This window comes from Macaca fascicularis, chromosome 6, assembly GCF_037993035.2.
Source record: "Macaca fascicularis isolate 582-1 chromosome 6, T2T-MFA8v1.1".
Classification (NCBI taxonomy): Eukaryota; Metazoa; Chordata; class Mammalia; order Primates; family Cercopithecidae; genus Macaca; species Macaca fascicularis.
Genome location: NC_088380.1, coordinates 178,509,096 through 178,999,205, shown reverse-complemented (window position 1 = coordinate 178,999,205; position 490,110 = coordinate 178,509,096). Strand labels below are relative to the sequence as shown.

At 45.1% G+C, this 490,110-nt stretch overlaps 4 protein-coding genes, 1 long non-coding RNA gene and 1 pseudogene across 22 annotated transcripts; 3 read left to right on the top strand and 3 right to left on the bottom strand.

The window, feature by feature from the left end:
* The first annotated feature begins 13,306 nt into the window (after nt 1-13,306).
* Nucleotides 13,307-164,165, top strand: STK10 (serine/threonine kinase 10). Of its 4 annotated transcripts, none has more exons than XM_045395048.2 (19): nt 13,307-13,781; nt 44,769-44,933; nt 78,481-78,529; nt 88,442-88,591; nt 100,805-100,877; nt 101,864-102,058; nt 102,940-103,021; nt 112,273-112,407; nt 114,878-115,426; nt 118,414-118,544; nt 125,349-125,472; nt 125,928-126,107; nt 141,184-141,276; nt 144,867-144,996; nt 149,343-149,467; nt 151,206-151,394; nt 152,554-152,679; nt 154,188-154,301; nt 162,778-164,165. In XM_045395048.2, the coding sequence occupies exons 1-19, from the start codon at nt 13,626-13,628 to the stop codon at nt 162,916-162,918; spliced, it is 2,907 nt and encodes a 968-aa protein (XP_045250983.2). In that variant the 5' UTR covers nt 13,307-13,625; the 3' UTR covers nt 162,919-164,165. The 4 variants fall into 4 exon arrangements, with proteins under 4 accessions (XP_045250983.2, XP_073850821.1, XP_073850820.1 ...); XM_073994720.1 differs by having other exon boundaries at nt 101,604-102,058; XM_073994719.1 differs by lacking the exon at nt 78,481-78,529.
* On the bottom strand, nt 113,088-206,106 carry LOC123574171 (uncharacterized). Of its 2 annotated transcripts, none has more exons than XR_012414338.1 (3): nt 205,942-206,106; nt 200,600-200,672; nt 113,088-113,216 (listed from the first exon to the last, which is right to left on the bottom strand). It is a non-coding gene; the product is annotated as an uncharacterized lncRNA (long non-coding RNA). The 2 variants fall into 2 exon arrangements; XR_012414337.1 differs by lacking the exon at nt 113,088-113,216 and adding an exon at nt 162,372-165,517.
* On the top strand, nt 187,710-187,982 carry LOC135971073 (large ribosomal subunit protein P1 pseudogene; annotated as a pseudogene).
* A 311-nt stretch (nt 206,107-206,417) lies between the features above and the next one.
* On the top strand, nt 206,418-346,465 carry FBXW11 (F-box and WD repeat domain containing 11). 14 transcript variants are annotated; one of them, XM_045395049.2, is made up of 15 exons: nt 206,418-206,598; nt 216,306-216,467; nt 255,168-255,269; nt 295,757-295,819; nt 299,320-299,545; nt 310,207-310,393; nt 311,233-311,323; nt 318,714-318,851; nt 330,294-330,412; nt 331,970-332,219; nt 334,669-334,787; nt 336,780-336,890; nt 337,881-337,959; nt 339,208-339,394; nt 343,914-346,465. In XM_045395049.2, the coding sequence occupies exons 3-14, from the start codon at nt 255,219-255,221 to the stop codon at nt 339,367-339,369; spliced, it is 1,596 nt and encodes a 531-aa protein (XP_045250984.1). In that variant the 5' UTR covers nt 206,418-206,598; nt 216,306-216,467; nt 255,168-255,218; the 3' UTR covers nt 339,370-339,394; nt 343,914-346,465. The 14 variants fall into 14 exon arrangements, with proteins under 14 accessions (XP_045250984.1, XP_005558576.1, XP_045250986.1 ...); XM_005558519.4 differs by lacking the exon at nt 216,306-216,467; XM_045395051.2 differs by lacking the exon at nt 255,168-255,269.
* Nucleotides 346,466-415,096: 68,631 nt separating this feature from the next.
* SMIM23 (small integral membrane protein 23) lies at nt 415,097-420,405 on the bottom strand. Its single transcript, XM_005558518.4, has 4 exons — nt 420,237-420,405; nt 415,943-415,994; nt 415,675-415,742; nt 415,097-415,444 (listed from the first exon to the last, which is right to left on the bottom strand). Exons 1-4 carry the CDS (start codon nt 420,339-420,341, stop codon nt 415,232-415,234), a joined length of 438 nt encoding a protein of 145 aa, XP_005558575.1. The 5' UTR covers nt 420,342-420,405; the 3' UTR covers nt 415,097-415,231.
* Nucleotides 420,406-432,287: 11,882 nt separating this feature from the next.
* Nucleotides 432,288-433,376, bottom strand: LOC102142893 (uncharacterized). Its single transcript, XM_005558517.2, has 2 exons — nt 433,071-433,376; nt 432,288-432,689 (listed from the first exon to the last, which is right to left on the bottom strand). The coding sequence occupies exons 1-2, from the start codon at nt 433,261-433,263 to the stop codon at nt 432,382-432,384; spliced, it is 501 nt and encodes a 166-aa protein (XP_005558574.2). The 5' UTR covers nt 433,264-433,376; the 3' UTR covers nt 432,288-432,381.
* Nucleotides 433,377-490,110: the final 56,734 nt, after the last annotated feature.

Here is a 490,110-nt window from a genome sequence, read left to right as displayed (position 1 = left end):
TCCCAGATAATTGGGAGGCTGAGGCAGGAGAATGGCATGAATCCGGGAGGCAGAGCTTGCAGTGAGCTGAGATCAAGCCACTGCACTCCAGCCTGGGCGACAGAGCAAGAGTGCGTCTCAAAAAAAAAAATGAAAATTTAAAAATAGGCTGGGCGCAGTGGCTCACACCTGTAATCCCAGCACTTTGGGAGGCCAAACGGGTGGCTCACCTGAGGTCAGGAGTTTGAGACCACCCTGGCCAACATGGTAAAATCCCGACTCTACTAAAATACAAAAATTAGCCGAGCATGGTGGTATGCGCCTATAGTGCCAGCTAGTTGGGAGGCTGAGGCAGGAGAATTGCTTGAGCCCGAGAGGCGGAGGTTGCAGTGAGCCGAGATCATACCACTGCACTCCAGCCTGAGTGACAGGGCGAGACTCCATCTCCACAAAATAAATAAATATATAAATAAATATTAAGTAAATTAAATTAAAAAGCTAAAGGCTAGGCACAGTGGCTCATGCCTGTAATCCCAGTACTATGGGAGGCCGAGGCCAGAGGATCACCTGAGGTCAGGAGTTCAAGACCAGCTTGGCCAACATGATGAAACCCCATCTCTACTAAAAATACAAAAATTAGGCTGGGCACGGTGGCTCACACCTGTAATCCCAGCACTTTGGGAGGCTGAGGTGGGCAGATAATGAGGTCAAGAGATCGAGACTATCCTGGCCAACATGGCGTAACCCCGTCTCTACTAAAAATACAAAAATTAGCTGGGCATGGTGGCAGGTGCCTGTAGTCCCAGCTACTCAGGAGGCCGAGGCAGGAGAATCACTTGAACCCTGGAGGCGGGGGTTGCAGTGAGCTGAGATCATGCCATTGCACTCCAGCCTGGGTGATAAGAGGGAAACTCCATCTCAAAAAAAAAAAAAAAAAAAAAAAACACCTAAAGAGCTTGCACTTCTACTCAGGATATAGAAAGTTAGAATGTTACACCCATCTTAGTGAGAAAAAAGTTAGACGATCAACAAAATTGTAACTTTTCTTAAGTATATCATAATACTGAGGTCACAAGGCAATGAATTAACCCAAACTCTAAAAAGGAACAAATTTCTGCAAGGGGAAACAGGGCAGATCCACTGTTTCATTTTTGGCAGAAGGTGGCTGACACTGGTGGTCACCATACAAGCAGATAAGAAGAAAGCAAGTAAAGTTTTAGCAAATTGTTAATGGCAAAACTTGGGATAATGTGTCAGTGTGGAATATCTGGGGATCCCAACTACAAGGGCTCATCACTCCCACTTGTAAGCTCTTTCCCACAGCTCTCCAGTGGATGCTTGTGCGAAAAACTGGGAGCAGGGGAGGACATTGGAGATTACCACTCCTTACTGGAGCACGGGTGAAGGTGACTGGCTTCCACGAAATGAATACAAAGCCTCTTCTTCAGATGGCTTCTCTCCTTTACAACAACAGCCTTAGGTTGCTGGCAGAGGGGAACAAAACTCCTCACTCCCAGGGTCCAGGTAAAGATACATGGTTCTTGGGCCGGGCGCAGTGACTCATGCCTGTAATCCCAGCACTTTGGGAGGCTGACGCATGTAGATCACGAGGTCAGGAGTTCAAGACCAGCCTGGCCAGCATGGTGAACTCCCATCTCTACTAAAAATACAAAAATTAGCTGGACATGGTGGTGTGCACCTATAGTCCCAGCTACTCGGAAGGCTGAGGCAGGAGAATCACTTGAATCCAGGAGGTGGAGGTTGCAGTGAGCCGAGATCATGCCACTACACTGCAGCCTGAGTGACAGTGAGACTCCCTCTCAAAAAAAAAATAATAATAATAAAAAAAATACACGATTCTCCCAGGACACAGGGAAGAGATGCATTGCTACTAAGGGGGTGGGGAGAAGGGTGTTACATTTACCGAATTTCTCCAGTATAGTAGTTAGGGTGGGTACTTGTTCTGTGAAAGCGCTGCCTATGCAAAGTGACCCCTAAACACAGAAGCTGAGAAACCAAAGAACAAGGCAAATCCCGTTTGGCAGTAGGAGGTGATTTACTGGGGATGGCCGCAGACAAACAGAACTCCACCCCACTACCACGCAGACCCGGGGCTCACATGCTATGGGGAAAGGAGGTGTGTGCTCTAGAGACAATGAAAGGCAACCCCTCAGAAAAGGCAAGAAAACTATGTGCATCACGGCCTGTAATTTTTATGATAATATCAAGGTTGCTTTGGTCTAAAGTCAGGATTCATAGTGAGTACATGTTCTTTCACTAAGGACAGTAAATAAAGTAGGAATCAGGCGGGCGCAGTGGCTCACGCCTGTAATCCCAGTACATTGGGAGGCCAAGGCAGGTGGATCACCTGAGATCAGGAGTTCAAGACCAGCCTGACCAACAAGGCAAAACCTCGTCTCTACTAAAAATACAAAAGTTAGCTGGGTGTGGTGGCAGGTGCCTGTAATCCCAGCTACTCGGGAGGCTAAGGCAGGAGAATTGCTTGAATCTGAGAGGCGGAGGTTGCAGTGAGCCACAATCGTGCCACTGCACTCCAGCCCGGGTGACAGTGCAAGACTCCGTCTCAAAAAACAAAAAGAAAGAAACTCATAAAGGTCGCAGCCCCTAACACCCTAGCATGCAACTCTCTCGAGACACCTGCACTCTCCTTTCTTGAGTGTGTACTTTTTGCTTTGCAATAAGTCTCCATACTCTCACTACTTTCTTTCATTGATTTATTTTTATATTTTGAGATGAAGTTTTGCTCTTGTTGCCCAGGCTGGAGTGCAATGGTGCAATCTTGGCTCACTGCCACCTCTGCCTCCCAGGTTCAAGCGATTCTCCTACCTCAGCCTCCAGAGTAGCTGGGATTACAGGTGCCCGCCACCACACCGGGCTACTTTTTTGTATTTTTAGTAAAGATGGGGTTTCACCATGTTGGTTAGGCTGGTCTTGAACTCCTGACCTCAGGTGATCCACTTGCCTCGGCCTCCCAAAGTGCTGGGATTACAGGCGTGAGCCACCGTGCCCGGCCAAACTCAGTGATTTTTACACGCATTTCCCAAATGACTAGTAATGCTGAGCATTGCTACATGTGCACATTTGCCATCTATGTACATTGTCTATTCTCTTTCAAGACAGAGGTACGGGGAGTAATGTGAGGACAGGACAGACATTTCCTATCTCAGACCCACAGCACACTTCTCCAAGGAACCATGGTATCATTTAGTAAAAAATTGTATTTGGAGGTAACAATCTGAGCTCTGCTTGACTTTTTAGCCTGTGAGCCTATTGGCTCTGTTTGATTTCTTGGCCTCTTTTTCTAAGTTCTCATGGATAAAGTAGGCTCCCTAAATAACTTAAGACCTGGCAAAACCCTAGAATAAGAAACCACCACTGTGACATTGCGATTTATTATAAGAAACATATATTTGGTCGGCCAGGCGCGTTGGCTCGCGCCTGTAATCCCAGCACTTTGGGAGTCCGAGGCGGGCAGATCACGAGGTCAAGAGATCCAGATCATTCTGGCCATGATGGTGAAACCCCATCTCTACTAAAAATACAATAATTAGCTGGGTGTGGTGGCGCACGCCTGTTGTCCCAGCTACCTGGGAGGCTGAGGCGGGAGAATCACTTGAACCTGGGAGGCGGAGGTTGCAGTGAGCCGAGATGGTGCCACAGTAGTCCAGCCTGGTGACAGAGTGAGACTGTCTCAAAAAAAAAAAAGGAAATATATATTTGGTCTTCTCTCCTGGTTCCTGGCACCCAGCTCCGAAACCCTATAATTTCCTAAGTGATAAGAGCTAGAAAGGTGAAAGAAGCCCATTTTGTTTTCATTCATAAAAAGCCCCCCACTTCTTTTTTTGAGATGGAGTTTCCCTCTTGTTGCCCAGGCTGGAGTGCAATGGCTCAATCTTGTCTCACTGCAACCTCTGCCTCCCGGGTTCAAGCAATTCTCCTGCGTCAGCCTCCTAAGTAGCTGGGATTACAGGTGCCCACCACTACGCCCAGCTAATTTTTTGTATTTTTAGTAGGGATGGGGTTTCACCGTGTTGGCCAGGCTGGTCTCGAACTCCTGACCTCAGGTGATCCACCCGTCTCGGCCTCTCAAAGTGCTGGGATTACAGGTGTGAGCCACTGTGCCCAGCAAAAGCCCCTTTTAGGCCGGGCGCGGTGGCTCAAGCCTGTAATCCCAGCACGTTGGGAGGCCAAGATGGGCGGATCACGAGGTCAGAAGATTGAGACCATCCTGGCTAACACGGTGAAACCCCGTTTCTACTAAAAAATACAAAAAATTAGCCGGGTGAGGTGGCGGGCGCCTGTAGTCCCAGCCACTAGGGAGGCTGAGACAGGAGAATGGTGTGAACCCGGGAGGCGGAGCTTGCAGTGAACTGAGATCCGGCCACTGCATTCCAGCCTGGGCCACAGAGCGAGACTCCGCTTCAAAAGAAAAAAAAAAAAAAGTCCCTTTTAACCACACCTGAATTTATGTTCATATGGTGATTTTTGGAAATCATCAAACGGGGAGGCCGGCTGCCAGGGGAATCAGCCGCGTGATTGAAAGGCTGTCACTTACAGCCTCCCACCCAATGGACCTCCAGGGAGTGGGGAAAGGCTGGAGATTGACTCAATTAGTAATGGCCAATGAGTTAATCAATCATGACTATGGCATGAGCCCTCTGTAAAAAGCAAAAAGGATGGGGTTCAAAGAGATTCTGGGTTGGTGAATCCAGAGCAGGTGAACAGATGGAGTTGCTAGGAGAGTGGTGTGCTTAGAAAGGGCAAAGAAGCTTCAGGCTGGCAAGGTGGCTCACCCCTGTCATCCCAGAAATTTGGGAGGCCAAGGCAGGAGGATCACTTGAGGCCAGGTGTTTGAGACCAGCTTAGGCAACATGGTGAGACTCCATCTCTACAAAATAAAAAGTTAGTCAGGCCTGTAGTCCTAGCTACTTGGGAGGCTGAGGCAGGAGGATTGCTTGAGTCCAGGAGTTTGAGACTGCACTGAGCTATGGTTGAGCTACTACACTCCAGCCTGGGTGACAGAGCAAGAGCCCATCTCAACAACAACAACAACAACAACAAAAAACATTGCCAGGTGTGGCAGTTCACGCCTGTAGTCCCAGCACTTCCGGAGGTTGAGGTGGGCAGATCACGAGGTCAGGAGTTGAAGACCAACCTGGCTAATATGGTGAAACCCTGTCTCTACTAAAAATACAAAAATTAGCCGGGCGTGATGGCACACTCCTGTAGTCCCAGCTACTTGGGAGGCTGAGGCAGAAGAATCTCTTGAACTTGGGAGGCAGAGGTTGCAATGAGCCAAGATCACGCCACTGCACTCCAGCCTGGGCAACAGAGTGAGACTCCATCTCAAAAAAAAAAAAAAAAAGAAAAGAAAAGGAAACAAACAAACAAACAAACAAACTCCATACCCCTTCTCACAAGCCTTGCCCTATGCATCTCTTCCACCTGGCTGTTACTGACTTGCATCCTTTTATAGTAAACCAGTAATCCAGTAAGTAAACTTTTCCTAAGTTCTGTGAGCTCTTCTAGCAAATTTCCGAAACTGAGGAGGAGGAGGGGATCATGAGAATCTCTGACTTATGGGCAACCGGTCAGAAACCCAGGTAACAGTTTGGGTTGGATTTGCACCTGGCATCTGACAGACGGTAGTCTTATGGGACTGAGTCCTTGACCTGTGGGGTCTGTGCTAACTGCATGTAGTGTCAGTTGAATTGAATTACAGCACATCTTGGTGTCTGCAGAGAATACGAGAATTGCTTGGTGTGGGAGAAACCCCTATACATTTGGTGGCCAGAACTGAAATACTGAGTGTTTTGAGTTAGAGTGTAGAGAGAAAACAAGAATTTTTGCTGATAATTACAGTCACTAAAATGGCTAAAACTAAAACGACTAGGCTGGGCATGGTGGCTCATGCCTGTAATCCCAGCACTTTGGGAGGCCGCGGCAGGTGGATCACTTGAGGTCAGGAGTTCAAGACCAGCCTGGCCAACATGGTGAAACACTGACTCAACCAAAAGTATAAAAAATTAGCGCCGGGCGCGGTGGCTCACGCCTGTAATCCCAGCACTTTGGGAGGCCGAGGCGGGCGGATCACAAGGTCAGGAGATCGAGACCACGGTGAAACCCCGTCTCTACTAAAAATATAAAAAACTAGCCGGGCGCGGTGGCGGGTGCCTGTAGTCCCAGCTACTCAGGAGGCTGAGGCAGGAGAATGGCGGGAACCCGGGAGGCGGAGCTTGCAGTGAGCCGAGATCACACCACTGCACTCCAGCCTGGGCGACAGAGCGAGACTCCGTCTCAAAAAAAAAAAAAAAAAAAATTAGCCAGGCATGGTGACGTGCACCTGTAATCCCAGCTACTTGGGAGGCTGAGGCAGAAGAATCGCTTGAACCCGGGAGGTGGAGGTTGCAATGAGCCGAGATCATGCCACTGCACCCCCAGCCTGGGCGATAGGGTGAGACTTTGTCTCAAAAAAAAAAATAAATAAATAATTAAATAAAAAGGACTGATGATATCAGTATGTGATTGAAGCAACTGGAACTCTCTGACATCACTGTGAGAACATAAAATAATATAACCATGCTGGGTGTGGTGGCTCACGCCTGTAATCCCAGCACTTTGGGAGGCTGAAGCGGGTGGATCACGAGGTCAGGAGTTTGAGACCAGCTTGGCCAAGATGGTGAAATGCCGTCCCTACTAAAAACATAAAAATTAGCTGGGCATGATGGTATGCTCCTGTAGTCCCAGCTACTCGGGAGGCTGATGTAGAAGAATCTCTTGAACCCAGGAGGTGGAGGTTGCAGTGAGCCGAGATCGTGCCACTGCACTCCAGCCTGGGTGACAGAGCGAGATTCTGTCTCAAATAATAATAATAATAATAATAAAAAATATATGTATATAACCACTTTATAAAGTAGTAGCACAGTTTCTTTTTTTTTTTTTTTTTTTTGAGACGGAGTCTCGCTCTGTCACCCAGGCTGGAGTGCGGTGGCCGGATCTCAGCTCACTGCAAGCTCCGCCTCCCGGGTTCACGCCATTCTCCTGCCTCAGCCTCCCGAGTAGCTGGGACTATAGGCGCCCGCCACCTCGCCTGGCTCGTTTTTTGTATTTTTTAGTAGAGACGGGGTTTCACCGTGTTAGCCAGGATGGTCTCGATCTCCTGACCTCGTGATCCGCCCGTCTCGGCCTCCCAAAGTGCTGGGATTACAGGCGTGAGCCACCGCGCCCGGCCGTAGCACAGTTTCTTATGAAGTTATCATGCCACTGTACTCCAGCATGGGCGAAGAGTGAGACTGTGTCTCAAAAAAAAGAAGAAAAAAAAAACCAAAAAATAAAATTCATGTTGAAAATCCCTAAAACAACACTATTAACAGGTATGGCCTTTGGGAGGTGAATGGGATTAATACTCTTATAAAAGGTACTCAAGTTTGAAGGAAGTACCCTCTTGTTCTTCTGTCCCTTTCTGTCACGTGAGGACATGGTACCAAGGCATCCTATTAGATGCAGAGAGCAGCCTTTACCAGACACCAATCCTGCTGCCACCTTGATCTTGGACTTCCCGTTCTCTAGACCCATGAGAAATAAATTTATTTATCCTTCACTCCCTCCCTAAACTAAGAAATGTAAGGATTGTTGTAACAGAAGCTGAATGTGGACTTACAGGTGTTTTCTTGGCCTTTAAGCAGGGCAGGCTGAAGTCCTGAGGAGTTAGTGCCCTAGGGAGCAACCCTTGGCCAAGGACAGATGGGACTGAGAGGGAAACTTCCTATTTCCTTGCCTCTCAGGTGGGCTGACTCTGCCACGTGTTTACATACTGACCTCGAGAGTTTCCTAGTGTGACTGAGCCTACCGTGACTCTTGGCCACAGCAGTAATCTGCTCCCAACTGCATCCTTTACTGACTTTACTGATGAAGTCAGTAAAGGTTGCAGAGTCACTGCAACCTCTGTCTCCTGGGTTCAAGGGGTTCTCGTGCCTGAGTCTCATGAGTAGCTGGGACCACAGGCACACACCACCATACCGAGCTAATTTTTGTATTTTTAGTAGAGACGGGGTTTCACCATGTTGCCCAGGCTGGTCTCTAACTCTTCTTTTTAAAAAATTAATTTGTTTTTATTTTATTAATAATTATTATTAATTAACTTATTTATTTTTTATTGAGACAGAGTCTCACTCTGCCACCCAGACTGGAGTGCAGTGGCGTGATCTTGGCTCACTGCAACCTCCACCTCCGAGATTCAAGTGATTCTCCTGCCTCAGCCTCCCAAGTAGCTGGGATTATGGGCAAGCGCTATGACACCTGGCTAATTCTTGTATATTTAGTAGAGATGACGTTTTGCCATGTTGGCTGGGCTGGTCTCAAACTCCCGACCTCAAATGATCCACCTGCCTTGGCCTCCCAAAGTACTAGGATTACAGGCATGAGCCACTGCCCCGGCCATTCTTTTTTTTTTTTTTTTTTTTTTTTTTTGAGACAAGAGTATCACTCTGTCACCCAGGCTGGAGTACAGTGGCAAGATCTTGGCCCACTGCAAACTCCACCTCCTGGTTTCAAGCAATTCTCCTGCATCAGCCTCCTGAGTAGCTGGGATTACAGGTGCCTGCCATCATGCCCGGCTAATTTTTGTATTTATTTATTTATTTATTTTGAGATGGAGTCTTGCTCTGTCGCCCAGGCTGTAGTTTAGTAGTGCGATCTCAGCTCACTGTAACCTCTGCTGTCTGGGTTCAAGCAATTCTCCTGCGTCAGCCTCCCAAGTAGCTGGGATTACAGGCGTCTGCCACCGCGCCCTGCTAAGTTTTGTATTTTTACTAGATACAGGGTTTCACCATCTTGGCCAGGCTGGTCTTGAACTCCTGACCTCGTGATCCACCCACCTTGGCCTCCCAAAGTGCTGGGATTACAGGCATGAGCCCCTGCACCCATTCCAATTTTTGTAGTTTTTTTTTTTTTTTTTTTGAGATGGAGCCTCACACTGTGACCCAGGGTGGAGCGCAGTGGCACGATCTTGGCTCACTGCAACCTCCGCCTCACGAGTTCAAGTGATTCTCCTGCCTCAGCCTCCCGAGTAGCTGGGATTACAGGCACCCACCACCATGCCCGGGTAAATTTTTTTTGTATTTTTAGTAGAGACGGGGTTTCACCATGTTGGCCAGGCTGGTCTTGAACTCCTGACCTCGTGATTCACCCGCCTCGGCCTCCCCAAGTGCTGAGATTACAGGCGTGAGCCACTGTGCCCAGCCCAGTTTTTGTATTTTTAGTAGAGACGAGGTTTAACCATGTTGGCCAGGCTGGTCTTGAATGCCTGCCTTCAAGTGAACTGCCCACCTTGGCCTCACAAAGTGCTGGGATTACAGGGGTGAGCCACTGTGCCTGGCCATGATTATTCTTATTCTTATTATTTTGAGACAGGGTCTCACTCTGTCTCCCAGGCTGGAGTGCAGTGGTGTGGTCATACCTCACTGCAGCCTTGAATCCCAGGCTCAAGCCATCCTCCACCCTCTACCTCCTGATAGCTGGGATTATGCCCATGTGCCACCACGCCCCTGGCTAACTTTGGTATTTTTTGGAGAGATAGAGGATCTTGCTACATTGCCAAGGCTGGTCTTGAACTCCTGGCCTCAAGCTATCCTCCCACCACAGCCTCCCAAAGTGTTGGGGATTACAGGTGTGAGCCATGGTGCCCAGCCCCTCCTCTGTCTTAATTTTCCACTCCCTACTCATTCCCAAATAAACCACTTACACTCAAATCCTTGCTTCAGGGTCAGTCTCTAAAGGAGTCCAACCTAAGAATACTATCGAATGCTTTTTCTGTGACTATTAAGACTGATTTTTCTCCTTTACTCTGCCAGTGCAGTTCTATTGTAGTAGATTTTCTGATGTAGAACCATTCTCTTATTTCTGGATTAACCTTTCATGGTTGTGATATTTTTATTCACCTCTCGTTTGATCTTGCTAGTATTGATATTTTCCCTGTCTTTCTAAGAACTGAAATTAGGCTGGGCGTGGTGGATCATGCCTGTAATCCCAGCACTTTGGGAGGCTGAGGCGGGTAGATCACGAGGTCAAGAGATTGAGACCATCCTGGCCAACACGATGAAATCTCATCTCTACTAAAAATACAAAAATTAGCTGGGCATGGTGGCGCGTGCCTGTAGTCCCAGCTACTGGAGAGGCTGAAGCAGGAGAATTGCTTGAATCTGGGAGAGAGGGTTGCAGTGAGGTGAGATCACGCCACTGCACTCCAGCCTGGCGACACAGCGAGACTCTCTTTAAAAAAAAAAAAAAAAAAGAAAAGAAATGAAATTAATCTACAATTTTCTTTTTCTCTTTCCTCCCCTTCCTTTTTAAGACAGGGTCTCACTGGAGAGCAGGCTGGAGTGCAGTGGTAAAATCACTGTTCACTGCAGCCTCAGCCTCCTGGGCTCAAGGAATCCTCCTGCCTCAACCTCCCCCGAGTAGCTGGTACCACCGTTTGTGCACCACCACGCCTGGCTAATTTTTTGACTTTTTGTAGAAACAGGGTCTCACTCTGTAGCCCAGGCTGGTCTCAAACTCCTGGGCTCAAGTGATCCTCCCACCTCAGCCTCCCAAAGTGCTGGAATTACAGTGCAGTGGTATGATCTTGGCTCACTGCAACCTCCGTCTCCTGGGTTCAAGGGATTCTCGTGCCTGAGTCTCATGAGTAGCTGGGACCACAGGCACGCACCACCACACCCGGCTAATTTTTGTATTTTTAGTAGAGACAGGGTTTTACCATGTTGCCCAGGCTGGTCTCAAACTCCTGACCTCACGTGATCCACCAACCTCAGCCTCCCAAAGTGCTTGGATTACAGGCATGAGCTACTGTGCCTGGCCTAATTCTTGATTTGATTTCTTTACTGGTTACTAGTTTATTTAGGTTTTTATTTCTTACTGAAATTATTTATCTTTTACCTATCATTTATATTTTCTTCTCAATAATTACCCATTTTATGTAAATTAAAACATTTATTCACATAAATTTGTCTAAAATATCACTTTATGATTATCAAAATATCTACAGTATCTAATATTATGTTCCCTTTTCATTTTTATTTCTTCCAGCGAATATTTCTTTCACCAATTTTTTTTCTTTTTCTTTTCTTTTCTTTTTTTTTTTTTTGAGATGGAGTCTTGCTCTATTGCTTAGACTGGAGTGCAATGGTGTGATCTCGGCTCACTGCAACCTCCATCTTCTGGGTTCAAGTGATTCTTCTGCCTCAGCCTCCCAAGTAGCTTGGATTACAGGCGTGCACCACCCTGCCCAGCTAAGTTTTGTATTTTTCGTAGAGCTGGGGTTTTGCCACGTTGGCCAGGCTGGTCTTGAACTCCGAACCTTAGGTGATCCACCCAGCTTGGCCTCCCAAAGTGCTGGAATTACAGGTGTGAGCCACCGTGGCCAACCTTTTTTTTCTTTTTCTTTGACTAGTCTTGTCTATTAGTTATTTCAAAGAAGTAGCTTTGATTCTATTGAACCTCAATGTATTTTACAATGCTATTGAGGTATAATATACACAAAAATTCATTTATTTACAAAAATGAAAGTTTGAAATTCAGTTATTTTTGGCAAATTTACTAAGTTATGAAATTGTCCCCATTGTGCAGTTTTAGAACATTTTCATCACTCCCAATTAGACTGTTTATTGTTCATGTACAGTGAATTCCCATTTCATACCCTGTTCCAGGCAACCATTAATCTACTTTCTGTCTGTATGGATTTGCCTTTTCTAGACATTTCATATAAATGGAAATTTATAGAACACAGGATTTTGTGTCTGGCTTCTTTCACTTAATGATATTGAATGAATGAATCTCTCTCTCTCTCTCTCTCTCTCTCTCTCTCTCTCTCTCTCTCTCTCTCTCTCTCTCTCTCTCTCTCCCTCTCTCCCCTCAAGCTCTTAGAGCTGGTCAGAGACCTCTGACCTTCACAGCCCTCCAGGCCTACAGCTTTCGGGAAGTCAAAGCCTTCATCTCCTAGTACGGAACAACCTCCTTGGTCTCCCCACCCCTTTGGTATGGCTTTCAGCATGTTCTAGGAGGTTCAGACAGCGCCTGACTCAATGAGAACGGTCAGCGATGAGCAGCATTTCCTTCTTTTAAAGACCGTCTACAATTCCAGGCACTCCTGCAGCTGTGGAAACATTCTGAACGGCTTAGCAACCTTTACTCAGGACACTCTCTGTGCCGACCACTACCAGCATCGCAGGCTTCTTTAGCTGGCTTTCCCAGTGGAAAACCATGCTTGGTGTTTGAACACTGCTCAAGAGATATTTTCCAACAAAGCACCGAAGAAGGGGCGAAAACACCTCAACCCAGCCGTTCTCTGGGGTTGGAGCTACTGAAGTGTGACATTCGCGAAGACTCAACTTGTTTATGACACAGGGTCCAAATAATAAGCCTTGCAGACTGCCCGCCCCCAGCACTCTCCTTAGATTCAGCTAAAAGCATGTTATAACCGTTTATAGGACAAACAGGCAACAGTAGCAGTGAAGTGACTCAGGTGGCCATGATCGAGAAAGGTGCTCAAAGAAGACTTCCGTTTGATCTGTATGTAGTGCACTCATCTTTTTTGAAACCAACACATTAAAAATTAGAATAAAGTTTTTAATATGCAAATACATCTGCAAACCCATCATGAAGCATAAGATAAATCACTGCCAAAGGAGCTTTTTCTTCCAGCTCTTTAATCATGGCAGGTTTGTGGATCGCGGACGGGGAGGCCCTGGAAAGCAGGACCGCGCCAGGAAGCCGGGGCCTTCAGGGACTGGCCGCGGCTCCACAGGCGCTGCCCGTCGCACACTAGGAGGCAGCACCGCGCCGAGGAACCCGCAGCAGACGAGCAGCCAGCGTGTGTGCCCGGGGCGAGTGCCCTCGCCTGAGGGCGTCCCCATAGTAAAAGTGGGGGCGAGGGCAGCCTCGCGGGATAGCTGCGGGAGGATTAAATGAACAAGTGCAGGTTCACCTTCTGGGCGCTGACAACGATCCGTGGGCTCTCGCGAAATGCCAAGTCGCCGTCCCCTTCGCTCCCACAAAAGTTCTGGGAGCCACGAGGCGCGGCGGGCTGGCTCCTGAGTCCATGAGCGGTCCCACCCAGCGGTCCCCGAAGCTTCTCCAAAGCCCAGCCCGCGGCTCGCGGCGCGTGGTGTGCGGGGACTACAGTTTCCAGAGTGCCCTGCGGCGACGGGCGGAGCCGGGGAGCGCCCGCAGCCAATTAGGGGGTCTCGGGGCTCTGCCGGGGAGCGGCAGGTGGAGCCCGGCCGCTGGGCGGGCGCGGGGACGGTCCCCCGGAACGGGTCCGAGGCTCTCGCAAGCAGGGCTGCGCCGGGCTGGGGCTGCGGGGCCGGCACAAGGGAGGCGGCCCCGGGGACCTGACAGGGCGGGGGCGGGGACGCCGCCGCCTGCGCGGTTCCGGGTGCTCCCGGCGCGGCGCTGCCCAGGGCACACTTGACCGGGGTCGGGCTGCAGGGAAGGGCGGGTCTGGGGAGAACCCCGAGAGCCGCGGCGTCCTCCAACTCCTCCTCCTCCTTCTCCTCGCGGCCGCCGAAGCCACAGCCCGAGCCCGAGCCCGAGCCCGAGCCCAAGCCGGCGCCACCGCGCCCCCGGCCATGGCTTTTGCCAATTTCCGCCGCATCCTGCGCCTGTCTACCTTCGAGAAGAGAAAGTCCCGCGAATATGAGCACGTCCGGCGCGACCTGGACCCCAACGAGGTGTGGGAGATCGTGGGCGAGCTGGGCGACGGCGCCTTCGGCAAGGTTTACAAGGTGAGGGCGCTGAGGTGGGTGGCCGGACGCGCGTCGAGGGGCTCCGGAAGGAAGGGATGCCCGCCCGGGACCCGGCCAGCCTGGCTCCGGCTCCGAGGGCTGCCTGGCTCTGAGCTCGAGGTCCCTGGCCCTCATGCTGGTGACTCTTGTTTTTTGGGGGGAACGTCACTCGGCCCGGCCGAGTCCCTGCGCTCTGGGCGCCCCCTCCGGGCACGGCTGCCGCCCCCACCTTAGCCCTGTTTCGGAGCACTTCCTGTGTGTCCTGCACTGCGCTCGGCGCCGCACGGGGAGACAAAGGGGCGCTGACAGGACCTCAGCATCCGAGAGGGCCACTCGAGGAACCTTCCAGGGACCTTCCGTAAAACGGCGATAGGGGCACACACTTTTTTTTTTTTAAGAGAGACTATACAGATGCTGTGGGAATATCGAGGCGATGTGGACCGAGAAACTCGGCTGCGCTTGGAAGGGTTGGGAGCTGGGGACACATCTGAAGATGAGCCAGAGACAGGGAAGTGGGGTGGACGAGGGATGGCCCCTGGAGTGAGAGGTGGGGCTTGGAAAGGTGGGTTGGGGCCAGGCAGAGGGGGAGGTCAGGATCTGGTGAATGCTGAGCCTCGGGGAACAGATTTGATTCCGTCGGTCTGAGTCACAGCTGGGGAGTCTCCCAGCCTGCAGTCACCTCTCCCCTAGAGGAAGACTCGGCAGAGAGCTTTTGTGGAGTGGGTGGGGCAGAGCTGATTTTGTCTAGAGAAGTGTGGCAGCAAGACCTTAGTTTCTGCTCCTGAGAGCTAATTTTGAGGTGCTGAGTTGTTTTAGGGAGCGAACACGTACAGCTTGACTCCCCCCTTTCCCCTAAGAAAATTTTTACTGGAGACTCCCTCTTGTTAAATTAGCGTATACCTCCAGGAGACCACCTCTCTCCTAAGCCACTATCCTCCTCCTTGGGGCTCCTGTAGCTTGTAGGCCACTCTGACCCTAGGATTGCCCTTCTATAAGGCTGGACCACAGAGAAGCCTTCTCCAGCCTTCTCCTCTGACTTGAAAGTAGTCTATCACCTAGTTACCAGGGTAGTTCCTAGATGACCAGTGTTACAGTAGCATCATTTGGGAGCTTGTTAGAAGTGAACAATCTCAGGCCCAACCCAGACCTGCTGAATTAGAGTCTGCATTTTAATAAGATCCCAGGTGATCCCTAAGCAAATAGGTTTGAGAAGTACTGCCCTAGAGGCTTGGAGTGGTGGCAGTTTTTTCTTTTTCTTCTTTTTTTTGAGAGAGGGTTTCCCTCTGTTGCCCAGTCTGGAGTGCAGTGGCACGATCTCGGTTCACTGCAACGTCTGCCTCCTGGTCTCAAGAGATTCTCCTGCCTCAGCCTCCCGAGTAGCTAGATCTACAGGTACACACCACAACCCAGCTAATTTTTCTATCTTTTGTAGAGCTGGGTTTTTGCCACGTTGCCCAGGCTTGTCCTGAACTCCTGAGCTCATGAAGTCAGCTCGTTTCAGCCTCCCAAAGTGTTGGGATTACAGGCGTGAGTCACCCTGCCTGACCTGGAGCAGTGGCAATTTTGAGACCAACTAGGCCCACCTGTTGCCTCTTTTTTTTTTTTTTTTTTTTCCTTTGCGACGGTGTCTGTGTTTCCCAAGCTGGAGTGCAGTGGTTCGATCTTGGCCCTCACTGCAACCTTCACTTCCCGGGTTCAAGTGATTCTCCTACCTCAGCCTCCCGAATAGCTGGGATTACAGGCACATGCCACCACGCCTGGCTAATTTTTGTATTTTTAGTAGAGATGGGGTTTCACCATGTTGTCTAAGCTGGTCTTGAACTGACCTCAAGTGATCCACCCGTGTTGACCTCCCAAAGTGCTGGGATTACAGGCGTGAGCCACTAGCCTGGCCTGGTGCCTCTTTTGTTACCTTACCACCTCTTCTCTGAGCCCACGCTTCCTGTTCGGGGTGGGGAGAGGTCTTGTGCTCCGAGAGGCAGTGCTTTTGGACTGCCCGATTTGCTGACCTCCTTTGCCTGAGGGCCTTGCCCATATTTGAGGGTAGCTAGCTCACCCTCTCCTCAGCACACCTTTTCTTTATTCTCCTCAGAGCTGCATCTTCCTCCTAGTGGCACCCGAGAATGGTCCTCAGCCTTGCAGCTCTCCCTGGACACTGCCAGTGTCCTTGACTGTCTTAGAGCCTGCTCCTGCAGCTGTGTTCTGACTACCGTGAGGGCAGCTGGACCCTTGGTCAGCTCGCCACGGGACCCACTTTCTCCAGAAGGCTCAGTTGGTGTTTTTAGTGTATGCTTTTGAACATGGGTTTTTTGGGCCGGGTACGGTGGCTCACCCCTGTAATCCTAGCACGTTGGGAGGCCGAGGCGGGCGGATCACGAGTCAGGAGATTGAGACCATCCTGGCCAACATGATGAAACTCCGTCTCTACTAAAAATACAAAAATTATCTGGGAATGGTGATGCGTACCTGTAATTCCAGCTACTTAGGAGGCTGAGGCAAGAGCATTGCTTGAACCCGGGAGGCGGAGATTGCAGTGAGCCGAGATGCCACCACTGCACTCCAGCCTGGCCACAGAGTGAGACTCCATCTCAAAAACAAAACAACACAAAACAAACGTATGGGTTTTTTTTTTTTTTCTCCGTTAGGGGCTTTCAATTGCATTCTTGTCCTGTTCCCTGAAATATATCCTGGCTTCACAGGGTTCATCTTCCTTTAAACTTAAATGCAGAACTTTGCTTTTGTGCTGGTAAGATTTTCTCTTGTCATTTTCAGTTGTGTTTCCTCCTGCTTTAGTTCCTTATAACTCCCCTGCTACTCTGAAAGTTTCATACAAAGGAGCTCATCCGATTCACAATCTGTACTGTGTCCTCTTGGTTCTCCAAAGCATGTGGAAAGTCAGTTTTTAAAAAAGTGACTCCAGGGCCAGACGCTGTGGCTCACGCCTGTAATCCTAGCACTTCAGGAGGCCGAGGTGGGTGGATCACTTGAGGTTAGGAGTTTGAGACCAGCTGGGGCAACATGGCGAAACCCCATCTCTATTAAAAATGCAAAAATAAAAAATTAACCGGGTGTGGTGGCGCATGCCTATAATCCCAGCTACTCGGGAGGCTGAGGCAGGAGAATTGCTTGAACCCGTGAGGCAGCGGTTGCAGTGAGCTGAGATCGTGCTACTACACTCAAACCTGGGGGCAGAGGGAGACTCCGTCTCAAAAACGACAACAAAAAGTGACTTTAGTTCTCTAAGTTGTGAGCTGGCTCCACCACAGCCCTCTCCTTCTACCTCTGAATCCACGATTTTCTCTTAATTAAGGGAGAGCCAGACCAAGAGAGTGGTGTGATGGCTGATAGACCTAACAGTCTATTCTGTTACTTTCTTGGCCTTAGCATGCTCTGACCTAAGCCAACCCTGTATGCCCTGGTGCCCAGAGAAGAGAAGGGACTAGAACCCAGGACTCTGGGCTTCAGTTGAACGCTCTTTCCTTAGTCACCAGCTAAGGAAGACCCATCCTGGATCAGAGATCCCTGTCACCCAGGCTGCCTACTCAAGAGGTGCTGTTTACTCACCCCTCCTGCTTGAAGTCGAAGCAGGTATTGCTTTTACTAAAGACCCTTGTAGTCAAGGACCACGACTCCTGCCTACTTGGTTATTCCCTGGCCTGGTCACTGAAGTAACCCAAACCAAAAATTCCATCTTGGTTCTATGGCTGGAACCAGAGATTCCATTTTGACACGGCACCTGAGAAAGCAATTGGCAGGGCGCTGAGGAGGGACTGCCAGCAGCACTGTTGTTCTTCTGACAGCCTAAGTGCTGAAGGCTTCCTGAGGTCTTTCTGGGCCTTGGAAGTCTGAATTTGTCAACGGTGTCAGGAGAGGACTCTCTGATTCCAGATTTCCTGATGAGTCTTCAAGTTAGAGGTCTCAGAGATATCAAACCTCTCTTTCCTCCTCTCCCTGATAAGCCTTAATCTGTCTGCCTCAGGAGAAAAAGAGGAGGATAGGATTGATTTTGTGCAAAGTCAAGCTCATTCTCACCCAATGCCTATGTGAATGCAAATTGGTTTCAAAAGAAAACCATTCCTAGTTAATTACTAGAATACAAAGCAGGCTGTAATCCCAGCACTTCTGGGAGGCCGAGGCTGGTGGATCACTTGACGTCAGGAGTTCAAGACCATCCTGGCCAACATGGTAAAACCCCATCTCTACTAAAAATACAAAAAATTAGCTGGGCGTGGTGGCACACGCCTGTAAGCCTGTAATCCCAGCTACTCGGGAGGCTGAGGCAGGAGAATTGCTTGAATCTGGGAGGCAGAGGTGGCAGAGAGCAGAGATTGTGCCACTGGCACTCCAGCCTGGACAACAGAGTGAGACTCTGTCTCAAAGAACAAAACAAAACAAAACAAAACAAAACAAAAAAATGAAGTAAAGTTAACAAGCTATATGGTTTCAAAATTCTTATCATTGCAAATCTTCATTTTGAAGAGGAGGTGGAAAGGGTAAAAGATGATAGGTTGAGTGGGAAAAGCTGACTTTAGCAGAGTGTGCTTGCTGTCATAGCAGCAGCAACACAGGTACTCATGCACCCACTGTGGACAGGGAACATGGAGAAATGAAAAGAGTTGGGTTAGCAGGCTGAGATGATTTTTCTGCTTCTTTTTGTTTCTTTTTAGAGATAGTGTCTTAGTCTGTTGCAAGGATTGGAGTGCGGTGGGACCATCATTGCTCACTTCCGCCTCGAACTCCTGGGCTGAAGGGATCCTCCTGTCTTAGCCGCTAGAGTAGTTCGGACTACAGGCACATGCCACCACATCTGGCTAATTTTTAAATTTTTTGTAGAGATGGGGTCTCGCTCTCTTGTCCAGGTTGGTCTTGAACTCCTAGGCTCAAGTGATCCTCCTGCCTCAGCCATCCAAAGTGCTGGGATTATAGGCGTGAGCCATGGAGCCTGGTATCCTTCTTAAAAATTGCTTCGTTGGCCGGGCGTGGTGGCTCATGCCTATAATCCCAGCACTTTGGGAGGCTGAGGTGGGTGGATCACAAGGTCAGCAGATGGAGACCATCCTGGCTAACACCGTGAAACCCCGTCTCTACTAAAATAGAAAAAATTAGCCAGGCGTGGTGGCGGGCGCCTGTAGTCCTAGCTACTCAGGAGGCTGAGGCAGGAGAATGGCATGAACCCAGGAGGCGGAGCTTGCAGTGAGCCAAGATTGTGCCACTGCACTCCAGCCTGGGCAATAGAGCAAGACTCCATCTCAGAAAAAAAAAAAAAAAAAAAAAATACTGCTTTCCAGCCTGAGGAACATGATGAAACCCCATCTCCATGAAAAATACAAAAAATTGGCCGGGCACGGTGGCTCACACCTGTAATCTCAGCACTTTGGGAGGCCGAGGCAGGCAGATCAGGTGAGGTCAGGAGTTCAAGACCAGCCTGGACAACATGGTGAAACCCCATCTCTACTGAAAATACAAAAATTAGCCAGGCGTGGTGGCAGGCGCCTGTGATCCCAGCTACTCCGGAGGCTGAGGCAAGAGAATCGCTTGAAATTGGAAGGTGGAGGTTGCAGTGAGCTGAGATCGTGCCACTGCAAACCAGCCTGGGTGAAAGAGTGAAACTCCATCTCAAAAAAAATTAGCTGGGTGTGGTGGCAGGCGCCTGTGGTCCCAGCTACGCAGGAGGCTGAGGTGGGAGGATTACGTGAGCCTGGGAGGCAGAAGTTGCAGTGAGCCGCTGCACTCACGCCTGTGCACTCCAGCATGGGCAACAGAGTGAGACCCTGAGACCCTGTCTCAAAACAAAACAAAACAAAATTAGAAAATTGCTCTGGTTTTGATTTTTTGTTGTTTTTAAGCTTTTTTTTTTTTTTTTTTTTTGAGACAGAGTGTTGCTCTGTCACCCAGGCTGGAGTACAGTGGCGCGATCTCAGCTCCCTGCAACCTCTGCCTCCCGGGTTCAAGCAGTTCTCCTGCCTCAGCCTCCCAAGTAGCTGGGATTACAGGTGTGCACTACCACACCCGGCTAATTTTTGTATTTTTAGTAGAGATGGGATTTTACCATGCTGGCCAGACTGGTGTTGAACTCCTGACCTTGTGATCCGCCCGCCTCAGCCTCCCAAAGTGCTGGGATTGCAGGCGTGAGCCACCGAGCCGACCTTTTTAAACTCTTAAAAGATGTATTATTTTGCAAAATTGGGAGTTTACCAAACAAATAGCAACAGTTAAACAGAAAAAAATTACCCTGGGTTCCATCAATGTCTGTTGACATTTTGATGTATTTCCTTCTAGACTTTTGATGTTGTGATGAATTTTTTTTCCCGCCTGATTCTAATCATATGTATCTGTAGTGTTTTATTTCTTTTTTTTCTTTTAGACAGAGCCTTGCTCTGTCACCCAGGCTGGAGTGCAATGGCGCGATCTTGGCTTACTGCAACCTCCACCTCCTGAGGCGGGAGGATCACCTGAGGTCAGGAGTTTGAGACCAGCCTGGCCAACATGGCGAAACCCGCTCTCTACTAAAAATACAAAAATTAGCCTGGCATGGTGGTGGGTGCCTGTAATCTCAGCTACTCAGGGAGGGTGAGGCAGGAGAATCTCTTGTACCTGGGAGGTGGAGGTTGCAGTGAGCCAAGATTGTGTCACTGTTCTCCAGCCTGAGTGACAGAGCGAGACTCTGTCTCAAAAAAAAAAAAAAAAAATTTAAAATAGATTAAATAATCGTATGCCAGGCACTGTGCTAGATGCTTTACTTAGTATATAATAGAAGACAATTATGTCTTTGTAAAAATCACAGAGCTATATAAAATCATGCAGTGAAAACTAGAGGCCTTATGGGAAAAATGGGATTGAGGGCACAGCACTCAAAAACTTCATCAGTGGCATCTTTTAAAGAAAGTTCAGAATCTCAAAACCAATAGTGCAGTTTTACGCAAGTTACACGGAGAAGAAATACACACATGCTGCAGTACGCAGGCATCTTACCTGAAAAAAGATGCACCACGTGGGTGGACGTGGGTGCTGGGAAGGCAGCAGCGTGGGGCGCTGTGGAAGGAGGTGTGCGTGCAATCAGATGGCAGATGCACATGGGTGTGGCTTAGAGGTGGTTGATGGATGTCAGAGGTGTGCGCCTGTGTGTTTTGTGCATTCCTTCAGCACCCGAGTCAGCTCAGTGCAGTTTTCTGCATTCATCTATGGCGTTCACTTGCTGTTTCTATATGTAACCAAACATGACCTTAATATTATAGCAGAATCACTCCCTGGTATGTCGATGGTGTTGGAGCAAAGTTGGCAGGTTCAAAATAAGGGTTCTCACAGAGCTGACTGTATCTTGATGAACAGTTTTGTAGAGTTCTTGCTGTATTTTATTTTAGACAGAGTCTCACTCTGTCGCCCAGGCTGAGTGCAGTGGTGCAATCTCAGCTCACTGAAACCTCTGCTTCCTGGGTTCAAGTGATTCTCCTGCCTCAGCCTCCCGAGTAGCTGGGATTACAGGTGTGTGCCACCACGCCCGGCTAATGTTTTTTTTTGTATTTTTAGTAGAGACGGGGTTTCACCATATCGGCCAGCCTGGTCTTGAACTCCTGACCTCAAGCGATCCGCTTGCCTCGGCCTCCCAAGGTGCTGGGATTACAGGCGTGAGCCACTGCACCCGGCTGTTGCTGTATTTTAATTTACTTTTTAGGCTAGACTTTCTTGTATTTTTTTTTTTTTTGAGACGAAGTCTTGCTCTGTCGCCCAGGCTGGAGTGCAGTGGCACGATCTTGGCTCACTGCAACCTCCACTTCCCAGGTTCAAGCAGTTCTCCTGCGCTGGCCTCCCAAGTAGCTGGGATTATAGGCGCCTGCCACCATGCCCGGCTAATTTTTGTATTTTTTAGTAGAGATGGGATTTTGCCGTGTTGTCCAGGCTGGTCTTGAACTCCTGACTTCTGGTGATCTGCCCGCCTCGGCCTCCCAAAGTGTTGGGATTACAGGCATGAGCCACCACGCCCGGCCTAGGCTGGACTTTCAAAGGGAATTACTAGATCAAAGCATATGCCTATTTGAGGGTGATTTTAAAAATAAAATGAGATAAATTAATACAGGTCCCTTTTGTCTCTTGCTATTGCTGAGGGCCAATCCCCAAGTCCTCTTAACACCTCAAGTGCACAGGGGGCCTTGGCAGCTGCTGCTCAGAGCTTGGGTGCCTCTGCCGTGTGCTGGCTTTAGGAATGATGTGACATTCTGCCCTCCCTGCCTGGTTGAGAGGAAGCCCAGGTTAAGTGAGGTAGGAGCCCTCCCAGGCCTTCTTGCCCATCCCTGAGCCACAGCCTTCTCCTTTCACCTCCTCTCCTGCCTACTAGATTGAAAGCCTGGGTTTCCACTTCCTCTGGGGATGGGGAAGGTCTCAGTGCTCCCCTCCTCCTCCGGAAAGAGATCTGGCCCCAGGCAGTAACCTTGTTTCCGCTCAGCCAAGTATTTTTAAACCCAAGTCCATGCTATTGTGAGTGGGTTTCTGACTCGTGACTCAGCCCCCAATCCAAGGGGGTCTGAACTTCCTGTGGATGACGCCCTTCACGGGGGCCCGGATTCTGCGTGGGGCCGTGCCTGCAGCCCTGTGGGTCTGATTTCACACTGGCCGTTCTGGGAATTTTTTTTGGCTGATGCGAAAGCGAGCCGTGGGGGAAGGGATGGAAACAAACAGACGGACCCGCCCTCCATCCAGGACTCTCCCATGGCCTGGCCTCCCAAAGTTACCTAGACTAGGGGATTTCTCCAGAGGCTGTCACCCCATAGCCCCCAGAACAGCCCTGGGTGGTCACTCCTAGGCCCCCTGCTGCTGAGGGTAGTGGAACAGGGTAGTGGTGAAGGGAAGAGATTTGGGGTTCAGTAGGATGTTGGTCCTAGTCCTGGTCCTGTTTGAACCCCAAATAGGCGACCACCTCCTCATCTGAACTTGAGTCTTGTGTCTGCAAAATGGAGTTGGCCACAGGGCTGAGGGGAGTTGAGGTGATATGTTTAGCGTCTGATTCTCACCCAGGAAGGGCTCAGGAAATGACGATGAGGTGTTATGATTGATGCTCTTGGTGTCAGATGGAGAAGCTCCTGACCCGCCACTACAACTTTAGGGACAAGGCAGGGATACTTCAGTGTTGATAGCATAGCCCTCATACCAGCGCTTCCTCACCTGGCACTACTGGCATTTTGGGTGGGGTCGTTCTTTGTTATGGAGCTGTCCTGTGCATTCTAGGGTGTTCACAGGATCCCTGGCTTCAACCCACTGGGTGCCAGAACGCCTCCTTGCAGTGTGACAACCAGAAGTGTGCCCAGATGTTGCCACGTGCTCCGTGGGGGAGGGAGGCATAATGGCTCCAGCTGAGAACCACTGCCTTGTGCAGATGAGCGTCCCTTTATTCAGCCCGGCAGACAGTATTTGTTGACCTCCTCTGTCAGGTCTCTGGGTGTGCAATGAAAGAGTTGGGCCTTGCAGTCAGAGAAGCCAGGGTTTGCATCCTGGCTGTGCCATTTAGCCACTGCGTCCTTTCAGGCAAGTGGCTTGTCTCAGCCTCCCTCAGCTTCCCCATGAGTACAGTGGGGCTGAGTCCACCCGCGGGAGCTGTTGTGAGACCTGCCTGAGTAACTCACACAGCGGGTATCCCGTTGGCCACAGTAGGTGCTCAGGATAAGAAGGCGGCCTCCCCTGCTGCTTCCCTTGTGTTGTGGGGGAGGAGACAGGAACGTGCTGCCTGCGATGAGAGTTGTACAGGGCAAATAGGCAGCCAGCCGAGAGCGGGGAAGGTTCCACCTGGTACAGCAGGCGGGATGGTGATAAGGTGGAGAGAAGGAAGTCCAGGCCAGGAGAGAGGCTGGCTCATGAGGCCCGAGGTTGCTGACTGCTGGCCGTTGGGCCTGATGTGGGGGCCTGATGTGGCCTGAGGATGGGGCCACACGGTGTGGCCACCACGGAGGTTGAACCAAATTTGACTTGATTGCCAGTATTTTTAAATGAAGAGATTTCACAGAAAATCCCAGATTTCTGTCTTCTCTGTGAGTATCAGATAATTTGATCCTGGGCTGGGCTCACACCTGTAATCCCAGCACTTTGGGAGGCCGAGGCAGGTGGATCACCTGAGGTCAGGAGTTCGAGACCAGCCCAGCCAACATAGTGAAACCTCGTCTCTACTAAAATTATAAAAAATTAGCCGGGTGTGGTGGCTCATGCCTGTAGTCCCAGCTACTTGGGAGGCTGAGGCACGAGAATCACCTGAATCCTGGGAGGCAGAGGTTGCAGTGAGCTGAGAAAGCGCCATTGCACTCCAGCCTGGGCAACAGAGAAAGACTCTGTCTCAACAAAACAAAACAAAACAAAACAAAAACAGATAAGTTGGTCCCTTCTGTGCCTGGGCCAATGATGCTGTCCAAGGGAGCGTTATGCAGGCTATACAGGCAATGGCAGGTTTCCTAGTCACCTCATTCAAACCAGAGGAAAAATAGGGAAATGAATTTTAATGGTATATTTATCACTTCAGCATGTAGTAAAGCGGAATTAAAGCAATGTGTTATATTCTCTTTCATGCAGTCTTTGAAATCGGTGGGTGTTGCGCTTATGGCACATCTCCATCTGCACCGGCCACATACCAGGTGCTCGGTAGTGACACGTGACTAGTGACTACTGTGTTGGGCATGACAGATCTGACCTCTACTGTTGCCTCCTCAATCCCAGCGGTCATTGGATTTGGGAAGTGGGCATGGGCCAGGGCTGGGCCAGGTCCGCAATAGCATTTGGGGCGTGGCTCATTCGGGCTGCCGCAACAAAGTACCATAGGCTGAGTGGCTTGCAAACGATAAACATTCTATTTCTCATAGTTTGGAGGCTGGGAAGTCCAAGATCAAGGCTCCCACAGAGTTGGTGTCTAATGAGGGCCTGCTCTGCTTCCCAGATGGTGCCTTCTCGCTGTGACCTCACGTAGTAGGAGGGACAGCAGGAGAGCTAGCCTTCTAGGGTCTTTCTTTCTTTCTTTTTTTTTTTTTTTTGAGACAGAGTCTCACTCCTTCATCCAGGCTGGAGTGCAACCTCACTGCAACCTCCACCTCCTTGGTTCAAGTGATTCTTGTGCCTCAGCCTCCAGAGTAGCTGGGATCACAGGCATGCACCACCACATCTGGCTCATTTTTGTGTTTTTAGTAGAGATGGCGTTTTACCATGTTGGCCAGGCTGGTTTCAAGCTCCTGGCTTCAAGATATCCACCCACCTCGGCCTCCCAACGTGCTGGGATCACAGGCGTGAGCCACCGCGCCGGCCTCTGCGGTCTTTTTTTCTTTTTTTTTACAAGAACACTAATCTCATTAAGACCTAGTCATTTCCCAAAAGGCCCCTCCTTCTAATGCTATCACCTTAGAGGTTGGGATTTCAACATAAGAATTTTGCAGGGACACAGAAACTCGGACCATAGCAGGGACCAAGTCAAGAGGGCTTTGAAGGCCAAGCCGATGAATTTAGACTTTGGCAGTTTTGACCTCAAAAAATGTCCTGCCTGCCTTAAGTCCCCCAGAGCCTGACCAGGTCAGCCCATGTAACATTAGAGAGGGACTCTCTTTTGATGGGGGAGGAGGCCTTGACCAAAGAGGTGACACAATTGCAGGGTGCCAGAGGCAGGATCCCTGGCTGCTCAAGACTAAGGAGGTCCATGCTGAATGGAGGCTGAGCCAGAGTGGCCAACCCTGGTGACTGAACCAGGCAGGTGTGGGAGGGAAGGCCAGAGCTATAGTTGGAACCCAAATCGGAGCCGAGGGAGTGTAGGTGACCAGCCCGAGAACGGGATGTTTGTGAGACGGGAGGCATGGAAGAGTCTAGGGCATCCTTAATCAGGAGGTGGAAAGAGAGCCGAGAGGATGAGACAGGAAGGCAAGCTCGTGTCTGCTGGGGATCAGAGGTGATCCGGGAACCTGGAGGAGTTCCTGCAGTTCAAGCCTGGCTCTACCTCTTGCAGGTTGTGTGATGCTGAGGAATTTACTTATCTCTGCCTCAGTTTCTTAAGCTGTGAAATGGTGATGGTAATGGTACAATCGCATAGGGCTGTTGGAAGATGAAATGAGATAATCCTTGGAAACCACTTAGTCTAGGACACTGGAAGAAGTCACGTAAGTGTTAGCTTTAGATTGTCTATTGAGCACCTACTTGTGCAAGGCCCTGTGGGTTCCAAAGTGAAAAAGATAGATGAGTAGGGAGTTGACTTTTGCTCAGTTGCTACCTGTCCATCATTTATTCTTTTCTTATCCCCATGAAAGGCAGGGGAATATCCTCACTCTACACCTGATGAAGCAGAGGCCCAGAGAGGTACAGTGACTTACTCAGGGTCACACAGCTTTTTTATGGCAGGACTGGGACTCGCACCCAGATCTTTCTGGCCAGGAGTCTGTCTCTTTTCTCTTGCGGCACAGAGAGAAAGACAAACAGGTTTGTTGGGCAGTCCATGGTCGCTTCAATGCGGTGTCTGCTCTTGGCCTTGTGGTTTCTGTGCCCAGGAACATAACCCTTCTTTGCAAGCCTGCCTCAGCTGGATGGCGATGGATGGTGGCCTCTCATGCAGAGGAAGTGGTGAGGGGTGCAGGCAGGACTAGCACAGGAAGTGGCAGGGGAAAGGGGCGGGTGTCAAGGCGGGGAAGCCAAGCGCTCCTGGGGCCCCTCCTGGTGCCCTGGTGGGTGGGGCTGCTGGGACCGCAGCAGGCTGCAGTGCAGGGTGTCTCTGGGGCCTGTCAGCAGAGCAGGGAGGGCGGGGCTGAAACGCTTCCTTCTCCCTTCTCCCTCTCTCCCCCACACTCACCTTCCACTTCACTCTTTCTCTTCCCCTTTCTCTCTGCTTCCCCCGTGATGCATTTTTTCCCTTCTTCCCACATAGCTTACCGATTTTTTCATACTAACAGACTACACCAGGGCTGGCACAGTGGGTCACGTCTGTAATCCTAACACTTTGGGTGGCTAGGAGTTCACGACCAGCCTGGGAAACGTAGGAAGACTCCATCTCTTCCAAAAAAATTTTAAAAATTAGCCAGGTGTGGTGGCACCAACTGCGGTCTGGAGGCTGCTACTCTGGAGGCTGAGGCGGGAGGATCACTTGAGGCCAGGAGTTCAAGACTGCAGCAAGCTATGATCACACCACTGCACTCCAGTCTGGGTGACAGAGCAAGACCTGACTGGAAAACTGCTTGTCTGAAAGCATCAATAAGAAGAAAAAACAGGCTATACCAGAGCCAGAATTAGACACCTAAGACTTGGGGAGAAGGATGGGGAAGAGGAGGGACTTGACTGGTGCACGGGTAACTGAAGAGTTAACTCCAGCCAGCCTGGGTCAGGTGGTGGAGGGTGGTGGAGGCCGGTGGTGCCTCTGGGAGGAGCTGAGGGAAGCTCCGTGCCTTTCTGCTTCCGGACCATTGCACTGGCGGTTCCCCTGCCTGCCACTCTACCTGTGACTGCACAGCTGCTCCTCCTCATTCTCTCAGCTCAGATTCCTTCCTCACAAAGGCCTGTCCCGACCACCCCTCCCTGACCATGGTGGCAGCTGCCTGTAGATTTCCTTCAGGGCTGTTGTAACAAACTGGGATTCTCTTGTGTGTCTCCTTGTTTATTTTCTGTCCCCTCCAACAGATGCGAAGTCCCTGAGGGTAAGGAATGATCTTTGTGTCCCCAGCATTTGGAACAGGGCCTGCGGAGGGTAGATGTTCAGTTCATACCTGCTGAGCCGCAGGCATGCGGTGGCTGACGCCTGTAATCCCAGCACTTGGGGAGGCCGAGGCAGGTGGGTCACCTGAGGTCAGGAGTTCGAGACCAGCCTGGCCAACATGGGGAAACCTCATCTCTACTAAAAATACAAAAATTAGCTGGGCATGGTGGTGGGTGCCTGTAATCCCAGCTACTCAGGAGGCTGAGGCAGGAGGATCGCTTGAACCCGAAAGACGGAAGTTGCAGTGAGCTGAGATTGTGCCATTGCACTCCAGCCTGGTCAACAAGAGCGAAACTCCGTCTCAAAAAAAAATTAAATAACAATAACAAAAAATACCTGCTGAGCAAATGAAAGGATAAGTGAGTGAATGCCGGGCCCCGCTTAGTCCCCCTCCCTGGGCAGACCCCTCTTAGTCACTCTCCCTGGACAGGCCCAGTGTTGTGGTTACAATGTGGCTACACTCGGGAGGCCGCACTGTGGTTATGATGTGGCGCTAGAATCAATTCTGAGCTTCCTCCTAGCTTCCCTGCCTGTTTGCTGTGTGACTTTGGGCAAGTCACCTTGCCTCTCTGATCCTCAGCATCTTCAGCTGTGACGTTTAAATCAAAACAGCACTTTGCCCGATTTTGTGAAGATTGATGCTTGTGGCCAGCCCTTACTGTCCTGCCTCACGCAGAAGATGTAAATGTGGCTGTTGTTACTGTGATTGTTACCATTTCTCTGGGGTGACTTAAGCTGATCGTCCCCTTCCTGGGGCTTGACAGAGGCAGATTCCCTTGAGGCCCTGAACCCCTCCCTTGCCTGTTACACTGGAGGGTGCTTCTGGGTGGGGGCGTGTGAAGAGTTCTGGGATCAGCCTGAAGTTTGTTGCTCTCTCTCTGTTAAGGAGATAAAAGAAGCCTGCATCCCAGCCTGGAGGCAGCACAGGGGTCTGGAGACGGCACAGGGGCCTGGAGACGGCACAGGGGCCTGGGCATGAGCCACTGTGCCCGGCCGCCTCAGAGGCTTTTGACCTGGGGATGCCGTTCATCTTGCAAGTCACAGCTCAGTTGTTGGCCTTGCTGTGTAACCCTGGGCAAGTGATGTCACCCCTCGGAACCTTGGTTTTCTTTTCTGCAAAATAGGGACAATAGTGCCTCTCCCAGTGGGACATAGGCATCTTTACACCTGCACCATCATGAGCCCAGTGCCAAGGACACAGAGCCAGATGTGGCAGAACCGACCCAAGCCCAGCATCACATCTGAATTCAATCTAGTGTTGGTGGAACACAGGGGTATAGCTTGGTCCTGCCATTTGGAGAGCATTTGACAACATGTAAATCAAGACCGAGTCTTTTGGAGGTGGCACCACGTGACCAGTGTGGCATGGCTCCATGATAGGGAGCTGCTCAAATAGAGGAGGGTCCCGTCACTCAGTGGAACATTCTGCCACCCTTGGAGATGACGTTGGGGAACAGTGTTTTGTGCTCTGAAGGGCTGTTCATGCCATACTGTTTGCTTTTTTTTTGAGATGGAGTTTTGCTCTTGTTGCCTGGGCTGGAGTGCAGTGGTGCCATCTCAGCTCACTGCAACCTCCACTGCCCAGGTTGAAGCGATTCTCTTGCCTCAGCCTCCCGAGTAGCTGGGACTATAGGTGCATGCCACCACGCTTGGCTAATTTTGTATTTTTAGTAGAGACGGGGTTTCACAATGTTGGTCAGCCTGTCTCAAATTCCTAACCTCAGGTGATCCACCTGCCTCGGCCTCCCAAAGTGCTGGGATTACAGGGGGATTACAGGTGTGAGCCACTGTGCCTAGCCATGCCATACTGTTAAGTGAAAGTAAGAATGACCAGTGTATACAGTTTAATCCCTATTTTGTAAAGTATGGAAGAATATGTGTGTGGCCAGAGCGATTATAATGAGTGAATATTTATAGACTTTCACTCTGGACCCAGTCTATTCTGTTCTATTCTATTCTATTCATTTTATTTTAAGACAAGAGTCTCACTCTGTCACTCAGGTTGGAGTGCAGTGATGTGGTCTTGGTTTAATGTAACCTCTGCCTCACAGGTCCAAGTGATTCTTCTGCCTCTGCCTCCTCAAGTAGCTGGGACTATAGGCGTGTGCCACCATGCCTGGCTAATTTTTGTATTTTTAGTAGCGACAGAGTTTCACTCTGTTGGCCAGACTGGTTTTGAATTTCTGACCTCAGGTGATCCACCTGCCTCAGCCTCCCAAAGTGCTGGGATTACACGTTTGAGCCACAACGCCCAGCCAAGGACCCAGCCTCTTCTAAGCATCTTTCACATATGAACTCATTAAATGCTCACAACAGCCTCTGGAGGAGGAGTGGTTACATCGTCATTATATAAAGGTATAAAAGGCTGGGAAGTGAGGGCAAGGAAGTCCCCTCAGGGGCACACAGCTGGGAAGTGTTAGAGCTGGGATTGGGAAACAGTTCCAAGAATGTCACACCACAGATTACCAAAGGCGAGTTTCTTTTGGATTATGAAAGGTTTTGATTTTCTTCTTTGTACCATTATATTTCTAAGATTGTTTTTAATGCACAGATGTTTCTTTAGCACCACAAGGACTGTTGATGGAATAAACAGGCCGACCTTAACCTCTCTGAGGATTGATATTGTCTCTAAAACAGAGTTCATGAAAGGACACGACCCCCAAGGTTGTGGTGAGGATTAAATGAGTGTCTTAAACACTGGCAGGCAGGGGCCATAGGTGGCCCTCCATAAAGTGCTTCCTTCCTCACTTCCTCCTCTTTTCTGTGGACCCCGGAGTACTCTCCCCTCTGCAACTCCGCATTGAGTCTCGCTGTCCTCTGGGTAGGGAGGAGCCTGGGAAAGGTGGGAGTGGTCTCCTGCAAGGAGGTAGAGCCCATGGGCACCTTTCACGCCTCCCCTATCAGTGATATGTGGGTTGGATTCCCCATTGTTTTTGGAGAGCTGAGATCTGAGGGCTCCCATATCTCCAGCCAAGTTGGACAGGTTGCTCCAGTTTTCAGCCAAGGCCAAGACTTGGTTTCTTTGGACCAATCCTGTTTGGGTTTCCGTTTTTTTATTTGCTGGTTCACAACAACTTTTGTGGCTCAACATTTCCCTGAGCTGTGCCAGGGTGGCTGGCCAGGCTCCTCCTCCCTGAGGGAGACGGTGTTCAAGGCGCGTCTCTGGAAGCCGTGTCCCTCTGCTTTTGGGCTTCCTAATCTTTGCCATCCTTAAGTGTCATTTGTTCTGAAACTTGGCCGTCTCATTTGTCGTTGAGCTGAAACTTGGCATGGTGATGATTGATTGGGACGTGGTTTCTCTCTGCTTGGCAGAACTCAGCTGAGTACATCCTGGCCCAGTTGAAGGCTTTGGCTCCGGCAAGGTAAAGAGGTGCCATCTTTCAAAACTGGAGAACAGCCAGAGGTTCAGAAATAGAAATATGTTATGGAGAAAGTCGACTTCTTATCACTTTCCTTTCATCTCTTATGTGGAGGACCTCATTTCTCTCTGTTTGCAGGGAAGCACAAACACCGATTCTATTCATTCATTCATTAGTCATTTAAGAATACGCAGAGTGTCTGCCATGACCAGACAGAGTAATAGATACATTGATGAACAAAGTAAACATGTGTTTAGGCTTTCAAAAACAAAAAATACACAGTTTCAAGAGAGAACAGTAACAGCCAATAGTCAACTGGCTAACCCATAGTGGTTTATAAATTTTCCCATGCGTCACTGAAATTGTCTACGTTTTCATCAGGATATGAAGGCCTGGTGTCCTGGCTTCCGCAAGCACACGTAGCTAGTAAGTAGTAGAGTTGGGACTTGAGCCTAGGTACTGTGCTGTTTCCACAAATTGCTCGATAGAAATTTGCTCATTTCTAAGTTTGCCAAGATGGGGACATCGGATGGCGTGGGGTCGGTTCCTGTAACAATAACTTTATTGGCTACAGGATTGAAGGAAGGAGAGAGACTGATGTTCATAGAACCCAGCAGGGGTGGGCTCAAGTGTCTTTTGGAAAGAAGGGAAGATGATAATTGTCTACTCCCTGGACATACATGTCATTCCTTTATCCCTCTCACACCCACCTAGTCTCATGCACCCATTCATGCCCCTGCCAACTCATTCTCCCATCCGTCTGTCCATCCTTCCATTCATCTGCCCATCCACCCACCCTCCCATTCTTCTGCCCACCCATCCATTCACCCAACCTCTCATCCATTCGCCATCCCACTTAACTCATTTTCCCATCCATTCATTCCTCCAGCCCCTACCTCCCATCCATCCACTCCTCCACCCTCCCATTCTTCTGCCCACCCATCCATTCACCCAACCTCTCATCCATTCGCCATCCCACTTAACTCATTTTCCCATCCATTCATTCCTCCAGCCCCTACCTCCCATCCATCCACTCCTCCATCTGCTTGTCTGCCCACCCATCTTCCCATTCACTCATGCTCCCACTGTTCCATCTACCCACTTGCTCTTCTGTGCCAGGCTCTGAAGACTGGGGTAGACTGAGAGGAGTCAGGTGGGCTGAGCCTTTCAGAGACCACAGCCAGGTCAGAGAATCTGTGATGCAGATGCCCAGGGGACAGGGCAGTCTGCGATGAAAGCCTTAATAAGGTGCAAAGAAATTCTAGTGGGAGAGGTGGACTGGGGTTCTGGGGACGATGTCATGGGCTAGGCTGGGGTTGAGTTAGATTTTGCTGGCTGATTAAACGCAGGTAGGGAGGAGGCGTTCTCTGTGGAGGAGGGAGGAGGCGTTCTCTGTGGAGGAGGGAGCATGAAGAGGGCTGGGAGGTAGGGAGCAGGCATAGGGCTGAGTGAGAGGGAGTGGCGGGACCCTGGGGAAGTGGGCAGGGGCAGGTCATGAGGGCTGTGAGTGCTGAGCCAGGGAGCTCGGGCATTAGCTTGTCAGCAGCAAGGAGCCCTTGAGGGTTCACTGTGGGTGTTTCTGGTTGAAGGCCACGGAGGGAAAGATGGGAAGGAGGGCGGTCACACTGAGCAGCTGGGCGGGAGACCCCTGGCATGACAACTCTGGAGGACTGCTGAGGGCAGAGAGCACTGGGCAGAGAGCCAGAGCTGAGCTCCAGGCCTGCCACTGCCTCCTAGCTGTGTGACCTGGGACAAGTCAGTTTCTCTGCCCGGGCCTCCGTTTTCTCTTCAATAAAAGGAGATGGTGGTACCTCTGTGTACTTCGTGTGCCTGTACTGGAGAAAGGCGGACTGCTCATTGCCCTGCAGCAAGAGACCATAAGAGGCTTTGGCAGGACTTTTTCATCCTGAGCCTGCAAGGACCTGGGCTTCCCAAGGCCCAGGCCCATGGTGCATAAGGCTTCCATCCTCTGCTCACTGATGCCTGCCAGCCAGGGGCCTTACTGGGCTCTAAACTCAAGCCCATGTCAGCTGGCCACCCCGGCCCATGTCAGCTGGCCACCCCGGCTCTGTGTCTGCTGTCCTCAGATCACCCCCTTTGGCTTTATGTTGGGCCCTTTTCCTGTACATAGTCAGTTCTACTGTGACCCTGGTTTTCTCTGGGGCCAGATTTTCTCTCTCCTAAATAGAGTCACAGCCCTTCCTGCGATTGACAGCATTCATCACCATGCAGAGATTAACTATGTTCAGACAGGGACAGAACAGCTGTACATTGTGTGACACCCAGACCAAGCCCTGCTTTGGTTCCAGTGGCCTGAACCATATTTGATACATGCCTGGCACGGCCGTCCAGAATAAAGTCCGGGAAATAGGAACCCTGAGCCCTGACTGCCCCGTTCTTTGGCTCTGACCCACACCCAGGCTTTTCATCTGACAGGTCAGCTGGGAGCCTTCGCTCACGCCTGCCACCCAGCCAGGTTGCTAGGAGACTTCCCTAGCAAATGATCGTTGGGTGTGGTTCCTCTGCTGATTCCTTGCACATGTCCCCTTTTGCTTCCTAGAAAAAGAAACCCATGTTTCCGAGGCTGGGTCTGGGACAGTGGAGTGAGTTGTAGATACCCCCTTACCTCTGAAGAGGCGTTGTCAGAGGGCTGGGGCTGAACTTTCTACAGTGATGGAAGTGTTTGTATGTACCTGCTCTGTTCAATATGGTAGCCACAGTGTGGGAGTGCGTGCAATGTGGCTAATGCAACTGAGGAACTACATTTTTGTTTCATATCTATTAATTTAAATAGCCAAGTGCGGCTAGTCGCTGCTGTGTCAGACAGTGCAGCTCATGTGAGTTCCGGAAGAACGAGGGTGTCTGTCTCTGGAACGTTTAAGGCAAGGTCGGATGAAGTGTCTCTTTCTCTGTGGGAGGCTTCTTTGCACCTGCCCCAGTCTGCCCTCACTGGGACCCCTGTGGATAATTGCCAGATGTCACTGGGTAAAAATTCTCTTTATAAACTGCTTGACTCCATTATGCTGTGTTTTAGCTCGTCCCTGTCCATAGGCACATGCAGCTTTCCCAAAGGAAAATTGTAGCCTCGTTACAATTTCATTATCCTGTTTTGCTATTTACCATTATGGCTTAAGGATTTTTTCTCATTACTGTATTATCTTCTTGTTTATCATTTAAGGGTTACTTAATATCCCATTAAGTTAATTGAAGCATTGTGTTTAGGTGATTTCACCTTTTTTCCATTATTATGGACTAATATAAACTGAACATGATCCTAGTACATTTCTTTTGTCTTTTTTTTTTTTTTTTTGAGACACAGTCTTGCTCTGTGCCCAGGCTGGAGTGCAGTGGCACGATCTCAGCTCACTACAACCTCTGCTTCCCAGGTTCAAGCGATTCTCCTGCCCCAGCCTCCCGAGTAGCTGGCACTACAGGTGCGTGCCATCATGCTCGGCTAATTTTTGTATTTTTAATATAGACGGGATTTCACTAGGTTGGTCAGGTTGGCCTCGAACTTCTGACCTTGTGATCTGCCCGCCTCGGCCTCCCAAAGTGCTGGGATTACAGGCATGAGCCACCATGCCCAGCTGATTGTCTTTTTAAAAGTATTTCCTGGCCTTAAATTCTCAGGAATGAGGGACTATAGGCTGAAAAAGTATTTTCATGACTTTTAAAACCTATTGCCAAGTGTTGTCTTTGAAAGATTGAAGCAGTTTCTATTCTTGTCAGTAATGAGTTCACCCATTTTACTACGTTGTCTCCAGCGCGGGGGCGGCGGGGGGTTGTCACAACTGCATGCTTTTGCTAATTTATTAAGTATAAAATGATCCTTTCCACTTTTTTGGAGGAAGATTCTTTTGGCAGAAGAATTCCATAGTTTCTGTTGGCCTGTGTCCTACACGTTTTCCATGTAGGTCTCCAAATCCTAAATTATCAGTCAGCTCTTTGGTGAGGTCTCAGTGAATGTCATCTTATAGATTATGGTGGGCTTGGGAATGAAGGTGGCCCTTGATACACGTGTGTTGTGTGGGGAGGCACTCCTCTGGATATCTGTTCCTTGCTGGAACACCCCCAGAGAGAGGGAACTCATCTCCTTCTTGGTGGCAAATGGCAGGAATCCAAAAGGGAGTTTATTGGCTCATGCAACTGAGAAGTCTATGGTAGAGTCTGCCTTCAGGTACGGCTGTCTCCAGGTGTTCCTTAGAGCCAGTAGCACTCCATTTGTGAGCCCTGCTTCTGCCATCTTAGCCTTACCCTCCGGCAGCCACTCTGAAGGAGTGAAAAGATAGGCTGCAAGACCCTCCAGCCTTACATTCTACCGATTTAGCAGCGCCAGAGAAAGAAAAAGCTGCTTTCCTGATAACTTCAGCAAAAATGCAAACAACTGACTGGGTGCCATGGCTCATGCCTGTAATCCTAGCGCTTTGGGAGGCCGAGGCGGGTGGATCACCTGAGGTCGGAAGTTCGAGACCAGCCTGACCAACAGGGAGAAGCCCTGTCACCACTAAAAATACAAAAATAGCCTGGCGTGGTGGTGCCTGCCTTTAATCCCAGCTACTGGGGAGGCTGAGGCAGTAGAATCACTTGAATCCGGGAGGCGAAGGTTGTGGTGAGCCGAGATCATGCCATTGCACTCCAGCCTGGGCAACAAAGAGCGAAACTCCAGCTCAGGAAAGAGAAAAAAGCAAACAACCAAAAACAAATTTAAAGAGCTGCCCAGGCACGACCCTGTTGGCCTGCCTTGGGACCATGCCCAGGCATCTCTGAACCAATGACTGTGGCAAGTTTCATTTTCAGGCACCCTTGGTTCAGTCCTCTGATTGGCTGGGCCTGGGGTATGCCCCTGGCCCAGGGAGAGGTCAGCCCGCTATGAATCCCTTGCACTCAGAGCGAGGGAGAGGCAGTGTCTAAAGGCAACTAGAGTTTTTTTTTTTTTTTTTTTTGAGACGGAGTTTCGCTCTTGTTGCCCAGGCTGGAGTGCAATGGTGCAATTTCGGCTCACTGCAACCTGCGCCTCCCAGGTTCAAGCAATTCTCCTGCCTCAGCCTCCCGAGTAGCTGGGATTACAGGCATGCACCACCACACCTGGCTAATTTTGTATTTTTTTTTTTAGTAGAGACGGGGTTTCTCCATGTTGAGGCTGGTCTTGAACTCCTGACCTCAGATGATCTGCCCACCGTGGCCTCCCAAAGTGCTGAGATTATAGGCGTGAGCCACCATGCCCGACCGGCAACTAGAGTTTTGAATCCACAAGGGGGAATGGATGCTGGCCAAGTCCCCTACTGTTCCCCAGCCCCAGGGTCAATTTCCCAGCAGCTCCAGCGGCTCCCAGGCCTGAGGTTGGGGTGCCCCCAGGAACAGGCCCCTCTAGGCTCTTTGCTCTTGTGTTCTCATTTACTCTTCTTGAGACATACCTGTGTCACAGATGAGACAAGTGTCACAGATTGGACCCTGGTCTCCGCATTCGCCTTGGTGGACTTAGTTTCCTCATCTGCAGAGTAGGGCTGGGGAGCTGGGTTAAGGAGGAGTGGCTGAAGTTTTCTCATTTTCCTGAGGTCTGTGATATCCGTTATTTCCCGGGAGGAGGCGGGAGCAACACACCGATCCGTGGGCAGTCAGGAGGGAAGGGGATGGCCTGGGAGTGGGTCCCCTGCTGGCCTCTGTGTGGCTGACTCTCAGGAAGCCCCCAGCCCCTGACTGGGCTGACTGGGCCCCTTGGGTGAAGCAGTGCCCCCGGCTGGGAGGGTTGTTCCCACCTCCTCCGGGCTGGGCCCCTTGCGGGCACAAGAGGGAGGATTGTTCCCACAGAGGTGCTTGGGCCAGAAAACACAAGTAGCCACTGTGTATCTGCTCACAAGGGTGTGGGCTGAGGCGTTAGTCACTGCCGGCCAGCAGAGGAAGGCTGGGCCGAGGCTCCCCTCATCGTGCGCTGGAACCCGGCCTTGCCTCAGCCGGTGGGAGAGACGGACGTCAGAGGTCATAGACAGCCACTTGTTCTTTATGCTGTTCCTTGCCTGCCAACTCCCACGTGGGCCTCATCTACTTGGACCACCCTTAGCTTTCCAAGACTCACCCACTCCCTAAGACGGCCCTCATCAGAGCGTGAAGAGAGCTGGACATCATTTCACCATCCATCCTCCCCCATATAGGGGGAGACTGGGGCCCAGACGGGACTTTTGCAGAATATGCAGGCATCTCTGGCAAAACTGTCAGATACATGGAATTTGAACCCACATTGGCCGGAATTCAATTCCTAATCCTTTGAACCTGCTATGTGACCTTGGGCAGGCAACTTCATCTCTCTAAGCATCGGTTTTCTTATATATAAAATCAAGCCCTTAATAGACAGTTGTAAAAGTTAATTGAAGGGATCAAACTATCTTCTCATGTCCTCTCTCAGCTTTAGCGCCTCAGACCTAGTTTGATTTTCAGGCCTCCTTAGGGGCAGGATGGCTTTAGGCTGGAGGCTAGAAGTCAAGGAGGGCTTGTAGCAATGTCGGCTGTCTCAGCAATTGTTCTGAGAATGCATTTCATTGGCTGACTTGATCACGTGCCAATTTTTTTTTTTGTTTGTTTGTTTTGTTTTTTAAGACAGAGTTTTGCTCTTGTTGCCCAGGCTAGAGTGCAATGGCGTGATCTTGGCTTACTGTAACCTCTGCTTCCTGGGTTCAAGTGATTCTCCTGCCTCAGCCTCCTGAGTAGCTAGGGTTACAGGTATGCGCCATCACGCCCAGCTAATTTTTGTATTTTTAGTAGAGATGAGGTTTCACCATGTTGGCCAGGCTGGTCTCAAACTCCTGACCTCAGGTGATCCACCTGCCTCAGCTTCCCAAAGTTCTGGGATCACAGGTGTGAGCCACCGCACCTGGCCATGTGCCTATTCTTGAGCCAAACACTGTGACCAGAGGGAGTGCAGTATTCTGATTGGCCAAGATGAGTCCCTACCCACTTCTAGATATTGTTGTTTAGGGACTGGAAATGAGGGCAGGTTGGCCTCTGCTGAAGAAAAATCAGGGAAGGGTGAATTATGATATGGGAGGGCAGTGATTCCCTCATGCGAATTTTCCTCGGCAGAAACTGCTTGTCTTGTTCACTAGAATTTAGCCAAATAAATAATGGTTGAATGAATGAATAGGGAATAAGCTGCTTCCCGGCAGCGTGGTGTAGTAAACACTAGGCCGGGAGTCAGGAGGCCACTGGGACAGCTCACAGTCCTGCTGGATTCCCAGGCCTCAGTCTGCTCGCTTGGGAAATGGGCAGCAAGGCTAACGCTGGCCTTCAAGGTGTGTTGGCGGATGACATTCTGGCTGGCTGAGCACTCCTGAGCTGCAGGCACTCCCTTGCTGTGAGTGGTTGCTATTGGCTGTGATTGTCATTCATCTTTAACAAAGGGAGAAAGAACGGGGAGTACTGGATAGTCATCAGGAAAGGTCTTTGGGGGAAATGTTTTAGAGCTAAAGAAGGCTTGAATTTGGATCCAGCCTTCACCCTCCACTCCTACTCGCTGTGTGACCTGAGGCACATCACCCCACCTCTCTGAATCTTTTTCCTCATCTGTAAACTGGCAATCATATTTGTCTTTAAGGGCTAGATGGAGGATGAAGTGAGAAATTCTGTTTCAGTCCCGTCCTGGAACACAGAGAGCACTCAGTGTCAGCTGTTTTTATCATCAGCAGTATTACATCCCCTGTGGCCTCAAGGTGATGGATTGCTGCCTCAACGAGGCTTTGAAAGAATTTAATTTTGGCCAAGTCACTTTTTGGTCCACGGTTCCTACTAACCTCTGTCTGGCAGGTTCTGTTCTCCGTGGAATCTGAGTGAGGTGCTGGGTAGCGGGTGTGCCTTGTGTTGACACTGGCACTGGCTGGGGCCTGGCTGTCTGGTCAATGCTGCCTTTCAGGATGGTGGGCAAGGCAAGGTTTGTGCACTCCTGGAAAATGGTCCCCCCTGGGCCTTCTCCACCCTCAGGAGAAAACATCCCTTTTCAGGAAACCCAGGTCAAGGTGGCATGTGGCCTTGTTTCCAGCTCTCAGGACTGAAAGATGAATGATTGAAGGGGGGCCGTTGGCCAGCTCAGCATGGTCAAGGTAGTTGCCTTGGTCACTGGCCCTGGCTCTAGCCACTCCACTAAGCCCTCAACCTTCCTCTCAGGAAAGGAGCAGAGCTGGCCTAACCTCTCTTCTGGGTTTGGAGAGGAGGGAGAGGAGGAGTAGGAAGAGAAAGAGGAACGTGTGCAGAAGGAAAGGATTCTTTGCCAGACCTCTGGTCGGGATGTACAAAAATCAGCTTTACAAGGAATGAAAAGGCAGGGACACAATCAGTTAAGACTGTGTGTGTGTGTGTGAGAGAGAGAGAGAGAGCGAGAGAGCGAGAGAGCGAGTGAGTGCACTGAATAACTTAATTGACGGGTTGCTAAAGCATTCTAAACAAGCTTTTTTTTTTTTTCTTGAGACAGAGTCTTGCTCTGTTGTCCAGGCTGGAGTGCAGTGGCGCAATCAGCTCACTGCACCTCCACCTTCCGGATTCAAGCAATTCTCCTGCCCCAGCCTCCCCAGTAGCTGGGATTACAGGCACCCACCACCCTGCCTAGCTAGTTTTTGTATTTTTAGTAGAGATGGGGTTTTACCGTGTGGGTCAGGCGGGCTCCCAACTCCTGACTTCAGGTGATCCCCCCTCCCCGACCTCCCAAAGTGCTGGGATTACAATCGTGAGCCACCGTACCTGGCCTAAACAAACTGTCAAAATTGAGTTTAGGGGAGAAGACCCCACAGAGTTAGAGCCACGTGAGCTGGTAAATCCTAGGACAAGGACTGGCTCTGGAAAATGGCCCATCATGAAATTTCCTTCCCTGAACTGGGCTCCTGGGCCCGATACCGGAGGCATCCCAGACTCTGGCATGCAAGGAACATGGATGGAGGAAGAATGTGGCCACCAAGAGTGTGCACACCTGGGCATGGGACTGCCTTAGTTCCAAGCCCACTCTGCCGCCTCATTCCTCGGGTACTCTGCCTCGGGTGGGTCTCCTCATCTGTCTGTGAGATACTGATAGCACCATATTGTAGGGTGGTCCAGGAGATAAATGCACTAACACATATAAGCAGCACAGACTAGTACTGCATAACAAATGACATATTATTATCACTACATGGGATCCTGGGGACTTTGCAGCTCAGTTGATGAAAGAAATACTGATCTAAACTGAGAATGAGTGTACAGAAAGCAAATGTGCAGAGAATTTGCCTGCTTGCTCCACTCCTCAGTATTTTTTTTATTATTTTTTTGAGACGGAGTCTCACTGTGTCACCCAGGCTGGAGTGCAGTGGCGTGATCTCGGCTCACTCTAGTCTCCGCCTCCTGGTTTCAAGTGATTCTCCTGCCTCAGCCTCCCGAGTAGTTAGGACTACAGGCGTGCACCACCACGCCTGGCTAATTTTTTGTATTTTTAGTAGAGACGAAGTTTCACCATGTTGGCCAGGCTGGTCTCAAACTCCTGACCTCAAGCAGTCCACCCACCTCGGCCTCCCAAAGTGCTGGGATAGCAGGCGTGAGCCACCATGCCTGTTGCTTCCTTCCAGAAGGCTCCTTGGTGGGGTTAGGTGCCCTCTCCCTCACCCCATCATAAGCATGCTGTCTCGTCACTCTCAGTAGAGGGCTGTGAGAGGGTCGCTCTGTGTCTGTATTGTGGGCGCCCTGTGCAGGGCTGGCCCAGTAGTGCTCTGTTAAGTGTCTGTTGGCATCTGGTCTTAGAGGCTTCTAAGTGGTGGAGATTATAGGGAGACCTTGTATGGTGGCTCAAAGTTTGGAGAATTTTGACATTAGAGGATCCAGATGCAAATTCCGGTGCCACTCCCGTAGTTCCAATCACATTTCCCCTCTAAACCTGGACATGCACGTCCATCTGTGGAATGGGGGAAACCTCAAGCCTCAGGTCCCTGTGATGACAGGAATGAATGCACATTGTCGTCCATGGGCGCTAGATGGGCAGGAATAACTTGGCCAGCCGGAATTCTGGGTGTAGTCAGGTTCCAGAGTTGTTATGGAAGGCAAGGGTGGAGCATGATCAGTATTATCCTTAGGAAGGCGCCGTGGTGGAGACTAAGCTCTATGTGTTCATTCAGTCCAGAGGAGCTCGTTTTCCCTGTGCTTTGCAATAGATTGCTGGTTAAGGTCTCCAGATGAGCAGCGGGCTTTTAGGGGCCTTTTTTTTTTTTTTTTTTTTTTTGAGATGGCGTCTCACTCTGTCACCCAGGCTGGAGTGCAGTGCTGCGATCTCAGCTCACTGCAGCCTCCACCTCCCAGGTTCAAGCAGTTCTCCTGCCTCAGCCTCCTGAGTAGCTGAGATTACAGGCATGTGCCACCATGCTTGGCTAATTTTTGTACTTTTTAGTAAAGACGGGGTTTCGTCTTGTTGGCCAGGCTGGTCTCGAATTCCTGACCTCAGCTGATCCACCTACCTTGGCCTCCCAAAGTGCTGGGATTACAGGCATGAGCCACCGCACCTGGCTAGGGGCCATTTTGTAGGGAAATGTGTTTGTGTGTGTGTGTGATTTCTTTCTTTCTTATTTATTTATTTATTTATTTTTGAGACAGAGTTTTGCTTCGTTGTCCAGTCTGGGGTTCAGTGGTGCCATCTTGGCTCACTGCAACCTCTGCTTCCCGGGTTCAAGCAATTCTTGTGCCTCAGCCTCCTGAGTAGCTGGGATTATAGGCGCCTGCTACCACGCCCAGCTGATTTTTTGTATTTTAGTAGAAACGAGGTTTCACCATCTTGCCTAGGCTGGTCTCAAACTCCTGAGCTCAGGCAATCTGCCTGTCTCGGCCTCCCAAAGTGCTAGGATTACAGGCATGAGCCACTGTGCCTGGCTGTTTTTTTTTTTTTTTTTTTCTGTCACCCAGGCTGGAGTGCAGTGGCAAGATCTCAGCTCACTGCAGCCTCCGTCTCCTGGGCTCAAGCGATTCTCCCACCTCAGCCTCTCAAGCAGCTGGGACTACAGGTTCATGCCATCACGCCCGGCTAGTTTTTGCATTTTTTTTTTTGTAGAGGCGGGATTTCGCTCTGTTGCCTGGGCTATTTTTTTTTTTTTTTTTTTTTTTTGAGACGGAGTCTCGCTCTGTCGCCCAGGCTGGAGTGCAGTGGCGCGATCTCGGCTCACTGCAAGCTCCGCCTCCCGGGTTCACGCCATTCTCCTGCCTCAGCCTCCCGAGTAGCTGGGACTACAGGCGCCCACAACCGCGCCTGGCTAATTTTTTGTATTTTTAGTAGAGACGGGGTTTCACCGTGGTCTCGATCTCCTGACCTTGTGATCCGCCCGCCTCGGCCTCCCAAAGTGCTGAGATTACAGGCGTGAGCCACCGCGCCCGGCCAACCTGGGCTATTCTTAAACTCACGGACTCAAGCAAGCCACCCGCCTCGGCTTCCCAAATGCTGGGATTATAGGCCTGAGCCACTGCGCCCAGCCGTGTGTACTTGTTCAACACCAGAACCCCACGCAGCACAGTGGGTGTGGTGCCTGCTGCAGCATTCCCCACTGACGCCGTCGCACAACCCGTGGGGAGCTGTGGGTCCTCACCTCCCATTTCCCAGACGCCAGCTCCTGTGTGCAATGGGGTGGGATTGCCTGCTCCATTTATGTGGTTATTTCTCTCTCTTTTGAATTGTGGTAAAATATACAGAACATCGTATTTACCATTTTGGCCAATTGTAAGTGTAAATTTAATGGCATTAAATCATTCACAAGTGTGTAGCCATCACCACTGTCTACACCTCAAAGTTTTTATCCTCTACAAAAACTCTGTACCCACTAAACAATAACTCCCCGTTTCCCCTTTCTAACCCCTGGAAACCTCTATTCTACTTTGCACTTCTATGATTTCAGCTACTCTGGCTACTTCAGGTGAGTGGAATTATACAATATGTATTATTTTGTGTCTGGCTTATTTTACTTTACATAATGTTTTCAGGATTCATCCGTGTAGCTTGTGTCAGAATTGCCTTCCTTTTGATTCCTTTTTCTGGTGGAATATTTTAGTGTGTGGATATACCACATTTTGTTTATGCATTCATCTCTTTTTTTTTTTTTTTTTTTTTTTTGAGGTGGAGTCTCACTCTGTTATCCAGGCTGGAGTGCAGTGGTGTGATACCAGCTTACTACATCCCCTGCCTCCTGGGTTCAAGTGATTCTACTGCCTCAGCCTCCTGAGTAGCTGGCATTACAGGTGCACACCACCAAACCCGGCTAATTTTTGTGTTTTTAGTGAGATGAGGTTTCACCATGTTGGCCAGGCTGGTCTTGAACTCCTGACTGACCTCAAGTGATCTGCCTGCCTCGGCCTCCCAAATATTCTTTCATCTATTGATGAACACTTGAGTTGTTTCCACACTTTGGCTACTGCGAGTATATAAATATCTCCCTGAGTCCCTGCTTTGAGCTTTTTTGGGGTGTATACCTATGAGCAGAATTGCTAGGTCCTAGGGTATGTCTATGTTTAACCTTTTGAGAAACTGGCAAACTGTTTTCCACGCTGGCTGCACCATTTTACATTCCCACTAACAATGCACAAGGCTTCTAACTTCTCCAGTCCTCACCAGCACTTGTTATTTTCCATGTTTTAAAATTATAGCCATCTTAGTGTGTGTGGAGTTTTCTTACCCTCTTATTCCTCATATAAGGGAGACTTGTTTTGTCTAGGTGACGTGCATCTACGAAACAGTTCCACTGTAATGGTGGGCACTTCCTCAGACTGACTTTTCATTCTACTGTTAATACATATGAAATGTTGCAAATAAACACATCAAACATTCCTGTTAAAAATTTGAACAAATTTTAGGCCAGGCACAGTGGCGTACACCTGTAATCCCAGCACTTTGGGAGGCAGAGATGGGCAGATCACTTGAGGCCAGGAGTTCTAGAGCAGCCCAGCCAATATACTAAAACCCTGTCTCTACTAAAAACACAAAATTTAGCCAGGTGTGGTGGTACACACCTGTAGTTCCAGTTCTCAGGAGGCTGAGGCAGGAGAATTAGCTTGAACCTGGAAGGTGGAGGCTGCAGTAAACAGTGATTGTGCCACTGCACTTCAGCCTGGGCGATAGAGTGAGACTCTATCTCAAAAAACAACAAAAAACGTATTTTAAAACAGATTAAATTTTTTTTTTCTTTCGGGATGGAGTCTCACTGTGTCATCCAGGCTGGAGTGCAATGGCGTGGTCTCTGCTCACTGCAACCTCCGCCTCCCAGGTTCAAGCGATTCTCCTGCCTCAGCGTCCCCAGTAGCTGGGACTACAGGCGCACGCCACCACACCCAGCTAATTTTTGCATTTTTGGTAGAGATGGGGTTTCACTGTGTTGGCCAGGCTGGTCTCGAACTCTTGACCTTGTGATCTCCCTGCCTTAGCCTCCCAAAGTGCTGGGATTACAGGTGTGAGCCACGGTGCCTGGCCTAGATTTTAAATTTTAAACAGAGTGAAAGTACCCTTTGAATGCCTCCCTGTTTCTGGCCCCTCCCCAGCCTGCTGTCAGGCAGTATCTCTCTTGAGTTTTCCATGCGTTCACAGACGCTTGTGAACATGTATGAAGGCGTAGTTTTCCATTTTTTTATGCAAAAGTATTGTGCCATTTTTATTGTTCAATGACTTGGGGTTTTTTTTGTTGTTGTTTTTTACTGACCAAATCAACAGTCTTTCCATGTTGGTATTTGTAGAACTGTCTCATTCTTGTATTTTTGTTTATTCCATAGTGTTGTGGGGTGTATTGTACTTACTATTAAGTACAGAAATGATGTGTGGCACTGGCTATTGTTAAGAACAATGTACGTCCCGATTCAGCATCTGGACATCCGGCCTCTGTTTTCACACTCGTGCAGAGCTCTGGGCTCACGTCCAGAGGTCAGTTTCCTGCTGAGCATGCCTTGTTGACCTCCTGTATTGCCTCTTTGCAGGCCAAGAATAAGGAGACGGGTACTTTGGCTGCAGCCAAAGTCATTGAAACCAAGAGTGAAGAGGAGCTGGAGGACTACATCGTGGAGATTGAGATCCTGGCCACCTGTGACCACCCCTACATCGTGAAGCTCCTGGGAGCCTACTATCACGACGGGAAGCTGTGGGTGAGGCTGCCGCCCCACCTGCCCCGGCTTAGCCCCCATGGCCTGGTGCTCTGGAGCTAGCCTGGTCCTGAACTCTTCAGCTCTTTCTCAGCATCTGCTTTGAGGGCGAGGGCTAGGGCAAGGAGATGGTGAAGTAGGGAGCTCCTGGCCACCTGCTCTCCTCTTCCTGTGGTGCCTCCCCCTTGGGAGTAGCACCAGTGATTTGGAGCAGAAAGCTCTACTGCCTGGCCTCGAATCCCAGCCCTGCTGTTTACGAGCTCAATAATCCTAACCAAGTTCCTAACCTCTCCATACCTTAGTTTCTCCACCTGTAAGGTGGGGCTAATAATAGTACCTAGCTCATAGAGTGATTACTGCAATGAAGTGAGTTAATTTATGATACGTGCTTAGAAGAGTGCTGGGCACATGTAAGAGCCCAGGAAGTGTTGGCTGTTTTATTATTTGTCACAGTAGCACTACTTCTGCTACTGCTACAGCTGCTACATGGAGATCCTTCTCGATGGCTGTACTAAAGAAGGGGACTCGACCAGCCTGGGCAACATGGTGAAACCGCATCTCTACTAAAAATACAAAAATTAGCTGGGCATGGTGGCACGTGTCTGTAGTCCCAGCTATTTGGGAAGCTGAGGCAGGAGGATCGCTTGAACCCCAGAGGCGGAGGTTGCAGTGAGCTGAGATAGCACCACTGCACTCCAGCCTGGGCGACAGAGCGAGAGTCTGTTTCAAAAAAAAAAAAAGAAAAAAAAAAGGCGGGGGCTCTTTACCAGTCCCCTATTCTCCATCAGCATCCTCACCCTTTGATGAGCAGTGTGGATGCAGCTTCAAGCCCTGTCTTCCAAACTCAGCAACACCCGTCAACTTCTTCTTTTTTTTTTTTGAGACGGAGTCTCGCTCTGTTGCCCAGGCTGGAATGCAGTGGTGTGATCTTGGCTCACTGCAAGCTCTGCCTCCTGGGTTCAAGTGATTCTCCTGCCTCAGCTTCCTGAGTAGCTGGGATTATAGGCATGCGCCACCACGCCCAGCTAATTTTTGTATTTTTAGTAGAGATGGGGTTTTGCCATGTTGGCCAGGCTGGTCTCAAACTCCTGACCTCAGGTGATCTGCCAGCCTCACTCAGCCTCCCAAAGTGCTGGGATTGCAGGTGTGAGCCACCATGCCCAGCCCTCTTCATTTTTTTGAATTCTTCCAAAGAACTCTATCTTCTGACTGCCCTTCTCTATTGTTGGGCATTTAGGCTGTTTCCTTTTCTTTCTTTCTTTTTTTTTTTTTTGCTGTTATATACAACTCTGTGATGGACACCTTTGGATTTGTTTTGTGTTCTTGTTTGAGAGTTTTCTTATGAGTTTTTTTTTTTTTTTTTTTTTGAGATGGAGTCTCACTCTGTTGCCCAGGCTGGAGTGCAGTGGCGTGATCTCAGCTGACTGCAACCTCCACCTCTCAGGTTCAAGCAATTCTCCTGCCTCAGCCTCCTGAGCAGCTGGGACTACAGGTACCCACCCCGATGCCCGGCTGATTTTTATATTTTTAGTAGAGACGGGGTTTCACCATCTTGGTCAGGCTCTTCTCAAACTCCTGACCTCAGGAGATTCACCCGCCTCAGCTGTCCAAAGTGCTGGGATTACAGGCATGAGGCACTGTGCCTGGTGAGAATTTTTAAGATTCTTAAGTGTCTATTGACAAACTGGCCTCACAGAGCCACTTTTGATATTAACCAAAGGAGATCTCCCATTGACCCACCCACCCACCTAGCCACCCACTTTCCTGTCCATTCATCTTCCTCTGTGTGCATACAGCATTTGTTGGACTGCTGACTCTGTACCCATTAAGAAAAATGTCTATTATGTTTCTATTCCTGTTATTGATTGTGGCTGGATACCAGGTTCATAACTTTCCCAGGTCCAAAGATACTACTCATAATAGCTAGCATTTATTGAGAGTTTACTGTGTGCTGGGCCTTTTGCTGTGAGTTTCACTTGCATTATGTGGTTTAATCTTCATTCTGTGAGGTTGTTGCTTTTTATCCCATCTTACAAGAGAAAATGAGAAACAAAAAAGCTATGTGAGCTGCTCCCCAGGCCACGCAGCTAGCAAGTGGCAGAGCTGGAAAACCAGATAGAGCCAAACACAGTTTGTAAGTAGATTGTGACTGTCATGCTGTTATTTAAATAAATACATTAGACTTTTCTGTCCCGAAGTTGGCACTTTAGGCTGGTGCTTTCTCCTCCAGGCCCACTGCTGTGGCCAAGACCATTTCTTACCCTCCTCTTTTGTAGCTGCCCTGACAGCCTGCATTTGTTACTTTGTAGAAGGCACTACCTCCTCCAATTTGCGTTTAGACACTGAGATCAAAGAGGGTGGCCCTGGAGCTGGGTAGATAAAGAGGGGGAAGGGATGGGCAGTGGTGTGGGGGCACGACAGGTTCAGCACGTTTGGGAGATGGCTAGTCTAGGGCCAGGGCAGCAGGTGGTGAAAGATAAGGGTGGTAAAGTAATTGGGGGCCATGCTGTAGAAGGCCCCCATGCCAAAGTGAAGACTTTGCCCTCAATCTTTTGCTGCAGTGGTTCTCAAAGTACAACCCTTGGATCAGCACATCAGCCTCAGCTGGAGCTTTGTTAGACATGCAGGTTATCAGACCCCTCCTGAGGCCCATTGAGTCAGTAACTTTGAGGTGAGGCCCAGCAACTGGCGTTTTAAGGTAGGGCCCAGCAATTGAAGTGACTCTGATGCGCGTTTAAGCTTGAGAATTACTGTTTTCAGTAATGGAGACCTAGTGGTACTTTTCTGCAGGGGAGAGGCATATTCTGTGTTATAGAAAGAAGTCCGGTTTGAGAGGACAAGAGAAAAACTTGAGGCAGTTTGAGAAGTGGTAAGAATAGACTAGGCCAGGAGCCCAAGGATGTGATGTGGAACATCATCTGGTCAAGGGAGGCTTCAGAGGAAGGGACATTTGAATGGGGTCTTGCAGGATGCATAGGAGTCCTCTGGGGAGATAAGAGAAGGAAGAACAGTCAAAGTAGAGGGACCAGCAAATGGGCAGAAGCGTAGAAGGGAGAAGTCCAGAAATACAGGTTGAAGGATGCGCCAACCCTTTGATATTTCCTTCTGTGTGATGGTTCTCAGGCCCATCTTGTGACCAGGCCTGGGCTTCTGTGTGGCTCTAGGAGCCAACTTTTCCATGTTGATATCTTTGACAAAATCAGTTCTGGACCTGGGGTCTGCTCTCAGGGACTTTGGGATGAGAAACTGGCTGTTCCCCAAGTGTCTTGAGTGCCTTCTGTAGCCATGGCTGGCAGGGACAGACTTTCCCCCGAGTGGGGTGGAGGTCATTCACCACCCCACCCCATGTGCAATTTGACAAGATTAGCTCATTTTTTTTTTTTTTTTTGAGACGGAGTCTCGCTGTGTCTCCCAGGCTGGAGTGCAGTGGCGTGATCTCGGCTCACTGCAAGCTCTGCCTCCCGGGTTCACGCCATTCTCCCGCCTCAGCCTCCCAAGTAGCTGAGACTACAGGCGCCCGCCACCACGCCTGGCTAGTTTTTTGTATTTTTAGTAGAGACGGGGTTTCACCATGTTAGCCAGGATAGTCTCGATCTCCTGACCTCGTGATCCACCTGCCTCGGCCTCCCAAAGTGCTGGGATTACAGGCTTGAGCCACCGCGCCCGGCCAAGATTAGCTCATTTTTGTTCAGAATTTGTAATCATGGCAAAATCCGTCTGTACTTCCTTATCACTACTTCCACTTTTGAATATCAAGTGGTGCAAGTTGGAGAAAAACAAGCGAAAATGCTCTAGACCAGTAGAACTATAATGTGAGCCACATGCATCATTTTACATTTCTTTTCTTTTCTTTTCTTTTTTTTTTTTGTGATGGAGTTTTGCTCCTGTTGCAATGGAGTGCAATGGCGCAATCTCGGCTCACCACAACCTCCACCTCCTGTGTTCAAGCAATTCTTCTGTCTCAGCCTCCCAAGTAGCTGGGATTACAGGCATGTGCCACCACGCCTGGCTAATTTTGTATTTTTAGTAGAGACAGGGTTTCTCCATGTTGGTCAGGCTGGTCTTGAACTCCCAATCTCAGTTGGTCTGCCTGCCTTGGCTTCCCAAAGTGCTGGGATTCAGGTATGAGTCACTGCGCCCAGCCTACATGTATCATTTTATATTTCTAACAGCCACATCCAAAAGAGCAAAAAGAAACAGATGAAATTAGTTTCAATAATATAATTTATTTAACCCAGTATATAAAAATATGATCATTTTGACGTGTGATCCATATAAACAGTTATTGAGCTATTTTACTTTTTTCATTCTAAGTCTTCAAATCTAGTGTGTATTTTACACTTTTAGCACATCTCAATTCAGGAGTTAATTTTCATCAGAAATCCTTGATCTGTGTTTAGATGTCTTATAGTCGAGAAAGGTAGATTCACACACCCAAATTGTTCCAATATTCTTTTTTTTTTTAAGACGGAGTCTCGCTCTGTCGCCCGGGCTGGAGTGCAGTGGCCGGATCTCAGCTCACTGCAAGCTCCGCCTCCCAGGTTCACGCCATTCTCCTGCCTCAGCCTCCCGAGTGGCTGGGACTACAGGTGCCTGCCGCCTCGCCCGGCTAGTTTTTTGTATTTTTAGTAGAGACGGGGTTTCACCGTGTTAGCCAGGATGGTCTCGATCTCCTGACCTCGTGATCCACCCGTCTCGGCCTCCCAAAGTGCTGGGATTACAGGCTTGAGCCACCGCACCCGGCCTCCAATATTCTTAAACGTTTCCCAGTAACTGAACCAAGTCTCAGTTTTCAAATTTAAATGAATTAGAAGAGAATGGAATAATACATTTAGGTCTCTACCCTTGCCACATTTTGAACACTCAGTAGCACGTGTGTTAGTGCCTCCTGTATTGGACGGCATAGACAGTGAAACTCTAGATGACAGCCAGGGCCCAAAATGAGTGACTGCAAGAAGGCCTGGGCTGATCTGGTGAATGTCCTCTGCTCATAACTACCCCCATCCTCCACCCCCAGCCTGAGCCAGATTTTGGCCTCTGGGCAAATCTTTCAAGGGCGAGGTGGGGAGCGGTGGTCTCTTTTCCACCGTGTATTACAGGAGCGAGAGTGAGTTCTTCGGGAAGAAAAGCTCTGGGTCTGGCATTTGGCCCATTTCTGAACGTACATATCTCCACTATGGTCAGTTTCAAGCTGCCAACTCGATGTCGCTAACAGAGTTGGGAAGGCCCCTGGCCTCACGGAGCTCAAAGTCTAGTGGCAGAAACAGATGGTGTGAAAGCCAGTGAAGAAGTAGATGAGAGGACTTGGGCAACTGACAAGTGAGGGGAAGAAAACTTAGTGGGGAGATGCAGTAGGCATTCCTGGGTGGGGTCAGGAGCAGGTGCTGTAAACACGATGGACAGAGAAAGCCTCTCTCATGAGGTGACATTTTAGCTGAGAGCCAAAAGACCAAGTGGAGGCAGACCTCCAAATGTGTGGGGGCAGAAATTGCCAGGTAGAGGGAATCGGAAGTGCACAGGCCCTGAGGCAGGAGCCTGCAGAGGACCCCACAGAAGGTGTTGCGGCTGGCGCGTGGTGGAGGGAGAGCGGCAGAGTAGCGTGAACGGAGGCTAGACTGTCCTCGGCACATGCTGCTGAGAAGCTGCTAAGTGGAAAGCCCCGTTGTAGGGCTGGGGATTCATCAGTGAGCAAGGGGAGACGCTCCTCATCCTCATGGAGCCCCCAGTCTACATGCAGGAGACAGCTAACAGCTCATGAACACAGAACTCCAGCAGTGATCAGGATGGATATAAAATCGGGAAGTAGGCTGGGCATGGTGACTCATGCCTGTAATCCTAGCACTTTGGGAGGCCAAGGCGGGTGGATCACCTGAGGTCAGGAATTCAAGACCAGCCTGGCCAACATGGTGAAACCCCGTCTCTACTAACTATACAAAAATTAGCCAGGCGTGGTGGCGGGTGCCTGTAGTCCCAGCTACTTGGGAGGCTGAGGCAGGAGAATTGCTGGAACCCAGGAGGCGGAGGTTACAGTAAGCTGAGATCTCACCACTACACACCAGCCTGGGTAACAGAGTGAGACTCTGTCTCAAAAAAACAAAAAGCAAAAAAACCAAAAACAAAATTGGGAGGTGTGGTCCAGGGACAGGACAAGCCACTTCGGTTGTGGGCCAGGGGACGGCCCTCTGAGGAGGTGGTATTTGAGAGGGAGTGGTTGAGGGAAGATCAGGAAAACTACGAGCGTGAAGGCCCAGAGGCCAGAGCATGCCTACTGCCTTCAGAGACATTGAGGGAGCCAGGGTGGGGCGGTAGGAGCCGGGGTCAGGGGTGGAGTTGTGACCTCACTGTAGGTGTTGGGAAACCGCCGGGGTTGTTGAGCCGGGTACCCTGCCCTCCCCGCAGCTATTAATGGGATCAGTCTCTGACTCTGTTCTCCTCTTCCCGGCCACGTGGTGGAGGAACTGGGTCCAGTCCTGGTTCTTGGCACTAACTGGGATTTTAGCTCATCTCTGAGTGTCTGTTTCTTTATGTCTGAAACGGGGACCATGATGATAAAACCCTGCCTGTAGCACTGAAGGATTAAGGGGGAAGTGCAGGTTGGATGCGGGCAGCAGTGTCTGGTGCAGAGTGGGTGCGTGGGAAATGCCACTGTCCTTGTCTCCCCTCTCCCCCAGCTCTGTCTTCTCATTCTCACTACCCCCTCTGAGTCCTCCGTTTCCTGCAGCCCCTTCTCTTCTGGCTTCTCCGCCTTTGACCTGGTGAGCTTTTCTGAGGCTTTGCTGTCATCATGTCACCCCCAAATGATAAGAAAGGTGATGTCAGGGTGAGGGTGGGTGAGGACATCAGCTGAGAGTGAGGAAGGCACCCCCACCCGCCCTGGAGACCCAGCACAGGTCAAGTTCAAAAGTCCCTCTATCCCAGGCTTCCCCTGGTCAGACGCTTTTTTCAGCAGATTTATCTGCCCAGGCATCTGTCTCACTGCTGACTACGGAGGCAATTAGTCTTTTGCTTGGCATTGAAGGCCCTGGAGCCTTGGAGTCTTCCTGGGTGTTTCCAGTGAATGGAAACTTGCTGTTCTCGCCGCTGAATATCAGCAATAACAGTGTGCTCTATGAGACCCTCTTGGGGCTGGGCATAATGGCATGGGCCTGTAATCTCAACATTTTGGGAGACTGAGGCAGGAGGATCATTTGAGCCCAGGAGTTTGAGACCAGCCTGGGCAGCACAGGGATACCCCCTCTCTACAAAAAATGAAAAATTAGCTGGACGTGGTGGTGTGCACCTGTGGTCCCAGCTGCTCGAGAGGCTGAGCCTAGGAGGTGGAGGCTGCAGTGAGCCATGATCACACCACTGCACTCAGCCTGGGCAATAGAGCGAGATCCTGTTTAGAAAAAAAACAGGCTGGGCGCGGTGGCTCACGCCTGTAATCCCAGCACTTTGGGAGGCCGAGGCGGGCGGATCATGAGGTCAGGAGATCGAGACTATCCTGGCTAACATGGTGAAACCCCGTCTCTACTAAAAATACAAAAAAATTAGCTGGGTGTGGTGACAGGCACCTGTAGTCCCAGCTACTCAGGAGGCTGAGGCAGGAGGATGCTGTGAACTCGGGAGGCGGAGCTTGCAGTGCGCTGAGATTGCACCACTGCACTCCAGGCTTGGTGACAGAGTGAGACTCTGTCTCAGAAAAAAAAAAAAAGATAAAGAAAAAGAAAAGAAAAGAAAAAAACACAGGGCTTCATAGGGCTGTGTCTTTCAGACTCATTCATTCTCTCTACCTCCTGAATAGTTTATATATATATTAAGGTGACTCACTTTTCAGAAACTGAATATATTTATTCAAAAAGAAACCTTCGTCTTCCTCCCTAAATGGAAAACTAGGACCCACTTGCCATAAACAGAAATAAAAGAAAATGAACGGATTCCGTTGAGTAATAGCCTGATCCTTTTGCCTGCCAAAGCCTTCAGCCTGGGCACAGCCCTCCCGGGAGAGTGTCAGGATGGGGCTGTGTAGTGTGTCAGTGCCAGCTAGATGTGGAAGGGTGAGAGGAAACTGAGGAGGACTACTTTTGGCCTTGGTCCTGTGTGGAGCCCCCAAATTCACCTCCTGATCTTAGGGCCTCTACTGGGGGACATGCCCCAAGACGGGGCCATTTGGGCCAGGCCCCACGAGGTCATGCTTGCTTGGGGAAGGTCTTCTTGGGGATGAGGTGATGAGGGTCAGGGTGACTTATCCAGGATCAGCCGGCGGGGGACAGAGTCTGGTCTCGGACCCACCCCTCCTGATCCCGAGGCCAGTGGTCTTGCCCCCACTGGCTTAGTTCTCGACTTTCACTGTCTACACCTGGGCCACAGTGTTTTCAGCTGCAGAATCCTCTTCTGTTGAAATAAATGTAGAAGTCCACAGAGAAAACAGCACAGAGATGCTGCCTCAGTTGGGGTACCAGGCCTCCTCCCAGCCCCCGCTCCTGCAGTGGCCCCCAGAGCAGCTCCTGACATTTTGGGCTCTGGTCTATCCCGGGATTCCTCAGCCTTGGCACTGTGGACATTCTGGGTGGGAAGATTCTTAGTGGTGGGGCTGTCTTGTGCTTTGCCAGTTGTGTAGCATCCCTGGCCTCCACCTACTAGGTGCCAGTACCATCTTCCACCGTAGTTGGTACAATCAAAAGTCTCTCCAGATGTTGCCGAATGTTCCCTGGGGGATAAGGTCACCCTGGTTGAGAAGCACTGCTCCCTACCACTCACAGCCTCTTGCTGTTGGGTGTGGCAACGTGTCTACCACGCCAGACAGGCTATGAGCCATGGCCCCCGACCTATGTGTATGAACCCTTAGAGCAAGGTCATCAACTGGGCCAGATCAGGGCTGCAGGCACTATTTTGTTTCATGTGCATGATGTTTTTAGAAATTTGTTGCTAACATTTTGTCAGATTCCACGTAAAATCCTGGCCTCTGACTTTCCTTGAACGATCTGGAGATGTTTCTGCATGGTAGCAGCTGCCTGGGGCTGAACAGCCACTGCCCATCAGGCAGATGTGCCCTCCAGTTAGCCTCAGACCTCACCACCGCCTAACGTGCCCCAATACTGAGGCTGAGGGCTGTTTGTCATTGGTGTGTGCCATGCACTATTTTTCTTGTTGTAAAATTAAAAGGAAATGAAATGTTTCTCACCCCATGTCTCCATCAAAACTGAGGAAAGTAGGTAATGAAGAGTTCCGGAAAAGTGTGTTAGAAGACATTTTTTTTCCTATAGGCAGCCTGTAGTACACTTATAAGTTAGCTACCCTGGAGGGCATTTAACTAGGACTCCTGGCCTGGGGAGTCCAAAAATAGGCTAACGAGGGGCCTGTGAACTTCTGAACATGTACGTCAAGACGTGTATGTGTGTGTTCGGGAGGTGATGGTTGCGGAGGTGAGAGGCAGGGGCCCAGAAATGGTGCCAGATCTTCGCTTTGAAAAATGCAAAGGTAGGCCGGGTGCAGTGGCTCACACCTGTAATCCCAGCACTTTGGGAGGCCGAGGCGGGTGGATCACGAGATCAGGTGTTCGAGACCAGCCTGGCCAATATGATGAAACCCCGTCTCTACTAAAAATACAAAAATTAGCCGGGTGTGGTGGCAGCCGCCTATAATCCCAACTACTTGGGAGGCTGAGGCAGAATTGCTTGAACCCGGGAGGCGGAGGTTGCAGTGAGCCAAAGATCGTGCCATTGCACTCCAGCCTGGGTGACAGAGTGAGACTGACTCAATTAAAAAAAAAAGAAAAGAAAAACGCAAAGGTCAGCCTCTGGAGCCTGTAGGTTTGCAATCCCTCTCCTGCCTGCCACTTACCATGAGACCAGAGCCAGTTCCTTCTGTCCTTGTGCCTCAGTTTTCTCAACTGTAAAATGGGGATCTTCACAGTAGTGCCTGCAGGAATAATTGAGCTAATAGTTGTTTACAAATAGAAAAGGTCTACAACAGGGCTGGGCACACAGAAAGGCTTCGGTAAGTATCAGCTGTCACCTTCATCGTGCCTCTCCTTCGCTTTCTGTTCTCTTTGGTCCCTGGCACGGGGCCTGGCATGAAATCTGTCCATGGTAGATGTGCATTGGTGAGACGAAAGGAGACAGGACGTGCCTGCCGTTGGTGGGGCAGGGGTCTGTTGAGAGCAGCCAAAGTCCCTTTAGGGTGACCCAGCCCAAGAACGCTCCCTAAGACTTCCTGTTGAGGAAGTTGGCTGGCACCGTGGTTACCCTCCCTGAAGGAGTGACTGTGGGCCTTTCTCAGTGTGACTTCTTGCCTCAAACTGAGCATTCTGCAAAGAGGAAGTACTGGTCCCACGATCAAGAACAGGGCATGGACGGGATGGGCCTGCTGTCCACATGTGTCCCCACATGACCACACATTGCTGGCCAGGGTTTCTGTGGCTTGTCGTCCTGGGCTCAGAGGCCAACCCTTGGTCACCAACAGAGATTGCATATCTGACCTCAAAACAGCCAAAACTGTAAAGAGAATGTGACACCCAGAAGTAGCTAACAGTGCTGTGTATTTTAGAAAGTTGCTCAGCATGGCAGAAGGGATTCAGGGCTGGAGTCAGGAGACGTGAGTTCTTATTTCTTTCTTCCTTTCTTTCTTTTTTGAGATGTTGTTTTGCTCTTGTCGCCTGGCTGGAGTACAGTGGCGCGATCTTGGCTCACTGCAACCTCTGCCTCCCGGGTTCAAGCGATTCTCCTGTCTCAGCCTCCTGAGTAGCTGGCATTACAGGCCTGTACCACCACACCCGGCTAATTTTTGCATTTTTAGCATAGATGGGGTTTCGCCATATTGGCCAGGCTGTTCTTGAACTCCTGACCTCAGGTGATCCACCCTCCTCAGCCTCCCAAAGTGCTGGGATTACAGGCATGAGCCACCGCACCCAGCCCAGGAGACCTGGGTTCTGCCTGGTCCTGGGACCAACTAGCTGTGTGACCCGAGACAAGCACTGTCCCTTTCCTCGGCCCTGTTTCCTAATTCATAGCTCTAGGGGCGTGGAAGGGGGGATCCCAAGGAGGTCTTTCAACAGAGTCTGCCCATTTTATCCCATCCCTTATACCCCTGCAGTTCTGAAGTCTGGATCTGTGGTTACCTGGCCCGGGGCAGCCCTTTTTGGCAGTTTTGGGTGCCAGGACCCTTTCCATGGGCTGTGGGGACCTGGTCCTCCTGGGGCTCCCTGGCACTCACCAACCCCTGCCCTCTGCTTGTATTGGGCCTTTGGGGCACCCGGTTGTTGGGACGCGCACACACACACACACGCACACACACGCACACACACAGGAGTACTTTGTAAAGCACTTTAAAGTCTGCACAGGCTCTGCAGCCCTGGAGCTGGGTGTATTATTACTGTATCGACATGCCCATTTTACAGAGGGGATACCCTAAGGCTCAGGGAGGAAAGTGGGGGAGGAGGCTGGCAGCTCCTTGGCCCAGAGGGTGAATCAGGAGGCAGGGGGTGGTGACAAAAGGAAGGAGGCAGCAACATGATGACATGGATAGTTGGCCTCGTCAGGAATGTTTTCTGTGCTAGGCCTGTGCCGGGTGGGCTCTTTCTTGACTATCTCACCAAATCCTCACAGTTCTGTGGGACTGAGTTTTGTTTGTTTGCTTCTCTCTTGCTCTGTCACCCAGGCTGGAGTGGAGTGGCATGATCTCAGCTCACTGCAACCTCTGCCTCCCAGGCTCAAGCAGTCCTCCCTCCTTAGCCTCCCAAGTAGCTGGGATTACAAGCATGTGCCACCACGCCCAGCCAATTTTTGTATTTTTTGTGTAGACACGGCTGGTCTCCAACTCCTGGACTCAAGTGATTTGCCTGCCTCAGCCTCCCAAAGTGCTGGGATTATAGGCGTGAGCCACCATACTTGGCCCGAGATTGAGGTGTTGTCACCCCCATTTTACAGATGTGAAGACCAAGGGTTAGAAAGGTAGAGTGAAGTGGCTCATCCCATGTGTCATAGCCAGGCTCCAGCCCAGGTCTGCCTAGCTCCCAAGCCTTCTCTCCTGCCCCCTGCAGTGCCCCTCTCTGGGCATCACTGGGAACAGTTCAAAGGACACAGTCTGTGACCCCCACCCTTCCACTTGAGGAGCCATTGTCTGGCAGAATGTTTTTGGCAGGGGTGTGGTGGTGAGGAGGCCTGTGCCAGGGGACCTGTCCAGCTGCTTCCTTGGGCAGTGACCCTGTGGGTGCGGCTGGTGGCCCAGAGCAGATGGAGTTGTGAAGCAGCAGGTGGCTAACTGAGGGCTTTGCTGGGATCCTGCTGTTGGAACAGCCAGCCTAGGCTATCGGTGTCATATACACAGGAGCAAGGGTGATTGTCATTCCGGGATTTGCCCACCATGTCACCAAGCATCTCCATGTGGCCCTTCCTGTCAGGTCAGTGCACCATCTGACTGTGTCCTTCCCCTGCGGCAGTACTCTCCGGGCACCTCCCAGCCCTGCTTCCCTCCGCCCCTGACCCTGTCACTCACACCCTCATTCCTTCAGTTGATCATGCACAGAGTGGGATTGGAATCTGGCTGCACCCCGTCCTGCTGTGTGGCCCCGGACACGCCTCTTCGTGCCTCTGAGCTCCAGGCTCCTCAGCTGGACATCGGGGATGATGGTGCTGGCCACCACAGTGTGTCCCGGGTTGGAAACCCAGCTGGCAGACAGTAGCAGTGTAGGAGGGTCCCAAACCTGCTTGTGGCTTTCACGATGTGACTCCAAGCCAGGCATCTTAACTAGCAGGACAGGCGTGTCGCTCGTAGTCCATATCAGCCAACAGATGTGTGAACCACGCCCACAGGCTACGCAGACTGCAGGTACGAAACGATCGCATGTATATTGGTTTTCATCCACAGTTCCCGGCTCATAACTCCCATAGCCCTTGTTACAATGTTTTGTTATCATGGTGGGTGAGTTAGGCCTTAGGAGCAGGCCTCAGGAAACAGTCTCTCTCTCTCTCTGACCTTCTCCTGTCACCTGTCACCTGCCTAAGGCAGGACTCTAATCCGATTGTGGGTCAAGTGACTGATTCCAGAGGGGTCTTAGAGGAAGGAATGCCACACAGAGAGGCCAAGAAAAGTCCGAGGCTGGATGCGGTGGCTCACGCCTGTAATCCCAACACTTTGGGAGGCTGAGGCGGGTGGATCATGAGGTCAGAAGTTCGAGACCACCCTGGCCAATATGGTGAAACACCATCTCTACTAAAAATACAAAAAAATTAGCCAGGCATGGTGGCATGTGCCTGTAGTCCCAGCTACTTGGGAGGCTGAGGTAGGAGAATGGCTTGAACCCAGAAAGTGGAGGTTGCAGTGAGCCGAGATGGCACCACTGCCCTCCAGCCTGGACAACAGAGCAAGACTCTGTCTCAAAAAAAAAAGTCTGAGCAACAGGGCTTGTTGGGTTTAGACTGTGTGCTTTTTTCCAATCACATCTCTATATACGGTTGTCAGTCATGCCTGTGTAATGAAAGCTCCATAAAATCCCAAGAGGATAGGGTTCAGGGAGCCTCTGGACAGCTGACCAAGTGGAGCTTCCTGGAGGGTGGTGTACCCGGGGAGGGCGTGGAAACCCTGTGCCCCTTCCCCCAGCCTCACCATCCACATCCCTTTATCTGTATCCTTTGTAATATCTTCTATAATGAATCAGTAAACATAAGTAAATGTTTCCGTGAGTTCTGTGAGCTGGTTCCAGCAAGTTAACCAAACTCAAAGCAGGGGTCTTGGGAACCCCAACTGGAAGCCAGTATCTCAGAAGGTCCAGAGGCCTGGACTTACAACTGGTATGTGGGGTGGAGGGGCGCAGTCTTGAGGCCTGAGCCCTCGGCCTGTGAGATCTGATGCCGTCTCCCAGCAGATAGTGTCGGAATTGAATCGGAGAACACACAGCTGGTGTCCACTGCATGTGTAGGGGGAAAACCCCCACATTTGGTCACGGACGTCTTCTGTGTTGATGACTGTGCTGTGAGAACAGAGGAAAAACAAGGTTTGAAAGTTATTCTTCAACAGCAAGCTTTTTGTACTATATACATTGGTGTGGCCCTTTATACATCCACACCTTTCATGTAAGAATCTAGACGTCGGCCGGGCGCGGTGGCTCACGCCTGTAATCCCAGCACTTTGGGAGGCCGAGGCGGGCGGATCACAAGGTCAGGAGATCGAGACCACGGTGAAACCCTGTCTCTACTAAAAATACAAAAAAAAAAAAAAAATTAGCCGGGCGCGGTTGTGGGCGCCTGTAGTCCCAGCTACTCGGGAGGCTGAGGCAGGAGAATGGCGTGAACCCGGGAGGCGGAGCTTGCAGTGAGCCGAGATCGCGCCACTGCACTCCAGCCTGGGCGACAGAGCGAGACTCCGTCTCAAAAAAAAAAAAAAAAAAGAATCTAGACGTCTGACTTGGCCTGAAGGATCAGCGGCTCTGGCCCCACGGGCCCTATTCCCTCACAGGCTCTGTGCGCCAGGCTGGGTGTGGTTGCCCCTCTACATCGGCACACGCTCCCTGGTTTGCCCTGCCCCAGCCAGGTGACCACTCTGGATGCATGTTCCTTCCTGGTACGAGATAGGAGCAGATGGTTCCAGTGCTACGGGAAGGCGTGTGGAGACAAGGGAGGTACGGGGGGCTGTGGGGCTGTGTTCCGTTTTCCTTGTGTTTCTTGAGCTGCTTCTTTCTTCCTGGACTTGGGGTTGGGTTGTCTCTGGTGGAATCTTTAGCACTTGCAGCTGTCGTGGCCTCTGTCCCCGTCATGATAACACCTACCCGTGTCTGGCATTCCACATGCATGATCTCATGTGATTGGCCTCCCACCTCCCTCGGGTAGACAGGATAGCAGTGATTCACTCAGTCATTCATTCATTCACCAACACACGTTTCCCCAGGGAGCACCGACTGTGTGCCAGGCAGTTTAGGTGCTGGGGCACAGACACAAAGGCCTGCCCTCTGGAAATTGGAAATTTACATTCTACAGGGGGCGGGGAGGAGAGGGAGGCAGACAACAGACAATAAAAGTAAGGTGTATAGTATGTCAGTTGGTGACGTGTGCTGTGGACAACAGTTGGATGCCACGCGGTGTGTGTGTACGCGCAGTGTTTTATTGTCCTGTGGGAGGTGTGAGCTTGCCCAGGACACCTGTTGTTTCTCCAGCCTTGCATGGGGCAGGCGCTGGTGCAGGGCTGTCTCTAAGCGTGGTGATTTGGGTTTCCAGCATGGACACAGCATGGACATGCTACTGTCCAGTACTCACTGGACGCTGGGTTCTGAGCTACAGGCTTTCCCTGTGTGATCCCATGTGATCACAACCAGGGAGGCAGCCTCTGCCATCACCCCCACTTTATAGATGAGCAAACTGAAGCTTGGATCTCCGAAGTTACTTGTCCCAAGGTCATTCTGTTAGCGTCTGGCCAGAACTGGGATCCAGGTGTGTCTGGCCCCGGAGTGGAAACCCAGTGCTCACCTTGGTTCACGCGGGTACTTTGGTTCTTTGGAGACATATGTCCCTTGAGTAATGAATCTGGGAAGGCTGGGGGTTGCCCTTAGGGAAGTAGTTCTTCCCTGGCTTCCTGAGCGGGCTCTGAGCGGGCCAGCGCATGCTCTGCCTGCAGTGGCCACCATCCCGCACTGCCACCCCCTCTCTTGGTTTGAGTCCTACCTGTCCCTCAAGGATCAACTCAAAGGTTACAAAACCTTTAGCAATTTGAGTTGAATGTGCCACCTTCTAGCAGCTTGTGTGCTTTTCCCTGTCCCTTCTTATATTTGTCCTGGGTTTTGTGAGTCCATCTCCTGACCTCCTCCCTGGGGGTCACTTCCCTCAGGGCAGGGGCATGGGCCTGGCTCCTTCCCCTTTGTGTCCAGCACTGTTCTTAGCGGAGCTGGCTTTAGAGAACAGTGGCCAGAGAGACAGATGGTCAAATGGATGAAAAAATGTCCCTGCAGACACACAACTGCCTTTGCCTCTTTGCTAGGGCTGAAGTCCGTTTAGCGTCTGCACAGAGTCTGATCTTAGCCCTGATCTTGGCATTTCTGGAAGATGGGATGGACTCAAGCTCAGGGGACTTTGACCCCAGAGCCAGTGCTTGCGACCTGTGGGCCAGATAGTACCCAAGGGAGTTAGGCCACCTGAAATGGAATCGCCTTGGTTCCATCCTGAGGTGCCTTGGGACTTGGGCACGCATGGTTAGGTGTGGAACCACCTGAGTCTCTGCATCTGTAAAAGGGGTGGGGTGTATCTAAGTCATCCCTGAGATGATCCCTCCCCTTTGCCTTGGCAGGACTCCCTCCACCGCGCCCCATGGCACATACACACTTAGGAACCTGAAGGTCACTCCCTCTGTTCCAGATGCCCTTGCCCATGGGTGAACTCAGTTCACCCTGCTCAAGGGCAGCCCTAATTCCTTCCCCAGGCTTCCTTCGAATGTTGTGGGTGAGGCCGGGGGTGGAGGAACACGGCCGGCCCAGCATTCCTGGGAGGCCTGGGGGTGTAGGCTGCCTCGTCAATGGCAGCATTGTTTGTCCTGGAGCTCAGAGATGGGGAGATTCTGGGACTCCACCCACAGCAGCTGGCTCCTGATATGCTGAGGACATTTCTGTGTTGACTGTTGTGTTTTTTGGTGTCTGCCTCCAGGGACTTGCTTCGCAGGCGGAGGCCTTGGTTGGATAACTTTTGTCTTCTGGGCTGTATCGGGGAGGCTAAGGAAGTTCCCAGCACCGCCCCACTGACAGCATCTCTCAGTTCAGGGAGGCCTGGGGGGCTGATGGCCATGCCTACCTCTGCCTCCGCAGGAAGAAACAAGCCCAGAGACGGAAAGCGGCTTGCCCATGGCTACACAGTTAGGCTGTCTGTGTGTCTTGGAGTAGGACTAGCCTTGGTCTGTACCCTGGTTCTGTCACTTATGAGCTGAGTGGCTTTGGGGAAGCCCCTTCCCCACAAAACCTCAGTTTCCCCATCTGTCAAACAGGAATATGTGTAGTTGCTCATGAGATTAAGTGAAGGCATGCTTAACAAACACTTAGCGCCGTGCCAGGTATGCACTAGCGGCTCAGTAATGGCAGCCATCATCTCCTCTCTCTTCGTTGGCAGTAGAGGGAGGCACTCACTTGCCTTTGTCCTGCTTCGTTTGCACAATCTGGCTGTCATCTCTGTTAGCCATCTTTTGGCTGTTCTGCCCTGATTTCTGGGTATCTTAAGGCTACTGAAATTTTTCATTCACGTTTATTCATTCATTTATTCAGCAAACACTTACGATGATATACTAGGTCCTGGGCTTTCATAATGGGTCATATGAAGGGAGTTTTTCAGACTTAAACTGCTTCTTCAAGGATCAAGTGACTTCTGTCACTTTGAACCTACACAGTCCATGTTGCAAATGACCTTATCGTTGTTGAGAGCTTCATTTTCCAGATGGGAAGAGAGCAGAGGCTCAGAGCAGGAAAGAGGTCAGGACAGCCCCACAGAAGGACGGTGGCAGACCCAGGACCGTGTCCACATCTCCTGGCTGTGGCTTATTTAATTTGAGTTCTAGGAGTTTTGCTAACATTTATTTATTGAGCACCTTTGTGTACCCAGAACATGCTCTTGGCCTCAGGAAAGCCCGGGGAGGTGAGGGGACCCAGGCTCAGAGCACAGTGTGGCCACTGGGTATTGATGCCTCACCTCTGGAGTGATTGTGCCTTAATTTTCTTGCTTTCTTTTTTCTTTTTCTTTCTTTCTTTTTTTTTTTTTTTGAGACAGTGTCTTGCTGTGTTGCTCAGCCTGGAGTGCAGTGGCACGATCTCGCCTCACCGCAGCCTCTGCCTCCCAGTTCAAGCGATTCTCCTGCCTCAGCCTCCCGAGTAGCTGGGGTTATAGACATGTGCCACCACACCTGGCTGACTTTTGTATTTTTGGTAGAGACAGGGTTTGGCCTTGTTGCCCAGGCTGGTCTCGAACTCCTGAGCTCATGAGCCACTGCACCTAGCACTCGGTTTTCTCTTGAGGACAGCTGGGGCTGGGACAGTGCTAACCCAATTCCTGCTGGCCCTACTGCCTATGGGCTGTGAAAGTTAATGTCTAAACCCTGTGGATGGTTCAGGCTCAGCCTTATCTGGGCTGGGACATCCTGGCTTCCTTATCTCTGGTGAGCAAGCTCACTGGTATGTGTGTGCTGACCAGCAGGGCCCAGAGAGGGCTGCAGCGAAGAGACAGAATGGCCTTTTCCCCACCCGCCCGAGGGCTGGGACCCAGCCTGTTTGTGGCTTCCTCCTTGAGGCATGAGGAGGGATGGGGTGCTTAATAGATCTCTGCCCCTTATCTGTGACCTTAATCTTCCTGAGCCTTAGTTTCCCCGTACGTAAAATGGGAATAAAATAATACCTAGTGCTGGTAATACTTGATAACATTTACCAGGCATTGACTGACTGTGTACCAGGCAATATCTTTTGTTCTGACATACATTATCCTACCTAATCCTCACAATAAATCTTATGAGGTCCAGGCGTTTTTAGGATACCTACCTCAAATAGTGAGCATGAGATAATCCGTGGAAAGCACTTAGCCTACGGCCTGGCACAGAGTAAGCTCTCAAATTGCATTAGGTGTCGTGAATGGGGATACCGAGGCTGTCCCAGGTTAACGTGCTAACTGCCTGCCTTGTGGGGATTTTGAGGACATGATGTAAAACCGTAGAACGCCTGCACACATTGTATTTTCTTTGTGCGCATTACTTAGAAGGGCAGAAATCAGCTTGGCACAGCGCTTTGGTGTCAATATTTATTCCCAGAGGATTGGTCTGGTGGAGAAGAGAGATTGTAAAATCCTGGCTCTGTCAGTCCTGAGCAGTGTTCAGCTGATTCCTCATTTGCTCAAAAGATGTTTGTGTGGTAGTCAGCCCCACGGCAGCTCTAAGTGGACACTGTGCCGAGAAGGCGAATAATTACTTAAATTGAGGCGTGCAGGTCTAATGCTGGGCGCATGACGTGTGCTGTCTCATTTATCCCCGCCTGGCAGTAGAGATAACCACCCAGACCCAGAGATTGGCCTTAATGGGAACTCCCAGGAGACAGAAGCTGTTTCTTCACTGCTGCATTCCCAGCAGATAAAACAATGCCTGGTACAGGGCAGGTGCCTGATACATTTATGAATGGATGAACGAGTTACCTTAGAGGTGATGCGGCCTGCCAGGATCACGTAGCAAGGCCTCAACCCTTACACGGCACCACGACAGCTGCTCAGTCTAAACTGAAGGGGGTCATGGAACACAGGTGTCCAGTTTCCTTTGGCCTTCAGCCAGAGAAGAAAGCCGGCGATTACAGGCTGCTGTGACATCCCCCATCAGACACCCTCTGAGAGTGCCTGTGGGCTGAGGTCGTCAGGGAAACAAGGAGCTCCTGGGTGCAGAGACCACACGTCTGACGAGAGGGCCCAGATAGAGCAGGCACCTCCCTTACCAGAATGTGTTACCTGTATCCCAGCCCTTGCAGGACCACCTTCTTTTTCTCTCTTTTAAATTGTTTTTTGAGACAGGGTCTGGCTCTGTCACCTAGGCTGGAATGTATGTAGTGGCACAGTTGGCTCACTGCAACCTCTGATTCCTGGGCGCAAACCATCCTCCCACCTCAGCCCCCTGAGTAGCTAGGACCACAGGCATGCACCACCATGCCTGGCTAGTTTTTTTTTTTTGTATTTTTTGTAGAGACGGGAGTCTCACTTTGTTGCCCAGGCTGGTCTCGAACTCCTGAGCTCAAGCAGTCTTCCCACCTCGGCCTCCCAGAGTGCTGGGATTACAGGCATGAGCCACCGCGCCTCGCCCTAAATTGTATTTTATTGTGATAAGAACACTTAATGTGAGACTACCCTTTAAACACATTTTAACGTGTACAGCACATTGTTACAGACATAGGTATAGTGTTGTCCAGCAGATCTCCCTCCGGAGCTTATTCATCTGGCTTAACTGAAACTTGGTGCCCAGTAATGAGTAACTCCCCATTTCCCCCACATCAGCCCCTGGCAACCGCCATTCCACTCTTGATTCTAGGAGTTTGACTGTTTTACCAGATTCCTCATTTAAGTGGAATCTGCAGTACTTGTCTTTCCGTGACTGGCTTATTTCATGTAGCATAATGTCCTCAGGGTTCATTCATATTGTCTCACTTTGCAGAATTTCCTTCTTAAGGCAGAACAGGGATCCATTATGTGTACATACCACATTTTCTTTATCCATTCATCTGTCGGTGGCCATTTAGGTTGTTTCTACATCTTGGCTTTTATGAATAGAGCTGCGATAAACATGGGGGTGCAGGTATCTCTTCAGGATCCTGCTTTTAATGCTTTTGGATAAATACCCAGGTGTGGCATTACTGGATCATGTAGTAGTTCTATTTTTATTATTTATTATTTATTTATTTATTTTTGAGACAGAATCTTGCTCAATTGCCCAGGCTAGAGTGTAGTGGCATGATCTTGGCTCACTGCAACCTCTGCCTCCCGGGTTCAAGCAATTCTCCTTCCTCAGCCTCCTGAGTAGCTGGGATTACAGGCATGCGCCACCACTCCAGGCTAATTTTTGTATTTTTAGTAGAGACGAGGTTTTGCCATGTTGGCCAGGCTGGTCTCGAACTCCTGACCCCAGGTGATCCACCCGCCTTGGCCTCCCAAAGTGCCAGGATTACAGGCATGCACCACCACACCTGGCCAAGTAGTTCTGTTTTTAATTTTTGAGGAACTTCCATACTGTTTTCTATAGCAGCTGGACCGTTTTGTATACCCACCAACAGTGTGCAAGTGCTCCCTTTTCTCCACATTCTCATCAACACGTGTCATCTTTGGTCTTCTTGATGATAGCCATTTTTACAGGTGTAAGATGATCGCTCACTGTGGTTTTGATTTGCCTTTCCATGATGATTAGTGATGTTGAGCATCTTTTTATTTACCTGTTGGACATTTGTATGTCGTCTTTGAAGAGGTGTCCATTCAAGTCCTTCATTCATTTTTTAATTGGGATATTAGGGTTTTTTTGCAGTTGAGTTGTAGGAGCTCCTTATGTATTTTGGAGATTAACCCCATGTTAAATATATGGTTTGCAAATATTTCTCCCCATTTTGTAGGCTGCCTTTTCATTCTACTGATTGTTTCCTTTGCTGTGCGGAACTTTTTAGTTTAATGTGTCCCACTTGTTTATTTTTGGGTTTTTGTTGTTGTTGTTGTTGTTGTTTTTGCCTGTGCTTTTGGTGTAATATCCATGAAATCATTGCCAAGATCGATGTTATGAAGCTTTTCCCCTATGATTTCTTCCAGGAGTTTTATGACACATTTATATGTGTCATCTTTAATTTCTTAAGTTTAACACTTAACTTTTTAATTCATTTTGAGTTGATTTTTGTGTATGGGGTAAGGTAGGGCTCCAGCTTTTCTCTCTTTAATGTATATCCAGTTTTCCCAGCTCCATTTATCAAAAATACTGTTCCTTCCTTATTGATTGGTCTTGTTGGCATCCTTGCCAAAACCCATTTGACTATGTATGTGAAGGTTTATTTCTGAACTCCCTTTCTCTCTCTCTCTCTCTCTCTCTTTTTTTTTTTAGAGATGGGGTCTCACTATATTGCCCAGGCTGGTCTTGAATTCCTGGGCTCAAGCAATCCTCTCACCTTGGCCTCCCAAGGTGCTGAGATTACAAGTATGAGCCACTATGCCCAGCCTTATTTCTGGACTCTCTATTCTGTTCTCTTGATCGATATGTCTGTCTTTATGCCAATACCAACTGTATTGATTACTGTAGCATTGTAGTACATTTTGAAATCTGGAAGTGTGCGACCTCCACCTTTGTTTTTCTTTTTCAAAATTGTTTTGGCTATTTAGGATCCCTTGAGATTCCATAAATATTTTAGGATAGATTTTTCTGTTTCTGTAAAAGCTGCCATCAGGATTTGACAGGGATTACACTCCATCTGTAGATCATGTTGAGTTGTATTGACATCTTAACAATATTAAGTCTCCAATCCATAAACCTGGGATGTCTTTCATTTATATGTGTCATAATTTTTTTTTTTTTTTTTTTTTTTTGAGATGGAGTCTTGCTCTGTCGCCTAGGCTGGTGTGCAGTGGCATGATCTCGGCTCACTGCAAGCTCCGCCTCCCAGGTTCACACCATTCTCCTGCCTCAGCCTCCCGAGTAGCTGGGACTGCAGGCACCCGCCACCATGTCTGGCTGATTTTTTGTATTTTTTTAGTAGAGACGGGGTTTTACTGTATTAGCCAGAATGGTCTCGATCTCCTGAACTCCTGATCCATCCGCCTTGGCCTCCAAAGTGCTGGGATTACAGGTGTGAGCCACCGCGCCCGGCCAATCTTTAATTTTTTTTTGCAACAATTTATAGTTTTCAGTGCATAGGACTTTTGCCTCCTTTTTAAAGTTTATTTCTTCTTAAGTTTTTAGGAATACTATATACATATTCCTAACTATATTCATTTTTTTGATGCTGTTGTAAATTGAATTTTTTGTTTATTCATTGTTAGTATGTAGAAACACAATTGATTTTTGTATGCTTATCTCATAACCTGCAACTAAATGTGTTTATTAATTCTAACTTTTTTGCATAATCTTTAGCGTTTTCAACATATGAGATTATGTTGTATACCAACAGAAGTAATTTTATTGGCTGGGCGCAGTGGCTCACGCCTGTAATCCCAGCACTTTGGGAGGCCAAGGCGGGTGGATCACAAGGTCAGGAGTTCGAGACCAGCCTGGCCAATATGGTGAAACCCCCTCTCTACTAAAAATACAAAAAAATTAGCCAGGCATTGTGACGCATGTCTGTAATTCCAGCTCCTCGGGAGGCTGAAGCAGAACTGCTTGAACCCGGGAGGCCGAAGTTGCAGTGAGCCAAGATTGTACCACCGCCCTCAGGCCTGGGTGACAGAGTGAGATTCCATCTCAATTTAAAATAATAATAATAATTTTATTTCTCCTTTCCAATTTAGATGTCTTTTATTTCATTTTGTTGCCTAAGTGCACTGGCTAGGACTCCCAGTGCTATGTTGTATAGGAGTGGTGAGCGTGGGCATTTTTGCCTTGTTGCTGATCTTGTAGGAAAAGCTTTCAGTCATTCACCATTAAGTGCAATGTTAACTGTGCATTTTTAATATATGGCCTTTAATATATGGCCTTTTTTTTTTTTTTTTTTTTGAGACAGAGTCTCACTCTGTTGCCCAGGCTGGAGTGCAGTGGTGCGATCTTAGCTCACTGCACGCTCTGCCTCCTGGATTCACATCATTCTCCTGCCTCAGCCCGAGTAGCTGGGACTACAGGCGCCTGCCACCATGCCTGGCTAAATTTTCTTTTTCTTTTTTTATTTTTAGTAGAGATGGGGTTTCACCGTGTTAGCCAGGATGGTCTCAATCTCCTGACCTTGTGATACGCCTGCCTCGGCCTCCCAAAGTGCTGAGATTACAGGTGTGAGCCACTGCGCCCGGCCCAGTATACAACCTTTTAATATAAGACCTTTGTATACGTTGAGGTTGTTTTCTTCAATTTTGTTTGTTGAGTATTTCTCATAAAGTGGTGTTTAACTTGGCCAAATGCTTTTTCTGCTTTAATTGAGATGATCATGTGGTTTTTTAAAATCTCCTTTCATTGTGTTAATGTGGTATATTACGTTGATAGGTTTTTGTGTGTTGAACCATCCTTACATTCCAGGAGTAAATCCCACTTGGTCATGGTGTAATCTCTCTTTTAATATTTGAATATGATTTGCAAGTGTTTTGTTGAGTATCTTTGCATCAGTATGTCAGAGGCATTCAAACCAGAGTGACTTCATCTTGAATAGGGGCTGAGTAAAATGAGGCTGAGGCCTGCTGGATCACATTCTCAGGAGGTTAGGTATTCTTAGCCATAAGATGTTTATGGTTAAAGGAACAGAAACAGACCCAGGATGTAACAGACCCAGGAAGTGTCCTGATGTCCTGATATCTTAAGAACAAAAACATTCCTAGTTTTAAAATAAGTCTCACTTTAAAGATAATAATATATGAACAGTGAGAACACATGGACACTGGGAGGGGAACATCACACACCGGGGCCTGTTGGGGGGTTGGGGGGCTAGGGGAGGGATAGCATTAGGAGAAATATCTAATGTAGATGATGGGTTGATGGGTGCAGCAAACCACCATGGCATGTATACCTACGTAACAAACCTACGTGTTCTGCATGTGTATCCCATAACTTAAAGTATAATTTTAAAAAAATAAAGATAATAATAAAGGCTCTTGTGAAGGACAGTAGTTACACAAAGATTAGCAATCCTTTATCACAAACCCTTGTAGTAGAGCACATCTCCTCCATGATTTTTATTACCTTTTATATAAGTAAGCATTGTACCTAGGTGGGCACGTTCCTCCTCTTATTTTTTGGAATGCCATGCTCTGCCTATGGAATAGCTATTCTTTCACTTCTTTACTTTATTTATTTATTTATTGCTCTGTCGCCCAGGCTGGAGTACAGTGGGGCGATCTTGGTTCTCTGCAAGCTCCACCTCCTGAGTTCACGCCATTCTCCTGCCTCAGCCTCCCGAGTAGCTGGGACTGCAGGTGCCCACCACTACGCCCGGCTAAGTTTTTGTATTTTTAATAGAGATGGGGTTTCACCATGTTGGCCAGGCTGGTCTCGAACTCCTGACCTCACGTGATCCACCCGCCTTGGCTTCCCAAAGTGCTGGGATGACAGGCATGAGCCACCGCGCCCAGCCTGTTTGGAGGTTTTAAATTACTGTTCAGTCTCCTTAGAAGTTACATCTGTTCAGATCTTCTGTTTCTTCATGATTCAGGCTTGCCAGGTTGTGTTTCTAGGAATTTTTCTATGTCATCTAGTTTATCCAATTTGTTGTCATACAGTTGTTCATAGTACTCTCTGATAGTCCTTTCTGTCAAATCAGTAGTAATATGTCCCCTGTTTCATTTCTGATTGTAGTAATTTGAGGGTTTTTTCTTTTTCTTTTTCTTTCTTTTGTTTGTTTATTTATTTATTTTTTGAGACAGAGTCTCACTCTGTTGCCTAGGCTGGAGTGCAGTGATGTGAGCACGGCTCACTGTCTCCTGGGTTCAAGCGATTCTTCTGCCTCAGCCACCCAAGTAGCTGGGATTACAGGCGTGTGCCACCAAGCCTGGCTAGTTTTTGTATTTTTAGTAGAGACAGGGTTTCTCTATGTTGGCCAGGCTGGTCTCAAATGCCTGATCTTAGGTGATCCACCTGCCTTGGCCTCCCAAAGTGCTGGGATTACAGGCGTGAGCCAGCGTGCCTGGCCATAATTTGAGTTTTTATCTTAGTCTGTTCAGCTAATGAACATATTTTAAAAATTCTTTTGAGTCTATATCTAGGAGGGAATTGCCATTTGGATCAGTGGTAATGCTACGTTTAACATATTGAGGAATTGCTGGACTCTTTCCCAAAGTGCCTGGACTGCACATTTTACATTACCACCATCAGCGTATGAAGGTTCCAATTTCTCCATATTCCTGCCAACACTTACTGTTGTTTATCTTTTGTTTTTTGAGATGGCGTCTCGCTCTGTCTCCCAAGCTGGAGTTCAGTGATGTGATCTTGGCTCACTGCAACCTCTGCCTCCTGGGTTCAAATGATTCTTTTGTCTCAGCCTCCCAAGTAACTGGGACTACAGGCGTGTGCCACCACACCTAATTTTTGTATTTTTATTAGAGACTCCTGACCTCAGGTGATCCGCCCATCTCAGCCTCCCAAAGTGCTGGGATTACAGACATGAGCCACCTTGCCTGGCCTTGTTGTTCATGTTTTTAATTCTAAGCATTCTAGCATGTGTGAAGTGGTATCTCATTTTGGTTTTGATTAGTGTTTCCCTAATGACTAGTAATGTTAAGCGTCTTTTCATATGCTTATTGGCCATTTGTACATCTTTGGAAAAACATCTATTCAAATCTTTTGCCTATTTTAAGATTGGGTTATTTGCTCTTTTATTGTTGAGTGCTATGAGTTCTTTATGTATTCTGGATACTGGTCCTTTATCAGATATATGATTTGCAAATATTTTCCATTTATGGCTTTCTTTTTCTTTCTTTTTTTTTTTTTTTTGAGACAGAGTCTTGTTCGTTCTCCCAGACTGGAGTGCAGTGGCACAGTCATTGCACACTGCATTCTCGACCTCCTAAGCTTAAACAATCCTTCCACCTCAGCCCCCCAAGTATCTGGGACCACAGGTGTGTGCCACTATGCCCAGCTAATTAAAATTTTTTTCCTTTTTTTTTTTTTTTTTTTTTTTGGTAAAGATGAGGTCTCCCTATGTTGCCCAGGCTGGTCTCAAACTCCTGGGCTCAAGTGATCCTCCCACCTCAGCCTCCCAGAATGCTGAGATTACAGGCGTGAGCCATTGCACCCAGCCTTTGTTTTCTTGATATTGTCCTTTGATGCACAATATGCTTAATGTTGATGAAGTCCAGTGTATCTGTTTTTTCTTTGGTTGCTTGTGCTTTTGGTGTCATTTTTATCCATCTGGTCTTTTACTAACCCCCATATACCCTTTGACACATATTTAGAGGTCCTCAAAGTTTTTATTTAAAGATGGGAGGGTATGGAAATAATTTTTAAAAACACACTCATTGGAACAGACTGCAGTACTGTCTTTAATAATGAAGATTCCCAAAGCTTCTATGTGAATACTCAGGGCTTCTCAAACCATCTCTTGGTAAAGACTGATGAGGATGATCATGCATCCTACTGAAGCCTCTTGCTCTGTGGTTTGAGGCAAGAGAAAAAGGAACACTGATGATGAAATTTAGGATAACAAGGAGCATAAAAGAGACAGTACTTCTGCCAGTTTGCCCCCAAGTTTCTCTACCGTCTTACAGTGTATTTTGTTAAGGGGAGGAGAGATGTGGTCCCAGGGTCCAGGCCTCTTGCTCATATAAATTCCCATTAAGCAGTAGTTCTCAAAATGTGACCAGGGGTCCAGCAACAGCAGCAGCATCTGAGCACTTGTTAGAAACCAGATTCTTGGACCTTACTTCAGACCCACTGAATCAGAAGCTGTAGGGTAGGACCCAGTGATCTGTTTTAACAAGCAGTCTGCTGAACGTTCAAGTTCGAGAGCCACTGGTGTCGCATTTTCAGCTGGTACAACCTGGAGTCTGCCTCCTGGAGAATGTGATTACTCATCATCTCCTGCCAAGTGTGGGATCAGGTACTTCTGGTAACAAGTGACAGCAAACCTTAAACTAACCTACTAAACAGCTGCAGAAATTAATTCGTTTGCATATTCTGCCTAAAAAGTCAGTAGGGAGCAGGCTTGTTCTCCATTTTCCTGCGATTCTCTGTCTTCCTCTGTGTATTAGCTTTGTCTTCACACCCACTTCTCTTGTGGTTGCAGCGTGGCTTCCTGCAACCATCAGAGCAGTGTGCTTCCTGATTAGCTCCAGAGTGAGATGACATGGCATTCTACACCAGCAAGCACAATTCAGCAGCTTAGCTCTGATGACACCAGCCCTGAATCAGGGCAAGAGGCAGAACATTTTTCTGACTGGCTTAGTACCCTGCTTCTACCCCTCCCTTGCAGGGGATGGGTAAGTCCTACCCAGTTCTCATGGCTGTTTCACAAAGGGGAAGGAAGAAATGCTGTATGTGGAGGGGGAGGTAGCCATGGTGCCCAGAACACCAGGACTCATGAAATGGCCTCTTTGCTGTTTGTCCCAAACCCACTGTTTTTTCCTTCTTTAATAATGCATCCAGGGGGATCTTTCTGAAGCAAAAGCCTGTCTACAACACCCCTTGCTTAAACCCTTTGGTGTATCTCCTCAGACACACACACACACACACACAGCTCTCCAGATTAGGTTCATACTTTGAGATGTTCAAGTTCTAGTTCTAGTTGACCTCCAGCCTGCTGGATTCCCATCCTTTGGAACCCCGTGGAATGCTCCATCATTACCCCCTTCCACGCTTTTCCGTGCTGTCCCACCTCTGCTTCTGTCTTCTGCCAGGAATGCCTTTACCCTTCCCCGTGTGGTAAATTCACCCTTCAAAAGTCAGCCTGGATATCTGCTTCCTCTGGGATAGCTCTAAGGCAGGTTAATGACTGTGTCCACAGGCTGCTGGGTTACACAGTCACCATGTGCCTGCACCACTCATCCTACATCTCTCTCAGCGGGTGATCTTGGAGCAGGGACCTGTTTGATTCTCCTGGGTCCTCAGTCCCCAGGCTTGCCATGCACTAGGAGCTCAGATAGTGCTGGTTGATCACATACTACTTTTGTGGTCCCTGCTGTTGCCTAGCAAAGTAGAGCCCCTGGTAGACACTCAGTTGATACTTATCAGTGCACTAAACTGACCACAAACCTCAGTTCTTCAGGTCCTGGGAAAACCCTGAGCCACCTGCAAATATAGGCTGCTTATGCCCTTGACAGGTTCAAGGAATCAGTCCTTGGCACTGGAGCGGGCTTCATTCACTTTGGACTTGGTGAGGGCTTAGAGGCCTTTAGCTTTGAATCCTGAGGAGCCTCCCTTTATCCAGGAAGCAGGGGGCTGGACCACTGGGACCTTCATCAGAAGAATAGATATATCTGTAGAAGTAGGTTATTCTAGGCCAGTTCTTTCCATTAAAAACAAAAAACAAAAAACAAAAAACAAAAAACAAAAAAACAACTAAGCCAGGTGCGGTGGCTCACACCTGTAATCCCAGCACTTTGGTAGGCTGAGGTGGGCGGATCAAGAGATCGAGACCATCCTGGCTGACATGGTGAAACCCCGTCTCTACTAAAAATACAAAAAAAATTAGCTGGGCCTGGTGGCCGGCGCCTGTAGTCCCAGCTACTCGGGAGGCTGAGGCAGGAGAATGGTGTGAACTCGGGAAGTGGAGCTTGCAGTGAGCCGAGATCGTGCCATTGCACTCCAGCCTGTCGCCCCTCTGCACCCACTCTGTCGCCCAGGCTGGAGTGCTGTGGTGCCGATCTCGGCTCACTGCAGGCTCTGCCTCCCGGGTGCACGCCAGTCTCCTGCCTCAGCCTCCCAAGTAGCTGGGACTACAGGTGCCTGCCACCATGCCAGGCTAATTTTTTGTATTTTTAGTAGAGATGGGGTTTCACCGTGTTAGCCAGGGTGGTCTCAATCTCCTGACCTTGTGATTCACCCGCCTCGACCTCCCAAAGTGCTGGGATTACAGGCGTGAGCCACAGCGCCCGGCCGCCTCTAACCCTTTTATAATCAGCACTAATTCATTCATGAGGGTGGAGCCCTCATGATCTAAACACCTCCCATTACTGTTGGCCCCACCTCCCAACACTGGGGATTCAGTTTCCAACATGTGCCTTCTGGGAGACACATTCAACTATTATTTTATCGGTTACTATTGAGACTATTGTTTTATTAATTAAATCCCATGTATTTCTGCAAAAAACCCGGACAAGTTTATAATACCAGTCCCCTGTAGTCCTCCAGCCACTGATAAGCTGAAGGTAAAAATGTTAAGACGCAGATACTAAAAAAAGCAAGTAAGACCTGGGAGTCAAACCAAAGCTGAGGAACTTCACCCAGAGCTTCCCAGCAGCCAAGGCAAAAAAATAAATAAATAAATAAAAGGGAAACTCAGGGGGTTGTGGAGCTCTTGAACTGCAGAAGAGGAAGCAAGCCAGGTTGTCAGAATGCATGAGCTTTCCTAATGCTGACGTCTGGAGAGGGCATAGGGACCTTGTGTAAGAGTGTTGTGTAAGGGACAGTTTCACCAAAAGATGCAGGAACTGCCTAGGTTTCGTCACTTCTCATACTGACTCTTTAAAAACAGCTGATGGCGGCTGGGCGTGTGGCTCACGCCTGGAATCCCAGCACTTTGGGAGGCCGAGGTGGGCGGATCGCGAGGTCAGGAGATCGAGACCATCCTGGCTAAAACGGTGAAACCCCATCTCTACTAAAAATACAAAAAATTAGCCGGGCGTGGTGGCGGATGCCTGTGGTCCCAGCTACTCGGGAGACTGAGGCAGGAGAATGGCATGAACCTGGGAGGCGGAGCTTGCAGTGAGCCGAGATAGCGCCACTGCACTCCAGACTGGGAGACAGAGCAAGACTCCGTCTCAAAAAAAAAAAAAAAAAAAAAAAGAACAGCTGATGGCATGTCCATAAATTTTAGTTCTCAAAAATAAATACATAAATAAATTGTAGTTCTGGGAAAGCATTTCTTTGTTTTATTTTGTTTTCCCTGGGAATCAGACTGAGAAGAAGGCATATTTTTGTAGGAAGCCTAAGTAACATGCTCTAAGCATGAAACTTTCTGGTGATTTCATTTGTTAGAGATTTAACAAACACATATTAACTGTCTGGCTTTCATGCTGTTCTCTCATGTAAGGAATCTCATTTTAACTTTCTCAATGAAGTTGGAGGCAAGAGATTATTAGGCCATTTTACAGATGGGGCAGGGAGATTGACTTATCCAGGGTCACGTAGTCAATTAAGTGGCACACCAGGACTCGACCCCAAGTTTACAACATTTTCCTTTGTGTTGGCACCTTGTTGGAGAAGGGGGAAGTGTCTGACCTGGTTACATATCCACGGTGTATTAGGACTGGGTCTTTTTTTTTGAGACAGAGTCGCACTCTGTCACCCAGACTGGAATGCAGTGGTGTGATCTTGGCTCACTGCAACCTCCACCCTCCGCCTCCTGGGTTCAAATGATTTTCCTGCCTCAGCCTCCTGAGTAGCTGGGATTACAGGCACCCGCCACCACGCCTGGCTACTTTTTGTATTTTTAGTAGAGACGGGGTTTCACCATGTTGGCCAGGCTGATCTCGAACTCCCGACCTCAGGTGTTCTGCCTGCCTCGGCTTCCCAATGTGCTGGGATTACAGGAGTGAGCCACCGCCCCCAGCCTAGGACTGGGTCTTTATAAGTACCACCTCATCTGTTCCTTACGGTAAATCTGAGAGCCACGTAATATTAGTCCATTTTACAGAGAGGATTGGAAGTTGTCCAAGGCCATACAGGTGGTAGGTGTTAGGGAAGCTAAGCAGGGGTTCCCAACCAGGGCTTGGTGATGGAACTTCAGGATATGCAAGGATTCAATAGAATGGCACGGGAACGTTTCTGGGTGAGAGGGGAGAGGATGGCTTTCATGGCGCCTCAAAACCAAACAAAAATAAATGAGAAAAACAGACCCATGAACTCAAGGAAAGAATCATAGTGACAGCTCACATAACTGAGTCCCAACCTGGAACCAGGCACCTGGCAAGGCCTGGATGAGCTTATCATTCCCATGAGGGTTAGGGTGTATCATCCCCATCTCACAGGCCGCCCAGCTAGTAGGTGGCCTTGCATGGTGACTAAGTTTTGCCTCTTCTCCATCATCACCTGTTGTGACTTGGTTTTTTTCTAGCAGTTAGTAGAATTTTTCTTCCTCTTTTGTGGAGCTGAGAATTACTACAAGGCAGAATGATATGCTGTGCTTCAGAAGGTCATTGCCTTCCTGTTTCCAAGTCACCTCTGTCTGTTCCCTTGCCTCTGGGAACAAGCTGGTTGGATGGTGGTTGGGTAAGAGTGAACAAATGAATGGATGAATGAATGAGTGAACAAGCGGATGGAGGAAGTACCACTTCCTTGGCGTTCAGGATCAGCATGCATGGATCCGTTTCTGATGACTTTATTCAAGGCTGACAGGTCACTGTAGTGTTAGAGAGAAGTCTTGGGGAAGCTGAGTTCAGGCCCGTTCATGACCAGGCAGGACCAGAGTGACCCAGAAAGCCTCCGTCCTCCTCAGCAGGCAGTGGCGTGGAAGTGGGCCGTGCCGCCTTCCACAGCTCTCTGCCATGGCATGCAGCCCTCCACAGCATGTGGCTAGCCTGGCAGGGCCTGGAATGGTTGCTACCCCTGGAACCTAGTATCTCTAGTATCCTTGGCCCATGTTGAAGTCCCCTGTTTCATCTACTGTGGTTTCTTGCATCCCAGCCCGGCTTATACCCCTAGTGTAGCCCGGTGGTGGGGTCCCAGTTCAGAGCAGCGGCATCAGCAGCCCCATTTTCCAGCTGAGGACACAGTCTCAGAGGATTGAAGTGACCTGTCCACGGCCACACTAGTGAGTGGTGGACCTGGGCCATGGGCCCAGCTGTGGCTGGCTCAAAAGCCACACATCACCACATCCTCATAGGACCCACATGACCTCAGGGTCATATTTACGTTGCCAGGAGGCCCCTGGAAGGTAAGCCACAAACTGGAGGCCTCATCAGATTCCTGAGTCTGCTCCACCCTCCTCTGGCTGGAGAGCGGTCTCTGGTCCAGCTGGACCGTGGCTGAGGGTTTCTTTCCTGTTTAGAGAGAGCATGGGTCTTCTGGACTGCCCCACTCTCCGGGGCCTCTGCTGAGCTGGGTTGAAGGAACTTCACAACAAGCAGGGGCCAGGAGCTGGAAGCTCAGAGGTGATTCTGCCTGTCCTGAAGTTTGTGATGCCATCCCCCTTCCTCAACCATCTGTAGCCCTACTTTAAGAAAAAAGAGGTCAGGCAGGGTGGCTCACACTTGTAATCCCAGCACTTTGGGAGGCCAGGGTGGGCGGATCACCTGAGGTCAGATGTTCGAGACCAGCCTGGCCAACATGGTGAAACCTCATCTCAACTAAAAATACAAATATTAGCCAGGTGTGGTGGCAGATGCCTTTAATCCCAGCTACTCAGGAGGCTGAGGCAGGAGAATCACTGGAACCTAAGAGGCAGAGCCAAGGTTGCGCCATTGCATGCTAGCCTGGGCGACAAGAGCGAGACTCTGTCTAAAAAAAAAAAAAAAAAAAAGAGAGAAAGAAAGCGAAAAGAAAAAGCAAAAGCATCTATGCAAAGAGCCCAGAGTGGGCCAGAAAGAGTAAGAATGGGAGTGAACCAGGGCTGGAAGAGCCTTTCTACTGTAATCGTCCTTTCTGTCCCTCCACTAAGCTGGGAGCCCCTTGAGGGCCTGGACCTGGCTGTTCTCCCAGGGCCTGCAGCCTGTCAGTGTATGATGTATGAATGAATGACCTGAGGGTTTGGAGCTCTGCTTCCAGTCCAGGAACAATCTCTATGGCCTTGGTCAGTTACATCCCCTTTCTTGGCCTCAGTTTCTCCATCTGAGCTGATCTTCGAGGCCCTGGTGTTCTGAGCCAGCAAGGTCCAGGGCTCTGGAAGATGGAGGGAGCCTGAGACAGGTGCTGGGATTCTGAGAGGACGTGGCCAGCTTGGCCGGGGGGAAGGCGTCCTGAGGTTCTTGGCTGTGGAGCACAGGAAACAGGGCAGCTGGCAGGTGGGCACCAGGCACACAGGTGGGAGCGAGGAGGGAGGGTGTGGGCTTGGCTGAAGAGGCCGTTTGCTGAAGCTTCGGGTCTTCATAGCAACTTAGTTTTCCTTCTTCAGAAAATGAAGCACTCAAGCAACTCCTCTGGGTGTCAGAGCCTCCTGTGAGGGTTGAGGCCCACTGGGGCAGGGGGACGGGTTCCCAAGGCAGGAGCAGGAGGGGCTGAGGAGCAGGGGCACCCAGGCATTGGGCATATTGGACCCTGCCTGGCTGTGCCCTGTGGGGTTTCATCTTGATGGCTAGGCAGCCCCACTCATTGTCACTTTGCCCTGTGTTTTCTGCAGATCATGATTGAGTTCTGCCCAGGGGGAGCCGTGGACGCCATCATGCTGGGTGAGTCTTACTTGATTCATTGCATTGCCGGGACCAGACCACATGTTTGGAGTCCTGAGCCTGGCTGCTGGACGGCTCTGTCTAGGGAACTGGGACCTCCATTCTCCCACTCCATCAGTTCCCATGGCCTCTTTGAGCACCTCTCTGCTTTGTCTGCTTTTAGGAGCAGGGTTTGGGTTCTTTTTTTTCTTTCTTTTTTTGAGACAGAGTCTTGCTCTGCTGCCCAAGCTGGAGTGCAGTGGTGCGATCTCAGCTCACTCACTGCAACCCCTGCCTCCTGGGTTCAAATGACTCTCCTGCCTCAGCCTCCCAAGTAGCCTGGGATTACAGGTGTGTGCCACCACACACGGCTTGTTTTTGTATTTTTAGTAGAGACGGGGGTTTGGGTTCTTGAAGAGAATGCAGGACATTCGCTGGAAGACCGTCACTCCCTATTCCAGAAGCCGTGTGTCCTTGAACTGGCCACTCTCCCTCTTGAGGCCTCTTGACCTAAGATGGGTGTGATGCCTTCTTTGCTGGACCCCACAGCACTCTCAAGAGGTGAAACCGAGATACCCATGGAAGGTTGTTGAAAAGTGGGGATACCCACACATTCAGTAAATGCTCTGTGGGGACAGTGTCAGGTCTCAATGTCCTGGGCAAGCTTGAGCAATAACAATGACGATGACCACAGTGAAATGTTAGTAGTGGCCATTCCTTTGTGAATAGTCACTATATGCCAGAGAGTGTGGTAGCCACGTTCCCATATGTGGTCCTCCTCTAATCCTCAGGTATAAAATCAGGAAGAGTATTTTATTTATTTATTTATTTATTTTGAGATGGAGTCTCGTTCTCTTGCCCAGGCTGGAGTGCGGTGGCGCAATCTCAGCTCACTATAATCTCCACCTCCCAGGTTCAGGTGATTCTCCTGCCCCAGCCTCTCAAGTAGCTGTGACTATAAGTGGCTACCACCACGCCCAGCTAATTTTTGTATGTTAGTAGTGATGGGGTTTCACCATGTTGGCCAGACTGGTCTCGAACTCCTGACCTCGGGTGATCCACCCACCTCGGCCTCCCAAAGTGCTGGAATGACAGGTAAGTATCACATTTATTTTTGATTGGGCTGACACTTGAAAGGTTAAGGAACTCACCCAGATCACACAGCAGAGCTGTGAACCCAGGTCTGGCTGACCCACTCCTAACCATGGCCCGTCCCACAGCATCCCCGGCTCATGCCACCCTGCATGGAGTGCAGAGAGGCTGAGGAGAGGCCTGGAAGGTTGAGTGACATGTCAAGGATTCTGGGATGGCCCAGAAGAGGAGAGGTGCTCAGTGTAATGTCATACCATTCAAGGTATTTTCCCGGAGTTTACCTCAGGAGGGAGCCAATCGTAATCCTGACACAGTCTTCAGTGCCATAAACCTGAATGTTGAAATCCCAAAAGAGCAAAATGCCCAAAGTCTCAAATCCTGTCAAGTACAATCCTGAAAGATCAAAATCCCAAAAATATAATTCTAAAAAACTTTTTAAAAAATTCTTGGTATTTATTTATATTTTAAAGGGGAATTTGAGAAACATAAAAACATGAAGGTGCTTCACAGGCCACTTTACACTGTCAAATAGTCAGTAATAACGTACATATTTTGCATGCGTAAACAGCTATACCGAGGATGGTTGCACAGGTGTAACAATTATGAACAGACTGGCCGGGCGCGGTGGCTCACGCCTGTGGTCCCAGCACTTTGGGAGGCCGAGGTGGGCAGATCACCTGAGGCCACGAGTTTGAGACCAGCCTGGCCAACGTGGCAAAACCCCATCTCTACTAAATATATGAAAATTAGATGGGCGTGGTGGCAGGCACCTGTAATCTCAGCTACTTGGGAGGCTGAGGCAAGAGAATCACTTGAACCCAGGAGGTAAAGGTTGCAGTGAGCCGAGATGATGCCACAGCACTCTAGCCTGGGTGACAGAGTGAGACTCCATCTCAAAAAAAAGAAAAAAATGATTAGCAGATGACCCACACCCATAAAGAAATAGGTCAAAAAGGGAAATGTATAAATGCATATCACCAGGATTGGTGATTGTGGACATACAGCTTTATAGCTGTTGTCTGAAATACTGTAATGAACAACCGAAGCCTGTTGGTGAGATCGACCAAAACCCTCAGCGGCTCACTAGGGCATATGCAGATGCCGAAAGAGCCGGAATCTGGAGAAAGTTTATCTTTCACAAATGCAGATGTACCAAAAGGACATCCCTATATTCACTGAGGAACTTTCAACATTTTTACATACATGCACAATGCTTACACACCGGCAATGCCGAGATAATACACTTTCAGAGAGTCAAATTTGCAACAAACGCATAAAAGGAATTAGAACTCTCTCCAAGTCTCTACACCATTTATACCTGCAGCATCGAAAATGATGTGAAGATGAAATACATAGCATAGTGAATTGTAAAAAGTAATGCTGACTATTTAAAACAGTGGGGAAATATAGACGTATATTTATTTATATATGCTAAAGACCATTTAGTTTTTTCAAATTTAACATAGGACCAAGTGTATTGCAGGGAGAGATTATGGGCAGTTGCACGGAGACCGTTCGTAAGAGTTGGCCTAACAGGATACAACTATCTTGTGATTGAGATTTTTAGGATTTTAGACTTTAGGGATTTTGATCTTTGGGGATTTCAGCATTTGGGATTATGGTATTTGAGATTATGTCTTTTAGGATTATGATCCAAACCCATGTCAGGAATGTGTGAAATTTACAGTAGTCCATCCCCATCCCGGGCTGTAGAAATGTTGGACCCACAGGGGCTCGCGCGGTGCCTCACGCCTGTAATCCCAGCACTTTGGAAGGCCGAGGTGGGCGGATCACGAGGTCAGGAGATCAAGACCATCCTGGCTAACACAGTGAAACCCCATCTCTACTAAAAATACAAAAAAAAATAGCTGGGAGTGGTGGTGGGCACCTGTAGTCCCAGCTACTCGGGAGGCTGAAGCAGGAGAATGGCGTGAACCTGGGAGGCGGTGCTTGCAGTGAGCAGAGATTGCGCCACTGCACTCCAGCCTGGGTGACAGAGCAAGACTCCGTCTCAAAAAAAAAGGAAATATAGGACCCACAAGCCTTCGTTACAGAGCCACTTACTGCCCCATCGAGTTCCCAGGTAGACGACAGTATGGGGGAGGATACATGGCACATGTTATATGGCTCTTGGGTGTGCCTTCTCTCAGCAGGCAGGCACTGCCTTTGAAGATGATCATTTGGGAGATAGAATCTAACAGTATAAAAGTGATAATCTGGTATGAATTCAGACTTTAGGTTATAAGGAGCCAAAATACTCAAACTTTTTTAGGTGGGGGAAAGGTGGGGGATGTGGGAGGTGGAATTTATTTGCACAAATAACTGAAGACTTCAAGGATGGCTAGCTTCAGGCACAGCTTGTTCCAGGAGTTTTAAAGAGTTATGATAAGGGGTGGAGTGTGGTGGCTCACACCTGTAATCCTAGCACTTTGGCAGGCCGAGGCAGGTGGATCACTTTGAGCTCAGGAGTTTGAGACCAGCCTGGGCAACAGGGCAAAACCCCGTCTCTACAAAAAAGACAAAAATGATCTGGGCATTAGTGGTTTGCGCCTGTAAGCCCAGCTACTTGGGAGGCTGAGGCTGGAGGATTGCTTGAGCCCAGGAAGCAGAGGTTGCAGTGAACTAAGATCATGCCAGTGCACTCCAGCCCAGGTGACAGAGTGAGACCCTGCCTCAAAAAAAAAAAAAAATAATAAAAATAAATAGTTATGATATGGACTTGATTTCTTTATCCAACTCTTGGCCCCCTATCCTCTGTGTTAGCCCCATTCTCATGCTGGTTTTCTGCCCTTGATGACAAGATGGCGTGGGAGCTCCAGCCATCACATCTGAATTCCAAGCAGCAGGATGGAAGACAAGAGGGTAGAATAACCACCTATCCCTACCCCACACTGAAGACTCTTTTAAAGAGACTTCAGAAAAGCTCCATGTGACACCTTGATTTATGTCTCATTGGCTGTGGCATATCACACACAGCTGGAATGGAGGCTGGGGAATGTGGTTTTTTAAGCTGGGTACCTATATGTTCTGATACCAAAAAAAGAAGGGGGAAATGGAAGCCAGCTAGCACCCTCTGTGTCCCCTGGTATGCAGCTTAACTGAATGAGCTTAGCTGGAGGGGAGTATCAGAGATGGAAAAGGCATTGAAGTGTACTGTGTCCTCGACCTCATTCACAGCTGGGGCGTGACCGTAGACTACAGCTCAGCCAGCAGATAAACCCTGCTCTGGCTCCCATTCCAGTTCTCCTCGTGGCCCTGACTGCTCCAGCCCTAGGCAGCTTTCCCCCTGTTGGTGGCAGCAGTTAAAGGAACATTTTGGAAATCGTGATGTATGAAGAGAAGCTGAAATGAGAACAGCCGACAGGTTCAGAGCCAGGTCCTCGTTGCAGCTGTGTGTTTAGGGTTGACTTTCCTGCAGATGCCTGCCCTGCTTAGAGGGGCTTTCTGCTCCTCCATCCATCTCCCCTTTGCCCTGCATGGCGGGGAAGCATTACTGGCCTGAGCTTGGGGCCCAGGGGTCCATTCCCTGATGTCCATTCCAGGTTCCTCTTTTTGGAGGCTTTGGGGCACAGGACTGGCCCTTTTGTGAGATGGAGAGAATGCCCACGTGGTATGTCACCGTGGGGCCATTCTGTGTAACACCCAGGGCCTGTTCTGATTGGAATGGATATGGCTGGCCATGCCTTGCTGGCTACTAAACATCTTGGGTCTCCACCTGCTTATCATGGAAAGGAGGAGAGGCTAGGATTAGATGTGGTGTCAAAGGGGACTTTGCAGTGTTGTAGTTTCTGTAATAAGGAGAAGGTATTCATGCATTGCTGAGTAATTAAAAACTGTTTCTAAAAATGTATTGGGGCCGGGCGCAGTGGCTCAAGCCTGTAATCCCAGCACTTTGGGAGGCCGAGACGGGCAGATCACGAGGTCAGGAGATCAAGACCATCCTGGCTAACACGGTGAAACCCCGTCTCTACTAAAAAAATACAAAAAACTAGCCGGTCGAGGTGGCGGGCGCCTGTAGTCCCAGCTACTTGGGAGGCTGAGGCAGGAGAATGGCGGGAACCCGGGAGGCAGAGCTTGCAGTGAGCCGAGATCCGGCCACTGCACTCCAGCCTTGGCGACAGAGCGAGACTCCGTCTCAAAAAAAAAAAAAAAAAAAAAAAAAATGTATTGGACTCAAAAGGCTGCATATTGTATGATTCCAATTATATGACGCTTTAGAAAAAGTCAAGGCCATAGGCATAGAAAACAAATTAGTGATTACATAGGGACTGGAAACGGGAAGAGTTTACTACAAAGGTTACAGGGGAAACTTGGAGGATGATGGATGGATTTTGTATCTAAATTGTGATGGGGGTTCCATGACTGAATATGTTTGTCAAAATTTATAAAACTGTATACCTTTAAAAAAGTGATTTTTTTTCCATATGTAAATTATACCTCAATAATTCTGACTTTAAAAAGTGTATCAGGCCGGGTGTGGTGGGTCATGCCTGTAATGCCAGCACTTTGGGAGGCTGCGACGGGTGGATCATGAGGTCAGGAGTTCAAGACCAGCCTGGCCAAGACAGTGAAAGCCCATCTGTACTAAAAATACAAAAATTAGCTGGGTACGGCGGCAGGTCCCTGTAATCCCAGCTACTCGGGAGACTGAGGCAGGAGAATCATTTGAACCCAGGTGGCAGAGGTTGCAGTGAGCCAAGATCATGCCACTGAATTCCAGCCTGGGTGACAGAGACTCTGTCTCAAAAAAAAAAAAAAAAAGCATCTGCTAGGCATAGTGGCACATGCCTGTAATCCCAACGCTTTGGGAAACCAAGGTAGGAGATTGCTTGTGGCTAGAAGTCCAAGACTACCAGCTTGGACAACGTAGTGAGACTCTGTCTCCACAAAACAAAAAATTATTTATTTATTTATTTTGAGACAGAGTTTTGCTCTTGTTGCCCAGGCAACAATTGTGCAATGGCGCAATCTCGGCTCACTGCAACCTCCGCCTCCTGGGTTCAATCGATTCTTCTGCCTCAGCCTCCCAAGTGGCTGGGATTATAGGCATGCGCCACCACGCCCGGCTAATTTTGTATTTTTAGTGGAGACGGGGTTTCTCCATGTTGGTCAGGCTGGTCTTGAACTTCCAACCTCAGGTGATCCGCCCACCTCGGCCTCCCAAAGTACTGGGATTACAGGCGTGAACCACCACGCCCAGCCAAAAAAATTTTTTTATAAACTAGCTGAGTGTGGTGGCACACACCTGTGGTTCCAGCTACTCAGGAGGCCGAGGTCAGAAGATTGCTTGAGCCTGGGAGGTCGAGGCTGTGGTGGGCCATGATCCACTGCACTCCAGCCTGGGCAACAGAGTGGGACCCCGTCTCAAACAAACAAAACAAAATTAGGCTGGGCACAGTGGCTCACGCCTGTAATCCCAGCACTTTGGGAGGCCAAGGTGGGTGGATCACCTGAGGTCAGGAGTTCAAAATCAGCCTGGCCAACATGGTGAAACCCCGTCTCTACCAATAATACAAAAAAATTAGCCTGGCATAGTGGCACATGCCTGTCATCCCAGCTACTAGGGAGGCTGAGGCAGGAGAATCGCTTGAACCCAGGAGGTGGAGGTTGTAGTGAGCCAAGGTCATGCTACTGCACTCCAGCCTAGGCAACACAGCAAGACTTGAGAGAGAAAGAAAGAAAGAGAGAGAGAGAGAGAGAGAAAGACAGAAAGAGAGAGGGAGAGAGGGAGGGAAGGAGGGAGGGAGAAAGAGAGAGAAAGAGAGAAGGGAGGGAGGGAGGGAGGAAGGAAGGGAAGGAAGGAGGGAAGGAAGGAGGGAAGGAAGGAGGGAGGGAAGGAGGGAAGGAAGGAGGGAGGGAAGGAGGAAGGGAGGAAGGGAGGAAGGAAGGAAACCCAACAACAACCAAACTGAATTAAAGAGTGTATCGTACCCACCTCACTGGGTTACTATGAGGATTAAATGACAATATGCACCGTGTCCTTATCCTCATGCCTGGCACATTATAAGGGCTCAAAAAATGATGGTGATTAGATCATAATTATCTTCATCATCACCATCAGTATTTTTATCATTCCTATTTCATTTATATCAGTAAATTAGACATAAGCAAGACACATTTTTGCCATTAAAAAAATTGCGGCAGATATTCCAGTCCTGGACTCATCTTAGAACCAACATAGCAATAATCCCCTTTTATTACCTATTTTCCACACTGAGAACTGGACATGGCTGATGGCTGGAGCCCTGCCCATGTCGATTAGAATCATCCCATTTCACAGACCAGGAAGTGAAGGGCCAGAGAGCTTGGGTGACTTGCCAGTAACCACACAGCTAGTGAGAGGCATCACCTGGGTACAGCCTCAGTCTGTGTGGTCCTGAAGCCCATGCAGGCTCTGATCCTGGCCCCTGGCTGGAGACACAGAGGTTCAGGATGAGGCCACAGGGACAGGGGGCAGGCAGCTTGCAGACTCCAGAGAGAAGGGTCCCTGATCCAGGAGCCCTGGCCTGGGACCTGGCTTCCCAGAGCAGGGCAGTTGGTACTTGCATTCCTGGCTGGCATGTCTATTATACCACTCCTGAGGGCCTGGCTGGGAGAGCTGAGCCTTGTGGATTCCTGGCCAGGCACCACTGGGCAAGCCGGACACAGCAGTGCTGTTGTAGGCAGAGGGAGGACTCAGAGCAGTGCCCTTGGGTGACCAGGCTTAGAAGCCGACCGCCTGGGAACCTGGCAGGCCAAGGGAGGTGGCTCCCCTGCTCACAGCGGTCTTGGGTAGTAACAGTGACTCAATCAGGACAGTCCCGTGGGATGCGGAGCACAAGGCTGTCACCCTGGAATCTTCTCACTCCACCTCCGCAATCATCCATTGAGCAACTGTCTTTTTCTCTGCCTTGGCTGCTATCTGGACCTCTGTGATGACCTCCAGCTGAGCCCCTGCCCCTGCTGCCCAGCAAGCTCTTTGCTGTGCTAGAGGGAATTATTCGTTTATTTATTTTATTTATAACATAATAAATGTTACAAGCATAGCTGGATCTCGCTATGTTGCCCAGGCTGGCCTTGAACTCCTGGCCTCAAGTGATTCTCCCACCTTTGCCTCCTAAGTAGCTGGCCCTACAGCATTGAGTCCCTGCTTTCAGCCATGGGAATTTTTTTAAATGCAAAGACCAGACTGTGTCTGTCCCACTCAGAACCTCTCATGAACTGCCCACTGCATTTCAAATAAAATGCACCCTCCACAGCGTGGCCCAGAGGTCCTGCAGAGTCAAGGTCTGCTGACCTCTGACCTCGAGTCACTTTCCCTTCATCTGCCCCCTCCCACCACACAAGTCTGTTCCCCTTTCCAGGAATATTCTTCCTGCTTCCCACCTTCCTGCTCCCTGCCTGCTCAGACCTACTCAAGCTACGAACCTCAGGGAAGAAGGACCGTGGCATTGAGCTGTCTGCCGCGTGTGCATGTGTACACTCGTGTCTCCCTGCTGATTAGCACATAAGAGACTCTTGGCTACCAGCCCTCTGGCCTCTCTGGCCCTTCCCTTTCCGCATCCCCTGGTGCCACCACCAACAGCCAGTGGAAAGTTTAATAGGCAAAAAAGAGACTGAGTCTCGCTCTGTCACCCAGGCTGGAGTGCAGTGGTGTGATCGTGGCTCACTGCAACCTCCACCTCCTGGGTTCAAGCGATTCATCTGCCTCAACCTCCTGAGTAACTGGGATTACAGGCACCCACCACCTCGCCCAGCTAATTTTTGTATTTTTAGTAGAGACAGGGTTTCATCATGTTGGCCAGAATGGTCTTGAACTCCTGACCTCATGATCTACCCGCCTCTGCCTCCCAAAGTGCTGGGATTACAGGCATGAGCCACTGTGCCCGGCCCCAGTGGACATTTTGTAAACACCAGCTCATGTCAGCCGTTGCCTCTGCGGGCTCCTTGACCTAGAGTGCCCTCGCCCCACCTATTCTGTTCCTTTAAGACACAACCCAAATGTCATTTCTCCTGGGCAGCCTCCCAGTTCCCTCAGCTATAAGGGGTTCCTGCGCATTCTGACCTCCCACATGCCTGCACCTCACTCTGTTCCAAGTGTCGCTCACCGTTTCCATGTCCCCTCTGCCTTCCCGCTCCAAGCACAGAGCCAGACACATAGTAAGTGCCCTCCCAGTGTCTGCAGACACAGCAGATCTCTGTGTCTCAGCTGGGCTTATGTTTACAAACCTGAACTCTAAAGCCAGACCCTGGTTTGAATCTCAGATCTGTGACTTCCCACTTGCATGACCTTGAGCAAGGGGCTTAACCTTTCTAAGCCTCAATTTCTTCTTCTGTAAAACGGGGACAATAATTGTGCCTGCTTCGTAGGACTGTTATGAAGACAAAATGGGTCAGTGCGCATGACCTGCTTAGAAATGAATCCAGTACACGGTGAGCACTCCTTAATATTGGTGGCTTTTTTTTTTTTTTTTTTTTTTGAGATGGAGTCTCACTGTGTCTCACAGGCTGGAGTGCAGTGGTGCGATCTCAGCTCACTGCAACCTCTGCTGCCCAGGTTTAAGCAATTTTCCTGCCTCAGCCTCGTGAGTAGCTGGGATTACAGGCGCCTGCCACCACACCTGGCTAATTTTTGTATTTTTAGTAGAGACAGGATTTCAACATCTTGGCCAGGCTGGCCTTGAACTCCTGACCTCGTAATCCACCTGCCTTGGCCTCCCAAAGTGCTGGGATTACAGGTGTGAGCCACCGCGCCTGGCCTAATAGTAGTGGCTTTTATATTTCTCCCTGGCGTGGGCCTGACATTTCAGCTGCCTGTGGCAAGTGCTTCCTGAATTGACAGCTGTTCTCCTCCATTTCCAGAGCTGGACAGAGGCCTCACAGAGCCCCAGATACAGGTTGTTTGCCGCCAGATGCTAGAAGCCCTCAACTTCCTGCACAGCAAGAGGATCATCCACCGAGATCTGAAAGCTGGCAACGTGCTAATGACCCTTGAGGGAGACATCAGGCTGGGTAAGGGACTCAGGGTGGGAAAGGTGGAGCCACAGGGTGCCTGCTGGGGGTGTCGGCCTGGCCTCTGCAGGCCAGTGGGAGTGTGGACCTGGTGGGGGTGTGAGGTCCTCACGCCTACGCCCTCTTGGCATGTCAGCAGTTCTCCCCTTCCTACTCTTCATTCTTTTTTAAAAATTGTTTTATTTTATTTTTTTTTTGAGACAGTCTTTTTTTTTTTTTTTTGAGACGGAGTCTCGCTCTGTCGCCCAGCCCAGGCTGGAGTGCAGTGGTGCGATCTCGGCTCACTGCAAGCTCCGCCTCCCGGGTTCACGCCATTCTCCTGCCTCAGCCTCCCGAGTAGCTGGGACTACAGGCGCCCACAACCGCGCCCGGCTAATTTTTTGTATTTTTAGTAGAGACGGGGTTTCACCGTGGTCTCGATCTCCTGACCTTGTGATCCGCCCGCCTCGGCCTCCCAAAGTGCTGGGATTACAGGCGTGAGCCACCGCGCCCGGCCGAGACAGTCTTGCTCTGTCACCCAGGCTGGAGTGCAGTGGTGCGTTCTTGGCTCACCACAACCTCCACCTCCCAGGCTCAAGTAATTCTTGTGTTTCAGCCTCCCAAGTAGCTGGGATCACAGGCGCCTGCCGCCATGCCTGGCTACTTTTTATACTTTTAGTTGAGATGAGTTTTCACCATGATGGCCAAGCTGGTCTCGAGCTCCTGACCACAAGTGAACCACCCGCCTCGGCCTCCCGAGGTGCTGGGGTTACAGGTGTGAACCACCACTCCCGGCTCAAAACCTTCTTCTTTAAATGTCTCTTTGTATTTTTAATGTTTTTATTTTTTTAACCAAAGTGACACATAGTGTGTCATCTCCTCATGTGTCTCCTTTTGCCATCCACCTGCAGAGACAAGCGCTTTGAGCTCTTCTCCTGTGTACTTCTGCATCACCAAATTATATGGCTGCAATGCGTTTTTGAAAGTAATGATTTTTGGCTGGGTGCAATCACTCACACCTGTAATCCCAGCACTTTGGGAGGCCAAGGTGGGTGGATCGCCTGAGGTCAGGAGTTTGAGACCAGCCTAGCCAACGTCTCGAAACCCCAATCTCTACTAAAAATACAAAAATTAGCTGGGCGTGGTGGCACACGCCTGTAGTCCCAGCTACTCGGGAGGCTGAGGCAGGAGAATTGCTTGAACCCAGGAGGCAGAAGTTGCAGTGAGCTGAGATTGCGCCACTGCACTCCAGTCTGGGCAACAGAGTAAGACTCTGTTTCATGAGAAAAAAAGAAACAAACACACAGTTGGTACTCAATAAACACTCACTTCCAGCATTACCATCACTTTAGCCTATGGTTAGTTACTTCAGCATCCCCAACTCCCAATGCCCCCCCGCCCTGCCCAATGTGCCAAAGACCCTGGCAGGTGGACCAGTCAGGAAGCCAAATGCCCATCTGTCACTCCTGCCTTCACCCAGCCTAGCATTGCTATTTCCTGCTGCCATCGGGCTGGGGGCCTGGTTCTTTCACTAGAGCTACCATGCACTGAGCCAGCATCTGGTACGTGTTAACTCATTCCATTCTCAAAGGCCACTGATAACATCTTGCAGGACGGATTTGGGACCTAGTAAGACTGACTTATCCAGGGTCACTCTGCTGATAAGAGGAACAACTGGGGTTCAAACCAAGGCAGCTGGCTCCAGAGCCTGTGTGCTTAACCACTAGCCTCTTGTCGCCTCTCTTAGTGGCAAATGATAAAAACCCACTTCCTAAGAGTTAAGGCAGACAGGAAAATGTGTACATCATGGAGCCAAATTGGAGAAGAAATACAGCTGGGTGGGCTTTAAAGTTAGTTGGAACCTGGAACATAAACGCTGCCAGGACTGTCTCCCTGGCCCTTGGCTTTCTGTGCATGTAGGTTAGGTTCCCAGACCAACCCTCTCCACCAAGCTCAGGATACCATCTAGTTTCACCTTTCCCAGCATCACCACCTGCTGCATGAGCCTGAACTCACCATTGGAGGCTTTGGCATCAATAATCCCAGGGGAGGGCTCTGATTGGCCCCCCCTTGGCCCAGATAGTAATCCTTGGACCAAGCAGTGAGGCCCACGAAGGAGGGTGTCTCCCATAGTCCCGGCTTGTCTTCAGTCTCTGGCATGGAGGGTGGGGTCACGTGACAACACGGAAGTAGCCCTTGCCCCCACAGTGAGGCAGTGTGGTGGGTGGGGAGATGGTTTTTCAGAGGAAGGGGGGTTTGGACTGGCCAGAAAAACAAATTGCTGTCCACCTACTCTGCCCAGCCTATGACAATCACACAGGCCCAGCAGAGGGAAAGTAAGTGAGGCAGAAGCTGGAGGGATGGGAAGCAAGAACAAAGGGCTGTGTTGGTGATGAGTGTGGGGAGAGTGTCAGGAGGACAGTGCAGTGTGATGCGGGGAGGAGAGTCAGTGAAGGCCGAAGGTGGGGGCTCAGATTGGAAGACGAAGCCCTCATCAAATGGGCATGTGTCTCTAGGTTCCTAAAAAAACAAAAGAAAATAAAAATAACCTTACTGTAACCACGCCGTGGGTTCACCTTGCTCACTGCCTTAACAGAGCTGATTTATCAAGACAGGGGAATTGCAATGGAGAAAGAATAATGTATGCAGAGCCGCTGTGCAGGAGACTGGAGTTTTATTATTACTCAAATCAGCCTCCCCAAGCATTCTGGGATCAGAGTTTTTAAAGATAATCTGGTGGGTAGGGGCTTGGGAAGTGGGGGGTGCTGATTGGTCAGGTTGGAGATGGAATCGTAGGGGGTCAATGTGAGTTTTTCTGGCTGTTTTCTATTCCTGGGTGTGACGGAAGAACTGGTGGAGCTGGGTTACCGCCTGGGTGGTGTCAACTGATCCATCGAATGTAGGGTCTACAAAATAACTCAAGGCTGATCTGAGGTTTGACAATAGTGATGTTATCCCCAGGAGCAATTTGGGGAGTTCAGACTCTTGAAGCCAGAGGCTGCGTGACCCCTGCACTGTAATTTCTAATCTTGTAGCTAATTTGCTAGTCCTGCAAAGGCAGACTGGTCCTCTTCTTCAAGAAGAGGGTCTTTTCGGGAAAGGGCTATTATCACTTTTGTTTCAGAGTCAAACCGTGAACTGATTTTTTTCCCACAGTTAGTTTGGCCCACGCCCAGGAATGAACACGGACAGCTTCAAGGTTAGAAGCAAGATGGAGTCGGTTAGGTCTGATTTCTTTCACTGGCATCATTTCCTCAGTTATAATTTTGCAAAGACAGTTTCATTACCATGGTAGAGCAGTTCTTCCCGTCTCACATTTGGCTAAATAATATGATCCCTATTTAATAGGTGAAGAAACTGATGCTCAGAGGCATTTAGCAATTTATCTACAATCAAGCTAGAATCTTCTCACTTCCCTGTCCACACTGTTTCCCTGACACTTCTGGGAGGGCAGGTCATCCCTCTCATTAGAAGAAGCCACTTTCTTAATGAGCTCAGGTGTGCACTGGCTGCTGCGAGCTGGAGATCCCAGGGCTGAGGGTAGAAGCATTTGCTCTCTTCTGTCCCCATCTCAGTTTCAGCAGGGGTCCCAGCACCTCTCTGCCCTTTGCTTTCCTGCTTGTACCATGGGGGAACCTGGCTAGTGTTTGTCCACAGGAGCACTTTTGGGATTTTGGACTGGATGGTTTTCACTGTTTTCTGAATGACAAGGTTCCTCCTACCTTGGATTCTTTTGGTCACCTACAATCAAGGGGACAGACAGATGAGAGACTCCCTTGTAAGTGTGCATACATGCTAAGTTCACTGTTTTTGTGCATGTTATAATGTATTTTACACTGTTTATATAATTTTTTCATTATAAAGGTAATTGTGGTATTGATACCTGTATAGAAAGACATATACAAAGATAGACATTGCAACAGTATTTTTTTTTTTTTTTTTTTTTTTTGAGACGGAGTCTTGCTCTGTCGCCCAGGCTGGAGTGCAGTGGCTGGATCTCGGCTCACTGCAAGCTCCGCCTCCCGGGTTCATGCCATTCTCCTGCCTCAGCCTCCCAAGTAGCAAGGACTACAGGCACCCGCCACCACGCCCGGCTAGTTTTTTGTATTTTTTAGTAGAGACGGGGTTTCACCGTGTTAGCCAGGATGGTCTCGATCTCCTGACCTCGGGATCCACCCGTCTTGGCCTCCCAAAGTGCTGGGATTACATGCTTGAGCCACCGCGCCCGGCCTGCAACAGTATTTGTAAGAGCAAGAAATCAGAAGTGATCCAAGTGTATGTACTTCAGTAGAGGATTAAATAGGTTATGGTGCTATCAAACAGTGGAATCTTTTTCACCTATTGAAATTAAGTTGCAGAAAATGTGTAATCTCTTATAAAGATGTATAATACATACTTTGAAGGGGAAAAGTGACTGCAAAATAGCATGTTTAATCTGATTACATATTTTAAAGTAGCAAATACATAAAAATTAAGTATATGTAATTTTTGTCTGTTTCTACTTATATATAATTTTTAGGTAGGGCATGTTGGTTCACACCTGTAACCCCAGCACTTTGGGAGGCGAAGGTGATGGGATTGCTTGACCAGGCATTCGAGACCAGCCTGGGCAACATCGTGAGACCCTGTCACTATAAAAAAATTGTTTTAATTAAAAAAAAATATATATAATTGTAATATAAATAAATCTGGAGCTATACACAGCAAACCCCTAAATGTTTAGCTGTCAGTATTATAGTTTTTTTTTTTTTGAGACGGGGTCTTGCTTTGTCGCCCAGGCTGGAGTGCAGTGGCGCGATCTCGGCTCACTGCAACCTCCACCTCCCGAGTTCACGCCATTCTCCTGCCTCAGCCCCTGAGTAGCTGGGACTACAGGTGCCCGCCAGCACGCCCGGCTAATTTTTTGTATTTTTAGTAGAGACGGGGTTTCACTGTGTTAGTCAGGACGCTCTAGATCTCCTGACCTCGTGATCCGTCCCCCTTGGCCTCCCAAAGTGCTGGGATTACAGGCGTGAGCCACCGCGCCCGGCCAGTATTATAGTTTTTAATGTGAAAAATAATGAGTTTCTAATAAGCAACATAACTTTGGTAATCAGAAAACACACACACACGCACACACACACGAGAGTAGCTAGAGTCCTGTACACAATTTGGAATAAGACCCACAAAAAGGAGAATTAAAGTCCCTCCTAATCCTGCCAGGATAAACCACCACTCGCCGTGGGCTTCCCTCCAAGTCCTTTTTTTGTCTGCAGAAAAGTCGGATCAGATAGTGGGAAAGAGCACAGCTGGGTGACCTTCTGCACGTTACTTAGTCTCTCTTAACTTAAGCTTCCTTATCTGTAAAATGGGAGTCATAATTTTCCCTGCCTTAAGGGCATAGATATAAATGATGTGTAGGAATAGATACGCACATGATATGCATAAGTTTCTTTGCACAGTGCTATGCATGTGGTAAGTTCTCAGTAAATATTAGTTTTTCTTTTCTTTTTTTGAGATGGAATTTCGCTCTTGTTGCCCAGGCTGGAGTGCAGTGGCACAATCTCGGCTCACCGCAACCTCCGCCTCCCGGGTTCAAGCAATTCTCCTGCATCAGCCTCCTGAGCAGCTGGGATCACAGGCGTGCGCCACCACGCCCGGCTAGTTTTGTATTTTTAGTAGAGAGGGGGTTTTTCCATGTTGGTTTTTATCTCGAACTCCTGACCTCAGGTGATCTGCCCACCTCAGCCTCCCAAAGTGCTGGGATTACAGGCGTGAGCCACCGTGTCTGGTGACAATATTAGTTTTTATAAGATAAACTAGGTTCATTATATATATACAGTTTCCTAGTCTGGTTTTTAACATTGAGTATCAGCGTATTCCTCCATATCCTTAAAGAGTCCTCAGAGGCCGGGCGCGGTGGCTCAAGCCTGTAATCCCAGCACTTTGGGAGGCCGAGACGGGTGGATCACGAGGTCAGGAGATCGAGACCATCCTGGCGAACACCGTGAAACCCCGTCTCTACTAAAAAATACAAAAAACTAGCCGGGCGAGGTGGCGGGCGCCTGTAGTCCCAGCTACTCGGGAGGCTGAGGCAGGAGAATGGAGGGAACCCGGGAGGCGGAGCTTGCAGTGAGCTGAGATCCGGCCACTGCACTCCAGCCCGGGCTACAGAGCGAGACTCTGTCTCAAAAAAAAAAAAAAAAGAGTCCTCAGAAACATGATTATTTTCGTGTTTTTCTTGTACCCATCACAGGTACAAAATGTAATTTACCTATCAGAGCCCTGAGGAAAGCCCTGAATTGGATACTTAGGTTTCTCATGAGGTTTATCATCTTCTTTACTAAATCATGCAGTGATGATTGTGCTTGTTCATGGATCTTTGAGTCTCTTTCTGTAACATACCTTGAAGAGGGATTCTCAGAAGCAGAGTGCTGGGTGTGTGCTGTGAGTCGGGGTTTTGTTCATCCTGTAGCCGGCGTGCTCTCCGTGCCGGTCGCACCAGTTGACACACCCCCAGTGGAGTGTGCAGTTCTCTTTTCACCACATCCTGGCCCCTACTGGGTTTTACTTAATAGAGAAAAAACAAAAAACCCACAAAACCAAAAAACTCTGCTACATATGCATTTCAGTTTTTTTAAACCATAGAAACAATACACTCTATCAAAAACATTTTAAAGAATAAAAGTGGGCCGGGCGCGGTGACTCACGCCTGTAATCCCAGCACTTTGGGAGGCCCAGGCAGGTAGATCACCTGAGGTCGGGAGTTTGAGACCAGCCTGACCAACATAATGAAACCCCGTCTCTACTAAAAATACAAAATTTGCCGGGCGTGGTGGTGCATGCCTGTAATCCCAGATGCTTGGGAGGCTGAGGCAGGAGAGTTGCTTGAACCCGGGAGGCGGAGGTTGCAGTGAGCCAAGATCATGCCATTGCACTCCAGCCTGGGCAAGAAGAACGAAACTCCACCTCAAAAAAAAAGAATAAAAGTGTGTAAAGTGGCCGGGTGCGGTGGCTCACGCCTGTAATCCCAGCACTTTGGGAGGCCGAGGCGGGCGGATCACGAGGTCAGGAGATCGAGATCACAGTGAAACCCCGTCTCTACTAAAAATACAAAAAATTAGCCGGGCGTGGTGGTGGGCGCCTGTAGTCCCAGCTACTCAGGAGGCTGAGGCAGGAGAATGGCGTGAACCCGGGAGGTGGAGCTTGCAGTGAGCCGAGATCGCGCCACTGCACTCCAGCCTGGGCCACAGAACTAGACTCCGTCTCATAAAAAAACAAAAAAAACAAAAAAAACAAAAAAAAGTGTGTAAAGTGAAAAATGGAAGGTCCCTTCTGTGCACTGCCTCCACCAAAATCCCACTTCCAGGGAGATGAACATTAAGTTTGATGTGCAAACTTCCAGACCGGTGTGTGTGTGTGTGTGTGTGTGTGTGTGTGTGTGTGTGCGTGTGTGCACATGCATGCAGACATGTACACACAATGTGCATATGTCATTCTTTTAAAGATAATCTTCTACTGGAGTACCTTCACTTGGATCATTTCTGGAATCATGTTACACATTTTATAAGACTCATCGGTCAATCAGCAACATCTTTGGGACATGTATTAGGGATAAACTTCCAAGTTAGTCCATACAAATACAGCCTCATTCTTTTTAAGAGCTGCATGTTATTTCATAGCTGGGGTGAACCACAATTTATCTAACCATTCAGCAACGAAGCTCCAGCAACACTTTGGATGATTTCCAGTTTTTCATTCTTTTTGGCTGTTGCTTTTATAAGCATCCATATATATTATAGATCTGGTTTTGGAGATGGATTTCTACAAATAGAATTGCTGGCAAACAAGTTTTTAAAACCCAGTTTTATTTTTTACATATATGAGTAAAGGCACTTTAGCAAATTCTGTCTGTTTATTCATGAGCATGCTCATTCCATAAACCTGTTGAGTGCTTCCTGCTCCAGATACTGTGCCAGGGATGCAACTGTGGACACAGCAGAAATGATCTCTTTCTTTATGGAAATTATAGCCGAGAAAGGGAGATTTCCCATATCTCCGCTGCCCTTGTCTCTAACACATTTTAAAATGGGAGGAGAAGCGGGAGTGTTTTCATCAGAAGAGACTGCATGGTGAAAATCCCTGTTGAATTGCTCCAAGGGCAGCCATCAGCTATCAAGGGACACCCCCCCATAAACTCTGTGCAGGGAGCAAACAGGCTCAGTTCTCTGGGCTGCAAGGTGGGGCTGCCCCGCTCTCCCAACTGGGCCCCATCATGTGGGCAGAAGGGGAAGTAGCAGCTGCCCGAAGAGCTGGCCGGTGTGTGCCTGAGGGAGGGCCCTGGGGACCTGCGGTGTGTCATTGCACGTTGATGGTTTCTCTTTTTCCTCTCTCTTCTCAGGAAGGTGTCAGCAGGGCCTATGGTGGGGGAGTGGCCACCTTCTGGGATCCTCACCCTGGGCCTGAGAGGCAAGCACTGTTCCCAAAAGGTTTCTTGGGATGGGATGATGTGCTGGCCCTTGGTGGTGTTTGCGGGGGAGCCAGGGCCCCGAAGGTGGGGCCAGCTTCCCGTTCTTACCCTGGAGGCCCAGGGGAGCCTCCCGCCAGGTCATTAGCAGAGCCAGGCTCTACCTGGGTTTCCTGCTTTTCCGCCCCACTTGCAGTACCTGTTGGTCCTACCTCAGGAGGCTGAGGGCTCCCTGTCCCCTCTTGCTGGCCAGACTGTCCCCCGATATAGCAACTGCTGTCCAGTTAGCACTAACTGGGGCTCAGACGCCAGCTTTCCGTACCACTCCCAGGAGGTGGTGGGGGATCGTAGTCCAGCCTCAGCCTTGCACCGGCCTGAAAAAGGCTGGACTGGCTCATGGGCCGGTGAAATAATCACCATCATCTCACTTTTGCCACGAGTGGGCCCTGCAGCACAGTGCTTTGCATTTGTCATTTAATCCTCAGGAAAACCCATGCAGTGGTTCTGTGGTATCACCCCCATGTCACAGATGGGGAAACTGAGGGTGAGGGTCACCGGCTTTGTAACTGCCCTGCCCCCTGCCTGTCTCCTGCCTTATCTGCTTCCACCCCCAGCCCCCTCCTTCCGGCCAGGCTGTGTCCTGTCCCCGCTGGTCCCTCCAGCCTGCTGTTTCCTGCCTCCCAGTCTGTTTGCAGTTTTCTCTGCCTGGAAATACCTCCCCCAGATCCTGAGTTTGTGTCTGAAGTAGCTCCCCACCCCACACCCCGGCACTGTGCTCCTTCGCCCTGCCTTCTCAGCCCTGGCCCTTCTCGCTGCCAGGCATTCGGGGGGTTTGCAGGTGCCTGTCTCCACCATGGGGATAGCATGGGGCATGTCGGGCAGGACTTGGTCACTTTCATCTCTGTGCCTAGAACAGTGTCTGGCACATAATAGATGTCCAGTTAGTGCATGCTGAATAAAACTGTCCTTCTTCCCAGGCCCCCAGTCCTCCCTCCATGACTGTTCACTCGAGGTTGCACCCCATACTGCGCGCTCTCGGATCGCCCCACGCTCCTGTCTTCCCAACACTTTCCAATGTTAGGAGTAGATGTTTGTTTATTTGCTTACTCTCTGCTTCCCCAACTAAACTGTGGATTCCCCAAGGGTCCTCATTGTATTCTCTGATCCCAGCTGGTGTCTCGCTCCTGATGGAGCTTAGTGAGCACGTGAATGAATGGGTGAGTGCACAGTGAAGCAGAAGAGCAGAGGCTGGAGCCAAGTTCTCCCATATTCAGGCCCAGGCTCTTGGCATTGTGCCGCCTCCTCGTTTCAAATTGCGAGTCTGAAAGGAGCTCCTGGATACAGCTCAAGACCAGGCAAAGGTGCCCAGGGTGGTCAGAGGTTGTCACAGTGCTGCAGCTTCTTGGGATGAATTGTCCAGAGGCAGCCATCAGCTCGCAGGGGACACCCCTCATCAATTCCATTCCGGGAGTTTCAAATGGAGCATCCCGGGTTCTCTCCAAGTTTGTTTCATTCTGAATCTAGTTTTCAGTCAAGATGAAACTTCGCCCCAGAAGGCAGGAGCCCTGGAGAAAATTTCTCTTGGTATCCCTGAATTCTTCTCTTGCGGTGGGTGTGTGACGAAAGACTGATAGTGTCGGAGGGCATGTAAAGATGCATCTTATTGGCTGGGCCTGGTGCCTCACGCCTGTAATCCTAGCATTTTGGGAGGCCAAGGCAGAAGGGTTGCTTGAACCCAGGGTTTGAGACCAGCCTGGGCAACATAGAGACTCCATCTCTACAAAAAAATACAAAAATGAGCTGGGTGTGGTGGCATGCAGCTGTAGTCCCAGCTACTTAGGATGCTGAGGTGGGAGGATTGCTTGAGCCTGGGAGGTTGAGGCTGCAGTGAGCCATGACTGCACCACTACACTCCAGCTTGGGTGACAGGGTGAGACCCTGTCATGAAAAAAAAAAAAAAAAGTATTCATTTATTTTTGCTAGTCCTGCAAATAATACACGTTTATCATAGCAAAGTTGTGGAAGTCTCACCGCCCACAGACAGCCATTTAAGTAGTGTGGTATTTCCTCCAAGTCAGTTCAGTGTGTATTTTTGCCCTTTTTGGGGTGAGAGGGGCATAATTCTGACCAGACAATATAGTCAACTGTATATCACCCTTCTCCCCACTTAACCTTATACAGTAATATAAATAGTAATCAATAAAGTCAGGTGCAGTGGCTCACGCCTATAATCCCAGCCCTTTGGAAGGCCAAGGCGGGTGGATCTCCTGAGGTTAGGAGTTCGAGACCAGCCTGGGCAACATGGTGAAACCCCATCTCTACTAAAAATACAAAGATTTGCCAGGCATGGTGGCGCATGCCTATAATCCCAGCTACTCGGGGAGCTGAGGCATGAGAATCGCTTGAACCCGGGAGACAGAGGTTGCAGTCAGCCAAGATTGCGCCATTGCACTCTAGCCTGGGTGACAGAGCAAGACTCCATCTCAAAAATAAATAAATAAATAAAAACAAATAGTAATCAATAAATACCGCCCAGGTTGGAGCACAGTGGCACAGTCCTGGCTCACTGCAGCCTCTGCCTCCTGGGTTCAAGCGATTCTCTCACCTCAGCCTCCCAAGTAATTTGGACTATAGGCACATGCCACCACACCTGGCTAATTTTTTTTTTTTGAGACAGTCTCGCTCTATTGCCTGGGCTAGAGTGCAGTGGTGCGATCGCGGCTCACTGCAGCCTCCACCTCCTAGGTACAAGCGATTCTTGTGCCTCACCCTCCCAAGTATCTGGGATTACAGGTGCACACCACCACACCTGGCTAATTTTTGTATTTTTACTAGAGACTGGGTTTTGCCATGTTGCACAGGCTGATCTCAAACTCCTGGCCTCAAGTGATCTGCCTGTTTCGGCCTCCCAAAGTGTTGGGATTACAGGTGTGAGCCACGCTGCCTGGGTGCAGCAGGACGTGGCGGGGAGCCTGGCCTCCATTTTTCTCAATCTATATAAAAAGTTTTAAAATCACTTCCTGATAACCAAGCAATTACGGTTGTTTTTAGTATGTCACTATTATAATTTTATAATGGCACTGTTATTATAATGGGATTTTGATTAACATCATTATGCATTTTTTTTTTTAAATTTAAGACTGTTTCATTAGGGCAGAGTCTTAGATTTGGAATTATTGGATTAAAATGGTATGGATATTTTAAAGGTTCTTGCTGTTTATTGCCAGGTTGCTTTCCTGAAGGCTCTTGGCAGTGCAGGCTCTCGTTAGTAGAAAGTGTTCATCTCAGTACTTCCTCACAGCAGCAGATATTCATATAAATACATATATTATTATTATTATTTTTGAGACGGAGTCTCGCTTTGTTGCCCAGGCTGGAGTTCAGTGGCTGGATCTCAGCTCACTGCAAGCTCTGCCTCCTGGGTTTACGCCATTCTCCTGCTTCAGCCTCCCGAGTAGCTGGGACTACAGGCGCCCGCCACCTCGCCCGGCTAGTTTTTTGTATTTTTTAGTAGAGACGGGGTTTCACCGTGTTAGCCAGGATGGTCTCGATCTCCTGACCTTGTGATCCGCCCGTCTCGGCCTCCCAAAGTGCTGGGATTACAGGCTTGAGCCACCGTGCCCGGCCTATTCTCATATTTTTAATGCTCTCTAATTTGCTAGATAGAAAATGGCATCTGTTAGTCGACTTGGAATGTGTATCCCTGAGTCCACCTCCCCGGCTTTTACCCCAGGGCTGTGGGTAGAGGAATGTCCGTGTAAAACGCTATCTGAGATTTTGTCTTGCAGCTGACTTCGGTGTGTCTGCCAAGAATCTGAAGACTCTACAGAAACGAGATTCCTTCATCGGCACTCCTTACTGGTGAGTCGTGTAGCTTCTAGAAATGGAATGAACTGGACGTTAAAACTCTCCAAGGTGACCACTAGGCGCTGTAGACAGAGAGGGGCCGGGAGACAAGAGCTGCCAGGTCAGCCTGTGGGCGCAGGCCCAGCCCCATGGCTTACTAGCCATGTGACCTTGGACGAGCTGCTTAGTTTTCCCGTGCCTCAGTTTCTTCATCCATAAAATTAGGGATATAATAGCCCCTACTTAATAAGGCTACTGTGAGAATGAAATGAAATGGTGCACATAGAAGGCACTCCATTGATAACTGAACTAGAATCTCTGAAACAGGATTCAGTTCGTAATTTATTCACCACGTGTGTATTGAGGGCCGGGGATGCGGGCCGTGAAGGTGAACAGTACAAGTTCGGTTCCTACCCTCATGTGAAGTCTTCCTGGACTTCTCTAGTCTGTCGTGTTTCCTTCTTTTCCAGAACTATTACTTTAAAAACAAAACACTGTCACTCAATTTCACGCCTGACTACTCTCTGTTTGCCTTGTTTTCAGTTTTTTCATGTGCATTACTTGCCATTGTGGAGTTTGGGCTCCTTTCTTGCTTGCTTGTTACTCACCCTTGCTCTCTCTCTCCCCCCTTTTATACCTGTTTCTCCTTCTCTCTGTGCTGTTGTCTTCTCGCCCACCCACCTCCACGCCCTGGTTTTTTGCTCCGCACCTTCCCTCCACCCCCACCCGACCCCTCCCCAGGACTCTGTGTTCCGGGTTGCTGCTGCCATCTCGTGGTAGGCATCGGAACTGCAGCAGGACGTGGCGGGGAGCCGCGTGGAGGCGTTTTTCTGTGGAAGAGCGTCCTAAGGAAGACAGTGGGATGCAAAGTCATGCAGATCATGATTCGGGAGTGCTGCCAATCCCCGACAGTGGCTCGTGGTGGCCCTTGACCCTGAATGTCCAAGAAGCACCTGTGGAGGCCAGATTCTTAGCCCTATGTTGTCCCTTGGTTGGTTCAGGATGGCCCCCGAGGTGGTCATGTGTGAGACCATGAAGGACACACCGTACGACTACAAAGCCGACATCTGGTCCCTGGGCATCACGCTGATTGAGATGGCCCAGATCGAGCCGCCACACCACGAGCTCAACCCCATGCGGGTCCTGCTAAAGATCGCCAAGTCGGACCCTCCCACGCTGCTCACGCCCTCTAAGTGGTGAGGAGCAGGGGCAGGGCCACCTGCCGGGGTGCCTGCGCCGGTTAGGGCTGGGATATGTGGTGGGCGGGGCTGGGGAGGTGCAGCGGTAGGGTTCTCCTGGTGCTGCTAGCCGCAAGAGGAGACTGGGGCCTGGGGGTCTTCCGGCCTTTCTGAGTCCCCCTGGGCCCTTCGTGCCTCTTTTTCCCTTTGTGTTCCTTTTTTTTTTTTTTTTTGAGATAGGGCCTCACTCTTTTGCTCAGACTGGAGTACAGTGGTGCAGTCATAGCTCACTGCAACCTCGACCTCCTAGGCTCCAGAGATCCTCGCATCTCAGCCTCCCTTGTAGCTGGGACTACAGGCACCCACCACTATGCCTGGCTAATTTTCTGTAGAGACAAGGTCTCCTATGTTGCCCAGGCTGGTCTTGAATTCCTGGCCTTAAAGGGATCCGTCTGCCTTGGCCTCCCAAAGTGCTGGGATTACAGGCGTGAGCTACCGAGCCCCCTCTGTGCTCTTGACATGAGATCTTCACCAGCACAAACCAAGTCACCCAAATAAGCCAGCTCCCACTGGGAGAATAGGAGCCCCAGCTGAGGCGTAGGAGCCACATGGCACAACCCTGGGCGGGACATCGGGGGCCTGGGTTCAAATCCTGGACCTGCTGAGTCTCCTCACTGCGCGGCCTGGGCAAGTCCCTGCTCCCCTCTGATTTCTGGGTCCCCATCTGGACAGGGATGTCCATGATGAAAAGGGCGTCGTGTAGGCCCTTTTGCTGTTCTAGCTTGTGAAAGTTCCCTCTGTCGTTTGAGGGGGTGATTGGGACAGTGGAGTCTGTGACGTGGGGGACTTCTCTCTGCCCTGGCCTCCTCCGTGCTTATCTCTGATGCTTGTCCTCCCAGGTCTGTAGAGTTCCGTGACTTCCTGAAGATAGCGCTGGATAAGAACCCAGAAACGCGGCCCAGCGCGGCGCAGCTGCTGGAGGTGAGTGGATGCCCCTCCCACTCCGCTCTCTGAAGGGCGGAGCCCAATGAACTCACCAGTGACCTGGATGCTGGGCGTGTTCTCACCCCGCCCAGGGGACAGCATGGACAGCTGTGCGTCCCTCAGCCGGTATTCCCCAGGCACCTCCTGAATGCCAGCTCTGTGTTGGGAGTGCCTTGGGGAACGAAGCCACCCAGAACCTGTCCTCATGGAGCGTGTGCTCCAGTGGGGAGACAGGCGGCAAATAAGCAAGTATGTGCGCATGGCAGAGGGTGGTCAGTGCCACGGAAGGAGGTCCACAGTGCGGGGTGGGGCGCCTGGGAACGGCTGTTGTCTTGTAAGAGAGGATAAGGAAGGGCTCTCCGGGTGAGCAGATGCCCACAGGAAGGGAAGGAGTGAGGCCAGTGGCCCAGAGAGAGAGGAGGCAAAGGCCTGGGACTGCAGCATGTTCCACACATGCTGGGAAGAGCCAGGGGGTGGGGGGGGGAGGTGGGGGAGCAGGAGCACAGGGGCCAGGGGAGGGGAGGGGAGAGAAGGGGAGATGAGAGCGGAGAGGCCCTGGGGCGTCCGCCCCAAGGCTCAGTGGTTCCCTAGGAGAACACCTGGCCTCAGCATATTCTCTCCCTCCGGAGACTTAGGACAGCAAAAGCACAGCGAGAACTCAGCCCAAGGAGGAGGCGCGTGTGAAAAGGTCTCGGGAGCCAGGTGCAAGCTTCCAGGGCCCTCTCCCAGTACAGTCACCAGAACAGCTTAATTCTCTGTGCTGTCCACCAGGGAAGCCCCTTAGGACTTTTACTGGGTAGTGGTCACATAGGCACGCCCTGCCTGGCACAGACCAAAGTTCCAGACTCTAGAAGGAAAACAGGTATTCAACCTAAGCCATATTGTTTGCAGAACAGTTTAGGCAGAGCGGGCCACTCTTACCAGTTAATGGTGGGAGCCCTCGCCTAGTCTGCAGAGACCAGCTGAGGATTCAACCTTGTTAGCGGCCCTTTCTGAAGCTCGCGGTGCTATTTTCTACACACAGGGTCCTGCAGGGCCTTGCAAGCCAGAGCCAGGTCTTGGGCTTTATCTCTGCATTCGGGGAGACACAGTATCCAACCTCCATTTACAAGGGTCCTTCTGCCTTCTGGCTGCTGTGTGCAGGATCAGGAGACTCTGAGCATCTCATTAGCTGGCAGTATTAGAGTGGGCAGGTGGATGATGGTTCCCTGGAAGCTTTTTGAACTGTTGGAGGGAGCTGTGAGCCACCCTTTGCCTGGGCCCGTGCCTCGTGTTAGGGTGTCATGGCTGGCAGCTGGGTGAGGTCGGTGTGTTCACAGCAGTGTTCTGAAGGCTGCGCACAGCACTTGCCCAGCCGTCTGCAAATCTGCCGACCACTATCCACATGTCACTGCCACTGATGGAAGAGGGAGGAATGGGTCTGGGTGATGCAACAGGTCTGCCCTTTCACTGCTCTGTCTGCTCCGGCTCTACCCCCAGCATGACAGTCTTAGAGGTGAGGTGGCAGGAAGGGGAGGAAGGGGCCACACCAGGCACTTGAGTCTTTATATTCACCCAGCTTTTCCTAGCTTCCTCCTGTGTGCCGTGCACGGGGCCTGTGGTCGGCATTCTGAGCCACTATGTGTCCTTCTGGGGTAGCAGCTTAGTTACTATGAGTGTGAGCTGCGGCAGGAAAGTCCAGGGTTCGAATCCCAGCTCTGCCACTTACTGGCTGTGAGCCCCTGGGCGAACGGCTGAACCTCTCTGTGACTCGCTTGTCAGTCTGAAATGGGAGTGAAGGGCAGCAGTGCCCTTACTGGGTGGTTGTGAGGATTAAATGAAGAGGTGCTATGAAGCGCTTAGCCTAACTCTCAAGCACAGTGCTCAAGGAACGCTTGATGCATAGGACCGATGTATTTATTTTTTAAAAAATGAAAGGAACCAGAATGCAAAATGGGGTCTGTCTACTGCCGGGGGTGGGGGGTCACAGCTGTTCCTTTTACATTTCTATAATGTGTTTGAAAGCAAATTTCTGGAGTGCCCAAAGGCCTCATTTTCTGGGTATTGTGGGGAGTGGGCTGGGGCCCCCTGAAGTGGGTGGGGTTGAGTGGGGCTGTTGTCACTGTCCACGCTGCTTGGGGCCAATTGTTTCCTGTAAGAGGCACCTCCTGCCCTGATGCATCCGGCTTCCAGGACATTCCACGGAGAGACCAGCTGTCCCCCATCCCCGCATGGCAGCTCCGGAGCTGCAGCCTCAGCCAGGAATTTCCGCTCCGTACTTGGAAAAATGTCCTGCCAGGGGATTCTTGCCGTCCAACAGAAAGGGTTGCGGAACACAGGGACGATCTCTGGAGATGAATAAAGCGCGTTTCATGCCTGCTGCGCTGCTGCTGCTTCACCCACGCGCCTTTTCCTCTCCAGTGAGAGAGGGTGGGCATGGTGTTACCCCCTCAGGGGAGGGCACCAGGATCAGAGCAGGGAGGTGACCGGCCCAAGGCCGCTTGGCTTTGAGTGACAGAGGTGGGCCCGGCTCTTGGCTTCCCAGGCCCCTACTCCAGTGCTGTCAGCCTTCAGGGTGCCTGCCTGCTCCAAGAAGCGCCAGGCCCTCGCGTCTCCCTGTGTCCGCCCTGGGCGGGGTGATTCACGCCCCCACTGGTTTGTGATTCATTCATTGACTCCTGCAGACATTCTGTGGGCCCGGACCCAGTTGTGGGTAGTAACCAGGCTCTGAAATCAGACACACCACCCCCCTCCCCGCCCCAGCATCTGCATGGTTCTCACTCTGTGCCTCAGTTTCCTCATCTGTAAGATGTAGAGAGTGCTGGCTGCACAGAATTGGGTGAGTGAATGAGATTTTGTATGGAACATTGTTAACAACACAGCTGTCACATACGAGATGCTGAGTAGATACTGGCTGAATTTGCTCTTAAACCCGTCCACTCTGTCACAGCTGCTCTTGTCAAGGTCATCAGAGATTTCTGTGCCATGGGTCAGCCTCGGTGTTTGTCTCACTGGACCCATCAACGGCACCAGCCCAGTCGATCTCCTCCTCCTCCTGTCGGCACTCGACCTCCAGACCTCCACACACCCTTGGTCATCAGCCTCTCCTTCTCCGTTGCCTTTGCTCGCCCCACTTTGGCCCATCTTGTTAGCATGAGAGTGCACAGGGCCCTCCCTCCATCTCCACGTGCCCAGCGTGCAGCACTCCCAGCCTTGGCCCGCGTCCAGCTGTTTACTCCCCAGATGTCCAGCGGGCATCTCACACGAACTCTGAGCACTTGGATCTTTTTCTTTTTTTTTTTTTTTTTTGAGACGGAGTCTCGCTCTGTCGCCCAGGCTGGAGTGCAGTGGCCGGATCTCAGCTCACTGCAAGCTCCGCCTCCCGGGTTCACGCCATTCTCCTGCCTCAGCCTCCCGAGTAGCTGGGACTACAGGCGCCCACAACCGCGCCCGGCTAATTTTTTGTATTTTTAGTAGAGACGGGGTTTCACCGTGGTCTCGATCTCCTGACCTTGTGATCCGCCCGCCTCGGCCTCCCAAAGCGCTGGGATTACAGGCGTGAGCCACCGCGCCCGGCGCACTTGGATCTTTTTGCCGACGTGCTCCACCACTGGCTTTCCCATCTTAGCCGATGGCAGCTCCACCCTTCCAGTGGCTCAGGCCCCAAACCATGCAGGCACCCTTGCTTCTCTTTCCTCCACACTCCTAGCCCACCTATCAGGAAATCCCGTTGTCCCTGCCCTCAGCACATGTCTAGACTTCAACCATTTCCCGCCCTTCCACTGCAGCCACTACCTGGGCTGCCACCACCTCTCACTCGAGCTGCTGCCTCCACGCTGGTCCCCTGCCCTCTCCGTTGGGTCTGGGCTGAGCACAGCAGCCAGAGGGAACCTTCTCAACAGAGGCCAGCTCATGTCCTGCCCTGGCCGAAGCTCCCCAGTGGCTGCCATTTCACTCTAGGGAAAACCCAGAGTCTCAGGGCCGTTAGAGTGCTGTGTGATCCGCCCGCCCACCCTTCTGACCCCCTCGCCTCTCTAGCTCCCACACTCCAGCCTCACTCTGCTCCAGCCTGCCCAGCCCCCTTGCTGTGCTCCAAACACAGCAGGCATGTTCCTGCCTCAGGGCCTTGGCACTGGCTGTCCGTGCTGCCCGGAATGGCCTTCCTCCGGATCCCTCTGTGACTCACTCTCCTCTTCAAGTCATTGCTCTAATGTCAGCCTTGTGCTGAGGCCTCCCCCAACCACCCACATGAAATTGTGAACCCACTACACTCCCCACATTCCCGGTCTTCTTTCCCTGCCCTACTTCTTCCTTCTTCCATGGCCCATGGCACTCAGGATGTTACTCGCTTATTAGGTTTGTTGTCAAACTCCTTGCTTAGCATGTCAGCGCTCCGAGGTCAGCATCTTTGTTTCGTTCACCGATAGGTCCCAGGAACGGTGCCTGGTATGTAGAGAGCCCTCAGCAAATATTTGCTAAATAAATTGACTTTTTTTTTTTTTTTTTGGAGACGGAGTCTCACTGTGTCTCCAGGCTGAAGTTCAGTGGAGGTATCTCAGCTCACTGCAACCTCCACCCCCTGGGTTCAAGTGATTCTCCTGTCTCAGCCTCCCAAGTAGTTGGGATTGCAGGCATGCGCCACCACGCCTGGGTAATTTTTGTGTTTTTAGTAGAGATGGGGCTTCGCCATGTTGGCCAGGCTGGTCTCAAACTCCTGACCTGAGGAGATCTGCCTGCCTCGGCCTCCCAAAGTGTTGGGATTACACGTGTGAGCCACCACGCCTGGCCAAAATTGACTTATTTTTACCTAACAAATGGTTACATAACCCTTTCTCCAGAGATGGTGATAGTGATGGGGACGATGGTGGTGATGACAGTGATGGTGATGATGGTGGTGATGGTAGTGGTGATGGTGGTGAAGGTGATGATGGTGGTAGTACCTCCATGCCAGGTACTACTCTAAGTACTTAGCAAATGTCACCTAATTTAATCCTCATACCAACGCTCTGAAGTAGGTGCTGTTCAGTTCTCCATTGAGCCGATGGTAAAACTGAGGCACACAGCGGTGAAGTAGCCTACACAAGGTCACATAGCCTGTAAGCCACAGAGCTGGGTTCTGAACCTGGTCCTCGGGTTCAAGAGTCTGTGCTCTTGACCTCTCTGGCAAGCTGCCTCTCCGAGTGAATGAAAGAGCGAGAGGGAGAGAGGGAGACCAGAAGAGAGGGAGAGAGGATTCAAAGAGATGCCAGTGCCTGGAAACTGTGAGCATTATTAGGTGTTTTTATTTTTTTAATTTTTTTTAAATGGAGTCTCGCTGTTTTGCCAGACTGGAGTGCAGTGGCCTGATCTCGGTTCACTGCAATCTCCGCCTCTTGGGTTCAAGCGATTCTCCTGCTTCAGCCTCCCGAGTAGCTGGGATTACAGGCGCCCGCCACCACACCCGGCTAATTTTTGTATTTTTAGTAGAGATGGGGTTTCGCCATGTTGGCCAGGGTGGTCTCGAACTCCTGACCTCAAGTGATCCGCCCACCTTGGCCCCCGAAAGTGCTGGTGTGAGCCACCATGCCCGGCCTATTGAGCGTTTTTTAAAGCCCATCTTGGAGTATAGGACCCCTCTGGCTGACGGTTTCTAAGCACATAGAGGAAAAGTAGGCTCCAGTTCTTGGAAAGAATGTCTGTTTAGATGGCAGGGGAGGCCCTGGCTAGAGGGCAGGTGCTGGTTGGTGAGCTGTGTGACGCCACCTGTTTTGGCCTTTTTCAGCAAAGATGGCACTGAACAGCCAGCCAGTGCCTCTTACTGGAGGACTGGGCGGTCAAATTCCTCTGTCATCTAGCCTTCCACTGGGGACACGTGTGCCCAGACCAGCCTACCTGGTGCAGGCTAGCATTCTCCCTTGCAGCCTAGCCAGGGCGTTCTCTCTTTAATGGGCCTTTAAACACATCTCTGGAGGCGGAGCTGATGGAGTGTCGGAGGTGGTCTGTGTTTTGTGTCCCAGAGCAGTCTGTAAAACAGTGTTTGGACCTAATTAGCCACAGGACTGGTGGCCCTGTGTGCCAGCCTTGCTTGCTCTGGTGCCTGCAGAGCTGCCCTGCTCACCTGCCTATCACAGGCTTTCTTCCCCATGCCCCCCTTCCTCCTAAGGACGCTGGGGTGGTCGGGGAAGGCAGTGGAGCAGATGGTTCTGCCTCAAGAAAGCGGAGTTCCTGGCCGTGCTGAAAAGCCACTGATTTGATCAATACCTGGGGTGCCCCGATGAAAAGCTGGTGTTTCCAGAAGCCCGTGAATGTATTTGTTTATTTCTGCCGCATCTGTTTCAGCCACTGCGGTGAAGTGTCCCGTGGCATTTCGCTCAAGTTCACTTGTATTAGATTGTGCAATGTGGAGCTTAGGAACCTTTGAGATCTTGGTTCTCACCTTTGGTTCCAAAGAGCTGTACTCTGGGGGCATTTGGGAGGGAATAGGAGTGACTAGGAATGCAAACCAGGCTTTTCTTTTTTTGTTGTTTTTGAGACAGTCTCCCTCTGTCACCCGGGCTGAAGTGCAGTGGCATGATCTTGGTTCACTGTAACCTCTGCCTCCTGGGTTCAAACAATTCTTCTGCCTCAGCCTCCTAAGTAGCTGGTTTTATAGGCATGTGCCGCCACGCCCGGCTAATTTTTGTTATTTTTCGTAGAGACTGGGTTTCACCATGTTGACCAGGCTGATCTTGAACTCCTGACCTCAGGTGATCCACCGCCTTGGCCTCCCGAAGTGCTGGGATTACAGGTGTGAGCCACCGCACCCAGCCATAACAGGCTTTTCTGATTGTGCTGGTGCTCCTGCTGCTGATGGGGGTGATGGTGGTGATGGTAATGGTCATGGTGATGGTGATGATAGTGGTGATGGGGGTGATGGTGATGGTGATGGGGATGATGGTGGTGATGATGGTAGTGATGGTAGTGGTGATGGTGGTGAAGGAAGATGATGGTGATGATGATGGCTGCCATATCTGAGCATTTACCATAATGCTTATAACAGCTGCTCCTAGTATATAGTTGAGCAAACTGAGACTCAAGGTTAAGTGACTTGCCCCAGTTGGTGGAGGCTGGATTTTACCAGGTGCCTTGGTTCTAGCGTCTATAGCCAGCACTCTTAACTTCTATGCTACTCTGCCTCCCATGATTAGTAAACCCTTAATGCCCCACTCAAGAACTCTTAAAAGTACAGAGCAGCCAGAATGACATCTTTAAAGGGTGGTAGTATCACTGCTGCACTGCAGCCTGCTGGTGGCTTGTGAGGACAGTCTCTGTGGTTCACCTGTATACACGCCCCATCATTCCTCTGCGTCCTGTGTCCCACCATCCCGCCTGTCTTGTGGCTCCTGCCGCCAAGCTCAGTCCAGTCTCTGGGCCTTCTTTGTACCAGCTGCTCCCTCTGCCTGGAATTCTCTGTGCCCAGATCTTTCCCTGGGGAACCCCTTCATGTCCCTTGAATTCGACTTTGAATGAGGCCCCTCTGCCTGCAGACTTTGGTCTCCACCAGCCTCAGCTATACAAGATCTGGAAGTCTCTGGTTTATCATTTGAGTCCCCGCGCCCGGCCAATTGAACTGTTTTAAATGAACAAACAGATAAGAATGATTTGTGATGAACATATCTTTCTGAATGTGCTTTCCAGGTGCTAGAAATTTGTTTTTTAGTCATTTAAATACTTCCCCAGCAATCTTGTTGACACTTCCTCCCCGGATAAATTTTCTGAGAGTAAAAACAGTGAATTTCTTGAGAGCCTTCCTGTAAATTGTAAATGAGCAAATTCTAGCTTCATCATGCCCCCCACCCCACCCCATCACTCCTTTCCCAGTGGCCCTGGGTGAGCATGGTGGGCTGAGGAATCCCACATCCCTGGCTACACCCGGGTGCCTTCACCCACGATACCTCACACTGACTTAATATCGCTAAGACCTTTTGCTTTGGCGTTTTGCAAGGTCCGTAAAAGAACATTCACTTTTAAAGACTCTGACATTTCTCTAAAAACCTAGAATAGAACATACACCACTCTGCCTCAAGATCTTGTATTTCCTTTCTTAAAACCAAACACATATGTCCACCCAAAGACATATACGAGAATGTCTCTAGCAGCTTTATTCATAGTTGCCAAAAATGGGAAACAGCCCAGATGTCCGGCAGCAGTAGGATGAATAAACAAACTGCCATATTCGTACAGTGAGACCCTGCACAGAAATAAAACAGGAACAGTTTACCGAAATAGATGACAATGTAGGTGAATCTCACAGTCATGACGCCGAGTAAAGGAAGCCAACGCGAAAGACTGCACACACGATGCTCTGATTCTAGGAAGCTGAGGAGCAGGCTCCCGAGGCTGGCGGCGTGGGAGTGGGGTTGCCTGCCAAGGGAGACGGGAGCCTTCCCCAGTGATGGAAATGTTCTGTATCTTGAGCTGGGTGGCAGTTACGCTGGGTGCATATATATGTAAAAAGTCATTGAGGCTGGGCATGGTGGCTCACGCCTGTAATCCCAGCACTTTGGGAGGCTGAGGTGGGTGGATCACTTAAGGTCAGGAGTTTGAGACCAGCCTGGCCAACATGGTGAAACCCCGCCTCTACTGAATATACAAAAAATTGGCCTGGCATGGTGGTGCATGCCTGTAATCCCAGCTACTTGGGAGGCTGAGGCAGGAGAATCCCTTGAACCTGGTCGATGGAGTTTGCAGTGAGCCGAGATTGCACCACTGCACTCCAGCCTGGGCAACAAGAGTGAAACTCTGTCTCAAAAAAAAAAAAAGTCATTGAGGTTTACAACCTGTGAACTTTGCTGTAGGAATGTTATTCCTCAACAAAATGTATGTAGCATATTTTGTAAAACTATATATTAAAACCATTTAAAAAGGAAAATAGACACCCTCCCTGCAAACACGGCTTGAGCTCCTACTTTGGGCTAAGCATTTTCAAGTGCATGATCTCATTTAATCCGCATGACCTCCCTGTGGGTTCCTTGTTATCGTGTCCACTTGAGAGATGAGGAGCCTGTGGCTCAGAGAGGTTAAGTGACATGCTCAAGGTCACATAGCCACTGAGAAACAGAGCTGGGATCTGCCCTTTTTCCGACACACTTGGGACTTTCCAGGCTGTCTCTGGGTCTCCAAGTTCATGTGTACATTTTGCTCAGGAATGAGGCTGGCCTTTTCTGCCCTGGGGGGTAAGCTCCCCCAGCCTCTTCCACCCCACCCTGACCCCAGAGTGGTTCTAATCTAGGTACATTTTGTCCCCTCAGCATCCCTTTGTCAGCAGCATCACCAGTAACAAGGCTCTGCGGGAGCTGGTGGCCGAGGCCAAGGCCGAGGTGATGGAAGAGATTGAAGACGGCCGGGATGAGGGGGAAGAGGAGGACCCCGTGGATGCCACCTCCGTAAGGCTGGGGAGAGTGGGGCTTAGCGGGGGCTGGGAGGATGGGATCTCAGCTGGCCCTGCTGGTGTGGGAGGGGCAGGGAAAGCCGGGACTCTGGCTCAGGCAATTTCTTCCCAGCTCAGAGGTTGCAGACGCCCATGCTGCAGGTAACGTAAGTTGGCCTGTGGGCCGGGGGCGGGGGGTTGGCGGCAGAGGGTGTTGGCTGGATCCTGATCCTGTGAGTTTTCAGGAGATACCAGGGATCTAGATTTTCACATGAAATCTTCCAATTTTTAAGAGTTGGTAACTGATTCATGGCTTCCCATCCTTTGTTCCCGTCACGGCTCACATCCCAAATGAGACTGTTTTTAGCTCACTTTGGGATGAATACGTGAGGCTGCATATGGCCACAGGCAGCACCCTGGCCCCCCTCTAGCTGTGCTCGGTGCCAAGGGAACCCATGTCTGGGCACATTTGGAACACTTTTGCAGCTTCAGTGCTTGCTGGATTTAGATTGAAATTAAAGCTGATTTAAATTTCTAAAAACCCTCTGAGCCAAGGAAAACATGTCTGTGGGCTGGATTCTGGCCCGAGCTGTTGCTCTGTAGTCCCTGGTCTTGCTGCTGGGGGAGGCCTCTTCCCAGGGATAGGGTGGCCGTCCCGATGGCTCCCTGTACCTAGAGAAGCAAGGGCTGGACTTACCCATCACGGGATGGAGCTGGCCCACATCTTTGTGCTGTGGATGGCACTCCGGCTCTCTCAGATTTAATTCAGTCCTGGGTGAAGCCTGAGGCTGGCGCAGACCCTCACCAGGGTGAAGAAGGAAAGGCCTGAGGGGCGGGGCAAGCAGAATCATCACAACCACCCCAGCCATGCATGGAGCCCCTGGTGGCTGCCGGGCACTCTACAGCTCTGATACAGGGTAACCAAGCTCCGTTTTACAGACAGGAAAACTGAGATCGATGCAGTGAAGTGGCTGGCTGAGCCGATAGATGACAGGGCCAGGGGTGTATGTGGAGTAGGAGAACCTCAGTGGGGCCTGGCTCCAGGAGGAGGCAGGAAGCGCTCTCGCCCAGCCCCATTGTCTACCGGCAGGAGGCTGATCTTTGTCCTGAGGGTAGTGGGAGCCCTGAAGGCTTTCAGGCAGGGACTGGGTACTCTGGAGGTGACAGAATCAGATCTGAGTTTTTGAGCCATCACTGTGGGTGCTGACCAGAAGGTAGATTGGAGTTGCTTCCACCAGCTGCCATAGCTGAGGTTAAAAACCAGTGGCTGGCAAGACCCAAAGGAATGCTTATAGTATAAATCCATTCATACCACGTTTAGAAGCAGGCACAGCTCACCCGTAGCACTTAGAGACCACAGAAGAGTGACTACGTCAAGAGGTGGGAGAGCATTGCCACTGAGAAGGACGGGGCGGCAGGGGATGGCCCTCTGGGGCAAAGCAGTGGTCCCCTCCTGACCTGGAAAGTGGCTACATGGATACTCACTCTGTTCACCAAGTTGGACGTTTATGTTTTATACACAGGAAGGATGTTCTGTTTCACCATAGCATAGCAACATTTCTAGTACTTTCCACCCAACAAAGACTCTAAAACACAAAAATGAAGCTGAAAACTTAGTGGCCACAAGGGCTGAATCCAGTCCCCAGACAGGCTTGGCTTGGCCTTTATGTGACTTTTTAAAAAATATGAGTTAGTTGCCACCTAAAAGTTAAGAGATGTCCATTAAAAACCTAGATTTCAAACTTGTCTTTAAAAATCGGAAGGTTTTGCTGGGTGCGGTGGCTCACACCTGTAATCCCAGCACTTTGGGAGACCGAGGCAGGCAGATCACTTGAGTCCAGGAGTTTGAGACCAGCCTGGGTGACATATCGAAACCCTGTCTCTACTAAAAAATGCAAATATTGGCTGGGTGTGGTGGCATGCACCTGTAGTCCCAGCTACTCAGGAGGCTCCTCAGGAGGCTGAGGTGGGAGGACCACTCCCAGGTGGGAGCCTGGGAGGCAGAGGTTGCATTGAGCCAAAATGGCTCCACTACACTCCAGCCTGGGTGACAGAGCAAGACCCTGTCTCAAAAAAATAGATAAATAAAATTAAAACATTAAGATTTAAAAACTGGGAAGGTTTGGGCACAGGGGAGCCGTTTTCCCACATTATCACAATTGGCTGGAATGGAGTGGCCACTGACCCCTCCCTTTGGGCCATGAGCTGGCCAGCTGGCCACAGCTGCCTCCTAGGAGGAATAACAGCTATTACATTCGGCTAAGATTAGAGATAGCGAGGAGATTGCTATGCCTCAAAATAAATAGTAATTTTTTATGGTTAGGCAGTAGGGAGAGATGAAGACCGTGGCTCGGGAGATGTCTGCTCTCCTTTCTTGGCCCTGGCCCACTTCATCTTGAGGGTGTCTGACTCTCTCCATTGCATCTCTGACTCTTGCCTTGAACATACAGCAGCATGGCCTTGACTATCTTTTTTTTTTTCCCTAGACTCTGGAGAACCATACTCAGAACTCCTCTGAGGTGAGTCCGCCAAGCCTCAATGCTGACAAGCCTCTCACGGAGCCATCTTCCACCCCGCTGGCACCCAGCCAGTCTCAGGACAGTGTGAATGAGCCCTGCAGCCAGCCCGCTGGGGACGAATCCCCCCAAACCACCAGCACCCCAGTCGTGGCCCCTGGAAATGAGAACGGCCTAGCAGTGCCTGTGCCCCTGCGGAAGTCCCGACCTGTGTCAATGGATGCCAGAATTCAGGTAGCCCAGGAGAAGCAGGTTGCTGAGCAGGGTGGGGACCTCAGCCCAGCAGCCAACAGATCTCAAAAGACCAGCCAGAGCCGGCCCAACAGCAGCGCCCTGGAGACCTTGGGTGGGGAGAAGCTGGCCAATGGCAGCCTGGAGCCCCCTGCCCAGGCAGCTCCAGGCCCTTCCAAGAGGGACTCGGACTGCAGCAGCCTCTGCACCTCTGAGAGCATGGACTACGGCACCAATCTCTCCGCCGACCTGTCGGTGAACAAAGAGATGGGCTCTCTGTCCATCAAGGTAACGCCGCCTCTCCCACCACGGGCTTGCAGCGAGCCCATTGCGGGATGTTCTGCAGCTCCATTTTGCTTTCAAAAGCGTTTAGGGGCTTCCTTGCATTTTAAGCGGTTCATTAGGGAGTTTTGGTTTGACTCATAGTTTAATCTCCAGAATATCTGGGTTCAGTGTGGGATTTAGGAACGTCAAGCAGTTGGTTTGGGTTTAAATTTCAAAGCTTGGTAAAATGCCCTGGTGAAATTTGGGAGCGAGAACTCAGGCCTTAGCTACAAATGAATTTCTGTCATCGGGAGGTCAACCACGAGACCCAGCTGGTAACTGGTAAATCCAACTAAAGAAACAGCTCAAAGCTGTCTTCCCTGCCTCCGGGGCCTTTCTGGAGGTGGGCAGTGTTGTGAATGACAATAGCCACCGCACTAGAGGCCTGGGCGGGAGGCGAACCCTGTACAAGTGCTTTAGAAAGAACAGACAGCCTCCTTCATCCTCTCACATTACAGATAAGCCGATGGAGGCTCAGGGAGGTGAGGAGCCAGCCCAGGGCCAGGTAGGAGTGGGAAGGTGGTCAGACCCTAGGCTCCGAACTCGAAACTCTCCCAGTGGGAGCCATGGCCTCCTTCTTCTTGGGCAGCTGGAAGGGGCTGACTCCTTTCCTGGCCTCCCCAATAAATCCCAGGGTGTTATTAAACTCACGATGGGTCACCTGACCCTCTACCCAAGGCTCATTTTAGAGGAAATACTGTATGGTTTTGTTTTTCCTTCCCAAATTTACTTGGTGAAAAACGCAGTAGAGACTCGAACGTATTTGCTAAGCAAAGGGGAGTGACAGGAGCCGCAACGGCCAGTCAGCTTTAGGCAGGGAAGGGAAGCACATTTCCAACAGGCCACGTGACAAGCATGCACAGCAGCTGTTATCTGTGAGCAGCGTCTTCCTTCGGACAGGCATCCTGCCACTTTTCCTAAAGACACTAGGTGAACAAAAGGGTTTTTTGTTTGGCTTTTTAATGAGACAGACCCACCGAGAGCAGGGGCTCCCCTGCTCTTCTCAAGGCTGTGGAGAATGTTCCTGGTTGACTGCAGTGTGTCAGGGTCCTCAGGCTGTTCTAGTGAGAGTCCCCCGCTGCGCCAGCACCCCTGGGCGTGACTAGGAGCCTGTTCCTTCAGCGATGGAGGCCCCCTGGCCAGGAGCAGTTCTCAGCAGAGGGCTGTGGCTGTGGCTGCCCCTTCTTCCCCTCCGCTCTCGCTCCTGCCAGCCTCCACTTCTCACGGCTGGTCTGACCCATCCTGCCTGGGTCCTGGCACATGTGAGCTGGCCACCATAGAGAGATGAGAGGCGGGCATGCTGGGTCTATGCTGATGCTGTCCAGCTCCCCTGGGCGAGGTGCCATGAGCAGGAGACAGGGGCCCAGACTTCAGGGAGCAAGAACAGTCTGCCGCTCTCGACTCAGCAGGAGTGGGGCTCAGCATCCTGCCACGCTGGTTCCTCAGTCTTCTTTCAGAGGCTGGGAGGCCCTTCGTTAGGAGGGCAGGGCTGTGCTACACCAAAAAGAGTCTTCGGGCCGGGTGCTATGGCTCTCGCCTGTAATCCCAGGACTTTGGGAGCCGAGGCGGGTGGATCACGAGGTCAGGAGTTCGAGACCAGCCTTACCAACATGGTGAAACACTGTCTCTACTAAAAATAAAAATAAAAAAATTAGCCCGGCATGGCCGGGCGCAGTGGCTCACGCCTGTAATCCCAGCACTTTGGGAGGCCAAGGTGGGCGGATCACGAGGTAAAGAGATCGAGACCATCCTGGCTGACATGGTGAAACCCTGTCTCTACTAAAAATACAAAAGTTAGCCGGGCGTGGTGGCAGGCACCTGTAGTCCCAGCTACTCAGGAGGCTGAGGCAGGAGAATTGCTTGAATCTGGGAGGCGGAGGTTACAGTGAGCCAAGGTCGCGCCACTGCAGTCCAGCCTGTCAGTAGAGTAAGACTCTGTCCCTGCCCCCCCAAAAAAAATTAGCCAGGCGTGGTGGCGCTTGCCAGTAGCGCCAGGAGGCTAAGGCAGGAGAATCGCTTGAACCCGGGAGGTGGAGGTTGCAGTGAGCTGAGACTGCGCCACTGCATTCCAGCCTGGGCAACAGAGCGAGACTCCATTTAAAAAAAGGAGCTTTTGAAACCAGCCAAGAGGCCAGAGGCAGTGGGCAGAACGGGAGGGTTATGGGGACACCTTCAGAATCAGAGCTGAGAACTTCCAGAGGGAACCACGTATTATGACACACTGACACCTCCAGGATTCCGGGTGGCACCTGCACAACCACTTGTGGCATGTGCGATTCCTCACAGTAAAAGATCACAACGATGCATAATCTCACGGTGGCTCCCAGCAGGTGGGGAGTTCAGGCCAGGTCAGCTTTGGCTACCAAACCAGTTATGAAAACAGCCTTTAATTTTTGAGCTCCTTTGGATTTTGGCACCATGCGCGAGGGTTGTGTATGGTCTGCAGTGATAACCGTTAGAAAGAAATGCCAAGCATGGAACAGGCATCGGGAGTGGGCACTGCTCTGTGGATCCACCATGTGTTCTCTCGTTGGATCTTCACAACCTCCCTAGGAGGCAAGTAGTGTGATTATCCTCCCTGAACAGGTGAGGAAGCTGAGGCTCAGACAGGACAAGAAGCTGGCCCGGAGACACAGAGCCAGTAAGTGGTGGAGTGAGGGTTAGAACGCAGCTCTTTCTGACACCATGTCCTGGATGCATGAGAGGTGCTGGCAGCAAGGTGGGGGAGGCCTCAGCACAGTGTCCAAAGACTGAGACCTGGGAAAGGCAAGGGAATAAGCTCAGACCCTCCGGCTCCTAGGTTAAGTTGAGGCAAGAGAGAAGATGGATGGCTACATTTCTCTGGGGGTGGTGCTGAAGCTGTGGGCCCAGCAGAGCTGTGACCTCACCTGCCGTGGCAGGTGGTCCTTAGCTGCAATTCTGAGACTTGTCTAATGGTTTTCCCTGGCCAGGACCCGAAGCTGCACAAAAAAACCCTCAAGCGGACACGCAAATTTGTGGTAGATGGTGTGGAGGTGAGCATCACCACCTCCAAGATCATCAGCGAAGATGAGAAGAAGGATGAGGAGATGAGATTTCTCAGGCAAGCCTGGGAAGGGCCACCAATGGTGGTAAGAGGGTGGGGCTATGGTAAGAGGAGTGGGCATTGGCCCTTTTGGTGAGAGGGCTGTCTGTCTACAGCATGAAGTGGGGGAATCAAGGAGACAAAAGGAAACTCATTTTGCCTTAGATCCTGCACTCCCCCATCTATCCAACCATTCATCTATCTATCCACCCATCCCTTCATTTATTCACCCATCTATCTACCTGTTCACCTATCTATCTATTCATCTATCCACCCATCTGTCTACCCACTCTTCCACCCACTCACCCTTCCACCCACCCACCCACCTATCTACCCACTCTGCTTTCCATCCATCCATCCAACTGTACAACCATTCATCTACCCATCTACTTAATCCATCCTTCCATTCATTTATCCACCCATCTATCCACCTACTCAGCTATCTGCCTGTCCATCTATCCACCCAGTTGTTCACCCATCCATTCATCCATTCATCCATCCACCCATCCATCCATCCATTCATCCATCCATCCAGTCATCCACTCATTCATCTACCCACTCACTCACCTTCCATTTATCCATCTAACCATCCACCTATCCATCTACTCACTCACCATTCCATCCTTCCCTCCATCTGCCCAAGTATCCGTCTGTTTATCTATCCATCCACCCAATCAGCCATCCATCCATTTATTCTTCCATCCATTTATCTATCCATCCATCTATTTACCTACTCCCTATCTACCTTTCCATCTGTCCACCCAGTCACCCATCCATCCACCCACCCACCCATCTACCCATTCAGCCCTCCACCTATCTACCTAACCATTCATCCATCTATCCATCCATGTATCCACCAACCCACCAGGTTGGAGACAAGGTGGTGACCCAAATAGATAAGGCCATTGCCCTTGTAGAACTTAACACCTAATGGGCCAACATACAGTACACAAGATAATCCCTGATTGCCCTACGTGCCATGAAGGAAGTAACAGGTGACATGATGGTGAGTGCTTGGAGTGGGGAAGGCTGCTGCAAGGGAAGCCCCTGAGCCAGGCCTAAAGGATAAGGGGAGGAGAGCTCAGGGAGCCCAAGGGAAACTGCAGTTGCTGAGACCCTGAGTAATAACTACTCAGCTTCTTGAAGGGGGACTGGTGGAGGGAGACAGGGAGATCTTGACTCTCTGGGCAGGCTCTGGGCTCAGGCTGGGGCAGTGGCCGGGAAGAGGGAAAAACATGGTCAGATTTGACCTACATTTTGGAGGCAAAACCAGTGAGCTGGTGAAGGATTGGAACAGGGAGGAAGGTGTGAGGCGAAGCTGTTTGCTGGGATCCGTCTTTATACTTTTCAGTTCTTCATCCCCCACTTGCAGCCCTCCTTCGGGAGACCCTATTTCCACATTTTGTGAACAAAGGAGGAAACACTGTTTCTGGGCAAGTAAGTCACTTGCCCCGGGTCTTCCAGCTGGGCAGGGGTAAAGCTGGGATTCTAACTGGGTCTGTCTGTGTGAGAATTCCTTCAGGTTTCACTGGACCGTGTAGCTGGCAGGCGTTGGGGGAGCTTAACACTTAGGGACGCCGTGGAGCCACGGAGTTCCCTGGGGGCCAGGCCTTTGCAGGGTAAATTCATAATTAGTGTAGAGAACATTTCTGGAACATTAATCACATGTTTTTATACATGTGAATTAAAATTTTTAAAATTTTATTTATTTATTTTTATTTTTTGAGACAGAGTCTTGCTGTGTCGCTCAGGCTGGAGTGCAGTGGCGCGATCTCAGCTCAGTGCAACCTCTGCCTCCCGGGTTCAAGCGATTCTCCTGCCTCAGCCTCCTGAGTAGCTGGGACTACAGGTGCCCACCACCACGCCCCACTAATTTTTGTATTTTTAGTAGGGACGGGGTTTCACCATATTGGCCAGGCTGGTCTCGAACTCTTGACCTTGTGATTCGCCCGCCTCGGCCTCCCAAAGTGCTGGAATTACAGGTGTGAGCCACCATGCTCGGCCTAATATTCATATTCTTTTAAAAGCATAAGCATGCAGCCGGGCACAGCAGCACACACCTATAATTTCAGCACTTTGGGAGGCTGAAGTGAGAGGATTACTTGAGCCCAGGAATCCGAGACCATCCTGGGCAACATAGTGTCTCTACAAAAAATTTTAAAATTAGCTGAGCGCATACCTATAGTCCCAGATACTCGGGAGGTTGAAGTGGGAGGATCACTTGAGCCTAGGAGGTCAAGGCTGCAGTGAGCTGCGATCATGCCACCACACTCCAGCCTGGGCAACAGAGCAAGACCCTGTCTCTCAAAAATAAATTTTAAAACTAAATTGTAAAAAATAAAAGCATAAGCCAGGCGCATTGGCTCACACCTTTAATCCTAGCACTTTGGGAGACCTAGGCGAATGGATCACCTGAGGTCAGGAGTTCAAGACAAGCCTGGCCAACATGGCAAAACCTGGTCAATACTAAAAATTCAAAAATTAGCCAGGTGTGGTGACGGGCATCTGTAATCCCAGCTACTCGGGAGGCTGAGACAGGAGAATCACTTGAATCCAGGAGGCGGAGGTTACAGTGAGCCGAGATTATGCCACTGCACTCCATCCTGGGCGACAGAGTGAGATTCTGTCTCAGAATAAAAATAAAAATAAATAAATAGATAAATAAGCCAAAACCAAATAAAAGTAGTTTTAGATGTTCTGGATCACTTCTCCCTCTGGGAACAGGGGGAGGAAAGACAGATTTTTCACTAGTTAGTGTGGTATCTGCATACACCACACACACACACACACACACACACACACACACACACACGTGTCATCTGTGTGGATTGGGAGGCTAGGGCACAGGTTGTTTTGGCAGATGACCCCACCTTCTGTTGTCATGGTCACCTGAGAGGCACTCTGGACTCTGAGCTTCAGCCTCAAGAGGTGGGTTTTCATCACCTCCCCTCTGGGCAATTGAAGTTCCCAGGGATAGAATTCTAGATTGGCCACACCCCATGAAGAAGCAGTGCTCTCTGGCCCTGGCTGTGGGTCCCCACCCACCTCCTAAGCAGAGCAGCTGTGTGCTACTCAGGGTCAAAAGGTGAGACTTGAGGAGGTGAAGAGGTGCTCGTCAGGAACCGGGGTTTTCTCGTTTGCCTGCCATGGTCTGGAGGTCTGAGCAGCTGTAAACCAGGCCAGGCTGCCAGACGCCAGGGGTGTGGCTGGCCCTGATCATTCCCTGCTGGCCCAGGCCCCTGGCCATACCTGAGCCCTGGCATTTTTGGAGAACTGGGTCACACCTCGGCTTTTGAACTATGTGGTTGAGCATTTATCACATTCCCAGACTGACGAGGCTTCCGGGCAGAGCTCCTCCTGTCCCTCCCTAAAACCGCTTCTGCCGTTCCCTTGCCCTTGAGTCCCAGTCTTCTCCTTGCCTGCCTTTTCTTCTGAGAGCACAGGTGGGCCAGGGAGTGCTAGAGTCTGGCTGCCTGCCTTCTTTCTGTACTCCTTTTTATGCTTTTTGTCAATTCTCTAAACCTTAGTTTCTCTTGAGTCAGGATTTCCGTTTCCTCATTAACACTCTCAAAAACTGCCTCTTCTCTTCTCGCTTTCCAGAGAAGCGGAGGCTTAGTCTTCCCTCTGCGGCTGTAGAAAGCACCTCTGGCTGTTCCCAGAGGCAGGGCAGCCATTGCCTCTTCTTCCTTGGTAGAATTCGAGCAGTTGCCACTTACAGAGTGCTGGTCATGTGCCACGTGGGCACCTGACCTGTGTCATCTCATTTATCCCTCAAAGGACCCAAGAGGTGAAGATCGTTAGCCTCATTTTGCAGAGGAGGGAATGAGTGCCACGAGGATGAGTGACTCTCCAAGAGGTCACCCAGCTGGAAAGCTGACTGAGCCTAGATTCAGATGGGTGCTGTGACCCCAGAGAATGTGCTTGGCCTCACTGCACTGCCCAACCCCTCCTTGTGCTGCTCTTGGGGGGCAGTTCTGTAAGCAGTTATGGTCCCTCTGAGCCATGAGGAAGGCCGCTGGGGTCAGCGTGGCCTCATGGGAATCAGCATGGCGCTGCACTGGACTAGGACACAGGCCTCATGGACCCCGACCCCGAGAGGCCTCCAGGAGCCCCCAGCTCAGTCAGGATGCCCAGGTTCTTTCTGTAGTAGTTTGATTTTTTTTCTTTTTTTCTGATTATATAAATGACATGTGGCAGTTTTTTCTTTTTCCTTTTTTTTTTTTTTTTTGAAGCAGAGTCTGACAGAGTGCAGTGGCACAATCTCGGCTCACTGCAACCTCTGCCTCCCAGATTCACACCGTTCTCCTGCCTCAGCCTCCGAGCAGCTGGGATTACAGGTGTGCAGCACCACACCTGGCTAATTTTTGTATTTCTAGTAGATGGGGTTTCACCATGTTGGCCAGGCTGGTTTTGAACTCCTGACCTCAAATGATCCGCCAACCTCGGCCTCCCAAAGTGCTGGGATTACAGGTGTGAGCCACCGCACCCGGCCTACATAGCAATTTTTAATGGATTTGCTCATTAAGAAACATGGTTAACACTTGGGGCTTATCCCTCCAATATTTTTTCTGTGAGTACACACATATACATACTGGCAATATAGATACAAAATTAGGGCATGTGGCTTAGGTCAATTTTTTTTCTTTTTTTAACACAGGATCTTGCTCTGTTGCCCAGGCTGGAGTGCAAGTGGCATAGTCATGGCTCACTGCAGCCTGGACCTCCTGGGCTCAAGTAATCTTCCAGCCTCAGCCTTTTAAGTAGCTGGGACCACACAGATGCACCCCCACGCCCAGCTAATTTTTGTCTTTTGCGCAGAGATGAGGTCTCACTGTGTTGCCCAGGCTGCTCTCGAACTCCTGAGCTCAAGTGATCCTCCCAACTCAGCCTCCCAAAGTGCTGGGATTATAGGCATGGGCCACCAAGCATGGCCTATGTAAAATTTTTATTATATATTTTTTAGCAGGTAATAAAGGTTGAACATCCCAAATCAAAAAATCCAAAATCCAAAATGCTCCAAAATCTGCAACTTTTTGAGCACTGACATCAGATTCTCACTGGAACATTTCAGACTTCAGATTTTCTGATTAGGGTTGCTCATTCAGTAAGTATAATATTCTAAAATCTAACAAAATCTGAAACCCAAAACACTTTTGGTCCCAAGGCTTTTCAGTAAAGGATACTCGACCTGTATAAGATCATGGTTCAAATTTTTTTTTAAAAAAGAAAGAAGATAAACAGTGAAAAATTTTCCTCCCTCATTTTCCTACCAGAAATCCAGTTCTCTTTCCTGTGTTAATGTTTTATGGTTTAATCCTTCCAGAGATACTAGAAAAGTAAACAATACATATATGTGTGTACAGACACATACTGTTGTCCTTTTTTCTCCCAGATAAGATGGCATAAGAGGCCTATTCTTTAATGTCTTGCTTTTTTTTTAACCTAGAGATTATTCCATATCTGTTCATAAATATTATTATTATTATTATTTGAGACAGAGTTTTGCTCTTGTTACCCAGGCTGGAGTGCAATGGCACAATCTCAGCTCACTACAGACTCCGCCTCCCGGGTTTAGGTGATTCTCCTGCCTCAGCCTCCCGAGTAGCCGCGATTACAGGCACGCACCCCCACGCCTGGCTAATTTTGTATTTTTAGTAGAGACGGGGTTCTCCACGTTGGTCAGGTTGGTCTTGAACTCCCGACCTCAGGTGATCCGCCCTCCTTGGCCTCCCAAAGTGCTGGAATTACAGGTGTGAGCCACCGTGCCTGACTGAATCATTTTTATTTTTAATAGATGTTTCCTTATGTAATTAAACATTTTCTAAAACTTGAATTTTTTAAAGTTGTATGGAATTCCATCATACCAATGTACTTTATTTACATAGACCTATATTGATGGACATTTGCTTCCAATTTTTTACTAAATAACATTGATTTTAAATAATTGCATATTCTTTTTTTTTTTTTTTTTTTTTTTTTTTTTTTTGTGGTGGTGTTGTTGAGATGGAGTTTCGCTCTTGTAGCCCAGGCTGGAGTGCAGTGGCATGATCTCGGCTCACTACAACCTCTACCTCCCAGGTTCAAGTGATTCTCCTGCCTCAGCCTCCTGAGTAGCTGGGAGTACAGGCGCATGCCACTATGTCCAGCTAATGTTTGTATTTTTAGTAGAAGTGGGGTTTCGCTGTGTTGGCCAGGCTGGTCTCAAACTCCAGACCTCAGGTGATTCTTCTGCTTTGGCCTCCCAAAGTGCTGGGATTACAGGTGTGAGCCACCATGCCTGGCTGACTATTGTTATTCAGTGGTCTTGTGCATCGATAAATATTTCTTTAAAATCAGTATCCAGAAGTGAAACTACTGTGTCAAAAGACATAAACTTATGACCAAATTGTCCTCCAGAAATGTACCAGTTTCTACCGTCAAATTTTCTACATCATGAAAATGTAGTTTCTACACAAATTTTCTGCATCATGTTTTCTACATCATGACATTGTGGTTTCTTTTTCATTTGTCTTTTATATCTATATAGGTGATTCTAAAATTTCTTTTTATCTTTTGCTTCATGTCTGTTCATGTTCTCTGCCACTTTTTTTGGTTAGGATAGTGTTCCTTTTTATTGATTTGTAGGTACTCTTTATTTATTAAGATTATTAAGGTTTTGTCTGTCAATAAATATCAAATGAAGCCTGAGTTCTAGTCATGCCTATGACAAAGACTTGTGTGATTTTGCTCCATGATCCAACCCTCAGTGTTCCAAGCTGCAAATATTGTGATCCCTGAGGCCAGTTTCTTACTGTGACATATCTGTATCCTTTAACGTTTCAGGCGCCAGGAACTCCGAGAGCTTCGGCTGCTCCAGAAGGAAGAGCATCGGAACCAGACCCAGCTGAGTAACAAGCACGAGCTGCAGCTGGAGCAAATGCACAAACGTTTTGAACAGGAAATCAACGTGAGTGCGAGAAAAGATGGGACCCTGGAGGGCTTCTTGCCTCTGTGTGTTCTCTCAGAGGAAGCTACATAGTGGGAATGATTGGGTAGTGAAGAGTAATTCACAACAATTGCCCAATTCCTGGAGGCTTCCTGATCTTGTTAGGCGGTGACTTGTTAACACAGAACCCCGTGAAGGTCACAGTGATCCCGAGTCCCACGGGAGGATCTCCAGAGGGCAAATAACCTTTACTGAGCACCGTGCAACAACACATGGTCTGGTCTCCCGTTTGCAGATGAGGAAATGGAGACTCAGGCCAAGCAACTTGCCCCGGGTCACACAGCAAGCGGGTGGTGGAGCTGGGATTCAAGCCTAGGTCTGATCACAGGCTCCGAGTTCTCCCCATCCCAATCCCCATGTCCCTTCTAGGTACAAAGTGACTTTGCTGAATTTCTCGGAATTTCTGCTCCTTTCAGGCCAAGAAGAAGTTCTTTGACGTGGAATTAGAGAACCTGGAGCGTCAGCAGAAGCAGCAAGTGGAGAAGATGGAGCAAGACCATGCCGTACGCCGCCGGGAAGAGGCCAAGCGGATCCGCCTGGAGCAGGATCGGGACTACGCCAGGTTCCAAGAGCAGCTCAAACTGATGAAGAAAGAGGTGAGTATGTGCTGGGTGGGGGCAGGGGCAGCTCGGAGTATTAGGGCCTTCTTGGTTGCAAGTGATCATGGCCCCAGCTCAACCTCACCTTGGCAACAAAGGGGTGTGGCTAAAGAGCTCGGGAGCAGGTGAGGCTGGATCTGTGTGCCCGAGCTGTGCCATGAGGAGCCACTTCTCCATCCTGTGAACTCTGCTTTCCTCTGTGTTGCTGTGGCTTAGGGCAGGCCCTCACTGTGTGGCCTCAGGCAGCTTCCTTTACATCCTCCCAGCTTAGCAACCCCTGCCGAGAAAGAGCAGGGAATAAGGAAGGGCTGGTGGCCCAGGGGAATTTGAGATGCTGTTCCCAGAAGGGCCGGTGGGTGCTGGGTGGGTGGGCACATACAGCATGCCCTCTACGCTCCACCCTCTCTACCTCCTCCTTCTCCCCGAGTTGGAAGGGGAAGGGGAGGGTGGAAGGAGGAGTCTGGTCCTGAGGCACATCTCATGGGCTGCTCTGCGAGAGGCATCTGGGCATCAAAGAACAGCCCATGCCTCCCTTTGTGGAGGACGGAGACAAGCAGGAACACCAGGGCAGGCTGTCCCCAGTCTCCCAGCTGGGAGCAGTGGATGAGCAGCCTCTGAGGGTGGTCCTCAGGACCTCAGAGCCCAGATTCCAGGCTTTACCATGGTGGGCATGACATTTGGGGCGTCCCAGAGGCCGTGGGCAGCTGCCTCTGGGAGCCAGGGCTCCTGGCCAGCTGAGCAGCTGAGGCAGTCACCTTAAGCACAGATGTACCTCGGAGATACCGCGGGTTTGGTTCCATACCCCTGCAATAAAGTGGGTAAAAAATAAAGCCAGTCAGTATTCAGTAAACCATGCTGTGCGCAGATGTGCTGTCACCTGGGCTTTGTGGCTCCATTTTTAGAGCACAGGCAGAGTAGATTTAGCCTGATTTTTTTTTTTTTTTTTTTTTGGAGATGGAGTCTTGCTCTGTCACCCAGGCTGGAGTGCAGTGGTGCAGTCTCGGCTCACTGCAACCTCTGCCTCCTGGGTTCAAGCAGTCGTTCTGCCTCAGCCTCCCAAGGAGCTGGGACTGCAGACGTGCACCACCACACTTGGCTAATTTTTGTATTTTTAGTAGAGATGGGGTTTCACCATATTGGCTAGGCTGGTCTCAAACTTCTGACCTCATGATCTGCCCACCTCGGCCTCTCAAAGTGGTGGGATTACAGGCGTGAGCCACCGCGCCCAACTTAGCATGATTCTTAAGGGCCCCTAGGATTTTCAAAATGGTAAATGAGCATTGGCTTCAACTTCAAGTCATCATCAGCATTAACCCCTAACAAGAGAATCAGCCTGTCCTTTGAAGCTTTGAAGCCAGGCATTGACTTCTCCTCTGTAGCTTTGAGAGTCCTAGATGGCATCTTCTACCCAGAGAAAGCTGTTTCATCTACACTGAAAATCTGTTGTTTAGTGCAGCCACTTTCATCAATGATCTTAGCTAAGTCTTCAGGATAACTCACTGCAGCTTCTGCGTCAGCACTTGCTCTGTACCTTGCACTTCCATGTTACGGAGCTGGCATCTTTTCTTGAACATCATGAACCAGCCTCTGCTAGCTTCCAGCCTTTCTTCTTCAGCTTCCTCACCTCTCTCAGCCTTCACAGAATTGAAGAGTTAGGGCCTTGCCCTGGATTGGGCTTTGGCATAAGGGAGTGTTGTAGCTGGTTTATCTTCTACCCAGATCACTCAAACTTTATCTCAGCATAGGCCGTTTTGCTTTCTCATCATTCATGTTCATTGGAGTAGCACCTTTATCTTTCGAGAACTTTTCCTTTGTATTCACAACTTGGCTGACCGTCTGGTGTAGGAGGCCTAGCTTTTGACCCAGTAAGTTTTCTCCATGCCTTTCTCACTAAGCTTCATCATTTCTAGCTTTTGATTTAAAGTGAGAGACGTGGCAACTCCTGCTTTCACGTGAACACTTGGAGGCCATTGTAGGGATATTCATTGGCCTCATTTCAATATCGTTGTGTCTCAGAGAATAGGGAGGCCTGAGGAGAGGGGAAGAGACGGGGGAAAGGCCAGTCTGTGGAGCAGTCAGGTCACATTCAACATCTATTGATTACGTTTGCTGTCTTATATGGGCTCGTGGCACCCTATAACAATTACAGTAGTGACGTCAGAGGTCACTCATCACAGGTCGTCATGATAGAGATAATAATAATGAAAAAATGTGAAATATTGCGAGAATTACCAAAACGTGGACGGGAAGTGAGAACATGCTTTTGGAAAAATGACGCTGATAGACTTGCTCGACACAGAGTTGCCACAAACCTTCAATTTGTAAAAATCACAGTGTCTGCAAAGTGTAATAAAGTGAAGCATGAAAAAATGAGGTATACCTGCACAACATTTCAGAGGACCCAAGAACTCAGTCATCAAGATAAAAAAAATGTTAATGCAGCCGGGCGCTGTGGCTCACACTTGTAATCCCAGCACTTTGGGAGGCCCAGCCGGGCGGATCACTTGAGGTCAGGAGTTCAAAACCAGTCTGGCCAACATGGTGAAACCGCATCTTTACTAAAAATACAAAAAAATTAGTTGGGCGTGATGGCAGGTGCCTTAATCCCAGCTACTCGGGAGGCTGAGCAGGAGAATTGCTCGAACCCAGGAGGCAGAGGTTACAGTGAGCCGAGATCACACCATTGCAATCCAGCCTGCTCAACAAGAGCAAAACTCCGTCTCAAATATATATATATTCTGTTCATTCCTGGATTTGTTAATTTCCAGAGAAGCCAGACAAACAAACAAAAAGTCCAACATTGAATAAATAAAACAGCTACCAACATGCTAGGGAAGCATATAGACTGGCTGACTAGAGATCCAGAGAGATCTGCTTTAGACGGGTCTGGGAAAGCCTCTCAGTGTTTGACGTGTAAACTGAGTACAGAAGGATGCTGGCAGGCCTAAGAACCTTCTAGGAGGGTGGGACAGCACCTGCAAAGGCCCTGAGGTAGGGGAAAGAGCTTGGAGTGTTCAAAGAGCTGGAAAACCATCCATGTAGCAGGCGCTTAGGAAGCAAAGGGGAGATTGGCACAAGGTGGAATCAGACAGGTAGGGCAGAGACCAGCTCACGCAGGGCAGAGGGCCACAGGCAGGAGTGTGCTATTTTAATAATCCTGTTAACGTCCAGTCCTTACATAGATGTTGTAGCATTAAATGAGAAGTACATTCAGGGTTAGACCCAGTATCTGCTCGGAATAAGAGCTGGGTAGATGCCCATTCCCTCCTTGGCTCTGTGCCGTGTCACATGTGCACACCTCGTGTGTGTATGTGTATGTGTATGTGTATAAGGACTTGTAAGAGTGGAAGAGAGAGGAGGCGACTGAGGAAGTTGCCTAGTTTAGGAGGGGGTGGGGGAAGCCACAGATCTCCTCACCCTTTCCCAGAACGTGCCCTTAACAAAGTTGGACTTCCTCACCAGCAGGGTTCCAGGAAGGCTCTCAAGCCTGCCGCTGAACGCTGAGGCAGAGTGTGGGATCTGGCACCTGGGGTTCTAATCACATTCAGTTTTTTAAAATATCTTTTTCTATGGGTGTTTTTCTTCAAGAAGTTTTCATGGAAAGAAAAAGCTTAACTTCTTTGCTCTTTTGGCTTTTTTTTTTTTTTAAATGATAAGACTGGAGTGCAGTGGTGCAATCACAGGTCACTGCAGCCTTGAACTCCTGGGCTCAAGTGATCCTCCTGCCTAGGCCTCCTGGGTATTTGGGACCCTGCTAATGTTTTAAAAAAAATTTTTTGTAGGAATAGGGGTCTCACTTATTTGCCCAGGCTGGTCTTGAATTCCTGGCCTCAAGTGATCCTCCTGCCTCGGCCTCCCAAAGGGTTGGGATTACAGGTGTGAGCCATTGCACCCAGACTCTTTTGGCTTTTTGAGGAGGACAGGGCTCACACCATTTAGTAAGATGGTGTCCCAGGTACTGGTCTTTTGTGTAGACAAACTTGCTTGCTTTGATTCTGCTGCTTACTTGTGTAACAGATAGCGATGGCAGGAGGCCAGCGAGAGGCTTTGCCCCATGGCAACCCCAGATATCCCAGATGGCACTGTCTTGCCATTGCCTACTCCACGCTCCTAAGAACTCCTTCTCTATTCCAAAGGTCACCTCTGTGAGGGCTGCAAGGTGCTGGGTGAGGAAGTAGGAATTCCAAGTAGGAATGGGAGGTCTGGCTCATTGCCCTTGACATAGTGGTCAGGATGCAGCAGCAGGGGTGAAGGACAAAATTAGAAGGGATGAGGCCCTCCCAGGTGAGCAGCCTCTGAACTTCCTACAGATGCATCAGCGATTCCAGTGCCGCAACAGAGTAATTCACACATGGATGCTGGAGAGGGAGACCATACACAGATGCAACAGGCACTTTCCTTTAACCAGCCCGGAGCAAGGAAGAGTGTACCTGTCCATTTCCCTGCGATCCATTCAGTGTGAGAGAGCATGTCATAATTTAAATTCAGGCATGGAAAACACACACCAAAAAAATAAAATAAAATAAAATGTGAGAAGCCTCCTGGGACTCTCTTCAGAATTACAGCAATTGGTGTGGAATATTTATCATGCTAATCACTTTTCAATAAGGAGATATGGATATAGGAAAAATAATTATTAGCAAGGTAGTTGAGCAGGGACCTATTTATTCTTCATGTCAATTTCTTTTTTTTTTTTTTTTTGAGACGGAGGCTTGCTCTGTCACCCAGGCTGGAGTGCAGTGGCGCTGTCTCGGCTCACTGCAAGCTCTGCCTCCTGGGTTCACGCCATTCTCCTGCCCCAGCCTCCCGAGTAGCTGGAACTACAGGCACCCGCCACCATGCCTGGCTAATTTTTTATATTTTTAGTAGAGACGGGGTTTCACTGTGTTAACCAGGATGGTCTCAATCTCCTGACCTCGTGATCCGCCCACCTTGGCCTCCCAAAGTGCTGGGAGCCACAGGCGTGAGCCACCGCACCCGGCCATTCATGTCAATTTCAAGTAATTTACTACATCTTCCTGTATATATGCATATATGCATATACAATTAATGTGGATACATTCTCACACTCTGTAAGAAGGGACTTGATGGTCTGCTACTCAGTTCCTATAAACCCAGTAATCTTTAGCATCCATGAGAAACTGGCTTGACAGTTGTAACTCCTTAGATCACTGAAATCGGAAAACAAACCTAACCAGTCTTGAAGGAAATCTTTCCAGAACTCTGTTTCCCTGCCTTCCCAGGCAAAGCTCATTAAACAGAATGTAGCTATTAAATAGTTTGGATCTCCATAACACCACAGAATTGTAACCCTCAAAGGATCCCTAAAGAAATTTTAGTCGAAAGCCAGATTGTTTTTCCTGATGAGAAAATAAGGAACTCTAACGAGTTCAATAACTTTTCTGAAGACACGTAGCTGGACTAGAATGCAGGTTTTCCGACATCCAGCAGAATGCAGTTCCCCTGCCCCTGCCTCTCAGTAGATCTCAGCGGGAGAGCAGTGCTGGTATGTGAATGTCTTCGGGGGATACCGATGGATGGAAGTCCTGTGCCCCTTTGTCAAGTGGCCCCATGTGACTCTACTTTTACTGTTCTTTTGCCTTCGCCCTCCGTGGTCAATGGTGTGACGTTTCTTAGTGTTTTCGGTGCCTTTGGCAGAAATCCTTTACTAAACTGCTGCTTCTAATCTTCTGTCCTGGAAAATCAAGAAATCATGCTTGAAACAGCACAGTTTTAAGCTCATGAGGCCTTTAAATTGTATGATGCCTGAGATGGTGCTGTCGAAAGGCATTTTGGCAGACACCACAGCCAGATGCTGAACTAGGGTTATATAGCATCTCCAAGGCGACCCTTTGATGTGGAAGCAGAAGTGGCACAAATAAGATTTTAGATATTTTACTAGGACTTCTAAGACAATGATCCTCAACCAGGGACTGCTTTGTTCCATAGGGGCGGCCAATTGGCAATATCTAGAAACATTTTGGTTGTCAGCACTGGGGAAACAAGGGAGAGGTGCTACTGGCATTGAGCAGGTAGAAGCCAGGGATGCTGCTAACTTCCTAAAATGCACAGGACAACCCCCACAACGAATGCACAGGGCAGCCCCCACAATAAAGAATTCTCCACCCACAAGGTCAGTAGTGCTGAAGTTGCAAAACCCTGATCTACGACCATTAAGGCCAAAGAACCTAGGAGAAGGATTCAGATTACAAATCTAAGACCATGAAAAAAAAAAATCCAAGAATTGAAAGAAGAGACAATGAAGAACAGCTGCTGGGATTTTGGGGTCAGATGCTAAGTGCATGTTTGACTTTATGAGAGACTGCCAGACTGTTCCAAAAAGGGCTGGATCATTTTACGTCACAACAAGGTGCAAGAGTTCCAGTTGCTCCATGTTCTCATCAGCACTTGCAACTGTCAGGTTTTTTAGCCATTCTGATGGGTGTGAAGTGGTGTTTCACTGTGGTTTTTAATTCACATTTCACTAACAACTAATGATTTGAGTATCTTTTTGTGTGCTCACTTGCTACCCGTAAGTATTTATTTTATTTTATTTTATTTTATTTTATTTATTTATTTTGAGATACAGTTTTGCTCTTGTTGCCCAGACTGGAGTGCACTGGCGCAATCTCGGCTCACTGCAAGCAAGCTCCGCCTCCCAGATTCATGCCATTCTCCTGCCTCAGCCTCCCTAGTAGCTGGGACAACAGGCGCCTGCCACCACGCCCAGCTGATTTTTTGTATTTTCAGTAGAGACAGGGTTTCACCGTGTTAGCCAGGATGGTCTCGATCTCCTGACCTCAAGTGATCCACCTGCCTCGGCCTCCCAAAGTGCTGGGATTACAGGCATGAGCCTCCGCACCCGGTGCTTTTTATTTTTTTATTGCTTTATTGTGCTAGCCAGGACCTCCAGCAGGATGTTGAATAGGAATAGTAGAGAGGACTTCTTTGCCTTGTTCCCCATTTTAAGGGGAAGGCATTCAATATTTCATCAGTAAGTATGATGTTAGCAATAGCGCTTTTTATTGCTGCCCTCATCGGATTAAGAAAGTCTCTTTCTACAGACGCAGAAGCTGAGGTTAAAAAGAAAGAAAAGAGGCCGGGCGCGGTGGCTCACGCCTGTAATCCCAGCACTTTGGGAGGCCGAGGTAGGTGGATCACAGGGTCAGGAGATCGAGACCATCCTGGCTAACACGGTGAAACCCCGTCTCTACTAAAAATACAAAAAATTAGCTGGGTGTGGCAGCGGGCGCCTGTAGTCCCAGCTACTCGGGAGGCTGAAGCAGGAGAATGACGTGAACCTGGGAGGCGGAGCTTGCAGTGAGCTGAGATTACGCCACTGCACTCCAGCCTGGGCGACAGAGCGAGACTCCGTATCAGAAAAGAAAGAAAAGAAAAACATTTTTTTAAAGTCTCCTATTCCTAGTATGCTAATCGATTTTATTATGAATAGGTGTTGAATTTTATCAAATGAGCTTCATGCATCAATTGATATAATCATATGGTTTTTCTTCTGTTAGTCTGTTGATATAAATTATATTGCTTGATTTTAAAATATTGCATCAGCTTTGCCTTTTTGGGGTAAGAACCACTTGGTTATTGTATATTTTCCTTTTTCTATATTACTGGACTCAATTTGCTGACATTTTGGTGAGGATTTTGGGGTCTGTGGTCATAAGGGATGTTGATCTGGTTTCGTTGACAGCTGTTGTGATACCTCGATTCTTGTCTTCTTGGCTTTAAGGAATTTAAACATGAGACACACAGCAAAGGAGCTGCAGCATAGAGTCGTTTATTGCAAAAGAAAACTAGTATTTTGAAAGTTAGGTATGGAATAGACAGTACACCCTGAGAGAGAGAGAATTCAGAGTGGGCTGCTTGTAAGGATGAGACAGCAAAGACTGGTACTAGGGAGACTCTTTTAATGGGAGTCTTACATGATGACTCATAAGTAGGTGGGAAGAGGTGCTGCCAGGAAGCATGTTCTGTGTGGTCCTCTGGGTGCGCATGTGCAGTAGCTGTACCTGCTTGTTCGTATGTCACTGTCTCATTAGCATCTTAAATCTCTACCCGGGGTGTGTTTTTTACTATTAATAATGAACAAAGAGTCAGTCTGAGGACAGGTAAAATCAAAATGTGCATGCTCTCTACAGGGAAAATTCCCTACTGAAGATAGCTGTGCTTGAATGAGCTCAATTACAATGAGAATGCTGAGGCTTATGGTGTTGACTGTATGGTCCCCATAGTTGCTGTGTCCAGAGAACCTGGTCATTTTTTTTGACTACCTATCCTGCCTCAGTTTTAGTTACCTATTTCTTCTTTTTAATTTTTTTTTATTTTTTAACTTTTCCTTGTTACATGTATGGCCTTCCAATACCTATTTCTTTTTTCTTTTATTTTTTTGAGAGAGTCTCACTCTGTCGCCCAGGCTGGAGTGCAGTGGTAAAATCTCAGCTCACTACAACCTCTGCCTCCCAGGTTCAAGCGATTCTCCTGCCTCAGCCTCCTGAGTAGCTGGGATTACAGGTGCGTGCCACCACGCCCGGCTAATTTTTTTGTATTTTTAGTAGACACGGGCTCTCACCATGTTAGCCAGGATGGTCTTAAACTCCTGACCTCAGGCGATCCACCCGCCTCAGCTTCCCAAAGTGCTGGGATACGGGCATGAGCCACCGCGCCTGGCCTGTTTCTTCTTAAGTAAGCTTTAGTAGCTTCTGTCTTTCAAGGAATTTGTAGATTTCATTTTAATGCTCAAATTTATTGGCATTAAATATTTCCTGACTATCCTTTGAATGCCTGTAGCATCTGTAGTGATGTTCTTTCTTTCATCCCTCATACTGGTATTTTGTATTGTCATCTTCTTCTCCTCCTCCTTTTCCTCTCCTCCTCTTTCCCTGTCAGTCTAATTGTTTATTAATTTTTTTGACCTTTTCAAAGAACCAACTTTTGGTTTCATTGATTTTTCTTTTCAATGTTATTGATTTCTGCTGTTATATTAGGCTTGGGTTTAAATTGCTCTTCTTTTTATGGTTTCTTAATGTAGAAGCTCATTTAGAACATTGATTTGAGACTATTCTTTAAGCACTTAATGCCATAAATTTCACTTAATGCTATAAATGGGGCAGTGTTTTAACTTCATTCCACAAATCTTTATATGTTGTATTTTCATTTTTATTCAATACCAATTACTTTTTAATTTCCTTTGCAACTTCCTCTTTGACCCAGGTTATTTAAAAGCTTGTTGTTTAATTTTAAAATGTTTTGGGGCTCTCATATCTTTCTCTTATTTTTTACTTTGATTTCATTATGATCAAATCAAATAACATATATATATTACATATATATATATATTTTTTTTTTTGAGATGGAATTTTGCTTTTGTTGCCCAGACTGGAGTACAATGGCATGATCTTGGCTCACTGCAACCTCTGCCTCCTGGGTTCAAGTGATTCTCCTGCCTCAGCCCCCCAAGTAGCTGGGATTACAGGCACATGCCACAACACCCAGCTAATTTTTGTATTTTTAGTAGAGTCGGGGTTTCACCATGTTGACCAGGCTGGTCTTGAACTCTTGACCCCAGGTGATCCACATGCCTCAGCCTCCCAAAGTACTGGGATTACAGGCGTGAGCCACCACGCCCGGCCCATATATTTTTTAAGATTTCAATTTTTAAAAATGTATTATGGCTTGTTTTATGGTCTGGGATGTGGTCTGTGTTACTGAGTGTTCCATGTGCACTTGAAAAGGATGTGTATTCTGCTGCTGTTGAGTGGAGTATTCTATAAATGTCAAGGAGGTCAAGTTAATTGATAGTATTGTTCAGGTCTTCTGTATTCTTACTGATTTTCTGACTACTTGTTCTACTGGCTACCAAGAAAGGAATGTTAACATCTCCAACTGTAATTGTGGATTTGTCTATTTCTCATTCAGTTCTGTCAGCTTTTGTTTCACACTTTTGAAATTATTTTGTTATTTTAAATAGTCACATTTTCTTTTCTTTATTTATTTGTTTGTTTTTTGCAGTGGAAGTCTCACTGTGTTGCCCAGACTGCCCTCAAACCCCTGGGCTCAAGTGATCCTCCTCAGCCTCCTAGACTTTAGCTAAGCCTAAAATAGTCATACTTTCTTAGTGAACTGACTCTTCCTTTTATGATTATATAATGCCCATCATTATTCCTGATAATATATTCCTTGTTCTGAAGTCTGCCTTGTCTAATCAATAGCCAATCCTACTTTCTTTTGATAAGTATTTGCATACAGTATCTTTTCCTGTCCTTTCAATTTAACCTATCTAAATCTTTATATTTAACATGCATTTCTTGTTGACAGCATATAGTTGTGCTTTCATTTTTTTTAATCCCATCTGAAAATCTTTGTTTTTTAATAGACGTGTTTATGCCATTTATATTTAATTAAATTATTACCTGTTTTGTCTCCTTTGGTTTTTGTTCCTCTCTTCCCCGTTTTCCTACCTCCTTTTGGAGTATTTGAATATTTTTAACTTCACGAATTAGTTTATCTTTGTGTGTGTGTTTGTGTGTGTGTGTGTGTGTTTAATGGTTGCTCTGGGGCGTTATAATATACATACCTATCTCAGCATCTATTTAGAGTTGATATTGTAATTCTTTAAGTAAAATGTACCTTTACAAGCATGTAAATTTCTTGATACTTTCTCAGTTTTGTTATAATTGTCACATTTTTGGCCTTTTTTTTTTTTTTGAGACCGAGTCTTGCTGTGTCACCCAGGCTGGAGTGTAATGATATGATCTCTGCTCACTGCAACCTCTGCCTCCTGGGTTCAAGCACTTCTCATACCTAGAGACAGGGTTTCACCATGTTGGCCAGGCTGGTCTTGCCTGGCCTCAAGCAATCTGGCCACCTCAGCCTCCCAAAGTGCTGGCATTACAGGCTTGAGCCACCACACCTGGCCTATCACGGATAATGTATTACATCTACATATATTAAAAACCATACCAGACAATGTGACAACTTTTGCTTTAAATGGTCATTGAGATTTTAAAGATCTTAAGGGGAAAATTGTTCACTGTGTTTATCCAGATATTTACCATTTCTGTCACTCTTTCTTTTTTACTGAAGATACAAGTTTTCTCCTCAGCTCACTTCTTTTTAACCTGAAGAACTTCCAATGTAGCCTTTCTTCCCGACCACAAAGTTTCCTACTTTCCTTCATCTGAAAATGTCTTTATTTTGCTTTCATTTCTGAAGGATAGTTCCATTAGACATACCTATTCTTCCTGTTCTTTTATTTTGGTACTTTTTTTTTTGAGATGGAGTCTTGCTCTGTCACCCAGGCTGGAGTGCAGTAGTGTGATCTCAGCTCAGTGCAACTTGTGCCTACCGGGTTCAAGCAGTTCTCTGCCTCAGCCTCCTGAGTAGCTGGGATTACCGGCGCCCATCACCATGCCTGGCTAATTTTTAAAATATTTTTACTAGATACGGGGTTTCACCATCTTGGCCAGTCTGGCCTTGAATTCCTGACCTTGTGATCCACCCGCCTCAGCCTCCCAAAGTGCTGGGATTACAAGCATAAGCCACTGTGCCCGGCCCTTCTTTCAGCACTTTAAGGATGATACTCCAGTGGCTTTTGGCCTCCCTGGTGTCTGTTGGGAAATCCATGGGCACTGGAGTCATGATTTTCCTGTGTTAAAATGTCACATTTCTCTTAAATACTCTCCTGAATTTTTTTAGTTTGGTTTTCAAGTTTTATTATGATATATATGAGGGTGGTTTTCTTTTAATTTAACCTGTTGGGTTTCATTGAGCTTTTGATAATTTTCCCATAAGTCCCTGAAACCTTCATCTTTTTCATCTTTCTTCCTCTCTGTCATTCAGATTATATACTCTTTATTAATTAGTCTTCAAATTAATGACCCTCCTCTGTGATCACCATTCTGCTATTGTTTTATTTTAATCTCAGACATTCTATTGTTTTAAATTTTTCAATTTTTAAAAAATAGTTTTTCTGGCTGGGCATGGTGGCTCACGCCTGTAATCCCAGCACTTTGGGAGGCCAAGGCGGGTGGATCACTTCAGGTCAGGAGTTCAAGACCAGCCTGGCCAACATGGTGAAACCCCGTCTCTACTAAAAATACAAAAATTAGCCAGGCACCCAAATAACTGGGTACCTGTAATCCCAGTTATTCTGGAGGCTGAGACAGGAGAATCACTTGAGCCCAGGAGGTGGAGGTTGCAGTGAGCGGAGATTGCACCATTGCACTCTAGGCTGGGCAACAGAGCAAGACCGTGTCTCAAAAAAAAAAAAAATAGTTTTTCTGTGCTGTGAACTTTCATCTTTCCATATTTGAAATATTAAAGGGCTTTAGCTCATGGAGTATAGTTATAGTAGCTGCTTTGAAGTTTCTTTGTGTCAACATCTGTATCATCCCAGAGCTGATATCCACTGATTGTCTTTTTCTTTGAAAACTGGTTCTATTTCCTGGTTCTTTGTATGCAGAGTAATTTTTTATTGTTTCCTTGACATTTTATTTATTTATTTATTTATTTATTTATTTATTTAGTGACAGGGTCTTGCTTCTTGCTCTGTTGCCCAGGCTGGAGTGCAGTGGTGCAGTCACAGCCCACTGCAGCCTCAAGCTCCTGGGCTAAAGTGATCCTCCCACTTCAGCCTCCTGAGTAGCTGAGACTACAGGTGCACTGGCACCACACCCAGCTAGTTTTTTGTATTAATATTTTCTGTAGAGATGGGGTTTTGCCATGTTGCCCAGGTTGGTCTCGAATTCCTGAGCTCAGGTGATCCACGCAGTCTCCCAAAGTGCTGGGATTACAGGCGTGAGCCACCGTGCCTGCCTATCCTTGATATTTTAGTGTTATGGTCTGTAGACTGTGGGTCTGTATTATAATCTTTTGGAGAATGTAGATGTTTTTTGTTTAACAGGAAACCCTGTAGACCACAGGTTCTGTCTGATCTTCTGTGGGTAGTGGTTTCAGTCTTAGTTAGGTCTTTTCTTCTTTGGTTTTTTGCTATACTGCTTGGCACCTGTCTGACTCATGCTTAGCTCAGGGGTGAATCTCTGTGTTTACACACAGAATTAGGAATTTCCCTTTTCCTGTGCTCTTCTCTTTTTTTTTGAGACGGAGTCTCGCTCTGTCATTCAGGCTGGAGTTCAGTGGTGCGATCTCGGCTCACTGCAGACTCCACCTCCTCAGTTCAAGTGATTCTCATGCCTCCTTCTCGAGGAGCTGAGATTACAGGCATGTGCCACCACGCCCAGCTAATTTTTATATTTTTAGTAGAGATGGGGTTTCACCATGTTGCCCAAGCTGGTCTTGAACTCCTGACCTCAAGTGATCCACCTTCCTTGGCCTCCCAAAGTGCTGGGAATACAGGTGTGAGCCACTACGCCTGGCCTTCTGTGCCTTTCTCTTTGGGATTCATCCCATACTCACTGGACTCCGCAGGCCTCTTTTCCTGGTTCTCTGGCCAGAAATACAAGGTTTCTTATGGAGTTTTAGCCAGCTTTTCTACTGCACCACTGGGCAGGTCTGGGATTGGTGCAAACCCAGGAGAGCAAAAGGATGGAAAAAAAAAAAATAGGAAACTTATCCCCTCTACCAGTCTTGTCTGCAAATTTGGACTCCCCTTCATGTCACCTGCTTTTGTTTGGTTTTCAGAGTCCTCAAGTAGTTACTTTCATATTTGATGCAGTGTTTTCACTGTAATTATTAGGAGATACAGCCTGTCTTGGCTTACCTCACCATGCCAGAACTCCCCAGAATGTTCTTTTTTTGCTCACAGGCAGGCCTTTCCCCCCATCAGACGCTCCTAAGAGCCCTCTGTCAGTGCAGGTTTTGGGTTATTAGGCACCGGTAAAGGTGTGGGTTTCTTGGGAAGGAAATGTCTGAGGAAGTCCGGGGTCCTTAGAGAGAAGTGTCATGGATCTCTTCTCCCTCCTGTCACAAAAGACAGAAACCCGATCCCAGCCGGCTGAAGGACGAAAGAATGCTTGCTGGCGTCTGGCCAGGAGGGCAGGAGTGTTGGCGGGAATTCTTCTTTCTCCTCTCTTGGCATTGCTTCCCTGCATCGAGTTCATCTCAGGCAGTCCCCTCCAGGGCTGACAAGGTGACGCACGTTGGCCTTCATCCCCCCAGTTTAACAACCCCAGAGGACAGCAGGTAGCTTTCCTTCAGTCGTTCCAGCAACGTCCCAAAGTTCGCACTGGACCAGTGAGGGTCACGTGCTTCTCTCTGAATCAGTTCCTGAGGCTAAGGGCGTGGAATGTGCTGCTTGGCCAGCCTGGATCAGATGCTCAGCCCAGGGCCAGTGGGGGTAGGGGTGTCAGTTCACCTGGACCTCAGGGACTGACAAGGGGGATACTAAAGTATGCATTCTCGGCCGGGCGCAGTGGCACACGCCTGTAATCCCTGCGCTTTGGGAGGCCAAGGCAGGCAGATCACTTGAGGTCAGGAGTTTGAGACCAGCCTGGCCAACATGGTGAAACTCCATCTCTACTATAAATACAAAAATTAGCCGGGTGTGGTGTCGCACACTTGTAATCCCAGCTACTTGGGAGGCTGAGGCGGGAGAATTGCTTGATTCCATCTCAAAAAAACAAAAGATGTGCATTCTCAGCCAGGCTAATATTACTGCAAAGGAAGCCAAATACCTGAGATGTGACAATGGTTTATCAGATCGACAGTATTGTCTGTTGGACTAATTTCATGGGGGGAGAGGGATTAGGAAAAAATGTCTAAAAGAACTTCTGTGGGGACTGTCATTTTTTAAAAAGGTGGAGAAACACTGCCCTGCAGGAAGCTGGGCGCTGTTCCCAGAAGAGGAGGGAGGATACCACGCAGCTGGAAACTGCACCTGCCCACTCTAGGGGAGTTGGAAGCTGAAACCAGCAGCAGGCAGGAGTAGGCCAGTGGGAGGCACCTGCTCAGAGGGGTTTGGTGGGAGCCGCACAGGGTACTGGCCCTTGCAACGCTGAGCCTCTTCCTCAATCTCTGGCCCAGGAGTTCTGGGTTGAAGAATATACTGCAGGAAGCATGGAGAGGACCCTGACCCAGCCCCGCTCTGCTGTCTCTGTTGCAGGTGAAGAACGAGGTGGAGAAGCTCCCCCGACAGCAGCGGAAGGAGAGCATGAAGCAAAAGATGGAGGAGCATACGCAGAAAAAGCAGCTTCTTGTGAGTCCCTGGCCTCAGCTGGGGGTGCAGGGACTGGTGTGAGACCTGGAATGGTGACCAGGCCTCCTCTCTGCCTTTGCCCAGTCACTGCCCCTCAAATGCCCTGTTCTGAATACCTAAATCTAGCCTCATCCTTCATGGCCCCATTATCCCCTCTTCCATGCAGCCTTCCTTGATTGCCTCGCCTCCAGCTGGAAGTGAGCTCTTCCATCTCTGGATACCCCAACACTTTACATTGACCATCCTCCCAAACCCTTAGCACCTCCTACCTTGTTCTAGGGTTATTTGTAAGTCACATCTCCTTGACCAATCCAGTATATTCCCCTGCCCTCTTGGCATCTTTTAAGTCTAAAGGACATCAAACTCATGATGTCCCAGACCTGGTCGTGTCATGCTCTGAAGGGTGCCATTTTCCTTCCTTTCTGGCCCATCATTCCTGTCCCCTCCTTTCCCTCCAGTCCTTCATCACCTCCTGAAGCATGGTATGTATATTTCTTATCTCCTGTCTCTGGATCTATCAACTTGTCACCATCTCCATGACCCCCCAGCCACTGTCCAGTGGCCTCCCAGCGAGGCTTCCTGTTGCTGTTTTTCCCCTGCAGTTTCTTCTCTCCTGCCTGCAGGTGTGAGCAGTTTGAATTCCAAGTCTGATAACAGCACCCTTTCCCCCACAGCCCTGTGCCTTAAAAGCCTTCAGTGGCTCCCGCATTGTCCCTAAGATAAGCGCTGCCTCTTTGCTGTGCCCTGGCTGGCTTCCCCAGCCTTCTTTTCATCCCGTGCCGGAATGCTCCCATTTTCCCCACGAGGGGGTCTTTGTGTGCTCTGCTTCTTCAGCCTCCAAAGCAGAGAATCTTTGAGTCCACATTTACAAATGCTTTCTGTATTACCTGGTTCAGCGTTCATAGCTTACCATGGTAGGAGCTGTTCATTTTCCCATTCACAGAAGAGGAAACAAAGACTGAGAGAGGTGACATTGCTAAGTTCACAGTCGGGGAGGGGGTCGAGGCCTCAAGCTTGTGTTCTCTCTGGAACGCCCCATGAGCTGTCCCGTTACAGCGCGATTAGGAAGAGACTGCGGACTGGTGAGGCGGGGCACACAGGCCCTCGTCCACGCAGAGGGACAGTAGATGGTGTGGCCTGGAGGAGGCAGTTGCATGGAGAGCTTTGAAGATACGCACATCCTTTGGCTTGGATTTTCTGCTTCTAGAAATCCTGAGGGAATCTAAAAATCCTGAAGGAGTTATCACAGAGGTTCACAAACACTTAACTACCAGAATATGAAGTAGCACTACTTTAAAAATACATAACACCTGGAAACACCGTGTTGTTTATTGGATAAATAACATCCAAAGCATGAAATTTTTCAGCCATTGAAACACATATGATAGAAGATCACATTATTTATTTATTTGACATGGAGTTTCAAAAGTGGGAGTTTCATCACAGTGTTTTTGTTTTTTTTGTTTTTGTTTTTTTTTTGAGATGGAGTCTCACTCTGTTGCCCAGGCTGGAGTGTGGTGGCACAATCTCAGCTCACTGCAACCTCCGCCTCCAGGGTTCAAGCAATTCTCCTGCCTCAGCCTCCCAAGTAGCTGGGACTACAGGTGTATGCCACCACACCTGGCTAATTTTTGTATTTTTAGTAGAGACAGGGTTTCACCATGTTGGCCAGGCTAGTCTCGAACTCCTGACCTCAGGTGATCCGCCTGCCTCAGCCTCCCGGCGTGCTGGGATTACAGGCGTGAGCCACTGCGCCTGGCCAGAAGATCACATTATAACATGGAAAGATTTTTTAAAATAATTGTTTAAAATTGTGGTAAAATAGTCATAACATAAAATTTACCATCTTTCCCATTATTAAGTGTACAACATAGTGGTGTTAAGCACGTTCTCACTGTGCGGCCATGACCACCAACCATCTATCCCCACAACTCTCTCATCTTGTAAAACTGAAACTCTGCACCCATCAAACCGTAACTCTCCGTTTCTTCCCCTCCAACCCTTGCTAACTTTATTCTGCTTTCGCTATGAATTTGACTATTCTAGGTACTTCATATAAGTGGAATCATAGAATATTTGTCGTTTTGTGATTGGCTTATTTCACTTAGTGTAATGTCCTCAAGGTTCATCCATGTTGTTGCATGTGTCAGAATTTCTTTCCTTTTTAAGGCTGAATAATATTCCATTGTATGGATATAACACATGATGTTTATCCATTTATCTGTGGACGGACACGTTGGCTGTTTTCATCCCTTGACTATTGTGAATAATGCTGCTGTGAACTTAGGTGCTCACATAATCTGTTTGAGCCCTTTTTAATAATTTTTGTAACACAACAATAACAATAGCTATAGATACACTTGTATAGACATACCACAGTTGCCAACTCTGGGTGATAGGATAGGTGGAGAGTTTTACTAATTCTGTGGTTTCTAAATTTTTTTATTTTAATTTTTTTCTCTTTATTATGGAAAATTAAAAACATAGGAAGAGGGAGGCCAAGGTGGGCAGATCACTTGAGGCCAGGAATTCAAGACCAGCCTGGCCAACATGGTGAAACCCCATCTCTACTAAAAATACAAAAGTTAGCCGGACGTGGGAGTGCGCACCTGTAGTCCCAGCTACTCAGGAAGCTGAGATGGGAGAATCACTTGAACCTGGGAGGCCAATGTTGCAGTGAGCCGAGATCATGCCATTGCACTCCAGCCTGGGTGACAGAGCGAGACTCTCTCTCTCAAAAAATAAATAAATAAATAAATATAAGAAAGAAAAGAAAAGAAACATAGGAATAGGTATAATGGCATAATGAACCACCATATGCCTATCACCTAATCTCAGTAATGTCACCTCATGCCCACTCATTCACTTCCTGACCCCAAGGTATTATTTTTAATCAAATCCCAGACATCATATTATTTTACCTGTCAAACATCAGAGAAATAACTACCATACCATAAACACACCCAGCAAATTTAACCATAATTGCTGAACAACATAATACTGTCAGTATTCCCATTTACAATTGTTTCATGAATGTCATCCTTAAAAAAAAAAAAAAAAAAAAAAAAAAAAAAAAAACATTGGCCAGGCACAGTGGCTCAGCCTGTAATCCCAGCACTTTGGGAGGCTGAGGCGGGCAGATCACGAGGTCAGGAGTTCGAGACCAGTCTGGCGAACATGGTGAAACTCTGTCTCTACTAAAAATACAAAAATTAGCCAGGTGTGGTGGTGCATGCCTGTAATCCCAGCTACTCAGGAGGCTGAGGCAGGAGAATCGCTTGAACCTGGGAGGCGGAGATTGCAGTGAGCCGAGATTGTGCCACTGCACTCCAGCCCTGGTGATAGACTGAGACTCCGTCTCAAAAAAAAAAAAAAAAAAATTGTTCTTTGATCCAGGATCCAGATGAAGCCCTCGTGTTGAAATTGGTTGATGTGTCTCTAAGTCTCTCTTAAATTTCCCCTCCACCAGTTTCTTTTCTGTTTCTGAATTTTCTTCTCTGATCACGCAGGCTTTTCTTCCATAATAGGAAGAGACATTGAGGTGCCCAAGCCAGCTCTGGATAAAGGCCTGTCCTCCTCTTTCCCCACAGGACCGGGACTTTGTAGCCAAGCAGAAGGAGGACCTGGAGCTGGCCATGAAGAGGCTCACCACCGACAACAGGCGGGAGATCTGTGGCAAGGAGCGCGAGTGCCTCATGAAGAAGCAGGAGCTGCTTCGAGGTGGGGGCGTGCGAGTGGCAGCGCTGTCTTGGCCCAGAGTCGCTGTGGACATCCCAGCCCTGGGAAGTGGGGTGGGCAAGAAAAACCTCCCAGGCCTTCTCCATCCCCACAACTAAACATCATCCTTCATGGTGAAACCTGGGGAAAACCCCCAGTGAAGTAAGGAACGAGGCAAGGATACCAGTTGTCACCAAGACTATTTGACATTATTCCAGAAGTCAAGAGGAGAAAGGAACAGGCATAGAGTAGGTTAATCCGTGAGCTGGGTTTTCGGGAGGTGGAGACAGCTTGGCAGGGACTGAGCAACCAGTCTGCCAGGCCACGTGCCAGTCCATTTTTCCACCTTTATCTCACCGAATCCTCACCTAACACTGTGGGGCAGGGCCTGGGTTATCCCCATTTCTGTAGATGAGGGAACTGAGGCCTGGAGAGTTACTATTCTTTGGCCAAGTATCTTAGTTCATTCAGCTGCTCTAACAAAATACCACTGACTGGGTGGCTTATCAACAACAGACGTTCGTTTCTCACACTTCTGGAGGCTGGGAAATCCGCAGTCAAGGTGCCAGCACATATGTGGTCTGGGGCGGGCTTACTCTGTGCTTCATAGGTGGCACCTCCTCGCTGTCTCCTCACACAGCGGAGGGAGATGGGTTCTGGGGTCCCTGGCTCCTCACTGTATCCTCACACGGCGGAGGGGGACCGGCTCTGGGGTCCCTGGCTCCTCACTGTATCCTCACACGGCGGAGGGGGACGGGCTCTGGGGTCCCTGGTTTCTCGCTGTATCCTCACATGGCGGAGGGGGACGGGCTCTGGGGTCCCTGGTTTCTCGCTGTATCCTCACATGGCGGAGGGGGACCGGCTCTGGGGTCCCTGGTTTCTCGCTGTATCCTCACACGGCGGAGGGGGACGGGCTCTGGGGTCCCTGGTTTCTCGCTGTATCCTCACACGGCGGAGGGGGACGGGCTCTGGGGTCTCTGGCTTCTCGCTGTATCCTCACACGGCGGAGGGGGACGGGCTCTGGGGTCCCTGGTTTCTCGCTGTATCCTCACACGGCGGAGGGGGACGGGCTCTGGGGTCTCTGGCTTCTCGCTGTATCCTCACACGGCAGAGCGGAGGGAGACCGGTTCTGGGGTCTCTGGGTTTTTGGGGTTTTGTAGTGTTTTGGTTTTTTTGTTTTGTTTTGTTTTGAGACAGGGTCTTGCTCTGTGGCCAAGGCTGGAGTGCAGTGGCACAGTCATGGCTCACTGTGACCTCTGCCTCTGAGGCTCAAGCAGTCCTCCCACCTCAGCCTCCCAGGTAGCTGGGACTACAGGCATGTGCTACCACACTTGGCTAATTTTTGTGTTTTTTGTATAAATGGGGTCTTCTGTGTTGTCCAGGCTGGTCTCAAAGTCCTGGGCTCAAGTGATCTGCCTGCCTCGGCCTCCCAAAGTGCTGGGATTACAGGCATAAGCCAACGTGCCCGGCCTGGGGTCTCTTTTATTAATAAAAAGGCACTAATTCCATTCACGAGGGCTCCACCCTCGTGACCTAATCACCTCCCAAAAGGCCCCACCTCCTAATACCCTCACCTCAGAGGTTAAGATTTCAACATATACATTTGGAGGGGACGGAAACGTTCAGATCGTAGCACTGAGGTTGCACAGTTAATGGGTGATAGAGCTGGGCCTTGGATGACAATATCAGGAAGCTGGGCATTTCAGGGCTGATTGAGAAAAAAATAAATGACCACAAGATGGCAGTAGCATACAAGCAGCTTTGCTTGGGGGCATTTTGACAGGTTTACACGCTGAGGGGGTGGGTCCCTTACAGAATGAGGCCTTCTAGAGATGACAGTGCGGGCCACCATCCAGCAGGGGAAGAAGGCAAAGGAACTCTTGGGCAAGAAGGGGACCTGAGAGGGGGCTCACATGTCTAGATGATGTCGTCCAGCGTGGGGAGCTCAGATGGGGCATCTCTAGATCAGAAAACTGCAAAGGGCAGCGGTGGCTTGGGGTCTTTCTGGAGCCCTTGGGTCAGATGTTAGGTGCAGTTTCTTTCTTTTTTTTTTTTTTTTTGAGACAGAGTCTCGGTCTGTCGCCCAGGCTGGAGTGCAGTGGCGCAATCTCGGCTCACTGCAAGCTCCGCCTCCCGGGTTCACGCCATTCTCCTGCCTCAGCCTCCCGAGTAGCTGGGACTACAGGCGCCCGCCACCGCGCCCGGCTAATTTTTTCTATTTTTTAGTAGAGACGGGGTTTCACCATGGTCTCGATCTCCTGACCTTGTGATCCACCCGCCTCGGCCTCCCAAAGTGCTGGGATTACAGGCGTGAGCCACCATGCCCGGCAGGTGCAGTTTCATGCGATATGCAAAGTAGGCAGGCTCCAAATGGCTAAATATCTGCTTGGTTTGAACTTTTTTTTTTTTTTTTTTTTGGAGATGGAGTCTCACTGTGTCATCCAGGCTGGAGTGCAGTGGCACAATCTTGGCTCACTGCAACCTCCACCTCCCAGGTTCAAGCAGTTCTTCTGTCTCAGCCTCCTTCATAGCTGGGATGATTACAGGTTTGCGCCACCACATCCAGCTAATTTTTTATATTTTTAGTAGAGATGGGGTTTCACCATGTTGGCCAGGCTGGTCTTGAACTCCTGACCTCAAGTAATCCACCCGCCTTGGCTTCCCAAAGTGCTGGGATTACAGGTGTGAGTCACCGCGCCATTCTCCTGCCTCAGCCTCCCAAGTAGCTGGGACTACAGGCACCCGCTACCATGCCCAGCTAACTTTTTTATATATTTTTAGTAGAGATGGGGTTTCACCATGTTAGCCAGGATGGTCTCGATCTCCTGACCTCGTGATCTGCCTGTCTCGGCCTCCCAAAGTGGTAGGATTATAGGCGTGAGCCACCGTGCCCCGCCCTGTTTGAGCTTTTTTCTGTAGCTATATACCTGGGTTTTGTTTTTGTTTTTTGAGACCAAGTCTCACTCTGTCACCCAGGCTGGAGTACAGTGGCACAATACTGGCTCACTGCAGCCTCTGCCTCCCCTGTTCAAGCGCTTCTCATGCCTTAGGCTTCTGAGTAGCTGTGATTACAGGTGCACGCCACCACACCCAGCTAATTTTTGTATTTTTAGTAGAGACAGGGTTTCGCCATTTTGCCCAGGCTGGTCTCAAGTTCCTGGGCTCAAGCAATCTACCCACCTCAGCCTCCCAAAATGCTGGGTCTATAGGCGTGAGCCACTGTGCCTGGCCGTACATACTATGTTTTAGAAATAACAGAGGATGGTTATACATTTGAATTTGGTGCCTGTGGACTTTTGGCGGTCCGGGCCTGCTGTGAGGAAGTAAACAACATGAGGCCATATCCCAGGGCCATTTTTGGCTCGCTTATAAAACAGGCCTCCTCCAGGCCTTTGATGACCAGTGCAGTTAAGCAACATAAACCTCTTATTAATTGGTGTGGATCAGCAAAACGGGCTTCTTGAGTTTTCAATATTCTGAATAGAGCACAGTTGTTTTGAGAAAAGCCCTCACTTCCTTTTCCATGATGTTGGTAAGAACCGCCCTATTTACGGAACTGTGGTTCTGATTTTGGGGTGGAAGCCGGAATCACTATTCTGATATACCAAAAGCAGATACCATTTTGCACGGAACGGGAATGCAGTGAAATAAACAACATTCGCACTGAGCCAAGCATAATCTCCTGTCTCGAAGGGCATGAGATTCTCCCTTTGACTCCAGGTCCTCACCCGGGTGCTGTGCACAAGGGTGGATTAATAGACCTCCAGTGATAAGATGCCAGATGCCATTGTCTGCATAATGCATGCATGAGACATGCAGGGGACAAGAGGATCTCACCCATTTTTTCAAAGGAGGAAATAGTGACAGGAGGCCATTCTGTCTTCTTCATGGGGTCTGCATCTGAGCCCTTCCCACGTGCGCATCAGGAAAGTAGAGATGCAGTGTGGATTGCACTTCAAAGTGTCTCCCAAGGATGTCCCCTCCCTCCATAGTATAGCTGTGTCCATCTGGCAGAGATGGCAGCTGATGCCTGGAGAACCTCTCCATTCCTAATCCCACCGATGGAGCTGGGTTCCAGCCTGTATCTGCAGTTTCTCTGGCTCCTGACTTTGAGCACTTCGTGCTCTACCATGCTGCTGGGAGCTATCATTCCTTAGGTTTAAAGGAAGTTTCTAGGCCTCAGCTCAGGTCAGCCAACATGGTCTAATGAGGTAGCACATGTGGCGATTCCTGAGCCTAGCAGGTCGGTGATCTCCAGCATGAGGCGGCCAGGCAGAGGAGCGGGGCAGAGGGCCTGTCAGGTCTCTGGATGTCAGCACCTCACCAGGTGTGTGGCATGTCCTCCGCAGACCGGGAAGCGGCCCTGTGGGAGATGGAGGAGCACCAGCTGCAGGAGAGGCACCAGCTGGTGAAGCAGCAGCTCAAAGACCAGTACTTCCTCCAGCGGCATGAGCTGCTGCGCAAGCATGAGAAGGTGAGGCTGCCGGTGGCGTGGGGCTCGGGTCTGCTGCCGGGCCGACCTGGGAGAACCGTGAGGCTGGATGTGGTGGGGCACGTCTTGGGTGCACACTTTGGATGACAAGTGCCCCCAAGAGGACCCAGGGCTGGCTGCAGTGAGGCCCCAAGAGGTTCTCCAGGGGTGTCCTGCTTCAGCTCAAGGGACCAGGAATAGGGCAAACCATGCAGGGAAGCCGATGGCCCAAGCAGCTCCCTCGCTGACTCTGTTACTTGCTGTGTGTGTCTTTTTTTTTTTCTTCTTTTTTGAGATGGAGTCTTGCTCTGTTGCTCAGGCTGGAGTGCAGTGGCGCCATCTAGACTCACTGCAACCTCCGCCTCCAGGGTTCAAGTGATTCTCCTGCCTCAGCTTCCCAGGTAGCTGGGATTACAGGTGCTTACCACCATGCCCGGCTAATTTTTGTATTTTTTTTTTTAGTAGAGTTGGGCTTTCACTTTGTTGGCCAGGCTGGTCTCAAACCCCTGACCTCAAGTGATCTGCCCGCCTCGGCCTCCCACAGTGTTGGGATTACAGGCGTGAGCCACCGCGCCCACCCGGTGTGTCTTTCTTTTACTCTTTCTTTTCCCTCTTGTCCTCCCTTTCCATTTTCTCTTTGTTTCTCTCTTTCTTGTGCATTCCTTCAGAATACTTTTAGGTCTCCACTTAAACACCACCTCTGCCGGGAAGCCTTCCCTGAACTCCCCAGAGCTGGTGAAGGCCCCTGATCTGTGTGGCCAAAGCACCCTCTCCTGCAGGAATTGTCTGTCTCAGTTCAGCCTTCATAGTGGGACAGTGACAGACAAACCAAGGTCTGGATGCAGTGGATGCACAGCAGCTGTGTATAATTCCAGTTTCTTATCTAAATGCAGTGATGGAAGTCAGTATAGGGCCATGGGAGTTCAGAATAAGGCTACCCAACCAGGTGAAGAAATCAGGGAAGGCTTCTTGGAGGAGGTGATACCCATGCTGAGCTTTGAAATACAAATAGGTGTTAGGGGAAGGAAAAAATTCAGAGTATCAGGGTTTTTTAAAATATAAATTCACGGCCGGGCGCGGTGGCTCAAGCCTGTAATCCCAGCACTTTGGGAGGCCGAGACGGGCGGATCACGAGGTCAGGAGATCGAGACCATCCTGGCTAACACCGTGAAACCCCGTCTCTACTAAAAATACAAAAAACTAGCCGGGCGAGGTGGCGGGCGCCTGTAGTCCCAGCTACTCCGGAGGCTGAGGCAGGAGAATGGCGTAAACCCGGGAGGCGGAGCTTGCAGTGAGCTGAGATCCGGACACTGCACTCCAGCCCGGGCTACAGAGCAAAGCTCCGTCTCAAAAAAAAAAAAAAAAAAAAAAAAAAAAAATATATATATATATATATATATATATATATATAAATTCACATCTGCCATCACTAGTGAGAAACCATCCCCTTTCGTGTACATTTTGCTTTGAGATATTAGCTAATGATGGCATGCCATCATTGATTAGATGAAAAGACATTTAGAAGGTAAGAATCCAAGATATTATTAACAAGAATTTTTAAAGTGAGAACAAAAAAAATGTTATTAGCGTAGAAGCAAAATAACAGAAGCCTTGCTCTGTTGAACATCGTGGGCCACGTTGGTCCTGGGCCCCTAAGTGGAGTGTGGGGAGCTTTAGCCTGTGTTCACACTCCAAGTCCGGAGTGCAGCTGACCCCAGCCCCCCTGGATATTCCTCTCCAGGAGCGGGAGCAGATGCAGCGCTACAACCAGCGCATGATAGAGCAGCTGAAGGTGCGGCAGCAGCAGGAAAAGGCGCGGCTGCCCAAGATCCAGAGGAGTGAGGGCAAGACGCGCATGGCCATGTACAAGAAGAGCCTCCACATCAACGGCGGGGGCAGCGCAGCCGAGCAGCGCGAGAAGATCAAGCAGGTGGGGGCCGGGCCTGCGGGGTCTGCCAGTGTGCTGGAGTGCAGGCAGGGCCAGGTTTGGTGGGGCCTGGGCCTTACACGATTTTGGAGAATATGAAACAAGATGCAGGCTGGCTCACATCTGTAAACCCAACACTTTGAGAGGCCGAGGTGAGTGGGTCACTTGAGCCCAGGTGTTTGAGACCAGCCCGGGCAACATAGCAAAACCCCATCTCTACAAATAATAATAATAATAATAATAATATTAGCCAGGTGTGTTGGCTACTTGGAAGGCCGAGATGGGAGAATCGCTTGAGCCTGGGAGGCGGAGGTTGCAGTGAACCGAGATTGAGCCACTGCACTCCAGCCTGGGCAACAGAGCAAGACTCTGTCTCAAAATAAAAAGGCTGGGTGCAGTGACTCATGCCTGTAAACCCAGCACTTTGGGAGGCTGAGGCAGGGGGATCCCCTGAGTGCAGGAGTTCAAGACCCGTCTGGCCAACATGGTGAAACCCTGTCTCTACTAAATATAAAAACTAGCTGGGCATGGTGGCACGTGCCTGTAATCCCAGCTACTCAGGAGGCTGAGGGAGGAGAACGGCTTGGAAGGCTGCAGTGAGCCGAGATTGCACCATTGCACTGTAGCCTGAGCGACAGAGCGAGACTCTATCTTAAAAAAAAAAAAGAAAAATGCACCCCGACCTGCTCGCCATAAGGTCTTGGGAGGGGGTGTGTGAGTCGCCAGGCATGCCCTGGAAGCTTCGTCAGCCTCATGGTGAATTCACCTCGGTGTGTGGACAGAGGGAGCTTGGTGCTGTGTTGCTGATTCTCCCGCGCCCTTCCCTTCCGCACTCCCACACTTGTATTTGGCCAGCTTCCCCACATCCTGTGTTGCCCTTGTGGCTCGGGCACATGGGCCCTTGTGATTCCTGCCTGGTACACACACTTTCCTGGCATGTGTCAATTACAGTGTCGTGTCCCCACCAGCCTGGGGGCTCCTTGAGGGCAGGGGCTGGGTCTCAGCTCAGGGTGAGGACTTAGCACGGGCACAGGTGGTACTGGGTGCTGGGTACACAGACCAGTACCCCTGAGGGGTCTCCCTGGGCCAGGGCTGAGGTGGGTTCCCTACCCAACCAGCCAGGCCCTGGCCCTCTGAGGCACCCACCCTCTCTCTGGTGCAGTTCTCCCAGCAGGAGGAGAAGAGGCAGAAGTCGGAGCGGCTGCAGCAACAGCAGAAACACGAGAACCAGATGCGGGACATGCTGGCGCAGTGCGAGAGCAATATCAGCGAGCTGCAGCAGCTGCAGGTACCGCCCTGCCTGCCCCTGCCCCAGGCTGCCTCAGTTTCCCCAAGGCCATCAGCTCTCAGGGGGCCAGAAACTCCACAGCTGGGAACAGTCTTTGTCAGACAGGCCCGGGGTGGACAGGTTCCAGTCCTGCCATGCTGCTCTAGAGCTGTGTGAGGTTGGCCAAATCACATGACCCTCCTAAGCCAAAGCTCTCACAGCCCTGAAATGGATGTGGGGATGACCCTTCCTGCTTACAGGACTGGGGCAAGGGCTTGTGAGGGAAGCGGCGGAGCTGGCAGTGGGCTGCTGCAGGGTTTCCGTGTCATCACTGTGTTTTGGGCAAAGGTGGTCGGGGTGTGGCCAAGCCCCTTGTGGGCTGCTTTTCCTGTGGTAATTCCTGACCTCTTCAGGCTTCCTGGCCCCTGGGTTTGGCCCACGCTTGAGGGTCCTGGCCCCAGGAGCTGGTACTTGAAGCCCCCTTGGGCCAGGGCCGATTTGAACCTCAGGAACTGCTCAGGCTGTTGGACTCATCGGGCGTTTTCTGGAGAGGCAGGGAGGCGTGGAGGAAACATTCCAGGTGTTGAGGCCTGCCCGGCAGGGCTCTGCTGATTGTCACTGTGTGACTTTTGACCAAGCCATTCACCTTCTGCATCTGTTTTCCTATCCCTGCCTCGGGTTTCTGTGAGCACTGGGAGAGCCCATATGAAGTGCCGAGCACAGCTCCTGGCAGGCCACAGGAACTCAGCGCTGCTGCGAGTATTACTTCTCACTCAGCCAAGTTCTCAACTCCCAGAAGCCTCTAGCATGAAACCCAAAATGAAAATCGCCCAAAGGATTCTACTTTCCCAACCCAGTAGGGTCGTGGTATCTGGATCAAGGCATTTTCCCCCTGCTTTATAAGCTCCTCATGACAAGACTGATTCCCTGCAAGAAATCAGCAGGGACTTGTCACTGCTGCCTATGAGAGAGATTTACATTTTATAAAGCAGATAACTTACCTCAGAGAAAGAACAGTGAGGTTGGAAGAGTCTCACCCATGTCAGTGACCCTCATTCCTTGCCACAGATTTCCCTGAGGAAATTCTATGTGATACATACAGAGTATCTTAGCTCAGGTTGCCGTAACAAAGTACCATGATGCTTAAGCAACAGAAACTTCTTTCTCACAGTTCTGGGGGCTGGAAGTCAGATCAGGGCGCCAGCATGGTTGGGTTCTGGTGAGGGCTCCCTTCCTGGCTTGCAGACAGCTGCCTTCTTGCTATATCCTCACAGAAAGTTGCAAATTTACCACACATCCCCACCACAGAGTTAATAAGAACTGTTAACATATTCTGGACTGTTCCTCCAGGCACTTCTTGGTGCATGTGATTTACATATAGAGTTTGAATAAATGGGATTTATAGTCAAGAAGAAGAAATAATAAATGAACGATGCTGGTGCCCTCGTGGCCACAGCATGAGGTGTGTCTCAGTCTTCAGGGCCTGTGTCTTCTGATTTCTCACCTGTTCTGCCTGGAATTTGTTCCAGAATGAAAAGTGCCACCTCCTGGTAGAGCACGAGACCCAGAAGCTGAAGGCGCTGGATGAGAGCCATAATCAGAACCTGAAGGAATGGCGGGACAAGCTTCGGCCGCGCAAGAAGGTAACCTTGTCCGAGCTGGTGGGCTCGGTCTTGGGCTCTGCTCTGTGCCATGCACAGGCCTCTGGCCAGGACATGTTAGGTCTCGTTATTTTGGTGGACTCTTGCTTTGTGGCACCGTCAAATGGATCTCCAGCCTGAGAGAGAGGAACTTTCTAACCCTTCATGGCTAAACACCCTGCAGCTTCCAGCTATGGAAGGGCAGCGTCTTGTTTAGCTCCCTCTCGTGGACCAGAGTACTCCTGCCATGTGGTGTCCACAGAGCACGCTGCAGTGAGTCAAGCCAGCCATGCTGCTGGGCCAGAGCCCAGCCTGTGGGGATTTTCTCTCAGAGGAAGTTATTCTCAGAAGTCAGAACCCAGCACCAGATAGAATACTTGCCAATTTAGTTTTCTGTTGCTGTGTGATGAACTGCCGCACACTAAGCAGCTTAAACCGACACCCGTTCACTCCCTCCTAGTGGTGGAGTTCAAGAGTCTGGGTGGGCTCACCAGGGTTCTCTGCGCAGGGTCTCACCAGGCTGCAATCAGCGTTTTCAGCGTGGCTGGGCTCTTAGCTGAAGTTTCTGGGGAAGAATCACTTCCAAACCCGCTCAGCTTTCGACAGAATCCAGTTCCTTGTGGCTGTAGGTCTGAGGTCCCTGTTTCCTTGCTGACCTCGGACAGGGGTTACTTTATTTTCTAGAGGCCACCAGCATTCCTTATCACGTGGCCTCTTCCACCTCCAAATAGCAAGCGTGCATTCAGACCTTCTTGTGCTTTGAATGTTTGAATGTCTCTGATATCCCCTTCTGCCACCAGCAGGAGAAAACCCTTTTGTGCTCATGTGATTAAATGCGGGTCACGGGATAGCCTCCCTGCCTGCAGGAATGATACCACATTCAGAGGTTCCACCCACACTCAGAGGAGCGGGGAGAGTTATAGGAGAGTCATGGGGGTCATTTTTGAATTGTGCCTGCCATACTTTCACCTTCAAAACCCATGCCCTCGCTCAGTCCCACATCTTTCTTTACTGCCTTGTCACTCTCTCTCCTTCTCTGTGAAGCCCTCTCACAATTTCTTCCTCCGCCCACTGAGAAATTCCTTTCTCAGCCCACTGCAGCCTCTCCTGGCAAGGTCAGTAGCAGCATCCTGGTGGCTGACTCCCATGGATATGACTTGCTGGACTTGACCTCCTGGTGGCAGTCAGTGCTACAGTCATTCTCTTCCTCGCCTGCCTTGTCCTTCTAGGCCCACGTTCTGCTGAGTTTCTTCTCTGTCACTGGCCCCTCTGCAACGTCCCTCCTGACCCATCTGTTGATTTCTTTATTTTATTTTTTATTTTAGAGATAGAGTTTCACTCTGTCGCCCGAGGCTGGAGTGCAGTGGCGTGATCTTGGCTCACTGCAACCTCTGCCTCCTGGGTTCAAATGATTTTCCTGCCTCAGCCTCCTGAGTAGCTGTGATTACAGGCACATGCCACTATGCCTGGCTAGTATTTCTATTTTTAGTAGAGATGGGGTTTCATCATGTTGTCCAGGCTGGTCTTGAACTCCTGACCTCAAGTGATCCACCTGCCTCGGCCTCCCAAAGTGCTGGGATTACAGGCGCGGGAACTTGGCTGTCTGCAACCTCTGCCTCCTGGGTTCAAGTGATTCTCCTGCCTCCGCTTCCTGAGTAGCTGGGACTACAGGTGTACACTACTGTGCCTGGCGGATATAATTTTTTAAAAATATTGTGTAATATGTCAACTTTTGGAAGATCTGCATAACACAGTAAACCAATATTTTCTAAGTGACCAGTGCATGATGTTACAGGATCATGGGTGGGGCAAAGTTACATCCAAGTGCAAGATAGAGCAGTGGATTTTTTTTTTTTTTTTGAGACAGAGTGGCGCTGTCTCGGCTCACTGCAACCTCCACCTCCTAGGTTCAAGCGATTCTCCTGCCTCAGCCTTCCTGAGTAGCTGGGATTACAGGCGCCCACCACCACTCCTAAAGTGCTGGGATTACAGGTGTGAGCCCAGGAGTTTGAGACCAGCCTGGGCAACATGGTGAAATCTCATCTCTACAAAAAATACAAAAATTAGCTGGGCACAGTGGCACAGGCCTGTAGTCCCAGATACTCTGGAACCTGAGATGGGAGGATCACTTGAGGCCAGGAAGTCAAGGCTGCAGTGAACCATGATTGCACCACTGCACTCCGGTTTGGGTGACAGATTGAGACCCTGTCAAAAAGAAAAAAAAAAAAAATTGAGAAGCTGTCATGTTCAGGCTGGTGGACACATGTTTTCCAAAGTTCTCATTTTTGCTTGAATGCTCAAATTTTGTCATTGGCAATAAATATCTTTAGTTTGTTTCCTTTGAAGTGATCAGCTCAGTTTGTTCATTTTTAAGAGAGTATGGGTCTTGCTATGTTGTCCAGGCTGGTTTCGACTGCCTGGGCTCAAGCAGTTCTCCTGTCCCAGCCTCCCAAGTAGCTGGAACTATAGACGCATGCCACCATGCCCAGTTGTCAGTTGTTTTTTAGTAAAAATGATATTCTGCAAAATAAAGTGGCTAGTTCAGCCCGCAACTCAAGACAATTGCACAAGAACAAGATCGGGCACAAGAACAAGATCTCTAGGCAGCCATCATGCTTTCATGGGCAGCAGGCATGCCTTATGCATAGTTCTCATTTCCTCACACAGGATGTTAAAGGGCAGTGACCTTGAAGGTCAGGATTTAATAAAGTGAACCATTTGTGTTCAAGGTGATTTTAAGTGCAGTTGGCTTTATTGTTTTAATTGAAAAACTTTCTAAAATACTGTGAGTGGGCCTGGCATGGTGGCTCACACCTGTAATCCCAGCACTTTGGGAGGCCAAGGAGGGTGGATCACCTGAGGTCAGGAGTTCGAGACCAGCCTGGCCAACATGGCAAAACCCCGTCTCTACTAAAAATACAAAAATTAGCCAGGTGTGGTGGTGCATACCTGTAATCCCAGCTGCTCTGGAGGCTGAGGCAGAAGAATCACTTGAACCCGGCAGGCAGAAGTTGCAGTGAGCCAAGATCTCACCACCACTTCACTCCAGCCTGGGCGAAAGAGTGAAACTCCATCTCAAAAAAATAAAAATAAAAATAAACACTGTGAGTGCATGGTGGTGAAGAATACTCATTCAGTTTGGAGGGGCCATTGTCTGAATCCTTCAGAAGCTCCAGAAGTTTTACCCATCATTGCTTTTGTACCATTAGCACAAATATCAAAACACTGAAAAAGCAAACTGTGTCTCAGTAGGAAACTAGAGCTTGCTGCCCCTTCCCCACCCCCAGAAAGTGTTCTGGGCCCCCTAGGGGTTCATGGACCACACTTTGAGAACTACTGTTCTTGCCTTATCTCCTGTGAGTGTCATCCCCGACTTGTGCTCTGAACAGATTTCGGTACCCAAATAGATCTCCATACCATCTGCGCTTCCCTCGTTCTCTGCTGGGCTTTTGCCCAGCCTGTTCCCCTTGCCAGGAATTCTCTACCCACCAGCCTTTGCTTGGCCAACTTCTGTGTGTCTTCATTATTCAGGCCTTCCCCACGGAGGCTATATGCTGTCTCTTCTGGGCTCCCCGTCCTTGCCCCTGTCATGGCACTTACCACGTGGGATTGCATTTGTGTGCCATCCTTAGCTTGATCATTCATTCATTTGTTCATTCATTTGTGTATTAATGCAACACGTATTTCTTGAGCGCCTGCTCAGTGCCCCACACTGTTTCAGACACTGCATTGAACAAAAGGGACAAGTCCCTGCCCTCAGGAAGAACCGACCTTCTAGTGAGGGGCCAGGAAGCAGGGAGGGAAACAGCATGGGGGGCGGTCACAAAGTGGAGCTGCTTCAGACAGTGTGGCAGGAAGATGTCATCTAAGAAGACATCTGAGCCCAGATCTGAAGGACCTGAGGGAGGGAGCCGTGCAGCTGTGGGGGGTTTCGGGGGGACATTCCCAGCACAGGGAAGAGCAGCTGCAAAGGCCTGGACACCTTGCTTGTGAAACAAGGAGGCCCCTGCGCCAGAGAGTGGTAGTGATGGTGGGAGGCGACAGGAGGCAAAGTCAGAGGGGTGGGGGGACCTATGTAAAGCCTGGCTTTTACTCTGTGTGAGATGGGAGCCACTGGAGGGTTCTGAGCAGAGGACGGGGGGGTCTGACTCGTGTTTTGAAAAGGATCCCACTGGCTTCCCTCAGGGCTCAAGAGTGGAGGAAGAGAGACCAGTAAGGAAACTATTGTGATAACCTTGGTGAGAAATGAGGGCAGCTTGGATTAGGATGGTATCAGAGGTGGGGGGAATTCGTCCATTTCCTCTCTAGCTGGCACTCTAGACGTTCTTGCCGGTCACCAGCTTTGGGATCTTGGGCAAGCGATCGTCCCCGCTCTGGGCCTCTATGAGTCTGGATTCTCTAGAGAAACAGAACCAATATAGAGAGAGGGGGTGTGTGTGTGTGTGTGTGTGTGTGTGTGTGTGTGTGTGTGTGTGTGTGTGTGTGTGTGTGTGTGTAGGGAGAGGGAGAGGGAAATTGATTTAGTTATTTTAAGGAATTGGCTCACATGATTGTGGGGGCTGGTGAGTCTGGAATCTGCAGGACAGGTCAGCAGGCTGGAGACCCAGTTGTTGTTGCTGTCTAGAGGAAGAATTCCTTCTCTTTTCTCTGAAGGCCTTCAACTGATTGAGTCCCACCCACATCATGAAAGGTAGTTTGCTTTACTCAGTGTTTACTGATTTAAATGCTAATCACATCTATAAAATACCTTCATAGTGACATCTAGTCTGGTGTTTGACCAAACAGGTAGATAGATACCATGGCCTTGCCAAGTTGACACATAAAATTAACCATCACGGAAATTAGTCGGGCACAGTGGCACAAGCCTGTAATCCCAGCTACATGGGAGGCTGAGGCAGGACAATTGCTTGAAGCCAGGAGGCAGAGATTGCAGTGAGCCAAGATCGCATCACTGCACTCCAGCCTGGGAGACAGAGCAAGACTCCATCAAAAAAAAAACAAACATGGGTCCTCATTGTGGTTGTTTGTACAGTGAAGCTATCGATACTGCAATGCTATGCCAGAAGTCGCCAGTACATAGTACAGACCAAGAACATACTCATCCCCCTAAACTCTCTGAAGAGAGAGCTGCCCAGGTTACCTTAATCTCATGCCCACGGGTCCTGAAGTCCTTAGGTTCGTTCTGCCATCGTACATCAGTTCTGCTTACTGTAACTGTGGTCTGCACAGGAGGCAGCTACCCATCTCATCTGTGTAATGGCCTTGGGAGTCCTTGAATTGAGGCCTCCCTCGCTGCGCTAATGGAGCTTTGTGGCTGGAAGCTGGCCAGGGCCCAGACTTCCTGTTAGCAGGCCCACGCTCATCAGTTTCTGTAACCATGTTCTGCTGAGACTTTCAATACTTGACACTCAAATCAATAATGTTCCTGCTGACATAGGTTGGTTCTGCAATCAGGAAATAAACGTTCACCTGGTTATCTTATCTGGGGATTCTATACCCTTGGCATATGCTGAGAGTTTGAAAATGAATGATCACGTTGCCTCTAGCTATTGCCTTATGTCTCAGATCGCTTCAAAGAGGGGCCTGGGCTCGGGGGAGGCACCACAAGTGTGCATTTGGGAAGCTGGCGTTGGACTTTGCCTGTGGGGGCTACCTCTTTGCAGAATTCTTTATAGAATTCTTCTGTTATTAGCTACTTGGGTTTCTGCTGGAACAGTGACCCGGAGGTGATGATTTTCATTCAAGAATAAATGGTCTTTTACATTCTTGCATTACAGTCAGCAGCCTGTGAACCCCCTGCCTTGTATGGAGGCAGGGAGATGATTGTACATTGTGGAGTATTTTTAGAAAAAATCAGATGTATTTCAAGTAAGTACGGAATATCTGATAGAGTCAATAAAGTGTTGCTTGGGTCAGTGTTAACACAGAATGTGGCCCAAACGAGTCAAATCTTCCCTCCTGAACTCTGGCTTTTCGGGCTGTAAAATGTAGATACTTATTTCCTTAAAGTAGATGTTAGCAAACTACTGCCAATGTCCTAATCTGGCCCACCACCTGTATTTGTAAATAAAGTTTTATTGGAACACAGCCATGCTCGTTCATTTACAGATTGTCTGTGGCTGATTTTGTACTACAGTGGCAGTTGAGTAGTCACAATAGAGACCAAATGTGTCATGCAATGCCAAGAATGTTTACTATCTGTCACGTAACAGAAAAAAGATTGCTGACTCTAGCCTTAGAAGGTTGTATTGAGAAATATATGTTGGGGGCTAGAACAGAGTAATGCTTAAACAGCCCAGGCTTTAGAGTCACACAGGTGGGATGAAGTCCTAACTCCTCCATTACTAGTTGTGAGACCTTGGGCAAGTTACTAAACCATTCTGTGCTCAAAAAGTAGCAGCTATTATTATTAAATTGTTGGTACTCCTAGAGCAAAGGTCCCAAACTGATAGCCTATGTGCTGGAATTGGCTTACAGGCATGGTATGTTTGGCCAACCAACATAGTGATGTAAAAAAAAAAATTTTTTTTGAGACAGAGTCTTGCTCTGTCACCCAGGCTGGAGTGCAGTGGCACGATCTCGTCTCACTGCAACTTCCACCTCCCCTCAAGTGATTCTCCTGCCTCAGCCTCCCAAGTAGCTGGGATTATAGGCACACACCACCAGGCCTGGCTAGCTTTTGTGTTTTTGGTAGAGATGGAGTTCGCCATGTTGGCCAGGCTGGTCTTGAACTCCTGACCTCAGGTGATCCGCCTGCCTTGGCCTCCCAAAGTGCTGGGATTACAGGCATGAGCCACCATGCCTGGCCTATAAATTTTTTAAAAGATTCCCACTTTTAAGTATATAAGGAGATTTTACATTAAAATCTTGATTTCCAGTTTCTTTAGAAAATCCTAGGCCAGGCACGGTGGCTCACGCCTGTAATCCCGGCACTTTGGGAGGCCGAGGCAGACGGATCACGAGATCAGGAGATCAAGACCATCCTGGCTAACATGGCAAAATCCCTTCTCTACTAAAAATACAAAAAAATTAGCAGGGCATGGTGGCAGGCGCCTGTAGTCCCAGCTATTCGGGAGGCTGAGGCAGGAGAATGGTGTGAACCCGGGAGGCGGAGCTTGCAGTGAGCCAAGATCGCACCACTGCACTCCAGCCTGGGCGGCAGAGCGAGACTCCGTCTCAAAAAAAAAAAAACGAAAAAAAGAAAATCCTGGAGCTCTGGCAACGTCGTCTGACCACCAAGCCCATGTTCTTTCCGCTGCGGTTGGTGTCCTTTCTTACTTGAATGCTTATTATTGGAGAGCCCTTAAGAAATTGCTCAGGTCCAGGCGTGGTGGCTGACGCCTGTAATCCCAGCACTTTGGGAGGCCGAGGTGGGTGGATTGCCTGAGGTCAGGAGTTTGAGACCAGCCTGACCAACATGGTGAAACCCTATCTCTACTAAAAATACAAAAATTAGCCAGGTGTGGTGACACATGCCTATAATCCCGGCTACTCGGGAGGCTGAGGTAGGAGAATCACTTGAACATGGGAGGTGGAGGTTGCAGTGAGCCGAGATCGCGCCACTGCACTCCAGCCTGGGCAACAGAATGAGACTCCGTCTCAAAAAAAAAGAAAAGAAATTTTTCTGTGCTGGGCACGGTGGCTCAAGCCTGTAATCTGTTGTGTGGGAGGCCAAGGTGGGTGGATCACCTGAAGTCAGGAGTTCAAGACCAGCCTGGCCAACATGGTGAAACCCTTTCCCTACTAAAAATACAAAAATTAGCCAGTCATGGTGGTGGGTGCCTGTAATCCCAGCTACTGGGGAGGCTGAGGCAGGAGAATCACTTGAACATGTGAGGCTGAATTTGCAGTGAGCCACTGCACTCCATCCTGGGTGACAGAGCTTAACTCTATTTCAAAAAAAAGAAAAGAAAAATATTTCTAGTAGGATCCAATGTACCTAGATAAGCTTGTGCTCAAGGGAACCTCCCGCAGTGCTTTTCAACTGGAGTTCTCCTCTGAGTTACCTGAAGACTTTGTACAGTGCAGAAGCCCTGGGTCCCACCACAAATCTTCAAAATCAGAACCTCTGGGTTTAGGCAAAAGCAAATGTATATTTAAAAAAACAACAACAAAAAAAAGAAAAGCAAAACTCTGACATCTCTGCTTCCTTTGCTGCTAAATCTCTCTCCCTCTTCTCTCTCGGGTTTTTCTCCAGTCATCTGGCTGTTTCCCTGCCAGGAGATTTGCATCTGCTTTTTTCCTCCCTGCCCCATCTAGATTGGCATTTCCCCCAACTGTACCCTTCGGTCCACAGGGAGCTTCTGAGTGGCAGTGGCAGGAGCTCTAGGGTAGGAAAGAGGGATGACCTGGTTTCTCAAGCAGTGAGGCCTGGAAGGGAATGTTCCAGAGAGGGCCACGTCAGTGGGGGTCCTGTGAGTGGGGGACCCTTGTGTGGCCTGCAGATCTGACCAGGCGCCATCCGTCCTCTCTTCCCTAGGCTCTGGAAGAGGATCTGAACCAGAAAAAGCGGGAGCAGGAGATGTTCTTCAAGCTGAGCGAGGAGGCGGAGTGCCCAAACCCCACCACCCCAAGCAAGGCCGCCAAGTTCTTCCCCTACAATTCTGCGGATGCTTCTTAACAACTGCCCGGGGCTGTGGCTGGAAGCTTGGTGGGCCCCAGGGCCTTCTCCTTCATTCTCTGTGAACATGTAACTCAGGACCCCTTTTCCCTCTTGCATCTGTGCCAGCTCAAATCCAGCCCCTCGCCCTGTGCCATCCCAGCTGTGCCCGATAGACCCGCCCCAGTGTTCCTGACTTCTCGCCGGCCTGTGGAGGGTGAGGTGTAATGATGACCCTCATGTATGTTCTCCTTGAGCCCCAGATCCCTTCAAGCTGGAAGGGATGGGGCTGCTGGTGGGGTCAGGGTCCAGGAGGAATGGGTGTTCTGTGGCCTTGAGTCCTCTCCTGTTTGCCAAAATACCAGTTTTGCTCTGTGTGGGAACAAAGCACTGCTGATGAAGTAAGTCTCCATGGGCTCATCCGGGCTGGAATTCTCTGCAGCCATTCCCTGGAGAGTCACTGAATCAAGTCCCTCGTAGCCATTTCTGTTCCCAGTGGAGCCTGGCCTGCAGCTGGCTGCTCAGGAGATGGCCTCATTCTTCCTGTTCTCCCAGTTTGCTTTCCACTTTAAGACAAGGCCATGTCTATGTGGGGGGTGGGGACCGGGGAGAGGGCGGCTGAAATGTTTCTTCTGCTTCTCCAGTGTTTCATGCCGTCTCGTGTCCCCCTTCCTGCACGTGTGTGTGAACGTACACACATGCATACATGCACACAGGACTTGGTCTGCTGGCCTGGCCTCTTCTGCCCAGGTGGGTTGGAACACGTTTGCTGCCTGAGCCTGTGCCACTGAGCATGTTAGGTGGAGCAGTTGGTGTGGCGCATGCGGGGTGTTGGCACCGGAGGCACGGAGAAGCACAGGCTGTACTGCCAGGCTGCGATTCATGCTGGCCCCGCACAGGCTCCTGTGTTCAGGGACTAATTCCTCCGCACACAAGGCTTCCACAGCCCAGTCTCTCCATAGCACTCTTGCCCACCCTGTCTGCAGGTGAAACAGGAGGGCTGTTGCCCTCTGCTCCGTCCCCCCGACTGTGTTCAGGAGTCCCACCTTGCATTTCAGACCTGGACTGGCAGTCTCTTGGACTTCTCTTCAGGAAGAAAAAGCGTCAGGGGGAAATGGAATGCCCCTGCCCCAGGAACATGGCGGAAGCACAGGTTCTGTACCTCAGATGGACCCCTGGGACTTCAGGTTCTCAGTTGGCTTCCCCCAGATTCTGATCCTACGGCTACAGAGTGTATATAACGAAATAAAAGCAAATGTTTGAACTAGTATGCGGCCTTACTTACAAAGAAAACCTTTTTTCACCCTGATTTCTAATTGTTTCATTGAAACGGCTGTAAAATGGATGATTTCTCCAGGAAGAAATCTGCTTTAAAACAAAACAAAACAAAACAAAACACAAAACTGGTAATGATTTGGAGTAATCATATGGGCATATTGAATCCGGGTAGTGTTTTGCTGGTGGTAGAGTGGTTGAGACTCCCTGGGAGGACTTTTTCCGCCTTCGCTCCTACAGGTTTAAGATTCTTTTTAAGCCAGGCATGGTGGCTAACCTGAGGTTAGGAGTTCGAGACTAGCCTGGCCAACATGGTGAAACCCTGTCTCTGCTAAAAATACAAAATTATTTTTGTATTTTTAGCCAGGCGTGGTGGTGCATGCCTCTAATCCCAGCTACTCAGGAGGCTGAGATAGGAGAACTGCTTGAACCCAGGAGGCAGAGGTTGCAGTAAGCCAAGATCATGCCACTGCACTCCAGCCTGGGTGACAGAGCGAGACTGTCTCAAAAAAAAAAAAAAAAAAAAAAATTCTTTGAGACAGGGTCTCTCATATGTTGCCCAGGTTGATCTCAAACTCGTGGCTCAACTGATTCCCCCCCTTCAACCTCAAGAGTAGCTGGGACGACAGACACGTGCCACTGCGCCCAGCTAGGTTAAGGTTCCGTATACTCTGTCATTCTAAAGCAATTCCCTGGACATTTTCTCAACATTGGTTATAACTAGATGCTTGGGAAGGGAGGGGCAGCCCCCCTTCAACAGGAAAAGGGGACTGCCCAAATCTTAACTATGCAGTAAAGATGCTCTTGGAACTAGCAATGGTTCTCAGGTTAGTGAGCATTTTACTTGCCTACTGCAGAATTTGACCCAGATAGGACATTTTTCAGGTCTCTCACGAATGAGACAAGCAAAACAATTGTCTCCTTTTAGTCTCTTTGGTGCACAGGTGCTGGGGAAACATGAACTAGCAGCAGTGTAACTGCAGAACATAGACCTAGTTCTACCAGACCAGGCCGGCATTGGAAACCGTCAGACAGGGCTGCTTTGGGCTTTGCTTACAGTGTTTCTGTTTGTAGCCTGGCATGTGAGAAAGTGTTAGGTGAAATGCCAGTTTCATGGTTCAGGTGAAAGTCTGTGATCATTCCTCTTGTGGCTTGTCCTTCGCATCACCTTCGCCCTTCAAGGAGTTGCTGCGTCCCTGCTCAGTGCCGCCTGAGCCCTCAGAGCGCCCCTGTGCTTTTCTGGATGGGGACTGGTGGGGTCACCTAGCCTCATAATGGAGCCACCGTGCAATGCCCATCTCCGAGAGGCCCACGTAGTATTCCTCGTGCCCCGTGTTAGTGTTTTCTGTATAAGGGACAGACAGAACTGGTTTTTTTTTTCTCTATCTGGTTTTAGAGTAAATGTAACTAACTTATATTTTCCCTTTATGACAGATGAAATTATTTTTATGTAGTTTCCAGACTTTATACAAAATTTTTATAAAACGTTCTCTGGAAAGTTAACTACAAGAATGTAAATATGCTTCTAATAAAGTAACAAGGTTATCTGCCGTTCGGGTTGTTCTTTTGGATTGGGGTGGAAAGCGGGGCACACTTAGCCATATTCACCCGGCAAGAAAGGGCTTATCCTCCAAGTACACAGGGGCCTCCCAGGTCAACGGCGGCTCAGACGTCGGGTTTCTCTTTGGAAAGACATTATGCTTGGCTGAGGGAGAGTGTGTCATGGGGCATGTTCTCTACAGACATTTAATATCATTCTTCTTTAACAACAAACATTGACCCCAAAAAGTTTTCACCTGTTAATGTACTGAATCCTTTCAACAATCGGAGGAAGACACCATCATTCCCATTTTATGTATTTATTACTTTTTTAGAGACAGGGTCTCCCTGTCGCCCAGGCTGGAGTGCAGTGACGTGATCATGGTTCACTGTAACCTCAAACTCTTGGGCTCAGACGCTCCTCCCACCTTAGCCTCCTGAGTAGCTAGGATTACAGGCCTGAGCCACGGTGCCTGGCTAACTTTTTGTGGAGACAGGCGACAGGGCGGGGGAGATCACTGTGTTGCCCAGGCTGGTCTGAAACTCCCGGCCTCAAGCAATCCTCCTGCTTCAGCCTCCCAAACAGCTGGAATTACAGGTGTGAGCCACCATACACCACACCAGGCTCATTCTCATTTTACAGATGAGGAAACGGGCACTAGGCAAAGGGAAGGGTCAAGCCAGTTCTCAAAACCCTGGTAAGTGATGCCTATGGGATTCAAACTTGGACCTTCTGCCGGAGGTGTTTCTGGCAGACCTCCTGTGTCTCACTCAACTGCCACTTGAACGAATCAAGGGTCATACAGACACCTAGCCACTAGCCATCCCTGCCGTATTTAATCTGTCTGCCATGCCTCTGAAACACAATTCAGGCTTTCTTAACTTTGGGTCCATAGACTCTCCCCACAACGGATCCATATGTAGAATTCAGGGTGTCTTGGTATTTGGATGGCAAAAAATTTGGTCTTTAGTTTTACTATCCTCTAACTGAAATTAAGCATTTCCTTTCATTATGGATGTAGCCAACAAACTCTAGCAGTAGCTGTGACTGTCACCAATAGAAATCCCAGATATTTCATAGCACCTTGCAGCTGTTGTAGAGATCTCAAAATATTTTTGTCACTTTGAAATTACAGTAGTTATTAGACCTATTACTAGATCTTGTTATTTAATGTGCATATGTGTATATACATCCATAGATCACATTACATGAGCATATATATCACATACATAGTATATACAGGTTTTCCAGTATTTTGTTACCTGTACTCCATATGATTGGTTTCATTTGTAATCTATGTGCTTTATATTGCACACTTGAAAATATCATTCTGAGAAGCCACCAGGCGCAGTGGCTCAAGCCTGTAATCCTAGCACTTTGGGAGGCCGAGTCCGGCAGATCACTTGAGGTCAGGAGTTTGAGACCAGCCTGGCTGACATGGTGAAACCCCGTCTCTACTAAAAATACAAAAATTTGCCAGGCATGGTGGTGCACCTGTATTCCCAGCTACTTGGGAGGCTGAGGCACAAGAATCGCTTGAACCCGGGAGGCAGAGGTTGCAGTGAGCCAAGATAGTGCCACTGCACTCAAGCCTGGGCGACAGAGCAAGACTCGTCTCAAAAAATATATGTTATTCTGAGAAGAGATTTATATTCTTTGTGGAATGCCAAAGGAGTCCATGGCACAAAAAATGATTTAGAACCCCTGTTTCTCCAGCCTTGAGTTGTCTCTGTCCTAGAAACCTTCTGACCAGCAGGGGGCAGGCCACAGCCACAAGGTCAGTGTGGAGTTCACATTGATTACTGTCTGGGGGATGCAAAGAAATAAGCAGCCGGCCTGCCTGCCATTAAGGGCTAGAAAAATGACTGGGGTTCTTGTGAAAAATAATTCATGAAACTGACAAAACAACAGTGCATTAGGGGGTTCATGGGACTTGGGAAATGAGATCATTCCACATTCATTGACACCTCTTAAGCACCATGTGCTAGAGATGCCAAGATGAGTAAGACACTGACACTGTCTCCTTGTCTTTGTGGACCTGGAAAAGCAGAGTGTAAGTTCAGACTGACGTTGCCTGGGAGAATCAGGGAAGACTTCCCAGAGAAGGTGACTCTGAGTCTTGGAAGACAAACTAGTATGTGCCAGAACCCGTGCATTCCGGGCCTTGGATATTGTTTAGGGTAAATGCTTTACGGGTCATGAGGCTGAAGAGATGGACAGGTCCAGACTAACATGCCGGGCTAAAACACCTCTATCTATCCCAAGGGCAGTCAGAAGAAGGGGAGTTCACTCAGGGGAAGGACAGTTGAACTCATGGCCTTATCAATTCAAGAGATGAGCTGAAAAGGACTGAGATTATATTGAAAGAGTTTTTTGGCCCACAGAGGTTGGAGGCTTTCAGAAGGAAAGGGAAGACTACAGGCTCCATGAGGGCAGGAAGTAAGATTTTATTTTTTTAGATGCAATCAAGCTCTGTTGCTCAGGCTGGAGTGCAGTAGCATGATCTTGGCTCACTACAACCTCCACCTCTCGGGTTCAAGCGACTCTCCTGCCTCAGCCTCCTGAGTAGCTGGAATTACAGGTATATACTACCACGCCCAACTAATTTTTGTATTTTTAGTAGATATAGGGTTTCACCATGTTGGTCAGGCTGGTCTCGAACTCCTGACCTCATGATCCGCCTGCCTCAGCCTCCCAAAGTGCTGGGATTACAGGCTTGAGCCACTGCACCCAGTTGGAAGTAGGACTTTTTAGCTGACCCCTTGCTATGGTGTAAATGTCCCCTCCAAAACTCATTGAAATGTAATTGCCACTGTAAGGATATTAAGAGGTGGAACCTTTAAGAGGTGATTATGTCATGAGGGATCTGCCCTCATGAATGGACTAATACCATTATTGCAGAAGTGGGTTAGTTATCATGGGAATGGATTCCTGATAAAAAGGATGAGTTGGACCGACATGGTGGCTCATGCCTGTAATCCCAGCACTTTGGGAGGCCGAGGTGAGTGGATTGCCTGAAGTCGGAAGTTCAAGACCAGCCTGACCAACATGGTGAAACTCCATCTCTACTAAAAATACAAAAATTAGCCAGGTGTGCTGGTGGGCACCTGTAATCCCAGCTACTCAGGAGGCTAAGGCAAGAGAATCGCTTGAACCCAAGAGGCGGAGTTTGCAGTGAGCCGAGATTGTACCACTGCACTCCTGCCTGGGCGACAGAGCAAGATTCCATCCCCCGCGCCCCCCAAAAAAAGGATAGGTCTGCCTAATTCCCTCTCTCTGTCTCATGTGCTCACTTCCGTCTTCCACTCTGTGCCATGGAATGACTGTTGCCAGACTGTGGCACTATGCTCTTGGACATCCCAGCCTCCAGAACTGTGAGCCAAATAAACTTCTGTTCTTTATAAATTTACCTAGTCTATGGTATTCTGTTATAGCAGCAGAAAACTGACTAAGACAGAAAACTGGTACTGAGTAGTGGTCTGTTGCTATAACAAACACCTGTAAAAAATGTAGAAGCCACTCTGGAACTGGGTAATGGGTAGAGGCTGGAAAAATTGGAAGGAGCAGGCTAGAAAAAGCCTACACTGCCATGAATGGAGCATTAAGGGTGATTCTGGTGAGGGCTCAGGAGAGAAGAGCTGTGGGGAAAGTCTGAATCTTCTAAGAGATTACTTAAATGCTCATGACCAGGATGTTGATAGAAATATGGACAGTAAATGCCATTCTGCTGAGGTCTCAAATGGAAATGAGGAACAAGGTATTAGAAACTGGAGTAAAGGCCATTCTTGTTACATAGTTGAAAATAACTTGATGGACTTGTGTTTGTGTCCTAGGACTTTATGGAATTTAGGAGCAATGAACTAGGATATCCGGCAAAAACAAACCAACAAACAAAAAGAAGCAGTTAAGGAACAAAGCATTCAGGCTGCCGCATGGCTGCTTTCAATGACATATAGTGAGATGCAAGAGCAAAGAAATGACTTAAAGACAGAATTTATAATTAAAAGAGAAGCAGAATAGATCTGGAAAGTTCTCAGCTTGGCCATATAGAGTGAAAAAGTAAGTTTGGGAGAGAATAGTAAGGGTATGGCTAAGTGGAAATTTCCTAAAGAGATTAAATGGCTAGAAGGGAGCCAGGTACTATGCATCAAGACAATGGGAGAAAGACCCTGAAGAGTGAAACTTCATCTCACAAAATAAGTAAAATAATAAATTTGATGCCTACGAGACATCCACGGAGCGATGTCATTTGTGTACACACATCTGGTGCTCAGAGGAAATATCTGGGCTGGGAGGTTATAAGTTTGAGACTACAGTGTAAGATGGGTAGCTGACAAAAATAAAGTTGGAGAGGAGGCTTGACCAGGGAGAGATATACGCAAACCATGAAAAGGAATTTGGATTTTATCCTGCAACAAGGTATGGCCTCTGCTTGATATTGTAGGCAGATGATTGGCTGCACTATAAAAAAACACACTGGAGGCCGGGCATGGTGGCTCACGCCTGTAATCCCAGCACTTTGGGACGCCAAGGCGGGCGGATCATGAAGTCAGGAAATTGAGACCATCTTGGCTAACACGGTGAAACCCCGTCTCTACTAAAAATACAAAAAATTAGCCAGGCGTGGTGGTGGGCGCCTGTAGTCCCAGCTACTCGGGAGGCTGAGGCAAGAGCATGGTGTGAGCCCAGACTGCACCACTGCACTCCAGCCTGGGCGACAGAGCGAGACTCCATCTCAAAAACAAAACCAAAACACATTGGAGGGACATGAGCTGGAGGGTGGCTGATGGTCAGGGTCCTTACAGTGATCTGAAGATGGGAAGGGATTTTCATATACAGTTTTATATGCTGACTTTTTTCACTTACATGATATTATGAACATTTAACAATGTCACTAAAAGTTCTCTGGAAACATTGTTTTATTTATTTATTTATTTTTGAGATGGAGTTTCACTCTTGTTGCCCAGGCTGGAGTGCAGTGGTGCTATCTTGGCTCACCACAACCTCTGCCTCCTGGGTTCAAGCGATTCTCCTGCCTCAGCCTCCCGAGTAGCTGGGATTACAAACATGCGCCACCATGCCCAGCTAATTTTGTATTTTTAGTAGAGACAGGGTTTCTCCATGTTGGTCAGGCTGATCTCGAACTCCCGATCTCAGGTGATCTGCCCACCTCAGCCTCCCAAAGTGCTGGGATTACAGGTGTGAACCACTGCACCCAGCCAGAAACATCGTTTTAAGTGGCTAATTAACCCACCAACCTATGAATGTTTATTATCTACTTAATCAGTACTATAGAGTTAGGGATTCTGGCTATTTTGTTTTTTTATTAGGAACCTTACTCTTTCATATAACTACGTATCTTCTGTGCTAGGTAAAACCATTTCCCTCTACCTTGATGATTAAAAAAAAATTATCTGCCAAATCTCATAGCTTTTCCAAAATTATTTTGTAAAGTCTAGTTACCAAGTTTTACTTTCACATTGATTTAAAACTTTTACTCAGGCTAGTCATGGTGGCTCACGCCAATAATCCCAGCACTTTGGAAGGCCAAGGCGAGTGGATCCCTTCAACTCAGGAGTTTGAGACCAGCCTGGGCAACATGACGAAACTCTGTTTCTACAAGAAATACAAAAAATTAGCTGGGGCATGGTGGCACACACTTGTTGTCTTAGCTACTCAGGAGACTGAGGTGGGAGGATAGCTTGAGCCAGGGAGGTGGAGGTTGCAGTGAGCCAAGATCACTCCACTGCACTCCAACCCGGGTGACAGAAAAATAATAACCTTTTTCTCACCCGGCTCAAGCTCGAACTACACTTAGAAGCTCATAGTGACAAAGACCGGTATGGTTGGGGCAATTCTCACCAAATGCACTGTTTAGATCCTCTGCATTTCTGGCCTCCCTGCAGTCAGGCAGATCCCGGTGACCCATTCTGCCTAATGACATGATTGTCACACCTATGGTGAAGCACGCTGAAAAGCCAAGCACGACCCTCTGGTCTGTCTCTTCCTATCAAAGCACATGAGGAAGCTGTGAATTTTAGATGGTGCAGAACAAGGCGGCAGAACCTCCAACAACTTTAGCCCTGGTGACCATGGAGAGCAGGGCCCCTCACAATCTACATAGGACACAAGGCATAAGCAAAACGTAAACTGAATGGTGACAAGCTGCTGAGATTTTAGGGTTGTTACTATAGCATTAGTATAACCTAGCCTATTCTAATGTAGTTTGTGTCTTCACTGTTTCTGCCACTTTGCTCTTCTCCTTCAGGGTCAGAGGAGTGAAAAGAGAGTTGGGGAGGAAAAATAACAAGCACATAGTGGATACTGTTCAGGCTCCACCCAGATCCCCATTTATGGTTTCTGTTTGCCTCGTCCCAGTTCCTGAGGCTTTTGCTTCTAACCGTCCACACCTGAGGCTCTCTTCAAAGGCCTGCTCTTGGCTGCTGGAGCCAGAAGTGCCTGAGAATTTACATCCACCCACCCTGAGATGGGTGGGTCTCAGCCAGTGACTGACTGGTGTGGGAGTATGAAAGCCCAGCTCCCTTGCAACAAGTCAGGACAAACTCTGAGGCACAATTTATATTCTGAAATTCCCCTGTGGGATCGGGCTGAAGTTACCCACCATGGGACTTTGCTTGAGATTGCACTCTTGCTTTGCATTTTGCCTCCATTATCCTCCTTCTATTCATTTTCCAATTTCTCCTGGGAGCATTTCCTTAACAGATTACTTGCACACAAGTTCTCATTTCATATTCTGCTTCTGAATAACCCTACTTAAGACATTTGGAACTGGTAATAGTCCTAGGAAATGGACTCTAAGGATGAGATTTGGAATTCAATCACTTGCTGGCCAGATGGCAATAAGGACCCTATTACTGATCATAAGGGAAGTGTCGTTAGTGCCTGGTATGCTGTATCGTTGCCATTAGTGAAATATGTGCCTGTGGAAAATTAGAATTGAATACAGTTGGAAGGGGTCGCATTGGCTTGTGCAATTCAGAGGAAGCAATAAGTTAAGGGACTGCAGAATTCGTTTATTGTTGCCAGATGCTGTTGATGCATGAGAGAAAATGACAGGCTCAGGTGAGACAGTTACCAGTTTAAGGCAAGACATGAAGTCAGAAGGCCTCTTCAGCAGCATTGGCTGGGCATAGTGGCTCACGTCTGTAATCCCAACACTTTGGGAGGCTAAGACAGGCAGATCACCTGAGGTCAGGAGTTCGAGACCAGACTGGCCAACATGGTAAAGCCTCATCTCTACTAAAGATACAAAAATTAGCTGAGTGTTGTGGCAAGCACTTGTAATCCCAGTTACTTGGGAGGTTGAGGTACAAGAATCGCTTGAACCTGGGACACAGAGGTTGCAGTGACCTAAGATGGTGTCACAGCACTCCAGCCTGGGTGATGGAGTGTTGCAGGAAGTCAGGGACCACAAACAGAGGGACCGGCTGGACCCAAGGCAGAAGAACACGAATTGTGAATATTTCGTGGACATTTATCAATTCCCCAAAATAATACTTTTATAATTTCTTATGCCTGTCTTTACTGCAATCTCTGAACATAAATTGTGAAAATTTCATGGACATTTATCACTTCCCTAATAATAGTCTTATAATTTCTTAGGCCTGTCTTTAATCTCTTAATCCTGTTATCTTCATAAGCTGAGAATGTACATCACTTCAGGACCACTACTGTACAAATTGATTGTAGAACATGTGTGTTTGAACAATACGAAATCAGTGCACCCTGAAAAAAAAACAGAATAACAGCAATTTTCAGGAAACAAGGGAAGATAATCATAAGGTCTGACTGCCTACAGGGTCGGGCAGAATACAGCCATATTTTTCTTCTTGCAGAAAGCCTATAAACAGATGTGCAAGAAGGCGAGATATCGCTGAATTCTTTTCCCAGCAAGGAATAACCCTGGGAAGGAATGCATTCCTCAGGGGAAGTCTGTAGATGGCTGCTCTGGGAGTGTCTGTCTTATGCGGTTGAGATAAGGACTGAAATATGTCCTGGTCTCCTGCAGTACCCTCAGGCTTACTAGGATTGGGAAATCCCAGTCTGGTAAATTCTAGTCAGACCATTTCTCTTTTCTCGAACCCTGTTTCCTGTTAGGATGTTTATCAAGACAATGAGTGCAGAGCAGGACATACACCCTCATCAATAGTTCTAATTTTCTCTTCGCCTCGTGATCTTTATTGCCCTTTGAAGCATGTGATCCTTGTGACCTACTACCTGTTCAAACACCCCCTCCCCTTTTAAAATCCCTAATAGAAATTTGCTGGTTTTGCAGCTTGGGGTCGTCATCATGGTCCTACCAATATGTGATGTCACCCCCGGTGACCCAGCTGTAAAATTTCCCTCTTTGTACTCTTTCTCTTTATTTCTCAGACCGGCCAAAACTTAGGGAAAATAGAAAGGACCTACATTGAAATATCGGGAGCTGGTTTTCCTGATAAGGGAGCAAGACTCCATCTAAAAAAAAAAAACTGCCATATACTATAGCTGGAAAGCAAACTGTGCTGAAGACCAGGCATAGGACTGTATTGTATTGTAAGAGTAGCAGAACTTCAGCAATGGCTAACTCTGTAGTCCCAGTACATTTTCTCCATGAAAATCAGGCCCCTGATAAGGGAGAAATGGAACCCTGAGACTTGGATGGGGACACCTGGGAAGACGCACTTGAGAACACTTAACTCTTAGATTCCCTTGAACATTCTGGGCAAACATTCCCCGTTGTTAGAGGACAATAGCAGCCCCTTCCTTGCAGAAACTGTGCAGGGGCCTGAACTGAGGCAGATAACCTGCAAAACAATATCTGCCTTCCTCAAGATCTTCCTCCACACCCCTCCTGGACAGTAGGCAAACAACTAGGGTTAAGTCTCAGCATGACCCACCTGGGGAAGTGCTGGCTCTGCTAAGGGTAGAAAAGGATTATTCACCAAAGGATCCATAGGACCAGACTAGTATGTATCAGCAAGAATAGGGAGTGCTTGCTTACAAATGTACCTTGAGGATGCTGAAACAGAAATTGGGGTGGTAGAATATTTATCTGGCTAAAGGAGTGTTTGCTGATATGGGGATACTCTTCCACAACTCAATATTCAACAGCCTGACAAGGGGTCTTGAAGTTAGAATTAACAGAGGAATAGTGTTTAGGTACTTGGAAAAAATAATGGCCTGTGTTAAATGAGGTAATATGCTGGAACTACCATGACAGAGTGCTAAGGAGATCAAAAGTTCCAAAACTAAAGCACCATCAAAGACTCATTAGAGTAGGGATTCTACAGGTCAGGCATGAATGTAGTCCTGACCCAGGTCTTTCTTACAATGGGTCCATAAGACTTCACAGATAACACCTGTTAATCATTTTCTTGATGATTTTTATCTTGAATTGTAGCTCCCATAATCCCCACGTGTCATGGGAGGGACCTGGTGGGAGGTAATTGAATCATGGGGACAGTTACCCCCATATTGTTCTTGTGATAGTGAGTTCTTATGATATCTGACAGTTTTATAAGGTGCTTTGCCCACTTTGCTTGGCACTTCTCCTTGTGAAGAAGGACATGTGCCATGTGAAGTCCAGGCATAGGACTGTATTGTATTGTAAAAGTAGCAGAACTTCAGCAATGGGTAACTTTGTAGTCCCAGTAAGTTTTCTCCATGAAAATCAGGCCCCTGATAGGGGAGAAATGGAACCCTGAGACTTGGATGGGGATACCTGGGAAGATGCACTTGAGAACCAAGTGAAGCCATGTGAAGAAGGACCTGCCATGATTCTAAGTTTCCTGAGGCTTCGCTAGCCCTGTGGAACTGTGAGTCAATTAAATTACTTTCCTTCATAACTTACCCAGTCTCGGGCAATTCTTTGTAGGAGTGTGAGAACAGATAAATAAGTAAATTGGTACAACAGAGACTGAGGTACTGCTATAAAGATACCCAAAAATGTGGAAGTGACTTTGGAACTGGGTAACAGGCAGAGGTTGGAACAGTTTAGAGGGCTCAGAAGAAGACAGGAAAATGTGGGAAAGTTTGGAACTTCCTAGAGATTTAGAGGGCTCAGAAGACAAGAAGATGGGGGAAAGTTTGGAACTTCCTAGAGACCTGTTGAATGGCTTTGACCAAAATGCTGATAATGATATGGACAATGGAGTCCAAGCTGAGGTGATCTCAGATGAAGATGACAAATGTGTTGGGAACTGGAATAAAGGTGATTCTTGCTATGTTTTAGTAAAAAGACTGGTGGCATATTACCCCCACCCTAGAGATCTGTGGAACTTGAACTTGAGAGAGGTGATCTAGGGTATCTGGCGCAAGAAATTTCTCAGTAGCAAAGTGTTCAAGAGAAAGCAGAGCAAAAAAGCTTGGAAAATTTGCAATCTGATGATGTAATAGAAAAAGAAATACTGGCTGGGCGCGGTGGCTCATGCCTGTAATCCCAGCACTTTGGGAGGCCCAGGCAGGCTGATCACGAGATCAGGAGATCAAGACCATCCTGGCGAATATGGTGAAACCCTGTCTCTACTAAAAATACAAAAAAATTAGCTGGGCGTGGTGGCGGGCCCCTGTAGTCCTAGCTTCTCGGGAGGCTGAGACAGGAGAATGGCGTGAACCCGGGAGGCGACGGAGCTTGCAGTGAGTGGAGATTGCGCCACTGCACTCCAGCCTGGGTGACAGAGTGAGACTCCCTCTCAAAAAAAAAAAAAGAAAAGAAAAATACCCATTTTCTGGGGAGAAACTTAAGCCCACTGTAGAAATTTGCATAAGTAATGAGGAGCCGAATGTTAATCATCAAAACAATGAAGAAAATGTCTCGAGGGCTTGTCTGAGATCTTAACAACAGCCCCTCCCATCACAGTCTTGGAGGCCTAGAAGAAAAAAATGGTTTCATGGGCTGGGCCCAGGGTCCCCTGCTCTGTGCAGCCTTGGGACATGTACCCTGTATCCCAAGCTGCTCTGGCTTCAGCTGGGTCTAAAAGGGGCCCATGTACAGCTCAGGCCATTACTTCAGAGGGTTCAAGCTCCAGTCCTTGGTGTCTTACATGTGGTGTTGGCCTGTGGGTGCACACAAGTCAAGAATTAAGGTTTGGAAACCTCTGCCTAGATTTCAAAGGATTTATGGAAATGCCTGGATGTCCAGGCAGAAGTTTACAGCAGGGGTAGCGCCCTCATGGAGAACCTCTGCTGGGGCACTGCACAAGGGAAATGTGGAGTCAGAGCCCCCAAACAGAGTCTCCACTGGGGTACTGCTAGTGGAGCTGTGAGAAGAGGGCCACCGTCCTCCAGACCCCAGAATGGTAGATCCACTGACAGCTTGCACTGTGTGCCTGGAAAAGCTGCAGACACTCAATGCCAGCCCATGAAAGCAGCCAGGAGGGGGGCTATACCCTGCAAAGCCACAGGGGCAGAGCTTCCCAAGGCCATGGGAGCCCACCTCTTGCATCAGCATGACTTGGATGTGAGACATGGAGTCAAAAGAGATGATTTTGGAACTTTGAAGTTTAATGACTGACCAATTGGATTTTGGACTTGTAATGGGGCCTGCAGCTTCTTTGTTTTGGCCAATTTCTCCCATTTGGAATGGGTGTATAACCCAATGCCTATACCCCCTGTACCAATTTCTTTCCATTTTACAGGCTCATAGGTGGAAGGGCTTGCCTTGCTCAGATGAGACTGAGGACTTGGACTTTTTAGTTAACGCTGCAATGAGATAAGACTTTGGGGGACTGTTGAAAAGGCATGATCATGTTTTGAAATGTGAGGACATGAGATTTGGGAGTGGTGGAATGATACGGTTTGGCTGTGTCCCCACTCAAATCTCATCTTGAATTGTGGTTCCCATAATCCCCATGTATTGTAGGAGAGACCTGGTGGGAGGTAATTGAATGATGGGGTAGTTACCCCCATGCTGTTCTCATGATAGTGAGTTCTCATGAGACCTAATGGTTTTATAAGGGGCTTTGCCCCCTTTGCTCAGCACTTCTACTTCCTACTGCCATGTGAAGAAGGATGTGTTTGTTTCCCCTTCTGCCATGATTGTAAGTTTCTTGAGGCTTTCCCAGCCCTGCAGAACTGTGAGTCAATTAAACCTCTTTCCTTTAGAACTTACCTAGTCTTGGGCAGTTCTTTATAGCAGTGTGAGAATGGACTCATACACTTGGTACCCAAATGTATAATCAGGTTGTATATACCTAGCATCTGGGAGAAACTTTGCATTAGTTCTATAACCTATGGAACAAAGACTATTGTAGTAAGAAAGGCCCAGTGAAAGCCCATGAATTGCTCTTCCCTATCCCACTTCATTATCCATAAATCTGGCTAAGATAGTAAATCACAAACAACACTGCCTCATGGGTAGAACAGTATGCTAAACTTAAAAGACTGAAAGGAAGCGAGGGTGGTAGTACTCATTATATTCCATTTTAATCTCCCACTCTAGACTTTGCAAAATCAGCTAGATTGTGGCAGATGACAGTGAACTATATTACAAAATTAACTAAGCGGTAGCTGTTAAGTTACCGCTTAACAGGGGCACTGTAATTGCTGTGCTGAATATGCTATCTATACAGGTTGGTTATCACTTATCCAAAATGCCAGGGAATAGAAATGTTTTGTAGTTTTTATTTCTTGGAGTTTTGGAACATTTGCATTATACTTACCATTTGAGCATCCCAAATCCAAATATCCAAAATCTGAATTGCTCCAATGAGCACTTCCTTTGAGTGTTATAGCAGTGCCCCCAAAAGTTTCAGATTTTGGAGTGTTTTGAATTTTGTATTTTTCAATTTGTAATGTTTAACCTGTACTAGAATGAAGCAAATAATCTCTCTTACATGTTACATATCTATTGATCGAATAAATGTGCACCTTATAATATCTACCAGAAAGGAAGGTCAGAAACAGTTTGCATTTACCTGGGATGGACAACGGTGTAATTTTACATCTTGCTTCAAGATTGTCCTGTTAACTCCCCTGTTCTGTCAAAACATAGTCCAATAAAGACTTGATTTCCCGGAGCCTCAATGTAACATTACATTGGTTCACTATATTGACACATTACATTAACTGAACCTGATGCACAGTAAGTGGCAATTACTGCAGATGTCTCAGTAAGATTATGTGCTCCAGAGGTAGGGAGATAAAAACCTTGCTATATCAGTGGAGGTTTTTTAAAATTTTGTTTTGTTCTGTTTTCTTTTTTTTGACAGTCGCGCTGTGTCACTCAGGCTGGAGTGCAGCAGAGCAATCTTGGCTCACTGCAACCTCCGCCGCTCAGGCTCAAGTGATCCTCCCATTTTGGCCTCCGGAGTAGCTGGGATTATAGGAATGCACCACCATACCTGGCTAATATTTGTATTTTTAGTAGAGACAAGGTTTTGCCATGTTGGCCAGGCTGGTCTTGAACTCTTGGCCTCAAGTGATCCACCCGCCTCAGCCTCTCAAAGCATGTGAGCTGCCATGCCCGGCCGACCAGTGTAGTTTTGAAGCACCTAACAGTCGGGTGTGGTCGCTCATGCCAGTACTTTGGGAGGCTGAGGTAGGAAGATTGCTTGAGCTCAGGACTTCAAGACCAGCCTAGGCAACATGGTGGGGGGATCCCCATCTATTAAAAAAAAAATTAGCTGGGCATGGTGTCACGTTCCTGTAGTGCCAGCTACTTGGGAGGCGGAAGTGGCAGGATTACTTGTGCCCAGGAGTTCGAGGCTGCAGTGAGTCATGATCACACCATTGCACTCCAGCCTGGGTGACAGGGTGAAATCCTGTCTCTAAATAAATACACACATATTAATAATAATAAAAATAAAGAAGTGTTTAATGGTCTGGGGCATGCCACGCCAGGACATCCCCTTTAGGGTATAGTAATTATTGCTGCAGAGTGAAGCTTATAACATTAAGAAGCGCAGTGCTGGCAGAGGCCTCTTCTGGCTTTAGAGACAGCACATTCTACACTTGGGAATATTGCTCCAACCCATTTACTGGCTAACTTAGCAGGCTACCAGCTTTGAGCCCCACTAATGCCTCTCTTCAGCTGATGTCTATGGCCTCATTGAAGGAGGGGGGTTCTCTACATCCAACTAATGAGTGAGGAAAAAACTCGAGTATATTCCAGTGTAGCAAAGTAATGGGTAAATCTGACATACAGTTGTACCACAAACAACAGTAAACTCTGGATCAAATGCAACAAGAAAACACAAGCAAGAACAAAACTACCTGAAGACACTGGAGAGTGAACCAATGAGCATATCCCAGAGGGCAGTTAAAACTGAAAGAGGAGAACAGCACAATATGAGTTTCCCATTTTTGTGACTTTTAGCCTAAGGGCAGGAAGCAGTTGGTGCTGTGCAAGGTAGCTAAAACTATGATAGAAAATTCTCAGTCTTTCTGGCCTATAAAACCAGAGAACAAACTTAAGGAACAACTATGCTAATGCAAAGTGGGGAGGGATATCCCAGAAAGAAAGGAGTCAGAGAGAAGAAGCCCCAAACTGTGTATAAACTTTGCACAAACTCTAGTTGACCCCTGAACTATGCACTTACAGGGCCAACTGCAAGTAGCTTGGCTAAGGATAAAATAACTGAACTGAGATTTGACCTGATTCCCAGGAGATGGACTTTGCAATTTGAATCCAACCACGTTAACTGCCTGTTCAAATGAAACAAAACAAAAACCAAAAAAACCAACCAACACTCTTCAGAGAAACAACAGAATCCAGTCTCTACAACATGACTTTGAGAATATGCAGGATGCAGTCTGCAATTACTTACAATACAAAGAAAAAATGTGACCCATTCTCTAGAGAAAAGATAGTCCATGGAGACCAATTCTGAGATGACCCAGATTTTGAAATTTGCAAATAGAATTTTAAAGGGGTTATTACAATTATGCTCACTGATATAAAGAAAAACAGGTTTGCAATACATGAAAAGTGATGAGATCACAGCAGAAAAACAGAGGCTACAGAAAACAGCCAAATAGAAATTCTAGAATTGGGCCAGGCACAGTGGCTCACACCTATAATCCCGGCACTTTCAGAGGCCAAGGTGGGTGGATCACATGAGGTCAGGAGTTTGTGACCAGCCTGATCAATGTGATGAAACCCTGTCTCTACTAAAAATACAAAACTAGCTGGGCGTGGTGGTGCATGCTTGTAATCTCAGCTACTTGGGAGGCTGAGGCAGGAGAATCATTTGAACTCAGGAGGCAGACATTGCAGTGAGCTGAGATCGTGCCACTGCACTCCAGCCTGGGCAACAAGAGCGAGACTCCGCCTCGGAAAAAAAAAAAAAAAAGAAGAAAGAAATTCTAGAATTGGAAAAAACACAATATCTAAAATTTAAAACTTCACTGGATAAGGTTAATAGCACAAAGGAGGTGATAGAGGAGTCAATAAAAGAAACTATCTTATCTACAGGAGGGAGGGAAAAAAGATGGGAAAAGGACCTATGAGACAATAGCCAGAAAGAGTAGAGAGAGAGAGGATAGGGATGAAAAATTTTGAATAACTGACATTGCCCCAAATTTGTGAAGACATCAATTTATAGATTCAAGGTTAACAACTGTTAAGCAGAACAAATGTGAAGAAAACCATGCCTACACACATTATAGTCAAATTGCTAAAAGCAAAAATAAAAAGAAAATCTTGAAGGCATCCATAGAAAAATGACAGATAGAGGAGAACACCAACTCTAACGACTACTGACTTCTCACGGGAAAGAATGAAGGCCAGCCAGACACTGTGGCTCATGCCTGTAATCCCAGCACTTTGGGAGGCTGAGGCAGGAGGATTGCTTGAGTCCAGGAGTTTGAGAGCAGTCTGGTCAACATGGCAAACCTCATCTCTACAAAAAATACAAAAATTAGCCAGGTATGGTGGTGTGCCCTGTAGTCCCAGCTTGGAAGGTTGAGATAGGAGGATCCATTGAGCCTGGGATGTCGAGGCTGCAGTAAGCTGTGATTATGTCACTGCACTACAGCCTAGGTGACAGAGTGAGACCCTGTCAGGCTTGGTGGCCACGCAGGGCTTGGTGGCCATGCCTGTAATCCTGGCACTTTGGGAGGTCAGGCTGGGCAGATCTCTTGAGCTCAGGGGTTCAAGACCAGCCTGGGCAACATAGTGAAACCCTGTCTCTACAAAAAATACAAAAATTAGCCAGGTGTGGTGGTATGCGCCTATAGTCCCAGCTACTTGGGAGGCTGATGTGGGAGGATCACTTGAACCCAGGAGGCGGAGGTTGTAGTGAGCTGACATATTGCCACTATACTGCAGCCTGGGTTACAGAGCCAGACCCCATCTCAAAACAAAAACAAAAACAAAAACAAAAACAAAAAAACAAAAAACAAAAAAACAAAAAAAAAAAATGCTGGGCACAGTGGCCTACGCCTGTAATCCCAGCACTTTGGAAGGCCAAGGCGGGCAGATCACGAGGTCAGGAGTTCAAAAACAGCCTGGCCAACAAAGTAAAACTCCATCTCTACTGAAAATACAAAACATTAGCTGGGTGTGGTGGCGGGCACCTGTAATCCTAGCTACTCAGGAGGCTGAGGCAGGAGAATCACTTGAATCCAGGAGGCGGAGGTTGCAGTGAGCTGAGATCGTGCCACTGCACACCAGTTCGGGTGAAAGTGTGAGACTCCATCTCAAAAAAAAAAAAAAAAAAAAAAAGAATACAGGCCAGAAGACATGTAATAGGTTGAATAGTGACAGCCCCCCTGCCAACAAAAAGATACAATGAAATCATAACCCTGGTAGCTGTGAATACGACTTTATTTGGAAAAAGGTTCTTTGCAGGTTTGATTGAGTTAAAGATCTTGAGATGAAAGCATTCTGGATGAACCAGTCAGGCCCTAGCTCCCATGACAAGTATACTTACAAGTAAGAGGAGAAACACCAAGGCTTAAGGGAGAAGACACAGACACAAAACAGAAGGCTGTGTGAAGGAGGCAGAGGTTAGACTTATGAAGCCAAAAACCAGGGAACACCTAGAGCCACCAGAGGCTGAAAAGGCAAGAAAGGGTTCTTCCCTAGAGCTTCTGGACAGAGTGTGGCCTTACCTGCGCTTTTTTTTTGAGATGGGGTCTCACTCTCTCACCCAGGCTGGAGTGCAGTGGTGCAATTTTGGCTCACTGCAACCTCTGCCTCCCCGGCTCAAGTGATCCAACCACCTCAGCCTCCTGAGTAGCTGGAAACACAGGCACATGTCGTCACACCCAGGTAACTTTTTGTATTTTTGGTAGAGCCAGGGTTTCGCCATATTGGCCAGGGTGGTCTCAAACTCCTGGGTGCAAGGATCTGCCTGCCTCGGCCTGGAATTACAAGGCCTTGGTGCTGAGATTACAAGCATGAGTCACTGCACCTGGCCTAGGTTTTAAACTTCTGGTCTCTAGAACTGTGGGAGAATAAATTTATGTTTTTCTAAGTCACCAAGTTTGTGGTGATTTCTTTTTTTATTTGAGATGGAGTCTTGCTCTGTCGCCCAGGCTGGAGTGCAGCGGCATGATCCTGGTTCACTGCAACCTCTGCCTCCCAGGTTCAAGCAATTCTCCGCCTCAGCCTCCCAAGTAGCTGGGATTACAGGAGCCCACCAACACGCCGGGCTAAATTTTTGTATTTTTAGTAGAGACAGGGTTTCACCATCTTGACCAGGCTGGCTTTGAACTCTTGACCTCGTGATCCACATGCCTTGGCCTCCTAAAGTGCTGGGATTACAGGCATGAGCCACCACGCCCGGCCTGTAGTAATTTCTTATGGTAGCCCAGGAAATGAATACAACAGAAGACCATCATCTATAAAGTGTTGAAAGAAAAACTTCTAAATCCAGCGAAAGTATCCTTCAAGAAGGATAACAAAATAAAGACAGTTTCATATAAAAGAAAAACAAAAGAATTAATTGCCAGCAGTAATGCCTTGCAAAAAAATGCTACAGGAAGTTCTTCAGAATGAAAGGAAATGATACCAGATGGAAAATCAGATATTCAGGAAAGAATAGAGCATCGAAAATGGTAAACAACTGGGTAAATATAAAAGACTATTTTTTCCTTTCAATACAGTTTAAAGCAAAAAGTATAACTTTGTCTTCTGAGTTTTATAATGTATGTAGATATAATACATATGACATCTATGGCATAAAAGATGGGAAAGGATAAATGGATACATATAGTTGCAGGGTGTCTATGCTTTAGGTGAAATGTTACAATGTTAATTCTTTTTTTTTTTTTTTTGAGATGGAGTCTCGCTCTGTTGCCCTGGTTGGAGTGCAGTGGCATGATCTCACCTCACAGCAATCTCCTTGAACTTCTTGGGTTCAGGTGATTCTCCTGGAAGTAGGGATTCAAAGAGATATTTGTACACCCATGTCCATTGCAGCATTATTCACAATAGCCAAAAGCGGCAAGCAACCTGAGTGTCCGTTGATGGATAACAGACAAAATGTGGCAGGTCAATCCAATGAAATATTGTTCAGTCTTTAAGAAGAAAGGAAATTCTGGCCAGGTGTAGTGCCTCACACCTGTAATCCCAGCACTTTGGGAGGCTGAGGTGGGTGGATTGCTTGAGCCTGGGAGTTCAAGACCAGCCTGGGCAACATGGTGAAATCCCATCTCTACAAAAATTAGCTGGATGTGGTGGGGTGTGATGGTAGTCCCAGCTACTTGGGAGGCTAAAGTGGGAGGATCGCTTGAGCCCAGGAGGTGGAGGTTGCAGTGAGCTAAGATTGCACCACTGCACTCCAGTCTGGGCAACAGAGTGAGACCCTGCCTCAAACATGCTACAACATGAATGGACGGTGAGGATATTATACTAAATGACATAAGCCAGTCACAAAAGGACAAATGATGTATGATTCCACTTAATGAGATACCTAGAGTAGTCAAATTCATAGAGACAGAATGGTACTTGCCAAAAGTTGGGAGCGGGTAGGGGATGGAGAGGGAAACGGGGAGTTATTATTTGATGGGCACAAAGTTTCTGTTTGGGAAAATGAAGAAACTGTTGGAGAAGGGTGGTGGTGATGGTTGCACAACAATGTGAATATACTTAATGCCACTGAGCTGTACATTGAAAATGGTTAAAATGATAAATGTTATGTGTATTTTATCACAATTTAAAAAAAGAAAAGAAGGGCGGGCGTGGTGGCTCACATCTGTAATCCCAGCACTTTTGGAGGCTGAGGCAGGTGGGTCATCTGAGGCCAGGAGTTTGAGACCAGCCTGGCCAACATGGTGAAACTCCCATCTGTGTACTAAAAATACAAAAATTAGCCAGGTGTGGTGGTGCACGTGTGTAGTTCTAGCTACTTGGGAAGCTGAGACAGGAGAATTGCCTGAACCCGGAAGGTGGAGGTTGCACTGAGCTGAAATCGCCCCACTGCACTCCAGCCTGGTTGACAAAGTGAGTTTCCATCTCAAAAAAGAAAAAAAAAAAAAAGATGCAAGCACTCTCATTTAGAACCCTTGGAGGGTGTATGGCCCTTCCCACACTTTGATTTCAGACTTCTGGTCTCCAGATGGTACATTTCGGCTGTTGTTTTTTGAAATGGAGTCTCACTGTGTCACCCAGGCTTGAGTGCAGTGGTAAGATCTTGGCTCACTGCATCCTCTGCCTCCTGGGTTCAAGCGATTCTCCTGCCTCAGCCTCCCGAGTAGCTGGGATTATAGGCATGCGCCACCATGTCTAACTGATTTCTGGTTATTTTTAGTAGAGAAGGGTTTTCATTATGTTGGCCAGGCTGGTCTCGAACTCCTGAGCTCAGGTATCTGCCCACCTAGGCCTCCCAAAGTGCTGGGATTACAGACGTGAGCCACTGCACCCGGCCAATTTCTGTTGTTTTAAGCCACCAAGTTCTAGGTAATTTGTTGCAGTAGTGATGGGAAATCAATACAGACATGGAGACTGCTGAAGGGAAATGAGGCAGAAATAGAACAGAAGGGTCTCATAGAGAAGCCCAGGTGGATGAGATACATCGTTATGAAAGCTGAAGAGGGGCTATGAGTGAGGCTGGGACTGAGGTAAAGGTATGTTCCCTTAGTGGTACTAGCCTTCATGAGCCTAGTACTCCCACGGCGGTTTTGTGTTTTTGTTTTTTTTTTTTTGAGATGGAGTCTCGCTCTGCCGCCCAGGCTGAAGTGCAGTGGACGGATCTCAGCTCACTGCAAGCTCCGCCTCCCGGGTTCACGCCATTCTCCTGCCTCAGCCTCCCGAGTAGCTGGGACTACAGGCACCCGCCACGTTGCCCGGCTAGTTTTTTGTATTTTTTAGTAGAGACGGGGTTTCACCGTGTTAGCCAGGATGGTCTCGATCTCCTGACCTCGTGATCCGCCCATCTCGGCCTCCCAAAGTGCTGGGATTACAGGCTTGAGCCACTGCGCCCGGCCAGTTTTGTCTGTTTTTTAAGAGACAGGGTCTCACTCTGTTGCCCAGGCTGGAATTGTGCAATCATAACTCATTCATAACTCACTGCAGCCTCAAACTCCTGGGCTCAAGTGATCCTCCCACTTCACTCTCCCAAGTAGCTAGGACTATAGGCACATGCCCAGCTAATTTTAAAATTTTTTTGTAGGGAGCAGGTCTCATCATATTGCCTAGGCTGGTCTCAAACTTCTGGGTTCAAGTAACCCTCCCACCTTGGCCTCCAAAAGTACTATGATTATAGGTGTGAGCCATTGCACCTGGCTCCCATGATGGTTGTAATGGTGAATGGCCAATTACAGCAATCCCAGCTGGATACGGGCGTGAGGATCCTAAGCCTCACATCCCTCAGGATGAAGGTGTGGGACATCCCATAAGACAAGCCATCAAGAATAGCAGAAGTGTTAAGTCAAGGGTGTGAGGAACCTAGAACACTCAGAGAGGAAGATGATGAATATGATTATGTATAGCCTGAGATCACTGCGGCAGCCAGGGCTGAAGCTCATCCCTCTATCCTCCTCCTCTAAGTTTTGTGCTAGAAATTGTGACAGAACGAAGTTAATGTAAGATGTGAGGAGACCTGATGTGAGGAAACCTGAGCAGTGCATGGCATGATCTGTAACAGACACTGTTAATGTTCCACCCAGATCCCTGTTTATAAATTCCTTCTTCCTGGCTTTCAGGTGCTCTTTTATTTTTTTTGGGATGGAGTCTTGCTCTGTCGCCTAGGCTGGAGTACAGTGGTGTGATCTCCGCTCACTGAAAGCTCTGCCTCTTAGGTTAACGCCATTCTCCTGCCTCAGCCTCCCGAGTAGCTGGGACTACAGGTGCCCACCACCAAACTTGGCTGATTTTTTTGGGTATTTTTAGAAGATAAGGGGTTTCACCATGTTAGCTAGGATGGTCTCGATCCCCCGACCTCATGATCCACCCGCCTCGGCCTCCCAAAGTGTTGGGATTACAGGCCTGAGCCACCGCACCTGGCCTCAGGTGCTCTCCTTTCTAATGTCCCATACCAACTACAGTCAGCCCTCTGCATCCTCAGGATCTGCCTCCACCCACACATAAAAAATACTGCCAACAGCAACAATACAACAATAAAAAATACAAATTAAAAAATACACCTCCTGGCCCGGCGCGGTGGCTCATGCCTGTAATTCCAGCACTTTGGGAGGCTGAGGTGGGTGGATCACCTGAGGTGGGGAATTCGAAACCAGCCTGACCAACACGGAGAAACCCTGTCTCTATTAAAAATACAAAAAATTAGCTGGCATGGTGGCGCATGCCTGTAATCTCAGCTACTTGGGAGGCTGAAGTAGGAGAATCGCTTGAACCTGGGAGGTGAAGGTTGTGACGAGTGGAGATCGTGCCATTGCACTCCAGCCTGGGCGACAAGAGTGAAACTCTGTCTCAAAAAACAAAACAAAACAAAACACAAAACAAAACAAAACAAAACAAACACCTCCTTTCTCCAGCTGTGGCCAAGGTGCTCAGTCCTTCTGAGGAAGCTAGGCTGTGTTGGGGTGAGGCCCTCACTTCATCCGGTGACCAGCAATGTGCCAGCAGGGCCCACCCCACACTTGTGGCATTATGGCTTCTGTCTCCAAGCTCAGCTGCATCATCTACCTGGACCTCATGCTGCACAATGATGATGAGGTGACCGTCACAGAGAATAAGACCAAGGCGCTCAGGAAAGCAGCTGGTGTAAACGTGGAACATTTTTGGCCTGGCTTGTTGGCAAAAGCCCAGGCCAATGTCAACATCGGGAGCTTCATCTGCAATGCAGGGGCTGGAGGACCTGCGCTAGGAGGTGGTACTGCACTTGTAGGAAGTCCTGCCCCCTCCACCACTGCTGAGAACTAAAGAAAAGAGAATCTGAGGAGTCTGATAAGGACACGGGCTTTGGTCTTTTTGATGAAATCTCTTTTGTAATATGAACCTAAAAGTATCTAAGACAGCTCTCAATCAATTTTACATAGCATTTACAGTGTATTAGGTGTCACAGCATAGGTAATCTGCAGATGATTTAAAGTGTATGGGGGATGTGCATAGGTTATATGTAAATACTATGCCCTTTTATATAAGGGACTTGAGCATCTGAGGGTTTTAGTATCTGTGGGGATCCTGGAACCAATCCGCAGATACCAAGGGAAAACTTTACTCTTTTTTTTTTTTTGAGACGGAGTCTTGCTCTGTCACTCAGGTTGGAGTGCAGTGGCATAATCTCAGCTCACTGCAACCTTCGCTTCCCAGGTTCAAGTGATTCTCCTGCCTCGGCCTCCTGAGTAGCTGAGATTACAGGCACCTGCCACCATGCCTGGCTAATTTTTGTATTATTATTATTATTATTATTATTTTTGACACAGAGTCTCGTTCTGTTGCCCAGGTTGGAGTGCAGTGGCGCAATCTCGGCTCACTGCAAGCTCCGCCTCCCGGGTTCATGCCATTCTCCCGCCTCAGGCTCCCGGTAGCTGGGACTAAGGCACCCGCCACCACACTCGGCTAATTTTTTGTATTTTTTTTTTTGTAGAGACGGGGTTTCATTGTGTTGACCAGGATGGTCTCGATCTCCTGACCTCATGATCCGCCTGCCTCAGCTTCCCAAAGTGCTGAAATTACAGGCGTTAGCCACCATGTCCAGCCTAATTTTTGTATTTTTAGTAGAGATGGGTTTCCCCATGTTGGCTGGTCTTGAACTCCTAACCCCAGGTGATCTGCCTGCCTCGACCTCCCAAAGTGCTGGGATTACAGGTGTGAGCCACCGTGCCCAGCCCGGAAAGACTTTACTCTCCATTTGGAGGTTGCCTGAAGGCACAGAGGGCCAGAACTGCCTGGGAATTGACTGACCAATCTTGCTTCAGGCCAAACTTCCATTCTGGAGCACCCACGCAGGATCAGGCTCAAGCTCCCCTTTGTGGAATTCTGCCCGAGACTGCAATTCTTCTTAGCTTTTTCCCTTTTCCTTTCTGGCTTCCCCCCTCACCCTGTGGGTTTCTCCTGGGAGCACTGAAGCCCTTATACAATATCCTCATCTCACAGTCTGCTTCTGGGGAACCCAACCCCAGGCAGGGAAGAAAATGTCTTGACCAGTTATAATCTGGCACCTTTATCTTTTAGTTGTTTCATGTCAAATGCCGGTATCTTCTCTTACGGAACACTTTTGGGGGTTGCTGTTGTTCCTGGAGAGAAAAGACACCTCCTCTGGATAGCTGACTGAAGTCTCTTCCCCTTGTACGCCTCAGGGAACACTTGTTTGGATCACCTTGCCCCTCCATGTGATCCTCTTGGTCAGTCACTATTTCGAGACGGTCTTGTTGTGGAATCCATAACTGGTCTACACAAAACATGCATCTTTGTCCCTCAGAAACTTGGAAGTCCAGGCCTTCCCAGGATACGTCCTTTTCCTCTCATGTCACACAATGTTCTCACTCAGCCTTTGGCCCACAGACTTGTCAGAGGTGTTTGAACCAGAACGACTCCATCTTGAATAGGGGATGGCTAAAATAAAGGTGAGACCTGCTGTGTTGCATTCCTAGGAGGTGAGGCATTCTTAGTCACAGGATGAGACAGGAGGTCAGCAGGGCAAGATACAGGTCATGAAGACCCTGCTGATACAATAGGATGCAATGATGAAGCTGGCCAAGACCTGCCAAATCCAACATGGTGACGAAAGCAACCTCCAGTCATCCTCACTGCTCATTATACACAAATTATTATGCATTAGCATGCTGAAAGACACTCCTACCAGTACCATGACAGTTTACAAATGCCATGGTAACATCCAGAAATTACCCTATATGGTCTAAAAGTGGGAGGGGCTGGGCATGGTGGCTCACACCTGTAATCCCAACACTTTGGGAGGCTGAGGCAGGCAGATCACCTGAGGTTGGGAGTTGAGACCAGCCTGACCAACATGGAGAAACCCTGTCTCTACTAAAAATACAAAATCAGCCAGGTGTGGTGGTACACGCCTGTAATCCCAGCTACTCTGGAGGCTGAGGCAGGAGAATCGCTTGAACCCAGGAGGCAGAGGTTGTGGTGAGCCGAGATCGTGCCATTGCACTCCAGCCTGGGCAACAAGAGCGAAACTCCATCTCAAAAAAAAAAAAAGTGGGAGGAACCCTCGATTCCAGGGAATCCCTGTCCCTTTCCTGAATAATCCACTCCTTATTTAACATATAATCAAAAATTAACTATAAGTGTACTTAGTCAAGCACCTCATACTCTGTTCTGTCTATGGAACAGTCATTCTTTTGTTTCTTTACTCCTCTAATAAGCTTGCTTTCATTTTAAGAACTTGCCCAAATCCTTTCTTGCACAAGATCCAAGAACCCTCTCTTGGGGTCTAGATTGGGCCCCTTTTGTGTAACAGACTTACTTTTTCAGACATGAATGAAGAACCAGTCCCTATGTTCCCCAAACTCTAGGGGACATACATCAGTATCTCAGAGTGGTTCTCTGGAGGCCCCTTGAAGCACATATGGGCAGCACTGGGAAGAATTCTCTAAATCCTCTCCCATCTCTGCAATCAGTCTCCAGGCCTCTCCTGTGCACTCTCAAAGTGGGTGATGAGCTGATTAGCTGGCAGAAATGGTGTTTTCACAACCTTCTTTGGAAGGTTGTTGGTCTTCCAACTTGATCTAAGGCTTTGCGTTAAAATGGTTCTATTGTTTTCGGCTTTGGTGCCACAGCTGACACTCAGCATTGAAAGAGTCTCATTTTAACATTCTGCTACATAGACAAGACTCCTTGTACATGTACTTTGCTCCAAGTTCGGTCATTCTGAGCCCCTACTGGTTACAAAGCTCTTGGAGTACAGAGAAAAAAAAAGGCAGAAGGCAGGCAAATGACTCCCATTCAGATGGGGGAAAGCAGAATAAGGCCATCAGCACAAAGCCATACCTGAATATACAAACAAAATCCATTGGGATTAATATCTGAAACCTTAGTCACATAAATTCCGTGTTTTAGGAGCTAGAATCTAGTTCGTCAAGAAATCTCCGGCCGGGCGCGGTGGCTCAAGCCTGTAATCCCAGCACTTTGGGAGGCCAAGACTGGCGGATCACGAGGTCAGGAGATCGAGACCATCCTGGCTAACACGGTGAAACCCCGTCTCTACTAAAAAATACAAAAAAACTAGCCGGGCGAGGTGGCGGGCGCCTGTAGTCCCAGCTACTCGGGAGGCTGAGGCAGGAGAATGGCATAAACCCGGGAGGCGGAGCTTGCAGTGAGCTGCGATCCGGCCACTGCACTCCAGCCTGGGCGACAGAGCGAGACTCCGTCTCAAAAAAAAAAAAAAAAAAGAAATCTCCAGACCACGTCCTCCTTTTGCCGACTTTCCACTACCTTGTTTCTTCAGAATAGGATATTTAGAAATATTTATGATATTCCTTAGGATAAATTTATCAGTACAGTTATGTGTCAATGACAGGAATACATTCTGAGATGCACATCATTTGGGAATTTCATCATTGTATGAACATCATAGAGTGCGCTTACACAAACCTCGATGGTATTGCCTACTACATACCTAGATGACGTGGTACAGCAAGCTTGTCCAACCCGTGGCCTGCAGGCCGCATGTGGCCCAGGACAGCTTTGAAAGCTGCCCAACACAAATTCATAAACTTAAAAAACAGTATGAGATTTCCTGGTGATTTTATTTTCTTTCTTTCTTTTTTTTTTTTTTAAGCTCATTAGCTATTGTTAGTGTTAGTGTATTTCACGTGTGGCCCAGGGAAGCCGAAAGATAAGAAACCTCTGTGGTCCAGCCTATAGTTGCTAGGCGACACACCTGTACAGCATGTTACTGTCCTGAATAGTGTAGGTAATTGTAACACAATGGTAAGAATTTGTATATCTAAACATAGAGAAGGTACAGTAAAAATACCGTATGAAAGATAAAAAATGGTACACCAGCATAGCTCACTTACCATGAATGAAGCCTGCAGAACTGGAAGTTGCTCTGGGTGAGTCAAAAGTGAGGGGTGACTGAATATGAAGGCCTGGTAGTATACATTACTGTACACTATAAGACATTACTGTAAACTACTATAATTATAACGATTTGATTAGTCAAGGTGGACTTTATTTTGTGTGGAGAGGGAAGGTATACAGAACATCTTACACTGAAGATCTAACAGTCATGGGGTCATTTGTGCCATCTGAAGTAAGTTAGATATAGGACCATAAAAGAGACAATTAATCTATAATAAATATCAATAGTTAAAAGAAAAATCTGGTCTCTAGTCTCTCCCAGTCATTCACAAAACAAGAATAAAGTCAATCTATAATCTAAAAAACAAAAATTGCAACTATATATTACACGACTCAGATCATTGGCAAATGTCTTTCAAGACTTAATTTTTTTTTTTTTTTTTGTGAGACAGAGTCTTGCTCTGTCTCCCAGACTGGAGTGCAGTGGTGCAATTTTGGCTCACTGCAACCCTCTGCCTCCTGGATTTCAGCAATTTTCCTGCTTCAGTCTCCCAAGTAGCTGGGACTACAGGCGTGTGCCACCATGCCCAGGTAATTTTTGTATTTTTAGTAGATACAGGGTTTCAACATGTTGGCCAAGCTGGTCTTGAACTTCTGACCACAAGTGATTCGCCCACTTCGGCCTCCCAAAGTGCTGGGATTACAGGTGTGAGCCACTGCGCCCAGCCAAGACTTAAAATACACACACACACACACACACACACACACACACACACATTTTTGAGATGGAGTCTCGCTCTTTTGCCAGGCTGGAGTGCAGTGGTGCCATCTCGGCTCACTGCAACCTTTGTCTCCCAAGTTCAAAGGATTCTCTTGCCTCAGCCTCCCGAGTAGCTGGGACTACAGACAGGTGCCACCACGCCCAGCTAATTTGTGTATTTTCAGTAGAGACAGGGTTTCACCATGTTGGCCACGATGGTCTCGATCTCTTGACCTCGTGATCTGCCCACCTTGGCCTCCAAAATGCTGGGATTGCAGGCATCAGCCACCGCGCCTGGCGACTTAAAATATTTTTAAAGATCCAACAACTTTAAAGCTTTATTTTCACAAACTTTATAAACACTGTATACTTAAGCTACACTAAATTTATTTTTCTTTCTCAATAATAAGTTAACTGAACTTTAACTGTAAATTTTTTTGCTTTGTAAACTTTTTAATTTTTAAAATCTTTTTGACTTTTGTAATAACACTTAGCTTAAAACATAAACACATGGTATAGCTGCACAAAAACATTTTCTTTCTTTATCTCCTTATTCTATAAGCTTTGTTCTATTTAAAAATTTTTTTGTCTTTGATTTTACTTTTCACATATTTTTTGTTAAAAAGTAAGACACAAACACACACATTAGCTGAGGCCTACACAGGGTCAGGATCGTCAATATCACTGTTTTCCAATTTCCATATCTTGTACCACTGGAAGGTCTTCAGGAGCAATAACATGCATGGAGCTGTCATGTCCTAAGATAACAATGCCTTCTTCTGGAATACATCCTGAAGGACCTGCCTGAGGCTGTTTTACAGTTAACTTTTTTTTGTTAATAAGTAGTACACTCTAAAATAATGATAAAAGGGCCGGGTGCGGTAGCTCACGCCTGTAATCCCAGCACCTTGGGAGGCTGAGGCAGGTGGATCACGAGGTCAAGAGATTGAGACCATCCTGGCTAACATGGTGAAACCCCGTCTCTACTGAAAAATACAAAAAATTAGCTGGGCGCGGTGGCAGGGGTCTGTAGTCCCAGCTACTCAGGAGGCTGAGGCAGGAGAATGGCATGAACCCAGGGGGCGGAGCCTGCAGTGAGCTGATATTGCGCCACCGCACTCCAGCCTAGGCGACGAGCAAGACTCCGTCTCAAAAAATAAATAAATAAATAAAAATAAAATAAAATAAAATAAAATAAAAAATTATAAAAGGCCGGGTGCAGTGGCTCACACCTGTAATCCTAGCACTTTGGGAGGCAAAGGTGGGCAGATCACTTGACATCAGGAGTTCGAGATCAGCCTGGCCAACATGGTGAAACCCTGATTCTACCAAAAATACAAAAATTAGCCGGGTGTGGTGGCACGCACCTGTAATCCCAGCTACTCAAGAGGCTGAGGCAGGAGAATCGCTTGAACCTGGGAGGCACAGGCTGCAGTGAGCCAAGATCGTACCACCACACTCCAACCTGGGCAAAGAGCAAGACTCCGTTTTAAAAACAAAAAGAAAAGAAAAAGAAAAGAAAAAAAAAGTATATATACATATATATAGTAAATATATAAACCAGTAAGAGTCATTTGTTATCACTATCAAATATTATGTACTATATAAAATTGTATGTGCAATGCTTTTATTTGACTGGCAGGGCAGTATGTTTATATCAGCATCGCCACAAACATGTGACTAATAGATTGCACTATGATGTTACAATGTCACTAGGTGACAAGAGTTTTTCAGCTCCGTTATAATCTTATGGGACCACTGTTGTGTATGTGGTCCATTGTGGACCGAAATGCTATTATGCAGCGCATGACTGTCCTTGGAGTTCTCCATGCTGTTTAGAGCCTATAGAAAGGCCTGGGATAGGCTCTAGCCCAAACAGTTCACACCATGATTGCTGAATTCTGCACTGCCTGAGAGAGTGGCAAGCAAGCATGAAGGCATGAGCTGTGAGGGACAGTGATCTGTTTAGAAAAATATGAGCAGCCAGAACATGAAGTGGGAGAAAGTAGCAGAAAATGAGATTAGAAAGGTATATTGAGGCGGGGCATCATGGCTCACACCTGTAATCCCAGCAGTTTGGGAGACCGAGGCAGGCGGATCACCTGAGGTCAGGAGTTTGAGACCACTTTGGCCAATGTGGTGAAACCCCATCTTTACTAAAAATACAAAAATTAGTCAGGCATGGTGGCGTGTGCCTGTAATCCCATCTACTTGGGAGGCTGAAGCAAGAGAATCGCTTGAACCTGGGAGGCTGAAGTTGCAGTGAGCCGAGATCATGCCACTTCACTCCAGCCTGAGCCACAGGTTGAGATTCTGTCTCAAAATAAACAAAAAACAAACAAACAAACAAAAACAAGAAAGGTGTATTGAAGTCAGATTGTTAAAAGCCCTTTAGTAGCATGGAGCTACCTGAGTAGAGAGTGGGACAAATAGATTGGCTATCTGATGGTTATTTTAACTGGTATGTCTTTGTCAGTATTGAGGGGACATTTTTGTTTTTTGAGACGGAGTTTTGCTGTTGTCACCCAGGCTGGAGTGCAATGGCGCGATCAGCTCACTGCAACCTCCGCCTCCTGGGTTCAAGTGATTCTCTTGCCTCAGCCCCCCAAGCAGCTGGGATTACAAGCATGCACCACCATGCCCGGCTAATTTTTTGTATTTTTAGTAGAGATGGGGTTTCTCCATGTTGGTCAGGCTGGTCTTGAACTCCTGACCTCAGGTGATCCACCCGCCTCGGCCTCCCAAAGTGCTGGGGTTATAGGCATGAGCCACCGCACCCAGCTGAGGGGAGGTATTTTTCAAGTCCAATTCTTTCACATCTATGACCAGAAATTCTTGGCAGATGTTTAGTCTTGTTCGACACAGCAAACTTGAGCTTCTGGCCCTCAGAGTACCAGGCCCTTTCTGTAGTCACCATAGTGCTCTAGAGTAGTGATCTTTAACCTTTTGTGTTTATGTACCCCCAGAAGAAATTAGAAAATTATGTAATTCCTCATTTCTTAAATTGACATATAAAATGTTTCAGCATAAATTTAAATCATTGAAAATAATATAACATTCTGCATATTTATAAGTATTGACACTTAAAAATAAAATTGTTCCATTATCTTCACAATGAAATCTAAATGTAATAGCAATTTTGTCATTGTTCTTTTAAAATGATATAAAAAGTTCTTTTCTAATAGGTGGAAATCTTTTTTTTGTACTTTTAGTAGAGGCGGGGTTTCAACATGTTGGCCAGGCTGATCTCAAACTCCCAACTTCAGGTGATCCACCTGCCTTGGCCTCCCAAAGTGCTGGGATTACAAGCATGAGCCACTGTGCCTGGCCAGGTGGAAATCTTATACCATTCTTTTTTTGTCCCTGAACTTATATTTTCATTCCATTTTCCCCAAATATTTTTATCCTATTTTTAAATATCCTATTATTTATTATGTCTGAAATTTTTTTTTTTTTTTTTTTTTTTTTGAGCTAGAGTCTCGCTCTCTTGCCTTGGCTGAAGGGCGGTGGCATGATCTTGACTCACTGCAACCTCTGCCTCCTGGGTTCAAGCGATTCTCCTGCCTCAGCCTCTGGAGTAGCTGGAACTACAGGCGTCTGCCACCACATCCAGTTAATTTTTGTATTTTTAGTAGACACAGGGTTTCGCCATGTTGGCCAGGCTGGTCTCAAACTTCTGGCCTCAAGTGATCCGCCTGCCACTGTGCCTGGCCACAATTTTCTTTTGTGTTGTAATTCTCATTTTCTGTGATCACAGCCTCTAAATGTTAGCCAAAAAGTCCTCCTGGATCAAGTTGTTATAATCATTATTAAATACTATACATCAAGCAATAAAATTAAAATTTTGGCAATGATTAAACATAGACATAGAATTATACTAGAGCTACATCTTTTACATTGATAAATAACTTTTTTCTTTTTTTTTTTTAGACAGAGTCTCCCTCTGCCACCAAGGCTGGTGTGCAGTGGCACAGTCTCTGCTCACTGCAACCTCCATCTCTCGGGCTCAAGCAATTCTTCTGCCTCAGCCTCCTGAGTAGCTGGGATTACAGGCATGCGCCACCACGCCTGCCTAATTTTCGTATTTTTAGTAGAGAGGGGGTTTCACCATGTTGGCCTGGCTGGTCTCGAACTCCTGACCTCAGGTAATCCGCCCACCTCAGCCTCCCAAAGTGCTAGGATTACAGGTGTGAGCCACCGCGCCCAGCCAATAAATAATTTTTAAAAGTTTACATATCTGTGTATAAATATTACTTGTTGCTGGAATGAGACAGAAGGAATTCTGCATCAACTTTATTTTTAGGTTTTATTTTTATAGATGTTAGTACTTGTATTAGTCCATTCTCACACTGCTATAAAAAAATACCTGAAAGTGGGTAATTTATAAAGAAAAGAAGTTTAATGGGCTCATCCGTTCTGCAGGCTGTGCAGGAAGCATGATGCTGGCATTTGCTCAGCTTCCGGGAAGGTCTCAGGAAACTTACAGTCATGGCAGAAGACTAAGGGAGAGGAGGTGTCTTACACTACCAGAGCAGGAGGAAGAGAGAGGGGAGGCGCCACACACTTAAACAACCAGATCTCAGGAGAACTCTATCACTGAAGGGTTAGTGCTTATCAGGTTAAATAAGATACCCCCAAGTGAAAGAGTAGAGACAAGTTGTATTAGAATAGAATATGCTGGCCAGGTAATCCCAGCACTTTGGGAGGCCGAGGCAGGAGGATTGCTTGAGCCCAAGAATACAAGACCAGCCTGGGCAACATGGGAAAACCCCGTCTCTACAAAAAAATACAAAATTATCCAGGACCAGTAGTGTGCGCCTATAATCCCAGCTACTGGGGAAGCTGAGGTGGGAGAATCACTTGAGACTGGGAGGTTGAGGCCACAGTGAGCTGAGATCACACCCACCGTACTCCAGTCTGGGCAACAGAGCAAGACCCTCTCAAAAAAAGAATATGCTGTGCCACAGTAGCAGATTAACCCTGCCTATCAGCCAAAATTCAGCCAAAGAATTAGAACCAACAAGAGTATATTAAGGGATTTTTTTTCCCAAGGAGTTGACCTTCTATAAATGTAAATCTAGTTAAGCTGTCCCTGTAAGGCTATTGTCTTCACAGCCACTGCTGGATCTTAGAATTAGTTAGAGAAGATGGATATGAAGTGGAAGGGAGCAGGCATTGGCATGAATGGAAGCCCATGAGGACAGGGGGACTGAAACTTACATGAGTGCTTGTCCCCTTTGACCTGGGTGATATGGGTGTCATGCAGAGGCTGGAGCCTATTGTCACAGAGTGAAACACACACATGGCCCAGGAATCAGAGGAGCTGAAGGAGGCTCCAAGGGAAGATAGAGCAATTAACAGACCAAGCCACTACCTCATACCAAGCAGGGAGTCAGCCTATCACCAGCAATGTATATGGGCTACAGAATGACTCATGCTTCACCTCCATGCTCCAAATCCTGCATGACAGTCTCTCTAGTGGCTCTAAACAGAAACACAGAGGAAAATAATTCAGGGAAATGTAGCTCAGCTTGGGCAAACTGACACTATGTGTCCACTTCCTAGAAACATGGTGGCTTAAAACATCTTTTTCATGGGAAGTCCAATCTGAGTCCATGAGCCCTCCATGTTATAGTTATACCATCTGGAGTTTGTGGTGTCCAGCATTGCTGGGGAAGAGTGGGCATACAGGGGAGGCTCGTCAGTGAGTCACTGCCGAATCTCAGAAGTACATTCTTCCTGCTCATTGTTCACTGGTCAGTTCTTACACTCTCAGCCCTAGAAGCTGCAAGGGAGCCTGCACAATGTACTTTTCAAAACTTTATACCCCAAAAAAGGGAAATGAAGTAGGTAAGCATATAGGGTTGTCTCTACTACACAGGTATACTTAATCGTCATTTAGTAAATATTAGTAAAGCAATTTTGGTATGCTCCCCAGAAATTGAGAAAATGAATTTCTCCAGTGACAATATAAAAAAATAAAAAATAAAAATCACTGGCTGGGTGCGGTGGTTCATGTCTGTAATCCCAGCACTTTGGGAGGCTGAGGTGGGTGGATCACCTGAGGTCAGGAGTTCGAGACCAGCTGAGCCAACCCATAGGCATGGGTAAGGACTTCATGTCTAAAACACCAAAAGCAACAGCAACAAAAGCCAAAATTGACAAATAGGATCTAATTAAACTAAAGAGCTTCTGCACAGCAAAAGAAACTGCCATCAGAGTGAACAGGCAACCTATAGAATGGGAGAAAATTTTTGCAGTCTACTCATCTGACAAAGAGCTAATATCCAGAACCTACAAAGAACTCAAACAAATTTACAAGACAAAAGCAAACAACTCCATCAAAAAGTGGGCAAAGGATATGAACAGACTCTTCTCAAAAGAAGACATTTATACAGCCAACAGACACATGAAAAAATGCTCATCATCACTTGCCATCAGAGAAATGCAAATCAAAACCACAATGAGATATCATCTCACACCAGTTAGAATGGCGATCATTAAAAAGTCAGGAAACAACAGGTGCTGGAGAGGATGTGGAGAAATAGGAACACTTTTACACTGTTGGTGGGACTGTAAACTAGTTCAACCATCATGGAAAACAGTGTGGCGATTCCTCAAGGATCTAGAACTAGAAATACCATTTGACCCAGCCATCCCATTACTGGGTATATACCCAAAGGATTATAAATCATGCTGCTATAAAGACACATGTACACGTATGTTTATTGCAGCACTATTCACAATAGCAAAGACTTGGAATCAACCCAAATGTCCATCAGTGACAGATAGGATTAAGAAAATGTGGCACATATATACCATGGAATACTATGCAGCCATAAAAAAGGATGAGTTTGTGTCCTTTGTAGGGACATGGATGCAGCTGGAAACCATTATTCTCAGCAAACTACCACAAGAACAGAAAACCAAACACCGCATGTTCTCACTCATAGGTGGGAATTAAACAATGAGGTCACTTGGACACAGGAAGGGGAACATCACACACCAGGGCCTATTGTGGGGACGGGGGAGGGGAGAGGGATAGCATTAGGAGATATACCTAATGTAAATGACTAGTTATTGGGTGCAGCACACCAATATGGCACATATATACATACATATGTAACAAATTGCACATTGTGCACATGTACCCTAGAACTTAAAGTATTTAAAAAAAAAAAAGTGGTCTCCCTGAGTCTAGTATTTTGAAGTAGCTCTTGTTTTGGTGTCTTTATTAGTTATCTATTGTTGTGTAACAGATTATCTCAACACTTAGTAGTTTAAAATAAGAATATTTGGCCGGGCGAGGTGGCGCACATCTGTAATCCCAGCACTTTGGGAGGCTGAGGCAGGTGGATCACCTGAGGTCAGGAGTTCGACACCAGCCATGGCCAACATGGTAAAACCCCATCTCTACTAAAAATACAAAAAATCAGCCGGGTGTGGTGGTGGGGGCCTGTAATTCCAGCTACTGGGGAGGCTAAGGCAGGAGAATCGCTCGAACCCGGGAAGCGGATGTTGCAGTGAGCCGAGATCACGCCACTGCACTCCAGCCTGGGCAATAAGAGCAAAACTCCCTCTCAAAAAAAAAAAAAAAAATTATTCTCTCATATAGTCTCTGTGGGTAAGGGATCCAGAAATGGCTTAGATGGGTGGTTCTGACTCAGAGTCTCTCATGAGGTCAAGACTATTGAATGGGGCCGGGGAAGCCACTTCCAAGGCGGCTCACTTATAGGCCTCGCAAGTTAGTGCTAGTTGTTGGCAGATGGCCTTAGTTCCTTACCACATGGACCCATCCACAGGACTGCTTGATTGTCCCTATGACCCGGCAGCTCACTTCCTCCAGAGTAAACGACCTGAGAGAAAGAGAGCAAAGAGGAAGCCACATTACTCTTATAATCTACTCCTGGAACTCACACCCCATCACTTCCGCCATGTACTCCATTGGGAAAATTTAACATAAAGAATTATTATGGAGGACTAAGTACAAAGGGGGCAAAGACAACTGTAAAGAAACAGGGCAGGGCACAGTGGCTCATGCCTGTAATCCCAGCACTTTGGGAGGCTGAGGCAGGAGGATCACTTGAGGTCAGGAGTTCAGGACCAGCCTGGCAACCTGGCAAGACTCTGTGTCTACAAAAACTAAAAAAAAAATAATTAGGCGTGTGGGGTGGCATGTGCCTGTGGTCCCAGCTACTCAGAAGGCTGTGGTGAGAGGACTGCTTGAGCCCAGGACTTCATGGCTGCAGTGAGCTATCATTGTGCCACTGCACTCCCACCTGGGTGACATTGCAAGACCCTGTCTTAAAAAAAAAAAAAAAAAATACAGAATTAGCAGTTACAGGGAATAGCCAATAACTTTAGGGCTAAGCAAGTGCCCGAGGAAGGGACAAGCTTGGAAGTCTCTTCATTCACCACCCCCCACCCCTAGGCTGAGATTCAGACCTCACAGGAGAGAGGCTGCTTGTGGACCACCGCACAAAGTTTGCTTAGGAGTTACAGGAGGTCAGGCAGGGCATGGTGGCCCACACCTGTAATCCCAGCACTTTGGGGGGCTGAGGCGGGTGGATCATGAGGTCAGCAGTTCAAGACCAGCCTGGCCAACATGGTGTAAACCCCGTCTCTACTCAAAATACAAAAATTAGCTGGGCGTGGTGGTATGCACCTGTAATCCCAGCTACTTGGGAGGCTGAGGCAGGAGACTGGCTTGAACCCAGGAGGCAGAGGTTGTGGTGAGCTGAGATCGCACTATTGCACTCCAGCCTGGGTGACAGAGCAAGACTCCATCTCGAAAAAAAAAAAAAAAAGAGTTACAGCAGGTTGTGACCCAGCAAGGTGGCTCACGCCTGTAATCCCAGCACTTTGGGAGGCCAAGGCGGGTGGATCACCTGAGGTCAGGAGTTCAAGACCAGTCTCACCAACATGGTGAAACCCTGTCTCTACTAAAAGTACAAAAAATTACCCAGGTGTGGTTGAGGACGCCTGTAATCCCAGCTACTCGGGCAGCTGAAGCAGGTAAATCGCTTGAACCCAGGAGGCGGAGGTTGCAGTGAGCTGAGATTGCGCCATTGCACTCCAGCCTGGGCGACAAGGGCAAAACTCCATCTCAACAAACAAACAACCCCCAAATTAGCTGGGTGTGGTGGCATGCACCTGTAATCCCAGCTACTTGCAGGAGGCTGAGGCAGGAGAATCTCTTGAACCTGGGAGGCGGAGATTGCAGTGAGCTGAGATTGTGCCACTGCACTCCAGCCTGAGCAACAGAGTAAGACTCTGTCTCACAAAAACAAAAAAAGCCCGGGCGCAGTGGCTCACACCTGTATTCCCAGCACTTTGGGAGTCCAAGGCAGGTGGATCACGAGGTCAGGAGTTCAAAACCAGCCTGGCCAACATGGTGAAACCCTGTCTCTACTAAAGATACAAAAAATTAGCTGGGCTTGGTGGCGTGTGCCTGTAATCCCAGCTACTCAGGAGGCTGAGGCAGGAGAATTGCTTGAACCCGGGAGGCAGAGGTTGCAGTGAGCTGAGGTCACGACCACTGTACTCCAGTCTGGGTGACAGGGCAAGACTCCATATATTTAAAAAACAAAACAAAACAAAACACTTACAGGTCGAGGCTGGCAAGCAGGAAATTGCCTACTGAGGTGCCACTAAACTCACTGGGAAGCCACCACCCTCTGAATGTCCCAGCCCCCTTTGTGTGTGGGGAGGAAGGGATGGTTCTATAAGCCATTTGCTGCCATGTGCCACAGAGCAAGAAGGAAAAGAAAGTACACTGGAACCAGGATGAGAAGCCCTTCATTCTGCTGTGTTCCTCTAGTGCTCTCTACTGACAGAGTTAAACACAGTGCCAGCTGCCAGAGAAATATTTACAGGATCCTGCTCCAGTATCTCCAAGCATGGAAAAGAAGGGTAGATTTGGAGCTATGAGGTTATAAATTGATGACAGGCACACACATGTTCTGCTGCAGAAGAATGTATTTGATTACAGAGTGCTGTCCTGAGACCCCAGCAGGAGTGTTACATTGTATATAGTTTATGTTACGCACCATTGTGCCTTTCTACAATCTAAGCAATTCTGGGTTCTGAACTGGACCTCAGGGGAATCCCTTTGTTAAGATCATGTCTTGCAAACCTCAGCCAAGAGCTATCTGAAACACTGTGGGAAATGGGCCTCAAGGTGTTCTGCCTTTGTCTAAGACCAAATCTAATCAACAGCTGCCATCAAGCCTGAAGCAATAAGAGCACCTGAGTTCTTGTTTGAGAAGAGGTGAGAGCAAGGTGATAAAGCCTTGGCTCGGCTAGGCTCTTATATACCTTGGATAAGACTTCTTTTTACCATATATACAGTGGTTTTTTTTTTTTTTTTTTTAAATTGTTGTTGTTTTGAGACAGGGTTTTGTTTTGTCACGGAAGCTGGTCTGGTACCCAAGCTGGTCATTCTGTCACCCAGGCTGGAATACAGTGGTGCAATCATGGCTTACTGCACCCTTAACCTCTCAGACTCAAGTGATCCTCCCACCTCAGTGTCCCAAGTAGTTGGAGCCACAAGTGTGAGCCACCATACTTGGCTAATTACTACGTATGAGTTTTTAACCCCACTGAGCTCCTGGAATTTGACCTAATAATATTGGTACTTTTTTCCTTTTAAGGCAGGATACAATTTTCTTTTCTTTTTTTTTTTTTTGGTAGATCATGGTGCAGCCACAGAGATGGCAGGCCCTCTCCATGCTCCCAGGGATATGATTTTAATAAAAGGAGAGAAACCTTGATTTATCTCCACGACAGTTCCAATGCCAGGGGATGCAAACTCAAATATCTATACAGGTTAGGGATGCAACTTAAATGAGTGAAGCATGCACATATAAGACAAAAAGGAGTGATGGCAACTGTGAAAAACCATAGAATATACGGTTAAATAAAGGTAGTTGCTATTTTAACCCCTGCATATTGTTGCCATGTAGATCTAATTGTCAGATATTCTAATTTTTCAAGAAAAGCTGGAAATTCAGATTTTTAAAACCTGAAACTATCAATTTTTTAAAACAGTAAAAAAGATGGTGTAGGATAAACATATGTATGTGAGGGGTCACATCCAGGTGTGACTCCTACCCCATGCCTGTTTTTATACCCCTGTACAATCCCTTCCTACACTAACTATGGGTTTACCAAGTGTGGTGCAACCAGAGGTTTGATAAGCATTTGTTCACAGGGGCTTGTCCTTTCTCAAGTCACCATGCAGACGTTTGAATGATAAAAAGCCACATGGTGGAGAGGCCCTAGAGGATGAAGTCATTTTGAATGCGATCCCAGCTGATTGCAGCCCAATTTGTAACCTCAGCTTATACCATGTGGGCCCGGGCTGAGCCCGGATTAGCCCACACAATTGTAAATCATAATAAACCATTGTTATTCTAAGCTCCTGAGTCTTGAGCGGTTTGTTGTGTTGCAATAGGTAACTGAAACAGAGGTCATATCTAACTCCTTTGTTCTACTAATGAATGTCCTAAGGGCCATAGTGGAAGGGACCAGGTGAAATTCAGATAGCAGGACAGTGGCAAGAACTTTCCAATTCTGTGCTCTTCCTATTGCTTTTCTTTCAATTCCCTTGGTGAAAAGCACCAGGTAAGGACTATGCAACTTCAAAGTCTGCCTGCAGGGAACTTATACTGTGTCCTGAATGCACGCAAATTACTGTAACTTGGTCCTTGGTAATGGGAAGATTTCTAGGTCATCCAGCCCCTTTCACTTTATAGGTGCAGAGAATGCAAAAACAATTTGAGAAAGTGAAAAGCAGGCTCTGATATCTGGAAGCTGGCCTGGTACAATCAGACACGCCATGATGTTACTAGACCATAGCCTGGCCCTTATAGCTTGGCTTTGTGTTTTCCTGTAGAACAAAAACAATTCCAAAGAACATCAACATCAGACGAGGTCACTCTGTGACCATGATAGATCTAGACAAATACAAGACCACTCTATAACCAGGTCTAAACACAGATAAAAAGATAAAACCTGATGATTGTCCAAACCAGAAAAAATGACTCAACATCCCCACTTGGCTAATATGAGGGAGTTGCTGCTGCATTTTTTTTTTCCCGTTTTTGAGACAAGGTCTGGCTCTATCAGGGTACAGTGGAGTGGTGCGATCTCCATTCACTGAAACCTCCACTTCTTGGGCTCAAGCGATACTCCCACCTCAGCCTCCTAAGTAACTGAGATAGCGGGCGGGCACCACTAGGCCCGGTTCATTTTTGTATTTTTTGTAGAGACTAGTTTCGCCATGTTGCCCAGGCTGGTCTGGAACTCCTGGGCTCAAGCAATTCGCCTGCCTCGGCCTACCAAAGTGCTGGGACTACAGGCGTGAGCCACCGCGCCCGGCCAGGCTGCTGTTTCTTTACCTCAATCTAGAATTCCCTTCCTCTAGGTAGGATGAACTGAGATGCTCAATCATGGAACGACCCTCTCTTCCTGACAGTAGCTAATCCAGTGAAGCTTTCACTTCCTTAAACCTCTCCCAAATCACTAACAACTCTTACCGGAGAAGCCCCATCTTTCCTCAATGTGTGTTCTCAGTCACTGCAACCAGTAATAAACCCAGTTTGTTCAACGACCCTTGTGTTCCTGGTGGGATTTGGTTAGAGGGCACTGACAGACCTAAGTTACACAGAGTTGGAGGCTGAGTTCACTAGAAGCAGTCTCCGCTTGTGTGTTCCTTCTTAGCCACTCTCTTGGTTAACGTCTGTCGTCCCTCTACCAGAATTAAGCTCCATGAGAACAGGGGCATATTGTCTCTCATGTTCAGAGCTGTTTCTCAGTGCCTAGAACGGTACGCAGCAGAAGCTGGATGCTTAAAAAATAACCATTTTCTGAAAGAATGAATAAGGGGCTCGATATACGTAGGTTCCCTTTAATCTCTCAGCTCCCCGTAAGTCGCGTGACATACAGACAGCACCACAGCACATTTCCCCAAACCCCCATTTTCCCGAAGAAATCTCGAAACCCTCACTCCCGGGATGCCCATCCTCTCAGAGCCTCTTCCCCGGGCAGAGTTTCTCTCACTCGCTGGTCCCTTCACACCTAAGCCCCAGGCCTATACACCTTCCTAACGCCCCTAGAACCCACCTGTCTCCACCATCTGCCCCTGCCACCAGACACTAGCGGACGGGCAGCGCAGCTACCTAGGCGTCGAGTGGGCACTGCGGCATGGACCGCGCATGTGCGGAAATGGGTCGCACAAGCAGGATCTCCGACAAGTGAGGAGTTGCCTCGGAGTTTCCGTCCCGGTCTGGGCAGCCTTGGGCTGCCAGGAAGTCAGGAGAAGCTAGCCGGAAGGAGAACCCGGGCGCACGGCTTTCTGGGACACGTAGTCGTGGCGCTCTCGAGGCCCTACCATGAGCAAGCTCTTAACTCTTCAGGTGTGCAAGTCCTACGTCCACAGTCCAGTGCTACTGTCAGCTTGGAGTTCAGCTTCGGGCTGCCAAGAGCCAGCAGCCCGGTGTCAGAGGCTCGGTCCCACAACGCTCTGCGGGCCGCGGCGCCTGCTGGGAGGTGTAGTCCCCGCTCTGCGTACTGCGTTCGCCGAGGGGGAGGGCGGAGCTGCCGGCGGCCCGGGCGGGCTGGCAGCTAGAGTGGGTGCGATAGCCGCCTCCGCCTCTGCCGCCTCCGCCGTCGCCTCCTCCGCCCGGGCCGTTCGCTGCTGCGCGGGGAGAGCGAGGCGGGGCCGCCGGGGCCGCCATGGAGCCCGACTCGGTGATTGAGGACAAGACCATCGAGCTCATGGTGAGTGCGGCCCGCTGGACCGTCTGTGCTTCCGTCCGTCCGGCCCCGGGCGGGCCTGCCCACCTCAACGTCCGGTGCGAGGCCGGCTCTGGCCCTTCCCAGAAGCCTCGGCCCGGACCCGGGCCCCCAGCCTACCCTGGCCTCGGACCCGGCGCGGGCTCCTCTGATCCCTCGACATCTCCGGCCGGTCCTGGCCCGGCCCCCTCTATGCCCCTCGTTTCTCCCCCACCCCCTGTCCCGTCTCCGGTCCCAGCTTTCGGACGACCCTCGCTCGTTTATGCTGTAGACTTAGGTCGCACTCGCTCTAGCACCCCATTCTCCTTCTTTTAGAAAGGGATTTTTTTTCTTTCCTCTGTTTCGGCCCAGGCCCGCACCGCGCTTGCAAGCTCCACTCAGGCCGAGTGAGGTGGTGGGAAGGAGTGCCGAGGAGATGGGTCAGGGCCGCCTGGGCCTCCGCGTCCTAGGAGGGGTCTCAGCACCCACTCCCCAGCCTAGGTCTGTGTGGATGCCAGGATAGGCCCTACAGAGCTGGGGGGCAGGGAGCTTTCGGGTTTGAAGCTGTGGCGGATAAGGAGGCCTCTTTCCCGGGCCCTTGTGGTGTCCGACTTCTCGGACAAAGGGTTTCCTACCCGGCGGAGAGGGATGTTTGCATAGCAAGGCCCCAGGTACTCTGGATTCCATCCCCCAGGAAAGAGAAGCCGTAACTTCACGTTTTCCAGAGCTGCTTTGGGAAATTGGGGATGAGTGGGGAGGGAGCCATCCTCATCACTGCCGCGAGTTCTTTCTTCTCAGAAAGAAAAAAAGGGGAATCCTTGGCCCCCGGGGGAAGCGAACACTCTTCTGTTAGAAACCACTGGCAGGCAGGCCAGACTCCCCGGTCCGTGGACACCCTCCACCCTCCTCCGAAGCTTTAGGATTTGAAGCCAGAAGGGGGTTTTAGGAACAGGACCGTGAGAGAGTGGCTAGAAGGGGATGATTTGGTGGAAGAAATAAAATATGGCAGATATTACTTGCCAATGTGAGCATTAGGGAAATCAAACTGGGCTCTGGAGAGTTGGGAAGAGGAAGTCTGCATCAGCAAATGGACATGTCCAGGATTTCTTCCTGTGGAAGCCTTGACAGTTTCTTTGTATCTCTCCTAACACGGTAACAACTTCTTCCCCAGGGCTGAGAGGAGAGAGGTGGAAGAATCTACTTAACCCAGCAAAATGTTTTCCTAGCCAGATTTTCTTCAATGTGAAAATGTTTATTGAGTCAGTGATTCCACTGGGTAGGGTTGGTGACATCAGAGCCACTTCCCCCATTTAACGCTATAAATAATAAATGGTGACACTGAAAGTCTGTTGGATAGCTGCATGGTTTCTGTGGATGGTGGTGTCTGGGGAGTTGAGATGCTTGCTTTAAAAATGGAAGTTCGGTAGCATAAATATGGAGGCAGTTTAATGTTTGCTGTCCTTTGCGTAATTCACAGAACTTGACTTCTCTAGCATTCTTGAAAACTAGGAGGAAAAAAGAGAAACTGATAGTTTTTGATTTTTGCGTGCGTGTGTGTGTGTGCACGTGGGGTTGTTTTCAAAGGGATAATGTCACATGCTGAGTGATTTTTCCTTTTCAGCATAATTTATCATACTTGTAGTCAAGTGTTTGGTATTCTGTAACTTTTGTAGTGGGTTATTTTGGTAAATATCTTAAATCGACTAAGTATATTACATATTCTTAAAAATGTACACCCAGTGCATGTACTTACAACAGAAGTACTTCATATCGAAAAATTGTAACTTGGTGACTCTTTGAAATTGGCTGTTCCCAGCTCCTTCCATTTCTATTCCTTTTGAAAATAACGAAAATGTATTTATTTTCAAAAGAATTATAAGAAATACGTTGTAACCCAAGTCAGTGTATGGTAAAAAACAAACAAAAACCCAAAAAACCAAAAAAACCTTTGTCCTAAATTCACTGGCTTCCTATGCTTATAACTTAAAAAGTTTTGATTTTACATGATAGCACTTAGATTTGATCTGAAAAGAGATTTCAACCTGTTAAGGACATTGGCTGTGGCCCAAATATATCAATTTTTGCCCCTGATTTTGCAGTAGGTTAGATATCCTTTCAGATTTGACATGGATAAACATGTTCCTGCACACAAACTGGGATTTAAACTGGAATCCTTAGAAAATTTTAACATAGAGTTCAGTTATATTACGATTAATTTTAAAATGGCCTTTTATTTAAGGATTTTGATATTTCCTGAAAGGGATACCAGTTAAGACTCTTAGACAACCCTTATCGTAAATTAAATATATGTATTTATTTTAGTAAAATAGCACAGGTGCTTAACAACTGATTGAGTAAATCCAGAATCAAATGTAGGAATGATAATGCCTTAGAATCTAATTGCATGTGGCTTTCTGTTTTCACTGCGTTTAAATTACAGTTTCCAGAACTGGGTTAAAAATATTTTTTACATTGGTTTCAAGATAATCCGATTGATGGAAGAAAAGGGGTTAAACTGATGGTGTTTTGAAAGCCTAAAGCATGAAATATTTTTAGATTTTTATGAGTCAGCTTCAGTACTCAAATATTTGTGATTGTGCTGCTTGTACCAGTTTGGCACTTAATGCTTAACAAGATAACTTTCATTTGCTATTCCAAAGTGTGCTGTATTAAAAAGAGGAAACAGACTTCTTGGTTATGTCCCTTTTCTAATCTTCATCCCTCTACTTTCCTTAATATTGATTCTTCTGTTTTTCCTTGCATTTTTGATAAGTATATTAGGAAATAAAGCTGGTAATAGCAGAATAATTAAATTTCTAAAATATAACCCCCCACTTTGACTCCTATCCCTGCCTGAGGCCTGGGTCCGCAAAGGGTGCTTCTCCTACTGACCCGCTCTATAGGATTCAGATTTTAGTATTAAGTCTATAAACTCTTAATTTAGACCCAGAATTTACAGTTACTAATGGTAAATAATTTAACCACCAGATGACTGTTAGGGCCTTATATTGGCCCGGTGCTATACCTGTTAGTGGGCCTGTTTTTCCAAACTTCTGAGTTTGGTTAAGTTCGCCTTATGAATGAGGTAGAAAACTAGTAATTCATTTTGGAAATATGTAAAGTTTATCAGGCTATGTTCAATGGACTTCATTGGGAAGAATGAGAACTGTACAGTATGTATCACATGGTATTTAACAACCCTTGAGTTAGGAATATGACTTGATTTTCAGGCACTCATCACTAGAAAGCACTCACAAGAGCTTCTGATGGGAAGAGAAAAATGATTAGATTACCCTGTAAGAAGACAGCAGAAATTGGTGCTATCACTTTAGGAAAGGTGATCCTGCCTCCTCTACAGGTGTGAGTGAATCCCCTCTTCCCTTTAAACAATTAATGGACGGTTTATAATTAATTGGTAAATGACTTCCCTTTTTGCTAAGTGACCTTAAGTGAGTCATTTCCTTTCTGTCTTATCTCTTAAGTGGCTGTATTACTTGTTGAATGAAGTAATATAGGTTAAAATACGCTGATCCTTATTAAGAAGGTGTGGGCAGGTGCGGTGGCTCATGCCTGCAATCCCAGCACTTTAGGAGGTGGGAGGATTGCTTGAGCCCAGGAGTTTGAGACCAGCCTAGGCAACATAGCAAGACCCTGTCCCTACAAAAAATAAAGAAAATTAGCCAGGCATAGTGGTGCACTCCTATAGTCCCTACTACTTAGGAGCCTGAGGTGGGGAGGATCTCTTGAGCCAAGGAGTTTGAGGTTGCAGTGAGCTGTGATTGTGCCACTGCACTCCAGCCTGGGTAACAGAGCAAGACGCTCTGGAAATGTCTTGTTTTCTTTTTGGATCATTTTTTTTTTCTTCCTGTCATTGACTTTCTAAGGGGGTGAGTGGGGTTGTTTAGTGACTTCATCAAGAAACTGGATGTTACTTTGTCACCATCCTTCTCCTCATGTAGCACACCACTAGAGGTGCTGACTTACTGAATGCAGACTCAGTGGACACAGGTTTCAATAGGGTCCAAATGAATAAACCACACACACACACAAATTTATATAAAATATATAGACCTCACTGACCTGCCTAAAGAGGCTGTGGCCCAAATATATCAATTTTTGCCCCTGATTTTGCAGTAGGTTAGATATCCTTTCAGATTTGACATGGATAAACATGTTCCTGCACACAAATCTTGGCATTCTGGGCTCTTGACAGCTATAGTCTGTCTCCTGCAAACAGAGTGCTAGCCCAGGAGAATCGCTTGGCCATTACATAGATTCACAAAACAGCACATGTATGCCTTTTACTAGTGTTGTTTGAGCCTATGAATTCTAGAAACAAAATTATCTGCCTTGTAAGATCTGTGGGATCCTGGATTCCACCTTGTGATATTTGTTCTTCATAGAAAAGAAAGCATTTAAGTCCTAGTGATTCCAATTCCAATCTTCCTTTGTATTTCATTCTCCCTTATGGCTTTTCTGCCTACTTTCCTTGCTTGCTGTATATTCTAGCCAACGCATGGAGGACCATGGTCTTCCAAATTCTGCTCACACGTTTCCTTTGTCAGCATTGATAGAAATGGACCTAAGCCCATTTATTGAAGGCTACTGATGTTTATCAAAAGGATCTAATAGGTGGTTCTCTGGCCCAATTGGCTCAGGTTACCTCTCAGCAATCTTTTCTTTCATTTATGCTAATGAAGTCCTGTCCACCCCAGTAAAACACAATAGGTGCCACCTGTTTTGATGTTCGTTTATATTATGGTAGCAGATACCATCTTGTTTTTGTGTCTGTATGGCACTGCCTATATGACACTCATTGTTAAATGAAATGAATGAATTCTGGCACTTTGTATTTATCCTGTAGCACTTAACATATTTCAGGCTTGTATTATAGTTACCTGTTCGTGCCCTCTGTTGAATGATAAACTCCTCATGGGAAGGGCTGGGGCCATATTTATCTTCCTGTGACACACCGTTCCTTCATACCACACGGCGTCGTCTTTGTGGTAGGCTTTCAGGAAATGTTGGGTTGAATTTTCCTGGTGATCATTTTCAGACATTAATGCCTTTTGCCTGTGTCTTAACTATCCTCTTTTCTAAGCATTTTCACCCACATTACTAATCCACACAATAATCAGTTCCTAAGTTTTATGGGACTTACGTCATCCTCTATATTATAAAAACTTGTGGTTGCGCCTAAACTCTTCTTCTAGAGGCTGTGTTTGATTGCCCTGTTACCCCTTCACAGGGCTCAGCATATGGGTGCTCAATATGGATTTAAATTAATGTTAGGTTTTCTTTTTTTCATGCAGTGAAACCTTTTAAGATTTGCTTTTGAATATCTTAAGACAAAGGTAGAGATGAATAGAGAAGTAAGATGGGGAGGGGGAAGAGGTGGGTGGTGTGTGGTTCATAGGACGTCCATAGACACAGTAACCTTTATTTACAGACTTTCCACACATACAGATTGATTTACATAGAACTCAGAGAGTGGTTGTTAGCAAAGAATTGAGGAAACTGAATACTTTTTACATCAGTTGGTGCAGGTTTGCCAAATAGTTGATAAGCTCCAAGGGCTCCATGACCTTAGAAAAGCATGATTTAGCAGAAAGGGCATGGGCTTTGAAGTGAAACACCTGAGTTTGTATCCTAGCTCTGTCACTTGCTAGCTGTGTGACCTAAAGAAAGGTAACCTTTCTGCAGTATGATTTTATTATATGTAAAAATAAGAAAACTTAGGTATTGGTCTGAGTTGTTGGGAGGATTATATGAGAGAGGTGTGTGAAAGGACTTTGCAGAGGCTTGCTTTTCTTCAAATGCCGACCATACTAACTTTCCCCACAAGTACAGGGACCTTAAAGCAAAGTCAAGACAGATGGTGTGGAAAAGGTTTTTATTTATTTCTCCTGAGTTGCGCACGTATTTATTTGTGAGGCTTTACAGAAGACTAACATTTGGTTGCTTTTAGCCATACATTTAATGAGCCATCTTTGGGAGAAACAATGAAATCATACAGAGACAATACTGTCTTGGAAAATCTGGGAGGTACTATTACAGTGACTACCAATTTGGCGTAATTAGGTCTATGCTGTAACTACAGAGAGAACCCCCCCAGTCCTATTTTTATACCTGGTATCCTGACAGAAAGAGACTGGTGATTAGTTTATGTTGACATTGAGCGTTGGGATTTATGTTTAATCGGTTTAGTTTAGACTGACAAATTGTGATTTTTGAATTCTTATTATTATCATCATCAAAGCTGATGGTTTTGACCTTAACAGAATAAGCAGTGAGAATTCATACAAGATTTCCTTATGAGTTGTATTATTCATTGAATTAGTTGACAATGGGGGAAGAAACTTGTTGGTTAAGAATGTGCTCGTTACCCTTGGTTAGTTTCTGCTGATCACAATTGCTTAAGAGGAAGTTTGTCTTTGTAGGCAAATGAGAGACAGACCAGGAAGACCTGACAATCCAGTAGGGTGTCTCTAACCTGGTTCTTACTGTTTTAATGAAACTAAAAGATGGAAGAGTTCTGTGATGTCAGCGGGAAGCATTTTTAGGAAATTCCCTCTCAGGTTGAGTCAACAATGAAGATCTTCACAAAATGGAAAGCTGTGAAGTAGAAACACTGGGACATTAACATGAAAAATGAAAAAAAAAAAAAAAGCTTTGGCTCTTTGGCTTGTGATAGAGACGTGTGTAAATATAAGTATATTGAATGTAGGAAACCATTGTATAGTAAAAAGCCTCTGATCCACAGAAGAAAAAGAAAGACTGAGGTTCTACTATTGTGAAAAAGGAACTTGAGTAATTTTTAATGTTTATTTTTTTAGGAGTTAACTTGAGAACATTGAACCCGTTTTGGTAACTAACAAATATATTTTGGCTCTCTGAAGTGACTACATGATAGATTCAAAGAGAAAGGGAGCAGAGGGGCAGGAAGAACTCAGTCCTGGTACTCTCACTTGGCATCTGTTAATCTTTGTATTACTAGCATAAGGCCTGCCAGCAATTAGGCATTGAAGAAATATATATACATATATATATATATATATATATTTTTTTTTTTTTTTTTTTTTTTTTTTTTGAGATGGAGTCTCGCTCTGTCGCCCAGGCTGGAGTGCAGTGGCCGGATCTCAGCTCACTGCAAGCTCCGCCTCCCGGGTTCACGCCATTCTCCTGCCTCAGCCTCCCGAGTAGCTGGGACTACAGGCGCCCGCCACCTCACCCGGCTAGTTTTTTGTATTTTTTAGTAGAGATGGGGTTTCACCGTGTTAGCCAGGATGGTCTCGATCTCCTGACCTCGTGATCCACCCGTCTCGGCCTCCCAAAGTGCTGGGATTACAGGCTTGAGCCACCGCGCCCGGCCTATATTTTTTTTTTTTTAAGGGAAGGGAGAAAAATTAACTCACTAGTAAAGGAGAAAAGCCTGAGGATTCAGGAGGTCCAGAAATGAGTCTGTTTAGTCAAATTGCTGTGGTTGTGTTTTGCTATAACTTGTTTTGCATTTTGGATAGTTGTACCTTGAAAAACGTAGTATACTGTTTTAGCAGTTAGCTACTGGCCATAGTTCACTAGCTACTTTTGTCAAAATTGGGTTTCCAGTTTATTCTTAGGCTTAAGAATAATACCACTTAATGGGAAAAGCTTGAGACCTCATTATTTGCTTGGGATTTTACTTTTGTGATCTCCTTAAAGTTGTGAGTCTTAAGGTATTTTCATCCGATTGTTATAGTGAGGTTAATCATAGACCGGCGTTTCAGTCACTTTAATTGCTTTACCTACAATATGAACAATCAGAACATCTTTAAGAGTCATTGCCTGTGGACTGTCAACACATCTTAGAATTTAAAAATTACTTGGGTTCAGCTGGATTTGAGTTTCTTTGTCACAGTCACAATCTTTGCTGCTAAACATAAAGACTACTTGAGTACCATTATAGTGTGTCTTGCCACAATCTTTTTTTTTTTTTTTTTTTTTTTGAGATGGAATCTTGCTCTGTTGCCCCAGGCTGGAGTACAGTGGCACAATCTCGTCTCACTGCAACCTCTGTCTCCCCGGTTCAAGTGATTCTCCTTCCTCAGCCTCCCAAGTAGCTGGGATTGTAGGCATGTGCCACCAGGCTTAGCTAATTTTTGTATTTTTAGTAGAGGCAGGGTTTCACCATGTAGGTCAGACTGGCCTCAAACTCCTGACCTCAAGTGATCCGCCCACCTTGGCCTCCCAAAGTGTTGGACTATAGGTGTGAGCCACCGAGCCCAGCCTATAGTATGTTTTGTTTTAGCATTAATTTTGTAGGTTTTAGGCTGGGCATGGGGACTCACACCTGTAATCCCAGCCCTTTGGGAGGCCAAGGTAGGCAGATCGCTTGAGCTAAGGAGTTTGAGGCCAGCCTGGGCAACATGGTGAAACCCTGTCTCTACTTAAAAAAAAGAAAAGAAAAGAAAAAAGTATCATGGGCCTTATAATTGCATGGCTCTTTGTTAATTAAATGCTTCTTTAAGTGGCAAGATCTAGGGAATTAACCCGTTCGGGATGGCCCAACTGATTAATCTAGGCTGAAATATTTACTCTTCTGTATTTTCATAGTACTCCATTTTCATGTTAATTAATGTAGGACCTTTGAGAGTAAAGCTTGATTTCTTCTCCTCCCTCAGAAATCATGGGCTTTCTGACCCTTGAACTGTGGAGTCCATAGTGCTCCATGAAAAGGGCATGGGCTCTACTACCTAGCAGATGTGGGACTTTGGACAGGTTACTTCTTTCTGCTCATCTTTTTTGAGAATTAAATATGGGTAATTAATGTGAAGGACTTGGCCAATTAGTAGCTCTTCAATAAGGTAGGTATTACTATAATTACTGCAGGAGCATTTTGGCTGTAATGTAGCAATTGAGGAAGTAGCAAATTTATGTTTGAGTAAGTTCAGTCTTTTTGTTTTTATCTTTGTTGTCCTGTTGAATGCCTTTTCTCTCTCCCTTTTAGTTTAGAATTTGCAGTCTGAATTGGTAGAAAAAGAATGTTGATATAATGTGGATAGGACTTAATATTTAATAGTGTCACCTAGTAAATTGTTTATTAGCATTCTTTATGATTTTTCCCAGTTTATCTGATGATTGGCCATTGTACGGGACTGGCCTTTATTGAGTCAGAAGTTCACTCTTAAGTTATATGTTTTGAAGCACACTGTATTTTAGGTAGAGGATTTGGGTAATACGTAGATAGGATGTCTTATATGGTAGCAAACCAAAACATTTCTTTGTTAGGTATGTAAATAAATATCTTTATGGTAGATATTTGAGCCCTCTCATATCATTATTTTTGGCTGACAAACTTTTTATAATGGTGGAGGAGCTATCTTAGAAAATGGATAAGAAAGTTCAATGTAGCTGAATGATCTAGGACAATTTATATGGATGATAGGGTAAGTTTTTTTAGCTGCTCTCATTTGGAAGTTGCACGCTATTTAGTCATGAGTAAATATTAATGTTAGGGATGTTCCACTATTTGTTATGAGTTTTGTATCCTTTCAACACAGAGGTGAGGAATGCTGCTGCAGGCATTTTATGCCAAATAGCTGACTCAGGGGTTATAACTTTTTTCCTGTGCTTCAGATCCACCATTCCATTGACCCTTCCTTCCATTTCTTGGAGGCTGTCCTTTGCCGCTGGTGCCATGGTGGGTGTATGGATTGCTTTCTGTCTTTCAACAGTTACCGAAGTGCATGTTTGGGATTTTGTTGAAGAAAGCTGGATACAGTAAACGGAAAGAATCTTGGAAGATGCTTGACTGCTGTCTTTTCTCAGACTAGTCTGAAGGGGAAAACCCCCATTCATTCTGGATTGGTGGATCTGAAGTACAAAATATTTTCCAGGTAAGCAATTACCCTGTATTGTTTTGTTTTGTGGAACTCAACTCGCTGAAAGAAATTTTGAAAAATATTTTTCAAATATTTGTCCATTAATAGGGAAAGGGAGAAATATTAGATGTTTGTGCGTAGTGTCATGTTTGGCCATGTTTGGGTGTGGATCAGTGAAGGTATATGTGGCTGAATTGCTGGTAAAAACTGTGTTTTACTGTAAGAAGTGCAGTTATTATTATTTTGAGACATTCTGTCGCCCAGGCTGGACTGCAGTGGCATGAACATGGCTTACTGCAGCCTTGACCTCTTGGCCTTGCACGATCTTCCCGCCTCATCCTCTCAGGTAGCTGGGACCACAGGCGTGTGTCACCATGCTCAGCTAATTTCTTTTTTGTAGAGACAGGGTCTCGCCATGTTGCCCAGACTGGTCTTGAACTCCTGGGCTCAAGTGATTTGCCTGCCTTGGCCTCCCAAAGTGTTGGGATTATAGACATGAGCCACCACGCCTAACTCAGTTATTTTTACGTTAAGCCCAAATAGTTTTTATTCATAGTTTGATAGGAAATACAGTAAACAGGGACATATATTGTTTAGGGAATAGCTTGTAAAATATGGAAAACAAATGGTAACTTTGAGGCATTCTCACATGATTTATATAATAGTTAATACCCGTTCAAAATATTTTTTGCAGTTTCAGTAAAGTGATTTTATTCTGAGGTCTCTAGGAGGGTCTTCTTGGGGAAGTTTACTAACTGTAGCAACTGCTTATTGAGAGCATGTGCTGCATGCCAGTTACCTTTGTATGCACTTTACCTATACTACGTAATTGGCACAGTGCTTCACCTGCATTTTACAGCTAGTGAAATGGAGCTCATGAGCATAAAGTGCCAGTTTCTCAGGTCATGCAGCTGGTAAATGGTAGAACCAAGCTTTAAACTTGGGATTAGGTGTCCTCAAAGTTCTCACTCTTTCTGACTTATTACACTTACCGAAGTTTGTACTTCAACCTTTAAATTTTCAAATTGCCTGTCTGTAAGAGCAAGGTGTGATTTTCTTCAACACGTTTCCACTCAAAGAACACTTGCTGGGTCATTGTTGGCATGGCATTTTAATCATTTAATATGATTAAATGCTTGCTTACTGAAAAATCAGATCTTCAGTCAGTTCATCAAGTGAACATAAAGGTAATTTAGGGAGTAGAGAGACAGTGCATTTAAATACAAGATGTGCTTTATACAGGGAAGTATCACTTGGTTCAGTGAACTCAAACCTGTATCTTCTCAGTTCCTCCTCAGTATTTATTATTTAAATAGCTCAGTAGCTCATTATGTAGGCTTCTTTTGGCCTGTGGTTTGTCATCCTTACAAGTAAGGCATTGTCAGGCAACATTCTTGAAAACATGACTTTTTTCGGTATTTAATATTCTTTCTGGAGAACATCCTACTCCCTTTCATCTTAAAAAAATTTCTTTTTATTATAGATGGACACTCTGACTTTGTGATCCTTGTTTTAGTTTAATACTTTCACATTTGCTAATGTTTCTCCTCTGGTGAGATTGTGGCTTACTGCAACCTTTGCCTCCCAGGTTCAAGTGATTCTGGTGCCTCAGCTGCCCAAGTAGCTGGGATTACAGGCGCGTGCCACCGTGCCCAGCTGATTTTTGTATTTTTAGTAGGGATGGGGTTTCGCCATGTTGGCCAGGCTGGTGTCGAACTCCTGGCCTCAAGTAATCTGCCTGACTTGGCCTCCTGAACTGTTGGGATTACAGGTGTGAGCCTGTAATTGTCTTCTGAAGGATAGTCAGGACAGTCAGGTGGTGGTGGTGGTGGTGGTGGTCATGGTACTAGTAGGAGAAGTAATAGTTAACACTGGGCGCTTATTATTTACTGGGCATGATTCTAGATATTTTATACTTATAAACTTATTTTATCCTTATACAGGTTGAGTATCCCTTGTCTAAAATGCTTGGGAGCAGAAGTGTTAAGAATTTTGGATTTTTTTCAGATTTTCAAATATCTGCTGTATACTGATTCAGCATCCCTAATCTAAAATCTGAAATCCGAAAAGTTTCAATGAGCATTTCCTTTGAGCGTCATGTTGGCACTCAAAACATTTTGGATTTTGGAGCACTTTGGATTTTGTATTCTTGGATTAGGGATACTCAACCTGTAGTAACCTCATGAGGTAGGTACCATTATTTCCACCCTACTGGTGAGGAAACTAAAGGGTAGAGTAGTTAAATAACATGCTCTAGATCACACATCTTGTAAGGGACAAAGGTGAGATACGAACCCTGGCAGTCTGGCTTCAGAGAATGTGCTTCTTACCTCTATTCTATATTATCTGTAGATTAGAGAGTATCATCCAGTAATAGAGGGGCGGAAGTCCTAAAGACTAAAACTATATATTCTGATTTCAAGAAATCATTGCAAAAGGAAAGGAAACAGTTTTATATATTTCTTACCTTCTGTAGAAAACAGTCTAGCTCTCAGGTTCTGCATTAGCCATCTAGGGCTGTCAGGCTGTTTCCTAAGGCAACTTGGAATAGGTTAGTTCGAGGTTACATATTAGTACAGTGCTGTCCCATAGAACTTTTTGCAGTGATTGAAATGTTCAGTGTCTGCACTGTTCAATATGGCAGTTTTGAAGTGTGGCTCAAAGTAACTGAATTTTTAATCTTAATTTTAATTAAATTGACATTTAAATAGCTACATGTGGAGATTATAACCTGCCGTCATCCTAGGTGCAGTCCTTGGTTTAATACTCACAGAAATTTGATCTGCTGAGCAGGCCCAAACATCCCCTTATCCCAGGGTTGGACTAACATTAACCAACCTTACAAGACTGATGTGTAAAACCTAAATCTTAATTTATTTACGATGATTTAAGTGTGTTGGCATGTTTAGTATATTCTTTTTTTTTTTTTTTTTTGAGACAGTCTGTCACTCTGTCGCCAGGCTGGAGTGCCGTGGCGCGATCATGGCTCACTGCAACCTCCGCCTCCCAGGTTCAGTCAATTCTCCTGCCTCAGCCTCCTGAGTAGTTGGACTACAGGCGCACATCACCACACCCAGCTGATTTTTGTATTTTTAGTAGAGAGGGGGTTTTACCATTGTTGGCCAGGATGGTCTCGATCTCGACCTCGTGATCCACCCACCTGGGGCTTCCATAGTGCTGGGATTACAGGTGTGAGCCACTGCACCCGGCCCAGTATATTGTTTTTTGATAGGCAGATTTACTTACTAGGTCCTAATTAATATGCTAGTTTAATTTTTTCAAACAAGTCAGAGAGCTCTGAAGACTCTAGCCAAATGACTGGAGTATTCTCTTCATATAAGAAGACTTCATCAGGGAAGAAAGTCGTCTTTGCTGGCCTGGGACTGAGACACCCTCTTTCAACTTACTTTTAGGGATGGTGGTTTTTCCCTGTGGCAAAGCCTCTCGACTCTTCTGCTTGCTGTTGCTTCCCAGATCCTTTTGTGATTAATGCGTTTGTTTTTAGACAGATTAGTACATTCAGCTTGAACGCACCCTTGACTTATAGGTCTGAGAAGCCCTTTGTTTTCATTAAAGTTCCTTTGTCACTGCTGTAATCCATTTTGTGTTCATTTGCAACTCTGAGAAAACAGTTGAATTTTCCTTGCTTCCGTGTGACGTCTTTATATTAAAGTGAGTTCAGTTTGGGTTATGGCGAATTTGAGTTGCCTATGGATGAATTGTCTAAGAAGAGAAGTATCTAGTAGGAATACTGGCCTGGAGTTCATTAGAGAAGGCGGGGTTAGAGAGAAATACTGGGGAGTTTTTAGGTGCAGTGGTAGCTGACTAGACTTTGGTACAGTTATATGATTACTCAGAGTATAGACCGAAGAATGATATTGATGTATGGGAATGCCAACATAAAAGAATGGGCTACAGCTAAGGTCAGAACCTGAGATCATATGTGATGTTGACCAAGAGGTGTTATTACCACCCTCTCCTTTTTTCTCTTTCCCTTCCCTTCCCTTCCCTTCCCTCCCCTCCCCTCCCCTCCCCTCCCCTTCCCTCCCCTTCCCCCTTTCCCCTCCCCTCCCCTCCCCTCCCCTCCCGTTCCCCCTTTCCCCTCCCCTTCCCTTCCCCCTTCCCACTCCCCTCCCCTTCCCTTCCCTCTCCCTTCCTTCTCCCTTCCTTCCCTTCTCCCTCCCTCCCTTCCTTCCTTCTCTCTCTCTCTCTTTTCTTTCTTCCTTTCTTTCCTTTCTTTCGTTCTTCTCTCTCTCTCTCTCTTACAGAATCTCACTCTGTCACCCAGGCTGGAGTGTCATGGCATGGCCTCGGCTCACTGCAACCTCTGCCTCCCGGGTTCAAGTGGTTCTCCCACCTCTGCCTCCTAATTAGCTGGGACTACAGGCACATGCCAACACACCTGGCTAATTTTTGTATTTTTAGTAGAGATGGGGTTTCACTATGTTGGCTAGGCTAGTCTCAAACTCCGGACCTCGTGGTCTGCCTGCCTTGGCCTCCAAAAGTGCTGGGATTACAGGCATGAGCCACCGCCTCTGGCCTCTTTTTTTTTTTTTTTTTGGAGATGGTGTCTCGCTCTGTTGCCCAGGCTGGAGTGTCATGGCATGGCCTTGGCTCACTGCAACCTCCACCTCCCGGGTTCAAGTGATTCTCCCACCTCAGCCTCCCGAGTAGCTGGGACTACAGGCGTGCACCATCACGCTCAGCTAATTTTCGTGTTTTTAGTAGAGATAGGGTTTCGCCATGTTGGCCAGACTGGTCTGGAATTCCTGACCTCAAGTGATCCTCCCACCTAGGCCTCCCAAGGTGCTGGGATTACAGCCAACCTCCCGGCCACACCCTCTCCTTTTCATCTTGACTTGAGAATTTTGTTACAGCCTGCTAGTACTTATTCCTAGTCAGCAAACATTTGGGTTGTGACTTTCTCTTCTACTGTAATAGTGTGCTTAATTTTTGAAATGTGTTTTTGAGAACATATCTTATGTACATTTATGCAAACTCAAATTTTACGCATCCGGTGACAAAAATAAGAGAAACAGAACCTAAACAGTAAAGATGGGAACCTAAAACGTAAGATGGGAAATGGGAATCTGTTCTTTCAGTCTGTCTCATTTCCTGAGTGCCTTTTATCTATGATTATGGTATTTTAAAGACACACACTTTTAACGTCACAACATGAGGCCTAAATACAAGCCAGCTATTTTATCCGCTAGTCAGTTGAAGAAACAGCGAACTGTTCCAATGCTGGAGTAAAAATTAGTGGTGTTAAAATTATTGAGATGCTGTGTTGGTCTCAAGTATGGCATATCCTTAAGGGATTTTTGAGGCATATTTTTGTCTTATGCTATTTTCACCTTACATATTCACTTCAGACTCTCCTGCAACCACACTGTAACTAAGTTTTGATAGTGAAAGCATGGAGACATGAAGAGTTCATTATAGCTGCAGTCAATCAATACTTGACAAATTTTTTGAATGAATTACTGTATCTGTGATACAAAATTAAGGTACAAAAGGAGCTGGGTGCCATGACTCACTCCTGTAATCCCAGCAAGCACTTTGGAAGCCAAGGCAGGTGGAGCACCTGAGGTTAGGAGTTCGAGACCAGCCTGACCAAGATGGCGAAACCCTGTCTCTACTATAAATACGAAAATTAGCCGGGCGTGGTGGCACGTGCCTGTAATCCCGGCTACTTGGGAGGCTGAAGTAGGAGAACCGCTTGAACCCGGGAGGCGGGGATTGCAGTGAGTCAAGATCGCGTCATTGCACTCCAGCCTGGGCAACAGAGCAAGACTCGATCTTAAGAAGAAAAAAAAAAAGTGCAAAAGAGAGTACTAAGCAAAAAAAAAAAAAAGTTTCTCATTCCTTCTAGCCACCCAACTACATTCTTGTGTAACCTTCCTATACATATGTGTATCCTGTACACATTATTTTTGCACCTTGATTTTTTAAGTAAAATATGACTCAGTTATCTTTCATATCAGTTCCCAAAGAGCTGTCATATTTTTTGAGGAGATAATGTAATTTAAAAAATAGGTGCTGATTTATTGTACAGATATGCCATAATTTGTGTAACCAGTTTGGACTGATGCATGTGTAGGTGATTTCTGGTCTTTTGCTGTTGTAGTTAATGCTATAAAGAAGAACTGTGCATATGGAATGTGTCTTCAGGACAGGATCTTGGGCATACTTACTAGGTGCTTTTATGAATCTGATAGACAGCGCCACATTGTTCTCCAGTCACGTTGCAACAATTTATACTCTCACAGACCTTGAGTAAGAGTGCTCTTATTTCCTGACAGTCTCATGGTATTGCATGAATTTTAAACTGTTTGCTTTTTAAATTGTTCTTCTCTTTTTTCTCTGTTAACTTTTTATTATGAAAAATATCATATACATCTAAGAGTTGGGGTAAAAAAGTACAACAAACATTTATATACTCTGTCCACCTACATTCAACAATTGTTAATATTTTGTCATATTTGAGTCATTTCTCTGCTACCCCCTCTCCCTTCTCTTCCTCTTTCCCCTTCTTCCCTCCTTCCCATTTCTCTCCTTTTCTCCTTACCTCTCTTACTGTCTTTTCCTTCCTCCCTACCTCCCTTTTTTGTTGTTAAAAATTTGCAAGTAAGTTGCAAACATCATAATACTTAACCCCTAAGTTTTCAGCACATATCTCCTAAAAATAAGGATAGTGTCTCTCTCTTCCTCTCAAAGCATTACATGCATACACACAACCATATCTCCAGGTATACAACCACGTTATATATAATCACATATACTTTATACATGTGTAACTACAATACCGTTTTCACATCTAAGAAAATTAAAGTAATTCCGTAATATAATATCAAACGTCAATTAAATCTAAATTCTCCTTATTGTCTCAAGAATGTCTTTTATACCACCCTCACTTCTTTAAAACAAACAAACTGACAAAACAGGATCCAAACAAAGTACACCCTTTGTATTTGGTTATGTTTCTTGTATTCTTCTTTAAGAACAGTTCCTTTACCCTTTTCCCTCCTTTCCCTGCATTAACTTGTTTGAAGAGACCAGCTCTGGTTGTCTTGTAGGTTGTGTAACCTTGTGCATTCATTATTTCCTCGTGGTGTCTTTTAACTTGTTTCTCTAGCTGCTCTACTTCCTGTAAACTGGAAGTTAATTGAGATGCATCCAGGTTAAACATTTTGACGAGAATGCTTCATCACAGGTGAAGTGCACTTCACATTGAGTCATATCAGGAGGCACTTAATGACGGGTTATCCCGTTATGAGCAATGCTAACTTTGATTCCTTGGCTGAGGTGGCAGCAGCCAGATCTTTCCATAATGAAGGTAAAATTTTCTCCTCTGCTATTAGAGAGGAATCTATGGGACACTATTTTGGCACCTTGTAAATATCCTGTTTCATTACAGCCTTTCACCCATTGGTTTCATTATCCTGATCCTGAAATCGGTTCAATAGGGGTTGCAAAATTACAGATTTTTTATTTTTTTAGACAGAGTCTCACTCTGTTGCTCAGGCTGGAGTGCAGTGGCACAGTTTCGGTTTACTGCCACCTCCGCCTCCCGGGTTCAAGTGATTTTCCTGCCTCAGCCTCCTGAGTAGCTGGAAGTACAGGTGCATGCCACCACGCCCGGCTAATTTTCATATTTTTAGTAGAGATGGGGTTTTGCCATGTTGGCCAGGCTGGTTTTGAACTCCTGACCTCAGGAGATCCGCCCACCTTGGCCTCCCAAAGTGCTGGGATTACAGGCGTGAGTCACCATGCTGAGCCAAAATTGTAGTATGAATGTATGTATGTATATATTTATTTATTTATTGAGGTGGAATCTCGCTCTGTTGCCCAGACAAGTGCAGTGGCATGATCTCAGCTCACTGCAGCCTCTGCCTCCTGGGTTCAAGCAATTCTCCTGCCTCAGCCTCCCGAGTAACTGGGATTACAGGCATCTGCCACCATACCTGGCTAATTTTTGTATTTTTATTAGAGACAGACTGGTCTCAAACTCCTGACCTCAAGTGATCCGCCTGTCTTGGACCCCCAAAGTGCTGGGATTACAGGCATGAGCCACTGTGCCTGGCCAGAATTGTAGTTTTTAAATTGCCATTCCCACAGGCTGCCCCCATTTTTCTTCCTTCCTTTTCTATATCACCATACTCTCCTGGACTTTTATTTATTCAGTGTTAACAATCAATTACAGTCTTTGCTGATGCTCAGATTGTCTCAGGTTTTGCTATTGATAGCTTTTTCTAGGTAGCTCCTCCTGTTTCATTTTGACATGACCCCATCAGTGTTTTTTTTTTTTTTCTATTGGCTTTTTTGGCACAACAAGATGTCCCAGACTCATGTTTTATTTCCATAAGGTGATCAGGAATCAGCCATTTCTCCAAGGCTCTGGTTCTTTTTAGTGAGGAATGGTATTTAGAAACTAAAATCATTGCTGTGGATTGTCATTGCTTCTAGACCCTTTCAGTGGACAGAACTAAGAAATATGTTTATAAAGAACCATGAGTTCATGTTATTTCTCATTCAGATGTAATATTAGAGATTTTTTTCTGACTCTATTGGCCTCTTAAGTTTCCAAATCTAAGGGACCTTATCAGTGTCATGGCCCCATCAAATTAAGATACACATTGTGACTTAAATAGGCAGATAAATAGTTTCATCCATTCATTATTGAGCATGTACTCTGTTCTAGATACTGTTTGGGGAATACAGAACAGAATCAAATGCATACCTTGCTTCCAGAAGCTTGTAGTCTTTTACATAAGAAAGTATAGCATAGTGTGAAAACTTGTAAGGATCATGGGAGGTAGACAAACAGTGTTGTAGGAATTAGAAAAGGAAGGAAATTTGATAAGGGATATTTTTAAAACTTACCCTTGGCGAGTGCGGTGGCTCACACCCGTAATCCCAGCACTTTGGAAGGCTGAGGTGGGTGGATCACCTGAGGTCAAGAGTTTGAGACCAGGCTGGCCAACATGGCGAAACCTGTCTCACTAAAAATGCGAAAAAATTAGCTGGGCGTGGTAGTGGGTGCCTGTAATCCCAGCTGTTCAGGAGGCTGAGGCAAGAGAATCGCTTGAATCTGGGAGCTGGAGGTTGCAGTGAGCCGAGATTGTGCCACTGCACTCCAGCCTGGGCAATAGAGTGGGACTCCGCCTCAAAAACAAAAACCAAACCAAACCAAACCAAAACAAAACAAAAAAACAACTTACCCTTTGAGGCTCGAGCAGAAGTTAGACATAAACATGGATGTATTGGGATAGTGGAGCTTCATAGCAAAGAGAACCAGGTGAACAACGATTTGCAGACAGTGGTGTTTGTTGTCTATCTGGGGGACAAGTAAGTAATTCTGTGTATTGCCGGAGTATTGCTTGTGTGGAAGGGAGTATGGATGATGAATTTGAAAAGTCAGGTTATAACCAAATCTTGAACTTTATCCCGTTAGGTTATTGGTCTCCAACCTTTTTGGCACCAGGGACCAGTTTCCTGGAAGACAGTTTTTCCACAGACTAAGCAGGGGGAGTGGGGATGGAACTGTTCCACCTTAGATCATCAGGCATTAGTTAGATTCTCATAAGGAGCATGCAGCCTAGATCCCTCACATGCACAGTTCACAATAGGGTTCCTGCTTCTGTGAGAATCTAATGCCTGGGCTGATCATCTGACAGGAGGCAGAGCTCAGGTGGTAATGTGGGTGTTAGGGAACAGCTGTAAATACAGATAAAGCTTTGCCTCCTGCTCACCTCCTGCTGTGAGACCCAGTTATTAATAGGTCACAGACTGGTACCAGTCCACAGCCCAGGGTTGGGGTCCCTGCTTTAGGTCGTAAGATGCAAACTAATAACCTGTGGATAGGTAGAGCTTCAGAAACATATTTTATGTGATCCACACGGATTTTTTTTTTTTATTGAGACGGAGTCTCTGTCGCCCAGGCTGGAGTGCCATGGCGCGATCTCGGCTCACTGCAACCCTTGCTTCCTGAGTTCAAGCGATTCTCCTATCTCAGCCTCCCAAGTAGCTCGGACTACAGACGTGCACCACTATACCTGGCTAATTTTTGTATTTTGAGTAGAGATGGGGCTTTGCCATGTTGGCCAGGCTGGTCTTGAACTCCTGACCTCAGGTGATTCACCCTCCTTGGCCTCCCAAAGTGTTGGGATTACAGGGGTGAGCCACCACACCTGGCCTGGTCCACACATATTTTATTTATTTATTTGTTTTTGAGACAGAGTCTCGCTCTGTCACCCAGGCTGGAGTACAATGGTGTGATCTCACTGCAACTTCCACCTCCCAGATTCAAGTGATTCTCATGCCTCAGCCTTCTGAGTAGCTGGAACTACAGGTGCGTACCACCATGCCCGGCTAATTTTCGTATTTTTAGTAGAGATAGGGTTTCACCATGTTGGCCAGGCTGGTCTCAAACTCCTGGCCTCAAGTGATCCACCTGCCTTGGCCTCGCCAAGTGCTGGAATTATAGGTGTGAGCCACCGCTCCTGACCAGATTTTTAAAATTGGGACATTTCATATGAAAACACTAATCTGTGGTTTTGTTTGAAAATTGGAGCTCAGTAGTAGCTGTCCTTTTGAGTCAGAGCTTGTACTTTCCCGTACATAACTCCTATGAGACCAATTTCACTTTAATTGGTCATACACATTTTTAATTTTTATTTTTTTGGGTCAGAATCTTGCTCTGTCACCCAGGCTGGAGTACAGTGGTGTGATCATGGCTCAGAGCAGCCTTGACCTCCTGGACTTAAGCTATCCTCCCAAGTAGTTGGGACTGCTGGTGCACACGACCATGTCTGGCTAAGTTTTAAAATAATATTATATTTTTCGGTACAGGGTCTTCTTGCTCTGTTGCCCAGACTGGAGTGGTACAGAGGTACAGTCATAGTTTACTGCAGCCTCTAATTTCTGGGCTCAAACCATCCTCCCACCTCAGCCTCCAAGTAGCTGGGACTACAGGGGCATGCCACCATGCCCAGCTAATTTTTAATTTTTAAATTTTTTTTGTAGAGATGAAGTCGTGCTGTGTTGCACAGGCTAGTCTTGAACTGACTTCAAATGATCCTCATCTGTCAACCTCCTGAAGTGTTAGGATTATAGGCGTGAGCCACTGCATCTAGTCTATTTTTATTTTTTTTTAATATACTGGGTCTCGCTGTTGCCCAGGCTGATCTCAAACTCCTGGCCTCAAGCAATCCTCCTGCCCAGGCCTCCTGAACTGTTGGGGTTACAGGTGTGAGCTACACTGTAAGTTTTTGAGCGTGTGATCCCTGCCTAGATTGGAGGAGATATGAGGGTGGTGGATGTGGTTGAGAAGGGAGTTGACTATGAACATTTGAGCAAGATCTGTGGTTTTCAAAGATCACTCCAATTGTCAGATTAGAGGATGCATTAGAGCAGGACGAATTGGAGCAGGGGGACTAATTCATTCACTGTTGGAGTGTCCCAGGGAAGAAATGATGAGATCGTAGCAGATGGTATGAAGAGGAGGAAATGAGACATTTTAGATGTAGAGTAGGTGACTGTGTTGATAGTGGTGTGTATATGTGTGTATGTATTGATATGAATGTAAATCAGACTATTAAGAGAGCCCTGTTTCTGAAAAGCTTTGCCTTCATAAATCAGTGTCTGAAAGTTAAATACGTGTTTTCATAACCTGTTGGTTAATTTTGGAAGGCGGTAGTAATAGTTTTAGGCATGTCGTCACCGTAAAGCTTAGTTTTATAATACGCAAATAACATGCTTTGTCAAAAAATGTAACTTCGACCTGGCTTAATTTTTGAAAATTGTGTATAAAGTAAGTATTTATAGTGCGATTCTTTTTTTTCTATAATTTTCCTTATAATTATGGAGCTACATTTTTAAAAAAGAATATAGGAAAGCTATATACTTATTTTTAAGGAGCTTGCTGCATGTATTTAATTTTCCTACAATCTCTACTAGAAGTTAATCAAAAGGATAGTGAATTCATAATGTCCTTTCCCCCACACTTAAAATTATACCATATTAGGATCATCTAGACTGTTAATAACTATTTTGTCAGAAATTCTCCCTGGTTGGAGCGTGACTTTATCTAGTTCCATTAGCAGTGCCGTTACTCTGGATATTTAGCATTACCTCCAGCGCACATGTGCTGAGGGAGATAGACATGAAGTGCGTGTGAACGGGTAGACTAGAAGTGAGATTGACTGACACGCCACGCCTGGCTACTGTGTAATAAGCTTCTGGCTTTGGAGGATGAACAGAGATTGGTTAAGAGAGCATTTGTGTACGGATGTTTTATTGTGTACAACTTACATTAAAGAACACATGTCTTAAGTGTACAGCTCAATGCGTGTTTACATATGTGCACAGCACGTTGTGTAACCTCTACCTGGATCAAATGATAGACCTTTTCCAGAGCATTTCAAGGCTTCCTCTTGCCTATACCTCACCTAGTCAATGAGCTCTCTTTTTAAAGGTCTTTTCTGACCTCTTTCACTATAGACTAGTTATGCCTGTTTTTGAATTTTATTTAAATATGATTATAGAATATATACTCTTGTGGTTTTGTTCCCCCACTCATTATTATTATGTCTGTAAAATTCATCCATTTTGTTATGTGTAGCTGTAGTTTTTTTTTTTCTATGCATTATTCCTTTGTAGATATTCACAGTTTGTTTGTTTTACTTGGTTGATGAAATACTTGGGTTGGTGAGTACTTGCCTGTTACTGATGAATACATGAGTTGCTTCTAATTTTTGTCTGCTACTATGGATAGCAGTTCTAAGGTAGACATAAGCACTTGTTTCTCTTGGGTATAAAAACCCAACAGAATTACTGGGTCATGGGGGTAGGCATGTATTTAGCTTTAATAGATACTGCTTGTTTTGGGAAAAACTCTCAAACCAGGTTTTTCCTCTGCTCTCAAACCAGTCTAACAGTAATCATCAACACAGAAGAAGGCTTCTGTGACCAAATATGTGGGAGTGGGTTTCTCTCCACCACTAGTGAGCAGTCAGTTCTGCAGCGGACACCAGCTGTATGTTCCCCAATTTATTTCTGACACTGTCTACCTAGAGATAGTGTCAGATCCTGCAGATTGAGGGCTCGGCCCCCGAATTTGCCCCCCTACCCCACATACTAGTGGCAAGCCTGGGCTTCTGGTCCTTCTGACCAACTTGCTTCAAGTTGGGGTTCCTGCTACCCCTACTATGGGTTCAATTAATTTGCTGGAAAGGCTTACAGAATTCAGGGAAACAGGTAACATTACCAGTTTATCATAAAGGATATTATTACAAAGGGTATAGATGAAGATATGCATAGGGTGAGGTATGGGGCAGAGCTATCATGCCTTCTGTGAGTGTACCACCCTCTGGGAACCTCCACCTGTTCATCCGTCTAGAACCCTGTCCTCTTGGTGTTGTGTTTTGTTTTGTTTTTGTTTTTGTTTTTGAGACAGGGTCTTGCTGTATTGCCTAGGCTGAAGTGTAGTGGCACAAACACAGCTCACCACAGCCTTGACCTTTCGGGCTCAAGCAGTCCTCCTGCCTCAGTCTCCCGAGTAGCTTGGATCACAAGTGTGCACTCGGTTAATTTTTTATTTTTTTGTATAGACCAGGTTTTCCATGTTTCCCAGGCTGGTCTCAAACTCCTGGGCTCAACTGACCCACCTGCCTCGGCCTCCCAAAGTGGTGACATTACAGGAATGAGCCGCTGCTCACATCTTAGATTTTTATGGAAGCTTCATGACATCAGCATGCCTTCCCCCAGGGTATAGGGCAGGACCCTCTCTGGAGAGGATCTTAAGAAAGATTAGAGTCCCACCTTGGGTCAGGTCAAAGGAGGGCTGGAGAACGTCACAAAGATTCTGTTTCCTGAGGCCTAACTTACCTAACATTATAACAAAACACTGTAACAAGGGCTGTGGGAGTTTTGCGCCATTGGATGAAAACCAGTATGTATGTATCATAACACCACACTGCTAAACTTTTTTCTAAATGCCTGTACTCCAGTTACTTCCATCTCTAATGTAGAGTTCTAGCCATCACTTGGTATTTTCAGTCCTTTAAAATTTAGCCCTTCTGGCTGGGCGTGGTGGCTCACACCTGTAATCCCAGCACTTTAGGAGCAGATCGCCTGAGGTCAGGAATTTGAGACCAGCCCAACCAACAAGATGAAACTAAAAATACAAAATTAGCTGGGTGGTGGTGCTTTCCTGTAATCCCAGCTACTTGGTGGAAGGCTAAGGCAGGAGAATCTCGAAGCCAGGAGGCAGAGGTTGCAGTGAGCTGAGATTGTGCCATTGCATGCCAGCCTGGGCAACAAGAACAAAACTCTGTCTCAAAATAAATAAATAAATAAATAAATAAATAAAATAAAATAAAATTTAGCCCTTTTAATGGGTATATAGTAGTATCTATATTATAATTTTTTGTTTAATCAGCTTTATTATGGTTTACATTCAATAAAATCTACTCATTTTAAGTGTACTGTTTGAGTTTTGAGAAATATATGTACTCATATAACCACTACTGCTATCAAGATATGGAACATTTCCATCACCCCAAAAAACTTCCCTGTTCCCCTTTTCAGGCATTTCTCTGCCCCAGCCCTAAATAACCTGCCTTCTATAACTATAGATTAGTTAAATGTGTTCTGGAATTTCATATAAGATGGAATCATACAGGATGCACATACTGTATGCACTCTATTATGTTTGACTTAGATTCAGTCTTGTTATATCAGTTCGTTCCTTTTTATTGCTTAGCGGCATTGCATTATATTAGTATTTAACTGTTTATCAATTCTACTGATGGATGTTTAGGCTGTTTCCTGCGTTTGGCTATTATGAATAAAACTTGGGTGAGCATTTGTATTCAGATCTTTTTTCTCTTGAGTATACTTAGTAGTGGAATTGCCAAGATAGAGTAAATGTAAAGGAACAAACTATTTTTCTATACTGTAACATCATTCCTGACTCCAGGTGTTTTTTGCTTGCCACACCAAGGCAATTCTTCAGTTATTTGCAGACACCAATTGGGTGTCCTATAGTTCAATTCAATTCTGACTGTATTTACCTGGAGCTAGTGAGATTCCTTAAATTAACCACAAGACTGCCCCCACTTAAGGTATGAGTCACAAGTCCTAAGTTGCCAGGGTACTTTTGGTTATAACTTGAGGGGTCTCATGATCACCTATTCATGGTCAGTAATTTGCTGTAAAGGCTCACAGAACTCAGGGAAATACTTTACTTACATTTATTGGTTTTTAAAAAGTACATTATAAGGGATACAACTGAATAGTCAGACTAGGAGATATGTAGGGCGAGGTCTGGAAGGGTCCTGGGTACAGGAGCTTCTGTCTCTGTGGAGGTAGGGTATAACACCCTCCTGGTATAGGCATGTGTTTGCCATCCCAGAAGTTCTCTGAACCCTGCCCTTTAAGGTTTTTTTTTTTAAATGGAGGTCACATTACCTAGGAATGATTAATGATTAATTAATGATTAATCTTTGGGCAATGGTGATTAACTCAATTCCTAGCTCCTCTTCCCTCTCCAGCCCCTTTCCTTTCCCCAGAGATGGTGGTGGGGGCGGTGAAAATTTGGATCCTCGAATCACATGGTTCCTCTGGCAGCCAGCCCCCATCTTCGAAGAGTCACCTCATTAGCATAAACTCTAGTATGGTTGAAAGTGGCTTATTTTGAATAACAAAAGATGTTCCTCTCAATACTATCACTCAGACAATTCCAAGAATTTTCCCTTTTGTGCCAGTAATGGGGGTCATCAGGGCAACAAAGATCAAATACATGTTTTTTATGTCACAAGATGTATATTTTGTGTTTCAGGAAACTGCCAGATCTTTTCCCAAAGTGGTTGTACATCTTATACTTCCTCTGGCAATACGAGTTTAGTTGCTCTACATCCTAGTCAGCAATTGGCACTGTCAGTCTTTTTAATTTTAGCCATTCTCATAGGTGTGAAATGGTATTTCGTTGTGGTTTTAATTTACATTTCTATGTGCCTATTACCCATTTGAATATCCTTTTTAGAGATATGCCTTTTTTGAACTTATAAAAAAACCTGAGTTTTCTTCTTACTAATTTAAGAGTCTTTTTATAGTCTGGAAATGAGTCCTTTGTCAGATGCATATATTGCAGACATCTCCTGTTTTGTGGCTTGCCTTTTCACTGTCTTATGTTTTTTGATGGATAGAAGGTCTTAATACTAATGAAGTCCAATTTTTTATTTCATAGTTACTGTATTTCATGTCCTGTTTAATAAATTTTAAGGTCTTCAGGGTAATTTTGTTTCTTTCTAGAAGTCTGTAAAAAGTGAAGTAGAGGTTCCTCTTCAAAGACTTTGCTCCCCATCTAATTAGGAATAAATAGTAACTTCTCTTAAAAGGAAAATTTGTTCAAAGACCTGTACTATCATTCTTAAATATCTGCTAGCCGTAATAAAGAAATCAATGTACTTTATGTTCTTAGCTCCCACAATTTGTCTTAAATATTTGCCCTGGCATGCTTATACTGGTCCAAGCAAGCGTTAGGTCATAGCCTGTTCCTCTTCCTTATTTGAAGGTGTTTTTACCTTTCTCAGCATTCCACAAGTTACTTCCTCCTTCCTTTGTTCTCTTCTGCCTTTGCCTCTTTTAAAAAGTTCTAAGTTGCTGGCCAATTGGGACAAATACAAAATGTGAGGTATTCACATTTTGTTCCAGCCAGTGGAAACTGGACATAGCAGTAGGGTGGACGCGTCAGGTTATAAATGACCCTGTTTCCTTTGTTCAGTGTACTCTTGTGGCTAAACTGCTGGCAAGTGTACCCTTTCTGCAGAAAATACAAAAATGGCCTTGCTGAGAAAATTAAATTTATGTTCAAATGCTATTTCTTTATGGCACCGGGGAACAAGCATTTCTTTCAAACAAGTCAGGGTTTTACTATCTCAAAATAATTGTTTTTTTATGGTTGAGATAGGGATCAAAGTTCATTTTTCCCCCATATTGTTAACCAGTTAGTCCACCACCGTTATTTACACATACATTAAAAAATAATTGCAAAATTATTGAATAGGAACTTACCTTTTTTTACAGCGGCAATTCACATTTATTATAGAAAAAATGAAAATAAATATAATGTAAAATAAGACGGAAAAATGTAATGAAAAATGTAATGTAAAGTGAGATGGAAAAAGAACAAAGTTTGCCTTGCAACTACTATTAATATATGGTATGTATTCTTCCCTTCCTTCATCTATACATGTATACACACACACATGTATACGTATGTATGTATGTATTATGTGTGTTTATTTTTGAGAGAGGGTCTTTGTTACCCAGGCTGGAATGCAGTGGCATGACTGTGGCTCATGCCTTGACCTCCCAGGCTCAAGTGGTCCTCCCACCTCAGTCGACTGAGTAGCTGGGACCACAGGCATACAACACCATGCCTGGCTAATTTTGAAGTTTTGTAGAGACAAAATACAGGGTTTTTGTAGAGACAAAATAGGGTCTTCATATGTTGCGCAGGATGGTCTTGAACTTTTTTTAAGAGCATGAGTATTTCATATAGCCAAAGGTTTTACCCACTGTTCTTAACCTTTATGAACATGATGTGACATGACAGATATTCTCTGTATGAAACATGCTTTCTTCATATCTATGCCATTTTAGGGTTTTAGTAAATCTTAAACCTCAGTTTCATTAAAGATTGAAAGATTTAAGTTACTAGTGACATTGGACATATTGTTTGTGGCTATTCGTATTTCTTTTGTGAAGAAAGAGAACTGTTAAAATTAGCTGTAGTTCTGCTCTGCTGATTCTAGGTGCATGAGGGAGTGTGGCGGAAGGAAATCACCAGGGTGAGGAACTTCTGATTTTGTTGTGGCTGGGTCACTGCTGCTGCCCTTTTGTGCTTGAAATGGCCATTTTTGTTAGAAGCCAGCTGTGGAAGTGTTTGCCTCACTCTGCATGCTGTCCATGGCAAATGGAAATTGGGTCCCTTCTCTGGGTAGACCCTGGCTCTGGATGCTCTTTATGAAACACTTTAGGATCAGTTGCTATTGGCCTCACTGACAGCTTCAAGGACTCTCACTCCTACTACTAGCCTTTGCTGCTTTGAGATGGGGTTCTGCTGGGAATTTCTTCCCCTTCTCAGGTGGGCTTTTCTTTCTTTATATGAACCCTCTTTCTCATTCAGTTTTTTCCTGTATTATATTTATAGAAATACCTTGAGAAGTCTTATATATGTGGAGAGCACCACTGGACCGGTTTCAAGTGCCAATGTAGTTTGTCTTTTATTTTGATATTCCTTTGATGAATTTGGTTGCATCAGTCAGTAACCCTAACTTTGACACCTCTGTTTTCCTCCTGAGTCTTGTCTGTTTTTGCTCTTTTTCACTCTCACTTTCTGCACTCGAGTCACATTTCTTTTTTCTTTTTCTCTGTTCCTCTGAACCCTGCTTGAGGGTTACAACAGGCATTATAATTTGTTCTCATTATTAGGGAGAGGTCACCCTTTCTTCCTTGTCTAGTTAACCTCTGCTTGTCCTTTAGAGTTGAGCTCAAGCGTCAACTCCTTAGGATGCATGTCTGGGTCCCCTAGGTACCCTTATGGATTAAGTTCCCTTGTCATGCTCCAGCAGCAGTCAGTTCTTTTTTTATTTTTACAGCTGTTAACGTAACTGTAGTTGACACATTGATATGGTTTGGCTGTGTCCCCACCCATATCTCATCTTGAATTCCCATGTGTTGTGGGAGGGACCCCGTGGGAGGTGATTGAATCATGGGAGCAGGTCTTTCCCATGCTGTTCTCGTGATAGTGAATAAGTCTCACGAGATCTGATGTTTTTAAAAAAGGGGAGTTTCCCTGCACAAGCTTCTCTCTCTTTGCTTGCTGCCATTCTACGTAAGATGTGACCTGCTCCACCTTGCTTTCTGCCATGATTATGAGGCCTCCCCAGCCATGTAGAACTGTAAGTCCAATTAAACTTCTTTCTTTTGTAACTTGCCCAGTCTCAGGTATGTCTTTATTAGCAGCATGAAACGGACTAATACACAAATGTATTGTGTAATCCCCTGCTAGACAATCAACTCTTATTATAGAGTGATCTCCATGGGGGCAAGGATCATATCTGTTGTGTCATCTTCAGTTTATGGCATATTCATTCCCAGCATCTTAGTTTGTTTTGTGCTGCTATAACAAAATACCTGAAACTAGGTAATTTATAAAGAACGGAGATTTCTTTCTCTTCCTCTTTCTTTTTTCTTTTCTTTTTCTTTTTTTTTTTTTTTTGAGACATGGTCTCGCTCTGTTGCCCAGGCTGGAGTGCAGTGGTGCAGTCATGGCTCATTACAGACTCAACTTTCTAGGCTGGGTTCAAGCGATCCACATGTGCCACCATGCCCGACTAATTTTTAAATGTTCTGTGGAGGTGGGGTCTCGTTATGCTGCCCAGGCTGGTCTTAAACTCTTGGGCTCAAGTAATCTTCCTGTCTCATCCTCCTAAAGTGCTGGGATTACGGGCGTGAGCCGCCCTGCCTGGCCAGAGATTTCTTTCTTTCTTTTTTTTGAGATGGAGTTTTACTCTTGTTGCCTAGGCTGCACCATCTCGGCTCACTGCAACCTCCGCCTCCTGGGTTCAAGCGACTCCCCTGCCTCAGCCTCCCAAGTAGCTGGGATTACAGACATGCACCACCATGCCTGGCTAATTTTGTAGGTTTAGTAGAGATGCGATTTCACTGTGTTGGTCAGGCTAGTCTGAAACTCCTGACCTCAGGTTATCCACCCGCCTTGGGCTCCCAAATTGCTGGGATTACAGGCGTGAGCAACCGTGAGCGACCACACCTGGCCCAGAGATTTGTTTCTTAGAGCTCACCTGGAGGCTGGGAAGTTCAAGGTTAAGGGACCTGAATCTCAAAAGGACCTTCTTGGTGCATTATCCCAGCAGAAGATGGAAGGGCATGAGAGAGCCTTGCTTGATAGAGTAAGAGATTGAGTTTGCAGACTCAAACCCTTTTATAATTAGCATTTGATCCATTCATGATAGTGGAGCCCTCATGACCTAAACACTTACCATTAAGCCCCACCTCCCAGCACTGTTAGATTTGGGATTAAGTTTCCAATACATGCTTTTTGGAGGACACATGCAATCCATAACAGCATCTATCACAGTGCTTGCCAAGCAGTTGCCTAGTTGAATGAGGGAATATATTTGGAAGAGCAAATGAGAATTACCATCTTTATATCAAAAGGCTATTTCAATACTTCCAAAGTGAGTATATTTGCTACTTAAACTCTTGGTGTTTTCTGTTTCAGTACCATCTCGTAATTGACTTGATCCTGAAAATTAAATAATTCGCATCAGAAACTTCTTTCAGAAGTAGAAAAAGCACCCCCTCTCCCCTCTCTGCCTCTAAACCAGATTTTAAAACTATCTGTTGATGGCCGGGCACAGTGGCTCACGCCTGTAATCCCAGCACTTTGGGAGGGCGAGGCGGGTGGATCACGAGGTCAGGAGATTGAGACCATTCTGGCTCACACAGTGAAACCCCGTCTCTACTAAAAATACTAAAAATTAGCCAGGCGTGGTGGCCAGCCCCTGTAGTCCCAGCTACTTGAGAGGCTGAGGCAGGAGAATGGCATGAACCCGGGAGGCAGAGATTGCAGTGAGCAGAGATTGTGCCATTGCACTCCAGCCTGGGCGACAGAGCGAGACTCCGTATCAAAACAAAAACAAAAAACAAAAAACTGTCATTGACTTGTAAGTTGTCCAGATAGTTTTATCTCACTGTTACTTCAGCTGTCATTTTGAAGTTGTCATGGCCTTAACTGCTGCCTTCCCCTCCTTCTTCCTCCCTCCCTTCCTCCCCTCCCTCACTCCATCCCTCCATCCTTGTGTGTTTTAGTGATTAATAGGTTGATTATACCTGTGAGTTGTTAGTAAATGCTGTATATAATCTCCTCTTGGAAACTCACCTGGTAATTGTTATTTTAATAATGTATTTCCCAATATTTCCCAAATTTTCTGATCCCAGAATTCCTCCCCCCATATATTTTGGTTCGAAATCTATGTGATCCAAGAGACACACTTTTGGAAATGCTATTCTTTATGATTTTTGTTCACCCTAATCCCTTTTATTCACCAAGAGTTTCTCTGTCATCCTGCCAAACTAAGGAGGGAGGAGAGAACTAGTATTTGTTAAATACCTACTGTTTGCCAGATTTATATCCACTGTTTCTTTTAACCTTTGCTGTAACCTTGAAAGGTAGACTTGTTTTCCACATTTTAGCATGTGAAGAAGTAGGAACTGGAGAAGGTGATTAATTTTTGCCCAAGGTCACGAAGCTAATAAAGTGATAGATTTTATTTACTTATTTTACATTTTATTTATTCATTTTTACTATAATGCCTATGCTCTTTCTCACACCAGCTTGGGGTAAGAAAAACTCTTCTGATTATTCGAGAGGCCCCACCTCTATAATCACCAAGTCTTAGCCAGCAGCACTCAAGAGAGCCTGAGGCTCAGGAGCAGCAGAATCTCCAGGCTGTGGCTGGCCAGCAGCAGATTCTCAGCATTTGGGGAGATTGAGAAGAAAAGGGGGAAGCCTTGACTGCCCCTGCCTAAACTGCCTCTGTAAACTCTCATGCTCCTTCCCTTCCTTGTTCTCCCAGTTCCATTCTTTTCTAGTGGCATATGGCTCCTTTTTGGAGTTTTAGGTTGATTTTTATCAGTAATTTCATAGCTATTGTTTATTGGATGCCTCTTTTGATATAGCAGTTCTTATACCTCTCCAGCCATTTAAACAGCTGACTCTTAGGTTATATAACTTGCTTGAGGTCACATAGTATTGCTGGGCGTGGTGGCTCACGCCTGTAATCCCAGCACTTTGGGAGGCCAAGGCAGGTGGATCACTTGAGGTCAGGAGTTCGAGACCAGCCTGACCAACACAGTGAAACCCCGTCTGTACTAAAAATACAAAATTAGCTGGGCGTGGTGGCGATCGCCTGTAGTCCCAGCTACTTGGGAGGCTGAGGCAGGAGAATCACCTGAACCTGGGAGGCGGAGGTTGCAGTGAGCTGAGATCATGCCATTGCACTCCAGCCTGGGCAACAAGATCGAAACTCTGTCTCAAAAGAGGTCACATAGTGTTAGACCTGGGATCTTAACGTACCTTTGCATGTTTTTTTGACATTGATCTGTCTCTCTCTGTTTTTAAGAGATGAGGTCTTGGTATGTTGCCCAGGCTGAAGTGCAGTGAATATTTATAGGTGTAGTCATAGCACACTGCAGCCTCTAACTCCTGGCCTCAAGTGATCTTCTTGCCTTAGCCTCTTGAGTAGCTGAAACTATAGGCATCTATAGGCATAGGTTACCATGCTCGGCCTCTTGCTGTTTTTTTTTTTTTTTTAGTTTCAATAAATTTATTTATTAGGGAACCTTATAAACAATTAAAATCTATAAAATCATGTGTTTGATGTGCTGCCTGTATATATATGTGTATGTGTGTGTGTGTGTGTGTGTGTATGTATTTATTTTTTTACTTTTGAGACGGAGTTTCGCTTTTGTTATCCAGGCTGGAGTGCAATGGCGTGATCTCGGCTCACCACAACTTCTGCCTCCTGGGTTCCAGTGATTCTCCTGCCTCAGCCTCCCAGGGAACTGGGATTACAGGCATTTGCCACCACGCACGGCTAATTTTGTATTTTTAGTAGAGATGGGGTTTCTCCATGTTGGTCAGGCTGGTCTCAAACTCCTGACCTCCGGTGATCTGCCCACCTCAGCCTCCCAAAGTGCTGGGATTACAGGTGTGAGTCACTGCGCCCGACCTATGTTTTTACAATATAGATTTAAATTAAACATATAGCTATGAAACATTAAAAGAATCTTCATGTACCACCAAAAATCATCTTGAGTACCAAACTTTGGGAAACATTGCTGTCATCTCCCCTCTTAACTTGTTCCATCCATCTATCCATGAATAGTTCAGTATGTTTCTGTAAAAGATAAGTACTCAAAAACTTAAAAACATCCGCATATATACATATCATTCCATTATTTGCATCTAAAAAACTAATAAATTTTAAATATCAAAGTGTTCATATTTGCCTGTCTCATAAATATATTTTAAATTAATTGTCTGTTTTTTAGAACAGTTTTAGATTTACAGAAACTTAGAGAAAAACTGAGTAGGTTGTAAAGAATTGTCAATCCCCCTTAGCTCCGCCAACACTCCCCAGTTTTCATTATGATTAGCATTTATGTTAGTGTGATACATTGTTACAATCAATGAACCAATATCGATGCATTGTTACTAACTGAAGTCCAAGATTTATTCCGATTTCTTTAGTTTTTACTTAATGTCCTTTTTCTGGTCTATGATCTCATCCAGGATACCATCCTTACACTTTGCTGTTGTGTGTCCTTAGGCTTCTTTTGACTATGATGGTTTCTCAGACTGTCCTCCTTTTTTATGACCTTGACTGTTTTGAGGAGTACCACTCAGGTACATTCTAGGATGCCCTCTATTGGAATTTGTCTGCTGCTTTCCTCAAATTATTGCTTTAGGTTGCCTTTTGAATTCAGGATTCAGATTTAGGTCACAGATTGCTTATAGTGAATAGTTTCTTATATCTCTTTGAATCTATAAAAATCGCCTCTCCCATCTATTTTTTTCCTTGCCATTTATTTATTGAAGAAACTAGGTTGCTTATTTGTTCTGTATAACTTCACACTTTCTGGGTTTTGCAGATTATGTTCTCATTTGGTCTACATATTTTGTTCCTCTCTGTATTTCTTATAAATTTTAGTGAGATCTAGAGGTTGGTTAGATTCAAGTTCAGTGTGTTTTTGCCTCAATTAAAAAACAGAATGAAATAAAACACACAACCTGTGATCTTACCACTGTACCACAGTACTCTCTCTTTTGTGATAGTCTGTATTCTTTCCAAGTAAGCAGTCATTGAAGACACAGCACTTCTGTGCATATACATTCTTCTGAGTTAAAGCCCACACAGTTTATTTATGATAGAGAGTGAAGCAATAACCTGGCTGCTGGAATGTCTACAGGTGGTTGTTACTTTTGCCAAAGTCAATGATGACACATTTTATGTTACTAACAACTGGTATTAAAGTTTTAGTCCTGGCCAGGTGCGGTGGCTCACGCCTGTAATCCCAGCACTTTGGGAGGCCGAGGCGGGTGGATCACCTGATGTCAGGAGTTCAAGACCAGCCTGGCCAACATGGGGAAACCCCATCTCTACTAAAAATACAAAAATTAGCTAGGCGTGGCAGTGGGCGCCTGTAATCCCAGCTACTCGGGAGGCTGAGGCAGGAGAATCGCCTGAAGCTGGGAAGCGGAGGTTGCAGTGAGCCAAGGTCGTGCTGTTGCACTCCAGCCTGGGTGACAGAGTGAGGCTCTGTCTTACCAAAAAAAAAAAAAGTTTTAGTGCTATAGTTTTAAATTTTTTTTTTTTTTTTTCAGACAGAGTCTCACTCTGTTGCTCAGGGTGGAGTACAGTGGCATGATCTTGGCTCAGTGTAGCCTTGACCTCCAGGGCTCAAGTGATCCTCCTACTTCAGCTTCTCTAGTAGCTGGGACCAGAGGTGTGCACCACCACACCTAGCTTGCTTGCTTATTTATTTATTTATTTATTTATTTTTGTAGAGATGAGGTCTCATTATGTTGCCCAGGCTGGTCTCGAACTCCTGGGCTCAAGCAATTCTCCTGCCTCAGCCTCCCAAAATTCTGGGATTACAGGTGTGAGCTGTCCAGGCTGGGATGCAATAACACAATCTCAGCTCACTGCAGCCTCGACTTACCAGGCTCAGGTGATTTTCCTACCTCAGCCTTCTGAGTAGCTGGTGCTGCAGGTGTACAGCACCACGCCCAGCTAATTTTTTATATCTTTTGTAGAGACAGGGTTTCACCATGTTGCCCAGGCTGGTGTTGAACTCCTGCGCTCAAGCAATCCACCCTCCTTGGCCTGCCAAAGTGCTGGGATTACAGGTGTGAGCCACTGTGCCTAGCCTCTCTATAGTTGTTAACTTTCAACTTTTCCCTTTTTCTCAGTTCAAAATGTAATAACTTTTTTTTTTCCCTTCTCACTGTCTGCAAAAATGTAATGACTTTTGCTCCTGGCAGCATATACAGAAACCTTAGTTTATTTCAGAAAAAGGATTTGAGTGATTACAGTGACATATACAGTGTTAGGAAGATAAAAACAAAATAAGTGGGGAAATGAAGATGAAAGGAAAAATAGGACAAAAAGATGAAGTCAGGGGTAAAATTACATACAATGCATGGACAAAGGGTCTTAAAGGAGGGCACAGATGAGGCTCTGCTTGTGATAGTAGTACTCTGTTTCTGCAGTAGTTTGTAAGACTTTTGTAATCTCAGATGATAAATATATTCCTTTGTGAGAAGGTCCAGAGTGTTGTTTTCTGTCCATATTCATGTGTACACATGCAAAAAGCATCTGTAAACCTATAGATTGACTTCATTGTTGCAGGTGTTTAGCCGTAACTATTTGCTGTTAAGACTGGATGCTTTCAAGTGGTATTTACTGACAGCACAGTGTGACAGATTTAGAGGAACTAGGCTAGAAAAATATTTTAAGAACATGGACAAAATGGTCTTTAAGTCTGTGAAGTTCCTTTCAGCTCCAGCATTTAGTGAAATTCCTTGCTTCAAGTCGTGAGAACTCCCTTTTTCGAACAATGTGAAGGGAATCAAAGACATCCTTGCTGTGCAGCAAGCAGCAGGAGTCCCTTACTCTGAGGCTGTCCGAGCCCTTGCCTGAAAGACAAATTAATTTCTTAGAGCCCAGTGGACTGTAAGGCACACATTTTATTTTTATTTGAAACCAAGGTCAGCTTAGGATATAAGAACAATGAACTATGTGAAGAAGAAGAGCAAGTGTAAACTTTACTGTAAAATAAAGGGATGATAAAATGTGCCGCTTTATATCTGTTAGCTTTGACAACTCACTTTTCATGCTGTTCTTAGCTAAAGAAGCAAAATTTTTATTACCATTGTTTTCCAAATCTCTGTGTGGGTGTATGTATATAAAATTGAAACACTACTAACTTGGAACATGTGTTTATTTTGTGTAGGGGCCCGTTAGGTCTTTGAAAATAAATGCTGTATGTATTCAAGAAATGAGCAGTGTTTATAAAATAGTAGAGGGCTTGTTTAAATGATGTAAGGTTTGAATTTGTATTAGTTTGTTCTCACACTGCTATAAAGAGCTGCCCAAGACTGGGTGATATATAAATATAAAGAAAAGAGGTTTATTTGGCTCACAGTTCTGCATGACTGGGGAGGCCTCAGGAAACTTGCAAGCATGGTGGAAGGGGAAGCAGGCATGTCTTACATGGCGGCAGGTGAGAGACGAGGAACTGTCAAACGCTCGTAAAACCATCAGATCTCCTGAGAATTCACTCACTATCACAAGAACAGAATGGGGGAGACTGCCTCCATGATCCAGTCATTTCCCACCAGGTCCCTCCTTCGATGTCTGGGGATTACAATTCGAGATGAGATTTGGGTGGGGACATGAAGCCAAAACACATCAGAATTCAAAAGACTTTTTAACAGGGTCAACTTTTATTCTGCAGGTACTTATGCAGAGCTCTCAATGAGACAATTAGCATGTTAGATGGACTTTCAAAGTCTTTGGATGTGATAGGTCTACAAAAGATGTTAAAAATACCACTAATTAAGCCAGGCTTGGTTGCTCATGCCTGTAATCCCAGCACTTGGGGAGGCTGAGGTGGGTGGATCGTTGGAGGTCAAAAGTTCGAGACCAGCTTGGCCAACACAGTGAAACCTTGTCTCTACTGAAAATAGAAAAAATTAGCTGGGCGTGGTGGTGCACACCTTTAGTCCCAACTCTACTCGGGAGGCTGAGGCATGAGAAACACTTGAACCTGGGAGGCAGAGGTTGCAGTGAGCCGAGATCATGCCACTGTACTCCAGCCTGGGTGACAGAGCGCAATTTTGTCTCAAAAACAAAAACAAAAACAGCTACTAGTTAAGTTTTAATACTCTTGAAGGCAGTGAAACTGCATTTATTTAAAATGTTTCATACTTTAGGAATTTAGCCATCTTTTTCCCTTTAGCAAACCAGGAAATAATTTAAGCAATATGGCTTTATTTGCAGAAATAATTTTTAATACCAGAATATATAGTTTTGAGAATTTTTGTCTTATCAAAGCATTTAGTATACTTGATGTTTAGTAAACTTTTTAAAATGAATAAGCAGTTTAAAATGAAAAAAAAAAAATAGAAATATGATGTAGTCCGACTATAATTGCGTCAAACCTTTATTGAGAGAAGATACATTTCTCAGGTCATCTTCCAGAAAGTGGTATCTCTTCTTAGAAAAAAATGAGAATGTTCATTATATCCGGAGAAAAGTTTTCCCTTCCATATATTCTTTTTTTGGGGGAGTAATGGGGGACAGAGTCTCACTATTTTGCCCAGGCTGGAGCGTAGTGGTGTGATCTCAGCTTACTGCAACCTCCGCCTCCTGGGTTCAAGTGATTATTCTGCCTCAGCCTCCTGAGCACCTGGGGTTACAGGCATATGTGCCACCACGCCTGGCTAATTTTTGCATTTTTAGTAGAGATGGGGTTTCACCATGTTGGCCAGGCTGGTCTCAAACTCCTGACCTCGTGATCCATCTGCCTTGGCCTCCCAAAGTGCTGGGATTACAGGCATAAGCCACCACGCCCAGCGGCTTCTGTGTGTTCTAATGTTCTTTTAAAAACAGTCAACTTTGCCCTCTCTTAAATGAAAGTAGGGTAAGGATTTTGGCTTGGTATATTAGAGGACAGTCAGGATCTCGTGTACATATTTCCAGAAATTCTCTGATTAAAGTCTTTTGACTCATGATTGTGGGTAGAAGGAGCAGGAAGCGGTGCAGCCGGCACCAGTGTCTTAGATGTTAGGGAAGGGGAAGTAGGAGTAACTCAAGGTGCGGACAGGGGCACTAGTATAAATGAGAGCAGATGTCTCTCAGTTCCTAGAAAATGTCTAAAAAACAAGTTGGGTTTTTAGTTTTGTCACCTGGAAGACCTCTCAGATGTCATGCGGTATGGACTATGTACCGTCACATATTTTGAAGTGGTAACTTAGAAGACACCTTACTTAGGAGTTTTCTGACTTGAGATCCTCTGTTAGCTTTCTAGAAGCCACAGGCATTGAAGTGAATGGAGGATAGTGTCTTTGTTACCTCAGAGTGCAACCAAATTCTTACAGCTGTCCTAACCCTACCTGCTCTCCACCTTCATTAGGAGAATGGTCTACTACAATCAGGGGGCAAGTTGTTATGATGAGATCCCAAAGTAACTGTGGAAATGCCAGTATTCTGTTTAGAGGTGGCGCAGAGGAGAGGGAATTGAGAAGTTTGAGTTGTCAGTTGTATGGCCTCATCTGAAAAAATATGGCAGCCCAAAAGAATAAAATAAAAATCACCTGTATTTAATTCCAGATTTTTATTTATATCTATCTATCTGTATATATCTGTATCTATGTCTCTATCTATCTATCTATCTATCTATCTATCTATCTATCTATCTATCTGGTTTTTTTTGAGACAGGAGTCTTGCTCTTGTTGCCCAGGCTAGAGTGCAGTGGTGTGATCTTGGCTCACTGCAAACTCCACCTCCCAGGTTCAAGCGACTTTCCTGCCTCAGCCTCCCAAGTAGCTGGGACTCAGGCACACACCACCACACCAGGCTAATTTTGTATTTTTAGTAGAGACGGAATTTCTGCATGTTGGTCAGGCTGGTCTTGACCTCCAACCTCAGGTGATCTGCCCTCCTCGGCCTCCCAAAGTGCTGGGATTACAGGCGTGAGCCACCGTGCCCGGCCTATATATATATTTATTAAATGAACATGGGATCATAATATAAGTCCTGGTTTGTTGCCATTATTCACTTAGTGTTTCTTGAACTCTTTCCGTGTATTGTAACTTTCTACGTATTAAACTTCCTTTAGTGTGTATAAATATATTCCTACAGCATGATTTGTGTTTGGCAGAAACACAGTATTTTGTCTTATGGGTAATCCCTAATTTGTGGAACCCGTCCCTTTGGTTGACATTTTCCTTTTGCTATTATGAACAGTGATGTGAATGACATCTTCTTGGCTATATTTTTGGACATTTCTTTATTTTTTTCTCCTTGATACAATTTCTTACATGTGAAATTGCTGAGTCAAATGATGTGCATGAGTTTCAAGTCTTGACTATGTATTGCGGAGTTGCACACCGGAGATTGTATCAATTATACAATTCCACTCCCATCAGCAATATAGATGAGTGACAGGCAGATAAAATTTGAAAATAAATCATGGAAACTTGCTGCTCTACGGAGTTTAATGTCAGGCAAAGGAAGTGATGGGCAATATAGATCAGGGAAGAAAGCAGGGATTTTGGAGTCAGATAGAGTGCAGTTCTGCCACTCTTGACCTCTGGCAAGTGATTTGATGTCTCTGGTCCTTAGTTTTTCTCATCTGTAAAACTCAGCTGCTTGTTTGGCCAGAGGTGATATGAGAGTTTATGAGTACAGTATAGCCATAGGGTACTCACTTTGTACCCCCTCCCAATATATCCTTCTTTGTTAATGTTATTTAACATTTTTATTGAAAAAGGTTAAACTTAGGGTCGAGAGGTCTCGCCCTAGTCCTGAACAACTTTCCTAGTTGGACCACAGCTGCTAACCAACGAAGGCCTAGATGTAGTTAGGTGTTAAATTATCTCCAGGCTCAGGATTTATGAATCTTGGAGAAACCTCATTGGGATTGGGTTCAGACTGATTTAACCTTGAGCTTGCTGGGGGATTCTGTTCCCCCTTGGCAACTGAACCTCAGACTGGTCCTAGCACAACTGAGGATCCATGTGGCTATGCCGGAAATAGATTATTTCGTTACATCCTGTTCTCTGTCATGCTGCTTAGAATAGAGATTCCACTTCCCACCTCAAACATCTAATTCTTTCCTCCTCCAGCTTCTGTAAGAGCTCTGAAAAACCTGGTGACATTTTTGAGTCATGGGTGGTGGTTGTAAAGTGGACAAGGATGATTTTTTTTTCCTTTGGATTTCCTGAGGAATAAACCGTTATGATTTTGATACTCACTGCTGTTTCCAAGGGCCACTAGGTGAAATATTTTTCTAGCACTTAGCATTTAAACACATTTTAAAACTGTAGGTGTTTAAGATGGACTCAAAATTAATTCCTGGTAAAAGAATATGTTTTTATTTAAATTATGTATTGGTTCGTTCTCATACTGCTGTAAAGAACTATCTGAGACTGGGTAATTCACAAAGAAAAGAGGTTTAATTGACTCACAGTTCTGCAGGCTTAACAGGAAGCATGATTGGGAGGCCTTAGGAAACTTAAAATCATGACTGAAGGCAAAGGGGAAACAAGCATGTCTTACCACTCCGATGCAGGAGAGCCAGCAAGAAGGGGGAAGTTTCACACACGTTCAAACAATGAGATTCCGTGAGAACTCACTATCGCGAGAACAGCAAGGGGGACGTCTACCCCCATGATTCAATCACCTCCTACCAGGCCCCTCCCCTGACACGTGGGGATTACAATTCGAGAAATGATTTGGGTGAGGACACAGAGCCAAACCACATGAATATGTTGTGAACTACCCCATTAAAAAAATAAATTGTCAAGTTACTGTTTATAATTAAACAAAATAAAGCATCACTTAAAGTTACACAAGGTAGTAGTAAGGTATTAATGTGAGTACTAGGTGGTCATTGGAGAAGAATCCGAAAATATGGATGAATAAAAATTTGAAGAGAACATTTCCCTTCATCTGTCTACCAGAGAGATTACAGTGAAGATCCATTTTAGTTTTAATGCTTTTGGGTTCTGATATCTTTTTTTTTTTTTTTTCCCGAGACAAGAGTCTCACTCTGTTGCCCAGGCTGGAGTACAGTGGCACGATCTTGGCTCCCTGCAACCTCTGCCTCCTGGGTTCAAGCAATTCTCGTGCCTCAGCCTCCTGAGTAGCTGGGACCATAGATGCGTGCCACCATGCCCGGCTAGTTTTTTGTAATTTTAGTAGAGACAGACTTTCACCATGTTGGCCAGGCTGATCTCAAACTCCTGACATCAAGTAATCCCCTGCTTTGGCTTTGCACAGTGCTGGGATTATAGGCATGAGTCACCTTGCCTGGCTGGGTTCTAATATCTTAGAATAATTCAAGATGAAAATTGTTTGGACATTAATTTAAAAAAATTATAGTAGTGCTTAAGCAAAGTTTGGCCTCTGACTTTGAGACTTTTGGGCTGTTCTTCAATCTCTAAAAACTTGGTAGATAGTACATTTTGGTTTTCCTTATTCTTCTCATCCTTATTTTTTTCTCCCCTCTCTACCTACTTCTCTGCATCCCCTTTTCTTCCCTTAACATATATCCCAGCCTGAATATACCTTGTGGTATAATATTATGACAAGAATATAATTCTAGAATACAGTTGCTAAGAATTAAAATGTAAACTTTTTTGGTTACATGTCACATGTTTGCTATCAAATTGTGTTATAATAAAATGCCATTATAAGGAAAAGAAAATATTTTGCTCATTAAGGTAATGGGCCAATATTCAGTTCTATAAAAGGTTATAGAAAATGCCTTTAAACTGTGAGATAACTTTTATTTTACAACCTGATTGCTACATTGTGATTCTTGGTTTTAAAAACAATGCATTTATGTTGGTGAAAGTGCTATTTCTTTTAGGTTGCCATCAGACATTAACAGTGGAAGCCTAGGTTCTGAATTTTAGAAGACTCTTCTAAATGCTTTGTGGCTTTATTTTAATTACAAACACTGCTGCTTCTTGAAAAGCAACAGGCTGAGAGATGAGACACAATAGGATAATTCCTAAGTTGGATTAACTTTAATGCTTAGTTTATTTGGCAGTCTTCAGCAGAACTGAATGGGGACTCTAGCTGTCAAATCCAGGTTTAGAGAGCTGGAGTTATGTATCTCCCCTTGAGCCTACGTACTGTCTGATTCTTCAGGATTCCCAGTGGAAAGGGCATTACTGCCAAATGGTTACCATGAAATGGATCTTTTATTTCTCTTCTTCATCATTATCATGGCACTCTTTGATATCCTATCAGTAGGGCCTGGTGGAAGTTTTGTGGTGGGCGGGGAAAGGACCTAGACTGAGTACGAAAGTTGGTAAGTGCTAGACCTTGTGTCTACTTGTCGTGCCCATCTGAAAGAAATTGCATTGGTTGTAAAACAAAAATGAGCTGCTATCTTGTAGGTTCTCTAAGAGACTTACCCTTCTTACTTCTCTGCAAATCATGCTTGGCTGCAGCTGCCAGGGGTCATTCCTTTGCTTAAAACAGTTTAATGGCTCTCATCGTTGTCTGTAGCAGTGATTTGAATATTAAAATTTTGGATGTCTCACTTAAAGGAATTTAACACGTTCAAAACACTCTTTCTGGTCTTTAACAAAATCCATAATATAATATCTATAAAAACATCCTTGGTTTTTGTACTGTCTGCTTACACTCTTTATCATTGGGTTATTGTTGAGCAGACTTCTTTTATCGTTTGTGGCAAATATTCTCCACATGTTCTAGAAAACATGGGATCTTTCTTTGATGCTGGCTTGATTTGGCTTGGCTTTGGCTTGATGTTATGCTTCACCCCTTACCTCTTAGTCTAAAAACTCCCATCCCCTGTCCACCTCCATCTCTGTGTTGCGCGATCTGCTTCTGTTCCTCTCTGACAGATATTGTACAAACTGTGTATGTGCTGAGTTGCAGGAAAAAAAGTCATACACATTGATGTAAAATTGGATGACATTGCTGAGAAGTATTGAGCCAACTGCTGGTGGGCTGTAGCACAGAGTTTAAGACCTGTTGTTCTACAGGATGAAGTCCCAAGTTTGATAGAATGGTATAAGAGAGACCTCTGTTTCGCCCCTCCCTCTCTCTCAAATTAAGCCTTTCTCATCTCACACTTAAGTATTTTAATGCTAAATTAATTGCAGATACTTGCATAGGATGTTTCATTTTTTACCTCTTTGAGTTTGCTTATGCTATGTATTCTTCTTGGAATGACTTTCTCTCTCTTTTTCCCCTGGCTGCCTCCGACTTACCTTTTATGAATTAGTTCAGGCATCCTCTTCCTTTGAGTGGGTTAAGTTCATATTTGTGTGTGTATGTGTATATATATGTGTGTGTGTGTATGTGTATGTGTATTTACATTGTAAGTTTAAGATTCCCTCCTGTGAGCTCCTGGAGGATAAAGAGAATGTCTTAATTGCTTTACTATGTGCAGATAGATATAAGTTGAGATAAGTTTTTTACTTAATGGAACAGTATATTTAAGCCACTCAACTTGGTTACTTCAATCATGATGACAGGAGTGAGAAGAAGCTGGTAATGATTCTGTGGGAAGTGGATTAAATAAAAAGATTGGTGGGGGGGGGAGTTATAGAAAACCTGTAATAAGGCAGATTTCTAAATCAGAGGCTATAACATTAGAGAGATGATTAACATAAAATACCTCTTTGGAGAACTTTTAAAAGAATTGCTTCTTTGAGAAGGAATCAGGGCAGGAGATTCAAAACAATCTCATCTAAAAACAGACCGAAGTTAGCTTTTGTGAGTTCTTCAAGTGAGCCAATCAGAATACAAGGTGCCTGCAACCACTTTTTCCTTTTGATTTGTGGTTCCTATGGCAATAGGAAGAGAGCCTAGGACATTTTACTCCTACCTCTTTTAATAAACTTTTTGCTTTTGAAAAATGCCAAAAGAGATTATTCTTTTTGTCTTTAATGACTTATAGTATTTCTCAGCATAGTGGCTTTGATTTAGGTTTTTTAAAATTATACAGTGGATATGGCAAAAGTAATAAACACTGTCAGCTTCCCTGGCTAATATTATTTTCTTCAGCTATAGAACCTATAAATATACAGTCTAATTAGGTATTAGCTGTTAATATCACAACCCATTATGAATCATTTCCTGTTCTCTGTGAACAACCCTAAATTAGACTATTGATCATTACAAGTAGCTAAATAAGAAATTATAACAAATGTATCTTGGCAGTTTTTGACCCTCCAAAGTCTTCTGTTAAGTATCCCCACTATGATCCTCCTGGGTTGTTTCTCTTGAGCTCAAGGCTAAAGTCTTAAGAGGAAAGAGGCTTAGTGTGTATTGTTGTTGGCTTAGTAAGCAGGTCAATAAGTGTTTGTTAAAATTGGTAAATACCCATGGTATCAGGGGTATTCTTCAGACATATTTTAGCAATATGAAAGAACACTGTTCACTTAAAAAAAAAAAGGACAATCGTCTGTACTGTGAATTTAGCTAATATGAAGGAATCTTTTCATTATTCAGTTAAGCAATCATCGATAATAGTTATTCTCGAATGATCAACATGGGTTTCCAGCCATGTCCCTAAATTAAAAATTTGAAGGTTCAAGAATCACAGCCAGGAGCTCATGCCTGTAATGCCATCACTTTGGGAGACCAAGGCAGGCAGATCACCTGAGGTCAGGAGTTCAAGACCAGCCTGGCCAACATGGTGAAACCCTGTCTCTACTAAAAATACAAAAATTAGCTGGGCATGGTGGCAGGTGCCTGTAATCCCAGCTACTCGGGAGGCTGAGGCAGGAGAATCGCTTGAACCTGGGAGATGGAGGTTTCAGTGAGCCAAGATCATGCCACCACACTCCAGCCTGGGCAGCAGAGCGAGACTCTATCTTAAAAGAAAAAAAAGAATCAATTACTGTTGTGGTCTTAGCTGTATTTTAATGCTGTTAGGTTGATGAATGTGGAACTTTTATTTTTATCCATTCTTTTCAAATTGAATCAATGTCCTCCTGATCTATTAGATCTAAGACCTAAGAGGAACCTACCTTGTTTTGGCTAGCAGGTACAGACTTTCTTACTAAAGGTGGGTGTATTTCCTAGAATAGCATTTTCTGTTGAGTAGAGACAATTTTTGAGCAACGTGGCTGGTCACTTAGCTTCAAAGTAATTGTTGAGTGTGAAAGTAAGCAGTTGTAATACCTTTTAACCACTGTCTGTGCTCTTACCAAATGGAAAATAATACTCATCTTGAAACTGGAAGTTACCAGTTCTGGGATGATCTGAGAGTTGAGACTTCTGATTAGTAGATATTGGCAGTTGCATCACACACCGGCTTGGGTGCTGCCTAGGACTGAGCTGTCTCAGTGAAAAGTACTCTTGCCTCAGACCTGGGTTGAAATCTTAGCACCAACCCAGCGCTATGCGATTTTGGATAAGTAAATTACTTCGTCTCTGAGCCTGTGTTTCCTCTTCTGAAGGGGAAAGTAATGTCTATTGTGTAGGATTATGGTGAAAATGAGATGAGATATCCTTTATAATGTATTTAGCATGATGTTGGCATCCAATAAATACTCAAGAAACACTGGCGTCATTCTTTATATCTTACAGTATCTACCATAGATACTATGAAGAGAAAATCTTGGAAATCTGACTCTCAGAGGGTCTTTTAAAAATCTTTTTCTGAATATACAAGTTAAATAACCAGCTTTAAAAAGCTTTGAAATGTCAGATTTCTAATAAATGGCTAATATTTTAAAATCAAGTTCACCAAAAATTTTCTTTATGTTGATTGTTTCCCACATTTTTATGCGTATCGATTAAATCATTAAATGGTTAAAAAGCCTTGGTAATATCACTATTTTTCTAATTTGGATTTAATTGCTTCACCTCTAATCTAAAATCAGCGGTGGGAGGTTAGACTAAATAGTCTTTAAAATGCCTTCCTGTTCTCACAATCTGATTTTTTTGATTTACTGAATGTGAAAAATTACCTTTTAAAAAGTTTTAGATTCCAAGTTATTAGCAGAATCTAATCAATACCTTATGCTTTCGTGGTTTGTACCCTTTGAGGCAAATACTATCAGCCCTTGCAGAGGGAAGCTGACTTTTTACTGAATAAGTAAAAATTGATTTACATACGAGCTTTCGTGTTAATTTGATATGAGTTGCTGAATCCAGATGTAATCCTTTTGTTGTTGTTGTTGTTGAGACAGGGTCTCACTCTGTTGCCCAGGCTGGAGTATAGTGCTGCGATCTTGGCTCACTGCAACCTCCACATTCCAGGCTTAAGCAGTCCTCCCACCTCAGCCTTCTGAGCAGCTGGTGCTATGGGTGCGTACCACCATGCCTGGCTAATTTTTGTATTATTTGTAAAGGTGGGGTTTCACCATGTTGCTCAGGCTGGTCTCGAACTCCTGGGCTTAAGTAATCCCACCACTTTGGCCTCCTGAAGTGCTGGAGCTGTAGATGTGAGCCGCCTTACTTGGCTAGGTGTAGTCCTTAAACTCTCTTCTTTGCCCATCCACTTGTGATGTATGCTGATGTAAGTATTCTTTTATTAAACATGGATGAGAATGTCTCTGGATAGAGAGTGTTTGTTGTAGTGGAAGAAAATCAGCTTGCCAGGTTTAATTTACTAGTCCTAATTCTGCCATCAGTTATCCCTTATTCCCCTGCACCTTGGACAAGTTGCTGGGGTTTTTTTTTTTTTTTCTTTTCTTTTCTTTTTTTTTTAAAGGCAGTCTCACTGGGTCACTCAGGCTGGAGTTCAGTGGCATGATCTTGGCTCACTGCAACCTCTGACTCCTAGATTCAAGCAATTCTCTTGCCTCAGCTGGGATTACAGGTATGTGCCACCATGCCTGGCTAATTATTGTGTTTTTAGTAGAGATGGGGTTTCACCATGTTGGCCAGGCTGGTCTTCAACTCCTGACTTCAAGTAATTCGACTGCCTTGGCTTCCCAAAGTGCTAGGATTATATGTGTGAGCCACTGTTCCTGGTCTATGTCATTGTTTTAACAAATTAGGCTCTCCTTTCCTTTTTAATTAAAAAATTTTTTTTCTTAATTGAAAAAAAATTCCATGGGACTCTGCTTGATATCTCTTTCCTGATCATCAGTTTCCTCATCGTAAAATGGAATAATACCTATTTTACAGGGTTATTGTGAGAGTTTACTATTTCAGCTGTCTAGCACATAATAGAAGCTTGATAAATGGCAACTACTTTCATTATTTTATGCAAACATTTATTCAGCATCTTCTGTGGTTGGCACTCTGATATGAAAGTGTTGAGGCAACAAAATTTGTGTATCTGGAGTTTCAATGATATATTGCCACTGTATTGGCTTTGGAATAAAGGCACACCTTGGAAGTGTGTCATTTTCATTGCTACCAGAAGGCTGCTCAATTTTTAAATTCCATTTGGTTCCTCTGATTTTGTATTCTTTAAATACCTTTTCTGAGTAATCTCAATATTCCTTGTATTATAGGTGAAATGTAGAACTAGTAAGTGGCAGATACTAGATAGGAACCCAGGTCTCTCTGATGTCAAGCAAAGCTATCTTTGTCCATATTGCAGTTGGGTGATCACAGAATTTATCCACGAAACCAGAACACTTTTGAGAGTGAAAGTTATGAGGGGACAATAAGTGTCATCCAGGACTGTCTCAGGCAAATGAAGGTGTTTGGCTATTCTATTTATAGCTAGAACAAACAAGTTTATGAGCTTGGGTCCAAGACTTCTGGGATGTTTTGGTTGAACCCAAACACTCACCTTTAGTTTTTTTGTTTACATGAGTATTGATTTTGCCATAGTAAATTAATTGACTTTAGATCTGAATGATTGAACAGTGTGGTCTAATGGTTATTAAGTTTACATTATGGTCTAATGGTTATTAAGTAGTAGCCATAATACATGTGTTCATTTTTATATTTTACTTTTTTTCTTAATTCCTTTAAAATCAGCAAGCTTTTAAAAGAGGATGGGAAGAGGTAATTGAAATAAGCTTTTTAATTCTTAGTCATGTCAGACGAACTTTGTAAACAGAGTCTAAAATGAAAATCATAACATTCCAATGTTTTTCCTTTGGGAAGATGGAAATGTGTTGACACTGAAAATCAGATGCATTTAAAATCACCTCTTTTATTGCCTTTATCTATCAGTCTGTCACCCATCTGGTTCTTTTTGCCTTATTCTTTAGGTCTCCTGTTCTTTTACCTTAGGGAGGTGCAAAACTTGACTCACATGGTAAAAGTTGGGGTGATTTAAGTTTTCACAATATCAGCATCATAGTCTTGTGGAAAGAGTGTGGGTTTTGGTAGCAGACAAACCAAAGTTTGAAGTTCTGGCTCTCCCCTCCTTTGTTGTGTGTCCTTTTGCCAATTACTTAACCTCTGAGCCTCGGTTTCCTTACAATGATATGAGGATTGGAGAACAAATGTAAAGTGCTGGGCAAATAGTAGGTCCTTAAACAATGATGACAATTATGGTTATGTGATATGGACCAGAAACTGTGGCATTGATGAAATTATAGTCAACAATCTCACCACTAATCTTGTTTTGCACTCAGACTTTCACAGTTCCCTTTGGTGGGTTTTTGTTTAAACATTCTCTCTCTGCCTCTTGATTCTATTCACTGTATCCTGAAAAATTAGTGGTTGGCAGCAGAAACCTCCTTTCCATAGAACATCAAGTGGGCCCTCCCCCAAGGTTTCAGTAAGTTGTCTGGGACCATCCCTAACCTCCAAATTGCCAAGGGTGCACCCCCTGCCCCAACTAACATTCAAGTTGCCTGTGTGAAGGAGTGATTTGTTGCGGCCTCTAACTGCTTCTTCTCTTCCTTCCTTTTTGTCATCCTGCAGTGTTCTGTGCCAAGGTCTTTGTGGCTAGGCTGCGCCAACCTGGTAGAGAGCATGTGCGCACTGAGTTGCCTGCAGAGCATGCCCAGTGTCAGATGTCTCCAGGTGCCTTTCTTCTTTCTTGTTGTAAATGTGTTTTTACGTATGCCATGAACATTTGTTGAAACTTGCAGTAGTGTGTTTAATCCAATGTTAAGTCTGCTAAATGTTCTGTGTAACCCTCTGCTTTCCTCTAGCCTGGGTGCCCCACATGGAGGAGTTAGTACCAAGAGGGGCCCTTCTGAGCAAACGGGTCTTTGGCTGGGCCCTGTCCTCCCCTTTTCTGCTCCTGCTTTTTACTCTTTCCCCCTCACCTTGAGGTTGTAATTCTCATGTTTAATAGTTGTGCATGTGCCAAAAAAAAACTCCTGACATTTTCCATTTGGCTACCTTTAACAGTTCTTTGTTGAGTTGGGAGGGTTTCGTAATTAAAGTGGTGATTTTTCTATTTTGAAACTCATCCTTTTGGCTTGCTTTCTCTCCCCTCTTCAAAAAAGGAGCGGGGAGGGAATCACTACTGGCATAAAGCCTCAAATTGAAGTTTATAAAGATCATAGCTTTATGCTGCCAATAATTTGTCAGTTTGGGCCACCTCCCAAAGGCCAGATCTGACACCTGTCCTCAGGGTCCACCCAGTTTTCCAGGCCGAGGCCGGCAGAGAATTCCACAGATAAAAGTATAACTTTTTGGGGGGTGGTTGGGAAAGGGTTGCTGAGGATAGAACTGTTAGCAGGAGTGCAGCTGGTGACCCTCTCTTGTTGGGGTGACTTCTAAGAGAGCCAAGGAAGAAAACATTATAGCTTTATTTGTGAAGCTCTGTTTAGAGCAAGCATGTGTTTAATTAAGTATGGTTTCAGTAGCAATATTCAGTTTTCATCACTGCATATTCCAGACAGTTTGATATATCTTTAAAAAGCCATATTAAATTCCTGGCATCCGGTTGAGACTGTCCTGTTTTAGGAAAACTGTAAAATTAGGCATTGAGTTAGAGGGATATTATTGATGGTATGGATGCCTTCACTGTTTTCAAGGTTATCTTTCTATTCATGTTTACAATTTTTAAATGGAGCTGGGGAGCCAGGAAGGAGGAAAATGTTCTTCATATTGGGGTCAGGCATTTTATTTACTTATTGGCAAACATTCAGAGTAGCACTGGTGTGGTTATTGATTCAAATTGCTTTCTTTGGAAAATGGTACTGGAACCTCACTAATACAGTTAACTGGAGAGCGAGTTCAATGTAAGGCCCAGTTGTCTTTAGATTCTGTATATAAAGGTGGGTTACAAGTCTTACCTTACAAGAACAGGGTGCTTCAGTGAGGCTCAAAGTGTAATGAATATATGTTTACTTTTGGAAAAGCAGCTTCTGTGCACGCGATGTAATTTTAACAAAAATGTTCTTGGAATGGCAGCCATTATTGCATGTGCTCTCCTTGATGCTATATAATGGATATTTGCATTATTATAATAGGTGTACATTTTTGTCTCCATTTTTCTGGATTAAAAGGCATGTTACAGTTGCTTTTTAGTAGGCTGACCCAGTTTTTTGCAGAACTGGAAATTCAAGAAGGGGAAAAACTATAGTTGTTACTGAGGTCTTGAAGTGCAGATTCTTTTTATTGCATTCAGTTAAAAGTAATTGGCCAATGGAAGGCATCATTCAATATATTTTAGTAACAGTATTGTGAGTTCTCTGGAGGTGGGGTGAGTGGGAGGAAGTACGGGTTCTTACCTTGTTGAAAATGGAAATCCAAATTTGTTAAAAGTTCCTTGACTCATCTTTCTTAGTGAAACTCACTTAAGAAGAAAAAAAAAAGATTTTTTTTTTTTTGCCTTGATTGGGTCTTATTTCAGTGAGTGGAGCAATATTGTCTTTAGAGATGTGTAGAGTATTTTGTTTACTTAGGTTTAATTTTTGCTAGTATATAATTGAGGGTATGCAGCACAGTAAAATGAACCAAGTACGCAACTGATTGGCATTAGCAAATCATTACTCTGTTTTGTTCCACATGTGAATGGAAAGTAAATGTATTAATATTAATGAGCCTGGAAGACTTCCTTCATCTCTACTCATTTAAGTATTACTTTAATGCCAGCATTTCTCCCCTTTACCTCCAGTCTCCAAACAGTGCTAAAATTTCGTATCTTAATTTGGGTTTGGGCTCTCAAAGAAGTCCTGTTGCTGATATGCTACATCTTTGGCTTATTGCCAAGATGACTCTTCCTTTGCACACCTCTTAGCAACCTGGTATGAAGCAGGCCTGAGAAGAGAAGGAATAGTTAGGCTGCCTGGAGAGAGCAGAGCCTAGTTCTTTCCTGGTCTCTGAAGTTCCATGAAAGAGTTCCCCTTAAAATTGTCACAGTGGACCCACTGATAGTTGCAACTTGAGCCCATTGACCTGTGTATATGACTGAATTTTAGTATACCTTTTGAAAAAGCAGGAGGGAAGATAGTACTTGCCTTAGGCATAATTTACCTACTCCAGTTTCTGCCATCGTTGAGAAGGGAAAATAGATACCAGAGACTTAAAATTCACTCATTACTGTTACATGGTGCTTCACATATATTAGCTTTATGACAACCCTGTGAGGTAGGTAGGTGTTCTTATCTCCAATTTTCTGATACGGAAACAGTCTGAGGTGACTGTTTGGCCCAAGATAATGTTTACATAACTGTAAAGTTACTGGCATATGAATCACATACTTGCCTGATTCCCAAACTGGTTTTCTTTCGTCTACTCTGGAATGCTGCTTTTGTAGTTTTCCATGTTAGTTTTATTTGTAGAAACCTCACTATTGATACCTGGTGTATGGTTTATTTAGTTATTAATATTATTTATTTGAAAATAAGAAAAGAAAAACCTGCCAAATTCCATAGGAAAAAAAATTGCCATTCTTTTTGCCAAAATGAGCTCTCCTGAATCTTACAGCTAGTGAGGTTCCTGAGTGGACTTTCTGCAAACTTAATTCCATAAATATTTACTGAGCAATTGGTATGTGCCAGGGCCTCTATTGGATATCTCTGAACCAAGCTGAACTGAGTCAGTATTTCATTTGCCTCAGATGTCCTGATTCAACCAGTTGATTGTTATAGCAAATAATCAGGAATTCAGACCATGTGGATTATAGATTTGCCCAGATTCCTGTGGCATGAGAATCATACCAATGTTAATAATAGTATGTATCATTTATTTTCCACGTTCTTTCTATGTGTTGGACTCTAGGAATTGGATTATCTCATTTGATCTTTTATGGAAAAGTTATCTATCTTGCCATTTTTGTATATGAAATTGTAGAGGTGAATTGAGCTGCCTAACACGTTTATTTAAGTGGCAGAACTGGGTTATGAACATAATCTGGATGACTGCAAAGTCAGTGCTCTAGTTACCAGTCTGTAGTGACAACTGCCATTTTAACTTGCAACTGCCATTTTTAGGTTGAAACAAATTCCCCTTAATTTTTAGAGTTAGAAATTTAAAGCCAACATACCAGTGATGTAATAGACTGGCAAATTGTCTTGGGAATGTCATTTGCAACCTCAGCTGGGGGATAGTGTTAGTGATAAGCCTTTTGCTGGAGTAGGACTGATTACTTGGAATGACAGTGAGGATCATGTGAATTGAGTTTGAGTGCCTCCTTCCAAGCTCTAGTGCATATAGTGCTGGGCAGTAAGTAATGCAACTTCTTGACAGCTGCCTTTCTTGTTTCTTTTTTTACTTGTAATAAGTGTAGTGAGCCACAGTGGTCTGAGAATGCCACAGAACTTATCACAGCTTTTGATATAAGAGGATATTTTTTAGAGGAGGGAGATAGCTTGGTAGAAAGAACCTTGGCTTTGGTGCAGACAAACCTCTATTTTTGTCCTGTTCCTACTACTTAATGACTCTGTGATCCTGGGCAAGTTACTTTATTCTCCTGAACCCCAGTTTCCTCATCTTTAAAAATCATATAGGGTTTTTATGAGGTAGAGAAACAAAATTGCCACCTCTTACTGATTCTTACTCCTGTGGGGGATGAAATCAATTTTTTTTTTTTTTTAATTTACTTGCTCCTGGTTCTCTATTTAAGAAGGAATTTCAGTCTTACAGTCTTAGATTCCAGGGGTAGGTAAGGATTAGCTGAAAAACCATGCATATGATAAGGCAGCTTTTGTTCAGGGTCGGTCCGTCTTAGGTCAGACATGGCTGTTTGAACTCATTGCCTCTTGTCTGTTTTCTAATGAGCCTTAGGGATTTGTCATTTCTTGTTGATTATCCTAATTATCCTGTAGCACCCTGGGTCTGATAATGTGAACCTTTTGGTTTGCTCAGTGGCAGAATTTGTAGTATTTTATAAACACTAAAACCTACATTTTTGGCTGAGAATAGTGGCTTACCCCTATAATCCCAGTGCTTTGTGAGGCCCAGGTGGGAGGATTGCTTGAGGCCAGGAGTTTGAGACCAGCCTTTGCAACATAGCAAGGCCCTACAAAACATTTTATTTTTGTTTTTTGTTTGTACAAAACAAAATAAAAAATTAGGTGGACATGGTGGCATGCACCTGTAGTCCTAGCTACTCCGGGAGCTGAGGTTGGGGAATCCCTTGAGCCCAGGAGTTGGAGGTTACAGTGAGCTATGATCACATCACTGCACTGCCGCTTGGGTAACAGAGCAAGATCCTTGTCTCTAAAACAGGGGTGTCCAATCTTTTGGCTTCCCTGGACCACATTGGAAGAAGAATTCTCTTGGGCTACACATAAAATACACTAACACTAATGATAGCTGATGAGCTTTAAAAAAAAAAAAATTGCAAAAGAAAAAAAATCTCATATTTTAAGAAAGTTTACGAATTTGTGTTGAGCCTCATTCAAAGCCGGCCTGGGGGCCTGTGGGCCATGGGTTTGCTCTAAAAATTACATAAATAGGCTGGGCGCGGTGGCTCACACCTATAATCCCAGCACTTTGGGAGGCAGAGGTGGGCAGATCACTTGAGGTCAGGAGATTGAGACCAGCCTGGCCAACATGATGAAACCCCATCTCTACTAAAAATACAAAAATTAGCCGGGTGTGATGGTGGGCGCCTGTAATCCTAGCTACTTGGGAGGCTGAGGCAGGAGAGTTGCTTGAACCCAGGAGGTAGAGGTTGCAGTAAGCCGAGATCATGCCACTGCACTCCAGTCTGGTGACAGAGGGAGATCCCATCTCAAAAAAAAAAAAAAAATATATATATATGTACACACACACACACACACACACACACACACACACACACACACGTGTATATGTATACGTGATAAAAAACACATCTTTCCTCTTTATAAGAAAATTTACAAAACAGAGTTTGAAAAAGAAGAAAAAGTCCATTGGTAGCCTGAGCACCTACCACCCAGAGAGAACATTTATTGCTATTTTAGGGCCTTACTTCCTCCTGTCTATTTGGTAGGGAGGAAGCCATCAAATTGTGCAGTTCTCTGTGTTATTCTGCTGCTGCTGATTTTAACAGTGGTATTTTTAATGCCCTGTGGAACCCCAGCTTGACTTTGGAGTCTCTAGAGGGATAAAGGAGGGCTAGCATAGTGCGCCTCCTACTTCGATCTCACTTAGGATGGCTCCGGATTTATCTATTCTACTTAATGGGGCTCTTAGGAAGATTTCATTTTTAAAATTTTCTCCTTATAGAAATAGCTAAACACACAAAAATAAGAGAATTATTCAACTTAACCTTGAACAATTTTCAAAATTATGCTAATCTTAAACTTTTCTTCAATTTTGTTTTTTCTGGGGCATTTTAAAAGCAAATCTAAAATGCCTCAAAGTTTTACAAACCACCGTTTCATGCTAGCATTTAAAAAATTTTAAACAATCTTCAAGAAATTAAAAATAAAGGCCAGGCATGATGGTTCACACCTGTAATCCCAGCACGTTGAGAGGCCAAGGCAAATGGATCACCTGAGGTCAGGAGTTTGAGACCAGCCTGGCTAACATGGTGAAACCCCGTCTCTACTAAACATACAAAAATTAGCCAGGTATGGTGACATTTCATCTACTCGGGAGGCTGAGGCAGGAGGATCACTTGAACCCGGGAGGCAGAGGTTGCAGTAAGCTGAGGTCAAGCCGCTGTACTCCAGCCTGGGTGACAGAGCAAAACTCCATTTCAAAAAAAAAAAAAAAAAAAAAATTAAAAATAACCTTTTTAAATAAAGGTTATAGCAAGACATATAAAGTTTCCTTTGACCCCAGGTCTCACTCCCCAAAGTATCACTTATCGGTTTCCCATTATCCTTTTAGACTGAAGCTTTAAAAATATGAATATAACCATATTATACATATTATTTTAAAATTAACATATATTGACCATCTTTCCATATCAGCATATAAAACCAAATAGAACTCTACATCATAGGGCTTTAGCATTTTTTTATTTTCAAAAAGCCAGTTTTCTCTTTTTTTTTTTTTTGAGATAGGGTCTTGCTGTGTTGCCCAGGCTGGAGTGCAGTGGCAGGATCATGGCTCTCTGCAACCTTGACTGCTCAAGCTCAAGTGATCCCTCCCACTTCAGCCTGCTGAATAGCTGGGACCACAGGCATGTGCCATGCCCAGATAATTTTTCAGTTTTTTGTATAAACAGGGTCTTGATATATTGCCCAGGTTGGTTTCAAAGTTCTGAGCTCAAGTGATCCTCCCAATTCAGCCTCCCAAAAGTGATGGGATTACAGGTGTGAGCCACTGAGCCCAGTGTCTAGTTTTCCGTTTGAAGGGCCTTTAGACTACAATTGGTGGTGTTTTTTTTTTTTTTTTTTTTTTTTTTGGAGGGGGGAGTATTATAGGCACGTCAGTAATTTCATTGCATATGTATCTTTAGGCTTGTATGATTTTGTCTGTGGAATAAATTCCTAGGAGTGTAATTGCTTGGTCAAGGAATATCAGTATTTTATTATGACTTAACTAAATTATATAGAGAAAAGTTTGGTAATCTCTCCCTTCCAATCCCTTCCTCCCCGCTAAGAAACGAATGGTAACATTTCATTGTCTATCATTGTATATTTGTTCTCTTTGTTCATAGGAGGATATGCAGTTTGACAACTATGGGGATTCCCTCATTTAAAAAAAAGTTTGTTTTAAAATTTATTTATTTATTTATTTATTTATTTATTTATTTATTTATTTAAGACAGAGTCTCACTCTGTTACCCAGGCTAGAGTGCAGTGGTGCGATCTGGGGTCACTGCAGCCTCTGCCTCCCAGGTTCAAGCGATCCTCCTGCCTTAACCTCCTGAGTAGCTGGGAGCACAGGCGTGCGCCACCACGCCTAGCTAATTTTTTGTATTTTAAGCGGAGACGGGATTTCGCCATGTTGGCCAGGCTGGTCTGGAACTCCTGACCTCAGGTGATCTGCCTTTCTCAGCCTCCCAAAATGCTGGGATTACAGGTGTGAGCCACTGCACCTGGCCATTTTTTTTTGAATAGAGAAAGTGGGCTCACCCTAGAAAAATCGCAATACAGTGTCACTTATTTGCTTTATTTATTTAATATTATATTATAGACATGTCCCCAAATTAGTAAAGTCCAACTCTTTCATCAATGGTACTTTTTTTTTTTTTTGAGACAGAGTCTTGCTCTGTCGCCCGGGCTGGAGTGCAGTGGCCAGATCTCAGCTCACTGCAAGCTCCGCCTCCTGGGTTTATGCCATTCTCCTGCCTCAGCCTCCCGAGTAGCTGGGACTACTGGCGCCCGCCACCTCGCCCGGCTAGTTTTTTGTATTTTTTAGTAGAGACGGGGTTTCACCGTGTTAGCCAGGATGGTCTCGATCTCCTGACCTTGTGATCCACCCGTCTCGGCCTCCCAAAGTGCTGGGATTACAGGCTTGAGCCACCGCGCCCGGCCATCAATGGTACTTTTATCATCCCTAGATTTTGGGGGTGGAGGCAAGAGTATAGGTAGTTTTTGTTTGTTTGTTTGTTTTTGTTTTGTTTTGTTTTTTCATTTTTGAAGTATAAAGTGTATATAGAAAAGTTCAGAAATCTTAAGTGTATACAGCCCAGTGATTTATCTTAAAGTGAACAGTGCTTTATTTTGATAGGTATGGCTAAATTGCTTTCATGGAAGATAGACCCGTTTATGTTCCAAGCGTTGCCATAACCCCTGAATATCTAAAAATGTTTAAGGTGTACTTTAAAAGTATTACTAAAAATAACATACTTGTTCAAAGTTAGACCAATAAATAAAAACTGACAAATAGTAACATGATGAATTAAGATTTTCTATCATTTAAAATCATTGTATAATATTCCATTTAATAAATATATTAATGATTTTAAGAAAAATTCCCTTCTATGTTAAGACTGCTTCCAATTTTGAGACATTTTAAGCCATGTGGAGTTAAGCATCATTGTGGAGTTAAGCATCATTGTGATTAAGTCTTTCTATACTTCTATGATTATTTTCTTAGGTAAGACAGTGTGCACATTTAGGTTGCTAACTTGTACTTTGGAGAAGATGGGTCAAATTATACTCTTAAAAGCAGCCCATCAGAGATTCCTTTTTCATATACTCTAGATGACATTGAATATTTTAATTTTGTACTTTGTTAACATTTTGATGGATGAAAATGCAAAAATGATATATTGTTATGTACACTTAATTGCTAACAGGATGGAATATATGTATACATGAAAATATTCATGGGCCATTTCTATTGTTGTTATATGAGTTAACCTCTTCGTGTTCTTTTTTCCATTTTTGTATTGATGGCCTTATTTAAAAAATCTGTTTGTAAGAACGCTTTATATATTAAATATATTAACTGTTATTTATTGCAAATACTTCTCCCAGTTTGACATTTGCCTTTCAGTTTTTTAATAATGGTTTTGGCCATGATGAAAGTTTTGAAAAAACATGTTTACTTTTTGTGTGGCTATACTTGTTCGTTTCTTATAATATTCTTCTAGTGGTTTGTAGCATTATGTTTTTCAATCTTTTATTTTCTCTGTAATTTAGTTTGCTGTATGCTGTGAATTAGGGATGCACATTCTTTCTGAATGACTATCAGTTGTCTGCATACTTTTTTGCAGATCTAGTGTTTTCTCATTGATTTGATATCATATGTGCATGTTTCACTTCCTGTGTCCAATGATGTGCAGTCTCCGAAGCCTTGTTCAAGCTTTTATTCTTCTTCACCTTCCTGTTATTATCATCAGCTATCAACCTTTGTAAGCTCATCATCCACAATGTATCATGCTGTCTTTTATATGTTGTACTAGTTTGAAAGTATCTTAAAGATGATATAGAGTTTGAAAGTTTAGTGCCAAACATTATTCCTGTGCATTGAAATTTCCGTGTCATATTTTCTAAAAACACAGAGGATGACTTGGTGATCTGAGAATTTGAAGCAGCAGAAAAGCAGCAAATAAATTAATATTTTAGAGAAAGTTTTAATGATACCACAATGCCTGTCATATAGTACTAGCACTAAGAAATCACATTCCCTGTGGAAGAGAGCCTGTGCTATGGGAAAATGAAAACTATACCTTGTTTTACTAACAGTTATAATTTATGGTTTCCAAAACAATATATATGATAGATTAAGGTTTCACAGTATAATTTGAGGATAGGGACATGGGTAAATGGAATTCAGAACATGTTAAAAAAGTCTTTTTAATTCTTGAACAAAACTAATGTCATGTACCTGATACTACAGACATTTATTATGTTGCTTTTAAGAGTGCTTGCTTTGTTTATTTCTGTTGGTTTATATTTAGTGTTCATTCTGTTTATGAAAGTAACAGTTTTTTTGGTTTGATTTTTGTTGTTGTTGTTGTTTTTTAATTAAGTAGAAATGGGATCTTCTTATGTTGCCCAGGCTGGTCTCGAACTCCTGGGCTCAAGTGATCTTCCTGCCTCGACCTCCCAAAGTGCTGGGATTATAGGCGTGAGCCACCATGCCTGGCTAGTAACACTTTTTTTTTTAATGGCAGAGATTTTAGAGAGAGGACAAGTATGAAGAAGAAATTAACCAGTCAATCATAATCTCACTTCACTGTAGTGTCTGTTCTTTGTTTTCTGTCATTTTGTTTCTATATAGATATCCTCTATCGATTGATCAGTCGATCTATTATCTGTCTATACGTTTTGCTTTTATATAGGTTTATACTCCATACTCCATACACTGAATTATAACCCAACTTTTTTTTTTTTTTTTTTTTTTTGAGATGGAGTCTCGCTCTATTGCCCAGGCTGGAGTGCAGTGGTGCGATCTTGGCTCACTGCAACCTCTGCCTCCTGGGTTCAAGCGATTCTCCTGCCTCAGCCTCCCTAGTAGCTGAGATTACAGGCAGGCGCCACCATGCCCAGCAATTTTTTTGTATTTTTAGTAGAGATGGGGTTTCACTATGTTGGCCAGGCTGGTCTTGAACTCCTGACCCCGTGATCTGCCCGCCTTAGCCTCCCAGAGTCCTAGGATTACAGGTGTGAGTCACCATTCCCAACCTACATTTTTATTTTTTTGAGGTGGGGTCTCATTCTGTTGCCCAAGCTAGAGTGCACAGGTGTGAACATGGCTCACTGCAGCCTTGACCTCTCAGGCCCAAGTAATCCTTTCACCTCAGCCTCCCAAGTCGCTGGGACCACAGACACACACCAGCCACTCCTGGCTAATTTTTAAATTTTTTGTAGAGATGGCATCTCCCTATGTTGCCCAGGCTGATACATTTTTAATAACTGCAACTTCATTGTCTGGGTATACAATAATTTAATCAGTCTCTTACTAATGAACATTAAGGTCATTAAACTTTAGTATATATTCATGCTTCATACCTTAGATTATCTTATTCATTGAAAAAATTCTGAGTCAAAGGAAGTGGACCTTGTTTTTTTTTTTTTTTTAAATAATTGAGATGGGGCCTCCCTATGTTGCCCAGGCTGGTCTTGAACTCCTGAACTCAAGTGATCTGCCCGCTTTGGCCTTGCAAAATCCTGAGATTACAGGCGTGGGCCATCATACCTGGCCCTGGACTTTAAGCCTTTTAAACTTCTAGCAAAAACATTATTCTAGTTTTTAATATCATCAGCAATATATGATTATAATAGAAATAAATGCCCAATGTAGAAAACTGGGAAATATAGGAAAACACAAAGAATAAATTAAAAATCACTCTTCACTCTTTTGTTTTTCTTCAAGCAACAAATGACTTATGGTGTTCTTACTATGTGTTAGGCATAGGGCCTGGTAATAGAGGAGTGCACAAAACAGAAAAAACGCCTTGCTGTCTCAGAACCTACATTTTAGTGGTGAAAGAAAGTGAGTAAAATGGCCAGGTGCAGTGGCTCACACCTGTAATCCCAGCACCTTGGGAGGCCAAGGCAGGCGGATCACTTGAGGGCAGGAGTTCAAGACCAACCTGGCCAACATGATGAACCCTGTCTCTACTAAAAATACAAAAATTAGCTGGGCGTGGTGGCAGGCGCCTGCAATCCCATCTACTGGGGTGGCTGAGGCAGTAGAATTGCTTGAACCCGGGAGGTGGAGGTTGTAGTGAGTCGAGATTGTGCCACTGCACTCCAGCCTGAGCGACAGAGTGAGACTCTGTATCAAAAAAAAAAAAGTTAAAAATAAAATAAAATAAAATAAAATACACAGTATGTTAGATGGTAATACATTCTGTGGAGAAAAAGGGGAATAGATCACCCCAAGATTTGGGAAGGGCTTCAGTGTTAAATAGAGCGAAGAGTAAAAGCCATCTGAGCAGAGACTTGAAGGAAATGAGGGAGCAAGCTGTGCAGTTATCTAGAGGAAAATAATCCCAGGTAGAGGGAACAGCAAGTGTACAACAAGCCCGAGAGGTAGGAATGTTTGTGGCATGTTATAATAGCCAGAAGGCTAATGTCTGGCTGGAGTGTGGAATGAGGGAGAAAGTAGGAGATGAAATCAGGAAGGGAAGGAGGAAGGTCATAGAAATTCTCTGGGGCTTCTAGAGTTTTCTAGACTTTGGCTCTTATTCTGCATGAGATGGGAAGTCGTTGGAGAATTTTTACCAGAGGGGTCGTTGAACATCTTGACAGGATCGCTGTACCTGCTGTGTAGACATAGAAGAAAGAGGTGGAAGCAGGGAGACCAACTCTTAAGATTGATCAGCATGTCAGGGTTCTGCAGAGAAACAGAATCAGTAGTAGATAGGTATTTTAGGAAACTGATTCACATGACCATGGGGGTTGGCAAGATTGAATTTTGTGAGACAGGCCATTAGGCTGGAAGCTCAAGCAAGATTTCCCTGTTGCAGTCTGGAGGCAAAATGTATCCTTCTCTGGGAAACCTCAGTCTTTTCTCTTAGGCCTTCAATTGACTGGATAAGCCTTATCTACATTATGGAGGGTAATAGACTCAACGTCTACTGATTGTAAATGTTAATCATACCTAACAATACCCTTACACCAATATCTGCTAATAGATTAGTATTTGACCAAAGAACTGACCGTATAACCTAGTCTAGCTAAGTTGACACATAAAATTAACCATCACAAACAGATTGGGAAGAGGCCACACTTTGGAGTTAGGGATTCAAAATGGAAACAGTTCATGATGAAATGAAAGAAAAGGTGAGTATGAGGTTAGTAAAAATAATATTAATCTTGTCAAGCCAGTATCATTTATAGCATCAATATCTAACAAGAATTTAGTCAGCGGTGATTTGGACTTTGGAGCCTTGGTATGGTTGGAAGATAAAAATGTGATATGTTTCTACTTGCAGTGGTGAAATAGTGAGTGCTTCACAGAGAACCATTAGTATATAGTGCTCCATTTGTGGAAGAACTATAAGTATGTAGGGAACTTACAGTTAATGAGTACTACATGCCTAGACATGTTACTAAGCTCTTTCCCGTATATTATCTTTCTTCACTTTATAAATAGGCACTTTATAAACTTTATAAGCTAGGCACTATTCTGTCTGTATTACACATGAGGAAACTGAACTGAGGGAGAGAGAGCTTGTGACCTACACAGGAGTATCTACCTTTTATGTGGTGGAGCCAGGATTCAAACTTAGTCTTTCTAGCTCTGTTATACCTTACTGCCTTTTCAAATAGAAACTAGTTTCAAACGGCTGATTTTTATATTTTAAGTTGTAAATAGACTTTTCTAAATCCCAGGGCAATTATGTAATAGGAATGCTATTTATGTTATACCAGTAGCTTGCATGATCAAATATCTCCTCTTCAGAGAGACCTTCTCTGACCACCCAATCTAAAATAGCTTCCTGCTTTCCACTCTGTTATTTTACCTTGCTTAATTTTTTTCCTTCATAGCGCTTAGCACTGTATGAAATTATATTCTATGTTTGTTTGTTTTCCTCCTGTCTGCTGTCTTTTCCCCACCAGAATCCAAGTTTTGTGAGAAAATGGGTCATGTCTTCTTTTTCCCTGCTTGGGAAACACATCCATTTCTAAAATAGTCCCAGCAGGTAGTAGGTGCTCAATAATTATTTATTGAATGAAGAGTAGGCATAATAAACTGGAATATGAAGGAAAGGCTATTTCTAAGCTTGTTTAGGGTCATATGGTATAGTATTATTTGCTGTCATAGTCAGGACTACTTTGGACTTCTTTCTTTGAATTCTGTGAATGTAAGTATTCCTGTGAGTTGAAAGATTATCTTGAAAAAAAAAATTGATTTTGATTTGAAGACTAGCCTGTATTTTGTTTTGCTTTCAAAAGTTCTCTTTTGATTATACAATTAATACTATTTATTGTAGACCATTGGGATAAAAGTGGAAAGAAAAATGAGAAACAGTTTATGGAGTGCCATTCTTAATATTTTTGGCATGTTTTCTTTTAGTTTTAAATCTATGCATATGTTTTACATAGTTGGGATTATTATATATATAATTATATATGTAATTGTAAAATTTTATATAAATTTATATATTATATACATATAAATATATGTATAATTTTACTTTTTATGCTTTGTGTACTTAACAGAATGATTGTATTAATGTATTCCTATAATTTCTCATAGCATAATTTGAAATTGTCTTACATATTTTATGAACTCTCCATAACTTGTCATTTCTTTGGGTGCTTAGAATCTTTATTCTTAATTATCTAAAAAGCTAATCATCATCTTTGTGCATAAATCTTTGGCTTCATTTTGAATTAACTAGGATATATTTCCAGGAGATACATCATATATATTTTGTCAAATTGTTTTCCAGAGTGTTTATATCTGTCATTCTGCCTTCACTAAGATTGAACATTTTTGTTTTGAAAAGCTTTAACAAGCCTGTTACTCTGTATGATTTAGTAGCATGCTCTAAATTCAAACCTCTTTACGAGTGGCAACTCTTTCCCTGAGCGGTTTCAATACATGTTGAGTCAGCTAAGGCTTGACCTGCTAAAACAAGATCTAGGCCATGCCCGGTGGCTCACGCCTGTACTTGCAGCACTTTGGGAGGCCGAGGTGGGCGGATCATGAGGTCAGGAGATCGAGACCATCCTGTCCAACTTGGTGAAACCGTGTCTCTACTAAAAATTAGCTGGACGTGGTGGCGGGCACTTATAATCCCAGCTACTCGGGAGGCTGAGGCAGCAGAATCGCTTGAACCTGGGAGGCGGAGATTGCAGTGAGCTGAGATCGTACCACTGCACTCCAGCCTGGTAACAAGAGCGAGACTCTGTCTAAAAAAATAAAAAAGAAAAAAGAAGATCTACTCCTATGCGTGGCCAAGAAAAGGATGTCAAGAGACGTCCAAACACCTACCAACAGCCTGCCCATGCCTTCCATTGAGTTGCCTGGCTGCTGTGACTAGAGTTCAAAATTCAGATCATTCACTTAGAATGGAGTTACCCACAAACTACTTAAGAAAACTACCTACTATGTCCCATTCCTTATGTTACATGTAGAGAACAAGCTGCCAGTTGTAGACAGATTGCATATGAACACTGTCTACCTTAATAAAAAGAAGGTTCCTCTCCTTAGAAAACCAAGAGTCACGTATTGCCATCCCTGTAAAATCTTTACATTATAGGATGCATCTTAGTTACTTAATTTGTAGTAAAAGACAAATGTTAAATCCTTCATCTTTAAGACAATAAGAAATGAAAAATTGAGGGTTAAAATAATGGTAGGTGTGATGGTAGATAGGAAGAAACTGTCACGTACTTTGAAAGAAAAAGACTGTCAAACATTGTCTAGGGCATCTGGTAGAGTTCATAGAAAAGAGATAGATGCATGAACCCCTTATTTTTAAAAATTTAATTGATTAATTTTTGAGATAGGGCCTTACTCTCTCACCTAGGCCGGAGTGCAGTGGTGCGGTCACTGCCCACTGCAGCCTCAACCTCCTGGGCTCAGGTGATCGTCCTACCTTCTGAGCAACTGGACTACAGGTGTGTGCCACCACTCCTGGCTAGTGTTTCTGGATTTTTATGGAGACGGGGTTTCACTGTGTTGCCCAGGCTGGTCTTAAACTCCTGGGCTCAAGTGATCTGCCTGCTTTGGCCTCCCGAAGTGTTAGGCTTACAGGCAGTAGCCACCACTCCTGTCCAGATGAACCCCTTGTTGTTGAGTAGTAGTAACAATGGCTCGGGAAAGACACATGTACCTGTAGTGTCAGTCAGTGCTAGTTTGAGAATATGTGTTTATTAAGATCATGTGATTAAAATGTGATGGTAAAAAAGTCACAAAGGATTTTTAGCACTTTTATTCCTGGGGATATGAGCCCATAGTTTGAAGTGTTAGGTAATAATTAATGTAAATAAGCCATTGAAATATTGCTTTTTATTTATTTTGAGATAGTCTCAAGGTTATAAAAGAGTTACTAGTATAATACACAGAACTTTTGTTTCTCAATTTGAAAGTAAAGCTGACTGAATGCTTCTCTCATGCTGTAATATTTTCCTGTGTATTTCCTACAAAGGAGGATGTTCTACATAGTCATAATGCAAGAATCAAATCAGTAAATTAGCACTGACAGATTACTGCCAACTAATTCTCAGCCCTTATTTAAGTTTCATCAGTAGTCCTGATAATTTCCTTTATAGCAGAGCTACCCAGTTCAGAATGATGCATTGCCTTTAGTTGTCACACTTCTTTAGTTTTTTTCAGTCTGGAAGAGTTATTTGGTCTTTGTGGGACTTTCATGACCTTGACACTTCTGAAGATTACAGACCAGCTGTTTTATAGTCTGTCAGTTTAGGTTTTTCCTTTGTTTCCTTATGGTTTATTTAGTTTGTAAGAATATCATATTCTCATTGCATCCTGTCAGGTACTACATAATCTTGATTTCTCTCATTCAGAATGGTGATGACTTTGATCACTTGAGTAAGGAAATGTCTGTTAGGCCTTCTTCATTGTAAAGTTATTTTTTTTCCCTTTGTAATTATGCATTAGGTGGGAAGGTACTTTGAAACTCCATAAATATCCTGTTTTCATCAGAATTTCGTTTTTCATTTATTCTATCAGTATACACCTATGTTTTCCTGTTTTATTCAGTAGGTTATTATAATCTTTTATTATCATTATTTATTTTGATGGTCATAGTGTTTAAAGTTTAGGCAATGGGTGCCCTTTCAGGTCAGCGTCTGTATCCTATTTTATTTTATTTTATTTTTTGAGACAGAGTCTCACTCTGTTGCCAGGCTAGAGTGCAGTGGCGCAATCTTGGCTCACTGCAGCCTCCGCCTCCCAGGTTCAAGGGATTCTCCTGCCTCAGCCTTCTAAGTAGTTGGGATTACAGGCATGTGCTACCACACCTGGCTAATTTTTGTATTTTTAGTAGAGACGGGGTTTCACTTTGTTGGTCAGGCTGGTCTCTAACTCTTGACTTCTTGATTCGCCTGCCTTGGCCTCCCAAAGTGCTGGGATTACAGGCGTGAGCCACCACACCCGGCCTGTCTGTATCCTTTTGATCTGTTTTCATGATTGTTTAAGTACTTCCTTACTTTCTGTTGCAACATGTTCCAGGCTTATCTTGTATTTTCCCGCTCTCAGCCTTGGAAGCAGCCATTTCTCCAAAGAGCCTTGTTTCCTTTCACTGAGGAATGGTATTAGATCTGGATGGCAAGTGTGCTTAGTGCTACTGGAATGTCATTGCTTCTAGGCCCTCTCAGCCAACTGTGTTAGGAGATACATGTCTACTTTTCTGTCTATATAAAAATACTTCCCTCCTTGTTCTATGTATTAGAAACTGTGAGTCCATACTGATATATCCAATTCTCGTCTAGTCTCACAGGTCTCATTCTAGCCTTCCAGAAGGAAACCCTTTTCATATTTAGTACTCTCTTCTCTAACAGTGAGAAACCTGACTCCTGTTTTCCCCAATATATTTACTCACTTGCTCAATCCCAGAATGCATATCAAGTAGTTTTAGAATTACAGTGGGCCCTCCGCATTCCACAGATTCAATCAACCTAGATTTGAAAATATTTGGGAGAAAAACCAATAAAAATAACAATATAACAGTAAAAAATAATACAAATACAAATACAGTAGAACAACTATTTACATAGCCTTTACTTTGTTTTAGAATTATAAGTAGTCTAGAGATTTAAAGTATATGAGAGGATGTGCTTAGGTTACATGCAAATACTATGTCACTTTATATAAGGAATTTGATCACCAGTCGATTTTGATATCCATAGCGGGAAGAGGGTATGTATCCTGAAACTGATTCCCGAGGATGACACTCAACCCCAAGGATGACCCTGAGGGATGACACGCCTTGCAAACATCACTGAAAAATACATGTACTAACACTAGCCATACTAAAGATTCTTTACAGTTTTCTTTTTTTTTTTTTTTTGAGACAGGGTCTTGCTCTGTAGCCCAGGTTGGAGTGCAGTGGCACGATCTCAGCTCACTGCAGCCTGCACTCCTGGGATCAAGTGATCCTCCCTACTCAGCCTCCTGAGTAGCTGGGACTACAGGCTCATGCCACCATGCCCTGCTAATTTTTGTCATTTTCCTTAGAGATGGGGTCTTGGCATGTTGCCCAGGCTGGTCTTGAACTCTGAGGCTCAAGTGACCTGCCTGCCTTGGCCTCCCAAAGTGCTGGGATTACAGGTGTGAGCCACCACACCTGGTGATTTCTTTGGAGTTCTTAAAAATCATGTTCATGACTGTGTAGTCCAATTACTGAGTTCAAGAGTCACTTGGGTGGGATTTTACCCCCTTACATTAAGTATGATTATGTTATTCATTTGTTTCTGCTGATATATTCCATCTCTCTTTCTGAATTTTTTTGTTTTTGTTTGTTTTTGAGACAGAGTCTCGCTGTCTCCCATACTGGAGTGCAGTGGCGTGGTCTCGGCTCACTGCAACCTCCGCCTCCTGGGTTCAAGTGATTCTCCTGCCTCAGCCTCTGAAATAGCTGGTACTGCAGGCTCCCGCCACCACGCCCCTGCTAATTTTTTTGTATTTTTAGTAGAGATGGGGTTTCACTATGTTGGCCAGGCTGGTCTCAAACTCCTAACCTCGTGGTCCACCTGCCTTGGCCTCCCAAAGTGCTGGGATTACAGGTGTGAGCCACTGCGCCCGGCTTATCTTTGCTTATTTTTTACACAAAAGGTAATATACGGTACATATTCTTTTGCACTTTGCCTTTTCATCTAAAGGTGTATACTGAAAGTTATTCTATATCCGTCAGCAGGGGCCTTCCTTATTCTTTCTTATGGCTACACAGTACTCTGTTGTGTTCGTATGCCATAGTTTATTCAGCCAGTCTCTTTTGTATGAGCATGTAGGTTGTTTCCATTTTTTTTGAAATTACAAACAGTGACTGAATAACCTTGTGTATATGTATTTTCCTATTGTTACTGATTTAGTGTATCTTCAGGGAGAATTCCTGTAAGTGGAGTAAATGCACAATTAGTTTTGTTAAATATTAACAAATTCTCTTCCAAAAAAGGGTTGTAGCACATTAGCCTTCCCACCAGAAATACACAAGAGCACCTATTTCCTCACTGCTTCATTGACTGAATGTGTTATCACTTCCACGTACTTGCCAACATGTTAGGTGAGAAACGTGTAGCTTTAATTTGCATCTCTTTATGAGTAAGTCTGAACATCTTTTCCTATTTAAGGGTCATGTTATGTTTTTTGAAAAGCCTGTTTATGGCCAGGTACAGTGGCTCACGCCTGTAACCCCAGTTATTTGGGAGGCTGAAGCGGGGGGATTGCCTGAGCCCAGGAATTCAAGACCAGCCTGGGCAACACAGGGAGACCCTGTCTCTACAAAATATAAAAATAAATTACCTGGGCATGGTGGCATGCATGTTCCTTTGGTCCCAGCTACATGGGAGGCCAAGGTGGGAGGATGACTTGAGTGTGAGAGAACAAGGCTGTAAGTGAGCTATGATCATGCCACTGCACTTCAGGCTCAGTGACAGAGTGAGACCCTGTCTCAAAACAAAACAAAGTTTGTTTATGACTTTTCTTCATTTTCTTTTTGGGGTTTTGGTGTTTTTTTTCTTCCCTCAATTTAAACAAATTATTAGGGATATTAGGTCTTTTATTTGTGACATAGGCTACAAATATTTTTTTCCAGTTTGTCGTTAAAGGTTTACTTTATGGTAGTTAATAAAAATGCTGTGCAAAAGTTTAAAATTTTTATCTAGTTTAAATTTTCCTTTTTTTTTTTTTTTGAGACAAGGTCTCATTCTGTCACCTAGGTTGGAGTACAGTGGCACAATCATGGTTCACTGCAACTTCAACCTCGCAGGCTCAAGTGATCCTCTTACCTCAGCCCCCTGAGTAGCTGGGACTACAGGCGTGTGCCACCACACCCAGCTAATTAAAAAAAAAATTTTGTAGAGATGGGGTCTCACTGTGCTGCCCAGGCTGGTTTCATACTCCTGGGCCCAAGCAATCCTCCTGCCTCAGCCTCCCAAAATGTTGGGTTTATAGGCGTGAGCCACCCACTGTTCCTGAGTTCCTTTGTTTTTGGATTTTGAGTCATAGTTAACACCCTTTCCCTATACGTAAGTTTTAAAGGAATTCATCCACCTTTTCTTTTCTTTTCTCTTCTCTTCTCTTTTTCTTTTCTTTCTTTCTTTGTTTTTTTTTTTTTTTTTTTTTTTGACAGAGTTTTGCTCTTTCACCCAGGCTGTAGTGAAGTGGCATGATATCGGCTCATTGCAACCTCCGACCTTGGGTTCGAGTGATTCTCCTGCTTCAGCCTCCTGAGTATCTGGGATTATAGGTGCATGCCACCACACCTGGCTAATTTTTGTATTTTTAGTAGAGACAGAGTTTCACCATGTTGGGCTGGTCTCTAACTCCTGACCTCAGGTGATCCACCCACCTCAGCCTCCCAAAGTGCTAGGATTACAGGCGTGAGCCACCTCCCCCAGCAACCCATGTTTTCTTCAAGTACTTCACAGTTTTACTCTTTAAATTTCTTATCTATTTGCAGTCTATTGATGTACATTCTTTGAAGTACGGATCCAGTTTCATCTTTTTCCAAATTGCTAGCCAGTTGTCCTAGCACTAACGTTTCCCAGTGATTTGAGGTGCCACTTTTATTATGTGCTAAGTTTTCATATATACTTGAGTCCTATTTCTGGACTTTCTATTCCATGAAGCCAGAATTTGGCAAACTGTTGCCTGCAGGTCAAACCTAGCCATGTTTTTTTTTGTTTTTATTTTTTGAGACAGAGTCTTGCTCTGTCGCCCAGGCTGGAGTGCAGTGGCACAGTCTCGGCTCACTGCAGCCTCTGCCTCCCAGGTTCAAGAGATTCTTCTGCCTCAGCCTGCCAAGTAGCTGGGACTACAGGCACCCGCCACCATGCCTGGCCAATTTTTGTGTTTTTAGTAGAGGTGGGGTTTCACCATGTTGATCAGGCTGATCTCAAACTCCTGACCTCAAATGATCCACCCACCTCAGCCTCCCAAAATGCTGAGATTACAGGCGTGAGCCACCGCGTCCGGCCCCCACTGCGTTTTTATAAATAAAGTTTTATTGAAGCACAGCGACACTCATTGAATTACATATCTGTGGCTGCTTTCATCCTGTAACAGAAGAGTTGAGTAGTTGTGACAAAATCAGTGAGTCCTGCAAAGCTCAAAATATTTACATCTGACCTTTTACAGAAAAAGCTTGCCGACCCTGCTCTGGAGTAATTGTGTATTTATGTACTATAAAAATACCTTGCTTTTCAGTAGAGAGGCTTATTTATAGTGTATTTTGATGTCCAGTAGGACTGATTCCCCACTTTTCTTTTTTTGTATTTTTTACGAATACTCATGTAAGTTTGCTTTTATATATGAACTTGAGTATCAGTTTGTCTAGCTCCTAAAGAATTTTCTTGTGGGATTATTGGGGATATGTTAAACTTATAAATTAGGGAGAACTATCATTTTTAGAATGTTGAGTTCTCTTATCCAACAACAGTTATTAAGAAAAGAATAGAGAAATCTATCAAAGAATTAATTCAGAAAAATGTATCAGGTCAGCGTGGATTCACGGAGAATACTACCACACCTTTAAAGAACAAATAGGCCAGAAGCTCTATAAATTGTCCCATAACATTGATTGAAGGAATTTTTCTTCTTTTTCTGGGAATTACTTTTAGTTTTATTATCTTTTGATCAGAGGTTCTTATTTTCTAATTTTTCTTTTTTATTGAACTTATTTCTTTGTGATCTAATATATGATAAGCTTTCAGAAATTTTTTCCATGTGTTAGAAAAGCGTGTTTAGTCTGTATAAACAGGTTGTCATACCCTGTAAGACCTGCCTGGCTGATTGATGCTTATGAATTTTTATTTTTCGTTTTCTTGAGCTGTCTTGTAGTGAGAGTAGTGTGTATAGTATATTTATATCCATGTCTCTCTGCATTTCTTTTAGTTTGTTTCTTTTCATGATGTACTTTCTTTGCTCTTTTATTTTTGAAATTTCCTTTTATAGAAAGGTTTGTATTTTTGTTACTTTTAATTATAATTTTTGTAATGCCTCTATTTCCTGTTTATTTTGTTGTTGTTGTTTTGTTTTTGAGACAGGCTCTCACTGTGTTGCCTAGGCTGGAGTGCAGTAGCCTAGGCTGGAGTGCAGTAGCATGATCACAGTTCAGTGTAGCCTCAAACTCCTGGGCTCAAGTGATCGGGGCCTGCCTCAGCCTACCAAGTCACTGGGACTACAGATGTGGGCTACGATGTCTGGCTAATTTTAAAATTTTTTTAGAGATGGGGTCTTGCCGTGTTGCCCAGCTGGTCTTGAACTCCTTGGCTCATGGGATCCTCCCATCTTGCCCTCCCAAAGTGTTGGGATTACAGGCATGAGCTACTGCACCTGGACTGCAGTTTTAGAGTTGTGTTATTTCTTTGTCTGAATATGACATATGATTCTTCTGTTATCTTCAGACTTGTTTTATTCTTCTTCTTCTTCTTTTTTTTTTGAGATGGAGTCTAGCTCTGCTGCCCAGGCTAGAGTGCAGTGGCACAATCTTGGCTCACTGCAACCTCCGCCTCCCAGGTTCAAGCAATTCTACTATCTCAGCCTCCTGAGTAGCTGGGACTACAGGCGCCCGCCACCATGGCTGGCCAATTTTTGTGTTTTTAGTAAAGACGGGGTTTCACCATATTGGTCAGGCTGGTCTCGAACTCCTGACTTCAGGTGATCAGCCCGCCTTGGCCACCCAAAGTGCTGAGATTACAGGCATGAGCCACCGCACCTGGCTCAGACTTGTTTATTCTTAGAGCCATAATTGTCTTAAATGTTTACCATTAACTTTTTTGACCAATTTTTGCATCATCTCTGGATTACTCAAGGAAACCTTTTCTTTACCCTTTATTTTCTAAAATTTTGGAAGATGCTGCTCCACTGATGCCTCTCTTGGTATGTTGTTTTGAGAAGTTTGATGCCAAATCGAATTAATGCTGTTTCTCTTTAAAGGTTACTTCTTATATTAAAAAAATTTTTTTGGGAGGGTGGGGATTGAAAACATTTTTTCTTTATTTTTGAAGTCTAATAATTGTCCTAGGATATCTCTTGGAGTTTATTGCTGTGGGCCAGTTTCCCCTATTACCTGGAGACCCTTTCAACATGTAGTTCGGGTTTCCTTTTTTCTCTGGAAAGCGTTTTGAATTACAGTTTTTCTTTTTCTTTTTAAATAACAGCTTTATTGAGACATAAATATTATAAATTTACACATTTAAAGTGTACAATTCAGTGACTTAGTATAGTCACAGAGTTGTATAACCTGTGCCACAGTCAGTTTAGAACGTTTGTATCACCCTTAAAAGAAACACGCTACCGGCTGGGCGCGGTGGCTCATGCTTGTAATCCCAGCACTTTGGGAGGCCGAGGTGGGCGCATCACGAGGTCAGGAGATCGAGACCATCCTGGCTAACACGGTGAAACCCCGTCTCTACTAAAAATACAAAAGCAAAATTAGCCAGGCGTGGTGGCGGGCTCCTGTAGTCCCAGCTACTCGGGAGTCTGAGGTGGGAGAATGGTGTGAACCCAGGAGGCAGAGTTTGCAGTGAGCCGAGATGGTGCCACTGCACTCCAGCCTGGGTGACAGAGTGAGACTCTGTCTCAAAAACAAGACAAAAAACAAACACAAAAAACACTCTACCCTTAGGCTGTCATTCCCTATATCCCTTGCCCATCCAACCCTAGGAACCACTTGGATTATAGTTTTAAAGGTTATTTTTGTTATTTTATTTTCTTCTTTAGAAACTCGTGTTATATATAGGTTGAATCTCCTTTGTTTTCCATGTTAACTACTTTCTCACTCCCATACTGCTTCTTTCTTCATCACATTTTTATTCTTTTGGGTTGTTTTCTTGCTTTACTTCAGTGTTTCCTAATAATTTTCAATTTTTGTTTTTTAATTTTTTTTATTTTGAGACAGGGTCTCACTCTGTCACCCAGGCTGGAGTGCGGTGGCACTGTCTTGGCTCACTGCAACCTCTGCCTCCTGGGTTGGAGCAATTCTTGTGCCTCAACCTGCCAAGTAGCTGGAACTTCAGATGTGCACCACCACACCTGGCTCATTTTTGTATTTTTAGTGGATACGGGGTTTCACCATTTTACCCAGGCTGGTCTTGAACCCTGGCCTCAAGTGATCTGCCTGCCTTGGCCTCCCAAAATGCTGGGATTACAGGCATGAGGCAATGTGCCCAGCCTATATTTTCAAATTTTTAAAATTTTCATTTGCTTTATCTTTTTTGGGGGCATTTTAATGTATTCTTGTTTATTATAATTTTGTTTTTATTTTTTGAGTTAGGTCAATTCTTACTACATTTCTTTCGGTTTTTGGTACATTTCTGTTCTTAGGTTTTCCAATTTCTGATTCAGAGTGTTTCAGAGTGTTGTTAAGTAACATCAAATGCCTGTTTGAGCATATTTAAATCAGTTTGCAGCAACTCTTTTCAACCAGGTTTCTCAAAAACAGTATGCCCTTACACAATAAGGCATACATTGTATATAATGAATTAATGTCTGTCATACATGATAGGAATGGTATTATCTATGTACCATCCTTAGAGAAATTAAGAAAACAGTCTGCAAAATTACTCTCATCAGAGCTTCATGATCTCACAGAACCTTAGTTAAGAAAGGCTTATTTGGGCTGTTGTTTAGTTTTCTGTTTTTCCCTCCTTCCCTTACTCCCTCCCTCATCTTTCATATGTAGGAGTTCCATGAACTTTTCCCTGTATAGTTTTTTCTTTTTTAATAGATGAAAATTGCATGTGTCTCCACATTGTTTTTGAGACAGGGCTGGCAGTTTGAGGTAGTTTAAGTTGACGAGATTCTTAGCTTAAGAGCATCCCTTATCAAAGTATTATGTCTTTACTGCATGGCTTCCTTTGCAGGATAAGCAGGTGATGGTGGGAGGAAAGGCTTTGCATCCTATGGATGTTTGTAAAAATTCTTTTCTTGCAGGATCCTAGAATACTTCCTCCTGGGATTCTAGGATCCCTCCTACCCACATACACACACAACCTCTTGTAATGTGGGCATCCCATACCACAGGGATACATTTGATGCAATAGATGAGCCTACAGTAACACATCATTATCACCCGAAGTTCATGGCTTATATTAGGATTTATTCTTGGTGTTCTACATTCTTTGGGTTTAGACAGATACGATAACATGTATCCATCATTGCAGTATCATACAGAATAGTTTAACTGCCCTAAGAATTCTGTGTGCGCTTCCTGTCCATCTTTCCTGACATTCACTAGTTGTTTTAATGTCTCCATAGTTTTGCCTTTCCCAGAATGTCATCTAGTTGGATCACACGGTGTGTAGACTTTTCAGATTGACGTCTTTCACTTAGTAATAGGTGTTTAAGTTGCCACCAGGTTTTTTGATGGCTGGATGCCTCATTTCATTGGATGACATTCAATTGTCTGGATGGTACCACACTTTTTTTTTTTTTTTTTTTTTTTGAGAGAAGGTCTTGCTTTGTTTCCCAGGCTGGAGTGCAATGGTATGATTGTGGCTCACTGAAGCCTCAACCTCGTGGGCTTAAGCAATCCTCCCACCTCAGCCTCACAAGTAGCTGGAACAACGGGTGCATTCCACCTTGCCTGACTAAATTTTTTTTTTTTTTTTTCTGTAGAGGCAGAGTCTCCCTATGTTGTTCAGCCTGGTCTCAAGTCCTGGGCTCAAAAGATTCTCCTGCATTGGCCTCCCAAAGTGCTAGGATTACATGCATGAGCCACTGTGCCTGGCCCTACCAGAGTTTATTTATTCACCTATTGAAGAACATTTTGGTTGCTTCCAAGTTTTAGCAGTTATGTATAACTGCTGCTATAAACAGCCATGTGCAGTTTTTTCTGTGGATATTAGTTTTCACTTCATTTGGACAAGTAAAAAAGAACATGAATATTGGATTGTTGGGCAAGAGTATATATAGTTTTGTAAGGAACTGCCAAATTGTCTTCCAAAGTGACTGCACCAGAGTAGGGTGACTTATAGTAAAAAATGTGTTGTACTTTGGTGATGGGCACGCTAAATACCTTGACTTTATCCCTACATGTTATATACATGTAACAGAATTTCACATGTACCCCATAAATTTGTACAAATTAAAAAAAAACAAAGTGGTCTTACTATTTGATATTTCTACCAGCAATGAATGAGAGTTCCTGTAGCTGCACGTCTTCTCCACCATTTGATGGTGTTTGCATTTTGGATTTTGGCCATGCTGATAGATGTGTTGTGGTATTTTGTTTTAATTTGTATTTACCTGTTGACTTAGGAAGAGGTGCTCCATATTCCATGTTTATTTGTCATCTGTATATCTTTTCTGGTGAAGTGACAGTTAAGGTTTTTGGCCCATTTTAAAAACTGTGTTGTTTACTTTTTTCTTGTTAAGTTTGAAGAATTGTTTCTAGGCTAGGCATGGTGGCTCGTGCCTATAATCCCAGCACCTTGGGAGGCTGAGGCAGATGGATTACTTGAGCCCAGAAGTTCGAGACCAGCCTGGGCAACGTGACAAGACCTCATCTCTACAAAATATACAAAAATTAGCCGCGTATGATGGGGCACCCCTGTGGTCCCAGCTATTCGGGAGGCTGAGGTGGGAGGATCACTTGAGCCTGGGAGGTTGAGGCTGCAGTGAGTGGTGATTGCATCACTGCATTGCAGTGTGGGTGACAGAGTGAGACCCTGAGAGAGAGAGAGAGAGAGAAATTGTTTCTATAATTTGGGTAACAACAGTCATTTGTCATATATGTTTTTTGCAAATATTTTCTCTGAGTTTGTGGCATATTTTTTCAATTCTCTTGACAGTGTCTCTCAGAGATTTTTAATTTTAATGAAGTCCAGCTTAATAATTCTTCATGGATTGTGCCTTTGATGTGTCTAAGAAAGTCATCAACAAACCTAAGATCATCTAGATTTTCTCCTATGTTAGCTTTTAGGATTTTTATAGTTTTCCATTTTCCATTTAGGCTTGTAATCTGTTTTCAGTTAATTTTTCTGAAATGTGTAAGCTGGGTGTCTAGATTCATTTTTTTGCTTATAGATGTCCATTTGTTGACGAGACTCTTCTTTGTAATGACTTTGCTTCACAGTCAAAGATGAGTTGACTGTATTTATGTGGGTCTATTATCTGGGCCCTTAATTCTATCACATTGACCTAGCTCTGTATTCTGTTGACAGTACCACACTTTCACTTTCGTGAATACTGTAGTTTTATAGTGCCTTTTGAAGTCAGGCAGTATCATTCCTTGAACTTTGTTCTCCTTCAATTGTGTTTGTTATTTTTATTTATTTATTTTTAATTATTATTATTGTTATTTTTTAGCCTTTCCATGTAAACCTTAGAGTCATTTCAATATCCACAAAGTAACTTCCTGGATTTTGATAGAGATTGTATTGAATCTCTAGATCCGGTTGGGAAGAACTGATGTCTTGACCATATTGAATCTTCCTTTCCATGAACATGGATTATGTCTTCATTAATTTAGTTCTTTGATTTTCTTCATCAAGGTCTTCTAGTTTTCCTTACAGATTCTTGTGTATATTGTTAGATTTATACCTAATTATATCTATAGGTGTTTATGTAGATGGTAATATGTTTTTAATTTCACATTTCATTTGTTCATTGCTGGTATACAGGAAAGTGATTGACTTTTTGTATATAAACATGTGTATACTGCAGATCTGCCATAATCACTTATGAGTTCCAGGGGCTGTTTTGTTAATTCTTTCAGTTTTTCTACATAGACAATCATGTCACCTGTGAACCAAAACAGTTTTATTTCTTTCTTCTCAATCTGTATATTTTTTATTTCCTTTCCCTGTCTTATTGCATTAGCTAGAACTTCTAGGATGATGTTGAAAAACAGTGTTGAGAGGGAACATTCTTTGTTCCTGATTTTAGTGGGAAGGTGTCAACTTTTTCACCAATACATATGATGTTAGCTGTAGGTTTTTTGCAGGTGTTCTTTATCACGTTGAGGAAATTCTCCTCTGTTTGCCTTTTGTTTGTACACTCTTTTCTCCTAAAAACTGATCTTTTGAAGACTGCCTTTTTACATCTTACATCCTCTATCTGTAATCAACTCTGAACTAGCAGGATACTTTTTAAGTATTTTCACACTTAATGTGATTTTATGTCAATCTTTTATCTGCTGCTTGTTTCCTTCTTTTTTCTTCTGCTGCTTGTTTCTTCTTTTTTTCCTGAACTGCCCTTGATCTTCATGAAGATTTGTGGCTGGAGCATAAGGATGTACTAGGATTTAATTTTCTACTTAGGTTCTGTGCCTTTTAGTTATTCTGAGAGCTTGAGCTTTATGTAGCTGCATTTTTTTGTCAGTCTTTGTGTCCTGTGAATTCACTAATATCCTATCACTTTTATTTTGTAGATTCAGCAGGATTTTCTAGTTAGACAGTCATACCATCTACATTCTTTTTGTTATTTATGTTTTTATTTCTTTTTCTTGCCCTGTTGTATTGACTATAGTGAAACTTGTGGTTTTCAATTTCAAATTCACAAATTTTTAATTTTTAAAATTACTGATTGATTTATTATTTTTTTTGAGACAGGGTCTCACTCTGTCACCCAGGCTGGAGTGCAGTGGTGCGATCTCGGCTCACTGTAACTTCCACCTTGGGGGTTCAAGTGATTCTTGTGCCTCAGCCTCCCAAGTAGCTGGATTTAGAGGTGTGTGCCACCACGCTGGCTCATTGTTTTATATTTTTAGTAGAGACGGGGTTTTACCATGTTGCCAGGCTGGTCTTGAAGTCCTGATCTCAAATGATCCACCTGCCTCGGCATCCTAAAGTACTGGGATTACAGACGTGAGCCACTGTGCCCAGCCTATTTTTTATTTTTTTAGATGGAGTCTTGCTCTGTCACCCAGGCTGGAGTGCAGTGGCACGACCTCAGCTCACTGCAGCCTCCATCTCCCAGGTTCAAGCGATTCTCCTGCCTCTGCTTCCCAAGTAGCTGGGATTTCAGGCACATGCCACTATGCCCAGCTAATTTTCGTATTTTTAGTAGAGACGGGGGTTGACTGTGTTGGTCAGTCTGGTCTTGAACTCCTGACCTCAAGTGATTCGCCTGCCTTGGCCTCCCAAAGTGCTGGGTGTGAGCCACTGTGCCCGGCTCAAATTCACAAATTTGAATTCACACTTGAAGTGTGAATGGATGTTCTAGCTTTGTCCTTCAGGACAATGGGAAAAGGTTCCATCTTTAAACATTAAGTATGATGTTTCATTATATGACCTTTATCATATTGGGGAAGTTATCTGAGTTTTTAATCATGAATAGATGTTGAATATTGTCAAATGCTTGAAATGCACCTATTGTAATCTTCATTCTGTCCCATTGGTCTATACATATGTCTTTATGCTAGTTCCACAGTTTTGGTTATGATAGCTTTGTAGTAAGTTTTGAAACCAGCTTTTCAAAGCTGATTGAAGTCCAGTTTCATTCTTGTGTATCAGGATTATTTTGTCTGTTCTGAGTCCCTTGAGATTGCTAATGAATTTTATGGTTGATTTTGCTACTTATGCAAAAAACATCGTTGAGATTTTTGTAGGGATTGCATTAAATCTGTAGATAGTTTTGGGTGGTACGAACATCTTAATATTAAGTCTTGCAATCCATGAACACGAATTGTCTTTTCTTTGTGTCTGATTTTTTCTGCAATAGTTTATACTTTTCAGTTAGTCATATTTTCTAGAAATTTAAAGAGAAGAAATTAATGTGTATGCAGACCCAAGTTTTCTTTTCTTTTTGTCTGAAGAACTTTAACATTTCTTCTAGTGAAGGGTTGAGAACTAGATCATTGTCCTGGAAGCCAAGTGAATGAAGTATATCAAGAAGATGGAAGTGCTCAACCTTGCTGAAAGGTGAAGAAATAGGAGGAATGAGAGTTGACCCTTAGATTTAGTAACTTGTAATGTGAAGTCTTTTCTGATGAAAACAAATGATTATTAGTCAAGGAATTCGCAAAGGAAATTCTCTTCAGTCATCCACTTATTATGAAATACACATCCTTTTGGATCTCATGGATTTCTAAATTTGACCAAGAGGTAATTGTCAAAGTAGGCATGAAGGTTCATTGCAGTATTGTGTTTAATAGTAAAAAATGTAATGTTTGTTACTACTTGTATTGAGTAAGGAAATTATGGGATGAAGTGAACTGTAGCCCTTAAAAATGAAAATGTAGAACTACAATAATGTGGAAAGATGTTCATGACACATGGAAAAACCAGTTACCGAAGAGCATGTTTTAAACAGTTTTCACTTACATATATGCAGTTTTCAGTCTGTGTACCAAAATGGTCCAGTGGTTATCCTTAGGTGGCAGTATTTTGGTTGATTTTTCCTTTTTAAAAAAACTTCATTTGTATATTTTCTTTTGTGATGTGCCTGTGCAAGTCCTTTGCTCATTTTAAAATTTAGTATGTGTGTGATTGTGATTTTTCCTTGAAGTGAGTTAAAAAAAATTCTATGTGTATTGCCACTCTTTTCTTGCTCTGTGGGTTGCCTTTTTTCTTTTACATCTAATTCCTTTGAAAGAATTAAGGTGTATTGTATATTTTGCATGTCGCAAAACTAATCCACATATGTAGTCCAGTGATGCATCATCACCATAAATCAATTTTAAAACATTTTCAATCTCTGAATGTTTTTAATGAACAGAAATTATTTTAATATACTCTGATTTATTACATTGTTCTTTGTGGTTAGCAGTTGTATATTGTTTTAAAAAGTTTTGCCTATTCCCAGGTCATGAAGATGTCCTATGGCTTCTTCTAAAAGCTTTACAGCTTTGTCTTTTACACAGATCTTCAGGCTATCTAGAATGGATTTTTTGGGTGTTTCTTTGTATGCATGTGAGAGGGTAGGGCCCAAAATATGTTAGGAATATCTAGTTGATAGAGTCTTTTATTTAAAAGACCATTCTTTTACCACTGCACTGAAATGTGCCACCTTGGTATTTAATCAGGTGAACTTATATGTGTGGATTTGTGTTTGAATGCTGTTTTGTTCCATTAATCAATTTGTCCACCTTTATGTCTGTATAACACTGTTTTAGTTACAGTAGCTGTATAATAGATCTTGATGTCTCATAGTATAAATTTTCTAGCTTCATTTTTCCAGATTGACTTGGTTCTTCTTGGCCCTTGATATTTCCATATAAATTTTAAAATCAGCTCTATTTTAGGGCAGGGAGATGGGGGACACAGTGGGGGAGGACAAGCCTGCTGAGATTTTGATTGATATTGTTTTGAATTAATCATCTCTTAATCTTTAAGGTAAGCTTTTGGCAGGTTTAGTTTTATTTTCTCAGTTTTCATTAAAATATTACGATCTGTCAAGTGGTAGCTACTATTATATTTCATTGCTTTATAGTTTCTTAGGTAGGTTTTATGTTTGAATCTTGGATGAATCTGCTAAGTTACACATACAGAAAATGATTGTGATGTGATATTGTATTTCTCTGGCTTTGGCTGATATTATTGATAGATGCTTTCATGTTTCTTTTTAAATGATTTATAGTAGAAGCAAGAATAAAAGTATTTTTCCAGTTTTATTATTTTTTCCCCCCTTCTGAGCAGTGTTGTGTTGTAGGTGCTTTGCATAGGTTATTTTTATTCCTGCAACATAGGCAGTATTATCCCTATTTTATAAAAAGAGGGACCTGAACCCAAGAGAGTGGTCCAGTAACTTACCCCGAGTCACAGTTTGTAATTGGTAGGGCCTGGGATTTGTGTTGGGGATGGCTGGCTTAAGGGCCTCTTCTTTACACTTCAGCTGACTGACTTCCTCAGTGGTGCCATTCTTCATGACTAAGTATCTTTTGGCTGTTTTTCTGTTACTGCTTCTAAAGCACTTTCTTTTCTGGCTTCTTTAGTGAATGTAAAAAGCTTTGGTTTTAAAGCCATCTTCAAAGTGTGAAGCACAAGGAGCTTGTATGAGCACGCTCTGCCCTTGTCTGCTTTCTCTGGGAGACTCTAGCAGACTCGTATGTATCCTTCTTTTAGATCTTTTTAAGCACTCAGATAATAAATAAATTTTATTCTTTTATATAGTTAGCTGAATACTTTGGGGGAGGTAAGGATGACTGCCCCTCTGAAAGTAGACTTTGTTTCTTACCACTTTTTGTGAGGACCAGAATGGCACTGCATGTTTTTCTTCGCTTCTATTTTGAATTCTTGCTCGTTGTAGACAGTTTTGGAAAATGTGGGAAAGGAGTAAGCAGAAACCAAATTACCGCTTTTTCACTATGTTAAGTAATAGGAAGATTTTGGTAACTGTAGCTAATGCTTATCAGTAAATATTTATTATACTTCTGTACTTAGGTAGCATACTGGGAATTATTCTAAGTGCTAAGGATACAGACTGAATAAAAACAACCAAATATCTCTGCCCTGTGGAGGTTAAATTTGACTAAAGGAGCCTCTGTTAGTCTGTTCTGACACTGCTATAAAGAAATACGTGAGACTGGGTAATTTCTAAGGAAAAGACGTTTAGACGTTTAACTGGCTCATGGTTCTGCAGGCTATATAGGAAGCATGGCGGCGTCTGCTTGGTTTCAGTTATGGCAGAAGGTGAAGGGGAAGTGGGCACTTCATGTGGCCAGAGCAGGAGGAAGAGAGAGAGTGGTGAGGTGCTACTTTTAAGCAATCAGATCTCATGAGAACTCACTCACTCATGCCATGACAGCACCAAGGGGGATAGTGTTAAACCATGAGAAACCGCTCCCATGATTCAATCATCTCCCACCAGGCCTCACCTTCAACATTGGGGATTACAGTTTGACAAGAGGTTGGGGTGGGGACACAGATCCAAACTGTGTCAGAGCCCTGCTTGCGTGCCAGGATTATCTCTTAAAATTTTCTCACTCACTCTGCCAGGGAGGCCCTGTTTTCACCTTAGTTTTATGGATGAGGATGTAGGCACAGAGAGGTCAAGTGGAATGCAGCACTGCTGGGCCTTTCAGTAAGAGTTTGTTTCCCCAGACCACAGCATATATATCTGGGGTCTTGGTGTGAATCTTTTACCTAATTTTTAAAGTTTAACTTCAAAAATCACTTTTTCTTGCTCTTAAAAAGATATATGTCTACTTTAAGGAAAATTTAGGTAGGATAAGTAAGCAAAAATCAAATAAAAATTACAGAGATAATATTGTAAGCACATAGTTGCTTTTGTAAAAAAATAATAAAATAAATTTTATTTGTAAAGATGAGATTGTACGGATATATTTTGACTTGCTTTTTTCCCACTTGAAATAGTTTAAACCTTTTCCCCTATCATTGTTCTTCTAAAATAGTGTTTCCCTGACTTTGGGCAGTTGAGTACAAGCCTCACAAATTTTGACATGTCTGCATACCATTTGTTATTTTCCGTTCTGACCATGTTGTAAAAATCTGTTTTTTAAGTAAATCAGAAGAGGGAACTGTAATCACTACTTGACTGGAAAATCAGTGGTGCTTACTGGCATAGATTAGTGTAAAAGTAAATACCATTAAAAACCCCAACGTGGGCAACATACTGAGATCTTGTCTCCATAAAAGAAAAACAAAACAATTAGCCAGGCACAGTGCATGCACCTGTGGTCCCAGCTACTTGGGAGGCTAAGGCTGGAAGATTGCTTGAGCTCAGGAGACCGAGGCTGTAGTAAACCGTGATCGTGCCACTGCACTATAGCCTAAGTGACAAGACTGTCTCAAAAAAACAAAACAAAACGACAAACCAAAAACCCATATGACATTTTAGCCAGATATTGTTTTTTTGTTTGTTTTTTACAGAAAATTGAACAGTAAGCCCGCTCTTTTTGTTAAAAACAGGTAATGGCAGATATTAGAGAGATGTGAAAGTATCTTTTGATGAAATTAGAATTGAAAGCAAACTGAAAAGCTAGTAGCTTTTGCAGCATGGGATTTATTATACTCTACTAACCTTTACCAGGGTTTCCAGGGGTTTTCAAAGTAAGAAATGAAATTTATATTTATACCTAGTGTGTGTGTGGTAATTTTTATGTATATGCATATATGCATGTGATACAGGATTTTTTCAGTGCTGCTTCGCCAGCTGGAGACCTTTGCAGCTGGCAGTGCACCTGCCCGGGCCCCGCTCTGCCCCGGGCTTGCTGTTGGAGGTACCCTGCCCACTTGGCAGGTGGGCTGCTCTTGGCGCCCTGGCGCTGATCCTGTGCTCAGTCTGTGCCGGGGCCAGGTGTGCTGCAACCTGCTTCTGCCTTGGGCACTGGCCTCTAGACAAGGGGGAATGTGGTGGCACTTGAAAATTTTGGAGACACCAGCAACTACGTGACCCCAAAGGAGGTATTACAGCATGTCACAACTCTGGCCCAGGGAGCGGCGAGGTCTGGGGCCCCAGAAGGATTGTAGCTCTTCTCTCCTTCCTGCAGCACTACCAACCAGCGGGGGTGGGGGATGGGACATGTTTCAGCCCATTTGTGTTACAGCTTATTTAATCCTGTCGTCCTGCTCTGGCCTGTGGCTCCTGGGCTGGCCTGGCCCCGTGGCTGCTTCCTGTCATGCGGGGCTGCTGCCTGGCACCGGCAGAGGGCAGAGGGCTACAGTATTACGCGTTTTTCCTACTCATGTTCGGAAGATCCTGAGTTCTTGTCCCGCATCCAAGAAGAATGAGGTTATGCTCACAATCGGAGGGTGAGCAGGGCGGAAAGTTTTATTGAGCGACGAAGCAGTTCTCAGCAGAGAGGGCACTCAAAATGGGCAGTCCACTACCCGAAGTCGGGTAGTCCCCCAGTGTGGCTGAGTTCAGGGTTTTTAATAGTCACAGAATGGGAGAGGTGCGGGCAGTAGGTAGCATTGGAAAAGGCAACGTTTGATTAAAAAGCATTATCCAGAAACAACCAATTGGGAAAGAGCTGGCAAACAGGAATAGAAATTCTCACTCTGGGTCGTGGGCTTCATCCATAACCAGCAGCCTTGTCTTCAGGCTTCAGGCTGTTTTTAGCTTGAAGGTGGGGTTTTGGCCGGGTGCAGTGGCTCGTTCCTGTAATCCCAGCACTTTGGAGGCAGAGGAGGGCGGATCACGAGGTCAGGAGTTCAAGACCAGCCTGGCCAACATGGTGAAACTCCATCTCTACTAAAAATACAAAAATTAGTTGGGCATGGTGTGGTGGGCGTCTGTAATCCCAGCTACTCGGGAGGCTGAGGTAGGAATTGCTTGAACCCGGGAGGCAGAGGTTGCAGTGAGCCAAGATCACGCCACAACACTCCAGCCTGGGCGACGGAGCAAGGCTCTGTCTCAAAAAAAAAAAAAAAAAAAGGTAGGGTTTCACCACGGACCCGCCCCGTCTCCCTAGGATTTTGTCTGTCTCCTGCTGCTGTCACGTGTGTATGTGTTATGTCTATATATTCAGGAAAATTGCCGCCATTTTTAATTGTAAGATTGATTATAAGAAACATCTCTATTTCAGAAATGTTAAAATGTGAAAAAAACATGTCTTAGAATTAATGAAGTAGAGGATATTATATGTGCTCTATTCTATTTCAGTTTTTTTTTAAAATACTGGTTATCTCTTAAGTTGATATTTTAAACTATAATGGATTGTAATCTCCAATTGGAAAAACATGGACTTAAAATTTAAAAATAAGAATCTTAATTTCTGCTTTACTTAAAAATCAGTAAAGATGAATTTTAAATGAAAATGTACAAAGTAAAATAAAACCTCTAGGTGTGGAAGAATATCTTTATGACGTTAGGAGAAAAAAGATTTCTTGAGTAAGATGACAGAAAGCATAAATAATAAAGGAAGCAATTGACAAATTAAACTTCTTTAAAATTTATTACTTCTGTTTATCAAAAGACACCATTAAGAGAATGAAAAGTTAAGCCACAGATTGGGAGAAGACCTTTGTAATAATGTATTTGAGAAAGAGTTCATTCTAGAATATACATAGAATTTCTAGAAATCAGTAAGAAAAAGTCTAACTAAAAATTGGTTAAAAGCTTTGTTATCCAGTCTGGGTGTGGTGACTCAGCCTGTAATCCCAGCACTTTGGGAGGCTGAGGCGGGCAGATCATTTGAGGCCAGGAGTTCGGGACCAGCCTGGCTAACATGACAAAACCCCATTTCTACTAAAAATACAAAATTAGCCGGGCATGGTGGTGCATGCCTGTAGTCCCAGCTACTTGGGAGGCTGAGGCATGAGTATTGCTTGACCCATGGAGGCAGAGGTTGCAGTGAGCCGGGATTGTGCTGCTGCATTCCAGCCTGGGCAACAGAGTGAGACTGTCTCTCTCACACACACACACGCGCGCACACACGCACATGCACACACACGATTGGTGATGACAAAAAGGAAGAAAAACATTCTTCTACATTCATTCTTTCAGATTTTTTTAGTATCCGTTCTTGTCATGTAATGTCAACAATGAAATACTTGTTAGAAATTTGAGTGGATAGATTAATTAGAAGAGACCTTACTGTGCTATAATAATATAACAGAAATTTCATATAACAGAAATTTCAACCAAACTCCCATTTAATAACAAATTCATACATAGCTGATTTAGAATTTATTAGTGGTTTACATTTTTATCAGTTGGCAGAAAGAAAATAACTGATATATTCCTATATTTTAGCGTTTGTCCAGAGGGAGGAGATTTCCAGTCAAGCTGTTTGGTGATGATTGCGTTAATGTATATGCACATATGGCCTTCTTCCTTCTGAATTGCTATGTTTGTTTGAGAGATAGGAACTGCTATTTTAGACAAACTTTTTCAAAATGAATGCTTCTGGCTTTCTAGTGATTTTAATTCCCAGCAATGTGTTGGCAAGATTTAGGTTTTAGGGGCCCAGGTATAGGTAACAAGAACAATGAAAAGGTATTTGGTTTGCCTTTGCCAGTCATTGTTCTATGTATTTATCTTTGGAATTTACAGTGAGTAGTAATTGGCGGAATATGTTTAGATTTTTCTACTTGGTGTAATCTTAAATATGTAATAATCTCTTCCTGATTTCTAACTATATTTGGGATTTTTTTTCTGTGACCTATATCAGTTTTTACAAAAAGGTCCATGGAAAATTGAGAATAATATGTAATCTCTTACTGGATAGAAAGTTTGAGATATATCTAGTAAATCAAGCCCGTCCCTCCTTCCCTCCCTCCCTCCCTTGTTTGTTTGTTTCTTTCTTTTTGGTCTCCTTCATCTGTCAAAGCTGGAAAGGTATTTAAAAAATAAAATTTCCAACTTTTCTCCTTTATGTACTGTTGCTTGGTGTGGTGACTTACCTGTAATCCCAGTGACTTGGGAAGCTGAGACAGGAGGATCACTTGAGCCTGGGAGTTTGAGATCAGCTTGGGCAACATAGCAAGACCGTGTCTCTAAAAAATTTTTAAAAATTAGTTGGGTGTTGTGGTGTGAGCCTGTAGTCCTAGCTACTCAGGAGGCTGAGTTGTGAGGATTGCTTGAGCCCGGGAGTTCGAGATTGTAGTGAGCTATGATCATGCCTCTGTACTTCAGCCTGGGTAACAAAATGGAACCCTGACTCTTAAGACGCACTCTTCTTTTTGAATTTTGCTTTTCAGAGATTTAAAACGTAAATATTGCTCTCCTTGCAATAAAAACCCTTGCTGTCCTTTTAATTTGAATTTTTTTGCTATGTTTTTGCTCATTTCTTTTAGCCTTTTTTGTACGAATTTGTTATTATGCTTACCTTTGTGTGTAGGGGGTCTCCTCAGTTCAGCTTTGTTTTATTAAAACATTCTGGTTGCAGTCTATTAAATTGATTTCATGGGCCAAAACCAGCAGTTGGAAAACACCTAAGATACATTTTTTTCTGTGTGGGAAAGTACATTGATTTCTGAGTAGAACAGGCTTAGGTCTGAATCCTGTGTCTCTCATTTACTAGCTATATGACTCTTAACTGTTAGTTACTTAATGCAGAATTTGCAGCATTTTTAAAGCAGGAAATGGATTCCTCATATAATTCTCAAAGTACGGAATTTTCCAGTTGAAATATATTCTGTGTGTGTTCATGGCCCCTACTGGCAAACATATATCACTGCTAAGAGCCTGTTGTACCTATACACAAACTAAATGAAAATGAAGGCTAGGTCATTGGAACCAGCCTACCACTTCCATTGATTGGTATGCAAGAGAGAAAGGGGAATGTGCAGAAGAGATTCTAGAATTATTGAAATGCTATGAAGAAAGAATGAATTCTAGGTGGTAGCTGAGATTCCATAGCAAATGTGGTATTGCTGTACTAAATTACCCAGTTGATGAAAACATCTTGACAAGTTTTCAAGTCACACTATTGTGTGATTTTTTGTTTGTTTGTTTTGGAATGATGATGCAGTGGGGTACACTTTCTCAGGTTTTGTTTGGTTTTATATAGAATTCAGTTTCAGATATGTAATTTACATCTGGGCTACCTAGAATGCATTCGTTTGACAGGGTGAAGACTTTTTGCATTGGGGTTGCCATGTTCGTGAAAATCCACAGATAAAAAGGAAAGTTACTTTTGCTAACCTGTTTATCATATTAAAAAAACACACCATATATATTTTCAGTTATTTTTTATTTTGTTTATTATTATTATTGCTTTTTTATAAAGATGAAGTTTGCTCTGTTGCCTGGGCTGGAGTGCATTGGCATGATCTTAGCTTATTGAAGCCTCAGACTTCTGAGATCCTCTCACCTTAGCCTCCTGAGTAGTTAGGAGGCTTGGCAGTACCTGGAGACATGGGGTGGGGACTGACTTCCCATCTCTCTTCCACTTAATTCCTCATTCCTTTCCATGCTCCACCTTTCATGTTTCCAGCCATTCGTTGTCCTTACCACTCTTAGAACCCAGACATTGTGGCCTTGCAAGACGGCTTTGTAACTACCAAACTCAGGGGATGCTGTACTGAGTCACTGCTCCCCCTTTCTTTATTCCCCTGAGGAAACCTGCTCGCTTTAGTAACCCTTAGGTCCCTTCAAGATAGCAGTAAAAAGATTACATGGAGAGACCTTCATAAATAGTACCTTTGTTTCCTTGTTCTTCATCCCATTCGGGATTACTTATTGCTTTCACCACTCCAGTCCTGTTTTGGACTCTTGGACACACTGAGTTCCTCTCTACCTCATGGTTGATTTTTTAGATAGAGCCCCACCCTCCTGTCCCTCTCCCTCATTGTGGACCTTGGTGCTATGGGGTTTATAAGATTTTACTGAGAAAGCCAAGTTTTCCCCATAGGCAGCCATCCGGAGCCATCCTGTCAAAATCTCTGAAATTAGAAAAGCATAAGAAGATAACACAGGGGAAAAGTAGCATCTTCAAATCGGAGAGTGAAGTAATGTTTCTTGGAATACCCATTATGCATTAAGCAGTGTGTAGGGTAGTCTCCATCCCCACAACAACTCTGTGTGTTTGTATTTGTTCCCAGGGTAAAAGATCTTGCTCAAGCTCACACACACACATTGAGTGAGTGACCAAATCAGGAATCCAACTTCTCTTTGACTTCAAAGCCTTTGACTTTCCTACTCTCTCATACTGCATCCCTGCTCAGAGCCAGTTTTGTGACCTGTAGAGTGGCTAGTGTTCAGTGGTGATTCTTATGTCATTACCTACATTGGTATTTTCAAATGGATTGTTTGGAAATACTGTATAAATAGTACAAACATTTTAGGACTTGAAGAACATAAAGGAAAAATAGGGAAAATTTGAGACAGGCTTATTCCCTAAAGACAGCAAACAGGATCTCGTAAACACTGATAACTTAAATAGATCTGTAATAACCTTTTGAATAATACTATGAGACAAATGTTGTTTAAATTTTATGCCCCAATATTATAATTTTAGGTTTTGGAAGTAATCTTAGAGAGACTGCTATCCATAAATGAGTTGTCTTTTCAGAGCACAACTAGCCCACTTCCCCTTCTCATTAAGTTTCCATTTAGCCATTAGGTGGGAGCTTCAAAAGGGAAAATCCAATCATGTATAATCTCTAGTTAATGGGCATCTATTGAGCGACTGGGTCACCAGAAAGAATAATTACACAGTACCTCTTTGTGCAGTAAACACAAAAATCAAAAGCTAATGCATTCCCAAGGCAAGCCAGATTGTTACTGGCTAACAGCATCCTCCTCTTCAGGGAGAAGGTTGGGGCACCCACCGTGCTTGCTAGGGGAGATTGCAAAGCCATTCCAGAAAAACAAGGCTATCAGGGGAGGAAGGACGAAGGCAGGGGGGCTTCCAAGGCTTTGCTACTTCTAATTGCGGATTCCCTGGGGTGCATTACTGAATAGCAGACCTTCTAGTAAATGTTTTGTGCAATCATCGGAAACTTCATGGGTCTTTGGAATTTCTTGCCACAAGTGCAAAAACAGTGATGACTGAGGTTGAGCTTCACCCTCACTCCCACAATTTAGCCTTTTTTCTAAGCACACCCAACCTTTGTAAATAATGACTTTATGCTTGCTTTTGTCTAACCACTAACTTGATTGATTTATGAAAGATGAGCACATCTCCCTTGACCCAAAATGGCATGTGTTAGCCACAGAGCCAAATAGTTCTTGGGTTTGTATTGGTACACTCTAGCTTGGGTTTGCAAAATTATTTCTTGTAGTTATTTAGGATTTGCAAAACTTGGTATAATTCAAATAACCTGTTTTTCCCCCCTTAGAACACTTCAGTTATGGAAGATCAAAATGAAGATGAGTCCCCAAAGAAAAATACTCTTTGGCAGGTAGGAATGACGGCGCACAGATTAGACAGCAACTGACTTACTATAGATAGGATGCTCCCTCAGTTAATGTCCTCAGTGGAATCAAGAGCCAAGCATTTTTGTTTTCTTTTGTGCAGTTTTGCTAGTTTCAGAATCCACCCTAATTTATCTTCCTTCCATAGGGAATTGTCATTACAAATATGCTAAATAATTTTGGAGTTTCCACAAAGATCTGAAGTGGCTGTAGCCTAAAATGTTCTGTCTGTGGCCTCTGCCTAAGCCAAAGATGGATAGTGATGGCATCCTTTGTCACCAGAATTGCACCATGCCACACGCCAGTATATACATGGATGGCCTTTTCTCCTTTTGCTCTCAACCTTTAGTCTTCTCTCCCATTTCCATTGGTTTGCCTTTTCCTTTTAAGCTCATCTCCTTCTCCCTTGGCTCTGTTTAAAGGTTTGCCAGTTTTCTTCCCAATTCCCCAGGTTGTGTGTGTGTGTGTGTGTGTGTGTTATGTGTGGTTGGGGGTTTGGGGAGCAAGCAGAGTTTCATGATTTGGTGTTTTATCAACCATGCTGGTACACATGGCTTTCCCCTTCATGAAGACAGGATTTAAAAGCAAAACAAATCTAAATCTGAAGAGACTAATATAAAAATGAATTCTCTGGGTTCATTTGATTTGAAACTAAAAAGATAGATTAGTTAGCAGGAACAAAGTGCACCCAACACATTTAAGAGGAAATGAAGCAAAGAAAAACAACACTAGGAAGAGCTTGCTGGGCTGAGCACGTGGTTGGAAATAGCATATTGAAAATGTGCTATAGAATAGTGCACATACCATTATTTTCTTCTTACATTGTGTACAGACTGAGTTTTGTACCCTCCTTCACGTTTATTATTTTGCAGCGGATGCTCTTCGTTTACTATGATTTTTCAATTGGCAGTGGTTCTTCACACTTTAGCTTTAGTTTTTCTTTCATCTATCTTCCAGTCAACTAGTTAATAATTATACAAACACTCTAGGGAGGCTAGATGATTAGGAACTTGTCTGTAAATAAAATAACACTTTTGCTTATCAAATGAATTAATGGCTGTGAAAGTACTTTGTAAATTATAAAGCAGTACACAAGTGTAAGTTGTTATCATTATATTTAACCTGTTATGAATCATCATTTTGGCAAGTTATTTGGAATAAAATATAGAAATAAAGGGGGAAGGTAAACACACGCAGTTTTCTTTCTTAAGGCACTTTTGAGATTTTGATGTATACCATTTACGCTGTCATGGTATGTTCTCCTTGTCATGAATTACTGTGATCATAATGTTTTGTAAAATCCTGGATCTTGCCTTTTGTTTCTTAATATTATTTCATAAGCATGTTCTGTTGTTATAAAAATATTACCCCCCCTTTTTTTTTTCCTGATGGAGTCTTGCTCTACACCCCAGGCTGGAGTGCAGTGGCATGATCTCAGCTCACTACACCCTCCGCCTCCCAGGTTCAAGCATTTCTCCTTCCTCAGCCTCCTGAGTAGCTGAGGTTACAGGCATCTGCCACCATGCCTGGCTAATTCTTTTTGTATTTTTAGTAGAGACAGGATTTCACCATATTGGCCAGGCTCGTCTTGAACTCCTGGCCTTAAAGTGATCCAGCTAACTTGGCCTCCCAAAGTGCTGGGATTACAGACGTGAGCCATGCCTGGCCAAAATCTTACTTTATATGCTAATTTTAGTGGCTTACATTATAGCTCTTAATGGTGATGTGTTAGAATTTGTTTTAAACAGTTGCTTGTAATTGGGCAGTTATTTCTAACTTTTCTTTATTATATTGTGGACATCCTTATGCTTAAAGCAACTTAGATGCCCCTTATTCTTGCCAATATTCATCACAGCAAAGACTTTTCATCTCTGTTTTGAACTCTTTATTTTTTGGATCTGTTGAGACACAAATGTCTTAGTATAAGCAGTTTCAAAATCCTTGTTCAGTGCTTCCCCCTAGTGGTATCTGGTGTCAGTGAGCTTTTCCTCACCCAAGATACAAAGGAAGAAACATTCTTAGACAATGGGGCCGTAAGATAAACTGAGTGGAAGATAGATGCCTTTCCATCTTATACCTCTAAATATGGACATGAGAACTTCAGACATGAAATTTATAAGATTTTTTGTCAAGGAAGACTGAAGACTCCTTTGGATATTTACAAAGGATGTCTTCTCTGGGATGGGTTTAGTCCACTTTAAGTTAGGGGACATACTGATAGGAAAAGCTCTTGGTTCATTCCATGTAAGACTCCTGAGATAAGTTCCTAATGGAATTAATAGGTGTTTGTAATTCAGCTCTTCAGTTCTTAGAATTATCTTTTGTGTTATTTTTTCTGGTATTATGTATGAGGAGGCTATCAGAGGAGTGATCGACAAATGGTTTGACAAATGTTTGACAAAAGTATTGAGGTTATTTTGTTTAGACAGGGAGGTTACTGCGCCTCATAGTAGTTGTGGTTTGAGTCTAGTGATTGAGATTATTTTTAATGTTACTGTCCAGATGCAGTGTATGTAGTTTCAGTTTTAAAACATATACTGATTCTATGTAAGGACTTGTAGGAAGATTGGATGAGAAATGCATTGTTAGTATAAGAGTCTGTGAGTTGTCCATAAACCACCTATGTAAGATGTAGAATTTTTCAGGTACACATGGTTTATTTACCTTGGGTCACTTTCTTGGAAGGTAATCTAAAGAAGGATGGGAAAGTCTAAAAAGTTTTGCCAGATTAGTAGCCCTGGCAAAACCGTATGGAAGAGATTGAAACTGTTGGGTAAAATGAAGCTTTTTGGATTGAATTGCTTTCAGGTTTCAACACAGCACAGCTTGTCTTTGTTATATAGACCTGTGGTCCTCAACATGTGGTACCTAAAGTGTAGTCTCTGGACCAGTGGCATCAGCATTGCTGGGAAACTTGTTAGAAATACAAATTTTTGGGCTCCACTCCAGACCTCTAGGGTGGGACCCAGCGGTCTGTGTGTTTAACAACCCCTCTTGTTATTCTGATGCTAGTTCAAGTTTGAGAACCATTAGCATAGATGTGTGTAGCATTAACTTTCAACTTTGAGGAAGTAAAACAAACTGTTAATAATCAGTTGCCACTTTGCCAAGTTGAGCAGTTTCTCTACGATGGTTATCTCCAGCAACAGTTATCTTTGGAGACGATAATTCCTATATATCCTGTGTATAGAGAGATACCCAGTATATATCTTTGGAGCATCATTTTGTAATAAGCGTTCGAAAATGATGATTTAAGGTGCCTTTTAGAAATAGCTATCACTTTGGCATTTCCTGTAGTGACTAATTTGAGGACACAGACCCCGAATACATTTTAAATTCCTGAATGAATTAATGATGGAATGAGTTTGGCTTTAGGGTAAAAGTGTCATTTTAAGATTAAATACACAGGGTGAAAAATATTTCCATGAAATATTAATTAGGTTTCTTTCCTTGTTAAACTAATTATTTTTTTGTTTTTCTAAAATAGATAAGTAATGGAACATCATCTGTGATCGTCTCCAGAAAGAGGCCATCAGAAGGAAACTATCAAAAAGAAAAAGACTTGTGTATTAAATATTTTGACCAGTGGTCTGAATCAGATCAAGTGGAATTTGTGGAACATCTTATTTCACGAATGTGTCATTATCAGCATGGACATATTAACTCTTACCTGAAGCCCATGTTGCAGCGGGACTTTATTACCGCTTTACCAGGTAACTGTACTTGTCTTTTCAAAAGCTGAGCGATCGAAGAATGCCCGGCCCAAGGATCTAGGTGGATATTTATGAAATGATTGAATGAGTACTGTGTGAGGCAGCATTTCTTTGGGACACGTACTTTAATATATGGAACTTGAGGAATTATAATTTAGTATCTATCTAGGAAATATAGGCAGTATCTTTAACAGTGTTCATTATTGGCTGGGCATGGTGGCTCATGCCTGTAATCCCAGCACTTTGGGAGGCCAAGGCGGGTGGATCACCTGGGGTCAGAAGTTCGAGCCTGGCCAACATGGTGAAACCCCATCTCTACTAAAAGTACAAAAATTAGCCAGGGGTGGGCGGATGCCTGTAATCCCAGCTACTCAGGAGGGTGAGGCAGGAGGATAGCTTGAACCCGGGAGGTGGAGGTTGCAGTGAGCCAAGATTGCGCCGCCGCACTCCAGCCTAGGTGACAAGTGTGAGGCTCTGTCTCAAAAAAAAAAAGTGTTCATTATTGGTTCACCCTGTTGCTTCATTCGGTTTGTTGAATGAGTTAATGATATGCTTTTTATTTTGATGTCGTTTAGAGTCTGCACTTTGCCTTTGTAGGTAATTTTAAAAAACATGGTGCTCTTCTCTTCAAACATAGTTTGTATGTTTGGGAAGTGTCCCAAAGTTTAGGACATTCATTTGTATCTGAAGTGGCACTTAAGGAATGGCAAAAATATATTGGGAAAACTGGTAGCATGTCTTTATTATATTTCTCAAAACCTGTTTCTGCATCCTCTCCCTCACTACTGTCTTCCCATATATGTCTCATACACGCATAGGTGTGTACACACACACACACACACACACACACACACACACACACACACCTGGTTAAATTTACTTTGATTTTTAAAAGTAGACTTTATATTTTTAGAGCAGGTTGAGGTTCAGAGCAAAATTGCAGGGAGAATGCAGAGAATTCCCGTATTCACATACCCATTCCCTCAGCCTGCCCCACTATGGGCATTGCACAGCACAGCAGCACATTTGTTACAATTCATGAACCTGCGCTGACACATCGTTATTACCCCAAAGTCATAGGTTACGTTAGGGTTTACTTTTGCTGTTATTCATTTTGTGGGTTTGGTCAAATGTATAATGATACACATCTGCCTTAAGAGTATCCTACAGAATGGATACTATCCTACAGAATGGTTTCACTGTGCTCCACCTATTTATTTCCCTTTGATTTTTAAAAAATAATTTAAAATTTGCTGTATTCTGTACCACCTTTTTATTTTTCTCAACGAAGTGGCACCTTGCTATGTGGGCCAGGCTGGCCTGGAGCTCCTAGGCTCAAGTGATCCTCCTGCCTCAGCCTCCTGAGTAGCTGGTACTGCAGGCATGCAGCACTGTGCCGAACTCGTGATCCTCCTGCCTCAGCCTCCTGAGTAGCTGGTACTGTAGGCATGCAGCACTGTGCCGAACTGGTGATCCTCCTGCCTCAGCCTCCTGAGTAGCTGGTACAGCAGGCATGCACCACTGTGCCGAACTTCCCTTTGAATATGATTAATCATGAATTTTTTTCTGTTTCTATATTGTTTTTTAAAAAATTCTCAATTTAAATTTGGCTAGGTAAGATATAGAGATTTCACTCCTGTAGAGAATGCTGGCCAGAATGTTTTCCTCCGATGTGGCCAGTGTAATGTATGGTTAAAATTGCCACGTCAAAATAAGCCTAGAAGTAGCCAGGGATGAGCCAGTACCACTGCCACAACCCTAGCCCTTGTCAGAGCTACAGGATAGCTTCTTAAAGAGTAGCTCCTCCCTTAGCCTATCTGTGATTTACAGAATATCAGGACTCCGTGTTCTAAGTCCTTCCACAGAAAACGGAAACCTGGGGCTGCACGTTGACAAACCAGCTTCTGATTTCTAATCTCTCTCCCGAAACTTGTAAGTTTACCTTCTGCAGTGGGAGTTTTAAGGATATTTGAGAGTTAGCTTAGAAAAATTTGACACTGCTGTTCTTTTTATGCTGAAATGTAGCATGACTTGCTCATTTCTTCCATTAGAATCTCTAGAAAAGCAAAACATGAATCCTTTGTTTCTAGAATCATACTATTTAATTGCTTAAGGGGATCTTAGCCATCACTGAGTCCTGTTTTTCATTGTGTAGATTAGGAAGCCAAAGAGAAATTAATTGGGTGAGATGCCCAGAGTCACACATCTTGATTATAGTGGTGGTGGTGTGAATGATTATAGGGGTTGGTTCAAAAATTAGTACAAAGGCTAAGGAAAATTCCTTAAATTGGCCCCATGTACTGAATGTAAGGATTACAACTCAATTCAATAATTCTCACTTTTAATTATGAGGGAGGGATCCAGGGTGGAGAGGGAGACATGCTTTTGATTGTATGAGAGAGAATTACAGGTGAATGGAAGTAAGATGAGGCATGTACACATGATGCAGCTTCTCTATATGTACAGAACTCAAACTCAGAAATCTGTGGAATCAGGCTGCATCTCACACCAAGAAAAGACAGAGTCGTTTTTTAGGTTGGTGATTGTATTTATCCCTCATAAGTGATTTTAAATGATGAACCTGCGCTGACACATCGTTATTACCCCAAAGTCATAGGTTTTGTTAGGGTTTACTCTTGCTGTTATTCATTTTGTGGGTTTGGTCAAATGTATAATGATATACATCTGCCTTAAGAGTATCCTACAGAATGGATACTATCCTACAGAATGGAGGATACTCATTTTTGTCAAGCAATTCAATTTATTGTTTTGTTTTCCACCGTTTTGGTTTTGTTTTCTTCCCTATAATTTGCTTCTGAAGTGTTTTTGAGTGCCAGAGAACTCACCTTATATTTGCAGAGGAGCCACAAGGTGGCACTGTTGAAGTTCTCTTGATTTTCAGAGTATAGTTCAGAGGCAACCCCATCTCTTAGGGAGTATACAGCCTTGGAGAAGAAGCAGAACAGATGAACATGTGTTATGTATATAAATATGGTTAGTATAATTGCATACAATTCAGTTTTCATTACAGTGAATGTTAAGGCATTGTCCATATCTCTGTTAAAGTGGAATTTTGTGGTATTGAATATTACATGAAGTGAATGGACCATTGGCTGGGACATGGAAATACTTTAGTTAAAATGCTATTTGTTTTAACAGGACTTGATCTGAACATATATACATATGTCAGTATATATCATACATATGAATCTAATAGCTGAGGACAAGCTGGCCAAGTTGATTGTGTTAGTTAGTATCTAGTAGACCTAGATTAAACATGGCATTAGTTCCTTAACACAGACTCTGCCTTAAGAGCATCACAGGAGAAACAGGTCCATGTCCATGTTCATACTTAGATTTAATAATGTGTGGAGCAACTTACGAATCATTATACTAGTTTGGTGTTTCATTATTACTGTACATCATCTTGAGTTTGAGTTTTTACACTATTGAAATTGACAGTCAACTTACGACTTCATTTGATTGTGAAAACCATTAATTCTATAAAAATTATCTATAATTTTAGCTTTTAAATGCTTGTTGTGAATATCATACCTGTCAGTATAGGGAAAATGGAAAATGTTTGTGGTCTCTGGCTCCTTTTGGCTCAGTGGAAAAAGTGATAATTATGATATGCCTTTCTAAAAATCATAGTAAATGTTTAGTCTGCAATGTCAATTTCTGCATGCTGAGTTTGCGGTTTGTAAAGAACTGTTGTTAATGGGAAAATTCATACCATGTAAAGTAGAGACAGATTGTATTTCAAAAAGGATGATAAGCATTGGTGATCTGTTTGTTGAGGTGTCTAAGCAATTAAGAGTTTTGAAACACTTGGCTTTCTGGCCCTGGTTTATTCAATTGTCTTATCCCCAAGAAAGGATGATGGGCCATATTGTGGACCATAAATGTGACAGAGATTAGATGAAAGGTCCTAGGAGATGTGGAAGAACCAGAGCATAGATAAAGCTTTAGGTTGGGTACACGGCCAGAGCAGCGTGACAGGAGAAAGTATGGGTGCTGGAGTCACACAGGCCCTTGGTTTGAATCCTATCCCTTACACTCTACAGCTGTGTGGTCCCACTTTTTGGAGCCTCAGTTTCCTCATCTGTGTGGGAATAATAGCAATACTTTATGGGTACTGTGTGAGGATTAATGATGATACGTTATAGTATGCAGGGCATCTATTGGGTATTCTGAGGATGGCAGCTTAGAAAAACGCCCAGAGAGGCAGGAAACACCTGCTTCTCCAGAGGTAGTAAGATTTATTGCTAGGACATTTTAATTATTCCGAATTAATCCACTGATTTCCGAATTGATTCATCCTGACATCACATGACAAAGTGTGTGTCACTTTGTTGATTTGTTTCCTGGGTGTTTTATGGAAAAAGATGTTAGACTTTGTGAGCTGAGCCGCTTTTCACTTCATTTCTGTCTGAAACCTTACGTTGGTGTTTTCCAGGTGGAAGGCATCCGTTGAGGGACTGTTGCTGTTAGCAATTGCATTGTTTTCTTTTAAAACGTTTAGAACTTCAGATTTTACAACTAGATTTGTGACTTGGGAGGGGGAAGGGATAGCAGGGGTGGGTGGGAAAGGAAGTTTCTTTGCAGCTGCTCTTTGAAATGCATTTCTAAAATAATAAAAGTTTCTGTAATTGTGTGATCTAAGCAGCTGTGTTAAAACTGGTTGTAGTCAAGGGCATTGAATTGACATTTGAGTTTCATTTTGATACAGTGTTATTTACATATTGAGCTTTGAAATTTGTGCCTTTTAATTGTTTTAACTTATTATTGAAGTTTTTCCAGACTTTCATCTGGTTCCTGTAATTAGCAACAGCAGCATGTCTTCAGCACTGTGTGCGAAGTGTTATGGCCTCAATTTTCTGAAGCTGTAATGTGTCCTCTTGTTGCCTTAGGAAAAGGGGGTGGTGGTGGGAGATGGGGGAGTCTCAGCATGATAGAGACAGTAATGAGAGCCAGACATAGGTACTTCAGAAAATGCTTAAATACCTCAAAGCACTTTTTAGCTCAGGCAAATGGACCACCTTATTCAGTAACCTCTTTGTCCTGAACAGGCTTGAAACCAGAAAGTTACATGGTCTGCATGGCTCCTGAGGGTGGCCACTCTAAGGTACCTGAACAGAGATTGTTTGATTCCTGTTCTTCTCAAAACATTTAAGGGGCCATGAGACTTATACCAAAAAAACAGAGGGAGGGGGCTTAGCTTTTTGCTAGAGGGGATGCAAAATGCAGAAAGTAACAAGAAGAATGTTGTGTAGTGGCCTTGTCCATTGATATCCATTGAGATGATTTGGGGGAGAGGAGAACAAAGACTGACATTTCTTGAGTAAACTTCTTATTTACCCATCTCCTTACATATGCTGTCTTACTAACTTTCCCAACAAGACTGGGAGATTCCCTCCATGTAAAATGAGGGTATTTAGAGTAGCTATCTCAGAAGGTTATTGCAAAGATTATATGATGTAATTTATTTCAGACATTTAATATCATTCTGATATTATGGAAGACTGAGATCCTAAAAGGAAAACTGATTTGCTTAAGGTCACACAACTAGCAGTTGACAGAACTGAGATTCAACCTGGTTTATCTGACTTTCAGGCAGTGTGTTTTCCACAAGACTAAAACATGCTGCCTTATAGAGGGAGGAAGTGCATTTAAAGTATTAGACAAAGGAAATAGGTCAAATCTCATAGATATCACTCAGATGTTGCTTAATTGGACTGATAGCATTTGAAAGAGGAAGAAATAAGTATTAGTAAGGGATTTATTTCTGTAAAAACTCATTGATAGCCTAGTTGTGAGCAATTGATGGGGGAATCAAAGAGGACTAAAAGGGATATCATTGCTGTAAACTGATAGTTCCCAATATTTCAGTGTTATCTAGTGGCACGTCTTAAAAATACATATTCCTGGCTGGGCACGGTGGCTCATGCCTGTAATCCAAGCACTTCCGGAGGCCGAGTTGGGCGGATTATGAGGTCAGGAGATCGAGACCATCCTGGCCAACATGGTGAAACCCCGTCTGTACTAAAAATACAAAAATTAGGTGGGTGTGGTGGTGTGCGCCTGTGGTCCCAGCTACTCGGGAGGCTGAGGCAGGAGAATCGCTTGAACCCAGGAGGTGGAGGTTATAGTGAGCTGAGATGGCGCCACTGCACTGCATCCTGGTGACAGAGTGAGAATCCATCTCAAAAAATAAAAAAGAACAGATTCCTGGGCCTTACCATCTAGAGGTTCTGATTTAGTAGGTCAGGAGAAGATTGGGGGAATATTTTTTTGTTGCTGTTGTTTTAAAAATCAGTAACCCTGAGTTGAGTCAGATACAACCACACAGACTCATAGACCCCCCAGATAGGTGGAAGGTTTGGGTGCTGCTTTCCCATCACAGATGATGGGGATGTTGCAGCCTTTGAGGTTTGAAAAGGCAAGTACCTAATGCATTCTTTTTATTTTTTATATTGTTTTTAAAAGACAGAGTCTTGCACTGTCACCCAGGCTAGAGTGCAGTGGCGTGATCTCCACTTACTGCAACCTCCATCTCCTAGGTTCAAGTGATTCTCATACCTCATCCTCCCAAGTAGCTGGGATTACAGGCGTGTACCACTATAGCTAATCTTTGTATATTTAGTAGAGATGGAGTTTTGCCTTGTTGGCCAGACCAGCCTCAAACTCCTGGACTCAAGCGATCTGCCCATCTTGGCCTCCCAAAGTTCTGGGATTACAGGTGTGAGCCACCATGCAGCCCCTAATGCATCCTTGTCTTGCTGTTTGTTTCACCTTTCAGAGAGCAGAGGATTCTAGAGGGGAATTAATTAGAGATGTGTTTATAACCATTTAGGAGGATTTGGGGTTAATGATGTGAAGTAATATAAACCTTTAAAAGTGGCCATGTTCTTAGCCTGGGCAACATAGTGAGACCCTGTCTCTACTAAAAAAAAAATTTTTTTTTTTTTTTTAATTTGCCTGGCATGGTAATGTACACTTGTAGTCCCAGCTACTAGGGAGGCTGAGGCAGGAGGATCACTTGATTTTGGATGGTCAAGGCTGTAATAAGCCATGATCATGTCACTGCACTTCAGCCTGGGTGACAGAGCGAGATGCTGTAATTAGCTGTGTTCTGATATTAAGTGCAGAAACCGGAAAAGGAAGATAGATAAGTACCCCAGCATTCGAAAGATTGAAAGAGCCAAGTCTGTTAGTCCACGGCTAGAGACTGAATGAAAATGTTTAGAGGACTGACAGATTCTGCAGTTTGAAATTCTGATTAATTTGTCAATCCTAGTGATGGAGAGGCACAAGTAGAACCCCATGTGATTATCCTTGGATTTCCCTGATTTTAAGTAAACATAGAAGATTGAAGAAAGGCGGCCAGGTGCAGTGGCTCACGCCTGTAATCTCAGCTCTTTGAAGGCCAAGGCAGGAGGATTGCTTGAGCCCAGGAGTTTTGAGACCATCCTGGGCAACATAGTGAGACCTCATCTCTACAAATGATTAAAAAAATTAGCTGGGTGTGGGGGTATGTGACTGTAGTCCTAGTTACTTGGGAGGTTGGCGTGGGAGGATTGCTTGAACCCAGGAGTTTGAGGTGGCAGTGAACCATGATTGTGCCACTGTACTCCAACTTGGGTGGTAGAGTGAGTCCCTGTGAAACCTTTGAGAATGGTACCAAGAGGACCAAACCCCAAATAATGTAAAATTGGCCAAAATGTTGAAGTAAATTGAAAGAGTTGAAAACAAAATAATTAACTATTTGGAGCAAGATTATAAAGAATGAAGGAATAATGTGCTTAGAATAGATAGTGTAGTGATAATAGAAAGAAACAACGTATTTTCACTCCCATTAACCTAATTCCACCCCCCCAACCCAAGAATAATGGCTTTAAAGGAAAGGTTAGCAAAGTTGTATTTGAAAAGATGTGAAGATATTTAGGAATCTCATAGCTCGTATAAACAAATAGGCCTAAATACATTGTATGTCTGGATAGTGGCAAAACCTGTGGTTGTGATTTTTCAAGTTGTAGAACATTGTGAAGTAATTGAAAACCAGTATGCAGAACTATTGGGTACGGTTGTGCCCTGTACAACTTGTACAGTTGCACGTGGTAGTCTTACATGATAGCACCAGAGATGACTGATGAACAGAATTCCTGGTTTTAAGAACTGGAGAAGGTGTTTTGGGGGGATTTAGCTATGAAATTAGATGTTGTACTTTAGCAGAATTCTTAGATGAGTTTCAAAGGCTAATCAGCCTCTGAAAAGATTGTGTATGGTTGTGTAAACCTAGAAGGATGTATACAGAATGTGAAAAGTTGTTCCCATCTCTGGGAAATGGGGTTTAGAGATGTAAAAAATTTTGCTCATCTACACTTTATAGATTTTCTATAATGAACGTGAACTAGATATGTTTAAAAGGGATACCAAGCAGCTAGTGTCAACATGTAAGTGAAAAATTTCAATACAACTTCATGTGGTAAACCCCAGCACGGGTACATGAAAGCAGCCATACCAAACTCACCTTATTTCCTTTTTGGATAAAGTTACCAGGCTAGTAGGTAGGTCTGAAGAATGAAGTAAATAAATGGTAGTATCATCATAGGCCGGTTTTTCCAAATACCTGAGGACAGAATAGAGAGATATGGGCTGGGCAGTGGCACATATAGATGACTGCAGACCGGATGGCTCAGTGTGGGTGCCCTGGGCATATTGATGAGTGCATCAGTGTTAGCTTGGAGGAAAATATTATAATAATAGCTACTAATAGCTAGTGTCATGGGTGCTGTCCTTGGTTCTGACCCATTTAACGTGTTTGCCAACACGGTTTAACATGTTTGCCTTAGTACTTTAGCCCATCATGCAGGTCTGGTGTGGAATACCCACTCTTCTGGATGTGACAAAAATCAGAATTCTAGAGACTGAAATGGATGGGTCAAAGCTTTGAAGGTGAATTATAGTAAGGATAAATATAAACTGCACAAAGCTGCCCCTGCCTTTCCAACTAACTGTACAAATAGAGCATTAGGGGACATTGTTTTAATAGGTGTTTTGGGGGGAGAGGCCTAGGATTTTATTCTAACGTACTGCCATGTTAGGCGTCTTCTGTGATATGACTGTCAGAGGAAGTCAGTGCAGCCTTTGATCACATTAACTGTAATATAAATGACACGCAGGAAAGGACAGTGGTCCCAGTGTAGTCTTTATTCTTAGATCATAGCTTGGGTCTTTGATCTAATCCAGAGTAAGACAATTTTAGTATATGAAGGACCTGGAAATTATAACCAACGGTATAATAATAGTCATTCTTAGAGTTGAAGAAACTTTAGTTTGTAAAGCATTTTTCGTGCATCATCTCATTTTGATATTTTCAGAATCAAGTAGAGATTATTATCATAATCTTATACGGATGAGGAAACTGAGACTCTGAAAGTTTAATAATTTACCTACATCTGGCCTTTCAACAACCAAGTTTAGTGCTATTATACTACTTCTAATTATTTTGAGAAAAGGAACAGATATTAACCTTGTAGAGTGCTTTATTGTCTATAAAATGTTTTTGTAAAACTGTTGAATTTGATTCTGACAGTGTGAGAAAGGACAGTTGTTACTGGTGGTTAGCATTTTGTATGTTAAGGCACAAAAAGTCAAGGCACAGGGATGTTTCAGTGTTTGTTTCATGTCATAGAACTAGTTTAAGTGGTGAACCTGGGACTTGAAATGGGAATTTTCTGATGATATGTTCTGTGTTCTCATCCCTGCACAGAATAAGCTTGGGGATAAGCTTTATTTCTTGCAACTACAGAAGACATGCTTACTGCCACAGGATGGGGGTTTACAGGTGGCAACAGTGGTGGCCATGTTGATCATCTTCCCATTGTGAATGTCAGGCAGAGGCTGGGAGTGGTTTTCTTTGAGAGTATCCTTGTATCGTGTGGGAGGTTGAAGCCAATAACCTCTAAGATTCTGGGATTTGTAGACATGGGGTTATTGCTTTTGAAGATTGTCCCCATCCGTTTAGGAACAGAAAATGGATACTCACAAAAGATGAAAAGATTGACAGAAACACATTTAAGCACAATCGACTTTAATTATTGGATTGCCATTTAACTTTTCGTAAGTTTTTCAAGACGAGTCGGTGTTTTACCTTGTTTGTCTTCTGACCTCCCGGGGATTTACACCGGGTATGGATTAATGGAGATATGATTTGTTATGAGAGACAGTGAATAAGATGGGAATGAACACAAACTTTGAAGCAAGAAATCTGAGTTCCAGTCTTGGAGTGTAAAATCTTGAGTTCTTTACCTCTCTGTACTTCATCTGTAAAATTTGGGGCATCATTGCCCCACAGGAGGGCTGTGAGAGTTATATAAAAGAAAATGAAGTCTTTTATCATAATATTTGACAAATACAGAACTGTCCAAGGTCAGCTTTTACACACAGAGAAGAGTTGCTGTTAATTGTTTATCATAAAAAATCAGAACCAAAAAGAAGTGTGTATGTTTATGTACTCATGGATTTGAGTATCTGTACAACTTTTGATATTACTAAAATATTTCAGGATTTCTTTATTCCTCTTATCTTTAAGGAAATGATGGCTGGTTCTTTTCTATCTCTCTTCCCATTCCTTCATTCCCTTTTCTGTTTTGTAGAGCAAGGCTTAGATCACATAGCAGAAAACATCCTTTCGTACCTGGACGCCAGGTCCCTGTGTGCAGCGGAGCTGGTGTGTAAAGAATGGCAGCGGGTGATCTCAGAAGGAATGCTGTGGAAGAAGCTGATTGAACGAATGGTGCGCACTGATCCCCTGTGGAAAGGACTTTCAGAAAGAAGAGGGTGGTAAGTACTTGGGTTGCTTGTTCCCTTGAAAAAATTTCATTGACAGAGTCAACTTGATTAGTTAAAAGTGCAATTTTACTTGCAAATGTGCTGGCCTATTTTTAAAAAGGGGGGAAAATGAGTGATCAAAAGTTGAAAGAAAAAGTTAAAGCTGTTAAAATTTCTCCCTCTGAAATGTGTATTTCCTTTATGAACTGTATTATATAGTTTGAATGGGATTTGGCTTTTCAAAGCTATGTGTTTATGCTTTTTCCTTCACGTTTTGCTTAGGTGATGATACCATTACCAAAATATAGATACGACAAAAATAAGAGGAAGTCAGGTAGTGCCACTTTCCTGTTTGTTATTACTTCTGGTAGAGGAAGTAATAGTGATAGGATTTTTCAGAGAAAACTCACAACTCTGATGCAGCTTTATAGCTAGCTCTATGCTGTATGGCCCAGTTAGCACAGAGAGCGCTACAGAAAGAGGTGCATATAGGGCTGTATTTTCCTTATGAGTGAGGGTCAGAGCTGTATTTTCCTTACGGGAGGAAGTTTGATGTGTGCTAAGTTAGATGTTTCACAATGTAGCGCTTTTTATTAAACTCTATGGAATAAAAGGCTAGATTGTTATATATTAGTACTCAGAAAACAGAAGATCAGGATTGTGTTAGAGAGCTGTGAATTGAGCTAAACTTGTCTCTAACATGTAAATTTGTCAGAAATCCTGCTTTTGAACAGTTAAAGCTCAATGCAAGTTAAAAGACATGAAAGATACATCTTTGTCAGCACCATGTTTAGATAAAATTCACCCTTTTATGTGCAAAAATGTAACATCTGTTTGTTTTTATTTGCCAGGGATCAGTACCTGTTTAAAAACAGACCCACAGATGGCCCTCCAAATTCATTTTATAGGTCATTATACCCAAAGATTATCCAGGATATAGAGGTAACTTTATGATTTATCTGTTTTATGGGCTCTTAGTGTCTTGTTCTCGACTTTTTATGTTCCCTTAGAGTGTTCTTTTGTTCTAAAATCGTAGAACTAATAATTTTTTTTAAAAGTTGGGCTTTTGGAGTAAATGTGTCACGATGTATATAATCTGCAGCTCTTCTTCAGAAAAGATAATGTCTTTTGCAAAGAATATCTAACTTTTTTAAGACATGAAATGCTTCTGCAAGGCTGCCAGTTAATTCAAGCCTTAATCTAAAATCATCCTTTTATTCTAATCTGATAAATTTTCCAAAATCCCTGGCCCCATTTTTTAAAGTAAGCATCGGTTTACATTTTTGAGCCATCTCTAGAGAACTGGAGAAGGCACATTCCAAGTTTTCTCTGTACATTACTCATAGTTTTTCATAAAAATGATGCAGATATCATTCTAAGCAACAGTTAGGTGGATTTATAGGGCAGATTATGCTCCTGGACCGTTTTGGATTTGAGCGTAACTTCACCAGACCAGTAAAACTCTGTAAACTTGATGAGAAACACTGGAGATGTTTGATATCGTTCATGTGTTCTAATTAGTTCAGTTTTACTATTTAGACTTTTTCCTTGAACCAGGAAAGACATGCACAGGCATTTCTCATTAACTCTTTCACATGTGTTCTTGGCAGGTCTTGGTTACTTCACTGTTTCCTCCTTGGCAGAAAAGTTTAGCCTTTGCTAGGCGATGCAATATCACCCATAAAGTTATACTCAGTTTCCCAAATGTGAAGTAATCCTCTCCCCCAGGTGATAGACATAAAAGTTATTGTGCCAAAATTCATTAAGGGAGAAACATGTGCTTTTTCGGACCCCTCCCCCCTTCCAGGCAGATGTGAATAATGGAATCATTCCATTAATGGTAAATCTGAATGTGACTGGAATATCATTATTTAAAACACAAACTGTCTTGAATATTCTGCTGTCTGAAACGATTATAAGCAACCCTTTAAGGAGGTTAAATAAAAACTTTCACTAGATAAATCATAAAGTTTAAGAATTAATTGACCATTGGCAGTTCCAAACTTAGAGTAAGTTGCCCCTGCAGGGCTAGTGGCTGAGACATGGTGTTAACTTTAATCTTAGGTTGATGTGTGTGTGTCGTAGGGGAGATGGGGCTGTCGCTTACCCCTAGGTAGTTGTACTAAGGCATTTCTTATGTACACATCTTATAAACTACATTACATTCTGTTTTTTGTTTTCCTTTGATGAGGGGCAACTATTTACAAAGTTATCTCCAGACTTCTTTGAATAATTTTATCAAAAAAATTCTTTGGAAAGAAGGAAAGAATGATGTTTAAAAGAATGATGTTTAAAGTTAATTATGAACAGGAACCTTGGAAGAACTCTGATCAGGTTGAAGATGTGGCGACATAGATTATGTTATTGAATCCTGATGACTGCTCTTATAATTGACAATGTGAAATCAGTATTCTGTGACATGACACTATGTGACACCACCTGCCATCATCATTTCTTCAAGCTCAAATGATATTTTAAAGTAGGAGGGGAGGCAGGTGTGAGAGGAAACAGCTCTATGGGAAAACCCTGTGCGACACAACCTCTACATCACGGTGGTCTACCCAGTGGTTCTTAAAGTGTGGTTTGGAAAAACCCACTGGTTGACCACAAAAGTCTTCTCCAGATTTTTGTGGGCTAGACCTCTTAATATAAGCGATGATGTTTATACTTTGATATATGCACTACTAGTAATAATCATAAAAGTAATGTACCACTAATAGCATTTACTTATGCCAGATACTTTGTTAACTACTTTATAATGCATTTTCTCTTTTAACATTTTGGACAAAACCTGAAAGGTAGGCCAAGTACTTATTTAAATTTGAGGGAACCTTAGAAGGTTAAAACGGTTAAACAGTTTAGTCAGGATCACACAGCTAGTGGGTAATTGAGTCTGTGATCAACCGTATACCCTTCTACCTTAATACGAGTTTTTAACAATTAGACCACTGCTACCACCTCAAAATAGATTTTTTTATTCCTGTTTTGGGAGTGTGTTTCATTCTGTCCAGAGTAAAACAGAATATAGAGAGTTATATGTAGAGAGTTCTTTCAGTGATCCTGGATCAAATGAGAGACTCTCACGGGCTTGACTCTGTTCATATGGCTGGTACAAAATCCTCACAAGCAGACTATAATAATTACAAATACCCACTTCAAGTCCTTGCATATATCAAACTGTGTTGGGTGATTTACATAGGTTACGGTTTTTTATTCTTACAAGGTGCATGTTATTATCTTTATAATAGGGGGAAACTGAGACTAAAAGAAGTTTTAGGACTTGCTGCATAGTTAACTAGAAGAGATGGGATGGGATTTTAACTGAGGTCTGTCTAGCTCTATCCAGGCTGAGAGTTGTTGTTTGTCATTTTCAGAGTGGAAAATTCAAGAAGTGAGGGAGAAAGAGGCATGTTTTATGCCTGCTGAATTTCAAGGTGGTGTTTACCTCCTTCTCTAATTGTGCGAATACTCAGTGTCCTTGACTGTTCATTGAAAAAAGGGTATGAGTTAAGATCTGATTAGTGGGCCCTGTTTTAGTCCACTTATGTGAAAGTAGTAGGGTTTTAAGCACATTGCAGAAAGATAAATGACACTTGGAATGTCAAGTGGCTGTTTTATGTCCCCCTCCCTCCCCAGTTGCCTGTACATAGCTTTAGAGTCTCTTGTGTTTTTTCCCATATACTTTGCAGGGTTGCCAGTTCACAACACCTTTTTCTTTTTTTCCTTCTTCCTCCACCTCGACAGCTTGGCTTATGTGCCGGCTCCTGTAATCTGTACATTCCCAGATTTGGCTTTGATGAACAGAAAGGAAATGTTCATCTCTGAATCTGCCCTTCTACATTGACCCACCAAAAATTGGCTTAATTTTAAGGGAAAATAGAGAACCTGGCTTAGTGCAGCCAACTCCTGTTATTCAGGAAATGAGGATGTGAGAAATGGAGTCTGGGGAGAATAAATATGTATTGTAAGCTTTCTGCAAAGGCTCATCTCGCCTGGGTGTTCTTGCCACACATAGAGAGGGTTTAGAGGGCCTCTGAATTGAGAAGGAATTCCTAGAAAACCTGAGGCTCACTCCTAAAAGAAGCAGCCATATTCTCCTTTGCTGTCTGGAGTCTTAGTTGTTGTTGTTATTGTTGTTACCATCAATGGTGGGCTGACTGTAGATGCTTTGCTACAAGTGATTTAATTTAATCCTCAAATTGTCAAAGCTGAGATTTTTACTCCAAAGTCCATGCTGCTTTCACTCTAGCGTGCCCCCAAGTGCCCATTAACAGAGAGTTGGGAGTTGTTATAGCAGCCCTAGAGTTCTGGTATTCTGAACTTGGGTTTTTCTCTTTTGCCATTTGAGTAGTGACAAACTCCTTCAAGTAATCTACCTTCTTCCTCTCTTCATTCATTGCATTGAAGCCTTTGAAGTGCTCTTCTTGGACAGACCACTGGGAAAATGATGGGGTGTTGTATCACACCTTTTAATAAGCCACATTTTATTCAGGGAAAGCAGGGAGCTTTTTTTGTGGTTTGCAAACCTGATATTAACATTGTCCTGACCAGAAAATGTCAAAACTTGCCCACCCACCCAGTTGTGTTTAGGCTTCTAAAAATAATGTTATTCCTCCATACTCAGACATCTGTTTTCACTCTATTGCCAATTTAAATGCCGCTGTATACTCTGTGTATCATGGCTACTTTCCCAGTATTTTGAAAATTTGCGCAGGGTAAGGGGATTTTACAAGTTCTCAAAAACATGAAATATTCCTCTACAGTAGCCATACCACATGATGGCTAAGTGAAATGATAGGTATCCACATAATTAAAGAGGTGCACCTGTGTATGACCTCTCTTCCTGCTGCTGGCATTAGGATAATAGTTGGATTCCATTTGAAGGCTGAGCCTCTTCCTGGGAATGGTTAGGGAAGGCTCAGGCTTATTAGCATTAAATATCAGCCTACACTGAGACAACGATTTCTGGCAACTTTGTGAGAATTATGTATTTGTTGTTGCAGCCCACTCTCTTTTTGGTTAACGTTTTCAACAACTGAAGAAGAACGTAACTACCATTTGCTGGCACTATAATGAGAACTTACATACATAATCTCATTTGAACCTTAACAGTGGTTTTGAGGGAGTAGATATTACTCTTCCCATCTTTACAGCAGTGGAAGTCCTTTGCCGAAGTTGCTACTTGACCCAGGTATTTTCTACCACAGTGGGCTACCTGCCAGTTTTAAAGGTCTAGTTTTTCTAAAAAAAGACCTGGCTTATAAGCATTCAGGTAAAAGTCGGTCGTCAGACATCATGGGGGTAGTTTTTGAGGCTGGCGTAGTTGACAGGAAGTGCTGCTTTTTTGTGCAGGTGGCCTAGGGAATTGAGAAGAGGAATTACCCAGGGTTGGTGCGCAGCAAAGCAGTCAACTCCCTGCTCTGGCTCCGTGTCTCTTTCACGGCTTTTCAAAACAAGCTACACTTTGGGATTCAAGAAACTGATGATTTCTAAAACAGGCCTAGGTGAGGACTTTGTAAAATGATACATCAAGAATTGGTTGACAAACTATTTCTTTTAAAATGCAGAAACTTATTCGAGAAAAGTAGGCTTTTTGTAAGTGTTGAGAAGCTAAGCCGTTTGCTAACTTCCGTTCAACTTAGAATGAAAATCTGGTATCTAGCAGAGCTTTTGTGAGGTCCTCTTCCCTAGCTCTTACTTGAGGGTTGGGGATAGAGAGTATAGCTCAGCCTTTGCTGTTGTTGTCATCCTCTGTCCAGACATCTCAGGGGACTGATGTATCACAGGCTGAGTGTGTACAGAGGACCCTGGCTCCTCTGGGCAGTCTTCTCTGCTGCGTCTTCAGGGTTTTGGGTACAGTTAAAGATTGTAGCCACATCACCCACTTCTAGGAAACATTTTAGAGTAGTGGGAGAGCATGTAGGAAATTCTTTTTGGTATAGGGATTCCCCCCACCCCCTCTTTTAAATTAAAATAATTGTTTCCCCCTCAAACTCTCATGCGGTAGTAAATGTGCTTTTTCTAGTCATTGAAATATAAAGCGAAACAAAGCTACTTACTGCTTCAGTGTCATCTTAAAGCAATTGTATACCTCTTAAACCTAAGAACAGCTTGGTAACACCTGGCATATATGTAAAAACATATTATGTATTCATCTTTGTAATACTTTGGGTTCATATGAACTCATACATTCTGTAGCAACTCTGTGGGCCCCCAGAGGGTATAACGTGAACATTTGTAACCACTGCCAGGAGTCACTGGCCACAAAGTAGACTTGTTACCAGTACATCTGCCTACTAAATCAGCATTTTCCTGGAGTGCTCAGCATGCTGAGATGGCTCAATCATGATCTAAAAATACATTGTTTCTCTCAATGATTCCATGCGTTGAGTTCTGCTTAAGAAATGCCTGTATTCTGGACCTCTTTTTAAATAAAAAAGTTGCTTATCCGGACAGATCCGTTGTCTACTTTGATAGAGGTAGCAGAGGTGGTTGGGTTATGTTTTTTTTATTTTTTATTTTTTTTTATTTTGAAGTGTGCTTTTGTATGTCTAATATTTTACCAAGTCACTAGAGATGATGACCCAGGCTAGGAAGTTCTGACTTGGTGGCAGATGGACAGATGAGTATTTCCCCTCTCCTGGCATCTCCATGGCACGTCCTTGCATCTCCTGGGCATTGGAAATACGCCATGCTGCCCTCACAGATGTGTATGGGAGCTCCTCAAGGGAAGATACCGTATTTCCAGGACTCTTGCTAAGCTCTGGGGCCACAAATTATAGAAATACTCACTTTTTAAGTATACGTGTATCGATATCTCCAACCCTCCATTTCCTTTTCTATAAAATGCAAACAATGATTCCTGCTTCAGAGTTACGATTAAATTAGCTACAAAACATATAAAGTGAGTGGTATAGTGTTAGGAAAGCATAGTGCCTGGCACATAGCTTTCAGTTAATTTTAAGATTTTAGAGTACACAGAAGGATACTACCTTCAAAATAAGAAGAAATACTTTGTTAGATGTCAGTAGAGCCAGTAATTAAGTACTCCTTTCTTCAACAAAGCAGATAATTAGACTTTTAGCTGTAGAGAAATAATTAGCTACTCAGAGAGAAACTATATCCTGAAGTATAACAGGTTATTGAAATCCCTATTTTCCCCTAATTTCAAGGATCAGGAATTCAGACTTTAGTTACTCTTAGTAGAGACATTGTATCTTTTGAGCCTTAAAAATCACTTATATCTACTCCCAGAGGTTAGGTCTTCTGGTGCTCTGGGTATGACCTACTTCTTCACTAAACTTGGCCCAGTGGTCCAGGCTATAGAGCTCATTATCTCCCTTAAGTCCTGCAGCACTTAGAATTTTTATCACTCATTTGGCACTTTTGGAATTGTTACTGATCTTACGTTCTGTGTGCACTGCCTCAAGAGGCAAGCCCATCCTGTTTTGTATTGAATATGTTAGTAGCAAAGTATGGGTTCAGAGTCAGAAAGAACTGAGTGTGATTTCCAGCTGGTCTGATTACTGATTTTGTGGCTGCAGGCAAATTAAACTCTGTTTTCTTGTTTGTAAAAAGGAAATAATAAGTACTTCCTCCTTCCAAGGTTATTATGGATCATTTAACCAAATAAACTTAGTTTAGTGTCTATCTATTCCAGACGCCATGGGCCTAGATATTGGAATGGTGCCTCCCTGAATTCAGTATGTCTCCTGTTGATCTTTTTATCCTCAGTGCCTAGCACGGTACCTGGAATATATTAACATCTCAGCAAATGTTGCATGAATGATAAGAGGAACAAGAATCCAGGGCTAAAGTGTACCATTTTTACTCTACAGAAACATTAGGAAGGTTAAAAATGATAAATAAAATTCTTCCTATGTAGTTGGCTTATAGTAGTTGCTCAGTATCTTTCCTCAGTGATCAAGACAATGCTTTGTTTGGGTATGTAGATTGTCAATATATGCTTAATGATGGTTTTTAATTGGCATTAGGGAGCGACCCAATGAGTTACTATTTATTTGCGTGTTTTGGGTGCAAATGGCATTCTTTAAACATACTGAATTCTGTCGAGGCCAGTTTTTTTCAAGCCCAATCCAAAACTCATTGGAAATCCTATGACAGTTGCCAGATGGGCAGGGAAAGTTTAAGAGAAAACATTGTTGGGTTAATGTCTTACTTGGAAAAGAGCATGATCCTATCCACAGACAGTTATGCAAACCAAGATTGGGGTATTGGTGGTATGCTGTTTCTGGAAGCAACGCCGAAGTCTGAAACCTAATAGAATAAGTTGATTCACAAAAACTCATCTCTTGTCTCCTTTTTCCCCTAGACTATAGAATCTAACTGGCGGTGCGGACGACACAACTTGCAGAGGATTCAGTGCCGCTCTGAAAATAGTAAAGGTGTCTACTGTTTACAGTATGATGATGAAAAAATTATCAGTGGCCTACGAGATAATTCTATTAAGGTGAATGACTGAATTTTATATGTATTATTTTTAGAATCGTGGCTATGTGTTAGACACTAGATGTGACAATCTTTCCATTTACTCCAGATTGGTTTTTATCTCTTCCACTCAATCTTGGCAGCTCTCGGTGTAGTTCTAAAGAACTAGAGCCAGAGCATTTCCCCGTAACTAATACAAGATCCTGGATTGTCTCACTTCTTATCCTTCTCTAAGCACAGTCACGTTCTTTATTCTGTATTAGGTGTAAATAGAAAATATCCCAGTATCACAGGGCTCTTGGTTGCTTTGCCGGCTGGTAAGGGTATTGGTAGTTTATAAACCAAAGCCATTACCTTTTATAGTTTCTGAGAAGGACTCAAATAATAATACCACAGAATGATAGCAACTTATATTGTTTTCATTAACTTTTCAATAGTAGATAAACTATTATTTCTTATGTTTAATCTGATGGCTGATCTAATCTGATTTTATTTTACATTGTAGCTTATGTCCTCATATTTTAGAAAGCATCGAGTTTTTTAAATTTTGTAAAAAAACATAACTTACAAACAGGGAAGTTTGCTCTTTTGTTGTATAATTATGTGAGTTTTGATAAACACACAGAGGTGTGTAACTGTAATATGGAGCAGCTCTCTCATTCCCCCAATTCCCTTGTCCTGCCCTTTTCTTTTCCTGGACTTTTCTGCCTCTTTCCTGTGCTTACCCATTCACCTGTTGAAGGATGTTTGTGGTGTTTCCAGTTTCTTAAAATTATGAATAAAGCTACCATAATTATATACCTGTAGGTTTTTTGGGGAACCTAAATTTTTAGTTCATTGGGTGAAAACTGAGGAGTGAGGTTGCTGGCTCATATGGTAAGTGTATGTTTCACCTGCTAAGAAACTGCCCAGCTGTTTTCCACAGTGCCTGTACCATTTCACATTCCCATCAACAGTGATGAGAGTTGTTTTTTTTTTTGTTTTTTTTTTTTTTGAGACAGAGTCTGTCTCTGTCACCTGCCTCCTGGGTTCAAGCAATTCTCGTGCCTTCCTACCTCAGCCTCCTTAGTAGCTGGGACTACAGGCACGTGGCACCATGCCCAGCTAATTTTTTTGTTTTTAGTAGAGATGGTGTTTTGCCATGTTGCCCAGGCTGGTCTTGAGCTCCTGACCTCAAGCAATGCACCTGCCCCAAAGTGCTGGGATTACAGGTGTGAGCAGCCACTGCACCTGGCCTGAGAGTTGCTTTTGTCCTGTATCCTTGTCAGCCCTTGATTGTCTCAATTTTTTTGATATTAGCCATTCTAGTAGGTATGTGCACATACTTCATTTTGCTTTAAATTCGCATTTCCCCAGTGATGATAGTGAGCATCTTTCTACATGCTTACCTGCCATCTCTATATTCTTTGGTGAAGTTTCTTTTTGGATCTTTTACCCATTTTTAAAATGGGGTTCTTTTATTTTATTATTGAGTTTTTAGAGTTCTTTATGTAGTCTAGATACAAGTCGTTTGTTAGATATGTTTTGCATATATCTTTCCCAATTAGAAAATGAAAATATCTTTTCATTTTCTTTTTATTAAAAAAAATTTTTTTTGAGACAGAGTTTTACCTTTGCCCAGGCTAGAGTGCAATGGCGCAATCTCAGCTCACTGCAACCTCCGCCTCCCGGGTTCGAGTGATTATCCTGCCTCAGCCTCCTGAGTAGCTAGGATTATAGGTATGCGCCACCACGCCTGGCTAATTTTTTGTATTTTTATTAGAGACAGGGTTTTTCCATGTTGGTCAGGCTGGTCTCAAACTCCCGACTTCAGATGATCCACCTGCCTCAGCCTCCCAAAGTGCCGGGATTACAGGCGTAAGCCACCATGCCTGGCTATCTTGTCATTTTCTTAAAGATCTCTTTTAACAGAGCAAAAAGTTTTAATTTTTTTTTTTTTTTTTTTTTTGAGATGGAGTCTCACTCTGTCACCCAGGCTGGAGTGCAGGGGCATGATCTCGGCTCACTTCAACCTCCACCTCCTGGGTTCAAGCAATACTTGCGCCTTAGCCTCCCAAATAGCTGGGACTACAGGCGTGCGCCACCATGCCCAGCTAATTTTTGTATTTTTAGTAGAGACGGGGTCATGTTGGCCAGGCTGGTCTTGAACTCCTGGCCTCAGGTGATCTGCCCACCCAGACCTCCCAAAATGCTGAGATTACGTGCGTGAGCCACTGTACTTGACAGAAGATTTTAATTTTGATGAAGTCCAACTTACCAGTTTTTTCTTTTATGGATCATGCTTTCAATATTATATCCAAGAAGCCTCTCCCTGAACTCACTGAATCTGTAAATTTACGTCTTTCATTACTTACATTTCAGTAGTCTTCCGCCATTATTTTTTCAAATATTTTTTCTGTACCAATTTCTGCTTTCCTTCTGAGATTCTAATCACATAAATATTAGATCAAAATTAGATATTGTTCCACATTGTTTTCAATCTTTTTTCCTCTCCCTTCTGGGTAATTTCTATTGGCCTATCTTCAAGTTGACTGAATTTTTCATCTCTTCATCTCTATTCTCCTGTTACCCTCTGCCCCATCAAGTGAGTTAATTTCAGCTCTGATATTTTACAGTTTCTATTTCTCTGCTGAGAATTTTCTGTTTTTCATTCGCCTCAAGCACATTTCTCTTTATCCTGTGGAGTATAGTTAGAGTAACTGCTTAACATCTTTAACCATGTCAGCATCTGGGTAACCTCCAGCTTGACATCTGTTGATTGTCCAGTCCCCTGAGATTTTTCATTTTTCTTGATTTTTGTATGCCAGGTAATTTAAACTAGTATTTTGGGCATTGTGGATATTACGTTGTAAAGACTGTGGGTTCTGTTATAATCCTCTGGGGGATGTTTTTGGGTAAGTGTGTTTTTAAGCAGTTAGTCAACTTAGTTGGGTTCAGAACACAAGTTCTGTCTTGGCATCATCAGAGGGGTTGGGGGGATGGTTCTAATCTCTTTTCCACTGTTCAAAGCCTTTGCCATGCCACTTTGGGTCTGTCATGGGCTTTCACTACTCAGAGGTTAATCTGAGGCTTCAGCAGTGCTTGAAATATCAGCTCAGCTATACAGCCTTTGCTGTGCTGGTTCAGTCTGTTCTGTGCATATACAGCTCAAGGGTAAGCCCAAGTCATGTGTTGTTTGGGTTCTTTTATTTCTAGTTCTTTCCTCTTGGTTTTCCCTATGTCTCTTCAGCTCATAAGGACACTTTTTTTCCTTTTCCTCTGGCCAGAAAAATTGGGTCACTCTTGGAATTTTTGTTATCCTTTCCATTGTTCTGCAGTGCATCTTCATGACTGGAGCCATGAGCCCTATGAGAAAAGAGAGAAAAGAAACCCCCAGGGATCTCTTTTTCCAGCCCCTCTGCCTAGAAAGAGGGATTTCTTTCAGAACTTTAGCTGCATGTATTGCTATTTCACTATAGCTTCCTGGTCAGGGCCTGCCTTTGAGTGAAAGCCACAATAGAAAGAAAAGAAAAAGCCGGGTGTTGGTGGCTCATGCCTGTAATCCCAGCACTTTGGTAGGCTGAGGTGGGTGGATCACTTGAGGCCAGGAGTTCAGGACCAGCCTGGCCAACATGGTGAAACCCCATCTCTACTAGAAATACAGAAAATTAGCCAGACGTGGTGGTGGGCACCTGTAATCCCGGCTACTCGGGAGGCTGAGGCATGAGAATTGCCTGAACCCAGGAGGCAGAGGTTGCAGTGAGCCAGGATCACACCACTGCAATTCAGAGCAAGACTCTGTCTCAATTTGGAAAAAAAAAACAAAAACAAAAAAAACAAACAAAACCACACACACAAAGAAAAGAGAAAACAACAAACAAAAATAATGGCAAATTCACCCCCATGCGGATTGTTTCTTCACATTTTGTGAAGAAAAACCCCTTGCCACATCTGCCTTCCCCCTGACTTTTCAGAATTCTCAACTAGTTTTTATCAGGAGTTTTTAGTTCTAATCAACTGGAGAGATAGGTTGCAGTGGGCTTTCTCCATCTTGGCCCTGTTTTCTGTTATTGTTCTACTTTGGGTGAAATAAAGCTTTTCTGCCTTTTTTTTTTTTTTAATTTTTATTTTTTGTTTGTTTTTTAAAAAGTGAAATAGTGGAATTTTAGTAATTCAGCTACGTAGGTCAAACACACTCTGAGTTATAGAACATAAGAAACTGTTCTGTTGGTTTCCTATGTGTATGGCAGTGATTGCCAAAAGATATTCTGTGGATGTGAATCTAGAGGATGTTAGCAGGCATTCTAGGCAGAGAATAATGCCTTCCAAAGAAGTTTAGATAACACTACATGCTGTGTTTCCAGCTTAGAAATTCACAGGATACAGTGGCATATAAAGGCTCTGAGAATGCCTGCAATAGAGACACCCAGTGTTTCCCAAGTTCCAAAACTTATTTGACCACGGAACTCTATTTTTAATTTTTTTTTCTTTTTTTTTGAGACAGAGTCTCTCTGTGTTGCCCAGGCTGGATTGCAGTGGCACGATTTCGGCTCACTGCAACCTCCACCTCCTGGGTTCAAGTGAGCGATTCTCCTCCCTCAGCCTCCTGAGTAGCTGGGACTACAGGTGCCCGCCACCAGGCCTGGCTAATTTTTTGTATTTTTAGTAGAGATGAGGTTTCGCTATGCTGGCCAGGCTGGTGTCAAACTCTTGACCTCAAGTGATCCGCCTGCCTCGGCCTACCAAAGTGCTGAGATTACAGGTGTGAGCCACTGCTCCTGGCCCACAGAACTCTATTTTTACGTATATTTGATAGCCCTAATCTGTGGCTACCAGTATCTCTAGAAAGTGTGACATATGCTACTATTTAATACTGGTAGTTTTTCTTTAAGAAATAGATAAGAATGGTTTATAACAGCCTTGTCAAAGCATAGTCTGGCTGTGGGCTTGGAATTCATTTACACTAGATGTATTTTCAAAAGAATTCTCTTAATTGTGGCACATCCATTTGATTTATAAGACATAGAATAGTAGAGCAGAAGTACGCTTTGAAGAGATTATCTAGACCAGTGGTTGGAAACCTTTTTTTACCTTATTCTGCACCAATCCTTGATCACTAATCACTTTAAAAATAACTCAGGTTCCATTAGGTCAGAAATTAAAATCAAGCTTTGCTATTGTGGAAAGATATTATACTTCAGTGTCTACATCATTTATAAAATCTTGTTCATTTGCAGTAAACTATAGAGTCACTGCAAATTATGATGGTATTGTCGTACATGTCAAGAAATAGGTGCACAGTCTATTTTTAATAGTTCAATCTTTGAAAACATTCTCATCTCCCATGAAATATCAACAATATCGTTAACTTGGAAACACTGGAAAGATTAAAAGAAGGGAGTGGGTTTGGTATGTAAGAAGGTGCTGCTTGTCCTGACAACAAGTAAAAATCCGAACAAACTGAAAAATCAGCCATTCTATTCAGATTCGTAAGAGAAGTGAGGTCACAGGAGAAGCTGCTGCCCCACAAATTGGAGAGACAGGCAAATACAGAGAATCATAACTCACTGGCGCAGAAACATCCACGAGAACCAGTGCCTAGGTAGAGTAACCTGAACTGTAATTGAAAAATTGCTGGAGGTTCAGTGTGGGACAAGTCTGAGAAATATAAACTGAGGAGGAGCCAGTCATCAGGGCTCCCCACCACACTTTTGTGAGTTTTACCTCCAAGAGCTCTACTAGGTTCTGTCAGTGATTATCACAGAAAAAATCCCCTTGTGTTTCCAGCAGTGGGGAGGGAAAATAAACCTTTTTACCTATACTAGGTTATTCTGTACTTCTTGACAAGGTCTACCTTCAGTAGGAACTGCTTAGCCAGAGCCTAAAGTGCTGAGATTTTATAGAACCTGGCTGACCTGGTAAGAAAAAAACAAACACAATGAACTCAAATTAACAAGAAAAAAAACCAAACAGTCCCATCAAAAAGTGGGCTAAGGACACGAATAGACAATTCTCAAAAGAAGATATACAAAATAGTCAACACACGTATGAAAAAATGTTCAACATACGAAAAAATGCTCAACAAACATGAAAAAATTATCAGAGAAATGCAAATCAAAACCACAATGTGATACCACCTCACTCCTCCAAGAATGGCCATAATCAAAAAATCAAAAAACAGTAGATGCTGGTGTGGATGTGGTGAACAGGGAACACTTCTGCACTGCTGGTGGGAATGTAAACTAGTACAGCCGCTATGGAAAACAGTGTGGAGATTTCTTAAAGAATTAAAAGTAGAACTACCATTTGATCCAGCAATCCCACTACTGGGTGTCTACCCAGAGGAAAAGAAGTCATTATTCAAAAAAGACACTTGCACATGCATGTTTACAGCAGCACAATTCACAGTTGCAAAATTGTGGAACCAACCCAAATGCCCATCACTCATCGAGTGGATAAAGAAACTGTGATTGATGTATATAAGATGGGATACTATGAAGCCATATAAAGGAATGAATTAACAGCATTCGCGGTAACTTGGATGAGATTGGAGACTGTTATTCTAAGTGAAGTAACTCAGGAATGGAAAACCAAACATCATCTTGTTCTCACTGTTATGTGGGAGCTAAGCTATGAGGACGCAAAGGCCTAAGAATGATGCATTGGACTTGGGGGACTTGGGGGGACAAGTGGGAGGGGGGCGAGGGATAGAAGACGACAAATATGGTGCAGTATATACTGCTTGGGTGATGGGTGCAGCAGAATCTCACAAATCACCACTAAAGAACTTAGGTAACCAAATACTACCTGTACAATAGCTTATGGAAAAATAAAAAATAAATTTAAAAAATCAGTAAAAAAATGAAAGGCTAGAAATTAATACAATGTCCGATCATACCACAAGTGGATATAAACTAGAAATCAGTAACAAAAAGAAGCTGGAAAAATTCCTAAATACTTTAAGATTAAGTAACATAATTCTAAATAACACATGGATCAAAGAAGAAATCTCAAGAGAAATTTTAAAAATATTTTGAGGCTGGGCACAGTGATTCACGTCTGTAATCCCTACACTTTGGGAGGCTGAGGTGGGAGGATTGCTTGAGCCCAGAAGTTTGAGACGAGCCTGGGCAACATAGGGAGACCCTGTCTCTACAAAAAAATTAAAAAACATTAGCTGGGCATTGTGGCATGCATCTGTAGTCCCAGCTACTCAAGAGGCTGAGGTGGGAGGATCACCTGAGCCCGGGAGGTCAAAGGCTGTAATAAGCTGTGATTGTGTCACTGTATTTCAGCCTGAGTGACAGTGTGAGACTTTCGCTGCTCCTTCCCTGTGTGTGTGCACATGTGTGCATGTGTGGGTGGGTATAACTAAATGAAAATGAAAACCCAAGTTATCAAAATCTGTGGGATGCAGTGAAAGCCTAGAATTTTATAGTTTTGAGTACATATATTAGAAAAGAAGACAGACTAAAATCAGTCATCTAAGCTTCCGCCTTAGGAAACTAGAAAAAGAACAGTTTAAATCCATAGTAAGCAGAATAAAAGAGTTAATGAAAATTAGGGCAGAGATCAGTGAAATTGATAACAGGAAGTCAATAGAAAAAATTAAGGAAAGCAAAAGATGTGTCTTTGAAAAGATGAGTAAAATTGATAAGCTCCTAGCTATGCTAACATAGGAAAAAAGAGGACTTAAATTCCTAAGATTGAAATGAAAGAGGAGACATCACTATAGGTCTCATGAGCATTAAATAAATAATAAAATAATATATCTACAAATTTGATAATTTATATGAAATGAATTCATTCCCTGAAAGACACAATCTGCCAAAATTGACATAAAAACAAATAGATAATCTGAATAGGCCTTTATCTGTTGAAGAAATTGAGTCGATAATTAATTACTTTCCAAAACAGAAAGCACTAGGCCCAGATGGGTTACTGGTGAATTCTGTCAAACATTTAAGTAAGAAATTACATCAATTCTCTACAATCTTTTCCAGAAGATAGAAGAAGAGAGGATATTTCGTCACTCATTCTATGAGGCCATCCTTACCTTAGTACTAAACTAGATAAAGACATTCTAAGAAAACCACAGGCCAATATCTTCATGTTTAACCTTCAGAACTTAATTAATGTAATCCATCATATCAATAAGCCAAAGAAGAAAATCACGTCAATATATGCAGAAAAGGCGTTTGACAAAATTGAACACTCTTTAGTGATAAAAACCCTTAGTAAACTATGAATAGAGGGGAACTTCCTCAACTTGATAAAGAGTATCTACAAAAAGCCTATAGCTAACATTCATACACAGTGCTGAGAAATATGAAACTTTCCCACTAAGATCAGGAATAAGACAAAGATGTCCCCACTCACCACTACTTTTCAACATTGTATTAGAACTCCTAGATAACACAATAAGTCAAGAGGAAATAAAAGGTATACAAATTGAGAAGGAAGCATTAGAACTGTCTTTGCTTGTAGATGACATGATTGTGGAAAAAAATGAAAGCATCAACAAAAAAAATCTCCTAGAACTAATAAATGATTATAACAGGTTTGCCAGATACAAGATTAATATACGTAAGTCATTTGCTTACCCATATACCAGCAATGAACAAGTGGAATGTGAAATTAAAAACACAGTAACATGGCTGGGCGCAGTAGCTTACGCCTGTAATCCCAGCACTTCAGGGAGGCCGAGGTGGGTGGATCATCTGCGGTCAGGAGTTCGTGACCAGCCTGGCCAACATGGCAAAGCCCCATCTCTTCTAAAAATACAAAAATTAGCCAGGCATGGTGGTGGGCGCCTGTAGTCTTGCTACTCAGGAGGCTGAGGCAGGAGAATCGCTTGAACCTGGGAGGTGGAGGTTTCAGTGAGCCGAGATCGCGCCATTGCACTTCCAGCCTGGGTAACAGAGTGAGACTCCATCTCAAAAAACACAATAACATTTATATTAGCATCCCCCCACCAAAATGGAATACTTAGGTATAAATCTAACAAAATATGTATAAGATCTATGTGAAGAAAACTGTAAGACTGATTAAAGAAATCAAAGAACTAAATAAATGGGGAGAGACATTTCATGCTCATGAGTGGGAAGACTATTGTGAGGATGTCAGTCATTTCTTCCCAAATTGGTCTATAGGTTCAATGCAGTCTCAGTCAAAATCCCAGCAAGTTATTTTGTGGATATCTACCAGCTGACTGTAATGTTTATATGGAGAAGCAAAAACCAGCATGATATTGAAGTAGAATAAAGACAGAGGACTAACACTACCGTACTTCAAGAATTACTGTAAAACTGCAGTAATCACAATAGTGTGGTGCTGGCAACAGAATGGACAACTAGATCCATGGAACAGAATAGAGAGCCCAGAAATATATACCTTCATAAATATAGTCAGCTGATCTTTTGCAAAGGAGCAAAGACAATACAGTGGAGAAAAGATTGTCTCCAACAAATGGGGCAGAAGCAATTAGATACCATATTGCCTCCCTTACCCCTAAACAATCTAAACACAGATCCTATGTACTTCACAAAAATTAACTCAAAATGGATTAAAGACCTAATTGTAAAACACAAAACCATAAAATTCGTAGAGTATAACATAGGAGAAAATCTAGATGATCTTGAGTTTGTTGATGACTTTTTAGATATAATACCAAAGGCATGACCCATGAAATAAAGAATTAATAAGCTGGACTTTGTTAAAATTAAAAATTTCTGTGAGAGACGTTGTCTAGAGAATGAGAAAACAAGCCACAGACTAGAGAAAATATATGCAAAAGACATACAAAGAACTCTTGAATCTCAGCAGTAAGAAAATAAACAATTAGATTAACCTGATTTTTAAAAATAAGACATAGACCTTAACAGACATCTCACCAATATACAGATGGCATATAAGCATGTGAAAAGATGTTCCACATTGTAAGTCATCAGGGAAATGTGAATTATAACAGTGAGACACTACTACACACCTGTTAGCATGGCCAAAATCCAGAACACTGACAACACCCAATGCTGGCAAGAATGTGGAGCAATAGGAACAGGAACTTTCATTCATTGCTGGTGGAAACAGAAAATGGTACAGCCACTTCAGAAGGCAGTTTGGCAGTTCTTACAAAACTAAACATACTTCTACCATATGATCCAGCAGTGTTGCTACTTAGTATTTACACAACTGAGTCAAAAACTTACATCTACACAAAAACCTGCACCCAGATGTTTATGGCAGCTTTACTGATGATTGCCCAGACTTGGAAGCAACCAGGGTGTCCTTCAGTAGGTGAATGGATAAATAAACTGTAGTATATCTAGACAATGGGATAATCTTCAGCACGAAAAAGGAATGTATATCAAGCCATGAAAAGACAGGGAGGAACCTTCAGTATGTATTACTGTGTGAAAGAAGCCAATGTAAAAAGGCTTCATACTGTATGATTCCAACTCTGTGACATTCTGGAAAAGACAAATCTATGGAGGCAGTAAAAGAAGCGAGAAGAGGAACACTCAGAGCATGAAAACAACTGTTGACAACATTTTACCTCCTTTAATCCTTTTTTCCTTTTCTAAAATACAGTCATTGTGTCACTTTATAGATAATTTTTATTCTGATTTTTAAAAAATGCTTAACTTTGTAATAAAGCATGATCTTTTCTCATTAAACACTTTTCATAGTTTACTTTGAGACTTTTATGAAATGATGGACGTTTCATTTTCCACTTTTTATTTTTGTAAATGTAGGGGTATGCATTTGTAAAAGGTCTTAATAATTAAATGTTGTCATGTTGCTTTCCAGAGAGTGAGCCAGTTCTTTTTTTATTAATTAATTTATTTTTACGAGACATAAAAATAAAATGACAAAGCAGGGTTCTGCTTTGTCACCCAGGCCGGCATACAGTGGTATGATCATAGCTCACTGAAGCCTTGCCTTCTGGGCTCAAGCAATTCTGTCACTTCAGCCTCCTGAGTAGCTGGGACTACAGGGACACACACCACCACGCCTGGCTAATTAAAAAAAAAAAAAAACGCACACACACATACACACACACATTTATGGAGATTGACTTGCTATGTTGCCCAGGCTGGTCTTGAACTTCTGGGCTCAAGCGATCCTTCTGTCTCTGCCTCCCAAAATGTTGGGATTATAGGCATGAACCACAACACCCAGCCAGTGAGCGAATTCTTTTCACAGATTTTATTTTTAAAAAGTCCCCTTTATGAGGCTGTTGATAAGTGTAATAAGATCAATAGCTAAGGGTTCAAATTAAGCAAAATAGCACATCTATCCTTGTAGTTAATCACTATTGTCTGTATTCCTACTTGTCATTTCTTACCTGTTTGATATTCAGTGTTTCTTACTTACTATAACCCAAGTGTGTTTTATTTTATAATCAGAACATAAAGTGGGACAGTAACATTCATCAAAATATAGTATAATAAATCATCGTTTGTGGCTAATCTTGTCTCAATAGATTTGGGATAAAACCAGCCTGGAATGTTTGAAAGTGTTAACGGGACACACAGGCTCTGTCCTCTGTCTGCAGTATGATGAGCGTGTCATTGTAACCGGCTCTTCAGATTCTACGGTGAGGTGAGTGATCTGGCTTCATTGGTCTTAACTTGTAAGCCTTCCCTGAGAAAGTCTGAGATTGACATCCTCCTCTGGGAGAGGCATACACACACTTACATTTTTACATGCTGTATTTCAAACTTTTATTGTAGATATGTTTGAGCAAATTAGGCAGGAAAGCTAATTTTTGTTAAGGGTGTTCTATTCCTGTTGCTGTTCATTATAGAGATGACAACATGCTTTCCTGTAAGAGCATATACCAAGTATTAGGCTGGCTTTCTTCTTTTGGGAAACTGGTCCAGAGCAGAGAGGAGACACTCACTTCCAGGAGTCACTCCCGGACTCTTTCACCACCCCTGCCTAAAGCATCACCACCCGTGCCTGAAGCATCACCACCCCTGCCTGAAGCATCACCACCCCTGCCTGAAGCATCACCACCCCTGCCTGAAGCATCACCACCCCTGCTTGAAGCACGCCTGGTATCCTCTCCTGGACTCAGTGCTTCCGTACCACTGCTTCTGCCAGAGATCATGTCTCAGCCTCAGAGGCCTGAGTCTTTTCCCCTCTGCCCTGTGTGAACTTGTCCTCTTAGGAGATGAGGGTTACAGAAAAGCCATGATGTGGAAGTGCTGCCCCCAGATCCCTGGACATACAAAGCAGTTGGGAGACCCTGGCTTTGTCCATAAAGCAGCTGAGTAAAGAAGTGGATGTGGTGATTGATGAGGCATCATGACTTACCCAGTTTGCAGTGGATAAATAATAGACTCAGAGGTCTGCCAGAGGTCAACAAGAACTGTAAGCTTGGAACCATTCTCAGTTCTTCAGCCAACAAAGCTCCTTCTTCCTTTTATCTCAGACTCAATACAAAATCTGCTTTCTTGAGGAATTGTCTTTTGCCATCAGCATGAGCCTGCAGACACCGTCCCTGAATACCTGACTGCTAAATATACCTAAACTCGAGCAGAGCCAGAATTAGCCACCTTTTCTGAAACCATCTCAGCACTTCTCAACAAATAAAGAAATTGCTTTTTAGGGGCACCTTTTAATCATGCCCTTAGGTTCATTAAGAATGGACCCTGTCTTAGTCTATTTGTGTTGCTATAAATGAATACCCGAGGCTGGGTAATTTATAAAAGAAAAGGGGTTTATTTGACTCATGGTTCTGCAGGCTCTGCAAGAAGCATGGTACCAGCATCTGCTTCTGATGAAGGCTTCGAGCTACTTCTCCTCATGGCAGAAGGCAAAGGCGAGCCAGTGTATGCAGATTACATGTGAGAGAGAAGCAAGAGAGAGGGCGGAGCTGCTAGGCTCTTGTCAACAGCCAGTTCTCTCAGAACTAAGAGTGAACTCCCTCCTATGAGAATGGCACCAAGTCATTCGTGAGGGATCCACCGCCATGACCCAGACACCTCCTGTCAGTCCCCACTTCCAACCCTGAGGATCAGTTTCAACATGAGATTTGGTAGAGTCAGACAAACCATATCCAAGCCATTGCAGACCCAGACAGAACTCAGATGCCAGAATCATTTCCTGGCTATCTCCGTAATTAAGCATCATGCTTTTTCTCTTCTCTCCTAGGGTGTGGGATGTGAACACGGGTGAAGTTCTTAACACATTGATCCACCACAATGAGGCCGTACTGCACTTACGCTTCAGCAATGGACTGATGGTGACCTGTTCCAAGGACCGCTCCATTGCTGTGTGGGACATGGCTTCTGCGACCGATATCACTTTACGCCGTGTCCTGGTTGGCCACCGGGCTGCTGTCAATGTAGTAGACTTTGACGACAAGTACATTGTGTCCGCCTCTGGTGACAGGACCATCAAAGTAAGTATGTCTGCAGTCATAACCCAGCCTCCTCCTGTCCCTTTTAGAACAGAGAGAAAGCAGAGGTGGCTTATACCAACCTGGTACCTGGTAAGATCTTTATTCTCCTCTGTGCTTAGTGTAATGTTTTCAAGGTTCATCCATGTGCTTTGTAGCATCTATCAGCTTTGTCCCATTTTTGTTGTTGTTGTTGTTGTCGTTTTAAGTACAGATGGGGTCTTGCTATATTGCCCAGACTAGTCTTGAACTCCTGGGCTCAAGCATTCCTCGGCCTTCCAAAGTGTTGGGATTAGAAGCATGAGCCACCACACCCAGCCAGTACTTTGTTGTTTCCAGTGGCTGAATAACATTTCATTGTTCTTCTGTTTATTAGTTGATAGACATTTTAGTTGTTTCTATTTTTTCGGCTATTACAGATGATGCTGCTATAAATATTAGTGTAGAAGTTTTCATGTTTTTAATTTTCTTAGGATGGTAACCCTCTGTTTTAACTTTTTTTTTTTTTTTGAAGACAGATCTCACTCTGTCACCCAGGCTGGAGTGCAGTGGCACAGTCATGGTTCACTTCAGCCTTGACCTCCTGGGCTCAAGCCGTCCCTCAGCTCAGGGACCCCTGAGGCTCCCACCTAAGCCTCCCGGCGTAGCTGGGAGTACAGGCACTACCAGGCCCGCCCCCTGCCCTTTTTTTTTTTGTAGAGACCAGGTCTCACTTTGTTGCCCAGGCTTGTGGAACTGCCAAAGTGTTTTCCAAAGGCACTGCACCGTTTTACAGTCCTGCCAGTGGTATGTGGGGGTTTCAGCTTGCGCAAAGAACATCCTTTTCATGACCAGCACTGGAAAGCATTCTTACACCTAGCCCCACAAATCACAAAGTGTGTAGCATCAGGCTTTAGACTGGATAGTTGGGAAGCTAAACAACTAGGATTTATATGTGGCAGCTTACTCCCACAGTCACACCAATTGGTATGAGACCAGTGCCTGAAAGTTGAGAGGGTCTGAGCTTTATTACAAAACAGCTGTTTCATAATACCAGCATGGAGGATTTCTCCATATCCTCGCCAACACTTGCTGTTATTTGTCTCTTTTCTTTTATCTGCCCTAGTGAGTGTGCAGTGGTGTCTCTGGTTTTGCTTTGCATTCCCTTATTACTGATGATGCTGAACAACTTGTTGTATGCTTATTGACCATTTGTGTACTTTCTCTGGAGAAATGTCTATAAATCCTTTGCCCACTTTAAAAATTGATAATTTGTCTTTTTATTGTTGAGTTATAAGTTCTTTATATATTCTGGACACAAGCCCCTTATGAGATACATGATTTGAAAATATTTTCTCCCTTTCTGTAGGTTGCCTTTTCACTTTTTTGATGGTATCCTTTGATGCACAAATGATTTTAATTTTGATAATGTTCAATTTATCAAGACACTGAAACTGTATAGTTTCAGTGCTTACGTGTAGGTCCTTGATCCATTTTGAGTTAGATTTTTGTTTAAGGTATGAGGTAGATGTCAAATGCCATTCTTTTACATGTGGAGATATATTTATCTATCCCATTCAGCTGCAAATGCAGCTGTTAAGATAATTCAGGGCACTCTGGTTGCTGTGTGTCTCCTTATTTGTCTAATAATACATTGAGATGTCTATGAACATCTAAGTCTTTCAGATAATATCACAAAAGAGGGGATTATTTATTCTACATACATACAATTAGAAGTAATGTGTCAAAACAAATGGAGCTGTTCAAGAAAATATGCTGGAAAAGAGGATTATATGAAAGATGAAACTTTTTGTTTGTTTTTTGAGACAAAGTCTCGCTTTGTCACCCAAGCTGGAGTACAGTGGCACAAACACGGCTCACTGCAGCCTCAACCTGCTGGGCTCAAGTGATCTTTGCACCTCAGCCCCCTAAATAGCTGGGACCACAGATGTACACTACCACGCCCAGCTAGTTTTATTTTTTGTAGTGATGAGGTTTTACTACGTTGCCCAGGCTGGTCTCAAACTCCTGAGCTCAAGCAATTCTCCCGCCTCAGCCTCCCGAAATGCTAGGATTAGGTGTGAGCCACTGTACCCAGCTGGAAGCTTTTTTATTACATTAGCTTCATTGGGTTTGACATGTCAGCTGGTGTAAAAACATAAAATCTGGCCCAAACTCTTTCCTCCAGGTAAATGAATATCCAAACCATCTAGGAGATGTTCTCTTTGTAAAGATCTCAACGACTGGAGACTTCACTTCCCTCCGTGTTTCATTCCAGTGTTATTACTCAGCAGCCAAAGAAAATGTTATGCTGTCTAGTCTGCCCTCTAGCCTCCCAACTTTGAGTTAGAGGACACTGTATTTTATAATCACATATTTGGGTCATTCTCAGAAGCTGTCTTTTTAAGAAAGGTATATTGTGGGAGGACTTTTCCACATTCATTCTTTAAAATATTGTTAATTTGTTATACAGGTCTGGAGCACGAGCACCTGTGAATTTGTCCGTACTCTCAATGGGCACAAGCGAGGCATTGCCTGTCTCCAGTACAGGGATCGGCTGGTTGTTAGTGGATCATCAGATAATACCATTAGGTGGGTAGAAGTTGGTGTGCTGACAGAGCAGGCTGATTCTTGCCACGTTGTTGACTCATCTCCTGGTTCTAATGCTCAAAACAACTCAGAGTAAATGGGATGTTTCAGATAAGAAAGCTTTAGGTAACTTTTAGAAATGTATTTGGCTCTGTATACTCAAGTGGGAAAACCGTGTATGCCCTGGGTGGTCTTCCAGTGTTCCCCCAGTACATAAAGTTTTTTAACCTCAACTCCACCCAGGATCACTTAATATCAGAGCACTTCAGAACAGACTAGGGTGCTGCAGCCCAACTCGCTCTGACTTCCCTCACCTGTAAGCTCCCAGCTTCCTACCTAACACATGGGAGTGTACTTTATTTTTCTCTCCCAAGACTGCATTATGGAATCATCCATTCCTGCCGGGATCGTTTACCTCCATTTTTCCTTCCCAGCCCTCAGCCTCCTTGCTTTCTAATAAATCTAACTAACCTTAGACATTTTGTATCTTGTTAAGAACATGCCTTCAATATCTACTTAATTATCCCGTGCCATTTCCCCACTGTCTTAACACACTCTAGTGGCTTTACATAAGTGACTAAACTTAACTTTGGTTTATAATCAAATTGACTAATGTTTGGTCAAAATAAAGATAGGGTTCAAGATTATTAAAAAAAAATACACATACTAGTAGCTTTACATAAGCTTTACTAAACTTTGGTGTTTATAACCAAATTGCCTAATGTTCGTTCAAAATAAAGATTGGGTTTAAGATTATTACAAAGTTTTTTTTTAAAGGCAAGCAAATAACAAAAAAGCTATAACGGCTCTTTAAGTTTGCTTTATCATTTTAGGCTTTAAGATACCATAAAGTTAGTTTAGAGCTTAAATCTTGATTCTCTTATATTCGTCACGCTTTGTGGTATTGCTTAATGTTTCATCAGTAAACAGTTCTTAACCTCCTCACTGGAATTGTTGAGGTTTTACAAGATAGTAATGTGTATTACTCTGCAGCTTATAGAAGAGAACCACTTTGGAGTCATAGAGGCAGTACTGAATGACTTTGATCACAGATTAGAGATGCTGTCATCACGGGTACTAAGATTTGCTAAGGGCAGCTGTAATAAAATGATCTTTGGATGTATCATAGGAATTACTGGTAGAGAGGCTAAGAAAAAGTTATGATAGAATTAATTTGCTCACTTTATTTTGTACATGCTAACTAGCTATGATTTTTTTTTCTGCAAATACGGTAGAAAATCAGTCATAATAGGAAAAAAGATCTCTAACTCCAGAATGGAGTTATATGCAGAGAAAAAGATTTGGTGTAGTCAATGGGTTTATATTTCCGCCAGAACACTGCGTGTACCTAATCAGTCTCCCACTCTGACCTTGTACATCAATTCCAGTATTCAGCATATAGTATCAAGGAAGGGGTATCCACAGGCCTCATCAAGAGAGAGCTGCTGGTCCACCAGTTCTAACCTCAGCGGTCCTCATGGACTCCACTGTGCTAGAATTACCTTGGGCGGAAGCTTTACCCGATGGCTGTATGTGATATCTCCCTTCCCACCTTGTCTCATCTGTGCTTTTTCTCCTTTACTGCCTACAATCCCTGTCTCCCCAGAAAAGTCTTTCCTACACCATTTGTCTACATGGTTTTTATCAACTCAGACATCAAGAGAATGCCTAAGAACTAAATAGAATTGACGTTTCTTGTTTGTTGATTTTATTTAAATAGTAATACAGGCACAGGATTAAAAACAGTTTCAAATCATATAAAAGGAAATAGAATAAAAAGTAAGGCTTCCTCCTAGGTTAGTGCTTGGAAACACACAGATGGTATAAATGTATACATATAGCTTTATATGTGTGGTGTGTACTGGAAGTGAGATAGAAATAAAGAGTTCCAAGATAGTGAAAAATTATATCTGTATGGAACAGATATAAAAAACTTACAGATAGTGTGAATCATGTGTGGGAAATTGTTTCACAGAGGTCTGTTTTTCATTTAAGGCTCTGGGATATTGAATGTGGTGCCTGTTTAAGAGTCCTAGAGGGACATGAAGAATTGGTCCGATGCATCCGGTTTGATAACAAGAGGATTGTCAGTGGGGCCTATGATGGGTATGTCTTTCAGATTTTCAGATGTACTGCTATAACTATATCAACAAGAAAAAGAAATGTTGTATATTAAGCAACTCTGTATGTACCAGGTCCTATGGTAGGTTTCTGTGTAGTGGTGGATGGCAGGTATTATTATACCAGTTGTTTAGGTGAGGACACTCAGGCCCAGAAAGAACTAAATCTTGCCTCAAATGACAGAGGCAGAGTCACTGTGGTTCCTAAACTTATGCTTTGAGTCATTGTTGTAAACTCCAGCAATAGCTGAGGTTGAGTGTACTCACTTCTTTGCTTTACCCCTAAATTAAGCCAGGCGCTCTCTCTCTGTCTCTCTGTCTCTGTGTGTGTGTATGTGTGTTCTTTTTCTCTCTGTGTGTGTGTATGTGTGTTCTTTTTCTCTCTGTGTGTGTGTGTGTGTTCATGTGTTCAATAATAAGTTTCTTCTTTTCCCCTTTTGGTAAATTGAACAAACCCTCTTTAAAACACCTCACTATATTTTAAATGGGCAAATGGCAACTGTAAATCTTTCCAGATGACCTTATATATACTTCCCAAATGGGTTGGTTGGTCTGTTTGTACTCCTATTACTAACTTCCAGCATTTGCTTAATTTGGAGAAAGGTATCCTTGGAATTTCACACAGAGCCCTAGCTTCTGTCAGCAGCACCTCCTCAGCCCTAGAGAGTCCCCTGATGAATGAACTTGGTGACACAGGTTATCAGGTCCGGAACTGAATTTAGATAACCTGAAGTTGTTTTCTTATCTCCCTTAAAATAATATTTCTTTAAAATTTCAGCAATTCTGAGAATGTGTTGGTTCTTAATTTTTCTGAAGTCAAGTGTAATTGGTTCAGATGATTTGTAAAAACATAAGCATGTTCCCCATTAGCTTTTATAAATAGGCAGTTCAGATGCACTACTTTTTGTCAAGGAAATGTTTGACAGCATATAAATTGTTCATTTTTCCACTAATCACATCTCATTTCCCTTTCTAGGAAAATTAAAGTTTGGGACTTGCAAGCTGCTCTTGACCCTCGAGCCCCAGCGAGCACATTGTGTTTGCGCACATTGGTGGTACGTGACCTCTTAAGACAGGAATTGGTTCCCTGTGCTGGAGGATGACCATTTGCAGATAGCCCTGTCTAGGTGTATCACAGGAGCGCTTGTGTATCTCACAAGATGCCTTCAGAGAATTTCACTGTTCATTTTGTCTAGCCAAAATCAGAGAATATTTGATGCTTAAATTACTGTGAGCACTTTTCTAAGGGGAGACATAATGCAACTTCAGATATGAAGGCAGGCATCCTGATTTGTAGGTGGACTGGTTTCCTCATAGGGCAAGCAATATTTCCTTCTTGCAGGTTTGAAGATTTCTTAATATGGCTACTTGTGGTTATGTTATGTTTTAATAACAGCACATTTTTATACTATATATAAATTTTTATGCTATATGTAAGTACTGTTGTATTTTTGAAGAGATAGTCATTTGGGAATATTGGTAGATTTAAAAAAATTTTTAGTAGCTTTATCTTTTATTTCTATTTCTTCACTTCTTGCATTTACTAGAAGATGCAGAACTCTCTTTCTTCTTGATTTTAATGGGAACCCTTATAATGTTTCACCATGAATTTTGATGCTGGCAGCAGTTTGAGGTAGACCCTGGTCATGTTAAACAAACTGTCCTTCTGATTCTAGGTTTTTCCAGTGGATTTTTAGAGTGCATCAAGAATGGGTATTATGTATTGTTGTTTACTTTTCTAAGGCCCTTTGTGAGATGATCTTTGAAATATTGGTAGAGTCTAAGATACAGAGTTGAATGAAAGAAAAGGCCTAGCAGGGGGTGCCGGGCGCAGTGACTCATGCCTGTAATCCCAGCACTTTGGGAGGCTGAGGCGGGTGGATCTCAAGGTCAGGAGATCAAGACCATCCTGGCTAACACAGTGAAACCCCATCTCTACTAAAAATACAAAAAATTAGCCAGGTGTGGTGGCGGGCACCTGTAGTCCCAACTACTCGGGAGGCCAAGGCAGGAGAATGACGTGAACCCCGGAGGCGGAGCTTGCAGTGAGCGGAGATCACGCCACTGCACTCCAGCCTGGGTGACTGAGCGAGACTCTGACTCAAAAAAAACAAAAAAGGCCTAGCAGGAAAAGAAAGAAAAGCATTTGTTCTTGGGATGAAGGACACAGTTCAATAAGCTCTGTACAGTCGTGTAAGAAGTCTGTTTAAGTGGCTTCATTTTCATCTGCCAAATTTCTCATTGTGAGATATCAGGGACTGTAAAGATGTCATTTTATTCATGAAGTTTTTAATATTTCATAGGAACATTCTGGACGTGTGTTTCGGCTACAGTTTGATGAGTTTCAGATCATCAGCAGCTCCCATGATGACACTATTTTGATTTGGGATTTCTTAAATGTGCCTCCCAGTGCCCAGAATGAGACCCGTTCTCCCTCCAGAACATACACTTACATCTCTAGATAACAGTCTGCACTTTCACCCGTTTCAGGTGAGTACTGTCCCTTCCCCTTCCAATTTTGCTGATTGAATTCACCTTCCCTTTGGGGGAATTTTGTGATTTGGGTTCCTTGGTGATGGGAACTAAGGTCTCTTAGATGTGTCAGCTTTTGCAGAGTTCAAGTATCAGGCTAGATCTCTATAGTCATATCCATACAAGGTTTCAGTTGGAATCCTGCCTATTGTGTGGGTTTTCATTATTGGCAGATGATAAACATGGTTCCTGTTTTTAAAAACTGTGTTCCTAAATGATTTTTAAGGTCATAATCAATTTAACACCAGTAAAATCCCTTGAATTTTATTCTGGGGTACAAGAAACTTCTTTTTCTCTTTCTTTCCTGTCCTTCAGTTCTTTTATTAAAAAAAAAAAAATCATCATCTGACAAAACATTCAAAATCCGCCTCTTCCCCACTACCACAATCCACCCACTACCGTCATTCCCTCAAGGGTGGATCAGAGAAGAGCATCTGTTGAGAGACCCCTAAAACCTATTCTGCTTCCACGAAACACAGCAGATATGCTGAGAAGCAGAGTCCTTCACTCTGGCTACAGGAACATTGAAAGTCATTGTAACCATTGATGACAGAATGCTTTGATTATTACTAAGAGTGTTCAGTCTGGAAGATGAGAAGTCTTACTTGGCTGTGTCCTAGGAACTGATGACTTAGGAACAGTATTGACAACTCTGTGTGTTCTGCTGAGGGCCAGTGAATTCTACACACATTAAACTTTGTAGATTGAATAAATGTTTACACATAATCATACTACTATGGATATATGTCTGTAAAGACTGTTGTGATTTTAATGAAATTTGTGTTTATTTAAAATCATTACTTAATTCTTAGTGGCTTTTTATCATTACATATTTTCCTGTTCATTGAATTTCAAAAGTATAAGGAAGTCCATGTGCAGAATTAGGCATTTTTTTTGATGGAGAGATTGAGAACTCTTGGTACTATTCACTAAGTTACCATCTTTTCAGATACTCTTTCATCAGGATTCCAAGATCCAATAAATAGAACTCCACCAGGAAGTTGGTCTTACCTAGAGGTCAAGAAACTATATATATAGCCAGGGACCAAAATCGACTCACTACCTGTTTTTTGTTTGTTTTGTTTTGTTTTGTTTTGTTTTTAATTAGTCTCTGCTTATCCATTTTTTTTTTTCCTGTCTCCACAGGCTAAGAATAGTTTTTACATTTTTAAATGCTTAAAAAAATTAAAAGAAGAATATTTTTTTCGTGACATGCAATAATTAGATGAAATTTAAATTCCATTGTTTATAAATAAAGATTTTTGATACACAGCCATGCTCATTCCTTTATGTGTTGTCTGTGGCTGTTTTTGTGCTTCAGTGGCAGAGCTTAGTAGTTGCAACAGAGACCTTATGGCCTACAACGTCTGAAATATTTACCATATGGCCCTTTCAGAAAAAGGACCTTTTTTTTTTTTTTTTTTTTTTTTGCTGACTTCTGGTCTTGCCCTGCTCCATCTATTAGCAGTAAACCAAGGGTCTACATCAGGAATGGCAAATAATTTGTGTTTTCTTCATGCCCACTGAGTTTGGTCAGTAGTGGCTGGTGGGAGTGTTGCCTTTGGAAGGATTCTGGGACCCCATGAACCCCAAAGGACTGGTTGTGGTTGGTTATGTCTGCCTTGCAGGAGTGACCTGTAAGCCACTTACCTATTTGCTGTTACGGGTCTCGGGTGTGTTCAGACTGTTCCTGATCATAATCTTCTGCCCTGCTGCTTTCTTTCTGGATAGATTCTTCATAAGTCAGTTGAAAAATCCACATGGCAGAATTATTCTAATTATTGAATGGAGCCTTAAAATAGGAATTCCAGAGGAAGGAGGCAAGGATCTCTTGAGTGATTGCTCCTCCCCCCGACCTCCTCTCCCAATAAGCCTAAGAAAATGTAGGGAAGGAGGAATGGACCCAAGTAAAAACGGCTTAAAGAGGCATATGGCAAAATTCAAGACATCCGTATCACGGTTTTCTTTTTCTGGTGTATTACAGTAGATGAACTGACAACATCTATATGTTACCTGCAAGTGCCCTGAGCAAGATTCCTTTGGTTGAGAGATGAAGCAGTGATCACCAATGCTGTTTCTTACTGGCTGTGGTAGAAAGGAAACTTGTGTTACTTCCTCCAGGCCCTCCTCCTACCCACCTTTTATGGAAACCTCAGAATAGCTGCCTAGTTGTGATCAATTATAAGTCAATGGAAAAATCTTATCTGCTTAAGCTGGTGGTTCCCTGTATCCCAGCACAAGCAGTGAGACCCCAAATGTGCTTGTCTCTCCAATTTTATTACTTTTAACAACCTTGGCAGTCAACTTTATAGATTTTACTGCTCTTTTCTAAATTCTTTTTTTTTTTTTCCTTTTGAGACAATGTCTTGCTCTGTCACCCAGGCTGGAGTGCAATGGTGCAATTTTGGCTCACTGCAACCTCTGCCTCCCAGGCTCAGGTGATCCTCTTGCTTCAGCCTTGTGAGTAGCTGGGGCTACAGGCATGTGTCATCACACTCAGCTAATTTTTGTATTTTTATTGGAGACGAGGTTTCACCATGTTGGCCAGGCTGGTCTTGAACTCCTCGCCTCAAGTGATCTGCCTGCCTCGAACTCCTGAAATGCTGGGAATACAGGAGTGAGCCACCGCGCCCAGCCCCAAATTCTTTTCATTTATTATAACATGAAAAAAATTATAACCATGTGTTATGTGTAATAAGAAACACTACCCTAATGGTGATTTAACCTTGCAGTAAAATATTCACCCGTAAAATATCAGGTGAGAGTCTCTCCATGTCAGCAAATGCAGTAATAGATTTATTTACAGAGTCATTGTTAAAAAAGTAACATGTAAGAGCTGTATGTTGTATTATATATTCAGTAGCTCAAAATTTATTTTTTTTTCTTATTACAAGACAATATAAGATCATTATTAGGAAATTTGAAAAAGTAGATACGCCAAAAGAAGAAAGTAAACTCCTGCTCATGGTTTACCACTAACTCCTTTTTATAGATCCTTTCAGGCTTTTTAAAGTGATGCTTGATAACTAACTGGACATTTTTAAACATGTTTTTCTTCTTTATTGTGAAATGCTTGTGTTAGTAATGTCAGTATTTGTCCAAATTATTCCAATTGCCAAATTATATTAGATTGTTTGGATATGCTCTCTCGTTACATATTTATCCTCCCCAACCCCCAGTTTTTAGTGATTATAAAAAACAATGCTATGATTATTCTTTTAACCTAATCTTTGTCCAACCCTTTGTCAGCTTTGGATGGGATTCTGGAAATGTGTGGAGAGTCTGGGTTAAAAGGTATCATGTTTGAAGACTTTTTTTTTTTTTTAATTATACTTTAAGTTCTAGGGTACATGTGCATATGTAGGTCATTTTGCCTTCCAAAAGATTCAGTCAATTTATGCTCCCCTCAGCAGCATTTGAGAGTGCTCACTTCTGGTCCCAGGGCATTAATGTTTTTGAAATAATTCAGGTTCCCTTAAATATCCTTAATGGGAAAAAAGTAGCAAATGAAATTGAATCTTGAATTCATTGAGAAGACTTAAGATTCTTGATCTTTATGAAAATTGACAACCTTTTGGGAAAATCACCTTTTAAAAAAAGCATTCAAGCTTTAAAAAGTCTCTCTCACCTTTTTTTTTTTCCCCCACCTAAGGTGACTTTAGACTTTCTAGGCCAGTGGTTTAGTGCATCATTGATTGTGACATAATCTGAGTGAGTTTTTACTTTGCTTTTATTTAGAATAGGAAATGTCAGCCTGCATTATACATAAAAATGATATTGTGAATATGAATATTCTCATGAATATTGTTTTACGTATGTGTACATATTTACATACATGATGAATGTAGAAATTGTGATTGAAATGTGTTTCTGACTCAAAGCCATAGTCAAAAAATTATGGAATATTCAGTGACCTTTCCCCCTACACTGTTGTTTTACAAATGATTTACTTATTAAAAAGGAAGTCATTTCGGATTACTAGCAATATTTTAGAAAGGCTAATTTTTGCATATTTTTGTTTCCTAGTGATCGATGAGGGCTCTCGTGAGAATATGAGATGGGTCCCTTGTAGGTTCTGAATGTCATAAAGATTATGCTAAATATAAAATCGAATGTGAAGCATCTTTTGTTCTATGTGTACTTTTTCAGAGCAGTACTCTCAGTACTTAAGTTATAGGGTCAGCTCACTCCTTGAATCCCTTCTCTGTCACTTGTTGACTCTTTGAACTAAACACTTAGCCTTTCTGAGCCTTAGTTCTCTTATTTGTGAAGCGGGTGTTTATAATAGTTTCTTCCTCATGGGATTGTTGTGAGGTTTAAATAAATGTGATACCTGGTATGTAGTACACTCAAAACAACTTACAGCTTCTATTGTGAATGCTAATAAGTTATGCATGTAGCTGTGTGCATGGGGATGGGGTGTAGTGTGTATATCCTCATCTAAACACTCCCTTTGTTTTTGTATTTCTTTCCTCAGGGTTTTCTAGTCTTGAACTACTGGCTACATGGCTACCAATGCCTAAGGGAGTTCGTTCACAGCTGAGTTATGAAGCTGGAATTGGTTCTAGACGCTGGGTAGATGCAAAGCAGCCTAACTCTTCAAGTACCGACATTTCTCACCTCTGATTCTGGCTCTCCTTTGAGAAGGATACCTTAGCTTCCCTGACTTCAAGTAGAACAGAAGCCTGTTTCCTTCCCTCATCAGTGAAAATATCTAATGTTTCAAATGTAAATTGTTCATAGAAAAGGAACATAGAATCTGTTTTACAGAAGTAAATCGACCGTCAAGAGAAGACTTGGCCTCTAATTTATATTGCTTTGCACTTTGGTTTGATATTAAGAAACAGCATTCTTCTTCAGTGAAATTTTGGGTGCCAAACACCTACCCAGAATGTCCAGGGCTTTCATTCTGAAAAGTTAGCATTCTCCTTTTGACCGTCCAAGTCATTATGAATTCTGACTTGTTGTATTAGGAACATGTTGGACAATGGAAAAATTTCTCTGGATTGTTTTAGTAATATTTTTGGGATTATACTTCCTTTCTGTACCAATTTCTTTTAATTTAAAGAACTATAAGTCAGTTATATTATCTCCCAACAGGTAATATAGCTCTTTTCTTTTATTAGCTGTTCTCTGTCCCCCAACCATCTCCTGATATTTGGTAGAGTAACACCTTTATACGTGTGCTTGCCTCCTAATTTAAAATACTGTATTCGCATGTAGATATAATGTACATAACAGTTTAACCTCAAAGTTGCTGGAGTCAGGGCCCCCTGTGCTTGAGACACTAATACAGAGTGTGTTCGCACTTAGCCATGGGCTGGGCTCAAGAACCTGATACCAGGGTTGATGTGGATTACCTAGAACCCTTCCTGCAGTATTCATACAGTGTTTTTATTTTGTTGTTGTCATTGCGTGTGTGTGGTTTGTGTGTGTTTTTAATGAGAATCTTGTTTTAAAATGTAATTTCTAAAGTTTAACACAAAATGTTTTATTTGTTGTGGAGTATGTATTATACAATAGAGAGGTACCTTAAACATTTTTTGTTCTTATTCTTTTTCTCATAAGTACTCCTGAGTACTAGTGGTCACCTCCCATAGTATTCATTTGGCTTCACTGTCAAAAATCATTATTCTGTGCAGTCGTGGCCCTGGGAAGGGGAAATAAGAAGGCCCTGTTGACAGGCTGTCTTGGCTCTGGAATTCATGCATCCTGGCCTTGCCAAGGTTCTGGCAGGGCCCGCTGGTGTGTTGGAGCCTGCTGGGCAGGTCAGGTGGGTTCAGAGGCCTATGCTGAGGGGTGGGCATTCCTAAGTGGAGTAAAACCTCAAGCCCATGAATCCCACCCCAGACATCTCTGGTGTCACCTGCTGCTGTGGCCCCAGCAGGTTCTGAAGGCTCCGAGTACTCCCGACTACACAGCACAAATGTGTAAATGGCACTGTTGCCCTGACAGTGCATGGAAAGGACGTTGGCATCCAATTGGCACTCCTTCTCCCTCCCTTATTCAACATTAGGTTTGATTTGCCCTTTGCCATTGTTTCCAAAGATCAAGGAATGTCAATAACATTTTAAAGGACCAATAAACAGCCTCCTATAAATGAAACCTCTTCCCGTGGAAGCACACTCTACTACTAAAGGGAAGGCCCCTGGGCTCTGATTTGTCCTTTGCATTGAGAACGGTGTGGGGATCAATGTGTGTGTATGTGATTTGTTTATCAAGTTGGCTTTGCTTTTTTAGTATTTCTTTAAAAAAAAAAAAAAAATCCTTCCCATGTTACTAAATTAATTTATGTTTTTGAGAGGTTGAGTCTCAAAGTGTAAACAATAAACCCCCTTCTTAAGGTGGATATTGTAAGCTTGATGGTGGTGGTGAAAGTGATTTAGCTTTGACCACTTTTCATCTTCCAGCTTCAATATCAAACTGGTTAGGAAAGCCCAGGGGGAAGGGAGGGGCAGGGGAGGAGGCAATTCTGAATGAATGAATGGATTTTTTGTTGCTTTTGCATGTTTAATATAGAAGTTTCCTTTGTTCCTTGGGAGATCATGGCCTTTGAATATGCACACAACCTTTGAATTGTGCCTACTAAATTATAGCAGGGGACTTTGGCACCCAAGGAATTCTGACTTTCTGGGATTATAGTAATTCCCAGCCATCCTCTGGACTTTATTTTGCTAACCATAATTGAGCAAATGTAAATTACTGCTATATTAATGTTTTAAAGCACTGGGATAGTCTAATTCTAACTTGTAATTAATTATGTTTGCCAATTATCTGTTTGAAATAAATTTGTGTCTGAACAGCTATTGAAACTGTTAAATTGTACAGATATTATTCATGACAGCTTTGTACTGTGGAATGTGCTTAATAAAAAACAAAAAAGTTTGACTTTTGTCCAATAAATTGCTAAGTAATGTCAATAAATCAAGTATGGGTATTATGCAGTGCACCTAATCTGGCTTCATGCAATTGTTACTTCAGCTACTGATTCAAAGCCAATACTCTTAATAAAGTGTTGCAATACTCTGATGTTCTGTTAAGAAATTTTTCAAAGAAACTGTTAAGTGCTGTTAGGAATTCAGTGACATACAGTTAAATTTTATAGATTTTTAGAATCATCTGCTCTGTAAAATGAGGTTGAAGGCAAACCGGTTTTGGCCTGTGAGAATGTTGTGGAAGATGATATAATTCCTTGTCTTGGGCTTTTACCGAAAGCTAGCTTGAATCTCAGGAGTTAGCTGAGGTCTAGCTAAGAAGTCTTCCCCTGAAAATCTGCTTCCCACACATAATTAATTGCTTCACAAGTTACTGTCAACATGAAAATGGTCTCTGAGACGTCCCAAGTGGCTTTCAGGTGTGAGTGGATCCTCCCCTTCTTGAAGAAGGGCTGTAGAGGTGTGAGAGGAGCAGTTTCGCAGCCCTCTCCACCATAGCATCAGAAACGAATAGTTTTGTGTGTGCAAGTGTGTCACTGGTAGAGTACTGAAGCAGAAAAAAATCCAGTTAGTATCTGTAGGATTCTACTCAGAAGTTCTGCTACTCAGTAGAACTGAGTGGAAGCTGAGTTTGTTAGATAGCTAGGCTAAACTTTCCCCGTTAGTCAACCCAACTGGTAATACGGACTTTTTGCATGAGATTAGAGTATTCCTATGTAATTGTTGGCACCCACTTTTCTTGTAGAAAATGTTTTTCAAATGTGTCATACGCATGTGGTTAAGAGAACCCAATTTACGTATCACAGAAAGAGTAAAAAGTAATTTTTCCTCTCCCCCTTAACCCCCAGTCCCTCAAATGATGGTTAACCAGTTTCTTTCATGTCCTTCAATAGATACCCTCTTTTCTATACACAGCGTGCTTTTCCAGCTGGGGAAGACCCTGGGAGCTTGTCTTGTAGGTGCTAAGATATCGGGGCTCCTGCTGGCTCGTTGCACAGAGCTGAATCCAACACCTTGTAGATACTCACTCAGCCTCTGTGGGATGACTGAGTGTATGGCCATCTCAAGGTGTTTACCAGCCCACAGTTGGGACGACGTTACCCCATACACCAAATGCACTAATTCAGTAGTTTAAAAATTATATTGGTTAGGTGTAGCCATGTGAAAGATTCGTAGGGCAGGTCATAAGTAACTTTTTCATAGTGTATGCCAGGTAAACTGGAAAGTAGAATCCTATAAATGAGATTGTATTGTTCATTATTTTCAACTTCGTGTTCATCTGCTCATCCTTTCTCTAGGAATTGTTTGATTTCATTGCTCAGAGTATGTGAGTTATTACTGGGCTGGCCTGGGAGAACCTGGAAATTACAAGACCAAGGACTTGAGTGGGGTCAGATTTAGGAACAGCTTAAACCTGATGTTCTGGTGAGATCTCAGTGTGTACAACTTAAGCTCTCTCTACCCTTCACCACCACCTTCAGATCCAGTGGACTTTGCCATTTCTTGCAGACTGTGTTTGTACTTCCAAATCCTACCAATACAGGGTATTGGGAAGGACTGTTTTTTTAAGCATCTAGCTCTGTTGCCCAGGTTGGAGTGCAGTGGTGCAATCACAGCTTACTGCAGCCTCGAACTCTAGGACTCAAGGGATCCTCCTGCCTCAGCCTCCCAAGTTGCTGAGATTACAGGCTTGAGCCATCACGCCCAGTGGGAGGGATATTCTTACAACACCATCGAGACCATCCTATGGGGGCCACTTGTCCACCGAATGGCAGAGAGGAAAGAGCCTGGGCTTTGGGGCCCAGAGACCTAGCTCAGGATTGGAGCCCTGCCACCTAATTGGCAGCAGGCCTCATGGGCAAGGGCATGTATTATCCTGAACCCGAACTCCTCGGCTGGCAAGTAGAGGCAGTGTTTTAAGATTACTGTGGGGATTAAATGACATCTCTAAAGTGCCTAGCACAGTGCCCTGTAGCTTCAACTTAGACATTTAAACAAAGGGAACAGAATGCACAGAGGGGAGAAAGGGACCGGAGCTAGTGGAATTTGGGTGTTGTGCTGTCAAATAAATGTGCTCAGGCAAACCTGAAGCCAGTCTGGGCCTCTTGAGGGGAAATATAAGAGCTGACCATCTCCTGTGAGGACTGGTTTCAGTGAGGACTTGAGTTTGTAACCAGTGCCTGGGTTGTTCAGTGGGTGGAAGAGTGGGAGATGGACCAGTGAATAGGTTTATACTGAGTTATATTTGTTAGTTTTTTAATTACAAATAATTTTAAAGGTAGTCAACCTATCATATCCCCAGCTAGTATTTCTGGGAAGAGAATGGGGTCTAAACATGTCACTATCCTCAGTGAATTGTATTGTCTCCAGAGGGGATGGGAGAATTTCATGCCTTCAGGGTGTGTATAGGTGGTGGGTGATGGCGGGAGAAAAGGTTGGGTCATGCCAACTACAGCAAGAATGAAGATAAGTGAGTGAATAAAAAATAAAGATTCGTGGGTGCCAGGCTGCTGGTGAGGACTTTGTGTACTCTCATCCTCCCAGTAGCCCTACATGGTTTATGTTCTTACCGTTTTACGGTTGAAGATATTGAGGCTCAGATCTGTCTTTGTGAGCAGCTGGGCTTAGCGTTGATTCTGGTCTGTCTTGGGGGCCACAGCTGGCCTCTTGGCACGCTGCCCTACCATCTCCCTTTCTATGCTCCGTGGGCCCCTGGATGCCCGCAGAGTTTCCCTGAAGAGCCAGGCTCAGACTGTGTGGTCCCTTGGCACCCACAGACCCTCTGCCCTTCTCTTCTCCCCTCCACTGATATGTCCCTGGCATATGTTCTTGGTGTGTCTTCAACAATGCACCAAGTGTGATGGAGTGCAAGGGACCGGACAGGTGCAGGGGCCCGACTGTGGCCATCCCTGTGGGCCATGCTGGGGAGTGGGGGCTCTATCCTGGGGGCAGGGGCAGCCACTGGCTGGTTTTAAGCTCAGGAGTGACCAGTTAGAAAGCTAGAGTTAAGATTCAGGAGAGAGATGTTAAGGTCCAGAATAGGGAACACTGAGGAGGTGAGAGAGGGTGTTGGGAGCCACGGGGTTTGGTGTGGAGGGAGCTGGAGGCGCTGGCAACAGCATTCATATTCAATGCGTGTCTCCCGGGTGCCACTAGATGGGGCTATAATGGAAGAAGACACAAAGTCCCTGCTCTCAGGAAGCTTCCATTCTAGAAGAAAGGAACAGTGTGCAGTGATTGCTGTAGTGTCCACAAACATACATTTACAAGATAAATTCAGATTGTGTTGACTGCCGTGAAGAGGATACACTGGGCAGCGTTCAGGTGTGGCCTGGGGGACACTGGATCCAAGATCTCAATAAGCAGGCGCTGGTCATGCACTGAGCTGGGACAGGATGTTCTAGGCTGCAGGCATGGACACACCAAGTCCTTGAGGTGGGGATTTCTGGATTGGGCAATGGGCCGGAGGGGTGTCCAGTCTCCCAGATAAGGGAATTGGGGTTGATCCAGGAGGTGGAAGGGGGATGCGTTTGGATGTGGACATTGGAGGGGCCCCAGAGAGGTTCGAGTGGAGCCCCTGGGCTGCCTAGAAGAGAAGGAGACAAGTGGTGGTTTCAGAAGAAAGAGCCCAGAGGAACATCTGCATTTAGGAAAGGGGCACGGAGGCCAAGCCAGTGACAAAGGTGGGAAGGAGCAGTGGGAGAGGCAGGAGCGTGTTACCCAGCAGTCTTTTCAGGGCCCGTGGATGCTCTCAGAACTTGGAAACTCTCTTTTGCAAACACTTGCCTCCAAGCTGCCTGGGCCTCCTGGGGAACAATGCCTGTCCACTAATCACACCGCAGGACACCTAATCCCGCTTCACACTTCTTCCAAGACAGCACCACACTCTCCTAACGGCCAGGGCTCTGGCAGCAATAACAAACAGGCGCCCGGGAATAGCTTCTCCACTCCGGCCCTTGCCTGGCTTGTCCTTGGGAACACTCCCTGCAGCCCATCTGCACAAACAGACAGGGGCCAGGTCTGTGCCTCAGGAATGAAGAGATAAAAGGGACCATCGGGGCTTTTTCCACCAAAGGCGAAAGCATTTTATAGAACGGGCTGCGAGTTTTTGTTTCAGGAAATTTCATCATGTCTCCAAGAAGAGGAGGGGGAAAAAGAGAGAGAGAAAGAGAGCGAGAGAAAGAGAGGTGGGCAAGGGGGAGAAAAAGAGAGAGAGAGAGAGAGGGAGAGAAGTTAATTGGCCTCAGATTTTCTCACTCCCTTTTCATGTTGGTAACACGAGGCAGCCCAGGTCAGACTCAGGCCAGCGACGTTTGGGCTCTTTAGTGCCCCTCTGTGAATACCTCATTTCTGTAATAGTTTTTCCTTTAAAAACAGCTCTGCCTTCTTTGGCAGATGGTGACATTCCATTAGCATATGGAATATTTTTCAAAACACATCCGAAAGCATGTCTCTTACGGAGGAGACTGGGCAAAGCGAACGAATGTCTGAAAAGTATGTTGGGAGCAACTCAACATTTAACAGAAGGCCCCACTCCCGCCTTCGCCCCGGGCCTCTCCGTAGTCTCTCCTGGGTTGTTACCATAACCAAAGGAGACAGGAGGATGTTCCCCAAAGCTTAGTTTGTTGGCTTTACTGGGACTGTCCCAGTACACAGGGTAGCTAGAGGGAGGCTGAACCCAGGATGAGAAGATGATTCTTGACCTGGACTGGATGTTGGCAAACCCACGTGGATGTGGCATTGGGGCAGTGACGGATATCTTGTGCACTGAGCACCTACTATGTGCCAGACGCTGTGGGTAACATACGTTATTGTCTTTCCTGCTGAAATCCATCCAGCACACAGTGGGCACATGTCAGAGCATGTCACTGCCCTGCCCAGTACTCTCCAGTGACTGCCACTGTGCTTAGAATCAAGTTCAAACTCCTTGTTATGGTCTGCAGCAACCTGAGCCCTCCCACTTCCATGCCATTTTATGTCATGCTTTCCTCTCTCACTCCCACTCCAGCGACATGAGCTTTCTTTCCGTTCTTTTTTCTAGCTCAGGGCCTTTGCATGCACTGCATGCGTTTCCCCAGCTATTTGCATGGCTGCTTCCTCATCATTCAGGTCTCAGCCCAAGTGCTGCCCCACCAGAGGAGGCTTCTCTGACCAGACTATCTAAATTATCCCAAGTTACCCCCTATTGCATCCTGCGTTCCACTTACTCTATAGTACTTACCATTACTTTGTCAGCTTGTATTCATTCAAGACACATTTATTGAAGGCCTACTATGTACTGGGTGCTAAGCTAGGCTGTGACAAAACAGACAAATATCCCTGCCCCCAGGAAGCCTACGTGATGACACAGTAAGGTGGATGAGAAACAAATGCCATGCCTCTTGACTTTCCTTACCAGAAATGTGACCTGAAGTACCAGGACCTTGTTTGTCTTGTCCAGAGACCATTTTGGGAAGTGGTAATCACAGAGCTCAAGAAATTGTAGTTAAACGAAGAACTGAGCCCACATGTTATAAATAATTGCATTGAGGCCTAGAGAGGAAGTGGCTTTCAAGATTGCTCCACTAGTAAAACAGCAGAGCCAGGATCTGAACCTTGCTCCTTCTGACACTGAGGCTGGCCATCCATGACGCCTGCCCAGCCCAGGCACCTTGCCGGATGCCTTCCCCACTGCTTCCTTCTCCTCAGCCCAATATCTAGGTCCTCCCCCACTCCCTACATCCCAGCTGGCTTATCCCGGGGCTGTTCTCTAGCATCCTGCTCTCAGTGAGGTGACTTGCTGTCTGCAACACGTTGGGTAACATCCTTTGACTCTTTGAGCCCCAGTTTCCTCATCAAAATGAAAATTTGAGCCACAGTAGATCTGCTCAGGAACATACAATTCTATTAGCCTCGCTTCTGACCAACCCATCTGTAAATTGTGTTCAATGAGAGGTGGTAAATAAGAGGTTAAAAGATCATTTTGATTTCTGCAGTCCCAGCTGAATAGCAATGACCCATGTAGTCTCAGCTGCTACCTCCTCTCAGACCAGTATTCCCATCCCTCCACTCCGCTCACTCTGTTGATCCAGGGTTAGAAGTCCCATTCAGCTGGCTTCTGCAAAGAAGGACGTTTATTGGCTTGTGTCACACATACCTCAGGAATGGGCTGGTCACAGGCATGGCTGGATCTAGGAGCTCCAACTGTGTCATCAGCTCTTGGGCCTCACCTTCTTGCCTCTCTGTCTGGCTCTTCTTTCTCACAGTTTCATTCTAAAGCAGGCTCGCTTCCCACATGGTAGCCAGGTGGCTGCCAGCAGCACCAAGAGCACATCCTATCCTTTGAGTATCTCTGGTGGAGCAAAATCTCTTCCCAGCAGCCCCAGAGAGTCATGGGACTTAGTCTCCTTGGCTCAGATAGAATCATGTGCTCACCCTTAAAACCCGTGGAGGTAACCCCTGGTGGTCAGGGTTGGGGTCGACCCCACACAACCCACATGGTCTGAGAATGGAAGGGAGGCAGATCCCCAAAGGATTAGGATTCTGGGGCCCAAACAAAAAGGGGAATGGAGGCTGGGCAGACAGAGCCCAGTGTCCCCTGCTGCTGCCACTAGGCACGCCTTTTCCCATGGGAAATGACTACTTTTGCACGTTCTTCAAGGCCTAGCTCAAATATCATCTCCTCCCTGATCCACAGAGCAGGAGCTGAAAGCCCTCAGCCCCTGAACTCTTTCTGAGCCCTTTTCACTTTCTCTCTGGTATTTTAGCTTTTTTTTTTTTTGAGACGGAGTCTCGCTCTGTCGCCCAGGCTGGAGTGCAGTGGCCGGATCTCAGCTCACTGCAAGCTCCGCCTCCTGGGTTCCCGCCATTCTTCTGCCTCAGCCTCCCGAGTAGCTGGGACCACAGGCGCCCGCCACCTCGCCCGGCTAGTTTTTTGTTTTTAGTAGAGACGGTGTTTCACCGTGTTAGCCAGGATGGTCTCGATCTCCTGACCTCGTGATCCGCCCGTCTCGGCCTCCCAAAGTGCTGGGATTACAGGATTGAAGTATTTTAGCTTTTAATGTGCATGAGCAGAAAGGGTCCAAACAGTCTGCCTTTGGGGTCAGAAAAGGTTGGGTTCAAATCTCATCGACACTCTTCAGGGGTGAGGTGACCAACGACAGGGCACAACTCCTTTCTAATCAGTCCTCCTTCCCGGACCTGCTCGGAGCATTAAATGAGATGAAGTGAGCCCAGCCAGGGTTTTTGGAGGATTTTGGATTTCTTCCACGCCAGGACCCATGTTTGGTCCTCTCTGTGTCTTCAGCCCCAGTCACAGGCACTAATAACAGCAGATGTGTTGAATGAACAAACTCCTGGATTCCAGAACTTTGGGCATGCAGTGGAGTTTCCCCTTCCATGGTGCTCAGATTCTAAAGTGAGCGCTGCAGGTGGAAAACCATAGAGTCCAAGATGCTTGAAAAACCTTTAAAATGTGGCTTCAATACACAGGCATGGCTGGATCTAGGAGCTCCAACTGTGTCATCAGCTCTTCACACAGCATCATCACACAGGGTGTGTGGATGGGACCCAGTGCAGTGATTCCTGCACCCATTGAGAGTTTGAGTACCATCAAGCTGGCCAAGGGCAAAAAGAGAAAAGTCTACATGCAAACACTCAGTCATTCAAATGATTCCGCTTTTAAACTCTTGGGAGGGATAGGGAGGTGAGAAGGAAGAGGGAGACAAAAAAAAGGTAAATTCTAAATTTTAAATTGCCTGCAAGTGTCATTCCATTCTGCTGTTTTTTTTTTTTTTTTTTTTTTTTTGAGATGGAGTTTCACTTTTGTTGTCCAGGCTGGAGTGCAGTGGCACGATCTTGGCTCACTGCAACCTCCGCCTCCCAGGTTCAAGCGATTCTCCTGCCTCAGCCTCCCAAGTAGCTGGGATTACAGGTGTGTGCCACCACGCCCAGCTAATTGTGTATTTTTAGTAGAGACCGGGTTTCATCATGTTGGTCAGGCTGGCCTTGAACTCCTGACCTCAAGTGATCCATCCTCCTCGGTCTCCCAAAGTGCTGGGATTACAGGCGTGAGCCACTGCGCCCAGCCCCACACTGTTTTACTATGTAGACCTTGTCATAGCTTTACTATGTGTCAGGAAGCTTTGTTGTGGGGAGAACAACTGTGATCATATACATAAATAAACTGAAGAGCCTTTGTAGCAGGACATGGGGGATCAGTGAACATGGTGGGATTTGAACTCAAGTCTTGCTGACAGATGCATGGTCCCTGGAAAGCTGTAGAGGAGTTCTGGGCCTTTGCTGCCTGTGTGACCCACTGGTGGCCTCACCAAACTGGCTCTCACCCTCATGCCCCGAGACACCAGTCACTGACACTTAGGTACTAAAGCTGCAAGTGAAATTCAAGGGGTATATGACATGGTTCCTTTTATTCAAGAATTTCAATTTTTAGTTTGGATTCAGGGGTACATGTGCAGGTTTGTTACCTGGGCATATTGCATAATGGTGAGGTTTGGGGTGCGACTGATCCCATCACCCAGGTACTGAGCACAGTAACCAATAGGTGGTTTTTCAACACTTACCCCCTCCCTCCCCGTCTAGTAGTCCCCAGTGTCTACTCTCACCATCTTGGTGTCCATGAGTATCCAAAGATGTGGTCCTGCGGCTGCCGCCTCCTCTGTAGCTCTATTGGCTGGAGAGCAGAATTCAGGAAAACCTTTCTGTAAGCCTTGGTGGCATCATTTCATTATCAAGACAAGTACATAACCTTGATTACCTTCCCCATCTCGACCCCCACCTCCCAAACCCGATTCAGCCCTGTCTAGAACCTCCGGATACAGCACGTGGCCTTATTTTTCCAGGAACAAGGTTTATTGTTGGGCTTCTGCAGTGCCCTCCCCGTGATTTCTGGGACAGCCTTGTCAACCCTCTGGGTGTGATCTCAGCCAGAATGTGTCACGATGGCAGACATGGGATGAAAGGAACTGGGAATAAAGGAACTGGAAGTTCAAATGGTCCTAGACTCCACAAGTGCCCTCAGAGGCGAAGGGGCTTCCTGCTGAAGCCCAGGCCCACTCAGCAGCATTTGGACAGGACTGTCATTACTACTGAGGTCCCAGTTTTGGTGACTGTGGGTTCCAAAACGGTGCCTTTCCTTGGGCGAAGTCAGGCTGAGCTGGCACTGGCTATTCGAGGAGCAGCCGAACCCCACGTTTCCCGTGCTGACTCACGGAGTAAGAGCCAGGGCCCTGGGTCACCTGCCTGGGGTCTGCCGTGGTTGTGCCACGGTCAGGAATACGGGCAGGCGTTTAGCTATCAGATCCCTCCATAGCCGGAGTTCACAAAAACTTCACTGCATCACCCCAGTGCCAGCTCTTGGTTTCTTGAGCAACTTCTCCTCCGCCACCAATTGCTGATTTACTCAGTCTCTTCCTGTTTAAATCCAAAGGGACAGAGCCTCATCAGCTCCACCACCTGAAACTCCTGGGTGGGGCTTTTTGTTCCAGCCTCCTCATAGGTCACCAAGCAGCCAATCGATGGGCTGCTCTTGAGTTCAGGGGACCCTCTTTTGCCCAATCAGGGGGCATTCCTTGTTGAAGCCCAGCCTAAAGCCATTTCCCTCCCCCTGGGCCTCCTGATGGGGTGGTTTCCCTTAGGAGGGCACTCAGGTGTGCCTGACACCATCACTTACAGATCAGCACCCAGACTCTGCCAGGAGGCTCTGCTCCTCCCCATCCACCCCAGCTCCTTGCTAAGTTTTGACAAGGTCAGTGTAACTGACTGAGATCCAAGGGACAAATGCGGCAGTGTTTCATGGCTCCTGGAAGTGAGAAGGCTCAGCAGGAAGGCATTGGATTCACAGAGCAACATCATCAGCTCTGCAGCCATGTCTCTGACTCCTACCCATTACTGCAGTCTCTACTTATCTCTTTTTATTTTTAATTTTTTATAGAGAAAGGGGTCTCGCTGTGTTGCCCAAGCTGATCTTGAACTCCTGGCCTAAAGCATCCTCCTGCCTTGGCCTCCCAAAACGCTGGGATTACAGGCACGAGCCACCACCGCCGGCCCATAACTTATCTTTAAATCCCAGTAGGTAGCCCAATGCCTGGTACTTAGTTGGCCCTCAGGATACTTTTTTTTTTGGAGTAGCCATAAATAAGTGGATGCTCCAGGGAGGTTGGGATGAGCAATACTGAGAAGTTTAAGGCACAGTTCTCCTGCCAAAGAGATTGGTCTCTTTCCACCGTCACCTGGTTTCCCTGGATCAGCTTTTACATCTCATTAATATCTTACGTAGTTCCCTTGCAGTGTTTCCCAATGTGTGTCCTGTGGGACAACAGTTCAGTGGAATATTAATGAAGTATTAAAGTGCAAAGGGATTCTGAGATCAAGTGAGTTTGGGAAATACCAAGTTAAAGAAAAGGAAACAGGTTTATTTGCTGAGGGACTTATCAGAGCCTTTCATGTGTTCATGCATGTTGTTACCATCCACAAAGGTAATGGAGGCTTTTGTGTTTCCCACACCTTTTTGACCTTGAAATCATCATTTTTCCCCCTATGAGTATCTCACAGGACTAGTGTTCTGAGGAGCAGTATACTGAGAAATGGTACTCTGGACAGAGAGGAAACGCTGTCTTCCCCCTTTATCGGTTATGTGGGATTCGTATAATTTGCTTATTTGTCTGATCCATTATTGCTGGATGTGGGAGGACAGGCGTGTGTTAGACTGTCCATCTTCAGAGAGGTTTCCTGCTCTTCCTGTTGGTCACTGGTTATGGGCTGTGGTTGTTATGGTGATAGCAGGGAGGCTGCAGACCCCAGAGGGGATTAGGCGTTTCTGTGTATAAACTTTGGGCAGTGTCTTTCTTTCAGCTGGGCCTGAGTCACGGCATTGCGTACCCTAAGAAAACATCATGAGGTATATAAAGTTCCCATACTCCCACTAAGCAGCCTGGCTTTCGTCTTTAAATATGGAGGGGCTGGTAGGAGTAGAACATGGGATGATGTATCACTTCTCCTGGGTTTCTCAACCTCAGCACAACTGACATTTGGATGCGATCATTGTTTGTGGGGTCTGTCCTGTGCCTTGCAGGATATTTGGCGGCATCCCTATCCTCTACCCACTAGATATCAGTAGCACGTGTCATCCCTCTTGCCTCCCCATTGTGACAACCCAAAATGCCTGCAGACATTGCCAAGTGTCCTCTAGGGGACAAAATCCCTCTCCCATTGAGAACCACTGCTTTAAGAGAAGATTATCCAAAGTCTGTGGAAGGCTTTTGGAATACTCTTGGAAGTATTTTATCATACTCTTGGAAGAAGGAAAGTAGTGCTATCATGCTCAAAGCATGGTCTGAGAGCCTGTAAGACATGCCAGCTAATTAAACTCTCCCTCGGGGCGTTTTCTTCACTCATCCTTAAGGCTCATATATCTGTTGAGTTTCTTGGTTGCAAGTTACAGAAAACCCAATCCAAAATGGTCTAAGCCAGAAAATGAATTTTTTGGCTGTAGTAAGCGAAGAGTCCAACCTAGTGCTAACTTCAGGCACAGCTGGATCCAGGTGCTTAAACAGTGTTATCAAGAATCAAACATTTTTCCAAATCTTTGCTCTGATTTCCTCATTATTGATTTCATTCTCAGACAGGCTCTTCCCATGTGGCAGTGAGAAAGCTGCCAGCAGCTCCGGCCTACTCCTCACTAGAACAGATCTGGTGGAAAGGGAAAGCTTCTCTTCCCTCACGGTTTGAATGCAAGTCCTGGATCTGATTCCCATTGGCCCGGGATACTACGCTATTCTCATTAGCTACGCCGGATTCACATGTCTGTCCCCGGAGCCTGGGGAGGAGCCAACACCAACCGAACCATTCAGTGGGGAACAGGAGAGGAATGATTCTTTAGAGGCAAACGGGGCAGTTACTTGAAGAGAGGTCAGTGGATGCTGGTCAGGCAAGCACCCCTATTGCCTCATTACTAAAAATAACTAAACAACAGCCAATAATGGCAACTCCCACTCGTCGAACATGAACTCTAAATCAGACTCTACCCACACTGCGTGACTCTTAATCACCATCAGCATCCTGAAAGGCAGCTATTGTCAACCTATTTTACAGATGGGTAAGTGGAGTCTCAGGTAGATGAAATGACTTGGCTGAAGTCACAAAGTGGGGCAGTGGCTGAGTCACAGACCAGGGGCATACTTTTACCTCCTCTAGGACATCCTCTGTAATCGACTTTCTTCCTGCTGCAATCCAAAAGGTCTCCCAAGGTCTCCTGTTGCTATTTTGGAAAGAGGTGGGCAGATACTGGAGGGCCCAGGCCACTGCCTAACCTTTTCATGTCAATTTGATGTCAGCTTGTGACAATCATCCCTGAAGGGCCATTCTGACACAGCAAGTGAGGGAATGCTTGGCCAGTGTTTTCTGGTTTGGCTCTGTTTTACCTGTTTGATCTGTTTTCCTCACCTCCGTTTTTGCCCATTGCCACTGTTTTATCTTCCATTCCCCCAGGGGGCCTGCAGAGGGTGCATTAGTAATAAAGCTAACATTTCCAGAGACAGAGAGGAATGTCAAGGAATTTCCATGACACAATTTCTTGAAGTTTTCTCAAATATCCTATCAAGTAGACACTACTATTATCCCCATTTTACAGATGGAGCAGCTGAGGTCTGGAAAGGCTAGAGGACGTGCCCAAGGTTGCCCAGCCAGCAGATGGGAGAACTGGTGTTTGAATCCAGGCAGGACCCATTGCTTTTACTATGGCATCAAAACTTTAGAAAACTGCAAACCAGTGGCCTGTGAGTCAAATCTGGCTAACAGATATATTTTGCTTGGCCCACGTAGTATGTCAAAAACCATTTGAACTCATTGCCAATGTTTAAAAATTGAGAACCTGCACATCAAAAAACAAAATTTGTTCTTTTCTGCTTCTCTTGAAAAAAGAAAAGTCAGAGAAGATTGGCACCACCGGGCCTACATTCCTGCCTGGCAGAGGCTGGCTGGAGCTGCAGCTCAGTCCCAGGTGCCTGCTTTGGGTGGGGTGTGTTTCTCCAGCTGGACGCAGTCCCCACCACTCCCTAATGCCTTCCCAATGCTGAGGCCAGTGTCCTTTGCTGTGGCTCACTGTGTGTGTTCTGCTGTGTCCCGTGTGCCCCTCCTGGCTTACCTGCCTGGCTCTGGAGGGCATGTGGACTTGATGCTCCTCCCCCACAGTGGTTTGGGGTTGTTGTAATCTCTATCCACAAATTCAGTGGAAAGGTCTCCTGCTGGTGAAGGTCTGACTTAGGCACTAGAAGAGTTGGACAGAGCCCCAAATTTTCCTTTCCTCCAGTACCCCAATCCCACCCCCTCCCAAATTTTGGTTTATTGGTCAGCAAAGACCACTTTCTTGGCGGTGTTTGTCTTGGGTACACGACCGCTTTTTCTTGCTCCCTGCAGAGCCCCCTTAACGTTTTCTTCCTAATCCTCCTCAGGAGAACCATCACTCGGATTATCATGAAACCCGAGCGTGCGCACATGAGGCGTGACCCTTTACAACCCACGGACCATCTCGTTTCTGCCCAGTTCTGTTTGTTTAAACTCTTTGCTGGCAGGACCCCAGCACAGGGGCAGAGTTCCATGGCGTTCACAGGCAGATGTTCTGGTCTGTTGCAGGGACCAACGTTAAAAGCTGGGACAGGAGAGCTGGTGGCCGGAATCCAGGCCCTGGGGGTGGAGGCCACTACACGGGCGTGTTCAGGGAGGAGAGGGATTGGGGATGAAAACAACAGCTCACTGTCCTTTTGCAAATGGAGTTTACAGGCCCCATTTCATGCATGAGAACATTGAGGCTTAGAGAGGTGGGGTTATTGTACAAGGTCACAAAGCTAGTTAAAGAAGGGAAAATAAACGAAATATTTTCTAGTTTATGGCATAAGAATGCCAGTTTCAGGCATGTAGATGATGATGGTGGTGGTGGTGGTGATAATGATGATAATAGGAACTGAAAGGCACAGTTAAGGCCTTAAAGGGCTCCTGGATGTGGTCACCGTAACCTGTCAAGGCATGAGCTGGATTCTTCTACAGCATGGCTTCTCCCCTAGAATCACAGAGTGGCCAAGAGTGAGGACATTGACACTGCGCAGACCTGGGCCAGACCCGGCCCTGCTGCTGAGTGGCTGATTGGCCCCCGGTGAGTTCTGTAACGTCCATGAGCCTCAGCGGCCTCATCTGCAAAATGGGAGGAAAGAGTAGATCACAGGAATTTTGTGAGGAATAAATGAAAGAATGCACAGAAAGCGCACAGCCTGTGTCTGGCACGCAAGACTTGTGGGATAAATGTTAACTTTTTCTGTTTTACTGTGCAGTGGCAACATGAGGTCCTGAACACAGCCAGGGTTCAGTGAATACAGCTAAGCCCAGAGTCCTTATTGGGAGGCAGTGGCCAGAATCCAGGCTCCAACTCCAGTGCCTCAACTTCCTAAGCACATGCAGCTTGAAAGAACATCACACCCCCTCAAAGGGGTAAAGTCGGTGCAGGGGATACTTCCCTTCAGGTTTGTTGGGGGAGGAGAGGCTGCCTGGGAAGTGCTCAGCACATAGTAGGTGCACAACCAAGTTATTGTTCGTGTTGAGAACTTGTCTCATGCCCAGACTGGGCTCACCTCAGAGGGGTCACGGTCACATGCACATTCCTTTTCTTCTGGGAGATCAAGGTGAGCTGGATGAATGGCCGGACGCCTCACATGCAGGCCTGCCGGGAGTGGGAGGTGGATCTGTGGGGTTCTGCGTCATCTGGAGCTCATTTCATGGACAGAAAGGAAACAGAAAGGCAGGCACCCTCTCCTGAGGGCCTACTATGTCCAGATGCTTTGCTTAAATCGAGAGTATTTACTTCTCAGACACAAACTCAGGTGTGCAAAAATGCAGCTTTGTGTCCAGAATGCAGTTAACTCTGGTTTCCCACCCCCTCCATGTGCCTCACCACAGGCTGCTTAATCCAGTTCTCTTCTGACTGGAAGTCAGGGAATTAAGCTCCGATTTGGGTTTATAATTCAGGTTTCCTCCCAGACTCCTCCTCCCTCTCGTGGAGGTGGGATGTGGCGGGTGGGGGACTGTCTTCTGGCTCTGCCCCTTCTCTCCAGCCTGCTCCCTGGGTCTGATGACTGCTCTACCAAACGGTGGCCTTGACCTCTGTCTGGTGCTGGCCCTGGAGCCCTGTGAGATGTAAGGCTGGATGTAGCGGGAGGTCTGCGGGAGCCCTGCTCAGGAAATGTGGATCCCTTGAGGCCCTCCGCAGGTTTCCACAGGTGCTGACACCCAGCACTGCCATCCTGTGTCCCAGGGTGGGAACACCTGCATCCCCATATTCAAGGAGTGCCATTGCCTCCGCAACCACAACAGGTCTCCTCTTATCCCGGCAACAGCCTGTAGGGTTGGGAGCAGCCACGAGCCATTTGTGCAGGAGTGCTCGGGGAGATGGTTATGTGCTTCGTCATTCAGCCAGGGCTGAATGAGGCCAAAGCTTGCCCTCCCTCTCCTAGGTAGCACTGCCTTGAAACTAGTCCTAGCAAGAAACACAGCTTCTGATCGTGGGAGAACCTATCTGCATCACAGTTCACAAACAGTGCTTCAGACACTCTCCAATTCAGTGGAGGAAACAGAGCCCCAGCGAGGGGAAGAGACTTACCCAAGTCACATAGCTAAGAGGCAAACTCAGGATTCAGACACAACCTCCCAGCGCTCACTCCACTATGCCTTGTTGGCCCAGCCCTAGAAGGCCTCCTGGCTGGAGGCCATTGCCTGAGCCTGGGGTTGACACATACGTCCACTGGATGTCATGATTTCTCTACTGAAGCTAGCTAGACCTTCTTGGCAGTGACATAGGATTTTCCCTCTTCCTGGGGCAAAGCAGTCTCACATGGGACACTCAGGTGCTGGCCCCCCTCCTTTCGGCTCAAAGACAGAAGGCAAGGCCCGCGTCCTGCTTCCTAGGGCGGGGAAGGTCTGCACACAGGCGGAGCCCCTCTTTCCTAGGGAGCCGGGATCATTGCAGCCTTCTCCACCCCAAGGCCCCCTCCACAGCCTCTGCCCAAATCCCCTTTCCCCGACTCCAAGTTGTATCACCTTAGTTAACGCTTCATTCCCCAAGACTCTAAGAAAAAAGTGTTCTCCCTGCGCAGTTTCTCCACCTGGTAAACAGGTAGCCTTGTCTCTCTCTACAGGCATCGAGTCAGGGCAGGGCGCACTGAGCAGCAACGCCCTGCCTGGTGCTGGGCTGCCTGGTGCTGGGCTGCCCGCTGCGTGCTGAGGATCCAGGGGCAAACCAGCCATGCTCCCGGCTGCGCCGGAGGTCCTCACGAGCCTGCAGTTTGAACTTGCTGAGGTGAGGGCTCTGCACTGAGATGACAGAGAACAAAGCAGGGGAGTCACAGGGTCGGCCTCTGAGGCCTGTCAAGGTGCTGAGGCTTCAATGATAGGGCGTGTGGAGCTGGAGCAGGAAGTGAAAGGCAGGAGTGGGCCTCCTTAAAGAAGGGCCCTGGAGCACTGCCATCCATCACCCACACCACCCTCAGCATCACCTGCCTGCTAGGTCCCACCCCACCACCCCAAGGCAGTGGGGAGAGGCCAGGGCTCAGCACAAGACAGCCTGGCCTCTTGTCCTTTGATTCTGTTATCAGCAAATGACCTTGGGAAAGTCAGTTGACCCCTCTAAGCGTTCGTTTTCTCATATGCAAAGACAGAGCAACACTCAGGCAGTGCAATCATACATATAGAAAGTACTTTGGAACAAGCCAAAAAAAAAAAAAAAAAAAAAAAAGACTGATTTGATGTTTGTCAACGGAATGTTTTGGTAACATTTATCAAGATACTCTTCATTAAATATTCTAAGAGTGGGCCAGGTGTGGTGGCCTAGGTGGGCAGGTCACCTGAGGTCAGGAGTTCGAGACTACCCTGGCCAACATGGTGAAACCCCGTCTCTTCTGAAAATACAAAAATGAGTCAGGTGTGGTCGTGGGTGCCCATAGTCCCAGCTATTTGGGAGGCTGAAGCAGGAGAATTGCTTGAACCCAGGAAGCGGAGGTTGCAGTGAGCTGAGATCACACCACTGCACTCCAGCCTGGGCGATAGACCAAGACTCCGTCCCCGCCACCCCACCTCCCAAAAGATATATATATTCTAGGAATGAAGCCCAAATGGCCAATGAAGACTTGCAAGGAATGGGAAAAGATCCAAATTAACCAACCGGGCACATTTGGCAATAACTACTGAGTCCTGATTTTATAGGTGGGAAGGAAAGAGCTTTATTCTTTACCAAATTTTATCTAGGGATGGCTCATGCCTGTAATCCCAGTGCTTTGAGAGGCTGAGGTGGGAGGGATTGCTTGAAGCCAGGAGTTCAAGACCAGCTAAGGTAACATATCGAGATATTGTCTCCGCAAAAAAATTTTTAAAAATAGCCTGGAGTGGTGGTGTGTCTCTGTAGTCTCAGTCACTCAGGAGGTTGAGGCGAGAGGATCACTTAAGCCCAGGAATTTGAGGTTACAGTGAGCTGTGATTGTGCCACTGCACTCTAACCTTGATGACACGGTGGGACCCCGTCTAAAAATAAAACAACAAAACAAAAAACACTTTATCTAGTGCTGGGAAAGTGCAGTGAACAAGACAGGCAGCCAACCAGACAGAAAGTATGTCCAACCTTTTCCCATGCAGTCTCTCCTTCATCTTTCCACGAATCCAGTGAGGAAATGGGCTTGGAGAGGTAAAAATGAATTTCCAAAAACATACAACACCAATAGCAGACAGGTGCTTCGCAAAGAAACAAAAAACACATAGCAAATAAATGTTAGCTATCACTTCATAACCACCATGAAAGGCAGAATTATTTTACCCCAGCGCTTACTTTTTCCCCCTTGTAGTCTCCCTAGGAATGAATTCTCTTACGTTGTACATATACCTGTTGTATTTATTGGGATGCACTCGGCTGTAAGCAAATAGGATTAACCAACTAACAGTGGACTATGCAATCAAGACATCTTTTTTTTTTTGAGACGGAGTCTTGCTGTGACACCAGGCTGGAGTGCAGCTGCAATCTCGGCTCACTGCAACCTCTGCCTCCCGGGTTCAAGCGATTCCCCTGCCTCAGCCTCCTGAGTAGCTGGGACCACAGGCCCACATGACCATGCCTGGCTAATATTTTGTTTCACTAGGTTGGCCAGGATGGTCTCAGTCTCTTGACCTCATGATCTACCTGCCTCGGCCTCCCAAAGTGCTGGGATTACAGGCGTGAGCCATGGCACCCAGACAACATCTTATACTAGATATCTGCAGGCTGGCAGTCAATCCTAGGTTGGTTCAATGATTTGAAGTTGCATCAAACTCTCTCTTTCTCTTTATTCTGCCATCCTCAATGTATTTCCTTGAAGAGTTCAGACATATCCCCTCACAGTCAAGAGGTCTACCACAGCTTGGATCATCACATCTTTGGACACTGGGTTCAAGGCAGAAAGTAGGGGCTCCCCATTTACTAAGAACAGAAGTTTCACAGAGGCCAGGCCTGTCTTTGACCAGAACTGGATCACATGACCGTCTTTAGCTATAAGGAATGGGAAAGGAGCAGTCAATGAAGGGGAATGGGAGTACCTAGCTTTCTTAGGTCAAGCATGCGTCCCCTTGGGCTGGGTGCACCTGCTAAGGCTTAGGGTTCTGTTAGCAAAGAGGAAGTGGGAGGCTGGCTGCTGGGGGCAGGAGGGGACCTAGGCAGCTCCTGGCCCCCATCTCCTCTCCAGATGGTTACATTCCAGAAGTGAGGGAGGAAGTCCAATCCGGCACTTGGGTAACACTGCTGTCATAGTTGCTCCTGATAGGAGGGTGGGTGTGATCAGCTGAGGAGTGGGGGTATGGGGCTGAAGGTAGAGGGAGAGAATTGGAAACCTTGAGTATCAGGGACTGTGTCACGCATTCTCTGTGGCCGCAGGCCCCAGGCGAGGCCAGATGCAGCATGAGGGTTCAACAGGTATTGGTTGCTTGAATGAACGAACGAACGTGGGGACAGGGGCAGGACTCATCTACTCTGTCACCTGGTGTTCTTATCCCCGCAGGGCCCCGATACATTCCTTCTGGAGCCTGGTTCCAGGAAAAATGTTGTCTCTGCCGAGGTTTGAACATGCTTTCTGTTGTTGGAAAATGAAAACTATGCAACCCCATGTGTTTCTCTTTCTGCCTTTGCTGCCAGAAGCCAGAGCCAAATGTGTCGCCCAAGTACTGGGGGCTGTGCTCCCGGGTTTCTGAAGCACCACCTCGGCTTCCTTTGGGGAGCACTGTTCAGATTCACCTGCTTTGCGCCAGAATCTCTGGGCACCCCATGCCTAGCCCAGGGCAGGAGCCAAATCTGAAAGAAACTCAAGGGCTTGACAAACTCATCTGGGAAAGCACAAAGCCGTCCCACCTGAGAAGGACGTCTTATCAAAGTCCACACTCTCCATCCGATCTTAGAGGAGACAAAGTAGGAGAGCAATGGCTTCCGTCAAGGCTGAAACCAAACATTTTGGCTATATCTGAACGACCACTGAATCACCGAGTCCACCGTATTTTTCCACTTTCAAGTTGTTTCTGGGCTGCTGTGGAGACACGCCCTTCCTGGGTTTAATGGCCCTCGTGTCAGGCGGTGGGGAGGAGGCGTGTTTACTTTTTGCAGGGAAAATAGTGGTTAATGGTGGGACGGATGGACCTGATTAGTAATTGGGTGATTTATCCCATGAACGTTCTTTGGGTTTTCCTGGTGGTTTGCACTTGAATTTCGGCTGAATGAAGTAGGAGGAGGGACTAGGAGGAAAATTGTTTCGAGGAGAAAGGGGTGGGGTTGGCTGAGGGTTGAGGGCTGTTTCAGGGACAGGTGGAGGTTTGCGCAGATCAAGGGAGAAGTTTGTTCCATCTGTTGTCCAAGACTCTTCCTCTGTATTCATTCACTCATTCGCTTAATCGCTCACTCACTCATTCGCTTACTCATAGTTATGAAATTCCGAGCACCTTTTCTGTGCTGGGGATACAGCACAGCCCACACCTCCTAAGTACCATGGAGCCAGTGTGATGGATAAGCTCTCCTTCTGCTATGGGGTGAGTCTTGTGTCCCCGGCCAAATTCCCATGTTGAAATCAAATTCCCAAAGTGACGGTATTTGGAGGTGGGGTCTTTGGGAGGTGAGTAGGTCTTGAAGGTGGATCCCTTGTGAACAGGATTAATGCCCTTAAAAAAGAGACTGGGCCGGGTGCGGTGGCTCAAACCTGTAATCCCAGCACTTTGGGAGGCCGAGGCGGGCGGATCACGAGGTCAGGAGATCGAGACCATCCTGGCTAACACGATGAAACCCGTCTCTACTAAAAAATACAAAAAAACTAGCCGGGCGAGGTGGCAGGCGCCTGTAGTCCCAGCTACTCGGGAGGCTGAGGCAGGAGAATGGTGTAAACCCGGGAGGCGGAGCTTGCAGTGAGCCGAGATCTGGCCACCGCACTCCAGCCTGGGCGACAGAGCGAGACTCCGTCTCAAAAAAAAAAAAAAAAAAAAACAGACTGAAAAGAGCTCCCTGACTCTCTTTCTGCCACTTGAGGATACAAGGAGAAGTCGGCCTTAACCCAGAAGAGGGCCCTCACCAGAACCTGATCATGCTGGCACCCTGATTTCAGACTTCCAGCCTCCAGAGCTGTGAGAAATACATTTCTATTATTTATAAGCCACCCGGTTTCTGGTATTTTGTTACAGCAGCCTGAGCTGGCAAAGACCCCCTCCTTCAGAGGAGTGTGCAGACTTGATAAGGGAAACAGATGGGCCAACAGATAATTTCCAGCGGAGGTGTGTTCAAACATGAGGTAATAACAGCTAACGCTTACTAGGCATTTTCCACGTACCAGACACGGTTCTAAGTGCTTTTCATGTATTAATCAACAGCCCTGGGGACTAGGTAGTAAGCAGATGGAGGAACAGAGATGTAAGTAACTTACCCAAGGTCACACAGCCAGCAGATCTGCACCAAGGCAGTGTGTCCAGCTTTTTATCATCATGATATTCAGGTCTACTTTGTAAATGAGGTGGGTCTGCCTCAAAAGGGAAGGGTTCCCAGAGACAGTAATGTTGGATGTGGGCCTTGAGAAGGAAACAGAGAAGTGTTCGAGGTAGAGGAGGCCACAGCAAGATGCCCAACAGCTGAGAGTGCCTGTCACGTGCCAAGAGTGGCAAGGGGTGGAGGTATCCTGAGAGGGGAAGTGGAGGAGAGGCTAGCAGGGCCAGACCCTGACCCTTTCCTGAAGGAGTGGCTTGGGTAGTCTGATTTTAAATGAAGAAAGAGCTCTCAGCAGGGTGCGGTGGTTCTCGCCTGTAATCTCAGCACTTTGGGAGGCCGAGGCTGGCGGATCACCTGAGGTCAGGAGTTCAAGACTAGCCTGGCCAACATGGCGAAACCCTGTCTTAACAAAAATACAAAAATTAGCCAGGCATAATTGTGGGTGCCCGTAATCCCAGCTACTCAGGAGGTTAAGGCGGGAGAATCACTTGAACCCAGGAGGCGGAGGTTGCAGAGAGCCGAGATGGCGCCACTGCACTCCAGCCTGGGTGACAGAGTGAGACTCCATCTCCAAAACAACAGCAACAACAACAACAAAGAAAACCAAAAAAAAAAAAAAAAGAAGAAAAAAAAGAAAAAAAAAAGAAAGAGCTCCCAGGCAGCTCAGTGGAGAATGGCTTGAGAGGTGGGGGAAGATTAGAGGCAGGGGAAAGTGGACACCTGCTATTCCAGCCTCCTTAGCACCTGCTCTTCCCCAGGGAACAACCTCCCTTGCTCTGTGGCCTGGTGATTTCACCGACGCTGACTGCACCCTAGCTTGAGGGGTGGCACATGACTCAGGTCTGGCCAATCAGCCTCTTCCATCCCCCTGGCTGCAGGGATTGGCTCAGGAGTGTACATGTGACCAGAGGCCAACCAATGAGACTCTGTTCTGAGATTTTTGTTAGGTTTGTTGCAGAAAAGAGATTCTTTCTCCTGAGGTTGCTGAGTTGGTTATGTCCACCTGGAGCTGCAGGGGCCATGCTGTCAGCATGTGAAGACACGTTGCTTGACAACAAAGTTGAATTAGTTTCCTTGGGCAGCCATAGTAAAGTATCACAGACTGGGGGGCTTAAACAACAGAAATTTATTTCCCCACAAGTCTGGAGGCTAAGTCCAAGATCAAGGTGTCAGCAGGGTTGGTTTCTTCTGAGGCCCCTCTTCGGCTTGTAGATGGGTGGCTGTCTTCTTCTGGTGTCTTGACATGGTCTTCCCTCTGTATGTGTCTGTGTCCTAATCTCCTCCTCTTCTTCTTCTCCTTTTTTTTCTTTTTTCCTTTTTTTTTTTTTTTTGAGATGGAGTCTCTTGTTCTGTCACCAGGCTGGAGTGCAGTGATGTGATCTCAGCTCACTACAACCTCCACTTCCCGGTTCAAGCAATTCTCCTGCCTCAGCCTCCCAAGTAGCTGGGACTACGGGCATGCACCACCATGCCCAGCTAATTTTTGTATTTTTAGTAGAGACGGGCTTTCACCATATTGGCCAGGCTGGTCTCAAACTCCTGACCTTGTGATCCACCCGCCTTGGTCGCCCAAAGTGCTGGGATTACAGACGTGAGCCACTGTGCCCGGCCATATGCAACTCATAATGGATTAAGTTTCACCTAATGACTTCACTTAACCTTAATTACTTCTTTAAAGACCCTATCAGAAAATATAGTTAACATCTGAAGTACCAGGGGTTAGGATTTCAACAAACTGGAGGTGGGAGGAGCACAATGCAGTGCATAACAGAAGCCAACACAGAAAAAACACAGAGATGGGGTAAGAGACTGAGGCTTGACTTTGTTTGAACTCCTGGATCCAGCTGTGCCTGAAACTGAAACTAACACTATCCTGGACTCTTGAGTTTCATGATCCAATACATACCTCCTGCCTCTCCTTTTTTTTTCCCCTCTTGAACCTAGTTGAATTGGATTTCTGTCACTTACAGTTAAAATTCCTGAGTAATACACGGGAGAACTAGTTAACAAATCATTAAAATAGCCCACCCCTAATTTAATCACCATGTGCAAAGACAGTGCTTGTATTTACACCCAGGTGTGTCTAATTCTAATAGCTAGAGGTAGCAAACATGGTAAAAATTGACCAAGCTGGCACTAGCCTCTTCCATTAAGCAGGAATTCCCACCTTAGCTCTGAAGCCATGTAGGACGGGGCCGGATAACCTACCATTACTACCAGTGTTTCTAATGTGTGCAGTAGGCTGGGGTGCTGGCAGGGGAAAATTAAAAATGTAGTTTGGGTTGAAAAAAAAAAAAAAGAAAAAGAAAAAAGCTTTCTAGGCCGGGTGCAGTGGCTTAAGCCTGTAATCCCAGCACTTTGGAAGGCTGGGGCAGGTGGATAGCTTGAGTCCAGGAGTTTGAGACCAGCCTGCACAACGTGGTGAAACCCTGTCTCTGCAAAAATACAAAAATTCGCCAGGAGACTCGGTGTGCGTCTGTAATCCCAGCTACTCGGGAGGCTGAGGTGGGAGGATGGCTTCAACCCAGGAGGCAATGGTTGTAGTGAGCCGAGATGGCGCCACTGTACTCAGCCTGGGTGACAGAGAACCTGTCTCAAAATCAAACACACAAACAAACAAACAGACAAACAAAAAACAGCTTTCTAGAAGGGAAAAATCATTTTGGGAAGCCTTGAGTAGCGGCTGCGGAGATTGGGCTCCGGACATCACTTCACTGGTTGGCAGGCACTGTTAGGGGGTGTCCAGAGGGAGGCTCGGGGGAGTGGCGGCTTTCTTCCAGCAGATATAGACTCGGGCAGGAGTCACTGAACAAGCACTCTGATAGGCTGGGCTTCCTGAGACTTCATGCCTGGGCTGAGCACGGCGGGGCTGTGGTCGACGTGGTGCCCATTGGCTTCCCAAAAGGAAGGAGCGGAGAGAACTAGAAATGGGGCTTGAGAAAGGTCCGCATCTCCCTCCTGGTGATCCCGGGAGCCATGTCTGGAGGAGGAGGCCCCTCTAGGTGTGCAGCTGCCTTCCTCAATGCCGCTAAGTTGGATTGGGATCTCTTTCAATGAGAGGGCTTTTGAGGGACTCTCAGCTCCATACTCTGCTGGTTGCCTCCAGGGATGCTGAGAGGTGGCCCTTCTAGTGGTAAGATGAGGGGCCCATGGCCTTGTGGAGTCAGACACACTGGCATTCACTGAAAGCTCTGTACCTGACCTACCTGGTGACTTGGGGCAAGTGACTTCACCTGACTGAGCCTCTTTCCTTCATCATTGGCAAAATGGAGCCAACCGCACAGCCTTCTCCTGAAGCTTAAGTGAAACAAAGCAGTCATAAAGGGATAGGCTTTGGAGTCCCTGGGTTTGCATCCCAGTTTACTCACTAAGCTGGGTGGCCTTGGGCAAGTCACTCACCCTCTCTGAGCCTCAGTGTCCTACTCCGTAAAATGAACCCATCAACAGTACTTATTTCCTAGGGTAAATGTGAGGATTGACAGATAAAACATGTAAACTTCATGAGAGCAAGGGGTTTTGTTATTGATTTGTCCCCTCTGCAGTTCCTGGGACATAAAGACACTAAATAAATGGGATCGGTTTTTGTTGTTACTATGATTCACTGTCACCCATCCCTGGTTGAGGCTGCTCTCTGCGGCATCGTGTAGGCGCACTTGTGTGTGAGTTTCTGGTCAGGATGGGGAAGACAAGACCACTATCTCTGGCACACTTAGCAAACTCTGTCTCCAGAGATAGGGTAAGGCTCCGATTGTGCAGGAGGGGGCAGAAGGAAGGCTAGGGGTGTCCTCTGCACTGGTGAAGCACCTCACTTGCGTCATTTCACGGCACCCGTACCCACACCCCATGAACCAGATTCATTTATTACCCCATTGGACAATGAGAAGGCTGAGGTTCATCAAGGTATAGCCATCGAGATCATACTGCCAGGGAGAGGCAGAGCCAGGGTTCAAACCTGAATTTGTGCTGGTCCAAATCCCTTGTTTTTATTTATTTATTTATTTTTATTTTTATTGTTTTATTTTCCCAGGCTGAAGTGCGGTGGGCAATGACCGCCTACTACAGCCTCCAACTCCTGGGCCCAAGCAATCCTCCCGCTTCAGCCTCCCAAGTAGCTGGGACCACAAGTGTGTGCCATGGTGTAGACCCCTTCTTTTTAAACAGTGTGGTATGCAGGAAACAGTGAAGAGGAGATGGAGGGTCAGAGTCACTGGATAGAGGGCGCGTCCTGGGCTGACTGGGGCGGGGCCTCTAGGAAAGAGCCGCAAGGGCAGGCCCCACCGCCTTCTCTCATATTTGGCAGGTGCTGTGTCTCCTGCTCCGTGCCCCACAGAATTCTTTAGCAAGTGGCTCCATTGGCCCACTCTCAGTCGAGCTGAAAGAGGACTCGGGGGAGCCTTTACTGGGAAAAAATGGAGTGCAAAGCCCACTCCTGTCCCCGCCAGCACCAGCCTTCGGAGGCAAATAAAAAGCAGCGGGCACTGGGACAGCAGCGCCAGAGTTGCACGAAAATCCACCTGACAAATGGCCCCTCTCCCACGAGCCCGTGAACAGCAGACAGGAAGGTGGCCAGGGCCAAGTAGAAAGATTTCTGCAGCATGGCTGAGTTCTCCAAGGTCAAGAACAAGCAGAGCTGCCTCCTGTATTCCTGAGAAGTGGCCTCCTGGGGATGTCGCCAGCCCTTTTTGAGGGATTTGGGTCAAGGGGGTGTTCTGACCCTCGCCACTGTACTGGGACCGGCCTAGGAACTGGGAAAGAGGATACATTTGGGAAAAATGCCCTGAAGAGTGCATAACAATGGAAGGAATCTCGCGGATGATTATCAGGTAGCTCTCAGGACCAAGAGGAAAGCTGGAGACGGCCTTTAGTCAGGAAGGGGAAACTGAGGCAGGAGGAAGACCCTGCCCAGTGATGGTCCCTTTCACAGGTCACTACTGGCACCATCACCATGGGACCTATACTCCCACCTTGGGCACTACAGGCTCTGGGTCTTGCTATGCTCCCTGGACTGTTGACCGCCTGGAAGCCTCTGGGAGTCACCTCTTGCTCTGTGGCTTCAGTGCTCTCCTCCCAGAGTAAACTCCCCATGGGCAGGGCTGCTGGATAAAATACACGATGCCCAGTGACATTCTACTATCAGATAACTGAAAAAAATTTTTTAGTAGAAAAAAGGTTATTTATCTGAAATTCAAATTTAACCGGGTAGCCTGTATTTTTATTTGCTAACTCTAGCCACCCTACTCAGAGGGCTGGGCTCTGCTCTGGTGGCTGGTGGGAAGGAACTCTGCCTCTTCCACTTCTAGGGTAAGAATGTCGATCTTGTTGGATTGGATTGATCACATTGTTTGGACGGAGAATAGAGGAACAAAAGCACATACAACTGTGATTCCTTAAACCTGTCCGTCCCCCGCCCTTTTTTTTTTTTGCGACAGGGTCTCACTCTGTCATCCAGGCTGGAGTGCAGTGGCATGATCAGGGTTTGCTGCAGCCTTGAAGTCCTGGGCTCAAGTAATCCTCCTGCCTCAGCCTCCAGAGTACCTGGGAGTACAGGTGTGTACCACCACACCCAGCTAATTTTTGTAACTTTTTTTTTTTTTTTTTTGTAGAGACACGGTTTCGCCATGTTGGCCAGGCTGGTCTCAAACTCCTGGGCTCAGGCGATCTGCCCTCCTCAGCCTCCCAAACTGCTGGGATTACAGGTGTGAGTCACCATGCTTGTCCCGTTTCCCCATTTGAAAAGTCACCTGCCTGATTGGTTTTCAAAGCTGCCTTCACTCAAAGAGGGCCTGGAGGGTGGGAACGACCCACAGAGTCATTCATTGTCTGTGCCCGCTTTTCACAACACAAAAGATAGGTCCTCCCCATCCCGCCCATCCTCTCCCTGCTGGTGATCTTGTGTGCAGAGAATCCAAGGATCTTCTTACCGATGAATTCTCACCACTCACGAGCAGGTGAAGAAGGAGTGGAGCTGAAATGGAAATAATCTATGGGCTGGACTGTCTAGACAGCATTTGCTCCTCTGGATAGGGAGGAGAGCAGACAGAAGTGGGCTTTGGCCAAACTGAAACTCAAGCCATTACTGCCAGCCTTTCCTGAGCCACCTCAGATGAGCCTCGTCTCTGGGCCACAGCCAGAGTTGGCCTGGGCTGTTTCTTACTCCTACTTCAAAGGATTTGTGCTCCTAGCAGAAGAAAAGCTTGAATATTTACAGTGAAAAATTTAGGAAAAGGGGTAAGAAACAGAGGACCGACCTTCCTTCCTTCCTTCCTTCCTTCCTTCCTTCCTTCCTTCCTTCCTTCCTTCCTTCCTTATTTTTTCTTTCTTTCTTATCCTTTTAGTTTTGGGGCAGTGAAAGAAAATTAATTTTTTAGCTATAAAACTTTGTCTTAAGATCAATTTTGGAAAGAAAAGCATCTACTAATTGAAAACATCACTTTTTGGGCCCTTAAGTCAAGGGAAACAGGTGCAGGTTTGTGGTTTTAGACAGTGTATTTCTTTTGGAAAAAAGTAGGAAAAGTACCCCAGATAAGGTCCCTCCAAAGCTGGATAGACTTTTATTTTTCAGTCCTTTATTACATAGAAGGTGATTGAGATTAGCTGAAAAGTTAAAAGAAAAATCAGCCCTCACCCTTGTAGGTAGCACTCCAATCTCTCTCTTTTTTTTCTTTCCAAGGCTGAAGAGAGGGCAAGTGTTTACTGCAGTGTTGATAAGATTCCCTTTCAACACGGTCTGTTCCTGGATAGAGCCCCACCTTTCATCTGCTTTTATTCTTAATCCTGTGGCAAAGCCTGGGCCTTCCTTTTCTTCTCATACAAGCTCAACGGAGCTGGCATTTTCCCTTTACCATTTCAGTGACGTGTTTTTCAGTGTTTTTTCTGTTCGTGAAGGGGCAGAAATGTCAAAGTCAAAAAAGTCTTGGAAAAAATGAGTAGTATTTCTGGACCTGCTGAGGGTTCGGTGCTTGGATGTTGTATATCTCTGCATTCTCACGGTAAAACCACATGTGGTTGGGGAGGTTTTCGTTTTTTAACCTCTCTGGGTGGTTGAGAAATTGGAGGCTCAGAGAGAAGTGACACAGCCCAAGGTGACACCACCAAGAGCTGAACTTGAAAGCCAAGCCAAGTCCGTCAACCATCAAGCCTTTGCTCCTATAGTCATACTACCTTGCCTTCTGCCTTTGTAAACATGTGGTGACACATCAAGCCAAGGGCTCTGAAAATACCCAGAAGCCCTTTTCTTCCAAATAGCTCACAATATCTTGTCTTTGGGAACTATTCAATAGGTTTATTTCAGTAAAAGATACACCATTACCATGGTTTTAGGGAGTGATTCTGAATTTTATGTTACTGATTAAGAAAGATGGTTAATGGAGCCTTTTTCCTTAAGAAATTTACATCATATATTAGTTAGTTGTTGCTGTGTAGCAAATCACACCAACACTTAGTGCCTTGGAGTAACAACATGCATTATCTCACAATTTCTGTAGATGTGAAAACTGGACATGATTTAGCTGGGTCCTGTGCTTCAGGGTATCTCATAGGCAGCACACAAGGTGTCATCTGGGCTATCGTCATCAGAAGGCTGGATTGGGGAAGATCTGCTTCCAAGTTTATTTACATGGTTGTTGGCAGGATTCAGTTCCTGGTAGGCTGCCAGCTTTAGCTCCTCATTGCCTGATGGCTGGAGGGTTCCCTCAGTTCCTCTCCATGTGGGCCTCTCCAGCGTGGCTGCTTGCTTCATCAACGTGTACAAGAAGGGAGACAGCGATAGGAACATGTCAGCAAGATGAAATCCACAGTCTTTTTAAAGCTAACCAAGGAAGTGATATTCCATCACTTTTGGTGTATTCTGTTTGTTAGGAACAAGACACTAGATCCAGCCCATCACTCAAGGTACGGGATTACACAGGGCATGAATACTATGGGGTGGGGATCACTGGAAATTACGTCAGCAGCTACCTATCACACATGAGAGAAGTGGAGATGGTAGTCATAATAATAGTCATAATAATAATAATAGTAAGACCGACGAGGATAACCAGCATTTTTTCGGTGTTCTTGATGCATCAGGCACTGGGCTAAATCCCTTCTATGCATTGTCTCATTTAATCTCCTCATCATTCTCATGAACTTCCCTGAGTTACTACAGAAAAGAGATTAAGACCCGACTCTGTTGTTTCCACTCCAAAGTCCATCCCTTTACATGATGCAGATCATTGGTATGAATCCACTGAGCTGCTGAGGCCCCAAGAAAGACCCGATTGAGAGAGGAGTCTGATAAATGAAGCTAAACTCACTGCTCATCAGAAAATTGCAAATGAACACAACCAGAAGCCATTTCTTACCCATCAGATTGGAAAAGAAAATGTAAGTTGGTGAGAGTGTGGAGTATTCTCATGCACTGCAGAGAAGCTATAAATTTGTACTGCCACCTTGTAGGGAAATTTGGCAGGATCTATTAAAATTTTAAAAGGACATAAAAATTAAAAATGTGCATAGCCTGTGACCTAGAAATTACGCTTTTGAGTATCTGCCTTAGAGAAATACTTGCACATGTGCACAAAGAACTGTATACAAGAATTTTCATTGCAGCGCTGTTTCCAAGAGTAAATACTACATAGTAACACTGAAATAGAGTGTAAATGTTCATTAGTTTTAAAAATGGCTAAATAAATTGTGGAAATTGTTCTACCAAAAAGACACATGCACTCGTATGTTCATCACAGCACTATTCACAATAGCAAAGACATGGAATCAACCTAGGTACCTATCAATGGTGAATTGCATAAAGAAAACATAGTATATATGCACATGGAATACTACACAGCCATAAAAAAAGAACAAAATCATGTCCTTTGCAACAACATGGATGCAGCTAGAGGGCATTTTTCTAAGTGAATTATCTCAGAAACAGAAAACCAAATACTGCATGTTCTCACTTGTAAGTGGGAGTTAAACAATGTGACTCATGGACACAAATGTGGCACTGGTAGACACTAGGGACTACTACAGTGGGAGGAAAGGAGGGAAGGATTGAAAAATTAACTATTGGGTGCTATGCTCAGTACCTGGGTGATGGGATCAATTGCACCCCAAACCTCAGCATCACACAATAAACCCAGGAAACAAACCTACACATGTACCCTTTGAATCTAACATAAAAGTTAAAATTATTTATAAAAAATACATTGTGGAGCATTCATAGTATGGGAAACTATGCAGCCGGTAAAGAGAATGGGGTGGATCTATGTATTGGTTCATTTTCACACTGCTGAAAAAGACATACCTGAGACTTGGCAATTTACAAAAGAATGAGGTTTATTGAACTTACAGTTTCATATGTCTGGGGAGGCCTCACAATTATGGTGGAAGGCAAGGAGGAGCACGTCACATCTTACACAGATGGTAGCAGGCAAAGAGAGAGCTTGTGCAAAGAAACTACCGTTGTTAAAACCATGAGATCTCATGAGACCCATTCGCTATCACAAGGACAGCAAGGGAAAGACCCACCCCCATGATTCAATCATCTTTCACCAGGTCTCTCCCACAACATGTGGGAATTATGGGAGCTACAAGATGAGATTTGGGTGGGAACACAGAGCCAAACCGTATCAATCTACAAGTATGGTATGGAAATATCTCTGAAATATGTTACTAAGAAGAGCAAGTTGCAGAGTTATACCCTCAGCATGATACCATTTAGGTAACTCCCAACAATATTACATAACTTTTCTCTCTCTCTCTCTCTCTCTCTGTCTCTCTCTCTCTCTCTCTCTCTCTGTGTGTGTGTGTGTGTATGTATGTATGTATTCAAATGCATGAGAAAGGTCTAAACTGATAACAGGAGATGAGGGGAGGGTAAAAGACTAGAGTTGAAGGGTGAAGGAGTCTTCGACTTTGTATGTAACATTTTTGATATTTTTGAAAGAAAAATGTTAATTGCCTTACTTATGTCATCTGAAACTATTTCTTTTAAAAAGCTTCCCTGGAAACCCCATCCAGTAATTTCCCTTAGACTGTATTGGCCAGAACAGGGTAATATGGCCACCCTTGGCAGCAAAGTTGTCTGGGAAGGTGAATATTTTAGCTTTGCTGCCAAGAAAAGTAAGGAAGAAGGTTATGAATGGCTTTTAGGTGGCCAATTAAAAATGTCTACCATAGTTCACCCTTTTAGTTACCCAACATCCCCTTGTCTTTATTTCTATACATATACTTTAGGCACAGTCCGAAGTCCAAAGGTAGTTACTGCATCCATCTTGAAATTCAGGATCTCTGAGTAATAATGTGCAGTCCACTCATCAGGACCAGATGTGGGAGGATACTGCCTGCTTATCACCTTAGCTACAGCTAAAAGATATTGGGGTTGATGTCTTTTCTGGGGACTGCACATTTCTTCTTGGTAGAAGTTTGACCCCCAATGATTATTTTTAGAGTTGAACACTCACAGCTATCATAGATTGTTTGGAAATATACATTCTTCAAAAATGTAATAGAGATCCAGTCTTTGGTTTCAGAGACTTCCATATGTAAGTAACCACAAAAGATTTCATCTAGACAGAGTATGTAAGCCTAAATAGTTTTTTTTTTTTTTTTTTTTTTTAACCCATTGTCTCTCTCTGTGCCCTATTCAGCCCTTTAGCCCTTGGTTTATTGGCTGATTCTTTAGGGCAATTTAAAATAACAACCTTGGGTGGAGAAACATCTCCTTTAATTTGATCTTAGTGTGTTGGTGCTCCCTCTTTATTTGGCAGGAAACTCTTAAGGGAAGGTGCTAGACAACAGCTTTGGCACTGATATAATTTCCTGCTAACATTGTGGCTTTATGGTTGTTGTTTGTGCTGTTACTTGAGCTTTTTCAACCCACAAGACTTCAAATTATGGGATTCTCAGTCAATTTAGATTAGAGGTTGTAGTCAGATAGTGCCTCCCTTAGCAAAGCTGTATCTTTTCCACTCGCTTGAAGACTGGCTAGCTCTTGTTGGCAATCATCTCTCTTGTAGGGCTCTGTTAAAATGGTAAGAAGTGGCCAGCATGGATTAATATTTTGGAATTTTCAATAATTTCTTTGTACTCCATATTCCCAACAGAATATGCTTTTAAGGCAGAGCAGGCAACACTTTGACCAAATGTTTGCAACTGCATAAGGAGGTTCATCAGCTTCTGTCAGTAATAATCAGATCCTTCTTCTGCCATATTTTGGGTTCTGTTACTTTCATTACCCTACTCCTGGTACCAATTTAAAAAATTTATTTTAATCAGAGAAAACTTTTAGTTGCACATGATAGAAACTGACTCTGACTTAATAAGCAGAAAAAGAGCTTAATGAAAGAATAGCAATAATGTATAATTGTTGCAAAGGCAGAAGAATCAGGCTCAAGGCTAAGTTTCCAGAAATAATGTTCCTAAAAATGCTAGAGAACTGATCTGGTGAGAAAACTGTTGCCATTGCTACTACCAAGCACTAAATTCTATACCTCACGATGCTGCCAGGAACTCCACTTCAGTGCAATGAATACTGCTGCCAGCACTGATGTTATTTCTGTTCTAGTAATTTGACTTTTAAACTACTAGCAATACCCTCACAACCAGATGTTTCTGGTGCTACCTTCTCCAGAAACATGAGTTTTGAGGAGAGCCTCCTTTTCCATGTTCTTACTTTGTATTCAAAGTCTATGTGAATACATCTTATTGGTGGCACCTAGAATACAGACCTGTGGCTAGGTGCAAAGGGGGCTAGAGAAGTAAGTTTTCTGAATTCTGCCTTAGAGAGAAAAGATTCATAAGGCTGAAAATTCGATAAACATATTAAGAATGTTCAGCAAAGAACATGACAAATCTACACATCAGCTTTATTCACAGGCTGTATGTGGTGTCCACAAAAGTTTCAGGCTCTTCTCTTATGGTGACAAGAGGGCTGAGAGGCTCCAAACTCACATCAAGTTCAATCCCAATGGAAAAAAATAAGAGTTTCCCCCTTATCTCCACAAAACTTTTGAGATTCACGTTAATTGGACCAGTGAGGTGAAGCACTCATCCCTGAACTACTTCAAATGGCCCAAAGCATGGTGTGCCTTATGGGCCAGGATTGGGTTATGTGTTCTACCCCTGAAACAGAGATTTTTATCCAGAACTCATGGCCTGAGAAAGGAGGGGAGAATCACAAGCAAGTGTTGGGAAATGGGGAATGGATTCTGATAAAGAAACAAATAGAAAAGAATTAATGTCTTTCATTCTACATAGAAAGCAGGTCATTTTGCCCATGTCTTCTAAAACTTCCTCTGAACAATGTTTTTCAGCACAAGAAATATCATCGGTTAATTGGATTTATTTATTTATATCAGTGTAAATTTCTGGGTTCCTATCTTATTTGACAGGTTACAATCAGTTGCTATCCTCATTTATTTGATAATAAAATAGTCCCAGATTTGGGCAGTGAGAGTCCCTTCACCTTGAATTCTGTATCTTTTTAGATGAGTCCGTATCTTTCTCTAAGCACTTCTTTATGTTTTGGTAAAAGATAAATTTAGACTTTTTCGGGCCAGCCCTGGGATCAGTCCTCAGTGAGTCTGGGATTTTATTTTACCATACCTACAAGCTAATAAGAGACTATTAGTATTTCATGGATGTTGGCAGAATACATGAGACTCCTGAGTCCAAGGCAAAAGACTTTATTACTTATGACACAGGAAGTAACATGAGCAATAGCATAATTCATTGGTTTTTCTGCACCCCCGTCTAGGGGAGCGATGTGATATGACCTAGATGGATATCACGTGTGGAGTGTGTTTGCATGGCAACCGAAGAACACTGACCTTGAGGAATCCACCACTTTTTTTTTTTTTTTGAAAAAGAGTCTCACTCTGTTACTTAGGCTGGAGTGCAGTAGCACAGTCATGGCTCACTGCAGCCTTGACCTCCAGGGCTCAGGTGATCCTCCCACCTCAGCCTCCTGAGCAGCTGGGACTACAGAGGTGCACAACCACACCCAGCTAATTTTTGTTTTTTTGTAGAGACAGGGTTTCACCATGTTGTCAAGTCTAGTCTTGAACTCCTGGGCTCAAGTGATCTGCCTGCCTCGGCCTCCCAAAGTGCTGGGATTATAGGCATGAGCCACCATGCCCAGTCCAATCCACCACTTTTTTTTTTTGAGATGGAGTCTCACTTTGTCACCCAGGCTAGAGTGCAGTGGTGTGATATCGGCTCACTGCACCCTCCACCTCCCAGGTTCAAGCAATTCTCCTGCCTCAGCCTCCCAAGTAGCTGGGACTACAGGAGCGTGCTACCACACTTGGCTAATTTTTTGTATTTTTAGTAGAGACAGGGTTTCACTGTGTTAGCCAGGATGGTCTCGATCTCCTGACCTCATGATCCACCCGCCTTGGCCTCCCAAAGTGCTGGAATTACAGGCATGAGCCATCACCCCCGGCCCAGATCCACCACTTTTATAGCAAACAATAAACAAGCCTAATCTTTATTCTGGAAGGAGACATTACTTGTTCTGCAAAGTTGCTGACTGCAAACACAGTCATGATATGGGCCTGGGCAGGAGTAATCAGATCTTCCATTCTTGGCACACCAAGCAAGAATGTGCAGGTGTTCATGGGCCTACAGCAATTTGCCTCTTCAGGAGCCATTTCTCCATTGACCCCTGGTTTATTTTAGTGGAGGATGGTATTTAGAAACCAAGGTCTACTTGCTAAGGTGCTCATTCTATTGTGTTGTTGCTTCTAGATGCACTTGGTGGACAGAGCTAGGGAATATACGTACACACACACACACATTCTAATCTCTATGCATCTAATCATCTCTCTCTCTTTTTCTCTATCTTCATGAATTCACACTAATTTCTTCAAGCCAGTATAAGTTCATCCTAGTTTTCTGCCTTTTTGTATTTGTAATACTTCTTGGACAATAAGAAACCCAGAACATATTTACTAATTTGCTTAATGCTCCTGCAAGTAACCAATCTATTATTACTGCCACTGCTACCCATTCTATGGTCATGGGAATTACTTCCTGACCCACTCGTCCTCTGACCTGATGTGCTGGGATGAATGTCTCTTCCTCCTATATGGATGCCCTCCTCCCCTCTGTGGCTCCAACACCCTGTGCTGGCCCACTACAGCTGCCACTACTCATGAAGACACTCCCCTCACCCACTCAGGCTCTGAATCTCCATGCCAGGCTGTCACCAACACTGCCTCGCTGCATGAGTCCCCTTCTTACCCTACCTGGTGAGACACCTTGGGCCAGGCTATCCTTGCCACAGCCACCACTCTGTGTAGACATGCTCCTTCCCTCTCTCAGGTTCTAAAACTCCCATCCTCACCTTCTGCAGACTCCTACCTTGCTCAGCCACACATGATGGCTTTTAGACCCAATTAATCAGGAAGGGAAAAAAAGGAGGAGGAACACAAATGATCAATTTTAACAGCTGTAAATCACTGCTTGATGTGGATGTAACCACCTAGTTACACCACCTCCATGTTTGCTTAACCACTTCCCAGCTGTATTAAGTAGGGTTATTTATATTTTTTCCTCTTCTAGTTACCATTCCAGGAATCAAACTATAAACATAAATCTTTGTGCATCTCTCTGTACACCTCCCTGATGATTTTATTAGGACAGATTCCTAGAAGGGGAATGCTTTCTGGGTCAGAGGGTCTGGATGTTTTGAAAGCTCCTGGTCTTTGGGGCATGGCTTCAGTGTTCATCTTACAATTCATGCAACCTTGAGTAAATAAACAAGTGTGACTGTGTCCCAGAGGCTGCTTGGGATTTTCTACAGATGATACTTGTTTCACCGCTGAATGACATCACCTCCCTTTTCACACCAAGATTGATGTGGGAAATTCTGTATAAATACCCTACATCAACAAGCCATTGTGTCACCAGGCCTCTTAAAGATGGGCAGCTCGCTGCAGTGCGTTGGCCCAGCCTGTGCGGGACAGGCGCCCGTGATTTATAAGGTCCAAGCATGAAGTCTTCAGGAAAGTTGGTGAAGTACTTTATAGGTCACCTGTATTTTTCCTACCATAGATGTTTTGACTCACGGGTTTCCTTTATGTCACTCTGTCCATAGTCTAGGTATTATTAAAATGGAATAAAGAAGTTACTGTAGCAGAGGCTGGGTAGCTCAGGGGAGGGAGTTTAAGATTCTAAATAGGAGAAGAAAGAAGTAACAGGAGAGGGGATTAATTAGGACAAATACTGGCAGCCAAGCAACCCAGCATTTGCTGCCTGAGGACTACTGGCCCAGCTTTGTGCTAGGAGCTGTGGGGGAGTTCACTTGTTCGTTCATTGAACAAAGACTGACTGGTCACCTACTCTATGCCAGGCACTATCCTAGGTGCTGGGGACCCAAGAGAAAAGAGACATTGTCCCTTAAGGAGCTCAGAGTCTAGAAGAGGAGAAACCACGTCCATTGTGTAATATCTGCTGGAGCTCTTGATCCAGTTTACAGAAGTTTCTGCCAAGGTTCTAAGCAGGATGCTTGAAGTAGAAAAATGTGTCCATTAGGGGGCTGTGGTGGGGGAAGTTCTTTTAAGTGAGAGAAAACAGCTTGAGCAAAGGCATACATTTCCCTGAGTTCACCAGCAAGGATTTAGTGTGTCTGTTCCACATGTCCAACACTGTGCCAGGGACGGCAGAGGGGGTGAATTTCATTCCCCAGATTTTAGCTCAGAAGGTTGTGAGAGGACTGTCTGCAAAAAGTTATTAAATGATTTTCTTCCACTTCCAGGATAAATTCCAAATGTCTTACCTGAGCACCCAAGGCTGACTCAGTCAGCATTTGCTGTGTGACAAATAACCACACAATATCAGTGGCATGCCCACCCGGATGAGCGTTCATTGTTCTTGCTCATGCATGTGTGGTTGGCGAGGATGTGGCTGATCGTGGCTGGGCTCACCTGGGCTGGTCTCTGGGCTGTGTGTTGAGTCCCAGGCCTACCCCATGTGTCTCTCAACCTTTCTAGATCAGTGATGGCCTAAAGGATGTTCTTGTCATGGCAAAAGGCAAGAGTAGAAGGGGTCAGTTCTAACCTTAGAAGCACGTTTCTAGCTTTTTGTTCCCCTCCTCTCTGCTAGTGTCCATAGGTCAAAGCAAGCCACACAGTTGTGCCCAAAGTCAAGGCAAGGAGAGTGCACTCTGAGGGTCATGGCAAGGGTGAGGTTGTACAATAGATCCCCTGCAATCTGGGCCCTGCAGAGCCTACCTGCCTCTGAAGGCAAGCTTCACCTCTTTCTTCTTCTCTTTTGGTACTTCTGCTATAGCCATGTGTGTTCCCTGGACATGCTACATATTGTGCACATGCTATTCCACAGACCTAGGATGCTCCTCCCTGTCTCACACATTTGGTCAACCCTATCACATCATTCCTGACTAAGCAGGGCCTGGCTCAAAAGATCAGGGAGGACATCCTTATTTGTCTTTCTTTTCCTCTCCATAGGTATGGATGGATCATGGGGATTCAGGGCCCCTCTTGGTACTTGATTCTCTCTTTGGGTATTCTCTCTTTCTCTCCTCCCATCTCTCCCTTTCTCTCTATCTCTCTCTTTTGCTCTTGTTCTCAGCCTGCATTGGCATGATAATTTAAAGATGAACATCTGGCATAGAGACAGCTGGCCTTACTTTGACTCTGAACCCTGACTAGGACGCTCTGCAGTGTAGAAGGCTCTCCTGGGCAGCTGTTTCTAGAGCAGCTCCTCTGGTTTCTCTTCCACCCTTGCTCTTCAGGTTCTCTGTGTGGGGAGGGTAGTGGTGATAGTAAAAGGCAGGATCCAGGCATCCCTGGGTCCTTGTGGTGACACCATCTAATAGTTCCCACTTTACTCGTCTTCAAACTCAGGTACAGAGCAGGTTGTACAGAGTGGCTGTGAATGAATGAAAGGGTAAGAGTGGTTGTGAATGAATGAAAGGGTAAGAGTGGCTGTGAATGAATGAAAGGGTAAGAGTGGCTGTGAATGAATGAAAGGCTAAGAGTGGCTGTGAATGAATGAAAGGGTAAGAGTGGCTGTGAATGAATGAAAGGCTAAGAGTGGCTCTGAATGAATGAAAGGGTAAGAGTGGCTGTGAATGAATGAAAGGCTAAGAGTGGCTGTGAATGAATGAAAGGGTAAGAGTGGCTGTGAATGAATGAAAGGCTAAGAGTGGCTGTGAATGAATGAAAGGGTAAGAGTGGCTGTGAATGAATGAAAGGCTAAGAGTGGCTGTGAATGAATGAAAGGGTAAGAGTGGCTGTGAATGAATGAAAGGTTGAGTGAATTACGGGTGTATTTCCTCCATGCAGCTTTCCGCTCATCTTCAGGACTTTGGGTGAACCTTGAAGTTGAACTTCCAAAGGTAGAAGGAATGAAGCAGCAATGACAAGACCCAGGCCTGCCTATCTTAATCAGCTTTTAAGGTTGCCGTCACCAGCAGCAGCAGAAAGCAACTCTGAGAAGTGGGCATGTTGTTTGCCAAGCAGACTTTGGGGTGGAGACTTAGCTTAAAGCATCCTATTTGTAGAGGTTCTAGAAAGTTATGGAGCTCTGGGGAGCCAGCCTGGGTCCACTCATAGCCCACTTAATGCCAGTGTTGTCTTTAGGGGCCTCCAATTCCCTTTATAAAGAGCTTTTTTATATTTTTTAAATGGATCCTGGATACTGTTAACATGAATGTTGAACAGGTCAAGCAGTTCCAGCCATTATCGATCATAAAAAGAGAGATTCTGCAAATGTAACAGTCAACCCAGTGCCCCAACAGGCAGCATTATTCTTGGTCTAAGTTGTGGGTTGTTCTTGCAATTTAATAAAGAAGAAAACTGAGGTTGGGAGAGGTGAAGTGATCTCTCACGGGTAGAAAGTGACCAAGGCAGGCTAGTTCCAGGTTGGCCTGGGGAGTGCTGACTGTCTTTTGCAGGAGCGTCGTGGTGGTGTAGAAGACTGGGGGTCAGCTCAGGGCCATGAAGGAAGAAAATTTCAGGTCTGAGGACTGAGGAAACAGCTCGAGAAGGCAGAGGCTGTAAAGGATTTGGCATTTGCATGGGAGGTGGGGTGGGGTCTAAGTCCAGCGTGAAGGCTGCAAAAAATGAGTGGGTATCAGAGACCGGTTTTAAGGGGGGCCGGGGGCAGGTGTGTGAGCCTAAAGTGGAAAAGGGTGGCCAGAGCCTGACCTGTTTGGCCTCCTCTATCCCCAGGCACCTGCTTTTTGTTGCAATTACAATGCTCCCCTTAGGCTGCTCCACAGAAAACAAGTGTTCCTTAGAGCAAAGTTTGGCAATCCATGAGTTCAAGGAGTGGGCAGCCCCTGGCCCCTCCCACTAAAACATTAGTTGTCAAGAAGCTGTGTCTACCCTGGGCTAACCAAAACTGGTCAGATTTACCTGTCTACCTGCACGAGAACAGACAGCAGTGGGCACTGTGGAAGGATCAGAGCTGATACACGATCAGGGAGGACGCAGCATTGGATGGTGTCATGTGCATTTGCTGCTGTAGGCCCAGCAGCTACTCCTTTATCTGGGTATCAGCACCCCAGTTTTCATGTGGGTGCTGTCCCCCATGTAGCCCTTGTGTTTCCAAGGGAAGCAGGCCCAAGTCCCAGCTCCAGAAGGTGGCCCTGGTTGGCCTAAGCTTGTGCTTACAGCTCAATGCCCTGGCCTCAGCGATTGGCAGGTATCCCAGGGAAGCATTTGCTGGGAAGTTCTGAAAAGGAAGCTTTTTCGGCTGTTCTTTCACAGAAGCTATCTTCCCAGAGCTGCCCTCTTTTCCACTGGACTAGGAAGCCCTCATGGCTGCTGGCAGCCATCTTGTGGCCAAGAAGGGCAGGCAGAGGCAGGAGGCAGGGTGGAGAAATGGAAGGCAGGGAGGTTCTTGGAGACTCTGCAGAGCTGCTAACAAAGCTTTGCTGAAGCCTATCCCTCCTCTGCACTTCTCGGTCTCGGGAGTTAATACGTTAACACGTTTGTTTGGTGTGACTTGGGAATGCACTGTTCCTGAGTGATTTAGAGAGCTCCTGCCTCCTCTGTGTTCTCTTTGGAAGCATTTTGAGGCCATCTTGCAGATGCAGTCTCTGAGTTATACCCCTGCACTGGGCTCAGGGGACATGTTGAGGAGGTCATGGATCCCTGCATGCCTGCCAAGGACCAGCCTCTCCCCCAAGCTATTCTTCTCCCCTGCTCTGGTGCGTATATCAGACCAGCCTAGCAACCATGATGACAGCAAAATCTCAGAAACTGGGGTGGGGGACATGCTTTTCAATATTTTTCTTTTCAATAAAATATTGTCTTGATTTCCTTTCTTGAGATCTCTCTACCCATTTTGGATGAGGTCAGCCATAAGACAGAAGCCTCAGGGGCTGTAAGAATGGACTGCTCAACTGAAATTTGGACAGAATGCTCTCTCCGGCACTTCGCAACGTTGACAAGCTCTGGTTCTGTGAAAGCTGATGCAATGATGGTAAAGGGACTCCAGGAGCGTCTGCTGGGTGCCAGGCACCTCCTAGCCACTCTGTTCTTTGCAGAAGTGGAAACTGAGGCTGTGGATAGCTCAAGGCTACACGGAGGCAGAGTTAGGATTTGAATTTGGCTCCTTTTGACACTAAGACTGTTGCATTCCGTGACTGCACGTGCTGGGCCCTTGCTTTGGGACGTGTTTTTGTTTTTGTTTTCTTTTCTGTAAAGATGGTTACTCTACTTTGGAAAAGGTCAAACGGAGGAACACACTGCAGCCTAGGGAAATTTCTTTTGGAGCTGTTGTCTCACAGGAGTTTTTTCTTTTCATGAACTTAGTTCAGCCAAGGGTGCTTTGAGAGGCCAGTTTTCAGTCTCGCCCCCCATTGAAACCTGGAAGAACGTGAACCAGCGCCAGCAAGCTTGCTGGGTGAACTTGGAAACAGCAGAGATGGGCCAGAGTTGGCCTGTCTCTAGCTCCCTGTGTACTAGTGGAGGGATGTTTGTTGTTTCAGTGGCCACCAAGCAGAACTCAGGGAGAGGGCGTGGAGCCCTCAGAGGCCAGGCAGGCTGAGAGGATGGCATGTGTGCACACCACAAACCAAACATAGCCACAGTTCAGGGGAAAAAACCCCAACCTGACTTCATAAGCTCTCCTGATGGATATACAAAACCTCTTGAGGAAACTCTGGGTTATTATTGAATGTTCACTGTGTTTCCTGGATGGAGTTTGGAAGAGAGTAGACAGATCAACTTTTGTTGGGCAGGAACTTGGAAGACAGGGGATGGGGCTCTATAACTCAACTACACACACATCTTTCAGCATGGAGCGTCTGTTCAATGCGCCCTCATCCAGAGCCTGGTCCTGTGTGAATGTGCTCATGCACCGAGACCTCGGGCAAACCTGAGGGGTGAAGAGCTCATCCAGATTGCACAGGTGAGGCCGTGGGGCCCATGCCGGTGAAGAGACTCACATCAGCTTCTACAATCTGATGATGCTGGAGTCAGGATTTGGATCTCAAACTGATTCTCTCCAAAAGTCATCCCTTAACCACTCAGTTTAATTACCTCATCACATAAAATTACCTCACCTGGAAGAAATGCCCTGTTCAGGTATGTATTCAGATGGTGTGGGCTGGGGCCAGGAGGAGGGCAAGCGCGCAAATGAACTTGCGTATTGAGCTGACTTGTTCATGAGGCTCCTCTGCCAATTGGTCAATTGAACCACCCCCTCCCCCACCCCTGGCCCGCCATGAAACTGACGGAGAGGTGTGGGCATGACATTGGTGAGCGGCATGGTAGCCTGGGCCACCTGTGCATGGAGCTGAACTGTGCATTCTGGACCTGCTGTTGCTCAGTCTGGAACGTGCCACTCCCACCATCTTACGACAGGCTATAGCAGGGCCTGTCCAACCTCGTGACTTGATGGATCATGACGGGCAGTTCTGGCTCATGTTCACTTGATATTTCATGGCCAGGTGCTTCATAATGAAAGGGCAAATAGTAAGCCAGGAGCTGTTTGTTGAAAGGTACGTAGTTCTCCACCACAGATAGCATGGTCTTGTTCTGGAAGCCCAGGGAACTACGCTGTGACTCTTCTACTGGGGCCTTCTGTAAACTCCTCATGGAATCGTCTTTCTCTTAGAGAAAACTCTAATATCAGAGGCCCAGCTGAGTCATATGGCCCAAATGGCAGGGCTGCTTGCTCACAGCCCTGGGCAGGGCCGCCCAGCCCTTTCCTGCTCTGGGTCCCATTCACACCAGGAGACTTTAGTGTCACTCAGTAAACTGTCTCGGAGAAGTTTCCCCACATGTGGAATGTGCTACCTCCAGACCCCAAAAAGGCACACCAGGCTTTGTGCTTCCTTTTGAGTGGTGGGAGGTGGGAGATGCTTTAATTTTTCCTTTATTTTGGAGGGGATGGCCCCTTACATAGTGAGGCCCACTCTTCCATGCTTAGGACTAAAATTGTCACCAATATAGGGGGTTGTTGATTTGTATATTTTTTTAAGAGACAGAGTCTCACTCTGTTGTCCAGGCTGGAGTGCAGTAGTGCAATCATAGCTCACTGCAGCCTTGAACTCCTGAGTTCAAATGATCCTCCTGCCTCAACTTCCCGAGTAGCTAGAATTATAGGCATGAGCCACCACACCTGGCTGAATTTTTTAAGGTTTATTTTCCAAACCCTAGAGCCCATGTGTCTTATGAAAGCCTCTTGCCTACTTGGCACCTCTTGCTCATTTAGTTTGACCAATACAATGTCATTGAGATAGTGATATTTGCCATGTCTGTTATTGTTACATGCCATGCTTTGCAGAATGTGCAGAGGGGGTCTAGATCCCTTTGGACTATATCATGAAAAAGAATGGGACAGCTCATATAGCCCTAGAGTGAGACTGTCAGTTTACACTGTGGACTGCTCCATGGGAATGGAGACTGCTCTTGGCACTGTTTCTTAACAGGGACAGAAAAGAATCCATTGGCCATAGCTGGAGTTGCATGCCATGCACCTGAACTGTGTTAGTCTGCTCTTGCAAAGATGCCACATCTGGACCAGCCGCTGTAATTGTCGAGCTCCTGCAGTCTACCGTCATCCTTCAGAATCCATCTGGTTTTTGTAGGGAGCAGATGGGTGAGTTAAATGAGGATATTACAGGGACCACCACTGTGGCTCCTTTAGGTCTTTAAGGATGGCACTAATTACTGTCTTTCTCCTTGGGTGGTGATTTTGTTCCGGATTTAATGTCATGGCTGGGGGATGAGGGCAATTTTGAAGGCTTCCACTTTGACTTTCTTCACTAGAATGGCTCCATCTGCCAAGAACAAATGTGGGAGTTCTCCTAACTATAGGAAGCGTTCATTTCACTCACGCATTTGAGAACCAAGGAAATGACCACTGGTTGCGTCCACCATGAGCCAGACCTGGGCCAGGTTTCCTGGGGACTATGTTGATGTGGCAACTCAGATCTGGTGTCCAGTAGTCCTTGAAATGTCTGGGTATTTTCCCTGACATCTCACCTGGCACTAGACACCCTTGGGGAGTGATTGAGGGCATCATGACTGCAAACACTCACTGTGGCGTTCCAGGGCCTTTCCTCATAGGGATTCCTCTACTCCTGCAGTTGGCAGTTTCTAGGTCTAAAATCTGAGCAAGGGACCGTGATATTTAATTGAGGTAACCTCTCTTAGTCTCCTGAATCCATTATCTTTGATTTCTTTAAATTGTATACAGTAAGAAATGCCCTTTCAGGGAAGGTACCTTTGCTTTGCCCCCAGGGGCACTGCATTCTCTTCACCCTTTCTGTAGGGCTCCGTGGGGTGGGCTTCCTGCTTCCACCCCGTCCTACCACTCATCACTATGCCGCCACTGACCTTGCCTCTGATGGTTAAGCGCTGCCGCCTGGCCTCTGTTATCCAGTTGCTATCATGGAGGCTGTTCCCGTAACAGCATCTCCTACCAAGAGCACTGGCCGTGAGAACAGCCACCCTGACCTTCAGTTGTGCTGCTGTCCCCCCAGAGCATTATGTACTGCATCAGCAGATGGGGCATCCTCTGGGCTCACCTGCGGAGCAGAGTAAGAGGACACAGTAGGAGAACAGATCTACTCGAGCATGCTCATGTCTCCGAGTCCTCTGATTCCTTCTTCCATCATTTGTGATAACAGTTCTGACATTTCTGTTTGACTCAGTGCCAGCCATTCCCAAAGCCACCAAGGGACATTTTCAGTGTTGTCTCCTGGGGTCCTCGCGAGGGTGTAAGTCCTGTATGGTAAGACAATATGCCCGTGTGGATAAAACTTTCTTTTAATGACCATATTTTGCCTCTTTATCCGGCATATGATCTCTTTTCCTGCTGGTCCACATGGCTAGGTCTCGCAGCTCCTTCAGGGGACAGTGCCTTTCTACCCTTAGCAGGTGCAACTCTTCCCTGACTGGGTTATGTTGTCTTAACCCCAGTTATTGGTCTAGCGGCCAGAAGGGCATGGGTGCGCGTTCTCAGGCAGTGCGCTTTTTGGCAAGGCACCTCTGCGTCATCTTCAAGCGAGGGAAGAATTCGAGCCTTTAGCAGGGAGCAATGGGCCACTTCTGCAGGCCAGTGGTTTCAGGGGATTCTGGGGATTCATGATTTTCAACTGTATCAACCCAGATGTCTCCATCTCTACTTGAGGTCATCCTCCTCCCCAGTCAGGGCCCTGACCTTGGCATAGTAGCCTTGCTGGCACTGAGAATTCCACCTTCTCTGGAGTTCTACTCTCCCTATGACGTTCTCAGCCCAATCCACAACTTCTTCTGAACTCTCCTGCAGAAAATGAGAGTCTCTTTGTGTACTGTCAGAAAAAAAAAAACAACAATAACCCTGTGGCTTTCATACTATGCCTTCCATTGGTGATTACTCATCATGCCCAGCCTTTCATTGCCATTCTCCCAGGCATCCACATGTGCAGCAACCGCCATCCTGTTCCATTGTGCTGACAGTTGCCACTTCCCGAAACCTCTCAGAAGCCTAAGGCAGTGGACCCACTAGTGCCTCCCCTGCCTGGCCATCCCCTCCCACATGACTGGTGAAGGTTGTAACCATGACACTGCAACCTTCACGCCAGGGGCTAACTTTCCTCCATTTGCCATGGTGAGGGGGCTCCTGACAGCTGGACAGCAGGTAATCCAACTCTAAAATCCCATTTTAGAGTTCACTTCTGTCCCATCTAGCTTAGGCTGGATTCCCAGGGAAAGAGACTGAGACAGATTTGCAAGCAGCTGGCTTATTGGGGTTCTCAGGAAGAGAGTCTGTGTAGAGAGAAGCAGGACTGAGTCAATGGGAGGTTGAACCGTGATGCAGTTGCAGCAGGGGATCCAGCTGATCCCCCTGGGAACTCTGAAGCTGAGATGCCCTTCAGAGATGTCCTGACTTGAGGCAAGGAGGCTGGGCCTTGGTGTCCCGGCACTAACCAGTCACGTGATGTGGGCTTCTGTGGGGAGGGGAATAACTGCCGATGAGGCAGCTTCCTTTAGCTGAGGGTGATAAAGAAGAATATTATTCTGACACTTGTTAAAATGGTGAGAAAGACTATTTAAGACTGTCGCAATAGGGGAGAGAGATCTGGCCCAACTCTGAATACAGAAAGGATGAGAGGGGATTTATAGGCAAGGAACAGGGTGAGGGATCAGGGAATCAAAAATGATGAAGAGGAGACATCAAGCGTAGGGGGATTCTTAGCAAACTGGACTAATAGGATTCTTGCTAAAGGCAGGCCAAGAACCTTCACATCAAAGGTGGAGATAAGGAACTTGACCAGATATCATGGGTGGTCAGATATTAAGGGATGAGGGGATTCACACTAAACTGACTTAGCAAGATTCTGGCTAAGACTGGACTCCAAAAACTTGCAGGGATGGACCCGGAAGCCCAAAGTTGAAGTCTGGTCAAGAAGACGGCTCAGGGGAGCCTAAATAAAGTTTGGTCAGAGAAAGAGTCTTTGTCAGGGGCCATGCCGAGGATGGGCCTTAGCTGTGAGCCATTGGCCAGTGTGAGGAATGGGTTGTTCCTTGGTCTCACAAGTGGCCTCAGGTCTACCAGCGTCTGATGTTAAGGTTCTCTTTGCCTGTTCACTAGTTGTACGGGTGGTCACTTTCTGCCCTGCACGTTTCCCTAGTAAACACAATCTGGGTAGAGTCAGACAAAGGACTATTAAGCCGAAGGGAGAAAAAATGAGGTTATTGGAATGATTGGAGCCAGACTAGAAACTTGATTACTGAAGCCAACATCCTTTCACACTGCTTGGGCTGTGACGGTGTTGAAGAAATTGAATTATTGGTGTCTGAGCCTCTCCCCTGCCTGGGAAGCAGAGATCAGTGACCACCTGGAACAGGCAGTGCTAGCACTCATGTAATGGGTACCCATTGCTCTCATGTAATGGGTACGTCTGAGAGAGGACTGAGAGTCAGGTAAAGATACAGGTGGCTCTAAAAGGGTCATTAAAGCAAATGTAATTTGATTTTTCCCAGGCACCCCCAGTTTTATGTTACAAATGCACTCAACTTTCACTGACTTACTACAATTCACACAATGTAGGAAATGTAGGACACTGGGCTTTCTGAGGTCTCCCTGGTTATTTCTGGGAATTTCTAGGGGTGTCTCATGTGAACCCAGCCCTTTAGATGATTCTCCAGTTCCCTTAATAGTGCCTGCTGCCCAAAAAACTACCTGAGGGCAGTGCATTGCCAATGTCAATGCCACTGGCGACCTCCATGAGATGGAGATGTTTGGATGAGGATGCTGCACCCTCGCTGCTCCCAGGGTTACAACCCTTCAGGGGGCAATTCAGTCAGTGTTCCTGGGCCCCATCTGCATAGGGGCCAGGATGAGTTCCAGGCAGAGTGTGACAGGGTCTTCTGGGAAAAGCAGCTTTCTTGCTGTCTTGAGATGGCCCCGGGCAGCCAGGCTCTCCTCTGACACCAAACACATTGAGGACAGAGAGTAGCCATACCTGCTGCTGACAGCATCTCACAGACACAGATGAGCAGCCTCAGGAGGAAGGTGACACTGTGGACAGTGGATGGAAGAAAGGCCCTAGGTCCTTCTTGACATTGTTGAGACACTAGATCAAGGACATTTTAAGTGCCCCCCACAAAATTTAATCTTATATGAACGGATAACTTGATTGTCCAAGCCAGTTTGAATTGGGTTTTTTTTTTATTTGCTAGCTGAAGACTTTTGACCCTATGCAGCTCTCTTTAACTTCTGTCTTTAGCTCCTCTCTTGAAAAGACCCAGACGCAAAACATAAGACTTAGGTTTTTTTGCTGCTTGCAAACATCTCCTCTCTCCTCTAACCAAACCTCCCCACAAATCCGCCCACAGTGACCACCCTTGCGCACTCAGCCTCAGCTCTCATAGATGAGGGTTCCACCTGGGGCTCCTTAAATAAGGAGAACCTGAGACAAGTGTAAGACCAGGCTTGAGCAAGTCACTTACTTCTCCATGTCTCTACTTTAAATTGAGCTTAATAAGAGCATCTGACACAGAGGTTTTTTTTTGAGGATTAAATGAGATAATGTAGATAAGATGCTTAAACAGGGCTGATATACATTAAGTGCATAATAAATGTTTCCCACTCTTGGCTGCTCTGATGGGTTAGCTGGTGTGATGTGGGTGTATGGAAAAGCAGAGCAGGGGTCTGTTTCCCACCTTGGGGTTCTCAGCTCCTCCTGAGTGAGCTGGGCTAGGTATCTGGGCTGAGTCTGCCTAAAAGGCCAGAGAAGGAATGGAAAGTGGGTTAGTCCTTGGTGTGGAATTCTCTTGCTTTCTACATTGAATCCAAACAACTTGGTGGTGGTGATGGGGTGGGGCAGTAGGAGAGTAAGTGGCTGTTGTCATGTCTGAGCACACCCCCCATCCTCCTTCCGCGTGAGGAATTAGCCTGGATTGGAGCGTTCAGAAGGCATCAGAAGGTGGCTCACCACAGCTTTAAACTTCTTTTCATCTTGCTTGGGCCCTGTCACATCTTTATTGGGTTTATAAACTCTTTTTTCCTCTTTCTTTTAAAAATCTCTGTTTATTTGTAGAGCCACTCATTTTAAAACTTGTGCAATATCTTAAATGTCATTTTTGCCCCAGTCTGCTCATAATGCATGAGCAAGTGCCTCTTACATAACCTTCCATGCAGCTCAGAGGGCCTTTGAAAGTCATGACTCCCAGCAAGCATTTAACATGGACAATCATTACATAACATGGAAAATGTACAACTCCCATCATTAATTGGATCTAGTCTTTTGAAGTCGAGGAGATAGAGGCTACATGTAGACCTTGCTGACAGAACTGGTTAATTCTACTAGTTCAGGCTGGGTCTACTAAAGGCCTCAAGGAGACCTGATGCAATCAAGTTTACTGCCCAGTGTAGTGAAATAACCAGCCAGACTCAGTCTTCAACTGGGTCATGTCTCTCAGACAACAGGCCTTCGTTTATTTTTCTCTTTCCACTGTATTGGCCAGTGGAATTGGATTAATTGGCCTGTTGTTTTGGCATTGAGGACAGTCAAATCATTGGCCAATTCGGTGGGGGAAAAACATCTGTCAAGCTTGTTGTTCCGCTAGCTGATCTGAAGCCCTGTGTAGACACAGCTGTAGTTAAGATCTGTCGAGCAGCATAGATCCAATGAACATGGTGGTTGGATGCACTGGCTCCCTTTGACATGGCTGCGTTGTGTTTGTGGTCCAACATTCTTCATGCAAGAGGCCTCAACTTGCTTATATATTCTGGAAGACTGATTAATTGGAGGCTTTGCTGAGGTGTGGTAAGAGCTCTAGAATCATAGGGGCATTGGTTTGTATCTTGGTCACTAATTACTGTGTGACCTCTGGAAGTCAATTTCCCTTCTGACCCTCAGTTGCTTCACCTGTAAAATGGGAACAATTCCAATACTACCTGCCTCATGCTATTGCTGCCAGCTTTGTGGACCAATCGTCTTGGTTTGCCCAGGATTGAAGGAGTTCCTGAGGTGTGACTTTTGGTTTTAAAACTGGGACATTACTGGGAAATGAGCTGGTCATCTGGTGAGTATTAAATGAGACAGAGCCTTCAGAGTATTTAAGGCATGTGAGGGACATTTTATAAAGGCTGGGTATATTATTTACCAGCTAGTTTTTGATCAAGCACCCATTGACTAGAGCTAGTAAAAAATGAGATGATCCCTCCTTCAAGATAGTGTGAGTTCCTCATAGCATAGGATGCTACTACTCCTCCATAGCATAGCAGGCTACTCTCCTCTCTCATATATGGCATTTATCACCCAAATTTTTCCTCTGTGTCAGATGAGGTTGACAGGCTTCTGGAGTTTCAGGAACAGTTAATCTAAGAAGGGCCCAGCTTTTCATCACAATTTAGAACTCTCTGACCCCAAATCCAGGAAGCCTGCATTTTGTGTCCTGCTCCGTCACCACCTAGTTATGTGACTGAGATGGTAGCACTTTACTTGGGTGAGACTCAGTTTCCTCAGAGGGAGAGAATGATATCGTTGCCTCACGGGGCTCTCATGAGCCTAGAAAGAAATCATGCATGTAAAAGGGCTTGCTGAACTGCAAGACATCATTCAGATAGGAAATGTTTTAATAAGGGCCTAATCCAGCAGATTTTCTTCACTTCAGGAAAGGATGGCAGACTTCCACTGTCTTTAGACTTAGAGCCCCAAATCCAACAGTCAGCCACTCCGCCACCAGGCTTTTGCTACGTGATATTCAGGCTGGCTCCACCCGCAGGGCAGTCAGGGTCTATAGACAGATACATTCAATGTCATGAATTGAGATAAGAGAGGATCCTGGTCCGGGTGCAATGGCAACTCTGAAGAGAGAGGCATATAGCCCAGCATGGGGGTCATAGAAGGGCCAGGTATGGGTTAAGCGGAAGAGTCAAGGAAAAAAGTCCCAGGCAGAGGGGAGAGCTTGAGCTGCTATGGAGGTGAGGATGCCTGCAGGAACTGTCAGTGTCCCCGGGCAATGCTCATCAAGTGGGAACCTGATGAAGGTAAGATGGGTGGGGACCAGCTCATGAGCGGTCTCATATGCAGTGTTCGTATGGACTCTTTTAGTTAAGAGAGGCAACTAAACTAAGTTGAGTGAAAAGGGGGATTTGTGGGAAGATCCTGGCATAGCTCAGAGAATTGAGGGCAGAAATACAGAAAGCCCAGACTTGACAGTCCCTGGTCCCTTCTCTCACTCTCTCCCATCCTCAGTTACAACCTTTCCTACCAGAGGTGGCCAGCACGGCATGGAACATGGTCATCAGCAGCCTAGAGGCACATCTTCTCCAGTTCATCCTCCAAATTCAAGAATCCTCCCTCCCAGTTCCAGCAGAAAAATCCAGGAAGAGGTTTCTGATTGACTGTGTTAGGGGCACGTGCCCATCTCTGATGAATTGCTGCAGTGGGCAGGATGGGGCGTTAGGATTGGCTCTGTGGGTCACTCTGCTCCCAGGTGGGAGAAAGAGGTATTGGGTAGCGACGGTGATAAACACAGTCGATCCTCACCATTTGCAGATTTCTTTGTGAACTCACTTACTTGCTAAAATTTACCTGTAGTCCCCAGATTACTCACAGTGCTTTTGTGGTCACTCATGGACATGCAGAGAGCAGTGAGAAATTGGAGTTGCCTGGCTGAGTTGCACACATTCCCAGTGGAAGTCAAGCAAGGTGACTCTGAATCCTTGTCTCAGCTCTCACACCACAAGCCAGTGTCCTTTTCAAGGTGTATTCAGTGCTGTGTTTCTTACATTTTGTGATTTTGTTGATGATTTTGCTGTGTATAGCATCAGTGCTGAAGTACTGTCCAGTTTTCCCAAGTAAACGTAAGAATGATGTGATGGGGCTGGGCACGGTGGCTCATGCTTGTAATCCCAGCACTTTTGGGAGGCCAAGGTGGGTGGATCATGAGGTCGCAAGTTCAATGCCAGCCTGACCAATGTGGTGAAACCCCGTCTCTACTAAAAACACAAAAATTAGCTGGGCGTGGTGGTGCATGCCTGTAATCCCAGCTACTCAGGAGGCTGAGGCAGGAAAATTGCTTGAAACCTGGAGGCATAGGTTGCAGTGCCGAGATTGCACCGTTGCACTCCAACCTGAGTGACAAGGGTGAGACTCTGACTTGGAAAAAAAAAAAGAAAAAAAAAAGAAAAAAAAAAGGGATGTGATGTGCCTTACAGAGGAAATATGTGCATTGGAAAAGTTTCAGTTGGGCATGAGCTATAGTCCTGTTGGCTGTCCTTAGTTCAGTGTTAATGGACCAGCAATATATGTGAAATACGTATTAAAATTAAACAGAAACAGACACATGGCAAAATTATATATTGATCTGTTGATGAAAATATTGTGACCAGAGGCTTGCAGGAACCTAACCCTGCATGTCCCCTAGGAACAATGGTTTGGTGTTCACTAAATCAGCATTTGTGGTGATTTTATACAACATGACTGTGGTGAATAACAAGAATGCACTGAACCATGCAAAAAGAGTTGAGACTTTATCCTGGAAGCAGTAGGGAGCCACTGAAGGGTTTTAAATGAGAAGGAGATGGATATGATTTGTGTTTGAAAAATTCCCTCTGGCTACTGGATGGAGGTTAGAAGGCAGGACCTAGGAATGAATGCAGAAGAGTCAGAAGGCGGTTACAGAATCCTCATGAGAGATAATAACATCCGATCCAGGCAGGGGGGCTGGGGATGAGGAGAAGGGGACGCATTTGAGAGAGGCATTTAATAGGTAAACTTGGTTAGAATGGAAACTCACTAGATGATGGGAGTGGGGAAGGAGGACCCCAAACATCTCCGTGCTTTAAAAATGTCCACATCTGATTATTAAAGGAACATCTCATTGGTCTGTGCCACGTGTTTCCTTCCGTGAGAGGTGGTAGGGACCCTCAGCCTTCGGTGGGGAGCTGAGCAGCTGTAAGAGCTGGTGTTTGGGGACAGGCGCACATTCTCCCAACGCCCTCCCTGTAAACGGCACGCAGGACCAGCTGTGTTTTCTCTGCCTCCTTACATCATCACCAGTCATAAAAACCTGACCAAGGGGAATTGTGCTGACGATCTGGGCTGTGATGTATGAGACAAAGGAGTCCAGGGGCTGGTTTCAGAGTTTGCACAGTTACAATTGCTGCCGGTTGGGAGGGAAGGCAGGCTAGACCTGGCATGTATTGCATTTGACGATCGTCTACGGTTGCTCTCCAGGTCAATAGTTTCCTGGCTTTCAGCAGACTCTGGTTGTTTAGTTCAACCATGGCCTTTTAATACAGCTGGCATGCTCCGGCAAGGTGCCGCAGCTGGGGTGGAACATCTCCCTGCCTGCCCCCACTCTCCTCCCTGCAAACCTCGAGGTCCCCAGCTCCCTGATCACAGAGGCCCCTCTTTCCTAGGCTTTGGGGTCCTGGTTCAACACCTTCCTCCAGCTTTGCTGTCTGGTTTTGGCCTCTGGGTGACCCATTGGAACACCTTACCTGAGGCTGACTGGAGGATTCTCTGTGTCTGTGTATCTTGGATCTTTCCCTTCACAATAAAGAGCTCTCTGATGGTGCAGAGGAACCCGGTCCCGCCCCATTCCCACATGGGCTGTTAGTGTGGCCCTATTCTGCCATTGGGAAAAATCCACAGCTTTATTTTTGGGGCAAGTGTCCATTTGCAAAATCCATTGAATTGGACCCTGTCATGTACTTGTTTAGAAGACATAAGTGCAGAAAACCCTTATTATGCATCGTATGTTGATAATAACTCACATTTTAGAGTGTTCGTCACATGCCAGGCACAGTGCTAAGTGCTTTTACTTAATTTATCTTCTTAGGTAACGTTTTTGTTTGTTTGTTTTTTTGAGACAGAGTCTCATTCTGTCGCCCAGGTTGGAGTATAGTAGTGTAATCACTGCTCACTGTAGCCTCTGCCTCCCAGGATCAAGTGATTCTCCTGCCTCAGCCTCTTGAGTAGCTGGGATTACAGGCGCCCGCCACCATGCCTGGCTAATTTTTGTATTTTTAGTACAGACGGGGTCTCACCATGTTGGTCAGCTTGGTCTTGAACTCCTGACCTCTGTTGATCTGCCCGCCTTGGCCTCCCAAAGTGTTGGGATTACAGGCGCGAGCCACCACTCCTGGCCTTTCTTAGGTAGCTTTTACTGTAGGCAAACAGAAGTTAGAGAAGGTGTCTTAAGTCCTGTTTCTTGTGAGTGACCCAGCCAGGATTTGAGTCCAGGCTGGCTGGTTGACCCCAGAGCTTGTACTTGCCACTGCTCCATTAGCAACGCCAGCATCATGGCGGGAGAACACTTTCCATGGCCTGTGCTCTTGCCAGTGTACGTTGCTGGCCAGCACTGGATGAATCCAGGATGCATGAAAATCCAGAGCCCAGTGAGGCCCTAGAGTCATCCATCTCCATCACGTAACTGGGGTTGAGGATTCTTCAGTTTTCAGAATTCAGAAACTCAACAGGAATTTACCATCTCCCAACATACACACTTAAGAAGAGATTATTTTTTATTTCTAAAAAATAGTTTCAACTTTTGTTTTCAATTCTGGGGTACATGTGTAGTTTTTTTACATGGGTATATCTTGTGATGCTGAGGTTTGGGATACAACTGATCCTGTCACCCAGGTACTGAGCATGGTACCCAATAGTTTGTCCTTCTTCTCCCCTCCCCTCTCTAGTAGACCCATGTCTATTACTGCATCTTTATGAGTACCTGATGTTTAGCTTCCACTTATAAGTGAGAACATGTGGTATTTGGTTTTCTGTTCCTGTGTTAATTCACTTAAAATAATGGCCTCCAACTGCATCTATATTCTGCAAAGGACATGATTCCCTTCTTTTTCATGACTGTGTAGCATTCTATGGTGTATATGTATCACATTTTCTTTATCCAATCCACCATTGATGGGCACCTACTTTGATTCCATGTCTATACTATTAACACACACTTTTTAATATTTTTAGGGGTATTTTCTTTACACAAATAATACATGTGTATTACAAATAATACATTTGTATTGTAAATGTTTCAAGCATATTCAAAGGAGAATATAGAAGTCCCTCCTCCACTCTCTTTCCCCCATCCCTCTCCAGAGGTGGTCACTATTGAAAATTGGCCATCACTTCTCCCAGTCCACTTCCTGCGCATTTTCTGACATTCATGTGCGTATATGTACACCCTTTTGCTTCCCGCCTCCCTTTTTAATAAATGGGATCATCCTATCTGTATTACGTTGCAACTTGATTATTTTTCCACTCACTACCTTAGAGGTCTTTCCAGGAGGATCCCTGTTGCTCTTCCTCATTCATTTGAATAGCTACATCGTATGCCGTATTATGGATTACCATGATTTACTTAACCCACTTGACCGGGCAGTTTCCCAGCAACACAGATCATTTGAAAAACTAAATTATCCATGGTTACTGAGCGGTAAGCAAATAAATAATAAAGTCTAAATGGGAGAAGGTTGTCAAGGGCGGAGTGTTAATTGGGTTATAGGAAAAGAGACAAGGGGATAAGGTGTCTCTCCCAGCTATAACCCAGTGTCTCCTGCCTACAGGTGTCTGCTGCATTTAGTGTGCTGGTGTCCTGCTGTCCCCACCCTGCGCCCGTCAACTCTGCCCTCTTCCCTATTTTAGCATTTCCATCCAGGCCCTTCAAGCCCTCTGACCACATAACCACAAAGTCTCGCTCCCCTGCTGTTCCAGGGAGGTTCAGATAAAGGTTGCCTGAGTTCCTGGACCCTCGTGGCACGAGGGACAAGAGCTAGTTAAACCTTGCCAGCTAAAAGGTTCCAGAAAGTCAGTCCGTGGCAACTCACATTCCACACAGGCATCTCACCCAGTCTTACTCAGTAAAACCCAAACACCCATTTTTGTTGAGACTTTGACGAGCCCCTGAAACCACTGAGGGCCCGGCTTGCCTCGGCACACGTCTGAAATATGTCAGGCAGGTGTTTCCAAAGAACTTATGCTACAGGAAAATATATCCTGATGTAATCTGACTAATTTGGCTTTTGCCTTACTTTCAAGAGAACTGGCTATTTGTAATGGAAACAGTGCTCGGGACCCTTCAGACGGGGCTTTGTAATGTGAGCTGGTAAAACCCTGCAGGTGCTATGGGGGCCCCTGTTTTCATTTTACGTCTCACGTTTGTTTATTTAATGTGTTTCTCCAGGAGGAAAAAAAAAGAGACCCGGGAGGGGTTTAACAAGTCATTTTTCATTTCAGAAAAAAAAAAAAAGAAAGAAATGGTTTTGTATTAAGAAAATTAGCATCGAGCGGGACCGCAGGAGCCCTGCCGGCGACAGGAAGCACACGTGGCCTGGGAGGATATGTTTCTTGAGACTAATTCCCCAAAGACGCGTGTTCAGGATCCGACATACCTGGGGCCCTTGGCAGAGGCATCAATTAGAGAGTGGGAAGCGGTGTTTTCCTTGCTAATTCTTGGCTACCGAATAAGGGTTACTGAAAGCTCCCTTTTCCCCCCTCGGAGTTAGGCAGTTTTGAAAAATTGTAAAATTATGAATTCGACTTTGTTTCCAATCAAGGGAGGGGGAAATGGTTTCCAGGGTGCAAAGCCTGCGTGCTGGGGGCAGAGTGCTATGTTTCACCCTCCGATGACAGAGCACCCACGGCCGGCTCAGGGGCACTTGCCCTGCCAAGGTGGGGGCGCCCCCAAACAGGAGGTAGGCAGGGTGAGGGTGGGGGGTGAGGGGTTGTGGAGACGCTGCTGCAGCACCTGTGCCAGTGAGGGGATTCCAGTTAGAAAGGACGGGAGGGAAATGAGACTAGCCCTGTCCATCCCCCAAGATTCATTTCATGCAGGTTGAGGGCAGTGGGTAGCTGTCATCAGAGAAAACATGATGTTTTTGTCACCTATGGCTCTCCTGTGCCCTGGAGATTGGGTTCGATGAGATTCAGATCCTGGTTCTCTGCCCTCAGTGGGATGGTTCAGTGCTTGTACCACCCCGGGCTAGGTCCTGGGACAGTGTTTTCACTCGTCCCTCTTTCTCTTGGTCCTTGTGTTTTCAAGAGCTGCCTTGGGACTGGCTCATGTCAGTCTGTGCAGGAAGCTCAGCCCCTTCACCACTTTCCACAGGAAAATCTGCCCCCAAGCACATCATGAGTTTAGGGCCATTACTGATGATTGGTGAGGGCACAGGAAGCTACTGCACCACAAACCATCGTCTTCTGCCACCTTGCAGGTCTATCTGGACCTCCCTGGCCTTCTTCTGCCCTCTCTCCCTGAAAGTTGCTCCTTTTCTTCTAGGGGAGTGTGCCATCCTTGCATATTCAGGTCCCCGTGGAGACTCACTTCCCCCCAACAAATACATTTCCCTTCCTAAGGAGAGTTCTAGTGAATACAATGTCCTACATATACATAGCTGTATCCATTTGTGTCTTGCAGACCATCGAAATCATATAACAGCATCATCCAGACCTACAGAATCAAATGTGATCATAGCCAGTTCACACTGAAAAAGGCCTTGTAGGAGATTCGCCAACCTAACCATTCAGCTTACAGGTTAGGAAACAGATGCCCGGAGAAGGCAAGCGACTTGCCCAAGGTCACCTTGAAGTTGTGGTGGAGTTGCACTAAGACCAAGCCCCCTGAATCCTGCCCCAGCACTCTGCTGCAGGACTCCATCTCCGAATTCTTTCTTTCTTTCTTTTTTTGAGACAGAGTTTTTTGCTGTTGTTGCGTGGGCTGCAGTGCAATGGCACGATCTTGGCTCACTGCAGCCTTCACCTCCAGGTTTCAAGCAATTCTCCTGCCTCAGCCTCCCGTGTAGCTGGAATTACAGGTGCCTGACACCACGCCAAGCTAATTTTTTAATATTTTTAGTAGAGATAGGGTTTCATCATGTTGGCCAGTCTGGTCTCGAACTCCTGGCCTCAGATGATCCGCCTGCCTCTGCCTTCCAAAGTGCTGGGATTACAGACATGAGCCACTGCGCTGGGACCCGAATTCTTTAGACTGTTTTCAGGAAGGGACCTGAGTGTTGTGCAGGCACATCCACCCGATGCTACGTCCTATGGGCTCTGCCAGCTACATTTCTTCCTCTCCTTTTCCACTGCCTTGGTGCGGGGAGGCGGTGGGGAGAGGAGAGAGAGAGAGTGACACAGTTTAATCTGCATTCATTGCAGCTGGCTTGTTGAAAAAAAATTAAGTTAAGATAAAGTGAAAGAGCATCTTTGAAAATGATAACACTCAGTATTTGAGAGGGTTAGTAGGGATACGCCTCTTATACACTGCTGGTGGGAATTGGTACAATTTTACTCCAAAGTAATTTGGCAATATGTATGATGGATTTGAATAATATTCATATACTCTGCTTTGTCAAACTTTTTTTTTTTTTTTTTTGAGATGGAGCTTTGTGACGGTTGCTCAGGCTGGAGTGCAATGGCACAATCTCGGCTCACTGCAACCTCCGTCTCCCAGGTTCAAGTGATTCTTCTACCTCAGCCTCCTGAGTATCTGGGATTACAGGTGCGCCCCTCCACACCCGGCTAATTTTTTGTATTTAGTAGAGACAGGGTTTCACCATGTTGGTCAGGCTGGTCTCAAACTCCTGACTTCAGGTGATCCACCTGCCTTAGCCTCCCAAAGTGCTGGGATTACAGGCGTGAGCCACTGTGCCTGTGTTTGGCAAACTTTGAAACTGAAGTTTAATATGATGCAGCTACATGCATGAGCTTTCACTGAAGTGCTTGATGAATTTTTATAAACTGAGCTACGCACCTATCATACAGATCAAGATATAGAATATTACCAGCACCCCAAGAGACTCTCTTGTACTCTCTCCTGATCATTACTTCCAACCAGTACCCAGCACCCCAGCTTTTATGACTATAGATGGATGTGACAGATAGATGGGTGACAGAGTGAGCCTAGATAGGTTTGGGTCTGATCAAGTTTGTTAGTCATGTCATTCAAATCCCACATCCTTATTATTTGTGTATTTATTTGTGTTACCACTTAACTGAGATACACGTGTCAAAACATCCCACTATGGTTATGGAATCAGTTGTTTCTCCTTTTAGTTCTTACTAAGGAACTTACTAGTTCTTTCAGTGTTTGAGGCCATATTATTAAGCTTTATTTTTTGTGGAGAGAGGGTCTCACTATGTTGCCCAGGCTGGTCTCAAACTCCTGGGCTTAAGCAATCCTCCCACCTTAGCCCCTAAAGTGTTGGGATTATAGGCAAGAGCGGCTGTGCCTGGCCTATTTTATTGTTTTTAACTAATGTTATTCAGGTATGACTTGCATATAATAAAGAAGAGACTTACGTTGTACAGTTTGATGAATTTCAGTAAATGTATATACTGATGTAACCCGCAACCCAAATCAAGAGCTAGAGTATTTCTATTATACCAAAAAGTTTCCTTGTACACCTCCCCCAAGACATTGACTTAATTTCTATCATAATTTAGCTTTGCCTGGAATCACACCGCAAATCCTTTTTTTTTTTTTTTGAGACAGAGTCTCACTCTGTCACCCAAGCTGGAGTGCAATGGTGCTATCTCGGCTCACTGCAGTTTCTGCCTCCTGGGTTCAAGTGAGTCGCCTGCCTACGCCTCCCCAGTAGCTGAGATTGCAGGCATTCGCCACCACACCCAGCTAATTTTTGTATTGTTAGTACAGACGGGGTTTCACCATGTTGGCCAGGCTGGTGTCCAACTCCTGACCTCAGGTGATCTGTCGGCCTCAGCTTCCCAAAGTGTTGGGATTACAGGCATGAACCACTGTGCCTGGCCTAAGTACTCTTTAGTCTTGCTTATTTCATGCAACACAATACTTTTGAGACTTATTCATGCTGTTGCATGTGTCAGTAGTTCATTTAAAAAATGTCTGCATACAATATTCTATTGTAGGTATACACCACAATTTATTTATGGACATTTTAGTTGTTTCCAGTTATTATCTTTTATTAATAAACCTATTATGAACATTTTTGTGCATTTTTTTTTTTGGTGGCCACTGGTTTTCCTTTCTTTTGGGTAAATACCTGGAAGTGGAATCACTAGGACATAGTGTAGGTATGTATTTATAATAAACTGCCAAGCTGATTTCCAAAGTGAGTTGTACAATTTTATTTAATTAAAATAATTAATTAATTAATTAATTATTTGAGACAGAGTCTCACTCTGTTGCCAAAGCTGGAGTATAATGGTGCAGTCTTGGCTCACTGCAAGCTCTGCCTCCCAGGTTCAAGTGATTCTCCTGCCTCAACCTCCCGAGTAGCTGAGATTACAGGCATGTGCCACCATGCCCAGCTAATTTTTGTATTTTTAGTAGAGACGGGGTTTCGCCATGTTGGCCAGGCTGGTCTCGAACTCCTGACCTCAAGTCGTCTGCCCACCTCGGCCTCCCAAAGTGAAGTTGCACAATTTTAGAATCCCACCAGCAGTGTATGACATTTTCAGTGCTCTGTCTTCCTTCCCAACATGTGATATTGCCATACCATCTCACTGTGATTTTAATTTGCATGTCCCGGATGAGCAGTGATGTTGAGCACGTTTCTCGTGCTTATTGTCCATTCTTATATCTTCTTCTTAAGTGTCTTTTCAAACTTATGGCACATTAAAAAAAAATTGAGTGGTCTGTTCTTTTCTTATTGATTTGTAGGAATTCCTTGTACATTCTGGCTGTAAGTCTGTTGTCAGATACATGTATTGTGAATAGTTTCTCCCAATCAATAGTGTGCCTTTCATGTTCTTAATGTGCTTGCTAATATTAGCGAACAGTTCTTTAGAAGAAGAGGACCTCCTAAATGCCCAGCAGTGTTATGCAGGACACGGGGAAAATACTTAGGACATACTGCTGGATTCAAAAAGGAGAAAATACAAACTTGTACTTGCAATTATGACTTTAACTCTTGCAAAATATGCATTGAAAACAAAACTGAAGGAAAATACATAAAACATTGCTTTGACTGACCGTGCGCAGTGAGGTCATGGTTCCCTGCTACTTAAAAAAATTACAATAAATACACACAACATAAAATGTACCAGTTTTGCCATTTTATTTATTTATTTATTTATTTTATTTATTTATTTATTTATTTATTTTTCAGATGGAGTTTTGCTCTTTTTGCCCAGGCTAGAGTGCAATGGTGTGATCTTGGCTCATTGCAACTTCCGCCTCCCTGGTTCAAGGGATTCTTCTGCGTCAGCCTCCCGAATAGCTAGGATTACATGCACCCACCACCACGTCCAGCTGATTTTTTGTATTTTCAGTAGAGACGGGGTTTCACCATGTTGGCCAGGCTGATCTCAAACTCCTGACCTCTGGTGATCCCCCCGCCTTGGCCTCCCGATGTGCTGGGATTATTGGCATGAGCCACTACGCCATTTTAAAGTAGACAATTCAGTGGCATTATGTTCATCTCCACCACTGTGCAGCCATCACCACTATGTAATTACAGAACATTTTCATCACCCCAACCAGAAACCCCGTACCCATTAAGCAGCCTCTCCATTCCCTCCTTCCACCAGCCCCTGGTAATCACCAATATGATTTCTGTTTCTGTTCTCTTGCTATTTGAAAAGTATACACTTTTCTGCTTTATGTTTTTCCTGGAGTTTTGTTAATGAGTATGTACTTTGATATGTGAAATAAAGCAGAAACCAAGAGCCACAAAGAATGAACAAGTAAGTTACATGGCATTGAGTGCTGTGCTGTATGTCAGAGGTGGGCGGCAGCAGAACTCATTTTGTGACGACAGCTAACATGTATTCAGCTCTGACGGTGCCTGCACGATTCATCTAGCGTGTATCTCACAACCACCCTAGCAGGCAGGTTCTGCTATTATGCCCCATACTACACATGGTGCAGAATCTCTTCCCTGATCTCAGGGGGTCCCGTTTTGTCTGACTTCCCCACCACTCTGGGAACTCTCATGTGGGTGGAGACCATGTTGGTTCTTCTCTTCAATATGTTGCTACTGTCCAGGTTGGCCCTGGTTCATCCTTGTATTCATCAAGAGATGCTGAATGGATGTATGCACGTGTGCAAGATCAACTCCCCTCGCCAGAGTTCTTAGCCCACGGCTCATCATCTCCTACTCATCGCTTTGCTGACCCCTCTCTAGAGCATGACTGGCCACATCCAAAACACCACTTGGCTGGTACGCTAGAGCAGAAAGAGCGAGAGGGGTCTCTAGGTGCAGCCTTGAGTCACAGGCAGGCTGGGAGGAAGTGGGAGCTCAGGGACCAGGGACCGTGTCTTGAGCTGTGAGAAAATATCTGAACGGTAGATTCATTAGGTCCCTCCTGGCTTTAATGACCAGGGCGTGAGGAGAGAAGTAATAATGAGCGACATTTATATAGTGTGTTACAGTTTACAAAGCTCTTGCATGCACATTACCTCATTTAATCCGGAAGGAGCACAGGGCGGGGCTGAAGCTCGTGGCCCCGGAGTTTGCCTGTCTGGGTTTGCATCCTGGCTCCACCACTTACTGTGTGACCCTAGACTATTTAGGCATCCTGCATCCCAGTTTCCCTACGTGTATGATGAAGGCACTGATAGTAACTGTCTCATAGACTTGCTGTGATGATTAAAGAAGGTAATGCCCCTAAAGCACTTAGAATAGCACCTGGAGCATAGTAAACACTAAATAAAAGTTGGTGCTTATTACACAATCCTCTCAATAGGCCCAGGAGATGTATAGACATACCCCATTTTACGGGCGAGCAGAATGGGGCTCAGAAGGATACAGTCCACCTGTCTGAGGTCACACAGTGGAGAAGCAGGAGTGAGGGGCAGGGCTAGCACCAGGTCTGTTTGACCCCCAAAGCCTGGTTCTTTCAACTTCTTCATGTCACCTCCACTGACGTGCACTTTGTTTAGGCTCAAAGGAGGAGAAGCTTTAGCAGGCTCATGCACCAGGGTATTTAAAAAAAGATCACTTGTCTAGATGAACTAAGGTCCCAGTGAGGTAGTACAGCTCAGAAAGCACTTTCTACTCCACCAGCGTATGACGAAAATGTAAATAATTGTTATTATTGATATGTTCATAAAGTATTTTGATTTTTTCCCCTAGCATTTATTTGTCCCCTTTCCGGGACAGCACCCCGATATCCCTAGGAAGGCCACAGTCCCCCCACTCCATCAGTGCTTCTATAGGGCTGACTCTATCCTTGGCTGGAGGGATGGGCAGAGGACACAGATCTGGCCAATCCGAGTGGTGTGTCCCCTCAGCCACAAGGATTAGCTCCGGAATGGGCATGTGACGCAGTCTGAGAGACAAGGCCCACTTGCAGGACTTTGGTCACAGCCATTGGGGAAGAGACATTTCCTTCCTTCTGGCCAGGCTTGGCGGACATGATAGTATATCCTGGTACTTCCGAAGCTACCCTGCCTCACAGTGAGGTTGGCCTGCCTGAGAATGGGGCCAGTCCGGAGGCAAACCGAGTTGAGAGGTGGAGAGACAAAGTCCATGTCCTCAAATTTAACTGAGCCTGGGACTAGATCTACCTGTTTTTTTCTATTATGCTGTCTTGTCCTAAGCATCTGCTAGGTTTCCACACTCGGCTGTATGGTCAACACACCCTCTTAATATCCCAACAGCTGCTCAGAAGAGGTGGGAGTAGCTGTATAGGACACAGGAGGAAACAAAGGCTCTGAGGTAGGAAGTGACTTGGCCCAAGCGCACAGGGACTCCAGACCCTTTCTGCAAAGGGCACAGCCCCTCTACTAAGAAGGCAAACTCAGCATCTGGATGAAGCCCTTGCCTTTTGTCGTCCCCTGCCCTCAAGCAGGGATGCATTCTCTCATGGGAATGTCACAACAGAAGGAATTTGGGTGCCCCAGGAAACGTGTATTCTTTGGCTCCATCCCTCATCTCCCTCAATTATCCTCCTGACAGCCAGATTGGAGCCAAACTGGATTTACTGAATTTCACAACTTTGTTGAACCAATTTGTGGATTAAGAAAACAAAAATGAAATCCACATTTTTATTTGACACCATCAAAAATAGGCCATGCAGGCAGGAAAGGGATGTTCTGGTCTCGGAATAGATTGAGAGGGGCCCACATCCTCGCTTCTCAGAGGTTTTGCTTTTGTTGTTGGTGGTGTTTCCTGTCACCCTGATTCTCACAGGCCTTTGGGAAGCCTGTCCCCAAATCTTCTCTGAGACCTGGAATCTGGTCCTTATGTTGAGGCTGGGCAGCCACACCTGGGATGTGATTCCTTTCTGCCCTCACCCCATCATTCTCTCTCTCCAGTTTCCCTGCGATTTCCTCTTGGCCATAGCCTGGTATAAGTTCCAGCATTTTTGTATAGCTGTTCTAGCAGATTTTCATTTTAGTGCCAATCCAAGCGCTCTATCCCTTCCTTGAACTCTTAGTTAGGCCAATAAATATTTATGTAGCTCATTGGCAATTAATTAGGTGCCTTTGGCACTACATCCAATGGCTTGTAAATCAACATAGAGATTTCACTTCCCCCATCTTTGCTTCTTGGCTTTCCAGCAGAAAGACAAGCTAAGAGTGGGCAGGGAACGTGATTTCTACTTCTCTGTATATGCATACCCTACATGTAGTAGCATGCAATGAATATTTATGGCCTTATAAATTTAATCGGCATATGATTACTTAACAATAAAGTGAGAACTTTTCCAGAGAGAAAAGACATCATCTTGGCTGGGCTTGATGGAGGGTAGGCTGTGAAGAGCACTCATTACACTGATTTAAAGTGAGGGCTCTCGCGCCAGACAGGTGAGAATCCTGGCTCCCCACTTACTGAGCATGTGATGTTAGCTGTGATGCAGTCTTTCTGTGCCTCAGTTTCTGCCTCATAATCTAGAAAAAGCAATAGCACTTGACCAAACCCTAAAACAGTGATGAGGCACAGGAAGCATCCTCTAAAGGTCAGCTATCACTATTTTATTATTTCTTCCAAATAAGCCTTACGTTCCTAAGAAATACACATGCTGATACACAGGTAGTCTTTACCGCATCCAGTTTTTGTCTAGAATATCAGATTCTTATCTTTAAAACATGAATAACCTGAATGGTTGTGGCTTTTTTTCTCCTCATTGTACACGTTAAAGGAAGAAAAAAGAAGCTGATCCAAACCAATAAAAAAATACAAACAGAAGAAAAATCTGGAATAAACCAATGTAAGCAAAATAGGAGAACCTGAGGGAGTATGAGGAAGGTTGCCCAATATATCCATGAAGTAAAAGAGAGATGGGGGAGATGGCCATCAATTAAAATTAATTAAACATTTTAAATGATCTCTCATGCTGACCTCATGCTCCAGATGCCTGAAACAAAGAAAAGAAATGCAGATAATTGGGTCTTCATGACATTTTTCCAACTGGCCACTTTCCCCGTAACAAGACCAAGCCTGTCTCTTCCATTGTACTCTTGTGGGCTACCTGGGTCAGAACCTGAAATCTTGGCTCAGAAGTCCTGAGGCCCGGCGAGTAGCTGTCTAGACCCAACTCCCTGGCTGGGTGGATTAAACTTACTGCACCCTGAGTCTCTGCGTTTCTTGCCAACTCCAGCCTAGCTGTGTATGCCAAGCCTCCGTTTCTCACCTGGAGAACTGCAGTGCTTGCTAAGTGGTCTTGTTTGTTATCCTCTGAAATCACTGTTTTGACTTTTCTACTTGTTTTTTATTTGTTTCCCCCATTAGCCTATAAACTTCTCATTCTCGGCAGCTGGCACATGCATGGCCCAATAAATATTTCCTGATTGAATGGAAGGAGCTGTGAATAGTGGCCTCCTCAAGCAAAGGACATTTTATCTCCCAAAGGGAAATCTACTTTGTCGATATGAAAGTGAGCTTCTTAATAGGTCTATGGGGCAACATTTTGCTAACCCCATTCAAATTATAACAGACTTCAAAGTCATAAAGGGAGTAATATGCTTCCTTTTAAGGGTGTAATTTGTATTTTTTCACACCCAGGAATGGAAAACAGGGAGTGAAATATCCCCCAATTACTATTTTGTGCTTTTGAGGCAGGCTGGCCCAATCACCTATGGGGACTCTGGTGGCCAAGCACCTCCCACCTCATTCTTGGCAATTGTTTTCATCTGCCTCCCTTCACACTGGCCCTAGCTCAGGTCTGGAATCTGCCCAGGGTCTGACCTCTGAGTGTCTGTCTCGTGAAATTCTGCTGCCTTGGTATTGACGCTCAGGACATGGAAGTATACTGTCTGCCACATTCATGACCATCCTGGATGACATGTCAAGGCATCTTAGTGCACCCCTGAGTCCCTTGGAGGGAAATGGCCCCAGGCTACTTCCAGTTTGAGGTAGCTCTGTTCTGGATCACTTGGTCCTCCCCTCTCCCTCCTGCCACTGCTGATTGCATCGTGGTGATCACCCCAAGGTCATCCCAAAGGCAGGTTGGTGTGTAGAGCCTGGCTTGGCACAGGAGGCCCCAGCCAATGAGATGAGTCAGCCATATCCCACCCACTCCTCCTGGGATTTGACTTGGGGAATGTGGACAGAATCACACAGTCAGTAGAGGCTGGAAAGTAGGCGGGAGTTCCCCATGAGGTAGGGACAAATCAGAGTTATGATGAATCAGAAGCAGAAGCGCCAAGTTGAAGAAGAGATACAAAGCTTGGAAGCAGGAAGAGATGGAGCAGACACACGAAGGAAGCCAGCACTGGAGAGTGGCAAAGTAAAGGTGGCGTGCTAGAGGAAAGCTCCAGGATTCCTGCAGCTGGGCGCTGGAGCCACCCTGAACTCTCAGAGACCTCCCTGTTCCAGTCTCTGCAATCCCAGGTCCCCAGATTTGTGGGGAGATTCTGGCTCCTTTGTAGTACCACAATAAACTCTCATTGCCCGAATTATCCCAAGTGACTCCCTGTTCTTTATGGGCTCACAAGCCAACACACCAAAAGTAGCCACCATCAATGGGTTAGGGGCCCACACCAGCATTGGGGGGACAGGGGAGGTGTCCAAATAGCTAGCTCCTCTCAAAGGTTCTAATACCCATAGAGGTGGTTTAACTCCTTAAAGGTCTAAGCTCCGTTTTCTTTTCTTTTTTTTTAAGGCAGAGTCTCACTCTGTCACCGAGGCTGGAGTGCAATGGCGAGATCTTGGCTGACTGCAACCTCTGCCTCTCAGGTTCAAGAGAGTCTCCTGCCTCAGCCTCCCAAGTAGCTGGGATTACAGACGTGTGCTATGATGCCTGGCTATTTTTTGTATTTTTAGTAGAGACGGGGTTTCACCATGTTGGCCAGGCTGGTCTCGAACTCCTGACCTCAAGTCATCTGCCTGCCTCGGCCTCCCAAAGCGCTGGGATTACAGGTGTGAGCCACCGTGCCTGGCCTCATTTTCTTTTTTTAAAAATGTATCCCCCAATTTTGTATACATATATAAAATATCTATTTTATCAATATATTTATAAATGTATCTTATATATAATATAACCATATAAGTATATATAATATATAACTATAATATAAACATACATAACTACTCTATGGCAATATGTAACTATAAATGCAAGCAACTATCAATCAGACCCTTCCCGTAGGACTCTTGCTAAAATAGCTGGAAATGTGAACAAATAGATTCTGGTCCCAACCCCCTGTCAAATATTCAAAGTGGGAAATTGGGATCATAATTTGCAAAGACTTTTTCCATCCCAAAAGGCAATTGATTAAACCCTCCTGGCAAACAAATTGCTGTGCCATCTCCTGTAAGTCAGATGTCCTCTGAGATTAGTGTAATTGAAACCCTCATGACTATCCAAAGATTTGAGGTGGTTCTAATAATTGGTGCATGTATAATAGCTCCATCAAAATAGAAAACAAAAAAATCAGAGAACGGGGAAAATAAATAACACAAAACAATGAGGCTGATAAAATTCCAATAATGAACAACCATAAGTTTCCTGGAGGTAATGGGAAAAAGGAGAGGTCCTAGATAAAAAATGATCATTGTTTAATCAAAATAAATTAATCAAAAGAGAAGGGTTTTCTTTGGCAACTGTTTTTAAAAATTAACTCACTCATAATTTCATCATAGTGATACTGTTATTTTTGCTTATATACATATATTCCAGTCCTTGTCTGCAAACAAAATAGAAATTTGTCTTTTAAAAATATTTGTTTTTAAAAAATATTTGAATAAGCAAAACATGCACATAGTTTGAAAATGAGAAAGTATGAAAAGTATATGCTGAAAAGTTTCCTTCCATCCTTGTCACACATCTGCCCAGTTTCAAATCCCCTCACTCCCCGGCAAGCTTGCATCCTTCCAGAGTTTTTATGCATATTTAATAACATAACTATCATCATCAATATCAACAACAAAATATATATTTTTATCTTCTGCTCCCTTTTTGCACCTTAATGTTTTTTCGTTTTTTTTTTTTTTTTTGAGACGGAATCTCACTCTGTTGCCTAGGCTGGAATGCAGCAGCACAATCTCAGCTCACTGCAGCCTCTGCCTCCTGGGTTGAAGCAATTCTCCTGCCTCAGCCTCCCGAGTAACTGGGATTACAGGTGCATGCCACCATGCCGGGCTAATTTTTTGTATTTTTGATAGAGGTGGGGATTCACCATGTTGGCCGGGCTGGTCTCAAACTCCTGACCTCAAGTGATTTGCCTGCCTTGGACTCCCAAAGTGCTGGGATTACAGATGTGAGCCACTGAGCCTGGCCTACACCTTAATTTTTTTCACTTAACTACATATCTTTCAGGCTTTTCCCTTTTAGCAGAAGGAAAGTACCAGTCCATTTGGACAATTATAACAACACACCTTAGACTGCATAATTTGTAAATAATAGACATTTATTACTCACAGTTCTGGAGGCTGGGAAGTCCAAGATCAAGGCACCAACAGATTCAGTGTCTGGTGAGCACTTGTTCCTCATAAAAGGGAACTTCTAGCTGTGTCCTCACATGGTGGAAGGGGCAAACAGACTCCTCAAGCCTCTATTATTAATATAATGGCACTAACAAGCCTCTATTATTAATATAATGGCACGAATCTCACTAATGAGGGGAGAATCCTCATGACTTAATCACCTCCTAAAGGCTCCAGCTCTTAACACTGTCACATTGAGTATTAGGTTCCAATGTATGCATTTTGGGGGCCACCCATATTCACACCATAGTAGAAAGCTTCCTCATTCTCTTTGATAGCTATATGATTGCCCATTGTCTGATTGTACCGTAACTTATATAACCAGAGCCCTCCTGGTATTATTTGGGTTGCTTCCATTTTTTCGCTATTGCAAATAAAGCTGGGGTGAATAATCTTAAGCACACGTAATTGCATGTGTAGGCAAATGTAGCTGTGGGATACATTCCTTGACGCAGATTGTTGGGTCGAAGAGAAAACGCATTTGTAAATTTGATGGCTATCACCAAACAGAGATTTTAGGAACGTACACTTCCACCAGCAGAGTCAGAGGGTTGAATGGCGCATAGTATCCACACACTTAGCCAGAGCTAGTATCCTCTTACCACACTCCAAGGAGGAAGGAAAAAACATGTGAGAAAGGAAGAGCTATTTATCCGACACCCACCTGCTATGTGGCAGACACACTCTGTATACACACCCTAGATACATTGCCTTCCTGTAAGGCAAAGTGTGTTTCCCTGATTTTTATATGTGAGGAAACTGAGTCTCAGGTTAAGGAAACTTACACAACGTCTCAAGAAAGTAGAAGAGTCCTGAACCCATGGCTGGCTCTGAAGCCCGTGTTTGTTCCAGGGGGCCATGTCATGGTGCCAGGGAGAATATCTCAGCCGGGCTCTGGTGTTTCGCCAAGGCTGTTTCTGTCAGCATTCATGAATGTGAACAGCGGACTTCATTTCCCAACTACTTTATTTTCTTGCCTGCCTGGAACTTCAAGCATCAGACCTCTGCCCTGCTTAGAGAAATCCCTGGCAACCCCTCCCCACCTTTGTGCTCTCCCCAGGCCCCAGGCCCCAGGCCCACCCCTCACATGTGACTTTTATGTGTGGAGCAGTGCTCCTCCAGGTGTGGCTCTCCCAGAAGAGCATCCAGCCACAGTTCCAGGTCCCGCACTAGCTGCTCCAGCTCTCGCACCTCTTCCTCTAACTTCTCCAAGAAGACATGCAAGTTCTCCTTCAGCCAGTTCCTGATGGTCTTTATCGGTTCTTCCGAAGGCTCATCGGTCTGATATTCAAGCCCCTGGAAGGCAGACACGGAAGTGGCTTTCTCAGATAGGACCCTCCTCCCCGCCCCCACTGGTTTCAAAAAGATCCCTGGGCCTTTGCACGTGCTATTCATCGTGCTCATAGTACCCACCTTCTACACTTGGCCAGCTCCTACTTATCTTTCATGACCCATGTTGCCAATGACACCTCCTCTGGAAAGCCTTCCCAGATTGCCTCACCTCAGTACCTTGCTGGATATGTTACCTGGGAAACTACAAGATTCTGGTAGTAGTTACATTCTCTGATCCTTTCTGACACCTCCCAACTGCTTCCTGAAACAGGCACAAACATCACCTCTTAAGAGCAAATGAGCACTAATTGAAATAAACATGGTTAGTCATCCCAGCGTGACGAAGGGTCAGTAGGAGAAGGCAGGTTATGGAGGTCTCCTTAACAAGCAACCATCTTTGGAATACTCCACCAAGCTTCATGTGGATTTGGTTCCTTCTTTCTCAGATTCCAGAATGCTCACCCGATATCCCTGTGCTCAAGTACAGCACCAAGATCAGCAATGCCAACAGCGTCTAGGGTGCAAGAAGAGGAGGAGGAGGAAGAACATGAGGATGAATTCTCTTCAGGTCTGCCTGCTTCCATCACAAAGGCCCAGGCATGGGCATGCTTATAAGACAGTTTTTTGAGCTTAACTTTTGTTCTAGTTATCTAAGTCACACTTGCTTACTACAAAACTCCCAAGCTTTGAAGAAATAGATAACATGGCAACTCACTGATGTTGAATTTTCATTTTTTCTCATTTAAACATCTTTCGTTTTAATTGATCTTGAAATTAAGATCAAACTTCTTTGTGATATAATTTACATATAATAAAACACACACATTTAAAATGTATAGTCTGATGAGTCTGATGAGTTTTGATAAATGTCTATACCTGTAGACCATCACCCCAATCAAGATGTAGAACATTTCCATCATCTTAGAAAGTTTCCTTTTGCAGTCAATTCCATTCTCACTCCTGCCCTGCCTGGAGAGAACCATTCATCTGTTTTCTGTCACTATGAGTAGTTTGGCCTGTTCCATAACCTTGTATAAGTGGAATTATACAAGGTGTGCTTTTGCATTTAGTTTCTTTTGCTTAAGATACCGTTTTTGAAATGCCTCCATTTTTTTGTGCTCAATTTTATTGATGAGTATATTGTGTATTTGATTGATGAGTATTTATTTTATATGAACATAGAATATTGCACAATTAGTCTCTTTACCTGTTGATAGACCTTTGGGTTGTTTCCAGTTTGGGGCTATTATGAATAAAAGTGCTGTGAACACTCATATACGAATCCTTGTATGGACATATGTTCACATTTCTCTTGGGTTAATATTCAAAAATGCAAATGCTGGGTTATATGGTAAATGTATGTTTAAGTTTATAAGAAACCACCACTGACTTTTCTGTACCCACTGAGCAACTATACGTGTCCCCATTTTTGTGGTAAATTGCATTGTATTTTAAATATTGAGCCAAGTGAGTTTCTTCAGTAAACTCTAGTTGTTCATGATGCATTAGCTAGCCTTTTTGTATACCGTGTGATCTGACAAGCTACTATTTTGTTGAGATTTCTTACATCTACATTCATAAGGGATTGGTTTACAATTTTTTCTAGGCTGGGCATGGTGGCTCATGCCTGTAATCCTAACACTTTGGGAGGCCGAGGTGATTACTTGAGGTCAGGAGCTTGCAACCAGCCTGGCCAACATGGCAAAACCCTGTCTCTACTAAAAACGCAGAAATTAGCTGGCCATGGTGGCAGGTGCCTGTAATTCCAGCTACTCAAGAGGCCGAGGCAGGAACATTGCTTGAGCCTGGGAGGCGGAGGTTGCAGTGAGCCAAGATTGCGCCACTGCACTCCAGTCTGGGTGACGGAGCAAGACTCTGTCTCAAAGAAAAAAAATTTTTTTTTCTGTACATTTGTAAAGTTTTGGTATCAAGGTTTTGTTACCCCCTTAAAATGAATTGGTAAGAACTCCCTTCTCCTCTATTTTATAAAATAATTTGTGTAAGACTGGTATTATTTTCATCTCCAATGATCGATAAAATTTATTGGTTGAAACTTTTGGGCCTGTAGTTATTAAGACTATTTCTTCTTGAGTCAATTTTGGAAGTTGTACTGCCCAGGAAGATTTATCCATTTCACCTAAATGTATCGGCATCAAATTGTTCCTAATATTACCTTAATATTCTTTTAATGCCTGTAAGAGTCATGATACTAATCCTCTTCAATTCTTTTTAAAAATGTATTTAAAGAAAAGAGGTCGAGAGAGGAAACAGACCTCTTTCATTCTGGATATTGGTAATTAGTGTATTCTCTCTATGTATGTTTTTTGTTTAGTCTATTTAAAAGTTTTCCAATTTTTAATTTAATTTTACCAATTAAAAATGGTTAATTTTATTGTTTGTCTGCTTTACATTTAATTAATTTCTGATTTTGTCTTTTTTATTTATACTATTGAGTTTAATTCTTCTTTTTCCGCTAATGTGGAAATTTTGACCATGCTTTTAAAGTCTTCTTGTTTTTCAAATATGTGTGTGTGTGTGTTTGTGTGTGTGTGCATATTGACCTACATCCGATTTCCCCCAAACTCACTAGATTGTGGCTGAGTCAGATTTAGTTTGCCTTAAAAAAAGAATAAATTTCTTAGACACCCAAGTATGTGAAGTAACATTTAGACCCAGTACTAAACAAAGAAGACGAAAGATTTGTCTAACTTGTCTCTTCCCCAGATAATTTTCTTTATAATACTAGCAACTACATTATTATTAACTTAAAAAAATAAACATGTTACATAGCAACAACTGGTTGAGTTTCACAGACGCAGCAATAAGTGGAAGAAGTTAGACACAAAGGTATACATGGTATGATTCCATTTACATGAAATTCGAGAACATAGAAAACTCAGCTACGATGACAGAAATCAGAATCACTGCTATGGGGGTGGGATGCCAGGTGGGCGGAGCCCCGAAAGAGCTTCCCTCGGTGCGAGAAATGTTCTACAGTTTGATCTGTGTGTACACCCAATGCAAAATCATCACACTGTACATTTAATATTAGGGTCCTTTTTCTTTTCTTAACAATATTCCTTAGGAATCTTTTCATGGAAGACACGCACTAACTGTCACAATCTTTAAAATGGCCGATGAGTTTTCGTGGCCTGGAAGCTCTTCTGTGTGTCTCACCAGTCCTCCATCAACGTATTTTACAGGTTGATTTCTCCCCCAGCATGCTTGCTGCTGGTTTCCATACTGTGCTGCATGGAGGCAAGGAAGGAACACGGACTAGAATTGAGTCCTTTTGCTTGTGTCGTCTTGGGGCTTGAGCCAAATAATTTCTCTGAGCCTCAGTTTCTTCGTCTGTAAAATGGATTTTGAAATACACTGAAAAGTCTTTCAAAAAAGAAGCAGGCCGGGCACGGCGGCTCACGCCTGTAATCCCAGCACTTTGGGAGGCTGAGGTGGGTGGATCACGAGGTCAGGAGTTCGAGATCAGCCTGGCCAATAGGGTGAAACCCTGGCTCTACTAAAAATACAAAAATTAACTGCGTGTGGTGATGGGCACCTGTAGTCCCAGCTGCTAGGGAAGCTGAGGTAGTAGAATCGCTTGAACCCGGGAGGTGGAGGTTGCAGTGAGCCAAGATTGCACCATTGCACTCCAGCCTGGCAACACAGCGAGGCTCCGTCTCAAAAAAAAAAAAAAAAAAAAAAAAAAAAAAAAGAAAAGAAAAGAAACAATGGGACTCTGGCAGAATCAAGGTGGGAAATGCTGTGGTAAACAAAGCTAAGCAGACTTCTTTGTTGAAGGACTTCTCAGAGCCTTCCTTACATGAATGAGCAGCGTCAGTCTTCAGGAGGGGATGAGGGTATGTAGCCTTCCTCAAGCCACAGAATTCTATAAAGAATGTTTCTAAAAGGAGCATTCCTGGGGTCTGGTGTCTAGCGAACACTTTTTAGGAAAAGCCACAGCATGATGGGTGCCCATGAAGGCCCCTGTTATATGCTACAAGGTCCAGCAGATAGGAAGCACTTGGTGCATATACAGTAAATTAATGAGTGAACATGTCTTTTGAAAACAGAGACAGCAGAGCTGACTCGTTCATTGCTCTGCTTAAAACCCTTTGACAGCTTCTTCTTATCCTCAGAATAAACCCTTGTTCAGGATTCTTATAGCAGATGAACCTGATTTCAGGGGGTTCTAAAATCAGACAGATGTGTTTTCAAATCTTGTTATGTCCCAGCTGTATGGCCCTTTTGCCTTTCTGGGCCTCAGTTTACCCTCTGTGAATGAGGTTGATAGCATCTAAGAGATGGGGTGTGGATGCACCAGGCTGTGTGCAGCAAGCATTAATGTTTTCCATTTTGACGAAATCCCACGTGAGTGTTGAATTTCAGCCCTGAGAATGAATCCTCCAGGAGCTCTCCAGTTCAGGAGTATAATCCTATTTCAGTTCATTCACTCATTCACTATCTATTAGGCACCAAGCACCATGCTAGGCACTAGGGATTCAGTGGGAAACTCAACAAAAAGCCCAGTCCTTCTGGAACATACTTTCTGCTGGCAGTGCTGAGAACTTAATAAGACAGTGTCAGTGACGGCCCCGCCAAGAAGTGCCTAAGCCCCTAAGCTGTGCTCCACCAGAGTGGGGTCCAGGGACAGTTGGGTCCAAGGTTCCTCCCGGGCTTCAAGGGCCTTATAGTCTGTCTGGAGTGGCAAAAGAAGCCCAGGTGGGAGGAAAGCAGCATGTACACGGCCTGGCCTCACCTGCTTCTTGTCATCACAGTGGCTGTCCCTTCTCCGTTCAAGCAGCTGGGCTGCCACCCGCTCTGCTGCCACCCGCCTCCTGCTGCCCACTTGCTGGGTTGCCATGGCCTCAGATCTGGCTGCCTGGGTGGACGAAGGTCCCCTCACTCAACAGGCAGAAGGGTACCCTTCCCCTCCCCCACCTGTGGTCACCAGGCATTCTGCAAACATTGAGTTCTGATGTCACAGAAGGTGGGGACAGCAAGGTTCCCACCTTCCCACCACCCTGAGTTTTAGTCCCTTCCCTCACTTTTATTTTTCATATGAGTGTAGAAAATAAAGATCAGGAAGAAATGCATCAAAATATTATGTTTCAGGATGATGATTTTTCTGATTATTTTCTTCTATATTTGCAAGTTTTTAATAAAAATACTAATTCTAAAATATAAAAACAATAGATTGGGTGCAGCGGCTCACACGTGTAATCCCTAGCACTTTGGGAGGCTGAGGCTGGAGGATTGCTTGAGTCCAGAAGTTCGAGACCAGCCTGGGCAACATGGCGAGACCATGTCTCTATTTTTTAAAAATTACAAAAAATAAATAAATAAATAAATAAATAAAAGCTATTTTTAATTGAAAAATGTATGGAGATAGTTGTAATTCACATGCAGTTGTAAGAAACAATACAGAGAGATCCTGTGTACCCTCTACAAGGTTTCCCCCCAGTGGTACAGTAATATCCTGTCTCACTGCAGTAGATCACAGCCTGGATGTGGACATTGATACACTCTATCAATTCTATGCAGACTTCCCCAGTGTTACTTGTTCTCATTTGTGTGTGTATGTGTGTGTGTTTAATTCTAAACAATTTTGTGTAGGTTTGTGCACTTAGGACTACAGTCAAGACACAGAAGAATTTCAAAATACAAGGGGCTTTGTGCTGCTTCGTGATGGCTGCTGCCTCCCGACCCCACCCACGCTGTCCCTAACTCCTGGAAACCACTCATCTGCTCTCTCTTTCTAAAATCTGTTTATTCCAAATGCTACATAAGTGGAACGAAACAGTAGTTAACCTTTGCGGATTGACTTTAAAAAAAATAGTGTAACTCCTGGAAATTCACCCAATTTGTTGCATGTATCAGTATTGATTCCTTTTGACTGCTGAGTAGTATTTTGTGATATGCGTATGCCATGCTGAAGGACCTGTTCCAAACATGCTCAAAAGCCGGCTGCCTCCAGTTTTTGACTCTTGCGAGTAAAGGTGATATGAACATTCTTGTACATGTTTTTGGGTAAATGTAAGTTTCATTTCCCTGGGATAGATGCCTGAAAGTGCAATTGCTGGGCCATAGCATCATGGCATGATAGTTTTATAAGAAATTGTTCTTTTGACTTAGGATTGTCTTGGCAATGCGGGGTCTTTTTTGGTTCCATATGAACTTTAAAGCAGTTTTTTCCAATTCTGTGAAGAAACTCATTGGTAGCTTGATGGGGATGGCATTGAATCTATAAATAACCTTGGGCAGTATGGCCATTTTCATGATGTTGATTCTTCCTATCCATGAGCATAGTATGTTCTTCCATTTGTTTGTGTCCTCTTTTATTTCACTGAGCAGTGGTTTGTAGTTCTCCTTGAAGAGGTCCTTTACATCCCTTGTAAGTTGGATTCCTAGGTATTTTATTCTCTTTGAAGCAATTGTGAATGGAAGTTCATTCATGACTTGGCTTTCTGTCTGTTACTGGTGTATAAGAATGCTTGTGATTTTTGCACATTAATTTTGTATCCTGAGACTTTGCTGAAGTTGCTTATCAGCTTAAGGAGATTTTGGGCTGAGACAATGGGGTTTTCTAAATATACAATCATATCATCTGCAAAGAGGGACAATTTGTATCATATGACCCAGCCATCCCATTACTGGGTATATACCCAAAGGATTATAAATCATGCTGCTATAAAGACACATGCACACGTATGTTTATTGCGGCACTATTCACAATAGCAAAGACTTGGAACCAACCCAAATGTCCATCAGTGACAGACTGGATTAAGAAAATGTGGCACATATACACCATGGAATACTATGCAGCCATAAAAAAGGATGAGTTTGTGTCCTTTGTAGGGACATGGATGCAGCTGGAAGCCATCATTCTTAGCAAACTATCACAAGAACAGAAAACCAAACACCGCATGTTCTCACTCATAGGTGGGAACTGAACAATGAGATCACTTGGACTCGGGAAGGGAAACATCACACACCAGGGCCTATCATGGGGAGGGGGGAGGGGGGAGGGATTGCATTGGGAGTTATACCTGATGTAAATGACGAGTTGATGGGTGCTGACGAGTTGATGGGTGCAGCACACCAACATGGCACAAGTATACATATGTAACAAACCTTCACGTTATGCACGTGTACCCTAGAACTTAAAGTATAATAATAATAATAAATAAATAAATTTTAAAAAAAAGAAATTGTCAAACTGTTTTACAGAATGGCCATGCCATTGTACATTCTCATTAACAGTGTATGAGTGATTTGGTTTCTCCTCATCCCCACCAATGTCTGTTTTCACTATTTTTTAATTTAACTGTTTTGGTAGGTGTTTAGTAACATCTCATGGTTTTAATGTGTATTCCCCTGATAGCTAATGATGTTTAATATCTTTTCTTTTTAAAAAATTTTATCAAGCAATTTTTTTTTGTTTTGTTTTGTTTTGAGTGGAGACAGTGTCTTGCTATGTTTCCCAGGCTGGTCTTGAACTTCTGGGCTCAAGCAATCCTCCCACCTCGGGCTCCCAAAGTGCTGGGATTACAGATGTGAGCCACCATGCCCTGCCTGAACATCTTTTCATATTAGCTTATTTGCCATCTGCACCTCCTCCTCAGTGGAATATCTATTCCCGTCTTTTGCCCATTTACTAATCGGGTTGGTTTTGCTACAGTTGAGTTTTGAGACAGTTTTTTGCTCATTTTAGATACTGGTCCTTCTTAGGATATATGGTTTACAAACTATTTTCTCCCAGTCTGTAGCTTAGCTTTTCAACTTCATCACATGAACTTTTGCAGAGAAAATGTTTTACGTTTTGATCCAATCTGTCACTTTTTCTTTTATGAATTGTGCTTTTTCGTGGCAAGTCTAAGAACTCTTCACCTAGCCCTAGGTTCCGAAGATTTTCTTTTTTGTTGTTGTTGTTGTTGTATAGCTTTATGCTTCTTATTTCAGCCCATGATCCATTTGGAATCAATTTTTGTATAGAGTGTGAAGTTTAAGGTTCATTTTTTTTGCTTATGGGTGTCCAGTTGCTCCAGGACCACTTGTTCTGTATTCTGTTTCATTGATCTATGTATCTATCCCTGCATCAATACCACACTGTCTTCATTGCTGTAGCTTTACAGTGAGTCTTAATAGCAAGTAAAGTGATTTTTCCTACCTTGTTTTTCTTTGTCAAGATTGTTTCAGCTCTCATAGGGCCTATGCCTTTCCATATAAACTTTAGAACAAGCTTATCTAGTCAACAAACTACTTTGCCAGCTGGGATTGTGATAGGAATTGCATCAAACCTATGAATCACTTTGGGGAGAATTGTCATATTTACTCTGTGGTGTCTTCTATCCCATGAACACAGTATGCTTCTTCATTTATTTAGGTCTTCTGTTTTGTTTGTTTTTTAACCAGCACTTTGTAATTTTGGGGATATAGCTTTTGTACATGTTTTGTTAGGTATATACCTAAATATTTCATATTCTTTGGACTTTCCTTATACTTTAAAAGCTCCCATGTACCAAACAAATTTCATGTGTTAAGAAATCATCAATGTTTCACATTTTGTGAACTAACTTTACCAAAGTTCCACATACAGAGCTTCTGATTGGCACCCAGATAACTAATATATGGAGGCCTGCTGTACGCTAGGCATTTCACTAGATTATTTTACTACAGCTTCTCTGGGCTATAATTCTGTGGGTAGTGGGAAATTAAATCTGTCTTACTAACCATTGCATTTCTGATGCCCCTTATGCAGCCCGTTACATAGTAAATGTTCAGTAAAAATACCTGTTGAAAGGATGAATAATGAACGATCTCAAACTGCAGGCTCTGAGAGGCCAGGAACTGTGTCTGGTGAATACATTTTTGTATTCATAGTACTTGGCTCAGTAAATATTTGCCGAATGAGTAAAGCAGGTGGTATGATTTTACGTTTTGAAGAAGCCGAGGTCCAGGGAGGCTAGGGAAGATTATTGGAATTAATGGGTGTCATGAACGAAGTACCTACTGTGCGCCTGACCCAGAGTAAGTGCCTTCCACATGTTATCTCATCTAATCCTCCTAACTGCCCTACAAGGCCGGGCCTATTAGTTTCTGCTGGGAATGTTAATCTCCTTACTCAGTGGCACATACCCTGCCTTAGTACGGGTCTATTTAACTCCAAAGTCTTCTCGTTTACCACAAGGAGTTAATGTAGTTTCAGCTAAAAACAAAGAAAGTGGTCATTCTTGCCTTTTGTGGCTTCATTGTGCATAAGCAGATGTGAGAGTTCCATTAGACTTTTTGAATATCAGACATAACCACCTTCTCTCCTGTCCTTCTGTGTCCACAGTTTGTTCCTTCAGGCAGCTTCATGGTCTTCCTGATTTCAAGAATGAAGCTGCAGACCCTCGCGGTGAGTGTTACAGCTCTTAAAGGTAGTGGACTGAAAGAGTGAGCAGCAGCAAGATTTCTTGTGAAGAGCAAAAGAACAAAGTTTCCACAGCATGGAAGGGGACCCCAGTGGGTTGCTGCTGCTGGCTGAGGTGGCCAGCTTTATTCCCTTATTTGTCCCTGCCCACGTCCTGCTGATTGGTCCTTTTCAGAGTGCTGATTGGTCCATTTTACAGAGTGCTGATTGGTCCATTTTATAGAGTGCTGATTGGGCCATTTACAATCCTTTAGTTAGACACAGAGCGCTGATTGGTGCATTTACAACCTTCTAGCTAGACAGAAAAGTTCTCCAAGTCCCCACTGGATCCAGGAAGTCCAGCTGACTTCACCTCTCACTTCCAACTCCGTGACTATCCCAGGTTGGTGCGTGGGGCATTTCATACAATCTCCACTGCTTTCTGCCTCTTCTTGTGCACATCTTTATTGTTATTACTAAAGTGGCTATGTTGTCTGGGGTAAATGCCCAGGGTTCGTTGTCTCATGCCAGGAAAATTTAGGATACGGACACACAAAATAGGCAAAAAAGGGGAAAGAAAAACAGCTCTAGAGAGAGATTGAGAGGGAACTTCTCAGAGGAAAAGACCAGCCAGTGATGGTTGCACCAGAATTTCACAGTTAGGCTTGTGGAGGTGGTGTCTTATTTACATAGGGCTCACAGTCTGGTTCCATGAGGTATGACATTTGCGTAGCCTGGGGAAGGCTAGCTGTCCCACCCTAATCTTATTATGCAAATGAACTTTCCCCTTAACCAGGGCTGTCTTGTCTGCTCCTCACTATACACGTGGCAGACAAAGAGAAGGGAAGATGGAGGTGCCATCTTGAACATGATTGACACAACTGCGGCCTCTATGTCTGCAGCTCGATTTTACAGGCTGCTCTTTGTCAGAAAGGAAAATAATTAGGGGCTGCTTTTCATTAAAAGGAAAACCTTACCGAGGACTTCCACACCCTCTCTGTCTGACTAATTAATTTCTTCTTAACTCCTGTATTATTACCATGCGCAACTAAGATATTTTGAGAGTTTTCTAAGTACTGCGCACTGTGCAAAGTGCTTTACATGCATTGGTTCACCGTACAAATATTACAGCTCTAGGTGGTAAATCGTACTTTTGTCTCTATTTTACAGATGGGGAGACTGAAGCTTAGAGTGACTAAGTCACTTTCCCAAAGTTACTCAGCTGGTAAGAGGCAGGGTTGAGATTTGGACGGCACCATTCTGGTGACAGCACCCTGGCTCTTCGTGGCCGTGAGATACTGCTCCTTCTCTAGGAAGATTCAAGACCAGAGAAAGAAAGAGTCCAGCCCAAGACAGTCCAAGGAGAGGTACCAAACTCAATTCTCTTGCCTCCCACTTGAGGGCCCTCCAAAGGCCATTTGCATCATCTTGATGGTCTTGCATGCACCCATGCAGTTGCTGGCTCTTGGGCTTTATCTGGTGGACACATTTGAAATGTCAAATGCAGGTACGTAAGGACTGCTCATTAAGCTAATTATGGCACATCAAAAGTAATGAATTACCGTCACGAAAAGTAATGAATTACAGTAAAAAAAATTTACAGTCACACACAAAAAAGTAATGAATTACAGTCACATTTTTCTAGGAAACACAATAAATTCTTCCAGGAAACTCCTTCGGAAGGCAGAGCTTCCAGGATTTGGTCTCAGGGCGGGGAGGAGAGGGAGGAAGAGCTTCCCCATCTGGCCCTCAGAGAACTGGCCCAGTAGCTGGTGTGGGCAGGGGACTGGCAGAGGGTCAGTACGGCACTGGGTGCTCCACACTTCCTAGTAAAGGAAGAGGGAGAGAATGAGAAAGGAGAGAGAGGCCTTTGAAGGAGGGAATTAGGGAGCAAGTCAATGTGCGAATGAGTTGGCGGGGGGCAGGGAATGAATGGAAATGTGTGAATGAATAAAGATTTCCAGGGGAATAACTAATCAGTCTTGAAAAATTACACTCTGCGAAGGGAGAAATCTGCCCCAAACCTAATAAGTGGAGACCAAGCAGTGCTTTGTGCTTGAGTCGTGTCTCCCAAACACACCTGGGTTCAAATCCTGGTATCATTGTAACATTCACTTGGGAAAGTGACATCATGTCTCTAAGTCTCAGTTATCTGAAAAGTGAGGCCAATAATAATAATGTGTGTCTTACGGGGTTACTGGGAGGGCTAAACGGGAAGAACTCACTGGATAATGCCTGCCTCAAACTGGAAGCTCAGGTAGTTTCTCTCTCTTCCCCCCTTCTCCCTCTCTCTCTCCTTCTTTTCCTCCCTCCCTCCCTCTCTCCTTTCTCTCCTCCCTCCCTCTCTCCCTGCCTTCCTCTCTTCATTCCCACTCCCCCCTCCTTTTCTCCTCCTCCCTTCTTCAAGTATTTGATGGGCTGCCCCTGTGCCAATTGAATTTAATTCTCCCAGTAATGTAAGATTGCAAAGAGTTTATGTGAAAAGTCTATCCAGAAAACTGATAGAGATGACATAATTGGCAAGCCTGTACAGGAGTGGGCGGGGACTACGGAAGGAAGAGGACCTGATGGCTTCATAAAGGAGGAGGCGTTTTTGGCTAGCTGGAGGGGAGAAGAAAGGATGTCTGGGGAGACTGAGAATTATGGGAAAAGACCTCACAACCTGGGCCTGAAACCAGAACCCAGTCCTAGCCTGGGTCTTGTGCCTGCCTTTAGTCCACAGAAGAAAGACTTGTATTTATAACAAACATTGCAAACTCAGATGTATGCAGGTACCAAACAGTTAATAAAATGAGAGACGTAGTCTGGGTGTGAAACAGAAGGGCATGGTGGGGACCATGGCAAAATCATAACGCTTGCGTCCAGAAAGGCCAGCCAATTGTTGCATGAGAATGTGGGGTTCAGTGTGGTGAGAACTTCTGATTTATTTTCAAGAGACGTAAGAAATTCAGTCTTTTGTGTGAAACCTCCTGACTTGTAAATGTTGGCAACAAATTCAACTTTAGAAAAAAAATCACAGTGTGAGCCCAATTTCCGCCATTAAGTTGTGAACTCTCTTACTGTGTGTCTGCTGTGCTCAAACGAGGCTTGTCCCTAATCCTCTAAACAGCCCTGCTCTGTGGAGCTTGTTACCTGCTATGGCGAGCCACAGAAGCCCCTGTGGCTAACTCACATTCGAAAAGGCCAGTCTTGGAGAGGTGAGAGGGACTTCCTGAATTTGATGGGAAGGCTGAAACTCCAGGGAGAAGAACAGCCGTTGGGACCATGGGCAGGGGCATATTACAGGCAGGCACTGAACCAGAATGGAATACTGGGGTAAATGTGTACCCTGAGTGGTGGGATTCCAATGCCATGAAATAATTCTAAATTCTCTTGGTGTCTGTGTTAGTTACCAATGGCTTCTATAATGAATTATTACAAATTGGATGGTTTGAAATGACAGAAATTAATTTTTTGTAGTTCTGGAAACCAGAAGTCCAAAGTCAGTAGCACTGGGCTGAACTCTGAAAGCATCCATATGGCTGTGCTCCCTCGAGGGGAACCCATTCCTCAACTCTTCCAGCATGTGTGGCTGCCAGCATTCCTTAGCTTGTGGCTACAGCACTCCCATCTCTGCCTCCATGGTTACATTGCCTTGTCCTCTTCTCTGTCGCTGTCTCTCTCTCTCTCTCTCTCTCTCTGTGTGTGTGTGTGTGTGTGTGTGTGTGTGTGTGAAATTTTCCTATCTCCCTTTTATAAGGATTCCTAGGATCATGCTGGGGCCCCTTGCATAATCCAGGAAAGTCTCCTTATCTTTATTTTTTTTTGAGATGGAGTCTCGCTCTGTCACCCAGGCTGGAGTGCAATGGCATGTTCTCGACTCACTGCAACCTCCGCCTTCCGGGTTCAACCAATTCTCCTGCCTCAGCCTCCTGAGTAGCTGGGATTACAGACACTTGCCAACATGCTTGGCAAATTTTTGTATTTTTGTAGAAACGGGGTTTCACCATGTTGGCCAGGCTGGTCTTGAACTCCTGACCTTGGGTGATCTGCCTGCTTCGGCCTCCCAAAGTGCTAGGATTACAGGCAAGAGCCACCATGCCCAACCAAATCTCCTCATCTTAAAACCCTTCATTTGATGACATCTGCAAAGTCCTATTTTGCAATATAAGGTAATATTCACAGGTACAAGGGATTAGGATGTGGGTATCTCTTGAAGGCTTTTCTCAGCCCACTACTGTGTCTTTGGGATGCTCCCTGCAGATTCAAAGCTCTGGGCAAGGACAGCTGCTAGGCTGAGGTAGGGAGGACGCTGGGGGCTCCTGCTGCTCTTGAAGTGGGAGACAAGGCTGTGTCACCCCCAAGACTCACCTGATGGGTGATTACCTCCAGGGAAGGAGGGACTGGGGCTGCTGAGTGTTGCCGCTGTCCCTTCCTCCCTTCTGCACTGAGATAGAGACCTTGTTCTGAGAGGCTGGGGGATGTCCAAGCTCTCAGCCCCAGGAGGGCAGGTCTATCTCCCTCTCACAGTCCATGGCACTCCAGAACTTAGCACAACACCTGGCACTGAGTAGGTGCTCAGTGTTTGTTCACAGGCTGCTGCCTCCAGGTTCTGTTCTCTCTCACTGTGGCAAGTAGAGGCTGGGAGGCCAGGCCAGCTGAGGGGCAAGTGTACACATGGACACACAGCCTTGGCATAGGCTTGCCTGCTAGGGCCACAGGCCACACCAAAAATACCCTTCTGCACGCCCCATTAACCAGAGGGCTAAAGAACTGTGACCAGTGGACCAAAAAGGAAAAAAAAAAAACGGGATTAATTTATGAGGCGTTCTGCTGCCTGGATGGCTCATTGCATACCCGCTCTGGCGATGCTGCTCTGTAATGTGCTTCTAGACTTACTGTACTTCGACATCCAGGGGCCCTTTTGTAACATGCCAAGTATTCCGCCGTTATTGTTCTAGGCACCTCCTGTTGGTCATTGGGCTAATTTATTTCAGTCGGAATTTCAGGACCAGACACAACTCTTATTACTCACTGCTTCGGAGAGGGAATAAAAGAGCAATTGATATTTGGAAAAATGAAAAATATGTCCAGAATACTTTGGGCTCTGAGGCCAAGAAGAAAAAAAAAAAAAAAGGAGGGGAAAGCTAGAGGGAAAAATAAGGCGGGCTCACCCCGTCATGCACTCTGTCGTGGCCTGTCTCGGAGACATGGAGTCTAGAATGTCTGCAGACAAATGAATCAATGGCAGGGCTCTGAGAATTCCTCAGGCACCTGGGCCCTTCCACCCATGACTTCAGCCACCACCTGCAGGAGCAGGACTGGAAAAGGTTGGAGTGCGAAGCGCCCCTCACTTAGTTGAGTGTGTTAAATTGGGTCTCGGGTTGGAGGGTGAGGGAGAAGCCCCAGTGGGGTTGTTGAACTCCTAAGTTTGCTTGCTCCCAAATCCAAGACTCTTATGGAAAGTTAACGTAGGAATAGAATTTTGAGATGTGACGCCCAGACGCTTGCTTTCAGGACCGAGACAATGCTGAGGAGTGAGAAGGCTCTGTGCATGGGCATGGAGATGATAATGATGTGCTCCCCGAGCCCCTGTCAGTGGTCTTCTGGTGGCTTGAAGGCAAGCATCTCCCTTGCCTTTCGAGACCCTTGCCTGGTGCATGTGGGTGTGAAATCTGTGACTTCGCTGTTCCTGGAAGTCCTGGTTGAACGCTGGGTTTTTGGCAGACAGAGCGGCTTCTGCAGAGGCAGGAAAGTGGGGGATGGGTTTAGCTCTGCCCTGGCCAACAAAAACCGCCAAGAGTGACGATGTACGTGAAAGTGAAGGGGTGGCTACACGTGCCTCGGGCATGTTGTGTTGTGGTCTGGGGCTTGGGCTGCAGAGCTGGGCATCCTGAGGACAAATCTCACCGCCCCCCTCCACTCACTGTGAGACCATGGGCTGCACGCTGTACCTTGAGAGGTCTCTGTTCTCCCATCTGTAAGGTAGGGATAAAAATACCTGCCTTAGGCCAGGCGCGGTGGCTCACGCCTGTAATCCCAGTACTTTGGGAGGCCAAGGCGGGTGGATCATCTGAGGTCAGGAGTTCAAGACCTGCCTGGCCAACATGGAGAAACCTTGTCTCTACTAAAAATACAAAATTAGCTGGGTGTGGTGGCACATGCCTATAATCCCAGTTACTTGGGAGGCTGAGGCAGGAGAATCACTTGAACCTGGGAGGCGGAGGTTTCGGTGAGCCGAGATCACCCATTGCATTCCAGCCTAGGCAACAAGAGTGAAACTTGATCTCAAAAAACAAAACAAAACAAAGCAAAGCAAAACAAAACAAAACAAAGCAAAACAAAATGCCTGCCTTATAGGGTTGCTGTAAGGGAAAAAAAGATAGCGTGTAAAATTCTGACCCCTGGCGATGATAATATGGATTCCCTTTTCATGCACATTCATTTACTGTTAAGCATTGAATTAAGCACTTTGCATTCATTCCCTTATGGAATCCTCGCAGCAACTCGACGAGATGGAAACTAAAACCATGTCTGCTTTGCAGATAGAAAACTGAGGCTAAGGGAAATTGGGGACCTTACCCACAACTCCAGAGCCTGAGTCCTTAACATCTACTGCCTCCCCTGGAGATCAGGGTCTTCAGGGGAGGCACTTACGGTAAGTCAAGCCGGAGGAGACAGACTCCGGCAAAGTCCACCACTGCCTCCTCTTCCTGTGGTGATGGGGAGGACCACTGTGTCTTCATAACAAGATCCTTTCACATGGTAGAGTTACCCTCGGAGGGGCAAGGTCCACTCCAGGAGACACGTGACAGCAGGGCGCGAAGGAGGAGGTGGTGGGGGTTGGGGGATGCTCAGTTCTTGGTGCTGGAGTGTGAGGGCACGTCATCCTGGTCTGTTCCAGATGTTTCTTTCTCTCTCCAATTGTGTACATTTGAATTTGAAGAAGGAAGGTGGCCAAGGGCCCATGGGATGGGAAGACCCTGTTAAAGGGGCGGCAGGCACGTGGCGCTCCCAGCAGATCTAGTGAGGGCTCAGTGTCTATTTGTCAAATGAACGTGGTGGTGGGTGAGCATCTGGAGTTGGTAACCAGCGCTTTAAGGTTGAAATGGCTTCAAGACGGGATTAAAACATCCGTGTCTGGGATGTTTCTGGGCTGAGAATCCTATCTCAGTTCTGACTTCATTCTCTAACCACCAGAGCCCCGGCATCCCTTTCCCCAGGGTCTGAAGACAGCTGGGATCTCCTGAGGAGCCTCCTGGGTCTGCGCTTGGGAGACCTGTGGGTCAAAATTTCAGGCCACGTTAATAGAAACAGAGTGAGCCTGTAGACACGGCCCAAGACAAGGCTTCCACAGGCTTTGAGCCAGTTTCTTTTTGTCTTAAGCTGTTTTGGGTTTCTGGCAATTGGGAATAGAGGGATTCTTGACACAATAGCTGCATGTCAGGTTGTGCTTTTATAAGGAACACCATGAAACTCTTCTGCATCCAAGACGCTTCCTGGGATTTGTGGGCGAGCCTTGCGACCAAGTTCAAAGGAGCCTGTGAAGGAATTGGAGGGTGGGGCGGGGAGGGGTGGGGCAGGGCAGGGCAGGGACCGTGTGCCATGGGCCTATGTGAGATAAACCCGCAAGGAACTTCAAATCCACAGGGGCGTGGGACTGCTGGAATCCGGGATTCCCCCGGCCATCCGTGGTGCAAGGCCCATGGGGATCGGGGTAGAGGTCGGACGGTGAGCTGTGCAGCCGAGCAGACCTGGGTTCCCATATTGTTTCTGCTGACTGCCTGTGTGACCCTGTGTGGGCTCCTTCCTGTCTCTCTGCTGGCTCAGTTTCCTCATCTGTAAAATAGGAACAACATTACTGTCTATTTCACAGGACATTATGTCAAGGTGGGACAAGCATGGGATCTCTGAGTGGGGTGGGCCAGGGTGGAGAGTGACAGAGCGACATGCCATCGATCCCTGCTCTCCATGCCAACAGCAATCGCAACAACCAGGTGTTAGGACAACAACAGCTACTATCACCAACATCTTGATTGTGCTGGATCTAACAAGCTTGATTTCACCCAATCCTTATGAATGCCCTTTGAATAGATGTCATTTTTCTTCTATTTGTCAGATGAGAAATCAGACACAAAGCCCATAGCTACCGAGCCACGCACTGCCTCCTGCGAAGTGCACCCACAGTAAATGCACAAATGGCATCTAAATTCTACTCACCATTCAAGACCTGGCATGAGCCCCACCTCCTTGGTATAGTCCTCCAACCACAGGCATGTCTCTTTACCCATCTGGACTGCAGACAGATGTTTAACTTTTTAGAATAAATTGTCTTAAAAATTAGGAGCTTTCCCATACAACCTAGATTTCTGGCTTTTCTTGAAGAAGGAGCGATCTGGCCACAATGACCCATGTTCCCGCATGCCAACACTTGCCTAAGCCTGGGCAGCCTAGCTTCCTTTAGATGGGGCCTGGGTGCTCTTGCTGGCTACTGGACACTATGCCTGCCTGGTCTTGAAGGCATCTGGCTTGAGTCTCACCCTCTAGTTGGTTATCTCATCACAATGCCTTGAATCACTGGCAAGTATTTTCTATGCATTTTTCAGTCTGCCCCATGAGGGCACCAGCTGCTCTGTGAGGGGAAAGCCTTCCACATCCTCAGAATCCCTCCTGTCTGGGGCTGTGTGGGCCCCAGGGCACATGACCTGTAATTATCTTTTAATTGGATTAACCAAAAGCAAGCAGCCCCGGACAGGAGGCTCAGAAGGGATTCAGTGACCTTAGAGGAAGGGATTCAGTGACCTCAGAGAGGTCGTGCATCTCCATTGCTCTACCATGGTGGACGTAAGACTGATGTTTATCCAGCCCTGCTGTGCACCAGGCATGGTGGAAGGAATCATGGGGATATCATCTCACTGAGACCCCACCACCTCCCTGAGACTGAGGTCAATGTTCCCATTCTACAGAAGAGGAAAGTTGGACTCAAGAGAACCGAAGAGACCTGCTTAAGGTCAGAACCGGCTTACTGGTGGGAGAGTCAGGATTCGAACCCAGGTCTGTTGACTCCCACATCTGACTCTTTCCACACACACCCTGGGCCAGCTCTCCACGCCAGGCCCCTCTGTGCCAAAGAGAAGACCTTTGCGATGTTTTGTGTCCTTGAAGGCAAACCAAAAGAATTCCCTACAACTCGCTGCTGGCATTTCAAGTATTGGTTTATGGGTTTCTTGGTGAGAATGCATCCAGGGGCCTATCACCCTTAGTGAAATAGATACTTTTCCAATCAAAGAGTCAAACCAGAACTTGGCTTCTTAGAAAACCACTTGTCTGGAATGCTTGCCAGCGACCAGACGGTCCCACAGTTCAGATTTTTAAAACTGTCTCAAATGTATGGAGAGACCTTTAGGGTGGAGGGTGGGAAAGGCACATACCTTGCTGTGGAAATACGTAGATGTTCAAGTCGTCAGGACTCCTCGGCTGGCCAAGGTCAAGTCAGCCCTTTTGTGGCGTTCTCAGGAGTCTCGCTGCCTTGCTGAACCCAAAACGAGCTTTTATTTTATGAGACTTTTCTTTCATGAAACAAAAACAGTAATTAAAGAGAAAAACCTTCTATAAACAAGTGTCTATAGTTCTTGTTTGCTTAACTTTTTCCAACCTTATGAAAAATTGGAACTGAAATCGCCTTCTGAGAGAAGGTTCGGGAAGTATTTTCTTTCAGGTTCATTCAAAATAGTCACACCTCCTTCTCCACCCCTTCCCGAATGCTGATATTTCCAATGGTCTTCACCATATCCTGAAACTAATAAAGTGGTGTGTTTTCATTATCTCTCACCACAATAATAAATATATGCAAATGACTCTGAGTATAGTTTGTGACCTAAACCCTCACCCCACATCTGGATGGAATCTGAGACCCTAAATGGTTCAACCATTTGGACTGAAGAGGTTGGTTAATTCCATCCAAGAGCCAGTCATAGGCTGGTTAGGGACTGGTTAATTCATTCCAAACGGTCAACCGAGGATGGTGAGCAGACATAACCTGTGGTTCAGAAAGGTTTCCCTTAACCCTTCCTGAATTTTGATCTGAGGTTTATACAAACAGAAATTATGTGTGGGGTGGAGTGCAGCCAGGAAGTCTCTGAGAAAACTCCATCTTACACATTTTCTTTGAGACGGCCAGACATAAATCTTTGAGGATATCCGTCTTCCTACCAGAGTGGCTGGATTTTTATGGTTACTACACCCTGGTTAGATTTTAATGGGTAAAATACTTTTTGGACTCCAAGGAAAGGGCTAGTATTCCCTGAGTAGCTAATACAGTCTTTCAAGCAGAAAGGAATGACTATTTTTTAAAAGTCAGAGACTGTACACTATCAAGGGGTGAAAAGGGTGTGTGTGTGTGTGTGTATGTGTGTGTGTGTGTATCTGTTTGAGTGGATGAATGAAAGAATGGCACTTTTGGGATGCATTTTCACTTCTTTTCAGGATAAGCAAGTTAATTTTCTGCCTCTAAAATAATAGATTAAGCTGGGAAATAGGTTGGCTGCCTCTAAGCTGAAGTAAGATAAATACATATTTGTCAGTTCAAACTACTCTTCCCTGTACCCTTAAAAATCATTAATAATAACAAAATGTCAATTTTTTAACCCATGCATTCATTATTGGTCCACAATACTCAATCTCCTTCCCCGCTTTCTCCTTCACTTCCTTCTTTCAAATATTTTTATGAGTACCCACTACGTGCCAGGCACTGCCCTAGGTTCTCTCAAAGTTCCATACAAAGACCACCTGGAGAATTTGTTGACCATACCAAGCCAGGTTTATTTTTTATTGTTTATTTTTTTCTGAGATGGAGTCTCACTCTTTTGCCCAGGCTGGAGTGAAGTGGCGCGATCTCGGCTCACTGCAACTTCTGCTCCCTGGGTTCAAGCGATTGTCCTGCCTCAGCCTCCCGAGTAGCTGGGATTACAGGCACCTGCCACCACCACACCCGGCTAATTTTTTTTTTTTTTATATATTCTTAGTAGAGGTGGGGTTTCACCATGTTGGCCAGGCTGATCTCGAACTCCTGACCTCAGGTGATCCACCTGCCTCGGCCTACAAAGTGCTGGGATTACAGGTGTGAGCCACCGCACCTGGCCTAAGCCAGATTTATTAAATTTGCTGAACAAGGAGGAGCACCACTGTGAGAGAGTCTCATAGTATCTTAAAAGGGGATATTAGCAAAGGGCACTTATAGGGGCTTCGGGAATGGAGATTTGAGGGCGCTCTGCTGGGCACTGGGGGCACGGACACAGATGACTCAATTTGACTTCAAGGAGCTCACAGGCTGCAGACTGTAGGCAGAGTGTCGCACTGTAGTGTAAGTGTTATGGCAAATAGCAGGGAACATGGAGGAGGGCCCCAGCCTTAGGTCTACGGAGGGGGCCCCCAAAGAGGGACTCTGAAGGAGTTAAATCTTAATGAAATGCACTAGTAAGAAAGGCATGGGGAGGGTGTTACAGGCCAGCCTGGGGAATAGCTTATGTGATGTCAGGGAGCCCTCATGGGGCATCTGAGGAACTGCAAATAGTTTAGAGTGGCTGCAGGAGGGCAGTGGTGGAAGACAAAGCTGCAGAGGGCAAGAGGGGTCTGATCATGCTGGAGCTGGACATCCAGTTAGGCAGCTTGGGTTTTATGCAGGAAGGCTGTGGGGATGGCTTTGGAAGCATATGAAAGCAAGCACAGAGGAGACAGCACCAGGTGCACTGGTTAATTAGGGAGCACCCTTGGGAAGGTGAGGTGGATGGATTTGGAGAGAAGGAAGGAAGACCTCTTGCATCATCATCGTGGTTAAGATGTGGAGGGCAGAAAGCATGGGTGTTCGAGTGGGAGATGATTTGCCAGGCACTGCTGGTGCTAGAGATGCAGCAATGCACAAAGACAGAGGAGGTCCCTGCTCCTCAGAAACTGACTTATTCATGCCAGTCATTGGATCAGAGTATCAGTCATCCATTGAACCTCAGTCATCCATTGAACCAAGAGAAGCTAACTTTTAAGCCAGACGCAGTGGCTCACGCCTGTAATCCCAGCACTTTGGGAGGCCAAGGCAGGCAGATCATGAAGTCAGGAGTTCAAGACCAGCCTGGCCAACATGGTGAAACCCCATCTTTACTAAAAAATATTAAAATTATCTAGGCATGGTGGCACATACCTGTAATCCCACTCAGGAGGCTGAGGCAGGAGAACCCCTTGAACCTGCGTGGTGGAAGTTGCAGTGTGCCGAGACTGTGGCACTGCACTCCATCCTGGGTAACAGAGTGAGACTCTGTCTCAAAAAAATAAATAAATAAATAAAAAAGACAGAAGTTAACTTTTGAGTGCCTACTGTGCAGCAGACACTTTCTTTTTCTTTTCTTTTTAAAACTTTTAAATTGTAAACTAGAATACAGATCAAGAAAAAAATCACACAAAACAAATGCATACCCTCTGAATCATTATTAAATGGACACCCTTGTAACCATCACCCAGTTCAAGAAATAGAACTTTGCCAGCCACCCAGAAGCCCCTCCATGTGCCCTGTCCTGAAATCAAACCTCTCCCTCCTCCCAAAGGGAACCAGTATCCTGACTTTTGTAGTACTGTCTTCCACACTTTTCTTTATGGTTTTATCACCCAAATGTGCAATTCTAGATGCTATAATGTAGTTTTGTTCATTTATTAAAAACATATCTTTTTGAAATATCTTTAATTTATAGGTTCCCCCTATATCTTTTTATTTTTGCTATGATTTATGTGTTCAAGAACCTGGATTGATTGACCTGTTTGTTTTTCCACACTAGGGATTTTGCTCTTTTTTGCATTCTCTTGGTGTACTTGGACATGTTCCCCTGTCCCATATATTTCCTGCTGATTGGCAGCTGGCAGAGGCTTGATCAGATTCAGTGTGTTAGCAGGACTGGAGGTGGTAGTGTGTACTTTTCATCAGGAACTATAGAATCTAATTTTTGCTTTTTTTGTGATGTTGGCAGCCATTGCTGCCCAATACTAGATCTGTTAATTGATTGGGGGTTGTGAAAATGGAGATAACCTAATGCTACCATTTTGTCTTTGTATATTGGCTAGAATATTTTTTTTTAAGAAGTTACTTTCCCTGACTTGCTGTTTGATTTCCTGTTTGAAAGTATATAAAGGGAAAGGCAGGATAAATGTTTGATTCCTTCTTATGATCCACTAAAAGCAACAAATTAGTTTTAAAAATATAATTAAAACCTCATAGATTTAAACATAGTTGATAGTTTCCAATTCACTGCAACTTTCAACCTTACTGAAGCTCCAATTATTCTATATTTGGCAAGTGGAAGCCACTTCACATTGGCTTCTGTTTCCTTTTGATATAACTTAGTAGCCTTTGACAGCTTTGATGCTGTCTGGTGTGCAAGATATTCCATGCTCATCTTGTATATTTCCAGTTCCAGGCTTGGAATCAGCCATTTCTCCAAGGAGCCCTGTTTCTACTGATAGGATGTGGTGTTTAAAGACCACAGTCTGAGTGTTCTGGTTGTTCACTGTGACAGGGCTGCTCATTGTTCCTAGACCTCTTTCCTGATGCAATACGTGTGTACGTGTGTGCATGCAGACACAAAAACCTTGTGAGTTTATACTGATATGTCCAATTCAAATTCAGCACTTCAGAGATACTACTTAGCCTTCTCTATGTTATATTTGCATCTGCTTCCACACTGAGAACCCTGGTTCTTAAAGACACAGCAGTTGGTAAAATCTGAATAATCCATAATTACTCATTTGCTTTGCTCCATTTCATACATACAACCATCACAAAATAACAATATTAAAGCTATCTCCGCTGATTAAAATTGCTGAAACAGCTCACTTGCTTTCATATATTAGCTTCACTCTTCTTCATTAAAAAAAAAAAAAGAAAAAAACTGTTGTACTAGATCCACATAGTCAGATCAAAGAACCATTTTCTACTATCATCTTTCCCTTTTAACTCTCATTTAGTCTTAGTTCTATGCATAGTTGTCCCTTCTGTCATTTTTGTTGTCTGAAGATCATTCTCTAGTAGATTCCACAAAGGGCTCATGGGAATAATATTTCTTGAGTTGATAACAATTTGTACTCTTTATATTTGAAGGTTAGTTTTGCTAGATACAAAATCCTTGGCTCACCTTTTATTTCCTGTGTCTTCTGGTATAAAATGTTGGTGTCAAAAAGTTTGATGACCATCACATTTTCTTTCTCTTATAAGTCACATGTTTTTCCCCCCATATGCCTGAAGGGCTTTCTTTTTTCTTTAATGTTCAGTGATTTTACTAGAATATATCTGGTTTTTGTCAGGCTGGGTCAAAAAAGTCTCAGGTACATGGTGTCATCATTCAATACATGGTTTCAATTCTTTTTAGTTGAGGAAATTTTTGAATCATAGATTCTAGTATTTGTTTGTTCTGTTACTTTAGTTTTCTTCCTCTGGGAATTCTTTTATCCATATGTTGGATCTTCTTTGTCTATGTTCAGTGTTTGTAACTTCTCCTCAAATTATTTTTAGTCTCTTTTTTAACATCTTTATTTTAAAATTATTTCTCTTTTTCATATTGTATTTATCTTAAGGCATTATTCGCTGTGTTGTCTGCACTTTGCTTTTTCCAGTTTGGTCTTCATGTATAAAATCACTCTTTTCCTTTATTTCTGATTCTGTCTCAAGTTCTGCCATCTCACTTCTGAGTTTTAAATTTTTGATATATGTGCTTCTATCATTGTCTTAAGATCTTCTGTGTATCTCAAAATAGTATGTTAGAACTTTTATTTCTTTTTAAAGGATTTTTCTGGTGTGTTCTTATTAACTGTAGAATTATTATTCAGTTCTTGAATCTCTTTTTTCTTGCACTAACACTGTATAGCATTTTTCCTTAATGTTTTTAATGTTTATAATTTTTATGTTAATTTAATTTTCCTGACCTCCTAGAAAGTTAGTTGTTCTTTTATAACTTCATAGGTTACTCTTCTGTTATTTTCATGTAAAGTGAAAAATCATAGCAGTTTGCTTTTTGAAACTTCTTGGCTGTGTTCTCCTCTTTCACTTTATCTGTATTTTTCATTCCTTTGTTTGTTTCCCTGTCCTATTTAATTTTGATTCTATTCCCAGAAGTTTCTCCTCAGTGTTGGATCCTGTCCTAGAAAGGAGTTCTGGTGGGTCCATTTTGAGAGTGTGTAGGAATGAGGCTGCACCAATCTCTCCCTTGCTTTCTGGTTCTACTCATCCCTTTTGGAAGTCAGCAAAGGCCCTCCTAGGTTCAACTGCTGACGCCAAGTTGGTCTGTCACACTTTCTCATGAATGCCTCTTGTCTATTTTAGGGTCCTCTTGTTCTCGGGGCCATTAGATGCCTTGTTGCTTCCATTACTTTCTCTCTTACGGAAGCCAATAACATGCAGCTCTTATGGTTATTCGTGTTTTGCCCTCGTTGATTGAAGGCAGCCCCCAAGAATGTTAGCCCTACACTTCCGTGCTGCATTTACAGAAGGTTCTAAGAGGCCCCTTTCATGCCAGAAAATTTCTTGGGGCAGGAAAAGAAAGTCGTGCAGTGCACCTAGTAGGTGGGAGGCTGCAAGCCGGCGGTGAGCTTGAGCTTGCACGGAAGTGTCTGCTGTGGCTGTGGCTGAAATAAGAGGGCAGAAGCGATGACGTCACTGCAGGGCCCACACTTGCTCTGCTCTATGAGGACAGTTCAGGCTGGAAAGAGGAGCTGGTGCACTAAGACGCAGTGGAGGCAGACTCTGGGCCTCTGAAGTCTGGGTTTTAATTGCCAGGCTACACAGCGTATGCTCCTTACCCTTCTCAATTTCTCCAATTTGGGCAGAGCAGAAAGAGAGACATAAAAAAATGAAAGGGAGACTGCTGTCCTCAGCTGGAAGATGTGGGAAGAGGAGATGAACTCAGGCTGAATGGACAAGGTGGGAATGAATCTTGGAATCATAAGACCAGCTACTACTTTACGGAGAACCTACCATTTGTTCAACAAACCCTTTTTCCAGTTTGTACAACTCTAGATTAAAAGTATTTCATTCCAATTTTACAGACACCTGTGGCAGAGGGAGTTAAGGAGGCTTGCCCCGGCCACATGGCTACCAGGAATTTCCGCTTAGGCCTCTCTGGCTTCAGGGTTGAGTTGCCTCTTTGGTACATGGAAGAGCCACAAAGAGGGTTGCGCATGGCTCCAGCCTCACCCCATCCTGCTTGGATATCTGGCTCGAGGGCCATCAGTACTCAAGCTAGGTTGGGCTGGATGGGTTTTCTTGGGTATTCATGTTTTGGGTATTTCATGATCCTTACTGGAATACCTGTGCTCCACACCTAAGGGGAGGCCAGCAGTGACTTCCAAGCCACCAGAGGGGTCCAGACAACATGTGACATTTGTTACATGTGCAAGAGGTGGGGCCGGGGGCTCACACGATTGAGCCCCAAAATAGTGAGGGAGGAATGGAAGGATTTCTTTCTCCTCCTTGCTCGGCTCCCCTGGACCCCAGCAGCTGGTGCAGATTCAGATAAGCATCAGCACTTTGGGAAGCTGATTCCTACTGAATCCAGCCCCTGCACCGTCTGAGGTCCACCCATCCCTAATTTTCATATGAGTTATATTAAAGTGTCTGATGGGAAAGTATGTCTTGGTTTAAAAATAGAATAATACAACAATAAATCAAGAAGAAAAAGCAAACTGAAAAAATGCAGAAAACAGATGAAAAGAAAAGGGAAAAAGTGAACGGTATAAAAATACCCTCCATGCCAGGCACTTCAAATGTGATTTCCTGTGGCCTGCACTTTGAAAAAGCCTCCTGTTATGCCATGTGCCGCCTCTGAAGGCCAACGGGGCAGCCCAGAGAGGCGTGTTGAGACTTGGAGGCCAGGGCGACATCTGACCTGCTTCTGCTCCAGACACATACACCGAGGACACGTCAGATGATTTTCCGCTCGGTGGAACTGAGCCCCGTGGGCCTGCTCCACCCACCCCGTGCCCACCCGGCTCTGACACACTTCCTGTTATGGGCGGCGGGGCACACAGTGGGGCCGCTCGTCGAGGCCAGGGCGCTGGCTTCCCTGTGGGTTGGTGCAGACGACTTCAAAAGCCGTGTCTGGCACGCGGAGAAATGGTTTCAAAGTGAACTTGGGTGGCTCCCAATCCGACCTACTCCAAGTAAGTAGAAAGAAAACATACATTATCTCATGTTAAAGAGCAGGCTTCTTTGAAGGCACTGCCAACTATTTATGAAATCCTAACTTATTGCTGAAAAGAGCCCCCCGACAGTCCTAGCAACCGCTGGCAAGGCCAAAAGGACATAAACATGATGCCGGGGTGCCAAATTCCAAATTGGCCAGGATTGCATGACAAATTTGTAATTCTAATCAACCAGAATCTCAAATGTATGCCCGAAGAATATACTGTCTGCATCAGGGATGCACTTGTCTGATATTAAATTCTGCCAAAGAAAAGCAAAATAAACATCTTTTCCAACAGGCTGATTTGGGAGGGGTGAGAGGTGGTGGTATATGAGTGGAAAAAATAACATTTCAATAACATGAGAGAAAAAAGAACAAATCAAGACATGACTGATGCAGGCTGTGAAATTGTCCAATTTAGATGTTTGATGCTGAGGAGTTTGCTGTGTATCATGGGACGTGGAAGGCTGGTTGGGGTGGAGTGTGGGTGTGGACAGAAAGGAATCCATAGCCCTGGGGGCACCTGACACAGATGGGCTTGAACCTGAGAAGTGTCCCAGGATGGATTGGGCTCATATTTATAAACCACTAAAATGTTTCTGGTTTGCCAGGCAAGAAATTGGCAGCAGGCATCCTCTAAACATGTGTATGTGTGTGTGAACGCTCGCGTGTGTGTGTGTGCGTGTGCGTGTGCGTGCACACGTGTGTCCTGGCCGTCAGCTTGAGGCCAGCTGCACTTGATTAGTAATCTCCAGCATGCCCACAAACATGCATGTGACTGAGAGGATGGGATGCCCTTAAGAAAATGCGATTTATTAACGCTGTACTGTGGATCTTGGGTACTTTGCCATCCTTCTGTGCCTGAGAATGGGATTTTGGGAGGGGTGCCACATGGGGCTGCCTATTGAGTGTGGGCAGAGGGAAGAAATGTGCTTAGAACTCTGCCCCTTTGTCACTGCACTGATTCCACTTCAGGGATGAATAAAGGACCCATGTGGCCAGCGATTGGAAACTCCCAATCCTCCCAATCTCAAGTCCTGGCTTTGCCTTTGAGGAGAGAAAAAGAAGGGACCGGGCACTGGCTGCTGAACTTAAACAATTTTTTTTAACCTCTTGGAATCATGGGCTGGGGGAAACATTCCTTCTGTTACTTTCATAATGTGTCAGGATTATTAATGATTAAAACCAAAATTGAGATATATCAGTTGTAAGTGCTATAGGCATTATCATTATGAGTATTATTTTTATGGAAGGAAATGAAAACTTCCCATTTCAAACTATCCTCTGAATTCGCTCTGCCCTGATAACAGAAATGTCTGACATTTATCATTACCTTGGGTTATACGTTGAAAGTTCATGTCCAAATGGCAATCCTACCAGAGAAGGGGAAACATGTTAAGACATGTCATATGTCCCTGCTGATCTAGTGTGGCTCTAAGGCAGAATTCCTAAACTTTTGGGGGTCATGGAACCCTTTGTGACTCTGATGTGCCCTCACAAAATGCACATCTATATGTTCACATGAAATTTACTTGTAATTCCATGGTATTAATGGATCCATTGACATAGAAATCCAGAGATCTTTTATTAAGATCTTCTTGCTCTAAAAGTTGGAAACAAACTGGATACATTTTGAAGAATGCCAGGAAGGGTCAACGGCAATAGGCACAGCCTTGGAAGGCAGATGAATATGCTCATGCATAGAGCGGTGAAGTGACCATCTCAAGGTTATAAAGCCAAAAAATGCTGGAGCTAGGACCAGGACGAAGGACTACTGGACTTATTGTCCAGTGGAGTCCTGGAAGGCACCAAGGAAGCCTGGGTTCAGTACCTCACTCTGCCACCTCTGTGTGACCTTGGGCAAGTAATTTAACTTCCTTGGGCATGTCCTCTAATCTCCAGCTTCTTTATCTATAGCCATGGCATAATCACATACTCGGGCTACTCATCTATTAATGGAGATACTAATGTTTACCTTAAGAATTCCATATGACTTTGACTATTGGTAATATATGTGAAGCATTTCATAAATGATAGAGTTCCATATAAATTCCTAGCATTTTTGCTATTGATGCTGAAGGACAGGTGCTAGGGTCTAAATATTTAGGTCCCCCCTACATTCATAGGTTGAAATCAAATCCAGTGTATTGCTGTTAAGAGGCAGGGCCTTTGGGAGACGACTAGGTCATAAGGGTGGAGGTCCTGTGAATGGGATTAATGCCCTCCTGAAAGAGACCTGAGGGACCTTGTTTGCCCTTCTGCCACATGAGGATGCAGCAAGAAGGTGCTGTCTATGAAGCAGAGAGCAGGCCCCCACCAGATATCGAATCTGTCAATGCCTTAATTTTGGATTTCCCAGCCTCCAGAACTATGAGCAATGCATTTCTGTTGTTTATGTCATCCACCCTGAGATAATTTGTTATGGAAACTTGAATAGACTAAGGTAACAGGGAATGTAAATATATGGCGACTTTTGTTATGGAAACTTAATAGTGAAAAATTAGGACACTATAGTCTAAACTATTCTAGTTCAAATCTGGACAAAATATAAGGGAAAATTATAGTACAATTTCTGCCATGGGTGCTGTAATGGCTGATCTGAACCGTGAAGGACTGTGAGTATATTAGTTAGGAATCTTTCTATCATGATGAAAATCCACCTTGAAATGGCCTAAGCCAAAAAAGGGAATTTATTGGCTCACTTATTTGATTTCTTTAGTTTATTATTTCACTTTGTCTTTAATCATATGGTCTTGTTTCTTGGCATATCTAGTAATTTTTGATTAAACATTAGACATTGGTGTCAAAACATTGTAGAATCTCTAGATGATATTATCTTCTTCCAGAGAAAAACTCTTTCACTGTTTCCTATGTTAGACAGATTGAGTGGAGGCTGATTACCTTAATCTAATCAAACTGAGGTGAGTCAAGGCGGGGTTGCAGTTTTAGTAAGGTTCCATCTAACTCTGTTTGTTTCTAGTCTTCCAGGACTGCCAGTTGAGAGATTGATGTGTTCACTGGAACTTCCTTCCCCTAGTAAGGCCTAAAATTCCAATCCTTGTCTCTCTAGCACTGTGAGATTGCTGAAAACACTATCCTGCTTTTAAAAGGCTTTCTGTTTAGCTTCAGAATTCAAAAGCTCTGTTGGGTTCTCTGTCCCCAAACAGAGTAAACTCTGCCCGGGAAAAGTCTGGATTCTCATTCTCTCTCTCTCTCTCTCTCTCTCTTTTTTTTTTTTTTTTGCATGCCAAGTCAACAAACTTTTTCCCCAAGGAGAAAGCAGCTTCAGAATGCCAAATCACCTTTTTACGCTTCCTACTCTGTGAATCTTATCTCCTCTAGTTCTGGTTGTTTCAGAAGATTTCTAATGCCTTTAGACAGGTTAAAAAGGAAAAAAGAGTTTTTGTCTGGATTTTTCAGTTTTTCTCAGAAGGGGTGTAGCAAAAGCCTCTGGAATATATATCTTAAAAGTCTAAGGATAGATCTGAAACTACAGGAACAGCTGAATCCAGATGACCAGTGATATTATTAGGCATTTTTTTTCTCTCTTTCAGCTCCATTTTACTCTGTATAGGCTTCTTCTCAAGCAGCATTTCTCCTGATGTTGCATAGAAGGCCTCTAGAAACTCCAGATTTATAGTAGATTAACAATCCTGGTAGAAAGAGAAATCCTCTTTCTCAATAGTCTCAATAATTGGCCTAGTTTGGGTCATGTGTCCACCCTGATTCAATCACTGTGGCAGGAGAATAAAATATGATATTTTTTAAGGCCTTGTCACATATCTACCATGGAGTCTGGGTGTGATCAACTTCAAATGATCCATCTAACTAAGCATGAGGCAAGGTGGCTCTCTGGGGAAAAAAAAAAAGGAGGTGTTATTTTTCCAGAGGAAGGGGAATGGATGCTGCTCAGTCTATAGATATCCTCCATGGTGAATGTTGTGCAAATGAAGGCAGGACTGAGGTGTGGAAAGCATTCATCTGCCTCTTCACCCTAGCTCCTGTCATCATTCTCAGAGATCCCTGTTTCCATTTAAACAACTCATCCAAAACCTCAAAATTCCTGGGCCTTTGTAACTCTCATAACTTTCATAAAATTACCTCCACTCCATTTCAACCTCACTCCCTGCACTTGGTCATTACCTGAAAATGCTCATGTCTCATCCTCTGGCCCCCTACACTTCACGCCTGCTCTGTGCCCCGTGAGACTCCTAGGTCCTTGACCTTTCCATTTATTAGCTACACATCACCCACCTGGCAAGCCCCCAGCCCTGGGATGATGCTACTCTCTACCTTTTTAACTCCTCAACTGGCTTGAAGCTAGAACTCACGCAGCTGTGAAGACTGGTGCCATCAGGAAAACGCTGCAGTTTCTAAAGTAGCTTTGTCTTTTGTCTTGGTTTGGTTTTGTCTTGTTTTTATTTAATCTTCCACGCCCTTCACAGATGCATTCAAACCTTCACCATCTCCTTCACAGCAGCCCATGGAGGCCATTAGGGGAAATCTTTCACAACTTTCCATTTTTTAATCCATACACTTTTTGCATCTGCACTAGAGAGGGCCTCCATAGGTTTTGCTTGCCCAGTATACATGTCCCTTTCTTCTGGTAAAATAGTGTCTCAGTTTTCCTTTGGGAAGAAAACCCTTGCTCCACTCAATGTGTCTGGTTTGAATGGGAGTGATTATATCCTTTGAATTTGGGCGTTCAATAAAAAGAGTCAATTTCCCTGGCCAGGGTGACTGTGTTTTGAATAGATACAGGACCAAAGAGTGTCCAATGAGAAACCACCTCAGAAATGATTCAGAGTGAGAAGTTTACATTCTGCTGGGATGACTAAGCTAGGAGGGTACAGTTTGTGCATTAATCACGAGTATGCTTATACCATGAGGATAGGTCTTACATGAGACTGGAGCCACCACAACTCTAAGAGATGAAAAAAAAAGAAAGAGAGGGAATCAGTGACATCATCTGAATCCCTAGATCTAGCTATTCCTGAAGGTGCTACTTCTGTACTTTTTAGCTAAAGGGGCCAGGAAATTCCCTTTTTCTGCCTAAGTCAGTCTAAACTCGGTTTCTCTTACTACTAACCAAAAACGTCCTGATCAATGTGTGCACATACCCTTATCTTCTTTATTCAGTACCAGGAAACAGTACATCCGGGTTCTTGTTCAGATTAACCTCTCCATCAGTGCTGTTTATTTATTCAATAAATATTTCTTGAGAGCCTGCCTCCAGTCAGACATTGCTCCTGACACTGGGGAATACCATAGGAAACTAGATGAGATCTTTCCTTCATGGGGTTTGCTGTCTAGTGGGAAAAAAGGAGAAAATGAAAAAGATTAAAAATATAAAATTTGAGCTGTGATAAGTGCCATGATTGGTGCCAAGATGGAGAATGGCTGGGTGGTAGAGGGAGGAGGAGGGGGAACACTTCAGTTATCTTTTTAAAAATTGGTGTGCACTTATGTGTATTCTGAAGTCGCTGTGTATAGTGTTCAAGAAATGTTAATTAAGTCAGTTTTGTTGACAGCATTTTTAAAAGTCTGTTGTATCCTAATTGATTTTTGTCCACTTACATCAGTTACTCAGCGATATGTTAAAATCTTGGCTTGTGGGTAGTTTTGTCTATTTCTGCTTTTATTTATTTATTTATTTATTTATTTTTAAAATAAGAAACAAAATCTTTCTCTGTCACCCAGGCTGGAGTGCAGTTGTGCGATTATGGACCGTTGCAGCCTCAAACTCTTGGGCTCAAGTGATCCTCTTGCCTCAGTCTCCCGAGTAGTTGGGACTATAGGCATGAGCCACCACCCTCGGTTACTGTTCTTTCAAACTTTTCTATGTGTGTGTTTTGTAGTCTACTTTTGCTATACATATATATTCTGAAACTGTGTTATTAAGTGCACACAAATTTAGAATTGTTTTGTCTTCTTGTTGAATGGATCCTTTCACCATCATGAAATGTTCCTCTGTATCTCTAAGTCCTACTTTCTGGTGGAAATTTGCTTTGGTGGCACATTACTACATTAGTATAGCCACACATTTTTAAATGTTAGTATTTGTATAATGTGTATTTAATAGCTGCAAATATCTGGTCTCACAGTGATGATTGAGACCCAAACTATTCCATGTAGACAAATCATGTCTTAAAACTTTGTTCATTAGCCCTTTCTGATTAGCTGCACTCCAGTTGCCACAGGCTTGCCTTTACTGTTCACTCCAAGGATCCAGGTACATTTCATTGTCCGGCAATAAATATTTATTAGTGTATTATGAGACAGATATTTCAGAAATTATCAGAGAATCTTAGAATTAAAAAGAGTTTGGAAAATACAAAAAGATGAACTCCCAAAGAAGATATATAGTGAGAAAGATAAGAATTAGTTCCAGAGGAGGAGAGCCTTGGGAAATCTTCTTGGAGGATATTTGTTTAGGAATGGGAGCTTGAGGGTTCACTAAGTCAATAGGTGAGGTTAACAGAGATAATAATTTTCATCTAGTAGAAGCTTGAATAAAGAAATAGCAGCAAGGACACAAATAAAAAGTCCATTTTAAGGGAAGGTTGAGACAATCAAGATGAGGCTAGAAAGACAGGTCAGCCCTGTGGTGAAGAGGCAAGAATATAAACTTTAGGAATCTCCATGATGTACAAATTCACTAAAAGTCACCAGAGATACTTGAGCACAAAAGAGCCATTATTAAAGCTGCTGAAGTTTTGTCTTTTTGGTGTGTAATGTTTGGTGTAAGAAGAGCCAGTTAGGAAGGTGAGAGGAGATGAGGGTCAGTACTCTGGGGACAGAAGTTCAATGGAGAGCGTAGAGGATAGCCATAAATAAGAAAGAAAAGCAACAGATATTAAGCTTTGACTGATACGCCACATTAACTGAGAGATGTGGTGTGTGGGGATGAATAACACATATTTGTGTGTGAATAGGCATATTTCTGAAATATTTTTGTTGTAGTTAAAATATATATAACATAAAATTTTCCATTTTAATGGTTTTCAAGTGTACAGTTCAATGGTATTGATTACATTCATGATGTTGTGCAACCATCACCATGATTTATTTTCAAAAGTTTCCATCACCCCAAACAGAAACTATGTAACCATTATGCAACAGCTTCTCACTCCCTGGGGGTATAGAGTCCACTTCTTACGAGTGGACACAATTGCACTCAACAAAAAAGAGGGAAAGGAAACTTCCCAGAAGCCCCCAGCTGCTCCTCTTCTGATCCCATTGGCCAGGATTGGTCACACGTCTGTGCTCCAGCTGCAAGGGAGGCTGGGAAAGCAGGTGACTGGCATTTTAAGTCTCTTCATAGGGATATGTGCTCTGCCAGAAAAGATGAAGGGAAGGGGAATGTGGTTGGGAAGACGGCCCAGTATGAAGAGCATTGAGGCCTGGCAGGAATAAGTGCTCAGCCTGCTCTGGGCATCAGTTTTACGTTACCCAGAGGGAGAGACGAGAGAGTTTCTTAATCCAGGGAAACTCCCTAAGTAGAGGGTGGTTAGGTGAGTGCCTAACTGCAACGTGTCAAAAACTATGAAAAAAAAAAAAAGAGTTTACAATCAATTGTAGAATAGAGACATCATACAATTGTACGCAGAGCTCCATGTGAAATATGATACGGAAAGGTGGGCAGTCAATTAAAATAAACTTTGTTACAATAAGAAATTATAAGAACAATGCCTATATGACTTATACAGTTTATTTTTACTAAAAATATTCACATATACATCCAGTCACTAATATTGTGATGCAGGAAAGAGTCTTTTGTGGGGTCTGAGTTTGCAGAATAAAGTTCTGTATCTTTTTTCTTTAAAGTGAAACAAAATACGTATGAATTAATACAAGTGCATAATCCTTCTGGAATTTTGTGGCTCTTGTTGCCAGCTGTTTGGAGTTTTTTCCTCACCCCCATCCAACAGATATGTTTTCTGAGACTTGCCTTTATTGATTATTTCCAAAGTGGTCAACTTAGAAACAGCAATGTTTCTTTAATGCTCGTATTTCATTCGTTGGCATAATATTTAATTAAATTATATAGTGACAGTACTGAGTACATCTGCCATAAACAATTTAGACAGCAAATGCTATGGTCTCTTGGTCAGTAAACAACTCACAAGATGAGAGTGGAAGTCTATGGGGATGCTAAAGGTTACCTCTATGAGACATAATGCATTTGTCTGCAAGGAACACAATCTTTAACTGAAACAAGTTTTAAGCTTTGCTTTCAAAAAACTTTCAGTGCACAGAAAAAAAAAACGCATTTTAAATTGTCCCTTAGCACATATGCAAGAGTATAAACTGAGGCAAATTTTCACAAGCAGCACTTACCTTTACTTTGTGGGATGCTATCTAACATTTTCTATTTTAGTCTATTCTTTCCTATTTTAATTCTATTAAAAATGCTAGTCATGACCCACTAATGTAGTCTCATGTCTCATTAATGGGGTGCAACCCACAGTGTGAAAAACATTGACTTAACCCAATAGGACATTTATTATTTTATGTAGGAAGATGTCTAGAGACAGAGAAGCCCTTGAGATGCTGCAGTAGCTCGGCAGCATCCTCAAGGTCACAGGTATTTTCCACAGACTTCTTTCTGCGATCTTCTGAGAATCAGGAATGTCTCCACTCATGGTGTAAAATGGCTTCCACATCTAGCAGTTGTTACAAGTGGACACAATTACACCCAACAAAAAAGAAGGAAAAGAAACTTTTCCCAGAAGCCCCCAGCTGCTCCTCCTCTGGTCTCATTGGCCAGGATTGGTTACGTGTCTGTGCTCCAGCTGCAAGGGAGGCTGGGAAAGCAGGTGACTGGCATTTTCAGGCTCTTTATAGGGATATGTGCTCTGCCAGAAAAGACGAAGGGAAGGGGAATGTGGTTGGGAAGAGGGCCCAGTATGAAGAGCATTGAGGCCTGGCAGGAATGAATGCTCAGCCTGCTCTGGGCATCAGCTTTACTTTACCCAGAGGGAGAGAATAGAGAGAGTTTCTTAATCCCGGGAAACTCCCAAAGTAGAGGGTGGTTATGCTTAATTGCAACGTGTCAAAAGCTATGAAAAAAAAAGATGCACAGCTGTTATTGGTTCATATTGCAGGGCACTTACCTGGGCCAGGAAACTGGGGAGGCCTCTTCAGGGAAGCGACTCTGTTAAGCCAGTATGGGGAGATGGACCATGGTGATGGGGGGTGGGAATGGTGTTCCAGGCAGAGGGAAGAGCTTATGAGAAGGCTAAGAGGAAGGAGGGGTCATGGCTGAGGTGGCATATTTATTCTACTAGTTGTCCATCTCCTCTGGGCCCAGCCCTGTACTAGGCATCAATGGCTAAGAGAGTAATGGGACATCTCCTGCCCTTGGGAATGTCATTATCCATTAGGAAGGGTGATGTATGAACAGTCATAACTAGAAACCAAGGGGAACATATGCCTTCAAAATGCTATGATATCTCCTAGTGGAGGGGACTCAGGGGGCTTCCTTGGTGGCACCTAATAGGCAGGATCCGCATGTGTAGAGTTAGCAGGGGTCATGCCTTCCAGTGGGAGGGGCTGCTGTAAGCAAAGGCGTGGAGGCAGGAAGCAGAACCAGCGGTCACTTGGCTGGAGGGCTAGGCGCCTGAGGGGGAACCAGAGCAGGGAAGGTTAGGAGGTGGTTCCAGCCAGCATTGTCCCAGCTCCCTGCATTGAACCCCAGCCATCTGCAGCCCCAACCTTGGCTAACCCTCCTGGCAGTGAGTGTGACACTGGGCCCTAGGAGACAGAAGGAAGGACTCAGGCTTTGTTGTTGTTTAGTATATTTTTTCACCCAAAGCAGAGCGACTCCCAGGGAGAGGCCCTTGCCTGGCCCTTCTTCTTGGCACCAGCAAAGGCGCCTTTCCAGTCTCTTTGGAGAAGGACCAGTCTCTGAATGGTCAGAGGGTCGCTAGGTCCCGTGTCTCCCAGGATCTGCTGGGAGGGCTGCCAAGGTGGCACAGGCCCTGCTAGGGAGACCTCTAGAGGCAGTGAGGCTGGGGGCTGGGACATCCATGTTCCTGCCTTGAGGGGATGCCCAGGTCTGAAAGTCATGGTGATGGCCCAGGTGGAACACTCAGGGCAGGATTGGAGTAGTGATGGGCAAACCTTTGTGGCGGTCCCTGGGAGGTCCCTGGGAGGCCTAGAAGGAGCCACCAGGATGTGAGTTGAACAGTTTCACCTTTATGTGAGGTTTCTCAACCACTGACATTTGGGGTGGGATAATGCTTTACTGTCACGGGCTGTCCTGTGCATTGTGGGAAGTTTAGCAGCATTCTTGCCCTCTACACACTAGATGCCAGCAGCATCCTTCTCCAAGTTGTGACAATGAGAAAAACTCTCCAGACGTTGCCAAGTGTCTCCTGGGTTGGTAAAATTGCCTCAGTCTGGGAATTGAGACCTTAAGGTGAATAAAGAGAAATCTCAGAGCTTTCCTGTACAGGAGCATTCTGCTAGGACCACAGGAATAATTGCCCACCATTCTGGGACAATGCAGATGATAATTTAGAAATGGCAAAACTAGAGGCCACTGAGGTCAGCCTCTTGGCTGGAGGTCTGGGCACCAGAAGGGGAGCCAGATGGACTAAGGCAGGGAAGGTTAGGAGGTGGCTCAGGCCAGAGCCTCATGTATGGAGCCTTTGGGGTTGGTCTGGGTCGGGGTGATGGCGAGGAAAGGGAGGGCAGTGATGGGTCTGAGAGGTGTTTCGGTATTGGGTTTGTGGAAGAGGGAGGCGCTGAGGGTGGTTTCTGGTTTCTGGTTCAGGCCACTGTGCAGACTGCTATTTCAAGAGCAAAGATAGGGCACCGGGACAAGGAGTAGCTGGGGTCAAGTGGCTGCGGGGAGGAAAGCCAATACTCTGAACTCAGGCCTCCTTCTCTGGTCACCCCCACCCTCTCCAGCCCTGTCTGATATTTGTCCCTCAGCATCTCTGAGAACCAGCCCTCATGGCTGCTGCCTCCAAGGCAGGGAGAATGAGCAGAATCTTGATGGGCCACTGGCCTGGCTGGAGCAGCCTCACGTCTTTCCAGCAGAAAGCTGGGGCTCTGGCTGTGTTGTTGCTACCGTCTGACATTAGTTCAATTTGGCTTTTTGTGGACCAGAGCCTGGGGGAGGGTTTCTAGTCAGGTTGTTAATGGCTAGGGGAGGAATGGGGAGCTAGAGAAGATGTCACTACCCCTTCCCTGAGCATCACACGAGAGAAGGCCTTGGCCTGAGAGGACTGGACTGGAGGCAGCTGGCCCTTTAAGAAGAACTGTTCTCAGCAGGACTTCCGTGTCTTCTGGGAAAGGGTAGGTTTCATGAGCAAGGGTGACCTTCCATGAAGGCTGGGCTCCTTTGGTGAACTCGTGCTTCTTGGGAGTTGAGCCTTGGACAAAGGGATCTGCATGGTGACCACGAGCCAAGACTCTGGCTGGAGGAGAGTGATGGCTTTACACTTGGGCTTGCTCTCCCCATCCTCCTCTTCCCTCCACTGCTGTCCTTCTACCACTCTTTCCTCTTCCTTCTTCTCAGCAGCGATTGACCCTTTCTGGAACATTTGGTCCCCTTCCAGGCCTTCTGAGGTCTGTCAAGAACAGAGTCTGCCCTTGCAGACAGAGGACATTGAAATGCAAAGGCAAGCTGTCCAAATGGCAATTCAGGAGGTAGAATTCAGCACTAAATATATACTCTGAGGAGCCCAGTGACCATCTCTTCGCTCTGAGCCAAGACAAGCATATGCTTTCTGTACCTTTGCACGAGTTGCTCCGTTTGCCTTAAATGCCCCCTGTAGTCGACTCTTGACATTGTCTTTGGCCACCCAGCAGCCGAATGCCCTTCCTATGATTCTTAGTTAGCGCAGAGTCTATCCCCTGGAATAAGAGCTCAGAATTCCAACTCCTACTTTCTCATCCTGTCTTGCAGCTAGGGTGTGGCATGTCACCCAGACTCTGCTAATCAGATGTGCTTGGCATGGCCTTGACATCAGGAGCTGTTGAAGCAGAATAGTAGGGACCTGGAGAACCCCCTCTGGTGATGGAAGCTGTGGTGTCCTGTGCTGGGGGTGAGGTGGCAGTGATGTCCTCTTTGGATCGGTTCTGTGACATGCTTTAGGGCAATGCTCTCAGCTGTGTTGCCTAGAATGTGGTTATCCATCCCTCCCAGCAGTTTTGAGAGCTCCTGCCATCCTTTTAATGAATTATTTTCCTGTTTAAAAGAGCCAAAGTCAGCACCTATACTTGCAACTATGAACTCTGATTAGTATGCTCCTCTCTGTAGAAAATGTTTATGTTCCCTACAGATTCATATGTTGAAATCTTAATACCCAGTGTGATGGTATTTGGAGGTGGAGTCTCTGGGAGATGATTAGGGCATGAGGGCATGGCCCTCATGAATGAGGTTAGTGCCCTATAAAAAAGGCCCCAAGGCTCCAGAGAGCTTCTTTGTCCCTTCTACCATGTGAAGACACAGTAAGAAGATGTCTACTTATGATCCAGGAAGGGAGTCCTCACCAGACACCGAATCTGCCAGCACCTTCACCTTGGAATTCCCAGCCTCTAGAACTATGAGAATTGATTTCTGATGTTTATAAGACACCCATTCTATGATATTCTGTTATAGCAGTCCCAACTGACTAAGGCGCTCCCCCTCTTTCTTCCGCGGCTTGGCAAACTCCAACTCATCTTTACACAATCTACTCAGATAGCACCTCTTTCAGGAAGCCCTCTTGGATTCCTCAGGCAGTGAGTAGCTAAAGCATCTGGGCTCCCAGGTGTGTACAAAATATTACGAGGGCTGTAGGAGGTCAGGAGATAGTTCAGATGCACTCGCTGAAAACATGTAGATAATTTATCAGTCTACGGGGCAGTAGAGAGGGGAGGAGGAATAGGAAAGGAGGTAGTAAAACAAAGTGGTGACAAGCTTGAGCCCTGGAGTTCAAATTCTGGCTCAGACACATGCTGGCTATGTGGTTCTAGGCAATTTACTTAAAATCTCTGTGCCCCAGTTTCCTCCTCTGCAAAATGGGAGCTACTACAGGACCTATTTCATAGGATTGTTGTGAGGATTAAAAATAATACATGGGACATCCTTTAGAAGAGTTCCTGGCACTTGGCAAATACTCAATAAATGTGAGTTGTGATTTTGTCAGGTAGCAGGGTGCAGCATCAAGTCAGGAGATGTAAGTTCCACCCTAGCCTGGCCATCAACTCCCTGGGGGTCTTGTCAAAGCTGTTAGAAATAAAGAGAATCCTATTTCAAAGCAGCTTAAGCAAAGGAAATGGAAGTCTTTCATGGGACCCAAAAGTGGAAAGTAAAAAGATGGAAAGTCACAAAGGCCCAGAACCAGGAAATGGAAGGTCAAGGTCACCAGGCAACTATGTACTCTATCTTGCTCTTCTTTTCTGAAGTCAGTCAGTCTATCTTCTCTGCTGCTTCTTACGTGTCCACACATGGGCTTTCCATGTCTTTCTGTGTACATAGCTCCCAAAGTTACGCGCAGAAACCATCTAATGGTCTCTGAATCCCAATCCTCAGTTCCCAGCAGAGATTCTCAGATGAACTCAGCTTGGATGAGGAGTCCATCCCTGGAGTCCTCAGTCATTCAGCTGAGTCCATCCAATCAGCTGTGGCCAGGAGGTGGGGTCAATGTGGTACAAACCTGAGCTGGGCAGACTGGCCCTCTCTTTGTCTCAGCTCAGACATATATAGAAAGGTTTCATGAACGTATTAGTTGGAATGTTTTCAGCTGCAAGTAACAGAATACTCAACTAAAAGTAGTTTAATTATCAAATACCTTTATTCTCTTAAATAACAAGAAGTCTGGAGCAGGTGTGTTGGGGTTGGTTTATGGCTCAACCTTGTCATCAAGAAGCCAGCATCTTTTCGTTCTTCAGCTCTGCCGTCCATAGCCTGTTGCTTTTTGTTTTTAGACTTGTCACGTCATGGCTGCAAAATAGTTGTGGTAACTCTAGATATCATACCTTCACTGGACAGTATCCAAACCAGGAAGTATAATGCTTTCTTCCTGCATCGATTAATTGAGGAGTCTGTAAGGTTAGAGATTTCATCTTACATTTCCATTGGTCAGTGCTACATATACAAGGGAACCTGAGAAAATATCTGCCATTTCCAACTTCGACTATTGGAGAGAAAATTCACCAGGAAGGAAGAAGGTATTGGGGAATAGCTGTTGAATAGGCAAGTAATCATGTCTGTCATAGTGAGAGTCATTCTAGTCTAGTCAACTGCCAAAGTAGGGTCATTCTAGAAAATACCATTCATTGCTTAAAATAAAAGCATTAAAAGTAATGCTCAGTGTTGTTTTTGCTGATAGAAATTTAGAAATCATTGACGTACAAATACATCACATCCAAAAGGCTGTGTTTAAGTCTGTTTCTTTCTAAGCCTCTGCAGTATACATGTCTGTATAAAGTTGAGTTTCACAAAAGGACCGGTGATGTGCTGGCATTGATTCTGGCTCTACTTGGTGCTTTTCAGCTCTTCAGAAATGTATCCAAAGATGTTTTTACTTTGACTTTCTTCTTTTCATGGTAAGAAGACACTTCTTTAAACAGCTCATGGGCCAACACTAATGACTAACACGATGGCCAAGACTAAAATGGATGCGCATGACTGCTGCACACCATCTGTGGGGAACAGGCGGAGCTGGCCTACTTTCCCTTTAGTGCATGGCTTTATTCTTATCTGTGAATGTTCGTAAGTAGAGAAGTTTCAGTGCAGATGTGAAATTGTTTTTGAAATATTGGTGGCTCTTATAAGTTGTGTTCTTTTTTTTAAAAGAAGCTTTTCTTTGGTTTGATGTTCACTGAGGGTAGAAAGAAAGCCCAAAGAAAAAGAGGCAAGGGTCCTATAATGCAATGACTTCTTCCCCCAGTGCATGGGTGCAAAGTCACAAAGCCATGGACGGCTTGTTTGGAGGCCCTGAGTTCATTCTAGACCGTAGAAGTCATCAACATGCCTCGTGGCAGAAGGCTCTGGTAAAGAGAGCCCAGGCTTTGAAGCTAACTGTCTTGGGTTTCATGGCCATCTCTCCCACTTCTTTGGCTAAAAGGCCAGCAATGAGCAAGCTCGTCCTCAGTTTCCTCAACTTGAGCAATGTCAAATTCTATTTTTAGGGTCTTGGTGTGGATCGTGGAAGTTTGCTGGGTGACTTCTGATTCTGAAGATTGGAGTCTACCTCCAACATCATGATTATCTCCTCTTCTTCCTCCTCTATCTTCTTTTCCATTATCATCATCATCATAATCATCATGATCATCATCACCATCTGTGAGTGTAATATTGTCCTAGGCACTGCCCCGAGTCCTCTACCTATTTAAATTAATTGAATCCCTGTGGTGAACATGCAAGGTAGGTACTATTACTGACAACTCACAGATTAGGAGGCTGAGGCTCAGAGAGGTGAGAGGATTTGCCCAAGGTCAACCCAGCTGGTAGGTGGCAGAGTAGAGATCAGAACTTCCAGGCTAGGATTTGTTTTATTTAGAAGCCACTCTGTCCCCTTGTTGTTTCCAGTGCTTCCCAAGGAGCCCATGTTCCTCAAATAAACAGACCCTAGAATAAAGCTGTAGCCCCAAGGACCAGGCTTAGGAAAAGCTTTTGTGCAGACTCAGTGGCTACCAGCCTCCTCTCATAATCAGATAACCCTCCTGGAGAAGGAGCTTAGGGGTCTTCACCCCAAGTGGCCTATGCCTCAAGTGGATTTTACTCCCATAGCGGGACATTTGGGGTTTTTGCCTGCTCATTATCCATCCTCTCTTCTTTTGATGACAGCACCCCAATTTTTCCTTTGGGGAAATCACCTCAACTCCACTCTTAACGTGTTTAGGGAGACTGACTCCTCTCTTTTCTCCCCACTTCCCACCCACATGTTAGTGGTGGTCGCATGATCTAGTTTTGACCAATCAGAGTGTTCTTCTCATCAGACCAAAGTTCAAGTTGTCTAATGTTCTGCAATCCTGGGACTTTTGTGAAACTGTTGGGAAAGACAGCTTCTTTTCTGCTGGTGGGCTCCTGGGTCCACTGAATGCAAAAGGCTTTCTGAGAATCTGAGGCACAGGGGTGACAGAAGATACATGTGAGCACCTGGATTCATCAGTTCCTGAAGCCAGTGCTGTCTCCTGTAATGGGAAGAGTCATGACTGATATGCCTGAAATATACTGATTGTGGCACAAATTGTGCCAGAAAAAAATTGATTGATATATTCATGTTCATAGGAGATTGTCATCCCCACCCTCTCACCACAAGTTCAAACACTTTTTTGGTGTATAACTTTGGTTTGGAGACTGCTTCAGTTTGGCTCTTTTTGACGCAAGTAACTGTTAGTTACCTCTTGGAAAGGGAGACTCAATGAAGGAACTCTCTTGATGGGAACTGGAATTGGGGTTCAGGCAGGAACGGAGGCAGCCCTGGAGCTGGAGGCTCTGTGTGTCTTTGTGGCAGTTCTGTTTCTCTCTGCTCTTGTGTGCTCTGTTCTAGTTTCATTCACCAGGGCCTCTGCCTTCTCATGAGTTCTGCTCCCTAAAATCTCCACGAGCAGATGGTCCACCATGGCCCTGACTCCAGCATGTGATATCCTTTCCATTTCGGTTCTCACTGGAAACTCCCCAAGGAGGAATAGGATTAGTCCAGCTCATCCCTTCCTGACACATCTCCGGTTGCTGGTTGGTCTGTGGATTCCTAGGTTTGCTGTCCATCTCAGGTCCTGACAGCTGTGCCTGGGGTCCTGGGTGGGTCTGATGCCATGCAGTATCCAATCAGCTGTGCTGTCATGTGGCTCACTTAAGTCTTCCCCTTGAGGAGGAGCTGTGAGGGGGCAGTGCTGTGGTTGACATCTCTTGTGAAAGAAAGGCTCTATTTAAACCATACTTAATTGTCAGTGAGTCATAGTGAGCAACATTTCATGGGGGCGCTCAAATTACTCTCATGGAGCTATGGCTTAAGTGGGAAGATGGACAATGGATGAGAAGACACTCCCATTTACACTAACCATGGTCAGTGATGAAAGATAGGTGGCTGTCCTAGACAGCTGTGGGAAGGCCCATTGCAGAGTGTGCAGTCGGAGAAGACTCATTGGAGGAGACATCATTTGAGCTAAAGTTTGACCAAAGGATCCAGATGGATCATTCTGGTAGGCAGAGAAACAGCATATCTAAAAGCCCCAAGTTGGAAATGAAACTGTTTTGAGGAATTAAAAATGAACTTGTGACTGGAGCATTCAGGGTGTGAGAAAGAGAGTTTTAAGATGTAGTGAGAGATGGCCAGGTGCAGTGGCTCACACCTGTAATCCCAGCACTTTGGGAGGCCGAGGCAGGCGAATCATCTGAGGTCAAGAGTTCAAGACTAGCCTGGCCAACATGGGGAAAACCCATCTCTACTAAAAATACAAAAAATTAGCCAGGTGTGGTGGTGGGCGCCTGTAATCCCAGCTAGTTGGGAGGCTGAGGCAGGAGAATTGCTTGAACCCGGGAGGTGAAGGTTGCAGTGAACCGAGATCATGCCACTGCACTCAAACCTGGGCAGCAGAAGGAGACTCTGTGTCCAAAAAAAAAAAAAAAAGATGTGGTCAGAGATGTAGCAGGACTTGTATCACACATAGGTCCTGGTACGACATTGATGTTTTATTCTGATTGCAACAGGAAGTCGTCAGTAAGGATGATCCAATTTGTACTTTCAAGGTCTGTCGCCTTAGGAAAGTCATGTTATATCTCTGAGCCTTTTTTTCCTCCTCTGTAAAATTTAGATGAGAATTGAGCCAATTTTTGAAAGACCCTGTAAATATTAAATAAGAAAATGGTTAAATAAGATGAACTTGTTTGAAAACAGCTGTGTCTTGGCAGACCTCTGTAAAGATTTCCCTTTTTTTTTCCTTAGAAAAGAAACAGGAAATTGTCATCTATCAGTAAACTCTCTTCTCCTTTGACCAACCTAGGTACATTTTGGACTCATGGTTTCACTTTTCTATTCTCTCAGCTTATACCCAGATTTGGCTATTGTCTCCTCTCTCCTCATTCGTGTGTGTGTGTGTGTGTGTGTGTGACAGAGTCTTGCTCTATCACCCAGGCTGGAGTGCGGTGGCACAATCTCAGCTCACTGCAGCCTCCACCTCCTCGGTTCAAGCAATTCTCCTGCCTCAGCCTCCCGGGTAGCTGGGATTACAGGTGCCTGCCACCATACCTGACTAATTTTTGTATTATTAATAGAGACGGGGTTTCACCATGTTGGCCAGGCTGATCTCGAACTCCTGACCTCAAGTGATCTATCTGCCTCGGCCTCCCAAAGCGCTGGGATTACAGGCATGAGCCACCACGCCTGGCCCCTCCTCATTCTTTTGTTGAGGACTTTGCACATAGACTGTTTGGGAATATTGCATCTCATAAATCTTTTGCATTGTTCATCAGTCTGAATCCCGTTTCCATTACTTCAGCCCTTCTCGGGCAGAGTTCCTTACCCTGTTTAGCATTTATGTCACTTTCCTTAAATAGACCTTCTCTTGATTTCATCTGAACTGCTATGCTTTATGGAGATTTTTAGTTGAATGGGGGAGGTTGTGATTTTATCGTTAACCCTGTGGGGAAGACAGATCACACTTGTGAGGGTATGTTGGAGAGAACCTTGGAGCCAGAGAGAACAGGGTCCAAGCTCTTGAATTCCTCTTTTCTGGCTGTCAGGCCCTTGGCAAGTGACCTCACCAGTCTGACCTCCAGTTCCCTCATCTACAAACATGAGGATATAAATAGTGCTGACCTTGCTGGGTTATTGGGTCTGGCATGGAGTAGGTCTTCAATGATATTAGTTCATGTCTCTGTCTACTGCTCCCTCCACCCCCTGCCTCATGCCTTGTTCTTTGACCTTTGCATTGATGATCTTTAGTCTGATTCTCGGCATGCTCCTTTTCAGAATCCATGAGCCTCTATAAGCATCTATTCATGTTCCATGCATTGCGGTCTTTGGGGTTAGGCTGACTTGGGTTCCAATACCAAGTCTCCTGCTTAGCAGCTGTGTCACTTGAACTCTTGGAGACTCACTTTCCTCATGGGCCAGTGGGAGATGATTACGAGTACTGCTATGGCTGGAATGTGTGTCCCTTCCAAAACTCATTTTGAAATTTAATCCCCAATATGGCAGTATTGACAGGTGGGGCCTTTAAGAGGCCACTGGGTCCTGAGGGCTGTGCCCTCATAAATGGATTAATGGGTTATCATGGGAGTGGGACTGTGGCTTTATAGGAGGAGGAGAGACCTAAGCTACCAAGCTCAACCCCCTCGCCATGTGATGCCCTGAGCTGCCTTGGGACTCTGCAGAGAGTCCCCACCTGCAAGAAGGCCCTCACCAGATGTGGCCCCTCTACCTGAGACTTTGCAGCCTCCATAACTGTAAGAAATAAATTCCTGTCCTTTATAGATTATCCAGTTTCAGATATTCTATTATAAGTGACAGAAAATGGACTAAGACAAGTACCAATCTCTGAAGTTATCACAAACATTGACTGAAATAATATTCTGGAAACACTTAGTGCAGAGCCTGGTATATTGTAAGTGGTCAATAAAAGGTATTGCTATCACCATACCTTTGTAGGAACACTAGACTCTAAACCCCTGGAGGCAAGGACCGTGTTTCTCCATATTTGTACACCCTTATCCTTGCAAAGGTCCTGGAACACCATGGGCCCTCTGCTGGTTTCAGTTCCTTCCATCTCCTATAACAAATATAGAGCTGCTTTGCTGCCAGCTTGGCTGGAACACTGGCATCTCCATAAAATCCCACCTGCTTACACAAATGCCACTTTCTAAGGTCCTAGAGATAGGGTGGGATCACGAAGTGAAATGCCTCAGGACTTGACTGAGTGATCCAACTGCCACTTGCTGTTGGGAGGATGGGGAAGGTGGGCGGAAGCCATGACCCCAGCCAGGGCCTCTCTAAAGAGAGGGGCCTCGCTCCAGAGCTGCTTGTCTTATTTATGTGTTCTCATCTCATTATTTTTCTGAGAACCTTTTTAGAATTTCACTGGGAGTCAAAAAACACATTTTGCCAAATTCAGAGGCCTTGTAACCACAGGGCCTCAGCCTAGTGACCAAACCGAGACCAAACAGTAACCTTCTGGCGCTGTTTACAGCTGGCAAAAGACCACTTTGGGTTTCTTAGTAAAAAGAGTTAGAAAATTGTATGAAAAGTCTCAGAAGACTCACAGACATCAAATAGCCCTAACCAAACCGATGTAATTAGTTAAGTATAAATGAATCAGAACCATATGGCTTAAACGCTAAAGGAAAAAGAGTTGGAGGAAAAAATGTCCTCTGGGATTTCATCAAACAAAAATTGCTGGAAAAATTGTTGATGTTCACCAAGCTCAGACCCCAACTGGGTGCCCTCCAATCCTGCCTTAGCATTTCTCTCCTTCCCAGGTATTCTCCATGAAGCAAGGGTGACGTCTGGGTCCCGCTCTCTTGATGCTGGGCATCATAGGGGTGGAGGAGGTGTGGAGTGGGCACTAAGGCTCAGGGAATCTGGGGAGCCCTGAGAAGGGGTGCCCAAGTCAGCACTTGGCAGATTGGGAATGCCTTCCCTGTGGAGAAGAAACTGAGCCAGGATTACAAGTAGATGAGGGATTGGGGGGCTGGGGTGGAGTGGGCATTTTGGAGGAGGCAGTGGCGTATGCACGTGCACAGAGGATAGACTAAACCTGGGACAATCATGGAACTGCAAGAAATTTGGAGCAGCTGGTTCTCAACTCATGCCTTCCTTCCCTGGCCACCCAATTAAAGGCACACGGCCCCTTCCATTCACTATCAATCACATCGCCCTGTGGCATTTTCCTAGCAACACTTTTCACAGTGTTTCTTTCACAGAAAGAAATGAGAACATTTCTTTCTTTCTCTCATTGTTATTTACATTCCCTGGCATATAAGCTTCTTAAGAGCACGGCTCTTGTTTGTCTTGTTCCCCCACTGTGCACTGTGTTTCTAGCAGCTAACACAGCATCTGACTTGGAGTGGCTGACTGCCCAATACATACCTGAGGAATGAATGAATGGAGAGTGATGAGTGAACGGCTGGAGAGTAGAAGACATGAGGGATGGGGACAGAAGAAAGACTGGCGAAGTGGGCAGGCGCCAGGCCTGGGAGACTTTGTACCTGGTGCTAAGAGGCCCCTGAAGGTAATGGGAAGCCAAATAAGGGTTTCTAGGAGGCTGTGGTGAGGATGCGATAAGGTAACACTGTGTTCTGTTGTTAGGAATCAGTGAAGGTGGGAAACCTGGAACCCCGGAGAAAATGAGTGACAGCCAAATCCTCTGTTTGTTTGGCATTTCCCCATCATCCCTCAGAGGGTGTGTAAGGTAGTGAGCAGTGTAGAATAGGTACTTAATTAATGCTGCGGAGTTAATAAGGGGTAGATGACTCTCAATTGCTACATGCAAGCCGTTATTTTCTCATTTAGAAAAAGGATCTTGTGGCTCACTGTGGAAAATCATCTTCCAGAAAAAAAGGAGACATGTGTATGTCTGCTCTGTCTAGAATGTTTTCTCTGAACCAGAATCTCTTTCCGTAGGGTGGCTGCCCTTGGCAACTCTTGGGTTATATGAAGCTGGGCGGGAGATTCCTCTGACATTTCAGCAGGGTCACGAGTGGGTGGGATGGGGAAGCTCCGAGCTGCAAAATAGGTAAGTTGCTCAATGTCCCTGGAAAACCTCCGAGGACAGAACTGAGTGTGATTTGGGGGAGTATTTTAGGTTCAGATACATCTTTATGTTAGGCAAGAATTTCATGCCCCAGGCTCTTGGAGTTGCTCATAACAGTGTGTTATTGCTGGAAGCCCCAGAGGAGCTTGGACTCAGCTCCCTTCGCAGGGGGCTGAGCCTCTCTGAGAAAGCTGTTTACTTCCCCGGACACATCAGTCTCACTTACCCATGTTTATTGCTTTTGCTCCTCCGCTTTACCCCCCAGCCCTCAGGTGCAGGAGAAGCCGGTCCTCTTCTCTGCACAGAAGACACTGCAATCACCGTAGCTAGCTCTTTCTAAGTGTTTGCCATGTACCCGCTCTCATTCCAGGCGTGTTCTAGGTGTATCATCTAACTGGGCCTTCAGAGCTCAGAAGCTCAGAGAGCTGAAATCACTTGCTCAAAGTCATACAGTCAGTACCAGTGGAGGCTTGAGCACTGCCCCTCTTAGAGTCCCTCACCTCAGGTGATTTTAACCCTTACATATGGAGCTTGCCAGAAACTCAAGCCCACCCTTTTCCTCCACACCATTAACTCTGCCCTGGTTTTATCAAGAAGCATCTGCCTTCTCTTCTGGATTTAAATAGTAACATTTGTAGTGAGCATCTGTGGGCTTGGAACTATTCAGTGGCCAGCAGCACTTCCATTCCCTGTGGAGACCCACCCTCCGTTGTGTGCAGTCATGGCACAGTGGGTGATGAACGTGTCCCCTACACAGAAGCACAAAACCCAGTTCTCCCCCTCTCTTCTCCAGCTGCAACCAAACGGTGTACACATAATCCAGGCTAGGGTAGCCACATGTTCCCTCCAGGACTTGGACCCTTGAGTGAGTGATTTGGGGCCGGGAGGAGTGGCTGGAGGCTCTCCAGGCCAGCGGCAGTGGTGGCGTGCTGGCCACCCATTCTCGTGACCTTGCTAAGGCCCCTGTTGCTTAACTCTCTGGCAAGCCCTTGGTTTCTGGCCATTTTCCAGACTTCATCACTCTTCTCTGCCAACTCTATGAGCCCCTGATAGCCTTCCAATAAATTCCACTTGATTACCACATGGCTTGCAATCAAGAACCCAGCCTAACACACAACCACTTATTAAATACGAAGTAAGAGCCAGACACTTGACATGTGACATCTTGTCAGATCCTCAAGCACCCCGGTGAGGAAAGCGTTATTATCCCTGTTTTCCAAATGAGGACACTGAAGCTCAGGGAGCTGGGTGATGCCCAGCTGCAGAGTGGCAGTGCTGGCATTTGAAGCCAGGCCTTTCTGATTCTGAATTCCATGCTTTCTTACTTGCCTTTTTCATCTGCTCCAGCTTGCGATGCCTTGGAGAGGTGGCGCTGACTAGCCTGGGACTTCCAACATACAACCTACATTGCTGGCCTGAGACTTGTGGCAAAAAAGACTTTTAAAATCTAATTTGCTCACATACATGAACACCTGCCAGGAAGGAATTCGATGCCTTTGGTCTAAACATGGAAAAGCTGAGTTCATTTGCCCCAGAGGGGGCACCTGCAGGGAAAAGGAAAAATGCTTTTAACCCTTTCCTTGAGTCAGAAAATGAGGCCACCAGATTCTCCTTTCATCCTTCAAGTATCAGAAAAGTCTGTGCTGTGAATTCCACAGATGAGATTCATTGCAAGATGTGAGGGCAGAGGAAATCCATGGAAATGGTGAGTTCTTTCATATTTGTGCCTTTCTATTGTCAGTTTGGGGACATTTGAAAGAAGTTTGAGGTGCTTATAAAGAACCCATTTATTTTTATGTAGCTTTCTGGGGGAAATTTTGGAATTCCTCAAATCCAAGAATTTTGAGATTTTAGAACCTCCAAGAGGCCTGACCTGTTGACCAGTCTTCATGCCCCAACCACCTCTCCAGTGACTCCTCATAACTATAATTTATTTCTTTTCTATTCTCTTTTTTCGAGACAGGGTCTCACTCTGTCATCCAGGCTGGAATGCAGTGGTGTGATCATAGCTCACTGCGGCCCTGATCTCCTGGGCTCAAGTGATCCTCCCCACTCCACCTCCCAAGTAGCTGGGATTATAGGCATGCCACCACGCCCAGCTAATTTTCTATTTTTTATTTTGTAGAGATGGGTTTTCACCATATTGCCCAGGCTGGCCTCGAACTCCTAGGCTCAAGCAATCCTCCCGCTTTGGCCTCTCAAAGTGCTGGCATTGCAGGTGTGAGCCACCACGCCCAGCTTTGTACTTTCTTAATGATGTGAAAAGACAGCTGAGTAAATCTGTAGCTGAGAGTGCAGGAAAAAGAAACTCTATCACACACTCTTTTGTCAACTGAAATGCAGAAATCCACATTCAAACTGGATGCACGCATTCAGCAACTGGAAGCTGAGTTCATATTTCATTGCCCATCTACCCTGACCACTTTGCAATCACAGGTTTGGAAGGACCCACAGCCATTCTGTGGAAATGGATCTGCTTTCAGGACCGAATCTCAGACTTTTCAAGGGTCATACCTCTTGGGAAAGGTTTCAGTGGCTGCCTTTGCTGTACAGACCTGGAGATGGGTTTGATGATCGGACACCTGAACTATCTGTGTGGCTGAGTTTCGAGAAGACCTGCTAGGGTGAAATGAAAATGGTACCTACTAGGAGCCCTAGTGGCCTTGATGGTGGAGGTGAGCATAGATCCTAGAACTATATCCTCATGTTTCTCACCATGTGGTCAAGCTCTGGGTAGTGTTTGGACTCACATGTATATGTGAAATTCATTATTTTTTATAGGGTGCAAACATTGAGCTGTATCTACCCCACAGTAATAAAGGATGGCTTTAAGGAACAGAAACCCATTTAAAATTGCTCATATAAAAGGGTGACTAACTGAGGATTAAAAAGGGGATCCTCATCGAAAGAAAGCACAGAGAGTAAAGCTCAACCTGTGGGGGCTAGAAAGCAGGCTGACAGCTCGTCTTCCCATTTCTCCTGTTGTGGTGCCGTCTGGCATCTCTGCTCTCTCTGGGAGGCCGCAGGCCAGCCTCCCTGCCTCCTTGTGGTTTATCTTTTTTCTTTTCTTTTTTTTCTTTTTTTAGATGGAGTTTCACTCTTGTTGCCCAGGCTGGAGTACAATGGTGTGACCTTGGCTCACTGCAACCTCCGCCTCCTGGGTTCAAGTGATTCTCCTGCCTCAGTCTCCCAAGCAGCTGGGATTACAGGCGCCCGCCACCATACCCGGCTAATTTTTTGTATTTTTAGTAGAGATGGAGTTTCACCATGTTGGCCAGGCTGCTCTGGAATTCCTGACCTCAGGTGATCCACCTGCCTCGGCCTCTCAAAGTGCTGGGATTACAGATATGAACTACTGTGTCTGGCCTGTGGTTTCTGTGTCTCCACAAGTTTGGCTTCCACCGAGATTTTGGCACCACCTCCTGCCTCATCTCCATATGACTCTACAAGTTCAGCACCATCCACCAAGGCTGCTGGTCTGGGGCTTTCTGATGCTTTTGGTGGGGACCGTATATCAGTTATCTGTTGCCACACTAATGCTGGGTAACAATCATTAACACCTCAGTGTCATACAACAATAAACATTGATTTTTGCACACTAGTCTAAGGCTTGCTACGTGGTTCAGCTGTGTTGAGCTGAGCCTGGCGGGACTCGCTTATGTATCTTTGGTCAGCTTTGGGTTAGCTGGATGGCTTTGTAAGTCTTGGACAGGTGCTTTCATATGTCTGAACCTCACCTGAGACAAATGGGCTGACTTGGCGCTGCTCCATGTGGCTCATCCTCCAATAGGCTAGCTTGCTTATGTCCTCACACAGAAGCAGAGATGCAAGCGAGTGAGAAGGCGGAAGCACTCAGGTCTTGGGCCTTAGTCTGAGAACTAGAACACCACCCCTTCCGCTGCATTCTCTTGTCCAAAGTAAGTTACAAGGCCAACTCAGATTCAAGGAAGGGGGAAACAGGCTTCACCTCTTGATGAGAGAAGCTGCAAAGTCACATTACAAAGGCCATGGCTACTGGGAGGCATGAGGACTTGGGGTAATAATTACTTGTGTAATTGTTCTGTCACAGACGGGGAATCTGATTGGCTCTCAGCAGGCCTGCGGATTAGTTCCATTTGGTTCAGGTGCTGTCTGAGGTTTGGAGGTGTGTGTACATGGAGTAGGGGAAGGGTCAGAAGAGATGCAGCAGCCCCAAGAATACAGTATTTAACTTTGGCCCAAGACACCCGCTGTGTGTTATGTTCCTCATCAGATTAACTGGTTGAGGAATGGGCTTCAAAGAAAACCGAACTGGGCCAATCCTAGACAACCCTAAGGTGGTTATTCAAGCTACTCTGGTAGGCATTTACTCTTTCCTTCTGAGTTGGGGCCTTAGATGAGGGAAGTTCACAGCTACAGCAGCTGTTTTGCCATCTTGCAAACTCAGGAAGCCAGAGTGGAACATAGAGACAGAGAAAGACCAGACCCCAGGGTCTAAGGTGCTGAGTCAAGTCATGCATGAAACCATCTGAGCCTGGACTATTTAATTACACACATTTTAGCTTAGCCTATTCTAGGTTGCGTTTTCTGTCACTTTCTACCTAATGGGTTTTGACCAGGGTCCTGACCAACTGCCACCTTTTTGGGGACAAGGTCTGGCTCTGTTGCCCAGGCTGGAGTGCAGTTGCACAGTCACAGCTCACTGCAGCCTTGGTCAATATTGCCAGGAAAGTGGCAGACATGTTGATTACACGAGTGTAGACTCAACATTTTGAGGATTAAACCATCACTAGTTCTGGGCCTATCACTGTATATCACTGCAGAAATAAAGCTGATATACTTGGATTTTTGCATTGCATTATATAACTGCTAAAGCCTATTTAAAAATTATCTCCTCATTATTATTAATGTAAATTTCATACAGCTCACATTTCCCTGGACGCTGTGGATATTCCTGATATAGGGTAGAAAACAAACAGAAAACAGAACTTTGCCACTCATCAGGAGCTCCCCATCTCTTGTCCTCATCTATCTCATCTGTGAGGAGAGAGCTGGGCAAAAAGCTAGCCGAGTCACCTTCTAAGTGAGTGCACAGCTCCTTCCCATTTCTTCTACCTACAAGAACAATAGCTGCTATTAGGTGGTTACCCTGGGATAAGTACCTTACATGCATTATCTCTTCATTGCATGTGTCAAAATGTGTAACTGGATGCTTTTTGACTTTCAATTTTTTTTTTTTTTCTGGAGACAGGGTCTCACTCTGTCACCCAGGCTGGAATGCAGTAGTGTGATCTTGGCTCACTGCAGCCTTGACCTCCTGGGCTCAAGTGATACTCCTGCCTCAGACACCCAAGTAGCTGGGACTACAGGCATGCACCACCATGCCCTACTAGTGTTTTGTATTTTTTGTAGAGACGTGGTTTCACCATGTTGCCCAGGCTGGTCTCAAACACCTGGGCTCAAGTGATTCACCCCCCCAGCCTCCCAAAGTGCCGGGATTACAGGTGTGAGCAGCAGCGCCTGGCCGACTTTTATGTCTGATATAATTTCAAACTTACTGAAAAGTCACAAGAACAATATAAAGAATCCTTGAGTAGATGAGTTCATGTCCTTTGTAGTGACATGGATGAAGCTGGAAACCATCATTCTCAGCAAAGTAACACAAGGACAGAAAACCAAACACTGCGTGTTCTCACTCATAGGTGGGTATTGAACAATGGGAACACTTGGACACAGGGAGCGGGGTGTGGGTCTGGGGGAGGGATAGCATTAGGAAAAATACCTAATGTAAATGACGAGTTGATGGGTGTAGGAAACCAACATGGCACATGTATACCTATGTATCAAACCTGCACATTGTGCACATGTGCCCTAGAACTTAAAGTCTAATAAAATAAATAAATAAATAAATAATAAAAAAGAATCCTTGAATATTCTTTACCATGATTAAGCAATTGTTTACATGTAGCCCCTTTGCTTTGTCATTCATTTATTCATTCATTCATTCTCCTCTCTCTCTTCATATATATATTATGCCCCTTTCTCCTTAAATACTTCAGTGTCTCTTGCTTGTCTAAGGAAAAAAGCATGCTCTGATATAACAACAATGCAATGATCAAACTCAGGAAAATTAACATGGGTAATTCTATCATCTAATCTACAGACTACATTCAAATCTTACCAGTTGACCCAACAATCTAGTTGTTAATAGCCATTTTTTCCCAGTCCAGGAGCCAATTCAGGACCAGGATTGCATTTATGGTCATGTCTTTTAGTCTTCTTTAATATAGAATAGGCCCTCTGTTCTTCCTTGTCTTCCATGATTATAACCTTTTTGAAATACAAGGCTGGTTACTTTGCAGAATGGCTCTAAATTCGAATTTATCTCATGGTTCCTAACAATTATATTCACATTATGCATTTCTTGGCAAGAATACCACCAAAGTGTTGTGTGTTTTTCAAGGCCTCATACTGGGAAGCACGTGGGTTCATTTGTCCCAGTGTTGGTGACGTTACTTCTGCTCACTTTAAGTGCTGACTACCAAGTTTCTTCACTATAACATTCCTTGTGAGAGGAATTTATGTTGTTGCCTGTGTAGTTTTAGTTTGTTCCTTTTTTGTGCTAAGCAGTACTCCATTTTATAAATATACCATACTTTGTTTATTTATTCTCCTGTTGAAGGACATTTGGGTTATTGCCAGTTTAGGGCTATAATGATGAAAGCTGCTATGAGGATTCATGTGTAAATGTTGTGAACATACATATTCATTTTCTTGGATAAATGCCTAGAAGTAGAATTGCTGGATTACAGGGTGGATATATATTTAAGTTTTTTCGTGTTTTTTGTAGTAGCTTTACTGAAGTATAATCCACATATATTTGTTTATAAGAAACAGGCAAATCATTTTCTAAAGTAGTTGTACCATTCTGTATTTCTACCAACAATGTATGAGAATTCCTATTGCTTCACATCCTAGCATACATTTAAGATTGTCAGTATTTTGAAGTGTAGCCATGCTAATGGCCATGTAGAGGTATTAATATCTCCTTGTTTTAATTTGCTTTTCTCTGGTTGACTAATAATATTGAGTAGTTTTTTCTATGTTCAAAGGTCATTTGTTTATCTTTCTTTGTGAAATGTCTTTTCGAGTCTTTTAACAATAAAGTAATTAAAATATTTTTGTTACAGAGTTGTAGAAGTTCTCTATGTATTCTGGATACTAATCTGTTGTCAGATTTGTTTTTGCAAATATTTTCTTAGTCTTCTGCGTGGCGGGAAATAGGGGTCATTTTTTTTAATACCTAGTTGTTGCAGCACTTGTTAAAAATACTTTCTTTTCCCCAGTCTTTAGAACATTTGTTTAAAAACAAAAACACAACAACTTGTTGATTATATACATGTAGTTCTATTTCTGAACTCTCAGTTCTTTTCCACAGAATTGTCTATCTTTTTATTCCTCCCACCCATTCATATGTTGAAATCCTAACCCTCAAGGTGATGCTATTAGGAGGTGGGACCTTTGGCAGGTTATTAGGTCCCTAATAATTGGGACTAGTACCCTTATAAAGGAGCCCCCAGAGAGCTAGTTTGTCCTCTCCACTATGTAAGGACACAGAAAGAAGACACCAGACACTGAACTAAAGCAACCTGAACAAAATCTATTGAGATTATGATTGGGATCACATTGACTCAGTAGATTTGTTCTGGAAGAACTGAAACCTTAATAATTCCAAGTATTCCATTTCATGTGCATGGTATATCTATCCATTATTTAGTTTAAAATATTTCTCTTAGCAATATTTTGGTTTTTAGTGTAAAGGTCTTACACACCTTTTGTTAAATTTATCCCTAAGTATTTACTTTTTTGATACTGTTGGAAATGAGCTTTCTAAATTTCATTTTTCAATGTTTGCTGCTAATATATAGACATACAATTGATTTTTGAATATTGACTTTGTATCCTATGACCTTGCTAAATTCACTCATAGTTCTCAGAGTCATTTTATGTATTTCTTAGGCTCTTCTATATTAATAATCATGCAAACATTTAAACAGAAGTAATTGTACTTGTTTCCTTCTTCTCATCTTTGTGTTCTTTTCTTGCATTATTACACTGGTGAAGATATTCACTGATATGTTGAATATAAGTGTTGAGAGAGACATTTTTGTCCTGTACCTGATCTTAAGAAAAATATTTAATATTTCACCATTTGCTATAATCTTACTTTTATGCTTTCTATAGATAACCTTCATCAAATTGAGAAACTTCTTTTCTTTTCCTAGTTCGCTGAGAGATTTTACAATGGATGGGTGTTTAATTTTGCCAATGCTTTTTATTCATCAGTTACCTTCTTCATTCTGTTAATACAGTTAATTATGTTAATTGACTTTGGAATGTTAAACCAACCTTGCATTCTTGGGATAGATCCCAGTTCGTTATTATGTAATGTACTCTTTTTGTATCACTGAATTCAATTTGCTAATATTTTATACAAAGATTTTTGTGTCTATGTTTAGGAGACAGATTGGTCTGTAATATTCTTTTCTTGTAATATTTTTGTGATATTTTGGTGTTAAGGTTATGTTGAATTCATCAAAGTTTATAAAAGATTGAGATTACTTTCTGTTAAATGATTGTTAATATTTACCAGTGAAACTATCTGTGCTTCAAGTTTTCCTTTTGGGAAGGGTTTTGATAATAATTAATTTTCTGTGTATATAGGGATATTTGAATATTCCATTTTATCCTGCAAAGTTATAATGACATTTTTAAAAGGAATTTGATAATTTCATCTCAGCTGTGGAACTTACTGCAATAAAATTTTTCAAAATATTCTTTTACCATTTTGATGTATTTAGAGTTTGTACTTATATACTCTCTTTTATTCCTGATATGGGTAATTTGTATTCTCTTTTTTCCATGGTGAGAATTGCTAAGGGTTAATCAACTGATTTAGTCTGTTTAAAAAAACAACTGTTGGTTTTGTTAATTTCTTCATTGTTTGTCTGTTTTCTATCTCACTGAACTCTGTACTTATTTTATCTTCTGTGTGATTTGTATTTAACTTGCCTGCCTTTCCATAGCATTTTAAGGTGGAAACTTAGATAACTGATTTTAAACTTTTCTCCTTTTCCATAAAAGCATTTAAATCTATACATTTCCCTATAAGTGATAATTTAGCTCAATCCAGTAAATTTTGATATATTGTATTTCTGTTATTACTCAGTTCAAAACACAATTTGATTTGGTTTATAACTTCTTCTTTGAATATAATATGTTATAAATGTGTTGCTTAATTTCCAAATATTTGAAGCTTTCTAAATGCTTTACTGTTATTTCTAATTTAATTCTAGTGTCATCATAAAACATACCGTTAGAGTACAATCTTTTGAAATCCTCTGACATGTGTTTTATGGGCCTGCATTTGGTTATTCAACAGTAGTTGGGTGTACTGTTCTATAAATGTCAATTAGGTAAATGTAGTTAATAGTCTTGTTTAGGTCTCCTATATTTTTATGATTTCTGTCTATCAGTTACTAAGAAAAAGGTGTTAAAATGTCCAACATGATTTTTGAATTGGTCTATTCTCCCCCTAGTTCTGTTAGTTTTACTTCATGTATCTGGAAACACTGTTAATAGGCTCATTCATATTTATGATTGTTATGTCTTCCTGATGAATTGACTCTTTTATCATTTCTAAACACCCTTCTGTATTTCTGGTAATTCTCCTCTTCCTGAAGGCTAGGGTGTCTGAAATTAATACAGTAATCCAGTTTTTTTTTTTTTTTTGCTTGTGGTTTGCAGATATATCTTTTTCTATTATTTTTCTTTCAAGCCATCTGTGTGTTTACAGTTAAGAATTCTTTTCTTATAGACTGCATATAGCTAGGTCTTCATATAGTCCACCTTTTAATGGAAGTGGTTTTTTAGTCTATTGAAATTTAATGCAAATATTGATATGGTTGGATTTTGGTCTATTACTTTTTTTACTTGTTCTATGTATTTTTTTGTCTGTTTTTGTTCCTCTATTTTTCTTCTCCTACATTATTTGGGTTAGTCAAATACTTCTTAGTATCTCATTTTAATTTTTCTATTGTATTTTTAGCTATATCTCTTTGTAGTTTGTAGAAATTGCCCTAGGGATAACACTATGCATCCTTAAGTTATCAGAGACTATTGAGTTAATATTGTATAAATTCCCATAAGAAACATTATTCCAAGATTATAGTTTAATTAACCCTATCCTTTGTGCCATTATTATAATGTATATTGCATATACACATGTATAAATCCCACAACATATGAGTTTTTTTCTTTAAACTGTCATTAAAAAAATTAAGAGCATAAAAAATAATCTTTTACACTTACTCACATATTTATTATTTCTAGTGCTCTCATTCATTCTTGTAGATCTGGGTTTCCACCTGATGTCCTTTCTTTTCATCCTGAAAAAGCTTAGTTTATCATTTCTTGTATTTTAAGCTGACTGGCCAAAAAAAGCCCATACATTTTTATTTACTTGTAAAATATTTATTTTACTTCCTTTTTGAAGGATATGTTTGCTTAACATCCTGGGTTGACCATTTTTTTTTCTTTCAGTATTACAAAGATGCCCTTCCATTGTCTCCTGGTCTTTATTGCTTTTTGTGAGAAGTTAGTAATCATTTTTATAGTTATTCTTTTGCATAGCGTTATTTTCCCCTGGATACTAAAAAGATTTTCTATTTATCCCAGCAGTTTCACTGTGATGTGGCATTTTGTATTTATCCTGCATGGGTTTTCTGAGCTTTTTGTTTCATTTTCCACAAAATTACTAGGTAAATGTGTTACACAGGTAGATATATTTTTACAGGCTATTGAAGCTCTGTTTATTTTATCTGCTTTTCCCTCTCTTTTCTACAGATTAGATAATGACTGTGATCTATTTTCAAATTCACTGGTTCTTTATATTTTCATCTCTAATCTGCTGTTAAACCCACTCAGTAAATTTTTCATTTATATATTATAGTTCTTAATTCTAGAATTTCTATTTGGTTTTTAAAAATAGTTTCAGTTTCTTGGCTGAGTTTCCTCAACTATTCTATCATTATGACAATGTTTTTCTTTAAATCCTTGAACTTATTTCTAATATATACTTTGAAATGCTCTTCTGCTCATTCAAACATTTGAATTGTCTTGGGGTTGGTTTCTATTGCCTGTTTCCTTCTCTTGATTACAACTCACACTTTTCCGTTTCTTTGTCTATCTACTAATGCTTCATTTTATACTGGAGGGTTTTTTTCTTTTTTGAGATGGAGTCTTGCTCTGTCACCCAGGCTGGAGTACAGTGGCATGATCTTGGCTCACTGCAATCTCTGCCTCCTGGATTCATGCCATTCTCCTGCCTCAGCTTCCCGAGTAGCTGGAACTACAGGTGACCACCACCTCGCCTGGCTAACGTTTTGTATTTTTAGTAGAGATGGGGTTTCACTGTGTTAGCCAGGATGGTCTCGATCTCCTGACCTTGTGATCTGCCTGTCTTGGCCTCCCAAAGTGCTGGGATTACAGGCATGAGCCACCACACCTGCCCTATACTGGAGGTTTTGAACAATACCTTGTAGAGCCTCTGGATTCAGTTATCTTCCTTTGAAGAGTGTTATTTTTGTTTCAGTAAGGCATTACCTTAGTTAAGTTCAAACTCCAAACTCAGTTTTTCTTGTGATGAATAACAGCTTCCTCCAACTTCCCAGCTGATGCTTTTCACTGAGAACCTTGAAATCTTCCTTACACATGCAAAGTGCACGAGTCAACAATAATTCGAAGTGAGTTTTTAATGTAGATTTTTAGGGTTTCACATTTTATGGCTCCCTCATTTTCCAGCATTTCTTCCTCACTTTCCACCTTTCTGGCAGCTCCAAACTGCATCCTCTGACTCCTAAAGCCAGCTGAATCTTTTTGCTTGAGTTCTAGCCACTCTGGGATATGTAGACTGGAAAGCATTTTAAGGCAAAAATGTAGTCAACCTCCTTCCAGTTGCTGTCTTTTGGTAAAAAGGTAACAATTGCCTTCCAATTGTTGTTTTGGAATTGGAAGACTGTGTATTGTGATTTGCAGGAGGGTTATTATAGTACAAGTTACTCTACTGGAAATGTAACTCCCTGTAATTGTATATCAATATGTTTATTTATTTAATGCCTGTCCTCATCACTAGAGGAGTCTTCATAAGGGCAAGGACCATTTTACTTTTGTTCAGTTACACTCCCGTTGCCTGCTATTTAGTAGCCACTCAATAAATAGCAGCAAGATGAATGAATGACTTACTTAATTCTCACAACTCTCACATCATCGAGTATTCATGCTCTTTTTCTCTTTCCCTTATTTTCTCTGTAGATTTGCTCCTCCACTGGCTCTTCTTGTAGTCACAAGATGACTGCTACAGTATCAAGGGTCTCATGCAGACATGACAATGTCAAGAGGAAGAGGAGAGCCTCATTCGTCCCAGGCTTTTGCTTTTAAGAGCAGAAAAACTTTCCCCAGAATTCCTCCAGCTCACTTCCCATCTTACTTCGTTGGCCAGAACTGGCCCTTGTGCCCATATTCTCAGTCAAATACTGATGAAGGAAAGGGGGCCACTATGAGTGGTTTACACTAATTGAATTTGTCCTTAAGTCCCGTGAAAGAGAAGTATACAACAGAATGAAATCTTGACTCAGCTTTCAAGAATAAAGAGGGTGAGATGACTGATGGATGGCAACCAATAGTTGCCAAATGGCTAGCAAAATCAGATGTGGGCTCTGTCCTCATGGAGCATACAGTTGGAAGGGGAAGATTTACCTAATTACACTAACAAACATAACTGTGGTCAGTGTTCTGAAGGAAAGGAAATCCAGTTGTATGATAACATATAACAAAGAAACTGAACTAGGATGGAAGTGGGGGTGGTGAGTGTGGTTGGGGAAGCCAGGGACATAGTCTGTACAATGGCTGGCCTGGATTCAAATTCCACTCCACTTACTTGCTGTGTGATTTTAGATAAGTTGCTTCTCCTCTCTGAGCTCAACTTCATCTATAATAATCTTTCCTAGGGTTGTTAAAGGATTGAATGAGCCACTCTATGTAACCACTTGGCACATAGTAGGCACTTCAGTGGCTCCTTTTCCAGATTAAAGAAGGAGAAAACGTGTATGTTTGGAGTTAGCACAAGACGGGATGATTCCTCATGTTTGTTTTGGAAAACAAGTCTTAAACTCACAGCCATGACAGAGTCTGACATCATCAGACATCAGGCGTGTTAGGAATTGCACTCTTAATTGAAAATGTCCAGAGTTTGTGATTAATTGCAATCCTTTTCAGATCCTTTCCCTAAGAATTTAATTTTTCTCCCCACCCACCTGGAGGTCAGGCTTTTAATGTAACAAGTACAATCAATCTTCCACTGAAGATGGCCTCTCTCTAGTGCAAGCTGGAGCAGGACTCATCTGGATTAGAAGCCTAGACGGTTTGGAGTCACCTGGTGAGGTTTACGTGCACAGCTGGGGCCCAGCCTACCTAATTAGGACCAGAGAGTGGTCGAGAAGGGGACGGGCGCGTATTCCAGGCGCCCTCCTCCAGTGTCTGTTTCTAATAACGGCAGCAAGTAGCAGAGGCGGCAGGGCGAGCGTGGAGCGTGGTGACATCATCCCCCCAGCTGTTTTACACATCTGTAACATGGCTCATTAGGACTCTCTTAACACCTCATCCTTCCCTGCTCCACACAGCTCCAGTTGCGTGAGAAAAGGTGCTCTTGCATGTGAGGGGCCCCGAGACTGGGGCTGACTTCAGGGTCACAGATTCGCTTGGGCACTCTAGCAGTCATCAGAATTCTCACGGAGACACCCCCCCACACACCCGCAGCATGCGCTCCGTGAAAGTGCTAATAGCTTCAATATGAGGCTGGCACTTCTGCATGATGGTTGGGTGTTCAGGGCCAGCTTAGTTTTGGGGGAGTAGCCATCTGTAGCAGCTGCAGAAATGTTTTTGCTTATTTTGAGCATTCTACATTTTTCCTAGCCATGAATAACAACAATCGAATAAATCATCCCACAATGTGTAGGATGGTCGGGTTTTTTGTTTTTTGTTTTTTGTTTTTTGTTTTTTCCAACCAGAACAACAAAAAATGGCATATCATGTACTATGGATAATACTCATAAAAAATTCCACCATATTTATAAGCAGTAGTTAACTCACTATATTTAGATATTTGGAACTGTCTTAAATCAGATGAATGAGAAAAGCTTCCTGGATTTCAGTGGAAAGCCTAAAGGACTAAACTAAAAAAAAAAAAAAAGGAAAAAAAAGTTTTATTACTATGAAGTATAGTGCATAGTTTGAAATAAAGGATGAGTAATATTTACAAAATTAAAAGAGAAACATTGTCAATAGACAGCCTCATGGAATAAATCAGGGTCCCAGATTTCGAGACCTTGGTTTGAGTTCGAAAATTTGCTATGGAGGAGGGTGCGGGGGCAGAAGCCGTTCATTTGAGCTCTTTAAGTTTCCTCACCTTTGAATGGGGATGATAAAATGCCCCTCACAGGGTTTTTGAGAGGACTAAAAACATGAAGTATGGAAAGTGTTTAGCATTGTTCCTATCACAAAGTTAGTGCTTGAATATATTAGCTATTATCATTAATACTATTGCTATTCTTATTTCTTCTACAACTGTTACTGTTGAAATGCAAAGTCAAAATGGTGCACTTTTATCAACTATTAAGTGCTATCATGTTTCAATTAATACATAATGTTATTGATTAGAAGATGATTGTTGTATTGTCTCTAAGGAAGAAGAAAGGCTGCCTGTTAAACTATGGTACATTGCTTTCTCGTTCTATCAGCTGTGAGAGGCGTTCTTATTGGTTAGGATAGAGTAGGTGAAGCTGCAGTAACAAACAATTACAAAACTCCAGGGCTTAATGCAACTGAAGTTTATTTCTAGTTTGCATTCCATATTAAACTCTAGTTTGCATTCCATATTGGCTCACTGTGATCACTTAGGAACTGTGAGCTTGCTCGGGCTGCCACGACACAGGACCACAGCCTGGGTGGCTTATGTCAGAAGCATATTGTCACAGTTCTGGAGGCTGGAAGTCTGACCTCAAGGCATCGGCAGCGTTGGTGTCTTCTGAGGCCTCTCTCCCTGTATCTTCTGTCTGTGCCCTTCTGAGTCCTTATCTTCTCTTCTCATAAGGACACCAGTCATACTGGATTAGGACCCATTCCAGTGACCTCATTCTAACTTAACCACCTCTTTAAAGACCTGCTCCCCACACACAGTCACCTCCCTAGGTACAGGGGTTAGACCTTCAATACAGGAATTTCGAAGGACATTACTCAGCCCATGACAGGAACTCAGACTAATGGAGGTTCCAGTTCTTCATAAGCTCCCAGGGTCATTTCCAGGGGCAAAGGGACATGACAAACAGCACCAGCTTTCTGTGGCTTCCACTTGGAAAGCACACCGTTGGCAAAGCAAGTCACAGGGCATGTCTCACTTCAAAAGGATACACGACTGTGGAAGTGTAATGCTCTGTTGTGCCCTGAGCAAAGAGAATTGCATAGTTTTTGGACAAATTAGCCCATTTATGCCTAGTGTTCCATTATTGGAATGCTAAGCTTGTGGGAGTTATTTATATCCTACTGCTCAAGGTCATTGCCAAGTTCTGATTTTTCACACAAAAAAATTTGCAATCTCCAGCATAAATGGGTTAATAGCCATTGCACAGCCCAATTTCAGACATTAACGTGAAAAAAAAAATGTATATTGAACCAATAAAATAGGAGATATGAGAGAGCATCGTTACTGTATGGTGAGGGTGACAGTTTAAATGAACAGGGCCTGCTTAGTCAAGGCACCCTCTCTCGGCCTCAGTATTCTCATCTAGAAAATGGAGGAGGCGATTCTCTAATTATCAATAATTTAATGATCATAAATTTGAATGGTCATTATAAATATAAGAATCAAATTCTGGAGTATGGGCGCAGTGGCTCACGCCTGTAAGCCCAGCACTTTGGGAGGCCGAGGCTGGCGGATCACAATGTCGGGAGTTCGAGACCATCCTGACCAACATGGTGAAACCCTGTCTCTACTAAAAATACAAAAATTAGCCTGGCGTGGTGGTGCATGCCTGTAATCCCAGCCACTCAGCAGGCTGAGGCAGGAGAATTGCTTGAACCCAGGAGGCAGAGGTTGCAGTGAGCTGAGATTGTGCCACTGCACTCCAGCCTGGGCGACAGAGCGAGACTCTGTCTCAAAAAAAAAAAAAAAAAGAAGAAGAAGAAGAAGAATCAAATTCTGGAAAGCATCAATCATCTCTGAGGCCTTTGAAAATGATCTAATTTTGTAGCTCGAACCCTCTGTTCTTGCAAGTAGGCCCATGAATGCAGAAAGTGCATGCTGTGAGCCATGCTGTACACCCCTCATTGTTCATTTCTCTTCTTCTGGTATCTCTCAAGGTGTGTGGTCAGGTTAAGAGATTGAGACTTAAGCCAGGCAGGTGTTACATTCCTCTCACCATGACAAAACCTGAGACAATGAGAAGAGGATAGATTCTTTTCCTCCTGAGGGTGCTGAGGCAGGATCAGAATCTCTCCCCCGCGGTCTGAGGCAGATCATATAGAAGGTTCAAAGCTGCAAGAACCATTCTGTCACCATAAGAATCCTGAGAATGAAGCCCACCTCGTGCTAATTGTTGAGCCCAAGTTTATTTGAGTTTACTTGAGCCCTTGGATCCAGCCGTGCCTGAAAACTTTTCAATAACATGAATAAAAAAATTCTATTTTGGATAAAGCACTTTGAGTTGGGTTTTCTATTACTTGCAGCTGAAAAACTGAAATGGTCCTATGTGATAAGGGAATGAGACAATGATTTTGAGCATTTAATCTAACAAGAACCACAATACTGTGTCCGAATACCAAAACAGGGGATTAGGTGTTGCCTTCTGACAGTATATAAAAGAACTCATTTCTATCAGTTTCCTGTAATACCCATCAGAATTTCTGTCTCAGAATTTAATTTTATGAGTTGAGTTTTAATGTCCCACATGGACAGTCATATGGGATTCCAGAATGTATTTCTTATAAAAATATCATTGAAGATATTGTCGCATATATCACTCAGTGGTGCTTTCATAAGTAAATTTCTTTCAGAATTCAATATTAGGAGAAACCTGAGGAAAGGATATGCTCTTTTCCTCTTCAGAAAATATGTGAATAACTAATCTTATATTCCTGAGGCTGGGTGTGGTGGCTTACACCTGTAATCCCAGCACTTTGGGAGGCTGAGGCAGGTGGATGACTTGAGCTCAGAAGTTCAAGACCAGTCTAGGCAACATGGAGAAACCCTGTCTCTACAAAAAAAAAAAAAAAAAAACAAAAACAAAAATTCGCCAGGTGTGATGGTGCACACCTGTAGTCCCAGCTACTTGGGGGACTGAGGTGGGAGAATTGCTTGAATCCAGGAGGCAGAAGTTGCAGTGAGCTGAGATCACGCCACTGTACTCCAGCCTGGGGAACAGAGAGAGTCTCTGTTTCAAAACACAAAACAAAACAAAACAAAACAAAAAGCAAACACAAATAACTAATCTTGTATTCCTTTTTGCTCTGGCTGCCTGGAAGCTCAGAACCAGATTAAAAGCTCAGTTTCAAGTTATTCACACTACCATGTGATTGGTTCATTTTCCTTTGCTTTGGTTCTTCTGTGTATCACACACATGACATATTTTTGTTTTGTACCACCCCAAATTCCTTAATGGAAGAAGCATATTATAAACAAACAAATAAAATGTGTCCATAATTATTACCATTCGATGTCAGGAGATCGAGACCATCCTGGCTAACACGGTGAAACCCCGTCTCTAAATATAAAAATTAGCCAGGCGTGGTGGTGGGCACCTGTAGTCCCATCTACTCAGGAGGCTGAGGCTGGAGAATGGCATGAACCCAGGAGGCGGAGCTTGCAGTGAGCTGAGATCTGGCCACTGCACTCCAGCCTGGGCAACAGAGCAAGACTGTCTCAAAAAAAAAAAAAAAAAAAAAAAGGTGATTATAGGAGAGAAAGAGCTGGTAACTATGTTAACATTTTCTCTAAGTTGAAATCTGAAAAAGTAGGCAGAGACTCTCAAATCCAGCTATTGATATGAATTATAGGAGTTCTGCATTTTCATTCTGGTGACTTACACAGCTCTCTGTTTAACAGTTGGGGTCCCTGAGGAGATGAATACTTTGCTCCGTGGCGCAGGGGGTAAAAAAGTGATACGAATCTGACAGGCTTTGGCTGCTTACTTGCTAGCATGGGACCTTGGATAAGTCACTCAGCTTCTCTTGGTCTCAGTTTTCTTTCGTGTAAAGGAGGAAATGCTCCCTACAGGAAGCTGTCGTGGAGAGTGAAGGAGACTCCAGATGCATGGTACCTAGCACAGCGTCTGGCAGATTGGGGCTCCAAAGGCCAGCCATGTCTTCCTTATGCAGGGTGCCACCTGCTTTTCTGTACCAGGGCCCTCTGTCTCTTTACAGAGCCATGTGTCGGACGTGACTGCCGCATCATATTGGATTCCCCTCTGGCCTTGTGTTGGTGGATCTTTACCCCTAAGCCTTCATCCAGAGGCAGCCCAAGAAATAGCTCTGCGTATTCTGCATTCCATTCCTGTAGGGCTATTGTGGAGACTTGGTCCTCTATGTGATTTAGGGGACCCAGATGAAGCCCTGCATGAATTTTTATTTCAGAAGTAGGTGTTAAGGAAAAGTTTTGCTGGGAGTTATTTCCTCTCTCACAATAAATATTAGGCAATTGACGCTCCCCCGCCCCCACTTCGGCTGCTGGGAAACCGAAAAGAAAAAGCCATGAGGAGATAAATGACTTAAACGGAGCACCCAATCTCTGGAACCATCAAGGGACAAGTAAGCTGCACCTTCTGGCGTGGAGACTTTCAGCCGAGTGGAAGGCGGAGGGTCAGCAAAGCGTGGTGTCAGGAGGAAGAGCATGCCGTGGGAGAGCCCAGTAGCCCTCAACATCATTTTCTCAAAGTCTTGATATCTCCCTGGAAGGTAGGATTTTCCTCCTCCAGATTTTGGTGATTGCAGACCATCCTGCAGCCAACCAACCCCCAAGTGTGTGAGCCACCCAGCCAGGATCAGCAGAGCCACCTGGATGGCACACAGCTGACTGCAGATGCGTGAATGAGCCAAGACCAGCAGAACTCGAGTAATAATAAATACTTACTGTTTTAAGCCATTGAGTGTAAGGATGGTTTGCTGTAAGAATGACAGCTGATATACTCTCCCAGTGTCTGCAGTTATGGGGTATGTAGTAAGTGCTAAATAAATGCCTGTTTGGTGGAATGAGATAGTCTCCTTAAGAACAATAGCTGATACATTCTCCCAGTATATAGTGAGTGCTACATAAATGCCCGTTTTGTGGAATGAGATAGCCTCAAGGAATGGAATTGAGGATCTCTGTTATTATGTGGCGTTAGGGTATTTCCTAGCTGACTTCAAAGTTTAAGGAGGGAAATAGGTCAGAGAAAAGTGTATACATTTGGCTGTGGCTCAGGAGCCCTGGACAACAGTCCTAAACTGCTGCCTGTCTGTGTACATGGGTAACTTCTACTGTAGGCACCGCAGTTTCCCGACCTACAAAATGAAGGAGAGAGCCAGGCTGGCATGAAAGTCAGCCAGAACCTTGGCCACCATCAAGCACGGAACCTGCCCCACAAGGACGCTGCTACCGCCAGAGCCACCGCTCTGTAGATGTCATAGTACCTTCCTACTGTCCCACACTGCTGGTTGCTCCTACCAAGGCAGTCTCTCCATTGTCCCTCTTCTTGGTGTCACCAGTTCCCCCCTGATAATATGGAGAGATGGCTGGTGGTGCCCTGGCTACGTACCCTGTGAGGGATGTGGGGAAAGTGAGGGTCTGGCCTTTCCAGCTTCGGAAGAGGGAGGTGAACCCCCGTCTTTCACTCAGAATCATGAAATTGGAGTGCCCCAAACACAGGAAGGAGGCTCAGATGCTGGGCATCTAAACACAGGAGAAAAACATCCACTGCACCGAATCCTTCATAATATCTTGAGAGTTCGAGAAGATGCTGTCAACGGGATTCTGTGAGGCTTGACGTGGGCTCAGCCAACCAGAGCTCAGCAAACATTGTAACTTTTCAGAAGTTGCATCGACCTTCTTCGGGAACTGAGCAAAGACAGGTTAAGAAAATCCGCTGGGCCTCTTATCCCCCAGTCCCCGTGGCTGCTGGACAGGGCTCCCAGCACATGCTCTGGAAATATGGGGGCTGTGCACCAATCCAGGGTAACACACCAGTTGAACAGAGCAGCAATAAACCAGGCTGACGAGATGACTTCAAAAGCCAGAGCCTCTCAGTTACTGAGAAATCAACTGCAGACATTAGTCAAGCAGAACTGAAGGCAGGTAACATGTAAAAAAGAGTGCCCTTGGTTGTCAAAGCCACAATAGCTGAAAGGCAGGACACCCAGCAGGCCTCAGAAAGCCCCGGCCCAGAGTGCAAATGTAGACCCTCTGCCCTGGCTTCAAACATGAGGAACAGTCCGCTTCTTTCCTGGCATCTTTTTCTCCAGACTCGTCCATTATTCCTTCTCCCTTCACTTCTCAAGAATTCAGGCCGGGCGCGGTGCCTCATGCCTGTAATCCCAGCCCTTTGGGAGGCCAAGGCGGGTGGATTACGAGGTCAGGAGTTCAAGACCAGCCTGGCCAAGAAGGTGAAACCCTGACTCTACTAAAAATACAAAAAATTAGCTAGGCATGGTGGTGGGCGCCTGTAATCCCAGTTACTCAGGAGGCTGAGGCAGAGAATTGCTTGAACCCGGTAGGCAGAGGTTGCAGTAAGCCGAGATCACACCACTGCACTCCAGCCTCCGTCTCAAAAAGAAAGAAAGAAGGAAGGAAAGAAAGAAAGAGAGAGAGAGAGGAAGGAAGGAAGGAAGAAAGGAAGGAAGGAAGGAAGGAAGGCAGGAAGGAAGGAAGGAAGGAAGGAAGGAAGGAAGGAAGAGAATCCAGCACTTTACAAGGTGTTGAAGTGATCAGAATCTGTTTCTTCAAGTGTAAAAGGGAGTATTTAGGCCTACCAAGGGGGGCTGTATTGTAAGGTTGAAGAAACCTTGCGGAGAGGGCCACAGGTCTCTTGGGGAATCTGATTAAAACCGTTGATCCTCTTTCTAGGGGAAAATGCACACATGCTCAAACAATTTTGCATCTAATTTCATGAACCTACTGAAGTTCGTCCATAGAAATCCGGAGGACAAGCGCATGAAGAACCTGTAAGCCAAGCCAAGGAAGGCAATACTTTATCCAGAGGGCAGTGAGGATACTACAACAGGTAGGAATGACTTTCAGCTCAGTAAAAAAGAGATGCAGGTAACTCTGGCTTAAGCAGGTAGAGATTTATTTTTCTCTCTTATAAAAGAACCCAAAGTAGGCAGTTGACCGTTAACTGATCTCCTCAATGTTGTTAACATCCCAGACACTTTTTTTTTTTTTTTAATCTCTCAGCTGCAACCATCCTTAGTACCTGTTTCCATCCTCAACATCTCCTTATGGTCCCTACCTGGTCACTGCTGCTCCAGCCATCACGTTAGCATTCCAGTCAGGAAGAAAGATGAATGGGGATGGAGAAGGGGCCAAAAGACTGCTCAGCTGAGTCAACCTTTTTGTACTATGCTTTTCTGGAAACTCTTCTCCCCACCAGTGGCTCCCATCTCTATGCCTTTGGGCGAAAGTTTCCAACTTGGATCTGAAAGGGCTTGGAAAGGTAATTTCTCAGTTGGGCCCATTGCCAATCCTATCAAAATCAGGTTATTTTCCTCAAGGAGAAGAGGAGAATCCGTAGGCACTGGAATGTCGAAATGTCTCTTCTGAGGAATGAGAAGCAGCTGTGGACTGTGAAGAGCAAGGCAAACAGGAGGTGGGGGAGGGGTGTGGAGGAGCCTGTTTCCCGTGTGGGTGGGGCTGCGGAGAAGGCAATGTGAAGGGCGAACCAAGAGGACTTGGTGATGGACAGGAAGGACGTGATGGGGGAAAAGAAGGATTTGTCGGGATACATCCATGTTCCAGCATAGGCACCAATTCCGCGCCAGAGCCAGCGAGGGCCAAGAAGTGTTTAGGGGAGTGGGGAGAGGATGACAACTTTAGGTAGAACTGGGTTGGGACAGTGAGACCCAATGGTCACTGGAAAGATGATGGTGCACTCTCAGAAAGTCCCTCTTATTTTTCCTGTGATAATGACTTCAACGCTTTTACGAAAACCAGCTTTATTTAGCAATGACTTACGTACAATAAATGCACATGTTTCAGGCACATTGCAATGAGTTTGACAAATGTGTACACCTTTTGTGTAACCACCACCCCAGTCAAAATATAGAATATTTCTGTCACTACAGACATTTCCTTCCTGAGCCTTTCTACACAATACCTACATCCCCTACTGATCGGATTTTTATCACGGTGCATTAGTTTTACCTGTTTTAGAACTTCAAATCAATGCAGTTACTCAGAAAATATCCTTTTGTGTCTGACTTCTTTTACTCAGCATCGTACTTCTGGGATTCATTGTGTTGCTGTGAATATCAGTAGTTTGTTTATTACTCTGTTGTATGACTATACCACCATTGGTTTATCCCTTCATCTGTCGGTGGCTATTTGGGTTGTCTTCAGTTTTTGCCTTTTATGAAAAGACTTATGAATATTTGTGTGCAAGCCCTTTGAGAACATATATTTTCATTTCTCTCAGTAAATACCTAGAAATGGAATGGCTTGATCATAAAGTATATGTTTAGCTTTAAAAGACGCTGCCAAATTGCTTTCCAAGGTGATTGTACCATTCTTCTTTACTATCAGTGGCACATGAACAATTTATTTGCTCTGTGTCCTTACCAACACTTAGTGTAGTCAGACCTTTAAAAAAATTTTTTAGCCTTTTTCAGTGGGTATGAAGTAGTATTTCACTGTAGTTCAAAATTTGTATTTCCTCGATGACCAACAATGTTGAACATCTTTATATGTGCTTATTAGAGATTCATATATCCTTTCTTGAGAGGCAAAGTCTTTGCCCATTTAAAACAAATTTGATTATTTGTCTTCTTGTTACCGAGTTAGAGAAGTTCTTTTAAATTCTGGATGCAAGTCCTTTGTCAGATAATTGTTTTGAGAATAACTTCTCTGAGTCTGTGGTTTACCTTTTAATTTTCTTAATGTTGTCTTTTGAAGAAGAAAAAAATGAAATTTTGATAAACCCCATTTATAATTATTTTCTTATGGCTCATAGTTCCCCCCCCATCTAGGAGATCTTTGCTTATCCCAAATATATAAAATTTTTCTCCTGTGTTTTCTTCAAGAAATTAGAATCTTTTAACCTTTACAAGAGTTATATTTTATGTATGGCGTGAGTTAAATTTTATGCATGCAAAGTTTACTTTTTTCCTTATAGCTCCATAGTCATTCTGTCACTAATGTAAACACCTGCACACTTTAATACTGTTTTGTGAAATAACAATATACTTAAATACTTTCCATTCTTCTTATTCTTGTTCCCTCTGCTTTAGTGGACACTTGCTTCATCTGCCTATGTAGTAATCCAGCTCTGAGTTCTGACTTGCTCCTGTTGTATTTGCATGTCCTGTGAAAAACCGAGGTGGAGACATTCATCAGACTGTGACAGGGATGGCGCTCTGGAGAAAAGGCTGAGCTTTAGACAGAACTGGGAGGTGCATCAATAATGGCCAGAGTCACATGTGTGTAGATCCTCGGGAAAAGCACAACTGGGTTCTTTCTGGGTTCTGCGTCCTCTCCTTTCTTCCCTTGTCTCTTCTTTCTACCAGCAGTGGCAACTTCCCACTACTATTTTTCTGGGGGCTTCACAATTCCTCGTTGGCTTCCACACCCCTAAAATCAGTCCCTTTATTCAACTCTCTGCTGACACCCCTTTGAATTGTGCCATCTGTTCCTCCTGAGACCCCAAATGATGCACCCACTTGCAGGTATTTTTAAAAGTTCAGTTTATTAAAAAGTCAGATTTCTTCCTCATGTCAAACACTCAAGCACATACCTGCTAGGCACCAAATCAGCCCATAGCTAGCTAAAGCTGAAGACTTCCACTGCAAAACCTGGATGCAAAAACACAGATCTAGGTCTGCTGCAGGATGCAGTTTTCTATTGGTAATTCCTGAACTCCTTCATGAAGGGAAATCTGGTGGTTTCCATGGGGCACTAGACTGTGAGCCCCTCAAGGGCAGACATGGTTTCTGCATTTGCTTATCCTTGGCTGTCCAGCACCTGGGAGAGTACCTGATGCATAGTAAACAGTAAGCCCTGAGACACTGGAAACTCTGCAGTGGCATCGAGCACCATCAGGAAACCTCCCGGCACCCCCAGCAGCTGAGGATGGCACCTCCAGCATTCCATGGGCAAATACATAAGGACAATGTGGTGAGGGCAGTCAGTAGTTCCAAAACAGTATAAGAGAGGTGATGTCTTTTTGTTTTTACTTTGCCTGCTCTGAACATATAAAGGAATTTATAGTCATTTGCTCAAGGCCACATTGGCTATACATGGATAAGCCTTGGGACTGCCTTGGGGGCTCCAGGAGAGAATGAGAAAAGGTAAAATGGTAGGGTGGGTGGACGGTGAGCTGCAGGATAAAGCAGCATCCATCCCTCTCAGGCTGTAGTGTGGCTACTGTCTACCTTTCCTTCTGCGTGTGAACAGGTGCCCCAGACCTCCTTTAGATACTACCTTGGCCATTTCCTAGATGTGCAGCCTTGGGCTCATGGCCCTGCATAGCCCAGGTGATTCCAGCTCAAGCAGGAGCTAAACAGGATTGGAGAATCCAGTATATTCTCCCTGTCCCTTCCTAAGTCAATGCTCATTGCCTTCCTTCTTCAGGCCTCACAGATTGGTGGCCTTCGGCCAATCTTCGCACGCTCTCTTATTCAGTGTCACGTTCCTAGCCAGAGCCCTTTTAGTTGGGTCACAAGCCAACTCCTGCACCCATTGGTGTGGCCAGCGGTTGTAATGCACCAACTAGATTAGGCCTGGGCCATGCTTTCCTGGGTTGGCATGGAGCCTCATCCAAACCACATGGGCTGGGAGTGGGATAGGGCTGGATCCTCCCATCGCACATACAAGAGGAAAAGGGGAGGGTTGCTTGGGAAGACATGAATGAAACCTCTTAGGAGTTGCTTCAGGCCCTCTGCTATTGATGTTTTAGGGAACAGGGATGGGTGGTATGAAAAACCTGGGTTCCAATCCTGCCTCTACCACTTACTTGCTATGTGGGCTTAGGCAAGTCCACTTATTGCAGCCTCAGCTGTCTCACTTCTAAAGTGGAGAACACACTTCCCCAGTCTGAGTCTGTGTGTGCTAATGAGCAAGCATGTTCACCCTCTTTGACACCCAAGCTGTTGGCAAACACTAAACAGTAGCAATTATTATTATAATTATTATCATTCCCCGGCGTGGGCCTCTGGGAGTCCAAGGATGCCCAAGGACCAGCTGCAGATCATTAGGCTTCATGTGGCTGACATCTGGTCTCAGAGAAGCCAGTGCTGAGGATGTGTCCAAGTCACCCAGACCAGGCCATAGGCTGAGCCCATCAAGCATCTGCATGAGGGGTGGGGCAGGTTTCTGTCCAGCTTGGTGTCTTGTGGCTTGTTGAATGAAAGCCTATTAACAATCTTGTCTCAATGCACATTGGAGGGGTTACAGTGTCTGAGTGATTAGGGGTGAGGAGGAAGCAGAAGACAGCCCAGAGAACTGAAGAGTCAGGGGAATGGTTGCTGGGGTAATTACGAATGCCATCTATCTATCCAGCCCTTTCTGCTGGTCAGGCCTTGTGCTAAATGCTTTACATCTGTGCAGAGACTGCAAGATGTCTCCCAGTATCCATTCTCCCTTCTTGGGTGTAGGATCAGAACCCTTGATTTTAAACTCAGCACATTGTTGTGCAGAATAAAGGCTGAATATCTTACCCTCTTCCTTCTCCCCAGGTAGAACCATGTTCTGGCTAATGAGATGTGAGGAGAAGAGATACATGCAATTTCAATATCATGCCTTTAAAAGGAAAGAGCATGCCCTTTTCCTTCTATATGCAGGCTGGAACGCAAACATGACAGCAAGCTACCTTGGGGCACATGGACAGAGCAATACCTTAGAGATAGCAGAACAAATAAGAGGGAAGGAATCTAGGATCATGGCACCATGGAGCCACTATAACAGCCCAGAATTGCTTATGCCTGAATTCTCATGTGAGAGATAAATGGATCTCCTCATTGTCTAACATGAGTTCTGTTGCTGTAAAAGAGACACTAACCAATACATATGCATTTTTATAAGA

Bases quoted from the DNA above. Each gene is read 5' to 3' on its own strand.
- STK10 (XM_045395048.2), top strand. From the start codon at position 13,626: ATGGCTTTTGCCAATTTCCGCCGCATCCTGCGCCTGTCTACCTTCGAG. The intron at 102,059-102,939 runs GTGAGGAGCAGG...TTGTCCTCCCAG, and splicing joins CTGCTCACGCCCTCTAAGTG to GTCTGTAGAGTTCCGTGACT. The intron at 126,108-141,183 runs GTGAGTATGTGC...TCTCTGTTGCAG, and splicing joins TCAAACTGATGAAGAAAGAG to GTGAAGAACGAGGTGGAGAA.
- SMIM23 (XM_005558518.4), bottom strand. From the start codon at position 420,341: ATGGCAACCCAGCAAGTGGGCAGCAGGAGGCGGGTGGCAGCAGAGCGG. The intron at 415,743-415,942 runs GTGAGCATTCTG...TGCCTGTTTCAG, and splicing joins CTTGAGCACAGGGATATCGG to GAAGCAGTTGGGAGGTGTCA. The intron at 415,445-415,674 runs GTAACATATCCA...TCTGCCTTCCAG, and splicing joins AGAATCTTGTAGTTTCCCAG to GGGCTTGAATATCAGACCGA.
- LOC102142893 (XM_005558517.2), bottom strand. From the start codon at position 433,263: ATGGGTCATTGTGGCCAGATCGCTCCTTCTTCAAGAAAAGCCAGAAAT. The intron at 432,690-433,070 runs GTGAGTAGAATT...CCTATTTTACAG, and splicing joins CTCATGCCAGGTCTTGAATG to ATGAGGAAACTGAGCCAGCA.
- FBXW11 (XM_005558519.4), top strand. From the start codon at position 206,554: ATGGAGCCCGACTCGGTGATTGAGGACAAGACCATCGAGCTCATG. The intron at 310,394-311,232 runs GTAAGTACTTGG...TTTATTTGCCAG, and splicing joins CTTTCAGAAAGAAGAGGGTG to GGATCAGTACCTGTTTAAAA. The intron at 330,413-331,969 runs GTGAGTGATCTG...CTTCTCTCCTAG, and splicing joins TCTTCAGATTCTACGGTGAG to GGTGTGGGATGTGAACACGG.